Genomic DNA, 576716 nt, shown 5'->3' with positions numbered 1-576716 from the left:
ACAGCAACTGCCTGGAAATACAAAATAAAGGATGTGAAATAAAAGGAGAGGATAGTATGAGAACCATGTGTAGGAAGGTGTAAGGCATGATGAAGTCCTGCCTAGCAAAATCAGAGACAATAACATGTAGGCTGGTGTAGATGTGACAGACAAGACTGGTGGGGGAAGATTTAATGTGAGGATTTCTTGGGCTGCAGTAAGAATGGAGAGAGATGCTGCAGCTGACAGAATAATATAGAAAAGCTTTGTTATGCAGAATTATCTATAAAGCAGTATATTGTTATGGCCTATTCCAACTATGAAACAGATTTAAACTTCATAGCTGATCACCTCCAGAATTTGGAAATGTCTCTGAACCCCCTCCTCTACAGACACATAAAATACCATCCAGAAAATCCCAAGCAGTGACTGTAGCCTTTGACTGCAGTGCCTGTGGTGTGGGCTGACCTAGGTGTAGGTATACAAGCTGTGGGCAGGGCATGGCATTTTAGTTATTGTTGCTCTGCTTCCAGGGCTCTCCTCTAAGCAGTTCCATTGGTCTTTCCCAATTATTTGAGAAGGTGTTGTGGAAAACTATGCATGAAGAGAAATCTTTGCTCAAGGAGGACCTGAACTGTGACCACATGTCTTGGGTAATTCCCCTTCTCTTTATCATCTGCCTCCTTCCCAGCTCTGCACTGAGCACAGCGCTGGTGATTTGGGACAGCTTGTGGAGGCTTCTGGCTTCCAGTCACTCAGACATTTCCTCTTGCGCAGATCTCCCACCCTCACAGGAGTGAGCTGGTGAGGAAGCTGTTTGTATATTATTGCAGCAGGAAAATGCTGACAGGACATTCATTCCACTTATTTGTACTGAGCAAATGGATATCGGAAAATTAACAGCGAAATTCATTTGGAGTTTAATTAAGAAAGGAAACCCCACAATTCTGCAGGCAGAATCCCTTAAATAGGAAAATTATTCCAGCTAATAAAAAACTTAAAGAGATAGGATATGCTCAGAAATAACATATCCAAAAATTAATAGCAATAAACTATATATCATGTTGTAGCACTTGCTGTTTTTCTTCAGAAAGGAACAAACTACCAACTGCATTTCAGAAGAAAAAGAGGGTTGTGTCTTTGAAAGGATTACTGCTCATGTCTTCACAGGGTGGCTTGGATCATCAGAGACTGCCTCAGCTTAGAACAAAGTGCTCAGAAATGTCACTTGGCAGCCAGGCCCATTGCTGAAATCCTAAAAGAAACAACTTACAGAAAGTTACCAGACTGAGTCTTAATTGGCCCAGCTGAAATGTCTTGCTGGGAATTGTGACAGGCAAAGTCGGCACTTGGATCTGTAATTTGCAACCCAACATGACTTTGGAATGATGTTAAAGTACAAAATGTGCATTTTTGGCAGCTGTGCTCCCGTGTTGCGGTCCAGTGGGGCAGAGGCCTGCAAGGCAGCTGCTTAAACACAGGGATCTGGTGCCATTTGAGATCCCTATGGGCACCTTGCTACACTTCATATCTGCCTCAAGGAGATCTCAGTTACCCTTCTGATGTCCTCAAGTCCCCCCTCAGGTGGCACTTCAGGCAACTGGAGGGAGCCCTTGGCATCCTTGCTGGGTGGAGCAGCCTCCTGAGATGACAACTTCCCTGCGCATCATGTGGTGAATCTATTTGTGCTGAAACAGGAGTGGTGAATTACTGACAGAACAGAACAGAAGGGGGCAGGTTCAAGCCTGTCTGTGCCATCTCCTCTCCCTGCCTGACACCCCTCTGGCTGTCCCCAGAACCTCTGTGTTCCCCTCTCCATCACCAAGCCCTCCTGCTGTCAGCCAGGGAAGTGTTAACCTTGCCTCTGGCCCTCGCCTTGATGGGAGAAACAGAGGAGAAGCACCCTTTGAAAAGGAGAAGACACACAAGGTTGCTGTCTTGTTCACTGCAAGCTGTACATTATTAAAGGCCCAAGTTGTGTTTATCCAGAGCTCTTTGCTGGAGCTGCAAGATGGATAGAAACAGGAACGAGGGCACAAGAAACCCTTCCCTGAGGGAGCCCTGGGGCTGTGTGTCATCTGTGCCCCAGCTCCAACAGGATGTTGAATTTCTCTAGTGCTTTCCATGAAAGTCTTGCAAAACCTTTATTTAAGACTAAAAATCAGGCCCACAGGGGTAAGAAAACCCCCTTCAATTTCCAACAGTGTGTGACAGATGTGTCCAAGGAGCAGGGAAGACAGCTGGGGGAAACAGAGGCAAAGCATCATTGCTGCTGCCTGATCACTGGACCACCTTCAGCAGTTTTCAATGGCCAGAGCACTTCTTCATATGATTTCTGAATATGTAGAGAAGAAGCTGATGTCTTTGCAGCTGCCACCCTGAGGACTCTCCTTTGCTGTGCTCTGGCCCTTGTGAATGGGTCTGGGAAGGGTAACTGAGGAATGGAGATGTTTTTCCCATCACTCTAAGTAAGGCAAACTGCCCTGGGGCATTGGGGTTTTGTGTTTGGAGGCATGTTTTGGAGCCAGCACCCTCCAGGTGGTCACTCAGAGTGCCTTATTTGGCTTCAGCTTGGAAGTCCCCATCTTCCTAGAAATCTACAGGAGGCTCAAGCACAGATGTGTATTTAATGATTAAACACAAGTCAGACAATGTTCCCTACAGCCCATCCAAAATATTCTGAGTGAATGACAATGTGTGGCTCAAGGGCAGCAAAATGGGACCACAAATGAGGAAAGTTGCCGTGGCCAAGCTGAGCTGTACCTCTTTGTGTGCATGGTGTGAACCACTGGAAATACCAGATAGGTGGATTTCTCTCATCCTTCTGTGTTCCAGACAAAACTAAATCAACATTCTCCTGTTTGAGTCATGCTAAAAGCATGGACACAGCTGGTTCCTGAAGCCCAGCTGCTCCTTTTAAACTTGCCAAGCCAGATAACTTGCTTTTGTGTCTGACCCATGTTTAAAGTCCAGTGTTTTCAGCTTACTTCTATTTCTGTAAATCCCAGTGTGCTGTGTGGAGGGAATGAGTCTACTACTCTGTGACCAAGGTCTGCAGAGTGAGTTAAATGTGCTGAGTGCTGCTCGGTGATCTTGCAGAAAGAAAAAGCTGAAAAACACAGAGAGGATAAAGAATGATCAGACTTGATATTTTAAACAATTAACATTTTCAAGCCCTTTAAAATGGAAGAGAACATCTGTTAATAAAAGAAGAAAATGGAAAAACCAAAATCCCTAAAACCAATTATATGAATCAGCAGCAGAGGCTCAGATCTGTCGTATGTTACTTTGAATTTTCTAGTAACTTGTAAAATCTTGAATGAGGAGTCACAAATGCATGTATTTGCATCTAAAGCAATTTCCAAAATGTGAAAGGTGAACAGCATGCACAAAGGCAGAAAATTAAATGGAAGCTAGACAGGACAAAGCACACAGTATTTGGAGAGGCAGAGCTCTGGCCACATTGAAAAATAAAATAAAGGACAAACTCTAAGTTCATCAATTCAGTAGAATTGATAGGAAATGTAAATTTTAATCCCAAATGGAAATCAGATTTTCATGGAAAATGAACTGGATAAAAAAATCAAACAAAACAAACATCAAAAACCACCCAGCGGTACCTGCCAAAACACATTGAAGTATGGATCTAATAATTGCATCCAAAGGGAAATCATAGCAAATTGGCGTCTCTGCTATGTGGCTGCACCTTTACAGACCGTTTCCCCCTCAGCCCAGACATCTTCCCCAGTCCCAGGGAGCTCCCTGAGTTTTGGCCCAATTAGCAATGAACAAATGAGCTGCCCCAAAACACAGCAGTGGGGCACCTGTGCACTCCCCAGGCTTTCTGCCAGGGCTTTGCTTATTGCCACTTTTTGTTTCTTGGCTGCTCAAGTTGTGCATTTCTTGTAACTGCTGCTCTTTTGGAAGCAAAGAGAGCTAATTTCTATAGCTGCAAAATGAAAAATATGTTCCAAACTTGAGAAGACAGAAATGTAATGGTTGCACCTTTCAGGCTGACCTAGAGGTGGAGCGATTTCAATTAAAAATCGATTCCAGTGAGTACCAGACTGAAAAGAAAAGGAATAAAGTCAGAAAGACGTTTGCAAACTGTTAAAAAAAATCATTCGTATTTGAAAGACTAAGAATGTTCAGACTTGCATTGCAAAGTGATAGGGAAAAGGAAATGTATTATCTGTCTAGACAAGGATGTCAAGTTCGCTGCACAGGTACCCCACAGAAAGACCAACGCGACACCCAGCGCTCCCCCTGCTGTGTCACACACTCAGCGCTCCAGGGAGGGGCGTTTCATCCAGCATTAAAGCTGCTGCTCCCGGCTGCTTCGGCTTCATTAGCAAATAGGAAGGCAAAATCATAGCAGATGGGTGGTTGGAGGGGGAGGGAAGGGAAGGCAGAGAGTTTAAATGTGTTCACGCTGCAGGGTAGTACAGAGATGTGCTTTAACTTTGCTTGGTCCGGGCTGGCTGTTTGTGCAGCCCCTGGTGCTGTGCTCTGGCCGGGGGGAGCGATGGAGCCGCGCCCATTGGTGCAGCGACAGCGATGGCAGCAATGACAGCGATGACAGCGATCACAGCGATGACAGCGATCACAGCAATGACAGCGATCACAGCAATGACAGCGTCCAGCCCAAGGCAGGGACAAACCCAGCACCTGGCAGGGCTGGCTCTAAGATACCCAAACCAGAAATCAGCCACCGCTGCCCATTTCCAGCGGTATCTGCTGTATCTTGCCGTATCTGCCCCCGGTTCTGGGTACACACAAACCTTAGTTGGGCAGATTATAGTCGGTGGCAGGTCCCTGCGTAATGGCTGACCTAACATGAGACAACATGAGAAACGAGGAGTGCTAGAGAACTTCCTACACAGGCTGTTTCCCAGATGGGTTCAGTGATGGAAAGATGCTGTACTGTTATTTCCCTAAGGAAGCCCAGCAGGTTCTACCTGACACTCCCATTTACAGGAGCTGCCTTCTGCTTAGAATAGCAATTATGTCTCTCTGGCACTTGTTTTATTTTTATTATTTATTTTGTCTCAATTTTCTAATTCTACAGCTGCAGATCCCATAAAATGTAGAAGCTAAATCACATTACTCACTCCTGACTTGAGAAATGCATTAAGGTGAATCTTGTGAGGGATTTCACAAGGCACATTTTGAAAATACAAACAGATCTTTCATTGTAACCCCATTTTCCTTAATTCCACTGGAGACAATCAAAACTCCATTGAATTATAAGTACCAACCATGGTGGGATTGTGTCTGCAGACCCACAGACATCAAGGTGTGGAATCCACATCACTTTTATGTAGTTGAAGTCCAGAAGGTCAGGCTTGTGGCCATGGCTACCATTAGCCCTGTAAAGCCCACGGCTCTGGTGCAGTGGGAGAGATTGCATGAGGTGGTGGGGATGAAATCCAGGTGGCAGAGAGCAGTGCTTTTGCTGCCTCCCCTCCTGCACAGAGCACCTGGTTGCAAATAACTAAGTTATTTAAGCTACTGGAATTAATCAAAGAAGTATTTTACAAGCTCTTTGTCTTTGACAGTCTGGCCATACCAACACTACTGGAAAGAAAAAAAAGATAAGGCACATGTAGAAGTTCTGTGATGAAAAAATATGGCACATATGGTGGTTCAAAAAAAGGAGATTCCTAAAATGTTGAACAGCTGAAGTTGGTCTCAGCTTCACAATTGCTCATTTCACACCTCCGCATGGGCAAATGGGTGTTGGAACACAGCAGTGGGAGCTCTGACTGCACCAGACATCAGCAAAACCCTGGGTTGCCTGCCTTGCTTGTTTTACTTATGCTGCCTGCAGAGAAAAAGCCTCAACAAATGTAGAGGAGTGTAAAGACATTGCACTACACTCGTGAGAGAGGAGGGATGGCTGGAGCTGGTCCAGGGGTGCAGGGGCCGCAGCTCCCCTGGCCCAGCCAGCTGCACCCTGCGGGTCAGGGACAGCCCAGCTCACTGCCACGGGACGGACAGGTCTGCACTTGGCAGAATCAGCCCGGGAAAAACGCTGAGATCTGATGGGAGTGCAACATTACAGGAGCTGCCACCTGCCCCAGGTGGCTCTGGGGTCAGAGAGGAGCTCCCCTGACACTGCTGCACTCCACCAAAGCAAATATAACAACAGGGATTGCAAACCCCTGGCTGGTACAAAGTAAGAACTAATGTGAGGAAGGGGAAATCTTATTAAAGTCATGCAGATCACTTGGGAGGCAAGGCTTATTTGGGCAAAATGCATTTTAATCTGATTTTAATGAGACTGATATTTTAAAAAGTATGTTGAAGAACACTATTGGGGATATAGTAAAAAAAGAGCTGTACACAGAATTTCAGTCTGCAGAGTTGGTTTAGGCTCCATCTGAAAGTGGCAGCATTAAGGAGTTTAAATTTTTTAAATTATCAAAAAGTAAATGGAGAGGTAACTTGATTACCCTGGAAATCCACAGGGAAAGAGTAGTGGTTTATAAAATTAAGTGGCTCAGGTTAAAGAAAGGTATAATAAGAAAGAATAATAAGAAGGAATAACAGAAAGCTGAAGCCAAACACATTCAAATGAGAAATCCAGCACAGTTTTTAGCAGTAAGGATCATTAATTACTGGAAAAAAATTACCAAATGAAGCAGCTGATTAACAGTCTCCTAGTGTTTCCAATTGTGACCCGTTGTCTTCAGCCCAGAGTGGACATCTTCAGCTGAACAAAATGGTGCCAGAATCCTTTCAGTGGTGCCAGGGACAGGATGAGGAACAACGGCCAAGAAGTTTCACCTCACCATGAGGAAGAACTTCTTTACCTTGAGGGTGGCAGAGCCCTGGAACAGGGAGGGTGTGGAGTCTCCCTCTTTGGGAACGTTCCAAACCCACCTGGGATGTTCCTGCATCCCCTGCTCCAGGTGGCCCTGCTTGGGCAGTGGGGGTTAGACTGAATGATGTCCACAGGCCCCTTCCAACCCTGTAACGTCCCCCACACCTCCTGCAGCTGCTCTGTGGCTCCCCATGGCATCCCATCCTGCTGGACACATCCTCAAGCACAGTTCTTGAGAGCTGCCTGGCTCTGCTAGCCCAGGAGTTGTTTGGAAACAAGTCTGGGCTTTTCCTCACTGTTGCATTGCTTGCCACTTTTTGCTGGGTTTGTTAAACACAATTACGTTTTAAATATTGCACAGAAATTTGGACTGAATTCTCTCTGGCAGGAAATGCACACAAATGCACTGAAAAAGAGAGATTCCCACATACAAGGCTATAAGTGACAATCATTCCTCATTCCATCATTCCTCAGCAGAATTGCTACATTTATATTGTTAGGTGAAGCTGCACAGAGCCTGGCACAGAGTCCATTAAGAAATCCCATTGGCTCTCTAGAGAACACTCAAAGCACAGGCACTAAGATGCTGCATTTAGAAAGATAATGGATAAAGATGAAATCAGTTTTTCAGATGAGTCTTCCATTTCCATAGGGGCTGTCTTTATGGTTTCAATGATGTAGAGTAAAAAGAAAGAGTATTCACTTCCTAATGAAATGAAAAATTTTATTAATTTGAGGATATTCATTCCTTTAAGAGCTTCACTCGTGGAGTTCATTAACTCCTCGAATGTGCCTTGAGCTGATGCTGCCTTCCAGTCCTTGCCAGGATTTTCTTTCTGTTCTCTGGTCCAGGCCAAGACACAAAGAGTTTGCCAAGCCCCAGCATAACACCTGTGGTTCCTGAGCAGAGAGATTTCCTATCAAGTGAAAGAAATCTCCTCATATTCAAATACCTTGATATTCTCAGCTGTTCAATCTGGCTGACTCCTCTAGCAATTACAGATCTCACCCTGGTCCTGCAAGGCATCCAGACCCTGGTAATTCATGTGACTTTCAAGGAAAGCCGTGTGAGCTCATTTTTTTTGAACCAAGTGAGATGTGGCAGCAGTTCCAGCTGGACCTGTGTGCAAGTGCTCTGCAGAGCTGAGGAGCAGCTCCTGGAGGCTTTTGGGCTCCTGCAGAGTCTCAGTCATGCAGAGCCCCATTAGCAGCACTGAGCACTGGCTTTTGGGTTATTTGGGTTATTTGATCTAAGTAGCCACTAGTGTGTTTGAGGTTTCAGCAGCATATGAGACTTGGAGAGTCTTTCTATTTACAGCATCAGGGCCATAGCATGAGATTAAATTATTAGATTACAAAACATGATTTCTGAAACTATTTTCTATGTAGTCAAAATGAAGGTGTTACAGGAGCTTAAAAGTGAATTTCTGTTTTTTTGTCTTCTCTGTGCTGCTTCCCTTAAAACATTCAATGCTCTTGGCACTGCATGATGCTTTCTTAGTCTTAGTTAAACATTTTCTGTGATTGAGATGTGTCCACCTGCAAGTTGATTAAAATGTTTGCATAGCTTTGCATTGTGGAAATCATCTTCACTGTAAAACTCTGCAGAAAACAATCTCTGAAAATCAAACCAAATACCATTGTGGACTGAAACCTGCTATTCTTCCCTAAGCAAAAATGTAACCTCATTGAGTGGGCGTTCTACTGCTACAAGGTCAGCAGCATTTGTTCTTATGTATTCAAAATAACTGCCATGGGATAAGCACATGACATTTTGCAGTATTTTTGGATTTTGTTTTCTGTAACTAATAAATTATGAAAACACGCTTCCAGGAAGCTATACTTTGATCTAAAGAAAGTTCATCTGTAATAAAGCCAAAGGAAAAGAACAGGATAGAGACTGATAATGAGCAAGTTTTGAATCTGTAAATTTATAGTTCTGTTTATCTCTCTATACATACACACAAATCTCTTTCTATACCTATACATGTTTTCTATACTTGCTCCATCAACATTCAAGAGCCAGGAAGTATTAAATTAAGTTCTTCTGGTTCCAAATCACTGTGATAATTTGCATTTTGCTAAACAACATATTTATGAGAACCTGCCCCCTTCCATCAATTATCCAGAGAATAATGGTTCAACCAGTGGAAAAAAGGTGATGTGAAAATCAAAAGATGGTCTGAACTATAAATGATGGGAAGAGTATCTTCGGTTGTAAAATTGGGAAATAGTAAATGAGATTTGTGAGTGAAAACCTGATTCTTGAAAAAAGACATGACAGGAAGAGGGGTGGTGATGTGAACATGTCAAGGTACAGCATGGGGAAGGAGGGAGCTGTATAACTACTCTGAGGTCCAGAAAGTGATGAGCAATAAAACTATTTAAAGTCCCTGCTGGAAGTGAAAGGAATGAAGGATGAGGATGCCAGTTATAGGGGCCAAGGTAATCATCACATGGCTGAGACCTCAACAACAGCAAATAACATGGTCTGAAGGGAAGAATGGGCTTGATAAGACACTTTATGGGAGGCAATAGACTGCCCAGGGACACAGGCAGAGGTTCCAGAAGAAACCTGGATACAACTTTGGACAGAGAAGCAGAGAAGCAGGGAAAAAGAATTGTGTGGCTTTGACCTGATCAGCACAGGGGACTTCATGAGAAAAGAATGGTGAAAGGCACTTTTTTATAATCATGATCATGAAAGCATTCTTGGGGAAGTGAAACAGGAAAAGATAATAAAGACAGCACATTCTGGTTGTCTCCAATAATTGGTGAGATTTCCACGTGGAAAAAAATCTACAAAGGTAAGGTATTGCAAAGGCTTTGCTGTTTATTAAGGAATTTGGAAGCAAAGTATTCTGCTGTGAGGATTGGGTAGGAAGTTGAACTGTCAGCTTTTTAGTGACCTGAAATTCTAAAATGAATTTTTATAAAAAGTGGAATGCTAGTGACAAATGATGTTTATAAAAAGGACCTTTGAGTTGCACTTATTATCCTCCAGCTATCAGGAAAATCATGAACATTACACTCTTGCATATCTCCTCCCCCCTAATACTGCAGAATGTAAGGAGAAGTTTGGCAATTGAAATGTTTGAAGTGATGAGATACAGCACTGTGGGAAGGGTCACTGGTGTTCATGGCACTGTTCTCAATAATGTGAAGTGGACCTGTCCCAGGGAGTACAGGGCTACCAAAAGTGAGATATATGAGCAAAGAGTGAGGTGCTGGTGCTGTGTCCTGAAGAGGAGAGCATCACTGAAACACCTCAGGCCTAAAATATAGCTAAAAAAAATGTGCAGAGAAAGAAACTATTTCCATGACTATGACAGGTAAAGGAAGAAGTACTGGACTTAAATTGCTGCAAGCAGGACTTGGGCATTCTAAGATGTTTGTAGTTCTGGGCTAGCTGAGCACAAGGACACTCTGATTCTATAAGGATTCTCAAAACACATCGTGGTGTGCTAAAATACAGCCCAAATAAACACTTCTCAGAATGGGAACTAGCTAATCTGCCACTGTCCCTCCGTGAAGGAGCCATAGGCAAGGATTTTCTTCTTCCATGTCTCCCTCTTTTGATCCACAGTGAAAAAGGCTGTAGGATTTCCATTGCTGAGGTTTAAAGGACAGATTAGGCAGACATTTGCCAGGTTTTTTTCTGCCTGTGGGTTTGATATGTGGTTTCAATTCCAACTGCAAACTTTCAACTGGAAATTTGAGGAAAAGATCCAAACACCCAAATAAAGAATGCTCTTTTCTATCCTCAATTCCACTTCTGCAGCAAGAATTTGGAAGTTGTTGGAGCCCAAATCCATTCAGCACTTGTGGGACTTTCTAATTTGCAGTGCTGGAAGACCATTTTCCAGAGTGTAGGGCAGAAATTAAAAAAGTCTTGGAAAAGCTGATGGGACTTGGAGAGAGAATTCCTTTTCAGAGGAAATCTGCCTTGTGGCAGATCTGGCTCAGATCTAAGGATTCTGGCAAGGTTTGCCTGGAAATCAGTCCTGCTCTGTGAGCCAGGCAAAGATTCGGCAAAAGTCCTGATCTGAGCTCAAGATGTTGAGAGAGAAATAATTCAGCCTCCATGGCCATAGCTGTCTCTGATGAATATTTCTGATTAAAGTTGGCCAGTTTGAGGCAGGAGCTGTTTTTTGCCCCTGATCTCAGAAACACATTATTTAACAGCACTGAATTCCCTAAAAATCTGCCAGGGCTTTTGATGTGAGGAAAGATCCCCAGGCCACTGAAGCACTGCAAGGGATGTTCTCCTCAGAGTTCCACCACAAAAGCACACTGTGCTTTCTGAAATGTGATTTTCCAGGGCTGCCAGTGGCAGGGCTGAGGGTGGCATTGCTGAGAGTGGCATTGCTGAGGGTGGCGTTGCTGAGGGTGGCACTACTGAGGGTGGCATTGCTGAGGGTGGCGTTGCTGAGGGTGGCACTACTGAGGGTGGCATTGCTGAGGGTGCCATTGTTGAGGTTGATGTTGCTGAGGTGGTAATGCTGAGGGTGGCATTGCTGAGGGTGGCATTGCTGAGGGTGGCAATGCTGAGGGTGGCATTGCTGAGGGTGCCATTGTTGAGGGTGGTAATGCTGAAGGTGGCATTGCTGAGGGTGGTAATGCTGAGGGTGGCATTGCTGAGGGTGGCAATGCTGAGGGTGGCATTGGTGAGGGTGGCATTGGTGAGGGTGGCAATGCTGAGGGTGGCATTGGTGAGGGTGGCATTGCTGAGGGTGCCATTGTTGAGGTTGATGTTGCTGAGGTGGTAATGCTGAGGGTTGCATTGATGAGGGTGACATTGCTGAGGGTGGCATTGCTGAGGGTGGCATTGCTGAGGGTGGCATTGCTGAGGGTGGCAATGCTGAGGGTGGCATTGCTGGGAATGGTGTTGCTTAGGGTGGCGTTGCTGAGTGCAGCGTTGCTGAGGGTGGCGTTGCTGTACCCGGCCATGGGGCTGTGGCAGAGAACTCCTGTGGGAATCTCCTCACAGAGGAACCCTCATGGCCAGCACCTGCACACAAACACCCAGTCCAAGGCTTGGCTAAAACATTTGATCCTTTATACTTAAAGACGACAGAAATTAAAGAGTGAGGGGCGAGCAAGAGAGCTGACAGCGGGCGGCTGCCAGGAGCAAGGCCCCACAGGCCCCCACCTCCCTGTCCTGCACTGTAAGTCGATTTTTGTTATGTTTTTCACTTTTCCCTCCAGTGTTTTTAATTATTTGATGATTTACAGCCTCCCTTTTCTCTAAGAACTGAGTTTAGGGAAGGAACATTTCTTTCACAGCCACACCAGGGCCTGAGGGGAACTCAGGGATCTCCTGCCCCTCAGGGTGAGGCCCTGGTCATACCCAGGGCCAAAAGTGACATTTTTCAGCTCTGCCCTTCTTTCAGGTAGATCTCTATGTTATAGCAAAAGTTGCTAGTCTTGGCAGAGGCAATTCAAGCTTGCTCAACTTCTTCCCAACTTGTACACATTGGAGTGTTTCTTACTGATGATAGTCTCATATTCCCAACAAAAAATGAAAGGCCACCAAAAATTTGAAAATACCTTTGTCAGTCAAATATGCTTGTACATAATTGTAAAAGATGCACAGTTAAATTGTCTATGGGAAAATATGGCTGAAAGGTTGAAATTAACTCTTTTGAAATTCAAATTTGCCTGTGGGAAAAATCTGAGCCATAATTTATTCAATTAACTCTGTGGAATCAACCCTTTCAGATATTTCCTGTTTTTTCATGGGGAAGATGGTACCATTATATGGAAGGAGATTGCCTGTTATCACAGCTAGTTTAATTAAACTTATAACTTTTTCTAATGTTGGATGTGGTCTAGCATCCAGACTGAGTAGTGTAACAATTTATCATCAGTCTGGACATTTCCAGTAAAATAGCAAATGGTTTATTAAAACCATAATTATTTCTTGGCACTGGAACTGCTATTGTGAAAATCATTATAACAGCCACTGATTTCTGTATTTTAAAAACCTGCAATATTTGTTTAAAAACAAAAATGTTGTCAAAACAATTTCCTTTAAAAATGTTAGCCTTTTCTTTCCTATGGTATTGTGGCAATTGGGGTAAAAAGAGTTTTGGTTCTGAGTGTCTGCAGTGTAGCCCAGTTCAGCACAGACCAGGGCAGCAATTTGTTTCATACTGGAGAAAACAAGGTACCATTCAAATAGAAAATAATATAGTTGGTAACAGCTTACTAGCTTATACATTTTTGGTTTTTCAGCTGGATAAATTTTTCTTAAATATTTTCTTTCTCTAAGTTTTCTTGTCACTATCTACAAAACAGTTTCAGCTTTGATCAAGCTTTTGCTTTAGCTTCAGTCGTGGTCCTGTGCAGAGGAGTGCTAAACAAAGTTTTGAACAGAAACCTGTGTGAAGATGCATGATAATAAAATCAAGTTCCAGAGTCCATGAATCTAGATGTGAAAGCTAAAAATTACAATTTCATTTGCTTAAGGGAAGCACAGATTTTATGTTTAAGGTACCCAAAGTTTTTACATATTCTACTTTAAAATGAATAGAAGTGTTTCAGGACTGCTACCATCTGAATGCCATTATTCTGAGGATGTCAATTCTGCAAACATCTCTACCTGCCACTGAGAACTGCAGGATTTAAGCACATACTGGGAGTTAGCAGGCACCTGCTGTGAGCTTTAACAACCTTGAATTGCCTTTCTATCAGTAACGTGGTGATTATGTTACCCATACCAAAATTCCCTCTTGACCATATCTTAACAGATAAATGTGTATTTTGTGCTAACTGGGTGTGATAGCAAAAGTAGTTTTCCCTGTAAGACTGTTCTTCCTTTGGTGAAAATGGTGTATTTATTTAAAAGCATTTCTAGAGAGAAAAGCCTCCTGTCATTTCCTCTTTGTGCTTTCAGAGACTGTAGATAAATGTAGCTGTAAATGCTTTTATTTTGTGATTTTAATGAAAATGATGGCCTAGGTATCTGCACAGAGAGTCTCTGTAGCTCCTTCTGGCTGTCAAGCAGTTAGGGTTTTTCTGGTGCTGCAGCAGTCCTGGGAAGGTGGGGATGCTAATGGGGTTGCAATGGGAAAAGGAGTTTACCACATTGCTGCAGGAAAACACTTTTCCTTCTGAAGTTATTCACCAAGTGAATATTCTGCAGAAGAGATTGAGAGGACCCCACTTGTCCAGCAGGGACACAGGCAGCAGCTGTTAGATTTTCCACTGCTGTGTGGGTGCACGTGCACATAGAGGTCAGTTCCCAGTCTGTCAGGATGCAGGAGTGAGAAGCACTGAGTCATCTGAAGAGACTTTCTCTGAGTTTCTTTAAAAACAGAAAGGGAGGGGAGAGAAAAAATATTGTTCCTAAGTGGTTGCCTGGAATTACTTCTGGTAGGGGCCAGATTGCAATTACAGATGTGCTGAATGCGGTGTCAGCTCTCTTGACAAATTCAGCGTTTGTGCTGCTGTCCACAGTATCTATTTCAGACAGCTTGAGCCATAAAGTGTTCTGGCTGTAAGATTGAGAGCAGGAGTAGAGCCTGCAGATGCTGACAGAGCCTTGGGTACGTGTTCCTCACGTACATTCTCACTGATTGCTGTAATGAGGGGACCAAGTGGTTTTAAAATCAGGGCACTGGCAATTTGCAGTTTTTCTGCAAGCCCTATGCCCTTCTGTAGAAGCAGTAAGAATTGAAGTTTATAACTTCACCTTTGCCACTCATCTGCTCAGTCTTTCTCTACATTCTGAAAGAGTAATATTGATCTGAGGACATTATTATAATTCCACTATTTTCTATCATGTTTTCTAGGCATCCAATTGTTTGATTAGATTTTTTTGACCATTGCTGTGCCTAGAGCAGAGTTTTATTGAGCTACTCTGGATGATGCTTTTAGAGTTGTGCAGCATGTAGAGATAGCAATCTTGCAGACTATATCTCTTGAATTAGATTGATTAGAATCTCACTGATTCTTATCACCTGGCCTATGTAAATAAATCTCAGATTTCAGCTGAGAGCCTATGTAAATCTCAGATTTCAGCTGAGAGCCTGAAATCTGGCTTCCAACAGCAACTGGTACTGAGGGATACTCAGAAATGTAGAGGAAAGGTAAGTTTATACTTAGTAAAAGCCAGTTAGGGAATTTGAACTAAACCTTGTCAGCATTGTTTATTTGATGTATTCACAGCTTGTGGGTTTCTGAAAGCCTTGTCTTGCAATTATGGTCGATCCATCCATAGGAAGAAAAAAAGCCCGACTTCATAAAACTTTTAATGTGATATATTTTTTTCCTGAAAGCAGATTTTAAGTCTTAATATGCTTAGAGGAGGAATTCTTCCTGAAAGGTCTCTCAACACTGAGAGGGCTTTTTAGGCTTCCAGAAAATAATCCCCTAAGACCAATTTTCCTGGCTGTGAACTGGTTTCTTAGGAGGAGTTGTGCATCAGACTTGGTGTGCTCCTGTGCCATGCAGTAGCTCCTCCTCTGCTCTCCTGCCTTACTTCTGGAATGGTTTGTGCAGGTTGCACAACTGACAGAGGAGGATGAGGCTGAGTTTGGTATCATACAATAACTCACTTGTTGTTATGTGAGTTGTTGAGCAATAAATAACAACTTAGAGCAAATGCAGCCTTGGTGGAATTGCAGTTGGAAAAAGGTTATGATTGGAAGGGAAATATGCATTAGAGGTGGAACAGGCCTTTCATCAAAACATTAATATTTGAATGCACTCAGAACCTCCAGATGGGCTGGTGCTGCTTCAGATGTCACGGGAAGGATGTGGAAAACAGTGTTTTATAGCCTAACACATGGAAATGGATGAAAAACTAATCTTTACCTGATCTGTCTTCATAGGTGTAAAATGGATGTTGGGTAGGTCAGTGCTGAGCTGAAACACACCGTGTCTGGGGTGGGGGAAGCACAACTGCACGAGCCCATGAATGCAGATTTCAGACATGACTGCCCATCACCAGGAATGGGGGTTGGGGTTCTGCTTGTGTGCTTTTCCCCTCTGTATTGGGATCAGAAATAGTTAAATGAGCTCCACTGCCTCTGAAACTTTACCAGTCTCTGTATGTGAGACTCAACAGGGCTGAGTAACATGGAGGAGCAAGGAAAATGTTCTTATTTCCTTATTAACTCCAGTCAAACGTGGAAATTAAACTCATACTTGACAAAGAAGCAAAAAACAATCCTAATTTAAAAATAAGTACCTGTGAAGCTTAAAACCACCAAAATACTGGGGTTTTTCCATCTTTTTTGTAAAGGGCCATTTGCAAGTTTCATTGCTCTGTTATCCTCAGGTTTGTCATGGTTTCTAGCTTGGATTGGGTTGACATTTGTGATATGCTGGAGCTGAATTTCCCAAGTCCTTCCTTCAAGTGTTTTACCTAGTGAGATGTATCTTCATATCATGTATACTAATATGTAGGGCCTGACTGAAACTCAGAACATTGTTATTTCAGACATTTAGATATTTAGGATGTAATTAGAAATATGCGCTAAAGTTTAATGATGTCAATGGCTTGTTATGTCTGTATGGGTAGGGATGTGAAATAAAACACGTAGACTAAAAATTTTGTTTGAAAACTGCCCGACAAACAGCAGTTAGTTATGAGCCTCATTGCTAATTCCTCATTTACCCACAAAGTCACTTCACTTCATGGGAGCCTGTATGGGGATGAGCTTTGAATTGATGATTAAAACAGTGTTGATAAGACACCAGTGTTTTAACCACTGCTGGACTGTGCTTGACTCAAGGTCTTCTGTTCCTCACAGTGGTTTTTGGTGCCTGGCAACAAAGGGGCTTGAGATAAAGATGAATTTTCATGAATGTGTTCAGTTGCATCTCTGATTTCTACACCCCATTAATAGCGTTCAGGGATAAGAAGGTGGGAATGTCCAGCAGCAGAGTTCTAGCATTGGATTATATTAGGGTCATCTATTGGAGCTGGGAAGAGGAGTGGCCCCACAGCTGTCTGGGCTGGGATATTAAAAGCCCCAAAAGTAGGTGTAGCTTGTATTTGGCAAATGGGCATAAACAACCTGTCTCCAGACACTGCCATCAGTACCTGGGGGACTCCTGGTGGTCATGGCTCTGCTGTCCTGCAGCACTGACAGCACCTTGTTCCTGGCCCTTGCCTGCTCCTGGCCCTCCTTATGTGACTGAGAAACAGAGAGGAGATTTTCCCCAGAAGCTCTGTTAGACGTGCCTTTACTCACTTGCCTCAAGGCAATTTACCTGAATTGTGAATACCTGTTAAAGGTAAAATGCTTTTCTTCACATGACATCTTCTAAGTGATGGCACCTTTGTGAAGAAAGCATTGAAATAGGATCACAGGGCTGCAGAGATGCACAATGAACATACCAAAGCTTTGTGCAAAGTGGATGGTTGTGAGGACAAAGTCTCACTGCTGGAAGTATAAAATTTTTTAAAATGCTTGTTATTTCCCTGAAGAAGCCTGATATGAATCATCTCGTTGATATTCTAATGGACTTATATGGTACAAATATTCTGATTAAATCAGAAAAAGCATAATGACATCGTTATCAGATACATTTTTGTTCTATTTAAATTCACTCATCTATCAAAAATGCTCAGTGAAATACTAGAAGGGCACTCACTCTGGTTACAAAACAGATTCATTTCAAATTCTAATGGACAGGAATTGATCTAATCATCACATCAGGATTCTTGGAGAATTAAAAATGCAACCAAAACCCACTCAGAAGTCAAATGTTTTGTTTTTCGGGCACTGATAGCTACAAAATGTGGAGAAAAATCTTTTTCCTTGCTCTGATTTTAAGATAGCTGTCTACATGTCAACTGTTTGCATAAAAAATCCTCCCAGCATCTTCCTTATAGCAAAGCTGTTGTCTCCTTGCTCTAGCCTTTAGAGCATTTTGCTCTAGTTAGAAAAACCAAGCTTCACAGAAACCATGCTATTCCATATGAAGCGAGAGCAGACCTGGCATTGTGGCCTGTCTTGGATGAATGCAGAATTTCAGAGCATTAGGTGCTCATTTGTGACCTGAACCAGGGGCTCACCAGGGAACCCTTGGGACCTGGGTTTTGGTCCCTGGAGCTCTGATTGCTGCTGAAGCACTCTGTGAGTGGGAAGTGTCTGTGAAGTGTCTGTGAAGGAAGGGCCAGGAGAAGTGTCTGGCTGTGGAGAAGAACCCCAAATGTGCAGGGAACCTCATGAAGGGTTGGGGTTCTGGGCACTGGTCCTCTGCTGGTGGTGGTGTTCCTCTGGGATTTCTTGCGTGTGATGCACCCAGGAAATCTTCTCCAGGAGATTTGCCTCTGATCATGTGAACTTAAACCATACTGCTAAATTTTAATGGTCTTCAATAGTCTTCACCCTGCTTTCTACAGGGTGCCCTGATATTATACATAGTAGATGGGATTTTTGGAAACCTCCTCTCCCTCCTTCCCTGCTCTCTGGCCTGTCTCAGCCTCAAGCCACCTCAGTCTTTTCCCCAGTGTAAAATGCATGGGTCCTTCTCTCTGCTCTCCTAAGCTGCCCAGGGTTCCTGGTGAACCTGCCTTGTCCTGCAGAGAGGTTGCAGAGTGGCCTCCTGGTGAGCCAGCTCCTTTCTGGGACACATCCAGCTTGCCATCAACAAGCTGAGCTGGGGTGAAAAGGGAGATTTCCAGCACGTGTGTGTGTGAAAAGCAGTGGAAAGGGAAGCAGGCAGCAGTTAAATAAAATCAAACTCTTTGTGGTTCCCTTCTCACATCTGTGAATGCCTCAAAATATCACTGAACTTTATTTCCTCATGGCAATACTGCAGAGCTGCTGACAAAATCTGTTTGCATTTTTCAAACTTCTCTTTTAAATGCTGTGGAGAGCAGCAAACTGGTGCATGGTTGGCATCATCCTTTCTGCTGCACTCTGGTAACTCTGCTTGGCCATGATATGGCCACCTGCCCACCAGAACTAATGAAAGTTCCCATTCCTACCTCATCCATAAATGCATGGAGCTCACCTGCGTAGTTTCAGGCCTGTACCCTTGTTACTCTTATCTCCCCCCCTACTTCAATGCCTGTTGCACTCATTTGCAATTACATTGCATACAACTAATGTAATTACTTTGCAAAACAGATTAGTATCTAACACCTGCTCTACTTCTAATTTAAATAACTGCCTTAAAATTATTCATGAGGACAGTAATTTGCTGATGCCTCTCTTAGGGCTAATCCTTGCTTTGGCAGTACAGGTAACAGTGCCTGCTTGTATGTTTGCTTTTTTCCTTAGTGCCATCCTTTCAGTTACTTATACTTTTGTCCATCTTCTAATCCTTAGACATATTTGCTTAGGAATGTTTCAGTTGAAATTGTTGAATCACAACAAAGTCTAAGAAAAAGCCATATATTGTTGATGCTAAAAATGCGCTTACAATTTTTAGCAGTGTTAGCAGACTTCTTGGTCATTTGCAGGCAAGAGGGAACTGAAAGGGTCAACCTTTTACATGAAGAGATCTGACCTCAGTCAGTAGCAAGGGTGGTGCTGAAGCAAATCCCAATTCAATCACAAACCTTACCAGGATTTCAGTGAATTGATTTGTGCAGTGGGGTACCTGGCTTCCCTTCTGCTGTCCCAGCTGTAGGATTCATCTGACAAAATCTGAGCATGTATAAAGTATAAAGTCACATAACAAAAGATCCAAAAGGTTTGCATGAATAGGGATACATTTTCACTAAATTAGCAAGAAACATGTCTGCAACATTATTCTGCTCCCTTAACCAATGTTCCTCTGCCTGTCTGAAAGCATGAAAACAGAAGAAGCTCTCAGCTAAGCACAGAAAAATATTGAATAGTGCTAAGGAAGAAAGGATACATTTTTTCAGTCTTACTTTCATCATGTCGACTTGGCATCAGTTCTGAAATATTAAATGTTCATGCTGTACAGACATTGTGTTACTGAGAAATTAGAGTGAAGACAAGAACAAACCAGATTAGAGCTCCTCCTTAATTATAGACTATAATTCTAACACTGATGCTCTTGAAGAATATACATTTATTATAATTAAAGCTCAGAAAAAATCTTCATAGTGAGAGTTTTCATCTTCACACCAGGCATGATTTTGCAAGTTGCACCAATCATTTCTGGATATGCCTTTGGAAATTGCTGTGTAAGATGGAATTTTTCTTCTACTTGTAGCAATTTGGAGTAAAACAAAGTGCTGCCGCTTAAATTTTTTTCTGTGCCCTTTCACTGAGCTTAGGCCATTTCAAATGACATTTCCCAGGTAGCATGGGAACAAATCATCAGCAGGGCAGTCATGTTTAGCTGCTCATTAATGAAATCAGTGTTCTGAAGCATGGATTGGCAGAATGAACAAAGCTAAAGCAATTACTAGACTCTCTGCAGAAATGTGTAGAAAATTGAGGGTCTCATTTAAATTGTTAACATCTTACCAGTACTAGATTTCAACCCAAGAAACAATTAATTTGATCATCTGCCATACATGCTAATTATAATGATGATGAAACAGTGGAGAATGGACTTCTCATCTGGTGGGAAAAGGAGACAGGAAAGTAAGGTAATATGCAGCTGCCAGTGCGTTGAATTGCTTTCCCTCTTGGGCATCACTTGCCCCTCTTGGTGGGAGGAAGAGGAGCAAGGGGAGATGCCACAGGGCTGCACTGAGGCTGTGCCTCAGTCAGTGTCACTGGTGCTGCTCCCAGAGCAGCAGGGCCACGAGCCTTTCCCACATGGGGGAATTTCCTTCTCACCAGTTACCAGCCCAAAGTCCCTTCCAGGAGAGCAGGGCTGGCATTACTAATGTCTCACACCACACCAGCCAAGTCATTAATTTTCTGATTAACAGCAGTTCTTACAAAAAGAGACTAAATTGTGCATTGCTCTAAACATAAATCTAATGCAGCGGCACTAAATTGGGTAGGAGCAAGTAAAACAGCCCAACTGAACCTCATACCTTGCTGCTAACAGGCCATTTAGATAGGCAGGCCATAACTTCTGAGCAGCCTGAAATAAATCTGTGGTGTGTATAGTTTCCAAAATGCCTACATTATCTATTGCTTAATCAGTGGTTGTGTAAGAAATCACTGTGGTTATCGGAGCATAGGAAACAGCTTTACTGCTTCCATTAAGAAGTACCATTATGCTATAGCAACACATTATCTTCATAAATCATTTGTACTGGTATATTTGTCAGGTTTCAAACAGATTGTGTAATTATCACATAATTTTATTTCAAGGGTTCATAACAGGGAATTAGATATGACATTTGGTAATATAAACAGTGCACTTGACTCGAATAGCAGTTAGCCATAAATGTTTAAAGAACTTGGCTCTAAAGGATTTTTATAATGCTTTGACAACAGGTTCTCAGAATTCATATTGTGCAGATAATGTATATAAGGGCAGCTTGTGAAACATGGGACCAGGGAGGGCATGTGACAAATGCTGGTGAAGTGAGAGCAAGTGCTTTGCAGTGTGTCAGAGCTGCCAACGTGTTGTTCACAATGCTCCTAGTGGAAAAAGTTACAAAGAAAGAAGAAAGCTAGGAAAGGTTAGAACACTAATAAAACTTCCTATATTTGTTACAGAGAACCTCTTAAATGTGGAAGATTCAGAAATGTGAGAGGTAATGGACCAGTAGCACAGTGTCAGTGTTAATGATGTCTGTCAGTGTGTTAATTTTCCTTTGTACCTGGAACATGTTTTGAGAAATACATCACTGATGTTGCAAAAGAACCAGTGATTTGTCATGTTTAGCTGTATGACATGTGCTGTGAAACTGAGCAGTGTCCAGAATCTTTTCTGCTGTGAGTATTAGGAACTCCAGTGTTTTAAGGAGCATGCATATGGCATATGGGGTATTGTAATTTCACTTATTTCCTGAAGTTTAGAGGGCTGATTTCATAATGACTCGATTTGGTCTTCTGCAAAGTGAATGTGAAATCCTCTGCCTCCTGTGGGTGCCCAGAGAAGCCAAACTAAGCGAAGTCTTCTGATAACTACAGTGTAAATGCAGTCTTGTTTTCACAATGCAGCAATGCTCTGTGGCAGGCTGACAAAGGAAAAGTTATGTCTGGAAACGGTAAGCACCTTCCCCAGCTCCCAGGCCAACTATAAGGCTGGAAATCCACACTTATTACCAAGCACATCCTGCTTTCTGATGATTGTATTTCATTGCTAAGTCAGAATGTACAATCTTTCCAAAGTAAATTTCCTCATCCTATTCTCTCAGTAGTCCTTTAAATCTGTGATCCATAACCAGGGGGCTGCTATCTCTGAAATTTATATGTTTTCCTGAAATGCTATGATGAATTGGGTATTTTTTTAATAATCCTAAAATAGGGATGGATATCAAAACAGAGATCTGTTGGACTGAATCCACTGGAGTGACAGCAGGGTGTAAAAAAATTGACCATTATTAAGCCTTTTTCTAGATAAGTTTTGCTTGTAAATTCTGGCCTTCACACTTCTGAACTGTTTGGTCCTGCACTAATTGTTCCATACCCTTCAGTATTTACAATTTAAATAGTATTGGCCTAAATTATTACTAGTGTTTTATGGAATACAACTCCAACAGAAAAGGCTTTTCCTCTTTCACATTTTGACAGATGTTTTAATACTTTAAGTTTTGATAAAAGAGTAGTGCATTGAGTAGCTGAATATTCCAAAGACAGACATTTGAGGAGAGGGCACTTCGGCAGTGGTGTTCTGGATTACTTGCTTTTCACTCTGTCCCAACCTGATCTTACCTGGTCTTATCTTGTAGGACATGATTCCTGCTGCTATATGTTGCATGTGGCATAGGATGCATATGGAAATACTGGGAAGTACACACAACTCTCACTGCCTCTGACTTTAGGCATTATTTGGGCAGCTTTTGTTATTCAGAAATGCAGATCATAGCTGGCTGCTACTGAGGCTTTTGGTAGTTGTTTACCCTAGGCAACTTGTTTTTACTTCTGTCACTGTCAACTACTGCAAAATCCATTATCTTTGTGATTAAAAAGTGGGCTTTATTTCCATCTAAAGGCTGTGGCAAGGAACTTGAGAACTGAGAGCTTAGCAAATTGGGTTGATTATAGAGGTGACCAACGTACAGATTGTGATACTGCCAAGCCCCTTATGTCTCATTAACTGAACAAAGGCCTTTTGAGAAATGGTGTATCCTGAAGGCACTACAACTTGCATTTTTAATATATGGTTTCAATCACCTCTCTGGAAAGATGGTTAGTATTTTATTTTTAAAAAGCAAGTAGTAGACAATTTGATAGCACAAGTTTTAAGTGAAATTGCTGCAGGCTAATGAGAAACAAGCTATGGCTGCATGAGGCTATATGGCTGGTCATTCTATATTTTCAAACTTCTATTGCATTTAATTTTACATAAAATTACATAGTAGTTAGTAATCCTCTGTCTTCCAGGAATAACCAGGGGCAAAACTAACTCATGAAACCAAATATTTAAAAGCAGTGAATTCAGAAAAAGCTTGACAGCCCTAATTAAGGGATACAACAAATTACCATAATAAAAATGTGTAGTAACATCGAAACAAGATCACAAACAGTATCTGTCCTGGGAATCTAAAATGTGAAGAAATTGTCATTGGATCTCACTACAACTTCTACAATATTCTTAATTAATACCAGCCTGCTAGAGATAAGCCTTTCCCAATCTCATGGAAAATCTTAATTCAGTGCACTCCATGTGTGTGGAAGATCAGACAGCTAGAGAAGCTGAGCTAGTAGCACTGCCAGCCTCTTGGCCCTGGTACAGTGGATGCTGTGGGAGAGATAAACTCAAGGCAAGAACAAAAGTGAAGACATCATGTCTGGTCACTTTGCCTGCTCTGACAAGAGAAGATGTAACAAGGACTTGATAACCAAAGAGATTGTGTTGCTACGGGAACAGGGGCAAAGGAGTCTGAGTGGAAAATTTTGTATGGAACGTAGAGAACTATAAATGCTGGTGACCAGTGTAATAAACTGGCTTTGCTTGCACAGCATGGTCCCTGTCTCTCAATCCCCACATGTGTGAGCTGCAGTGTGGGGGCAGGGAAAAATATTACAGTGCTGAACCCTTCCTTTCTTACCTAACCAGGGAGGAAGCACTTGGGTTACTACTACACAAAATTGGTGTTTTCACCCAGTTTCGAATTGAAACCGCCACCTCATTCCATCATGCCTAGGGTGGATCTACCTGAATGCTGTCCCTGTTTCCAGATGTGCCAGCTATTGTTTCAGACTGCCCTTGCTGCCCACCAAATGCCAGAAGTGTGCTGATCCCATCCCCTGGGTGACACCAGCTCAGTCAGGTATGAGATGGTCTCTGTGTCTGAAGCTGCTTGAGTGTGGAAGGGCCTTTTCTGCAGCCCCTGCTGTCCTTCTGCTACAAGTTTTAGCCCATGCTGACTCACATTCTGACAAACACAGCTCTGTTTGGAGAGCAGCCAGCCCAAGGGACCAGAGCTAGGGTCAGCCATGCTGGGAAGGGCTTGTGTGCAGTGTTAGCACAGGCAGCACTTTGCTGGTGAGGATGAGTGAAGGGAACCAGTTTTCATGTCAACCTTGGCTGTGCTGGGTCACTAAAAGGGATTGTATCTCTTCTGTCTGACGTGTGTGGAGGTATAACACTCCACATTCTGCAGTGCTTCTTATCCTGCTTTTCTTCCAGGTATTTAGTGAACCACAGGCAGGATTTTGTAGTGTATAGGAGGCAAAGGACAGAAAGTGCAGCCTAGGGAGAGGGATTAAAATGTCTTTGAGTGTTCAGCCACACTCTGATTATTCACTGTGGCAGGGCTGTGTGTCTTGGGCCACCACTGGCCCCTGAGAGCAGAGTTTCAGAAGCTGCTCACTCCTGCCATGGCCTTTCCAGCAGCTGCATTCCCAGCACATCCCTGGGTTACAGTTTGTTAGAGAGAGGCCTGTGAAGAGCCTCTGTAGAGCTTGTGTTAGGGCTGTTCTGAGCAACCCAGTACTTTTATGTGTTATTCAGAGACTACCTGAGAATGGCAAAGAGCTTGCCTTTTCTAAGTGTGCACAGTGCATAAATAATGCATGCCCCTGTGCAGCAGAGCTGGGGAAAATGTTTGCAGGACTTTAGGACCTGAGGGATATTGGTATGAAAGACACAAACCTATACATTTAATTGTAGTGTTTTGCTTTAGTTTTTACTGATTTTGATGTACATGGAGAGCAGGGAACTTTAACATCTGCATTATTTTGGCCTTGCTGGGAAAGATCAATATTTTATGTATTTACTTGGGTTACTTTATAAAAAATCCAGCGCCATGCATGCCTTGGAAAAATCTCTGAAATCCAATAAAGAGCAGACCTTTATTAACTCTTCTTTAATCCTACCCTAAATCAAATAGCTCTCTACAAACAAATGCATCAAAACAGTTCCCAAAATTGCTCTTCAGTTTCCACTGCTCTAGTCTGTTTCAGGGCAGTGGTGTAAATCTACATTTGGCCTTAAAGTGCCAAGTGGCCAAGAGTGCCTTGAAGGTTTATTAGTCTCCGGTTCATAAGAGAGTGAGTAAATATAAATTTCAAATGTCAAGGACCCTAAAGGAGAACATTTGGCTTTTTTCATACTGAAAATGCTCAGTTGATGAGCTCAACTGCAGCCCCAGCAGTTGTGCTGCCAGGAAATAGAGAGGTGTGAGGGTAAGCTAGGGCTTTGATAAAACAAAAATCTAGAGTCATATGGGAACCTGCAGGAAACAGACTCATACTTCTTATCAGGAAACAGACTCATATTTCTTATCAGGTAGGCTACCAAGTTCTCTAAGGCCAGTCCTACAGGATTTAATGTAGACTGGTTTTAAGATGCTAAAGGCCCATGTGTTTATTTTACTTGGTCTTCCTTTGTGAGAAGAGGTACCAGGCCTTCAGCTGGGAGCAACTTGCCTTGGCTATGGTGGCTACTTTGTTTTCCAGCAGCAACTGAGACCGCATCAGAAGCTCAGGAGGCATTTTTTTAACTTGTCCTTTAGAAATGGGCAGGGCCTGATTTCCCTTATTACCAGGATAAGGTCATCTAGCAGCCTGTCTGTGCCATGGAAAAGCTATTAAGTGGATTAGCAAGGGTAAGGAAAGCACTGGATCTCACTAAAACTTCTACAATATTAATTAAAACCAGAGTATACTCAGCCTAATCTCAACTCATATTTACTTTGGTGCTTTCATTTAGAGGGATAATGAGAGAGATGTGCAGGAATATTTAGTTTGTGAAGAAGACTGAGTTGTGTTATCCCAACAATGTCAGCACGGGACAATGGCAAAGGAATAACAACACTGCCTGAGTGGCAGAGGATGCTCTGGAAAAACAAGGGGTTTTTGTCTTGACTGGGGGTGAATGTTTGGGCCTAGATTTGCTAAGCATCCAAAACATTTTTGGCAAGTGCTGGAATAAAGAATTCTTGATCTTACCTTTGCATATTTGCAGCCTTGCAAGAAGGCTGTGTAGCTGTGCCTGCTCAGCCCCAGGCAGCTGCTGGGCACTCCCAGCCTCTGGTGGGTACAAAGGGCAGCTAACACTGGGCTGGGATGTTTCTCCTCTCACATTATGTGCTACAAGCAGGAAGCCACAGTGGGATGAGCAAGTTCCTGCACTACCCATGCTGAGGAGGCAATGGGAATGGGTAGAGAACAAGTTTTGGTGTCCCTACTTCCTTGTCTCCACTCTACCAACAGCAGAGGTGTAAAACCCCATCTTTTCTCTTGACCTGCCTCTTACAGTAACTGAGCAATTGCAGGAAAATGTCCATGGAAGCTCTGTCAACAATCATACAGGAATTTAAATAAGAAAATACTAAATAACTTTTTCCAGAAAAGAATTCTCTCTAGTAAGTCACAGAGCTAGTGTTAAAGAACAAGTTTTTGTCAGATTGCACAGGGTTATACACTCAAAGATATTTTGTACATAATTATGAACTATCATTACCTCATTTCTCTTAATTGTGTTTAGAGACACAGTTTGGACCTAGGGCTTACTCAGGTGTTTGGGACATGGACTTTCTGTTAAAAGGAATATTTTTGGCAAATTTTAGTCTTCTTTGATTGTGGTCCTGATAATGGAGGAGGTTCCTCAGAGTGAGAAATTGGAGGAATATGTTGCCCCATTTCTTGCTGTGCCTTCACCCAAGCACGTGAAACTTTGTCACAGACCAAGGCAGGTTTTACAGAAGCACTTTGTAACACAGTAAAAACTGCTGCAGTGCTTGGTCTGGGTACCTCCCACAGGACTTCAGGCATTGAAGTGGAATGTTGAAAATCTGAAAAGTCGCTGCAGTCCAGAGGGAAGAGAGATTGGAGCGACTACACTGACGTTGTTGGGGTCTTAACTGGCTCTCAAACATTACACCAGCCTCTTCCACAATGACAAGAAGTCTTCTCAATTGCTGCAGAGGCAGTAATTGATATCAAAGCTGTCTGCACCATTTTGTTAGTTTGGAAGGCAGTACTGCTTTGCCACTATCTCTTGGAAAACTAAATGAGTTTATTATAATTGCTAATTCTGAACACTGGTAGATTTTCTTCAACACTTTAGAGAGACCAGCATGTCACAAACTTCCAGGCCCTTTCTTTGAACTACTAACTCATTTTTGTTCAAGACAATTAATGAGGTATGGCTTTGTCATTCTAATTTTTGTTCTGTATTTCAAGTTACTTGGAGACATTTCGCCTTGAAATTAGACTACAGTATTTGCTGTCCCTGTAAAGGCATAATTTAATGATTTTCCATGTGTTACAAGTGGAACAATATGCTTCATTATATACTAAGCATATTTCAGTTCTTTTGTAACTTGCAAAAGTAGGGGGAAAAAAGTGTCCTTATTTGCTGTTGGAGCAGGCAGTTCTAGACTTGTTAGGAAGATGTTCTCAATTTTAAAATCAGAGCTTAAGTTCCCCTGGTTTGCATTCCCAATATCATGGGTCTCAGTCATGTTTAACAGATGGACATCATGTGTGTACAGCAGCTCCCACACAATGTCTCAGTGCCATTTTTTCCCTCCAGTGATGATGCTGACAATGAGAGGCCCAGTGCAATTGGAAGGAACATCTTTGCTTTGTGGGACCTGACACTGCTTTTAAAGGATGATTTTTACATATACCCGGGAATGCAATATGAGCTGTCTGCAGGGTTTTCTTTCTGTTACATAGTAATATGTATTTAGAAGCACTTGCCTTAGTAAAGGTAGAAGAATATTGTGTAAATATGTTAATCAAAATAAACTATACAGATAAAAATACTCAGAATATTTCTTATAACTACATTCACTCAAAAAAAAAAAAGCTTTTGGATGTATTTGTTTTTAAGTAGATAGGAGTAAACAGACTAAAAGCTTTTATTAACTCAGTCTATACGAAGAGTTGGTAATGCAAAAATTTAACAGATTGCTCAGGGATGTATAATACACTAGAATTGTGTTCAAAATACATCTTGAAGAGAAACAGGTGCAAAGATATAAAATTATGGATGAAGATGAAACTTTAAATGATGGCAGCTTTTTACAATAAGCAGCTTATGCTGAATTTCTACTTATCTAATGATAGATATTCTCACGTTGCAGTCTGTGTTTTTGCACTGCCTGCACTGTGGAGCAGTATTTGCTGTTGCCAGAAAACAAGTTCTTCCACAAACACTGGGAGGGGAAAAACATAATTATGAGATTCAGATGAATTATGCCATAGAATTTATGGAAATACCTATTAAATTTGGTAATGAATCAGGTTTGTCAATGGTTAAAATTTATTTCCTAAAGTCATCCATAGTTTCTTGGCAAGATGGAATTGGACAGACGTTCCAGGTTTGGAAGTTGTGTTTGATGCTGGCACAATGGCACCAACAGTGCATGTTTGCAACTGAAGAAAAACCATTACAATATTTATCCAGTCAAATGTTTCATCTGATTAGTGCTAATCAAGCCAGCAAGGGGGAATTAGTAACATGCAGTTAAAAGGTTATAAAGTTTCATTTAGAATGAAATGCATCCAGAAAATACATTGAAAGAAATATTGAGATTTAATTTGGGAAAAATCTTGCAGCAAATAATTAATTTCTTATACACTTAATTTTCTCTTTCTACAGTAAAATCTCTCAAAACATTTTGGAGTCTTTGTCTCTATCAGTGCACTAAATTAAGCTGTATTTGCATCACTGAGGCATTTCTTCTGGAAAAGGAGTCCTTTTGTCTTTTGGGTTGTTGCTTTTCTATCCAGGGATTTTGTAGCTTTGCAAAAGTTGTTGGAGCTCCTCCTGCACTCCTGTGCAGATTGACTCCCCTGCAAGCAGCTGCCTTACTGAATGACTCAATCTCTGAAAACAGTGGGTTTTTTGTAAATGTTTCTTAAATTACCTGGCAAAACACAAAGACAAATAAGAGGTGAGTGAGGCACATAGCCTTTATTCCTGCAGTGAAAGCAGCTGGTTATAGATTTAAGAAAATGAGGAGCTGTGTTTTGCTTCTCACTCCCCGTTACTACTGAGTAAATGACTCCATCCAATTAAAGTGTAATGTGTTGACTTTATTATGTGATGGCAGATTGTGCTTATGCTCTAACAACCACTGTAGCTCACCAGAAAATAGGTGTGCTCAAAGCATGATAATGCTTTGTTCAAACCAACGGTGCAAGTAAAGTCGCTTTCTCACTGTGCATATTATGGGAAATGTCTTAAAAGACTCTTCCCCTCGGCTGCCTGTGCTTGCATTGCCTCCAGTAGGAGCTTTGCCATTGACTTTACAGGCAGCAGGCAGAGGTCAACAGCGAACACTTCTCCAAAGGGACATCTGTGACACCGAGGGGCACTTGGAGCCAGGACAGTGTCACTGCTGAGCCTTGGACAGGGCTTCACAAGGAGCTGGCTCAGTTCCCTGCTCTGGGGGAGATTTTTCTCCTGCACCTTGCTCAGGATTAAGTTCTTTGTCAAGTGGGGTTAAGGCTTTTTTCTCTCATTTGTGTGTCTGTACTTAGATCATGCTCTGAAGTGGTGTTACTGTTTCTATGTGAGCTGCTGGATCTTTTTTCTCAGGTGTGACAGAGGCTTGGTTGTAACATACAGTGCTTTTAAGCCCAACCAGTCAAAGAATCCATCTTCAGAAATCTCTAAAGTTTTCCAGATATTAGCCTATGTCCCTATGCTACGCATTAAAATTTGAGAAGTCATGGATGCTCTTCACAAATACGTGCTCAGTTACTGTGTGAGTGTGTCCCTTCCTGAATTTGACAACATGCACTGCACTTCATCAGATAATTAAGTTGCATCTGCAATTTATAAAAGTGAGTACTTGAAAGAAACTAATTTCTGCAGTTGTTTAAATACAAATTAATTTTGATCAGATAATTGGCTTTAAAAAGTAACTCTTGGTGATAGAGTATGTGAGTCCAAGTGGGTACTCCCTCACCCAAGTGGATACCCACTCATCCAAATCGCTGCAGTATAATCAGACCAGAAACTTCCATATATGTCAAGATTTTATCCTGCTACCTGAATGCCATTGCAAATATTTCCCAAATTCATTGGATATTTACATGAAGCTGGAAGAAAATATCTTCAAAAGAACAGTTTCAAAGCCAGATTTTTCTCTTTCTCTTGCTAATCAATACACAATCTTGTTCTCAAATCAGAGCTAAAACCCCAGCAGAAGTTCAAAAGGAATAGTCATGGTGTGTAGAAGAAGGATTCAGCCCTGCAAGAGGCACAGAGGCTTTGATGGGAACTGTGGGAGCACTCTGCTGCAAAATATTACCTTCTCTCATGTTTGTCTTAAACTGCTCATGCTTCCTCACAAAACAGGCCATCCCCCTGTCAGGATGCAGGCATTTTAACTCTGTCAGCAAGTGCTACAGCAGGATCTGAGTGTCATGAAAGCTGGGGGATGTGAAACCATCCCATAAGCTGCAGGTCAGTAGCAAGAATTGTCACTCATGCCTGTCCAAGCACCATCTCCAGAGCTGGGGTCTCTCTGCTGAGGGAAAGTCTGGCTTGAGGGAATTATTTTATTGACTCTGAGGGCCAGTGAAGACTGTGGAATACACCAGCAGCTGATAAGGTGCTGGTTTAGCTGGGGGCCTGCAGTGCTCTGTGCTCAGGGCTGTGCCAGGAATCAGCTGGGAAAGGGAGCAGGGCCCTGCAAGGTGCCACTCGGGTCTGTGCCATCACCCAGCACCTGGCAGGACAGATCTCTGCACCTCTGGGGGGCTGCTCTGCACAAAGCCTTTAGAAATCTGGGCCACTTCCTCTAAGGGGGCTGACAGAAACAAATGTTTAACTTCTGTTTGATTCTTAGGCTTACTGCAGACTGATTTATGTGTATTGTCTTGTGTAGGGAAGCTTTTAAGAAACTTTCAAGAAATCTTCTTAGTGGTATAACTGATATTCACTAAGCTAGACAAATTTAGGAATCTAGTTTTTAATGTAGATTCATGCCACTAAAGTTGTTTTAAAATTTTATTCAAGTGTTGTGTTTGAAAAAGATCTATGATATATAAACTATCACAACTCCAATTCAAAAACAAAGTCCAAAATTAATTTATTATATGTTCTGCTCCTAGGTGGTTTAGTTAAGTAAACTTTCATTATTTCAACTACTGTAATTTTTGAATGGAACTTGTAAGACATTATGTATTCATGACTTTGTTTTAAATATATGACCAGCAACTTATTAATATTTCTGTGTTGAAATGTACTTAATCACTTGTGTTGCATTATGAATCACCCTGTTCTTTCCTGCAAGTTTCCATGGCAGAGAAGGATGCTCAGGGACTACTAATGGTTCTAAGAGATGCAAAAAATCAGAGCACAGAACATTTCTTCAAATTTTGCACAGATTCAAATGAAATATTCTCTATTCCTTCCAGGTCATTAGTTTAAAAGGTCCTTAAGTTAGGATAACTGTGTTAGTCAAGAGAAGGCTGTATTAAACAATTTGAAAATTGAATTTTTTATCAGTTTTATGAAGATTGCTTCAAGGGTGTGGAATTTTTAATAACTTTCTTTTATGTTGAACTGCCTGCTGCAGCCTTCATGGGGAAATAGAAGGAGCTGGAGATGAAATGAGTGCTAACATGTCTGCTTCCTGGCTTTACCTTAGCAATTTTATAACTGGCAAGAAACATAAAATCCCTTTTCTGCTGTAAATCAGAATCTTTGAAAAATGCCCTGTGACAGTACGATGGGTTACAGTTATTCTGTACTGCACTAATGGAAAACAGAACACTAAGTTAATTGAAAGAGCAATCATGCTGTATTTCTGAAAAGTCAGGATAAAATAATTTTTCATAATGAAAGGGGAAATAAGGAATATTTCTGGCATTCGACACAATCAAGCTTTTATCTGGGGTTCTGCTGACATTAATCTTTGCTCACAGGCTGCTAAGGTGGAAATGTCTTTCAGGGCTTACTCCGTGTTTCCCATCGAGGGAGGTTTCTGAGCTCCAAGGGGGCTTTGCTGGGAGGGAGGAAAGGAGAGCAGCAAAGGAGAGCAGCAGCTCTGCTCAGCCCAGCTCAGCTGCAGGAGCCACTGGTCCAGGCTCAGTTACAGGAACCACTGAGGCCCTGCTGCAGCCTGCAGGGCACAGGGAAGGCTCTGCTGCCCCAGGGTGCCCCTCAGCCAGGCTGGCCAACACTTCTGAAAGAAGAATTTCACCCCCTATTGTTTCTCCTGTTACATAACGGGTTTGTTTCCTGTTTCTCCCAAAGCAAAATTGTTTGGTTTAGTTATTGTGTGTGTTCTGTTTAATTCTTCCACCTGCTTTTCCTTTCTGGGCATGTTAGTTTCCTTCATGTGACTTTGGTTTAAGCAGTCTTACAAACCAATGCCTCAAGGAGCTACTGTTCCCCTCTGTGCTGGTTTCAGTTTGGGAACTGGCAGGGCAGAATTTGCAGGAGTAATACAGCACAATATTTAATAATTTATTTAATCAGCAGATCTGGTCTGGTGCATTTTGAACTCTCCCTGGTTTAAACCCATGATATTAAAGGTTTTGAAAACAAAGTGGGGCAGGATTCATGTACAATCTAGGAAGTAGTGGTGCTGGTTTTCTTGGACTCAGAACAAAGCAAGCTCCCTTCCTTTCATGGTGGGCTCTCACTAATTCTTCACTCTCAACAGAGCATCAGATTTGCTTTGAGAACATTAAATACAGCTCAGACCAATGCTGTTTCTCTGAGAGCTTTCTAGAGGAAGCACTTCTGTATTATATACAGGTGTATGAGGCCTGGCATACCCCAAATGTGTTCAGAGTTTGCAGTCTGCTTAATTAAAAGTGGTGGTATGAATGTTGAGGGGGCAAACAGGCAGAAATAAAACTAAACTGTCTTTAAAATAAAGAAAAAAAAAAGAAAAAAAGGTGGGATATGAGAGTAACTAATTGAAAACATTTTCTTAGTAGCTATAACTATTAAGATTTTCAAGACCACTTGTGTGCTTTGAACATTTTAAACACTGAGCAAGCAGGCATAACTGCAAATCTAAACATTCTGTCTGGCTTTGAGGATGCTGAACCTTTGATTGTCACAGAGGTGCAGCTTATAGAAGAACAGTGATTAAAAATGTTGGTTTTCTTCTCTTTTTGATATTTAAATAAAGAAGTGGTTGGTTTTGCTCCTGACACATGAAAAATATCTCAGGTTTCTAAATTGGAAATATGGTTTTGGGGAAGTATTAATATATTTATGGGAGAGCTGTTGTTGGTGCCAGGCAATGATGCACTCAGGCTGATTTCTCTGTGTAGAGAGCAGGCTTCTTAGCTCTGTTTGTGCACTGAAGTTTTCCATTCTTGTGGGAAGTTGTGCCTTCCAGCTGCACCTGCTGCCATTTTGTTTTCCTCCTCCAAGAGAGGCATCAAGAGCTAATTCATGTTAACATTTGAGGAACGCCATAATGAAGCGCTTATAGGCACATTCAGCTTAAATTTTAAAGGTTGTGTCTACTGGAATATCTCTAAGAGATTGAACTGTCATACAACAAATTCCAAACATCACTTTGAGAACGATTTCTAAATTAGTGTTAATGTTTCCTTGTGGCTTCTAGATGAGCTTTTATCTGAGCTCATAAAAAGTACTGCTTTCTCAGTATTGCTACCTGTGGATTTAACTTCTGATTTCAAAGACTTTCCTGCTTAACCCTGAGGAATTTTTCTTTCCTTCCAAACAGGAGTTGCAAGAGTGGGAACACTGAGAGAAAACAGATTGAAGCAAAAAAATAAAGCCCAAAATGTGCTCATATTTAAAAGGGTTTCTCTGTAATGGTCTTACAGATGAGTGTACATGTCATATTATTATGTGCAGAACACATGTATTTGTATACTTGTATAGCATTGTATACTAAATTGGGGCTTTGGAAGTGAAAATCTTTAAAAATAGAGCTATAGAAAAAAGAGTCTTGATGCACAGCTGTTCCATCTGTGTCTGATAAGGGAACCTTTCTGAGGTGCCAGAATAACATGCAGGTGTACATGGGCCCACTTTAACACTATATATAATACTTATGCATGTGGATATATATATATATATACAAGCATATTATTGTGCAAAATGTGTACTCAGTCCTGCAGTTTGGTAGATGACAGTCCTTCCTTGGGGTGGATTTCCACATCTGCCTCTGAAGTTTCTGAAAGTCAGAATTTTCTTGGAAAAGTAAAATAAATAACACTAGCAACTGAAGATGAAAACCTTTTCATAGCTTCAGAATTTTCTCAGATTTTTTACCCTCCTTGTTAGTGTGATCATCAGTGATCTATGACAGAAATTTCTGATGTCTGTTTACTTCACAATCGAAAGTGCTTAGTAAATGCTCTTATCTTTACGATTCAGGCTGAAGAAAATGCCCCAGGTACAGAAATCTGATAAGAAACTGATCCTTGAAGTTCACAATGCCAAAGGCAGCATTTGATGAGAGGTTTTTTCCTTTTGTTGGTTATTGGCTGACATTGAATGAATATTCTGCATGTTCCATTTGCAGCTCAATAGTAGATTAATGTTCAGAGCAATAGAAATTTGACTGGGAAAGAGAATTTGATTGCTCACCCTACAAGAAATCCTACTGCTAGAGGTCAATGCAGCCTGAACCACCATGGGCTTAGGTTTGAAAACCATCACTCCTTTCCTTTCCTTACCCTCTCTCCATGGCAATTTAACCAGGCTTTCTTACTCTAAGGCTGGCAAGCAGAAAAAAGAGAAGGCAGCTGTCTAGTTACTACCAGCAGGAAAAAGAAAAATCAAGTATTGAAGTTCTTGTGAAAAACCTGGTCTTGGAAGGTTTTTCCTTGCTGCTTAAGTGTCAAAGGGTTTGGATTACAAGAGAAACATCAGACTTAAAACTTTAATGTCTCTTTCATCCTGTTGGCTGAGGAAACCAAAGACACTTGAGTGTTTCTTGCTCAATGCTCATGCTTAGGATACTAGCCAGGAAGAAAAAAATTGGAAAATTTTGGACTAACTCAATAAAGAGGCAATATTAACAAGGCATTGGAAGTTGTTATACAGAGTTTCTATCCTCTCCTTGGAGAGGTTCTGCTACTTTTCTAGTTTAAGAAGCATTGAAGACATGGATTTATACTTCCTTCCTATCCCAAACTAGCTTACATTTTTAAGCTATTTGACATAAAATCAAAGGTTTTTAGGACTATAGAAAATAACTTTGTTGCCTACTTTTTAGTTTAGACTTTGATACCTTTTGGTAAGGCTGCTGGATTTTTCTTTTTCTTCTTGGACTTCTCACTCATAGAAACAGAAAGTACTGAGAATGTGAAATAGTCTGGAAATGTTTGCTCTTCCATCAAGAAACACAACATGTCCTTTCAAAGCTTAATTGAGCAGCACAAAGCTAATTAGCTGTCCAAAGACAGGGCATTTAATGCACAATCCAGCATTAATTTGTTCTACAGACTGAGCTTATCTCATATATAAATGCCTTTGCCCTGTGGCTTTCCAAACAGCTGCAATATAAAAAAAAGACTGATAACTCTGTCATGTAAATGTTGCTTGCTTCCTTCACTTGTGCATAAAATATTGAACTGCATGTGAATTGTAACTGGAAAGTTTTCACGGTCACAATGAAAAAATAATTTGTATTTTTATTTCCTTCTAGCTGGGAATAATGTTATCACTCTGGGAAGCAAAAGCCATCATTTGAGGTTTGTGCTAGATTATCATTTACAACCTGTTAACCTAATGTGTAATTTAGATGGTATATTGAATAAATAGTTTCACAGCTTTTTGTGGGTAGTAAATAATTGCCATATCACTTTCTCTTTATTGTAAAATTCCTAAGTATATTTGTTAAGCTATTATAACACAGAGGAATTGCTGCAGTTTATATGAAGGAAATTTTATGTTGTTAATCTTTGAAGCATACAGCATCATTTTCAGAGGCTATTTAACAAATTCTCTCCCTTCTCCATCTCCAGTAAAAAAGTCATGATTTTCATAGGATTTGCAATGAATGTGCTCATGAAGGATGACTTTTCATGCCCAAATGCTAAAGCCTATATTGTTACTCTGGGTGTCTTGCTGAATTCATTGTTCTACAAATGTTTGCAATCAATTTCCCCTCTTCTTAATACCAGTTGATTCTTTTTTTCATTATACTGTTTCTTGAAAGGCCCCTTAGGAAAGAGGTTTTGACCCTTTTTGCAGAGATCAAATGTACCTGGTCCTTAAATATATTTGCAGTAAGGGTATTTTTCCCTAAAAATTTTTCTTTGGCCATCCATGTCAAAGAACTTGGAGGTGCTCATATGGGACCCTGGGCTTTCCCCAGGTTCTGATGAAATCTCAGGAATGAGCCTCCACCATAAATTCCCTTTTAGGATGAGTCCTAAAGGGCAAAGGAACAGAGCTGATGTGTGCTTGGGCTGCCAGAGACTGGAGCAGAGAAGGAGAACATGAAAGAGGGAAGGAATGAGAGTAAAAAATTATTTCAGGATGGCTGGAAGAGACAACTGACAGTAAGAGAACTTTTGCCAGTGAAGTGAGATGTGACTTCCCAAAATTTAAAACTAATCCATATATTTCTCTTGCTGTAAAAATTTTTTCATGCAACCCTTTCTCACAGATGGCTTGTTCTAATGCTCCATCCTGGCTGGTGCCTGGGAATGAGTGGATATTAATCCCCTCCCTGTGAGCCTGCTGCCCTGCTGTTGAATGTCCTCTCTGACATCCCCTCTGGCCCATGTGCCTTTATTCTCTACTCTGTGGAGTCCCTTAACTGCATCCTCCTTAGCCTTGAGTTGGTCAGGTGTGTGTGGAAATAAAAAGGAAGGAAATCACATCATTATTTGCTCATATAAATTGGTTTCTCAGTGTAGACTAATAGAGTGCCAGTGATTTATAAAGGTTATATATCAAGGAAAGAGATAATGGAAAGATATTTTCCATTTTCAAACTTTAAGCAAAAAAAAAAAAAAAGACAACCCTATGAATTTTATTGCTAAGTCATAATTTATCTTCCTTGTAGTTAACATATCTATATTTAAAGAAGCCAGTATTGAATTTCAGGGTGTATAGGAAGCTGTGGGTACTGGCCTTTCAACATTAGCTTGCAGCTGCACACCTGGATGAGGTTTCTGGGTGAATGATCCTCAGCATTGTCTCAGTTTCCACTCTGCTTCATCCATCCCAAGGTGAAGGAGCTTCCCATGGGGTTGGGCTTCCCTCTCTGCCCTGCTTCAACTGGAGAAGTGTCTTCCCTTCTCCTGAAGGACACCAGTGATGATCCAGTCACTAAGTGGCCATTGTGCAAATGGGAAAGAGAATTTTTACTCAGGTGAAAGATGAGGATGACTGATCACCTTCTCAGGATAACAGGTTGGAAGAAAATAAGTCTATCCACAAATCAGTTTTTCCAGCAACATAATCTTCAGTTCATACAGTGATATTGCTGATTTATTGAGCTGCTGATCACTCTGTCCTGCTGTAGCTCCCAAGTGTGAGGCACAGAGTGAGCACCTGGGAAAGGGCTCTGCAGCTGGGGTGTAAGAAGTGTTCTCCACAGAAATACACACTGTGCACTGTGTTGTGTGAGCAGAGAAAAAGAGTGATGAGAGAATGGGAGATATTTATAGACTCATCGTGCATTGCAAACAAATATGGCAAAAAATATGGTGCTTGTCATTTGGATTATGTTGAAGTTTGAAAGTGGTTAAATAATGCACAAAAGTGCTTTAGCTGAGAGAAGCTGAGGGGCGTTCTGTGCCAGGATAGAGCATTGAAATGGGCAACCTGACTGGAGCCAAGAGGAGAAACAGTGATTTTGGTTAACACCTTTCATTGTTGTTCTTCTGCTTATTCCTAAAGACTCTGTGCAGGTTTTCTTGATGAAGCATGTGGTCACTCCATCTAAATGCAAGCTGTGTCTTGCAGAGATGTTCACATCCAATACTGCTTGCCCACTGTCTTTGAAAACCTGGCTTTTCAGACTTGTTGATTTTTTTCAGCTACCCAAGGCACTAACTTTTCATCTGGAATGAAATTTTTAAAATATGGTGCATATCTGGCTGCAGCTACAAGATCTCCAGACTTTCTGAAGTAGCAATCTCCATGTTGGTTGTTTAAAGCTGACATTTAGTTCTAGAAAAAAAAAATATCAATCAACTTTGGACTGATGGTCTGAGCTAAGCAGGACAGAACTGAAAAAGAAACTGTGGAGATCCTCAGGTGAAAAGCTTATAGATACTTTGCAGGTGAAATATTTAGAACATGTTTTTAGATTAGTTTCTGTTTCTGACTGATTTTTTGTCTTTGAAATACTCGAACAGCAAGTTAGGATTATTGCAATTTATGATTATTTAGATTTCAGAAAAGTTTGGATTATCTGTTTTATTACAACTGAATTAGTTCCTTTTGGTTGCCAGACCGTGTTATCTACACAAACTTCACTGCACATCCTCACTTGCAGCAATCCTTCATTTTGGCACCAACTTTAATATCATTGTTTATTCTTATCTATTATGTTCCATGAGAGATTTAGGAAAGGTTTATTTTTTTTTATTAAATGGCAACAGTTATTGCTGATGGATGATAATTTATAACTCTCCTACCAGTAAGAAAGAAATAAGCCTTTTGTTTTTATTATGCTCTTGGTATAAAAGAAATGGCTGATTGCTGGTATAAAAGAAATAAAACAACTCATACATCCAGGAAAGCTTATTGCATTATCAGGCAATACACCTGCCTAACTGATGAATAGGACTCAGTCTTGCAGTTAATAAAAAACTGAAGTTATTTCAGGCTGAAATATTGTAGAATAAAACAACGCAAATATTGTTCGTGACAATTTCACTATCATAAAGAAATTGGAGTTTGTAGCTGTGAATTGAAGAAAATCAGTGTTCTGCTCTAAGTCCAGGCTTTCGGCTTTTCAGATTCATTTTTTGTATTGTTTTCTAAATGTCAAAATGGCCATTTTATCTCAAAATTATGTTCAATTTGAAGGCGAAAATGACTCCATACTAATGTAAGTATTGCAAATATATAAAATACTATGATTTTTCACTTAGTTTTTTTTAATAATATAAAAAATTATAATCATTTGGATTACAGACTCCAGATAGCAATTAACAATTGGAAAATTTTTGTTCAACTGTATTTTACAGTCCACCACTGGACTACTAGCCTGTGAAAATAACAAACATCCCAGCACAAGCAAATTGAACCATTTCCCTTCCAGATTTTTCCCTTTTTCCAGCAGCAGCAGCACTGTGAAATAGGCTACATGCATTCCAGAGATAAGAAGAAAGAATGGGACAGCAGAATGAAGGCAAATCATAAAGAAGGCAACAACCCAAAGCAAGCACCCCCCCTTCCCCAAACCCCCACTTCTCTAAGACAGAAATGCTCCTTGTGACACCCATTGGCTTCACTGGCCTTTTGGCAGGACATTTTCTCCTTGGCCAGGACCTGAGTTTTGCAGCTGGTCAGGGCTCCAGGACAAGCTCTGCATGCCCTTCTTGTCTTCCTCCTTGCTGACTTCCTTGCCTTGCTCTTTGGGAACTGCAGCTAGGACAGGGCACATGAGATCCCGTTTGGAATGACCTGAGTGTCCAGCACAGGACCCCTCTGTGAGAAGAGGCTTCCTATAGCCAAAGCAGCTACAAATATAACCCTGCAGACAGCTGCAAAGCAGTTCTCTGTTCAGGACTTTCCTGTTAGAATTTTACTAGAGTGTTTCAGAGTTTGTAGGGCTCTGCAGAGCCCTCATGGGTCAGTTTGGTGGAACTTCAGAACTGGAATTGTTCACATCTGAAACCCAGGGAAATTTGAATGCTTTTAGATGCCAAAGCATGTTTACTGAAGGTAACACTGACTTACAAGACTCTGCAGAAAACTGCCAATTGCAAAAGCTGTTAGTTTGCGTCCCTGATGTCTGGATGGCATCTAAATTGTCCTTGTGTTGAACTCCCTTTGTCATCAATGAGGCACATCAGAGGTGAACACTAAGAGAAGTGTTCATTATAAAACTTTGTTTTATAACTTGACGCTGTAGAGTTCAGACACAATATTGTGTATCGTTCCAGCATGTAGTTCCTCTCAATTTACATTGAATAGGATTCACTGGAGAGTATTCTGTCTCTTGTCATTCCTATAATGGACACTGAGTTTTCGCAAAGAAGTCTGACCTAATTCTCTTGGCAATTCTGATGCTATTCTAAGACAGTCAAAGGAGTATAAATGAATATATCCTCTCTGATCATAAAAATCAAAGCAAGCTTCACATATTAATGGCAGACTGTGACCCCAAAGTTTCAATAATCTAAGAACAGTGTGCCTCAGCCAGGTTTTTCATGTTCAAAGCCTTGAGCCAAGCCATAAGGTATTGAGCAAGGTCTTATGCCCTTTTGTGAAGACCTAGCATTTACATTTTATGGGCTAGGATACTGGAAATTAGAAAAGTCCAGCTTTTTCTGATTCAATACCACAATGAAAAACATCAACACAATACTTTCAAACCTTCAGCTGCTTTTGTGTTTCCCTTTAGCTCATTATAATATAATGCATGTTGACATATTTATTCTTAAAAGGCTGAATGAAGCGATGAAGTTTAATCCATAGAGAGAGATTTTCAGCATATTGAGATAGATCCAAAGAAAATATAACAACTTCTTCCAAGACTGGGGCTATCAAACAGAATGGAGGGGAACACACTTTCCCATAACACCTTCTTCCTGAAAAGATCAAAGCAGATGAAGTTTTATGACCACTGGACTCATGTGAAGTTTTCCCTTATTTGAGAATTGCAAATTTTCCTTGATTTGAAAGAGATTTTCTGAAAGATACCTCTTTTATACAGTGATTAAAATGGAATAACCTCATGACATTTCTTAATAGAAGCTTTAACAGTCACCAGTTTGACCTCTCCTTATTGATTTGTGGAATATATATACATATATAAAAGAAAATGCTAGAATTGATGGCTTGTGTCAAACACCTCAGATAAGAGGATGTACAGGTTTTAAAACTGGCAGTATACTGAAAATTTTGGAGTTGAAATCCAGTTATTTCATGAACTTGGGAAGAATCCTAAGTGTCAACCTGTACTTATGAGCAATCCTACAGTAATAAATCATTCATATGCACATAATTAAACTCTAAAAATACTAGTACTAAGCTAGGGAAGCAGCTGACTTACAGTGAGTTTTAGAAGCAAAGCTGGGAGAAAATGTATTTAAAAATGAGGGAACATGTAACACCTAGACAGTGTAATTTAAAACCTGGCAGAAGAAAAGAAGTTGGCTGTATGTGTTATCAATGAGTATTCCCCAAACAACTTAGTAATTTTACTGTTTTCTCATTTCAGAAAGCAGTCTCTAGCATGGTAAAGTGCTACAGCTTTTTTTAGATGTGATACCATTCTGTCTTAATGCTCAGTCATAAGGTCATTTTACTGTGTGTAGGAGTGAATGTTCTGAGAGTCAGAAATTCAAGTAATTAAACCAGAAGTCAATTTCAATGGCTTAATTGGCTGAATATTCTTTGCCAAGTACAGAAAATGCCATGAGATAGCTTTTTGTGAGATCTATTTATTTACACAATTCTTCCATGGAGTTGCATTTGCTCAGTCTTGTGGTCTTGCATGTGCCACAAGCTCTTTTTGAATTGCTAACATGCTGCATGTATCTGCAGATAAAATCATGCAAGTTGCAGTTTTTTTTTTCCTCATGACTTATTATTCCTCTTCATATAAAGTTTTAGATTTCCTTAAAACTTTGCAGCTGCTAAATGAGAAAAAAATTCCTCAGCACTCCCACTGGAGCCTCAAGGGCTTAAATATTTGGTTAAATAAAATGAGGTGGAGATTTGTATCCTATATGCTCTTTTCCCTTCTACAAATTGCTGTAAGTATTAACACCTACTCATACTCAGGACTTACTGAACCAGGACAAGCTTTACCCAGAGGCACTAAACCCACCAGCTGTGAGGGGGTTACTTTGCATTGCAGTGGCTTTTGCAAGGCAGCCCAGCTCAGCTCAGTGCTTAACACCCCTACTAAAAGGCAAAGTATTCTCCATATGTGCTAGAAGCATGTTTGACTTAGCAGTTTTTGAGTGATTAGTTGGATTCTTCCTGCCTTTTACACAATAGTACTGAGTAAGCTGTTCAGTTCTTAATTGTACGTTATAAAATGTGTTTGAAATTAGGATTGTGCTAAGGGTTTTTGTTTCATGTTTTTAAAGTGGGCCTAGAAGTCAGGTTTTGTTGACTTTTCATGGGGGTCATAGCTATGTAATCACTTCTAGCCCACTGCAAGCATAAGATAAAACATATAAATGTAAAATCATGCACGTGGACACCCTGTCTGTGCAGGGCTGCAGTCAGACTCCAACTTGCACAGTGAGATCAAAGACAGCGTTAGAGCAGAAATAGCAATATAACCATGGCAGCCCAGGCAGGGGTCACACACCCATCCAGGATTTACTGCAACTTCTCCCATTTGGCCCCTGTGCTGTGTCAGGAGTATCAGGATCATACCTTGCACAGTTATTTGGTGCTGAGATGCCTATCTGAATTACAATCATATCTTTGACTGAAGTGAGGACAAGCTCTGAGCACTGAAGTCACTTTTGAAAATGAGATTTAGCTGAGTTTGAAAATTGGATTTCCCTGGTCTACTGACAGGCTTCTAAAGGACCAGCCAAGTGGGACGGAAAACAGGTTTATAAATGAAATATGTTATTTACTGGCAGAACATTAGGGAGGCCTCTGGTGAAGTGTTTTGAATAAGTTTTCAGCTGAAACTATTAGTGAGCTGAATTCAGAAAAAAGTAATGGCTTCATTAGTTGCTATGATACAAAGTAAAGTAAAAATTCTTACACTAACTGCTGGTGAAATAAAATGTTCTGCGTCTTATGGATACTGCATGTTTAACTCACATTTCCAAAACTTCCCAGAATATATAAACAAGTATTCTGGTTTTCCACATCAGGTGCTTGAAAAGCTTATTACAGCCTGTTTCTGCAGCTTAGCTGCTTCTCTATAGTACAATGACTGGTGTTTGATATGTGAATAAAGCAGACAAGACACATCACAGAATATAAAAGGATCAAAACTAGAATGCTCCTCATTACCCCTGGTTTGTCCTCTCAGAGATGTAACGAACACCTGACTAGCACTGGAAATATATGCTGAATTTTGTGCATCAATAGGTTTCAGTGACTTTCACCAGTGAAGTGTTTACATAAAAGCAATTCTTTTGTACAAACATTTATATCCATGAAAGAGTTTACATCTTAATCTGGAAAGAAAAATTATCACATCTTTGGAGAAAGGCTCAGTGTCCTAAAAATGACATGTCTGCATGAGGATAATTAGCTCTTAATTGTGTGACAAAGCACTCAAGGCTTCATTGGAGATCAGAGGCCCCATTGAGCTAAGCTGTTTATAAGCAAAACTGTAGACACTTCCCTCTTCTTCCTGTACGTATTTTCCTCTAAAATATGTTTCCTAACTCAGCCAGAATTTCTAGCCAAAGTGCAAGAGCCATTTGGTGAAGTTCTGCTTTGGATTTTGGCCCCACTTCCCCTTGAACTAGGTGAAGAGGACCTGAGGTAAGAAAACAGTAAAAGTTAGTGGAGACATCACAGAAAAATACTGTGCTCCTCCTTCAAGGGAAAAAAAGATTATTTAGTGCATTAATGTTTTAATTCCTCATTGTTTTCTTCCCTCTTGCGGTTGTCTTAAGTTTAAGATATCCTTATGTAAAAGAAAATGGCACCATAAAACCCATGTTAGTCTGTGGAAGACCTCAGTTGAATTTCCTGTATTTTCATGGTGCTTTGGAAACCAAAATTGAGGGGGACTTCAGAGAAGTGCAAAGAGAAGGAAAAAAGAAGAGTTTTAGGACTATATTACATTATGAATCACACTTTCCACTAAATTTCAGAGTGTTAAACTTTATTGGACTTTTTCTAACTACACTGGAAACAAGTATTTAGCTAACCTGAAAGGGAGAAGGGAAGGTAAAACCTCTTTAACACAGAGTGGTCAGATTTTGACCCTTCCTACCGTGGTATGACTGCACAGCATCACCACTGGAGTGTGAAGTGAGCGATATTGCGATGCCACTCACTGGAGTCGGGATCAACATATTAAGTTTGGTGCCAGAAAATCAGGAACATTCAGGGCTTCAAAAACGTCATACCCAAGGTGAGTTTACATTTTAAATTCTTAGAGATGTGGAGGGTGGTGATAAAACAATGGATGAGGCCTAGATCACCCTGCTTTATAATATAGAAAACCAACTCAATACCTTAGAAAATGTAACAGCAGAGAACAACTGTGGCACTTGAAAAATTTCTCTGGTTCTCTCCCTGCTACATATATCTCTGACCTATCAGAAAAGTGGTCAAAAAGTTATCAGGCTCCAGCTGAATTCTGTTTTCCCATGGAGGTTTTGGTGGATACTGGAGATGGAGCTCTTTCAAACAGGTTCACAGGGCCATGTGCTGTGCCTGGGTGCTCACCACTGAAGCCAGGTTAGTGCTGCCAGCTTGCTGGAATGTGTTTGTCTTTCTTTTTAACTGTTCACTTGAAAAATACTGATCCAGGGGTGTATAGACTGCTTAGAGGGATCATTCCCCCCAGTTCAGATGTATTATACTGATTCACTGAAGGTGAAGACTTCTAATCTGTGGGTCAGCAAGTGACTCAGTCTTCAGTTTTCCAGGATTGTCTGCAGTCAGAGAGTTCTTTCTGAAAACTCCGTGCTGTACCAGAGGCTGCCTCATCTCTCCCTTTCCAGGCTGGCCCCCTGGAGAATTTGGAGTAGGCTGACCTGGGCAGATTTTCTGGAGAACCTGTGGCTGGTAGCAGCAAATCCTCCTCTCCCCTAGAGGATTCTTCCAAAGGGTCTGGGGATGGGAAACAGTGGAAAAGTGGTACAAATCATTTGTATAGCAGCAAGGAAAATGTCCATAGTGGAAAAGTGGTACAAATCATTTGTATAACAGCAAGGAAAATGTCCACTTAATTTTGCATGTGCAGAGGATGATCTGCACAATATTTTACTGAGATGCCTCTGTGAAATGTGTATTCATCTTTCTCTTATGAATTCTTTCAGAAATTACTCTTCAAGAATGTGTCAAGCTATGTAATAGATTTGTGTGGCTGTGACAAATTACAGGAAGGAACAAAAACATTTCTCTCTCCTTACTAAAAAAAAGCCAATTTGAGACACTTTTCAATGTGAATAGTTCTAATTTAATGGTATCTCAGTAGTCAGATCTTCTCAGTGTATCCAGTGACAAAACACACAACCATTTTCAGTGGCCTATTAAAAGAAACTGAACATATTGATGAATGCTCCTGAAATAATTTTTACTCTTTCCAAGACTGCATGGATTTCCAAAGCAGTTGCCTTGGATTTCATTTCAGACAACACTGAAATGCTTAACTGATACTTCACTGTGCCCAAAGATTTTAGCAGTTTATTATATTCTTCACAAATATGTGCTGAGAGATATCCAGACAAGTGAAAATATTATGACCTGGGTGCAAAGAGATGTTCAAAAACGTTGGATGGTACCATCCAGTAGAAAATTATATGATGCCCCTTATCTTCCTTATCTTTGTAACCCTAAGCATGTCAGTGTCAAAGGACTCTGAAGAAGTTTTTCCCTCTTTATTTTGAGTACATTCTTGAAAAAAAAACAAAGCTAAAAGTAAAATCACTGAGGCAAGCTTTGACACATATATATTCTTACTAAAATTTCTCTTGAATACTGATTTGTTTGTACAGGTTTGGTTTGCATATAATCCTGTACTTGTCATTGAAATGCTTTCCTTATCAGGAACATGACAGAGAAAATGAGTCTTCTGTAAAAGAAAACACTCAAAAAAATTGGTAAATGTTTGTATCATGGATTCTGAGAGCTTTCTTGTTAAGCTGTATTATTTTCTTTTGCCACTAACTCAAGTGAGAGCTCTTATTTCACATCACTAGCTTTTGAGATCTCTTTGGTAAGCCTAGCTTGTTATTGGTCCTGCCACTTATCCAGCCTGATTTACAACGGTGGTCAATGGTTTTAGCTCCCTGTGACTTAAATGGGACTTGCAGATGCTCAGCAGTTTTAAATATCAAGCCAGTAATTTTTTTCAGCAATTCATTTTACCCTTTGAGTTTTCTGGTCTTTTGTGAAATAGTATTTTGGCTGAAGTTCTCCATTGTTGGCTTGGATTTCCCTTTCTTCCCATGAGAAGGAACCTGCTTTGTAGCCAAAAATTATCAGTTATCTCATACAAAAGGTATATTTAGTGCTCAAAGTAAATTAACTCAATCATAATAGTAAGAAATCTACCAGCAAGCTCTCTTTTGTTATTTTATGAGATTTGCACTTTTCTTCTTAAGCTTTTATTAAGAAGTTGGGTTCCTTTTTAAAACCAGTTGTTTCAGTTATTCTTGCCATTTGGACTGATTTTGCTACCACACAAAAGTGTGATTAAAACATGTCTGAAAACCATACAATGTCATAATCAATGCTGTCTGTATTCAGTATGTGACACAGGTAGATTTAATATTAGATATAATATCATTATAACTAAATAATGTAGATTTTGATACACCTAGAAGGGCAGATGAGTCTAGTAGTTAACTATAGTTACCTTTGTCCCTATATCCCTAAACATTTATAAAATTATGGCCCTTGAGTTGTAGCTTTTTATCAATAACTGAAGACACTGGAGTGCTGTTCATCTTGTGCCAGGTCAGGAGCTGCTTTGAAGTGCAGAGCTGTGCAGTTAACACCTCTTTCAGGTTTTGTTTCTGGATAGAAACCATTATCATCTCACCCACAGCCACTTCTCTGTTCTTTGGGTTTTATCTTGATTTAGGGTTTTTTTAAATTTTCTATGCAGATTCTTGAATTCTCTGTTTGTACCCAAAACTATTCAGCCTTGAAAGTGTATTATTGAGCTCTTGCAAAGTGCTTGGAGGTGCAGTTTCAAAGCAAGGTATATTAAAGGGTTTTGTGGGATTGTTAAGTAATGGTCTCCCTGAAGTGATATTCAATTCACTCTGTGTCTAATTTGTTAATGATGGCCTGAGATACTGGTAATTAGATCTGTAGCTGTTTAGTTTGTCAGAGGAAGAGGAAACCAGGAGAAGCTGACAGGAGAAAAAGAAAGGCTACATGATGGCACTAGATAGTGGTTTTTCAAAATGTGTTATAGACAATGGTCCCTGTCTTGCTGGTTTGTAATGTAGACACAGAAGTAACAGGAAGAAATCTTAAGAAAAAACAGTAAATGTGATGTAAAAAAAGCTTGTGGTCAGCAACTCTGAGCTATCGATAAACACCCAGTTTTCATGCATATGCATTCATGCCAATAGCAGATAATTTACTGCATGTATGTAGCAGAAGGAGAAGGTTGCAGTGTGTACTGAAAGGCCTCAGTGCAGAGATAAAGATGGAAGGAAAAGTTGGAGATGAGAGAAGCAGTGAGGGAAAGTGAGGAGAAGTCAGGAAAGATTGACTGAGATATGGGTGTAAAGAGATGGAACTGAGAATAGGATGGTTAAAGTACAAGAAAGGTAGGCAGGGGAAATAACACTAGAGGAAATGAAAGAAAGAAAAATTGCAAAGAAAGTTGAAAGAAAATAATGGGAAAGAAGAAAGATGGGAGAAAATAGAGCATATTTGTGTTGCTCTCAAAAAGCTGTGTACTGGCACACTACAAAGACTAGAAAAACATAAAGAAATCCCTTTTCCTTCTGCAGGGGACAGTTTTCTGAGATTGAGACGAGAAAATATGGCTCTGAACAGTGCTTTTGGGCACAGTGAAAATAATTATTTGCCTCTAAAAATTTCAGCGTGAGCAAGAAGGGCACTGGGGAAGAGGCTGGTGGGAGAGTGTGGTCCTGGCAATGCAGGGGTTGCTCTAAGCAGAAAAGCTACATGCCAAATTATTTAATTTATGAACAGATCTAACCACAAACCCTTACTTAAGTGTTGCACTGGGATTGCATCATCAAACCTGACAAGGCTTTTATTTATCTGCTCAGAACTTAGCTTTGCTTAGGCATTAGCTCCCAAACCCTTCCCGTCACTTTTGTCAATCCCAGCTGTGCTTTGTGGCAGCACAGGTCTTGGCAGGAGGTTTTGGAAGCAGGTCCCAGCCCCACAGCCAGAGTACAGGAGATGCTGCAGGACCCCATCTCTGTGGGAGAGGAACTGCAACCAGACTGCAAGAGGGACTTTGGGCTTCCAGGAGCTGCCTTTGGGGGCACATCAGGAAGCTGCATTGTTTATTTGTCAAGTGGGCATGGACCTGCACCTGTCTTTAGTGGCTGCTTTGATATCTGAGATCTTGTAAGCCATTGTGTTTTCAGGTGTAGGTTTAAATCTAAATGATTTTTCTGAGGTGCAGATAGCATCATGAGCTCAGATAGGAGGCCAGCTCCTGAAAGTTGCCAAGGATTTTCTAATCTTTGTTGGAATTTTATTTGTCTTGGATTCGTTTTGAAACTCACTTATTCCTGGTAGAATTTATTTTTTACTTACTACATATAGCACATATTAGAATTGGAAAGAACTGTTTCCTTTAACCTTTTTAATATAAACATATAAAGAGTCTGCCTAGAAAGGCATGTAGGAAATGAGCATATGAAGAGTTAACACACTTAACAATCTCTTTGGTTGTCAGAATAATTAATGCTTCCAATAAACATGCTAATTAGTTGACATGGAGAATAATCTTCCTGTGTACATGTTGGACTTTTTCATATTATCCTGAATGCAAACACCACCTTATCATATCCTTACCTTTGAGCACTACCTCTACATCATTTCCTGGGTTTAGACACTTGTTATTGACTATACAAAGAGCAGCAAAAAGACTTAATAAAATCTGACAGCAGGCAGCTTTTCCTGCCTGGAAAGATTAAGTGCTTAGCACTTTGCATTTCAATTACCTAAAACTAATGGAAAAAATATTTTACATTTTAGCCCCTTATTTGGCAAATTGCTTGTAGGAAAAAATATTTCTGATCTACAATTACGTTATTCTTTTAAACTGGTTGAAAAGTGGATTAATCTATTGGCTGCAATATATAACACTGCTTTTTTTAATTAAGCAGATATTATGCAAATTTTAATCAATACTATTGTGTGTCTTCTCTTTGCTAATTTGGCTACTGTCAGAATTTTAGCTCTTTCCTAATCCAAAAGTATATTTTAGAACGACTTGTATAAATTGTTTCCTATAAGTCATGACGATTCTAATCTTCATAAATTAGCTAAAATACTTTCTTATGCTTACCATGGCCCATAAATGAATGTAATCAGTAGAGATTTTTCTATTTGAATGGTCATTATATGGAATAAAACACCAACTTGAATTCCAGTTCTTCATTTGTTCTGTTTGAACTCAAGAGTTTTTCATGCAGGCTATTTAAAGCAGCATGTACAAACAACTTGAATCACACTGTTTACTGAATACTCTCTCCATAAATTATAATTATATCCTTCTTTTTCAGTATTGCATATTTCAGTTTTAGCAAGTGCAACAAATCTCTTAGCTTATGGAGAAAGGACTTGCCAATTTCAATATTTGAAGTGCTCTCTTGCAGAGCAATCATGTATTTCCCTGCAGGTACATCTTGGTTTAAATATTGTTAGTAAGAGTAAAAAGATCATTTTCAATCATGAAGGGAATGATGCAGAACATGGCTGGAAATGATACATGAAGTATAGCATAATTTTAAGGGTAAAGGCCTTGATGCTTCTGAGTTACTCAGTCAAATATTCCCCCTGTAGCTGTTGATGACATCTCTTGAGTGATATTGTCCTTTTAGCCTGGGCAGTTGCCAGCATTAGCCTCATTTATCCTCCTCCTTTGGGACTAGAAATGATAATAGGGGTGAAGTATTCCTTTGGAACAGCCATATTTATTAACAGATTGCATAAAATCCTCTTCCCTCTGAGTGCAGTGGAGGTGAGCTGCTCTTAGGGGTGCCTCAGCAGCAAGTCCTTCACTAGAAGGGACAAAATTCAGTCTTCTCCACATTTGCTCCTGCTACTTTCTTTAATTTTGGCATGTCTTTCCTGCAGAGCTCTGGTTATGTCACCAGTGCTGAGCAAAGGCTGCTTGTGGGAACACCAGACAGTTACCTAAAAAACCAGCTCAACAAAGATGTTGGGGTTTAAACTAATTTTCTCACTGTAGTACAAGAAACAAAAATCTGAGGGAATCTGATAATTTTTGGAGCATTTCTGCATTAGGCTGAAATTCTCCTTTATGTGAAAATGTTTGAGGCAAACATCCAATCCAAAGTTTCTGTTATCGTTGTGATTATGGAGCTTCCCAAGGATGTGGGAAAAGGCTCAGCTAGCAGAGGAGCACAAACCAGCTTCTTCTGCTCCTTGGCTTACAAAGGCAAGGCACATCCAGCTGCCAGCAATTCATGCATTAAAACAAGAGAAGAGTTTTCCTTTATAAATTCCTGACCAGCTCTGTTTTAATTTTTCTGAGAAAAATGCAGATGTAATTTTGTTGCAGATTTATTTTGGTTTCAAGCTAGTGATATGTGGTATAAATAATGGCTGATATCTCCACATTGCTTCATGAAGTAGAAAAGTGACTCCATAAGATTTTATAAACTGCCTCGCAGGGATGTGAGCAGCAGTCTGTCAGACGACAAGGTGCAGTGGCTCAGGAATAGCTCTGTGTCTGGGAAATGGGTGATGGATCATCCACTCACCAACTCCCTGAACTATCAGAGGATATATTTGACTGATTTTCAGTTAGGGAGCATGTAATCTCAATGACTGTCCTGAAAAAAAACCTAAAGTTCCAAGTGCGAGGTCCGTCCCACATTTCCTCATGATGAATACAGGTTTGTTGAAATTACTAAGTGGACTTTTACTGTAACAAGAAGTCAGTAGATGTGTTGTAGCATTGGATGAAAATTATGATGAGAAAATCAAAGAGACATTTTGTAAATGGGAAAGTACTCATTTCTAATTTTTTTTCTGTTTAAAGTGGAGATATACACTTAAAGCTATTCATTTGTTGATGGTGATGCAAGCATTTTACATGAGCTGAACCTTTCTCTACCTCTTCTACTTTACTGCAGTCTAGCACAAAATATAGATTTTCAACCCTAAGATTTTAATCAGACAGGCAAAGATATGTAATTAGTATTCAGTAGATAAGCTACTCTTCAATGAAAAGGGCTGATTGAAAATTTGTTTGGCTGTGTTTGCTATACATTTCCCACCAACACAAATGCATTTATTTCAGATTCTGTATAATAATCAACAGTTAGCAATCTGCAGCATGGAAAAGATAAAAGAGTAGTTTGAGATTGCTGTTTCTGACAGGATTCTATTCTCTTACAATTTTTAAATACCGCTACTGAGGTAAGGGTGGTAAAAGGGGAAAAAGGGGAGTTCCTCAGGCAGAAGAGCTGTGGGCAGAAGTCAACTCATAATCTTCAGTATTTCATAAAATGTGCTTATTACTGACCAAAAAAATTGGGCAGAGAGTATTATGGAAGTGAATTATGGCTGCTGTCTCCCTCTTGTCATGGCAACACAGAAGCATCACCTCTGAGACCACAGCCTTGAAACAAATAGATAGTTTCAATTATCTAATTTTTGTAATGAATGAGACCTGTTTATTGGAAATCTATATGTGGTTGGCAATGGCAAATGGTAACTGTGCATGTATCCAGTGCAGTGCTGGTTAATTTACAGCCTCCCCTGAACTATAAAGCAGCAATGTTATTTCTAGAAATCAACACAGGCAGTATAAGTAGCTGTGGCAGAATAAGCAAACTTTGTCTTTCTTCTCAATGGCTTTAAATTGTTTGCATATGTATTTATTTACAAGTAAGCCATGTCTGGAGATCCTCATTGAGGGGTCAGGACCTTTTATGCCACAGTGAATAACTGAAGATAATTACTGTTTTGCCGAAAGATTGGACAAAGTTTCTAACAAGATGCCACATGTGAAAAACAAGGAAATAAGGGTCACATTTGCAGCAGTAACAGATTAATAGATCACACAGACAAGCTGACAGCAGCTCATGACAGCTTTACTAGGAATTGTTCTCAACGGTACAGTGATGTTTTGCCATTAAACAGCTCATTGTAAGCGTTGCATGTGGTTTTGCTCTATAGTCCCTAAGTTATGTACACAAAAAGGATGGCCAAAACCTTATTCTTGGCCTCTATTTGACAGAGAGGCTTTTATGCTGTGAAATATCTTGCTCAAGTCAGTGAGGAAGTGCTGCCCCTTGGTCAGGGAGCCCATGTGACATGAGGTGTCTTGTCACCTGCAAAGCACATTTGACCATAACCTTAATCCTGCTGCTATAGGAAATCTCTAGGATAAGCAAAGCCACTGATAACTTGAAGGTTAGGATAAGGGCACTTTCTGAAAAGGAACTGGAGAATGAGGAGCATCCAGAAAGGCTCATTCCTTTGTGTCTTGCATTCCTGTCCTGGGTATCAATAGCTCCATGTCCAGTTAAATTGTTGCACTGCTGTACGGACAGGAACGTGGCTAACAAAGACACACAGATAGGTGTGAGACACTATCTGATAAATGGAATTCTAATCTACAGGGGCTTATACAGACTACAAGCTTCTGCTGTCTGACAGGAATGGGGACCATGCTGGGCATCAACCACAGGAGGGGTGAATCTGCAAACATTTTGCAATTCTTTTTGCTTTCCAGTGGTGTAACTCCCTCCTCATGTGAATTCAACTTTAACTGTTTGATTCTTACTGATGTGTTGAAATTCTTGCAGGATAGAGAGTTTATAATCCATGTCTCATTGGCAAGAGAATTAAAGTGTTACATTTTCTTTCTGTGAAGATATTGGAGACCATAAACCAAGCAGGTGTGGCATAAGCACTGTTTCCCTTCATTACTCCTAGGAAGGCATTTTTCAGATTAGGAATCAATTAAAGAAATTAGCCTATTCCTTGGAATTGAGCTCAGGGAGACATGCGGTGTCTCCTGGCCAGCAGCACAGACAGGTGAAAGATAAGCCTTAATGTGCTGTGGTCTGACTAATGCTCAGGGTCTGGCTTTCTGCCTGCAGAAACAAACCATTAGCTAGCAAGAAGGAGCAAGTTTTGGAACTGTGGCTGCATCTTGCGTATCCCTATAAACCTAGGGACATAAAAAATCTAAGGCAAAAGGCATTTTCTTATTTTCAGAGTAGTTTTTCTCTTTTATGGGAGATCTTGCCAATATAAGTGTGGAAATCTTCCAGCATGAGATTGGAATATTTTACCAGCATGGCTGGCAGTGCATCCCTGAGTGCATCTTGTGGATTTATTTACCCTTTGGTCCATAAATGAACATCAAATGGGAGTGGTACTCTTGTAACAAACTCAACCACCACCTCTTGAGTAGCTGTCATTAAAGCCTGTCAAGGAGCCTATTTGAGCTCTGGTAAAAAATGCAAAGGCAGTCAAAATCTTTGAGAAAACGTTAGAAAGGCAGATGATTAAAACTCTGGGCATGGTAGTAAAACTAGTGTAGGGGCTACAAGAATGAGGAAAAGCTTTGCAGAGCCTGCACCTGCATATTTGGGAGTGGCACATTGACACAGTGAGCACAAACCAGCTACCACATGAATTGTCACCAACATTTCTGGTTCTCTTTACAGCACAGCTCAAAGATTACTTCTGACCTTGGTGGGGCTTTTTCTTCCTGCCATCTGCACAACTGAGATATGGTTAAAGCAAGTAATCCCAGGCAACGTGCTCTGGGTTGATCCTGCTTGAGCATGGAGGTTGGACCAGATGATTCGCTGTGGTCCCTTCCAACCTGACCATTCTGTGGTTCTGTCATTCTCTGAAATGAAAACCAGAGACAGAGATTACATGTGGGCACTTCTGGTACACTAGTGGCACAAGGCAATAAGAAAAACCAGGATTGCATATTTTGTTGGACAATTAAAAATGGGACCCTAGAAACTGCATTTGATCTCCAGTTTTGGTTATGGCACTCATGTGTTTGACTTCAGAACTTTTGATCTAAAACTGATCTCTATTGTTCAATGGCAGAAAATAACTATTAGAGAGCCATGAAGGAAGTCATGACTGCTGTTGGCCAACATGCTACTCTGGAAAGAGGACCTGCCTGCATCTATGCTAAGATAGGAAGTTTCTTATTGATATCTTCTGCCAATTTAGATACAAAGATAATCAGTATTTCAATAAAATGGCAGCCTAACATCCAGAACAATAACTGGGTCCCTCTCTGGCAGACAGAACAGAGTCAAACTCTTGCTGATATTTTGTTTACAGATATAGAAAATGCCAATCAGAAAGATCATATCTGTGTGGCTTTTACTGAATACTGATCAAAGAAGATCTAGCGTTTATTAACCAGGGAAATGGGCTTGAAGAGAAAGAGAAATGTAAATGTTGTGTTCAAGGCAACAGAAGGCTCAGAAGTGAACCAGTCAGGAGCAAGTGAATATCCCTCCTTTGCTGGGAGCACTGGTGCACAGGCCATTCCTGCTGCATTTCCCTGGCTCCTGCTGCCTGCCCAGAGTGAGGGTGTGATGGCACATGGGTCCTGTCTGCATGAACACACAACACCCCTTGTATAGCACTCAGCACCTCCTGTGGGCATGGAGATCATAGAACACTGTGCTGTCCCCTTGTGCCTGCAGTGCAGAAGAGAAGAGCTGCTGGGAATTATTTTTGAATGGAAAATATGGGGAAATCCTTCTGCTCAACAACAGCATGTCCATGAAAATGACCTCAGAAGGACATAATAGCTAATGTATTTTCACTAAGGATAAGATCTAATGGAATAGTTGAGCTGGAAACTGCGATATTTGAATCTGGTATTTCTAACTTTGCCTTCTTTTTGCCTTATACAGGCCACAAGATTTATTAAAATTTTATATAATTACAGCTTTGACCTGTAAAATCTGCATGGATGATTTTAACGTCAAGGATGGTACAGCCTTGAGATACAAACTTTAAAGGAAGCTGTGAGTTATATCCTCAGTTATAAATCTTCATGGGATTGATACTTGATGGAAGAGAGCAGTCTGCCACAGCACAGGGTGAGATTTGTCACTCTTACTCAAATTTAGTGAGTACATTGCATTCCAAGTCTGCTCACTGAAATTAGAGAGAGATGATGAAACATGGTCCTTTCCAAAAAACATCTCAGAAAGGTGCATAAATAAGTACTAGAACCCACTGGAAAATAGATGGGTGTAGGTAATGCTTAAAGGTATATTTTGTGTCCTGCCAAAAAAATAGATACTTTAAGATAATATGAGGGAAGATTTTCCCATGCTATTATGCATTTAATTTCATTTTTATGGCACGGTTTTTCATACTGTACATGGTAACTGAATGCAGCACCTGGATTAAAAACATTTATGTCTTGTTTCCTATGGAAGGAAATCAATCCTCTCCATTCCTTGATGCATTTGCTATGGAAGAAAATCAATTTAATGTATTTTCTTTTATGCAAGTTGGTTAGTGACTGTAGAAGGGGGGAAATGATAAGCTTTACGTGAGTGTAATGAAAGAAAGTTCTTTTGGCTGGCAATTAAAATAATTAAATTCAGAATGAACACAATTATGCTTTCAAAAGGATCCAGGAATGCAGTTTCTATGAGGTTTTGAAATGGACTTTGTAGTGAGCAGGGACAGTCATGTGTCAGCCACCAGAATTAATTCAAGGAGACTGCAAGGAAATGAGTTCTAGTGAAATCCAAATTTAATAGGTGCCCAAATGCCAGTTCAGCCTCCTGAGAATGTTCCTCTGCTTCTCACTAAGGGATGAGAATAAAACCAGCCTCACAGAAAAATATGCAGAAAATCTTTATATATATATATAAAAAAAAAGATGCTCTTGTCCCTGCTGTGTGATTGCCTTGTTTTCTTTTTCCCCAAAGAATTGGTGATTGAAAACAGGAAGATAACTCATTGTGGTTCGGTTTGAGGGAAGAGGGGATCATGCAGCAATGAAAAAATGTATTACAAAATAAAAATAGCCTGATCAAAGTTATCTTGATCTCGGATGGAAACAGAAACTCTGCACCATGTTGAAGGAAATGAAATATGGAAATTCAAGCCCCCCAATTTCAGCCTCAGCCTCCCTCTGTCACCCTGTGCTGGCGAGTGTCCAGCTCTGGGTGTGCACACGGAGCCAAGGAGAGGCATGAGGGGCCTCCCTGGGGCACACGGGGCAGGGAAGTGCTCAGGAGTGATACTTTTATGGATGGGGAACTGGAAAGAGAAATCCCTGCCCCTGGTGGTCTAATAACCCCATGGCAGGGGCCAGAGACAGACTGGATTTCCATGAATAACCATTTCTTTCATTAGAAACTGTTCTGAAACACAAACTTTCTGTTGAGAAACCGCATTTCTTCAGGAGAAGTTTCCCTGGACAAATTTTAGCATTCTGAAACAACTGAACAACAAAAATGTTGTAAAAAAGGCCAAACATGGGCTTTACTAGTATATTCCTCCAAGGCAAAAGCAGGCCCACTCTCTTTGTCAGTGGTGTTGTCAATGATTTTTCAGGCATTCTCAGCCACATTGCTGCTTTTGCCACTGGTAATTATTCAGTCTTAAACAGCAAACTCTTATTTGTGTAATGAGGTAATATCCTTTAAAGTAGTTCTCATAAAATTGCACTAAACTTTCCTAGTTTAATATCTTTTAATTTCTTTGTTGCAAATCTGCTGAGTTTAGGAGTAAACATTTGAAACATTTTTCTCTGCAAATCCACAAATCAAGATGCATTCTGCCTGACAGCCCCTCATTTGTAAAGATGTTGTCAGTCAGATCTTGTCTTCAGCAACATCTTTCTTATAAAGCTGTCATTTTGGGGAGTTCTCAGTCAAGAGGAGAAGAGGCATTAGAAATCAGAGCTTGGGATCTGCATGTGATATATGGAGGGGGATAAAATGCTCTGCACCCATGACTGGGGCATGTCAGCACCTCCTGCTAAGATAGGGCAGAGTCAGAGTTTTCCCTTTGCTTTCTGGAGCTGCTTTCCTTCCTGCTGCCTCCCTCAAGGGCTGGACTGATGGATCCAGCCTTGAGTGGGCAGGAGGGTGCCCAGAGAGGTCTCACTTCGGGACAGGTCATGTTCCCCAGCGTGTCTCCTGGAGAAAGCCTCTCCCAGGACCATGCCCTGTAAGTGCTGCTGCTGCTGCCCTCAGGGTGAAGCCTCCATGTCCTCCTGTGCTGTGCCTCCCCAGGAGCTGGAGCTGTGCTGGCTCTGAGTGCCCACTGCTGGCTCTGGCTGTGCTGATGACACACTGCCCTCCTCAGCTGAAACCTAAAACACCGGCGTCACCCAGGGCAGGACGGCTCAGCAGGCTCCAGCTCAGAGTTCACAGGAGAAAATAGCACTTACAGTTCTTTTTTATACCTCCAGGCAGTATTTAGTCAGGAAACCTCTGCCTTCTGGGTCCATCCATCCTCTCAGCTGGAAAAAAAAAAAAAAAGCCTTATGTTTCTGTTTAAAGAAGAAGCTCTGAACCAGCTTCAGAGTGGAGGTCAGGCAGCTCATGAGGGGCATTTAGCAGGTGCGATGTCCTGGGCTGCCTTTGGGTGATGCTTTGGGCAGCAGCTGTGGTGCCCCACCTCTGTGAGACCCAGGCACAGCCCTGGGAAGGAGGAGTCCCGTTCTCATGGTCAATAGCTGGACTTAAACCTGGTGACTCAGTGATCTCTTTCCTCCCTGCCAAGTGAGAGTATGGACAACAGGTAAAGCCCACCTGTGATTTGAATCATGAGAGAAAAGTTGCTAGAAGAGACAGCAAAAAATGAGCATGTTGCATGATTTCCTTTATACTATTTCCCCTTGATGTTTGCACCTTCTGCAGAGAACAGCAGGCAGGGTGCAAAGTCCCCCAGAGTTTTATGGAAAAGAGGAGGAAAGAGGGAAATACTGCAATATCCATGAAGTTAGTGGCAAAATTTTACTAGTTTCATTCTGTCTCAGGAATTTTTTTTCCTGACCACAGGAATTTTTTTCAGTACTCAGACACTTTATTCAAGTAATTACACTAGAGCAGATTTTGCCCTCAGCATTTCCACTGTGAAATCTTAATTTATCTGGGACTAATGTTTTACACGGTGTATAGAAAATAATTTCAACTTTACTCCACCTAAAGGAAAAAAGGAGCTGGCATTAAATAAATGTCTTGGGTCATATGGAAACTTTGGCTTATGTCAAGGTTACTGTTTCTTTAGAGTGATAATAGAAATGAAATAACCTAAAGAATTTATATTTTGGGGAAAAACTCACTCACACCTAACTTATTATTATTAATGACATAGTTCAGATCATTGATTTTACATCCTGTATGGTTTAGCTAATGATTACAGAAAGGCCTTCAAAGATTGTATATTAATGACATCAATTATCACAAATGATAGTCTTTATGAATTGTTATGAATATCGAGTGACACTTAGGATATGAACAACAATAGCATGTGACGTGGGAAATTATGTGAAGCAATTAAGGTCATGAAAACTTTGTTCAGTACCTCTTTAAAAAAAAAGTTATTCAATTATAATGGTCAATTCTCAGCAGACAAAAAAAAAAATCCTTCATCTGGTTTCCTTCTGGGCATTTAGTAATGGAGCTCCCACCTGCTATGTAACATTTTATCACTTCATTTCTAATGAAAACAATTTATACTGACAGCACTAATTGAGTGGAAGTTTTCAGACATTATTTTTGAAGGAGTAAATACCCTGAGTTGTGCATGCAACCACATTCTTTGTTATCAAATTCCACACTTGTAATGGGAATTTTTAAATGCCTAATTTTACTCATTCTTTAAAGGAAAATACAAAAACCAAGAGAATAAGGAATGAGAGAGTATGCGATGTTTCACTGTTGTGCCATGTGATGGGCTTTGGTTGTGTTTGGCCCTGATCCTCTGGTTTTGCCAACCTTACACAAGTTGTTCATGCAGGAACAGCACACTGCACTTCACAGCGGAGGCACAGTTACAATTGGTACTTGTCATTATCCCATATGTCATTATCCCATAATAAGCATTTGTGGAGAGCCCACCGCCAGTCGAATATCCCAGCTCCATGTCCTCTGCCCAGGGAGCTGCCTGTGGCAGTGGGGACAGCCCGAGGAGTGGCTGCCTGGAGGTTCAGTGACTCCCTGCCCTGCATGTTGGGCACTGCTGAGGTTTGGGCTGGGGAGGGCACCTTTGGGGGACACTGAGCTGGGCAAAAGGCTGGGGAGAGCCACCACCTCTGGGAGGATGCTGCTCCTTTGGTGACCAAGATCCCTGAATTATCGTCACTGTGAGCTTTGCTCTATTTCACTGTAAAAAAAAAAAAAAAAAGAAGTTAAAACTGAGTATTTTTTTAACTGAGAAGATGAACTGTAAGAGTTTTGCTTTTAGGAGGCTTATAAATGCTTATGAGCCCCATGGATCTGTTTAATGCTCTGTTCCACTGCAGTTTCCCTTTGAAGTGAGAGAAGACTTCTGATAAAAGTGATGTACTTTATGCTTAGAGCAGGATTTATATTGTGGTGAGATGTGAAAAGCCTTGGCTAAGGATATGGAGCTCGTTGCACAAGTTCCTGTGGACAGGCAGATAAAGGCTCTGTCCTGAGGAACACCCAGGCTGCACCAAATGTCATAAACCTTCTGCTTAACTGAAAAAAGCAAATTATGGTTAAGGGCTAGTTCTTCAAAAGAGCTCCTGAAAAATGGAATTCATCTATTCTGATGCTTTTTCTCCATGGCCTAATAAGAATCCCGGCACATACATCAAACAGGAGGTAAAGGGAACTGCTGTGATGAGAACAGGGTTTGCTCTAGCTGGGAGAGAAAGACTGAAACCAAATGAGTGTGGGGAGCACAGGATTCCTGCTCCCTCACTTATGTGATGTTAGATCATGTGCAGAGGTGAAGATCTGCTCTGCCTTTCTTGGAATCATTATTATCATATCAGGCTTTCCTGCAGTTTCTGCCTTGGGCTGATCCCTACATGTGCCTGTAGGGACGAGCCTGGAGAAGGTTTTGCCTGAGCTAAGTGGAATTGCATGGGGCAAGCTTCTGCAGTGGCTCTGCCATGAGGATATTTTTTTTCACTTCTGCAAACTTTCAAAAGAGTGATTTAAAGTGTTTGCTGCCATAGTGCCCAGTGACACTCATCACGAAGGCACTGTCCCTGCCACTGCTCAGTTTAGGAAAGCACAGAAGTTAAATCACATTTCGGGCTCTGGAATGGTTTCTCTGTGGTTTCAGGAAAGCTGCTTTGCTGCTGTCTGTCTCCTTTGAGGAATGGAGGGCAGTGATGCTTATCAGCTTCACAAAGACTTTGTGATAATTAACATTTTAAGATGAAAAGCTACTTGATTTTGTAACAGGACTTTGGTTTATGTGTCTGCTGATTGGAGACACGAAGAGCAATAGATGAAATTGCTCAAAGACAAATACAAATAACTTCTAACTCCACTGAGGTTTAAATAAACCCACTGCAGCACATTCATTTTTCTTAGGGATATGTAATAATTTAGAAAAAGTATTATAATGGACAAATATAAATTTTAAGTCTCACCAACACAGCTCTGCCTCTTGTGCAGTGGTGCTATGAAATTTCTCTTCAGGCTGTCAGCTACTGATGCAGCTTCACATCATCTCTTGCCATTAAACTCTGGTTGAGTTCAGTTTTAAAGCAAAACTCTGAAGAGGGGGGTGTATAATGGAATGGACACTTTGAATTTTGTGTTTGAACTCTGGTTATCCCACTTATCTTTTCAATGTTTATTTCAAGCTCAAACTCTTTTTTTTTTTGTGCCCTGTGGTCCTGTATATTATCTTGGATCCAAATTAATGAAAGTACCAAAGCCATCTCCAGCTCCCTGGCTTTGACATTTTGGCAGTTCCTCGTTCCTCATTTGAACTGAGTTTGTGGCTAAAAATTGTAGTGTCATCCACAATGCTGAAAAATAATTTGGTTCAAACAGATTTCAGTCTCTTCGAGGATCAAAAGCATGATAGCTGAAAACACAGTATGTCAGGGGGGTTGAGTGTTGATTTGAGACATGTCAGACCCAAATTTCCTGCTTCTTCCTCGGAGTTAAAATGAAATGCTAAAGATACACTAGGCAGAATCCAAAGTAAAATAGTCTTCCAACCACGCTGGGAGAAATCTTGTGCCCTCTGATCCCTTGCCCTGAGTTTCTGCTGATAGTTATTTAACACATTTCAGAATGTTTTCTTCTGTGTGCATGCAGCTGATGTGAACCAGCCTGCCAGAGAAACTTGAGCATTCAGTGCTCTGCCTTGGTACAGCATGAAAGACATAAAGCAATTTAATGTTATTAATTGCTAGCTGGCTGATTAGATTTACGAAAAATTGTCAAACCTTAAACCCCCCAAATAATCATTTCTCACCCGAAGAAAAAGAATTTATTATGCCATTAACTTTTTTTCCTAGCAGGTTTTCCAAAGTGAAATCACTAACTGGTATAAAATTTTTATTGCACATTTTAATTTATTTCTCACTCCAGTTAGGAAATGTCTCAAAAAATGTATTTTGATGTTCTCTACTGTCATTATCTGCCATTAAGAAAGAAAATATTTGTAGCTACTTTTTCTATCCATTCTGAATTTGAAACCTGTGGTACTTTTCTGTTTTTTACTTTCTGGAAGGTCAGAGACAAATGATATCAATAAAAAGTTTAGTTTTTAGAGGACTGAATGGGAAGGACCAGATGCCTTCTGCAGACATGTGGCAGCACAGGGGAAGAGGATGGAGGTGAAGGCAAAACAGCAGCAATTCAAAGCATTTTAGTGCTAAGACTACACAAAAGGAGTATGGATTTACCCTGCTCGAGGCATCCAGGTTAGGAAGGTAATTGCACTGGGATCTCTGCAGTCAGCAGAGTCAGAGATGTTTTCAGGGGGAATGATCTTATTCTGTGTGTTACATGGGGTCAGCTGCAACTGCAATTCTACCCAAGTGCTCTAAAGTGCCCCAAGCAAGGCAAAGCCTTGGTGCTTGTCAGTGCTGCTTTACGTGGTTTATGCTCTGCTTTCTGAGCCAGCTGAGGGTGCAGGTGCCTCTGACTAAGCACCCACTTTCAGAAGCTTCAGAATATAAAGTTTCACAGGGGTAAAAATTTTCCTGCATGGGGGAAAACCATTCTGTGAGAAATATCTGGTGTGAAAATAAAGTTCCAGGCTTGCATGTTTACTTTATGTGGATAACTATGTAAGGGGTCTGGGGAAGGGGAGTAAATATTTTAGAATGACACCAACTGCTTTTTGATCTCAGCAGAGATTTAATGCTCAGTTCTGGTGCAGAAGGGCTCCAAGCTGCTGGAAGCTTGAATTTCAGTAAGGATGTGAAACTTAAGCATCAAAAAGGCAGGCTCTGATACTTGTAAGAGGAGTGTAAAAGTTTTTGACAGAGAAGTACATAAACAGAGACCAAGACTGGATGTTGATTGTATGAATAATGAATATTTCCCAAGTGTTTAGTGCAAAGTTCTCATTTCTTCCAGTATAAGGGGTATCTCTGTGGATAAAATATCTCAGGTATTTTCAAACCATCAGTTGTTTGAAAAATTCCTGGAGGATTTCCATGCAGTTGCAAAGAGTAATTGGCATAGGAGAATACAACAAGAATCAATATTAAAACTATCTTCATAGTTCAGAATATCTAGTCTGGGAGTCAGATAAATCCAAGCTTCAGAAATATTGAAAGTGAAGTGTTAGTTGCCTCTCAGTGGATTTGGCAAATGGACATTTCCACTCTCTGTTATCCAGGCTGCCAAGCCCTTGAAGTTTTTCCTGCTGCATCTGAATTTGCTCTCCCTGGGCCATTAATGAGTGTGGCTGGGCAGTCTGGTGCCCACACATGGGGCCGCTGTGCTCAGAGAAGGGGGACCCAGTCACATGGCTCTTTCTATTTCTGCCTGAAAGTTTCTGGTTTTCACCTCAGGCTCACCCCTAGCCCTACAGCACAGGGGCGTGTGGCCAGTCACACAATTGTCAGAGCTGTTAAAGCTCCCGTGTTCTTCTGATGTTTAGTGGGAACTGCAGCTGGAGCTAGGGGCTTCTGCAAAGCAGTGCGCGTTTCTAGCAGCTGCTATTGTTAGGCTCCAGCACTGCTGAAGAGAGTTTATGGGATTGCCTTTGAAACTTACTGCACAGATGAAACTCAGCCTGTTTTCTCTCTTTCATTCCTGTCAAATACTGACTGACTGCACTTTCCCTGCAGCTGATTGTCAGGACGAGATATCACAATAGGAAGAGCACGCTTTCATTATTTATGTGTCAGACACAGGGGTACCTAGCAAAAGGAGATGATGGGAAGGATTAAATCCTTCAAGCAAAATGCTTAGGAAAGCAAGAAGGCACTGCTAAAGGCAACTGAGTGCTACATGTGGGTGCACCAGCTCTGCTGACATCCACTGCACCCACACTGCAGGCAGGAGGAGCTTGTGAGAGACAATAACACAGTAACACAGATGTGGGCACGGTGTTGAGAGGTCACACATCTCTTAACTGTCCCCTCCTTCATCCCTTAATAGATCATCTATAAGATAAACAAAACATAGCATTGCTTTGCCTCACTGCCCCAGTCTGGGCCTATATCACTCCATGGGTGGTGGTGGAGGAAAGGTGGGAATTAGGGATTTTATGGATAATGGTCATTTTGAACATCTTCATTTTCCTTTATGTATGTTAGCCTAAGTGAAATTCTAGCCAAGTGATGATTTAGGAACTTTATAATAGGCCCTTGTGGTGAAAAAAATGACCAAAGCCTTCTTCTGCACAGGTTCACCTGCAGCTGCTGGACCTCTGCCTGGCATTATGTCCCTCCGAGGGGACAAACCCAAGTGTCACACAAACTGCACAGCAGGAGACAACTCTAAATATGTTAATGCCCTCAAACTGCTCTGCTTGCAGGTTTGGTTTCTGTCTTGGTAACTTCTGTCTTGGTTAACTTTCATTTCTCCTGACCAGCAGAAATGGGCTGTGTGGATGGGTGGGATGAGGGTGGCACAAGGTCCCCACACTGTGTGTGAGCTGGTAGGTGTGACTGGGGTTTTCTGAAAGGCCCCTCCTAGAAATGGATCCCAGTCTGGCTGGACTACAGGTTGGAGTGAGAGCAGCTCTGGAGCCCAAACTCAGACCTCACTTCTGCACCCATGCCTGGTGGCAGGGTATGCTGGGGCAGAACTGAGATGCTGGCAGCGTTCAGCCCTTCCCTATATCCATTTTTAAGGTTGTTTTGCAGCCACCTAAAGACGGAGAATTTTTTTAAGGGGATGGACTCAGACCATGCTGTGATGCCTGTGCACTGCAGAGTGGAAAGTACAGCTGTGTCCTGTTCTCTGATGTGCTCCTCAGCTGTATTTTATAAGTAGATGAATTATGAATGGGTTTGAGTTGTCAAGAAAATCCCAAGAAAAACATGACACTGAGCATCACGTTACTCGTGGCATCCAGAAGTTATTTGAAAATTAATGGAAGATTATTTCCCACCCAGCTCACACAGACATCTGAATCTGGGTGCTGCCAGCTACTGCAATGTTTTACATAAGAGCATGTGCAGAATGTTTTTAAAAGAAGAAATATCCTTCTGGTTTTGTAAAAAATAATCTTTATGCAGTTGCACAATAGGCAGTTTCAGCAGTGAATCTGCAGATCATCAGTGCAAATGTTTAACGTGCAAACATGCAAATACTATGAATGCATTGAAAGCTTATTTAACAACATGATAGGAGCAATGCATATATTCTTCAGTGAGAATAAACACACATTTAATTTTATCTCATCATGAGAGCTAGTTTTAATGTTAATGCTTTTCTAAAGATGAAATGTTGACAACACATATTCCTTGCTATAAGAATAAATTAATATTGATTAATGTGAGTGACTTAAACTGTTTTGTCATGCCATGCCACTTAGATTTCTTCTGAATGATTTTAAAAGCAAGAGAAGCTTCAGTTCACAAATAGATGAGTAATTTTGTTTATTTTATTTTTTTATAGCTATCTCTTTCAAGGTTTTCTTCATCTGTATACATGAAAATTTGAGCCTTGGTAAAATTCTCATGCAGCAGACTTTATCCAACTAAACTTCTCCTAAGTGTAACACAGTAGAACATGTCCTTATGGATATTATTCCTCTCTTTCTCTTTGTGTCCATATTTCAATAATTGCATTACCTTTGGACAGACACTACAGAGGTAGAGTAGTAAATGTTTAGTTAAGTTCTAAAATCTTTATGGGTTTGATGTGTTCAAGGAGTTAAAATATTTGCACTTTCAATGCGTGTGCTAAAGTTACTGTATTGTGATTCTCTCAATTGCTTCCTAATATGTGAATGAAGACGTTCAAAGCATGAAGGAAAAGGTTCCTAATCTATGTAATTTTTAATATTTTCCTGTCTCTTCACACATATATGAAAGAAAATAGCATGCTATGTAATCTTAAAAAGAAATCTTCTGAGGTGTGGAGACTGTGAAGGTGGTGTGAACCATTGGTGTGTTTGGGCTCCTTTGAATGAGTTCTTTGTGGCATCAGGTAATACTTGAAGGAGAGCTCAAAAACGGGACAGTGTTTATTAGGATTTTTAGAAAATTGTTATAAATATCACCATGGAAAAGAAAGTTCTGAATACCTCCAGGATACAGAAGAAAGATTAGAAGGGATTCTGTAGGAAATGTTGTATAATTGATCCACTTCCAGGGCAAAACTGGCAAGAATGGGAGTTATTAGTTGGATAAGAAAACTTAGTGTTGTGCTGCTCTGTAAATTTACCCTGAAAATGACTCTCTACTTTTTGGGTTGCCTTTCCCAGACCCCAGATCAGCTCCAGAGTGTATCACATGCTAAGTCTGTCTTTATTCAAGATGCTCTTGAGGATGTTTATCTTTCAGCGGCCTCAGCAGCACCGAGCCGATATTGAGGCAAGCATGTATTGAAGAGCTTTTCCAAAGTGTGCTGCTCTCCTGAGTTACAGCAGTGCTGTGGAACTGTTTGGGGGAAGGAAACAACTCCCTGCTATCTGCCTCTGCTTGATCACAGCCTTTTTGATCTGCAGCTGCCAGTACTTTTTAATAGACTGCTTTCCAAGTACGCCCATGAAATGTCCCAGAACACTTTGGCGTTGCGGGGAGAGCGGTGATTCGGGAAGGAGGAGGGGAGCTGGAGAGCTGTGCCCAGGAGGCATCGTGGGGCTCCCTGTAACCCAGATCCCTGCTCCTCTGAATCCTTTCCAAGCACTGCAGTGCAAATAACTAATAATAACAGAGCTGTTGCTGGGGGAAAGAATCATCCTTGTAAGTAATCAGATGGAGTGGGATGCCTGCAAACTTGAACGTTAGGCTGGGGGAACAAAGCAGGAACTGTAAGCTTCTTAGGTTTGCAGAGGCAGTTTTGTATGAGTTTTCTCAGCTTCCTGTGAGAAGAAATATTTTAAAAATGGGTCTGATTGCTAATCTGATTATGCCAGCTTGGAAGTTAAATTGAAACATGAAATAAATGAGTGCTTTTGGAGTTATGAATTAATTAAGAAACTAATTAGGACAGATAAAAGAAATGCAAGTCAGGGAATTGTTTTTCTTATCTTGGAATAAGAGCATTTAAATTGAAAAGATGACTTTAAACAAAGCCTACAAACAACTGGAAACTGTGTTAGGAGAAAGATAAGTCCTAAAAGGGGATTTTTTGTTTTCCATCATGATACAGCTTTCCAAATGTATTTCTGAAGAGGGAACAGAAGCTTAGAGGAGAGGTTGTCTGTAGGCTCAGGGACAGCTGGAAAAGAAATGCTGAATAGGGACTGAGTAGATGGGAGAGATACAGGGCTGGTGAGTCTCAGCTTCACTGATGTCTGCTAAAGGAGTGTCCATGGGTGGCTGTGCTGCTGTGCATTGGGATTTTAGGGCAAGATCATTTGTGTGGCAGTAACTCTCAGATGGGTGGTGGGGAAATCTGTGGCCCTGGGCCATCCCTACCTGCACCAGCCGCTGGTCCTGCACCATGGGTGGCTGCAGGCCCTTGGATCACCAAGAGGAAGAGGAGGAGGATTTCTAATCACAAGTATGGAAAAGTTGCATTCAGAATTTTCTTTTGGAGCAAATTGTATAGGAATGTATAAGGATTGCCTCAACCATCTGTCCATAACACCTTTGGTATGAAAATGTTGCTGTGCTGGTTAATAACGGCAATGAATGATGAAATATCTGTGCAGTGACTGGAGGAGTCAGAGATTACTTTCAGAGATCAGATGAGAAGAAACTCGTTGCTCTCAAGCCCTGGACAACAGCCAGAGGGGAAGAGCCAGGACACACTGAGCCTGCAGTGAGACCCGGCGTCACTCAGAGATCTTCCCCCTGGGGTTTGCACCAAGAGCACCCATAACAAACACCCAGCAGGGGCTGCTCAGGAGGTGAGCACTGCAGGGCTGGGGGCCCTGAGGGCTCTGGAGAGCAGCCCTGGCATGGTGCTGGGGCAGAGAGACAGCTGTGCTATGCCACCCCACCCCTTTAGGTGCCAATGTCTGGAAAAGTCCTCACTCACCCCAGGCACACCAAATTTATGCTGCTTTAGACAGGTCACCAAATCCATTACTACAGCTGCCTTGAAATGCAGAGACTGTCACTGCTGTAATACATTTTAAAATCAGAAAGAGCTTTAAGCCCAGATGGTCTTACCAGTAAGAAAGAGTCCCTGCTCAGAAAAGCTGGAAGCAGCATAAGTATTAAGGAAGTTAAAGCAATCATTAACATTAATATATTTCTCTCCTCACCTACATGAACATGAGAAAGAGAACCATAGAGGTGATGTATAATATTCATATTTCTTAATGCATTACAGGAAACTGTTCAGACACTGCAGAGGAAAGACAGATAAAAGGACTTGTACAGAGGAGTAAATGTGTATGTCCCTGAAATGTGCTGCAGTATTGGGTGATCACTCAGTCTGGAAGACAGAGACTGCATGGCAGGTACCTGGCTCTGACTTATTGAATTCTCTGGCTGGTAGCTTGGATTGTCTATTCTTGTTGAATTATCTATTAGCAAGAAGCTCAAACCAAACCAGAAAAATCCCAACCAACCAGTCAAAAAAAAAAAACACCAAAAAAAAAAAAAGGAAGAAAAATAATTTCCTGAAGTAGTTACTGTCCAAGAGCAAAGTAACCAACTTAAAAACCAAAGCTCAGAAGGGCTATGTAGCCTGGCTATGAAGTTCAGAACTAATTTAACTCCCTCTCTCACACAGGAGCTGATTTCAACCTTACCTTAAATCTCTCTCAGTTACACTTTAACTGTGTGGTGGCTGCAGGGACTCCTCTGATGAAAGCAGGTAGTTAATGATGTTTTCCTGGCTGGATGTGAGAAAAAGCATGAATGACTTCTGTCAGGAAGAGAAAAGGGAAAAGGAAAAAGGAAAAAAGGTCTGTCTCAGGAAAACCTGATATGTCCCTGAAGCAGAATATCATGGAGAAAACTCCATCTTGCAGAGTTTTTATAAAACAGTCTAACTACCTTAAAAAGCAGTCTACCTCTGCTGTGAGCTAGGAGTTTGAAAATAACAGACAATCTTGAAGGAAAAAAGCAAAAAGAAGAATTACCATAATAAAATATCCTGTATGAAGCCTGAGAAAGTGAAGCCTGGCTTAATTGACAAAAAGTGTCAATGAAAAATGAATGGGGTTCAATAATGGATCTTCTCACATTTCAATACCTTTGTTCTAGTCATATAGTTCAGAAACTGGAGGTAGTGAAATAGTTTTTTTAAAACTCTCAGTTTCTTTGAAGTTTATGATAAGTTGATAGTTCAAAACATATTTTTCCATCATTATAACCTACAGAAAGTAGCACAGCTTCATTTGGTTTTAGGAGTTTAATGAGCACAGGAAGAATTTGGATAGCTCCCAGAGTGATGAGCTATGTGTCATGTCTAAGTGAAGTAAATCCTATGACTTTACAAAGATATTGCAGGAAAATGTGATCAGAAACTCTCTGGCTCAGTAGGACCAGTAATGACAGTCAATGTCAACTACTCAACAATAAAAGTTCTGTTCAAGTTCACTTATGCTTTGTGGAAGAATTTAGACAGTACGCATACTGATTGGATCAAAGAAAATGGGAAAAAGCAGGATTTAACTTCTGAGTTTATGCTTTTAGCTCATGCAAATCAGCCTTATCTGATCATAATCTGCACAATAAGTTTGCCACTGCTGGAACTTCAAGTCTAAAAGCATGTAGAAGTGCAGTATGTGGATCGGTCAGGTTTTCAGAAATCCCTACAGCTCCTGAAACTTTCACTAATGCTAATCTGCCAAAGAACTTGCTAAGTTGCAGTCTCTTAATCTTGGTCTTTTGAAGATAAAATATTGAAATAGCCAAAGAAAGGACAATTCTCTTAAATTTAGAGCTTTTGCCTCTGAAATAGGTTTTGGGTTTGCGTTGACCATGAGATAGCCTATTTCATGTCCCCTTTAGAGTGTTTACATCTCTGGGTGACTGAGAAAAATTACTGAAGCAGCTCTATGTGCTGTTTTAAACAAATATTATCAAAAATATTTAGAAGACCTCTTTCTCTTTGGCCAAAATTGTGTCCAGCAAGGTTGGGTTCATTGTCTGATAGGAGGGAGACTTGGTAAAAAACAATCAACAGGGACACATTCCACTGGTTTAATGAGGAGGCAAAAAAGGAGGTGGGAACTGGTTTTTGAACCACTAGGCTGTCACCTGCCACATGCACAGGTTTACCACATGGTAAGATGCAAACCTTGGACACAATTTTGTGAGGGCTGTGCTGCATAGAGGCAGGCATGCAATTTCAGATTGTTTTTTTGAGATTTTAGAATTTCCATACAAGAGATGGCCTTATTCCACCCTCACTTCCCAGATTATTATGCCTTGTGTGTGTATTATAAGTATATATAAACCCAAACTGTGTTTGAATAAAGGAACATATGCTAGAAACCAAGGCTAAATCTGCTTAGCAGATTTAAATATGTCAAAAATAGCAAGAGTGATATGAAACCATCAGCAATTTTCTTTCATTAAACTGATTTAGCACAGTACCAAGGACAGAAACAAGCACTAATTGGATAGCAAACACATTTCAATTATCTATGGTGAATTAGCAAGCAGATAACAAGCACTAGGTGTTACCTTCATTTATAAGTGTTCCTGCTTCACTCTCTAGCCTTTTAACTCGGAATCACTCCTGGCTCCTCAGAAGCTTTTCAGAAAGAGGTTTCTGATTCCTGTGCAAGGATAAAACACAACTGATATTCACTGATCTGGACTGATTTGTTTGATAAGCCAGATCATCTACCTTTCATAAAACTTGGAGAATTCAGTGATGTTTTTCTGAAGTGTAATTTAGCTAATTAGCAAAAGCCAGTCTGGTAATCAATAGAATCACTTGTATTACAGATGGCACAAACAAAACCTGTACTTGTTAATAAAACAAAGGGGTTTGCTTATTCAGCTTTAAAAGGCAGAATGACTGGTAGTTGCCAGCTGCTTTACTGAAAGTGCTGTATAATTCTTATGAATAAAATAGGACTCAGTTCAGGAGATTCTTTCCAGGTTCAGAAGTGGTGATAGCAGAGAAACAAATTAGCTTCCACATGTTTTGTGCCTCCAAAGAGCAGAGCATTTTGTAGGCTCACTTTCCTTTCTAACAGCAGCAGAGCTCTGTGATTGCCCATGACACAGAGTCTTTCTGTGTTTATGTTTTGTATGTTGCATCCATTAACTAATCTGAGAAGAAATGCCATAAAACTAACATTAAAAAGACACCAGCTAGCAGGATTTAGTCTGGTGTCATTCCCTTTGCAGTTTACATTATGTGAGTGTGTAAAGGATCAGGACTGTTTTCTGCCATCAGCACCAAAGCAAGAACAAATCAATCAGTCCAAGGGTGCTGTCCATGGTCCTAAGCCCAGAATCCTGCCCATGAAAATCCTTCCTCCACTGCTGCCTCGCACAGGTGACATCTAAACTCCATGCAGCCTTTCTCCTGGGTAGCTACCCTGGATTCATCAGGAAATGTCATAAACAGTAGATCATATTTAAATACTTAGAAAATGTGTTAAAGATGAACGACCTTGTAAAGTCTGTGCTCATTTTCTGAGTATTTAAATGGTACCCAGACATGTGAGAAGTATTGGGGTCTGCAATGGGCCAAAAGGGTGGTGCTGCATAAGCACACTCACGGGGGCTCTGGGGTAAAATGTGCTGTGTGCTTTTTATCAGAAATCCCACTGGAAAGCAAAAGATTGCCCCTGGTAAATCAAACCTGACATGTTGTAAGATGAGAATTAATTTCTACAGACTGGCATTTTTTGATGGATAGCTGTTTTGTTGGAAACCTTATGTCCAGCTGCACAGCAATTGTTTAGCCAGTTTGGATGAGGTGCTAGGGCACAAATGCTGAATGGGCACTCAGGGGGAAGCACATCAGCCAAGCACTTGCCATCCCTGTATCTCAGTATTGTACAGATGGATCTGACAGCATCTTTCTGAAAGGAGGCAATCCATGCTGCTGAGATGTTTGGAAGTTGGACAACAACAGCACTTGTAGCTGGATTCTTCAGAATAAAGAAGACATAAAACTGCAGTATTAAGCAGCAGGTCACGTTGCAAATCACCATCTTTTTGTCATCTAGTTTGGGTATGATATTTGATAATGAGCCAAGTGACTCATGCCTTACATTTCTTTTCAGAGAAGGTGCTGAAATTTGAGTCAGATCATCCCCAGCAGGACTGTGATAAAGAAACTTTTTTCTGAACATTCCACAGGCTCAGCCCAGTCCTAGTGCTTGTGAATCTGTCTCTAGGGATGCAGCCACTGAAGGGAAAATGCAATGAAAAAAGGACTTTTTCTGCTGGCTTATTTTATATCCATGCTTGTGCTGGCCTTTTGAAATGCAGTATTATGCCAGAACTTAATTGCAATGCTGTTAATTGCATGCAGAGCCATAAACACTGAGTTAATATATTGCCTATGACTCTGTGTGTGTAAATGTCAGTCAAGTCACAGATTACTTGGCTACCTTTTTTGACATTAAATTTGTGAATGTTTCTTAGGAAAGAAACCTTCACCAGTATGAAGTCTTTTGAACCACAGTGAGATTTAAGCCATTCAGGGAGCTGACTGCCCCATCTGCAAACAAATGGCATGGAAAAATTTAACTTGCCAGTCACTGAAAGCTCATCTCTGGGTAAGATTCAAATATATACAACTGTCAAAATCAATGAGGAATATTTCTTATGGGCTAGCAGTAATATTTTAAGAATGCTGGCAAAAATACTTTTACAGTAAAGGTGTGCTGAGCTATTCTATGTCATGGCCAGATCTAAATATAGCTTCTATAGGAATTGCTTCTCCTGCAATTTTTACTTCTGTCATCTTTGCAATGTGTTAGTGTCAATCATTCAATGTGCTCATCTGATCATCACATTTTCAGATGTAATCACAGTGTTGTGCATCTCACTGCCCAAACCCAGGGGAGTTTCTGGTGAGCTGCTGTTCACATCAAACTGAAGGTATCAAACTGAAGATGCTGTGCTTGGGGCAAAGGGAAACTTACTTCACCCTCTAGATGCTGGAGAAGTTTTTAAATCCACTTTCACTGTGTGTAAGGCAGCATGGGGTGTAAGGCAGCATGGGGTGGACCAACTTTTTCTGTCAGAAATCCTTTACTGGCAAATTACTAATTCAATGAAATGAGTGTGTGAAAAAAAGAAGTTTCTACTTTCTGCCAAAACCAAGAGTTTGTTCTAATTTTTTCTCTCTCTTTCTTTTGAATCTAGAATTGAAATATAAAACATTGAAAGTGAAAACTTGTCACTAAAATTCTGGAATATTTTTCTTTAGGAATCCTTCCTTTTGGAACAGCAGCACCACCAGTACCTGTCTGTTACTAAATCTCGTTGCTTTAGCAGAGATTTGTGTTCAGTGGCTGCTGCTGTTGTCAGCAGCTGCCCATCCCCATGCTGGCCTCTGGCCAGCTGCCTTTCTGGATTCCCCCAAATCCAACTGCCTTGCTGTGACAGGGGCTTTCCAGGGGGTTCCCCTCCTTTTTGGACCAGAAATGGACCAGGAGTGTGCTGGGCTCAGCTCAGTTTTCCACCTCCATTTTAGGGAGGTGCTTTCTAATTAAACACAGCTTTCAGTACTTGTGTGCCTACAGCTCAGCAGCATTCATAGCTCTCCTCAAAACAAAATGTTATCTCTTGGGATGGAATTGAATACATTCCACTTCAAGTAATTTGTCAGAGAATTAACGTTTTCCGTGCAAAAGAGGGACGAATTCTAATGTCTTCCTAATGCATTCAGATCAATCCCATGGAAAGATGGAGCCAAAGCAATACAGCAAAACCCCACTTCCACATTTCTCAAACATTCTCAAATATTTGTTCACAATTCACTTTGATAATTTTCCTGGCTTCTTTTAGAGCATTCAAATTTTGTCTGGGAAGTGAATTCTAAAGCTAAAACTCAGAAACCGAATTTGATATTTTTGTGTGCACACATTCTGATTATGAATCCTTATGTTTGCTCAACATGGGAATGGAAATACAGAAAGGAGGACCTCAAAATACACCCAGTTATAAATTTCTTGTTATTCAGGGGAGTTCATACTGTGGAAGCTGGACTAGAACATGTAGTGGATCTGGTAAAATACATAAGTAAAGTGAACATAGTTATGAGAGAGGCTATTTTCAGATTAATCATGACAAACTCATTTACCTACCTACATCACTTAGTCAAAATCAGATGTAATGAGGCATCTTTAAAGCAGCTACTTGCTAAGTGTTGGCAACTTCTGTATGGTCAGGTTTGGCCTGGATAAAATGTCCCAAAGCAAAACCCACCATGCTGAGGCAGTGGAGCTTGAAGTTTGGCAATAATTTAGCATATGGATCAGATGATTTTGTTGAAACAGAAGGGCAGTGCAAAGGAAGCTGCTGCTGCTTCTTGGAAGGTGCTGAGGACTTCTCTCCTGATGAGAGTCCCACAGTATTTAGGTGCAGGAAATTATTATGGTGCTTGGAGGAAGGGGATTTGACAATCACATGAATTATACTTCATTTTGTAAGCAATTCCAGGAGCATTATAGGGGTCAGAGAAGAAAAGTGGTGTTCCATGGGATGTTTACTGTGGTGTTGTAGAAATACTTTCCTCTTTCCCTGCCTTCCCCTCAGTTAAAACAAAAAAGCCTCATTAAAATCCAGTAAAAGACACTGAATTTTTTATTCATCCATAGATTTGCCACTGCTGTCTCTCTTGCTTGTGAGAGTTCAGAAACACTGTAACAATTCAAAATTGTCCTTTCTGTAACTCTATTTTCTTCAGTTAAATTAAACCAGGGGGAATTAGCTCCTTTGATATTTCTCTTCCAAAGCTGGTTGAAAGTGTTGTACATGTGAAAAATGAGATTTTAAATGGAAGGAGAATGACTGACATTAATTTAAAACCCAAACTAAAGAGATAATTGCGTACAGTAAAAGTCCTGTTACAATGAGGAGTTAGTCATAAGTGATTACATAAATTTTAGAGATTAAATGATTAAAAAAAAATGTTTAGGATTAAATCCTGTCCTGAGTGGAACAGAAAATGCAGAGGCATCCTCCCTCTTTGGCAGTGATACTGCTGCTGGCCAGCCTAGAATTTATTGGGGAGGACTCAGAGATTTGCTGATGAAACATTTTGTTGCTTACCCCAGGCCACTCACTTATCCAGCCAGTCTTGCTGCTTTCTGGGCAGGATGGTTTTTTTTCTTACTCCTTAGAGTTTCATAGGCTTTGTACCCAGATTTACCCTCTGAAAGCCAAAAAAAAAGTCCCTAATATTTTCCCCCTCCTCTTCTTCTGCACCAAAGATTATCCTTTAGTTTTTTTAAAAGTCAGTTGCTGATATGGAATAGGAATATTCACAGTAAATATTTTTCCTATATGGATTGTGGAAGAGACACCCAATTCTGAGCAGATCCATTTCCTGATTAATTAGACCAACTGAATTGATTTGAAATAGTGACAGGATTAGTTAGCAATAGCTGAGGGGAAAAAAGTTATGCTTTGTATCAGCAAGGCTTTATTCCAATGCTTTGGTAAAAACAGATAGGTGGCTAAAGCATCATATAGGCATGAATCATGCAGATGGCTGGCAAAGTCACAGCAGTGCTACATGCTGATATTTATTTTGAAGTGTTCTAGGCTTAGGAGTCTCATTTAATCTTAACACCAATCAGTCTTGCCAGTACTCATGAACAAAGCCTCTTTTCAAATTTAGTGCTTTTTTGAGTGCTTATACTTAGATCCTATCAAATTCCAAGTTCTTAAAATAAAACAACAAAGCAATGTCTCTCCCCAACCCAAAGCCTGATCTTTTCTATGTATCAGAGTAATTTTGTTTTAAAAGCAGAGATTAGATTTGAAATGTCTCAGTAGAGGGGCAGCTTCTTTTATTGTCTTTACAAAGCTTAGTGCAATAGCAGCTCAGATATTTTCTTGGGTCTTGCTCATATTATTAGAAGTATTTCAGTGTTCTTTACTAAGTTATCCTGTCTTCAGTCTTGGATCTTCTTGTTTGTGGCAGATACCTCAGGGAAAGAAAACACTGAAAATGTTTCAGTAACTTAGAAGGGCATGTTCCCATCATTTGGCTTTCAGACCTTCCACTGGCATAAAAAGGAATTTTGCTTTTAGAGAGATGTCAGTGTGACAGCTCTTAAAAAGCAGAACTGATGGGCTGCTGCTACATGGCTTTGTTTCCTCTAATAGAAAGATTTAGCTCAAGTAAGTGTGTCCTGCATGAAATCACATTGCTCAGCTGGGTGTTAGGATGATGACTCACTAGTTTTTCTAGTCAGGGACATTATGGGGCCATGTGTGTCCTTCTCCTTCTGGAAAGGGTCGTTTTCCTCCTGTGATACTATGGCAGGAGCCTTCAGCTTCCCTGCCCAGCATGATGCTGGCCTGAATGCCAGCTGCTGGCACAGCTCTTGGGAGATCTTGGACCCCCCCTCAGGAGGTCCTGTCCCTCTTTTCCAGCCTTTTCTTAGATTTGAGGCAAGGCTCCTCTGTTCCTGTGTTTCTGGATCTTGTTTTCCAGAGGTGGGATGGAAACAGTGATGTCCTGGGTTGTGATGGAAATACCAGTTTGTTTGAATGGGCAGTTTTTTGGAACTGATGGGTTGTGTCCCCATTGCCAAAAATTTGCAACTCCCTGAGCTCTGATAGGGATGCTCTCATCCAGTCCAACAGTAAACAGATACATATGTTCATCTCTTTTCTGTTTTCTGTTGCAATTTGTTATACACAAAATTGATTTCTCTTCTTTCTTTTTCCTGCAAATTCTCTCATTAAATTAAATAGTCTGAGAGGAATAACCATTAAACCTTCATTTCTAATTAATTAAGTGGTTTAAAATCTAGGTCTTTGAACACTTCCCTAATTAATTGTGTAAAGCTAGATACAAAGTTAACAGGGAATGAAAGAGTATTACTTCAGGGAAGTGCTTTACAATAAACTATCAAGCTATCTATCAAGCAGTGCAGAAGCTGGAAAACATTGGAGTTCTTACAGGCTAGAGGGGAAGTCTCTTTCCAACAGCAGCCATGATGGGAGTGGAAACTCTCACAGTTACAGCCCTCATGAACATTTGTGATGCCAGGTGAGCTCTGAGTAATTCAATGCTGAAAATCCCTCTGTGCCTTTTCACACAGTTCATGTCTCCTGCTCTGCCTTCAGCCTCTTCTTCTTCCCCTCTCCTTCTCCAGCATTTTCAACAGCTCCTTTAAAAAATGTAAAAAAAAAATCTCTCCTAAGCATTCTGGGTTCTGCTTTCCATGCAGCCAAATATTTGATCTGTCCCTTCTCACTTGTGGATGTCACATTTCATTGGGGATTTTCTATGAAAAGTCCCTTTCATTGCCAGCATGTCCAGCTATTCTGTTTCTCACCTTTTAAGAATCTTTAACACTTGACATTTTGCAGTTTTAAAATGTATGTTACTCTGCCAGTTGATTTACATAATCCAGCAGTTCCCGATATTATTGACTACCTCACTAGTTTTTAATGTTACTGTGAATTTTATTAATGATCACTTATATCTGCTTCTAAATGCAATGTACAGCAGCACCGAGCTAAGACAGACACTTAAATTAAAATTTATGCTGTAAGATCTATCAGTTCTATAATTTAAATCCATTTAGCATGAACTTTGTTGTGTAGTGTCATAATGCTTTTTTCACTTAGAGCATCTTTTGGAACTAAATCAAATGAGATACAGAACTTTGTTCCATCAGCACAGCCACTTTTACAGCCAAGTTTGTACTTTAATGGGAACACAACTTGAATTTCGTTTGAGATGGCCTATTTTCCATACAGAGTAAATAAGTATATTCCTAAGTCCTAATGCTTTGTTGATTATGTGACAGTGGCTATTTTTTGATCCTGAATTCCTTCCTTCCCTCCCTCCCTCCCCGCCTCTTCAATATCCTGAGACTGCAAAATACATTTCCATCAAGAGTGTGCCTGGCACTGACTGAAAGTTTCTGTAACCAGAAATAAAACTACACGACCTGAAATGTCTTCTGACAGAACAAAGCAATCCATCAGGTTACAAAATGGGTTTTATTATTTGGTCACCTGCAATGGCAAGGGACTGAACTGAATACCCCAGGATGTCTTTCGAGCCCAGTGTACTGTGATTAGAAACACAGGAAGCAGCAGATATGTACTCCCTGACATCAGGTCTCTGCAATGATTCTTTATTGAACTCTAAAGTCAGTGCAAGGCCTATTGTGTGGATAATCAAAATCCTTGCAATTTCCAGGCCAGTTTCTCACAATAGTTGTGCTCCATGAGAGCAGTGAAACCACAGATGAAGATTCCTGGGACTACTGGGGTCATTCTAATAATATTCCCTTACAGTTGCAGGCTCCAAGTTATAAAGCCTGTTCATAAATATATGAACACAGAAGATAAAACTGAACTATGAAATTAACTCCTGTTTACAGTAAAGGCAATGACAGAGCTTGTTTTACCCAGAATTTACTCAGAATTCTACTCCTACAGCCCTTTTTTTCTTTGGCCTTGCCTCCACTCACTTTTACAAATCCAGTTTTGATGTCAGGTCTGGCTTAGATGCTCTGGAGAGAATGGGAGAAAAAGAGACAGCATTACTGGTGACACTTGGGTAATACATTTCCACATCCAGGCTAGTCCCTTGGCAGTTTTATGTCAAGAAATGGGGATGAATGAAACAGATTAGCACAGAGTGAGATTCCCAGGTGGTATAAATTGACATAGCTTCTTTGGGCAGCTTTTTTACTAACTGAAATTGTTTTTCACCTCTTGAAGATGTGAACCACAAATTGAAGCGATATGAAGATTGAAAAAGAAATAAACCCCATATCTTTGCTGTTTTAGTTTCAGAGTTTAGCCAAATACAGTCTCATTAGGAGGTCTGTTATTTCATCACATTTTCTTCTGTGGCATCTTTCTCTTAATAGAGAATACTGAATATTTGCAATTTCTAAGGACATTTTAATTAAAGAAAGATATTTGCTTTGTGACAACTTTGCCCCCCAAAAAGTGATAAGGAAAAGAAGTCCAGTGTGAGGCAATGCAATCAACCATCTCCAGCATAACACTATGAAAACTGGTTGAATTATTTACTGGTTTTGAGTGCTATTGGTGGATCAGCGGTCAGCCCAGGGATCAGGAAGAATTGCAAGAAACTGCCCTTTCAGTGGCTTCTCTCTGCATTTTCATAGCAAAGTTCTGTCTCCCTGTTGAGAGATGCTGCAACTGCCACTCAGGGGTGAAACAGAAGTGTGGTACCATGCAGGCAGCAAAAATATTTCTCTATGATGTTACCTTATTTTAAAACAAAAGAAACATTCTGCTCCCCAAAACACACTTAGCTTTTCCTCCTTCCCAAGCCAGCAGCACTCCTGCTGGTGCAGTGAGGCCGACACTTTCAGTGATCAGATTGACTGCAGATGCATCAGCCATGCAGATGAGATGCTGCAGTCCTGTCGTGTGTGCCATTCTCACTCAAAACATTAAAAATCCTGTATTTCCCTGACAGGCCCATGTACATGCTTGGGTACAGAAATATGTTGCAAAGGGCAAGGGAAAAACTTTCGTACCCTTAAGTCCTATGGCACAAAGTCCTAAGTTTTCATTCAATTTCCTAATTTAGAAATATGGTAATAATATCTAGGTATCCCTTAAAACACTGGGGTTTGCAATGATTTCTCTGGATGTGAAGCTTGCCAGGGGGCCAGCTCTGTTGCTGGTGTCTATAACTCACCTTGCAAAAGAGATCTTTATATTCCCCAAGTTTGCCTTTTGGGGATCCGACAAAGTGTACAGTGAATGCTTTCAACATTTGCGCGCCTGGACTTTGAAGACTGAAGAAAGCCATAACAAAGTCTGTGTTTAATAATATAGAAAAAGCCAGTAGCCTCTTTCTGTATGAAAACAGCTTTGAAAATGTAAATGGATTAGCAGTTAATTGTTAGAAATACATATCCCTTCACTTTCCCAAGCTTCCTCTCACCCAGAGCCCCAGGGGGTGGTTGGAGGATTAGGGAACCAGCAGCTATTTCACAGCCCTGCTTAAAGACCCATTTGTACCCGTGTGGCCTGGTGCTATTGAGAGTGCTGGGACTCCAGCAAGCACCTGTGGGCTGTCTGCTTTAATTTACTGAGCAGCTGGGAGGTAAATGATGATATTTCAGAGCTACCCCAGAAGGAGCAAGTCTCTGCCTGTAAGCTACTACTTAGCTGCAGCCTGGATAGATGAGAATTAAATTCTATAAAGGAAAAGGAAGCAAATACAGACATCTAGACTTTTTTTCTTTATACAAGGATGTGTCATCCCTGGTTGTACTTCAGATGAGCACCTTCTGAAGCTGTATATATCTGCTGGGCAATGTTGTTTTGAGTCTTTTCATTTCTTGACTTCTCAATATCATTGACTAAAATTAAAGAAAGGCTCAGAACATGCCTGTCAGTGCCTAGAATAGTCCTTAATTTGAGACTTTAATAGGTTTGGTTCAAACTGCCATCGGGATAATGGGTGAGTTTTGGACTGCAACGATCCACATGATTTAGACAATGCCTCAATTCCCAAGTAGCTCCTTGGCATTATATTTTTCATATCAGCCACATCCATATTGTGTATAAATTGCTTGGGGTTCTTGGGGTGAAAGGCTTTAGATAAGTGTAAATTACTGTGTGGCCTGTAATTATTTTGAAGTGGTGATTGCAGGGCTGTGCTTTTTATTTGTATTGTAGGGGATTTTCATTCTGGTATAGAGATATGGCAGCTTCAGAATTGGGGGAGAAATATGTTCTGAGACTTTGATTTATGTTTTTCTATTCTATTCTTTGAACATAGGTAGGAGGGCAAAAAGGAGAGCACAGACGTTTAGTGAACGTGCTCCTGCAGTGTAATTCATCTTTGAGGCTGAAACAGCAGGTTTATAAACTTGGTTAAGCAAGCTCCAATCTCTTTGCTGTTTTTCTTACACCTCCTGGAAGTGCGTTTGACAAATCATGCACTTTAATAAAAACATATTTTTGAATCAATTTGGAAAACATACTGCAATCAAAATAATGGCTGGATTATGTGTTTGGAGCTGGTGTCCTTTTATTGTGTGTGCTGGATGGCTGTGTTACATTTGCCTCAGAGGTTGTGAGTAAATGCAATGAACAGTGTTTTCCTATAGCAACTGTAGCTGTCAGCCTGCATTTGAGGCCTTCAGCATCCCAGTAAGCATAAATTGTGATATTTTCCTGGCAGCAGGATAACATAATTTCTGGATTTAGTTGTTAGAAGATTGCACAATTGCTAGAGAATATGTAACTGCATATGAGACTTGGTTGTTCCCAAAAAATTATTAACATTGTGAGTCCCACAAGTCTTCAACAGCTCTCTGGGACTTACTAAAAGGCTCACAGCCCAAAAGAAAGAAGAAATCCTTCTGATCTCACATCTTCCTTGGTTAGTTTAAGCCTTGTGACATTGACTGGAATTTACACTGAAACAGCTCTTGGTTTTTGCAAAGTACAGGAGTGGGATCCACACTGTTTTCCCCCACATAATGTTCTACTTTTTTTATAAGCAGAATATAAAAAGGATGTTCAGGCAGAGGGAAATGATTTCTATGCATGTTTACAGGATATTGGAATGAGCAGCTGGCAGTAATGTTGTCTCTCATTAACAAGGTAGTATTTTCTAAAGGGTTGGATGTGATCCCTGATGTCACTAAAAACCCCTGATGTATGTGAGCAAAGGTACATTGGTGTATGCCAGTAGGAGGCAAAAACATCATTCTAACAAAAGGAAGTAAATATGTTCCCCGTGATTTTTGGGCAGCCAAAACTTTCACAGCTTGTCAGCTGAATTGCAGCAGCAATCATGGTGGCTGAGCAGTGTGGGCTTGTGACTGACACACTTCTGACTGAACAGAAAAACAGAGATAAGTGGAATTTCAAATGCCTTCTTATTGAAAAGGCATCACAAGAAGAGATTGGGACATTTTACACATGGAGAAAGAGAATTGTCTTCCAGGAACATGTTAACAGCAGCACTTATGGGTGTGACCAATAGCAGTCAAAGACACAGTCAAATCTGGTCCCAGACTGCAACCCCACTGTTGTCTTCATAGCCTGTTGGTAGGGATTATAGCTAAAATGTGAGGTTGAGTTTCTTATTTATTACTGCTGTTTTGGACAAGTTCTCCTTTCAATTTCCTGTGGTTTGTTTTCTCCCATTTTCATTTATGTTGTTTAAGTTCTTTAAGTTTTCCTCCTCACCAGCATTTTTCTTGTAGCATTTTGCATTTTAATTTCCTGGAGCAACAATTTGAGATGGTGCAGAACCCCTATTTCCTCAGGTGGGTTCACATTCAGCAATCAGCACTGCTAGAACAACCTGGCAGTTTGCCTGAGCCTCTGCTGCTCTCAGGATGCTCCCTCCTGCCCCAGAGGAGGGGAAACAAAGCAGTGTCCTTATAACAGCCACCTTGGAAAGCTGCAGTCCTTCTGACATGGTTGCTGGCTATCCCATCTTTCACCCTGATTAAAATGATGGGTTTTGCCTCAGTAAAGGAACACATCCTGATGGACCTTTGCCTGCACCTGCTATTGCTTCCCTGATGGCCCAGGCCTGATGCCTTAAAGAGTTTTCACATAAGGGAAAAGGCTGATCTGTTACCCTGCCTTAGGGGTGGTCATAACACATGGACACAGACCAAGCCAAACCAATGAATTCTGTGAGAGGAGAATACACCAGAACATTAATCACTCATCTGTGTTTTTATACATATGGCAATGAGTTAGGGCCTTCCTCAGTGCTCCACAGAGAGTGTTGTAAAAATACTTTTTAAGTGGGGAGACAGTAATACTTGTCTTGCAGGGAAAAGAGACTGAGGGTTGTCTTCAGAGGTTGAGAAATCATCTTTTCATTTCTGATAGCAATTGCTCCTTGTTGTTCTTTGAGCAAACTGCTCTGCAGTGTTCCTGGGAAAGTACTCATTTGATGGCAAATTATCTTTCATTTGTGAAAAAAAGAATCCTGTTATGAGATTTACCCTGAGTAAAGGAAGGGAGAGTTTTTGTCTGTTATTCAATACCATTGAAGCATTATAGAAATAATTATGGTTTAAGTTTTATTCTTCTCATTTTTTTTCTCTTAGTGATAGTATGTCTCTGAAATTTTGCTTAGGCTTGTATTAACCCAGATGGATGAAGGAAAATTATCTATGTAGCCAATATATTTTTTTTCTGTTGTCATTGAATTTTTGTGGGTTGTTTAATTTGGAAAGTATCTTTCCTGCAGCCTATGAGACCTAACATAAAATCCTCTACTTCACCACTCCATAGCTACAAACAATTAATTTAAACTTCAAACCCTCTAAATAATGTAAAATTTCCTTTTTTTAATGTTTCATTCTGGCTTTTCTGGGAGCTGATTTCAGGATGATATCTCTACATACAAACAGTTCAGAGCAAAATTTCTCATCCCAAAACAATGGCTCACTGTGAAATTTGCTTTCATGAGATATATACATAGTGCAAATATCCCAGCAGCAGAAGGAGCTGTGGGATAACCTCTTCATGTTAAGGGGACAAAGAATTTGATCACATAAAGTTCTGCCATAGTAAATTTGGCAAAGCCTTGACAAGTTTTTGGGCTACCTCTTAGGTACATAAATACTTGGAATACTGGGCTATCAGTGTAGGAATTCTTGTACTGTTTCAGAAGTTTAACTACCTGGTGTCTAACCTTTGATAAGGGGACTTGCCTCTGGATGATTTATTATATATATTGAAAATAAGGGAAATGATCCTGCTTAGACAAAATACTCTCTCTCTTGCTTGACATTTCATTCAAGCTTGTGTGCTAATCTTGAACCTTCTGTAACTCCCCTCTGGACTGGCTTTTGGCTGTGGTGTCAACCCAGAAATCCACTGCTCAGGCCTGTCTTCAGTGAGCCAGAGGATCCCTGGAGAGCCAGCACTGGACAGGGCTCTGATGTTCTTGCAGAGCAATTGCTCTGCAAGGTGTTCAGTGTTTCCCATGGCAAGCAAGATTTTAAGGTGTAAAGAAGCACAAACTTGTACAGAAATTTCACATTACTTGACACTGCTTTTGGCATGTCTCCACCAGTACTCTGTGGCAGTTCCTGAGTGTGGTGCAATGCCATGGGCAGGGAGATGGGTGGCTCTGCTCCTGTAAATCCTCACATGTGCAAAAGCATTACTCATCCTGTAGCTCTTGCATGGTAGAAATATTGAATCCTGTTAGCAGTGTGAGTAATAGTTATGCATGAAATTAAATCTACTTCTCAGATAGGTCAGGTTCACCTTCTTTTTATACTGCAATAGCTTGTGCAAATAGAAGGCTAAATGAATGCAGTGAGATGGAGCAGAGTGCTCCAGGGGTCTACTATGGAATTCATGTGAGACCAAAGGAAAAGGATTTGTTCTTTTTTCCTGAAGTTCCTCGCCTGTGAAGTATGTCTATCTGTCAATATACAGAGTGCTAAAGAAAATGAATATAGCTTGGTGGCCATGTGTGTTGGTCTTTTTTCCTTGATTTTGTTTTATTTTCTTGGATAGTAGTGCCTATTCCTCTGAAGCCTCAGTTAAAAATGTAAAGGACTCAAAGTCATTCTTTTCTTCTTCTCTGTTTGAGTCTGGTAACAGGCACATACAGGACAGACTGGAGGGATCCTGAGGAAGATGCTCTTTGCTTGTGGCACTTCCTGTAGTTCATCAGAATTAATTCAGCAGACCACAGAAACCTGCTAAGAGGTGCCCTGCAAAGGGCTGCTCATAAAGCCACCTCCTGTCTGTGCAGGTTTTGTGGGTGACACATTCAGTTCATTCAGGCACAGACCATTTTCTCTTGCCTCTGCTTGCAGTTTTATATCTCAAACACCACTTGCTTCTCTTCCCTGGTAACAAGGCAGTTGTATGCAGGCTGTTTTTTCATCTCTTCTCACAATGTACTCTCTGCACTGAATCAATGATATGTAGACATTACTGGATCTATTTTCATGATATCTCTTCTTTTCAGGCAAAATCTAGAAAGATAATTCATTATTATTGTAACAGGGAAGATTTTTTTTCATCTTCTGACTATAATTCAATACCATTCACCTTCACAGAAAACTAAGTGAAGGAATCATTGTGCACCAATGGTTCCTTTGTGTGCCAGAAGTTTTTAGTACACCTTTTATTTCTAAAAGGAGTTGCAAATACTTAATCTAAATATTTTCTATTGAAATAAATGTAGTGAATAAGAACAGAAAGTAATCATAACTTATGCACCTTTATACCTCAGTGGATATTAGCTAGTATAAATGAGGAACATCTATATTTTCTTCTTCATCATTTCCATAGATTGGACTGGACTATAAGTTTTGAGCATGTCTTTCAGCAGTGGAGTGGATTCTCCTTGGTTTTGTTCAAAATTTCAATTAGTGAACCATGTTGAGGTGGTTAGAAATCATCCTGCAAAACCTCAAGACAGTAAGCTGTGAGGGAACTCTGGAGTGCTGAAAGGAGTGGGCATACACACAATTAATATAACACCTGGCAGGGATAACATGAGCTTTCACAGTGGGAGAGGTGTCCCTTCCCTGCAGCAACCAAACATTGTGGGTTAACACAGCAGCAACAGCTCCTGGCGCTGCAGCCAGGCTCAAACCTGGCATCCCACTGATTTATTGAGTCTGCCTGAAGTTGTGCTTCACTTGAGGGAATTTTCTTTCACATTCCCTCAAAGAGCTGCAGCCAGACTGAAGGCTGCAGGGTACATGGGATTGTACACATATGAACACCTGTGTATGTGCATAGCCATAGGGCCATCCTCCTGGAGCAGCTTTTCCTGGGATACCTTGGGCTGTGTGTGAGCTTGCTGGCCATGAGCAGCAGTGCATGATAGCTGCTGCCCTTTCCCTTGAGAGCTGCTTGGAGAGGAGGATTTTTGGGAAGCTGAGTGGAGGCAGGCTCTTCCCTGTTCAGTTTCATACAGCACTCACACACAGCATGACTCCTGATGGGTAATTATTCTGAGGGAGCTGCCAGCCTCACAGTGATCCCAAGTGAGCCTCCCTCATGGTATTAAAACTTCTTCATCCATAAACAGGGAAGTCTGTAATCTGATTATGAACTGGTGTGAATTAGAAATTGAGTTCACTTGTGTCAATAGCTGCCAACATGTGTGAGCAGAGAATTAGGCCCTTGGTATGTGGAGCAGCAGTAAGACTAAATTTTATGTACTTGCATAAAAGAGAAAAGAGAGCAAATATTTTTCTACAGCTATAGAAAAACATGTTGCCACAACATATCTATAATTACCAATATACACTTTAATATTTTATTTCTCAGGATGGTGATTATAAAATTTATGTAATGTGACCAAAAAAAAAAAGGAGAAAGGGTTGTGGGGATTTTTTAAGAACATAAGGCTTAGAAAATAAGAGGCAGGAAAATGTGTGGCTGGGGAGCTGTATTGGGAGTTTCTAAGAGCAGGTTACTGCAGGACTTGAATAGTGATCAGGAGCCTCTGGGAAATGCTGCCTCCAGCAGCAGTTCTGCTGCCCACAGCCACTCACTGCACTTGGACAGTGGGACAGGCAGGCTTTTCTGTCACAAGCAGGGATTTTCTTTTCTCTCAAACTTTCTGGATAGCTTGATCAACTCTCCTGGCTGATCACATTGATTTCTTACTCATTTTAAATATTTCAGGAAGGAGGTTTGTTCAGTGCACTGAGGGGCTCCTCCAACATGGGCAAGTGCCACCTGCTCTATTGCATCTGCTCCCAGCTTTAATATTCTCCAGCATATTTTGGTAATCGCTCAGTTATTTAATTGCACCCTAAAGGCACTGAAACATTGGAGAACTTCCTTGCAGGGCTAACTTGGATGACTGCATTAGCAGTCAGCACCCAGGGTGAACTGCATTTTGCTAAGCAGCCAGTTCCCAAAGAAGATTACACCTATGGAGGATTAACAGCCACATCAGGGAACAGGAGGGATGGCAGGGAATGACATTACTGGAGAAGCAAGCAGCACAGTGGTGCTCGGGAGGATTTCAGCAGGCATTTTGTGGAATCCCCCTCTATTGATCTGCCTTGTTTCTGGGATATTTTATAATGACAAACCATGCACTTATAGAGATTTTACAGCTCCAGTCCTTGTTAGGTTCATCCTCTAATTAGGTCCCACCTTGTGAGAGCAGGAGGTTAATCAGCAGAGTACTTTCTAGGAATAGATATCTCAAAATTTGTAGAAGTTCATTTAAAACAATGCCAGCAAATTATTGATCTTATCTCTGTCCTTGGCAACTTTTTAACCCAAACTGCTTTCTCTTTGTTATTGTAAGGAAGAGATTTCTCTATTGGCTTAAAGCTGGTTTTGGGGCATGCATGGAAGGTCAGCCACTGAGAAGCATAAAATCAAGTATGAAAACTTTACACAAATCTCTCATAGGAGCTTACAAAAACTCACAGATATTTAACTATTTAACCAACTAAAATTGTCACGAGTCCATTTTTTTAATCTTAAAGTAGTTCCAATGTGAGATTGTTAAACACAAGTATATTTCAAGATGAAGAAGAATGTCTTTGAATCTTCCAGGCTACTTCTGCTTGCTTGAGTTCCTGGTGACAATAACTTGAAGTCGTCATTTTCTTTTCAGGACAAATATTTGGGCAGAGTATGGTGAAAGTTACCCAGTTAGCCCTTTACTCAAACAGCCATTTACTTGTTCTCCTCTCCTCAACACTCACCTTTGAGTTTAATCATGTCTCATTTTTATGTGAGGGTGGTTTTTTCCCCATCTATATCCATTAAGTTTCATTCCTGTCTGCATATGATAGAGAGAGGTGAAAGAGCACTGCTGAGCCCCTGATATGCTTTCTAAATGTGGTTTTTATTGCTCAAAATCCAATAAATCTGCTAAGGTGAAGGAGGCTAATGTGAGCAGTCCTGCAGGCTAGAGGCCAGCCCGGATGCCTCACTCGTGGTGCCTAGAGATGATCAAGTCTGGGCCAGGAGGGAGCCTCTTGCTGTGCCTTTGCTTTGCATTTGGCTTCCTTTGGCAGTGACATTTTTCTCAGTATCACTGGAGGAAACACTGATTGCTCTCCCCTCTCTGGAGGGGTTGTTTGTACCCAGGGCTGCTTTCTGCAGGCTGAGAGGATCAGTCTTTTCCTCACCAGCTCCGTCTCCAGCAGCACCTGCCTTTGTGTCCAAGTTAAGGTGTGCAAAATCAATTTTGACTTTGGAATATTGTGTGAGAGATGATTTGAAGCAATTCTCATCCCAGGAAATTAAAATCTTCTGAAAATGAACCCCATTGAAAGGAGCTCTGGCAGATGTCTGAAGTCATGATGAGATTTATAAGCACAGATGAGGGTCCCCATAGGCCTCTGTGAGGGTGTGTTGGGCTGTGACCACAGCAAGCTCTCAGCCTTCTCCTTTGCAGAGTAGGATGGACCTTCAAGTAGCAAAGCACAGCTTAAAGTCTTTTGCAAAACTTTTGTTTTGTTACATCACTACTTTTGGGTATATGCTTTGTACATTTTCTTCAGCTTATTTAAAAAAGAGGGAGTGGCAGGGGAGGAAAATGAGACAGAACCAAACGAGCTCAACCCAGGACCTGAATTTTAAAACTCATTTTATTTTTGAGCAATAATTTCCTGCACTGGAAGTATAACTTTTGATATGGTAGCAAATACTGCTCAACAGCCTCCCTTTTGAAAGAACAGATGCTTCAGAGATGCCTGAAGCTGGAGTCTCATGCAGTGAGAGGTTCCAAATCAGCAGTTTCTTTAGGAGACTTGTGCCATGGCTTCTGGCCGTAGTCTGTCCTCATTCTTCTTTGCTTCCTCTTGAACCAACTTTACCTGCCCTGGCTGCAGTTTTGTGCACCCCTCAGAGACACCCCAGGAATGCCTTGGTGTGTGTCTTGTTTTACTGGGAGGATTCTCTAAAGTAAGAGTCATTAAAGGATGTTATGCATATACAAAATATTGCTTGCTCATTATCAGCCTGCGGTGTCACAATCTGCTCACAGAGCTTACCAACTTCCATCCCCAAATCCTGGCTTTGGCACCAGCTCTGGGTTGGACCCGCAGAAAGAGAATCTGTGTGTTCCTGGCAAGGCCTGCTCAGGAATCTGGAGGGTACAGATTCTTAGCTTGTACCACAACCAACCCCCGTGAAAGTTATTTGGGTGAAAGTCTAATTAGAGATCGATTTCCTCTGCTCCACGGGGAAGCGTGGAGCTGTCGCGGTACTGAACAAAGCGCGGTGATTTCGGGAGCCCGTGCGGGGCCGGGAGGCTGGTGCCGGTGCCTCGTACCTGCGTTACATAAGCACGCCCGTACCCCGCTACCGCAGCGGGCTGGAGGCGTTTGGAACCGACGGAAGAGGCGGCAGGAGGGAACGGGGAAGGTAGAAAGGAAAAAGCCCCGCGGAGCACGAAGGAAAGAGCAGCCAGCATAAACTTTCTGCTGCAGTCTTACTCATCTCGGCTGAGAGCACTGCGGGCCCGGCTTTCACAGAGCGGGGCTGATCCCGTTCATCTCCCCAGTCCCGGGGGCGCGGCCCGGCCGGGTCCCGGTCCGGAGCGGGTCCGGCGGGCGGGTCCGGCGGGCGGGGCGGAGCGGGTCCGGCCCCGCCGGGCGGAGCCGCCGCGGCGCCCCGGGGTGCGGAGCAGCGCAGCCGGAGCCGCAGCCGGAGCCCCCCGGCCGCTCGGAGGCGCCGGGAGGGATCCGCGGGCGTCCCGTGCCCGCCCGGCACCATGAACCAGACGGCGACCGTGTCCCACCACGTCCACTGCCACTCGTCCCGGGCCGTCAAGGTAGGGCGGGCGGCAGCGGGGCTCCCCGGCCGCCCCGCGTCCTCTCGCTGCGGGGAAGTTCGGCGGAGCTCGGGGAGAGGCGAGGGACGGCTCCGGCCGCGGGTCCCGGCAGCGGCACCTTCCGAGCGAGCCCTGCCCAAAGTTGCCCCGAGCGGGCGGCGCTCGGCGCGGAGCTGGCGGCGCCTCCCGGAGCGCTGCTCCGCAGTGCCGGCACGGCAAGGGCTCTGTGAAATCGACCTGTGAGACGCGGTTCTGGTGGTGTGTGCTCGGAACCGGGACCGGACGGGACGGGGTGCTGGATGCTCATGGCGGTGTCCTTGCCTTAGGGAGAGTTGGGTGGGTGCTTTGGCCGGGCACTGGGGAGATCCTGCTCGGGGAAGAGCCGAGGGAATAGCGGGCTCTGTCCTCGACTGCCTTCTTGCCCAACCTCTGACACCATCCCGCCTTTGCATTGATTGAAAAGTACTTTATAGCCGAGTTACTGCGCTCTGGAGTGATAGATTGAAATCCCTAACCAGATTGGTATTCAGTAGGAAGTACCTCTGCAGAAATGTGTGGTTTTCTTTTTTTTTTTTTTTCCTGAAATAAAATAAAAACGCAGTCAGTGACAATATTGGATTAGTGACTTTTAGTCCTGAAAAAACAATATCTAGAAATCTTACACCAGGTATTTTGTTTCATAAAATGATGTGTAAGCCTGAAGAGTTCACTTCAGTGCCTTTCTGTGGGTGCCAGGCTGTGCTTGGGTTTGTGTGGGGTGAGGAATCCTGCTGGGGCTTCACTCCTTGTGCTCTGAAGTTGAGGGGTCTGGGGTTCGTTTGTCTTCTCAGAAGGAGCAGCTGAACTTCACATCATGTTAGGAAATTCTCAGTTGGGCTTTATCCCGTTAGTGCTGGGAATAAAAATCATGACTTAGAGCTGAGGCAGGAGGGGATTAAAGGCATAAATCTTCGATTAGCACTGTCATTTTTATATAGGCTGCATTAGGCTGTGCAGTGTATGATCAGTAATGCAGAATGTCTGCAGGCTCGGGTACGGGGAGGGGGGCTTACCTGTGGCTCTAATGACCAGTTGTGTAAGGTGTAACTGTGTCCATCACATCACAGAATGTCCCCTTAGTTTATGCCCAAATGGGTAAGGTCATGGGAAATGATGAATTACAATTGCCCTGGCCTACCTCAAAGAGTCAGCAAATATAATCTTAAATTGCTTAAAACTGTTTCATCCTCTCTAGGTCTATCTCTGAAAGTACTAGAGAACAGAGAGCAGTCTGGTACTTGCTCTGGGAAATATTCCCTTGTTATGTTTGCCAATGCTAATTTTTCACTGCCAGAAACATTTATTAAATTCATTTGACTGGACTTCTAAGCCAAAACAACAACAACCACCAATATCAATATGCCATTAAAAAAAAAAAAAAAAAAGAAAAAGAGCCAGAGGAGTCAATAGTCTTCAAAAAGAGAGAACATGAATCAGAGCCTTCTAGACATGAGTCCATTTTACAACCAACACAGTAATACTGATGCCATTAGAAAACTGTCTCAATTTTCTGCTCTTAATTCTATGTGTCAGGTGTGAAATGTGCTTTATAAATAGTTCTAAGTGCTTCAATGCTGAGCCAATGGATACTCCATGAAAAAGTATTTACGACTGTAGAGGAGCAGTAACATCCCTATGGTAATGAGGACCTTGTATTGTACTTCAAAAATTCATTAGTGACCAAATAGAAATTGCTTTTTAAGCATGACTTCCCAAGAAACAGTGTTAGTTCTAGCAGTTATGAAGATTCAAGAAAAAAGGTTGCTGGAAAACTTCACACCTATGGGAGTGAGATCCCAAAAACCCTTTATTTTATTCCTCTTCTATTTCTCCCCAACACACAAAGCTGTTGCATCTCAGCTCCTGTGCATTAATATCAATGTAATGTTGCTTCTCAATGGCTTTTGGATCAGCCACTCTCTGCTTTGTAACACAGCATAAACTTCTGGATTCACGGAAGAAGCAGAATGATCCACTTGTCCACTAAATGGAATCCTGCAAAATTCGTCCTTGCCAGTTCCCTCTCTGAGTCACCCTGGGGCTGCAGGAGGGCTGGATGGAGGGACACCCCTGGCCCTCTCTCACATCCTTCTTTGTTGAGGGATGGGCATCACTCAACAAAGGGATCCCTTTTGCATCCATGAACTGAGTGCACTGCATCCAAAGTAAGTCTGGTGACAGAGAAACAAACAAATTTTCAAGAGGAAAATTAATATCAAGCAAGGAAAAAAGCCTAAAGATACCAAACCCCTTGGATAAAATGCCAAATCTCCTAGAAAAGCCTTTTACCTCTAAGACTCTTTATAGCTTGTTTTGAGGTGATTGCAAACCTCACCACCTTGCTGACAGTATTATGAACAATGATCTTTCACTCTGAGATGTATAACAAAAACTTTTAGGGTCAAGCTGGGAATGCCAAATACCTGCCTCATTTCTGTATCATTACATGCTTGACTCCAGGATCCCCCCCATGGCTATGAAATTGGTTTTATTCTTCACAGTTTTGGCTCATCTTGTCAACACAGCAAGCAAATTAGCTCTTCCAGGAGAATCACTGAGTTTTGTGCACTTCCATGTTGTGCTGATGACCAGATAATTTTTCAACATTCTATTTTGTCTGACAGAGAAAAATTCTGTTAGAACATTGTTTGCCTTGCTTGGAGGAAAGAAAGAAAAAAACCTCCACAACCCAGAAAATAGAAAATAATAATTATCCTGGCTAGCTAGGAAAACAAACCAAACATCTGTGTGAAATTTGCCAGGGACTATGGAATAGAAAAGTTTGTCTTGCTCTTAACACAGTCGTGATTACAATTTGCTCTTAAAAAAATGGAGTTAAGCTAATATTTCTGTGGCTTTATACATTCTTTAATAATAAAATATTCTTTACCAGATCATGACTCTCTGCTGTTATCAACCTCATATTGATCTGACTGCAAGCTGGATCATGGAAAGAGTTACTAATTGGCATTTCAGAAGCACATAATTACTGTGTAATATAATATGTATGTTATAACCTTTTACTCTTCTTTCTTTCCTGCCTTCCTTTCACTTTTATTTATTCATTAGCTCTTAGATTGTAAACTATAAAAGGAAAGTGCAGATATGTCCTTAGCAAAAATTCTGCAGCAAGTTTCATTAGTGTCCAGGGACTGTATCAGCAATTTTTACATTTCAGGTTTATTGTAGTAGTGTTGTAGCACCTGCTAATTGATGGGTAGTGGTGTACTAATAGTTTTCTTATTTACAATTAGGTTGAGGAGCAAAGACTTTAGGGGGGTTTGTAGTGTTCCCTTTGGACTTCTATGTGTTTAGAGCAACTAATTTCTTTTTAAACCAAACCTGTGCCTTAGCAGGAAAACATCTGCCCACTCCTGCAAACTGCAAATGCATCTCCTCCTACAGAAAGAGAGAGAGAGAGAGAGATAGACAGATATTCATATGTAACTGTTCCTGGTCATAAGGGCTGCTTGGTCACTCTTTTTGGGTTGAAACTTCAGGTAGTCGGATCTTTGAATGCCCACAGCGTGTGCACTCACCAGGCCTTGTGCAGATAGGAGAATCACTGCAATCTACCAGCTGCTTAGGAAATAAATCCCTTAAAATGAGAGCAGTGTTTCTGAAATCCATTACATCAAAAGCAAGTCACTAACAGATAATCTCAGTGAGTGTTCAATGATGAACTAGCCAGGATACACAGCAAAGGGCACAAGTGATACAGGGCTGTGTCATTGGTAGGAATATAGTCTATGGCAGCATAATAATGCAAAAAAAAAACCCAATAAAACCCCAAATAAGTGTTGCATTTAAATGGAATAGGTTTGCATAGTATTTTGTTTAAGGCAATGTGGAATTTGAGCAGTGGTGTGCCATGTGCCAACATGTTTGTCTTGCTGTGTGAGGAGCTGCAGCTCTGGGGAAGTGCAGTGTGGTGGTGGCTGGAGGCAGCCTGGCCATGGGGACACATGTCACTGTCACCTTCAGGATGTGGCCAGCTCAAAATGCATGCTTAGAACAAAGTAAATATTTCTATTTTCCAAAGCACTGGGAAAGTGTACAACACTCCTGTGTTTATTCAGTTCTTGAGACTGTCTGGAGGTGTATAGTGACCTGTTAGGGGACTCCAAAAATTACAAGTTATAGCACCCATCAAAGAGACTTGCTTGGAGCATGATAGAAATACCTTAAGTGTTGTTGTCTGAATGCTTTTTTGTTGAGTGGAGTTGCTGGTGTGATTTATTTGTATTTTGTAGACCAAAACTAGTGCATGATGATACATACGTATATGTGGAGACAAGCTGGAGATCTCTAGGTGGAAATTTGAAGAACAAATCACAACTTTTAAATCTTTCCATGTAACATCTTTCTGTATTTTTTCAGTCTCCTCGCCAGCATCTGTATTACTGGAGAATAACTGGGGCCTTTTCCTATTAAATGTCCGTCCTTTGTCATGAGAAGGGGCAGGAAAGAGGAAAAAAAAACATTTGAAATGCTTGTATTTTCCCCTTCCAGTCTATGAATGAAGAATTGCTCCATGTCAAAGGTAACATCAAGATTAGTTAACCAGTACTAGATAAAAACTAGAGGAGAGAGAGAAAGGGGAAGAGTTGCTATCAAATCCCCAGCTGATGCCATAAGGAGCAGCACAGTGTCTCCATAGGTGCTCAGGCCCAGTGTGTCCCAGCAGCAGTGTCCAGCACTCCACAGCCAAGATAGAAATGGTAGAGGTCTCTCCTTGCAGGGAAACTCAGTCCCATTGCCTGCTGTGACCTTGCTGGTTGGGCATGTTTGCTGCCACTTCCTTGCCTACAAATTTCCTATACGCTTTCAAAACTTTCCACTCTTAATTCCCTGCTCATTTCATAAAACTTCAAAGCAATTAGCAAAAAGTGCAAGCGCTTTTATATGCATGAACATATACTGGTTCTGTGGTATAGCTTTGATATATGTCATATATAGCCAACCCCCCCATGTATTCTAATACAATTCATGGCTTTCAATGTAATGCTGACCATAGGGATTTAGAAGGCAGTCACTTTAAAACTAATAAACACAAAGATACATGAACATGGTGGTAAATTATAATTAATAATGGCTTAGTACTTTACTTATATTGTAATAATATAAAATTTTTCCTACTACCTTACTTTAAGGAATAGGGCATTAAGTTTGATTCTCTTTGAAGGCACTTAAGTTATGGGTCTGTGATGTTACATAACACCTTCCTGAATAGACACCACATCATGAGGAATTTAATCTTTCTCATTCTTTAATCCAAAACTGTTTTACTAACCATGTGTTAGGAAAATTTTGTGCTTATTTTGTACAGTATTTCATTCTTAAACATAGCATAATAAGACCAGCATGCAGTCTAACATCTGAGTATTGCTTTAGAATTTGCTTAGGACCTTTTCTGTTTAAAGATTTTTATCTAAGGTCCTCAAATTGAATTATAAATGTTAAGTTATGCAGCATCCAGGTTTGTGACTGCACTGTGTTAATCATTTGACAGGTTTTTGGATCGGTGACTTTGACTTCTCACGTGCTGACAACACCCAATGTTACTGGCAGCATGTGCCAGTAGCAAAGCAAAATTAGCTTCTGGGACTCTTAAAAACGAGACACCTGATGTGGCAGAATGCATTGGGGGCTTTTTGTTTCAAAGAGAGAGAATGAGACGGGCAGATTCATTACAGTGTGAATGGAACCAAGAGTGATTCACAACTATGTACACCAACCCAAGGGACCTGAGGGAAGGAACACCTAGAATGAGAGTCATCAACTTAATTAAAGAGTCTCCACAGTCCTGAGCTGTGAAGCTAATGCAATGGCTGCAGATGAGGGTGTGATTTATTTCATTTTGAATTTAACCGGTGGAATAGTTTGAGTGAGTTATGCTTTAAAATGCTAATTTCTCAGTGCTGATGGCAAAGGCAGCTCCAGTGCCCAAGCTGGGTGGTGGGTGTGTGCTGTGGGTCTCTTCCCCACATCAGGAGTGCCAGAGGGAGGGAGGGAGGATAATGTCCAAAGATGTTTAAAGCTTAGTATACTGATTTCTATCATGCTGGCCTTGAGCTGCTGACCTCTTTCCTGAGGATACATCAGAAAAATAATCCGAAGTTAGAGTTTAAAAAAGAAAGCAAGTGGAACTGGAGAGAAGGAGACGGCTGTTTGAGCTTGTGTGTGACCTTACTAAGGGAAAAGGATGGGGAAGGCAAGCCCTGGGGAAGTTCTGCAGAAAGTTGAGAAGGAAGTAGAGATGATATCTGAAGGACACCTTGAGGCAGTGGCGGCAGCTTGGCAGGAGGAGGCAGAGACAGGGGAGTTTCAGGGAGACAGAACCCGAGTGCGACTGGCTGCTAACGACAGCTGGCAAGTCAAGGAAGATCAGAATGGGGTATTGTGTTCTGGCTTCAGCTAAGGAGACTGCACTTGGCATATTGGCTGCTGGGTTAGATTGCATTGCTAGATCTGACCTGTCACACAGAAGTTGTTGCAGAAAGTCACAGCCCTAAAGAGAAACCAAAAGACTGAGATCATGTACTTTTTTTTGAGAAGTGACAGAGATGAGGTTTGCAAAGTTATCTCTCTAGGGAACCCCCAGAAGCAAGGGAGCACAGTGTCTGCAGGCTTCATGCTGGGGAAAAACCCCATAGGTATATATGCATATTTGGAAGAGATATATATGCATATATTCAGAAGAGTTTGGCAATATGGGGGAAAAGAAAAATATATGCACAGGGCTTGTTATAATTAAGTCCACTGTTTTGTGTAGTAACATAGAAAAGTAACTAAAATAGTGCCAAAACCATGAGTTTGTCAGGAAACTTATGGTAATAATTATGCAAATGTTTCCCCTTTAAGAAAAGGTTTGGGAGCCTACAGTGATAGTATTTTGGTAATCTTTGTCCAAATTTGGCTACCTGTGCAGTAATGGTTTAGCATTGTGAGAGGCAATAACAGTACATGTGTGTTAAATTATTTTTTTAAAGTTTTAAGTTATTTTAAGCTTATTTAATAAGGTTTTAATTGGTGTAGCTCATAAAAAATGAATATTTCATTACCAATAATAAGCCTATTGCTTCTTGTACAACGTGAGCTACTTCTGCAAGCAATAGATGTCAGGTTCATTTGAGGGACATTTCTGCATGAGGAATTCTAAGAATTTTCATGTTAGCACAATGGTGGTGAAATCAAAATTAAAGCCACTTGTGTAAAAAAGAGTGTGCAGTTGTGCAGCAAGTTGCTAAACACAGAAAAATTGACACTGTTATATTAAAGAGTAACACTTAGGTTTTATGTTCCTTCAGATTGAGAAAGTCACAACATGCTAGTGCTTCATATCAAACTTGCCTTTACATTTATATCATTAAAAAGACAAGCTTTGTCATCAAAAGGTACTGTTCTTTGGGGTGATAATTGTGTTCCTCCTGCTGCTGGGAGAGCCCCGTGCCTGATCCCATCCCAACTGTCCTTTTCACCAGTGGTGCTTTGCCCAGGGACATCCCTGGCTGGCAGAGTGTCCTGTGGCTGTTCCTCAGAGAGGAACCTCTGTAGGTGCAGCAGGGAGAGAGTTTCACACCCAGTGGATAGGAGAGATGCAAACATTTTCAGTTCTGACAAAACTGAGACCTGCTGAAGGTTTTTAATGGGGAGAGGGAGGGAGAAAGCTGGGGCAGATGCCTGGTGGTCACACTGGTGGCTGTAAATGCTCTGTTCGTGCTCCTGCAGAAGGTGGAGGAGTTTCTCCAGGGCAGGGGATGGTGCTGGAGCTTTTCCCCGAGCTCTGCAGCACCGTGCAAGTCAATGCACCAAAGTCCATTAGCTTAAGGGGAGCTGATTTCTTGATGCCAGTGGTGAGGGCTGAGCGTGCCTCTGGGGACCCCATTTCCTCAGCCCCTGCCGCCTGGGTAAATGATCTGGCAGAGATCTGGAACAGTGTCTCTGAATTTGCTCTTCACTGAAACAGTCAAGGAATGAAGAATATTTGTTTAAATTCTTGTTTATTAGCCTTATTTATGTTTTTAAAATTGTGGTTTCAGGAGTGTAAAGGCAAGAGTCTATCCCTTGGCTTAGTTTTTCCCTGGGTATTAGAGATGAATAGCAGGCTTACATTTTGAAATAAACTTTTTTTCTTTTGTAAAATCAATTTCTTAGGCAGGAGAGTTCCTGACTTCCCAATTAAGCAATTTATCTAAAAGAAATCTTTTTTCCCTTCCCTTCAGAGCATTAAACCCTTACTCAGCTTGAAAGCTGCATCAGTCTGCCAGTGTGGGATTAATGCCACAAACGTTACTGCTCATATTTGCTGCAGAGATGACCTGCAGACATGACCATCATGTTAAAAAATAGCTTTTATAATTCCTTGTGCCTGATAACAGAGCCAAAAAACCTGCCTCTGTTTTCCTGCATTTCTTCTTACTGGTTAGAGGAGGGGAGAAGACACAAAATGCGGTGCCTGCCCCCGATGGCCCATCCATCCCTGCTGCCTCCTGGGGCTTGGGCAGTTTCTGGAATGGCTTTCTGGCTGCAGTGGCTCTGCCTTTGCCATGTCCCTGTCCCGTGGGCACCGTGGGAGCATCAGCACACACGGGTGCCCCCACAGGCTGAGTGTGAGCACTTAGCCTGGCATCCTGAAACCTGCCCTGAGCCTGGTCCCACTGCACACCAGGCAGACTTAGGGCTTACTTTGGCTTTTTGGATAAATCTAGGGAAGGGAGGAGACTTTTTGTTTTCCTCTTAACCTGTTTGCCCGTTGTCAGTATAAATAAGTTCAAACATGTTCTGAGATTATCAGCACAGCTCCTGAACACTGAAAGGAATCAACCTCTCAAAGCTTTTGAGCTTTTCCATCACTCACATTTTACCTGTACAAGCAAACCCCATGTGTGTGTGTGTGGCACTGAGCAGCACAATAGTGTGTTTATTCATTCTCTGAGCTAACCTTGCTTCTCCAAGAGGCTGGAGGGAAATTGCTGTGCTTCTGCATTTGCTTGTGGGACATATTAGTTTCTGCTGCTTGTAAGGATCCTTTCCCCAACTTTCCTGCTAATCCAAACCTAAAAAAACCCATTCTAGCAGTGCTGGAATGACTGACTAAAGGTTTTCTCACTGTAATTTATACACCTATCAATAATTTCTTAGTTTAATTTTTTCCTCAGTACAGGACACAATGTCTTATTGCTGGAGCTGAAAACTGAAAAATTGGAGTTTGGGGTAGACTCATGAGTTCTGTTTCCCCTGGTGGTAACTGTTCATCCAGGCAGAGATTTTGCAACTGTTTCTGCTGGGCTTCTTCAGGGAATTAAGGCTGGCTTTTAAGGTTAACAGTTTCTTTTAGGAGGTGGAAGGAAGCTTTTCATGGCTTAGCAGGCTGCCCCAGCTGCCCCAAAGGTCAGGGTGACCTCAGCACTGCAGCAGGCAGAGTTGGGGCTTCTCACTCACTTTTCCTTTGTGGCTTTCTGTTTTCTTCTGTTTGTGAGTCCTGTGGGTTGTTTGCCTGGGCAATCACAAGCAAGTGAACTTCTGTGGCAGAAAAAGAGATGGTGCCAGTCACTGGGGCAGCCTGGAGGGAGCTTGGTCCCTGTGTCGCTCTGTTCAGCCACGCCTGGGGCAGCAGTAATTCTGGGGGGAAAGGAGGCAAAAAAAAATAAAATATGGCAGTAAAAGACTGAAGGAAAAGAAGGAGGAGAAAAGTTAATCCCTCAGAGCCACTCTGGTGGCCTCAGGAGACACATCTGTTGACGGCACATCGTACACACCTTGTTCATGTGAGCATCTCTATAGTTTGGGATATGATTTTTGCTTTCTGAGAAGACAGGACTGTGTTCATCCTAGAAACCTTTTCAACTGATTTTTTTCACATGTTATTATCTGGCTACTGGGAGTCAATACAACCCTGGATTTGTCTGTTTAAAGACCCAATATATACTACACATGGCTCTCTTTCCTAGTGATGATTTTTAAGCTGTGAATTCCCTACATTTACCTACAATAAAACCTCAGCTGACATCCAGAATGCATATTTTTTGTATAGATTTAGTCTGGAGTTTGAAAAATCTCAGTTTTGTAATTTAACAGCTGTAATGTGTTTTCTGGGAACATTAATGTTTCTGAAACTTGATTATGCAAATATTTGCAGAGGGCAAACAAACGCTCAGCGAACAAATTCATAAAATAATTAAGCAAAGACCGGTCGTTTTCTATTTTTGTAGTATTTCTGTTGGTTTCTATTTTCATAGTATTTGTGTCTGTCTAAACATTTCCCAAACTCTCTGGATGCCTCTTTCCCCTCAGTGATTTAGAAGTCCCTGGTGACATTGATTGCATCCCAAGAGAGGTCACCTTTACTGGTAAGACCCATGAGAAAGCTGATGCCTTGTGAAGAAATTTTTGAGATATCTTTACAGATATTTTATAGATTCAAAGAACTTTTCTGGCATCATCAGAATCATAATACCAAGCAGTGTTCAAATTTGAGGACTCTTAAAAGTATGAAGAAAAAGAATTTTAGATGACCATTGTCCTCTTGGTTACTGGTGGGCAGCTGTGCTTTTCCACATCCAGTACTTAAATACCAACTCATTGAGTTGGTGGTTATGCTGTGGAAGAGATTTATTTCAGGAGTTATAACTAAAATTATGTTTTGTCAGAATTTTGTGATCTTTAAGTTGTTTTTTGTCATATTGGCTTGAAATTCTGCAGGTTCACTGTAGCAATCCTGATACAGGCAAGTTATATTTGGATTGAGCTCTAGACACATGGAAGTGAGAAACTCATTCCCTACCAGGCTTTGTGTTCCCAGAACAGCTCTGTCATTTTTGTACTGGATTGGGCAACATAAAGGAAATGCATTTATAGTCCCAGGCAGTGTTCAGAATGAGTGTTGTACATAAAATTGCTTGCTGAAGTAACTTGCCTGATGCTGCATGAGAGATGGGCTAACAGAGAATTTGGGTCACTATACCTAAGAAGATTTCTGTAATTAAACTGGTTTGCATTTTTACATGAAATACTTGAAAAAGCTTTAAAGTTTCAACCTGTCTATCCTCCTTCCTCCTGAAACAATATTGTTATGGCTTCACACCTAAACCATTTAGAACCAAATTTTGATAAAGAAAAAGAATCATCGTTGCAGGATTTTGAAGAACTTATTTCTCATGTTGAGAAAGATATATAAACATGTATTTTCTGTGTGTGTCATCCTCTAGTACTCTAGCCTTACAAAATAAAGCTGGCATGGGTTAGATGCAATAGAACTAAAAAAGACTGAGTTTGAATGAAAAGGAAATAATAACTGATATTCAAGATTTTTATGTTTCATTTTTAAACTGTAATCAAAAAAATAATGTGTACTCTTGTTTGATCAATGCTGCACACGCTGCAGAAAAAGTGCACTGCAAGATTTTGGAAAAGTGCCCACAACTGATACAGTGGGATTAGGGAAGAATTTTATTTTTTATAGTTCGGTATTTTTTAAAATACTAACAATTCTCAAGCTGCCTTCTTGCTTAGGTCAATTATTTTTTGAGGAGGTATGCAACATGCTCATTACTTTCCAGTATTTCTTCTGTGTTGTTACTGCAGAGAAAGCAGACAGTAAAGTATCTAAAAGCCCAAATATCAGTCTTTAATGATTTCTGCATTTAGAGCATAGGAATGAAACTACTAACATTACAGTTTAGTATAAATTTTCATTCCTATTTAATAACTGCTTTGAATGGTGACTTGTGTGATTGATCATGCACACTTACACAATCGGCATTTATAGTTTAACTTTTAAAATGAAAATGTGGAATACCTACAGGTATAGGCTATATAGAGTAGTATGTGATAATGTAAGAGTTCTCCAAATTAGTGCTATGACTGTTTGACAAACTCTCATAATGTCAAAGTTTAAATTATTGAATAGCTACAATTCTGCTGTAGAAACTGCTATGTAGATCATGAGACATAAAAGGAAGCATGTTCCAGATGAAGTAGCTGAGTAAATATATCATCCAAGTGGTTGATAAAGTAGCTAAATTACTGTAAACAAACAATAAAACATCTTAGAGGAAATATCTCAGAGAAATTGCTTATTGAAAGCTTAAAAAGATAAATGCAAATTGTAAATATGTAAAGGCTGGAGGGCAGTTTTTTGATAAAAGCTGTAGGTTCTCTTGGCTGTCTGTCTAATACAGATGATATCCTTGAACAGTAATGACTATTCCCTCTGACAGAGTAAAGCATAGCAGATGAGAGTTGATATAAGATGGACCAAATCTATTTCTGCCATTAAATACTTATAGAAATATTTCTGGGCAGTGTAATATGAAAATGTTAAGTGAAAGGAAAATGTTGAGACTGTATACATCATTAATCAATTATAAGTCATCTTAATGGATAAGAAATTACTCCCAAGATGTTTGTTTTATTAGTGAACTCAGTTCTGCAGAGCACCAATTCACTGCACACCACACAAACAGCTTTTTTTTTTTTTAGTTTTTCTTTTCTTCTCATTACCTTTGATAATTTTAGTTTCCAAGAAAATACCCATGGAATTGATCATCCTCTACCCCTAAGGCTGAAGATGCCAAATATATGATTTTATGCCAAAGTATTTGTGGAACCATCAAAGTTCTTGTCTGCCAGCCAGTGGCCAGATGCCATCAGCAGCAGAGGTGGCTGGGAGTTTTCAAGCTGGAGCCGAGATGTTGTAAAAGAGTCCAGAGACCCTCAGAGCAGCCTTGCAACACTTAAAGGGCAGCACTTTCTCATCTTAGGAGAAAGATGGGGTCAGACTTTTTAGCTGGGCCTGTTGGGGTAAGGAAAGGGGTAATTAAAATTTAAAAAGAGTAGATTTAAACTAGATATAAGGATATATTTTACAATGACAGCGGTGAAGCACTGGAACAGGTTGCTCAGAGAGGTGGCAGAAGGTCCATCCCTGGGAACACTGCATGTCAGATTGGATGGGGTCCTGAACAGCCTGCTCTGGTTGAAGATGTCCCTGCTCACTGCAGGGTGGTTGGACTAGATAAACTTTAGAGATCCCTAACAACTCAAATTATTCCATGATTCTATAAAAAAAGGAGAAAATTAAAAGTGCTATAAAGCACAGCAGAGTTGTCAATAATATCTTCTCCCATCTAACAGGAGGCAGCCTGGAAGAGCTGGAAGAAATTGTGCTTTGTGCATGCATTGCTCTGTGGTAATGTTTTCTCTTTATATTGTGTTTTTCATCCTACTGCCTCTGGACAACTCTCATGTAGATGAAAAGGTAGTGGTAATGAGTTGAGCTGATAAATCTTTCAGAAGAAAAAGGGAGAAAAAGAGATAAAATATTATAACTGTTTTCAGTAAGGGGGGCTTACTTGAAAATACTTAATATCTGATTCTCAGTGTTTTCTCAAAATGACACCTAAAAAAAAAAAAGATAAAAAGTTTCTAAGATAATGAAGATAGTAAGAGGTAATACTAAAATGACATTGATAACCCTTCTGCATTCAGTATTATTTTATGTGACTACTTTATTCATTATGATTTATGGAGAATATCCCTGACTACAAAAGCTAGATAATAGATGGGTTTTATCTTTTTAATAACAGATCTAATCCCACAGTCATTATTTAATCATAATTTCTTCTTTTCAGACATTTTCTTGCATGTATTTTTCTGAGTCAGGTCTGTGATATTTAGGAGTTTCCATAGGTGACAATTTACATTTTCAAAAAACACATCAATGTTTTTTGAAAATGTAAATTTTCAAAATTTATGGCCATGTTCTTGCCTTGTGCCAACATGATGAACAATTAAGCACTATTAATTCCCTTCTGTGATGGACATTGAGACAAAGAAAATTTAAATATCTTGCACAGGGCTGCTGAGGGTTTGGTGTTAGAAGTGATGACACCTGGTGGGTTCCTATCTCTTTCCAATACCCAGCTAGAAATACAATATTCAAGTGGAAAAGAACCAGTGTTGTTCCTTTTTAAGACAAATTGTCAGAAGTTCTGTTGATTTTTTAAGAGGACATACTTGTCGGGTAGGTGACTCTTGATTTCTCTATAGGTCATCTGTAGGCACTTGGACAAGGTGCAGAATAAAGTGCTGTTGTATTTTGGTTTTGTGGGTTTTTTGTTGTTGGTTTTTTTTTTTTTTTTTTTTGTTTTGTTTTTCTTTCAGCCTGGAGGTATTTGTATTCACCTTTCCTAAAGAGATTGAAGGATCTAAAATTTGAAGGAAGCATATTCTCTAAATAAAAAATATTATTATGAAGAATGTTTAATTATCTTTGCAGTGTCAAAGTAATGAACTGATGTAATTGTGATCTTCATTGCTGTGTGAAGAACAGAGGAGGGACACAAAAAACCTAATTAAGATCTTCCCTGTCCAGCCACATTTGATAGATTTGCTTGTCATTCAGTGAGAAATGCCACAGAGCTGGGAAATCTGCCTGCCTCTGCTGAAGGAGTTTGAATTATGCTTTTTAATAATGTAGCTTTATATTTAGTGGTGAGTTACAAAGATTTTTGTCCTTCTTTCCTGAAGGCAAGATATGATCCAAGTTGGTTGATGAGACGAAAGCTGGTGATGTTGAGTGCCATCTACATGCATCAGATGATCTGATGAGGAAACTTGGTTGTACTGCTTTTTGAGGCAGACTCTAGGGCTTCTTGGATCCATCATTTCTGCATAGAACACTGAACGTGCTGGAGGAATACACAGCATGTATAATGCATGCTGGAGTAGCGTGCTGATGAAATGTGGATGGAATCAAAGAGTAAAAGCAGAGTAATTGCTGAAATCTGCTGCAGATCCTGAGTGTAACTGATAAATAACTACCAATAACCAGAGCAATAACAGTTTTGCTATGCGCACACTCTGAAGCAGTTTGTGTTTTCAAGGGAAGTTAAAGCATGGCTGGGTTTTTTTCAGGTTTCAGTAGCAGGGCTGCAGTGCAGATGCTCTTTCCATGGTGCAGCAGCCTCACAGGGCCATGCTGGGAATGGGAACACCCTGCACAGAGACATTTTTGTATCCTGCTGGACTCAGTTAATCAGATCTGAGTGGGAACATACAGAGTTCCAGTGTCCCACCTGATGACTCAGCTGCTGGAATGGGATCATACCTGTCCATGGGCTTGTACCCTCTGCTACTTGATTTCAAAACTGTTTTGAAATAATGTGATTGTGCTGGTTATACAAGGAGAGCAAGCTTAGATGGCCTTTCTGCCATGGCTGGAAGATGCTTTGAATGTTCAAGCACATTAAATACTCACAAAGTACCAGGTGACTTTGTGATTTAGTGATGATAGGAACTCCCACTGATCTTCTTCTCCTTAATCCCATTTCAGTAGGTGGCTCTTGGACAGGTAAGATTAGTAGCCTGCCAATAATTATGTGAATTTAATGCCAGCTTCTAAATTTTATTTAATTGCTGTGAGATTCACTTTAGGTTTCTGGTCCAATAACATTTTAGTAATTAGTGACCTAACAGACATACAATACTGCAGCAGTCATTTGGATGAAGGTTTTGTTGGTTCAAAGAAGATCAGGCACTCTTTCTGTCATTAAGTGGGGCTGTGAAAATGGAGGACGAGCACAAGGCAGCACAGGCAAGGGAAGAGAGAAGATTTTGGTTCTGGAGATGTGCTGGTGGGGCAGTGAGGTCTGCCAGCCAGAGGGACAGGCTGGTGTCTGAGGAGATGGGGTAATTGCCATGAGCCATCAGGGCCTCCAGCCCCTTAAAGAGCAGCTGATGAGATTTACCTGCCCTCTGGCTGAGGTGTCCCTGGGAGATCTAGGGCTGGAAGGGACCTGAGACAGGTCCTTTGATATCACTGTAAGGGTCACTTATCATTGCACCTGCAGCTGACACAATAGAAGCAATGTTTGTGTGAGCAGGGAGTGACAAAGCTGGGTCCTTCCATGCACTCCATGCACTTCTGAGGACAATTCTTACACAGCTGGAAAAAGACACATTGAAGTCTGGCATAGCTGTGGGGCAGAGCTGAAGGTGTAGCACAAGCTCTGGGAAGCACTGGACACCTTTGAGCAATCTGGTGTCCCTGACCATTGCAGGGGACTTGGAGTGAAATATCTATAGGGGCCCTTCCAACCCCAACCACTCTGGGATTCCATGACTCAAATGTCATGTCATGTTGCTAAACTGGAAATTTGTAGAAGCTTTTTTAAAACAAATGCTTATATTAAATTACCCCCTATCTGGGAGAATTAGAAGTTGCTAGTTGCAATGAGCAGTTTTGTTTCAAAGAAATTCCTTAGGGAATAGAATGAAGGAGATTTTCTCATTTTTGTATCAATGCTTCAGTTAAATATTTATGAATAGAAGCTTCTCTGTTTGCTTTGAAGCCAGCTTCTTTCTCAGATATGTATTAGTGTCCAAATCCATCACTATAACATCCTGGATCCTTTAATTAGGTTTGCCAGTTCATGAGTAAACTAAAGTTGCTTCATCAGATGTTTCTTTGAGACAGAAAAGATGTTTCCTTGAGGTTTTGAGTTATTTGCATTTTCTGCAATGCAAATTCTAGGCTTAGCCTTTCAGAAGGCTTAAATGATCTTGAAAAATAGAGGTCATATCAGAGTGATGTAGAGCTGTCTTGCTTCTGCTGGCTTTATGTTGTTTCTAAGTAAAAAATATCCAGAAATGAAATGAAAACTCCTCCTTCAGCTCAAGAGTTCATATGGTAGCAATTGCTATGAGACTTCAGACAGACAGACCCTTCCTTCCTTCCTTCCTTCCTTCCTTCCTTCCTTCCTTCCTTCCTTCCTTCCTTCCTTCCTTCCTTCCTTCCTTCCTTCCTTCCTTCCTTCCTTCCTTCCTTCCTTCCTTCCTTCCTTCCTTCCTTCCTTCCTTCCTTCCTTCCTTCCTTCCTTCCTTCCTTCCTTCCTTCCTTCCTTCCTTCCTTCCTTCCTTCCTTCCTTCCTTCCTTCCTTCCTTCCTTCCTTCCTTCCTTCCTTCCTTCCTTCCTTCCTTCCTTCCTTCCTTCCTTCCTTCCTTCCTTCCTTCCTTCCTTCCTTCCTTCCTTCCTTCCTTCCTTCCTTCCTTCAACATTTCTTTACCCAGATATTACAATACAAGATTCCCCATAAACGAACAATATAAAAATGCTTAATTGATATGCCTCTCTACATTTTCTAGCAGGAGCTGTAACACTTTATGGCAAGACCATCTTCTCTGTGGATGGAAAGCTTTTCAGAATCTGGGTTTTTGCCTGTGGTATGAAACAGCATAGCTACTGCTTGAAACAGTCAGAGAGCCAGCGTGTGGCCTGGCTGCCTTCTCCTGACAGGGCATGTGCCAAAAAAACATAAAAAATTAAAACAAATATGCAGGTTTTTACACTGTATGTGAGTAAGTACTGTTCCTCTGGGTTCTTCCATGTGTGTTGTTCCAAGGATTATTTGAATGAAAAAATGCTGGTTTGGCTCATCTGAGGGCCCTGATGGTCCAAAAAATAAGTAGTATTTCTCAACTTGTCTAGATTAAAAGATATTTAAATGGAATATGTAAAAGTTTTAGATAGACTTCAATGAAAATTATTTTTAAAGAACTTGTATATTTTGCACTTTACTTTTAGAAGTGGAAGTTTATTTTTTTTTTTCCCCTAAAGTAGAAATGGGACTTTGAGTAGAAGTACTCATGCTTTGCACAACCATATCCTTCTGCAAACTTTTTGAGTTGAACTGAGGTCAAATTTCCAATGCTAATAATGAGATAAAGATTCAGATTATGGAGTAAAGTTGATGATCAGTAATGGCTGATTATGGTAACCAAGTGAAGACTTTAAAAATCTTACTATTTCAGAACAGTTCCAGATCACATTTAAGAATGATTTAAGCAATTCTTGGTAAAAAAACCCAACTACCAAATGTAGAATATTTGGGCAAAGAATATACAGCCTTGTAAATGGAAATTGAATGAAACAGAATTTGACTTGAATCTAAAAGACTTTATATGATTGAGCTGAAAGGTTTGATATTGTCTCCTAGTCTCTAAGGAGATACAAGCTCAGGATAGACTGACAAACATTTATTTCATCAGCAATGTCACACATACTTCTCACTGCTACTTCTCACTGCTAAATTGCAAAAATATAAAGTTTACAGACCACTCATACCTTAATTTTTTATTAGAATAGATTAGAATCTATGCTCAAAAGAAACTGTTTTTGTCCCATGTGATCTTCTCTTCATACTTAAGTTTCTATTATATTTTATCCTTTTTCCAGGTCAACAGATAAACAAAAATTTTGGGGTCACATTATTCAGCATATTATTTTGTAAAAATTGAGCTTTTTGTTCTAAAAGAAATATCAAAGCTGGTTCTGTAAGTAAAACTTCACAGCCTGCCCCCCCCCCCCGCCCCCCACTGCCGCCCCAACTTAAATCAGTGGAGGATGTTAAGACATTTTAAGAGTAAACAAATAAAAAAAAATCCCATAGTTTGTTACAGTTTGTAGGATTAAACAGGTGAGCAGCAGAAGGCTTGTGGGCCTTTCCAAAAGAGGAGCAGAGGGGTTGCAGGCAAAAACCTCCTTGGAGACTGGAAAATGTCAAGTACCTTTTAAAAAAAACTCAACCTAATTAAAGTTTATTTGACTGAAAATGGTGCTAAAATACCTAATGCACAGTGTGTGAGGCTTCTGGTTTTGACATTAAAGATATAAAACAAATTTAAAATACCATAAAAATTGTACTGCTTTGTAAACTGTGAATAGAATGACATTTTCTTCCTCTTCCTGGGACTGTCAGAGTGTGACTTCTAAAACTTGTGCTACTGCCTTAGAGTCTGTGCAAACACAGCCACCTCATGGGATCCCTTCTGAGGAGATCTCTTGGATATGAAAATGATGTTTTCTTTAGAATCAGTCCCATGGCAGCCCTGAAGGTATTTTTGGTTAGTTTTCATCAGAAATAGGAGACTAAAAAGCAAGGAACAACACTTAGAATTCATCTTCTGAAAGTGCCATAATTTCCTGCTTCCAATGAGGAATTAGCCTCAGGACTGGATGAAATTGGTTTAATGCTTTCCCCTCAGCTGGCTACTCAAGGTTTATGTCAGGAGGAGTTGCTGGTGCTCCAGCTGTACCAATTTCAGCCAACTCATCACGTCTCACTGCCACCCACCCAGTGCAGCCACGTGTTGCCTCTGTTGGATGCCAGTTCAAGAGACTTGGTCTAGTTCTTGGTGTGCAGCAAATTAATTAGTTAATTGGGAGATAAATAAAGTCTAAGAAAATTTTAAGAAATGAGCAAGCTGGACATGGATCTGGAGTTTGCTCTTCGGTGATAAGACAATTCACATTTCCAGTTCTGAAAAAGAGGGAGCCTCCTCATTGCCAAGTAATATATCAGGTGAAATACAGATGGTTGAAATATTCTAGAGTATTTCAGAAGTAGCAAAAATTTCCAAAGGCAGCAGAATTTGTGTAAAAGCCACTATGGCTGTAATGGACATGTTTTGGGCAGTTCTGTGTCACTACTGAGGAGCTGTCCAGGGAAGTAAAACTGAGGCCAAATTTCTTAACATGATTAAAAACAACATGTGCATAATCTTTAATAAGCTACTAATTAGAGAACTGCCTGTGTTTAAAGCGTCAACAGATATTCTAGAGCACAGTTTTTGCAGTATCTGCTTATGCCTGAGGGGCCATAGATGGGCTGAGCCAGAGGCAGGATGGAGATGGTGGGCACAAAAATCCCTCCAGTGTTTGCATATATGCAAATAATGCGTTAGCTTTCCCTGAGGAATGTGTGGGGAAATTAGCATCCAGGTCACCAAACTCCATGTTTTTGTCCCAGGCTGATCTGCTGGGAGAAGGGAGGTGGCTGTCACCAGTGCCACCCCCAAGCTGCTCTGTGGATGCTTGTCATTAGTGATTACAACTTTCATGTCTTTAATTACTGAGCTGCTTTAATTCAGTCTGATACAAAATGAACTTAAGGCTCTGTGGATTCTCATTTGTGCTTTTGTAAAAACAGGGTTTCATAACAGAGCCTAAAATTCAGTTCACTCTGAACTTTCTAGAAGTTGACTGTTGGTGAGTTTGGGACCAGTTTTGACCAAGACAGTTTATGGCTTTCTGGTAAACCACATGAAAATTTGAGGATTTGGAGGCATTCCCTCATACTCATTATTTCATGTCTGAAAGGAGCCTCAGGGTATTAAATTTTCAGGTTACTGTGGTTTTGTTTTTTTGTTTTTTTTTTTACTGAGTCCAAGTCAGTAAGTGCTTTTATCCACAAGGGCCTTCCAAAATAGACATTATCTACATCCTAAACAGCAAAATAAAAAAAAAAAAGGCATACGGAAAGTGATTTATGAAGCTTGTAAGTAAGAACTAATTTATTTGCTGATTTGTAATACATCTAAACAAGAAGATTTTCCTAAATGCATTTGAATGGCATTACCATGTAGGCCAAGTAATGCAAAACAACAATCTGATTATCTTCCTTTTGTCTTGTGGCATTCAGGGTTTGATCCAACATGAAAATGGGAGCCAGATAAAGAGCAGCACTGAGCTAAGTGAGTAATGTAACTCATCCTCTTAGTTAAAAATGTTTATCTGCAGTCAAAGCTGCAACTGCCTGTAAATGGCTTAGAGAAATGCCCTGGGTAAAAGCCTTAAAGCATGTGCCTAATTTTAAATATGGATTTGCTTTGAAATGCATAGAACATATCATAGCATAAAAGTAATTTTAGAACAATATAATTTAAAGTGGCCATATAGGTTTTTTTTTTTCTTTTGCTGTGATCAACAATGGTATTGTAGTTAGATCCCTATTGCTCTTTCCAGGCAAAATGGAGAAACAGTGATGGATGGAATTACTGAAAAATGTCAATAAATGGATGTACAAATTACTGAGGGTATTTTTAGTGCTTTCCTTTGGGGGTGTTGCTTCAGGAGGGAAATCTGGGCTTCCACAGGTACGTGAAAGAGAAATCAAAACCATGCTTGGAGGGAAGGAGTATGTACAGCTACAGAGGGGGTTTATTAGGAAAGAAGGGTTTTCTCAGAATTTTTGCCACCCTTTGAGAGCTTGTAGGGAGAAACATTCTGTTGCCACCCAGAGACTTGAGGACCATGTGGGCAACGTCCCTGCTGAGCCTTATGTTCTCCTCAAATGGATTTGTCTCTCTGGGCTCTCAGTTTGCCCCAGTGAAGCCATTTCCTCACCTTCTGACTGCTCCCAAAGCTGAAGCCCAAAGAGAAGTAAAACAGACAATAAAGCATGTGAGCAATCCTTAAATAATTGTGTGCCACCAGAGACTTGTTTCAGGATAACTGACTAGGATTACTGACATACAAGATTTTTACTCTCTGCATTTGTAGGTACTTTATAGGAATTAGCACAGTCTTCTGAAACCTAAATGTATGAAAACTGGCTGGCACTGCAGCTTTTGCTCCTGTCAGCAGCAGCAAAAGCAGGAGAGCATGAAAGATGTGGTCTTTGAGCATTTTGAGGTGAGACAAAGTGGGAGAAGAGGTGCCAAACCTCAGGTGTAGATAAACTATTTCTACAGCAGTCAGCTGACAGGCTGGCACTACAGTGCATTATAAATCATCCTGCCTATGAGTTAGCTATTGGTTTCAGCTGCTTCTGGTGAAAGCAAAAAGTGCAAGCTACCTGCCCATGTGCAAATAAGCTTTCATCCTGCAATGGATGAACAATACAGGACAATTTAGTTCCCTATTTTAATGTTGCTTTGCTCTGATATTATGCCAGAATCTGCTGGAAAAGGAAACATAAATCTCTACGCTCTAACATATAGTCAAATACGGTTTTTGAATATGTAAATTGTAAACCCAGGTGGAGCTGGAAGCTCATTAGCTCAGTAAAAGATTGTTTTCAAGAAATGTTTAATAGACTCTAACCACTAATCTTATCACCAGGTTGCACTTGGTACATCTATCAGTGAAATTTAGGAAGGCTGAATAGGAGAATGTGTCTTGGGTTGACAGCAGCAGCACTGCACTGAGAAAAGAGAAGGTGCAGTTTGTAAACAACTGCTGCTTACAAGGCAGAGGGGAAGAAAATTTCAGTATGGTCAATTAAAATCAGTTGAAACCTTTTGAGGAAAGCTGTCAGGTCTTCCCAGCAGGCTGGCCAGTCTCCCTGTGTTGCAAGGTCTTTTCCATACAGCCATTTCTGTTCCTTGCTGAGACAAATCAGCACTGTTCATGCTAGGAGGATGATTTGTTGCCTTTTTGATCTGTGCCAAATATTTTTATATCCTGAGAAGGGATGAGTAAAGCCACCAACTTAAATTTTCTACAGTCTTCATTATTTTATCTGTCTTCACTTTTTCAAAACCATATAGCCACATTATTCTGCAGTGTCATAAATGTGATGCTTGAAGGGTCATCCAGTCCCATCTCCTGTAGGCAGCAGCCTTTGAAATGTGTTTAATTACTGTTATGTAACATCACAACATGAGTTGGGTCAGGCTGCAGCACAGGGGGGTGTAAGTGCTCAGTTTGGTGTGCACAGAGCCTGGCCCTGTTCCTCTGACCTTACACCAGTCAGCTGAAATTTTAATCTGCTTTAACCCACAGGCTTCACCCCCAACATCCACCCTTGCCTCTTGTGTGGGGTAGGAGTGGATGTGCTGGTGAGACTCAGAAGAAAAGGAGTTTGCTACAAGAGCAGGCTGTTAACCCAGAGATAAAAATAGTGTCTGTACTGTATGTCACCTAAAGTGAAACTGTTGAACATCCCTGGACCAAGATGTTTAATTTTATCTCAGTTGTACAGTAGTCTGTGCCCTCCAAGACATGTTAAGACACCGTGAGAGCTTTAATTTTGATGCCACCAGCCAGACTACTCTCCTAAAGGCTGGGTTCCTGGGCTGTGCTATAAAAAAAAGAGGAAGAAAGAAAAAGAGGTTTTAAACACTTTTTTTAGGACTGCTATCCTGTGAAACTTTAAGGGATTATAAATCATATCAGTAGCTACTGAAATCTTTAGTCATGAGTATTTTTTACAGAAAATGTCAGCAAAAACCATAACAGAATGTGTTAACTGTAACTTGCTTTTATCGCCTGATCCTGAGCATGCATGCAAGTGTTAAAAAATGGGTGTTTTAAAAGAAAACTTGGCAGCAGAATATCCAGCATTTTCAGGAGAAAATGTATATTTCTTTTGATGTGGATCATGTGTTAGCAGGGAGGGATAATCAGAAAGCACCATAGCCACTCCATATCATATCATATCATATCATATCATATCATATCATATCATATCATATCATATCATACATAATTCTATTATAAATAATTCTCAGCAGGTATGACTAATTTAGCACACTTTGGCATTACTTGTTGGGGCTGTGGGATATGCTTGCAGCTGTAATTTCAGGTCTCTAATGTTTATTATGTTACTGTCTCTTTTGGTAGTATTAAATCTTGCCTGATTCAAAAATTCTCTGTTCTTTTTTATTCCCATATACTATTCCTGTTAGACACAGTTCATTGAAAACTCACATAATATTGTGTGTTAAATGGTACAGCATGTGTACTTTTGCTAGAAACCATGGCAGTAATTGTGTCTAGTAGTTTAGATCCCTTGCCTAGCAGGGGTGTGATCACAGTAGGGATATAAAGGTCTACTATCTTTGTGTTAGAAGAGCATTCAAAAGTCATTTGGGCAAAACACTTAGCAGAGAGCAGAATCCATTGTACAGGTGAGCACTCCATAAAAGCACTCTCTATATGTAAGCTGAGACACTAAAAAACACTCGAGAAAAGCTTGAATTATTTATTTCCGCATGTTACCTGTTAAAAGCACTTTAAGATCACTCCAAAACACTCCTGTCTGCACACAGTAATCTCAGCAACAGGAGGAGATGAAAGACACTGTTTGGGAGAGGCTTTGCAGAGTGGAAGTGCAGATAACTGCTGCTTGAATGGGCCAGCAATGTCTGTCTCCAGTTCTCTAGACACTGCAATAGGACTGAGACACTTATTTCAATTTTGCAAACAATTTCACCTTCAAATCCTCAGGCCATGATCACCACATGACATTGTCCTGCTTTGATGCACACAGAAAACTTGTCAGTGCCTGGAATGGGGCTCAGCTGTGCAGTTACCCCAAACTTTGCCTTGTGGCTGGACAAGCTAAGGGAGAGTTGTGTTCTTGCTCCAAATGGCTGTGAAAGGGTTTGGATCTGTGGCCACATTTCTCTTCACAGAGGAAAACAAAGCACAGCTTCCCAAGGATATTTCTGAGATTGACATTCTCTGAACCTCAGAGAAAGAAAAAACAGTTCTTATCTCATTAACTGTTCCTGTGTTTTAAAACAAGTGGAATGCATTGAGGAAGATTGTTTACCTGAAGGAATTTGTTTGATTGGATTCTGGTGTGAGTGTTTTGATTCATCAACCAATTGAATCCACGTGTGTGTCAGGACTGTGGGCTGACAGTCATGAGATTCTGGGCACTTCAGTGGGGTTGGGTGCTTGTGGAGATTCAGTTTGATATCAGTGTGATATAGTGTAGAATAATATAGTATAATAAAGTAATTAATTAGTGTTCTGATATCAATGGAGTCAGATGCATCATCTCTCCCCTTTGAGAGAATTGATGATTCTTTGTCGGGGGTAGCCCTGCTTTTGCTATATGGATCCTCTCCCAGGTTCTTCCAAGAGACAGAGGACAGGCAGCATCAGAGGCACTGACAGAACAGGAGTTATTTTACTGCCTGACAGAGCCATGGCAGCCCCTCGTTCCCTTGTTTTCCTTACAGAGTGACTGAAAACATTTCTCTGAAAAATGTGAAAAACCCCTGCAGTTTTACTCCCCTCTAGCTGTCTGCTGGGGCCATGCAATGTCCTCTCTGGATGTGGCAGTGAGGTTTGGAAAGTAATGAAACATGATGGAAAGGCCCAAAGGGATCTCTCCTGCAGTTCCTTGTGTTGGTGGCCAAGATTTGTGGCAGCATTTATTGGCACAAGTGCAGAGTCCCTTACCTTGCTCTGGTGGCACCACTGTGGGAGGGTGTGCTCACATCTGTCACCAATCACTCCTCACGGTTTCTTTGCATCAGCTTTGTGCTAACATTTATTTTCTTCCTTAAAAGGATAAAAAGAGTAGATCAGATAATGTATTCCTACCGTATTTTTAGATTTCTTCTGTCATTTGAAATAAAAAAAAAAAATTAAGAGGATGAAATTTTCGGAGAGTCAGTTGGATGTAAATGTTTATTGCTAAAAAAGTGTGAAATTCTACAATTGTAGCTTCTGATGATGCATTAACTCTCTGTTTTTTTTTTTTTTTTAAGTGACTTCTTAATAGCACAGAGAGAGTGTTGTCAAACAATTATTTGTCTGGAGCTCCAAAAATCACAGATGTGATTTACGCTCTATTGAAAATCAGTGGGATACATTTAAAGTACTGTTGTGCTTTTTAAAATCCCACCAAGGATGAGGCTTCCAGGGGTGCCTAAATACAAATTCAGCTGCTCTGGACTATAACATCATTTTGAGGTGAGTATCTTGTTTGCTCTGTGGGGAAGGAAATGCACAGATCTGTCTTTGACAATTTGTACTGCAGATCTGGAGGCACTGCCTGAGCCTGCTGGTCACTCTTACACCTGTCTGGTGCTCAAAATGAGTCTGTGGCTCTTCTGCCTTTTCTGTCAGGGCATGGTTTTGTGACAGGTGATATGGCCAAGGTTGCAGGACAGAATACTGCAAAACTTGGATGGTTTTGTATGGCAAGAGGAAAAACCATTTCAGAAATATCACTGAAAGCTGGTAACCTAATTTGACATGCTTTTAATTGCATGTCCCATTAAAATCTATGGCATTTGGTGCTGCTGAAAATCAGATGAAGTATTTTGTAACAAGACTTGGTAATTGGAAAATACTGATTTGTCCAAATGGGAAAGGTTTCTCTTCAGTGAGTTGCTTTGCTCATGAAATATGAAAAACAGCTTTGAAATTGTGGGAATATTTTATTTAAAGAATTTTGTAAAAAACCTCACATATAGTATCCACTCGTGATTCAGTCTGGTGAGTAATATATATTTCTAAAAATAAACCCAATTCAAATAAAACATTTACAAAATATTGAAAAGAAACTCTTGCCTATTAAATGAGTATGATTCAGTACATAGATAATACCTGAAAGCATTTGAGTTGTTCAACTTTCCCAGGCAGAAACATAAAGCCTCCGCACAAAACAAGAACAGAATCTGGATTTCCTGGAAATGCTGTTGAGCTAAAGAAAGCAGCTCACCTCCTCCCACCAAAGAACTCAGTGAAAGTCTCTGCTACCACGAAGTCAACAGTGCACTGTAAGTTTTCAGACATGACCTTGCAGAGATTTCTTTTCCCCAGGTTCTCCAGTGACCTCTGCTCATAGGTTAAATGAGCTGTTCTGTAATGGAAATATCCAGAAGACAAACCTGACATATTTCTTGTACTTTATTGAAAAGAATCTGTATTCTGATAAAAAAAGCAGCTGAAATTATAGCATGAAGGATGGTTTATAGAGTATAAAAGATAAATTGTGGAGAAAATTCTGTCCTCCTTTAGGTGAACAAATTTCCATCTAAATGGAAAGCTGCACAAGTAGGAAATGAAGTAAAATAAAATACAATATGATATCATTAAAACTTTGTTTTCCAGATATTTCAGACATCTTGCTTGCAAAATTTAACATTAAACTGCAACAAATTTAAATATTCATTAGTATTTTAAATTATGGTAATTAGCCCAATAACTGTGCATTTTTCTATCAAGGTAATGCATTACCATTGTCCTTATCTGCTCACGTAGAACTTCATAATATATTTTGATAACCTAGATTGGTATCAAAAATCATAAAGATTTTTGTGTATCACTATCATCTTCCCTGCCTATGGGTGATTAAATTTTAACTTCTCATGAAATGGGATTAACAGTCAGCAAGCAGGAGGAAAAAAAAGTGCTAAAGTACATCTACTCTTCTTGCTGTAAATTGGGGTTTCTGAACTCAGTGAAGACTTCCCTGGTTTAACCAGATGAAAATTAGACTCACTGAATTTCATGTTTTGCCCTAGATTCCATCTCTTTTACTATTTTTTAAATATGAAAAATCTGTGGGGAAAATCTGGCCCTTGGGCAGCACATCAGAGCAGGTGAATGTTTCCTGGAGAAATACCTTCAAATTTCAGGCTACATGGCTCCTGTTCTCTGTGCCAGAGTAACATTCTGTTCATGTTTGGGGAAAAATAACAGAAATCACATGGGAATTTGTTTTTCATTAGAAATTCCAACATTTTCTACAAAAAAAACCCCAAACAGCTCCACTCTGGGTGACAGCTTCAGGGGAGGCACAAACAATGGAATTAATATGCTCAATAGTTTTTGAGAGGAGCAATGGGCTCTGCTTGAGTCTCAGCAGGCCAGAGATTGCCTAAGTGGGCTTCTCTGCAGGCACTGGTGGCCCTTGTATGAAACTCTGTAAATCTGTAATCTTCAATGGCAGCTGTGCTCCTTTGCTTTTGCTGCCCAGTTCTTCTCCATGTGGTTGGGTGTACCTCTTGATTCTGTGAGTTGATTTACATCTGTTAGTTTAGGCAATAATGCTTTGAAGGATAAGGGTTTCCTCTGCTGGCTGGAGCATCTTTCTACCCATGCAGGACAACATTTGCTGTTCTATAGATGTGTCTGTGGTTCAACGCTCTGGAAAAACAAGGAGCAGGGAAGAGAATTTAACAGTCTTACCACCTGCTCACCCACCTTTGAACACACATCAAAGAAACATTTCAAGGGGGAAAGAACAACTACTTTATTTTTGTGGAATAAGTTTCTAAGGACAATTTAGTCATCTGGTAACTGTGGCAACAAGGGAATGTGTTTGCTTTCATGTAGATTGGAAAAAAAAGGAAGTAGTTTCATCTAATGAAAATGTGGGTGTTTTTTCCTTCTTTTCTGTTGACAAAATTAAGGAAATTGTGCAAACAGAGCCACCAAACATGTTTTCATTCATTAACCACATTGTAACTAGCACCTTCATGCAGTGTTTTCTTAACAAGTAATAGTTCTGGAATTTTATTGAAAATCTTAGTGTAAAATAAAGGGTTTTTTTTTTTTTATTGCGTAATTGAAATCTCAAGAAGGACTTTTTACAAGTGCATGAAGTGATAGGACAGGGAGGAATGACTTCAAACTGAAAGGAAATTGGTTTAGATTGGAGATAAGAAACAAATTCTTCACTGTGGTGGAGGTAAGGCCCTGGCACAGGCTTTGTGCTGGGGGATTGGATGGTTTTGGTAGTTGTGAAGGTGCTTGATTCATACCATTGTGTGTCAGACCAGATTCAGTTTTTTTTGACTTTCAGTAACTTTCCCAAAGTTATTCTGCATTTCTTTTTCATTTGTGCTCAAGCAAAATAACCTAAAAAATGAAGTGTAGCAGTTCAGAGTTTCTTGTAAGGTTTCTTCTCTAGTTTCTTGGAAAAAACGTTTTAGTGTGGAGCTGCTTGAGGTTAGAGTTATTGTAGTGCAGAGTGAACAGGGACAGAGATTGTTATTACGACATTCAGGGCTTATTTGGGTGAAATTCCTTGTCTTTTGATACTGCACTAGAAGTGGGACTAAATAACCAATTTAAATGCAACTATGCAAATAATTTTTAGCTAAAATGTGCTTAGAATTCTGTGAATGCAGATTGTGGAGGCTGGGTGTCATTTTAAAAATGCAGTGACAGAGGAATATGATTTCTGGTGGCTAAGCCAAACTTCTGTCACTAATATTGATATGTTTAAGAGGCAATGGGAAAAATCCAGTTCTTTGTGGTATCTTATAGGGGCCTATGATAAGGAAGATAACAAGGATAGCTTATTATATATAAAGTTGATGCTTCCAGTTTGGAAAAAAAAATCTCATAAAACCAAGTTAGATTATCTGGCTGCTGAAGAGATAAGGCATCTGTTTTTTGGTTGTGGGTCATATAAAAAGATAACAGAATTGAACATTAGATTTACTGAAAATTATTTTGCTTTAGTTCTGAAGGTGAAAGCTTCCATTTCAAAAGCTTCCATTTCTTCTCAAGAGTTTGCGTGCTGTAGCCTATAATACAATGTAAACTTTACCCTGAAATACAGAATAATTCAGGGAAGGACAGGGCCATTTGGCAGGCACAGGTGTTTGCTGTTTTAGCTCCTGGCGTAACTTCACACCTTGCTCTGTAAATCCAGATAAATCCAGATAGTGCTAAATTTATCTGCTGCTCTTTATTTCTTAAACTTAGAAATCAAATTGTTTTGTGATTGCTACTTGCTAGGAGCCAAGAAAGGAAGAGTTTCTATGTAGTGCTCTAGTATAGCTTCAGTCTGAAACAATTTCAGTGTAGTTTTGGAGGAAGGTTTAGGCTCATGTACCATATGTGTGTCTATCTTACCCAGAATTCAGTTGATTGTAAAGAATTAGCTAAGTGAAAGTATGTAAAAAAGGGTTGAATAGATTTTCTTTGATATAAATTCATAAAATATTCCTTACTTTCATATAAATCAACAAATTTTCAGAGAAAAGTTGGGCAATTTAAATAACAGAATTCAGAATTTTCAGAGAAGAAAATGGAAAACAAGTTAATGGAAAACAAGTTTAATTCCTGTCTGGGCTTAGTTCACCATTGCTGGAAGACCTAACCAAAGTCAGTGTAAATAATATTGTAGTTGGATGGAAAACCACATCAGTGTGCTGAGAAGCCAGTGGAAATGGCTGCAGCTGGAAAACCCTAAATCAGTGAGCTGAGCCATTGGAACCTCACGTGGCTGAAAACCCCAAATGTGGAACCTCACGTGGCTGAAAACCCCAAATGCTTACGAAAGGTGGGAGGATCCGGAGCCATCAGTTGTGGTGGAGCCACAGCTGCTGTTATGGGGACACAGCAAGTGGCAACATCAGGGTTGTGCTGCAGCTTCCCTGACTGGTTTTGGGATCAGTGTGAAAGACCTTGGCATGAAAGACCAGTGTGAAAGATATGAGTGTGCTGGTGTGATTTGCTGAAGATGCAGGGGTAAAAGGGGCTGTCAGTAAGGTGTGGGATGTCCTACAGGAAGGATTGTGTGACCTTGATTAGGGTAACAGAAAGGAAATTCAGTGGTACAGAGGGAAAGGCCCTTCTCCAGGGGGTTAATAGCAGGAATGCCAGAATTGGCTGGGAGCTGGTTTCCCTATGGGATACTGGACTTTTAGTGTACAGCAGGTGCAGTCAAGCCTTTTTATTCTGACAGTTGTCATCTTTTAAGGTTGTGAAGCAGGTTTTGTTATTACAAGAGTTAATACATATTTTAATTACATATTTATTTTTAATAATTTCTCTCATGATTAGCATTAGTTGTGTCTTGCCTGATCCATGTGTGCAAGAACAAAAACCTACCAGGGTCAACAAAGCAAAGAACTCTCTGTGTAGTTACCTGTGAGACAGAGAGGGGAAGAGAGCAGAAGCAAGGAAAGAAAATTGAGCATTCACATGCCCAGCTCATCAGCTCATTTGAATATTTGCTGAATATATGTTTTTTCCCTGTTGAGATCAGAGGGTTCCTGTAAGAACTTGAAGAAAACTTTAATGCTTTCATCCCCAGGCACTGGATGTTCACAAACACCAGGGCAGCACTCTTGGGCTCTCCATGGACCCAGTGCTTCAGGAAGTGTCTGCTGGCTGCTCTGTGGGAGTACATAGGGGAATACCCACCCAGGACCTGCAGCTGCTTGCCCTGCCTGACCCAGGTGCTTCCCCATCACTGCTGGGCAATGTTTTGCCCTTTTGCAAATCCCTGAGGTGCCCCTAGGTGGGGCTGCTGCAGAACTGACCTTTTCTCAGGGTCCCCACTGCCAGCATGGCACAGTGGGGAAAGTGGCCCACATCTCAGGAATTTGGGGAACCCTTGGGACTCAAGCATGTGCCTCAGACTGTTTGAGAGGAGACACTCATGGGACACTGTCCCCTCCTCAGCTTTGGGGCAGGAACTGCCTGGGGAGTGTGGCACCACAGATTGCTCAGGACAGCTCATCCTCTGCCCTGGTGCTGTGGACTGAGGAAAACACAAATGCAAGTCCAGCTTGCACTGAGTGAAAAAACTAACAAAAATAGGTATGTGACTTAAGTGTTAGTGATATGGCAGGTATTTGGAAGCCTCTCCCCAGTAATGCTCCTCTGGCTGCCAGGTGGGCTGGTCTGGTGGCCACATCTGGTAACATCTGGACTTTTTATCAGGGCAGGACAAGGCATTGGGGTTTTAAACTGAGAGTAGATTTATATTTGGTGCAAGGAAGAAATTCTTCCCTATGAGGGTGGAGAGGTGCCCAGAGAAGCTGTGGCTGCCCCATACCTGGAAGTGTTCAAGGCCAGGTTGGACAGGGCTCGGAGCAACCTGGGATAGTGGAAGGTGTCCCTGTCCACAGCAGCAGGGATTGGAACAAGATGATCTCTAAGGTCCCTTCCAGCCTCAACCATTCTAATCTCTAATAAATGGGTCAGGAAAAAAAATGGAGTGCTTCAGACTTGTTTAATATATTCATTAATGGCCTTGACATAAATATTACGAGTGTACTTAGAGAATTTGCTGAAAATGCAGAACCAAGGAGCTCTAGAGGAATAAACCTGCTGGCCCAGGAAGGCTTGTTCAGTTTGGGATGACCTGAAATTAATTTTTCATCTTTTTTGGTCATTGAACTGAAACAGTGTTTTTCACACTGTTCTAGCAATAATAGCATTTATTTACGATGTGCTTTCTTGCCTTTGATATAGTGCTGCTGGCAGGAGCAGAGAGGAAAGATGAACATAAATGTTCCTTTATTTCTGGAAGAAAGCAGAAGACTGAAAGAAACCAAATGGGGAGAAAGTATGTTCAAGCTAGTAAACACTATGGGGAGAAAAATGTTATATATTTTGCCAAAGCATTTCCCTGTAGATCACAGGGAAAGAATTTATCACAGTGGAGAATTTTCTTCTGGAGCAAAAGCCAGGTTTCTTAAGTTTGTATCAAGGTCTTTAAGAACACATATGGCTGCTAGTGTAATAATTTTAAATATCCTGTGGAAATGTTGAAATTGTTGAAATGTTGAACTCTGTGGGTGCACTTCCTCTCCAGCAGGGACCTGTGCCTACCTGACCCCAGCATCAAGCACACTTGATGGCCCTGGGTTTGGGGTTCAGCAGCCCTCTGAGCTTCTCCAAGCAGGATATGTTTTGCTGGACAGTTCTGGGACCAGCAGAGGTGGCCAATTATCGTAAATCAAGGTGACCCCCAAGGAAGGGGAGGAAATGATGCATCTGACTCCATTGATATCAGAAGGCTAATTAATTACTTATATATTATCTTATTCTATACTATATTACACTGAATCTGCACAAGCACTCTACTCAACTGCCCAGAATCTCGTGACTGTCAGCCAACAGTCTCAACACACACACCTGGATTCAACTGGTCAATGAGTCAAAACACTCACACCAGAATCCAATTACCAATTCCATTCAGGTAAACAATGTTCCACAATGCGTTCCACTTATGAACAGCAAGAGGAGCAGCAGAAAACAGATAAGAACTGTTTTTTCTTTCTCTGAGGTTCCTCACCGCGATTCCCAGAAATATCCTTGGGAAGTTGTGCCTTGCTTTTCTTTGTGAAGAGAAATGTGGCCACAGCCAATGATGCCATGATAAGCACCACTTAGGGACCACCCTAAAATACTATTATTTTTTTCATGGGATTTTCACTTTTAAAAAAAATGAAGCTTACCAAGTGAAGGCTTAATTGAGTGTTGTGCAACACATGAGCTTTAAGTGTGGGAGCAGTTCTGATGGGCTTTCAAGGTCATTTTTCTTTATTGAGCATTTATAGCAGCTATGTAACAATTACTGTGTAATGGATACCTGCCTTCTCTGGAGTATGCAGAATTGATTTTTTTGTGAATTACTGATTGGATTGATTTTATACTTAAGACAGTACTGGACAATTTAAGTGCATAAGTTAGTTTGATCTCAGATACTTTGATTAATCATGGCAACCTAAATCTTTAGGCATATTTGTCATGACAATTACAAGTTTGTTACAATTTTGTTTGTTGCCTTTTTGGACTCTGAGAGGAAGGTGTGGGTGGGTGCTGGCCCTGATGGTTATTACTGTTAGTGGGATGGAGAGCCTTGTTATTAGATTGGAAAAGAATTATACAGATATTAAAGGAAAAGACAAAAAGCTTGAAACTGTAGGAAATGTGAGGAGGGATTCCCAACAGATTGGTCACAGTGTGAAGGGTTCTGAAGTACCTGTGTTTTCTTTGTTTCCATGAAAAGCGACAGGAGGGGACATTTCAGAGTGGATATTTTCAATTGGTGACTTCACTTGACAGGAAGGAGCTAACAGCTGTATGTTCTGAAAAAAAATGCTAAATAATTCCCATTTGCCCTCTGGACTCTGATTTCTGTCTGGCTGGGACTGCACAATGTTCCTCTGTGTTGTGTTCCTGATAGCACCCTCACATCCAGTCACCTTTCTGCCCTGTCTGTCCTTCCTCCATGGCATTTATGCACCACTGCTGCAGGATCCAAACACCTCACACTCTTCATTGCTTTTTCCTATTCCCCCATGAATTAGGCAAATGCACTTATTCCCATTTGAGAACTACAGGACTAAGGGGCTTGAAAACAAAAGGCTATAAAGTGAAAGATATTTATGCACGTCACACATTTAGGTGCCTAATGTGATTTTCTAAAGCATCCAACTGCATTAAGCATCCAACTCCTGCTGACTGTGATGGAAGTACTTAACTCCTCTGGATGTTGTGGCAAATTGCAGCTGGCTGCCAATCTGTCTCTCTTCATATTTATTTAGATAAATTTTGGAAAACACTAGTCTAGATCACTTGCTCCCTGCTACGCAGTGAGACCCCCAACTGATAACCTATTACATTCTTTTCTTCAGCTTTTCAGTTTCATAGCAATTGGTTATTCTACTTAGAAGTTAATTTGAAATACTTTCTCCTAAAATATTATAAACATGGTACTTTAGCTATCAGATTTCTTAGCAATTCAGCAATAGTACCACACTTGGTTTGAATCATGCTTAGATTATCTCTCTCCTAAACCACATATTTTCTTAAGGGCATTTATCAAAGCAGTTTTAGAAGATGTTTCAGCTAAATGCAGAGAGCACTGTTTCAGTTAGAAGGAGGCAGATTTGTACCCACACTTACCCTTCGGCATGGAAGCTGTGCATCATATTTCTGTTATTTAAATTATAATGGGATTTGATAGAGTGATAAAATATAACAGCTGCATTTTACAATCCTGAATTAGTTCACTTTAGTCTGGGATGCTACATTATTGAATCTTTGTTACAAAGTTCCTGAAAGCGGCAGAGAGTCCCAGGTGTGACATCTGAAAGCTCTGTCAGGCTCCTGGCCGGGTTCCCTGTGACCTGGGTGCTCCAGTTACTCCATGTGCCCTTGAGACTTCTCCTCCTGCCTCAGGGCAGAGCAAGAAGCACACCCTGACCCTGGGCACATCTGTTCTGGGGTAGAATTTTGGAGGAAGAGCTCAGGCCCCACTGGAGCAGCCCAGCCCAATGTGTGGATTCAATCCCCAAACCCCATGGCTGCACAAATCAGTGCCTGGCATTGTACTTGCATATCTTTAATATCACAGATCCCTTTCACAAAAAAACAGTTTTCACAATTCTCTCCAAGTGAGAGATTCCTGACAGTGTTCAAATTCTTGCTATTCTTTCATATTCAAACATTTTAAAGTCTTTTCCCTCTTTATCACACTGTGGAGGAGACTTGAGTTGAAAATTAATTTAAAAGGGCTGCAACTTTGTAAAAGCTGCACCAAGTCTCTCTATCAAATAATAGTTTGTTTTCTAAGTGGTTTAAGCATAATTGAAGTCAAAATAATTTATAGCAGCAACACTTCTGCCATTGAGTTCAGATCTATTTATAGCCTACAGCATTAAAATTGCAATTAAAAACTCCACGCTTGCTTTTAATGAAATGATCATTCATCTTCTGCTCTCCAATTAACACAATATAATTGTATTTTTTACTAAGAAAATTTCTATATTTCTTTGATTCAAACCCCTTCTGGAAGTGTTTAATGCTGTATTTTATTTTAGCCACCTATAGGACATCATAAAAAAAAAAAAATCCCTCTTAAAAAGGTTTTTGTGGGTGGCCCCTTCATGTCAAACTGAATTCACACTTCAACTTGAAATAGCTAAAATCTACTCTGGCAGTGGATTGCTTTCATATTTTTGTGTGGATAGAATTTTGGAATTTTTTAAATCACTGAATAACTTTTTCATATCTTCTGCTGGAACAAAGCTGAATATATCTTTTAGTCAGATTCTTCAGGCAGGCTGTTCTGACATAAATGGAGAAATTGCAAACTGTAAAATCTGACTGTGCCTCCCGGTGGCAGCATGGGGCAATTCCTGCCTGCTGGAAGGCAAACGACTGTAACTCCAGAGAGGGATAAATGGATTATGGAGAGTACGTTGAGCTGTGTGAAACTAGCATTTTTCTCAGCTCTGAAAGCAATCAGCACCACTTCTAACAGATAAAGAAAATCAGCATCTCTTCCATTTTGCCTGTGGCTTTCATATTTAATGAGATTTTCATCAGTATAAACAGAATTCTTTTGGAATGCAAGCCTGTTTTTAGTATAAAATATGGTCTATGCATGTAATACAATAAATGTGTCTTGACTCTGAATGTTGCTGAAAATCAGTGCCTGTGAGGCTGAAAAATAATCTCACAAATATTTAGCTGCAAAACCAAAACCACTTAATTATTTTGAAGAGTCGTTGTATTTCCAAAAATTGAGAGGACCACAGGTTTGTCCCAGTATTTCTGAGTAAATAAAAACCACCCAGCTGTTCACATTTCCTTAGGAGATTAATCCTGCTGCTTCATAAAAACCTTTCAAGCTATGTTCATGTGTGGTGTGAAAATTACTGTCAACTCGTGTCCTCTTTGAAGGTTAGAGAGTGAAGATTAACTTTCCCAGAGATCAGCAGAGTAACTTGAAGTTCATAAAAAGATCAGGCTGGGAGTTATCCTTAGTGCTCCTGGAAGGTGAGGTAGGGAGGGACATGTCCCCAGATGGTCACATTTTCCTTCTGGGTGTGGGCTTGGATTGAGAGGCAGCTTGAGTGCTTGCAGCTCCATCTAATTGTGAGAGCACCAGAGCATTGGAGCAGAAAATTCCTACATGTGCCAGCAACAGGCTCTTCATTGCAAAAATGTGATCTTAGGTGTTGCCTTTGGCACTTGATATGTCTGTCATGAGGCTGTGGCTTTCCTTTCCTTAGGTGACTGAAATTCAGGTCACAGAGCCAGGTCCTTCTCTAGTTAAAACTGTACCTTTATTTGTGCCTGATCAGAAATAATCCCAGTCTTCAATGGGTGTCTGATGCTATGGTAGTAGTCTTGTGTAGCATGTTGGGTCTTTCTGTTTAACAAATCAAAGTTTCTCTGTTTTCCAAAGCCTTTTTGCTTTCTTAATATTCTTGTTATTTTCTTCTCCCAGTGGTTATATCCTGCCAACTCTCAATCTCATCATTGCACACTTTGCTGTCTTGTCTTCAATATATCTTCATAAATGTTTTATCTGCTGCTAAAATTCCTCAGAGGTTTGAATGACCCTGCAGCCCTTCATTTAAAGAATGGCATCTTTTTTGGCCCACCTTTTAGATGTTGTGTCTATTGTAGCGGGGGTGGAGGGTTACCCCTTCCCTACAGTACATGCTCTTTTGGTTTTTTCCCACCTCCAAAGTCACTCACTCATCTTTCTGTAGCTGTCATTGATTACTTCCAGGTGAAATCTTGTGTATAGAAATTACAGCTTTCACTGTAGCTAAAATCTGTTGGTGTTATCAGCAAGCTGTTCCTGGGGAGAGGCAGTAGAGGAAAATGACATATTTTTGGTGATTAGAGTTATAAAATACCATTCCTGATGACAAATATTTGCATGTCACCTCTGGTCTATGAGATTTCATCTGCCTGGGAATACACCAGAATTTGTGCAGAGTGACTGAAATTTATTTCTATGACAAATACTGACAAAGAAGATTATCTGTGTGGGTTTGGTCTTTTTTTTTTTTTGGTTGGTTGGGTTTTTTTTTTTTTTTTTTTTGTTTTTGGTTTTTTTTTGGTTTTTTTTTTTGTTGCCTTTTAAAATGAGGTGTTGAGGAAACTTAGTTAAAATTATTAAATATTGAGGTAACTGTACTACATTGTGAAGGTGATTCATGCAGAGCATCCCAAACCTGATGTTCCCTGATTTTGCCCTTCTGATTTATTATTGATACAGCCATGTGTGACTCTTTCAGGAGAGGTGATAGTGCAACTGCTGATTTTGTTTCTTTGGACATCTTTGTCCAATGGAAATCCCAGCTGGTTACCCCTTATTTTCTTCCACTCTTGCTGATATTTCCTCATTTCACTTTTCTACTTTATTTTTCTCTTTTCCCACTTATTTTCTTAGTCCCTTCCTACTGCTCCTAGTATTCCCCTGTCACTTCTGGCAGTGTCATGTGGGGTAATGTTCTTGTACCTGTGTGCTCAGATTTGCCTTTTCCCCACCTGCCCCGTGGCACTCTCAGGAAGATGCAGGTGGCTCTCTGGAAATCTTTCACCCATCCTAAAAATCTGTGAAAAACTTCAGATCAGCCAGGAAGCAGAAGGCAAAACAAGGGCATGGCCATATAAGTGGAAATGCTGAACAAGTAGCAAGTTGGAGAAACAAGCTTTTAAGTGGTGCAATTAATTTTAATTCTTCTTTACCTTGATGTACAAAAATATATTTAGAAGCAAGTGTTGGAAGAGAAGGTAATATTTAATGATATGCCTGTGGTCTTGTGAAAGTTAATTACCAGAGCATCCATTAGAGCCAGGAACAACATATGTTTCCTCTGGAGTGCCTTTCTGAACCTGTCTAAACATTTTTATTGTAAGAAGGCCATGCTGGGAAGCCTGTCTAGCATGAGATGTCTCTAGAGAATTGTGAGCTAATCTTCCCTTCCTCAGAAGGCACCCAGTGCTTTTGGGTGAACATTATTAGGGTACAGCATCTTTATCTGTATGGGCTATTTCTGCTTCTTTTCAATTCTGTAATTGAGTAAGGTGTTTTAGTAATTACCCTTGTTAGCATGTGAAGACAAATTAATTTTGCTGTAAGACTGGTTCCTTTATAATCTTTTGTATTTTTGCTGACACTTTACTTTCTCCATGTGCAATGTGCTGTTTCAAATGAAACCAAGAGAAAAAGTTTGTTTTCAAAGAAAAAATTGCAATGGTTGTACTGGTCCAGCTGTGATTTAAGGATGCATCCCAGGCTTCCCCAGCACAAAAGTGTGGAGTTTATACGAGTAACTTGCTGTAGGGTTACCAAAGCCACCCCAAACAACAAAACACCCCAAAATGAGCAGTATCAGCTGTCAGTGAGAGCAGTGAATGTGTGCTGGGTATTTGTGTCTTATGACTGCCCTGGGGGAGGAAATGTGCTATTAAATCCATTATGTTATCTATTCTGTAGGGCTGTAGTCATCTATGGGGATTTGTCAGAGCTTACAGGTTTCTGTTGAACTCCTTAGGTAGCAGTTTTTTCTAATAAACTCTTCACATTTGTCTAGAGCCTCATTGTTTTCATCTTTGCTACAACCTAAAGTGACCCTCTGGGATAATTTTGAAGTGAAAAGCAGCTCACAAGTTTGAAGTTATCAGATCATCAAAGTAGTTGTGAAGGAAAGAAATATTCAGAGTGACTGAACTGTACATTTACTACTAAAGGATAGCTTTCTTTAGGAATTCACAGTGTCAGAGCCTGCTATACAGACTTTCAATGGTGGCTGAACTTCACTTTTCTGAATGAAAATCTGTAAGTGAAATTTGGTTACCAGCTGCTGGCAGCACTGCACTCTTGCTGAAGTGTTTGCAGGAAAGTTGTGCTCTTCCAGCAGTTACTTCCATCAGTCCAGTGCAGTGAGATGTTCTGAATTCAATTTGCTCAAATATTTGGTTTGAATATAGCATTTAGAATCAGGAAGTAAATGAAGCTTTCATAGCCACACACACACAGTTGAAGGATGTTGCTATTTATTCAGATTATAAATCAGCCCTGTTTTGAGCTGCTGAATGTAATCCAAACATTGGGAAAGAAAAAATAATGATAACATACATCATTGCTGCATAATTTTAAGGCATTTTATAGCCTGGAAAATGTGGTGTATTCTATAAAAGTGACAAATGACAGAACACTATAATAAATAGCCATAGTTTATGCATTGTGAATTGGAGTTTAGAGTCAAATGGAAATTCTTTTTCAGCAGATTGGATGTGAATTCAATTTCACAGGCTCTCTACACAAATTATTTTGGTTTTCATCTATTAGTCTGTATTCTAATCAATGATGATGTGCACATTCTATTATAAATAAGTACAGTAACAGTCATATTCAGAAGATACTTGACATCAGTTACTATGAATATGATACACACATGTAAGACATTTAAATGATTCTCCAACAATAAGACAAACTGCCTTGACTTAATTCAGGATGACTTTGATTAATTGCCTGTTTGGCATGTTTTGTTCTTACTAAGTTTATAAGAGAATGGTTCAGGTATGTGCTGAATTACCATCTTTATCATGGTAATTAAGTCCATTGTACTGGAAAAAATCTATTTCCACTTCCACTTAGCATATTATATAAATATTTACAAGGATTGAGTTGTTTGAAACTCTTAATAAAAGGTAGGATGACTCTTCTGGAAAGCAATATTCCAGTGGTAGTCTTGTTAATATCAGACAGATGCATCACAGTTAAAGTGCTGCAGTGTTTTTATTATTCAGTGGAAATGCATTGGTATTTTTCTGACTACAAGGAATTGTTAGGGGTCAATATTGGACTTGATATCTCATGGCTAATTAAACAATGCAATAGTAGACATGAGGCTCAAATATAAACTGTGGGCTTTGCTAAATTATTCCACAAGTAGCTTGACTTGTACAATATCATCTAATTATAATTTGTATGGAATATTTCTGTGACTGCACAGCTCTTCCTGAACAAAGAGTAAACTTTGGCTGCAATTGTATTACTGTTTACCAGACTAGAACAGACCCTGCTCAGCCTTGAACAAAATTAACTTCTAATGGTGCACTGTGCTCAGGCTCAAAACATTCCTGCTGCGGCTGAATCAGCTTGAGTTGGTGTTGGTGGCACAAAAGCCTTTCAGGTAAAAGGAAAAGGTTCTTAATAGTAACCCAGTGTGGTTGGGGCACAAGAGAACTACTCAGGGCTCTGCGGCATAACAAATGTGAGAGTGAAATCCTCTTTTTGGAGAATGTTTTGCATAGGAATTGTCACAGCAGGCTGGGCTGTACCAGAGCCAGTGGGGTGTTCTGCTGGTGCCTGTTATGAGCAATATTTCTGTCAGGAGAAGGGTACAAATAATGCTGTTAGAGGAACTGTAAGCTTGTCTTTGGAAAACTGGTCCTATCTCCCATAGATTGCTTAAAATTCTGAATTATTATTGTTTGTGCTTTAAAAAAACCCCAGCCCACTAATGCCACAAAAACTTCTCAAAATTATATCTATACCTTGAGGAATGAACGTGAGGAGAAGATCCAGTATCCACAAAATAATTACTTGTGTGGTCTGGAGACCATATTTCAGATGAAGCAGTAAAATTAACATTGAAATGAGAAAATCCATCAGAATGTTTAAAGCCTGCCTTTAAAACGTGTGTGGGTTAAGCAATCATGTGACTACAGTGATGTGTGAGTGTTTTCTTTTTGGTTTTCTTTTTTTTAAAGACTTTTGTTTCACTATAAAATAGGAAAATAGAGAGAAAATGACTAAGGGTATAGGGAACAATTCTCCAAAATTAAAAACAATTTGCAAAGCAATGGTACAAAGCATTGCAAAATAGAGCACAAAGTTAATAAGAAATTTTCCTGTACTCTGTTTCTTATAAAGTTTGAGGTAGCACAGTCTGTGCTAAGGAGGTTGTCACAGGTTTTCAGTGTAAAGGAGTTTGGAAGGCAGAAATTGTCCTATGAAAATGTAAAGCTTCCCATGACTTGAATGCATAGATCCTCCTTATTCTGAGTTTTGTGGCCAGTTAAGCTCCAGGTCAGTACTCACTTGAACCTGTGCCTTATTCAGTTTAAGAGAGCTTATTTGAATGCAAGTGTAGAACACTGTGACTCAAGGCAGGGTATGTGCCCAGATGTTCCTGAAATTGGGGTCATTTGTTTGACTCCAAATTACCACCATTTAACAACTTTTTCCCATTTAAAGGCAGTAAAACTCTGCACTTGGAGTGCTCAGAGCATGAATTCCTAATTAGAAGTATCCAACCCATGTAACAGTGTCCAATGCTTCCCTGACCTAGGAAAGTGAAAGCAGTATCTAAGCCAGAATCCTTTGGATTTGAAACTTTGGGAGCTGTTTAAGTATTCTTTTTTTTTTCCATTCAAGCATATTTTTTGACCTATTGCACTTATCCTAGAGTGCCAGGGCACCAATAATTTTAATTGTTAACTGTATGTGACCATGAACAGGAAGTAAAGTGTGACTAAATATATTAAGTGGCCAACTAAGAAGTACTGTAGAACTGGTACTTTCCTTCAGGTAAATAGCCAGTTTTGAAGATTATTGGCTCAATAATCTGCAACCTTCAGAGCTGGCTGGTGTGGTGTAAATCTGTGGCCTCTCATGCTGTTTTCTGGAAATCCTAACATGTATTTCAGAGCAGATTTAGGGTGGTAACATCCTCTTGGACCTGCAGGAGGGCCCTGGCTCTGCTGCCATCTGAGACAAAGCTGCAAAAACAATTTAAGTAACAGAGTAATTGTGTGTGTGTATATATATATATATTTAAAAAAAACCTTTTATGGTAACAGTAATATAGTAATAGTATACATATGTATGTACATATGTATTTATGTACATATGTAATACATAGTATTACATAACTAAATATTATGTATTTAGTTGTTCTTTTTGCACAGCATTTTTCTCATTCAAAGAGTCTGAAGTTTCTAGAGGGATGCTAATAGTTTTGCTTCTTGTATGTGAACCTGTAAAGATGAACACAGCTGGGAGATTTTCAGAGTACTTCATGTTGCATGTCTTCAGCTAAGAAGCAAAAACAGTGCCATATATCTCGTGCTCTTCCTCATGTTACTGTAAAATAATGTAAAACAATGCATTTGGAAACAAGCTTTTTGTGCCATGTGCAGCTACAATACTGAGCTGTGTATCTTCTGTGTGTTTGAGGATTTACAGCAAAATAAATTCATGTTGGTTGGGAGTTAAAGGTATCTTTTGTTCCTGTAGCTTCAAGTAGTTGGTGAAGTGAAAGTTTCACAGTGTACTTGGAAGACTTTTTTCCTTCTGAGATGCTTGTTTAGTGTAAAGTGAGCCATTTTAGACTGTAAGTGTACAGATGTTCATTGAGTATGAAAAAAGAACATCTTTTAAATATTGACATTACAGAGTTCTTTCAAGTAAAGGGAAATTCACCCTGCTGCTCTCTTGCTTATGCTCTCATAATTTGTCTTGAATAAATGATCAAATGTATTTAAACATGTGATGAATTATTTTACTTTGGGAAAAAGTCTTCATGGGATTATTATCTTGCTTCTGTTTTTGCTGTTAGTATAATTTAATTTTTTTTTCAGCTGGCAAAGATGTCACTTTACTCAGATCTTGCAGCTGTCTCCCTTGATGGCAGTTCTCATTTTAGGTTTTCAAGCAATCCTGATCGATAAAGATGTATATTAGCACTTTTCTTTTTTGGTAACAAACTATTGCCTGAAATGTCCATTAGTAAAAAGCTTTTCAGTTGCTTCCAAACCCCTCAGCTGAGTGTGAGCAGGGAAGGGTAAGGAGGAAGGTGGCATTTAGCTTGCAGAGGTCTGAGATCCACTGTCAGAGCAAACACTACACAAATGAATTTTTAACAATGAGTTAAGATGTTAAAGAGTTGAAATTGGAGTTTTCTTCTCAAACTTTGTACATGTTGATGCTGTGAAGGGCATCACCACCACACTAAGTAGCACTTAAGACAATACATGTACAGCTGATACTCAAATCCAACCAGGTGACAGTAAATGCCCTTCCTTGTGTGAGGGATTTGTGGGTGGAGGCCAATGGGAATTATTTAATGCACAGCAAACATGAAGGACAACCGCAGACTGAAAAAAGGGCAGAGAGAAGGGCTTAGGTTAAAAAGAAATGGCCTCTGGGAAATTGGAGGTGATAGTGTGTTGAACTTTGATTTAGTTGCTGCATTCCTGGCAGTAATAGACTTATCTCCAATGTATTCTCTAGGGATATAGGTACAAAGCATGGATTTGTGCTGTTTCTAAAGTGGCTTTTTGTGGCCGGACAGTAAATTTAGCAGCAGACTTTAGGAGAAGGTTGAAAATGATGAAGTGGAGATGCAGCCCAGGATGAGCCCTGTGGTGGAGGAGCAGTGGGGAGCTCCTGGTGCAGGTGACTCTGGTGGCTCTGGCTGGGCCATCCCAGGACAGGATGGGGGGAGACCTTCACAGTGGGAAGAGGGAGGTGCACATGGAATCCCTCTGTGAGCCGTGGCTGTGCCCTGCTGGGGGGCTGAGCACCCACCCACAGCCTGGAGGGTGCCTTTGGGGCATGTGCCAGCCCAGGATGTGCCAGCCCGTCTGCTTGGCACTGCAACCCCAGCTTGGGGAGCCAGGAGGGGGCAATGGGATCCCTCAGGAATGCATTCCCAGCCCAATTTAAAACCTTAGGGTAGGCCTACCCAATATCTGCAACCAGTTGTACAGGAGGAGAAGTGTTCTATGCACAGCATTCCCACAGGCAACACCAGAGAATCAAGAGACTTGGAAATAAGTTCAGATTATTATTCTTTTTAGCTATTCTGAGATATGTTATGAGTCAAGTAACATTAGGCCAACCAGAAATGACAAATCCATTTATGATGATTTTATGTTGAGGAGATGCTCCAGGTTAGATACTGTTGAAATATATATACATATATATGCATACATATGTTTTCAGCTACTAGGGTCCATTTAGATGAGTTTGTTTGAGGAATGCAAGGTTTTCCCTTTTAAATGCTACTTTAAATTGCCTGATTTGTGTGGGAATGAAAAATTTTGTTACTTCCACTTGAATCAGATAACTTTTAATAACCTTTAATTGCCAGTCTATTTATACTGACTTGAATTGTAAGGATGAGATTAAAATAACTTCACATAATGACAGAAGGTAGCTTAGCATTTATAAGGCCTCATTCACTCTGCCTTATGAAGAAAATATATTTTTATCCCTTTGATTTTTTTAGAAAATCTTTGGTGTGATGGAGTTTGGTTTGGTTGATTCAATTTGATTCTCATATTTCTCATGGAGGAGAGAATCACCATGATAAATGGATATTTTATGGATTTGATGAATGGTTACTTCCTGTTCCATGTAATTATCAGGCAGTAGTTTCAATGAAAGATGCTGGGAAATGGAACTTTTCACTTCAGATAACCATCCACCCTGTCTGGCAAGAAAAATGGATCTCAATTTTCAGCATATTACTGTGGATCAAGGCCCATGGAGGGAGGGCACCTTTTAGTAGGTTGTGAAGGATAGGGTGGATTTGAAAAAGTGCCTGTCTAAATGAATGAAGTTGTGATGAAATTTTGAAGAAAAAACATGTACAGGCAATGTTGAGAAACCAGATTATTTAAGAAAGCTGATTTTAATACATATCCTTCAGGGAAAGGATTAGTGTTTATAAAAGGCATTCAAATGTAGTGGTTCATTTTTGATCCTGTATGTCAGGAAATGTTAATAAGGATTAATTCAGAAAGAAAAAAAAATGAATAATTCTGTCTTAGGTTAGTTTAAAAACAGTAATTTGTGGTTTTATTATTTAAGTTCAGTGTTTCTAATTTTCAGTTTCTTTCTCAAAGGACTTGTGCTGTGCCAATTGGTTATTATTTTGCATTAAAAACAGGAGAAATCAGGTAACAGCTCTGCCAGTATTTACCTCTTGTTATAAATCCTGTTAAGATTACAAGGAGATTGGCTTTTGCAAATTTTAGGGAATAGCTCTGCTCTGAATTCTTGTGACAAGGCTCACAAGAGATGATGTTCAACTTTCCTGTGTTAAGAACCATTAGAAGAGATGGATAAAAAATACTCAGTTTGGACAAAAGTATTTATTTTCAAATGCTGTCTTGTGTATAAAGATATGGCAATATTCTGTAATATGAAACAATTGGGAAAGTGCATTAATTTATCAGTTTGTGAGGACTGAGAGAAGTGCTGTGATGGAGCTCCACCAGTTTGTTATGGTGAATGAGAAGGGGCTGTCAGTGTCTGGGTTTATCTAGTCATTTCCACATAGATATTAATTTTAAACTACTTCTATATTTAACTGCAGCTTGAAAAGTAATAGGTTTTCCCTTTATCAGCTTGTTTTTAAAACCATATTTAGAACAAATCTAAATGAACAAATCCCACTATTTTTATTTTCCAGCCATGAGGGGAGGGAATGTTTCCTCTTTTCCATTTCCCCTTTCATTCTTTTAAGGATTGGATGTAAAAAAAATTCCAGAAAATCACCTGTCCTTGATATTATTCTACTTGCTTAAAGGACCATAAATTCTGTGGAATTTACCTATATGTGTGCAGAGGGAGCCAAGGGGTGAAATGAAGATTTTACATAAAAATTATTTTTAAAATGTTTTTCTTAGTGACTGGTATTCAGAAACATTAAAAATACCTTTACTCATAAATCCTGCTGCCTGATGTGAAGGTTTTATGCAGGTGAAGAAGGAAGGTCTGACAGGTGGTGCTTCAGTGAGATGCAGCTGCCACAGGGGAGTGGAGTGCAATGGAGCTGGTTGGATCAACAGCTCTCCTGCAGTAAATCTTCATTCAGCACTTGCTGAAGTAAAAACGAAGTAAACATTTGTGCCTTAAAAATATCCAACTGCAAGCAGCTAGTGATTTGTACCATGGAAGAGCTTACAGCTTTCAGCAATAGGTGGCCAAGAAAACCCCATGAGGAGGGTAACTATTTGTGATGGCTTTTGTCTGGCAGTCCCCAGGCGTGTGCTGAGACCACTGAGCCATCATTTCCATGGGCAGTGGCACCACAGGGGCCTGTTCTCCTGGGCCTCCATCCCCTGAGGATGAGTGTGTGTGTGCATTTCCTCATCAGGGATAAAGAGAGAAGCCAGGATGTGGCATTTCAGTAGGAGCATGTCTGCTTATCATTCCTACAGAAGGACAAACTGACTGATGGACATCACAGGTACTGTCTCCATGTGTAGAACCTAGGCCTGATTTTTAATCTGCTTCCATGCTTTTATTTTAAGCATAGATGAAACAGATGTGTCCACACTGAAGTGTTGAAAAGGAATTATCTTGTGGTGTGATGTTCCAGTAAATTGAAAGGTATTTCTATTACAGGAGAAGAAAATCAGTGATAAACAATGGTATCTGTACTACAGATGAAGATTAAGGCTATAATACCAGAATGAAATGATAAAAAAACCCCACTTGCTTATCATGTAGCACCCCACTACTACTATCATGTAGTTTTATTTTATTAAAACTGAAATTTCATTAAATACTTTTACTAATTATCTTAGTAAAAGTATTTAATGAAATTTCAGTTTTAATAAAATAAATGAGGTAATTTTAACCTTATGATAATATAAAGTACATTTTAAGTGGAGCAAGTTTGTTTAAAAATTATAACAATTACATGTAAAGGAGAAAAAAACCCCATAACTTCTATTATATTCTTTATAGAGCAGTGTGTGAACCGAGATAAATTGCAATTGCAGAATTTGTTATTGTGATGTGTGTTTTGATAGAAAATTATGGAAAAGAGTTTTTCAGTTTGAAGCTATCTTAGTGTTTCTTTTGTGATGAATGACAAATGTGCTGGAACTCAGTTTGAATAGAAACTGACTGACTAATCATCTCATATTTCCATTACTATTAATTTATATTTTTTTTTTGCAAGAATTCCATTATGTAGCGCTTCTGTTTTCAGGGGAATGTAATGGTGGGTTATTTTACTCACATAAGTTACTCTGATGGTCTGTGTATTCTGAGGAAATGAAGACATGATGAAGAAAGAAATGCCTTTAGTGGTGATCAGAAGATCATGCTTGCTTCATACTGAGGAACGTGTTTTCTGCAGCCTTTGTGGGAGATGTAAGAAAGAGGGATTTCAGGCATGACAATTATGCATATTTTCAAATGTAAATTAACATTACTGTCCTCAGACCTCGGTGCTGCTTTTTCAAGTCCACCCAGAGCAGTTCACCATGATTTGGATATTAAAATCTGACGCTGCAGGTGTGCCTCAGTGGTTATTTTACATCACAGTCTCAGTGTTCTGTTTATTGGTGGAAGAGCTGCTGGTCCTGTCGGGGTTCTGTGCACAGGCATCCTTCCCCCACTAGGGTGTACAAACAGCCTGTGCAACTCCAGGCCATGGCAGAGACTCGATTTGAATTCTTCATACACTTCACTAGTAACAAGCCAGCCCAAATTAATCATCTTTCCCTAAAACAAGCAAGCAGGTGGAAAGATGTTGATTTCTGAGGCAGAAATGGCTCCAAAAAAAATCTAGAAAGCATCACTTTTCAGAGTAAATTAAAAGCATATATTTCAGTCTGCAGCACCAGAAACTTGATGTATTGTAAATGTTTCAAATCTCTTGAAAGATGCCATCTATTATGGTGAGATTAAAGGGCTGAGAGCCTCATTCAAGTAAATCTCATACAAATCTAATTTGAGTGGATCCCTTAAATGTTTTGGGTAGGATACTTAAAAGGTAGATATCTAGCTATATGTACAGGAGTACCAGTCATTATTCCCCTACCAGAGTTCACCTGAATATTGTAATGATAAATGGGATAGGAACTAGAGCCAGAATGTGTAACAGCAAAGTCCTCACAAATGACTGCTGATTTGGTGACTTTAATCTCTATTTCCCCAGCTTAAGTTCCATTTAAAGGCTGACTTCCCAGAGGATCCTTACTGTACAGTTTGATGTGATGGTGTTCACAGGGGTCCGAGGATGAGGGCAGAGATGAGGATCTGACTCCATGTTTCAGAAGGCTTGATTTATTATTTTATGATATATATTACATTAAAACCATACTAAAAGAATAGAAGAAAGGATTTTATCAGAAGGCTAGCAAGGAATAGAAAAGAATGATAACAAAAGCTCGTGCCTCTCAGACAGTCTGAGACAGCTGGACTGTGATTGACCCTTAATTAGAAACAACCATATGACACCAATCCCAGATGCACCTGTTGCATTCCACAGCAGCAGATAACCATTGGTTACATTTTGTTCCTGAGGCCTCTCAGCTTCTCAGGAGGAAAAATCCTAAGGAAAGGATTTTTCATAAAATGTGTCTGACAGTGTGATGTGAAGCACTGCCTGCCTGAGCACACCTGCTGAGGGGCTAGCTGGCTGTGTGCCGTGTTCCTACATCCTTGATTCTGGGATACCCTGCCTTTGAGTGCTCTTGCACTCTGCAGCTCTGCTGGGGAGCTTGTAAACTTTACTGGGAGCTTCTGCTGGGAAAACTGCTTTGCTGTGCCCAGATTCTGGTCCTTGCTCTGTCCCTTGGGCAGGTGTATTGAGGTGTGTGCTGTGAGATACCCAGGAGAAGGAATGGTGGGGAATACCTGACCTGGGCTGGTGGGAAAATGCTGAGGGAGTAGGAGGAAAAGGAATGCAACCTGGTGTTGGTCTGTTCAGCCTTCTCAGGCTACTTGCTTGCTTGAGTTGAGATTTCTTTATGCAAAAGTTATGCAAAAGAGCTATATTTTCTGTGCCCTATGCCCAGACCTACTGTGTTGTTTTTGTTTTGGGTTTTTTTTTTTTTTCTCTGATGTTTTATGCATCTCAGCTGAGAACTTTAATGATTTGAGGTTATCTGTCTTTCCTGATCTATGGCTTAATTTAGCACATTCAAATTCAACACCAGCGTGTGGCCTAAACACTTGAAAGCTATTTAGAAGCAAGAAAACGGAAATATAACACATCTGCTTTTCTGTCAGAAATTTTGTAATTAGTCACACGAAGACACTTGAACATTTAGGTCAGTCTTCATGATTTGAGGAGGAACAGCAGTTTAGAGTGCAGTGTAATGGGTCTGGTTGCACAGTTTTTAGAATTCATTATCAGCTCATTATTTTAAGCTGATAACATACTTCAGCTGAAAAGTGAAGTTTAAGAGATGCAAAAGGCATAAATAAAAATGTGGGGAATGACAGTTTGCACTCTTATTTCCCAGCCAAAAAGAAAAGCTTGCACTTTAGATCAGAGCTGTGAGCTTCCTTGAGGCAGCACTGGAATAAATCAAATAATGTAATGAAGAAGTTGGGAGAGAGGTGAAGTTCACATTCTCAAACTAAAGGTTTTCTTGTCTTGGGATTTTGTGCACTTTCCCTTGTGTCCCGGTCCTCCCAATGCCTCTTCTGGGACAGAGCTTTTTCTTGCTGCTGTGAAACAGATTCTCCCAGAAACCAAGCACAGCCTAACTAACAGGAACACACACATGACTTCATTTTATTTTGGAAAATTATCTGTTCAGTTTTCTCCCTGGAGACAGGCCCACAGTGTCATGGGTCCTCTTCTGGCTCTCCCCATCACTGCTGGGGAAGGCTGGTGGCCTCTGTCCAAGGCAGGAGTGAGAGATGTAAAGCTGGGAAGCATTGAAGTGTATTGTAGGGAATGAGGAAATAAGATTCTTAAGGAGAGAGGCACACACCACAAGTTTGTTCAGCTAATTTGAACACTACCATTTTTCCAGGGGACTAGGAGAGATGCAATCAATTGACTGTTAATTTAATTATACATGCTTGGAGTGTTAATGTTCTTAGTTTACCTTCTCATCTACAAAACAAATACAGCTTATTATTAAATTATCACTGAAGATTAAGGCAGCTGTCTGTAGTGCTCTCTGCTTGGGAATGCATGACTGCATGTATGATAATGTGGTTTTCAAGAAGAATGTAGTAAATATGCAAATTCTTCTTTTTTTTTTTTTTCTCATTCCTTAACTTTTGAGATTTGACTGTGTTAAATGTGTCAAAATAGTTTATTTTTGATCAATGCTCTTCATCTGTTTCTGTCACAGTTGACATTTGTGGCTGATTGCAGATACAGTTCTGCACCACTGTCTTGTAAAGCCCTGCTTTGCTTCATGCAGAGCTCAAACTCTCAGGGGGAAAGACCCTGTGCCTCTTCTGTATTTGGAAATTCCTCAATAGAGCAGGGTTTCTGGGTGAATAAGGGAACCTTCTCCCTTCCCAAGCTTTCTTATCATCCTTGTCTGCATGCCAGGGTCCTGCTGGTTGTGTGGGAGGTGGGTGCTGCTCAAATGTGTGGGGAGAGACTGAGCACTCACATTTGGAAGAGAGTGTAGCAGACACACTGTCTGAACTTGCTTGTGCACTCATTTAGCCCTGGCCACCAAAATTTAAGTGACTTGTATCTCTGGGAAGTATCTTTAGGTGCTTATGCAGTGATTTTTGCCCCCCTACCCCTTGTTGATGTTTATTAGAAGATTTTTTTCTCAATTGAGAAAGCTTCCTGATAATGCTTTCCAGATGTGGATTCTTGGTGCTTTTCTTTGGTTGTGTTCAAGGTAGAGTTTTCTGATCCTGCTTCTCAGGTGTGGTCTTCTAATTGCTTTTCCCCAATCACACCATTTGCATGCAGCTGTGAGGTTGCTTGAATAAGCCATAATAACACATTTTTGGTTTGATTTCTTTAAAATTCATTTTACACTGCCATGATTCATTAAAATAAAAACATAGAGAAGTAGCTTGTGAATGTAGTGCAAGGCTGAGAAGAAAACAGAACCCTTGAAAAACAGTGATTAAAATCCCTGCATTTGACCAGCCCATATCCATGGGCACAGCAGAACCTGAATTAACCTGCTCAAATTTCAAGAAGACCCTTCCAGAAGAAGTCTTTTCAGTCTCTGTTCTATAATTGTGCCTGTGTTATATTGTTTTGTACTGAGAGCTACCAGAGACTGGATTGCTCTGTAATTGTAGTAGAATTTATTGAAAAACACTTTTTGGCTTCAGTGTTGCCCCTCAGTGCCAGCTGGATGGTCTTGTGGATTTATTTATATGTGGTGAACACTTTGTCCTGATGTTATTTAACTTGTGCTCTGAACTGTTGCAGTATAGGTCTACTTTTATATCAGTGTCTCAAAGGAACGTATTCTTTAATTCAGCAGAGAAAAGGCTTAATAAACTCCCAGTGATCAGAATTTAATTGAATTTGCTCAATTAGAAAAAAGCATTAAATGAATTGAAAAAAAAAAAGAAAAGGAAATATAATACCGAAAAATTAAGCTTTCAGAAATGTTTTAAATTAGATACCAAAGAACATTTTTATCATCTTCCCATTATTAATTAAAGAGGAGATCAGATTTAAATGGGTTACAGAATAACCTGACTGGGAAGCCTGCTGCTGTGGCCTTGTGCCTACAGGAGGGGAGCAGCAGGGAACAACAGGTGGGCCCAGAATGGGTCCAGCCCATGTTGAACTGCACTGGTTGAGCTGAAGTTATGCTGAGAACAGCACAGGGCTGCCTGGTGGTACTGCCATAGGTCTGAACTCCTCCTTTGCCTTGGTCTATTGTATCTCTTAAATTCCCCCTTCATTATTTTCTGTTTGAGGATGACCTGAGGTTTTAGTACTTTCTGTCTTCTAATGCCTGGGGAATTTGTCTGCCAAAAGGAAAAGCAGCATTAAAAAAAAACATAATTGTAGCTGCTTCACTGTTCTCTGGACTAGGAAATGCTAAATGTGAAACTAAAACCCAACCAGTTCTCTTTAATAATAAAATATTTTTTTTCCTGAGAAATGTACTATGTATGTATTAACAATAACTTGTGGAATATTTAATTTTAATGCTAACTGTAACTGTGATTTGCAATGTCTCCTGGTGCAACTTTTCTCTGTTAATAACTATTCATTACAGCCAGCTACTATGTGATGTATATTATGACATAAACTTCAAAATGTAATATACACACAGGCATTTCAAGCTACAGTAATTCTGCAGTCTCTGTATTTGCTTATCATAAGTTTCACATACTCGTAACAGCAAAATCTAATAGCTGTATAAAAAAAATTCTGAATGTTGTAAAACCCCAATGGAAAACATGTGAATTGCAGTTGATAAATTGAGGATAACCAGTGAAACTCAGGGTGACTTTGGAGGGGTTACTTTGAGGATAACCAGTGAAACTCAACTTAGGGTGACTTTTGCGAGTTGCTCTGGGTCACTTATAGAGGGGTATTTACTGAGAATCCAACTATTTAGAGGTGTTCAACAATTTATCTACAGGGAGGAATGAGACTATGAGAATTGTTCATCTGTTTCTTGGCAAGTTATTTACCTAGTAGTGGTTTAGGGTTTATATAATTTATTGTGTGTGTGCAGGTTTGTACCTGTGCTCAGCTGCAGGTGTAACTCTGGAGCTGAGGATTGTGTGCCCTCAGTGCACAGCACCTCCACAGTCTCCCCAGGGCAAATATCCTGACTGAAACCCTTCTGAACCTCTGTTCTCTTTTCATTACTAAGGGTGGGAACAGCAAGGAAGTTTGCACATTCTGCATCTCCTAAAGTTGCTTAAGTTGCTTCAAGTGATCTTTTATTTTCTCCCATGTGCTGTCCCTGGCAGACTCTTGTTCTCCCCTCTCAACCCCCACTGAGGCTGCTTCATGGTTCTTTCAGATGCTTTTACCTTCTGCTTAGTTTAAACTTGTTTTCCCTTCAGATGCCCATTTTCCCCTGTAGCATAAACTCTTGCCTCTGTCACCTGAAGCTCTGTTCCTTGCAAGGGAAGGTGGCATTGCCTTCCCTTCTTGTCAATCTTTATCTTCTTCCAAGGTCTTTCACTTGACCTTTTTTCCTTGCAGATCTTGATTTTCCTTACACCTGCCCCAGGTTTCTCTCCTTATTGCCATGGTTTAATATCTGCTTTTCTCAAGGCAGCTTTGCTTCCCACTGCTCCCCTGCCTTGCCTCTGTGCCCTGTGCAGTGCTGCTCAAGGAGTGACCTGACCAGTGACAATCCCTCCCTCTGGCATCTTGGAAATGCTCTAAAACCCCCTTTTCTGGGAGTTGTGTGAGTCTGTAATGTAATATAATATATAATCTGTTGTCCTCAGGGCTGCAGCTAAGCTAGGCACAGCCTGACATAAAAATAGAGGAGATGTGGAAACATGAAAGTCATGGAGAACCTCTGAAAAGTGACCCTGTGCATCCAAAAATCTAAGGCTTTTTTTTTTTTCATTCTATGTTGTAATGATGTATGTGATGGTAACAATACACAGTGATTTTTATTTAAAAAATAAATTCATTTGCTACAAAAATGCAAGGTCTGCCGCCCAATCCATGGTAAATGTAGTAGAACACTTTTATAAGGTTTCCTGGCTAAAGCAAAAGTCTATTTTAAAGTTATTAAAGTTCTATAATGAGGTAGCTTTCTAAGCTCACTGATAAAAGTACAATATTCTGTGGCTCAGTGTAATAATTCAGTGAAATTAACCAAGTAAGTGGTCAATGAAGCAAATGATTAAAAAGCAGAAGATTGAAAAATGAAGATTAAGAAGGGAAAAAAATGTGTTTTCTATTACTGTACATTTTGTAGGTCATAATTAAAGTCCACCACATAAAGAGTAAAAACACCCTTATAAAATGTATGAAATTATGTAGGGGTGCTTACATCTTTGCCTGCTGTATCAAACTATGCATATGTTGCTAACTTTAAAAGGCTTAAAACAATTATGAGAGAATTTGCAAACTAGAATAAAAAGGGCATAAATTTTTAAATGGTCTTAAGCAGCTATTCCAGCTTTTCTGCCTTGCTACTGGTTTGTTTTGGGGTTTTGTTTGTTTGGGTTTTGGGGTTTTTTTTCTGTCTCTGGGACTGCTAATTGATTATCTTGAGGGTGAAACAGATATTTATAGTGAGGTTCACAGACCATATTTAAGCATTTTGTGCTCATCCCTGATGTTTTCAAACCCTGTGCTGGTGTGAATATAGCAGCTGCTGCAGGGAAGGGAGAGAGTCAGAGATCCTGCCAGAGAGGATGTCAGTGGAGATGTCTGGTAGTCAGCAGGAGCTGCAACCTGACAGCCTGGGCTATTTCTTTTAAAATGGTGGTGGTGTTAGATATCATTGCTGCTCAGAAAATTCATTTTGTCTTCCCAGTGCTGGTGGTGATAAACAACAACTTAGGGGCTCTCACATGGGCCTCAGTGCCACCTGTTGGCTGTGCAGTGTTTGGCCTCATGCAAAGACTCTGCTGCAGGCTTGGGGTTCTTACATCTTTTGGTGTTGCCTCCTTCCAGTCACACTTGTGTCTGGATATTTGCTGGAATAGCCATAACTTTATGCACTTTGCACCAAGAGAAATTTTTAACTTTGTGCATAAAATAATGGCCTGGATTTTCAGTGTCAGGCTTCCTCAATTCCTGCTGGTGGCAGTGGAAACCATTTGAGTTTAACAGAGCTGAATTTTAAGCCATTAACTGTGAACATGTAAACAATAGTCCTCAGGCAGCTGGGTGTAAATTTAATGGCTTGAGTCATTGTAACACTGATTCTATAACCAATTAGGGACTCTTACCGAACAATTTTGGCATTATTAATTTCTTTTAACTAATATTTACCAATATTTCAACACTATAGGTATTAGGAAGTCTTTGAAAGTCTCTGAGTATTCAGGTTTCATAATTAAGTGTGATTTTTGTGGTTCCCTTTAATATCCCAGCTTGGGACCTTCAATTGAATCTAATTATGTTTCAATTGAAAATAAGATATTCTTCAGACCAAAGCTGTACATCAGGGCTCATTATTAAAGCAGCTCATTATTTTTAACAAGCAACTTCATTACATCTGATTCTGCAGAGAACAAGCCATAATTCCATGGGTGCTGAGAGTCTCAAAGTTTGGTAGCCAGCAGCATATGAGTAACAGCCTGAATTGGGCAACAATGATGGGCAAAAAAACCCCAATGTTAGGAGTCTAACCCCAACATTGGGAGTCTAACACCACAGATGAGTGAGTCTGCAAAATAATTTTCTGGTTCTTTTTCATTGGTATGAACTTTGTTGGGCTGGAATAGATGTATATTCCTTTTGTGGTTATATATTCCACCTTTTAAGTAGTCTAGTTTAGAAAATGAACAGCAAGCAAAATTCACAACAGAACATGATTTTTCAGGGAAGTTCTACTCCAAAGGAGGAGGTTACAGCATTTCCCTGCCAATCTCAGTGCCTGCTGGGAGTGTTACAATATGTGTTCTGTTCCCTAACACAGCATTTTTGTGTTGTGCCTCTGAATTAGCTCACAAATGTGTAAATTTGTGCTACCTGACAACTGCCTGGGGAGGGTACAAATTAGCAAGGCCTCAGGTAAACATGGAGTCAGTGCAGCACAGAGCAGGAATTGAGAGCTCCTGGCAGGAGCTTGGTGCTGTTCTGCTGCTCTGAATCTGCTGGGGATCCCTTGTGAAGGCACAGGAGCTCTGTGCTGGGAGGAAGAGCCTGTGATTGCAGCTCTGCTCCTGCATTTCCATTAATGCATTGTTAAAAAGCAACAGATATTATTAAACAGCAAAGAAATAGTCAGAGAATGTGCTTACCTAGAAGTCTGATCAGATTTTTTGGTGTCTTCTTGGACACACAAGCTATTTAGTTCAAAATTTGTATTTTTCTCTAAATTTATTAGACACTTCTAGCTTATTTCTTAGTGCTAGGGTCATAAAATTGATGATGTAGCATTTCTGGCTATGATGCTCCAGTCTTATTCAGTATTTTAATAAAAAAGTTGGCTGATGGAATAGAGAATACACTTAATATATTTGGAGGTAGAGTTTGAACTGAATTTTCTTATGTTGGAAGAATCTCCTGAAAAATCAGAGAGAGTATAAAATAATCTTGATAAAACAGTGATGTGGTCTAAAATCATCAGTATCTGGAAAGGTGGAGCTAAATGCCCTAATAGAAGATGGGAGGAACTTGCTAGAAAGTAAGTGAGTGGACATTCATAAAGGTATGAGCAGAAAATAAACTACATGTACGTCAATAGTTTAATGATGGTCAAAAAAGGAGGCCTGATACTGGCCAAGCTTTTTCCAAAACTGACAAAGCTTCTCCATGTTTGGGTAGAAGTTTTGTGTACTTTTCAGTGAAACAGGCCCAAAGACTTGTGTCTCTCACTTCTGTCTCTTTTGTGTGTCATTTTAAATTACTGGAATCAGTAAGTGAAACAAAAACAGAGCTTTTGTTACTGCTGTGAGTGGGCTGCTTCTAAAACATCTGACTCATCCCCCTACTTATGTGGTTGATAAAGAAAAACACAAAGCATTTCTTGTGCAATGCATTTAGAGTTCTATTTTTCCCATTTTAAGGAGGTTTTCTGTTGCAGAGCTGTTCCTGCAGTGTGTGAGCATTCCAAAATCAGAGTTAATCTTGCAGTACAGATAATTGCAACACTGGAGCCACTGTGTTAAACTTTTATGAAGGGCAGCATAACATCTGTCTGAGGTCTCAAGTGCTCCTGAGGCACTGAGCTTAAGTCCCACCTAATCTAGCAAAATCTTGCTTTAGTGTTACTGAAGTTGACATAATTATCACTGTTACTATTATTTCAGGCATCAGTTTAGACTGGGAGGTGTGCTGGGATCTCATTGAAAAGAGCCAAACATTTATTATTATATTGGTGGCAGAGTCTGTCAGTGGAGTTTTGTGATTTGCTTTCTGTGACTGGAATAAATCATTGGCCACTGGTAATGTTTGTATGTTACATACATGAAACTTTTATGCAAATCCCTCAAAGCAGGTAAAAACCAGCAGAAGAACTACACAAGAGTGTTTCTACATACAAAGGAGTCAGGTTTATTTCCTACCTCACAGGAATGCTTTCACTTTCTTTGAACTTCAAGTGCTTTTGTTCTCCCTTTTAAGCTCATGATAAAACCTTCCTACCTGGATATCTATTCTATTTATTAATTTCCTTATGGAATAGCAGAGCATTTCTACAACATGTAATCTTCTCTTTAAGTGATTCCTTCTCAACCTAGAGCTGAATGAACACAATTTTCATTCTGTTGAAAAGTTTCTTTCAAGTTTATTTCCAAATCAGAACATGTCAGAACTGGAATCGATCAGCAATGATGCTGTCTATTCAAGTATATTCAAGAAGCAATTATCAGTAGATTCAAAAGATAACAGTATCTGTGGAACAAAGGCAGCTGATAATTAGCCTGAAATTACATTTAAAAGGTGTATTTCATGCAGTGTTTTATATCCTATAAGATGTAGTGAATACACATAATGCCTCTGTAACAACAGCCAGTAATGTAGAATTTTTGTTCTCTAGAAATCTTGGTATCTTGGGCTCACTCCTTGAAAATCTAACCTCTAATCCTGAAAAAGTTGGTTCTTGAGCAGAGCAAAAAAAAAAACCAAAAAACAAACCAAACCCAAAAAAACCTCCCCAAATGAACCAACCAAAAATCCCCAAAACTAAGAAATCCCCCGAAAACCCCAAAACAAACCAACCAACAAAAACAAACCAGCAATAGGACAATGTGAGCTGTGATTTATATGAATTAATAATACTTTGCTAAAACCACTTGTCTTTATCTGTCTTTTGCATTTCTGTGGTGAAATTATTTCTCCTGGGGTCAGAAAGGGCTGATGTACATTGTATATTAACATCATGCAATACCTGGATTTTATTTGGAGAGGTGGTGCCTCATATTTAGTATCCTCTCTAAGTAAATCAGTGTTTGTGCAGGAACCCTCACAACATTTGTACCAGCCTGATTGCAAACTGCTGCATGACAGATGAGCAGCACTTGGAACACTTAACCTGAAGTATTTTGCTGTCATTTCTGTGCATGAATATGTAAATTATTTTTGCCATTTCTTTTCAGATCTAAGTGGACTGCTTCATCTTGATATGAACAGATATTGGGTTTTGAAACGTGGTGGGAAGGGGTTGATTCAGCACCTTCATAGGTTATGTATGTACTGAAGTTGCATGAAAGACTATTAATGACATTGCTTTGGCTTGAGTGGCCCTATTCCAAATGTTCCAAATATCTACTGGGGTTAAAATCAAAGGATTGTAATGAAATGAAGACTGATATGCTTAGTTGAATTTTCAGACTTAAAGTGGGATGGAAATATGGATTTCTGTTTAATGAAATAAATTGGTTCCTGTTGAATGATAGCAGAAGGTTCCTATTCTAATTCCTTGCAAATAACCTATAACATTTTTTAAACATGGACTTGATTATAAAAGAAATGGATTGGCATTTGACTTTCAAATGCATAATTCATCAAACCATCAAATGAATATTAGGTAAATATTTTGAAATTGCTTCTATATGCAAAAATCAGACCTATAGAGCCGTGACTTGAAACAAGTGCTTCCCGCTAATGCAGGTGTGTAAAAGATGTGGTGAACTAGCAAACTTCAGTGACAGTTATACATAATCCACCTGATCTGCTTGAAAAATTTAAGTTTTAGCAAGACAGGAGAAAAGTTCCTAGATTGGCTCATAAAGGTGGTTTTCTGAATGTTTTTATGATGTGAAATATATAAAATTGCTATTAATCAACATAAATTGTGTTAATTCATATTAGAGATATTTTTATTCAATAATTATATTTTTAAAAAAGCATTTAAATTTTTAATGCCAATTTCTGGTTTTAGGTATGCAGCAATTCTGAAAATCTCATATCAGTTTTTCTTGTTTTGTGCTAAGATTCACCTTCCTTCAGACGTTCTTTCCGATATATTTTAACAGATCAGAAGTGGGTTCAGTCTAGGGGAGATAATTATACCTAATTCATCCTTTTCAGGTTGATTTTGCCTTTTCTTTGTGTGAGTGTGATCCATATTGCTCAATTATAGTGAGTCCACTGATCTCAGCTGGAGTGAGCTGTGAGAGGAGAGCATTGATCCAATGCTTCTCCCAGCATGTCCCACAGGCTGCAACTCCTTCAGGGGGCTGGAAATCCTGAAAAGTCACTTGAATTGATCACTTTTGTGGATCGGTTGCTGACAAAAAGGAAGATCTGGGTGTTCTGTAGATGTATGCTGAAAATTAACAAAAAAAATGCGATTTCCAATGACGGTGAAGTCAAGGACCTAGAGAATTCCTAAGCACCTAATGGAATGTTCTTGCTCAGTTTGTGTATTATTCTCCAAATAGAACTTAATGGGTACTAAGCAAATGCTGTAGCTGAGGTGATTAGAGACAAGACTCAGGACAATTAATTGTGCAAAAGTGCAATTCTGTGCATTTTCGAGGAAGACTGTTCCATCTTTGTTGAGAATAAAATAGACTTTTTGAGCAGAGTTTTTGGAAAGAAGCATGCTGGTTTTTTAGGTGTGCTGTTTGGTGTTTCCTGGGGAAAAAATTGTATTAGCTGAGTAGTGGGAAAGGGTTTTTTTGCTAAATTTGTATTTACTGGTAGTTCATGCTAGCAACTGTTGTAGTAGGTGATTTTAACAGACCAAAGGAAAATCAAAAACTGAGTAAAGGCAAAGATTTTTCTTAAAACACAACTTGGAAAGAAATACGGCTGTGCAAATTATACTCTGAACTTCAACAATGCAGGTTGTCATGCAAAAGTCCTGATTTCAAGAGCCAGCTCATGGCTGGCAGAGGAACAAACTCCATGGAAAAAGTCAGAATTTGTGGTTGAGTTAGCAGCAACCTTGTGCTCTGCTGTGCCTGGTGAGCTTGTGTCCTGCAACAGGCAATGCAGACAGAAACAAAACAGTGATTAAGGCAGGTGCCCAAGTGGCACTTGGCCATGGAGAACCAGAGAAAAAGGAAGCTAATCATTATTTGATTAGCATTTCTTAATGTAGTCTGTGGATTACTGCAGCTGTAAATATTCCTTGAGAGAGCCTTGCTGCCAGGGCTTGGTGATGAATGGCCACCCTTGGAGCTCTCCTCTGGGAGTGTTTAGAAACTGTGAAAGTAGAAATAGAATAAATAGAGCACACTCCCTTTCCCATAATTTATCCTACCTTTGCACACTGAGTTTTTTTATTGGTTTGGTTTTTTACTTTATTTTTCAGTGGGAAAAATATAGAAGAGACCAAATAACCTTCAGCCTTGCAGTATCCTGTTTTTGTCGCTTCTTTTTGACTTGTGTCTCATGGAAGGTTGGAAGAAAGGTACTACTGGGTCAAGGAGTCATAATTTTGGAAGCTCCTTCACCAGATATACTCTGAGAACATACAAATTTTCTCCTTTCCTCTCCCAGCACTAAATCTTTTGAGAAATCTTTACATTCTGAATTAAATAAGTGTAAAATTGAGAAGTGTCTGAATTGTTTTACTGTATTGGCTGTTAGGAACTGCCTAGATTCCTATGGAGTCATGGATTTAAATAATCTCCATTTGCTCAAAGTGGTAATGGTAGAAATATTTTAGAGACAGCAGAGAGATGCAGAAACTGTGGTACATAAAACTAATAATATAAACATAAAATATCATACAAGATAAGAAAAAATGTATTTGTATGGATTCATGCTTGTATTTTTGTTTTCAACATAACTACATTTAGTTAAAGATTACTGGAAAATAACTTGCAGACAAAGAGGAAATATTAAATGTTTTTATACTTAGAGCATGATAGAAGTTCTTTATGGAATTAATAATAGTGAAGTTCTCAGAGATCCTTGGTGCCTTTAAAAGGCACAACTAAACACTAAAACTGCTCTGAACTTCAGATATTTAGGGATTAGGAATCTACTCTGCCTTGCTCTTGATAAAAGCCTTGTAGTGGTTCTACCAGTTTTCTATTTTTGTCTCCTTGTGTGTCTTGAGCTTCTGGTGCTCTCAGTTGGCTTACCTTAAACCACAGCAGTTAAAGCAGTGTGACTTTTTCTGCAAATGTGGAGCACACACTGACTGTAATTCCCACAGCAAGAATTCACTAAAGGGTGATTTACAGAGGGGTGCTGTCAGGAATTTTGACAGACTGGATTTAAACCTCCATCTATATAAGACTTACTGCCTGCACTGCAGTTGTATGAAGGAACAAAGTACCAGCTGATTGCAGCTTGTTGACAAAGTAATGGCTTTCTTAAAAACATCAAGATATTTTAGAAATGTCAATTGCAATCCTCTTTCATTTTTTCCTCCTCCTAGTGAAATGTTCAATTAAAACCTAGAAAGGTTCCATGATAAATAGATAACTTAATTAAAGAGATCTATGTTACAAGGGACACCAAGGTTAAAGTCTTTGTTTGCAGCAGAGTAGGGACTGACTTTCTAAATGTAGTCCAAGCTGGGAGTCTGGAAGGAAGATACTTCCTCAGGGCAGTCTGGTTTCTTCCTCATTCCCTCCAGAATTATGTTAGAAATATTTCTCATTTTGCAAATTCAGAATGAAAACATGTCAAAAGCTCAATATTTTTTTATGTGAAATGGAATTCTCGGTTTCTGACCAATTCTCTGCTTATATTTGTGGTGACCACTTAGTCCTTATTTCCTGCAGTAAGTCCTGATCCAGGGAAGCCACTAAAGGTGTGTATAACATGAAGTGAGGAGTGTCCCTGATTTGAGTGGGGCAATCCTGTACACTTTGTATTTAGAGTGATTTGGGGAATCTAAACACATCCAACAGGTAATCAGGAATCTGCTCTAGGATACCTCAACAATCAGGAATCTGCTCAACTCATACCTCGTGAAATGATGGAAATAACCCAAAACTGTTCTCATGTGGATTTCAGTATTTCTGAAGCTTGACTAGCACCTGCAGTAACATCCCTGTTAAGTACCTGTTCCATGGAGCACTTTGTAATCTGTGCTGCACAGGGAGAGCTCACAAAGCCAAGAAGTTGTATTCTATTGCCTGTGCTGTGGCTCTGTAATTTAATTGATGTATTGCAGGCTGTCAGCTGACCTTGTAACTCTCATATTCTCATTTTTCTTCCCTTGTACAACTGGTTCATGACGTGTATGTGATTTAAATGCCTGTTTCCTTTCTACAGTATCCTTTTTCCTAGCCTGTCCATTAAGTTGGATGCCTGTGGTGTGGTGGTTTTTCTCTTGTATGTGCTTCGCTGTCTTATACTCATATTTCTGTTCACCAGCATAAACAAATAGAAGTCTGGCTGTGTTTTCCTTTTTAGATATCTTTTTAAAGTGTGTATCTTTAATGTAAAAATTTTCTGCACACTGATATTTAAGGTCATAAGGATTGCTTATGAGGAAAAAAAACCCTAAAAATTCGCACAACCTAAAGCCTCAAACTACTAGGTGTGCTTAATTTTTCAGTAGAAAAGCATCAGCTTCTGAAACTCTAAACTGAGGTTCCTTCCTTTCCTAAGGACTATGAATTTTTCAAAGTGGAGTGATCAACATGTTCTGAGAAACAGTACCTATTTCTGAGCATCTGAAAGCACTGAAACTACTACCAGAATAAATTATCACCCATAGAAACATGAGTATAAGAATTTGATTAGTTGATCTGCCTCTTCAGTTAATTGCTGAAGCATTTTTCCTGCTATTCATTGCAACTTTTCCTGAATAGATACAGACTTTAAAGGGAATGGGACATTACAGTAAATATTGCAATTCAAGCTTGGAGAGAGATTATTTAACCAGTCCCTCATTCCCAGAAGAAAGTGACTTTTACATTTGGCATCTGTAAGAAATTAGTTAACTAATAATGATCAGCCTGGCAAATAAATATTGACTTAACACACAGCTGCAAAATATATCCATACATATACATTTATATGTAGTATACACCTAGACATATTTTAAATTCAGGCAGCTATCACTAAATGCTAAACTGAATAGGTGTTTTTTTATTTTCTTTGGGTAAAATAATTGTTATATAGTGGTAGAGTTAACAAAATATATGCCTTTGCTAGTTTTATTTACTTCTGCAAAGCTCATTAAAATGAGATTTCTAGCCTGAATAGGATATTTTCTAATATACTAATATAATATAGAGGAGGAAAAAAATGGCTAAACTACTCTAATGATATGCTGTGTCCTGCTCTCCATCTTCCTGTTTGGTTCCCTGAGCTGCAAACATTTTAGGCCAATGATTATAATTATCTGTTTGACCATGCCTGAAACAATACAGAATAGGTCTCAAAAAAAGGCTGACAAAATAATCACTTCATAAGTTAGAGATATGACCCTCCTTGTGGGTCTGTCATTTTAAACTTGTGTTTAGTTGTTTTTCATCTGTATTTACGTTTTGGTGTTAGGACCAGCATTGGTATTTCTGCCTTGAGGGTCAGAATGAGTGCTGCTGAAATAATTGAAGAGCAGCAGATTAAAAATGAGGCTTTCCCTCTACATGTTAAAGGTTTTGCTTTTGTCTTGGAGTAATTTATAAAACCTACTATTTTGGACCTTTTGTTAATTAGGGCCCTTGCTCCCTCCCAGCCCAGCTGCCCTCCCTTTACTGCAAGCCCTGGCCAGTTTGGGGAGGGAAAAGTGGCTGTTCCCTTCCTCCCACCATGTGTGCAGCAGACAGCTTCTCTTGGCTGAGAACAGGATCCTGCTTCAAAAAAAACTCCAAATCAAAACCACAAAACAAACAAACAAAATCCAGGTGAGACTTCCTCTTGGGAATGACTGGGACTGGCTTTGAGCCCTGGCTGATCCTTGAGGGAGAACAAAGCTGCCACCACGCCGAGACCCTGAGCGAATCTGGTGAGCAGCGTGCTCTTCCCTGCCTCCCAAAGCAGGCTGTAATTTTACTGAGTGTGTTGACAGTCCTGGCTGAATGAAATGTCAGAAGAGAGAAAGGAAACAGGCATTCTTTCCCTCCCGGAGCTGAGCCAGCTGTCACTGTGAAGGTGTGTGAGCAATAGCATGGAAGGTTCACTCCAGCTTCTGTATTTTATTTTTTACTCTCCCTTTGAGAGTCTCATGGAACTCTGTAATCCTCTGAAATTTAACATGTCATTCCCTGAAGTACTCTTTGTGTCCCCACTTGTAACTTATCTGTTACAATGTGGAATTTTAGGTGCATCTCAGCTGCCTTTAAGGCAGGTAGAGCTGGTTGTGACTTCAAGGAGATGAAGCTTAATAAAAGTTTATATGCTCTTTTCAGCCATCCAAGGTGTAAAATTACCCTCTCAGCTGCTAAGTGTGCTGGGGGCACAGGAGGTTGTGTTCTGGGGTGGAGAGGTGAGAGCAAGGCTGTTGCAGGATGAGGAAGAAAATGGCAATGGGGAGAGGATGGATGGAGGGAATTGGAAATTCAGACCTAAATTTCTTGTACCACCTGCTCTGAGGTGTACCTTGAACCCCTCTGTGGCACCAAGTGTCCCTGGGGGGAGAAGCACCCTTGAACCCAGCTCTCAGGTTTATTTTGCTGCCCTCAGTCACCCACAGACCCACATTCTGCACAGAGACAAAAACCCCTGAACAACAAAACCCAGTGCATTTCATTTTAGAAGTTCTGAGTCAAGCAAAACCAAGACCTTTAATGAAGAAACCTTTAGTTCATACTTGTGTGGATTATTTTGAAAACATGAGCACACAAAAAAGCCCCAAACACCAAGCCCTTCCTCTGATGAGGGCAGCAGTAATTAGTGGTGTTGTTGTTGCAGGGTGACAGTAACACAGTGGCTGTTTTATTTGTCCTGTAATATGTAATGAGCATTCCATCTGGATTATAAAACAACACGATGGATGAATTGGGCTCTATCGATTGAACCTCTGTACCAGTCAGGAATCATTTGGTTCCTCAAGCTTTTATGCCTTCAGAGCAGGAATTAAAAAATGGTTTAATTAGAATGTGGGAAACTATCCCCTTCAGTCAGCATTTGCTAACAATAAACATAAAGGGATTAAAGCAGAAAGACTTGTTCAGGGATGTGGGAAGTCATGAAAGACCACATGAAATGGTGGTGTTCATTTGTTTATCAGACTCTATGATTATTTTCACTATTTTTTAAACTGGTTTACTAATTTTTTAGGTTTTACTCATCTAATTATAGTATTTCTACTTAATCTACTATTTTTCAGTGAATGACCATTTTCTTAAAGAATTGCACTTAAATTGTCATTATTTCATTGAAACAAAAATATTTGGAACATCTGGTAATAAAGAACAAAATAAATTCATTCAAAAATAAACATCTTTTGTCAGTAATCTCCACGACCAGCCTCTACCTAATTCTATTTCTTCTATGAGTTAAAAAAAGCAAATCAAAGCAGAGCTGAATCCTTTAGAAGTTAATGGGATGTCCCCAGGGCTGTGTCCTTTCTACTTCTTGCAGTTGGCTTTTCCACAGAGCTGTTGACCAACCAAAACATCTTTTTATCAAACTTAATTTTCTCTAGGGCATGAGCATACTAGGGAAAATAGGTGGGAATTAAGACTCAAGGAGAGCAGAAGGGCAACAGGTTATTTTGTGTTGTGCATTTTGAAGTCTCCTCATGGAGCTCAGCACTGGCCAGTGCAGCCAGGCCAGGCAGGGCTGCAGCTCCAGGTGTCAGGAAAGGGGAGAACCAGCAGGGCTTCAACAAAGATTAAATCAAGAAAATCAGCATCGCTCCAGGATGATACTTGTCCATCTTCAGTTCTGATGCTGGGGGGAAGATTGGAAAGGAGAAGAGAGGGATGTGTGCTCAAGTAATGAAATTTAAGATGAAGCAGTAATGATTTTTGGTAGACTTGTTGAACACCCTGGGACAGGGATGGCAAAGGATGTTACCTAGCAACTGCTGGAAGGTGGTTAACTCTTTGGTACCCATCCTTTCTGCCTCCCCAAGAAACTGAGAGCAGAAGCTGAATTTCTACAGAGAAAAAATGGGGAAGTTTTCTGCTATTTGCAGTGTAATGTTTTATGGATGCTGTAATTAAAATGTTAGTAAATAAAAATAAAATAGGCCTGAAGTGTTATAGTTCCTATTTAAACTACTGTAATTATTTTGGGGCTTGTGAGTAGGTTGTTTACAACATCTTAGGGTTTGTGTGGAGGTTCTTTATAACCATGACAGACATGTCTATCACCAGATATTACACTCCTGTATTTCTGCAGCATGAACTTCTCTAGTATGTAACATGCATGTGATGCGAGTCTGCAAATGGAAATCACTTGGAGATCTGAGATTTTTTGGGTTTTTTTTTGCTATAAACAAAAACTATAGAATACATCAGTCCCATATTGTAGATCAGACTTCAAGGAGGAATCAAGATTCTCCAGTTCAACCAGTTAAATACAGTAAAATCATAGGACTTAAACCGATTGAAGATGTAGCTGGCAATATGGGTAACAGCTGGTGTTGAGTTGGAAACTCATTTTAGATGCAATGGTTTTAACAGGTTGCCAAGTAAGAGCTTGTGGAATGTGTGGAAAGACGGGGGGTGTTTAGTAGGTGTAGTTGAATACTCAACTATGAGTATTCTAAACTGAAATAAAGACAAGGTGATCTTAACTTACCCTGATACACTTTTCCCCATGATAGTCTGGTCAATATCTTTGTGAGGGTATTTGGATATATAGTATTTTTTAGGTATTCCCATTGCCACACGCGTTTTATAATTGAATGAAGATATCTGCAAGGAGGCACCAGACAGGAAAATGCATCAAGTCCCTGTCAACAACAGGGGCAGGAACCCAAATGTCCAGTGTGTACTTAGGTGTATATAATCTTCTATGTTATATATAATAGTGAAATGAGAGAGTGTTATACAGAAATAAGCATTCTTTTTTTTCCTGGTAACATTCCTATATTACTGTATTAGCTGCAAATTCAGCACAGAGTTGCAGGCAGCATGTCATAGTTTGCAGTTATTATAGCTGTTGGTTTGTGAGCCTTCATTCTTCTAAATGTTCTCATGAAAACTGAGCTGCAGAAAGTTAAAGGATTTCTCTCATTTATTATTTGGGTTTTCCTTTCTTGCTTTTATTTATATTTTCTTAACCTCTTACAGTTTCCTTTAGGTGAGCAGGGATTTAATAATAGTAGGTTTTATTATGCAAAAGCAAAGACTGGCTGAAAACAGGTATGAAAACTCCAAAGAATAATAGAACAGGATGTGCTGGTAGCTGCATAGACAACTTTAAATTACATCAACAGACTCTAATGTTGTTACTGTCTCTATAGTTGAATATTGACTTTGATTTTGATTGCTTGAGCTAATATTTTGTTACAATTTCTCATATGAGAAATGCAATTGAAATTCTAACTTTTGGCATGTCAAGTATTGCTCATGTTGTAGGTGACAGTTTAGGAGTCTCATACAAGAATATTTTTCTTTTATTCTTTTCTTTATTATTCATGATTCTGTCTGGCTTTGCACTGAAGCAGAGTAAACGTGTTCAGCTGGAACTGCAGTTATGGTTTAGTGTGCCTGGAATGGAGGTGGTCCAGGCCTTCATCTTGGCACCAGTCTTTTCAGGTGAGGTGGGAAGATGTGAGAGAGATTGAGAGCAAAAAGAGCTTTGTGTTCATCTTATGGTTTGCAGTGGCTGATGGTGACAAGGAAATGGTGGGGTGGTCATTGAGGTAATTGCTCCTGGTTTTAATTTTAATGTTGAAGCCAAATATAAAGCTTTGCAATTTGCATTTTTCTTTGTACTGCAGTATTGAAAGGGACCTGTTTTAAAGAAATATTTGCCTGTGGAGGGGTGGTCACAGTAGTTTTACAGGGGTTCCAGAAATTCAAAGCCAGAGCAGTGCAGGAGCTGCAGTTCATTTGCATCGCGCAAGCCCTACAGAAACAGAACCATAATGGGGTTAAAAATTTATTATCTGAAGCGTGGCATAGCAAAACATTTAGTCCAGGTCTGTGGCTATCTGTAATTCCAGTGCTGGGAATGGGATGCATCTGAGAGCTGGGCTGCTGAGGGTATCATGTCCACTTTCAAACCATGTTTCTCCCAATGGGTTAATTGCTCTGAGCAGTTTGACTGGGAAAGAGCAGCTCTTTGAAAGAGGATCATGGATGCCATCATGGGGTCCAGCAGAATTCCTTCAGGCTGCACTGGGGACTTCTGTGGTTTTGGGTATTCCACATCCTTCAACTCCAGCACTGCAGTCCCAGTAGGTTACATCCAACTTCTTCCAGGCATTTCCCTCACAACTGAGATGGGTACTGAAGTTCCATTTTTACTTATTGATACAGGCTTTTGTTACACTCTACTTAGTATTGTCTTGACTTCATGGAATGCATTTAATAAGCTTAAAATTGGACAATTATACATAATTTTATGAAATGACTGATTTGTGTTCAAACTATCTAAATGCCTGTGTATGTTCTCTGTTTTTTCAAGACTTTTTCTTGGAAACAACTATTGAAATCAGAGATGATATACATTAAAGGATCAGGTGTTAGAGGAGAGTCTCAGAAATAGATTTTACTGGCTACTTCCTCGCTGTAAATTTAAAAGCAAGGCATTTTGAGATTAATTATTTACTAAAGATCTTGCATTTAAATTTATAGTATGGATTTTTGAAAAATAGGCAGAGAAGACTGAAGTCTTAAAACATTTCTCAAACATAAGTTTGAAAGGCATCAGTGGTTATTGAAGACAGTCATGGAGACAAATTTCAGTTTTAAGGCGATATAGACAAACTTGCTTGCCTCCATCTGCATTATGCTTGCTTGTTTAAATAAATTAAAAGTTTTTGAAGCTATAATGATTAAGTGGAATCAGAATGTTCTGGATGTTTATCTTCCCTTTCTGCTGATTCAGAGAGTAATAAACAAGATGCAGAAGGACAGAAAAAGGCTGATATTAATTGCTCCTGCTTAGGAGCAATTTAGGATGGCTGCAAACAAATTCAGCCATGCAGAGCCATCCTTCATGCCCTAGGTTGGAAATGCTCAGTGAGGAAAGATGTGTCTACTGACTCCATCCTAACTGTGGGCTTTTTCCCCTGTGACTTTTCAGGATGTGTTTCAGGCTTAGTGTTTTTGCTAATGTGAAATGTTGAAAATAAAACACAATTTTATAACAGTAATGTAAAGGAATATTTCCATCACACACTGTGTGACATCAGAATAAAGACCAGGTTCTCTCTGTCTCCTTACAGAATTTGGCTAAATGAGAATTACTGATGATTCTGTCAACACCCTGGAAATCACTGTTGCATTTCAAAGGCACATCCCAATGTAGAATGTTAAATTGCACTAGGACAGTATCAAATGTTTTTCTGTGACTATTTGAAATGCTAAGCTACACAGATTTCTTTCCCTTCTGACTTTTTCTTATTGTCCTTTCACAGACATTTACACAGCTCAGGCTTGGAATATAGCATGACATGAGGCAACAGCAATATAAAAGAGGTCTTTGAAGCTGTTGCTTTTTATCATGCTTTACCCTTAACAGGGTTTCTGTGGTCTAATTCCTTTGCAGTTCTAAGGAGAATTACATTTCAAGTTCCATAATTGCACCAGGGAATTGAAACCTTGTTTAAACAAATACATAAAAAATCAAGTATTGTGTCCAAGACTGATTTTATTATCAGCTAGTATTGATGCTGATGTACCAAGATGTATCAAGAAAATGTTCTGAGTATTGCACAAAAATCCTGTTTATAATGAATATCCATGGAAAATTCAATAGGCATTATACCACTTTGATACACACTTTTTGACCTCACTCAAATATAATTGAGAAGTTCCGTGCTAGCACAAACACCTAAAATCTCATAAATCTAATGTTTTACAGAACCTGAATTACCCCATTCATTGCTAATTGTCTAAAATGTGATGATTGTACATAGACTGCTTTGTCTATGTACATGGTACTAATTTATGTTATGGTACTAATATTAATTTACATTTAATTTACACATCCAGAGGGGTGGTGTACTGGGAAAGAACACCTAGCCAACGTGTAATACATCCATATCTCCTTAAGCCTCCCCAGAATGTGCTGGAATCCCTCAAACAAGTTGAAAATTTGATGGTACCAAAAGTGCTACATCTAGTTGCATCCTGTCTCTTATTGACCTACGTGATCTTTTCTTCTTCCATTACGAACGTGTTACATTCTAACGGCTAGTTTTTATTGTTTCCCTCTTTGATCAATAAAACTCATAGAAGACCTGTGTATCCAACAGAGTGTCATTTAGATAAATGAGAAATGACTGAAAACCAGCACAGTTTTGTCCTGCTGGAGCACCTACAGGTGTTGTGAAGGAAACATCAGCTCCAGAACTGCTGATGCTGGCAACAGTTCAGAGCAACTTGTGGTTCAGCTGTGAAGTCAGACTACAGCCCTTTTAAAAATGAATCATATTTAGTGTATTTGAATAAAATGCTACAGTCATAGGAGGAAAAAAACAACTTCATTGCTCATTAAGTTTTCTGTAGAATCAAGTCAGGAGTTTTTATTATCTTCCATGCAAATTTCTATTATAATTTGGCTTTTTTTGTTTAGAAGCTTCAAGGTCTTGCATATCCCCTGTACCCATTGCTTGTAGGCTCTCAGACTCTAAAATAGAGCATCTTATTTTATTTAATGGTGGGAAAAATCCACTGAGCAATATTATTCTGAGAGACAGTGGATGGCAGTGTTGGTTTGCAGCTATGAATCTACAAAAATGAAGCAGGACAGGACAACCTTAAAAAAAAAATAAAACCGAAACAAAAACTACTGTACCACTCCTCCTGAAAAACAAACAAAATCCCTCACTCCATCCCCTCCAAAAAACCTAAAATCAAGCTAAACCATAAAGTAGTATTGTCTTAAACTGGATGGAGTAATTTTCAAGCTATGCAACAGTACTCATAAATTCTCAGATGAAGATAACATGTAAGATTCATAAACTAAAAAAAGAAAAAAAAAAACAAAACAAAAACCCAACGAAATTGGGTTGCTTCTGTCTGTTTGACCCTGGTTTTGTCAAAGGAGGAAGACAATCCCAGCTGGCTGAGGTGGGCCTTAGTGATGGTAAATTAGTTGAGCTGAAGCACTGGAAGAGCAACACGCCCTCAGTCCAGGCAGGATTGTCAGCATTTGTGGGCTTTGAGGTTTGCTGCAGCAAGATCACACCTGTGCAGAGAGGAGGAGAAATGAGTTCAGTCATTTGGAAACTACTTACAGATGTTGTGGAGAAAATAAAGTGTAGTTTTCATGTCTGGTTGTGGTGAGGAGGAGGAAAGGCTGATGTGGTCTTGAAGGTTACTAAGAAAAGAACAGCATGGATTTTAAGAGCCTGGAATTGTACTGAGCTTTGCCTCAAGAGATTGGATCCATTGGAAGGTTTGGTTCTTTGTTTTTGATAAGACCAAATGCACCAATTGTTTTGTCCAGTTTTATTCTAAAGTGTGAGGCACACCTTTGACCAGTTTGTAGAAGTCAGATCTGGGCATGGCCAGTGTTCTGGTGAGCTTCTGCTGGTAATCTGTCCAAATCACATGCACAGGAAATCCAATACTGAGTGAACATTTTAGCATTTATCATCTCAATGCCTTTATGCTTGCTTGTCAAACACCAAAATTCAATTCAATTTCTGTCATGTAAATGTCATTTAAAGAGAGATTGAAACTATTAAGGGGAAATATCACCAAAAGATGAATAAGACTGTCATTATCACTAATCTTTGTTTCTGATAGTAGCAACATCTCTAAAGAGAGAGAAAATTTATTTGTGGAAGTTTTACTCAATTTTACACTTATGAATTTGATGTTGCAACATTTCTACAATCCACCAAATATCTAAGCCCTTGAGAATCGTGTAGATGCTTGGTAGCTCACAACCATGCAGTGCTGTACATATTTTATCCTTCTTTAGAAAGACAAAACCTGTTTAGTTTGTAACAGGGAGGGGAAGAGCCCAGTTGCAATTATGAGAAATTATGGCTTGACTAATTTGCCACAAAATAAACCCAATGTCGGAAAGAGAAGAAGTACCCTTGTGAATAATAGTAAATAATTGAATTCAGCCTGGTGTGAATAACACAAGAACATTTCTTACAGAGAATGAAAGACAGGATATGAAAGATGAAATTATCATTCAGAAATTTGTGGGTTTTTGTTTTGTAATTTGTGCTTTTAAGGGAATTAGCATCAAATCAGGTTCAATATTATTGAATTTGAAATTCAACCTGTTGCTCATTTCATCAAAGAAAAAGATCCAATGGAATTAATGGAGCTGTTTGCTTCTTGCCTAAATGTGCTGTTTCATTGGAATGTGTGTTTGTGTAGGGCAATTTTGCTCTTCAGTTCACTGTTCACCTCATTGCAGACAACACACAGGGACCCAGTGAATGCAAAGAGAGTGGCTTAGCTCTGTGCAAGTTCTTAATTCTTTTAAAACAAAAGCTCTGAGTAAGTCTCAGGGATAGAAGATGGGTAACAGGTAAATGGTATTTTAATCAAGGGTACCTGTGTTGGCTGTCAATCCATTGATGAGAGGCTCCTATAAACACACACTTGTATGAAGGCTATGCCTCAAAAGTGGTAAAAATTATTATATAGGCTGATGAATTTATAATAGGGATTAGGTGGTCATCATTGGAGAAAAGTTATTTTTTAGAAACTGCTGGTCCATCATCTCTGTGATGCCTGTAAAAATTGCAAGAAGGGGCTTCGGCCAAATTAACACCTTTTGACACCAAAGCAGTACAAAATATTGATTCCATAGCTATTTAATCTCTATCCTGTAATCATCATGAAAGCCAGTTTTTATTTCCAGAAACACATTTTTTGTGTAATGATACATTGCCTTTAGGGGATGGTAATGAAATTATACCCCTCTCAGTGTGAATTTTTTGTATGTGAATGCCCTACAAAATCTCTCTAGCATTTGTGCCAGCTCTAGAAACCTCACACACAACAGTCATTGCAGCTGCTTCTGGAACAGATTTTTAATGTGCTCTGAGGTGACAAGGGATGCTTCTGTTTCACCTGCCATGGGGCCAGTGCCATTTTTGCATGCTTGGACCAGCAAATGATCAGTTCATCTTATCTTTGATGATTTGTATGGACCTTGTTGCTTCTGTAAGAACAAATAATTGTTCTAACTAATGAAACCTTACCTTTTCCAGCCTGGATGCAGGGGAACAGGGTGCTTTGTCTACACCAACAGGATTCAGGTGCCAGGGAACATTGCAACAGCCAAAAACATCCTGTGCTGGTGTCTGTTTTCCTGCTTGGTTAGCTGTAAGGAAACACCCACCTCAGGAGAAGAATAAAGTTGGACTTTCAGCGTTGTGTAGGAGCTTTGGCTAATACAGTGCCTTCGTTTTTTCTACAGTAGCTTTGTTGGTACTTTTTCTAAAACACAAAGCCAAGGTGGTTGCTAAGGACTCTTAATATCAGTGTGACACGCCTGAGATGAGGATCCTTTGAGATGGTGAATGTGTTTGCCAATTAAAAGACAATGGGAGGAAATGAAACAGTTTAGTCATGGAGGAGGATAAGAGAAGTGCAGCGGTGAAATTCAAAGAAAGGAGAACAAAAAAAAGATAATGATGAAACAGCTAGCTGAAACTAGTTTCAAAATTTAAGAAGACTGCAGAGCCAATCCTTTTTTCTGCTTAAATTCCTGGAGAGGAAATTGAATCTGGCCTTCTGAAGTGCTAGGGGAAATAGGCTGTGCTAATAGAAAAACCTCAACATGGATATCAGCCAGCAGTAAAGTAGAAAAATATGGGTTTGTGCCAAAAAATCAGGCTGGAGGTACCGAGTAAAATTGCAGCTTCACTGTTGCACCTGTCCAACCTGTAGATCCTGATACATCTTTTCTCTAAGTGTGCTTTCTTTTTCTTTCTGTTTTCTTTTTTTTTTTTTTTTGTCTCCTAATTTGCAAATATGTGTGATTGATATTGTTTGTTATTTAATTTAATTTTGAAAAGTGGAACTGGGCAGCATCTTGATTCCAGACTATTAAATATATATATCATTGTATGCTGCAGAATATGATTATGTAATGTGGTCTCTGTGGGTAAATGGAGTGTTTCCACTCCATGACTGAAATCTCACTCCACAGGGGGAATCTATTTAAAAGCCTTGCTGTTGTACCAACCCAGAACATGGTTAATATTGGCTAAGGAAGAAAGGTAAATGCAGTTGCCTTCTGCTGAGGACAGTGCTTGCTGCTGGTGGTCTTTTCCTTCATTAGGCACTTCTCTTTCCTCCCCACTTTTCCAAAGTGTTTTCAGATCCCTGGGACAGCCCATCCTTTCCTCTACTGGTTGCCAGACAGAGAGAGTTGTTCACTGGTGTGATTTTATCCAGAACATTTTTAAGCTTTTATAGCTTTTTATGTTTCCCTTGTTCAGACCTACGTCTCTCTTTTGAGAACTGGTTGGAAATTTTATCATTAGATACTTCTTGGAATGTATCAGTTTGTTAAAATAAATGTTATGTTGAAAGGGTCTTGTTTACTTTTGTCAGGAAAGGTTTTCTGGGCCTTGGTGGTCTCCTGGTTAGAACATGAGATTCTCCTGCATTATCCAGCCACCCACAGGTCAGATGGGTAGAGATGCAGAACATAATAAATCTCTCCTACAGGAGTGCCACCTTTCCCTTAGTGAAACTCTATTTTGATTGAAGCACTGACCTGAATCCTGGTTATGCACATTTGCCCTGTTCCCAGCCACTGAAGTGTCTCTCTCCTTCCTCTGCATTCTCCCTGCTTTCCTGTGTACATAATTTACTTGATATGCTGGAGGAGAAACTGGAAAATAGATGAGGTGAATTGGGACTGCAAATCTGTGATCAGAATTAGAACCTTGGTGACCTTTAAGATCTCATCTCTAAAGAGCATCTTGCTGCTTCTGCTTCTGGATAATCCCTTTTTTTTTTTTTTTTAATTTGGAAGTTTTATGCTTGTATCACTGCAAAATGGAATATTTGGAATGCTTTGGAAACCTTAGTGGAGTTTTCAGGACCAGAGGTGTTATGTTTCAAATTGACCCCACCAGAGGAGTTTCTGTAGTAAAATGACTTCTTGTGAACATAAAACTTGTCAACATAACTCTTATTATGTCACTCACTTGCTCTTGGTGTTATTGATGTGAAAAATAAAGGATGGAAAGGAATCACATCATAAAGAAAGAAAATCTCCTAGAATTACAGAAATAAAGTCAACATATTACCAAAACAGATGTCAAGAACTAAGGGCAAATGGCTGAGTCATTGAACATTATGTTCTACAGAGCTTTCACAGTCCTACAAAATGTAAAAATGTATTTTGTTATATACAGCTGAGCATCAGGAGATGGCAGCAGTGCTCACTGAATTGCAAACCAAGAATATTGGGGAGAAATCCCTAGAAATTAAAAAAAGCTGCTTTGTAAATTTGCCAAAGCAGGTAACACTATTCTAATTTATTAGAACTGTGTACAATCATCCTCTTTTAATTGCAAGTTTTATTGACTATCTGGTGTGCTTAGCCTAGAATTTATTGTTTTTTATTTAAAAGCATTGAATATTGCCAGAGATGTTTATCAATAACATATTAATATTAGGATTTGGAAAGACTTTCTAGAAGAAATGTCTAATCTTGTCCTTGACCAGATTTATCATTTATGTCTCGTGAAAGGTTAAAATCATCAATCTTATTCAGGGTAGCAGCTTTTAGCAGGTACTACATAAAAGAGTAATCTCTGCTTCTTGGGCACAAAACTATACTGCTTTATATACAGTCATTTAATTTTACTGAGTATGTCTGTGACTCAGAAATGCACTTGAACTCATTCTATAAAATAATGAAAAGGGAAGCGCTTCTTTTCTGTGCAGCGTTTCCAGATGTGATCTTTGTGTGGTAATGTACCTTTGGTTTCCTTCAGCATGTATCTGATACTTAAAATTTACTTTGGAGGTGAATTACAGTTACATGCTTTGAAATGTCCCAAAGGGGGAAAAAAAGTCCTTTTATGAAGTTAAAGGAAGCAAATTTCAGAGGAAGTGGAATTCTGTCTTATTAGTGAAATATAATTCAACAATAGATGAACAGTGGAATATAATGTGTAGCTAATGAATAAAGGAGGCTATGTGGGGGCTTTTAAAAAATATTATTTGTGGAAGAGAAATACTGAAAAGCATAAGTTTCAAGTGTTGTGACTATGTGGAGAGAGTAATTGCTCATTATTCTAAGAACATTATCTTTTGACTTAAGACCACGAGCCTTTGTTTTTTGAAGACAAACTTACTCACTTTCAAAGTTATCAATATTAAATAGCAGTATCTATAAAATACAGCTGAGCAGCAGGGCTGGGTTCTGAGGGAATTCTGTGGGTGTGTGCACCATTCCTGTGCAGAGTCACCTGCGGGACAGCTCCTTCAGGTGTCACAGCTGGGCCACAGCTGTCTGTGCTTGATCCTGAGCAGCAACAGGGATCCCTGGGAGCTGAACGTATCCTTGTTCCCTGGGCAGGACATGGACACAGGCGTGGGACCTTTTGAAAGGAGCTGCACTTGGGCTGGTTTGGGTCCATACCCAAGGCTCACAGAGCTGTGCCAGATGTTCCAGCTGTGTGCTGAGCCCTTGCACTGCTGTTTCACCCAGCTCTGAAGCTGGCTGCTCCTCCAGTTGTGCTGATTTGGATATGGAGAGACCATCCTTGAAATTGTATTGTGGCAACTTCAAAGGTTAGGAAGGGTTTTCTGAAAAAACAGCAATGAGAACACAAAATATCACACAGGGTGCAGTCCAGGGGCTTGCTAAACTGGAGGAGTTTGCATTCAGCCTCTTATGTTAATCACCTTTGAACATGTGTAATCAGTTTATAAATCCATCTTCATCCTTTGCTCTGGCAATCAATCCAATAATTTATTTATGTGTGTGTGTAAAAGATATTCCTTTTGTTCTAAACCTGCTGCCTGAAAAATTCACTTGGTGTCCATTAGTCCTTGTTTTATGAGAGGTAGTGACTAATCATTCCTATTCATCCTTTTTTCACTTGGCAGTTTTCCTCAGCTAAGGAGTCTGACTCCATTTGAACTGTCCTTGTATTGAAGCCTTTTATGTTTCTGATGATCCTTGTTGCATTTCCCTTTTATTGTGTTGTTCTTGAGATGGAACACTCAAAACTACATGTGCTGTTTGGGATGCAGGAATAACAAGAATAACAAGAATAGTGGAATAATTACCTTATTTTTGTCCTTGTCTCCATTCTTTTGCTAAAAATTCCTAGCAGTCTGGTTATCATCTTACTGCCTTTTGGATGATGTGCTGTTGTTCCAGGGAAAGATCCCTGAAATATTCTTGAGTAGCATGAGCTGAATACTCTGTGGGTGTAGTATGGTTACCTTTTTATCCCCATTTACAATGTTTTATATTTATATACATTAAATTTCAGTTGGCATTTTGTCACCCAGTCTCTCAATGTTATGAAATCTTCATGCAATTCTTTTTAAGATTTATTACCCTGGATAATTTTGTATCAGCACAGGATATTATCACTTCCCTTATTCATGCTCTTTTCAAAGCACTTATGTGTGTCTCAAATACCCCAAGTTTCCTCTACAAAGCTGTGGACGTTACTTCCATGTTTGAAGACTTCTTCTACTCCTGCTGTTCCTTTAAAGCTCTGTTGTTTATCCCTTTCAGCTTTTGGAGAGATAATGAAGTAGGAGAAAGGCTTTTAAAGTCACAGCTGTTAAAGTGTATGTTTACTCTCTCAGCTGGGTTTCAGTTCACAATATTTTTAGTGCTTGGCTATTTGTAATTTTCTTTTTGGGAGTTTTGACACTGTCATGCACTTTTTCTTCTTGAAATGGAAAAGTTTTAGTTTTGTTTTTTCTTTTAATTTAAGGGATGTTGAATTTGAAAAACATGTAAGAATACAGTATCAGAGTGGTTACATTGTGAGACCTCTTGCATGATGTTTGTGCCTAACTCAGGAACTCTTGGGATTTTGTGACTAGTTTCTTTGAAAGAACCATTTGTGCTTAATAATATTTTTTTCTGTGATCTCAATATTTCACACTCAGTGCATTGGTTAGTTGTATTTCACTTGTAAAATCCTTTCTTTCTTTATGCAGGTAATAAAAAATCCAGGGGAATTCTGCAATGCAATTACCCTGAATTTATTCTCTTTGACTGTTGGCTTTCCTTCACAATAAGGCATTTCTCTGACAGCCAATTCCATCATTCCCACCATGTCAATTTTGAAAGATTGGTGTTTCAGTTGTTTTCAGAGACCACAATTTTGACGTATTTTCATCATTTGATTATAACATAGTTGCTGAAATCATTATTAATTTTGTGGTGTGAGGACTTGACACCATGTCAGTGTTATGTCTCTTTACAACTGGACATTTGGGGAGATAAATGTGGTGACTGGAAGCTGTTTTATCTGTCCATTCTGGACTTCTCTTTGCCAGAGATTTATTGACTTATCAGCAGAATAAATCAGAATAAAGAAAGATCAAAAATTCTGGCAAGAATTTTTGGTCTTTCTTCATAACACTGATAATTTTGGGGGTTTTTTGACCTTCATTTTTGCTTAGGAGAAAATATTGGTGCAATGTTCAATGCTGCTATTAACTGTGAGACTGAAAGCTTATTTCTTTCTAATATTTCTCTTTGCAGCAGGTTTTGTAAGAGTTTGGAGAGTGGCAGATGATGTGTGCTGGCAGAGTTTGACAACACAGAGGGACAGGATCCAGCTCACAAAGTGGATTCCTCCACTAAGGAGTAGAATAAAATCCCTTCATGCCCCAGATATAAAACCATAGCTTGCTGGGAGAATCAGGATCAGATCTCTCAGAAAAGACTTTCTTACTTATTTTGTGGCATGGCCTGCTCAGGTTTGGGGGTTTTTGGCTGTTCATTAGAAGCAAAGTTGGATAGCAAAAAGGAACATTTCTACCAAGTTCCACTAATGACACATTAAGTGCTATAGAGGAGTCTCAGATAATGCAAAATTTTCTCCTTTGTAAATTGTTAAAGTGCATGACATGTTTTCAACTGCCAATGGGTAAGGAACATTTTAAAAGTATTTTTATAGAAAAGGGATTCCTTGAATGAAGAGTTGTTAGATACTAACTAAAAAGGAAAAAAAACCCCAGTTGTTACTTGATGCTGCCAGGAATGTCAGATATTGTGTTTTCTGTGGTTTTCTTTTAGGGAACACTTGAAACAATCATAGCAAAATGTTGTGCAGAAGTCTGGCTTCCTGCAGTCTTTTCAAATTTATTCTAATTTTTGACTGTGACTAGATGTGGGTCTGTTTAAGCATTGCCTTGCTCAGTAACCTTTTCAGGGCAATGACAGATAATGTTAGATATTCCTGGTAAGGAGCATTATTGGACATGTTCTCCCACCACTGAACATATTGCTCTGCTAAACTAATTATACTGCTACCTTAATGTGGAGGGCTTCCAACACAGCAGTCATTAACTAATGGGTCTGTAACTAAGGTACAGTCCAGAAACTGGAAAACTGCTTTCTCTAAAATATTAGGACTCTCCTAAAACTTGAATAAAAATCAACAGTGTGTCTGAATTGAGGGTGTATCTTCAGCAGTCTTCTTTTTCTTCATTTCTGATCTCACTTCACAATTTCTTACCACCCTCAGGTTTACTCAGAAAGTTCCTCTTGCTCTCTCAGTTCACAGCATTGTGTATCTGAATTGAACTTTGGTGCAGAAACCTGAGTGGCTTGGCTTAGCTGTCTTTTCAGTGTCAAGGCTTAAAGGCTCTTAACAGAGCAGTTTGGTAAATGAAGGTTGCAATTTTCCTTTCTTTTCCATACTACCCCAACAGATGACATGTTGAAACTCTGAACAAGGAATTGACAGAGGATAGGTGAAGAACCAACCCTATCCCCTAAACTAACAGAAAAAGAGGACAGGGCATTAAAAAGATAAAAAAAAAAGAGGAAATATCTAGAATAATTAAAAGAAAATTGTACCTCTTCCATCAGAGGTCCTCAGCTGCCCTCTCCCATCATGGAGGTGCCTTGTCCCCACTGTTCAGTCACCCACTTTGCTCTTTGAGGAGTGGCAAGGAATGGATTGATGTGTGGATGGATTGATGTGTAGACCCAGATGATGGATTGATGTGTAGATCCATATTTTCACCATGTGGTTGCAGTCCTACACTGCTGCTCCAGACCCTGTCTACATCAGCACCAATTCCCTTAAAATACAATGCAGATAGTCGTGGCAACATAGGGCTTTAATAGATGCCATGGTGAGTAGCCAGGACTTCATTTAAAGGGTTAGGCACATCAGCCTCTGCATAATCTCTGTTCATGCCAAATGCCCTTGGAGTGCTCATTTTGCTGCCCTGCCCTGATTTGGAGACTTTCTCTTTCCCATAATTGAGATGAATCAATTTGTTGCACAGCCCATGAGCAATTTTACATTGATACCTAAAGGAACACTCCCTGGGCAAGAACAGAAATTATTAATTATGCAATATAACACTATAACCTGGTAAGAAAAATTACATCACTAGCAACAGTTTAATGATGATTGCTCAGTGCTTTCTCATGGATCCCTTTCTGCACAGGGACTAAATTCATGCTCAGCCTCGACTGAATGAAATCCTTTAAAGATCTAACACCTTTCTCATAACATTTTCAAAATGTGGAATATATTTCAAATAATGAATAACAGTGAAACTATTAGGAAAAATAATGCTACTGCACTGTATGAGCTGGATGTTGTCAAGGTGAATAACATCTGTTTTAGTATATTGACTTGACTGGCAAGTAACCATGGTTTCTGCCTTCTTCCTGCCCTCCATTTACACACTTTCATTCACTGGATAAATATACTGGACTACAGGAAAGGAATTGTTTCTACACTTCAAGGAAAGAGAATCAAAGCAAAACATTCTCAGAGACTGAATGGCTGTGTGAATCATGGAAGAGAGGCAAAAAATATTGTATAATTATTCATAGGAGTTGTAACAGCTGATTGAAGTGACATTACCAATGGCAAGGCTGGCAAACAGGCAGTTATCTGTCATTAACTGGCACCAGAAAACTAAAGTTTCAAAGCTCAGACTTGAGGAGGGCAATTGTCAAAGCCTACGTGTGTTCCTCAGGGGCAGCTACAATTAAAAATTCCTTTCTATTCTTTTGTTGAAAAGAATTTTGTTGTTTTGCTGTGCTGGTGAAAAGAGAAGTTTTGCTTTTTGTTTTTAAGCAAAACCACAATAAATAAAGTGATCTGAGCAGTGGGTTTCTAAATCATATCTTAAGGGTCTCCTTTATGTTGAATAGCAATTAATTGTCTAAAGCTTTGTACTAGTAAGTGCTGTTTTCCTTTAGAATCATAAAATCATGGTTGCCATTGGCAGACCTGCTGAAGGTGCACTCATCCCATTTCCATGTCCCCAACGAATGTGCTGAGCAGTGACATCCCAGAACCAAGCCTGAGGAACCCAGGCACTGGGGTCTCCACACTGAGCCATTGACTGCAGCTCTTTGAGTGTGAGCATCCAAACAATTCCTTACCCACTAAGTGGTGCATGCCTCACATCCCTGTCTCTCCAGTTTAGACACAAAGGTGTTGTGTGGGGTGGTGTCCAGTGCTTTGCACAAGTTCAGGCAGATGCTGTCAGTCATCTAAACATCTCTTTGGCTTTTATAGGGCTTTATCAGGCACTGATAGTTACTTTTTAAATTTACATAAATAAATTTCATGGCATCATATAACTTGGCTGGTTATTTATCTACCGGTTTTCTCATTTTTTTAAACTTTGCTGGACAAAATAATGCTTGATTTGATCTGATTCATTTGTCATAATAATTATTATGGAAAAATGCAAAAGCTGTCTCAATAGCAAAGCCATTCTTTGCAATTAGTAATCAAAATTGATCTCATTAACAATCCTTTTAAGTTCAGGTCTTCACAATAGGAATAATGGGTTTTATTTAATGTTTTTTTTATATATTAACCTTTGAGATGATATCTGAAGTAATCGAAACATTTAAAGCTTTAAAGTTGATTCTTTCAACAAGATAAGGCAAAAATCTGGCATCTAAAAGAGTAATTTCTTTGGGGTATACTGAGCTTCCTCTTTCTCAAACCTCTTGAAAATGTTAATTAGCACAAAATACAGAACAGTGAAAAATGTCTGCAGTCTTCCTTGGAGACTAAGATTTGGGACAAATAATTTTGCACGTGAAGTGAATATGCAAGTGTAAAGAGATTTAAATATCTGATTTTAATAGGTTTCATCCCACTGGGAGAGACTCTTTTGATTATCTATGACCTATACCAATTATTGTGACTCTCCCTGTAGGCAAGTCATAATTTTAACAACTAATCAAACTAAGCCTGAAGGTTCTGCAAAATGCCAAATATGTACTTGCACTCTTGCCAGTTACAGAGCTCATACTCGCTACCTGACCTTGTGTCAGTATCTTAAACAACTTATTTTCAATCCATTGAAACATTCATCTTTTGAAGTAGAAATCCTTGGAAATCAAAATAAAACTTGATAACAAATGGTTGCTTCATTGGTTTTGGTTTCACAGCAAGTGAATAAAATAGCAAACTCTCATTTTAAATGAAAGTTGGCTTGACAGATGCTGAGGCTGGAAGTGTGTCAGTAGTGCAATGGTACAAGCTAAGCCAAATTCTAAAGCAATAACGCCATTAAAATTGGTATCCAGTTCACTGCACCAACCTAATCTTGCTTTTTAGGTCAGTAGCACATCTTGTCCATTCACTCTGCAAAATAGACTTTAGGAAGCTCCTTAGAGTCAGAACTGAAAATAGCGCTCTGCTGAGGTGATTTTGCTCTTCTAAAAATACAGTGGCTGAGGTGAAACAGGAAAATCTGCATTTATTCATCACAGTGCTCCATTCAGGAAACGTTGTTGGGAAGCTTTAGGCAAGTCTGCACCTCTGTTCAATCTCTGCAGCCCCATGTGTGGGAATTGGAGGAGATTTTAATGTCTCCCTGTAAGGGACAGGGTGTTGAGCTTATGGTGTTGTGGAAAAGGGCAAATTCATAACAGCAAAGGTACTGCAAACAATCTTAGCAGTGCATAGTGGCGCATGTGAATCTTAGAGTCAAACCCATTTCTTGAGGTGAAATGTTTTTAGGAAGTTGTTGCTGCAGTTGTTCACAGAGTGAATGCTTGTCAAGCTTCTTCTCACAGAAGCTAATGGGGTTATATACAGTGAAAACTTGCATTTAAATGAAAGGAGATATTGTACATGGGTAGGGATACCTCTCTGCAACTTGCAAGCCACAGGATGGCTGTTATATGTAAAATTAGTCCAGAATTTGAATTACTGTGGCCTAGTGATGCTTCTGGGCAAGTGTGCTTTAAACAAAGAAAGTATACAGCTCATTAGCTGAGACTCAGACTCTGACTGGGTATCCTGTCTCACTCTTAATGGAAATAAGTATTTCCTGATTAGAAAGCTTTGGCTGTACCAGCAGATGCTTTTGGGATGCTGCTGTTCAATTCAATTTGTGGCGTGTCAGCCAAGGCAGTACCTGCAAAAATTACTGTTCCTCTCCATTGATAAATTATAAATCTAAATGCACACCAAGGTTTTCCTAACAGGATTGTTGGGTTATAAAATCATTTGGCAAAACTTTAAGTCTTCATTGCTTCCTGAATCATGTCAGAAATTGTCTTATTGATTGGTGTTTTTAGTCAACCATCCAAAAAATTTGAGATTTGAAAGATGATTCACAGTAGAGGTTCTAATTTTCATCATGTTTGTTTACATTGATGTTTATTAGCTTTAATCTTGAGTAATTTTACAATGTTAATTGTATTTATAGTAACAATCTTAATTTTGTTAAATGCATACATTTTGTGTAGCATTTCATATTAACTTAATTCTGTTTAAACTTGGAACATTCCTACTTAAATGGAGAATATGCATGGATAAGATTTTTTAAAAGAACAAATAATATGCCATTAAAATGTGTTAAGGACATTGTAAAAACATATTCAAAACTAGAAAAACTAGTGTGACATAAAATATAACAGATGCTAAATATTTGGTAAAATGGAACAAAAAGAAAGGTGCTATACAGCTGAATGGAAGAATATGTAAAAAGGGATATAACAGTTTTTACTAGACCACCTAAAGTAATTTGAAAAGACTTGATGCTATTGAGAATCGAGCTGACATTTTGGAAGCTTTGCACAATTTCTTTATGGCTCAGTTGCTCATTATCATTAAACTTTTTGCATTTCTTTCTTACAGCCAGAAGCCAAGTGGCATGGGCTGATCATTCCCACATTGTTTAGGGCCATCCCCCTTTGGAGCAGATTTGTATTGCAAGGAGAGGACTGGACTTGTCAAAACTGAATTAGAGAGTAAGCTAAGAATGAAGTAGTATGGATGATCACAGAGCTCGTGTTTTAATTTTGTTGATTGAAACCTTTTTTCATTTATCAATGTAGATGTGGCTTAAGGCATCACCTGAGTGATGAGAACACAGTAAATATATTTAATCCAGCAATCACAGCCATGTTTTTATACTCTTGATTTGGAGGCTACTGAGCTGATCATGCTCTGGAGTTGAAGTCTCCTTAATATTTATGGCAAGGTCTTGCTTGGAACTTAATTGTGTGTGATAATGAATCTTCTCTTTGGTTGAATGCATGTGAATACAACACAAGAGGCAGTAGGAGCAGCCCACCCTGCTCCTGCCCTTTTTGGAGCTCTTCTGTCAATAATGTGTCCTTTCAAGGACACCTGATCAGATGCCTCAAGTTGTTCAATACACTAAATCAGAGACCTGCCAGAAATCTATAAAATGTGCTGTGCAGAGCTTATGAAATACTATTATTTTCTCCAAAAGCTGTCTCAAGGTGAAGTGTAGGTCACTACTGGGATGGCAACGTTTAAAAGCACCCTGAGTATCCCAGCTGTTGCCACTGAGCTCATCATTTGTTTGAGATGGTATTTCAGGAAAAAAAACCTCACTTTCTTCTCAGGAACCAGGAGCCAAGTGTCACCACTAAGGTTGCTGCACTTGCCATCCTCAACCAAGTGGGTGATGAGAGATGACAAATTCGTTTCCTACTCACAAATAAACTTGTGTACCAGCAGAAAGAATTCTACACTAAACAAAGACCTGTATTTCTCAAGGAAATAGTAGCCTCATGTGAGAACAATTTGACGTAATCCAAACACCTCAGTGCAGTCAGGATTGTGCTATGTGTGATCTGATGGAATAGTCCACACTGACTGCTGCACCTGACTAAATAAGTGCATCCTAGACCTTTTGTAAGTAGTGACCATTATTGCCCCCAGGTGAACACAGAACTTTCCTTAAATGGAATCTTTTATAAAAGGAAAAAGCTAAGGAAGAGAAATCTTTCATGTGTATTAGCAGTGAACAGTGAAATTCTCTCGTCCTAAGTAATTTTTGACTAAAATATGATAATTACTGATTTCCAAAGGCTATATATTGATTTTTCTTTGTAAGTGAGGATTTGGGTTTTTTCCCCACTGAAATAACAGTTCTTGCAATACTTTTATAGTGAATTGTAACACTAACTTGATGGGAAGAGGATGCACATGTATAAATAATGAATTTCTCAGAACAAAATCATTTGGAATTAACATTGTAGCACCTGCAGCTTTGGATTTTTGTTCTAAAATTGACTCTGCAAAACTGGACTTGCTGCATAAATTAAGGAATGAAGCCTTTTTCATATGTACTGAGGCTGATCTTGGTTTGCTGCTTTATGTAAGAGGCAAAGACATGCTGTTTAACCAGGCTGCTTTCTTGAATGTCATTTGAAATTATTTTATCTGAGTTAAGCTGTCTCATTAAGCCTTTTTCTAGTGAAAACATAATTGTGAATAAGACTTTATTTAACTTAAGAAGATTTGTATTCCCGCATTGTTGTCACTATAGTGCCGGAAAGATATAACTGTTAGGTTTTGCTTTTCTTTTCCTTCCAAGCTCTTAAATTTGTATGCCACTTAAATATGTTGTTTGCAAATTTTAAAATGATTTGTGAGTGCTGCTCACAAATTAAGAATAGTAGATTTGTTCAGTATATAAGCCCAAGAATTATTTACTCTGGCCCCAAATCAGCCCCTTCCAAACTTTGAGCAGCAGTGTGAATTTAGGAATCTTGTAACTCTCAGAACATTATAATTTTAGTGGGACAACCCATGTAATAGATGTCACCAGAGGCAGAGTGAGGACTTCTGAAATGTCTGTCTGACATCTGTGTCTCATATATATAAAGAAGACCATAAAATACATTGATACCTTAACCAATAGCCTGATGTTTAGTGGGTTTCTGTTTCTGGCTTAAATAATTATCCGTATTCTGTTTTTTTATGTGTCACTTTAAATCAATACCTGAGATTAATAGAAATACTGAACTTATAAATATTTTGGAGCTGTTTATTTCAGGATAAAAAAACGAGATCTCAAGCAGTTTTCTGCTTTCTTGTCTTATACAGTCTTGACATTGATGAGTTGCATTTGTTCACAGTGACAAGCTGACTTGATGAGGGCTAGCAGTCTCCTTCTGGAAGCAGAATGAATAGGAAGCATGCCTGAAATGTTTGGAAATGATAGATACCTGCCACTGAGTGGTAAATGCAGTTTGAAATGACATTGTGGATAGCACATGCACATTTTGATTTTGAAGTTAGTAATGCTCAAAGTGCCTCCAAATACTTGTGTCACCTGTTACAATAGATGTAACTAGATTTTGCTCGAGTCAAACGGCACAAATCTGAAATAATTGTCCTCAGTTTGGTGGAGTTGCACCTCAATAACTGCATTGCAGTTTTGCTGTACAGTTGTTATTGCCCCCTGCTTCAATGCTCATTCTTTTGTGAGTTATACTTTTCATATAAGGTCATGGAGAAAAGTGGACTCCATTAATAGGACTTTACTAGTGCTTGAATATGGAAGATATTTGTGGTAATGGGCAGTGGTATAGAATTGCATGTTAAATTAAAAAAAAATCCTCTAGTTGGGCTACTTAGGTCTAAGTAATTACTTTTTTTTTCTCCCTGACTTACCATGTCATTCAACTCTTACTAAGAAACTATTTTTTTCCCCTAAATTTCAATTAGCAAAGGTGCACTATTATATTAAATGCAAGTTCTAGCTTTGATTTCTCAGTAATACTGCTCTGTGAGTCAGGGTCCAGCTGCCCAATAACCAACCTGGGCAATAATCAGTTGGTAAATCCCTAATTTGTCATGTTTTTTCCCAAGACACATAATGAGAAAGAGGGTGAGCTACTTGGTATTCCAGTATGTGCAGGGCAATTTAAGGACAAAATCCATTTGTGCATTTGGGAACTTACTGGAGTGGAGAATCCCACTGGAGCTGCTGCCTGAGGAGCATCTTTGGTTTTCTGGCGGTGAGAACTGTGCAGCGTCCTTCAGTTTGTGGGTGGGTTTATGTGTGTGCTTGGTTACTGCAAAGCCCAGCCCTTTGCTGAGTATTTCACAGGGCTCAGCTGGTTCTCTAACACCTGCTGTTCCTTTGGTGTTTGAACAGTTATGATGGCTGCAGTCATCTCCCACGCCTGAGGAAGGGCTACAGCAATATTTAGGTGTGAGGTGTGTGTTTAGCTGATGTTTCAATGAAAACTGTGAACAGAAACATGCAAACACATAGGAGCTTCCAAAGATTGCTGTGCTTTGAAGCAAAACAGATTTTGGATGCAGGCAGAAGACAGACCCACCCATGCTTTATAATAGTTGTTAAAAATGCACCTATTTTCACTGAGACTTTGCCTTTCTGCATTTACTCTGAAATGCAGAAATTAAGGACAGTGCCACAAAGAGTCCAGAATGTACCCACGTGCTCCAGACTTTCAGGTGTACCTATGTGCCTTTTCATAGTGTCAATTCTTTGAAAAATGGGCATTTTCTACATTCTGGAGATTTCACATATTTTTTACTGCAGAAGACTGTATAAAATATGCGTTTTCAGAGATATTTCCTTAAAAAATTCTGTTAGTTCTCTATAGGATTGTAAAGACACTCTGTGCAAATTTCCCCCAGTAAAATTTACCTTTCAGCCTCTCTGTTGTAGTTAGGGACAATACACTCCAAATCTTAACCTGCATTTCATTGCACCCCTACATTTTACTGCTGCATAAAGAATCCAAATTTTTTCTTTCCTCAGTCACACATCAATCTGCTTTCAGCAGTAATCCATGGTTAAAATGTAAAATTAAAATACATGATTACTGAGTGAAGTTTTTGTAGCATTTCAGATATACCAGATTGTCCAGGTAAGAGAGGCATAATGTATATTTTTGCCCAAATTCTTCTAGGCATGTTATAACTGTGGTTAGGACTCACGAGCTCCTTTTGCTTAGAAAAATCCTGAAGAATTAGGAAGGCAATAAGGATTAGTTACCTGTTAAACTTCATAAAAGAGCATCTGCATATACAATGAATGTAAACAATGGATTGCTGGAAATTTGGAGCACTTTTGTTGTGTCAGTTAAGATGATGCTGACTTTTGAATTGATAAGTATGAACCCTTATGATAAGCTGTCTGATTTCTGCTGTATTCAGGTATTGTCCATCAGTCACTTCTGGCATGGAGATGGACACTTCTCTCTGGGGTTTCTGTGGCACAGAAAGGTGTTTGACTGTAGCTCATTGTTTTGCTTATCAAGTCTGTCGCTGCATTCAAATCCACTTGCAAAAATTCTCTCAGGAGGGCCCATCCCTGTAATAGCAGTGGACTGGATAAAAATGACTATTTTTACCTTCATTCTCTATCACAAGACAAGATCTAAAATCTACAGGCTGATTCAGGAAGTGAAATAGCATTAGATTGAGTCACCTGTACCTCAGTGTGCATAGGAAATAAATGAAAAATTATAAAATCCCTTCAGTTTGATCCCACAAGGGTAACAAAATCTCACATGCTTTGGCAAAATGTTACAGCAACATCAATAGTGAATATCTTCTTTTCATTGTCATCTCTACCACCTTATATATGGGAGATAAGTGCCATGAAGGAGTTAACCCTCCCTCTTTCACTGGTCTCATGAAATACTTAAAGCTCCTAAAATAAATTATTGATCAGATTCTAGTATTTTTGGATTTAAATATAGATTATTTATTTCCTACTTCAGTAGGCACTGGGTATCCAGGCTGGTAGATCCCCAAGGAGGCTTGCTCAGAGTTGCAGCACTCATCTCTCAGGTATCTTTGATCTGAGTTGCCAACATTTTCAGTAAAAGAATCAAGAAGACTAAAAATGAGACTTGTGAAGGTCTGGATGCCTGATAGGGAACCAGAAAACTGCTAGTTATTAACTAATATACACAACCAAATACATCTTCTTCTGTAATATGGAAGTTTATATTCACTGGAGATAATTACCTTCTGCTCAGTTCCACTTTTCAATTCCTTTACATGTACAAGGAGCTGCAGGAATGTTGCTCTAAGTAGATCCAGGTGAAATTTCTGCAGTCATGGCCAAATTTTGAATAAAATTATCCCAGTCTGAGCCACCTCAGACAGTACAGAGGTGGGGTCTGTTTTTCTCAGTACCACAGGACTTAAGTTATAGTACCTATGTGCTATTCACATTGAGGGAAACTAGTGAACTTCTAACCCTTGTAACAGTACTGGAGATCTTTGGGTATTCCTATTCTGCCAGAATAATTTAGCACAATTATGATTGTAATCAATGAAGTGACTCATTTATATTTAAAAAAATAGGGAAAATAAAAGTGATTTACAACTTAAGATGTATTTGATTTTTTTCTTGGGTAAAGTAATTTTATCATGGTGAATAAAATGAAGTTATTTAAAACCTGATTTCGTGTGTTAGGCCTTAGTAATAAAAAGGAAGCCAGGAACATTAAATATTTAATTTGCTTATCTATATCAAATGAGATTGTGCTGTATAGTATAATGTTTCAGTGCTCTCATTGAATTTTCTTTTTAGTAGGAAGAGTTTATGTTGAATTTCTGAGAAATTTCCTTACTGGATTTTTAATACCTACTTTTAGTAGGTAAAATGTTGCCTTCGGTGAAATACACAATAAATCAAGAAAGGTTGGTTCAACTACTTGAGTGTGCTACAAGCACAGTACTCAAACAAATAAGGAGGTAATATTTCTGGTAGTAACAGTAATATTCCTTTTGAACCAGGACTACATTGTGGTATTACTGCTTTTCAGTATTTCAAATACACTGCTGCCTCACTAGTGAGCTTTCTTCCAAGAATGAATTTTCAGAGTTGAATATGATGGGGGAAAAAGGCATCTCTTGCAATGTCATTTTTGGTTTTGGATACAGTCTTTTTGTTAAAGTGTCTTCTTACCACCTGTATTTGATAGACTGTGTAACATTTGATTCTGGTCATAACATTGAAAGACATAACTCCTATTTCCTGGGACTTAAAGCCTTTGTTTTACACTGAGACCTTTTCTTCAATCTGAAATATTTCATACATATGCACAGTAATGATAAGTGTTATTATTATTAGGCACTGAGATAAGTCACTGCTACTGGTGTTAAACCTGCCTGGGTTATGTTTTATTTTTTAAAAACTGGAATGGAAAATCTCCAGCATTTAACATTGATAAAGGTAGCTACTCAAAACTTAGTATATAGAGCTGCCTGGGAAAATATGGTGCTAATGGAGAGGGATTCAATTCCAGAGGCTGACTAGTCCAGTGCCAATTTCCAGAGGAAGTCTGAGCACTGAAATTTTAACAATATTTGAAGGTATTGATGAAAGAATGCTGTGGCCAGTTCAGATGGTCAGAATCACTTACCATCCTTTTAATAAGATGAGATACTAAGACAAATAATTGAGGATCATTCTGAATAAAAAATTCAAGGATTTAACCTGATTTTAATCTGTAAGTCTTAGAAAAAAATTGTTTTCTGTAATCACCACCGAATTTTTCTAACAGAGAGATTATGTCCAGGTTTGTTTTTTTTTTTGAGGAAAAATCATTATATAATGGACCATTAGTTTGTTAAAGATGGGGTAAAATCCTATGAACCTTCTCTGGGAGAGATGGTAATTTTCCCTACTTCCTCCTTTAAAAGGTGGTCAGGGTGATAACACTCCTCTGAAACTGTGAGCTAAAATAAAAGAGTGCTTGACAACTAAGGCAAAAAATGAGACTAACTCTCCCACTGAAATATTCTGTTCTTGTCCACATTCACCTCATGAAAGTAAAGATCATCTTTGAATTTATCTTTTGAATACTTCAGATTCACTTTTGAAACAGCATACATGATAAATTACAAATTTTTAGCCTAGAAAATCTTACTGTCTTGCTCTTCCACTTGAAAACTTGAAGGTTATTTTGATATCTTAAATTACACTAACTTAAATATTCTGAAAGTTAGAATTAATTTTTCCTACAACCCCTGGAGGTCTGAAGACAATTCTTAGTTCAGTTTCACTAAAAGAAATGATATTTGATTTCCATTAAATGTCACACCAGCCATGGTGCAATAATATGGGAAATATTCTGCTGCATACCACTGCTGAGGAGATAATGTGGGAAGTCTCATTAACCTGATTCAGTGCTGCTCTCTGCCTGATGAAGGAGCCCAACAGTGAAACAAAATAGGTTCATGCAAACTGTGAAATTTAGGTGCTGGAGTGCGCTAGACAGAGTTTGTAGATGCAAAAATTTAGCTGCTAAACTCTTAAATACACAAAATATGGTCAGGAATTTGTGTAACTGTGCTGCCTGTTAATAGCTAAACAGAGTTACCACGTAGTTTCTGTTTTTGTTGTTGGTGGGGTTTTTTTTGGTTGGTTTGTTTTTTGTGGTTTTTGTTTGTTTTTTGCTTTGTTGTTTGTTTATTTTGGGGCATTTTTTGTTTATTTTTGGTTTTTATGTTTGTTTGTTTTTTGCATTGGTGGTTTTTTTTTCATTGGTTGTATAATTAGAAAGGAAGAAAGGACAATGTTCTCTAAACCAGAAGGGACTGAATACTCATTTTGAGATTCAGGAAAATCACAGTTTGTACGTGAACATCCATCTTGCTGCAGACTCAATCACTTTATTCAAAACTCACCACTGATCAGTTCTCTTTCCAGGCTCTTAGAATTTGGTAGCCAAGCCCATGTTGCTACAAAATGCCACTAGGATTATTTTATTTTCTTTAATATTGTTTGTACAAAACAATATAAACATTCAGAAAACAAAAATTGCAAATAAATGCTTCTTACCACAGAACTTGTAAGTCACAAAAAGGAACTTTGTGGGAATTAGCACAAACTAAGAGATGGGTAAATATTTTCATGAAGAACTTTAGACTTATGTGTAATGTAATAAAATCTTATTTAGTTAAAAATTATAACTCCTTAAGTTGAGAGAAAATTAATTAAAAAATATGAGCACTAAATATTTGGATTGCTTCAAAGCATGCAAAAAAGAATTTCCTAAGCAGGTTTCTCATTTTGGATTCCTATGTAAAAACAGACCATGGAAATTGTGCAAAATGTACAATGTCTAAAATTTGATAATAGAAAAGAAGTGCTTCAGCTTTATGGAAAGTTCCTAAAAGGTTCTGGAACATTCTGGAAATGTTATTTTGATGAGGGGAGTCTCTATTTGTGGTATAGCCCAATTTGCATTATTTTGCAGTGGGTGAGATTGGCACAGAATAATTTTTAGTGCCAGAATCACAGGCAGAGCTGTGAACAGACATCATTTACTAATATTTTATAAGGCTATTTTTCCATAGGGTCTTAGCAGGTGTTAGTGTAGCTAATGCTGCTCTTAGGCTTGATTTCAGTAGATTTTCAAAAAAGTTTGAACACTTTGTTATATAAAATCTCATTCCTTCCCTCAAATTACCTTAATTCATTGCCTTCTTGCTATGATAGTTTAATTGAGTGTAGGGTATAAAGCTAATTTACTTCTCTTTTGCCATCCTAATAGTTCTCATTTTCTTTATTGAAATAGTAATTACTGCCTTTAGATACAATAACTGGGAAATTACTTTTTCTAATAACTTAGGTTATCATATCATCATCGTCATAGTAAAAATCATTGATGCACCAAAAAGAGTTTTGTGACTTCAAATTAGTTTAAAGTAGCTGAAATTGCTATAAAAAGTTATATTTCTATGGTCATCATTTAACCTTTCTTCAACAGACTTCATTGTTCTGTGCAGGACGTAAAGACTGGGAAAATACAAGTTTATTTTTCTGTATTTCACATACTATTTTCAGCTGTTGAGGAATACATCCAGTTCTTTTAGAACAAACTTGCTGTTTTCACAGAATTTATCCCTCTACCAAATGTCTCTGAATGGTACAAGTGAAAGAAACAAAGATTTAGTGCTCTAAACCAGATCTCTTCTGCAATTACATAAGCATGTGCTATAAAAGAAGGCTTAAGTGTTAGAAAAAGAACAATGCAGTGTTGATAATGGCTAAAGGTGATTATGTGAGGTCTATGTTAACTACTTTAAAAAATGAGAAAACTGACACTTAAAATGTGTATCAGAAGAATTACTACATAAGCACTTACACACTGGATATGTGAGCAATTAAAGCTGAGGCAAAGAGTTCTTGATTGCTCATCTTCTGCAAACTGAGGGCACAATAAGTGGAATAGAAAATAAGATTGTGGCTTCTAGTGTGTATAGAACATAAAACTGAATTTTGCTCTTACACTTGCTTAAGTAATTCAGTGTAATTCATTTTTATTAACATGTTCATCAGACAAGATAAGCTATAAATGGGATTGTTTTGCTCCCTCCTGTTCTGTTGTCAATAATTATTTTGCATGTAGTAATGAAATGTTTTTCTTTAGAGGCCAGGGTAGAAGGAGTCTTGAGACAGCCAAGTGGAACAGGCTCCACATGCTGGATCTGAAAAACTTTCTAGCAATGTAAAAAACTAGGTGATGATAAAACTCTATAAATGATGAAGAAAAAATTGTATAATCTATTTATAGGACTTGTTACCTGATCTATTTGTGAGTCTTTTCATTATTTCACTGGGCTAGAGTCCAAAAGACTTCACTTTTGAGATAATGTGTGCAATAATAGGCAAGTACATATTCCTTTACCTGGCATCCTGTGAATACTCTTCTCCTCTATGCCAGGGATGAATTTTCACAGGAAAGCTATGCAATATGGTACCGCTTAATCTCATAATTATAGAGAGTTAGCAACCATTATTAATGGTTATTCCTCTTACTTGGCAGAGCAAGGTCACCTGACTGATATGTAGGCACTACTTTAACAACAGCTGTATTAATAACAGGATTGAAATGTCCTAATAGGGAGCTGGAAGATGTTTAGAGTCTCATTTTTGAAATTATTAATAATGTTAAATTAACCAAAAAACCAGCAACAACAAAAAAACCCAACAGCAACAACCACAAATTAAAACGCCCCCACTCTGGATTTTCTGGATGGTGAAAGAGGTTTGAGGTTTTTTTTCCCCCTCCCAAGATCAGAATTTTTTTCACTCTAAATTAGTCTCAGTCATGAGTTGTTTCTTTTGGGCTCAGTTACAGGTGTAACTTTGGAGTGAGTCTCTGTGCATGTCCAGGTTAATGTTTGTGTCTCTGGTAGTTGCTCTCTCTTTGCACTGTGAACACAGAGCTTGAATCCCATGTCCCTGCCACCTGATGGGCATGGACAGGAGGGATCCTCTGTGCCAGGAGTGGAGCAGCACCTCCAGCTGTGGCTGCTGATGCTCACTCAGTGCCTGGTGTCCTTCACTTGTCACAAGACCCCATTTGAGCTAGGACAGCACTGTCCAAGCCTGTGTCCCAATATTGATGTGAAATGGTTGTGTTTTGTTCCAGAAGTTGGTGGATTATAGTGACAAGGAACTGGTCTATCTAAGGCATATTAGAATGGGAGGTAATATGCTCCATGAGCTTTTATAAAATATGAATTACTTTGGTTGTTGCTTTGTACCAGGCAACCAAAATTAGACTGCCTTTGTATGAAGCAAGATCAATATAACTGCACAAAAGGGAACAGAGTGGTTTTATTGTTACATGGCCATCTAAGACCTAACTGTTCTTCTGTCTTGTGGTCTCTTACAAAGCAACAAAAGAAACTGAACCCACACTATATATCTTTCTTCTTATAGAATTTCATCTCTTTGGAGACATAAATTCAATATTATGATCTGTAATGCAGTGTAGCATCACAGGGCTTAAATTGATCATAATCAATGATTTGCACACAATAGGGTACTGTTATCCATTGCAATTTTGTGATATAATTTTAAATATTGCAGTGTACATGGAATTGCTTGTCCTTATGTTGTTGTGGTTTTGCTCTTAACTTCTGGCCTCTATTCTTTCTACCTTTTCCTGGAGCAGTGCACACATCAGTACTAGTGGTGGAAAAGAAATTGATGCCATCTCATGCTTCCCAGGAGCTTTGGCTTAGTTAATGCTGGAAATGTATTTCTCTTCTATTGTGCAAGGTCAATCTCTCTTCTTTTAGTGGTAAAAGACACCAAATGCTCTGTGCTGCTTTTTGCCTAGCATATAGGGTAGAAAATATGCCACATCTCAGCTCACAGATTTCCCAGTAATAAACTATATGTGTGCAGCACTTCCTGAGTGAAGAAGATGGCAATATCTTTGAATCAAAGGCACTGCAAATAGAGAGGTCTTTCCCTGAAGACATACATATCAAATATTTAAAATGGAATGGGAAAAGACAGTAAAGAGACTCCCATCTGAAACATTTTGCAAGAAGCACAGTTTACTTCTCTAAAGAACATTGCACTGTGTATCACAGAGACAAGCCAAAGCTTGTGTTGTAATGACTTGAAATAGTAAAATATCACCAGGGTGATTTATCCATGGCATAACTCTCTTGACTTCAAATAGCCTTATGTATTTTGCACCAAAGCTCTAATTTGCCAGAAAGAAAAGAGTGCACCTGGTGACAGTTATTTTATTCCAGTGTAGTGCTGACTTCAAGATGTAAATAATAATGGCCTGGATGAAAGAAAGAAGCTTTGATTCTGTTCATTTTAAATAACAGCAGAGCAGTTGACTGCATGCACAATGTAGTTCCTGCTATGAGATTTAACCAGTAAGGACACTTGTGACTTTATTAGGCACCTTTAATAAAAAGCAAAGCTGTCTGGTGCCTGCACATTGCTCCAGAGGTGCTTCAGCAGAGCTGGTGGGTCAGAACCCTGCAGAGCTCTGGGTGGGCAGAGTCTTCAGATCTCTGGAGGCCTGGACAAGACTCCCTGGGGAGCTGCAGAACTAAAACACTTCCTCAATCATTCAAATGTGTGTTGCATTAAGTCTCAGTAGCTCAGAGAGGATTTTTACCCATGTAAATATACTGCAAAATCCATGTTCTGCAAGACATAGTTCTGTAATTTTCAGAATTTAACCAGCATTATTACTATTAGGAGGATGTGGGAAAATAAATCAGTGGCCCCTGCTTACCTCTGAGTGTATTGACTATCTGGTGATGTATAGCTGCTTTGAAGCAAAAACTCTGACTTCTTGTCAAGACTCTTACTTCTGTTTACCTGAGTGTTCATGTATGATTTGACAGATCTGTCTGTTTTTAAATTTTGTGGGCTGATCTGTTTTTAGACGGGGATTTCTGATGCTGAGAGCTGTTACAGTGTTGATTTATTAGCATTCTTACTAACTCATAATTGCTCCAGACATGCCAATCAAGCTCCATCCTCTGTTGGGCTATGCAGGAAGCAGACTCTGACCAGCATTTCTAACCAGCTAAGGGAGCTTTTAAAAAAAAACATAAATGATGCACAGGGCCAGAGAGAACATAACAAAGATCTTAACACCAGAGTCTGACATTGGAAATGTGATTTCCTGGGTAGTACCTGTGCATATTTCACTCAGGTCCTCAGCAAGCACATCTGCCTTGGAAGTTAGTCCTGCTTTCAGCAGGAGGTTGGACTAGATGACCTCCACAGGTCCCATCCAGTCTCAATAATCCTGTGATTTTGTGATTTCATATTTGAAGAGCTGTTACAGTAGATTATTCTCTAACTCATTCTGTTGCTGCTCTAACCTGTGTTGCTGGAGTATTCTATGCAACTAATACTGCAAGCAGCTAGGGATACACACTGGAAGAGTAGAAAGAATTTATTTGATACCTTTAAAATAAAGGTTTCCAGTCTTTCCTGCATGTTCTACATAAGCAAGCAGGTTTTAAGTGTTCAAAAATGGTAAATCCCTGAAAATTTCTTTAAATATGTAGCTTGAAAATATGTTACTACTAAATGATACATCCTCTTAAAGGCCAGGGCACCTTTCAGTGTTGAGCAGAGTGTATCTTTAGAGCTGCCAGCTGAACATTTGAGCTGTGGTGCAGCCTCCTTTGCCTCTGAAGTACAGAAGAGGATGATAAAGGAATAAGGGCAAATCAATCTCAGTCATGGGCTAAATGGAAAGTCTGGAGCAAGAAATCCTGCCTCTGAGATTTGGCTACAGAGCACACAGATAACTGTTTCACCTGCTGTGGCTCTACAGACAGGAAAGAAATGATAAAGCTGGCATGTTATATCACCAAACACAATATTCTTTATGGTTCTATTCCGGACTATTTTTCTCCCATAGAGGAGTTTTTGTGAGGTAAGGGCATGAACTCAAACCACTTGGCAAGTGTACAAACTGACCTTTAATCACCAAAGATAATGGGATGTAAAATCTACATTTGTATAAGAATTGTTGCACTGGTAGAAAAAAGGAACCTCTTTGTAGATTTTGTCCTTTCTGACTTAAAATTTTATAACCAGCTTTAATGCTACTAGTGTGTAAAAGATGAAGGAACATGGTGTAATGTTAGTGAAAAGCTGGACTTAAGTATTCCCCAAATAACTATTCTGAGAAATTTAACTATATTAAAAATCAAAGTAGTTTTAGGTGAATTTAGTATTGAATGTCACTGTTTCTTCCAGTTCTAAATTTTAAAGAAAGAATTTTCAAAAAGTTTCCCATGTTTGTCTCAGTCAAAGTGACTGCCCTGTGTGCTGCTGCTGTGGATTTCTGTTCCACAGTGTACTGCAGCCACTGCTTTATTTTGGTCTCTAATTGTTTTGCAAAGCATTTTTTGTTGTGACACACAAGAAGTGAGTTGAATGGGCCTCAGCTTGGTCTAGTTGGTATTATTCATTTATTGAGTTAGAAAAATAAAACCTGTAAATTACAGGGAAATAATTGGAGTGATCAAAAGCTTGATATGATGCCCGTTCAAGCAGTGGGAATCTTCCTGCTGGTTTCTCTGCTTCTCATCAGGCTCCTCAATTTCATTTTAATTGTATTTATAGTTGTTACACTCCCTTGTCCTGGCATGTTTAATATTAGATCTGTAAACTCTTATGGTGAAAGGTGACCATGTCTTTCTTTGCTTTGGCTAGGAAATAGGATTGTTCCTCAGTCTTGACTAACAAATTTAGGCCCTACAGGGATACTACTATTATTATTATTATTATTATTATTATTATTATTATTATTATTATTATTATTATCATCCTCATCATAATAAGTATAATTTTATACATTCAAGTGTGCTTGTTCACTTGTCTACTGCAAATACTTTTATCTCTGTCTTGTTCAGGCTTGTATGAAGCAACTGCAATTGTGTGCTGAAACCGGAGGCTGATCCCATGAACTTGTGTATGTCCTTAGAAATATAAATAGTGTCATTCAACTTCATCCCCTTGTGCAGCTCCATTAAATATAATCAGCAGCTGTTGACAGGGATTCAATAAGTGGAATCTGAAATTAAGCCATGTAACCAGTCTTAGCAAATGCTTAACAAGGGTTGGAGTTGTACATTTTCCAATTTGGGTATGAGTGTTGTCATGGGAAAGGATTAATGTCCTGCCATTTTCTGCCCTTGTTACAATATTTTTTTTTTCCAAAGAATGTCATATCAAAATTTTAATGTCTTGTATAATCTATGAATTATATCATTGTGCTCCACTCCTTTGACCTTTTCTACATACTCTAATTTGATAGAGTAGCCATTCCAGTGCTCTCTTTTTTAACTGCTTTATTATCCCATAGGGAATGTGCAGTCTGGGCAGATATTCAGGATGCACTTCACTCTCATTTTGACTGTCTGCCTTTTCATTGCTTCCCAGGGCTGTTACTCAGGCCTCATATTCATTAATTGGTACCTAAAAGGGAAGTAGGCTTATCAAGGAATGTTATAGAGAAGGAACAATGTGTACCAGAATACTGAGAAGTCAGAGTTGCATAACATATTTCTTAAAGTAGTGTAACTATATGTGTTCCCAGATGGCACAGAGTTAATTTGCACTATGACAAAGGTGATATCAAAGTGGAAAAAGAAATAATTTTCGCCAGTTCTCATTATGATCTGGAGATAGTACACTTGTGGCCTTAGTGCCATAATGATGGCAAAATGTATGATGAATGGAGGTAGCACCAGACACTGCATTTTGGAAGGGTACAGGAATAATGTTCCAATGTTATCAATGCCACAGCTGTGGTTGAGCAAGACCAGAGTATTACAACTGTAAGAAAAAAATATTTAATTTCACAGTTTTCTTTTGAAGGTTCATGAGGAGAGAGACTGATTTCACTTTCTCTGATGCCCTAACAGAGTTTTGCCAGTCTGCTGTGCAGATGGTTGTTCTTTGGCATGACAGAAGTGCTTTAGGTATAATTTGATGTCCTATTTCGTCAAACTTACTCTGGCTTATTTATTGAATGACGTTTTCATGAGCTTTTGTACTTAATGTACTCTTTGAGTAAAATAATAGAATTTGCTATGACTGGAAGTGGTTTAAAAAGAAGAATGAGGGCTAAGGAGAAATTATTTTTGTTTAGCAAAGAGAGATTCTGTGCACAAGTTACTTGAAATGTACTTTTAAATGTTTATCAGAGGAGGTGCCTCTCACTGTGCTTTAATCACTTAAAACTCATGAAACTTGAGATAAATTTTAAGTTATAAGAAAAGGTATGTATATGCTATTGACATTAAACCAAGATATTTCAAAAGGTGGGAATGTATCTCTAACTCCTCACCCTGCTTTGAAACAGCAAATATTTTTAATAGGAACAAAAATATTCATAGTAGAGAGCAACATCTCCCTTTCACATCCATTGCTGAGCGGCTTTAGAAAAGTTTCAGCCTCTAGGCTTTGCCATTGACCCTTGGCACTGTAAGGGCTGTTTTTTTGTCTCTGGGGCAGCAGCCTTGGCTCTGAGCTGGAGCACCTACAGACCCTGCTCTGTGCTCTGTGTACCAATGTGCCGAGGAAGCTGAAGGGAGGAACCAGGCTCAGCCTGAGCTCCACACACTTTGTGCCCAAATTGCTGCACCCTGGGTGCTGTGAGCTGGCTTTGGGAGAATTGCTCAGCCTTCAGTCACCCTTGGGTGCCCCTGCACTCTGACCACGAATAAGAATCCCTGTGTTTCCATGTTTCCTTAGGTTACAGACACAGAAAGTTTGAAAAAGCAACAACCCAGGGGATGGATGCATAAAATCTCTCCCTGCAGTCACTGTGACTCTTCCCATTGATTTGGGTGGGAATTTTGGTCAGCACTGTGGTTTGCAGAGACCAAACCAGCTGGAGGGAAGGCTTGGTTTGTTAGTTGCAACTAGAAAACAAAAAATATATGCGATGACTGAGAAGACATCTTACATCCTTCTTTCATCTCTTTGTCTTTCATTCACTTCTTAGCATTTATGCTAAAAAACAAAAAAAGAAGGATTTTTACGAGCTTCTTTGTCTGATTTCAGTATATTATTTTTTTATGTATTCCCTCCCTTTATTGCTATTCATTTCCCTCATCTGTTGTACATTTGCTAACCAATCAGTGGCTCTCTCAAAACTTCCCTAGAAGATTGTCTTTTATTACAAAGTGCTATAATCACCCATCTTAGTGATACACTGCAGAAGGCACAATAGCTCCAAAAACAGACAGACAATTGGTGCTTATTTTCGGCCAATTTTCATTTATGTGATTTTTTTCTTTTTTTTTTTTCTTTTTTTTTTCCCTCTTCTTTCAAATGCCTGTGAGTAACTACTTGACTCTTTGAAGGTCCCTCTGATGTGACTCTGCCTTAGGAAGATGACTCATTGTTCTGACCTTCACTTCTCTCTCCTCATTTTGATGAGGCAGCTTTCCATTTTGTAAAACAGAGCGCTGTTTTCACTTGCAAAATCATTTTATTGTGCCAGTCAAATTGTACAAGTCGTAGCAGGATGAATCTCTGATTTCCCATGAAGGCCATGGGCACGTTTAAAGAATCTTGCTTTGTGTGCTTGTGTATTAAGTTTTTTTCATTTGTTTTTGAGAACCAACTCAAAACATTTGCAACACAAATCCTCCCTTTGTATGCTTTGGTTTTGTGTTTTTTCATTAACTGGTTGAGTAATTTTGCTGCAGATGGCTCTTAGAGAGTCCTCACTATGCATAGGCATTTCCCTTTGGTAAGAATCAGGTGTTCTGGCAAGTAGACATGCAAGGTTTTCTTGATTTAATATAAAGGGAAAATTAATTTAATATTTTAAAAATGGTCCTTTTCTTTGATGTAGCCTGCTAGAAAGCATACAGAGGATTCTCTAAAATTGCTAATGTTAAATGTGTGTGTTGTTGCACTGAAATTCTAGCAAAGGAAGAAAAGTATTTATTAGAATGAACTTCTTATGAACTTGGAGTAAATGCATCCTTCCTCAGTTTTATTTCAAGAAAAGTTTCTTCTATGGTTCCTAACGTTTTTATTTCCCAAAGGCCTTAAAAAAACATATTTAAGTCTCCATTGCTATTTTAAACTTTACAGAAATAAAGAAGCAGGGTTACTTTAATCTGATCCTTTTAAGCTTTCCACAATTATGGGTTTACCACTCTCCCATTAAAAAACATCTGAATTATTAAAATTTTTATAGTGACTGCCATTGCCAGTACAATGTGGGTTTTTTTAAGTGCTAACAAATTTTGTGCTAGCTTATCAGAGTCATGCCTTTGTCAGTGCACATAAATAAATGTACTTGACTTCATTTTCGACCATCTTTATCTAGGAAACCCCTGAATTATGCTGAATTGTTTGAGCAGACTTCAAGTATGTTTCTGTATGGGGAAAAGATGAAAAAGAGTAAAATAATCTAATTTGCAGTAACCAATACTCTGGCTTGTGATGTGACTCCAAGCCAGAATGACACCAAGAAGAAGTCAGTTCTATTTGAGGATTTTAATAGGACTTACTCTAGTTTTCTGCAGTGTCCATGTAAAGCTATATCAGTTGCATTTCTTTTCTGTGGCATGGGCAAAGCCAGGTATTGACTGGGTGAGGTTCAGATGACAGAAATTCAGACCTGGTTCAAGGTGAGGTGTAATGAGGAATTAAGTTTTTCCACAGGGAGGGTTCCGGGAACTGTGTGTGTTGAGTCAGCACCATCTCTGTGTGCAAACCCCATTTCTGTGGGTTGGCTCAGCCTGGGCATTGGGTTTGCATGGCCAGGGTTTCTCATGGAGATCTCTTTCCCATGAGAGGGACTGCTCCTCCCCTCTCTCCTCTTTTGAACTAACAATAAATAACAAGAAAATAAAATTGGGCTAAAGGTGTATGTTGATAAGGTTTTACAACCTTTCTTATTTGCATAGAAAAATTCCATAAAAAAAGGATTCTCTGTTCTTTATGCCTCTTCAGCGTTGATTGTTTTAATTCTCATTGTCTATAGCATATTTGAATCCTTAACTCTTTAAAAAGGAGCTGTGTGAGAAGCTCATTTTAGATGACTTTCTAGTTTAAAAACATTGCTGTCTTATGCTTTAATAACTGTTGGCAGTAATTTATTTGTTATTTGCACATAGACCCTCTGGATTTGGTAGTTTATGAATGTTTTAAAAGTTAAATGGATCAATTTTATCTTTTTTTTTTTTTTTTCAAAATTTTAATGAGATGATATGAACTCCCTTCCATCTATGGACCATAATCTTCCCACCTGCTGGGTTTTTCTCTGTTTTCTCAGTTCAGGAATATAAATCCAGATGCTACCATAGACCATATAATTAAAACCTGACTTAATGATCATTGCCTTTCAGACCCAGATGACAGAACATTAAGAGAAGATGAATAATCTTTCTACTTCTAGTCCTTCCTTCCCCTTCAAACCCTTCAGCTGGTGACACTATTTGAACAACAGTTGCCACCTCTCAGAAGGAGATAGTAGCTCCCCTGTTTTCTCTGCCAATAATACCCCTGTACCTGCATCCTTCACCAGTTTAGTAGCAGGGAAAGCATCAAGTGTGCAGCCTCTCCTCCCTTCTCTAGTATTCTTACTCCAGTGAATTAGACTGTTAAACAAAATACTGTTGTTTCAGTTTGAAAAGACATGTCCCGCTAAGGAAGTCAGAAGCCTCCCTTGAAATGGAAAAAGTAAACTCCTTCCGTACTTATTATTGTAATTTTGAAATTAAGGGGCTCTCAGGCAAAGGTATGGGTATAGGAATAACAGTTCTTTACTAGGGAAATTAAAAAGCAATACAAATGTAATAGTACAAAAAGAAAAACCACTGCCAGAGTCAGAACATGACCTGACCCCCTGTTGGTCAGGGTGGTGGCAGCAGTCCCATTAAATGGTGGCTGCAGCCCTCCTGCAGTGACAGCTGTGGTTCTGTTGGAGCAGGATCCTGGAGAAGGGTGGAGTTTTCCTCTGAAGTTCCAGGGGTGCTGGAGATGGGCCTGGTCTTCCTCTGGGAATGCAGTGGAGCAGAAAGCTGCTCCTCTGGGAATGCAGTGGGACAAGGCTTCTCCAGTGTTCCAAACCTCAGATTATATCCAGGTAGATATCCCCGGGCTGGAGCATCTCCCAGTGGGATGATGGAATTTTATCAGCTATGCAGGGACACTCACTGGCCATGAGCAGAAGATAATTAATAATTAATGGCCCATGAACAGAAGAGATCTCGTGGAGGGAGGATTGGTTGTGGAAGAGATAAAGAAAACTGCCCAATGAACAGAAGATAACTGCCCCACCTCTGACAGATGGGAATAGAATACACACCCCCAGCCTAAGACAACTGTGTTGAGTGTCCTACCCCTTTTCAACTCTGAAGAACATCTTTGTATTTCTGCAGTGGATTTTACTGGTTATATCTCAAACTCTTCCATTTCCACAGCATCTCTGCATGGTTTTCTAAGGAGCTCAGACATGTATGGTTGCACTGTGTGTTCTGTACTCCCAAAGCTTCTCAGCCTGTCAGCTGATTCTATGTGGGTTTGACAGAAGTCTGATGGCATTTAATCCCTATTTTGTGTATCTCAGCCTGTGTGAACATCAGAATGCTCGGGCTAACCACTGCAGGGCAGTCAGAAAGTCAGCAGCATCTCCCCTTGGAGACTGAGAGAGCCTTGCAGCAAAATTAGACTTTTCCTGTTGGAGCTCCTGACTGAACTAATAATTATCTATAGTTATCCTGAGCTAAGTTATCCTTACCTCTTCCTAAAGATACCTTCCCTTGAGAAACTGCAAGGACAAGATCTGTGGGACTGTGTCTCGTCTTCTTTTTGTCCAAATTATCTCAGGGAAGGGGATTTCCTTGGGATTTAGTTATAAGTCAAACAAAAGTCTTGGATGGAACTCCCGGTGCCTGGGTATCTCATTAGATGATTCTCACCTGTCACAGTATATTTGCTTCCAATGTTTCCTCACTTCTGGAGTGGAAGATCCAAATCTTTGATTGCCATTAATTTTGGTTGGAACAAGGTTTCAATCTTAAAGTCATATTAGAAAAGTGTTTGCAAAGGTAAAAAAGGACTGATGGAAAATCTTGGCATGTTTTTACATCTTATTTAATGACAACTTCATCAAAACTGCTTATCTGACAACCAGGTTGTTTTTTCTAAGAGACAAAAAATCTCCATAAGATTCTGAAAACCTGTGCAGAGTGGATGCACCCTCTCTCTCTCTGGTGTCCTGCCATATTGAGGTTTCTAAGCTTTTACCCAGAACCCCAGGAATTTGTACAAAATGTTTGGTACAGAGCTCTCATATTTTTCTAGTAAATGGCTAACTTTCTACAATTTTCTTTTTTAATGAATATATGTTTTTCATTCTTCCTGCTGTGAAAATAATCCTACTTAAATTGTGTAGTAAAGGAGGGGAATTGTAGCAGATGACAGATAATTTTGAATATAATAAAGTCCCTTTGATTTCTCTTGGATTATTTAGCCATCTCTTATTAAATGTGTTCTATTTGGATTTAGGTAACTATTTGTGCTTTGTTAAAAAACTGCATGATCACAGCCCAGAGGCGTAACTTTTAATGTTTCCTTTGGTGGAATTACACCAGATGAGTTGAAATGGAGGTCACTTGGTTTACATGAAAGCTGAGAGGTAAAAAGCCCCTACAGTTAAGAAAAAACCCTAAAATTACTGTAGCTTTTGTAAAATGCTGATTTCATGGAAGTATGTTGGAAGTTAACCTGAGTGTGCAAAAAAAATTTCAATATGTCTGCATCTAATGCATTGCCATGTTCCTGCTCTCAGTACTGACCCATAACAGATCTTAGCTATGGTTACACAGATACTTTTAGGATGAATATTGCTGCTGGGCCTGTAATTAGTTTTCTGTCTGGCAACATTGGTGGAAAAAAATAATCAATATTTTTGTTTTGCACCTGATGACTTCGTAATTTTTGGGGTTCCAAGCAGTAGTGCTGTTGTTGATCTTAAACCATTTTCTTTCATAAGAAATGTAAAATAGCTAAAATACAATAATTCCTCTGATTTTGGTTCAAATCATGCACATTTGCCAAGGTAAGGAGAGCCATTGCAAAGGGAGAAAGTTTCCAGTGAAGTTTGGTTGTCAAGCTACCTCTGCTCTTTTGTAAAAGGTACTGCAAAAATAAAGATGATTTTCTGGGGAATGTCTGTACCTTCTGAAGGTGCTGTCCTAGCACAGGGAGATCTGGGTGCAGTGTGTAACTCTGGTATGGTGTAACACGTTTTAGATCACGGCCTGACCTTACCTATCAGGCTTTTTGCCTTCTTCAGGAGTGAAGAGTCTCCTAAATAGCACTATTTGCAGAATGCCTAATGTGCTTGAGCACTGCCTTACCCAATGGGCTAATATCCACATTAACATGTGCAACATAGTAAAAGTAGTAACATAAGTCAAATAGCAAACCATTAGAAGATATGACTTATATGGATGAAACAATTTCCTCCTGTGTAATTGAAATTCAGGCTCTATAAAATCAGAGGCAATACACCCTCTTTGCAGAGCTGTAGTATCACCATTATTGCCATTCTTATAATTTGAATTAATCATATGCTTCCTTACTTGCAGTTTAGTTCTTGCTCAGGCTCTTAAAGTGCCTTTTTCTTCTCTCAGCAAAGACAGTGGAGAACAGTTTTGAAGGTAAAACAGAAATTCTTTTGGAGTGTGATGCAATTTGGTTTATTGGACATTTGCTTCCAGTTCCTTTTGAAAATCCTTTTAGGTTTTTGCATGTCTGCCATGAGTCTGATGTAAAGGAAACAATCCTTTCTATTCAGGCTAATTCTTTACTACCTTGGGGAGTTATATTGAAAAAATCCTGTCTTTAATTCCCATGGTGTGCATCTTAAAAAGAAGTAGTTGTAATTCAAGGGAGTGGAGACCATTGTTTGTTCTGTTGCTGTTCTTATGGGGCCACAGAAATATCTCATGGATATTTAGATAGCTATGAGGGCTGCAATTTATTAGAAAAATAAACCAGGAGAGATGTCAGGGGCTTACTCTTAATGTTGGTTTTATTTCATGCAAAGTCTACTGGAGGAGCTGAGTGTAAATAATCAAATTCTAACGATGCCAAACTCCTCCCTCTGTAAAAGAGACACAGCACTGAGATCACATCTGGTAGCACTGATACAAGAAATGTACTTTATAGGCTGACACTGTTGGCTGTGTGGGAAGAAATTAGTAATTTAAAATGCTTTAGCTTTGTGACTGTTGATAAGCAGAGGGCTGGATGTGGAGAACCACATTTTCCCTCCTGTCAAATGGAGCTGGGTCCTGTCATGGCTCTGTAGAGACAGGGACTGTGTTCCCTGAGGATTTACCACAAGAGAAGGGCTCTGCAATTTGTGCACAGCACTCTGCTGCAGCCTTTATCCAAAGTCCTGCTCTGGTTATAGAAGGAGTCCTGTTCCTGTGTGGATTTATGAGCTCTACACTCACCTGCACCTCTTGTCAGATTTTAGATTTTGAAGACTCCTTTTGGGAAAGTTTGATGAATAGAAAATATCTGGCCTCCATCCTGAGTTCTAAGCATTAAAATCCCATGAACTGTTTGCGTAATGAACATTTGGAGTTAACATGTTCCTTTTTTTGCCATTTTGAATGTATTTTGTTGGGATCAGTCATGGGAAAGGCATGCAATGCCATGCACATAATGTGAATGTCTATTTACCATGATGGTGTGCTGTCCTCCTTCTTGAAGTAATGGGATATTCATGAATTTGGTGCACAACTGAGCATGGATTTTTCATTTTTCTCTAAGTAGCAGTGTTAATTTGCACTGTTTTAGACCACTGCTTAATTGAAAAACATTTGGTGGGAGTGGTGTAACAACAGTTTGAAGATGATGAAATCGACCCTCCTGGGTATTCTGGCTTTTTGTGAGGACTTTAAAACTGCTTGTATCTTCTATATTCTTTCTTTTTTATTTCTGTTCTGTTCTAAAGCTTCTGAGAGAGGCTCAGGAAGAAATCTGTTGGCTCATTTAAGCCTATTGATTTCCCCTGCTTTAAAAGTAGTTCTGGTTTGGGATTTTGGAGGTTGTTTGAGCTTTTTGTTTATTTGTTTGAGGTTTTTTTTTCAGTCCTTGTTATTTTTATTTTCTTTGATAGTACAAACTCAGAGCAGAGGAAGTAAAAAAACACCCCCAGAATCCTGTTTGTCACTTTTGGGACCAGATGTTCACATGAGCTCCAAAGCACTTAATACATTGCTTGCAAATATTAGTTAAGACAGAAGATTGCTGTGATTAAACAGGTTTTCAGACTGCTGCTGTTTGTAGCCCTGCTGGTGATAAATGATGGGAATAGTGCTTGATAAAAATATCAGAGAAGTAATTTATGGATTTCTGCTAGATTCCACTGAGGTAGGGAATTATTTAGACTTAGTGGGAATAATGCAATCAGTTATTCATAAACAGTGCCTTGAAGGTCAGTTCTTGAGGACCTGGTGATGCCATTTCTCAATCAACAGCTGTAGTTAAAAATATTGTGTATATTTGTAGTAATACAGTAATTATAATTCCTTCAGAAATTATTAAGATCTATAAAAATCCAGAGTATTGTCAGGAAATGCAGAACTTGATTGAACATCACAGGAACTGTAGTCCATTTTCCTACCTAGAGAAGAGGGAGGAATTAATTTTTCTTTTGTTGATCCAAATAAATTTTCCTGGCTGGTTATTATGGCCCTTCAGACCCACTGCATGTCCCCCAAAGGGCTGTCCTGTAGTTCCATAACAGTGCACAACCTTTAAGTCACTTTGACAGCATAAAGGAATGAAAAAGTGGCCAGGAAAAGCCACTTTTATGGTAGATAAAGCCCTTACCTGGCAGGGCTGCTCTGCTGCCTCTTGGCAGCTGCTGCAGCAGGACTGAGCTCTCTATCATCCTGCTCCACCCCCAGCAGCCTGGCATGGTGGTTGGTGCCCAACTGGGGGAAAAAGAGAAGTATTAGAAAATGGAACGTATGGGCACGTTAATCCCAAATGCCCCATCTTTATATCCTTGTTGAACACCTGTAATTGTCCAATCCAAGTTGATGAGCAGTCACATGGCAGGATCAGGCAGTCCAAATCAGGATTTTTAAGGCAGCTGCTCAATGAACATTTATTATGTTCATTTTCTAGCATGGAACTAAAGCTACTTGATTTGGTGACCCCTGCCAGGTTTTCTCTAGGAAATTCTCTTTATTTCAAATTGTCCATACTGGCATTATAGATGAGGATTTACTTCCAATGATTGTAAATCACCAATGATTTACAATCATTAATATCTTGGTAAATTCCAAGCAGCTGTGTTGTGATAAATGTGGAATCTTAAGTCTCTATTGCTGTTGCCTTATAATAAACAAAATACATATCCCAAAATCTTGCAGTGTACTGAGCAGTTGTAGTTTGTGCAGAGATTTGCAAAGTGCAGCAACAGCACCAAAGTGAATTAATGATGATTACTTTTAAGTAAGTTTTACATGGTTGTATTGATTATTTTCATTTACCTAAATCACAGAGAAAAAAAACCCAAAACAAACCAAAATACCAGCAATTTTATGATTACCTGCAATAAATAAATATTTATTTATAGATATTTATTAAAATAAATAAATATTTATTTTAATAAATATCTTTTTTATTTAGAATGTCTGATCTTTAGTCTAGAAAAATTGTCAACCAAGAGATCAGTCAAACACAGACAGGACACCGAGAAAATAAATTGATATTAGAGAACAGGAAGCAGGAATTCTACTTTTTCTGGCTCTCTAGGTCGTATCTATAAAATTATGGCTTTCTGCATTAATTAGGCTGATGTCTAGAGCTGTGTCATGAAATTTGCAAAGCAATTAAAGTTAATGAGTTTTCTCACAAATGCAGCTGTGTCCTCCTCCACTGCCACTGGTACAGTGCAGCCATGAGCAGGCACTAGAGTCAGGGAATTTCTTTATACTTACTTATGTCATTATATATCATATAATAATATATAAATAATATAATCTATAATCTAATCCAATGTAACATAATATAAACAAATAAATATATAATATTAAAAATATATAAAACAATATGTCTATTTTGTTAAGCATTTTCCAGTACTAAGTTATATATAACTATGAACAACTGCACAGTGAATCAGAGACAGGGACATTTCACTCATTCAATAGCTGCACTCAACTAATAAAGCAATTTTTAAGGTCAATAATAGGATTATGTAGATCCTGGTTTTGCCTTCCAGCCTCATCACTACTGTTCCCTTATTAAAACTACAGAGCTTGTGCTGAAATACAAAAACTGCCTTAGCACAGTGTTTCAGAAGATGTTCACAATGTCATTGTGACTTTTCTAGCCACTTTTAATAATAGTGTGTAAAATGAAATGTGAATTTTTTTTTAGCACAGGACTCTACATTTTCAAGGAAAAGCATCTTTAAGTCACATGATTAGTATTAAAATAAAAGTTATTGCTATATTAAGTGATGTAAAGAGCAAGGATCTCACTCATATATCATAAGCACTTTAAGAACCATGTGAATTCATTAAAATTCTGTTATCTTAGCCTATTCATTGGAAAGCAAATAATAGGGAAAAAAGGAATTACATTTAATATGAAACAAAGGACAGGAAAATTCCTTTAAATGCTCAGAAATGGAGATTTGCTGAAATCAAGTATAATTCTAGAACCTTGAAATGGAAGAACACAGGTTTAATTATGGGATTAGTTGTGTCTGGTAGTAGTGCACTTTAGAATATATCAGTGTATTACAAAAACCTTGTAGTACTTGAAAAAGGGAAAAAATAGTAATTCCACTGATTCTTTAAAAAGGAGAAAGGTGGGGTTTTTTTTGTGCTAGGGAGGCTACAAAACATAGTCAGTTTAGGAAAGCTCAGTCAAATTATATAACATTTTAAATGTTATAGGTAATGGCTTTTCAAGTTAGTGTTTCCAGCCTAATGCAGGTAATGGGATAATGAGGCGTTTATGGAGATTATATTTTACAAGTTACAAATGTACTGCTTTCCAGCCAGCAAGATTGCACACAAAACCAGAGGGGTCTTTCAGGAAACCATTAGAGATGTTCATAGTGTAGACAAGAGTAAATTGAACTTTGCTGGGTTTAATGGCTTTTCCATGTGTCCTATATACTTCTTATGTCCTTTTAAAAATTCTCCCCTCTGCCGTGCAGTTGCACTCTGGGTTTAAAGTGCATTCATCTCCTCCAACCCAAGGAATTAAATTCCACATTTTTAACTCCTCCTTAGGTCCTTGTTTAGTTCCTTGCCTTGCCCAGGCAGCTGCAAAGGGGCAGGCACTTTGCCAGGTGAGATTTTTGCCATCAACCGCTACCTCAGATGGTGGAACCTGGCTCGAGGTCCTTCCTGTGTGGGAGCCCCAGCTCATGACACAGCCTCCCCTGTCCTTCTGGCTGGTGTACTTAGCTCTGCAAACTCATGATGCCTTTTGAATTACCCAGCAGAAAGTTACTGACAGTCAGAAAACTGAATTTCTTTCAGAAAACCCAAGATTTCAGAGTTAGAAAGGTTTGTCAGCACTCTTCCTCCGTAGTTTGGAGAAATAAAGTGGATGTAGGGTGTGAAAAAAGGTGTAAAATATCTTGATGTGTAAGTGCTGGACTCTCCATTGACTGAATCTGGTTGTACATGAAGATTAGGGAGATAAAGGAATGTGGCAGAGAAGGAAAAATGGAGAAGAGATGAGGAAATGAAGAAAGGAAAGCATCAGAGAAGAATAGCAAAACCATGTTCTGCAGCAAACAGGGATCTGTTTGAAGAGGATGTGGGTAACCATGTGGGGATCTCTTGTGAGACTGTCAGTGAAGGACTCAGAGCAGAATTGGAGCAGACCCAATGCAATTTTCTTCTGATCATGTATCAATGAATTAATCATTACTCGGCGTTGTTTGATGTACCAATGAAATGCATCATTACATTGAACCATCTGAATTTTTTACAGTGCAGTACATCACTGGTGAGGTAGAGCCCTAATGATAAACTAGCATGCAGCCAGGCTTCATTATGTTAAATTAACTAAAACAAGATTCTTTAGGCTTATAAATATATAATGAGAGCCGTCTCAGCTGGGAGCCTGAGAGATAGAGGGCTGGTGGACTTGCACATGTCAGGGTGTAACAAGACAGCAAACAGCACAATTTGGGGTGGTTTGGATATGAAATATCTGCCTAACGTGGCTGTGGAAGTAATTGGATGAACCAGCACTTCAATCATGAAACTTGTCACTCTGTAATTACCTCTTGAGTTCAGCATTATCACTCTGGTCTGTCAAATAAAAAATGTGGGATGGTAACTGAGAATGTATGTCTGAGAATGTCAGTATTTCTCATTTTACAGACATGATCATTAAGAAGGGAGAAAGCTCTGAAGGTGCAGCCTCCTGTATTTGTAAGAAAACAGATGACAATTTAGTCACAAAGAGAAATTTAGTAAATTGTATTCAACCAGAATATAATATATTTACTTCCCTCTCATATCACCTCTGCTGAAAGTTGCTCCATACACATTCAAACATGATCTGATTGATATGAAAAATAAATCATGTCTGTATGCCTGTAAGCTTGCTACATTTTAAAAATAATAACAGGAATTCTGACATTTCTAGCATTAAAGCAATAACTCCATCTGTCATTGAGTTGAGAAAAACTCAGGTGGTACTTTTAAAAAGTAACAAATGGAAATTGCTGCTGCTGGAATAAAATTCAGAACATGAAAAACAAGTACTTATAGTCACCTATTTATAGAGAAGTGATTGCTTATCTAACTATATAAAACAAAAATTTTCCCATTAAAATACATTTTAGTAACGCATGTAGTTATTCACAGGAAAAATGGTTTTGAATTTTAAGGGAAATAATGATTTTGTTTTTGGTGTGACAAAACAGAAAATGCTTGATTATAGTCAGACACAATGCAAACAGTCCCTTGTTTCTACTTCAAAAATATATCAAAGAGAATTGAAATTTGGAATAAAAAAGAACATTTTCGCTTTTAATAATTCTTTGGACTAAGGAAGCATTTTGATCAACCATAAACAAAAGTAACAATAAAATTTTATTTATAGAACCTTTTGGAGAACCATTTGGAAAATCAGCAGTCATGTACTACTTACTATGTGAAAAGGTGGAAAGTGTGGCCTTTTAGCATTTCCTGAATTGTAGGTTACAAAATTTACAAAAGAATTGATGCAGTGGAACCACCATAGAAGGATTCACTTCTCAGTGCATTTTTGTTAGGTGGGTTGGAAAATCATCTCTGATCTGCTTATTTGAAAATATCTCAAATAGTTTTTTGTGGCATTTAGAGATGTAAAACCTGGTCTGTATTCATAAAATATTGAACAGCAAGGTACTAGCATCAAACAAAATGCATCACTTTGAGGCAGTATCCTCCTTCTTTCCTAAATTTAAATTTGAATATTAATATGGTTTGCAGAAAGTAGTTAACTAAAAAAAAAAAAAATCAAATCTAATTTAAAAATTCATGGGATGCATAAGTAAAAGGATTTGTGGAATATGGTTAAACATTCAAACCTAATTAAAAATACCTTACTACATAAAAATGAGGGAACTGTGTTCATGATAACTATACTCCTGCAAATAAATTAGTTTTTTCATTAAGACTATTTGTTTAATGTTCTCCATTAAGCTAATGAAATGCTGAGAGATAATTTGGGATACATAGTTCTGTGAATTTTTCTTTTAGCCTAATCCTGTGTGTTTTAAGTCCTCCACTGATTATTTTTGAGTTGGCTGTGAGGCTTATATCCACTGAAAAGCTGCACAAGAGATGCCCTGAATCAACTACATAAATATATATTTGAAAATTAGTTCTGTTAAAAGAAGTGGTACAGGTCTAACCAATGACTGTTGGCATTTATTTATTTATTTATTTATGTGTACATATACAAGCAAATGAAGTTGTCTTCAGAACTGATGAGCAAAGTGTGCATGCGTTGTGTGTGTACATAATATGTGTAACTATTTAAAAAAATAGTATTTGCCATGTCCTGGCCTTCCTCTTACAATGAGAACAGAGAGGTTGGAGTTGATGGAGAGGATCACCCTTGAAATCTGGTTCCATGGATACCTGGACAATTAATTTCCTGTAAAATCTTTTTTGTATTCCTTCTACTCCCATTTGTTTTCAATAGGACCCAGAAAGTTCAAGCAGAGATCAGTTATTTCTTTTTAATTGGCATAGGTAGGATTTCTGCTAAAGAAGTCCTGATGGCACACCCATATCTTATCATCTTCCTATGAAAAAAAACAACAAAAAATTCCCTGGTTCAGCCCTGAAGAGCTGAATCCAGGATAAATCTTTGACCAGTCATCATCATAATCTTTTTTTCTCATGAGGAAGCAGATGCAAAAGGCCTGGTATAGGTAAAAAGTCCGTAATGTTTTTGCTACCCACATTAAATTAGGGTTGTTAGGCAACAGTTTAATTACAAATATGGTATCCCTTATTTGACTACCAAGAAAATAAGCATTAGAAACATTAGACAAGTTCTGTGTGATGAGCTATGCAAGCTGTTGCTTCGGTGGTCAATATTAAGCTGGAAAAGGCAGCCAGGGAATAGTTTTCACCCTTTTGTACCCTATTCCCATCACTTATTGATATTATAGTTTTCACTAAATAAAAATATTTGGCATCCCCAAAGAAGAAGCAGGGGACTGTTTAAATAGCACAAACAACAGCAAATCCTATTAAAAAAAAATCTACATTTCTGGTATCACAGAACATATCTAGCATGTTAAAAATATATTGTTCTTATGCAGTAGATTAGTAGCACTAAATAAATCTCTCGAAACATGAACAGTTTAAAAATGTACATATCAAAATATCCCCAGAACAGAAATTTATAGCATTTGGTGTTCTGTAGCATCATCCTTCTTCATTTGCTTTGCATCTGAAGAATGAAATGTGAGCAGAGTGAAATGTGGAGGTTGTGTGAAGAGCCACAAGGGCTTTGTCTCTAGATGTGATGTGTACACACAGATACACATGGAGAAAGAGCCAGAGTGTGCTGTGGAGAAGAGCATTTGAGCTTAAATTGCATCACTGAATTTTTCTTTTCAATGCCATTTTGCCCCTTCACTTAATTTCTTTCTCTTCTCTCTGGAATCTCATCAAGAAACTAATTGAGAGCGTAAAAGAGCATTGGCTTAGAGTACCTTTCATAGAGCTATTTTAATCAATCTTCAGTAGTGTATATGGATTCATATAAGACCTCCAATTAACTTGCACATTAACACTGGTTAAGCAATTTTAGATCCTTAACTTATCAGGAATGTTGTATGCAAGGGATTTGAATAGCTGAGCAGAGTTTGTCATCAAACACATTTCATCACCGTGCTCTTATTATGCTGGTCACCACCCAGAAAGGGAAACAAATGAACTGAGAATGGTGTTTTTTTCTGGGATTTTCCATTCTTTAAGCATTAATGTTATCTGCATATGGCTGTCTCCCAAGTTGAAGCAGGTTTTGTGAACAGAGAAGCACTTGCTGTCCCTGCTGACCTCATTCAGAATTGAGGGCGTTCTCTGTGTAAAGAACCAGCCTCCTTTAGTTTTGTAACATCTGAATCTCTCTTAATGTGGCACATTATCACCTCTCTTAGTAGTGGCAGCTATGAGGAAGCCTCATTTCTGAGCTGCTGCTGGACTGGCCATTTCCAGAGCTGCCAAAGCCAGAGGAACAGCTGGCACAGAGCACCTCACTCCCTGTCCTGGGAGCAGGAGCTGCTCCCTACACGGGCACATGGAGTGCCTGATGGAGCTCATCCTGGTTTTTCCAGCAGTTAACTGGCAAGATTAAATGAATCGATTCAGCTTTTAAGCATTTATTTTTAAATTATCTCCATCTCAAAAATTCTACTGGAACAAAACTGAGTTAATTTTGTGCTTTCCTACTTTTTAAAATCACTTTATGGAAAATATTTTTCTGTCTAAAGTTTGTTTCTAGGGCCTCATATGTAATAGGAGCTTACTATGATATAGATAGAAAAATTCATGGCACCCACTAGCTTTCACCGTGAAGAACCTGGATTATTTTACAATGTTTTAGCCTTTTGTTCCCATGTTCTGCTTTCAGAAACAGCAAGGTAAATAAAATCCCCATGAATGAAAAGTATTTTACTGAACTAAGTAGGAGCTAATGCTTCTTATTCAAAAGTGCCTACAGCATTTTAACCTGTAGTGCATTAATTTCTCAAAACTACTTTGTGTCCAGTCAAAAATGATTATAACAAGCCCTTTCCCTAATCAGAAAGATAACAGCGAATTTCAAATCCAATTATTTTGTAACCTGCTCAAAATTTCTGATGCCTGGCTGACATTATCATCATCATGCCAGGTTCCCAAGGATAATTGTTGGTGTTGCTGTCCTTGCAGCAATGGAAGAGAACTCTCTGTAGCTTTGGGGGCCTGGCAATGGCCTTAATTTAATGCTCTCTGGTGACCCTGCTGCTTTTGTAACCAAGGCATCTCTGCGGTCAGGTCCTCTCAAGTGAAGTGTGTTAAGAATGGATTTTGACCCTGAAGACTGGGACAAATCTTTGCTTTTAATTTACTGGAGGGGTTGTGTGATACAAAAGCTCCTAAAATGAAGACCAATGAACTTTATTGGTGTTTATGAATGTGTGAGAAAACTGCGCAGCGTCACAAAACTTGGGTCGGTGGAACTGTGTGTATGAGATTTATTTCTCAACTATACTCTTTGCAGAACTCAGGAAATATGAGCTTGATAAAACCTTTGCACTGCTTTACTGATGGTTTTCAGTCAGGCTTTGTCATCTGATGAACTCTGTATAAAACTGAACCCCTCTATCCCTGCCACATGGGTAACTCCCGGAAGTTTGAAAACTGGTTGCAATTACCAGATACAAGATGGCAATTAAAGGGGTGCATTCTTAACACAGACATGTATAATGTGCTGGAGACTAATTAAAGATGTGAGCACACAGATCACTAGGAATTGGCCAGGAATAGAAGTTCACTTGAAATAAGGTAATTAAGCTAATCTTCTGATAGTGGGGTTTTGCAGTAAGTGCATGTACTAAATATGAAAGTAAGGAACTTAAGAGGTAATTAAAAGTAATGCAGGCATTAAATTAACCTTCTAGCTAGATGAAGTGGTAGTAATTACAGACATCAAAATTAGAATCATATTGTAATCAGATTAACTACGGTGTAATTTATGTACCTACATCACAACCTATCTACAAAAGTCAAATACAAGGTGTTGGTTTCCCAGCAAACATTAATGCTTCAGCTGGAGAGCAAGTCTCAAAACTGGGAGCAGACATCAGTACCCCAAACCTGAACAAAGCTGCCTGTGCTGGGGATATGTACCATTTTCAAGAGCTGCACCCTGGGGTTTCCAGGAAGGCTCTGAAGTTCTCCCCAGATTTTACAGTGTCCCTGTGCTGTGGGAGAGCTTTGCAGGCTCCCTGGCAGAGCAGGGGTTACAGCTCTGTGGAGGCAGGCAGAGCCTCCACTTTCTGCAATTAGGCTTCTCAACATCCCTCTCAGGAAAGTGCTACTGGCTCATTAAGGCTAATTGCTGGCAGACACCTGATTCCCTCTGAGGCCAAGGAGAGGAGCCAGGCTCAGGGGAGGGCTCTGGTGGCTGAGCAGGGGCCCTACCAGGCAGGTGGATGCACTTTTAATCATTCCTACAATTGACTTACAGCTACAGGAAACTTGACCTTTTCTTTGATTAGAATCTGAGCTGATGAAATTCCCCTTTTTCCCTGCAATCAGTTGCCACATGAATTAGGCCATTAGATTTGTGTATCTACCTATCTGCCCCAGGCATGTTGTTAATGCAGCTGTGATTAAAGAAATTTATTACCAATTATTGGGTGTGAAAAGGATCTGATACTATGAAGTAATATTTTAAAGGAGACATTCTAATAGGCACAGTGAGTGTCACGCTTTGTTTTCAATTATTTTATCTCTGGCAAGAACAATAGATTACCCACTACAGGCTTTGTGTTATAGGGCAACTTGTACATGATCTGTGAAGCAAATGGAACTAAAAAAAAAAATCTGATTGCATCTCAGTCTTAGCAGAGGCTGTACCATTTTCCAAGGCTGCAGAAGCAGATTAAACACTGCAGTTTGGTTTCTATGTATCCTTTTATGCTAGAGTTAAGCATAAACCATTTTTTCATGTTGGGAAAGGTTTCTTGCATGTTATTCCTCTCTTCTCCACTTTTTTCTTTGTCTTAATTTATTTCATGTATTTCCCTAGATAGCACTCAACTTTTTTTTAATAAAATAAAATTTTAATGTTGTGCATTTAGCTACATCTTTTCCATGTGAGCAAGAAGCCCAGCCCTGGTCCCACCATATTCATCCCAGGGAGTTTTACTGTAAACCTGGCAAAGTTTTGGCTCGAGGCTGTTCCCATGCAGCCAGACACGCTGCAAGCACCAGGAGGCTGCAGGTGTGTACATCAGTCCTCATATCATCAGTCATGCCTCTGAAGGTTGATTTTTTTTGGGCTTCAAACATTTTGGAGGGTTTGGAGATCTCTACGGATGGGTGCAGGCACCCCTTTGTTCTGCTCTGTGCAGAGGGTCGGGGACGCCAGGGCCGCGTCGATGCCTTTGTGTTTCCAGGACTTTCCTGCAAGGTTTGTTATTGACTTGAGCTGAAATGATGAGAATTGCTGTGTGTAATTACACCATTGAACTGCTGGAATTGCCTGAAGGATAGATTGTATATCACACTCATGGCATTTATTACTTTTTCATCTGAGTGGAAAAAAACCGGCAGAATGCCGCGCAAGTCTGATCAAATCACACAGCTATTCATCAGCAGTCATGAGTTAACACATAACATATACAAGACTCACTGAAAAGTCTGAATTTTACCTTAAAACCTGTTTGATTGCAACATTGTGGTCCATCAATAAAAAAGATAGTGTCTCTTTTTGTAATTGTGGATTAAAGTTGGGGATAATGGATAAAAGAGCAAAGAATCAGAGAAGAAAGAAAATGTATTTTTGATTCAAAGCTCTGGTTAATTGAATAAAATGTGCCCCTTCAATATTTTCCAAAAGAGAGAAGACTTTGTACTTGGGCTGAAATTGCATTTATGAATTGGAAATCTGTCTAACAAAGCTGGAAAGCAGTTATTAAGTCTTCCCCGAAAAGATTTTTTCATAATTCCTATGAAATTCTTAGACATCTTTTAAAACAACCTGTCTTATTACTTGTTGACACTTCAGAGCCATTTTTTGTCAATGAAAATCACATAAGCATTTAATTATTATTTTGTATATTTTGATTATAAGGACTGATAATCTTCTTTGTTTCTCATCTGAACAAAAGAATTTTTCATATAGGGATTCCAACTTTTTTTTTCCAATCTTATTGGTCAGAAAAATGTATTTGTTTAAGATCTTGAAGAAAGCATAATAACTTTTCATACTAAAAGGCTCTATGATTTCTCACCGTTTTAATCAAAAGTACAAGAAACTGACTCCTTTACTGGAGTGTGTGAGGAAAAAAATTGGGTCATAGGATGGTTGCAAAACTGGACATTGCCAGAATAATAACAATGAAGTTCTTGCAGTGGTTCAGAGGCATTTGGCTCCTTATGGAGCCCTGGAGCTACAGGGAAAATGTGTCACTGAGTCCAAAATATCCTCACTCTGCATCGTGGTTGGACAAAATTGAACTTATTCTAGGGAGACAAATACAGAACTCTTCAAGATGTTAAACAGAAGTAGGTAACATCATTTAGTTCCAAATAAACATAAGCAGTGACTTGGTCTTTCTCCTTTAATTTCTAGATCATCTTATTGCAACACTAGAGAAAACCTTAGTGCAGCTGTGTGCTGTAATCTGGAGTGATGGATAATAAATTTTTGAGAAACATGACTTTTACATGGGAAATAACACAAATGGACACTCCCAGCCATGGTTTTCTAATAAACAGCTGCTCCCATTAGGAATTAAATTATACCTGTTTGTCCTTGGAAGCACTGGTGGGTCCCTAGAAAAACTGTAGAGCCCTGAAGCATTGTCAGGGGCTTTCAGGAAGGACACCTGAACACCTCTGCTGTTGCACCCTGTACTGTTAAAGAATTTATAGTTGAATGTTTTCAGTTGATTTCTGAATAGCAAGAAAACAATATTTTGTTTTCTTAGTTTTAGGGACATTAAGGTCTGCAATTTAAACTTTTCCTCAGAATTGCGACAGCATATCGTGTATAATGGATTTTATTTTTTAAAATTATGTAAATTTCAACCAACTGATCCTGTAAATCAGGTTTAAATTTTCAAAATTCAAAACATTGCCTAAGAGTTTTCACTACCATCTTAAATATAGCTGATGCAGAAAGAATCAAGTTGTGGGAGCATGGGCTGCGTGTAACTTATGGTGCAGAAATGGCTTTGAAGTCAGACTTAAAGCCAAAGTTGCAAGTTGCCTACTCAGTGTCCTTATCAGTGTCTTCAGTGCTCCAGAGCCAACAAGCCAGTGCTTCAGAGCTTGCCTCCCAGCACATTGGTCTGACAGTGGGCAACCCCTCAGCAGCCCACCTCAGTGTTGTGCTGTGTGGTGATAAGGGGCAGAGGATCCTACAAGGCCCTTGTGAATCCACATGAGCCCCAAAATCACCAGTCATGAGCAACAATGAGGTTTATGGATGGTCTGGTGCTCAGAGATGACACTGCCATTGTGGAATCAAGTGTCAGGGCTGCTCTGGGTTGGTGGCTGCTCCAGGGCAGCTCAGTCTGGGTTATCCCTCTCCTGTGCCTGACTCAGGCCCCTCAGACCAAGCTGGAACATGGGGCAGCTGGGGACACTCTTTGTGTGGTGTGTGAAATTGAGCTGAATAACCTCCCTTCATGCAGCAGTGAAGAGTAATCCTGTTCCTAAATATCATCACATGTACGTTTGTTAGGTGACCCCATGGTACAAATAGATCACACCCAACCTCCTTCATCCTAACACTGTGCCACAGGAATTAAAGCATCTCTTGACTAAGAGCTTTGGATACCACGTTAGACTGCTGTCAGGCCTCTTTTCTGCTTCCCATTCCAGTGTGAATGGCTGACTCTTGTACGGCATGACCTGATCACCAGGACAGGTCAGCCAGAATAGAACTTCAAATTGGGCTGGATGTCTCTTGAATTTAATTAACTCCTGCTGTCTAGGCCACTCAGGCCTCACCTTCTGAGCTGAATGGTTTACTCTTCTACTTTCATCTCTTCAGGATGGGAAGCTGGGTCCAAAGACCAGCGAATTGAAAGGGCTTCAGGAAACTTTGTAGCCTGTTTCAATAACAATGGGGGGAGGGACTCAAAAAGTTCCTTTTGAGCAGCTCCGCGCCAGGTGAGAGAAACTCGAAAGCGGAGGGCAGGACAACTGGGGTGCCATTCCTTCACTTCTGTTCTTGGAGCTGGAGATGAATAAGGCTGGCTTCTGCTCTCTGCTCCACATGCAGCCCAGACTTTCCAGTAGGGAGCAGAGGAATGAACTGAAATGGGTTAAAAGGATTCCAGGTTTGTTAAGGTTCTCTTGATTCATCTTTGTTTTGTTCCTTACTAGAGTCACGACTCAACAAATCTGTGTAACCAGAGGAGCTTTTCGAGTCTCAGGCAGGAGAAGGTGGCCCTCCTGCCCCCAAATAAAGAGCTGTGTTGGCTCTTTAGGAGGGCCACTCATGTGTGTGTGGAGGATAATGCTTGCAGTTCGTGTTCTTTGACCTGTCATGTCTGATGCTACCAGATGGGTTTGGAGGGTGACCATGATGGCCCTTGCAAAGTATAAGTGGCCATACTGATGAAAAGAGGTGTTAGGATAAAGGCAAGTATTTTGCTCCCCACACAGGGCTGTTGTCTTGGCATGTTACCTTCATTAATTAGCAGAGTTTAACCCACAGAAGGGTTTCCCCAGCTTCTAAGCAGATGTTCTGTAACTGAAGTGGCAATTTGGTAGCTTTGCAGCATCTGAGGTTTCTGATTCCTGTAGAACCCCATCAAATGGGTCAGAGCAGGGACAGCCTATTTCTCTTCATAATCCAACTCTGCTTTGGAGACATCATTCCAACTTTCCCACTTTGAAACCAAATTTTTAGTATTCATATTCCCAATCAAGAGTATGTGTAGGTTCTTCTAGAGCCTGAATATTCTGCCTCTCCCAGTGGGATTAGTAGTCCCATCATTGACTGAGCTCATATAAAGCTGATAATTCTTTGTAAGGGATGGTGTTTCTTTATAGTGAATAAATAAATATCTCTATTTTATCTTCACTGTTATATGAGGTAACTTTCTCTTTCATAGATCTTTTTGCATATTTTCTGTGATTTTCTGGTGCCACACATTTTGTGCCACGTGTTTCTTCCTCAGTATAAATATTTCATAGCCACTTAAAAAGTACAAAAAGAATTATTGTGTGCAGCTGAGCTCTCAAGGGCAATAATCTAATAACAAATGTGTGGATCAGAGAGAAAAAGACTTGATTATGCATTTCTAAACCATTATGACAGACAACAACAGATAGGAAATGTTTTTAACCTATGAAGCTTAATTAAATTTTATCTTGCACTGTAAAATGCTCTGGCCGTGGTCCAAGAAGGGCTTGTGTACAGATGTCTCCTTGCTCAATCCCTGGTTTCTCCAGCATTCTAGAGAACCATCTTTAAATGGTTTCTCCAGCATTTCTGGTTGCATGAACCTGTGCTGGGCAGTTTGCTGTGCTAAACACATCATGGGAAGGGCTTGGAAGAATCAAGCTGGAAATTGGACACTGCTTTTGAGTGTTGTGGGGATTTAAAAAGTTCTGTCAATACTGGTCACTCAGGCCTCTCCCTGCAATCTGCATCAGCTCCTGCCCAGCTCCCTGAGGTGTCTGTGTTGTGCACTTGCATCTCAGAGCAGAGATGGGGGCATGAGCACAGAGCAGACAGAGAACAAAGGGCCACTGGAACCAGCTCTGCCTCCTGAAAGAAAGCCCAAGGCTTTCTCCTTGCACAGAGGAAGAAGACAAAGTGCTTTTCCTCTTGAGAAAGGCCTCCTAGAATTTTTTTTTTTAATATTTTACATAAATTAAGTAGTTTACTTTGAATTGTCTTTAAATGGAACACGCAAATGTTCTCACAGCAGGAGCTGGATGCTCTTCCCAGCTGTCAGGGAGACCTTCCTCCCTCAGTGCTCCTGCTCAGGCACTGTGGCACCTGGCATCCTTTCCATGTGAAACAGCTTAAGGAGGACACCTAAGGATAGAGTGGGATGCTCTGAGATAAACGTTTGCCTCTTGCTGTGTGTTACATCCTAATAATGCAGTAGAAGAACCTGAACAGTGTCCACCACTGAAAAGAGAAATACACAGGCAAGCTACTCAGAGCATACTAACCCTGCCTTGTCTTGACTTTGGGGACTGTAAGCTCTTTAGAAGTGTCTTCCTATAAAAAATTCCATTTTTTCACAAAATATTTACATATTTTTTTCCTTCTGTGTGAGATACCTGGACAAGACAGTGAAAATGTAACTAAAATAATGTTGTAGCAATTGTTCTGTGTGATTTTCCAAGGATGTGTAAAGGGTGACTTCTGTAATCTGATTTTGAATCAGTCTTACTGCAAAATCCATGCCCAGTACTTTTTCTGGCAGAATTGTTAATGTGTTCTCTGGTTGGTGGGCAAATAGTATTGTCTGCAGTTTGTGGCCTAAGATAAGGAGCTGAATTTAATCTGAGACAGTGAGTCAGTAGCAGAACCAGAGGCAGAACACAAGTTCTGTGTATTTATGTTCCTCATTTGACACAGCTGCTGAAGCTTCTCCAGAGCTCCAGGATGCTTCTACCATTAGTGCTGCTGCACTTGTACCACTGAGATGGTCTCTGCAATACAGAGTATTGTACTTTATAGGAAATTTAACTGCTGAGGGAACAGCAATGGTGTAGTTGAGAAGGAAAAGTTTAAAGAAATTAATTGTAAATACATCAGAAATCTGCTAAATGTGGCACTTTCTGTAAATCTTGAGCTGTATAGAAATACTGCAATATACGTGCAGGGCACATCACACTTCAAGGAAGTTAGTCTTAAAATAGTGTGAAGTTTGACAAAAGTAGGTTCTGAAGTACATTCCAAGATCAGTTCGGGGAGAGGGTGAATAACATGAAAACTGCTACAAAAAATGGAGGCAAATTCTGCTCTGTATTAGAATGAGATATCCAAAGGGTGTTTTTAATGTAAGTGGAAATATAATCTACACAAGAATTTTTGTCAGAACAGGCATAGAGAGATGCCACAACTTATGCCATTCTGCAAAAACAGGATTTAAAAAACAATTTACAAGAATTGTTGCTACAGCAATTGGAAATCACAGCATAGAAAGACTGGCAGAGAAAATGTTCTCAGTTCTTTCATTTACAAGATTAAATACACTTGAGAAAAGCATAATTTCCCATACAGGAGATGAGAAAGAGGAGGCTGTATCTGATGCTGAGCATGTTTATTTAATGGCAAATAGGTGTCTGTACCAGTGGTCTCAAAAGTGCTCTTAGAAGAAAACACCCCATGGTCTGTGAATTTCTATTCCTTTGGAAAACTTCTACAATGTGTAACTTTGGTTGCATGTGGCATGGGAGGTGTCACCAAAAAGTAAAATGTGATTTTAATGATTCCAGGCTTACTAAGGTTTCTATGTACTGTATTTTCCTCTGAGGTACAGAATTGTAAGTGTTTAATGAAATGTTTAATGAAATTCTCAATGCAGTGTTAGAAAGAGCATATAGTGGGTAAAGCAAAACAGAACCGGCCAGGTGCAGAACTACACACAAGTGCTTATGTACCACAAACAGCTACAACATCCTGATCTGTGAGTTCAGATGGAGATGGAGACTTGGAGAACTCAGCACTGGCTCAATGTGAAGTGGGAAGTTTTTCCTATTTGTCATTTCTGTTTCCTGAGCTACCTGTTTATTGCTAATCCTGGCTGTATTGTTCTGAAGAATACCAGGAACATTTTTCTTTTCAGGTTATGGGAGTCCAGATTGTAGCTGTGGAACAAATTCAGAAGCAATTTGATGGCATACTTCAACTTCCAACAAGTTTTGTTTAGCATTATATATAGTCAGATACAGACAGAACAAGAGCATATTCGATTTAATTTAATATCTTTGTTGATGAATTGAAAGATGCAGAAAAGGTTTTATATGAATCATAGTTTCTCTTTTGTAAGGTTTGTATTTGTTTCTTGTCAGAAAGTACCAAAGTTTATTGTTGTTTACTTTAGAGACAGAGGAGTTAGGCATATTTTTCTGTTCAGGCAAAAGTTCATGTTTTGCACAAACTGCATAAAAAATGCAAATAATCTGATTTTATAGGTTTGCCACTGAGATGCTAAAGTTCAGTCTCTGAGTTAAGTTGTACTGCACAAGGCATGGCAAGAGCACAGAAAATAAATGCAACAAGCAGTGGAGGAACAGCTGTTGCAGAAGATGGATGTTTTGCTGTAATGATGTTGCTAAGATTATTAATTTATTTAATAGAATTCAGAAAGGATTCATCTGTTAGCTGTCATGATTTTATCACTGGGAGTCTGCAGGTTGCCATAGGCTATGGGCATGCTGTGTGCCTGTTAACAACATCCAAGGGGGGTCAGCTGACAAATAGCTTTGTTTATTACCATTTGGTTTATAGTTCAGGATTCATTTGGAATGTCCCAGCTAACATTTGGTCCCTCAGTTTCCTAATATTGCTGACACCAGCTGTAACAGCAGCCTTTCTCTTCTGCGAAATCCTTCTTCCTTTGATAAGCTTGTTCCCATAATTGGTTGGGTTGTTTTTTTCCTGCCTAGATTTTATTAATGTTGGTATTGCAGGGGTACTTGCAGGCCAGTTTTGACCTTGCTATTCTAGCCACAGTCTGTACACATCACAAAACCATATGTTGCTAAATATCTTCAGTTTCTGTTTAAGATGAGATAATAGGTGGATGAAAACAGCAGATGCAAGGGCTAAAAAATTATGAGAAGTCTCTTAATTAGGTGAATTTGTAGGATGCCATGGATTTGTTTGCTGCTCCTTTGTTGTTATTTTAGGGTTTGGTGTTTCTGTCAGTCCTTCAATGCCATGTAGTAAACAGGACTTTTACCACTGCAGCATCTGCCTTAAAGTGTGCTGGTCTTATTTGAGGCAGAGAGGTGAAGGTCACAGTAATTTGTCCTGAAACCTGTACTGATGGCATCCATATAACCTCAAACACCAGCAGCTACTGGCTGTAATCTGGGGTTGTAATTCAAGTGGTCTGATTGAATATGAGGGGTGATAAGGCTTCTTCTCATTATTATTATTACAGAGAAAAAGTACCAGCAAGTGACCACATAGAATGATTGCTCATCATCTGGAAACTGTGTGAATCAACACTCTCTGATTTGATTTCTGAGAAGCTAATGGAAGGATTTTTTATTCTTTATTTCTCTATTTCTTGTTCCATTTTTTTTGAGGAGCCTTGCATTTCTATTCTTTACCCATCCAGTCAGTAATCTGACATTGTTTTAGAAAATAATATTACTTTAATTTCAAGCAATTCTTTTGGTAAATTTTCTAAGGAGGAATGTAAATAACAACAATTCAAGCCAACTTCTTTTTGCAACTCTGGCAGATAAGCCAATCAAGTTCTCTCTGAGTGCTAGCTGAAATGGGGCACAATGTTTTGTGGAACTAAAGAAAAGCCACAAGTTACAGGAAATGCACATAATGGCAAATTAAGGAAGAGAATGGAGCCCAGGTTTAGCCAATTGGTGAAAGGAAAGCAAAGAATGTGGGATTGCTGGAAACAAACCAAACCAAACATCTTCACATTTGGAGAAGGAATAATTTTAGGCAGTGTTTCAAACACATCACAATCAGTCCCAAGACCAGGCTAAGTAATGTGAGCTCTGTACCTGAGCTTGCCTCGTGCTGCTCTGCTCATGTCCTTGTCATTGCCCCCCTGCTCTTCCACTTTCCTGCCCTCCCTGCCAAGCAAACAGCACAAAGCCATGGCAAAGGAATTTATCACTTCTCTGATTTCCATGTTGGAAACAACAGAAAGGGGTGTTGCAGACTTGTAAGAGTGAAGTGACAGGTTCTGTGTCAGCCTGAAGAACAGCAGTGCCCACAAAAATGGATCAGAACTCAAATGACCTCTTTGTGCCTTGAGCAGGGGAGCTGGGTCTGCCAGTCCTTCCCTGAAACTCAGCTGGGTGGGTGTCAAGTCAGCCCTGTCCCAGTGACTGAGGTGGGACTCACCAACTTCATCTGGGTAATTGTGAAATGGAAGTGCAAAGGTGCTGTTATTGAACAGTGCAAACTCTTGTGAGACGTAAGAGGCTCCAAGTCTTTGTTTTAGGGATGGAGAGAGGAAAAATCCATGTCATCAAACCCGAACATCACTCAAATTGATCTGTTTTTCAGTTGTGTTGCCTTCAAAATTTGTACCCAGACTAACAAGAGAATGATATCTGAAGAAAGTTCTTCTGAATGATGAGGGGAAAGGACACATCTGCATAAACTTAATCTATAATGTAATACAGCAAGGCCTAATTTTTGTTAATCATGTTTTTGTATTATTTCTAAAATTTTGTCTGAGACAAAATAAAGAATATTGTCTCATTAAGAAATCTGGCTGTATTACTGTGACAGTAATCACATTTTCATTCTGTTTTCATAACCAAAGCTTCAAAGCAGCTTGAGAAATGTTCATTACTGATGCAGGCTTGAACTTGCAAGTGAATAGCTGTATCAGTACTGTCATATATAATTTCACTAACACTATCCAGCACAAGAGAAGTTTATCTAACTGCAGGATAAAAACAATGGACTCCTGGATAAGATTAATGAAAATATTTCTTAAGAAAATAGGCACAACAAAACAAAAAAAAAAAGTAATTTTTTACTGAAGTAGTAAAGGCTGCTCTTTTATTGCTTGCTGTTGATACAATTATTTCCCAAAGGAATGTAGTCTGCTGGATTTTAAAGATTTACTTTAAAATATATTTTTGCTCTTTGGGGAAACACTTTAAAGGAAACAGAGCTCTAATAATTTGGTTCTATATTTTATGTTTAAAATCAAGTGCTCAGGCAGGCTGAGATGTGCTTATAGAAGTTGGTGGGATGTGGTGAGGGTGAACACCTTGATTTGGCTCAGGTAGCGGGAAGGGTCAAGGGAGAATTTGCGTTTCTTCTCCAGTATTACTGGGGGCGAGAGCATTGCTGGTTTTCCTTCATTAACCTAAGAGGACAAATTAGTCTGCTGACAGTTTATAATTGAAAAGCTTTTTAATGGTGTGGAGTTGAAAAACAAAGAACTAAAGATGGAGATGAGGACTATTCTTTTAAATTACTCAAAGGGAGCTATGGGATACACAATAGGGAAGGCAAATTTAATCCCCACCATGGGGTCTTTCTCTGCACATTCAGGGCTGCATAGCTGTAGTTAAATAAATCTAATACTGAAACTTGTGGTGATTTAAAACTATAATTTAAATCATATTTGCCTCCAGAATCTGTGGTGGGGAAGGTGGGAAGTAACATGAGAATGGAACCACCACAGGAGCTCATTTGCACATCCTAAAGTGTGCTGCCACTTGGGCAAATTGTTCCACCTTTTCAGGGATAGTTTTTTTCTCAAGTAGACTTTAACCTTAAATTACAGGGTTGGAATTCTCTGAACTGCTTGAAAGTGGGAAAACCAGTAAATTTGTCATATTTGTTTTCTGATGGAATTGCTAAATAAAGGAATTGGAATTTGGAGTACTGTTTTTAAAACCTGAGATGAAACATTAACATTCTTAAAAGGCAGTTCAGAAAATTTGCAGTGATTTTGAACTAAATACTTTTCCTGATATTGTCCTAAGTAAAGCCTTGCTGTTATTACAGTTGTCTGCAGCAATACAAACTTAGACTCAGCACTGGGAACATGAGAGAGAGTGGTAGTATTTTCTGAATCAAATTCACTGCTGTCAAAGATCATCATGATTATTGTAACTATACCCATTCCTCTAAATCTGTGCATGCTAAAACAACAGGTCTGATTTTTTTTAACTTGGGTGTCATCCATGTTTTGCTTTGGAATACAGTAATTTGTTATTATTTTGGTTTTAAGACACATCACTCTGGTTATGTCCTGCTTGCAGCCTTGCTCAGCAGAACACAACTGCAGCACATTCTTGCTCTGTGGTTTGCACTTGTCACCACGGTGATTCCTTGTGAAGGCTGACCTAGAACAGAGACTAAACAGAGTTAAAGAATAAAGTAGGGATTTACTGGGAGTCCTCAATGGATCCACCTTGGGAAGCACAAGAGCCCAGCCAGGGCTACACCCAAAATGAGCCAAAATGGTCACAAAATGCATGACCGGTCATGAGGTCTCTCACTTCAGTAAGTTCTGGTCCATTTGCATATTGGAGTTAATTGTTCCACTTATGGTCTACTGTTGTTTATGCTCTTGGGCCTGAAATTTGGATCATTTGTCCTTGGTCCCCAGCTAGAGAAAGAATTGTTTTGTCTCCCTGCTCTGCAAAGAGAGCTCACCATCCCCTAATATGAAGCTCAGAACTACACACTAAAGCAGTACAGAATCTGAAAAATATAAAAGCTAAAACCCGAGGCATCAATGGTGTGATGTGATGCTGTGTCATTGTCAGCTGACTGTGCAGCCTTCAGGCCTGGGCAGCCTTCAGGTCTTCCAACATGCACAAATTTCCTGCCACACTCCATTTCTCTGCTGGTTTTCCTCTGGGCTCTCACTCCTCTGTGGGTTGTGGTTTCAAGGTTTTTGTCTCCATAGTGTTTAATGATAGTTAAAGCAATGGGAAAAGAAACTTTCGACACTTGTACTTGTTGCCAAATAAATGCTTGCAGATTTATATCTGTATATGTAAGGGTACCTAGTGAGGTGGAATTTAAAACTGCTGATAAAGATTTTGTCCTTTAAATCAACTCATGGTGACTGCAGTTCCATTTCCATTACAAATATTTAAGAGTCAAATGAAACAGGTAGAGTGGGAAGCAGACATAGTGATAAAGGATTTACAAAACCCAGTCTTAACATTCTGGGGATTTCCTAAATCATATCATGTGCTTTCTGCTCAGCTGTTCAGGATAGCAAAATTGTCCTGTGCCCTGGGCTGAAATAGATATTAAAGTGCTCAGTAAAGCAAGGAAATATGAGAAGCTATTATAGCAGTTTTCTTAAGGAGTGACCCTGAATGGATTATCCTATATAGGGATTGTGTTTAGAAAGTTATGAAAGAAAGGGAGGAAGGCTTATGAGTTAAAATCCATTGGTGTGTTTTTCATTTGAAAGGCTTCACTTCTTTGAATAAAGTATTTTACTTTAGCATGAGCTTTTTTTTCAGATAGTTCTCCCTAAATTAAGTACCAGACTCTGTGAAGCAGCAGCTTTTGTGTAACGTTCTCTGTGTATCAGAGGTTGCTGGTGGTCCCACAAGAGCTGTCTTGTCATGTTTTTCATTACTTCCTAACTCATTACTATTAGACACAATCAATGCTTTTCCAGGACTGAAGTTCTGTGGAATTTCCTGCATCTTGCCCAGGAATGTTGCATCTCTGATATTTAAGCTCTGTACACGATCATGACTGGGAAGTATGAAATAAGTGAGAGTCTATATTCAGTTGTGGATGCACTGCAGCTCTCAGGGATGGGTTGCTATGTAGGAAATAACTTCCCACTGCTGTAGGAGATAATGGAAAATCTTTTATTTTGGACCAGGACTTGGAGTGTGTGACTTCTGCTAAAAATAATAATTGAGACCTCATTTATTCTACAGCAGCTGTGCTGACTGTTGCTGGATGTTTTTCTTTGGCTCTTCAGATATTTTTGCTTCTTTTTAAGTTCTCTCTTCAAGAGATGCCAGACCTGCTGAGCACCTCTGCAGAGCTCCTGGGCTCTCCCGCAGGGCTCGTGCTGTGTGTGCACAGGGCTGGGGGAGAAAGACAAACCTGTACAGAACCTGCTGGTCTGTGCTGCTGCCAAGGGCTCAGGGCTCTGCCCTGCTGGCAGTGGGCAGGGCACAGATTGCCCTAAAACATGCTGGATTTTAGGTTTTAGCAAGCATTGCTTCCTGAACCAAGATGTTGCTCTCCTCTATTTTTCACTGTTGCCTTCCATGGACCTAAAAATACAGCTAGCTCTGATCTTGTGAACTTCATTCTATTTTTGCTTTTCTGTCCTTCTAAATTTAGTTCACTCATCTCAGTTCTGAGTCTGTGTTGTGCCATTTCTGTGCTCTGACTGCAGCAGTGTTTCTCCATGTCTGCCATTTACTGAACACATTTGTTTCTAAGCTGACCTCTAGCAAGGAACAGATCCTGCTTCACTCCTCAACAGCATTTAAATGTTTTAGGGAAGAGTGATCATCACGTTTGATTTGAAAAGGAAAGGTTAGAAGAGAAAAATATTAAAACAAGGAAATTCTAATCTATGCGTCTGCTTTAACTGCGAAGGACAGAGGAATGGTTGCTGTGCTTATGTATGACTTTCTAGTACACTTTCTAGTCAATAGTCCTGAAAATGAAACATTTCTCATAAAAAGCAGACATTTAATAAAGGAAGAAAGATGAGACTAAAGTGGTTGAAAATAGCTGTATGATTAAACTGCATCAAAAAAAGAGGGCATTGATGGAGTAATGGTGAAACTTGGTGAGAAAATTGAGAAATGTGTATATCTGCATGTAAACATAATAGCAACAATGATGAAAACATATCAGAGCTGCCAGTAGGAACTTAACTGGGTATGCCATTTTTTTTAATTTGTTTGATGCAGTTTTGTTTTTAGAATTGAGAGATATATATTAATGCCCATACATTTCATTAAATAGACAAGAAACCAGTGGGACCACCTAGAAAAGTGTCAGTCTGCCAGCTAATAATGTCCTGTGTTGAGCATTAAAATAGAAATTGAAATGCATGTCAGAAAGTAAGCTGTGGAATAATGTAGGAAAAATACATAAATGTGGAACATACAGTTTGAGTGCAGTGGTTTGAGCTCCCATGTGCCTTGAAGAATACCATAATGCTGGCCATCCTTAACAACTCAGTGTAAGCCAGAAATGAATGCTGATACTCTTTTTGCACATTCCCAGGCTCCTTCTGTCATTTAAAGCTAATCAAAGGCACTTGTCACATGGTGTGGTTCACTTCCAGGAGTGATGGAGAATGGCCTGGGTGACCTAGATATCCCTGTAGTGTCTCAAACTTTTATGATTCCATTAAAAATGGTTTTCTCTCTGTGTCTGAGCAACACAGAAATGTCTTTAATCAGTGTCCCTCCATCTTGCTCTGAGTGAAGGAAAGATCCTAGCTGGGAACTCACTGCCCCCGTGGTTTTGCTTCCTCCCTGCAGTTCTATTTCTGGGACCTCCAGTTAGCTTTTCCCAATATCACTTGTTCAAATATGACATTTGGTTGCTATCTCCAGAGCCCAGCTTTTACATTTACACAGAGTTTGGCATTAAGGACTAAGCCCAGGCTCGTATAATTCTGATTTTGTGCTTATCAACACAGTCTATCCCTTTTCCATGGATGTAAACTGTTGCGGGTGTCTGGTACACACTGGAAAAATCTTGAAATATTACAGGGTAGAGGCACTTTTATCTGCTTGCTTTATACATTTTCTGATAAAAACACAGGCTTTGTATCTTTATTATTTTAACTAATTATATTGCATTTATATTAGACAGCACAGTCATGAATTGGAAAGTTAATGCTGTGTTAGACAGCACAGTCATGCATTGGAAAGTTAATGCTGTATTGCATTGGTGGGAATGTTTTCTCAGATTTACCACTGAATTTATTACCCCCTTCTGATTGTATCTGATTATTCTGTTATGACTAATGCTTTTATCAGGACTTTACTGTTAGTCAACTCTCTGGCATCCAGTTCTCTGGCATTTCTTTTTAAAGTCATCAACCCTGCAGTGGTAGTTACAGTGATAAATGCAGCACCAAATTTATATTTGTTAATTATGCAGGTAGGCAGGGCATTTGAATTTTGGCCAAACTGTCCAGTTCTGCTTTCCAGTGTTATGATGTTTAGACTTTGTCATGACAAAGGTACAAAATTTTCCCAGTTGCTGTTGCCACAATGACGTTAGTGTTCATTATTGATGTAATAATTATTGAATTCTCTGAGGTACAGGTTAAATGCTGTAAACAGTAGAAATATGAGCCAATATTAGCAGTGACACATGTTTATAGCATTGATTTTACATCTCCTCAGCCCAGCTTGCAATGTCTTTGTTTGCAAAGTATTTAACCTGGCGAGGCATAAGTATCTCTTTTGGGCTATAGTGCTGTGATAAAATATTAGTGGGAAACTCAGTAAGAAGCTTCTCTTTTTAGCTGACTTCCCTACATAATTTTCCTCCTTTCTAATCTGCAGTCTGTTTCTTTCACTGCCTTCTTCTCCCCTGCTGGCTCTGTACAGGCACAGTGGAGCACTCTAATGGTCCATCAAGTCTATTATCCATCTCCAGTGATGATCTGTGCCTGGGATCTTGTGTACTTTGTGATATTTTTGTTTTGACATTGGCCTTGATGTTTGCCAGAGAAGCATCCTGTTACATAAATGCATTAAGAAACCTTAGCTTTCATGTAAAAAAAAAAAAAAAAAAAGAAAAAAAAAAAGGGTTTTGGAGCTTTCAGTTACATGGAAATAATTTTGAATCCAAGCAGAAGGTGGATTGTGGCAGCTCTGTGTGTGTGGCAGCTCTGTGTGTGTGAGCCTGCCAGTATTGTAAAGCAGCAAAAATATCTTTGCACTTCAGGGACGTTTGACTTCAACATGTAATCATTACTTTATAAGTATCACCATGACCACATCATCCAGCTTCTTTTTTGACTCTTAATTTCCCCTATTCAGGAATCACCTGTAGTGACAGTGGCCAAGAGACAGCAATTCCTTCATTGTTTTGTTTCACCTGCAAATGATCTGTGTGCAGGTACCTTGCAAGCTCTTGCTGAGAAAACCTTTCTGCTCCTGTGTTTTATGTGCTTGTTGTGTTGCAACTCACAGATGAAAAGGGAGCTAAACTTGGAGAGTTGTGTCAGGTTTCTTGAGATTGCTTATTTGTGACCTTCTGTCTGTTGAGGGCAGATATCTCAGTCACCACAAGGCTTTTCTAAAAGAAGGTAAGATACAAAACTAATAAATTAAAAAAAATGTCTCCTTCACTCCTTAAAATGTAATGCTTGTAAAGGACAATTTCTGTTGTTTCCCTGTAAGGAACCTCACATAGGTACTGGATTCCTCAATACAATTTGGCTCTTGAGAGCTGAAATACAAATGTTGAAATGCAGCCCTTAGGTCTGTATGACACTGCTGTCTGCCTGAAAGCCTCTTCTCCCCAAAAGGCATATCCCATTAAATATGACCTTGCTGCCAGCCACAGTGTCCAGGAGAGCTGTCTGTCCTGGAGGCTGCCTGATTTCACCCAAAAGTGCAGAGGAGGAAGGTTCTCCCCTCACAGCTGATGGGAGCCACTGGGTGTGTTGGTGTTGGCAGTGACAGTGATTTTAGACTTGGTTCTCTTTTATGAGGAGTGAAAAAGGAACAGCTCCTCCTGCTTTCCAAAGAAGTGTGAATGTATGAGAGATGTGTATATACAAAGGGCAGAAAATAATGCACTTCATGCTTTTCTGCTGCATACTTTTGTGGCAAAGCAGAGCACACTGCTTCTCACTTGGTTGCCATTTATTGCAAAGTGTTTATTTCTGCTTAGGATGATGTATGCTGAGTCCAGAATGGATTGTCCCTTTTCTTGATGAAACAAATGGAGATTGTCAATAAGTGAAGCAGAGATAAGATAGATATTAGCTTGTTAGTGATTTGAGAGTGAGGTGATATGGCACAATAGATTAATGCTTTGCCTTCATTTGTTGACATTTAATCTCTAAACTTTGGTTTGTATTCAGTGCACAAAGTAACTGAAAACCTCTCCCATTTGGTACTTGGGAAGTTGATATTAGACTCACAGTTTGCTTGCTCTTCAGTATTTCATTTTAAAAATAACTTTTAAACTGTGTTCCTCAAAATTGACATGATTTCACCATTTTCTCCTCAGGAGACTCAGTAATTATGACTTTGTGGCACACCTCTTCTTTTCTGATCTCCTTCCCCCTTTTCCCCATTGGCCTGGTTGGAGGTTTGCAGTTTTGCTGTGTTACTCAGGGACTGACACTCATTATGCTCTGCCTGCATTGCCCTTGTAGCCCTTGTCCTTGCTGGCTCCAGACCTCCTGTGAAGATGAGTCCTGAGGAAAGGGCAAGGCCTTTCTGTGCAAATATTCCCCCAGGAGAGCTCTGAAAGATCCAGGAGCACATAGGAGCACAATTGTACCTGTGTTTATGAAACTCATGATGATGCAGGGCTGGGCTGTTTTTCTGAAATGCTGTGAAGAAGGGTGTCATCATGAACTCTCCTGGATCCCAGCTGGGAGAGGCAGCAGCTCTCCTCAGGATGGCTGCTGGAAGCACACATGGCACCCATGTTTTGAGCAATGACTATTACAGGTGAGAGAGAACTCATCTTAAGATCAGTGGTGATGGAATTGCATTTTACTCAAAGAGTCTGTGCAGAGTGAGCAGCATTAAGTGAGTGAGTGCAGCCTCCTCCTCCCTGCACCACCGAGCTTCATTAAACTCAGAGAGTTTGCATCAAACACTGAGCTGGAGAGAGCAATTAACTCTGCAGGTCTGGTGGAGGGTGCCAGCCCTGCTGATGCATTTGATGCTGACCCTCCTCTTGTGGGAACTGCCCTTGCCATTAGGAGATTTCCTGCTTGAAAATGACTGCATGACCTATTCCACTGGAGGGAACAGGGCTGGGAAGGGGCTCTGCAGCAGCTGGAAAATCCTTCCTCCTTCTCCTCCTGTCATATCTTCCTCTCCTCATGGTAGTCACAACTGTTCCTATTCAGCACACAATATTCTTGACCATTTCCAGGGTTTTACAGGCACAACAGATCCCTGAGAAAAGCGATGAATGGCAAAACAAGGAAACTGATTTTCTGTGCTGGCGGAGAAGAGCACACAGGGGGCCTGGTGCAGTGTGCTGCTGCTATGTGTCTTGCTTAGAGCTAACATTCTTATTCATTCAGGAAATACCAGTTGAGGCAAAAAGCCAGTTCATTCATATATTTGCTAGTGATGGAAATAGGCCCCCAGATATTATCTTGTCTTAATACAAAATTAATGAGTAAAGACCACATGCTCCGAATCAACATAAAAATAACATTTTTCAAGGGTGTTTGTTCCCTTTCCTAGGGACAATTAGTACTTGGTTTTATTTTCACCACACTTCAGCAGCCATGTCTGTACCTTCTAGAGCAGATTTTTCTGTAGTTAATATGCATTACCATATTTGATTATTAATTAATCTAGTCTCTCCTAAATCAGCCTTTTGTGTGCAGAAGAATGCTAATAGAGTTTTGCTTCTAAATCTTCTAATGACCTGTGAAAAAGTCTACTCCATGGCTGACTCCTGCCTCTTAAATATTTAAATTCGTGTTCTTCTGTCTGCACAACTGATTTGCAATGACCATTGTTTGGATATGGAGCTACCTGTCTGCTGTAAATACTTCACAGTCCCATGATTACCAGAATGAGCCTGCAGAAGCTCTTAGAGACTAGCTAAAATACAACTCCCTGAGGTTTCCTTCAGATCTATTTGACTTGTTTTTAAAAAACTGCTGCTCAGTGCTGCTCTTTTCCTCTGCACATCCCACTCCAGCACCAAGATTTAATCTCAGCGGACAGAATGAGTTACCTGTATCTGGTCTCCAAAAAAACCCTTTTTTGCCCTTGACCCTACCAGTTTACTCACTGTGGTTGATGGACAGTTGGTTAAGTAAAGCATTACAGGGCTTGTGCCTGACTGCACCAAATCCTCAATAATGAAATCCCCAGCTCAGCCTTAGCTGTAGATACCTGGAGTTGTTCTGTGCTTTGGTGCTGTTCCAAAAGGAGGTATGGAACCTAAGCATAATGATTTTAGCAGTGTGTGTTCAGCACCCTGAAGAGGATCTTCCTTTGAGGACTTCCTTCCTTGGTTAGCCACAACACAGTCTGGGAAGCAGGATAAGCTTTTATGTGATGCTTTTAATGTGTTTTGCATCATCATTTTTATTTCTTTCTTATCTCTTTTTGTTGTTGTTCTTGGTTTTAAAGCAATACCTGCAAAACTGCTACATGAAATTACTTTTATATAGAATTTTTAAAATTGTCTTTTTGGGTTGTGGTTTCTGAGTTCTGTTGGGTTTCTCCCAGTATTTTAACAGTATTCCTTAAAAATATAATTTTTTTTTCCCTGCAATCCTTGATCTCACCTGATCAGGTCAACTAACCTGGGTTGTATGTGGCCATACCCAGTTTGAATCAGAGCACACAGCTATTAAGCCCAGACACCTATAACACTGCTTTATTTCCTAAAATTGGAAGAAAACAGCATAGAAAATTGATTTTGCTCCAGTGCAGAGTCAATAAACAAACTGTGCCAAAGTATTTGTGATGCTGATTACAGGAAGGCTGCAAAAAATGAACGGCAAAGGTCACTTGCTGCCTTCTTGTGATGTTCATGACTCATTAATCAGAAAGCCAAGTTTGCATTTATAATTTCTCTAATCAGACAGTGAAGTCCTGAAGGAGCAGGGACCACTGGAGTATAGAGGAGATTTAATGCTGAACTGGTTGAGCACATGTCAGTTCAGTGTAGATCAGAGATTTGTGGAGGTCATGCCTTGCTCTCACTGTGGAGAGAGGCAGGACCCCCATTTGAAGCTGGTCTGAGTTTGAGTTACAGCCTTAGAGAAAGCCATGTGAGTGATACAGCAGAATGCAGATGGTGAAGAGAGGAAAAATGTAAAGGAACGTGGGTATCCTTTAAAAGTTTCAAGTGGTCCTTTCAGCAAAAGTAGGTGACACTGGTTATTAAAAGGTTTAGATCACTGATTGAGGCTTTGGAAGTGCCTTTGCCATGGAGGAGGAGCTGGCCTTGGTGTGTCTTTGGACTTGCAGGGAGCAGATACAGGAACTGGGTTTGGTTTGTGTTTTCTGTTTCTCCTGTGGCCACAGTGCCTGTGTTGGCTTCTCAGCCTCCCAAGTCCCTGAGCAAATCTCAAGAGTCCAACCAAACTGCTCTATGACAAGGTCTTTATTTCACCCTAAAACTGGGGTGAGAATTTTAGGAGAAGGATGTGGTCATGAAACACAGATTAGTTAAAAATTCATGTTTGAGCAAAAGAGATTTACAGAGAATTAACACTGTTGACCTTTTAATGTAAGCCCTCTGTTCCCTACAGAGAGCCCAGAGTGTGCATTTAGTCAGCTGGAGTCTGTAATCAGGTCCAGTGGCCATGTGGCTGCTTGGATACCACAGCACTGACTGGAGTTTGGGCATCCTTGGGACAAGGAGCTTTATGTGGCTGACTGCTGGTAGTTTTAATTTGCAGAACACCTCTATTTAGGCACAAATGTAGATCTAAATTTCCTTACTCCTGGTTGTTTTGAATATAAAATTCTCCTACTTTTCATAGTGAGGAGGATCTGTGAGGACCTGTTGGACTTTTAGTTGATTGTGAGATGATGGCTGGGTGGCTGTTAAGGAGGAGGCTGTCGTGTTTTATACCAATTTTCTCATCTCAGCTAAGTCTCTTCCTGTGGTTTTGCTGCCTGCTCTTCTAAGTGTTTCTTGACTGTTTGCAAAGGTCTTTTCAAAACATTTATATTTATATCCAGCTGGCTCAGACCAAGTGATGGCAGGAGCCAAAATATACCTGCTGCTGTTCCAATAGATTTGCTTCAAACCTATAAGAATAAGATAAATAATGTAAAAGGTATGTTAAACTGATTTTTACATTCATGAATGTCCACATATGCAGTCTGAGTAGATAATGTAGATAGGAAAGGTTTCAATGTCTCCCTTCTTTTACCTTGCCCACTGCCCTACATTTCACAGGAGTGCAGTGAACTTTGCTGGCTGTGGAGGGGAGGCTGCTGATTTCCCAGAGAGAGATGCCTGCAGAGCTCCCTGCCTCCTAAGTTCCCTGCTGTTGTAGCTTTTATAAGCATAATTTTAACCCAATATTGTTATTTTACCCGCTAGACAAATTTCAGCATTTCATTATAATGAATATTTAGACTATCTGCTATATGTGTTTTATGATTTTTTTTTGTTAATACTGCAGAGGAATGGATAATATTTTCAGGAGTAATTGCTTAACTTAGTCTTCTGTGCCATGGAATTTATGGAAGCTTATAGAATTCATTTTAGCAAATGAAAATGACATTTGGAGTTCATTTAAAAAAAATGGTCTTTTGCTCTAACTTTCAATCTGATTCTCATCTCCTGTTTTATCACAGCTGTGTTCTCATTTCAGAATAATTACTCTCAACTTTACCTGGCAAAAGAAATCTAGCTCCTTTTTTCAACTGAGCAGCAATAATTCTCTTTATTATAGGTAAATCTAGCTATTGAAGTAGTTAAGCAGAGTAGGAGAACTATTTTAAGCACTTTTGAAAATGTGTGGTGTTTTACATAGCTGTGATCTGTGAGGATATCTGTGTGGCAAGAAGCCACCACTGTGCAGGTTGATGTAAAGCCCTTGATAATTCCTGCAAAGTTTAGCATTTTTGTAAACTGTGTGTAAAATATTGTTATATTTCTGATAGCAATTATTTGGGAAAGTTAGAATGGCAAAGTTTTGGCCTACATAAACCACAAGTGTTTTGTAGACAGAAATGTACTGGACCACTTGTAAATTGTAATTATGCAAGATGCAAGGAATCAACAGGCTCCTCCAGCTCAATCCTTCTGCAGTTTTGAGGGTTTAACAAATCAAATTCATTTCACAAAGCTGCTTAAAGTTGTCTTTGATGTGCAAACGTTTGGAAACAGTGAATATCTTGTTATGTTCTTGTTGAAGCGCTAATCAGCTAAAGGACAGACATGTGTTTTGTTATAGGAACAAACAAAGTTCCTCAGCTTGAGGGATCAGAGAGAAAGACACGAGGTCTGACAGCTGTAGGCTTCTAAAGCAGGCTGGACTAAAGGGAAAATTTACAGAACAAGAGCCTCTGCTGTTGTGATAATCTGTTTTCATCTAAATAACTCCATTTGCACCAAAGATGTCTCTGAAACAGTGACATTTAATAGGAGATCTGTGTGCTCGCATTTGAACAGTGATGCACTAGAGCTACAAAAGCTCTGTAAAGGGCTAAAATTTGATTTTTTTTATGTCAAGAGAATATAATGGGAAAGACAAGAACTTAGGATGTTGAAGATATATATTAAAAAATATTAAGTGGAAGCATAGTGCTGAGAAAGCTTTCATGATGCCATATTTAGGCTAGGGTTAAGCTCTAGGTTTAAGGTTAAAATATTCATCTAGTTTGGAAAGAAGAATATTTTTACACTAAAAGTATTCTTCAAAATAATGAAACCTTTCTCCTTTTTTTTTTTTTTCTTCTGTAAAATTCTTATTCCTGAGGTAATTAACTCCAAATTTAATGCAAACTTTGCAGTGGTTCGCAGAGCCACTGGGTTTCAGCAGTGCCACTGAGATACAAATCACATGTGTAGGCCCACACTTGGACAGCAATGCTGTACAGCAACTTTCAGGAAAAGAACAAGAAATTTATTCTTTTATCATCTAAAAACTCTTTACAGTGTGTGAGAGTTGAGATTTCTGGTGGAATATGGCAGAAGAGAGGATAAATTCCTGCATTCCCATGCAGTGCACTTATTCAGCTTAAATATAATGTGGTATTTTTGATTTTTCCTTCCCCAAAAGAGTTAGTTAGAATATATTGTTCACCAGTATGAAAATTTTAAAAACATCATATGCATTTCTGAAATTTCCTGTCAATCACATCATGAACATCCAGAAAAAGAGTCCTAATAAAAACTGGTGGCTGAAAACTAATATTCCAAACTGTCATCACCTAATTAATTTTCTCATTTGTATTCCAAGTACAGTCCCAACTCATATGGACTTCTGCCAGAGAACTCAATGATAAAATGTTCATTTAAAATTTCTAACAGTAAGAAAATATTGAAAGACTGGGAATAAACAATCTAGCCTTGGATGAATCAGTCTGAAAATTCTACATTTGCAAGTATGCAAGAGACTGGCCATAATTTTAAAATAATGATAAAACCATAGCAACTTTGATTGCTTTGTATTTTGGGACAAATTGAATTGCCCTTCACACCTGTTAGGTTTATTTTAGACTTTCAGAATTTACTGTTGGATTTTCTTTTTCTTTCTCACATCTTTAATCATATCAGACAAGCCAATTGTTCATCTTGCTCTTAAAATTTAATATTGCTTGCATTAAATGATTTATACAGAGACTGAACCACCTACAAGTCATTATTTTAATCTTCAGATACTGAATTCAGTAACAAGATTTTTTTTAACATACTGATATACCTTAAGGTGCAACTAATGAGATCTATCAGAAAACATCAAAGGAGCTAATTCCCTAAATACTGAAGTACTTTAGAAACTCCTTGAGACATTACCTGCATCACTAAATATCTGTAAAACTCCAGCACTACAACCCATTTAATTGCAGATTGTCAGAGCCTGTGTTCTTACTTTCCCCTGTGAAATCCCATTCATTTAATTACCCAGTGTATAAAATTTATACTCATTTATGCCCATGACACCTGGAATTATGCAGAAGTGTTCATCAGGAAACCTGTTCATAAAATTTCTGCCTTGGTAACTTTTAGATAGTGTTTTTTCTCACGTTGTTTTGTTTAGCTAAACAATGTATTTGTGAGAGCAGCATTGTGCTGGGTGGTTGTGTGACACCACAAAAATACCAACAAACAATATATTTTCTGCAAAAGAAAGGAAAAAAAATCACCTCACTTTTTCTAAGATGCTGCTTGGTTTGGAAATTGAAAAATTGCTTGAAATTCTGCTAAGAATGGAAAGTAAATGGAAATACAATATATTATAATGAGACAGATGTGAGCTCATTTTCCCAGTTGCAGCTTCCATGGACTGTGCCTTCACTTGCTTCGCCTGACATTAAAATTTGAGTAAATTCAGTGGTTTATAAGAAAAGCATCTGTTGTTGGAATGACAATAGCAAGATACAATAGCAAGGCAAAGGGATCTAATTGTTAATAGGTGTTGCAGCAGAATGCCAATGAGGGGGCTGTGGCTGTGCAGGGATCCTGTCACAGGCTGCTGTGAAATTGGGCAGCTCCTCGGGGGACACTGCACATTAGTGAGCAGCTCAGCTGTGGCTGAGTGTGGCCACTCTGACGTGGCGCTCTGAAAAGGTTCCAGGGCCATAAATCAGGAACAGAGCTAATAAACAACACATTCATGGGGGAAATATGATATAAATTACTATGCTTTACTTCTACTAACTTGAACCTTTTAACCACATTAGGCTCAGCATTTAATTTTTTATTATTATTTATTATTTTTATTTATTTTTTATTATTATTTAGTTTTAAATTATGGCTATTCCTTCTATTATCACATTTTCAGTCCACTGTAACACAGGAAAAACCTTGAATTTTGCCACATATTCAACCTGAGCATGCTGGAAAACCTGCAGCTTTATGGCTTCTGCTTTAAGATCTCTATTTGGGCATGTTCAGTCACTGAGTAGTGAGGGTTGCTGCTAATGACTTTTAATTAAATCAAAAAGCTTTGAGATCATAAACCTGCTGACTTCATTTCCTTTTCCAGTGCACTTCAAAAAAGTAATTACTGTACTGCACATACAGGCAAATCTTGCAAAATACCCTCCAGATACAACTCAAAATTAAGACTTCTGGTAATGAATAAAGTCAGTTATGGTTTTCAGTAAAGAAATTAACCAAAAATTACTATATTCTTCAAAACACATTTGAGAATTTTATTTCTCTTCTATTTTTAAATAAAAACCCATAAGAACCTGCATTTTCAGGCTTGGAGAGCATTAAATGTAAATCCAGTTTTCCTTTTTCATGATTGCTTTCAATTCTCTGCAGCAAATAAAGGGTCTGCAGTGGGTTTTGAGTCTTTATATTTGATATACATTGATTTTTCTTCATCATTAAAATTAGATGAAGAGCCTTGGAGAAACATGGAGAAACTATAGAGGACAGTCAGAACAATGGTCACAGGGGTCACAAAAAGTAAAGACCAAAAGGATGAAAAAAAATGAGAGATTAATTTTCTTGTAATTTAATGTCATCTCCAACCTCTTCTGTGTCTCTCCCTCACCAACTTATTTTTTAAATTTATTTTCCTTTTTGGGCCAAAAGGGCATTTTGAACTCAAAGATCAGAAATTTAAAAATACAAAATAAGTTTTCTGAATAAAGCCTTGTCATGGTTACACTATTTTCTGAATTTGGGTTGCAGGTGTATCCATTGAAAACCTACATTGCTGGACAGGGAGAAGAAGTATTTACTGGAAAAAAAAATGCAGTTTTGTACTTTCCTGTGCAATAATTATTAGTACACAGTACTTTTTGTGCCCAATGCCTTCTTTCCTACTTCCAGATTTGTCTCACACTGCAGTGGTTGGTGTGGGGCATTTGGCAGTGCCCATACCTACTTTAATTCCTTGTGCATGACTCTTCAGTTGTTCTTGGTAATTTTTTCATCACTTTATCTGCTTTTCAGCAGAATTTCTTGTGCTGTTTATTGCTCTCTCATAAGCAACAAGTAATGCCCAATTTTTATTTGTAACCATCTTCTAAACAACAGACAAGCTGACACCTCCTACCCTCCCTGGTGCTTGCACAAGAGTTTTTGACCAAACTCAGAATGCAGAAATTTGAGATTTTCTTTTGCATTTAGGAACATAAATAAGCATTTTATCTGTGAAGTCAAGGTGCAAGCAAGTCTGGTAGCTGGATACCCAATAATTGTGTTTCACATTCTTCCACTCTTCCTTGAATATTCACAGCAGATAAAATAATCTTAACAGTTAAAAAACCCTGTTCTTTTTCTATAAATTGTTTTAATCCATGTATTTACTGCTTTATTTTGTAGAAAGTTAGTATAAAGCTAACACATCTTTTGTATGTGGTTGCTTTTGAATTAAGACAGCAATATTTTGGAGGCAGTGGTGTGAAATACTCTTTTAGTATGCAGCAGCTAAAAAGAAACTTCTGCACAAGGTCAAGAACCAGTACAGTCATTGCTGGCAAGACTAAATAGATTAATTTTTATTCTCTTTTTTTTTTTTTAACTCTTGCACTTTTTTTTTTTTTTTCTCAATTGTACTTTTACAGGTAGCCCAGAGCAAATGTGCTAAAAACCATAAAATGTACAATCCTGGCTGCCCCTTCCCAGGTCTAACAGCAGAGGCTTCTTGAGGCAGGAGCTGCTTTTTATGTCTGGAGATGCCTCAGGGGATTTCTGCTTCTGACCTGGGCACCTTCTCTGTGAACCACTATAGAGCCTCAGCAGCCACAGCATCCTGTGGCAAGGACTTTTAGCAAGGGCAAAACCCCCCCTGTTTGTTACAGCCTTGCCTTGCTGTGCTGCAGGAGGTGCAACAGGGGCCATCCCTCCTCTCCCCCTGCCCATGAAGGGCTCTGGGTGGTGTTCCTGGGCTGTCCCTACATCTGAGATGTGGCTTTTGAGGCAGAGATGTGTTTTTGTGTGGGGATCAGCAGAGTGAGTTGGGAGAGCAAGGCAGTGCTTTGTGGAGAGTCTCAAGGCCAGCATTGGGGACCATCACTTCAGGGGGATGAGGATCACTGCAGGCAGCTCTGGGGATGCTCACAGGGCTGCTCCTCACAGTGCAGCTCTCCCAGCCCCCTGGCCTTGGCATCTGCTCATCACTTTATCATCACTTTATCATCACTTTATCTGCTTTTCAGCAAGATTTCTTGTGCTGTTTATTGCTCTTTCATAAAGCAGCAAGTAATTCCCAATTTTTATTTGTAAAACAACAGACAAGCTGACACCTCCTATCCTCTCTGGTGGATGTGGAGTCTCAGTAAGATGTGGAGTCTTCAGCTCTAAGAAATTCTGCTCTGCACAGGAGAAATTCTGTTTGCTTCATTGCAATTCCAAATTATAATTATCTAGCAAGAACAGCCACTGTGTCCCAGTGTTATACTTCCCATTTGCAGAGATGAATATAAATATGACTGTCTTGTACCTTGCAGTACCCTGCTAATTTTGGCAGTCACTTGAGGTTTTATTATGTTTTAGAAATTTTTTTCTGTGTTTTTTTTTAGGAGAGCGGAATTAGTCATTCATTTAAAATGCAAGAGAGGAGGTGAGAGATGCAGGTTTGCAGTTAAAATTCATTTTATATCAGTTTGTGAGGAGATTAATAATTTGGTTGGGATTCAAAAGGAGTACATGGAGATAGCACATTGAGATGTACCTCATTGAGAAGTACAAAGCATATTTAGAAAATAACAACACAGTTAGATTGTTCTGACATTTTTTATTTATGTTCTTCTTTCTAAAATTATTACTCTTTAAATCAGCTGAGGTTTTGTATTTGCACTTGAATGAAGTCACCTATGGACTGGGGCTGTTGGGACCTCTGATGATGAAGGGATTTGGAGGAAACTTTTGGGGAAGTAGAATATCTCCATTTTATTGTAATATAACACCCAGGATCCCGTGGGATCTCAGGGATGCTGGGGACTAAGGTGATGCCTTAAGGTTTAGCTTTCCTATTTTCCAGATTCTGTACTGCATGAGTGTGTAACTCTGAACTTTGCTTAAAGTGTTAGCAAGTTCTTCTCAGTTTAGTCAGACAGCACAATCCTGTTCCAGCCTGAGAACCAAGGTCATCATTGCAGCTTCAGGCCCAAAAAGGGTAAAAACCAGTAAATTGAGGAGAGCAAACTGGGAGAATGGGACTTCATAACCTGGAACTGTAATTGGACAATTGACCTCAATATGGAAATGGACCAAAACTTATAAAAGTGTGAAAACTTGTGATTCTGGGTCCATCTTGGGTGGAGCCCTGGCCAGGCTCTTGTACTGCCCAAGGTGTGTCCTTTGAAGGCCTTTTAATAAATCCCTGCTTTATTCCTTTAACTCTGTCTAGCCTCTGTTCTGGGCAGCCTCTGAAGGCATCAGGGAAAGGAATGGAATTTATTGGAATGGCTACCTGAGCAGTGCAGCTTCTTCTGCTACTGCTGCTGGTCTTTTCCTCAGCAGCTGCACCCATAGCCACACCTCATCTGTCATCCAAGGCTTGTTTTATTGAAAATATTCAGGTAGTATTGGACTTCAATTACTTTGGCAGCAATTACTGAGAGATTACTGATCCTTTCTAAAACATTTAAATATGAGAATTTTGTGTTAGATTACTGATCATTACCTCTTGAATTGAATAGCAAGAAAACATGAAGACCTGTACTAGACTAGACCAGACCAGTACAGGTGATCTGAGAATTTAAATATTCTACTTAGCAAAAATATATGTCATACAAATATTTAAAAAATATATATGATAATATTTCAATTAGTTTTTCATACCTAAACTCTCCCCTGTTCATGCTCTAGAGAAATGGTATTTTCCCCCTGTAGTTTTCAAAATTTTTCTAAATTATACTTTGGTTTTACTTTAGTATTTGTTTATGACTCTGTTTCCAATACGTAATTTTTCACTTGTGCTACCTTTCCCTTTTTTCTCTTCCCCATTCCTAGAAATAATAGAGTTTGAGGAGAGGCTACTAAAATTTTTGCAGCTTATCCAGCTTGTGGGTTCTTTCTCTAGTGAAAATAGTTTGGTAGGAAGGTTTTAGTTGAGCTATTTGGATCCTTTTATCTTTCTATGTTGAAAATATTTTGCCCAGCTAGACTATAATTTAAAAAAATGGAAATGCATTATAAAAGCTATATACATAATTGCTACATATAGAGACTAATCTGAGCTCTCTAGAAATGTGTGTTTAGTACCCTGGTAATATCTGAGGAATAAATATATTATTGTCAATTATTTTAAATTTATATTAATAGTAAAGGTTTTAAAACATCTTTGAAAGAACATGGAAGTACCTAGGGCCGGTGTTAGAAAGTGGATTCTGAGCTTTCCAATGGATCAAAAGCCATTTGCATAAGCATCACTCCTCACCAAGCATTTTGGTTGCAGATGTCTCTAGAAACTTCTGCTTTTCCAAAGGAGTATGAGCAGAAGCAAATTATTACAATTGAAATTATAAAAGAGACTGTTATTCTATAGGAGGAATGCAAATATTATAATTGGCTTTTTGTATCCAGATGTTTTCATAGAAATGCAGTGATAGCTCTGCCCTGGATTTGCCTGCACAGGTGATGGTGAGGTGAATCTCACTCCTGTGGGCATCTCCTCTTGCTGATAAAGAAACTCAGGCTTCCTTTGTGCATCCCTGGTCTTGCTGGGGAGCTGCCCCCAAGGAGGGTGGAGAATGCACAGAGATTTCAGAGTGGTGCTGCACTCCAGGTACTGCCCAGCTGCAGAGCTGCTGTTTCATAAAGTGAATTTTTTGTGGTGAAGCAACGTCACAAAAGCATCCTGAGAGCAGCAATGTGCAGAGAGCCAGGGCTTCCCAGTGGTGGCAAAATCTGAATTTCTTTTTTAATGTGTTTCAATTGACTTCCAAAACCATTTACACCACAGGATTGGTCTGCTCAGCTGTACAATGAGCCTGAAACAAGGAGCATCAGCAACTAGTAAAGAAAAATGAGCTCTGTGCACGAATAGGCATTTATGAATTTGGCACATAATCTTTCAGTATTGAGAGGGTTTTTTTAGCCATTTATCCCCAAACATACATCATTCACTCTTTCTAGAAAAAAATATGCAGTGCTCAGTCTCATTAACTACTCACTCCCAGCTTTACTTGCATGGAAAGCAAGCTCCATTAAACACTTAATGGTGTTCATGGGAAGCAGAAGCAAAACCCAGGCTAGCAGGGGGTGTTCTCTTCTTGACTGCACAAACTATGTTAGATTCAATGCAGAAAATAAAGTGGGACATATATTCAAAAAGAAATATGTTTATCTATGTTTTAAGCAATTACTGTAATGGTAGTATTCATTCACAAATGATTACCAATCTGCATGTAGGTAATAGGTTGGATTACCTGCCTTTAACATCATTTTCCAGGTTTAGATGCAATGAGTGAGAATTATTTGTGGCTGTCCTTTTCTGTAAGAAAATAAAACAGCTGCTAGTGAGCAGGTACAACATTAGTTGGGATGTTAAAGAGAAGGGAGGAGTTACCACATAATGTTGGCTTAAATTCTTCCAAACCTTTTTTGGAAGGGATTTATAAATGGGTTGAAAACTGAAACAGTAAGTTTCAAGTGACTTTGTTGGAATGAAAAAGATGGGTTTAGCAGTTTTAAAATAGCTGGGCTCTACTGCCTCATGGATTGCCAGAGCAAGCTGGGAGAGAAGATATTTTAGGAAACATTTCGGCTCAGTTTGAAACTGTGGAGCACCACAGACAGTACTCTGATTTTGAAAGTGATTAGAAAAGGCAATAATAATTGCAATTATAACAATTGCAAATAAAAAATTTAATTCTATTTGAGAATAAGGATTGTTTTGGGAGGTTTTTTGAAAAGGTGAGACCTTGGATAAATAATTATTTGGCCAAATGATAATTTTTCAGCTTGATAATGTAAAATGCGAATGTCAGTTCAATCATGGGAAAAACCCAGCATAGCCATCACAAATATCTTCTTTACTGGCATGGTTATTCCACAGCACACTGAGTTACTCACTCCAGTGTCTTTAGCCAAGCAGTAGAGTAGAGCTAAAAAAAGACTTGATTGTCCTGTGCTGGAAGCATAACTGAGTACAAGTGGAAATCCCTCAATCAGGGAGACTTGACTTGAAATCTGTTAACCAACCTGCCAAAGACTGTGCCCTTTCACACTCTGTGATCCCCAATATTCCCATGAAATGGGGCAGGATTCATACCGAGTGAAAGCTGAGAATGGGATAGTTATTAGTGTCCCCCTCTTTCTTCCATCCCAGAAACAATAACTGGTGCCTTCAGCTGGACAAGGCAGGTGCCAGCTGTGCCCTGAGAAATGCTGCTGCAGACAAATCCCGAGTGCTTGCAGAGCCAGGAGCACCTCAGGGCTTTTTCACTGGGCAGTGCCTTGGGATGGAGTGGAGGGATAGCATGCAGAGCCCTAACTAAGGTCTTTCTGGTAGGGGTGATGAAGTGAATTTTGTATTTCTGCAAGGTGTAAAGGGCTGGAAAGGGGAGCAGAGCTTTCAGCTGGGGGAGAGAGAGCACCAGGTGCCTCCTCTGACTCCCATCTCCTCTCCTTGCTGGGTGCCTGGGGACTGGGTGAAAACACCTGAATCCTTCTCACCTTTGTTTGAGGAGAGAAAGCACAGCACCAGACATCAGAAACAAACCTGAGACTACAAAGCTGAGCAGCAGGGAAAATCACATCATTTCCAGCTGTGAAAAAGGAGAGCGAGAGCAAGGAAGCTTTTAGAAGATATTGAGAAATATCAAAGTTTTGACAAGCTGCTGCTGGAAAAGCTGGAGATGGTGCTGAGAGTGGGGGACATCTGGGATCAGACAGAAAGTGCCTCAGAGGAGAGTAGGACCTCTGAATTTGCTGTGTTAAGCTACCACTGTAAATAAAAAGCTGTGTGTGAGTTCCCAGTGAGTGCAGAGGGGTGAAGTACGGAACACTGAGCACTGCAGGATGTTAGAACAGACTCCAGGCAAGGTGGGAGACGGCACTAAACATTAATGGACTGCTGAGATGGAGAAGAGGAATACACAATGAGGTGAAAGCCAGACCAAGGGAAGTTTGAATAGTGAGGAATTTCCAGAAAAAGGTCAGTTTTAGAGACACAGAGGAATTAACCCAGGGAAATGCTTCATTTGTACTCTAATTGTGGCCAGCAGACTGTGTTCAGGTGATAGTGCATGTTCTCTTTCTGGTGATGGGCATGATTGCACAGCCTGCTGTAAATTATCATTACCTGCATAAGTAAAAAATTCATCAGGTTACCTGATTGAGGGTCTCTGGGCACCAGCTTTCAAGAAACCACAGAAAAGAGCTGGTTTTATGTCTGGTCCTCTCCCTACTCTGTGCTCTCTGCAAACAGAACTTGAACAGAGGATGATTTACTGCATTATATTTGCTCTTTGTTCTAGGACCCAAGTATTTATTTCATCCAATTGATGCTTAAATTCCCATTAGTTACAAAAAGCATTTCCTAATTATACAAACAGGAAGCTGAATTTTCATCCTGATATTTTGCCCATAAAACAATTCCTCTGGTAAGTGCTTTCACACTTTCTTATAAATCAGGAAATAAAACAGAAATAAAAAGTACACTACTCCTCTCTTTCATATCTGCAGTATAACTAAAGGTCAGTAGGTAAGACTAATACCATATCCTGGTGGTTAAATAGCTGCTGGAGGTGAAATAGCTGTTCTGTTACTACAATAATTTGCTTTGCTTATGCCAAGAAATGTGTCTTGGTAAATGTTCCCTCAGTTACAACAGTTACAAACAGCTCTATTTTCTCATGAAATACATGGAAATAATGTCTGATGTCGAGAAAAATTATTTTTTTCCCATGGAAAAATATCTGATGTTGAGAAAAAAATGTCTGAGAAACTGGTTAGATGAAAGTTTTCTGCTGAAAGTCCTTTGAAGTCATCTTAAAAAAATGTCTTTTGGAAAATAAAATGTTGCATTGTCTGATTTCTATGGACAAGAGATGGTTGTTTCAGGCTCCTGCCACTGGTGCTCTGGAGCATTCCATACATCTCAAAGCAGCACACACATGTGAACCTATGGGCTGAAAAAAAGAATTTTTAGGGGTTTTTTAGTAATATAAAATTAAGCCTAGTAAATAATTGCATTTTCCCCTTTGGAGGCATTTAATTAGACACATTTGTTAGGATCAATGACACTGCTTTTATCTGCTTGATTGTTAAAATTGTATTAAAATTAGGTGTCACATCATGAAAACTCTTCTGCAACAGACCTTAACTATTGCTATCAGATTTCAAAATTAATTTCTAGAAGCTGATGCTAGCTAGCCAGGCTGTTGAATATTCTTAAAATTCCAAAGAGTAAACAATTCTCATGATAGCACTTCTGTTGCCATAATATTAGTTAATTTTTAAGCAGGACACAGCATGTCGTAACATGAAGAGATGATCTAGTGTTGTAAAAAACACAAAAAATCACTTTGCAATAGTGCATATTTTAAGTAACTCAAGTCTTTCAAACAACACATTTCGGTTATGATGCTTGCCATGGAAAAAAACTCTGATTCAATACGTGGGCACCATGCAATTAAAATGAGAAAATACATTTTTAAGTAAATGGTAGCATTTACAGCAACTGGGAGGCTGCACTTAATCTGCAAGTCCTGCTCCTTCTTGCCAGATCAGCTGAAGAGATACTGTATGAAGTGGCTGTTGAATTACATGCTTTAGCAGTCTTTGTAATTGAAATGGTTGCACATAATAACTGTATCATGTCTGGGTACTCTGTGTCTAATGCAGAGCTGGGATACATTTTGATTTGTCTTGTATAGTTCATGTTCTTTGCTTGAATACTAAGTATTCTTGGAGAAATGGAATGTTACACCCTCAATAATTAATATAAAGTTTTGTTGTTTTCACTGTTACTTGATTTGCTTTAATTTTGTTTTATGAAGAATTTTTTTTTTGTTTCAAGTTTTGGGAAATTTAATACAAAATACCAAATGAAAAAACTACTGAGGTGAACCTGGGCAGCTGTGGTGACAAGTTAAAAGATTCCTTGCTCTGTACTGGGAATTGGAAGGTTGTAATTGAGTGTAAAAGTGAGAAGTACCTTGTCAGTCCCTGTAACTTCAGTGGGGCTGCAGTGCTGGGCTGTTCCAGATGTTGTGGGCAGAGGGAACCCTCTGAGCTGGGAGCAGATGTGGGACAGAGGTGGCTTCACCCACCTGAGTGACAGAGGAGTTTTGTGGCTCTGTTTTAGCCTGTTTATTCATATCCCTGGTTCTGTCCTTGTATCCCAGGTTTGTGAGACACATGAGCACAAGGAAGAGGTTAATGACAGACTGAGCAGCAGGGTAGCCTCTCCCCAGCTCCTGATGCAGCAGTTTATCAGGCTGCAGGCTGCTCAGGTTCCCAGAAACACAGCTTGTAGCAGTAAAAGAACCAGCTGCAGGCCAAGGAAATGGGACTTGTGGGTTGTTTTATTCCAGACTTTCATCTTTTGTCATAGTCTCACTTTATTCTAATTTCTATTGATTGTACCTTGCTGTGGTATCCCTTACCTACTTTTTCTTTCTTTCCCCCATCTATTTTTTTTTCCAATTGATATCGATGGTTTTGAAACAAGCTCTTCCTAGTCCTTCTGTATTGGTACAAAATAGAATATTGGAAAAGCAGAGAGCATGTGCAGGGCTTTCCTTTCTGAATGTGTAGCACCAAAGAGTTGGATTACAGATGTTTCTGTAGGCAGATCTGCCTCTGTAGCTGTCAGAGGGCAAAGGGAAGGTAGATGATTGTGAAATTGTGTCCCAGGGAATATTGGCGAAACCTTTTCTGTTTTATATTAGTGCTGAATTCACAATCCCAGCATTAGTGATATTATATTTTTACATTTATATACTAGAGGTTTTTTAATAAACACTCCTGTGCTCAGCTTTGGGGACGTTTGCATGCAGTACAATCCCTAGCTTGATTAATGCTGGTTAGGAACCATCAAATATAAATATTTATTCAGAATAGTTAGGCACTATAACCCCTGCCCCTTTCATGTCAAATATTTCACAAAACTCCATTAAAACTAGAAAATTTTCAGTCTTCTGAAGCATATGTGAGGTGCCAAGATTTTTTAGGCTACAAATCTTGGGTACAGGCAAGTCACCCTGAGTAGATGCTGTCTGCTAAGGACTTTGCTTGCTGGAGAAGGGAGAGGTCTGCACATCTTCTCTCCAAATGTATCTGGGAAGCAGCTACTGAACTCTTCTCCCCTGTCTTTGGTAGAAAAGTTATCATTCTGCCTTGACATAGACCTCTATTATTGCAACATGCTTAGAAAACAAGCAAAAGCAAAACCCAGCTTCCCTGTCTCTGCAATGTCCTACTGCTCCTCCCCCAGCTCTGTCTTCTAATTTCTCCTCTCCTACTGGTTTTCTACATTTAGAAATGTCTATTTCCTGTTGATGACTACCACCTTTTGTCTTAAACAACTCCTTCATCTTTCAGAAATGTGCTGCTTTCTTTACATGAATCCTCTGGGTTAGGAAGATTTTGGTTCTGCTCTGGTGCTTTGGGACAGAACAGCAGCAATGGCAGCTCAGCCCTTTACAAAATATTGATCCCCAGACAGATTCTTTGTTCTCCACAAAGACAAAAATGGACATGAACCTTGCTTTGTTCACTGCCTTTTATACTTCTTCCTTCAAAGTTTGCCTGTGGGTTCATTAGAAAAAAGTATAAAATCTCCCAACAAAAAACCTCTGTGTGGAAAAATTCTGATCTAAAGTTGTTGGTATCTTCAAAGTACTGCTGGTCAATGGTACTGATCTTTTCATGCAGACAAGGATAGATCTAGCTAATATTTAATTTCTAGAATACAAAGACTTCTGCATAATGGATATTATAGATGAATGTATTGCTTGTGATATTCATATCTTCCCTTATAGCGGCTTTCCAGCACCTAAAAGGGGCTACAAGTCAGCTGGAGAGGGACTTTTTGCAAGGGCATGTTGTGATAAGACAGGGGTTGATGGTTTAAACTGAAGGATTGCAGGTTTAGATTAGATATTATGAGGAAATTATTTAGTGTGAGGGTGGTGAGGCAGTGGAACAGGTTGCCAAGGGAAGCTGTGGATGCTCCATCCCTGGAAGTGCTGGGGCTGGATGGGGCATTGATGGAATGATTGTAAAGGAGCATTTTCCATCATCTTCATTTGCTCCAGCCATTCTGGGAGTGGAAAAAAACTGCTTCAAGATGAGCAGTGGTTCAAGTGTCTGGTGGTTTTTACTGAGAGGATGAGCTACAAGTTTTACTTTCTGGGAGTGCTGCTGGAATTTCCTGTTCTGTGTGTTCACCATGTCTTGCTGAGTCAGACCCTGCTCCCGAAGCTTGGCTTTTAATGTTGGCACACCCCTCCTGACACAGGGCAGCCCCAGAGCTGGGCTGTCACACAACCAAAAACCCCAACCAAGACTGTGACAAAGGGGTCTTACTGTAATCATCACATTTCTCTTTGGAGCACGTGGTCAGTGGCTGTCCAGACAAAATCTAACCATCATCAACCATTCTAATGGGCACTTGGCTTGGGAGAGGGCTCTGCTTGGCAATGCTCTCACACAGTAATGCCAGCAGGATGCACCACATTACAGAGAGCACCAAATGCCACCTTTTATTTGCCTCTTTGGAGAGGAAATGGTAGGAAAAGCAATGCATGATATATGGTTGTGTCTTCTGTCCCTGAGGAAACATTTGGTGCTGGAGGACCCCAGTTTGGGCCAGCAGCTGCAGGGGGCAGAAAGGCCCCAGGCATTTGTGCACATGAAAAGGCTGTGCATTTCCATGTCTCACACACGGCAGACCAGGATCTTTTACTGAGCTCTGGATTTGTCACTCCTGCTGAAGGGAGGAAGGGCTCCCTTCCTTGGGGGTGAGTTATTTCATGTGCTCTCCATTCCTAAGCTCTTCCCATGGTGTCAGAGGTTGCCGTAGGCTCTTATCAGTGCCTGTGGACAAACTGTCCCTTCTGGCCTTTCCTGCACTTCCTGTAGTATCCAATTGCATTTCTTAATATGCTGTGTCATAGTTTGGGTTGTTTTTTTCTTCCCTTCTTAAAACCAGCAAACAAGTGCATTTAACCATGAAAGCAGGTACAAATGTATTCCTGTTAGTGGGTAATAATGAAAAGTCAGGGAGATTAATGTGCTGTTGCTGTTTATTCAGTACTGCATTGCTTGTGACTAACTACAATGGATGAGACCTTCTTTCTGCCTCATTAAATAAGTTAATCATGTAAATCAGGAGGAAAAACATTTTGGGTAGTGAGAGTACAGGCTGAGCATCAGATATGCAGTTTTTACCACCATGTGTTACGGGAGATTTGACAACATACAGGTGTCCCAACTACAAAACATTAATATCAGTCTTCTGTTATCTCTAAAGTAAATGAAAACAAAATTAAAAGGTCAGACTGGTGCTTGTTTCTATCAGGAGTACATGGCCACTGACTGGAATTTCTTTCAAAGAAAGAGGGAAACACTAAAGAAAATGGAAGTTCTTGAGGAAGGCAAATTATAATGGACATTGCAATATATAAAGAAAACTTTCATGGCTTTAAAATTACAAATCAAAAGCACAATTCATTATCTATAAAGTAGGATTTACTAAAACTTCCAGATATTGCTCTCCCAGCTTACCAAAAACTTGCACAGATTTAAACTCTGGGTTTGAAGGCAAGAGAACGAAAATGCAAATAGGGACATAATCTTGACAGCCTGCGAAGGAATAGGAATAAAAATGGTTTGATTAAACCAGCAACAGTGATAAAGAAATGTAGCTCTCAGGATTAAAATATAGACTTAGGAAAAACCCACCATGTTATCTGAACATTTGTCCAAAACACTTTTTAAGCCCAAAACCGAGCTGCTGAGACTGAAATTTCAGGTTCCAGTAATGTGTTATTTAATCAGACCCAGTGCTTGCATTTTGTGATTTCAGCTGGAATGGAAGAAGTTTCAAAATATTATTTTTTCAGCTCAGGAACTGCTGAAATTTTTGTTTTTTGTCATCATGGGGTTCTAAGTCCAGAGGCTTTAGAAACCCTAACAACTGGATACTTTAATGCCAGCCCAAGAATAAAGTGGCTGTGGATATAATTGTTAGAAGTTGGCTTAAAGGATATAGAAATATTGGAAAAGTATTGCCTTCCTTCCTTTGTTTTCAATTAAAAGATAACGTTAAATCCATTATGGGTTTCTTTTAGAGACAGAAGTGATCACAGGGGAAACACATAAGGAGGACTTATGCAAAAGGATATTGAGAAAATGGCAGCACTTTATTGGTTGGAAGGAAATGAGTATGGATCTGAAGCAAAACTTACTGAAATCAATGGAAGATACTCACTGGTCTCAGTGATATTTGAGTAAGGCTCAAGAGCTTGAGCTGATGTTACCTAATTAAGCTCCTGATGGGTTATTTGATCCAACAAATTGGACCTGATGCTTCATTGCTGGAATAATACAGAGATTTAAAACAAAGTATTCAATTAAAGACAGTCATGCCTTTGCAATAGGCTTAATCTACATTTCAAGTCAGAAATCCCTATTTTTAGCACCAAAACCTGTTCTCCCACAGGTGAGAATACATTTGTATACAATGTGGATATTGAAACTTTTTATTAGATTAACATCCATGTTAATCCATAACATTTAAATCCATATGTTCATATCTTTTAATTTCATAAGAACAATAGATCAAAATTAATTTTGCCTAGTCAAATTTTTTGATCAAATTTAATTTTGGGTAATAATGAGACAATTGTAAGTGTTTTAAATTTCTGTCCTAGGTTTGAGTTGGTAAATTCCCGGAGGCTTTTGTTCTACCTGACTCAGTTTGGCCTGGATGCTTTAGGTTTGGGGAAGTTTTGATTTTGTAGCATCCAGCTTCAGAGTGGGAAAAGTCAAAAGTAAAAATAGAGAGTGAAACTGGGGCCAACCAAGTGCCAGCTCACCTTCCACTGTGGCTGTGGTCAGACCAATCCTCTTTTCTTAAATTAATTTTGCTGGGGTTTGGGTTTGGCTGAGAAGAGGACCTTCCCCAAAATAAGAGGTGAGATTGTGTAAGAACAGCTGTCCTGATCACATTTCTGTTCAAGGTGATAGAAAAGTGGCCAGAACACCTCAACTTATGACATTTGTAGTATTGTAGGCAGAAATGTTTTCAGAGCAGTTATTGACATTTTGACATTCCTGAAACTAATCCTTAGCTTTATTCCATCCTTAGTGGCACTTTTTTAAACTGATAATTGAAACAATATACAACTCTATTTTCTACAGTAAAAATAGGTGCAGATACGGTATTTTCTTCTGTTGCTATCTTGAGCTGTGCAAGCTGTAATACATTATATGGCTTCCAATGACAAAAAATTATGTTTTCAATTTGGTAAGTCGTTTTCAATTGAAAATATAATGCATTCCTGTGTAAGACATATTGCTCTGTGGCAGGCTGTAAGTATCAGGGACGACCTACTATATCTGAAACAACATAATTAACACTCTTTGTTCATGATAGGCAAATAAACAACCAAGGCAGGCCTTTTCCAGTGATGGATAGCATCTTTATTAAAGAATTAATCTAGATCTCAAAGCAGGATCTATCTAGTGCATAAATCAGGGCCTTGTGGTTCCATTTATGGTTTCTTTTACAACCTAAGTGTTAAGTTTATTGCCATATAGCCCCATAATTCATTGTTGAGGGATGCCAAGCCTTAGTCTTCCTTCTCTCTATTCTCACTGCAGATGGAGACACTTTTAGTTCACAGCACCAACACTGATTTCCTCTGTTCTTAGCAAATAGTTTGGACTCTTCCTGTCTAATGTCAATGATATAACTAAGTTGAGAAGGTTGTGTTGATGAAATGTATTTGTGTACGTGATGTATTTGTTTTCCTCAAACCAAATGCAAAGTCAGGATTGCCCTGGCAGAGAGCTGCACTTGCCCTCCTGAGATGGTCAAGTTTGGAAGAACAGAGGAGTTCCATGACAGCTGTAGTGGTTTATTAGCTCATGTTTGGAGATGATGAGCCTAAATACAATAAATTCCAGCTGTTTGGTAGTTGCCATGATCTGTGAAAACTTACCTGAGCATGTGACCAATAAATTTCAATATTTTCCCTGGTCAGTTCTCTGTGCATGTTGCAGGTGCTTGGGATCCCCAAAGGCTTTTTCCTTGCCTGCCTTAATTGCAAGATGGGCAATTAGAGCATGGGCAATATTGAAAGCTGTGTATCAGCTTCCATTGCTGAGCAGCAGATCAAACCAAGGCCCACTGTCAGATCACTGGACACATCTATGTGTGGTGAAGTGCAATCAGTACAGAGCTTGCAAAATGCTTTGGGGCCCAGAAAGGCTCTTGGATGCCTCACTTTCTATTTTAGAATATTCTTAGGATGAGGTTTGTAGGTTGTTTGGACTTTATTACATTTATTATATTTGGCTGTGAGCCAAATTGATTACTTACTTAAGAACTAAATGATGTTTCTATGCCTGGATGTGCAGAGGATTATCTGATGATGTTTTTGTTTAAATAATTAAGAGATATGGGAGACACCTGCCTATGAGAGGTCACGTCAGCTGTAATTTCAGATTGTTGCCAAATGCACGTAGATACATCTGCAGGGATTACACTGTTGGACTGGAAAGTTTCCAGGAAAAACATAGCAGAGCTCTAGTTTAAGGGAAAAAAAAATGCTAGTAGTGTTTTAGTGAAAAAGGGAGATTTAAGAAAGCAAAGTTTGTTTACAAGATTCTCATGCAGATGCTTCTGCTTGTTAGGAAATGCCAGCGTGGAAGTTTTTAGTCTACAAAGATTGCAGATACATCAAGGAGAGGGAAATGGATTATTTAAGCCTTAAAAACAGTGGAGAATCTGCAGTCCACATAAGCTCTTCAAAATGCATACCAGCTTCCACTTCTCATTCTGCTTGGGAGCTTGAGAGAAGGAAGGTCCAAAGAAAGATAAAATCCTTTTTAGAGAGAAATTTTTTGTTTGCGTTTAGTTTTGTTTTTTGTTTGAATTTAGTTTTGAGAAGGCAGTGTGAGTGAGCAAGTGAAAAGTGTAACTAAACTGGTAACTGTGAAGTAAATTTTCAGGTGGTTTTCAACCAAAGGTAAAAGAATAAGAGTTTTATTCTGTATAGCCAAGATATGCTACTTTCCAAGAATATGGATGTAGGATGCTGGTAACATTTTTAATGTGAAAAGGCTTGTGATTCTCAAAAATCAATAACTTTTAGGATTTTATATCATGGTATCAAACAAAATGAGGCCCAGATTTCTGAAAAAACCAAGTGGATTCTGTATAATGCAAGTTAAAGGTCATTTGTTTTGAGTAAAAGTGTGCAACATTGTCTTATTTTCAAATAACACCTTCATATATAGGGTATCACAAGTCAGAATCTGAGTTCACATCTGTTGAATGAGCATCAGGAGGTTTTGTGCTTCACCTTGATTTTTAAATAATTTTTTGACCAAATTCAGTGGGCTTCTGCTTCAAATGCCTTATCTGGATGAGGTAATGATGTGGGCACTCAGGGAATATTTGCATAGCAACACCTCTGCTTCCTGGTGATAAATGATTTCAGCATACTTAAATATAGGTAAATTTGAAAAATAATGAACCTCCCATTTTCTAAGGACTTGGAATTTTAATGAAATGCTGTCTGGTAAGAAAGTGATGTGCTGTAAAAACCTTGCTGTACTGAAACTAAGGAACACTGAAGGTGGAATAAAATTATCCACATGGGTATCTTTAATAAGTTCAATAGTGTGTTTTCCTGCCTGTTTGAGAAAATAAATTTCTTGCTTTTGGTGCCTCTTGCTTATATGACTTGGAATAAGGTATGTCACAGCTCAAGCAATATTATCTTCAGTCAAGAAAGCAATAGCCTTTTTTCACCTTGAATTACTGATGTAGAAGCATTCCCAATGAGAATTTGTAAACTGTAAATTTGGGGGCAGCTAAACTGACCCCAGAAAATCACAGCTGTCTCAAGTGGTGTTTGAAATGTAGTAGGTACAAATTAATGTTCACCCAGACCATTGTTCTGCCACGGGTTCTTTTCTGTGTCAGCCTGGTGTGCAGGCACTGTCCCTTTGCTGTCGTGACAGGTTTTGTAGGAGCACAGGGTCCATCTGCTTGGGCAGCAGCACCAAGGCCACACGAAATGCTGGTGCAAAGCATAAAAAATACATTGGTGTGCAACATGACAGGCACTGACAGGGGGGCTGGACAAGTGGTGTGAGTCTAAATGAGAAAGAAAACTTCAGTAGAGGTTCAGGCTAGCAGTTCTTCCAGGTTACATTAAAAAAAAAAGAAAACCCAACCAACATTACACACTTTGGATTAAATAAAATATTACAGTTCTTTTGTAAGAAGCTGGTTTAATTCCCATTTTGTTTCCATAAGCTGCGTAAATTGTATTTCCTCTATAAATTCTCTCTGGTTTGAGTTTTGCCTCCTGGGGTTTTAATTTATCAGACTTGTCATTTCTTGACTATTATCACAGATTGAAATGTACAGTAGACACCTGGAGGGTTTTACTTTTTTCCATCCTTGGGCTTTGTAGAAATAGGACCATCTGGCCTGTAGGTCTGGAAGCATCAACATTCACTCATTAAATGTGTCTGAAGCCCTCACTTTCAATCTGCCTCATTTAGCTACCTGAGGACTGTAGTTAGGGGGTCTTTTGTTTTCACCTGTTGTTTACAAGCAAATTGTTTAAAAAAGTTGTTTAAACTTCTGCTCCAAACTTGAGGAAAGCATCTCCCACACTCATCTCAATCTTTGTGTTTTGTTGCCATTTGGCTGATCCTGGAATAGGAATAGGGGTTAAAGTGTGTTGCTATTTCTTCCAACATAATAAGAATTTCTTTCAACATAATAAGAAACTTTCACCATTTCAGAAATGTTATCAAAGATTTTAAGAGCATCCTGTTGCGTTGTCTGATGGCTGCTTCTCAAGACACCATTGGCAGGGAATTGTCTGCTTGCAGTGCCATTTGCTGGTAAAAATCCATGTGGGATGTGCCTTTGCTATGTCTAACAGGGCACAGGTGCAAAAAGGAGTTCAAAGGGGAGAGCTCAGCTCTCTGGATGCGTCTGGGAAAGCAGCAGAATTTTCACATTGGGAGCAAAAGCATGTTCTAGTTTTGAATTAACTAAAGACTGTCATCTTGCAGAGTACTCCTGGGAGAAGTTAGACCCCAGAAAGGAGCTTTGTTTTGATTATTAGCAGTGACTTACCTGCCTGTCAGGAGATGGTGACAGGCTGTAAAACCCCCTTCTATTTTGTGTGTGCTTGAAGAGTTGACAGCAGCTCATTGTGAACTCAGCAATGATGTAATTGCTCTGGCTTGCTAATGCAGTTTTTCTTCTCTCTGTAGTTAGTAAATGCCTTTTAAAACTTTTAAATAAAAACAGAGAGTATAAAATTCCAAACAAAATTCCAAAATTATTAGCTTTGCCATGTGGATGTCTGTGTGCACTGAGGCTTGTTGCAAGAGCAATCATTACAGGCATTTGGGCCAAACTTTCTTCTATGGAGGGAGAAGAAAACCCCTCGTACATAAAAGAAAAAAATAAGCCTGAAAATGTGCTGCTGTGATGTAAGCATGAATAAAGATTTAGCTTGATCTGGAGACTCTCAAGATCAATGAGAAATTTTAGTAGGAGCTTCTCTAAAACACAGATAAGAGCACTTTTACTGAGGTGAGGCCTTTATTTTCACAACCACAGTAGCAGCTTTAATAACTGGGAATACTTTAGAGAGTCAGAATAAATATTGAGGTTCTCTTCCTTTCCTCATTTTGCCTGAAATTCATGCAGAACTATCATTTCCTGAAAGTAGATATGCCAAAGCTTTGGAATGTGCAAACCACTCCTGTCTCTCTGTATACTTCAGGTCTCTTTTGATGTAATTTCTTGTTACTTGTCCCATTTTCACTGAAGGGAAATAACTCTCAAAATTAACATTTCATGAGGTGGTTCCAGCAGACCGTAAAATACACCATGACTATATGTAATAAATATCATTTGGTTCAGTCTTCTAAGTTGCTACAAGTATGCACCTTAGTCATGCACCTTTTTTATGAAACTCAGAGAAGTGGGGGGAAGGTAAAGCTGTGGAGCTTTACCTCCATGTCCTTGGAAATATAATGAAGTTCCCTGTGGGTCAGCCCTGTAACCCTGCCCAGAGTTCCTGAGGAGCCTCTGCTGCACCTGTACAGCCCCTGTGAAAGCTCCTGTGCCCCTGCAGAGAGATCTGACTTCTCCATTCTCTGAGAGGGCCATGAGCAAAGCCAGTGCTTTGCCCTTCAGCCTCACCCATCAGTGGGCTCTGGGTCATGCCAATTCTCATATGAGCAAAGGGCAGGATGGGTGGTCGGGGCAATTTATCAGGTTACTTAGAAATATTATTTGGCAGTGATTTTCTTGCCCTGAGTCAACAGTCTCTTCCTGATCATTCTGGTGTACACCTTTTTTTTTTATTTTCCTCTGGTGTAGCCTCCTCTCATGCAAGGATGTGCATGATACCTCAAGTGTGAGTGCTTAATGGGCAGGAGGTCACTGGGGGCTGTGAGGAGAAGGTGGAGGTGAAAAGGAGTCACTGCTCCTGCACCTGATGTCAGAAGTCTCTGTCTTTTACTTGCAGCTTCAGTGAAGTCTTTCTTCAGGCTGTCTCCAACTATAGCAACCTCTCTGTACAAGAAATACCTGTTCTGACTGCCAAAAGCCAAAGTATTTTTTATCCTGCTTGTTTAGTGACCCATAGCATCACTTGGTCTCTGAAGGGGAGAAAGAATCTCTTCTGCAGAGAAAGGATTTCCTTTAATGCAGCAGTCACAGCAACTCACAAAACTCTGCTCTAACTCCCAAATTTGGGGCCAGCAATTAGGAAAGCTCAGCTGGAAGGGATGTGGAGTTATTTCTTCTCTTCTTCTACCATTATTAGTATTCAGCTTCTGTCCATCCATCTAAGTTAAATCCAGCAGGCAGGATGAAATGTTGGTGCTTTCTTCCAAATCAGTAAGTAAGGCACTCTCAGAGTCGTGCATCACCTGCTGCCAGAGCCCGCAGACACATCCCCAGCACAGCCAAGCAGAGAGCTGAACAAAAGCTGTCATTTAACCCTGGTGCTCTCCTTCAGGGCTTCCTAGCTTCACAAAATGCATTTTGGCCTGTGTTGTGATGATTTGGTACCTGAATGATCTGTGCACCTCAGGCAACATGGGCGAGGTGAAATGACTGAAATAGAAACCAGTGGCAAATGCCTGATCAGCTTAAGAGTTTTACCAGCCTCTTTTCCAGCTCTTCAGCTGGAGCTTGAAAATGAAAGAATAAAACTAATTTATAAACTTCTTGATTTCTAAGAGTTATAAGAAATTGAAGTATATAGCATGAATAGGAATTTATATGTTTCAAACAAAAAGAAAGTTTCACAGTTGGTTAGAGATCAAGCATCAGCACCCGTCTCTGAAGGGGTTTGCACGGAGGGAATCTGTTTTATAAATGGTAAAACTGAGGCAAAAAGGATGCAGATCTCTCTGTGCAAGCTTCCATCAGCCAGCACCACTGTGCCTAAGAAGCACAGAGCCTGTTCTTCCACGTGCAGCTGGGCTGTGCACCTGCCTGTAGCTGAAGTGTTCAAGGTGGGATGGGCTGGAGTGAACTCAGTGTTGAGACAATTTGCACATGAGAATTCACATTTCCTAATACCCCAAAGCTGACAGGTCACTGCTAAAATAACAAACTTGCCTGTGAGGTTGGATAGTCAGCTGGACAGACTAAGAAAAAATACATATGTATAACCTTTTGAATTTTCCATGTTCTTTTTATGGCTCAGACTTTAATCTGATGTCTTATAGTTATTCCATTGAGGTCTGTACGAAAATCGTTTAAATTACATCAGTGTGCAACTAGTGTGAGAACAGAAGTGGGATTCTTAGAAAGAAGGCATTGTTTTAGCAGTAAATCAATTCAAAATTAACAATAATACATAGCAACACACAATTCATCTTTTATTGCAGCTGGTCACTTGTGAATGTGCAAGAGTTTAATGCGTGCTTTTAGCAGCTGCTTGGACTGCAATATAGAAATAAAGAAGGGTATATCAGTAGAAATGCTATCTGAACTTTTATAGGAAATATGTGAAATAGTGCAAACCACTGTGGTGGGTGCATGTAGTGTCCAGGCAGTACTGAGGCTGACTGCTGAAGCCATCCATTATATTGCAGACTGGTTTGTGTGCCCTCCCAGCAGCTTCAGCTGAGGGAAATCCCAGAACTTGGAACTCTGCTTGCATTACAAAAGGGTGAGTTAGGAGTTGCTGTGCCAGTGCCAAGTTACACCAGCCTGGACCTGGTGAGGGGGGACAGAATAGAGCCCTCTCTGTTCACTCCTGCCTCATGAATGTGGGCAAGGATCTTGCTCTGCTTTCAAACAGAGAAAGAAAAATGCTCTGTTCACTCTCAATCTGCAAAACCATATGAAGTGAAAACTGCCAGTTTCTGTTTGCTCTGTCAGAGGAGATATAACTCCAGTAAATCCAGGAATTCAAGTAAAAATAGGACTGCTCGTTGGTGTACAGGAAATGCAAACCAGAGCGTCATGTTAATTAGCATTAATCACAGCCAGATCTTTCTGTCTGATATAAATGTGAGTAACAAATAGCAGGTACCAGAAGATCTCATGAAAAGTTGCATCTTTTCACAGTTTAACAGCACTTTGAAGTACACAGGAACAGATGATGCAGGGCTGGACACCTCCAGATGAGGAGGAGGTGTCCAGAAGTTGCCCCACAACACAGATTCAATTTTCATGGATTAAGTAGAATTATTAGCATCTACCCCTCCCAACATTTCCACTTTCAGATCAAGTTTTTTCATACTACACAAAGTTGATGTCATGAATGCTTTAAAATTGGACAAATCTTCTTGTAGTGTGTATAAATGCTGATAGCACTGATTTTTTTTTTTTTGTGGTATGAAATGTGATTAACATTTTAAGCCACTATCCAAATCAAGTTGTTATTTTTACAACCCATCAAATGAAAATTATGAGGCTCTTAAAAACCCCTCAACAACAGACTCGTAAAGGGGATAATGACAGAGACATTAGCTGTTTATAAAAGCTAATATCTCATGCAAATTTGACATTACATGTCTTACTGCATGTTATTAGATGCTCATTTGCTATGCAAATATTATTCACTTTTTGTAAATGTCTGATCTTCAGTCAGCATAAGGAAACATGAACTTCAGTGCTATGCTTTAGCATTTTTCCATGAAAATACAAAAGAGCTAGACTATGGTCTTTGATTAATGCCTAGAATAAAATGAAAATATTCATTCTTAATTCAAATGCACTTCTTTAAGATGACAATTTTTTTTAATTTTTGCTAAATTATATAAAATGCTTTAAATTTTAAGAATGTGTGACAAAATTGGTTCATAATTTCTAAAACTGTTTATCAATAGTTGACATATTAGCACAGTTATTAAAGTGCCTATAGATTGGCATAAGGAAGAGCTAACACTGACATCTTTAATTTAATATAAGATTCAGCAAGACAATGCATTTAAAGGGTAGCCTTTGATAGTATTTTTCAGCTGTAGTAAATATATGGTGTCCCATTCTTTTTACTTGAAAATTTACATGGCCAGGTAATGTAGTCTGGAAGAGGATCAGACATGAAGTTTCTTATGACTGGATAGACCTTGGTTAAATTTAATTCCTGCTTTCAAATACAGTTGCTGGGGTACACAGAAGGCAGGATTCTGGGTCATCAAAACCAAATCATGTAATCCTTTAATAAACTAAATATATCCCATCTGCAAAATGTTTCTCCGGCTACTCCTCATGGAGGCTGTTCTAGGACTCTCTCTTCTGATCAAAATTATCATCTCTACTGCCTAAATATATTCAAAGCAGTTTGTACCCATTTGTTCCTTTGCCAGTATTTGAGCTTTAAAAATGTCTTTTCCCTTCCTGGAGTGTCTCTGAAGTATTTTCTAAGAGCTATCATACTTCTCTCCAGCTCCTATTTTGTTAGGCTAAACAGGCCAGGTTGTTTTAGCCTTGCCTGAACTTTCCCCTGATGATGGTGCCTCTGCTCTCACCATGTTTTAATTCCTTATATTTTAACAGAGATAAAGAATTGTTCAGATCCTTCAGGGTATGCACTAGCACCTTGTACAATTCTGTGCTTGCTGTATCTTCGTGGTGATATCTCTCTGCGCACACAATAAATTGCTTTTTTTTGCCTTTCTTCTTCCTTCAGAGCTGGCCAGTGCTTGACCCCTCCTGTTCTAGGCAGTTTCTGCCTTTAGGATGCTGCCCTGCAGCAGCTCCACTGAGCCAGCAAAAGTCACTTTTAACATGGGTGGGGAACCCAGAACATCCCTCTGGCTGTCCAGGATGGTCAGGACCCTGCCAGGGGGCTCAGAAGCCCTGGCACGGAGCCCAAAACACCTGTGGGTTTGATTATGATCCATGGTGCAAATTACCAACCTTAGATGAAGATCAGCAAGCCACAACAGGTAGAATAAAAGTTCAGGTAGAATAAAAGTGAAGTTATCATGGGGTGGAAAAGTAGATTTTGGGGTTTTTAGAATGGGAGTTCAGGGGGCAAGATGGAGGGAACTGGGCGTGTCCAGCCTTTCTCTTTCTCCTTCTTGGCCTCCATCTTCTGCTGTGATGTTGGCACTTACAGATTGGTTTAGAGTAGAAGCTCACTGTCTAACATAGGTGATAGGTATTGGGAAGTAATGATAAACATTGTATATGTAGTTTTTAGTATAAAGACATGACGCCACCCCCGGGGCAGGCAGAGTGCCTCTGCCTGTCTTGCTGAGCGGACTTCGGCAGGGCAGGAGAAAGAATTTTATAGATAAGACGCAATAAACAACCTTGAGACCGAGAAATGAAGAGCTCCAAATCATTCTTCAAGCGCTCGGGCTGGGAAAAGAGACTTTTAACATTTCTCGGGGTCACGGTGACCAGCAAAGATCCTGAGGGAATTGGTGGGGTGGTGGAACAGGGCAGAGCTTCAGGGAGGGAAGGGAGCACAGGACATCTGCACGCCAGCTGGAGCTGCAGCCTGTCCCTGTGCACAGCTTGCAGCCTGAATTGCAGGAGCAGGGTTTTGTCAATCCAGGGGTGCAGCTGTCCCAGCTACACCTCTGTAGGCAGCCTGCCTTAAACATCCCTGCTGCGTGCACAGAGTGGAGGGAAGGAGCGTGCTGGCTGGCACAGAGCAGGGCTGTGCCCCCACAGCACAGCACACACAGCTCCCCTCCTGAAGGAACAGCCCTGCATTGTGCTTTTCTCACAGGACATTCCCTCCACCACTGCTGTGCACCATTCCTGCTGTAAATAGAGTGGCTGTAAACTCACCTGGCTGCTGCACTCCTCCTCGAGCCACACTGCAGTGCACTCAGCATCGTCCCCATAGCTGCTGGTTTCCTGCTCCAGTGGGTTTCTGTTCATTCCAGTCCTGTCAATGACCCCCCAAATGCCAAATCCAGAAATTTAACATTCACTTAGCACTGTGTTTTGGTCAGGAAATATTCTTCAATTGCAATATGCTGTTAGTAGCATTATGGGATAGCAGCCTTCTTTTGCTAACAGCTTGCTGTAATCTGTGCCAGAAAGGACAGCTGAAATGGAGCTATAAATTTATGTTTTAATAAAGCACAACTTAGTTTGTAGTTTACCTTAAATTTCAGCATTTCATGATTTAAAGCAATCTATTATTTTTCCTAACAGTACATACACATGAAAGAATTTGTTTGGGTTTTTTCTGGCTTTTTTTTTAATTGATAGGAGGATTGCTATTATGATCTGCTGATGAGCTTATCCTATTTGTGAGTTTATACCTTTGCCTTTGCACCAACAACCATTTTTCATGGCAATTCCTTCTTCCTGTGGAAGTATTTAGAATACCCTATATATATGTCTAAAATAGAAAGGATGATGGTGTCTTTGAGCTATAAAGTGCTTCAGAATATCTAAAAAAAATTCTTGAGCAGCTGCCCAGTGTTGAATTAGAGCCCATATGAGGTCCATATATATTAGAAACAAGCACAAGAAATTCCAAAGTATAGGACGAATTTGGGGCATACTGAGAGTACGAGCAGATGAATTTGAGGCAAAATCTTTTTCAGCTGAATGGAGTTTCATTGTTTGTTTTCTGATACTTCATTTGTGTTGCCTCAACCTGATTTGGTCTCTTAAAAGCCTAAGAAATAGCAGATAAGTTATTTGAGGAAGATCCAGTTCTCAGCTAGGAAGAGCAAATGAGGAAAGCAACCAGATAATTAAAAGGCCTACCAAATTATTGGGAGTACCAAATTATTCTCCTGTCCAGCCTTGAATGAGAGAGCTCTGTGTAGATGTGGAGAAGTTCCTTAGTGTTACAGAGGCTGTACAGACTGACAGGGATTTATTATCTGTTCAGCATAACCGAGTGGGACATGGGTATTGGAAAAAAAGGACTGCAGAAAATCATCCAACATCTCACCTGAGGTTTCAGATTTGCTAGAAGCCTAAATTCAGTTCTGACAAAAAAACATTACCATTTTCCCACCTATTCAGTCAGTCTGACAGTGCCTGTGCAGGCTTTTACTGTTCTCCATCTTACTAGGTAGTCAGCTAAGAAAATGACTGAGGTTTATTCTCTGGCACTGGCAAAATAGATAGGAAGAGCATGTAATAAAGAATGTTCTACTTATTGTGAGCTGTACAAGAGTGGGTGGTAAGAAAAGGCCCTGAAAGTCCATCAATTTTTCTTTCCCCACAACTTCTCATCTTTCCCTGGATCCTACAAGCAGATAAATGGACCCAGAACACACAAATGCCTTTCTGAAGTCTTTGAAAAGGAGAAGGATATTTTCTACCCCTCACCACAGCAGTGACTCACTGAGAGTGTTCTCGTTTGAAAGGTCTCTTTCCTGCTCCTTCTCTACTCCTACACCTTTTCTAATACTTGAAGAGGGATAATATTCCTTCCCTATTGAAATACAGCAGCTCAAGGGGTACATTTGTGTGAAGATGTTCTGCTCAGTATTCTTGAGACTCTGTTTTTTAAATGCCTCCTCGTATTTCTGGCTAAAATTGAGCATTTTTATTATTCATCATACAATCACCTTTGTATCAGAAATCACCTGATTGGCTTACTAAAAATGCAAATTATAGTGGGGAAAAAAAAGGAATTTAGCATTAAGTTTGATGAATAAATAATTTTTTGTCATTTTCCAGTACATTTGTGTCCAAGTGTTAGTCCTTGGAACACAGGAATAGCCTCTCTGCTTTTACATTTGAAAGGAAGCTTTCCTTCCCTTTCCTGGGTTTCTGCAAAACTTCTGTTTTGTCCACTGAGTTTCCAGTTGTGGATAAAAAAAAAAGTGTATTAAAAACATTAAAAGATACAAAAATGTTACTAAATTAAAGAAAGGTAACATTGTATTGAATTGTTTTGTGTCTGAAGTAATCTGGTACCAGTTTTGGCATTCCCCACTTGCTACATTTGACTTTGAGTTTTAAATGGGTTCCCAATTCTCAGGGTCTGGCACATTAGGCAGTGAAAGTTTGTGGCTGAAACCCAGCTCTGGTGACAAACTGGGCACTAATATTTACTGGTGGCCAGGAGCTAAGGAAAAGAGAATTATTATAATAGAATGCAATACAAACCCTACAGATCAAGAAATTGGATTGTGAATGGGCTTGTTATGGGCTTAATGACTCTTCCTGATAGTATCCTAGAATTCCATCATGGATTTGTTTAGGCTGGAAAGGGTCTCTGAGATCATCAAGTCCAATGTTCCACCACTATCTGTGTCCCTGAGCACCACATCTGCACCTTTCCAATGCCCCCAGAGATGCTGATTCCACCACTGCCCTGGACAGCCTGTTCCCATGCCTGGCACTCCTTTCAGTGAATAAGTTTCCCCTAATATCCAACCTAAAACCCTTGGGGCTGTTTCCTCTTGCCCCTTCTCTGTCTCCTTGGGAGCAGAGACCAATCCCCACCTTGCCACAGCCTCCTGCCAGGCAGGTGTGGAGAGCAGTGAGGTGTCCCCTGAGTCTCCTCTCCCCCAGGCTAAATAACCAAATTCCACCTTATTCTCAACGAGAAGGGCTGGGATTCCTTCCCTCCTGCCTGCCCTTCCTGTGAGAAGCAGCCCAAGACATTGACTCACACAAATGATGTAGAAATGGAAGGCACAGCAGTTACACAACCCAATTAGAAGGGCATCAGTAACGAAGATAGGGTGGTACAGATTTCATCTGTGTCTGTACAGGTGCCTGGAGCTCCTGGATTTCATCACAGACGAACCAGCCATGCCAGAAGGTTTTCACAGGCACTGCTGCTTGCACTGCCTCTGTCAAACTGTGTCCTGATGCAGGAGCTGCAAGTGCACCTGCATTGCTCTGAATACTGGGTATTTATTTAGCATCCATTTGGAGTTTATTACAGTCATCTGGGCTTGTTTCATCTTGTACTGTGTGTTATTTAAAATAAGGAGGATGGCTAGGCAGGAATGGCCGTGGAACAATTCTGGAGAGGAGGATTAAAGCAAAGCATAACTACAGAAGTGCTGGGTGTGAGCACAGAATTGTGATCAGAGTGTATTTACAAACACAGGAGTCATGCTTTCACATAACATTGAGATTCCCCAGCAAATGGAATCATTACCATTGCTTCCTCTCTTTAAAGTGTTATCTCTGTGTGCCAAAATGCTGAACAAGACCTTTGGAAAGGATCCAACTCACGTTATTCTTCCCTTAAAGCCTCATTTTTAAAAGAAGCAAGGGCAAAAGCATTACTTCAGTATCTCTTTTTACTTTCACAAGGCAAACAGCAAAACCTATTCAAAACAGTGTTTTCCAATGCCTAACCTGTCATGTTTAAACTCAAAACCAAGGAAAGATGTTTTTCAGTAGCCAAATCACTACTTATCTTAGGGGTAGGGTATGCTCCTAGGGAAAGGCAGGAAGATCATCTGAGAATTCAAAATCTCCATAAACACTGAAGGGTGAGAAAGATCAGCAACCTTTGAAGGTTTTTTTTTTTTGTTCATAAACTCTAGACTTCTTACTCAGTTGAGTCTGATTTTTTGTTGTTTTGTTTTATATTGAAAACCAAACAAATAGCAGATGGGTGCACCATTAACCCATCCCTTTTACCAGCAATTATTCTCCCCAAGTACTGAAAGAGAATTGTACCCAAAGGAATGAGATTCAATATTTTATCCACACCCTCATCATTAATGTACTAGAATGGATTAAATGTTAATCTCTTAATAATCCTTAATGAAGCAGGATCTTGAGAAATTAGCCCTGTTTAATTGTCAGATGCCACCTCCAAGGAAATGCTGTTTGTTAGTCAGGACAGGTCCCAGTCATGGCTGGGTTTGAAAACAGATTGTTTATTTCTCTAGGACAAAGTGCTGCTGCAGCAGCTGGAAACTCTCTGGTTTAAAGCTGTGGATAAATTCTAGGAGTGGTGTGAGACACAGATCAGCAGTGTGGAAGCTGTTGATAAGCAATCCTTCCTCCCTTGAAAAGGGAGGTCAGGGAAAAACAACACCCAGGATTCCTAAAAGGAGTGAAATGAGGGTACTGGGGGAGGGCTGGGTGCATAAATCACAGCCTCTGAGAGCCCTCAGCTGTGGGGTGAAAAGGAGTGAAGCAAGGGCAGCCCTGGTTCTAGACACAGGAGCAAGAGGGGTTCAGCAAAGATTTTTGTGAACAATTTAATATTTCTGTTTAAATGCGGTAAGTTTGAGCTGTCTGAGCTCTGATGCTACGAAAAAATATCAGAAAGTAACAGACTTGCCAAAATAACTCAAATTGCCTAAAAACTTCTTGATAAGTAAATGTTCTTAGAGGTACTCCTAGCAGGAGGAAAAACTTGTGACTAAGATGTACATGGCTGCCTTAATTTTGCTTATCAGCCATGGGGGCTTTTGCACACAAAAGAAGGAATTACATATCTGTCACAGAAATATTCTTGAAGCTACAAATCAAAAAATGGTCTGTTTATGTTTTTTTTTATCTAATCCTGAACAATTTTTTGAATGCTGTTATCTAAAATAATTGTCTGGTTTTGGATTAATTCATGTCAAAAATGAAGTCTATGCTTGCCTGACTTAAGGCACCTGTTTTCCCAAATGCATTTTGGTAAGAATTGACAAAATATTTTTGTATTTATAGATGCCATGGAATGGAGTCCCTTGGAGTTAACTATGCAAACTTTATCTTTTTTTTTTAAGAAGTAAAGCCAGAGGAATATTCAGTGAAGAATGTTTTTATTATTCCAGAGTCTTCTATCTTCATAGCCTAACTGTAGCAGGAACACTGAAAATCATGCTACAATTTGGTAGGACTAAGAATAATGAAAAAACCTCCAATGTGCAAATGTAAATACAATGTCCATCTTTAAACCTTACATCATTTTGTGGCACCTAAGTAGGCACATGAAAAGCAAGCACACACAGCAGAGCCTTCCTAGTACTGAGCATCCCTCATTAATGTTATTTTAATGTATTACCCAATTATTTGTAGTTTTCCTTCCTTGGGAATGCATGAAGCCTTTATTTCTTTTTATTATTTATTTTCTGTCATAACCACAGGAGTGGGATATACACAACTGGCTGCCTGTTCATCACCTCTTCCATCTCTAGAAATATGGGCAATTTGGTCTCCCTTTTCCTCCATCTACTTCCAGCTAGACTTCTTACATCTGAACCTTTCAGATATCATCTAATCTTAACAGAACAATTTCTGTCATATATAGTATTTGTTAATTATATTTTTTTAAATATCATAATTAAGGTCATGTGACTTGTAATATTTTCAGATCCTGTTCCTTATAAGCCTAAACTTCCTAAATAAGCCCTATTGGAAAATAACACAGTTCTGCAAGTAAAGGAACATAACTAATCAAGGATCAGATAGGATAATTCAAATTACTTACATTGTAAAAAAATAGAGGTAAGGAGGGGAAAAAAAAGGAGGGAAGTTTCTTAGTTAAAAAAGGGTCTGTGGTAAATGTTACTTGAAAAGAAAAATAAAGCTTTTTTTGTTGTTGTTGCTGAATGGAACAAACTGCTGTTTGTTGTGTCAGAAGCTTCCCCACGTTGTGGTTTAGAAGGTGCATTGCAGAGTGAGTTATGTGTCTGTGAGCAGAGGGCTCCTCAGATCAGCCAGGCTCTCACCCTGCCAGCACCCAGCAACATCAGGATCATTTTTCTTCAGTCCCCGCCTGTCTGTGGAGGCAGAGCTCAGATAATTTAAGCCAGAAGAGAAGGGTGGAGGTTTCAGCCCGGGAGATGTGGGGTGCTGGTGCTCTGCCATCAGTGAGCTCTGTAAAAACCTTCCCAGAGCCCAGGGCTGGAAAGGAGCCCTTGCCCCACAGGACCTGGGGATGGGGGGGCTCTGCACCAGGGGCTGCTGACAATATCACAAACCATGAGATATCACTGGATCATGGAGCTGTTAATTTTGGAAAAAGCCTCCAAGATCATCAATCCCAACCATCACTCATATGCCAATGTTTGCTTTGTACCCCTTTGTGACGGTGTTCACAGGGGTCTTAGGGTGAGGGAAGAGATGAGGGTCTGACTCCATGTTTCAGAAGGTTTGATTTATTATTTTATGATATATATTATATTAAAACTATACTAAAAGAATAGAAGAAAGGATTTCATCAGAAGGCTGGCTAAGAATAGAATAAAAAGGAGTGATAACAAAGGTTTGTGGCTCGGACAGCTGGGCTGTGATTGGCCATTAATTAGAAACATCCAAGATGGGCCAATCACAGATCCAGCTGTTACATTCCACAGCAGCAGATAACCATTGTTTACATTTTGTTCCTGAGGCCTCTCAGCTTCTCAGGAGGAAAAAATCATAAGGAAAGGATTTTTCATAAAAGATGTCTACGAGACCCCTTACTGTTGTTTTTGTAGTGGACAGAAAGGACAAGAACTTCTCTCCTTTCACTGACAAGTTCAGTGACTGTTCTTCTGTAGCAGATATTTCTAAATAAAAAGTCTTCATGTCACAATTTCTATTATAAAATGTATAAATAATAAATCTTAAAGATGGTTTCCAGTGAACTCAAAATTTCAGCTGCAAAGATGACTTTTTCATTCTCGTATTATGAAATGGTAGATAAATAGAATTTTATTCTGATTGAGCTGTGGGTTTCTTCTAAAATGTTCATCAATACATAGGCCTTGTCTTTGCACTAAAATAAAATTTATTGGGTAGCAAACTCTATTTCAAACTTAAATGAGAAAATTAAGATTTAAAAAGTTCTGTCTATCTGCAGATGTAATTAATGATCAAAAATGCAATTAAACATTAAAGAAGTTTTAAACTTTGTGGAATAGTTTCCAAAATGAGTTCCTAATAATAAAGGATATTGAATAAGTTTGAGAATAGTTTAAGTAGGCAGTTGCTTTCAGCAAGTGCAATGCTATAAGGCTTTTTTTTTAAATCAGAGAATAAAATGTTTATACCAATGGAACATATCCAAGATTGATCAGTGGCATATTTTCAATATCTATCAGCTGTAACTAAGAAATCTAGAAATTTACAGGTGATATTGGCACAAATACCAACACTTTGTCATTATAAACAGCATGAAAAATCAATTCCCTGTTTATTTTCTTTGGAATATCCCCAGGATGAACTTTGATCAGTGAAATTGTCCCTTAACTCAACAAGTAAACATTTAGAAGATACTTAAGTAGAGGCTGCTGGTTTTGAACTTGGAATAATAGAATGAAATGTTTCCAAATGACAATTTCTAATCAGAAAAGGCAGTTTTGTTGGAACCAAATGAGTTTTATAGGAATATGTCATTTTCTGTAACAATTCTAGAGGTATTTTTTTCTCAAATGTGATTATTTGTTCCAGTTAAATAATAATAAATTGCTAAGATAATGTTTTATTTTGACTCGTTTAGCTCTTTTTTTGTTTTTACACTTTAGAGAGTCCCATTATGTTTCTGACTTTAAAAATCATAGTGAGATTGCATCTTGTCATTCTTTTAAGTTGTTTTTTTTTAATGAGAGATCTCTATTTCTCCATTAGCCTAACAAAATCTTTGGGAAGATCTACATGTTTCTAGGAAGAATTGTGAGTGGCAAATTAAGTTCAAAACCAAAAGAGCTTTTGGCAAAATTTTTAATGAAGTTTGAAGCCCTTACAGTAAATATGACTGAAACTCTCTCAGCACAAAAGATGCAGACAGGAGGGTGAACTTTATGCCCATCTCTGTTACCTCATGTTACCATCTTTTGTAAAATGTTGGAATTTTCATGGTACACCTGGTATTAAAACCTTGATTTAAAAAATCCTACCCCTTCCAAAGAAAATGTGTTAGATTGAGAGCTTGGCTGTGTCATATGAGAGAGAAAAGAAAAGAGAGGGGACAGGAAGGAAAGAGGTGCAAATCAGGATGTGGTTTTTGAAGGGTGTCTGCATGGTTTCCAGGCTTTGACAACTATTTTGATGTCAAAACTGGTTTTGAAAATAAGTTTTTGACAAGTTTAAATGTGTTCACATTTGCTCTAAAAGTTTTCCTTGAAAACTAAAATTTGTGAAACATTTATTCATTTTGTAGTGTCCCCTTGGATAAATCAACCTGTTGGGAAGCAAGAAACCATCATCAGGTGATTGAGATTGGTGTACCTGAAAAGGGAATAAATATTCTATATCATTTATGGTTGCTTCAAAACGACTTTATGAATAGTATGTCAGGCTCCTTTTTGAGTCTTTGTCTTTACTGTATGGCACCAGCACTGTATCTGACGTAAATGGTGTGAAAGTAGTTTTATTTGTGATGCTGGGTTCACAGCAATGTTCTGTCTTATTAAATGATCTCTGATGTGTTCTTTCTTTTCACATTGGGGTGATATAAATTACTGTGGTTTGTTTATGTGCTAACCTAACTCATCTGGAGATAAATACTGAACATTATTTAATGAAACACAACTAAAAACATTACCCACACAATTAGCAGTTTACTGTAACTTTAATAAGAACATTAAATTATGTTGAAGAATTGCAATGTGCTCATGACCAAGCAGTAATTTAGGGGGAAATAGTTGCTTTTCTTTTCTCTTTAATAAATGGCCCCTACTTGTAGGAGTGCCACGAGTCCTGGAGGGGCTCAGTCACAGTAAAAGAGAAAGCAAAGGTCTGGAGTTACCACTCTGAGTTCATGCACAAATTGCACAATGTTTATTTAGCTCAGGCCCTTTCATCTCTTGCATCATCCTCAGACCTACAGTGGTCAAGGTGTGGCCTTTTCTACTCTATTTTGGTATTTTGGTGTGATTACCTGAGATTTCCTCTGAAGGGAATGAAGTTTGCCATCTGTGACAAATTTACCTGTGAACCTGTAATTTCACTGATAGAGCACAGATGCAACAAATATTTTACAAATATTTTTAGTTGTGTCTCAAGAAGTGAACTGTTACATTTTTTTTATTCCTTTAGTCTAAAAAAACACTCAGAAATTATTTCTTATATAACCTGGTTCAATTAATGGTGGGTTTTGCCCGTTGCTATAAAATCTTAGAATGTATCTGTTGGTTTAGAGTAATGAAACAGATCCTTTTCTTTCATAAAAGGAAATCTACCTGCATGTCTATAGGATGGGCATCACATCTGTCCCATGTGACATTCTGTACCCTCAGGCCTTAGAGCAAGAAAACCAAATACATCTTTTTATTTCTTTTCCCGTGATTTGAGCATTCAGTAACTAATTTAAGAGTCAATATAAATAAATGCAGAATTCTTTTATCTTGCCTGTAGACAGGCTCTGTTAGCTTTTTGTGCCAACAGTGGTAATTTCAGGCTGATTTCCTTCAGTAGCTTCATTGATCAGGAGTCCACTCTTGTCAGTATTTTGAAATGAAATCACAGCTCTTTAGATACATTGTTTTATCTCATGTTATAACTTCCAATGTCTCTTTTCTCTGTTTTGCCTCAGTCTGTTGAGACTGGTCATGAAAATGTGGGACTATTAACCTTCTTTTCAGAACTGAAAGGGAGGTTAAACCCCACCCCATTTCATGGACTGCTGTGTAACACATCTTTGTCCATAATGACGTCCACAGAGAGTGTTGTTTCCATTGAAGTCAGGGCAAAAATACACTGCTCACCATACACATCCCTACAGGTATTCCTTCCTGCAGCAGTGCTGGAAACTTGTGAATTTTGGCAGGTTTATTTAAAGGTTGTGATGCATGGCACTAATTTCATCTTATTGCCAAATGAACATTTATTAAATTTTCTTTAGGAAGTTGGAATTGCTCTCAAATACAGTATTTTGGTGCTGTCACCCTTTCTTAGGATTTAATGGCATTGTTGTGATGAGTGACTCATTTGGACTCATTGTTTCATTGTTTCTACATGTTTCCTCTGCTGATGCTTTCCAAATTTTCAGGGTCTTTGAAGATTTATGCATTCAATTTGTTTGTTGCACATTGCTTTTCCCATAGATAAAAATCCATGGCATGCATCTTTGATGGAGGGCTGGGTTTACCTAGACCATATCATTATTACTCTATAGCCATACATCGTGGCTGCTGTCAGTGAGCTGATATAATCTATTTTTTACAATGGTGTGGAAAGGCTTCATCCACATAGTGCTGCTTTTCTATTGCCTTTTGGTTTGGAATTTGCTTAGAAAATAAATGTTCCTTTTTTACACTCTGTAACACATCCTGTACAACAAGTTGGTAGCTGCTCTCACTATTAGGATTTTGCTGTTCTTGTGATAGGTGCTGGTTTCCCCAGTATCTTTCATCTGTCATCTTTTATAAATCTTGAGCTATGTTAATCAGATCTTTATATGCAAATTTAAAGTAATTGATATTGTTCACATGCTACCAAAAGACTGGATTGCTCCTCTTTTGTTCTCATTTTTTTTTAAATTTGAGATAGGCTTCTCTACCAGCAAGCAATAATTTTCAAGTATAGAAAGAAGCTAGAAGTTAATAGAGCAATTTGAGGAGAATAATAACCTCAGGTTGTGGGCTTGATTATCCCCTTGTTTACACCTTTCAGAATGCACAGGAAGAGTTACCCTAAATGTGTATGTTGCTTGTTTTACAGAGATGTCATGACTGCGAAGAATGCAGGGGAGCAGCAAAGCAGGCTCAATATTTGGCATTTGTAACACCACAAAATGAACAGGAGCATCCATTCACTGGAACATTCACTGGAGAGATCTTGTGAAGGGCTACCATAGCTGATTCTCTTCATTCCCTGGGAATGAGAAACAACTGAGCTGTAGCAAAAATTTAGTGGCACTTTTTAGTGCCACAGGGACCAACTTGTCGTGTTAGAAAAGACGAACAAAACTTCAACAAACTAACAATACTTCAACAATTAATCCTGAAATCTGCAGCCTTATTTTCTAATGTGATTATTGCCCTACTTGACAAGCTCTTAAGAAAGCTTTAATAAATGTAGTGTTCTTTCAGGAGCACTAACAGGAAGAAAAGATGGAAATTCAGAATATTTTGTTCCCATTATTGTGATGAGGGCTGGATTGTTTTATGGGAGACAAAAGAACTTTACAGCTATTCCGTCTTTTGGTCAGAAAATCAATGATTAGGTGTCTTTTTGGCCATAGTTCTGGAAGTGGAACAGGATGTAAGGCTGTGAAACACTCCTGGTGTCCCAGAGATGCCAGTGCTGCAAGGGCAGGAAGCCAGGTCCAGCTCCCAGACTTACTGACTGCTAAGCCCCTCAGTCTGATAATTCTGCTGTAAAAATCCACATATTGCACATTTGCCACTGTACTTCTTGTCGGGTGGTTCCAGATGAAGCACTGCAAGTTAATGCTTCAGTAGCACACTTTGGAACCGGGAATTGTTTACCCAAACCTGGGGAGAGCTGGAGGCCCCTTTAATCTGAGTCGTTTCAGTCATTTAACATTCATAGTTTACAATTTCTGCTGTAATGAGGTACCCAATTCCTCATTTGAAAGCTGACCTAAGCACCGATGTAAAATACCTTTTTTTGGCAGGATTTGGAGGTTCTCTTTGTGTGTCAGTGTGAATATTTGACTGTTGCTTCCCAACTTATGCTGGCTGAGGCTGGAGCTGAGTTACCCTGAAGAAATGCAGCAGCCTGGAAAAGGCTTTAATTTTGGTGATTGTTGTCCCGAGTAGAGCCTAGGAACAAAATTAACCTGAGTTATTTGGAATTATTTCTTTCTCCTTTAAGGGGAAAATGTGGTAGAATGTTGTGGCTGCTGGATAAGGTGGTGTAAACCCTATTGACACCATTTCATTAACCACCTCCACAATGTGACTTCAAGCTGTTCATGTTTAATGAAGCAGTGGATAGTTCTGGTAGAACTGTGATTTTTTTTTTTTTTTAATTATAGAGCAAGAAATGATAAACAAGGACAAGTCCTCAGTGGGAAATAAATCATTTTGGATGTGTTATCAAACACTGATTTTTAGTAATTAAATGTAATTAATGTAGTGAAAATTATGTCAAAGTTTGACCTGGCCCCAGTGTTTTTTTAGACTCTTTAGTGCATAAACATACATAGCTTTATATCATTTAAAGCTATCTTGGCATCATTGTGATGGCTACTGTGCTTTTGCAAATTACTTTGTCTTCTTTGTGGCTTTGCAATTCTTCTTCTTGATGACACGTCACTGATAATGTCACTTTTAACAGTGACTGTAAGAACACTAAGAATTACTAATAATTTTCTGACAGTCTGTTTTTTAGATAAAGACTTTCCTTTCCTATCTTTCTTTCCATGAAAATCCAATGGTGACAGATTTTCAGAAAAATAGTGTCTAAATCTTTGTGTTTAAATATGATTTTCTTCACATCGTAGACTATGCTTCAAGATTAGGAAGATAATAAGACATCTCCTTTAAATAAAGTCAAGTTGTAAGGTGTGATACAGAATAACCTTGTGAAGATTTCACTCTGCAGCAAGTAATTAAACACAGTTTAAGCATACCATAAAGTATGCAATTAAAAAAAAAAAAAGTTGTTCATACTGACAGGTAATATAGTAAATTACAGTCCTGCAATGTCTTTTACCTGCTTTTCTACAAGCAAGCACAGAGATTATCTTTTGTTGAAGGTCCTTTGATCAGACAGCTAAATGTTAGCTAACCTGAAATATCTGTCAGTGTGTGAACCCAAGGGTCAAAATAAGGATACATTTCACAGGAGTGGAAAAGGGATCCAGACAAGAAAATATGAAAGCATGTGGACTCATGGATATTTTTTTTCTCTGAAAAAAAGAAAGTTGTTATGAGACCAGTCATATCTGGTAGCATTGAAACAACCATCTAGTGTTTTTTTGGGTTCTTTTTGGTTGAAAACCATCCAATCTTTAGAAAGTCCTCCCATTCATTCTGCTTTAAAATTACATTTGAGTACATTGCATAAAGCTGATTTGATCAGGGGTGAAGAGCTTGTTCTTAAATTCCCATGTGTGTATGGAAATGCTACAGCCTGAGTCACCTATATTTGGGTGAATGTGATTAAAGATAAAATGGGCATCATGATTGATTTCTCTAAGAACAGGACTATGCAGAAGTCTATCATTTTAATCAGTTTGCTCTGAAAATAATGTGAAGGTGGAAAATTAAGATTAGCAGTCTTCTTTTGCATTCTTCTCCCCTTTTCCAGGTCTATTTCTTATAGAAGGCAGTTACCTTCCTGTGTTGCAATAATTTAGACCCATGTCACCATTGTAATGACTTTGGAAAGCCATAAAGACACAGTTTGCAGAGTTTTAAAGTATGTGCTTAAAGTATATTGCTGTTGAGCAAAGCACTTAAGCGAGTGCTTAATTTCAGGTATGTGGTAAAGTGTCATTGGGTTTATTTATACAGCAGTCTGGGTGGCTGAAAAGTGAATTCGGGCCTGAAGCCTGCTGCCATGCTGAGATGAGTGTGGGACAGAAAGGGAAGGGAATGCCAAGCACCTGGAAACTGAGGGTTTAAAGGAAATCCTCAAATTCCTCTTGCTCCTTCCCTGAAGTGCCTGAAAACCACCTCTGGCAGCACCAGGGCAATTCAGATCCAGTTGGTACTAAGGGAAATTCCTTATCATCAGGAAGAGTCATGCTCCTGAAGCATTCCTGTGGTTTCTGTAGTGAAAATGCTTGTCTTGCTCCAGAACAGGCTTTTGAAAAAACCCAGGTGTCCGCTATCTTTTAACACTTTTTTACACACTGGGAGATTAACCAGATTCAGGGAAGCTAAATCTAATCGTGTTTTCTCTTGATTAAAAAAATCAAACTTCTTTAACTGCTCCTCACACTTTCTTAATTACTTCTCTTGCTCCTCTTGTTCCTCCCTACATTTTTTTTTTTTTTGGTAGTGCAGTGACCAAAATTGACAACAGACCCACGAGATTGATATTAATCAGATAAAATATTGATTTTGCTGGCATATATTGAAGCCCTACTCTTCATCTCTCCCAGGACTGAGAAGTGTTTTTTTTGGGTAACAGCATCAGCTGCAGAGTCCTGTTTAGCTCATGGGTCCTGCACTCAATCCTTGTTGGTCCTTTCCAACTCAGGACATTCCATGATTTGATGATTCCCGCTGCAAGATGGAGCATGGGACAGCATTTCTGTGCTGCTTCTGGGCTGCAGCTCATCCTCTTTTTGCTTTTCTGCACAGATTTCAGCTCTGTGTGGGTAGCACTTCACACACTTCTTGATTGAGTTTCACAATGTTGATTTTGGATCATTTTTACAGCCTGCTTCCAATTCTGATTCTGTTCTTATCTGTCTGTAAGAACACTCCAAGAGCTGAAATAGTGATGAATAGTGATGGACTTGCACGAAAAGTCCCTGAGAGTTCCTAATTGAAATTACTTCCCCTTTTGACAATTCAGTATTAAGAACTGACATTTCACACAGCTTGTCAAACAGCTGTGCAACAATAATTTCATCTAAATCTAATTTTCTTACAAGAAAATCATGTGCTATTGTTCTTGAAGTCTTGCAGCACTTTGTCCTGATTATGCCTAGTTTGTTGGTTGAGTGAAATGAGATGGGCTGGATATTATCTTGTCAGGATAAATTAATGCTGGCTTTTTTTATCACCTTATTGTCTATAAACCTAAGTTTTGTAGGTATATTTTTTTTCTTTTCTGACACCTAACAACTAAGCTGCTTGTGTGAACTTTATTCTCCCCTTCCTTAGAATTTTTGCCATTCTCCAATCCACCAGAATTACCCTTTCTTTTTGAACTTCTCGGAGATTTCTCTTAAATAGTTCAGTGATGGCTGAAGCCTCAAATGTTTCTGAGTGCGATTGATTTGTTGACTGAGATTTTATCTATTTGTTTATTTCCTTTATATTTTTTATTTACATGTTCTGGTCTTCATAATTTGTGAACATATAGTTAAGTATGTAGACTCAGGGTTTTTTTTGTGTGACACGAGCATTGGAACCATCAGCCTTATTCCTTTTCTCCTTCTTCTTTTGAAGTTTGCTTTTGCAGAAGACTTCTCTCTTTCACCTTTCTCTCATTTTTTTCCTACTCTTCTCATTGGAATAACTTTACAACTTCAGATTCTTAACCAATTCTTTTATGTTTCTTCTATTTCCCTGGTGGTTTCTCCTTCCTTTTGGGAGACAAAATACAGTCCCTGTTGTGTTCAGAAAGTTGACATAAACTGTATAATAAAAATCCTTCCTGCTGCCTGATCCATCCTGAGGGTGCATCTGCACATTACTCCCATCAATACATAGACATGAATCTCAGGATGTTTGTGGAGCCTGGGGCTTGTGCTTGATTTTCAAGGTTAAAGAGGGAAAGAATGACTCCCTGCAGTACAGCACCCCTGGTCGTGGTTCCTTTTGTCTTTATGCAGTCATTCAAGGAGACATTAATTCCCTCTGGCTGCTGGAGCTGCCGACTTCAGAACCAGCAGAGGTGTTATTGATACAGAGGCAACACCTCCCCTTCCCTTGTCCTGCTCCTCTTGAACAATTTATTGCCCTTTTACAGCAAAATCCCAGTTCCACAGCACATCCCATTAATGCTCTAGTGCTGCTTCCATTATTGACCTTGCACTTGCAGCTGTTTTTCATTTTCATGACATTTACATATCACTACCTTAGGTACTTAATTGGAGGTTCCCTTTATTCCTTTCCTATAATTCTACTTTAATTTCCCAAGCAAATAGCTGGCCTGAGAATTTCAGACTTTCATAATATCCCCTTTTTTTTTTGCCCATCTCTGTGATTTTTTTCACTGTACCAGCCTAGCTTAGGGGTGCAATGTGAAGGATAGCTCTTCTCCTTAATAGCATTTTATTTTTCTCAAACTTCCTGGATTCTCCAGGGTTAGAAGCATCAGCAATTCTTTATCTGCCTCTCCTGCCCAATAGCCTGTCGAAATCCTCAAGAGGGTTTCTGAATGCAGCTCCCAGATGAGTAATGGTGCTGAGGCTGGGTTTTAGATATTTATTTGGAATCAAAGTATCTGTGTGTCAATATGTGGTCCTGTGTAAGTCTCTGAAAGGACACTGTCAGCACACTTGGGAAGTCTGAGGTTTGTGCCCAGTTCTCAAAGTTAAAAATAATCCCAAACTTTCTGTAATACGTCTAAATGCCTCCTTCTAAGTCTTCAGCTGGATTATTTTCCCACTGCCTGCATTTTTCCTTACACACTTTGCTTCTAATTAGAGGTTCTTGGTACCAGTACTGAAAGGGAAAGAGCTCTCTTTTGCCTCAAATCACACTCCATGACTTCAAGTACCCTTGAGTATCTCTGCCACCTTCTTCATTGAGCAGAAGTGCTGAAGTGACTGCCAAGCTGAAAAGTCTCAGAATAAGACCCAAATGAGATGTCTGGTCCCCATAATCACAACTAGGACTGAAATGAGAGTTCAGCCATAATGCAGTCTAAATGCTGGGTTCATTTGGGGTGATGCTTTTCATTTTGGAAACACTTGGTTGCATTAACTTGTGCTGATAGGAATTGAGTAGACTATTGCTGAGTAAGGTACTGTCTTCTCCTTCTGTTTCTGGGACAGACTACATCAACAGATTTTTTTTTTAAATGTAGCAACAGTATTTGGAAACATGAAGGAAGACAAGCAATAAACTAGTCTTAGAACTTATTATTATACCTAATATTCTTAAATATTTGCTTATTTCACTTAATGTTGCAATTGCCAATATCCAAGAGAGATCCCACAGTATTTTATTGAAGAATTTGCATTATAAAAGCAAAATTCCTCCTAAGTCTTTTATACTCACATATTGTATACTTAATATTTTCCTCACAGCCTTGACTGGAGAATACTTCCTTCATTTACTAAAGTTTTTTTTTTTTTTTGTGTGTATTCACATAGTTGTTCTGCTTTGCCTTGGGCTGTAGTTGTGTTTCCTTGATGGATGAATAGCTTTCTGTGTGGATAATTTGTATATCAGTTTGTAAAACATTTTCAGATCCTTTGGGAAGGAAAAGGTATTACACAAATCTTGGATAATGGATGCATGTATTACTGTACAACTGTCTGATGCCTTTCATTATGTAACATCTGCAGTGGATGAGCAGGCTCTTAGCACAAAGTTCTGTGACAGCCCCGTTTCATATTGCAGTAACAGCATGGAAAAAAGCTCAGTTGTCCAGTCTTACACAAAACCTCTTCTCCTTCTCTTTGATGTAGTCAAAAATCTTTTGGCATGCTAAGATCTGCTCTATCCAGTGACTGCTAATCAGAAATAGGAGTATTGAACAGAGACCAGGCACTTCTGTTCTCCATTCTTTCCCCTCAGTGTTTTAAGGCATCCTAGAATTATGGTGGCCAGTGGAGTTGTCATTTTTAAACCCAAACTGTGCAATGTTAGAAGATTTTTGTAATTTTCAGCATAATGTAAGTGCATGTAGCCATATCCCTGTTTCAAAGGAAAACAATTCTCAATAGAAATTTGGTGTTTAATCCCTGTCAGCTTCATGAGGCTTGTTGGTTTACTTGTAGAGTGAATTGGAGCTGGATGGAAAATACTTCAGCGGAAAATCAGCCTACAAAAATGAATTTTGATCAAAAGAGTCAGGGGAATTACATAGATTTTTACAAGATTTTAGAATAGGAGAAGATAATAATTTCTATTGGTATAGGAATGTGGATGAAATTAATTTAAGCATTCAATCAGGGTAATTTTTAGTAGTAAGTACCTAATCTGTTTAGGCTCTGTTTAACATCCCACCTACTTCCTGCATCCCTCATGCTTAAATATCTGTGAATCTGACAAGTCTTCCAGGAGCAGCAAGGAGGTCTTGGATTCCTGAATAGGCCAACTGCATTTTTGTGAACTGTGATTCAGGTCATAACCTGGGCCTGCAGATATTAATCTCAGTTCTTTATCAGTTGTTCACCACTGATAGGGGATCCTCAGGGACCCATTTGCTATCACAGAATGTCCATGCAGATGAAGTTTTTTGAGGAACAGCTGTGTGACAACCATCAAGGAGAAAAAGAAATCGGCCTCTCATTTGTGGTTTTAACCATGAGACTACTCTGGTGATCTTTTTGCTTTTTCTAGACATGTTTCTGATTTATACCTATGTTAATAGGTTAATAGGAGAATTCTGAGTTCCCAGACCTGTCATTAGTTGACCAAATTTGAACTTATTTAATCTGTAAAATGTTGACAGATTTGCAAATATATGGTTACACTGTATTTCTGGATTCATATCTTTTACTACAAATATTCATTAGGAGCATTTTAAAGGTGTGAACCTTAATTTTTTTCACTGTACAGGCTGATCCTCAGTACAAATTGTACTGTTATCTCCCTCAGTGGCAGATGTATCTTCTTAAGAGTTACACAGTAAGCTGAAAGCTTTTACATGCAAACTCTCGTGGGTGAGGAGCTCTTAGAGTAACTTTTGCCAGGTTAAAGATACAGTGCAATGGTCAGAGTGTGGGAAATGCATGTTTCAAAATCTAACATCTAGTCTTGCCTCTTCCCAGCCTATTCTATGATTTGTATAACTGCTTTCTTGAGTAAAAATAGTGTTAGTGATATATATAATAGTTATGCACAAGTAGTTTTATATTATATTATATTATTTATATTGTAGCAGTTTCATGTTAGTGAACTGCTTGTGAGGTCTGAATCTTTTGCTGGAAGCTGCCATTAGGATTTAAATTCCGTTAATACATTCGGATAGAGTTGCTCCATGGAGACTTTGGGAGTAGGTCAGGCCTGCCCTTTGAACTTTGAACAATTGTTAGAATATGCTGTTTGTTGGATAATGAGAGTTATTTTTGTCTGTACTTGGTTTTGTTCTCTGTACTTTCATTGACATATTTGCATGGGTATTTTAATAAGTCTTGTAACTTTCCTGCTGGAATATATTTGCATTTATTTGTATTAACTCAGTGTTTGCATTGATTGTTTTATCTAAAACAAGACAAGGAGAGAAAAACATGAGTACGATTTATTCACAAAGAAAACAGCTTTTCACTGAAGCAGGTGTTAGAATGAAATGTGTTTCTAAATGCAGAAGGTGCCTGGAATTTTCCCTCTATCAAAGAATTTCTTAAGAAGCAAAGTTCAAATATTCAGTTATTTAAAGTCATAATTTAAAAAGCATTCTGTACAAAACCACAATCTGTCTGTTTTTCAGCTTTATGTGACTCAGAGTGGTTTTCTTCTGGAGGACTATCTTTAGTTTTTGCAAGCCCACAAATCCACTTAAAACACAAGTGAGGAACAATCATCTTAACTTTTCTTGGGTTTTGGTGACATTTGTTTGATTTTTAAATTCACCTTTATAATTTCAAGGTTTTTTTTTTTTTTTAGCTAACTTGCCAGAGCTTTAAAATGAGTCAGAAATCCATAATCAGAGTTTATTCATAAGATTTGATTTGGAAAAGCTATCGACAAGCTCTCAAGCCATGACCTTGCAGCTTTCATAAAGTCATCAGCTGGACTGTACAGAGGCTGTGGGTGTTATGATGAGAGTGTTTTCCCCTCAGTTTTAAGAGCCTGAGTGCTGAACTTCTTGGCTAGATGTGATTGACAGTCTTAATCTCAACTACAGAATGACAGAATGACAGAATAAGCTGAGTGGGGAGGGACCCACAAGGATGATGAAATCCATCTCCTGGCCCTTCAAGGAACATCCCCAAGAGTCACACCGAGTGCCCTAGGGGATTGAGGGGATTGTCTAGACTCTTCTTGAACTCTGTCAGACTTGGTGCTCTACCAATTGACTTGATCACAAAAAAAAATCAGACACTCTTTGTAGGAATGGCTCAGCTGGATGTAAAGGGTATAAGTGGCTTCTTGTTTTTATGGGAATGCTTATAAATAGGAAGTATTTACACCTTCACTGGAATTGCACAGTAAAGAGAGCCATATAAAACATAGAAAACAAAACTGGTGCAGGTTTGTTCTTTGAAACTCCATCACTGGAGCAGCAGCAGAACCCAAAGCTCTCTGCCAGAGGAAGGGCCAGGACCTGCACTGTGCCAGTAATGCTGTTCTTCTTCATGGTGGCTGCTACAGAGCAGCATCTGCTGACACAGGGCAGTGAAATCACTTCATCACCAGGGCTTTATCATCACCAGGTTTTCTGTCTGTCCTGCAGCTCAGACCCTGCATCTCCCAGCCCATGTTCCAGGGCTCTGCAGGGATTAACACCTGGCACACCTGGGCAGCCTTTGGCACATAGGCACACTCCCAACATCACCCGAAGGGTGACAGGCCAGGAGAGTGACAAACCACCAGGGTTCCTTCAGGGACAAAAGGGATAATTCCCCTTGCATGTGGCATCCTGTGCTGTATTCTTTTTGCACATATGTCTGGCCCCTTTACTTTTCAAACAGTTTCCTGGCTTTCTGTCCAAAATTTTTACTGCACATTAGTCTGCTGTGTCAACAGAACATATGTGTGGTTGAGTCATGGTGTGCTGCAAGCTGCAATGATTGGATAATGCTCTGATGGAGCTGATTTTCAGCTTATGTGGAAGATAAAATAATCATGTTGTGTTTTGACTCATGCACCCAAAACTCATGTGTGAAGATGGAGGAAGTTACAAAGAGTCTGTAACATTAAATTGCCATTGAAAGGTGGATTAATGTAAAAGAACTGATTCAGACCATAATTCTATGGCTTTCTGCAGCTATTTTACCGAAGGCTTAGGTGCTTTTCCTGGTGATACCGTGAGGTGTTTGGGTGAAAATGTTACAAGGACCACCATAAACACCATACAACTTAATTGCTTCACCCATATGGCAGCAGTTTCAGTACCAGCCTCCAGTTTCAATGATATCTCCTATTAATGGCTGAAAAATGTATGTTCTTTAAACAACCCAGTCAAATGACTTTTAAACAGTAATTTGCAAAAAAAGTCCTAAATAAAAATTGGTGTGAGCATTAGTGAAAGCTGGTGAATATTAATTCACCAGTTTTCACTAATGCCCACACCAATTTTTATTTTATTTAATTTATTATTTTAAATTATTTTAATTTATTTTATTTTATTTATTTTAAAAATCACCAAAGCATCAATACTATAAATCAATGAACCAACATTCAGAATTATTGATAAAAGGTAAGAATGAGTGCTGTAAAAAGAGTATTAGCCTTGATTTTAGGAAGCTTTAAATAAGAATAATTGTGTATACAACCAATTCTGAAAGTCCTACCCCAAAAATACTTCTTTCCCATAATTCTAATTGATTTATGAAAACCCAACCCAGCATGCACAACCTCTGTGAAGCTTATGCTGCATATCTCAGTCCTTTAGAGTGGTAAAACCTCACAGTGAGTATATTGTTGATGAATAACCAAGCTTCAGCTAAATGACTGCTGATGTCTTTTTCCCTTTTGATTAACAGTGGAACTCCATCACAATGGGTCTTATTGAAAACAAGCTGAAAGTGATCTTGATTGAAACATGCCTATTCTAACCTTAAATCATTAGAATTCTTCAGCTTTGATGAGGGCCCAATGATTAGCTGAGTAGCAATAGACCTGTGCCATAAACAGCACGAATCAGACCATGTCTGCTTCTAAGAGTTATTATTTGTATTACTGTAGCACCTAGAGGCCACAGGCAAAATCTGAGTCTCCCTGTGTTACACATTGCTCAGAGCAAACAAGACCCCAAATCCAACAGAATGCAGCCAAAACAAAGGCAGTGAAGGCTGCTCTGTGGAAGTAAAGCAGAGCAATAGGCATGGGAGTGCACAGGATGCCACCTTTGCTGCCCTCTTTGCTTTTTCTTTGCATGGCGCAATTGTTAAAACAAAAAGAGACAGCAGCAGAGGGCAAGGAAGTAAAGGGACAGGGCTGACAGCAGCTGGGATGGGAAATAATGAATTATAAGAGAGAAAATAGATATGTAAAAGGGAGAGGTGAGGGAAGAGATGGTGTCAAGAGAAGCACAGGAACCCAGGAATCTGATGTTGATTCCAGAGCTGAGAGAAAGCAGCTGTGCAGTGAGAACAATCTTGTAGTTGGGTCTCATGCAGGGGACTGTGTGGTGGCCCTCAGTGTTTTGCCGGAGAGGGATCATAAAGTCAGCAACAAAAAGAGATTGAGTCAGTTAATTTAGACAGTTCTCCTACTCTAGGCATCACCAGTTATACTCATATTGCTCCAGAGAGACATTTAGACAATAATCAAAGATTATTTTCATTCTTTGCTAGCACCTTTTAAGCACTTGAACATAGTTTCCATATCAGCCCCCAGTTTTCTTTCCTTAAGACTAACTAATCCAGGTTATTTTCTGTTTTCCTTTACAGCATGTGCTTGCCACACTTCTGATTCTCCTTGCTGCATGTCTGTGCTGCTGTGCACTCCCTGGCCTTGGCCCCTGTATTCAACAGCTGCCCTGCCAGCACTGGCAGAAGCAAATGGAAATGATGCTGGAGAAAGTTTTGTGGACACTTGTTTTAGTTTTACTTAGATGATATTTTTCTCTACCAGATGAAACTCTCCTGGAAGACAGTGCTGGAAGCCCTTGTGAGTCAATCTAGGTGACATTCACTGCTCTCTTGCTGACAGGCTTGTTAGCCTGTTAAATAAAGAAATTAGGTTTGTTTGACGTGATAAACTCTTGACAAATTAATGGTGGCTATTAGTCATCATCTAGTTTTTGTCTAGGTGCTTGCAAAGTTCATTTGCTTGGGTTTTTTTTGTGCCTCTTGACTGGTGGAGGAGTCAACACAGCAATGGGTGGTAGTGGAAGGTGGAAACAGTCAGTTCTCTCTATTCTGTGGCTGCCTGGTGTGTAGTTCCTCAGTCCCATGCCATCTTCCTGTCCCTTTTAAAACAGTTCCCATCATAGGCTGAAATCTTAGATCTCTGTCACTGCTATTAATTATGCTCACCATCCAGTCAGAATTGACCTTTCTTGTAAGGTTTGATGCAAAATATCTTAAAAATGATCAAAAGCTTCTCTTGCTATGTGCTGACAGCTTTCCTTCTACCTCTCAGCCTCCTGAGACCCAGGCTGACTGAGAGTGCTGGGGCTCTGTCCTGCCAGCCACACGTTCCCATCCCAGTGATCCATCTCCTGCATGGAGACAGTCCTGTGCTCTCCATCCTCCTGAGTGCTGGGGCATGAAACCAGCCTGAATTACCAAGCAGCCCAGCCCAAACCTGGGTGTTCCACCTGCTTGGGTTTGAGGTTTTTTTCTCTTACAAAGACTTGTGTTCACTATGCCTGGAGTCAGCATCTGTCTTCACAGTTCAACCATTTATTTCTTGATGGTTAGAATCAAATTGAGATGGTCTCCTTCATTCATCCTTACATAGAGCACCCCTTGAAGCTACCTGATGATATGGACACAGGGTAAACTGGATCCCTATGGTCTTCCCTGATGTTCTCCTTTTTCCCAGTTCCATATCAGGACCTCCTGTGCTGACTTCAGCTAAAACGGTCCTTGGAACCCCTTTCAAAACCTTCCCAAGATGAGTGTCTTGGTGCAAACCAGGGTTGTGATTCTCCATGCCGAGCCTCCCAGTCCGGGGCTGGCAACATTCCTTCCGGCAGAGCCGGGGAGATGCGCCTTTGGCCGCTGGCTGCTGAAACGCCTGGCGGGGCTGGACAGCGCCGGGGCTGGACAGCGGCGGGACAGCTCCTGCCCTGCCGGCAAGTCCGGAGCTCTCTGGCACCAGAGGCGTTCCAGCAAGCGAGCAGCGTAGCCGGGCTCCCTTCACCCCTTCCTCCCCTTTCTCCCTCTGCCGCTTCCAGCCGCCTTCGTCGGGGCAGCAGCGGCGGAGCCGGTCCCGGCGGGGCGGTCGCGGGGCGGTCTCGGCGCGGCCGCAGCCGGCAGCGACGCCCCCGTGGCGGGGGCGCGGATGGTCTCTCCCGGGCCGGCGGGAGCGGCTGTGACACCTGCTGGCGGCGGCGGGCCGGCCCACGGCGGGCGGAGCGGGGGGAGCGGGGCGGGCGGGCAGAGCGTGCCCGCTCGGGGCGCTCCGCGGCCGCGGTGCCCGGCGCTGCTGCGCGGCCGCCCCCGGCGAGGGGCACGGCGGGGCCGGGCGCCCCCTGAGCTCCGGCGCGCCGGGCACTGCGGTAGCGGCGCTGCCGCGGCGGCGGCTCCGCGCCCCCCGCCCGTCCTCCTTTCTCCTCCTCCTCCTCCTCCTCCGCCGCGCCACTTCCAGGGGAGGCTGGTGTCATGCGGCTGGCGCCGAGGGAGGGGTGCCCGGGGCCGCAGCAGCAGTGAGAGGCGCCGCGCCGAGCCCCTGCGATGACAGCCATGAAGGAGCAGCCGGCGCACCCGGGCGGCAGGGGGAACCCGCCGCCGCCGCAGCCCGACCAGGTGCGACCCGCGGCGGGAGGCGCCGAGGGGCCGGGGATAGACGGGGATGGGGGCGGCCGCCGTCCCGGAGAAGTTGTGCGGAGCTGGAGAAAAGTGTGCGGGAGGGAGACGGGGGACACGGGCGCCCTCGGGGCGGTTCGGCCGGGGGAAAGAGGGAGCCCCGCGGAGCTGTCTCGGGGATGCGCTGGGGTCGCCCGAAGGGGACCCAGCCCGGTCCGGACCCGTATCGGGGCTGGGATGTCGGTCAGCAGTGGGTCCCGCAGTAGTTTGCGCTCCGCTTCCCCGCGAGTTGCGCCGGGGGAGCCGCACGGTGCGGGCGATGCTGCCCTGGCCGCGGGGAGCCGCGGTGGCACCGCGGGAGCGGCCGGGCTGGCCGGCGGTGCGGGGCGCTCCTCATCGCCGCCCGCTCCGCTCGGGGCGGGCAGGGAGCGGCCCCGAGGCCGGGGAGGTTTCCCGGGGGGATTTTGGCAGCGGCCGGGCGGCGGTCACGTCCCTTGGCCCGGCGGTGCCGCCCCGTGGGCCGGCGGGGCTGGGGCTCCGGGCTGCTCTCGGTACCGGTGTCTCTCGGCACCGGCTCGCTTCGAGTCTCGGGCGGCATATGAGAGATGGTACCGGGGAGCAGCCGAACTTGGATGTCATCCTCACAAAATCGAAGTTTTCATCACCAGATCGCTGCGCCCGGTGCTCCCGGGCGACAGGATCTAAGGCACTCTAAGGAGGGATGGGGCTGTGCCCGGGGGAGCCTCCGGCAGCCGGGGCGGGGCGGGGGTCGTGCCGGAGCCGGAGCATCGCCCCTGCCCTCGGTACCCGGCGGGAGAGCCCCCCCGGCAGCGCTCAGCTCTCCCTCTCCCCCAGGCACTTTAAAATACGCCAACTCCAGCGGAGGGTTTTTTTTTTTGCACATCACATTGTCCGTGCGCGCCGCTTTTGGTTCGGAACTCCGGCTCGCTGAACGAGCTGGCAGGACGTGGGCAGCTGCATTTCACGTTTTCATTCTCTGCTACATCCGTCCACGGAGCTGAGCTTTCCTTCGGTACACTGGCACTGGGTGAAAAACGGCAGCAGTGGAAGCTGCTGGGCTCAGATCTGCTTTAGCCAGCCCGGGTACCCAGTCCTGCAAGCACAGCCAGGCTGCACGCTCAGCTCTGAAGAGTCTGTCCAGAATCACTGAACCCATTCATTTAAATAAATTTATGCTCTGCTCTCTGCTCAAAAATGTATGCACTATGGCACATTTTCGTGTAATGCTGGTAAAATAATCCATTTGATCCTTCCTGAATAAATTAATTGCATAAGTTACATGATCTGAAATAGATGGGTAACTTCCACCAGTGCTTAAATAGTAGAATTTATGGAAAAGTGAAGATCATTTTAAATAGGCTCAGAGGTTCATGGAGCTCATAAATTTCAAGGACATTGTTTTCCTTTAGAGGGATACTGCTATTAGATGTAATAAAAAGTACTTGAACTTAACCAATCTCTATTTCTTTATATTCAGTTCAGAGGTGTTGAATTGGCAATTGTTGTTGGAGGTGGAAATCTTTTTAAAGCAGGATTAATATTGTATGAAAAAAATTACCAGTTTGACTGCTTTTTTAGGTTGTAATGAGGAACAGCAGTAAGATATCAATTTAAAGCACACTAAATATTAAGAGTTTAATCCTAAATACAGAAATATGACTGCCTGAGTGCTCTGGAGTTTCAGCCTCTCTCAGTGGTTTGTCCGTGGGCCTGGCTGAATGAAGTGTAGGTGGGAAGTGCTGTGTATTTGGATTGGGTTTTCAGACCAAGTTTGATTATCTTGATTAAAGTTCATGTTGAATCAGCTTCGGTTGCCTGTTGTCTTAGGTGCCAGGGATATTGTGCAATATGTAACAGCACGGCATGAAAAATGTTGCTTTTAGTGGATAGCAAGCCTTTCTGTGGGTTTGAATGCCTGTCATAAGGACAGAGGTCTGAATCCTGCAGTGGGCTCTGTGCAGAATGAGGCCAGGATTGTGGATGCCCATTCATGCACCTCTGCAGCAGCCGAGATCCGTGGGACAGGCTCAGCCCTGGGCAGGGCTGGACCAGAGAATGTGTCTGACTTCAGGTTTGTGCAGGAAACCATTCTTAGTGCAGCAGTGGGATGTGGCTGTGATCCTGACAAAAGAATATTACAGTTTCAAAGCTTTTTGTTGGCTTTTCAGGGTTGCAGTTGCAGAGTTGGTGCTGTGATGAGCGTGGGAGGGAAGAAGAAAAGGGGTGCAAATGTTCACTCTGCTTTTCCACACCCCACAGCACCCTTATGGGCTTGCTTATATGGAAAATGCATCCTTCTTGGGGCCTTCAATAAATCCATCTCTGTGTACTCATGTTTCACATTGCATGTTAGTGAGCTCGTGTGAACTTGTAGCGTCACTGTATTTGACACCTGGAGTTTATTGACCTATTTATAACGAGGAGGTGTGTGCTCTGAGAAGGGTTTCCTGAGGCAGCAGGGCCAGCACATCTTTTCTGGTGGAGAAGTAGAAAGTCCTAGAAAAAATAAGGAGTTGTACCAAGATCTTCTAAGTGTAAATCTCTTCCCTGCTTCCAAAGTCTGGTTTTACTTTCCTTTTACTTACCAAAGGTGAAGCATTTCTGGTAAATGTATAGGCTTGTGACCCAAGATGGGATTTCAAATCACAGCAGGCTAATGCTGGGATTCTCCACTTTAAATAAAAGCTTGGATTGACTGACTGAAGCATCCACAGCCATCACCTTATGAATAATTGGATACAATTTCATATCCAACACTTCCTCTGATAGTACTTTTAAACCAAGGCTCCCCTGGGACAAGGCATCCAATAACAACTTCCATTAACAGTGCTAATGATGTTTTGGCATTGGGTTTGATAAATTAGCCAGATTTATTCTCACCTCGCTACTGAATGATGAGTCATATTTATTGCAAAAATTACAGTTTTACGTTCAGGTGATATATCTGCAGAAAGGAAAATAGCTGTAAATTATCTGTATTTCTGGAATGCTCTATCCTAGTGCTCAGCACTGTGTCAGGAGTTAATGTGGCTCCTTCAGTTCCCCTTAGAGGACAAAAATGAGGGTTTTTCATCTTGTAGCTCTTAAGAACTGTCTTGGGGTCTTGGACAATGATCTTTAGTGATCTTTTTTAGAAGGCACAACCGTTTGGTAGTCAGTGGACACAACATATTTGAAAAATATAATGTACCTGAATGACTTGCTGGTTGATGAATGTTTCTGTCTTTGCAGATGAAAAACTGAGATAATTCCTCTAGGTATTACCTTTGTGAGGCTTCAGTCTGTTTACAAGGAGCCAGATGATCTACACCACCTGGTGCTACTTGCTGTTCTTTGTGTGTGCAGAAGACAGACCTTTGAAATTTATAATCGTTTTCTCCCGAGCCTTTTTTACTCTCTCAACCTGATGTCTTTTTGAAATTGATTTTAAAGCAGAGAAAAGTGGGTTTTTTTTGTTTATTTGTTTTTGTTTTATTTGGGGGTTTTGTTTGTTTTGGTTTTTTTTTTTTTACTGTATATAATTTTAGAATCTACTACGTTATTCTTCTTAAAACAGGCAAGGTCAAATCAGATGTTGTGTTGTACTAAATCAGGACATTATTTGATACACATTTAAATTACATGATTAGTAAAAAACCAAGGACAACTGGCTACTGTCTGATTGACTGTCTTGATTTCAGGAGTCGACTTTTTCTGTCTCAGGACCAGTTTTGGTAGTCGCCAGACAAGTGGCACATTCTAAAAGTACATCTGAATAAAAGACAATTATCTGTGTTTTGTTTTTTCAGTGACTAAAGCCAAAATAATTCCTTTTTTTTTTATGTCTTTCTTCATTGCTCTTCTTCTTTCCCAAAACCAGACTGATCTTGTAGTGGAAAAGACACTGATGGGTACCTGTGTCTGTCCAGAGCAATATTCACCTTAATGAGGTTTTATCAAGGTGAAAGGGCTCTCCCTTCCCCACTCAGGTCAGTTTGACCTTGGTGGGTCAGGAGGAAACTTGAACTCTTAATCACATACACACAACAGTTCCAGTCCTTGAAAGATTCGGTCAGGTGGCCAAATTCATGTCTCCCCCTCCTGTTTGTGTGCAGAGCTGGCTTCAGGCTGAAATAAGAAATCCAGATGTACATAATCCAAAGTGACTTTGCATTTTTCCTGCTTACCAGCCTGGTGGAACTTTTATCTTGCTTTGTTGTGGCTCTTTACCCAACTTACTGGTTTCAACAAGGTTCAACACCATGTCACAAACAGTAGGTAAGAAAAGCCAATAGTAGTGGTGAAATAAGGTTACATTATTATGCCCAGAATATTTCATAAAGAGTTATTGTTTGAATATTAACATAAACTTTTAAATTCTTTTTCTTACACCCTATAGAGGCCACACTATATCTGTGCTGGATCCAGCAAGGGGGATTACAGTCAACAATTATCTGTTGACTGTGTGACCAGCTTCACAAGAAGCTCATAGGAAAATGTGTTACCTGTGGTGGTTTGTAATATTGCTCAGGATTCAGATTCCAGAGGAAGGCACAGATGTGTCATCTTTCAGATAGTACATGTGGCCTTTACTCCCTTTCTCTCTGCCTGTGACTGTTTCCATGTAGTTCAGCCGTGTACTGATGGTGGTGATTGGCACAAAAAGCCTGAAGCTTGTCTTCCACCTTCACTGCAGTTCTTGTCTTCTGCTCTGAGCTCTGTGGGGCAGGGGTGAGCAGGATCTGGTTTTGGTGAGATGTTCCTGATGGTAACTGAGGAACATCATTGTCAGTGACACCTGGTACCTGCTCTGAGTGCGTGCGTGATCTTGGGGAGCTTGAGCCACACACATTTTCCAGTGTCTGCAGAGCACATGGGGGTATTTCTCTGTACCTCTCAAATTCACAAGTGATGAGTGTCTAGCAAGTGTCAGAAACTCATTTTCCTAATGCAGAAAACTTCACCAAGATCCTTCCAGTCCTTTATCCAGCCTCTGCCGTGGGGCACAAGCACAAAGAGCCTCTGCTGGTGGACACAGGGCAGGATGATCATGCTGATGCTCTCTTGCTCTTGGTACCCTCCCCTCATGGTTCTGATTCCTTTTTGCAGTGTGCCTTGCTTGCAGAACAGCATGTGGGAACCTGGGCAGCATCATACAGCACCTGACTTTCCTGCATGTAGAGCCCTCTGCTTGCAGGTGGATTAAAGGGATTACCTATTGCAGTAAATCAAAAACTGTGAAACAGGGCAATCTTTTTGGCTCTTCTGTGTTAGAAAGAATTGCAGGCATGCTGTAGGTTACATAGTAGCCTCAGATATTTGAACATGCGTATTGTATTCGCTGTTTTTATAAACCCTGTCTGTGTTTTTTTTCCAGCATCTTCCAATTGAAAGTATTGCTTCAGGCAAACTATTTTGATAATTAACAAGAGGGAGGAACTCTTTAAGCAAACAGTGATGCTGTTTGATGTTATTCTCAAATTTGAAACCCATCATTTTAGCACTTTTTAATAACTTGGAAGCAAATGCATGTGTTAGTGACACACAAATATGACCACAGACTCTCTTCCCATGGAAGAGAATAAATAATGCAATAAGCGATCCCTAGAGGGGGTATCATTGTTGTTGTTGTGTTGTTTTTTTTTTTTTTTAGAACTAATAGAGTTTTGAAATTTGTCTGACCTATGGAAGGACTTGTAGGTGTACACATTTGCATTTCACATATTTTTCTTTCTTTAACATTGCATCTCAAGACACAGGTAGTCTCACCTGCTGCCACACCTGCCTGTGTCCTGCCAGCAGGTACCTGTAACTTGTTGGCACTGTCTTTGTAAGTCTAACAGGACCTGTGTCATATTTCAAGTCGATGCTTTAGTCACAAAATCTCAGATGTCTCAAACTCTGTCCCTTTCCACTTTAATCATGCACTTCTTTTCCGCTTCACTCAGCTGCATCAAATGATGTCCGTGAATATATGATAGTGAAAAGAACAATGCTGATGGTGACTGATGATGATAAATTACTGTATTTATCCATTAGGAAGGACATTGGATGACCTACAGATCTGAGGCTGAAGCTAAAAGACCTTTTTTAATCTTTCTTAACAGTGCTGGCAACAGCCACATAACTTATTATGTGTTATTTATGTAGAGAATCTGTAAATAGTTTTGACTGATTCTAAGATAAAATAGATAAGATAAAACCCCTCTGGCGTTTGGAGGATATTGCCTAGGAAAATCAATTAGGGAGTATTAAACAATGTGATAATTTAAGGAAAATAATGATTCTATAAAAGCTTTTGGGGGCATATTTTAGACTGCCTGGGGCAGTATTTGCAATCTACAGTTCCTTTGGGGAGGAAAGAAAAGCATTTTGTAGCTTTCCAAAAAACAAAGCGGGCCAATATTGCAGTCTTATTTTTTGAGAATATGGAGAGAATTCCAATTGCCAATGGGAAAACTTGTTTGAAGTGCTGGGCAAGTGCAAGAAAGTAAATCAAACACTGCCAGTGTGACTGATCATTCGTCCCCAGTGTTTGTTCTCTCTGCTCCTGGCGGTGCAGAGACTGCTGACCTCCTTTCCCCTTTTTCCATCCTAAGGCTTCAGAGCTTGGTTAAATCAAAGCATTTAAGATATATTGGGGGAGTTCCTCAGAACAAGGATTTGAGCATAAGCCCCCCTAATTATGAGTGATGGTGTGCTGCAGTTTTGAGTCTTAAGGAAGAGCTGTTCAAATCAGTGGTCTAATAACAATTCTAAATAAAGATGTAATTGCTCTAAAAGTTGGGTGACCTGAGTCAGTGTGGTTCCAGAAGAGTGCCTTGGCCTGTAGGACGTTGCAGTTGGGTAAGCACATGGTAGCATTTCCTGAGTGACCCTGATGAATTTTGTCTTGCACCTTGGAGCAGTTTCAGAGTTGGATTCCCTTGGATGAAGCGAAGGAAGCTGATGTGCTCCAGGAGCACCCGTGGGGTGCACCAGCTCTCAGTGGGTGTTGGATCAGACTGGAGCTGGTCCATGAAATACAGCAGGTGTGCAAATCAGGTCCTTAACTATGGGAATAAATCATGCCAGACTCCATTTTCTTCATGCAAGAAAAAACCCTTTTTTATTCACATAACTCATTTTTATACAGTTTTACAGACTGTGTGTGTTACTCCAGTTGGTTAGTAGCTTTCTTGCCAATTACTTTATTGGTTAGTAATTAGTAATTGGTTAGTATTTTATTTGTCAATCAAATCTTCTATTCTTAAATTGTTTACATATTTTCTTCACTGGTTCTCCTGGAATAGATTTAATGTTTATTGCAGGTGTTAGTTGTTTTTCACCCAGGAATAGATTGTTATGTTAATGACTGTTCACACCAGGATTGCTTTCACATGGGAACTTGCAAAGTGCCAGCTTGCCAGGCTAGCCACTGATCTGACAGAGCAGGCCTGATTTTATGAGGCCTTTTATAATTTTCTACCTTTCTGCAACACTTAACAGGTATGTCTTTGCAGTTCTGCTGTTCTCTCTTTGCTACACAAATTTAACAAATGCAGAAGGTGATCAATACATGCATGTATTTAAAAGCAGCTCTATGATTTTGGTTTGTTTTTTTTCACTTGGTTTAGGCCTGATGAAATTATATTGCATGACTTTGTTTTTTTCATTGCAGCACTGGATCAGTTTCTTATATGTTTTAGGTATTTGTTTGCTATTTTTCAAACATACCAGTGTTCATTGCCTCCCCAGTCAAGACAGAAATATACTGACATGAATAAGTGAGTTACAGGTGGTGGAGAGGTCTCAGTTTCACTGAGATGCTTATGAGGACCACTCAGAATCTGAAATAGACAGCAGGGAACAAAGGGATTGTTTATAGCGTATAAACAAAAGAGTTATAGAGGAGGTTTATAGATCATATGATCATCTGCAACTGAGATTTTTTTCCTAGCTCTGCATAGAGGGATCTATCTGAAAGGGCTCCACTAACTTGAAAGAGAATGGCGATTACAAAATTGGAGGTTAAAAGCCCTTGTTCTGTTCTTGACTGGTTGCAAAATTTCTGTGTGATTTAGGCAGGCCCTTGAAGGCTGCAATTTCAGGAATAATGTTAGTGTTTGAGCTGTGTTATTGTTTTGGGAATTTGAAATGTCAGAGTTGCCTGTGATGGACCTCCAGTGCACGTTTAGGGAAAGCTGACTGCCTTTTAAAATGTTACTGAGCAATGCCATAGGGAGGGGGCTCACGTGTGGTGGTCTGTTAGTAACACAGTGGCTCACTGCTATTTGTGCACTTCTGTGAGAAAAACACCAAGATTTAGGAGTATCCTCACAATCCAGAGGAGCTGCAGGAAGGTTGGTGTTGTTGGTAGTTGTCTAAGGGTCTGCATTTCTGCCCATCAGGCAGGAACCTGAGATGATATGAAATACAGTGGTCACAGTGGTTGTCATTTAGGGTGCAGTTGCTGCTCCCAAAGTGTTGCAATTCCATGTGTCTGTGTTTGCTGTGCCAGTGGAGCAGCCCCACAGGGGTAACATCTGTGCTGCTCCTGCTGAGGGGTTTTGGCGTGTGGTTATTACTCACCCTACCAGACCATCTCTGCAACCTGGAAATTCCAGGTGGAAGATTTTCTATTTATTTCAGTACAGATTGTGTCTGTGAATGGAGTCTCACATGAGAAAATTTTTGTAGTCCTGAAAAAAAGAGACTGTATTAGAAAATCAGTTTAATCTGATTTTCTTGTACTATCCCTTCTCCATCCATTATTCCTGGAAAATGGTAAATAAAGAGCATACCTAGGAATGTTGGGTATGATCCAGTCGAGCTTTCAGTGATTATCTCTGAAGTGGTTCATAGTGCTAAAAGCAGCATTTTATCTGCATAATTCTGTGATGTTGGGTAGAATTAGCATTACCTGTTTATCTAACCCAGCAGATTTGGGCTGCAAATTCCTCCTCTGTTCTTGCTGCCAGCACAATCCTGTGTGACTGAGCTGAGCAGGATGGACTCTGAATCACTCACCTATTTTTCAGTGATCTGTGGATTCTGAGGACCCAGCACTGAGTGTTGCTTTCACACCACTGTGAAAGCATTTCCATCATTTTTAGGAACTTGAACTTGCACTGGTAATAAGGAGGAGAGGAGCAGCACATCAAAACTGTCAGCAAATTGCAACAAACCTGAGAGGAACAGGGATTTTTTTTGCCTGTGTTGTGCTTAGTGTGCTCAAGTAGAGTGTGGAGTAATGAGGCATGGTCACATTTACATGGAAACACTTCCCCTAATGAGGGGAATGGCGTTATCTATTTTACTGTAGTGGATTTCCATTAAAAGCAGGACTTCAGCACATCCACCATCTAACAGGTGGGCTGGGACTGGCTTGGTGGAAACAAGGCACATAAATAGGAGGGATGGGATGGATGAGGTGGAAATCTCTGGCTGTGACCAGTTAAGGGAGAAAACAGACACAGTGTAAGAAATCCCTGCCAGGTGCTGCTCTGCATTGCAATCGAGTGCCTGATCTTGCACAAATCATAACAAGAAACAATAGGTACATAAAATGGAAAAAGGAGAGTGAAATAAGGAGCATATTTTTCAAGGCAGGCAATTTAACCCTTGGGATAGAAATGCTGAGGTAAGCTTTGAACTCTGCACCTTTTGATGTCTTGAAATGAAAAATGGTTTCCAGAAAGATGCCCAAGCAAAATTTTTTGGCTCTTGGGTAAAGGTGGTATCCCAGGGAAATGTAATGGGTTGCAGTCTACAGGAGATGGAATGATGGGGATGCCTTGGTGAATCAGTGAATTACTGGGAGTTTTACTATTGTTGATAGTCAATAGAAATGAACTCCTACGAGATACAAAAACAAACCTTTATTACAATCATCTCTCTTTTTTTCCCCCCTTTCTGCTGCTTGACAATGATGGAAGGTTCCTCCTTTCCTTTTTATGTGCTACTGTAAATCTTTGTTGTAGTAGGAAAGAAATAATAGGTTATCTTATATCTGAGCTAAAGAGAACTTTTCCTGAAGAGCTGCAGACTGAAGAATGGAATTCTACTGATTTCCATGCAGCACTTGACAAAACTTAATATATCTTTACTCTGGGGTCTGAAAGCTGCAGCTGTGACTGTGGAAAGGATTTCAAAGGCTGCACTTTGGCTGGATGTGGTCAGCATTCATCCATGACCTGGCATTAACTCTCATGCCAGGACCTTGATCTGGCTGTAAGTGCTATGCCATTTTTTTTCTTTTTTCTTTTTTCTTTTTCTTTCCTTTTTTCTCCTTGGGAGGGCAAGAATTTGGGTTGTACAGCATCTCACTTGCTATAAAGATTTTGAGGAAAGGACTTATTTTTTTTCTTTTCCTTTTAATCGGTATCCTTTTTATTGCAGTGGAAGCAACTTGATGTGTGTCTTCCTTGTGAATGTGCAGTATGGTGGCTGGGTTAAAGCAGGCACAAAACCACTTGTTTGGTGGCTTTAGCAGGTCCATCTTGGGCTGTGCACGTGCAGTAGTGTCCACCCAGCTCTAGTGAAGTGACTCCATCAGTTTGGTGGGTGTCATTTGTTCTGTACCTCAGGGAGGTGGTTTCCTCCCAGCGAGTCTTGTTTTACAGCTGGTGTGTTGGGACTTACTCTGGAGACACTGCACATGGTTGGCATCCAAAGTCTGTATTTAAAAGTATTTGTAGAAGCAATGTTTAGTCACTGAAAATGAATTAACTGGTTCTACAAAGGCTCTTGGATTTAGCTGACAGATTACTGGGAGGCTTTTGCCCTTAAGGAGTTTCTTGAGGTTCTTGGTGTGGAAAAAGCTGTGCTTTGAGATTAAATTATTCAGGTGTTTTTCAAAGTAATTAAGGCCTTCTAGCATTTAATGTTTTATGTATGCAGGTTAAAAATGAAGGCTGATTAAATCACAACAAAGGGAAGTTTATTCACAAACGACAGACAGAAATGTCTCTTTTGTGACTGGTGGACTGCTGTTGAGCCCACTTCATTACATTGAATATTGAACCATTATATTAGTGCCATTTTTTTCTAAGTGATGGCATTGTTAAAAAGCAGGCAGTAGAATTTGATGCAGTACAGCCCTGGCTGTGCTAAGTAGTGCAGAATACTTTTTTTCCTGTCAAGTATCTGATTTATAGACAATTTTTCAGTTTGTGTTTTTGAAATGGCCAGGTGAGCTATACAAAACTCAGCAAGACCAGGAGGCAGGCCAAAGTAATGATTTTCTTGTTGGAAAGTAATAGACATGCCAGTATAGCATGTAATAACAGCAGGTTTTACAGAGTGCTGCAGAACAGTGGGAGTGTGAAACACATACGTTACATAAATTATCTGTGCTTCCATTTCTGCAGAGTTCTGGGCCACAGTAACTCATTCATACTTTCTTTTTGTTCGTTTTTTTTTCTTTTTTTTTCCCTTCTTTTTTTTTTTTTTCCCAGTCATTGAGAGTATCAATGCATGAACTCCTTCAGTCTTTTAAAAACTTTACCTGTCTTACCCCCTCTGGATTGAGTACCTTGTCCTTTGGATACCTGTACTTGCTGTTCAGGAATCAGTGAATGGTCTTTGAAATCCAACAGCAAATCAGACCTCACTGTTGCAGGTTCCAGTGTTGTCTCTCATTATCCTCTCTCCTATCAGGAAAAACAAAGAAATACCTAAGACACAGATTTAGAGCATCCCCTATGTGTCAGTGTCAGTGTGAGAATGCTTGCTTGTAATGAATACTTGCTCATCTGTGCAGGTATTCATTAATTATTCTGAGTCTGCTTTTTAAAGAGCTACTTCCATAGTAGCACTGAGGTTTTGTACTCTTCTGACAGTGTTCCTTAGTCATTGTGAAGATCTGGAGACATATTTTGTCCATAATTTTTTTTTTGGTCCATAATTTTCGTCCATAATTTTTGGATATTTTATGTGAGCACACAGAAAGGCACCTTGTCCTGCATGTCTTGTGTTTCCATTCCTGTACTCTCAGCCTATCCCATGCATTGTAACAGCTTGTTCCTCTGTCTAAGATCCCTCCAGCTTCTCTTTCACAGCTTCCAGGGAGGTCTAGGGCCTCTCCTAATAATTTCTGCAAAAAATAAAGAAACCGAAGTTGCTCAAAATTATCCATGCAAAGCTTAGAAAGGGCAATGTAAGTTAGAAGAACCCTGGTTGTTGGAGAGAGAGACATTTCAAGAGTGTAAATCCTTTAAATTTCTTGGACATTTGAGGCAAATCCATGAAAACCTAGTGAGCTCTGTGAAGTATCTTAAGGGACTCTTCATCAGCTTCCACTGGTCCTGGAGAAAGCATAGTAATAGGTGTTTTTTAATCAGCAAAGTTTTCACATTTTTGTTCTACAGAGATGGAAATTTTCTGGTGATATGAATACACTTTTTTCCACATGGGAAAAGATTCTCCCTTTGTTTTTGCCCTACCTTGCATAAAGTTGTTTTTGTATTTTATTTTAATCAGGTTTTTTTTATTTTTTTTTTATTTTCATCCATCAGAGAAAAGGAATGTTCCTATGGAGATAACATTTTCATGTTATGAAAGTGTTTTCAGTAGTAATTCTCCTGCAAGTCGACCTGGATGAACCAGTGACACTACAATGCCCTTTCTGGTTTTTTTTCCCTTTTTGTTTTGTGCTCAGTTTCATTGTTATTCCTGTCTCTGTAACTTTTTTTGCTACAAGAAAAATTCCTTGTCCATTATCATAGGGGCCCTTCATGCACTTTATGGATTTAGTTTTTAGTAATACCTATGAAAAATAAGTCTACTTTCTGATCATGCTGCAGTCTTCTGAGACTTGGAGGTGTCTGTGCCTTACCTTGAAGTGTTTGAAAACAGCTCTCAGTTATCAAGATTTAACATCATTTGGGAAAAATCAGAAGTTAGTTGGCTTTTAAGATATTGCCCAAAGGCAATGCATTCAGCATGCAGCCTTCTGTGATGTACGGAAGCACAAAATTTGAGTCTCCAGAAATTCACCTCAAGCATAAAACTTCTAAGTAAAACCAGGACTTGGAGGGTGACAAGAGGTTAATCTGGGTGAGGGTGAGTTGTTTTCACCAAGAAAAGCCTGTTCCTTTATGAACATCTGAAGGGCTCTTGGGACAGAGGCCCACAGCTCTGAATCTGTCACAGTCACTGAAATATCCCATATTTTTTAGTGTACAGGGTTGTGGAACCTTTCATTATTTCTCTTCAAAGCAGCTACTGGTTTTTTGAGGGCTCAGTTCTTCAGCTGCATGGCCCCAAAGACTTTGTTTCTGTGGTTTTGTACTTCAGTAGTTGTAGTTCAATTCTAATTTCTGAAAGTTTTATTTGTATTGTGACAGGGCTTCAGTCGTCACCCAAGATTGAATTGCAATTGGAACATTGAGGGAAACAAGAGCATTCTTATGCAGTCTAAATAGATAGGATAAGTATCAAGGGGATGGAAATTAATACTGTTATCTCAATTTTCCATTTTTCTGTTTCAGTTTTTCTTAAATAGCTGTGAATTGGTGTGATTTGAGAAACCTACCAGCAGTTTGCATTGGCTGTCTCTGAAATGGGGAGAGAGTCTTTCCAGATAGACAAGAAGGGAGGGAAGAGCATTTCATTCTCTTGACGTGATTAGATTTAAAAAAAATCACTACATAAAAAGAATATTTGCAAACAATCCCATCAAATTGGAAAAAGAGGCAGCAAGTTTATGTATTAGGAAAGGAAGTAGCTGAGGGTATCTGTGTGATTTGACTGGAAACATTTAACTAGAACTTTAGGATTATTTTCTTTGTGGCCTTTCTTGCTCAAGGACTTTTGGTGAGTATTAATAATCCTATGCATATAATGAATTAATTTAATTTAATATCTTTTGCATACCATATAGTGATAACTTCAATTTGCTGCAGTCTGTGTTAATTTGTATATCCTGACTTGGAGAATTGATCCTGAATCTACTGGATAAGTTCCTGTTGCTTGGGCAATGCCAAGTGTTGAGCTGCTGTGGTCCTCCTTTGCTGTAGTGCCCCAAAACCTTGGGGGTCAGACCCTGAGCATGGATCAGTGAAGGTGGAGGCTGCAAATTGGAAGTAGTAACTGGAAGATGAACCAGTTGGTACTTCTGACAAGATTGTGAGTGCGTTCATCCCATTTCAAGTCTCTGACATTGACTTTTTCTCCTCTTTTTGGGTTTGTGCCCACAGAGTCTTTCAAAAACTTGTAAAGAGTCTAATTCTGGAAGAAGCATAATGGTTTATTTTGGGTTTTATTATTTTGCCACTGACCAAGAGAAGCCTTTTTGTGCCTGGATTTATGATTTATGGGCACGTGTAAAACCTATTGTCTGCTTCCCCCATGGATTATTCATCTTTTTCTTTCAAAATACACTCACATTCCTGGAAGTTATCCTAGTGCTTGCAGTTGAACCTGCAAGTTTGAAGACATCAAATCACCTGTGATACTAAACCAAGCTGTAGTTGATGTAATGATACCTGCTTCCCAGGAGGGTTTGCATTTCAGGTAGTGAGCATTTGTGATGCAGTTTGAAATGATACAATGGTAGGTGCTTTGAAAATGTTCCCCAGCACTCTAGAAGGGCTCATAAAAATGTAGCTGCTGCTGTTGAGAGTTACTTAAGTTTTCATCTTGGGACATGTGTTGTGTAAATTCAGTTGGAGATTTTATCGATGTTTTTTTGGATCTTAAGGAAACTACTGGTAGCCCTGCTGCTCAGAGAGTAGCTGAGTTCTAATTCACCATGCTGTGGCTTTGAAGAAACCAGCCTTACAGGAGCTTCTGTGTTCTTACAAGACAGTGAACTGATGAAGCTGGATGTAATCCATATTAATCTTTGCTTCCAAGCAGTGCAGCTTGCAGCAAATAACCCTTTCCTCTGACACCCCTTGTCCTCTGCTGTATAAACCAGTCTTGGGAGGAGTAACAGAGCAGTGATTAAAACAATTTAATCCAGTCATCCCAAGCCTCTGAACATTAAGATAAACCACGCAATCCCATTTTCCTTTTCAGAAATGTGGCATAATAAAGCCACCAGTTGTCTGGATGTAATCTGCCTCTCACTGCTGTGCTGCTGGTCAGAGTGCAGGGCTCCTGCAGTGGCATATGGGATTGCATGGTGATACACCCATGAAATAAATAGAAAGAAAATATTGCAACAGTTGGTGGTAGTTTTATAATATTGTAGTCACAGATTTTAGACAAGGTGTTGGTAATTTAAAGGCTGGGAAGAGAGGTATGGTATGGATGGGCCTCCCACTGTGCACCATGGCACAGACCAGGGCATGCAGAAAGGGAGTCAGGCCCTGTGAAACTGGGGTTGTACCAAAATCCCGTGTTATGATCCCACTTCTGACACCAATTTAATGTTATGATCCACCTCTGATACCAACTGATGTTAAGATCTGCTGGAATAATGTTAGGATCCCACTCCTGAAGTAATATTAGTGTCTGACCTAAAGTGCAGATGAGACCATATGCACTTATGAAAAGGAGACTCAGGGGTGACCTTGTCACTCTCCACAACTCCTGAAAGGTGCTTGTGCTCAGGTGGGGTTGGTCTCTTCTTTCACCAGGCAGCTCTGACAGAACCAGAGGACACAGTCTGAAGTTGCACCAAGGGTTGGATATTAAGAAAAAGTTTTTCACTGAAAGAGTGATAAAGTACTGGGATTATCTGCCTGGGGAGGTGGTGGAGTCACCATCCCCTGGATGTGTTTAAGGAAAGACTGGATGTGGCACTCAATGCCTTTGTTTAGTTGAGCTGTTAGGGAAGGGTTGGACTCAATGATCTTGAAGGTCTTTTCCAATCTAGTCATCCTGTGAATTCTGTGATTCTTTGGAGCTGTAGATGCTCATGGTGTGTGGTTTCAGCATCCTGTGAATTCTGTGATTCTTTGGAGCTGTAGATGCTCATGGTGTGTGGTTTCAGCTCTCCTGGCCATTGGCAAACCTGGGAAGAAAATCACAGACTGAGCTTGCAAACACTTTGCTCTGGAGTGTGACTGATCAACATTCAGAAATGCCAAACGCTCACAACACCCACCCTGAGGTACTTGGGGGTCTGGAAACCACCTTAAGGCAGAAATGATTACAAACCAGTAGACAGTAACCAATTTTCATGCCACTGTGACAAAACCTTTTCAAATAATTGCATGAAAATACAACTCTGAAACACGTATTTTCTGTATTTCTAGTGCTATTTATCAGATATGCATCAAGCTGTTAGAATTAATCTTCATTTGCAAATTTCTTTGAAGCAAAGCACTATGACTCTGACTTCATGGTTATTAATCCCTTGAGTTTACCATCATGTGGACATCAGAAGGGATGCTGTTTTACTTTGATTGGGCTTTTATGCAGAGAAAACAGCACATGCTCTGTCCATCTGCTTCATTAAACTGTAAACACCATTCAATTTTGGAACATTTTAATGCATGGGCATTAAATATTTTGTGGACCTTGAGTAGATGTCTGGCTGTTGTATTTTTAAAGCAAATTTAATATTCTGTTCTAGGTTTCTGGGTTGCCTTCTGTTCTTTTTTCTTTTTTTCTTTTAATTTCTTTTTAATTTGAAAGTCCTCCTACCTGACTTTAAGCCTTAGATGAAGTTCTTAAATCAGCAGGGAGGATTAGACAAATTTTAGGTATTTCAGCAGAACAATTCAGGTCATCAGTCTTTTGCAGTTAATTATAGAGGGAAGCCTGGGTGACTTTGCTCTTAAATTAGATGCCTGCAATTATTGTGAAATGAGCCTGGATCTTAGCCTGGTGAAATGATTTCATATCCCAGTACAGGTGGGTTAAATCTCCAATCCAAAAATATTTTTTTTCCCTTTGTTGCTATTAAAAATACATTCTCAGAGTCAATTTTTATGAACATTTCCTCTGCTTAAAACATAGCAATATCTGAGCTGGGTTTCCTTCAGATGTTTGCCTGCATTTCCTCTTGAAGTGGAGAGCAAACAGAATTAGGGGGAGCTAGGCAAGCCTGTCCTGGGCAGTGAAGAAAGGGGGCTTGGTCTGCAGTGCCTTTGAGCCACTGCTGGGAGGGTGTGAGGCTGCTGAATCACATTCCCAGGATCTGCTTCAGGGCTCATTTGCGCCCAAACAGTGCTGGCATAATTCTGGGGGTTCAGGAGAGCTATGTCATCATTTCAGAGTTGTCTCAGGCTGCTGGCTCCCAGGAGAGAAAGTGGCATTGTGTCAGAGTGTTCTGGTGGCACAAAATATAAACCTCAGACAAAGGTGATTGACAAAGAGCAATGTTTTGTAATTGGGAGCATTAGAGAAAGCTGAAGACCTTTGTACTGTGTATTTTTTAAAAACAACCAGCAAGCTCTTCAGAGAAGTATAGCGTGGATCAGGATAAAACCTCATTTTTCTGTGTAATGAGAGCCATAGTTAGAGTTCAGTAAAAATTGCACTTTGCTTTGAGGTGTTTCCTGGCCCTGTTCATGACAGCATACTGATATGTGTGAGGCTTGAGCTGAGGACCTGAGCATGCTTTGAGATCTACACTTTAACAGTGTAGCACAAATACTACATTTATTTTTCACTTCTGAGATGTTTTTCCCCCTGCAATTTAAAGGAATGATATTTCCCTTATGTAGCATTGCCTGAGCTGTTAACAGGCTAGTTTTATGTTCTTGCTGTCACATGAAGAGGGTGGAAATCACCATTGTAACAACTATGTGGCTTCAGAAGTGAAAGACAAAAAAACCCCTTTCTCCTGAAAGCATCAGCTACAGGACAGGTGGTATTTTTTTTTTCCAAGTGTTCTCATCAAGTTGCAGTAAAAAGCTTTTCTCCATTCCATTTGTGTGCCTTCTGTTGGGCTTCAAAGCCAGTTTTACCCTTGGATGGCTGAAGTCAGGAAAACTCTTCTGTACAGACTGTGGCAAAACTAGCTGCAGCAAGGAAGGAGAGAGGATTAAAAAATCCTGTTTATCAGAGAAGAGAGCTGACCCCACTGCCCTGAGCTCTTAGACTGTCTGAATGGCCTCACTTGTTGGCATCAGGGTGAGCTCTGTGGTGGCTGGAGCTTTTCAGAGCTCGCAGGATTTGCTGTGCTGAGCTGCCTCTGGTTTGGCACAGCAGCCCAGGAACATCTCTGCAGCCCTGAAAGGAGGGAGGTGATGGAGGTGAATTATTTTTGACCTGTGATCAAACAGCATTTTCAATGAGAAAGAGCTGCAAAGAGAACAGGCTGTATTGCAGAGTCATCCTGACTTCCCCTTGCCTTCCACACTGTCTCCTTGCATTTTGTTGTGCAGGAAAACAGCATGAGCCTTGCTTCCCTGGTGCTCTGGCACAGGCAAGTGACTCCCACGTCCTGCACGTGATCCAGGTTTGTTTGAACAAGTATGGACAGTGTAAAGGTGACAGTTTCTGCTGCATGAAGGTCTGGGGACCAAGCAGGGACCCCATGGGATAGAACCTGGCAGAAAATGTAGCTTGGGTACTATTGACAGCAGTAGGGGGTTAAGGAGAGATTTGTTCCACTCAGCAATGTTTTTAAAATTTTTGTTCATTTGTGGTGTAAGTGCATCTTCAAGATGCAATCTGTATGTTTTTTCCACAAAAGAACAAAAAGAAGGGTTATGTCATATCAATGTGTGATTACTTTTAAATATTTATATTATGAATAACCATTTCATAGCAAAGATTCTCTAATGAAGACCAATAATAATCATGTAAAGTCTTTCCTAATAGTAATGTTGCTGGGGCTTTTTTGAAAAATGTCTCACAGACAGCTCTAGATGTCAGCTGGTAAAACCAAAAGTCATTTCTGTGCAATAGTGCTTTTATCATTGTGAGAGATAAAAGAGATTCTGATGGAAGACATTTGTGAAGGGTACATTTCTAAAACCTTTCTCAGCAGTGGAGGCTGCAGGATGCTCTCAGCTGGTCCAGCACGTTGTGCAGCTTCAGACCAAGGCTGAGTTCAAGTGGATATTGTTTCACCTGCCCCCCTTTCCAAGGACCCAGCTTTTGCTGCTTCCCACTTGTGTGTCTGCTGGATTAGTGTGCTGAGAAGATGAAAGGCTGCCGCTATGATCTTTTGGAGATAAAAAGTTCTCAAGTGTCTCATGTTTCAGCTATTTTTTATTTGCCTCTGGAATCCATCTTCTCCATGCACTGGTTTTGGTTTCCCCGGATTCCTTTTATTGGTTTTTGCTTCTTTTTGAGAGTGGGCAGCGGCAGATCCTTCACTCAAACTGCTCTCAGAAATTACAGGTGCCATGCTAGTGAGCCTTCAGGCTGCATGCAGCCTTTTCATCAAGGCAAGAGCCCTAAGACACAGACAGTGTCCCATGGGAAATCAGGACATTTTTGGATCCATTTTTGCATCCTTTGTCATCTTGCTCTTTTTTTTTGCCATCCACTTGTTGCTGCTGCAGTGCTGCTGTGCCAGGGCAGGTGCTGGTGTGATTGTCTCTTCCCAAGTGTTCTAGGGAGTTGAGGTGTCCTGTTAATCAGATGGGAGGCTCCAGGCTGCTGGATGTGATTTGGGTGTGTTCTGCACATCAGAGCTGTGTCAGGACGTGCTCCTGGCAGCTGTGGCACCTTGTCCATGGCCGAGAGCCCCAGGGGCTCCTGTCAGCTGCAGCACTTTCAGAAGTTACATGAACACCTACAGGCAGACAGGGATATATGTGCCCATTTCTGTGAGTCTATAATTCCCTAAATCAAGGTGTGACTGAGAAAGAGGGTGGCAGGGCAAGGTCCTTGAAAGTGCCTTTGTGCACTGCTGGGAATAGCCTGGGAGTGGCTTTGCCCAACTCTCCTGGGTGTAGGTGTTTCCAGCATCTGCTCAGGCTGCTCAGGAAAATCTCCTGGGTCTGAGACCCTGGGCAAGGCCAGCTGCTGAGCTGTGGGCTCAATCTGCAGGTGAGGGATGGAGCTGGATGTCTGTGCCCAGGAGTGCAAGGACAGAGCCCCCCAGAGATGCAGCCCCACCCCTGGCAAAGCACAGCCCCCCTCAGGAAGCATGAGCAGCCATCTAGGAAATGGCATTTTAAGAAACTGTAAAATCAGCAGTTGGAAATAATTGAATTGTGCTTCATATATTTCTTTTGTCAGTGCCTCCTGTATTAGGCTGTTCAGTTATTAAAAGGAGGAAACCCCCCTGAGAACTCTGCTGCTTTCAGAAGTGCTGGGCAGGCTGTAGCTGCATCCACAGGGTGCTGGTTCCTGGAAGGTCCTGGTGCCATAACACAGCAATCTGTATTCATGTGCTGTGCTTTCATCCCAAGATCACAGATGAAACAGGATCATTACTGTATATTAAAAGAATTAATTGTGTGGCTTGGTTTGCTGGCAAAGCTGTGTATTGAGAGTAGAGAGCATTGCAGGTAGCAGAGGTTATGTCCTAAGTCATGGGGTTCATTTCTGCAGTCCATCCTGCATCTGTCAGAACTTCATTCACCTCTGGAATCTCACCTATGCCCACAGCAGGGTGCACAGCTGTGACCTCAGGAAATCCCCTGTGGTGGATGTCATACCCATGGGATTTCCCAGGGGAGGAAGGTGTTAAGGTGTTAATTTTCTCCAGTAACAGGCAGTGCTTTTTGATCCTGATCTGAGGTGGAAGTGAGGAGCAGAGCTCTATCCCCCTGTGTCTCTTTGGAAAGTGTCCTCTAGGTTGAGGGCTTAAATCCAATCCTAACACACACACACACAAAAAAAAAAAAAAAGGGAGTTGCCTGTACCTGCTGGCCTTGCAACTTGCTTAGAAAGGGAAGAAAGTAAGGGATGGACGAGGCATAATAATTTCATTTTTGCACAGCAGGGACTTAAAATCCACCATCACTGCTACCACAAATTACACCTGGCATCATCTCTCGCTCTCTGAATGCTTTGCAGGAACTGAGTTCTCCTCTTACTTCAAGGATGCAAAACATTCAGGGTCAGGGTAAATTCCAGCACTATGTCAGTGTTCTTCCTTGGGTCTGAATCACTGGGGAAAAAGAGGAATCATAAAACCTTGGGCCCACCTTTGCCCATCAGGGAGATAGCAGGGAGGCAGTCTCCACAGGATGGGAGCTTTGCTTCAAAGCCACAGGGTGGGTCTGTGCCTAAACTTCCATCCCACTTTGATTCCTGGCGTGGTCAGAGGTCCTCCTTGTGCCGTGTCTCCTCTGCCTAATGCTCTGAAAGAGGTGTGCTCCTGCACTCTGCCAGCAGCAGCAGCAGCAGACTCTTTTCCCAAAGGCTTGTCAAATTCCACAGCTTTCTCAGCAAATACTTTTATCTATTTATGTATAAGCAGCATTTAAAGGGAACAAATGGCCTGTGTGATCATTCCCGTGTTCTTTTTTTAATGCATTTAATTCCTGATGCTGACACTTGGTTTTTCAAAGCAGGATTAGAGCTGCTGAGGATAAACAGTGCCAGCATTGCATGCAGCATGAGTGGAGACCTGTGTAAAGCTCAGCCAGGCTTTCTTATTGACAAAGCCTAATTAAAAATGCATCAAGTTAAAGATTTTTTTCCCTTGATAGTCAGATGTCCTGGGATGAACTGTCCTGTGCAACTGTTCTTTTTGTGGTAACACAAAGGGGTTTAAACCATGAGTTGATTCCAGTGTGATCTCTGAGCATTCCCAAGAACCGTGGGCTGGACATGCCATTTCCATGAGCAGCACCTCTAAACCCTTCAGCATAGCTGCCTTTTCTCTGTGTATTCTATTTAAAAGTCCTGAAATAATTTCCTGGAGCAGTTCCTCAAAGCAAGCAGACTGAGCATCAAAGGATTGCCCAAAGCCCTGGTGTGGAACTATTTATTAAGGCTGATTAACACAATGAATGTGCTGCATGTGAATTCAGGGCCCCCTACAAATATTGGACTTCCAAGGGTTTATAGAATGATTTTGGAGAAGTGGTTCAGAAGCAGTGCTACAGCCATTGCTTTGCATTTATTTTTTGTTTGTTTGGTTTTTTTTTTTCTTCAAGTAGATTGTGATTACTGTGAAATTATTTTTAAATTTTAGTTTTATTCAGTGTTTAAATGAATATCATGTTTATAGTAGTTAGGGGTGTACAGGCTGTCTTTTGGAATTAAAACCAATTTTTTTTTTGCTTGTGTTTGTTTTGGGCCGGGGTGAGTAATGACTTTGGGACAGCTTTGTGGTATAGTGTGTTTTGCTTTAGGTTTACTGACGAATGGTGTTTTCTTCAACCAGCAGGCTGGCAGGGAATTGCAAACAGTGACCTCATTTATCCTACTAGAGCTCACTCTCCTTGACGTTTTCATCAGCCAGTGGGGGAAGATGTTTGCTGTTCAACTGCTGCCAGCAGAGCTGGCGCTTGTTTTATCTCAGCAAACTCGGTGAATATTCTGAGCATCGCGTCAGTGCAAGCAGTGTTGTGCCTGTCCTGCATGGAGCCACGTTCTGTGCTGAGACAGGAGCAGCAGCACAGTGAGTGAGGCAGGTTGGTTCAGAGGTGTGTTTCATTACAGGTTTGTGCAGCATGTGCTGCAAGGCTGTTGGTAGGGCTCTGTGTCATTTGGACCTCACTAGCTGGAAACCATTTGCAAAAATAATGCAGTTTTTCCTCTTTCATAAAAGATGCAGGAAAATCTACACATCTGTAATGTTATTGTCTTGATCTTTAGGAAAGAAGTTAATGAACCTACTGCAGAGTCATCATTTTCTTGTCTTTTTTCAACTTTTAACAGGTGACTTAAAAGAATGTTTTGCAAAATCAAGGCTTAATAGATGAACCAGTACTGAAATGCTGAGCGAAAAACATTTTTTCCTGTATTCCTAGGAAACAATAGAAACTCTGAACAGTTGCCTGAAGTGTCTCCTACTCTAGATTAGTTCAATTTTTTAAAATCAGGCTTAGATTTTTCCTCCAACACACAAATTGTGCAAAGTACAATGCAGCCTAATGTGGTGTTGTGTGGGATAGCAGATCCTCAAGTCTTTATTTTCTTGTTGTAACCTGGCATTAGCAATGCAGACACAATCCCTGCAGTGTGTGCTGTGGTAGAGGAGGGCAGGAGTGTCCTGGCAGATGCAGGCTTGTAGACTGCCAGCTGTCCTTTGTGCATGTCCTGGCAGTGATTTTGATGTGTATCTTAGTTAATGGAATGCCTCACAATATTTTTAAAAATTAACTAGTGCTGTAAGGGTTCATATCAATATTTACTTAATATTCTGTAGTTTAAACAAAAGAATACCTAATAATAATAAATAATAGTTATAATAATTTCAGTGAGTTTTCAGACTTTTAAAAGACATTGTTAATATGCGTTGTGCCTTTTCTGCCCCATTTTGCACAAAGTTCCAGCAGGATGTGTAGAGGCAGATGTGATGCTGACTGGGGTACCTGCAGCTTGTTTTGAGTTGGGAAGAGTTTTCCTTTGAAGGCTTTTTAGGTATCTGCCAAGAACATCTCTAGTTCAACTGAGAAACAATGCAGTGGATGCACTGTGCAAAATAAATAATTAAAAATGTATAAGACAGAAGAATTAGTGGCTTCATGTGGTACCACTAGCAAATTTGAGTAGATTTTTGCAGCTTTTAAGGCTCAAGAAAGGCAGACTACTAATGGGGTTTTTTGAGTAACTGAAAGCTCATTGAGTTTGCTAGCAACTTTTTTCAATCATGTAATTAATTAATAGTAAATACTTCCGGAAATTGCTGCGATTATGCAGATTACCTTTCCTGACTTCAGATTCTTCTGGAATAGGTTGAACTCTGATATTTACTCTGCAGCGTTCAACTGAGAGCAAACACATCCATCTCAGAGACAGGGCTGCCTAGTTTGCTGCAGAAGCTTAATGAACTCATCCTGAATACTCATTTATTCAGTATCTCTCTCCATATCACTGTATCAGTGTTTAATCCTTAACAAAGCTGCTTGTTGCTGTTCTTATTTCCTGATTCTAGAACACGCTGCAAACAGCATAAAGTTCCCTTGCTGCCATTGCAATGGACTTGCAAAATAATTTGTTTTGCTGTCCTGAGAGCAGTACTTTCATATAACCAAGCTATTTTAATGATATTTGTTGTCATCTGCCTCAGGAAATGATAGTGGCATCTTTGACATATGAATTATATTTCATGTTCCAGTCCCATGAAAAAAACCTACCATTATTTTCTAATTCTAGCTGCTGCTTGTCCGTAGCCACTGCAACAAGATATTTGGGAACAGTGTTCTAAACATCCACAGTCCCATATTGTTTACTTTCAGGATATTTAAATATCTTAAATATCAGACTGATATTATATATCTAATTATAGATGAGTAGTGGCATTTAAAATGCATGTAAATACTTTTTAATAGATAAATAAAGACATATAACAATGAAATGTGTCAGGCTTGCAATGTCATCCCTGCCCAGACTCCACATGTTTCTCCAACACTCCAAAAATACCATGGAGCTGGGTTTTCTGCACTTGTTGTGTCTCTCTCCTTGGTGCTGTGTGCTGTCAAAACAGGCTTCTAACAAAACAGGCTTTTAACAAAACAGCTTTACATGCTTTATTTTGGGCATCTTCAACCAGAAAAGTCCTGCACAAGTAAATAAATGTGTTGTAAGGCACCAAAGATGCCCAGAGCTGTGTTCAGTGCTGTGCAGCAGGGATGGAGCCAGCAGAGCTGTGTGGGCAAAGCCTTTCTCTGCAGGGTTTTTATGGGCTAGGGAGATTGGTATGGTCAATAATTTAATATGCATTTTGAACACTTAGAATGATTTAGTGTGTCACATAAATGGAAGAGGGAAAGGCTGTATCTATTTTTTCCAGTTCATTGTTCATGACGATAACAGGAGTTTTATTAACTTCACAGTTGGTGCTACTCTGTTGATGCTTTTAATTTTTATTGTGTTTGGTTTTAATCCATTTAAAAACTCAACAAACCAGGATTATACTGGTTTGGGGGTTTTTGTAGTTTGGAATTCTTTCCTTTTTTTTTTTTTTTTTTTTTTTTTTTGGTTTCTCCTTTCTGGTCCTTTGTTTCTTATTAGGAAGCTGCAATTCTTCACAGAACTGACAGGTACAATTTTGGCTGAGTATTCAAACCTGAATACTCCACAATAAGCATGCAGGAATAATGTAGACACTGAAAAATGGGGAAAGTCTCTTCATCTGGGCTAGGAAATCGTATATTCTCTGCTAGTTTGAAGGCTGAGAATGCCATATAAATCACTTTTTTCAGTTAGTAATGCAATACTAGAACAGTAGAGAAGGGAAAAGGTAAACATTCATTACAGAATGTAATTATGGAATTCATTACAGAAAATATGGACAAATAAAGAGCTGAAGAAAAGAGTTTGAGAGATGTCCTTGTCACTTGCCTTTGCCTATGAAGTGTTGCATGTCTGCAGAGGAGTAAGGCAGGGGTTTTGTCTTTCTCTGTGCTCTAGAGGCCTAACTGGAACAGGCACGGTTTGGTTTTGCTCATTTGCCTGGTTTTTAAAGCACAGAACAATCTTTATTTCCATTTTTCTTAGATTCTTGTTTTGCTCTTTGGAATGAATCCACAGCAGATGACCCAAAATTCATGATGATCTGGAGGTGCTTGTTATTATTTATATAAACACTGATAGTGTGGGTAGTAAAAAACCCTGAAAATAGGTAGGAAATGTAAAACCTGGAAACTGGAGCATGTTTAAGAACTTAGGTGAATATGGCACATTCATAGGAAAACTAGATTAGGCAGTTCTTTAAGAGAGGTTAGGGGCATTCAGTGGACAAGACCAGCAACAATTTGCCACAAAAGTGTATTAAAATATGGGAAAAGATAGAAAGTTATCACAGGATAGGGAAAGAACAGGGAGGTATTTGAATAAAAAAATGAGGGGTTTTTTTTGTCTTTATTAAATTACTGTCAGAGGGCTTTCTCTGTGTTACCTGCAAACAGTTCATTTTGGAAAGGAGAGTTCTTTTTGGTCCAAAAACCAGCTGTAGAAACCATTAGAGGTGATTACCAGGGCAGCTTTGTAGGATGCTGCGTAACAATTACCAATTAAAATTACTAAAACTTTCTGAGTGTAAATGTCACAAGTAACAGTTCAGCTTTGTGGTACATCCATGGAGAGCATAATTGAATGAGCATTTAATAAGAGGCTTTGGAGCTGCATTCACGTCCTAAGCAAAGTTTAAATGCAGAAGGATTCAGATGAAGCACTGAAGCTTAACCAGACTTTATTAGAAAACAAATCAAAACAAACCCCAACATTTTGAAAATAGATTATTAGTATGGAGTCATTGTTGTGATGGACACCTATAATCCAGACACAGGTTCACCACACAATTACTGTTATTTGTTCAGATCAGTGTGTATAGACTCAGCAGGTTTAAAGTTACACTGTAGGGCATTTTCTATTGTCTAAATTCCAGAAGGGCGCTTCATTTGTCTTGAGAGATCCATAAAATTTAAGAGAGCATTTCAGGATGTGTGAAGGAGTCGATAAAGAATTATCTGCTTCAAAAACTTTCTTTGTTGAAGCACTGTATGAAAAGAGCTTAGAGAAGTAAAGTTCTTCAGTTCTAGAAGGTTTCAGGGCTTACCCAACCAAAGCAACAGCAGCTTTGAGGGATCATCAAGGGCACAGCTTCAGAAGATGATTTATGTAGAGTTCTACCTTGAGATTCAATCCCCATCCTCTGTGCCCGAGGAGTTTTCAGACTTTTAAAAGGTGGTGGTGAAAAAAAGGTGTAAAAGAGTTGGTGGTGAAAAAAGGTGATAAAAGAGGTGGTTGGTGTGTCTCACTGTCAGCAAAGCCCTCATGGAGGAGGAGTTGAGCCTTTTGTAATGATCCCTTCAGTAGGGCCCCTTCTGCCTATTTTTAAAATGTGCTCGTGTCAATGCACAAATCCCTGCTGTGGTTTAGGAGGTGCTGCTGGACCATTACTTATGTAGTTTATATTTGGGTGACTCTGTGCCTTAACCTGGTGAGATACACAGTGCATCAGCAGGAGAAAATGGGCTCAGTCTGGCTTTCATCTGCAGTCACCTCTGATCTTGGCACTGGTGCCAAAGAGCTGCAGCCGAAATCAGAATCTGGGGTAATGTGTTGTTTAAAAAGCTGTTAAAAATTAGCCCAAACCTGGTTAATATTCTTGTGAAGATGCCCACTGTACCATACACCTTTCTGAAGCAGGACCAACCCTAATCTTCAACTCTCTCTTTTTGGCTTTATTTTCTGTAAATAAGTGGCTGTTAACCCTGAAATAGAGTACTGATACAAGGTAGAAAGATAATTCTTTTCACAAAATTGCAAGAACATTTCTAGATGCTGAAAGGAAAGAAAGAAAAAAAAGAAAGTCTTATATGTCTCATTTTTCTGCAGTCAGAAAAGGAAGGAGACTGTTGTGAAAACTCATACTGTTCATAATCCTTCTCAAAAGTCATCTTCTTAATGTTTGGCAATATTTAAAATCCTAAGCATGTGTGTGGAATACTAACTGAGGCATTTTTAAAATTAATGTTACCTCAAACATGTTTTGAATCAACTTCCTGTGAATTTAATTAATCATTACTTCTCTGGCAATTCAAATTTACATATTTTTAAGGCTGGCTCTGATCCATGTTGCCATCTGAAGTGCAGAGATCAGAACTCCTCTGAGTAATAGAGTGAGGCATCAAACAAATACTGAGACTTGAAATGCAGTGTGAATTGTTACCTTCTGCCTAATAATAAAACTCTGGATTTGTCAGGCTGAAGAGACAATGTGCAGCCACTGAAAAATATTTTGTTTCAAAACATGCTGTGTATTCTAGCAATGGCAGCCTTCTAGGGCACCTGTTTGCCCTGGAAACCATGGCTGTGGAGAGAACTCAGAAAGTTTCCTTGAAAGCTGGCAATTCCAAATGTTTGGAAAGCAATTCATGACTGTTCTCCTCATATTATCTTATCTCTGTCACCAACAGTCCAAGAAAAGTGTATCTTTTAGGTCAGAACTAATGGAGAAAAAATGAATAAAAATATCTGTTCAGATAGATATGCCATGATAGATGTGAAGTGGGCGAGTAATGGTACCTCTTGTTAAATTGGAATTAAGGAAATATTTATTAAAAGAGTTTTCTTAGCGGGATAAAGGTTTGAGGGCTGTGTTTTATTGCACTGTCTTCAGTGGTGTGCAAACAAGCATGACGTGAGTGAGATAATTTTCCTGGTTTATCTGCACTGGCTTAGAAGAAAATTTCAGGAGATAATTTTACTGGCTTCTTCTGCACTGCTGAAGAAAATTTGTAATTGTGAATTGTCTCTTCCACTACTGCCATCAAGAGTAGAAGGAAAAAAAAGAGACTTTCCTCCATTAAAAGCTTCTAGGGAAGATGAAGGATCATTCCTGCTGGACTGCTGAGTGCACACACAGCTTTGGGATTGAAGTGGTGACAGTGTCTGTGCAGAGATGATGGAAATTGCTCCATCTCTGGGTGAACAGAGGAAAGTCAGCTGCTGGTGTGGAGGTTTTTTGCAAGACTCCTCAGGAGATTCAGCATGTGTGCACCTCATTCTCTGCTGTGAAAGCACAGAACGGGCTCTGCTTTTCCCCATCCACTCATCTGGTGAGTGTGTGGTGGGAGTGACTACAGGCAGCAGAGCTCACCTGCTGTTTCTGTAGTTGCTGCTGTTCTGTTTGCTCGTGCTAGGCAGTGCTTTCTGTCAGGAAGTGCAGAAATAGGGAAGTTTCCAGGAGGACAGTGTTGCTTACAAGGCATCCTGCATTGATAAGAGGCCCTTGCTCCTGTTCCATCCAGGGCTGCACAGCTGTGCTTGTGCAGAGCCAGGAGGAAGAGCCCCCAAGCTCTTCCTCCCCTCTGGCTGCAGCCCCTCTTCAAAGGCTTTCCTCAGCAACAAATTCTTGTAGTAACCTAGTTGAGTCTTTGCTCAAGCAGACCCTGACCTGTTACATATCCTTTTTTCCCCCTCACTTTTCTGTCTGTTGTATGGGTGGTTCACTGAAACTCTCCATTCACAACATCCCTTCCAAGCACCCACACTGATGTGTCTTTTGTGAAAGGTTACTGGGACAGGTTTTACTATGAGTTAGAACATAGAACACAGATTTGCCCCTGAGCTCTACCTAACTTGCTCTCCAAGCAGCTTTGGCTCCCAGTTAAATTTTCCTGAGCAGTGTTTCCTGCCCCTAATTGAAGCAGGCATGGAGAACACTCCATGGAACCTGTGTTCAGGATGATGCTCTGACTGGAATAGGGAAACCACCAGGACTCCATCTTCTGTCATCCTCTTCCTTCCAAAAGTCCTTCACAGCTGTTTCAAGAATGCAGCCAAAGCTGTGCTGGTGGGAACTGAAGGTTTTGTTGTGTTTCAGTTGTCTCAGTCCAGCTTAAAATGAGTTGCTGTAATTATGATATACTGTGTGCCCTACCCATTGTACAAACAGTGTGAGTTTCCTCTTGAGAATGAAAGTAACTTTGGCCACTACTTCTGTCCTTTATATTGTATTAAAATAATTCTATTTCCAGTGTTTTCAACTGTTGAAATAATTTTTTTTAATGATCTGTTATATTTTAATTAAAAGGTCATATTTGAAGACTGAAGTCTACTTTTATGTGTATAGAATCTGCTTCTGGAGTGCCTTTGTTCATTAAAATCAGAAAATTAAAATAGAAAAAATAGACAAGGGAAATGAGGCATATTATACTACTACTTTCATGTTTGGTTTTGAAGGTAAAACTGTATCCAAATGATAATTAGGCTTTGCCCTCAAAATGGCCTTGCTACAGTACATGCACTGATGGAAGCAGCTCTGGGATTTCTTCCTTTCTGGAGTTAGAGAATTCCCATCTGAGTAGGCTCAGAGTGTCTCCAGCCACTTTGCTAAAATCAGATTCATCCCTGAAAGCTGGATGTGTGGGAGATGGAAATTCGTGTGTGAGGAGTTAGAGGCATCACTTGGAAGACACTGACAGTGGAATTGATTTTGCATTGGAAAATGATTACTAAGAAAAACTACTATATACATTAAAACTCTGGATTTCAGCCTCTCAGCAAAATGGCATCCTTGCAAAATCATTTTATGTTTCAATGCTTTTATCCACAATTTTGTTTGGTTTTTTTTTTTTGAACTTACGATACATGTTTTGCTTGGATATGCAAAATGTGTTTTATACATCCATTAAGTCACATCCACTAAATTACAGAATATAGTGCCTCTGGTGGAAGAAATTATATATTTGGGTAACTTTCCACTGTCAGAAGACACTTTTCATCCCTGAGCTGAGTGGCTGTTCTTCACATGAGCCCATTTTCAGGACAAATCAGGATTTATTCACCACTTGGGCGCAAAACACTTGCTGGCTGCTTTGGGGCCCTGTGAAACTCTGGGAGGTTGTATCTCATTTCTTTGTCCATCCCTGCATCACTTCAGTTTTCTGTGCTGTGACTTAATTACTGGTTCTCAGATGTGCAGAATGGCTGATCCTCTTTAAATCTTCTAAGCTCTGTCAATAAGGAATGATTCCAGGCAGGTAGGCAGATCTGCTCTGATTGTACAGTGGGATAATCAACCCAGAAATCTCTGTGTTAGCTCAAAACCAGTTTTGAACTGAGGCTCACATTTGCTTTTAGGCTTTCTTTTTTTCTTTTTGAAAGGATAGTGTCCAGATGGTGTAAGGTAGGTTTGCATGGTTCTGTGTGCAAATACTGAAGTGCAGGGAAATTAAAATGCAGTGCTTTTCACAGTACTTCAACTTGATTAGGACTTGAGTGGGACTGTTGGTACTGATTTAAAATAAGTCATCTCCACTGAAATAAAGAGACTTAATTTAGGTGTTATTAAAAGCATCACCCTGAGAAACTGCTGAGGACTTCAGAGCAGATCTGAGATCCATCCATGGTTCCACATGATTAATTCAGAATGTGTGAACCCTTACAAAGTACCTACAGTACAAGCAGAGAGTACACACTCAAAATCAGTAATTCACAGTAAAAAAAAAACAAAAACGGAGCTGATTGCCTATAAACATGAATTATTTTTATCCTCTTTTATGATTGCAAAATGGTGTACCTCTGAAGTTTCTGTGAAGCTTTTTTTTTTTTTTTTTGGGGAAGAATTTCTTTGAATTCTAACCTTATTAGAGCAGAGTTCACACTCAAAACTGATATGCAAAATTCATTTCAAATAAATGACTTGCCTTCAGGTGTAATATTTAGCTTTGATTTGAACCTGTGGCATCTGCTCAAGGTCAATCCACAATTCGTTTACATTTTTTAAAACCCCTTGTTTTTACCATTTTGAAGTTTTGGTTGTTGCTGTGGGAAGGGGAAGGAGGATCATCTTGCTAGGTTAGTTGTGCTCTATTTTAGTTATGCAGATGTTCATTATGGTGAACAAAGTTTGAGTATAACATAATATTCCCTTGTAAATGGTGCAATGACCCATAATGTGCTTCCTTCATTCAAAAAATACAATATTAGCTCAAAAGAACAGGTGGATGAAAAAGAGTTTGGTCCACAACAGCAGAGAATTGTGAGGATTTCTTTTGATTGGCAGCGCTGCTTGTTTTTGGCAAATCCTTTTTGATGCCAGCTAATAAATGTTGCAGCATTAATTCCTGGAGATTATCAGGTATTTGGAGGGAATGAAAATGATCTTTGCATTGCATTGTGGGCTGGAGGCAGTGCAGAGGTGCAGGAGGTGCTGAAGGCTCTGGTGAGCAAACCCCAGGGGTCACCCTGGGCTCTCTGCTGGAATAGCTAAAACAATCTTACCGGGTCCATAGGCATTTGAAGATCATTAAAATGATGTAATGATGTCTAGATCTTACAATTTAGGTCATTTGTTTGTTTGTTTATTTGTTTTTCTTCTTGTTTTTTTTTTTTTTTTTTTTTTGCATAAAATGTAGTTTGACCAGGAATTAAATTAGCTTTACAACACAGCATTGCTCATAAATAGGGTAACATTTTTTTTAATATAGTCCTTTCCAAAGACAGCTCTGTGCACTTATATATCTTTAGAAATGTTGGAAGTTATTCTTTTGGCCACAGACATTTGGCCAAAGTGATTTTGGCTTTACATTTCCAGTTCTTAATGGTCACTGTAGTTAACAGAGCTACCTATAGCTCTAGACAGTAAAACTCCAATGCACAGAAAATGAGGATTGTGGAAGGAAAGAGATAGATTTGTATGGTGTCTGTAAAATGTGGGCAGGTAAAGATGAGAGGCAGTGTAGAGCTTTTGAAGAAAAGGAGATAATTTAAACTCTCTTCTATCAGCGTTAGGGGTAACAAAACCAAGAGTAAGTGTAGAATAATGGGCTAAAATGGGAAGGGGAATGAAATTTCAGTCACCTGCTATAGCCAGTGTTCTCTGCAAATTATTCCAGTTTTACCAAACAGAATAAAAAAAATTAATTTCTGAAGGAATTGAGTGGTAGGGAGGATTTTAGTAATTTGAAAAGAAATCTTAAGACAGTATTGGCAATTTTCAAAAGGCTTGAGTAGATACTCCTGAAGACTGAACATGGTTATTGCATTGTAAAGCAGCAAGACAGATGTATGAATGTAAGAAATGTAAGAATTATTAAAAACTCCTGGTAGTAATTGCAGCTCAGGTGGTCATTTTTAATGCCTCATTTGTGAAGAATTGAGTAGACCAGGGTTGTGATGTTCCTTAGTCTTTCTTCTGGATGATTACTTCTGTGGCAAAATGACAAAATGAAAAAAAACCTTCTGAGTACTTAGGAAATGAGTCAAAACCCCCTTAAAATAGTGCCAAGTTAATTTTATTCTATTGGTTTTATTCTGCTGAGATGGACAAACACTCACTGTTAAAGCAAAAACCTTACACTACTCTGAGATACACCACAAGCTGATTGCTGTTCTCAGTCTACTAAAAACACTCTAAAATGCTCTGATTTTCTGAAGCTTTAGGCACCTACATTTGCCAGTCTTACAAAATTTTTAATTTTTGAGTGTATGTTTTGTCTTCTAAGGTTTTTTCTTCCCTGAATTTTCCATTCTTTTGGTATAAGAAAACCATGGTACCAATTTGGATATAGATGTGGACAGAAATCTGACAATTAAGATGAGAAACTCGTAAATAAGAATAAAAAAAGTTGAAACGGACTACATAGTGACATTTGGCCTTTCTTCATTTTTAGATAATCATGGTGCTTCTGGGATGGAAATTTTCCATACTCCATGTATTTTATTCTCCTTTGACCTTGGATCATGTCTGTCACCTGGTACATTAAACAGCAGTCAGGTTTAGAGCCACCTATAACTGATAAAGGACTTCATGAAGTTTTACCCATCCTGTGATTATCAGTCTAATTTTCAGGTGTGGAAATTACTGTTGTAATCTCAGAAGACAGTGACCCATAAAAGGTGTATGATTGAAAATCAGATCTATAATTGAAAGTGTGTCATTATTTCTTTAGATCCACGTTTATGTGTTGGTGCCACCTGGCAGCACCTAGATCTGCCCTTGGTTGGGTGTCATTGCCTGGCTGCTCAGGTACAGGCATCAGGACAGGTGTGGGTCATGAAGATATTCCCCTCTGAGATGAGAGTGGCCTTATTATAATTTTTTTTTTTTTTCCATAAGAACAAAAGGAAGGGATCACAGGGGAGGTAGAGCTGTTCATGGTTACTTGTGCTGTTTGAGCTGAGTGAATTTCCACTTTTCCTCATGCCTCTCCACTCCTATCTGACAAGGGTCTCAGAAACTACATTTAAGGCACAATGCATTGTCCTGATGGCTTCTTCCACTCTCCTGCCTAATTACCAGTGAAGGCTGCAAATCAGCCTGGCTGCAGCCAGAGCACCCCAATTGCACCCTCAATTTGAAACACGAGTAGAGGGCTTGGGAGATGTGCATGCTCCTGAAGGGAGCTGCCAAGGATTGCTTGTGGGCCCTTCCTCACCAAGTGGCTGTACTTGAGGCATTGATGAAATTCTTCTCCTCTGTCCTGCAACAATAGCTCCACTTGTCATCTCAGTAATATGTTTTTCTTTTCTTTGTAACCTTCACATTAATGCAGTAATTACTGAGTGGCTGGAAGAATCGGAATGGGTCTCATTTCTTTTTACCAGCTTATGCTCTTTTCTTGCTTGGTATGCTTAAATATTTGAAGTTGCAGCTTTTAAATAAATTATTGACAAAAGCACCAAGGGTTTCTTTCGTTGCTCACTTGCAGGGTTACCTAAATATGCAACTAAACACCACAGGGAGTGCATAAAAACCAGAAAATAAAACATTCTTGCTGCAGTGCCTTGTGGTGTGTTGGCTACTGATGCAGATATATTCAGAGAGGGGTGGTACACTTGGGGGTAGATAGTGAGTGGTAATGAGACAGCTTTTGGATAAACTGCAGTTTTTGATTCCCACTTCGGTAAGGGCACCCAGAAGAATTACTTTGTATATTTTTAGTAGCTTCTTGTTTCAGAAGTTGATGTATACAATTGCTGTTGTTGCAGTTGTGCATTGCAAAACTCTTCATTATCCTCTTGGATGTTTTCAGATGTCTGCTATTTTTATTCATTTTTCCATTCTTAAAAAACAATCCAGCTTTGTGCTTGTAGTAAGAAGCAAACACTCCTCCCAAATGCTCAGAATAAAATTACACAGGTAATAACATTATCAAGTCAAAATGTCAGACTTTTCTTTTGCAAAATCCTGTGCACAGTATGAGGTATAAATAGAATATGCATGCGTACTCCCCTTCTAGGGGAAATAATTGAACAATTACTACCAAAACTTTTTTTCCTAGGTCAGAAGAACATTTTCTACATTCCAACTGTGGTACATAAGTGACCATTTTGATGCATTTTAATTAAGGACAATTTTAACAATGTAGATATGTAGCTGTTGTACTGGATTAGAACCTTCAAATTCTTTTCCTATAAGATGTATTGCTTCAATTTCTCTTGCTGCGTGGTGCTGAAACACCATGTAATTAAAGCATTATGTTGTTTTGCAGAATATTCTCTTGTAGACAGGTAGTCTTTGTGAACTGATAAGATGAATACTTTTATTTCACTTTCAAATATGTGAAAAGTGATGGTTTTTGCTCTCAAAGGCTTCTCTAGAAAGCACTAATGGAAATAGTGCTCCATCATCAAATAGGACTGATTGGATTTTAGAAGCTGAGCTTTTTACTGATGTTAGTTTTCATGACAAAATTTAAAAAAAACCCTGTAATTGTCCCCATTAACCTCCAATCAAGTCTGGGTGAGCAGAGCATGCACAGAAAAATGCTTTGGGGTCCTCTGTTGCTAAGAGTGTCATGGAATGATTTGTAAGGCTTGTGATGAGCAGGAACACTGGGGGCAGAGGTGAGGAAACACCAGATTTTCCACCAGCTGGTCCATCAGGCCAGCTTGGGTCCGAGTCAGCTTTGTCAGAGCCACTTCTGGTTTGTTTTGCTCTTGAAGTTTTGGTTTTGTTTGGTTGGGTTTTGTTTTTTTTTTCGTGTATTCTGATTGAGTAGGTGCAGAAGTCAGAAAGGATGGAGTGCAGTCGCTGGGCTTTGTTTTCCCACTCAAGGTGCTGCAGAAGAACTACTTTAGTGCTGTTTTGTTATTTTTTTTTATTTTATTTTCAGTACCCTGTGCCCAGCAGAGAGCCACAGGGATTTGGCTGCACATCTCCACATCCTGTGATTGAGGAGCTGTTTCCTCCAAGGGCTACTTTAGCCAGAAATCACAGGAGCAGCTTGCAGCCAGCTGCTGGCTTTGCCACTTGGTGTGTGTCAGCTCAGCTGCAAGGAGCTTTGCTAGTTTTAATTTAAATATTCCTCAAAATTTTAGGCTAGAGCCTAAAATTTTAGCTAGAGCTGGCTAAAGTTGCAGTCTCAGGAGTTGTAACGTAGCTGCTTCCAGAAAATTTCATAAGTTGTTTACACAGAGGAGACAGGGATGTAAAAGATTATTCAGTTACTCGGGGGGGAATAAGGAGCATACGGTGCTGTGAGCTGCAGAAAACAGGAAGAAACCCCACAGGGATCAAATCAACACAAAATGTGAAGAAAGAAATTCTCCTGCAAAAGTCAGGTATTAACTACACCAACACTTTTTTTACAGCTCCCTTTGTGTAAATTAGCTGAAACCCAAACTCTTGGCAAGTTTCCATCAGTTTGAAAATACATTTGTTAATCACTGTCACTTATCTGTGATAAAATCCAGACTTCTGTTCCGTGGGTGGTTTATTTGCTTTAATTTGTTTTGGTTTTTTTTTTTTCCTCCTGTTTTTACTTTGAAAGTGGTTTCTATTTTATGAACATTCAAGATTACCTGTGAACTCATTTTTGCATGGCACAAATCTGGGAAAATTCCTTTTTTAGCTTATTAATGAAATTATTCAGTTTAGTTGGCCATATAGGTCTGGATTTTGACTTCTAGCAGCTTTTTTTTGAGTACACACTGAACAGGTTTATTCATTCTTGTTAAAAACTAAGCAAGTATTTAGAAAAAGGAAATGAAGGTTGATACTTTTAAAATTATTCATCTGGGGAACCATGGAGTGTCATAAGAATCCATTTTATTTAAGGCCTGTAGTATAAAAAAAAGCCATGGTGTTACAGCCTGTCTCATAGCCCAACACCTTCATTTGAGTCAAATATTTGCTTCCAGACATTTCAGTAGGAGCTGTTGAAATGGATCTGAAGGAATTATTTGGCTCTTATATTAAAGCTCAGAGGCAAGGAGAGGTTTTGAGCTGAGTGCCTGTTGTGAGTGCTGGATCTGTAGACAACAAATGATCTTCCAGAGCATTAATGGAAAATGCAGTGACAGGGCTGCTTGGAATTTGTCATTCAATGATGAAATCATTGCATGAAATCATGAATCATTACATGTTTATTGTAACAACTCTGCCAAAGGCAGGTACCCACTTCTGCATTGGTAAGAACTTTCTCTTCTATCTCTGTTTATCAGAACTCTAATTATAACTCTTCTAAATTTTAAATGGCAAGAAACCCCCCCCCAAAAAAAAGATATTATGTGTTTTAAAGAGCTCATCCTTGCTTTATTTGTCATTGGAATCAGACAGAAAGAAGACATTACTCTGGGGAAAATGAAAGGTGCCATTCATGTCTTTCTCTGAGTCAAAACTCCTAGTTTGGATGGATTTCTGCCAGAATTTCTAAGACAGTGATATGCTCTCACCTTTATTAGTAAAAATATTAAAGCATACAGGGAGTGCTTGACAACATCACTGCTTTTCTTGGCATTATTATAATATTACAGTTTATTATAATAAATTGTTATATAATTGCAATTATTATATTTATTATATTACAATCAAAGGCTCATTTGAGTTGTTCCTTAGAATGTCCAGGCTTTGCTAGAGCAGTCCTTAGTGGATCTGTGCATTTCTTTGCTTTTCTGTAAAAAGCAGCATCTGGAAAAGTTTGCCAATAGGAGCACCTTGACTCTTTTTGGGTGGCTCACATTTCCCAAAGAAACATAATGGATAAAGGGCCTTTGAGGTGTTTTATGCAGATAGGTTTGGCCATTAGGTCAAATGACTTTGCAGGGAAAGAAAAGCTGGATTTTTACATTATCTGGAAGTATACTGAAAAAATCAATGAATCTGGTAAAACAGCCAAGAAATTCCTGATGTTTTTTTCCTCCTAGTACTAAATTTGCTTTTTAATTGAGTGGAATATATGTAAAGAGATGATTTTGTGACCCATTGTCTTTCTATAAATGCTTTTTTATAAACTCTGGATGTGTGTATGAGTGTTGGCAAAATGTGATGTGCTCAGTCCTGTGAGAACTTACACTGTTTTAAAGTAAAATGTGATCTTGTCTCTGCTCTGGTCATTATATATATGTATTAACTCTATATAATGTAGCATAATGTTTTGCATCTACCAATTTCCTGATCACCTCTCTGGTCTTTTTATCTTAAAAAAAGTGCAGGAAAAAAAAAACATATCTTCATTTTTGATCATAGAATCATAGTATTTTAGTGCTTTAAATAGAATTCCATTTCCTGGAAAAACAGGTAATGTAATGGTGAAGCAGACTGGGAAAAATGAAATGATAAATTTCCAATTGGAGTCCAGTGATACTGACTGAGTAATTTTGCTTGCTACATTTTTGTTGACAAATATTTACATAAAGAGTGGCTGGTTTCCCATTCTCACCTGAGCTTGGGAAACTCATGTAACTTTCTACTGCTTTAGATACCTCTAAGCACAGAGGTTGTGTTTGTGTTCCCTTTTCTGCTACTGGCACTCCTTGGTTAATTAACATTTTTATTTGTTTATTGGAATGTTGACTTCAATAATATTTATCTCTGTATATATTCAGTGATATGTGCATGTGTACATATGTATGTGCACAGTCTTATTAAGGCACATTTGGATTTAAACTACTTGTTTTATTTGCATGTAATTTATATGTAAATCTGAAAACAAATAGAAAAATCCTGATGTAAATTTGCAAAATAACCTTTGCAAATGTATTTCATAGTTTGATAAATCTTGATTTAATCTCACTCATCTAAAATAGTTTCTGTCAGATCCATTCTCCAGGACTGTTAAATGGCATAAAATTAAGCATGTGTACAGATACCTGAACAGTGAGAAGCTCCAAAAGTTGATTTTGTTCTTTCTGCTCTAACAGTGAACTTACTTGAAAGTCATGCACCAGTGCAGTTTTTTACCATTAAAAATAGGAGCACTGTGTTAAATTTAAATTGTAAAATTACGTGGCACAGATCTGAATGTGACTTTATGACATTGCTGCAGTTTGGTAACCTTTGCTGTTTATCTAACCTTCAGTGAACTGCAGTGTTGTGTTGTCAAGCAGATCTGTTTATTAATGCTGAAATTGTTGATGTCAGTCTTAAAGATCATTTCTTATGGGACCTTGCCAGTGTATCCGGAAATAAAAATGCATTTTAAAGCCTTTTTTTTTTAAGCAATCAGGCAAAGTATAACTTTGTTTCTGAGCAATGAAAAGTGCAAATTCCAGCAAGCAACTTTGTTATATCTGTAGAAAAATCTATAGGTATGCAACATGGATAGCCTGTATTCATTTATTTTTTAAGTCCCTTTTTCTTGAGATATGTTATTTTACTTGGGGGATTGTGGTAAGAATGGGAGACATATTTTACTATCTTGTGACTTTTCATTAAACTTGGGATCAATAGAAATATGTGAAAATACATTTATGGCCGTAAATGGCTGTGCCAGTGTTTATACAGACTCCTTGTGTTACATCATAGTAACCTGGATAAAATCATGTTCATGCCTGCTGCTTTGTCATCTTTTTCTGTCCTTGGCCTTATTTGCTTTAGTGAAATACTTCCAAGGATTTCCTTTAATTATGCAAAGATATTGTTGATTTCCTGTAGAAATGGTGAATGGGCTCATTAGAAATTGCTTGCTTCATTTCCATGTAATCTCACAGGCAGTCTTCAAGATACAGAGGTGTCTTTTCCTAATCAGACAAAAATCTCATTAGCTTCCAGATGAGACTGGAATGAGGAAAAGAACATGTGGCATGGTGTGAGCACTGGGGCTTTGGTCTGGTGAGGACACAAGGAGCACAACCTGAAGTCAGAGCAGAGCTGTTGGTGAGCTCAGCCCCCCAAAGGAGTGTGAGGCTCCTCTGGACAGCCCTCTGTCTGCAGCTGAGAGTTGCAGGGGAGGTTGGAGTCCTATTTAATAAAGCAGCTGTTCATTAGCTGCTATCCTCAGGAACTTGCAGAGATCCCCATAGGTGGCTTCCTGTAGCTTTCATGTCCCTCCATACTCCTGTCATCTCAAGATGCTTCCTCACCTCTTGTCAGAACTTTGTTATTCTCCCCAGCTCTCCAAGTGTTTCTGCTGGACTGGAAGGAAAGAGTACAGTATTTTTACTTCCAAAACTTTGTCAGAAACAAACTATAAAAGATTGTGAGCACGGGGTGGAAAGGGGATAACTGTCACCCTGGGTTTTTAAGATTTTCTAAGCCTTCTGATGTTGACATTCTTGTAGTGAATTTTCTCACACACTTTCTGTAAATAACTCATTGTTTTGCATTCCTTTATAGAAGAAGAGAGAGTTGATAGACTGTTGGTTTAACCAGTGGCATTGGAGAGGTGCCACTGTCACCCTCCAATCCACTGTCACTTTTGGAAAACTATAAATGTTAGAGTCAGAAAATAAACAGCCCTTTTTTCTCTTTCACCTTGAGAACGGTGTGAGCGTGTATTCTTTTGTGTCCTCTAGCGACAGATAACAGCTCTGAAATCCTGAGGCTCGGTGAAGTTGCCTCTGATGCTGGCATTGCACCTCTTCATGGAAGTGCCTTGCATTCAGCTCAGCTTCCAAAAGCATGAGGAGCTCCCTTGCCTGCTGCAGCTTCTCTCTACACTGTGATTGCTCTTTTTTTCAGATAAAACCCTCTTCTGTCATCCATTGTTACTTTATTCAAGTCTCCCTCTGCCCCATGTTCTCTGTAGTTTCTTTACTATTGAGAACTGTCATAGTTTATTTCCCCCCTCCCTGTTTGAATGCTGCTGTGTTAGCTGATGGCCCCAAATTTTTCCTTCTGTTTTGATCAGTTGTGCTGACCCATCTCTGCTTTTGTATTTATTACATGCAGGAATAATGACCTGAGGTTTAAACTCATCTGCTGGGATTAGACCTTGAACAAGGGTCTCAGCAGAATGCTTTAGAAGTTAAGCTTTTACTTATTTGTCTAGTGTAATAGCTAGCTCATTGTCTCTGAGTAAGTGTTACAAGGTACACTACAAAATAAGTGGGAAGATGTGGAATGTATTCTTAATGCTGGCCATAGTACATTAAATAGATTCCATAAATGTTTCTAGCCTTTTTTTTTGTGAGTAGTTAGAACTAAGGGTGTTGACAAAGCTGTTCCAAAATACTCCAAACAACCAAAATCCAGTTCATGAATGGGCACTTGCAAGTCCAAGAAAAAGATCTCTCTGCTTAGAGCAAAAATGATCAAGCTGAAAGAAAGCACAAAATATTTTTTAAGGTTAACAGCCAGTGCGAGTGATCAACACTTCTCACAATGACTTCTATATGCACATTTGTTTTAGTTTATTGTTCCTGAGGAGGGGTGGGTTTGGGCTTGTTTTAGTTCTATTGGTCTGGGTTTGTTTTCACTTTGGCTCTGCAAAAGGATGGCTTTGCTCTACCAGAGCAGCCCGAAGAAATAAAAATATGAAGGGAGATTGTTCCCACATCCAAACCCTGCACCTGCTCTGAGCAGGGTAATTGCTAACAAGCTGCTCTCTTTTTAAAATGCCAGTTATCCACAGAGCTGACAAAATCCTGCATTCCTCTGAAAGTGGCATTTTACAGTGACTCTGAAAAGAAGTGCCAATGTTTTCATGAATAAAGATATTGACCGGGGAAAGCAATTGTGTGACCATAATCATTGAGACAAGAACTGTAGCAGCAGGATCTTCTAACACAGAGGGTTGGAAAGGGAACATGAGGGATGAAAATGATAGGTACTTATGCAAATGGATTAGAACTATCCTGTGCCACTTTGTGGATCTGTCTTTTAATCTCTCTTGCTATCTAGGCCATGGGATTAGTCGAAAACAGCTGGAATGGAATGGACACAATCACTTAATCACAAAATCAGAAGGCTTGCTGTGGTAATTTCCCTTCAAATGGCACACTGCAAACCCAGGGCAGGTAGTACTTAATATCAGTTGCAAGCTCAGCTCTACAAAGGACTTTGGAAAGACTGCAATCTTTCCATTATAAGTGTATTGAGTCTGTCTTTTAAAACACCTGAAATGTGACATGAAATTATTAGTCTTTTTTTTTTCTTTTGTCACCTTTTCTTTATGTTTGGGGAATGCAAATGGCAAGAGTTTAATGAAGTGATGTTGTTGTGATTACATCTGAGCTGCAGAGTGAGACTCATTCTCATTCCTACTGCAAAGCAAATTATGTTTGCTTTTCCTACTCTAATGCACTTTGCCCCTGAAATTCTTGCCAAAATAAGGAGGGGGCTGTGATTCTCCTTAGTGCTTTTCTCTGTAGGCTTTGTCTTGGTGACAGAAAAAAAGAAAAAAAAGACAAAAGGAAGCAGATGATTTATTCAGAGCATCAGAAGATGCCATGCTGGCAGAAACTGCTACAGCCCAAATCAAGCCCCTCTAAGATCTTTCACCTGCCTCAACACAAGACCAGGCAAGCACCAGACACTGCTGCAGCTCAGTGCTGGTGGGTTTTGTGTTCCAAATAACCACAGTCCAGGGCTAAACACCAATGTGCATCTGCAGACCTGGACTGTCAGGCACACAAGCTTGGTAAAGTTCACTCTGGACTGCAGAAATTGTGGCAGAATCTCTGAATTCAGTTTGAGCTGAACCCAGCAGAAATATTTAAAACTGCTTGAATTCTTGTTCTTAGCTTTATGATAGAGAAATGCATCTTTTCTGCATTTGGGTGATGCCACCATTTATCAGCAGGGTTGATGCAGCATGGGCAGGAGCTCCATGAGAAAATGCAGGTTTGTTAAATGCCAGCTCTCAGGGTTAATTGTCTATGAAAGTCTGGGTTTCACTCCTTCTCCCAAAGGGGATGCTGCATTTTAACTACCCAATGTCCTCTGGAAAAGCCTGGCAGAGGCACTCAGGAGTCCTCAGGCTTTAGCCAGTGCCCTCCCACATTTCTGCTCCCACCAGGCATTCTGCTGTTGCTTCTGGCATGATTTCCATGGTGGACATTGAGCTGTGGTTTACAGAAAGAGTTTTCCAAGAAATCCAGAAAGTGCTGTTAGGATAATTCAGAAACCTGACTTACTAATGCAGCACGCTATGCCAATGTTTTCTGACCTTCTGTTCTCTTACAACAACCTTAGTTGTACACACTTGCTGGAAAAATGATGTCTTAAAGACTTTTTATCCTCATTGATTAACAATAAAACTGTGATACTCAATAAGCTTCAGGAAGGAAGCTGTGATTTTTTTCTGGTTATATTGCTTACAAGAAAGGTTGGAAGTTTGTTCAGGTAGAAATATGGAAATATTTGAAAGTTTTTTGTATGTTCTTCTACTACATCTCTTAATTCTGAGTGATTCTTTTTCTCAAATCAATATCCCCAATACTACTTAAAATATGTGCTTGCATTTTTGTGTCAAGGGATAAAAAATATTTTTATTTGAAATATATCTAGCTGAATTTAGTTTCATGTTTTTATTTCTATTCTAATAGAATAGAAATAAAAGGTGAAAAGTCTTCTTTTTACAGTCTCATGTAATACAACCATTATGGAGGCAATGTCATAGTTTTTTTATTCTAAATATAAAACATCTATGTTTTATATTAACTATTAAAACTATATATTTCTGTGTCAGAATCTCTATTTTATTTAAAAAAGAGAACAAAAGCTCAGAACTGCTGAATGAGACTAGAGCCTTCTAGGGTTACAGCACTGGTGTATCAGGGCAAAGAGAGTGCCATGGACTTGTGCAAGGCTTTTGTCACTGTCCCACATGGCACCCTGACAGGCCTGAGAGATGAGCCTGTGTTCAAGTTCAGCAAGGCCAGGTGCAGAGTCCTCAGGTGGCTTGTGGCAATTCCAAGCTCAAAGGCTGTGCAGAGGATGGATTGAGAGCAGCCCTGAGGAGGAGAACTTTGGGCGCGCTGCTGAGTGAAAAGCTCAGTGTGACCCAGCAATGTGCACTTGCAGAGATCAGCAGCATCCTGGGCTGCATCCATCCCCTGGGGCAGCAGGGCAGGGATCAGCAGCATCCTGGGCTGCATCCATCCCCTGTGGCAACAGGGCAGAGATCAGCAGCATCCTGGGCTGCATCCATCCCCTGTGGCAACAGGGCAGAGATCAGCAGCATCCTGGGCTGCATCCATCCCCTGGGGCAGCAGGGCAGGGATCAGAGCATCCTGGGCTGCATCCATCCCCTGGGGCAGCAGGGCAGGGATCAGAGCATCCTGGGCTGCATCCATCCCCTGGGGCAGCAGGGCAGGGATCAGAGCATCCTGGGCTGCATCCATCCCCTGGGGCAGCATGGCAGGGATCAGAGCATCCTGGGCTGCATCCATCCCCTGGGGCAGCAGGGCAGGGATCAGAGCATCCTGGGCTGCATCCATCCCCTGGGGCAGCAGGGCAGGGATCAGAGCATCCTGGGCTGCATCCATCCCCTGGGGCAACAGGGCAGGGATCAGAGCATCCTGGGCTGCATCCATCCCCTGGGGCAGCAGGGCAGGGAGGGGGCTCTGCCTCTCTACCCTGCTCTGGTGAGACCCCTCCTGCAGGGCTGCATCCAGCTCTGGGGCTGCAGGGTAAGAGGGGTGTGGGCCCTGTTGGAGGAGTCCAGAGGAGATCCCAAAGGTGCTCAGAGGGCTGGAGCACCTCTCCTGCACAGACAGGCTGGGACAGGTGGGGCTGTTCAGCCTGGAGTAGTGAAAACTCTGTGAAAACTTTAGAGCAGCTTGTGAAGGGGTTACAGGAGAGCTGGAGAGGGACTTTTTACCAGGGCTTGTAGTGACTGGACAAGGGAGAATGGCCTTACACTGAAAGGGGCAGGCTTAGATCAGATATAAGAAAGAAATTCTTCACTGTGAGGGTGTGGCACTGGCTCCTGGGAGAAGCTGTGTGTTTCCTGTCAGTGTTCAAGGCCAGTCTGGATGGACTTTGAGCAAGATGGTCTCGTGGAAGGAGTGAGCTGATCTTTAAGATCCCTTCCCACCCAAAGTGTTTATGATTCTGTGCCATAGCTTGTGGTATTCAAAGCCATGTCTTGCTGCTGCTTCAAAGATTTTCATGCCTGGAGTGAATCAGTTCATCATCAGCCTGAGAACTGTGTTTGGAGATGGACTATATATATTTAGAAAACAGCCTAGAAAAGGAGAGAGAAAGATACTTCAGCCTATTTGAATTATATTTGCTTTGCATATTTGCTGGATGTATTTTTTTCAGCATTTCCCTCTGAAATACCTCGTTTTGCAGTGGTGAGTGGGGTTTAGCACAGAGGGCTGCAGAAGGGTTGAAATGACTCATTTGTCCTCTGAGAGCCTCAACCTGTCCTACCTCCCACACCCAGGCCCTGCAGGTTTTTGGTTTAGCCTTTCTTTTGGCTACTTTAGCCTTTCTTTTGGTTACTTTAGCCTTTCTTTTGGTTACTTTAGCCTTTCTTTTGGTTGAGGATTTGCAGCCTCTGTGGTGCTGTATCACACATATGGTGCATTCTTTTTTAAGACCAGTCTTTTAGGGGTCTTTTCAACAGAAGCTGGATGGAGACAATCACAGAGCAGGAGCTTTAGGCTTTGTCCTTTGGTTGCATGCAGATCTCTGATGGTGAGTGCTTGCAGGCTCTTGGTAAATGTGGCCCCCAGCATTTGGCAGCAGCAACCATTTGAACCTCTAATGTTGGTGTACAGGGTTTTTTTGTGCAAGAAGAGTTTCATTTTTCTCTTTGTAGTCGTGTTTTAGTAAGGTATTATTCAGTCACAAATTACTTTCAGAAATATGTATTACTTGAGGATTGTTTTTGGCAACAATGCAATTAAATGGTTTGTAAAAAGCTGCTATAAATAATGAGAAAACTTGCAATTGTATTATTCTTTGCACAGCCATTTTCTGATTCATTAGAGTTAGACTGTAAAATCTATAATAACATTATAGGTAGTGTTATATATAAACCACCATATTCAAGAGCTGGTATTTTTTCAAACCACATTAATAAAGGAGCCTATTTAGGAGATTAAATCCTTAAATCTCCATCTGTGTCTGCATGGTTGTTATGTGCCAGTTAGCAGATAGTTATGGGGAAACTACATGTTGTCAAAAGCTTCTCATTGTATGGCTCTCTGTGATGTTTCCTGTTGAAGGGCTCTATCTTCTTGTCACACTCAGAAATCACAGCTTCTGCCTTGCCACTGCTACACAGCCCAAAGATCCCTTTAACTGCCTTTTGCTTATGGCCATTTCAAAGCAGCACGAGGCTAAAAATATTATATTGTTGAAGGACTGCAGCTTCCACTGTTTTAAAACTTTGTAGGTGACAGCCCAAGAGTTGCATTGGTTAGCATCAAAAAAGTTAATTGGAGATGCCCTCGATGCAGACTGTGCTATGAGTTCACTTCATTATAGTAATTTTTCTAATGTTTCATTTCATTTCATTTCAATTTTTCTTCATATTTCATCAATATTTATAATATTTCAATTGTCTAATATTGTTTGTATACAGTAACTTCATAAATGTCTTACAAGAATGTTGTCACTCAATATCAAAACATCATCATGGCCTTTCATAATTTCTAATATAATAATTTGATACAACTTGTAATTTTATCCAAATATTAAAACCGAATATCTTAATTTCAGACAAGTCCTCCTTTTTATGTCATTCCCCAGACTTTCAGCTAGCTAGAAACTCTCTTCTTTCTCACTGTAAGCTTTGTATGCTCAGTACTTGATTCATCTCTTTGGTATTCTCCTTGCACAAATTTGCAGAAGTATTTAAAATGAAGCTTTATTTTTAGAAACTGAACAATATTCATGTCTGAAGAGCAGAACCTTGTGAGTAATAAGGACTTGGTACATTTTTTAGAAGCTTTGGCACATTCATCAAGTTGTCCAGCTTCTGTCATTTTAAGTCAGTTCTTTGGAATAGGGTTTCACAATGCTCTGAGGGAAACTAAAGTTTTCTGACCAGCACTTGGTTATGTGAGCTTCTAGTTCCTGTCTTAAACTGGACTCTGTCAGATGTCATTTAAATAAGGCTAACACTGTGATGCTTAGAAGAAGTTTGTGTTTCCTAGACTGTGCTAGTAACACTTTAAAATAATTCTTACTTAAGGGAAAATCATAGCTTGGATCTGAGTTCACCTGCAGGACGCAGAAATTCTCTATTTCTGTGGAAAAGCTGTGGATCCCTGCAATGTCCCATGGCCAGGGCTGTCCAGAGAGGATGGAACCACCAGGGGCTCATAACCTGGGTGATGCTCATCCCCTAGGGATCCCCAAAGGGCTGGTGAAGAGTCATGCAGGCCTTGAAGACCTGTGTCTAAGGCCACAGAGTTTGTGGTAATTAGCATTTCACAAGGGAGGAAGGGAAATGAGGGAAGCAGGCAGGCTTGAAAGTGGTTGGGAAGCAGGGGCAATGGGGTGGAGACAGGAGATGGATGCCAGGAGCTCCTGTTTACACCATTTCTTCCCCCTGAGTGCTGAAGCCATGGTAGGGGCTGCCCTGAGCAGACAGAATGGCTGCTCTGCCACTCTGGTGAGAGTAAAAATCTCAAAAATGAGCAGTCTCAGGAAGGCTGGGCAGCATGATGTGTCCCGTGGGCAGAAGTGGGGACATTCCTGGCTGGGAGCTGTGATGTGCAGAGGACTGCTGGGAGAATTCCCCGTGGGATTGCTCAGAGCCTGTGTTGGGCAATTCCCCTTTTATTTTCTGGAAAAGAGGACCAGGGAGAGAAGATGTCTTTTATAGGTAGAAATGAACTGGCAAGGAGTTAAAAAAACAACATGAAAAAGTTAAAGACACAATTGCTGCTGTGGGTGATGTGTGATGCTGAAGTGGTGCATGTGAGCCAAGAAGGCACAAGAAAATTGCCACTGTCTGTTAAGACTTACCCATTTCACACTCATTATGACTCAGAAATACAAAATGAAATCATGTGTATGTGAAAAAATTTTACCATGCTTTTGGAAGCTTGTAAAACATAACAGGAGGTGGGTTTTGGATTTTTTTTGCAATCCTACCATAGCAATTACTTATAACAAAATAAAATAAAAGCTTTTATCCTAGAAAAAAAATTAATTGATAATTAATTATTATTAATAATAATAATTGTTTATTAAATAAAAATATTAGTAACTAAAGGCATGTGTCATTGTGGTAGAGAAATATTTCTGCTTGCCAAATCTAGATAGAAAAAATAGTGTTTTCTGTGAGGGAGAGTTGGGGTTGTAAGAAATAATTGCACTAGTTTTGTCGTTGTGTTGTTAGCTGTTTATGTGCTGTTTGGTCTCAAACTGTACCATGAATGTGGGCAATACATGGCTGGGATTGAAAATATGTAAATGGTGCCTGGCAGGAGTTAAATGTGTAAGCACAGAGGATGGAGGCTTAAGTGCACTGGTACTTACAGAAGCATTCATTTAACATTTGTTATAAGCTACTGTTGTTTTTTTATAACTAATAGGGGAGCAGTTTGCAGTTGATCTACTGCACAGAGAAAAAGAGCTTGTAGCTTCAGATGGAATAGTTGCAGCCTCAGGCAGTTTTGCTAATGCTTTCTATTACAAATAAGTTTAATAGTGTGCATTAAAAAGGATGTGTATTTAAACCTTTATGATCCATACCATGTTAGGTGGAATTACAGTAAATTGCTACATTTCATTTCTGTAATTATCTTATAAACTGCGAGTTGATATTGTCCTGAAGTTTATGTTCAGGACATTTTAACACCAGTTGTATTTTGGACAGCTTGCATAAGATCATTTGATTGTCTCTTAGGGGTACAAAATTACATATATATTAAAAAAAAAGAAAAAAAATCTATTAAAAAAGCATGAGAGTTGCACACCTTTGGATGACTCTGTGTACTGTGGAGAAGGGAGGGACCATGATCACCTCCCCTGCACATTATGAGCGTGCACAGAGCAATTTTCCTGTTGCTAATAGTTCTGGAAATGTATGTTTGAGAAACGTGGTCTTTTCCTTTTATTTCATTTTTTTCCATTCCTGTAGGAACTTGGAAGTAACAGCCCTCCGCAGAGGAACTGGAAGGGAATTGCCATTGCGCTGCTGGTGATTCTAGTTGTTTGTTCACTCATCACCATGTCAGTCATTCTTTTAACCCCAGGTAACCTTCTTCTTTATTTGATCTTATTAAAGCTCTGTGATTCATAATGCAGTCATAAAGCAATGGATGTTGAAGTGTCTCTTGCCTTTAAGCATTCTTAACTTGTGGCTGTTGTAAATTTGGTGCTGTAGGGACTCAGGAGCTGCTGGAGGCCTTGTGAAGCAGAAATATTTGGGGTTGGCGATATTTGGGGTTGGCAATCCTTAGGGTTGTGTCTGTCTTGAGGGGGTTATAGCAATCCTTGTGAGCCTCAGCAGGTGTGAGCTGACTTCAAGAGTTTGTTGTTGGTTTTTCATATAATTACAGATTCAGAGGTGAGCTAAGAGAAAATTGTATTCCATGGAAAACTGATTCTGAGAATGCAACTTCTCTCTGAATCATGAACATGGATCTTCCACCTGTACATGCACAAGCTCCTTCCCTTTTCTCTCTTTCTGAAACAACAAGGGAAAGTAATTGCTCAGTCACAGAAAAAAAAAAGGGTGAGGGCAAGAAGAAGTAGATAAAAAGAGAAAACACTCCACAAGTTTAAAAAACCCCAAACTTTGAATCCTTTTGCCAGTTTTAAAGTTGGAGTGTAAAGTACCTGATTTGCATGGCATGCCTGGATAGTAAATATTGGTCTGCAAATATTCTGCCATTCAAGTTTGTGTAAACCAGAAAGTTAATGAAGCTCTTTTCACTAAATAATGGTTCCAGGCTATTTGGCCACGAGATGAAATCACTGAGGGAAGCTGTGCATGAGCAAGTACAGCAGCACAGTGCTGCTGCTTTAGAGGAAGGTGGTGAGGCTAAATGGAAAAGGATCAAAAAGCTTTGCTTTTGTCAGAGAGCATGAGGCAGCTGGAAAGAGAAGGCAGGAACACTATGGATAGTCTGCTTCCTCTGTTTTGTAGAAATACCTACTCCTTATGCAGGGTGCTGTCCAAAATAACTGTTTGCTTATTTCCACTTAGATCAAGTTGAGAAAAATAAAAGCAAAGTTGTGCTGCTGTAGTCTCAGTGAATAGGAGCCTTCTTCAGGGAATAAGAAAAAAGAGATTTTGAGAGCACATGGTAGTGTATCCTAGTACACTCTAAGACAGAAGACTGTTTTTTGTTTCAAGGAGGATGTTTCCCTTTTTTTGAAGACTTATAAAATATCAAGTGTTTGCTGGAACCTACAATAATAACTTTCAGTTGTGGCTCTTATATCTATATAGAATTATTAATGATGTAAAACATAAACTGAAGTCCTTGAAGGCACTCATGGAAGCAGAATAAACAACCTAGGGGAATGTTAACTTTTTAAAAAAAATATGTTAAAAAAGCACAGTGAATTACAACATCTCTGAGGCCGTTTCAAAATCCAGAGATCTTGGTTGAAAACTTGTGTAAGCTGGGACCTACATTTCAGCTGAAGTCATGCAAGTGAAAACTAGTTCTGTCAGCTCAGATGCTCTGAGATATCCCATAGAGACTGTGAAGCTTGATAGAAATGAAAACCTTTCTCCCAGAACAGTCTAGGTCTGTAAAACTGGGCTTTCCTGTGGGTTGGAAATGCTCACCATGGAAAGCTTTGAGGTGCATTGTAGGATAGATAATTGCCCTGTTTTGGCCCTAATCATTGCTGCTCCCCCTTCACTTTCATTATTAATTTGTTTGATTATTATGAATTATTAGTGGTTTGGGAAGCAGATATTTTGTTACTTTAAGCACTATAGCTGACACTAATTTCTCATGAATATGTTTTAAGATCACTGTGGGATGTTCAGTATTTGAGGAGAGGAGAGAGGAAAAAAGTAGAGACCCCCCCTCACATCTGGCCATTGTGAAGTGCTCAGTTCCAAATTGATGCTAATTTGTTATTATAAATATTTAGGTTTGAGATCCTTCTCATAAAATATAACAGGTCTGAATGAAGATATTCAGTGTAAATGTCCTTTGTTTCCCTGGGATGTTTCAGTGTTCATTTCTAGTACTATTTTGAGCATCAGAGAGTTCTCTCCCTATTTAGTTCTGCCTGTATGGATGGGTGCTTCTTAGATTTCATGTAAATTCCCCTAAACACTGTACATCATGCTGCTTCTTTTTATGGAAATGATGATAATTTCAGATGGTTATGGCTCAGAAGCATGATTGTTTCACTGGTGTTTTTTGGAGGCAAAAGTGTACTTACTGATATGCCAAACACAACAGCAGTGAACTCTTTTGCCTGTAATTATTTACACATTGTTTTGTCCACAATGTAAGAAACTCTTAGGTCTGTGTGCACTAACAGCTGTCATTTGACTTCTCTCAAATTTTGAGCAACAGCTTTCCTGCCTTTTCATAGAGGGACCAATGCTTCCATATGGGATAGCATGTTTTTAAAAGAAAGTGCAATTCATTTGCAAAAAGCCTCAAAGAGGCTTTAGCTTCCACTAAAGATAGAAATTATGTTAAAACTAAAAGGAAATTCTTGATTTTCTTTTTTTGTATTATCTTTTATCACATGAAATATAAGTTGACTATACAATATTAAGCAGGCTCTCTGTTGAAATAAGAGATGTATTTTGACCTATTAGTATATTGGCTTTTGTTCATATATGAAAACTCTGTGTTACAGTTATGTTTGTGGTTTGAGTAAATGTATTGTGCCAACAACATTAGTAACATTTCTGATAATTTTATCTTGCTTTTAATCTATGATAATACTCAGAATCTTTATAAATATCTGAGTCTTCTCAACAAAGAGATGAAAAAGTGGAAGAGCAAATAACCCAGTGATATAAAACATTAGTGGCAGAGTCTGAATGAACTCAGCCCAGTAGCCACTTGTTGGGGCTCAGGAACTCTCTGTGAGCCCCCACGGACTAAAGAGCACATTAAATAGACCCCACTGCTCCCAGCAAGTGGAAATTGCTACAGTGCTCCTTACCTGGAAGTAGAAGGCTTGCAGGCAAATATCCCTGCTGGTTTTCTTCAAAATTAGAAAAGTGCAGTGATAAAGAAAGTGCATAGAAATGCTTTGGCATTGAATGAAGTTGCCCTTGTTAAAGCAGAGGGCTGGAGTGGAAAAACTTGCAAGTTTCAGAACAGGAGCCTGTCTGTCCTCTGGGGCAACTGCATTATGAACCTAGTGAGTTTTGTTTAATATTTGGAGTGGATTGCTGGAGAAGTATTTAAGAGAAAACAAAAGAAAATAACTTGGGAATAATCTTATAAATATATCTTTATATTGGGAATTAGTGACCAGTGCAGAGACATCCATGAGATGCCATCATTTGGTTTGTATGTCAGTATAAATATAACACAGGCATCTTCTGCTGCTTTTATTCTATTTTATGCTTTTGAGGTTTCATCTCACACCTGCATATACTGAAATAGTCTTGAGTAGATTTTTAGATATCAGTGCCTTTAAATCATTCCTGCCTTTGAATCAGCTTGTTCTTGCTTTGCATCATGACAGTATGTTCCACATTGTAGGAATTATGTGAAGACCTATCTGATGAGCCACTGTTGATCTGTATCTCAAAACTGACAAATGTTCAATTGAAAGTATTAGCAGCTTAAAGTTTTATATGAAAAACCATTTAAAAACAGCCTAAGAGTTGTATGGATTTGGCCTCCCCTGTACAGGTGTTTTGCCACAATACTTAAAGCTGTTTTTTTCCTTTTGGGACTGTCAGTATTTCTACCTTCATGTTAACTTACAGTTTCTGAAGGTGTGGAAGACTCAAATGCTTTTTCTAGGACTTGATTACTGAGATATTGATGTTGGTATTTAAACCATGCCTGCTGATGTGTGCACTTGCTGTTCAGCAAAGTGGCACCTGCCTAATGAGAGACTCAAGGAAAACTCACACATGACAGAAATAAAAAGACACTTTTTCAGAAAAATTACTTTAGAAAACATTTAGGTCAGACAAATGGTCAGAAAAAGACTTTTTGTGGAAAGGGTTGAGTAAAATCAAGCTCTGGGAAGAGAATCTATTTGGATTATGTCCAGTAAATAAACTGTTCAGGGTTAGGATCAACCTCTCCATACCCTCTCTCATACTACTCTTAAAGGAAAAGAAAGCAAACTACTATTCTTTATTTTGTTTTCCTTTGGTGATGTGGATATTCAGTGCAAGAATTTTCAGGTTTCTGTTCAATTCTGTATAGACTCCCTGTACCTAGTGTAAATTGGCAGGCAGATTTTGATATCCAACAATTTTCTGGCAAGTTTTCTTCCTTTGTCATGATAACACAAAGTGAGCTATGCTAATTCCCAGTTACACCTGCTAGCTTGCATGCAGTTTACTAGTGAAAGTGTTTTTCCACTTTTCAGATGGCATTTAACATCAAGCCTTTATCCTAATTTCGAGCATAAAACCTTTTTTTTCCACAGCAAAGTCAGTAGGGAGTTTCAGTTAATGGCATACTACAGTACCTAATTATTAGTTTTATTTGCTAAGTTAGAAGGCAAATTTTAGGAGATGTTTAGACTATATTTAACCTGCAAAAATAATATCCTATAAACTCGTGAAAAGTAGCAAGGCCATTAATTTCAAGTTTTGGAGCCTTCTAGTTTAATAAGCACAAACAGGTTTGTCACTTTGAATTAATACATGCCAGTATTGGAACTCTTTTTAATTGGATGTACAATTAAGAAGTAGTAATTTAGTCTTTAGCATTTGATTTTGTTTGTGTCTCTGTAATCTGTGTAATTTGCTGCACATATAGACATTATATATATACATATATATATATATATATATAATCTCAGACCAAAATACAGGAATCTGTGGTAAATAGCATGAGAACATTGGAAATATCATTCCTTTAAGGAATAACTCAATAAAATTTACAGGGGAATGAAAAAGAGATATTAGGCTATTTTGTAATGTAATAATGCAAAGTAGTAAAAGGAAGTCTTTAAAATGAAACAAGTACATCCTAGAATCAGAGATTAGTTTGGGTTGGAAAGGACCTTAAAGATCATCTCATTCCAACCCCCCTGCCATGGGCAGGGACACTTTCCACTATCCCAGGTGGCTCCAAGCTCTGTCCTGGTTCTGAGCACTTCCAGGGATGGGGCAGCCAAAGCTTCCCTGGGCACCCTGTGCCAGGACCTCTCCTCTCTCGCAGGGAAGAATTTCTTCCTGACACCCAATCTAAACCTGCTCTCTTTCAGTTTAAAGCAATTTCCCCTCGTCCTGTCACTCCATGACTGCCCAAAAGTCCCTCTCCAGCTTTCTTGGAGCCCTCTTAGGTATTGGGATGTGCCCTAAGGTCTTGCTGGAGCCTTCTCTTCTCCAGGCTGAGCAGTCTCAAATCTCCCCGTCTCCATAGCAGAGATGCTGCAGCCCCCTGGGCATCTTTGTGGCCTCCTCTGGACCTGCTCCAGGGGGTCCATGTCCTTGTCACTTGGAGAAGAGTTACCAACAATGCATTCCAGGAACCTTCTGGGTTGGTTATGCCCTGCTGTGCTGTCCCCCAGGAGATATTGGGGTGGCCAAAGTCACCCACAGGGACCAGGGCTTGTGGATGTGAGGACACTGCCCTTGCTCTCCCAGCTGGGGAGGCCTGTAGCAGCCACCAAGGTGACAATCATGTCACCTGTCCCTGTGCCCTCTTTAATCCTGACCATAAGGTCAGGTCACCTCATCCATCCATGCATCCATCCATCCATCCATCCATCCATCCATCCATCCATCCATCCATCCATCCATCCAATCCATCCAATCCATCCTCCATCCAATCCATCCATCCTCCATCCATCCATCCATCCATCCATCCATCCATCCATCCATCCATCCATCCATCCATCCAATCCATCCAATCCATCCTCCATCCAATCCATCCATCCTCCATCCATCCTCCATCCTCCATCCATCCATCCAATCCATCCATCCTCCATCCATCCAATCCATCCATCCATCCATCCATCATCCATCCATCCATCCATCCATCCATCCATCCATCCATCCATCCATCCATCCATCCATCCATCCATCCATCCATCCATCCATCCATCCATCCATCCATCCATCCATCCATCCATCCCAGCTGGTCCCTGACACAGAGGGCCACCCCTCCTGTTCTCCCCTGCCTCTAAGTATAAATGTGGTGGGGTACAACTAATTTGCTCAATAGAGATTAACCCACTGCTGTTTTGAGGGTTCCCAGGATGTGTAATTCATCCTGTTATAGATAAACATCTAGATGTTAACATCTATATAGATAAACATCTGAGATGTTGACAGAGAGCAAAGGTGGAGTTAATGGTTACAAACAGGACTCTGATTTGGTTAAAATTTACCATTAAGAAAAAAAAAACCACTTCTAAAACATCTTGTAAAGTTGCTTGAAGATGCCATTTTTTTTCAGTTGATAAATGCAAACCATAATTTAAAACTTACTTTAAAATCCAATTTATATTGAGATTTCTTGCCAGGGATGTGATAGCAAACAGAGAGCAGAGCTGGTGTTCCTTTTTTCTCTAATAGCCTCTCTGTACTCAGCTGATATATTGTTTTAGTGATTTTTATTTAAGCAGTTGGAAAAAAATCTGTCATAGGTAAGGCAATCTTTGACAGCATAACAGCTTGTGTGAGCTTCATTGCTAGTTGGCAAAGTGGCAGGAAATAAAGGGCCACAATGAGTGGAAACAGACTCAGGTAAGGTTAGAAGGGGAACACGTTTGGAATTACAAACAGCATCAGGACCAGGGTGTGTGGAATCCAAACAGGTGATGGAAAACAGCTTGTGGAGGGTAAGGTTGTCAACAAGGCTGTGGAGAAAGGGGATAATGAGCATGAGGAGAGCCCAGTGTCTGGTACTAAGTCAGAAGCGGCGTTCTGAAGACACAGGAAGGTGTTTGTGGAGCTGAACAGAGCACACATAACAACATGTGCTCACTTTGAAGATAAAACACAGTGTGTGGCAGGAGCAGGAGCTAACAAGGTCCCACAATGTGTAAACAGAGGGATTAGGTATAAATCAAGAGAGATAATGTTGCTCTGCTGTAAAGCCCCAGTAAGACTGCAAGTGGAATGTTGTGTCCCATGCTGGACTGGCAGATGAAAATAAAAACAAACCTAAACAGACTATTTTGATTCCTGGAAGGTAGGGAGAGGGGAAAAAAAGCTTATTTAAGGATTAAAATGTTTGTCTTATGAGGGAGGATCCTTAGAAGACATGAAGTGCAGGAGAGTTGATTGCAGTGGGTCAGTGCTTCCCAGAGCCCTGCTGCCACCTGGGAGGGAGCAACATGCAAAAAGGAGCAGAGCTGGGGAGTGAGCAGCTGGGATGGCCTTGTGTCTATTGTAAATTCATGATGTGCATTAAAAGGGAGTTTCTTTTCAGGACACCAAGGATGCACCTTTATTAATATCAGCTGAAGTGGCTGCAGCAGGCAGTGCTGACATTTAAAGGCAAAAATACCATATTGCTGCTGATTCCAGCAGGCTTTCTGCTGGCCCTCTAATTGAGAAATTTGGCTGAATAAAGACCAATAACAAAACTATTGATTGAATTCATTCTCTTTGAAGGGTCACATTTTCGTCCAAAATGTATGACAGGATATGACCTTTACAAAGCAAATTTCTTTGTTAAAAATGTCCTGGTAACATCATGAGTTGACACAAAGATAACAAAGATGCTTGACTGCTGTGATGGCAGATACTCTCTTTGTATGTGTCTGTCACCAGAGCACTGTTTAATACCAGTAAGGACAAAATCTGCCTACCACAAAGGAGAAGGAAAGAAAAGCTCATAGAGAAGAGAAAGAGTGCAATAATTTATGATAACCTGCCCAATAACACAAAATTATTTTAAAATCCTGGCAGGGCATTGGGCTGGTTGTGTGGGAAGTGCACAGGTGCATCTTTTGGCAGAGGCAACAACCAGCACAGCTTTTGGCAGCTGCTGTCCTAAAGAGCCTAAAGCAGTCAGGTGAGGTGCAAGCTGCTGCCAGTGATTATTGCTTGGAAACTTGGTGGGTTTGTCTTTTGACACTAAAACTTTTGCTGTAATAGTCATGGTTCAACATTACCACTGTTAGTGCAGCAGTTCACTATTGAATCTTCACTACTGAAATCTTCATTACTTATTTTTATAGCTTCCAGCACAAGAACACTGATATTTAGCAGAGCTTCTTTTTTAGTTTTCTGAAGTGTGGAGATGATTTTAGAAGCAGGAAAATAATTTTGGTTTATTTTGTTTGGTTTTGTAAGTCAATGTTGGCTAATGTTCAGGAGCACAATATTCCTGGCTCATGTTTGGGACAAACACAAGGCTGCTAACCAAGTTATGTTGTTCATGTCACTAGAAAGCAAGCACTATAAAATGTGCATGTAGGGTTTTTTTAAATTTTATTTTAAATTGCTGAATAGGTGAAGTTGGTTCCAAATTTACTTGCAGGAATTTTTTATCTAGTTTCTCCCGGTGTATGGTACTCAATGTGGCCAACATCCTTTGGCTGTCAGGAAATTTTGGTGTTTGTAATTTTTTGTGGAGTGGGGCTGTGGTAAGGAAGAGCTTTGCTCTGAAAGTCCCAATATAATAAATAGCCAAACACTAAATCCTGTAGTTTTCCTGTCCAAAAGGTACCAATTCTTTGTTTCCTGAAGCTTTACTAAACAAAAACGATACCTTGCTCTTATTTTTTTTATAACAAGTAAAAGTATTGTTACCATGGTTCCAGTGTTTTGAGAACAATACAATATATTGTCTCCAATCTTTATCTAAAATGATCTTGTTGTGTTTATTTTAGATGAACTTGCAAATTCATCAGAAAACAGATTATCCTTGGAAGATCTCTTCAGAAAAGAGTTCATAGTTCATAATCCAGAAGCCAAATGGATTAATGGTAAGTTTATAAGCTCTCACTTAATTTGAAACTAGGTAAAAATTTTAAGTCTTGAATGATATTATCCAGTCACTGAGGAAAAAAATAATAAAATCAGTTAAAATTTCAAACCCTCTTGAAATTGGCCAGGGTCCCAGTTTTCCTTGTTGCTCTGAATCACGTCTCTTTCATTAATTTTTGAAGTAGCTTTCTAATTTTAAAGGTCTGTCTAGTAGAAACCCATTAAAATTATCTGTTCATGCTCCTGACTCAGTTGGAGGCAATGATGAGGAATTGTATTTAAGAACTGGATCTTGTTTGTGGATTCACAGGAAAATCAACTCTTAATATCTGAACTTTGAGGTCTGGGAACTGGTTCTCTTTGCATCTTGAAAAGACTTGAATATTTCAATATCTGTACAGTCATAGTAATTTTCTGATGACTACAAATTGTATTTAGTATTCTAATTTATTAAACGTATGCATGGCATACAGAGTTCTCAAAAAATTAAGCAGTTTTAATGTAATTAAGGAAAACTAATTCAAACTCTTTTTTCAACTCACTGACTTCTTTTTCTCTTGTTTCCATGCCTTGTTCACTTTCTCTCTGTAAGAAATGTACAGGCAGTGCAGTAGCAACTGTATCAAAGGAATTACAACAGGATTTGTGCAAAACTGAGCAAGACAAAACTGTTGTGGAGTGCTCTGTGCAAGGCAGGGGTCTGGCAGGCTGTGGCTGTGTGTGTAAATTCAGAATGACCTTGCATGGAAATAATGCTCCATTATATCACCTTTGGCATTCAGCTATAACTAGAACTGCTTTACTTAGCAGGGAGCTGTGTGATTGAATTATTGCTTTGTGATAAACTCTGAAGAATGAAGTGGGTATAATAAACATAAGTGCATTTAAAAGAAAAAGCATAAAAAGAAGAAAAGTATGGTCAATCTTTTTTTTTTTTTTTTCAGCACCTGCCCTGGTGTTATTTGTTAGCCATTAGTTTAGGGCTAAGAGAAGGGACACTCATTTTAGTTTCCTCTCACCTCTGCTGAGTTGCCCTTAGTTTCTTCTTGGGACTGGTTTCTGTCTGCAGTCAGTGCAAAAAAAAAAAAAAACAACCAAAATTGATACTGGGTAAAGCTGGAACAGTTCTGTTGCCAAGAGGAGCAGTTTCTTGTGTTTTTCCTAATGAAATCATAAAAGCAGGTTTTCAATTTTCTGTTCTCTGTTAAATTCACAAAACAGCTGCTTCTGACCCCACCCTATCTGAAAAACACTGCTCCTAATTGTCAAATAGAGGTATCCCAGACCCAGTATTGTAAACTAAAGGGGTAACTAAAAGCAGGTAAGTACATAGTGGAAGAACATCATTATGCTGGTTCCATCTATTACTCTTCTTACTTAAAAAATCCATGAGATTATTCTCCTAAGAGCTCTAGTAGTTCCTCATAACATGTGCATAATATTCTATGCATAAAAATGGTCCTAATTTCAAATCCCAGGACAATAAAACTAAAAGGTTGCGGATGGAGCTACATTAAATATTGGTGAAGCTATAAAACATGTAGATAATTGTATTTCTTAACTCTCTTCTACAGCCTGTAATAACAGCAAAGCTTCTTTTATGAGTTTTCCAGATGTGGTAAAAAAGAAATGCAGAATTTGATGCTAAACCCTTGCTTGGATACAGGTTTTTCCTGTGGTCTTCAAAATCCATCTTAAAAAGCTCCTACAGTGAAAGAGAATTTTATTAGCATCATGCAAAAATACAATTTGTATCATGTGAAAAATTGTTGTAAGCAATCTAGTCTAAAAGCTATGAGATTGTACAGGTATGAACTTTTCCATCTCTTGAAAATAATATTAGAAATGCTCTTTATTAGAGAAGAGCCCTGTGTTTTATTAATAGTACACTGGTACTAATATGCAATCTTTCTGCAATGATGTTTTTCTGAGTCAGTGTGAAAACTTCTAAGCTTTTTACATTAAACTCAGCTGTTCTCCTGAGTTTATTGGCCAAAGAAACAATGAAGTTCAATAGTACAAAAAAAAAGGAGGCAAGAAAGGACATTTTGTTTATCAGAGTATGTGTGTGTATTAGAAATAAAGAAATAGTGGGGGTAATTAAGGATTTATGAATTGTTTAGTATTTTTGATAAACACAGAAAACATATGCATAGGTTTTGGGATTTTTTTTTATTTTTAATTTTTTTTAAATAGCCAGTATAGTTAATGATAACCAATATCTTGGGCAATAAAAAACCCCAAGGAATAGTCTTGCAAAGCAGCATTTCTGCTTCCTGCTTCTATTTTTATTTTTTAAGACTTTATTTCCTGGCACTGTGGCATTGCAGTGATGGCATTATATGCATGGAAAATGAAATATATAACTTCAGATTTATTACTGTGGAGCTGGAGGGGAGCATTTGGCACTTTCTTTGGATATTGGCAGGATAAGTGAACTCTGAGCACGATGATTTTAGCAGAAAATAAATAGCTACTTACTACCTTTTGCTCCTCTTGGAACGGGATAATTTGTATCCATCTGAAAGTTTTATCATCTTTCCCTCCTGGGAAGGGGTAGGAATAGAGATGGAAAAGTGGCTCCTACTGTAAGCAGTGTCTTCAGGGTCTGTCTGGAGCATGTTTTGTAGAAAAACAAAAAGAAAGATTTGAGGATTTCAAGTGGTGGATGAATCGCTGTGTCCTTAGGTAAGGCCTGGTATTTAACTGCTGCCCTTCAATGAAACTGTCCCTACTGATCTTTGCATTTCTCTGACATTATCTTCCAATCTTGCATTATTTCTTCCTTGTTTGGAATCTCCTCCACTACAAACCCCATCCTCATGCAGCTATTTCTAGAATGCTCTTTAATAAGAGCAGCCCTTAAATGCAGATTTTTTTTACAGTCCATTTCCTTTTCTGCTTGAAACTGAGTCCACAATTTTATGGGCTTGCCACCAAAGTTAATAATTATGCAAATGTCTAAAGGTGGAGAGGAGATGTTGGTCTTTATCTGAGATAATCAGAAGTTGCTGAAGAAAATAAAAGAAACACTATAAGATAATCTTATAACTGACAAAATATATTCCCATTTTATATAGTATGTAAGGATGTACCTGTGCAGATATCCAGATTTATCTTCCCTTCATTTTTTTCATTCTATTTTGGTTTATTTCAAAGGCAATATATATATTTTTTTAACCTGACTTGGATTTTTTTTTTCTCTTTGAAAGAATTTTCATAGAAGAATAAGAAAATAGGGATGGTAGCTAGTAATTTTGTTGTAAGTAACTTAGTAGGGCACTAAGCATTGTCAGCTTTAAATCTGATTGCTTTGGGTGTAAAAGGACATGGTGGAGAGTGCACACAACCATTAACCAGTCCAATCCCTGTTAGCTGGGAAAGTGTTTAGTTTCAGAAGGCATTCCAGTTGTCTGGTTTGTTTTGGAGACCTTAAACGAGAGTACATCTTCCTGTAGCATTATTGATCTTCAGGTTTTCTAATAGGAAATAAGAATTTAAAATGCTGCCAGCGAATAAGGAATGTGAGTGTGTCTGGTTGAACCTGACAGCTCGCTGGGGCAGAGTGAAGAATTTTTTCAGGATATTTTCCCAATTTCTCTCAAGTTACTTAGAAATGTGTGTGCTGCCCTTTGGGAAATATTAAGGACTCAACAGATTTGCATTCTTTTACTGAGGTCTCTATTTACATCTCTTGTTTCAGGGGCTATAGCTGTTAATGACAATAAATTCAGAATATTTTTGTGTATTCCTCTTCGAATAGATGAGTTGCTTGCATTTTTTTCTGTTCAGACATTCTTTGCTAATCTTTCCTGTACATGATGGAGTGCACTGGCTCCTTGGTGGCCCTGGCAGATGGGTGCATAGCCAGCACAGTGACAGGATTTTTCATATATTTTAATAAAGAGTGTGTGTTTTTGTGTGTGTGTGTTTTTTGTGTGTGTTTGTGTGTGTGTGTGTGTGTTTTCTCTTATTGTAAACCCCTGTTTTGAATTAGGTTTATCACCTTTTCCACCATAAAATCCAAGGTTGTGCCAGCAGTCCCAGCAGGCACACCTTGTTCAGTTTTAATTTTCAAAGCAAATAATTTTTTAATACACATATGTATTTTCAAGGCAAAGATTGTTCAACTTTTTTTTTTTGTTTGTTTGTGTCTTCCCCTTTTACAGTTTTAATGTGTTTCTTTGGACATTATAATAAACCACTCCATCCAAGTCAGAAATATTTTCACACCAGGTGTTTTTTTTAACTCAAGCCTTTGCATTAACTTTATTTAATTGTTTTATTTTGGTGTTTTTATGGTGTTTCCGGATTTCCTGTATTAGCCTCAGCAGAAACTGTCATTTGCTAATTAATTGCTAGTTCTGATGTGTGCATCTTTTATTTTCATATAGCGAGGAGAAAAGAGAACAGGTGATGACACCCCTTTTTGAACATCAGAGAAACCATGGGACTGGTTTAGGGAGGAAATCTTTCTGCTCTTAACATTTATTTTGTGAACATTTATTTTTTCAGTAGTCTCTAAAAAGAAAAAAAAGGAAAAAAAATATAATTTTGTAGCATTTTTACTTTACAGTTGACCAATGGTTTCACGGTCATGTTTTGTAGACTGTATATTATAGTTTACATGGAAAGATATTACCTGGCTGAAGAAATAATACTTCAGCTTCTCATAACATGTTTTCTTTCCTTAAAGAGCAACCAAGAGAGTGTCTGCCCATAATTTCATCTGTGGCTGTCCCTGGCACGTTTCTCGTGCTGTACACCGCCTTTGTCACCTGGGGAGTGAAATGTGCAGGCAGTGGCCTTTGCTGGGGCTGGTGCTTCCCTTGGGTCTCTCTTGCCTCTTGTCTCTCCTGAAAAACAAAATAAAAAGTGGGCCTGGGAAACCCGGCATGAAGGTGGTTGAAACTGCTTTTAAATGGTTTATGATAGAAATGGAAGTGGTTTGGGAGGCACAGCACTTGGATTCCACAGTAGCACATATGCCGACTTTGTGCAGTAAAAATATGGTTTAAAACATTTGGCACTTCTTAAAAGAAGCATTTCCTGTGTGTGAGATAAACACAAACTTGTTTTCACAGAGGTGAGTGTGTTGTGATGTTTGTCAATGGATATGGGTCAAGTGCAAGAAATAATCCATGACTGAGCAGTAAGAGAAGAGATTCTGCTCCAGAAATTGAGTTGGATTGCAGAAGCAAAGAAACACCTCTTTAAGAATTACACATCTATGTATGTTGGTGCTACCCTTGCAATCAGGATGGATGTTAAGAGTGGAGTTATTTCATTCCCTGTCCCCTAAATGAGATGGGAGTAGGAAGTGGCCAGGCTGGAATGCAGCCATGGTGCAGGAGAGCCCTGGTGGTGTAGCAGGGGCTCGTGAATTTGCTGTGATGCTAATTAATTAATTAATTAACTAATGCTCTCTCAGGGGCTTGGGCAGAAGTGAAGAGGGGTGTTCTCAGTGTTACCTGTGCCAGCTCTGCACAGAGCTTTCATTTTTTGTTGTAATCTGTCTGTGCAGAGCCTGGAGCTGGAAGCCAGGCCAGGGAGTTGTTTTGTTGTCTCTTCTCTGTGAAGAGTTTATTTCTGAAAGGCAGCAGAGGGGGATTGCACTTTGATTCTCTGTGCTGCAAAAAGCAGCCTGTGGAAGAACAAGTAAAAAAAAAAAAAAAAATCCTAAGATAGCACTCCAATCTTTGGAGGCTTTCAGCTGAAATTCTTCTTTCCTGAAACTCCAGCAAGCTGTGTGAAATACACACCCAAGTTTTGCCAAGTCTGAAGACAATGTTTTGGGAAAGGCCCAGAAAATTTGAGAAGATACATAAAGCATCTCCAGGCTGGCTGATCGTTCTCTCAGAAACTGCTAAAAAGAGGAATAAAAGGCTTGATTGATACCATTCCACTGATTTATTAGAATAACTTCTTAAACAAAGGAATTTAAACAATGTTTTTGTGAAACAGATTGAGCGATTCAATTCTCTCATTAAGGAACAGAATGGAGGAGTTTGGGGCTGTGTTTGTGCTGATGCTAAAGATTTTCTGTGAGCCAGCTGTGGGTGGGTAATTGGTCATTCAGGGAAGGGTTCTGGAGGTACCACCCCTGTGCCTAGAAAAATGTGCATTGTGGTGTCCTTTGCTCCAGGAATTGTGGTTTCTCAAGCAATGGACTATTTTGGTTTAGGAAGAATTTTTATTTTCTCATTAGTTTCAGTTTTTGTGGGTGGTTGGTTTGGTGTTTTGTCCTCATTAAAATTCTTTTTTCCACCGTTTGTACCACAATGCGGTAATTTAATCAGTAACTTTCCTCTTGGCTCTGGTCTAGTCTTTAAACAATGTTACTCAGTGGCTGTTTCACCTGATCTCCCTGCCCCACCACACTGTCAGGACCTGCTGCAGGGACTGTGCCCATTTCTGCTCTCCTGTAATTGATGTCCCCAAGGTGCCACATTTCTGCTTCCTCAGAAGCAGATCTGGGTAGTTTGTGCTCAGATCAGTTAATCCCTGTGGCTGCATCGATACTGGTGCCACTGTTAATGATCATGAACAAGAATTAAACAGTGCTGTGCCTTCAGGGCCATTAACTTGTGTCACCATTGGATTCTGCAAATGACTTCTCCCTTCCTTCAACAACATTCTTTGTACACCAGGACAATATTGTGTTATTGTGACTTCTGCAGTATCCTGTGACTCTTGTTTTCTCTCAAGCATCACCATTACTGATTGCAATTTTTTTTTTCTGGCCGTTTTTTATTTTGACATTTTGTTTTTTGATTTTTACTAGGTGTGTTGTATTTCCTCCACAGAATACTTGAAATATATTTTCCTTAAGAGTCCTTGCTTCTTGGAACAACTTACTTCTAGTTGTATTTATTTTGAGATGTAGCCTGATTCCATGCTAGTTGAAATCTCTAGGTATGGGACAAAATCCAGAGACTGGGACATAAGTCAGGAAAAAATGAAATCAGATATTCCAGCTGGTGGGAGATCAAACTACCTTTTGCCACCAATGGCCAAAAACACAGCTAATCATTGCAATCCTTCTTAAAATTTATGTCCCTATTGATTTTTTACTTATTCCACAGCCCAAAGCATTAAGAATTTAACAAAGACATCAATATCCTTAGAAAACATTTACACAGGGAGAGTGTATCTGTTGCACGAGGTGTCTTTTGAAAGAGATTAGCAGAATGATTTACATTTTCTAATCAGTATTTCTGGATAGTCACCTAATGCTGAAAGGTTAAGTACATCAGTTCTGAGTGTGAACCCCTGGGAAAGAGGACCAGACACTAAATAAATCTGAGTTCTCCCTGTTTATTGAAGCAAAAGTCTCCTGAGTGCAGTGCAGGAGCAAGTTTAAATATTCCCATAGTTTCCATAGTGATGTTGGTGGAACAGGGAGGCCTTTCCTCAGTAACACATTTCTGGCTAAGCCAGCAGTCTTTAATGTGATCAGCAAGTCTAAACTGAGTGTGCTACATCATTACTCCTAGGATGCAGCAGCCCCCCAGGGCGAATATTTTTGTTGCATGAGCAGAGCTGAGCAGTGGATGAAGCATTTTTGGAATGGTGACAGATGGTGGGTGCTCCACAGCAGACTTGTGAGCTCCCTCCAGACTTCCACATTGTTTTTTCTTACTCATGAAGACCTCAGGGATGGATCTGTGTGCACCAGCAGGCTCATGGACACATGAAGGGTGATATTTCCACCCTGTGCCTGCTTGTTCAGCTTTCCCCACTTGTCACCAGCACAAAGTGTACCCATTGCCCAGCTGGAGCTGCAGTCCTTGCCCCAGGGGATGGATTTGGGGTGGCCTGTTCACTTTTCCTTTGGAAGCTGCTGTTTATGCCTCCAGCTGGCTTCATGGTCCTTCTTAAAGGCTTGTTTAAGGCTGCTCTGATTTGTTCATCAGCTGTTGGATTTTCTTCAAAGGAGTGCTGTGCAGGAGGGGGATAACCTGGAGTTGTAGCTATGTGCAGCAGCAGCACAGCTGGCTGATGCTGCCTTGTTTCCATTTGCCTAAACCAAATCCTTGAATTTTTGTCAGTTTTCTAGACACTTTAACAAACACTAAAAGTTGTGTTTTGTAGCAGATAAGTAAGCTGTGCAGTGCTTAAAGTGAGTATCTCTAAAAGCCAAAGTTTTACATTTCTAATCCTTACATTTTTGTTGTCCATTCATGTTTTTTCTTGGATTAAGAGGCAGTAAAACCAGTGCTTTCTATACCATTCTGTCTAGCTGAAATGTTTGCAAAATGGATCCATAAAAATTGCATTTTTAAACACGTTTGTATCTATGAAGATATATATACATATAAGTTTACTTCACTTTTAGTCCTTTTTTAGTTTGCTCTCTTTAACTGATTCCATTGTGGCAGATTTCATAGACACTGACTCACATTTGCCACTCATTCATCCATTTTCCTGGTCTGTTTTGCCCAGGACAGGGTTATTCTTCTTATGAAAACGTGGTTGGCACTTGAACAATTTTTCTTGTTATCTCTTTCAGTGTGATGCAAAAGGACTTGGGTAGGTTTAGTATGTTTAGGTTTTAGTATTTTTGGGAAAGAATGTTTGGATTTATTTGTCTACATATACTGAGCTCATGTATTTGGGATTCTTTCAAGGTCTATTAAGTGCATCAGTTCTGTTCAATTCTCACAATAAAGTGTGAAGTGCAGTGAGAACAACAGTGCTATGGACTTGAAATTATTGCATTTTTGACAATTGGATTTAATTACATTTTTAATTTACTGCTGTAGAAATCAATGTGTTCCCCATACTTTCTGTGTGGCACTGTAGTGTTGAGAGGAACCCCAAGCAAATTGATCTTTGCTTGTTTCTGCAATCTGACAAAGTTTATAGGCAATTTGTGTGAGAAACTTGTAGCTGGTAATCATTAGAGTAGCCATGTATTGTTTTTGCACATCTGTAAATATAGGTTGGCTTTGACCCACTAATATTGCAGTACAAACTCAGAGCCTCTTTAGTGAGATAAATTAAACTCCAGGCACCTTGTAAAAAAACTATTACTCAAACAGGGGAATGGGAGAATCAATCAGGTTTCTGACAGAATTCAGATATCAGCCTCCCATGCTAAGAGTCATTTAACTTGAACCCAGTTTTTTCCTGTGTTTCCCATGATATCTTTCTCCTCAGGGATAAAGCACGTCTTTAGTTTTGAGAAGGGTGTCCATAGTTGAGACTTCCTTGATGAATGCAGACCATCTTATTTAACTGTGCCTCAAAGGAGATGCAGAGTGTGCTTTCTGCACTTGCAGCCTACTTTAGGCACTGATTCTTTAGGCATAGGACTGACTGAATTTCTTCTGCATGTGGAATATTGATTTTTAAGTTCAGCCAAAGCTACTTGGAAGCCTAAAGTTTTCTGCAAATCTGTAAGTTGCACTTTGAAAATAAAAATGTAAAGGACTTTAAAATTGTGGCTGTGAAAGCCCAGGACTTTTGGGTTGTCATTGTGAGCAATAGCAATACATGAAGCAAGTAAGAGAATCTTTTTTATTGCAGGGCTGGCACTACATGAGAATTAGGTTGACTAATTTCAAAAGTTGGGTTTTGACCCCATCCTAGAGCAGCTGTCTCTGGGATAAAAAGGCAGCTTTGTTTCTTCTCAGGCCTGGAGTCTTGTCTGCCGGACTGGGTCTGTTCATTCTGTAATGATGGTTCAGATAATTATGAATTTGTTATCAGGATCTCAGCTGAGGCAGCTCAACTGTAAAGGTCACTGAGCTGTCAGATTCAGAGTGACGAGTATGGTTGGCTGCAGATACATTTGTTAGAAATGTTTTCTGATGCTTTCTCTTTCTTTTTGATTTTCACTTGCAGGCTTTGTATGAAGGAGTGTTTTCTGTATAAACTTAGTGAAGAAGGTTTAGATAGTTTGCTTCAGCTTTCTCACATTTTGGACAATGTGATTTTCAATTTTGAATGTCGAAATCTTATCTTTGGCATAATAATTTCATTTTGACATTGTTATTTTAATGTGTTTGATATTACTTGGCTACAATATTTTATTCATGCAAAAATGATGTATTATTGGAGTGAACAGTTCAACATTTAAAAACAAGTATTTCAGCATATTCTATTTGAAATTCTGAGGAATATTTTAACTAAAAAATAGTGAAGTATAAGGTTTTCAATTTATTCTAATTTGGAATAAAAATGATTGCATTATCCAATATTTATTCCTCTCTATGGGCAATGTAGAGAAGGAGGCTCTAAGCCATATTATAGATTAAACCACATTATAAATTTCCCAAACTATGATGTCATGTTCCATTCATGGAATCTGCTGCAGAGTGAATATAATAATCTGCAGCATTTCCATTGATCCTTGATGGATTGCAGATGTACAGAGATATGGAAATGGGCTCCTGTTATGAGGTGCTTCAAAGGTAGATGTTAATTCTTTGCTTTCTGGCAACTGCACGAGTAATGAAATTTATGTAAGCTATGAATTTTTATCTTTTTTCCATTTTCATACCCAGTGTTGTACCTTGTCCTCCTAGAGGCAAGGACTCACTGTTCCAGCAAGTTAGGTTTTCTTTTTTTAGCAATTTAAAATGGTCTTGTAACATGTTACACAAATGTTCCTCCCTTCTTAAATGCTCTGCCCTTTTCTCTAGCTATTTTCTGAGCTCTTATTTTGATAAATTGTTAATTGAAAACAATTTCAAACTCAAACTTCTTGCTGAAGACCTTGATTAACTGACTTCATGCATGTTACTATATTTGAAATAACAGCAACAGTTCTGCTGTATTCTTTCAGAAGCTATAATGTTAAATTATATTTTTACCTAATTAGCTAAGATCAGGGCAAAGAGTATAGAGAAAGAGCTGAAAGTGAAGATAAATGAATTTTTACTTGAGTTGCTGCCATTGCCATATCATTGTTGGATGAGTTGCATGTGGAAGTAGAGGCAGACAATATGTCTTTCAGGACTAAATCCTTTCTGACTCACTGCCATCTTCAAAATAATCTTTTATTAATTTTAACCAAACACTTTTTGAGTTTAGGATGTGTCTGGGTACTGCAACACACAACCACTGATTGCCTCACCTCTAGATTAAAATATACTCTGATTTAACAGTGGGTTTTATTTTATTCCTCATTATGAAACTGAACAAGTCTGAATATTCAATAATTTACATAAATTATTTTCTGTTTGCTTGGTGATTTTCTGGATTGGGTAAGGCCAGGAAATAAAATGAATTTGAAGCAGGGTTTGGTTTTATCTGAGAGCAGGACTTTGCAGAGCTGGGAGTGGGAAAGAGGCATCATTGACAGCCAGACTCCAGGCTGCTCTGTGAGAGTCCCTTTGCTGAAAACCATGACATTTCCTAATTCCCTACACTGGTAATGTGGTGGATGAAGGGTATTTTAGTTCTTAGAGTGGAGATTGACTTAGTATCTGCTTTAGTCTCTGCTTCCTGGTTTGTTTAATAACCATAAAAACCTTCAGAGCAAAACTTCTCAAGCAACTTCATTCAGTAACTCAGAGTGCACTGATGTATCTGCAGCTACTCATTCCTTTAGTAGTGAACTTCAGCACACTGTCATATTTTAAAAATATATTTCATTGTTACAGTGACTCAAAAAAGGAAATTTGGGCTTAAATCAAGTCAGAACATACAGATATTAATTTTTAATTAAAGCTTAAAAAATGCTTGTGAGTTTTTGTTGTTTCTAGTAAATGTGATGCCTCTGCTGAATAACAGTTTACAATGTTATATTTGTGGAATTGATAAAATAAATACTTGTAAAAATCTTGATTTTTCAGGAAGACTTGATTTTTCAGCACTCACAACTGACTATGATGCTTATATAAACTAATTTAAACATAAGAGTTTTTAAAGTAGCATTTTTTTCTTTCAAAGATGTGAAGGAATTTAGTGAGTTCCTTGCTTTGGAGTCAATATTTAGACAAGTGTGAAGAGCTCAGGGGTCAGGAAGAGGATTTGGTTTTTTAGCAAATAAGGAAAATGATGTGGAGAGGCTGTTAACAGCCACTGACTTTGACAGTGCTGCTGAGAGCACATGGAAACCTGTTTGATGTGCAGGAAAAGATGGTTTGTTACCTGCCTTTTCGAGGAAGGTTTTTGTTATGTTTTGTTTTGTTCTTTTTTTTTTTTTTTAAAACAGTGTTGATGCCTGTGTTGGAGTAAGAACTGGGCTCTGATCTTTTTGGAGATTAATCTTACTGAACAAACGGTGTCAGAAAAGGGAGATAGGCAGCTGTAAGATCTCCTGTGCTTTCCTCAGAGCTCTTGATGGCTTTTTCCTTCCCTGCTTCTCAAGGATGGATGAATCTTAATGCTTTGTCAGAGAATTTACTGAATAAATGAAAAGAAAAAGTTAATAAGAACTTGATTTGTCATTTTAAAACTCCATCGGTTCACCATCTTTATTAAGACACGATTAGCTGTGTGTCCATAGAATCACAGAATGGTTGATAGAGACCTTTAAAATTCCTTTAGGTCACCCCCCTGCAGAGAGCAGGGACATCTCCAATGAGATCAGGCTGTTCCAAGCTCCATCCAGCCTTGAATGGCTCCAGGGATGGGTCAGCCACTGCCTCTCAGGGCAGCCTGTTCTGGTAAAAAGAGTAAAAAACTTCTTCCTTACCTCTAATCTAAACTGATCATCTTTTAGCTTCAAAACATTAGCCCTTGTCCTGTTGCAAAAGATGATAAGATAAATCCTCCTGCTAAAAAATGATAGATAATCAAGATATAGCAAAACAGTTTGTGATGGCTGAACTCACACTGATTCTTTGGGAGGGTGTTAAAGAAAGCACCACAGAGAGGAATTGCCTGATTATATCTTTCCCAGAACAGCAGTGAAATGTTCTTTCAATAATGGATTTTTTTTAAGCATTTTACCATGACAGCCTTTAATTATAAAGGTGATTATTTTTACTGCATTTTGTGATGTATTTTTTTTACATAATAGCAAACTGATTTGCTGCATTCAGTTCTTCCAGTGAAGGAGAAATATTTTTAAGTGCTTAATCTGAATTTAAATTAATGCAAACCTTTGTACTCAGCTTGCCTAGCATGCAAACGATAACTTCAGAAAAATACAGCTTTGTGACACACTGATTACTTTTGTAAAGATAGAAGTATATTCTCCCTTTGATGAGTGTGTCTAACTTCCATTAGTGCTAATGGGAGTTATGCATTTATGCTTTGAAGAGTCTACACTCCAATTAGTTATAACACTTAAAGGAAATGTGGGATGTTGTTGAAAGCAGAGATTCTTTAGTGTTGAAATAGGGAATTTTTATCTGAATTTCTCTCCTGTTCCCTGTTGCTCTGTGCATGCTTTGATGTTGACTGACACATTGTCATGAAATCTTGTAAATATGAGTATTGTGTGCAGTTGAAATCACGTTGTGACATATTGATAGTTAAAGACACCTCACATCTAATTCTTAGATATGTAATCTACCTTCTGGCAGTCTCTCTCTTTCCCTGCTTGCCTTTAGGTGACAGCTGAATATCTGTTCCCTTGACTGATCAATGTCAAGGTTAACCTCAGATCAAGTTTTACCTGGCTGAAGTTGAGATAGACAAGAGAGCTGTGTTCCTTATGCCTTGTCTTAATCTTCTTGTTGTGAGCAGAGAACAACAAACATCAGCAAACACATAAATTGTCCCTGGATCCTGTGCTTCAATCTGACTGCAAACAGGAAACAACCCTTGAGAGGAGGGCGAATGGCTTGGAGGAAAACAAGGATGAGCTGTTGCTGCAAGTCACACTGAAGGTGATGCAGATGCAGCAGGTTCATCTGGGAACTGAAAGCAGTTAAGCAATTTACTCTTTGAAGAGACATGGAAGTGTAGAAGATCAGCACAAAGGGAAAGAAGATGAATCAGTTGGACCAAAGAGACCTAATTATTTCTTTTCCCTAAAAGTAGCTTATTAATATTAATCTCAGTTGCTTCTCCCTGATGTGTGACACTTGGAGGTGCCCAGGCATCTGACAAATCCTCTGTAAGGCTGAACTTTCCCTGTGAGCCACAGGAGTTATTTGGGGCTGGAGGAATACAAATTGCATTCAAACTCCAGTTGATGGATCTCAGAACTGAGCAAGATCAATAAGGATGTAATGATACTTCTCATATTCATTCTTGTTCACAAACAGTGTAAAATTTGCAGCTCAGCTTTGCCACAAGTTGGAATCCCCAGAAGTTAGTTTTGTTTTTGTTTTTGTTTTTTTCCTGCTCTTGGCCTGAGGGACTGTGATGGTGCCAAATGCATCATCTAGAGTATGTGGCAGAAAGAGGGAGCATGTTTCTGGTTATGGTTAGGGTGTAATTTAGTTTTATTATTGGATGTTGTGTCTGCCTGACACATTCAACTCCGTTTTATGGATTCTGTTTCTTTTTGTCTTCAGTTTAGTATTATCCAGTATGAGTTTTTTCTACATTTAGAGAAATTTCTTCTTATATTTGTGTATTGAGTTTCACATTTTCTCTTGCTGACTGAAGTCAGGCTCCATCCAACCTGGCTGCAGAGCTGCTGATGAAAATCCTGACACCCTTCACTGCAGCAGCGGGGATGTGCTGATATGATAGTTTAGTCTGAAAACATGTAATTATGGTAATGGCAAAAGAGCAAGTCTCTGTGGGGACACAGATTTCCTCCCTTAATGCAAACAAAAGACAGTCTCAAAACTGTAAGTTCTGTTGTTTCATCTGTTAAAATGGGCAATTAATCAAGGCACCAGGAGAGAACTCTGCTGATAGTGGTGAGAGCTGGCACGGATCTTTCTAATTTGTATTGCAACAAATGGAGAGATGTAATCTCAGCAGAGGAGGATGTTTCAATAAAATTAGAGCTGTGATGTGAAATGACAAAGGGAAGAAACTGTGAGTTAAGGATGACATTCTGTCTTATTTTAAAGCAGCTGTGAAATGGAAAAAGACCATCTCAGTGGCTTGTGTTGTGCTGAAACAGATGAGCTGTCAGCCCTAACTACAGATTCTGGCTTGGAATTTGAGGATGATATATCAATTGCACTAACAGGATATATAAAAAAAATATATAAACATAAATATAAATATATATTTATATTTGGTCCGTGATTTTCTTGCTTTTGTTGTGCTTCAACACCACTGGAGAATGGATTAAAATGCTTTTATTTAAAATAGGAACAAGCTGCATTGAGGCTGATTTATGAATATACATATGGTGTATGAATATACATGTTATATATGAATGAATTTCATCTAGACCTCTGTCTGCCTACAAAAACTATGTTTGATTAGGGTTAAATAATTTTTCTTTTGTTTCAGAAACCAAGATTTCTCTCTGTGGTTATGGGTATGTTAGATCTATAACCTAAAGAAAAAATAACTTTTTTCTTCCATAAAATCAACCTTCATACCTGAGTTTGGAGCCTTTTTTTTTTCTTTTTTCTGTGCATGTAAACTTAAAAATTCTCTTGAATGAAGATTGGAGTGTGATGTAAATCTCTGTTTGGTTCTGCACTGAGGGCTATATACAACTATAATTCATGGTCTTGAAGAGAGCCTGGCTATTATAATGCATATTTTCATAAAGGAAGTCCTTCTGTGAGACCAAGTTGGATGGATTAGGAAGTCACTACCTGGTAGTGGGCTGCAGTTCCTCCCTTTGCATCAGTGCAAAAAGAGCTGCTGCTCTGAGCAGGAGTCATGGAAATAATGACCTCAGTGAAGATCTGCATCATCTCCATAATGTATTTTCTTTATCATTGTGCTCTGTCAATGAGAAGCACAATCACTATCCCTGGTTTGACATGAGGAAACTAAGGCATAGTACTAAAGAAATGAAAGCAGTAGCTGAAGAAAAGAGAAGAGAATTGCAAACTCCCTATTTCCAAGGTGGAGATGGTGGGAGATTGATGCTTCAGGCCGTGTCTGTGTCAATGAGCAGGTGTGAGCCTGCAGGAAAGGGTTGTCAGAGGGAATCTGCTCCACCCTGTGTGCTGACAGGGGGGTTTCATTTCAGCCCAGCTGCTGTGTGGTGCCAGAAATGCACCAGGTGCCCTCCTGGGGGAGTGTCCGGTCTAGCTGTCTGTCTCTGCCCCGACACGGGTAGGGTGGTTCTTGGACGAGTCTGGACTCTTCAGCTTTTCGGTCTTCAGATTGTTTATTGTTTCTTCTCTACAAAATTTTCTGTCTGCCCAACAGAGGTCTGATCTGCAAGGCAGCCAAGGGCACTCTGACCACCCACGAGGTGGTCTTGTCTTTTTATACTAAAAGCTACGTACATGATATTTACCTTTATTTTCCAATACTTTTCACCCATGTTAGCAAGTGCACCTTCACCATAAACCAATCCCCAAGTGCCAACATCACCACAGGAGATGGAAGACAAGAAGAAGAAAGAAGAAGGACGAGACACCCCCTGATCCCTCCATCTTGTCTCCATAACCCCCCTGTACCAAAAACCTTAAAGTTTATATTTCACCCTATAAATGTGTCCCTTTTACACCCTTCACTCTAAAGTGATTCTCATGTCCTCAAACTGCTGTCACTTCTGTGGATGGATCAAAATCAAGCCACCAAGCACTCTTGGCAACATTCCAGGGTTTCCGAGACCCCCAAGGGTTCTCCTGGCATCTCTGGACATCGGGACCGATGTGCTGAGATCCCACAGGGGAGTTTTGTTTCACCGTGCAGGGCTGCAGTGCTTCTGCTCAAGGGTTGTTCTGTGGTGTGAATTGTTAAAGGGAGAGAAATGAGATGATGAGACAAGCATCTTCCAGGAGGGGTTTGGATGCAGCTGATTCTCAGCAGAGCAGGGGAAGTTGCAGGAGGAAGAGATCAGGGGAGAAGATATTTGAGAGAGGAGGATAAAAGCTTTCTTGATGTCTTTTCTGGTCTGTCTTCTCTCATTTTTAAGTTCAAAGAATTTTCATAGCATCATGGGAAGGGAGTGTTTCTGCAAAGTGAATTCAGCTTTCTTTGCTCCCTTTCCTGTGCTTTTATTATTGCAGGACATTCCTCCTCACCAGGAATATTGATTAGCCTGGGAAATCCATCATGAGCATTGTTAGAGTGATTTATCTCTGTACATCTTGCATATTATAGTGATGACTGCCTTGCAGTACCAAACCCTGAGAGAAATACATTCCAGACTTGCAAAATGTTTCTGTAAAACAATAAAATTATTTAACCCAAAACTCCTGGGTAGCAATAAAGAGTAAAGTTTAATTAAAAATAAAAAAAAACCTGCTGATTCAATTTGCATTATATGTATATTAAATCCTCCAGGATTTGGCTGCATTGCTGATCTCTTTTAATTGGGCTTAATTGATTACCAAGAGCAATCAGAAAATGTTTGTGGTATGTCTAGACTGACTACAGTTGAGTGCTAAACTCATTGCTATGGCCATTTAATTGATTCGAAAGAAGAGGAGAACTTTTGCTTAATGATTTTTGCCTACTTCATCTCTTGGTGGCTCAGAGGTGCCACAGGGCTGATCCTGAAGCATTGCAGTAAATCTCAGGGGTGGATGACTTTCATGGACTGGGATTAAAGATTGGTGCTGCATAACTTCTCTGATAAAGCCCAAATATTCTCATTTACAGTAGGTACAACAAAACAGATTTCTGTGTGTGCTGTTTTTTTCCGGATTTGATGCAAAGAGGAGGGATACTCAAGAACCCAATTGCAGTTGTGTGTTAGCTTTTGGGTTTTAGGTACTGAACACTGTGTTGTTTTTTTAAACTTGTGCCCAACACTGCATGAGACTTATTTTTATTTAACAAGATTACTTTAAGCTAGAATTCTAGTAGAAAGTTATTTTTTATAAGTGCGTGGTAATTGATGGGCAGCTTTAACTTCAATGTCATGAAAAGTGCTTATTATGGTGATGCTTTTATAAAGAATGTACTCACACACTCCTGTTTCTATTGAATGAGGCTCTAGAAAGATTAAATACATTTTACTGGAGTGGAGCCACCTCTTGTCCAAGCCTCAGTACATAGTAATTTCTTCTTTGCATGCCATTTTTAAATAAGCAGTTCCCCAAAAAGCTAAAAGCAAAAAAAAAAATTATTCAAGTCAGTACAAAACATAAATTAATGGCATCTTTGAATAATAATATCTTACAGCACTATTTAGACCTGCAGTTCCATTTTGCTGACAGGAACTTTCCAATCACCTTTTTTTCACGTACACCTGTCTGTCAGTGTCTAAATGCCAGTATTTAGCACTCAGTGCAGAAAAAGGAGTGATTGTTCTCTAACCAATGACAGGAATGTTGAGGGAATTCAGGTTGCTTGGAATTGCTGGTACAAGTGAATTTCAGTAGCTTCATTATTGAGCCCCCATATTTTCCCCTGCCCTAATGTGCTGCTTTATGAGTTTATGATGAATTTTAGGTAAAACATAAAGAAATGTGTTTAAGCTGGAGAAATCTGTAAAAGCCAAAGCCAGAACTCTGGAATCCCTGAGTGTTATTCAAGAAAGGGTGTTTTCCTGAAAAACTAAATTTTCCTGTGCACATCAGCCACCAATCAGGCAGAACTGCTTAAACAAACCATGGGATGAGTGAAACTGTTGAGTTTGTGAGGTCCCCAGGATGAGGTGAGAGATGAGGAATCTGACTCCATGTTCTCAGAAGGCTGATTTATTATTCTATGATGTTATATTATATTAAAAGAATACTATACTAAAACTATACTAAAGAAAGAGAAGGATACAGATAGAAGGCTTAACAAGAATGAATAATAAAAACTCATGACTGACTCCTCAGAGTCCAACACAGCTGATGGTGATTGGTCATTAAGTAAAAACAATTCACATGAAACCAATCAAACATTGACCAGTTGGTAAACAATCTCCAGACCACATTCCAAAGCAGCAAACACAGGAGAAGCAATCAGATAATTCTTATTTTCATCCTTTTCTGAGGCTTCTCAGCTTCCCAGGAGGAGAAATCCTGGTGAAGGGATTTTTCAGAAAATATGACAGTAACATAAAACCAGGTCAGAGTGCTCACTGCCTGTGCCCTGCTCCCTGCTGGACTGCCAGGGCAAGCACTGTGCCTAGAAACGTGGTAAACCTTTAAAAGTATCTGTGAAATAATTTCAAGGGAATTGCTCTGCAGAAAATGCCACTTGCCCACAGGATTTGTTTGTTTTGCACCTCTCACCTTGGTTTCATAGCAACACATGTCCAGGACTTTCAAGGGTTAATTATTTTTTCTAACAATAAACTTAGACTGAAATATTCTTCTTCTACAGGGTCAACATGGCCTAAGGAAGTTAGTCTCATTTTTAAATTACAGAGCTGTGTGAAGAAATGAAAAATTTCAGGAAAAGTCTTGTTTTCCACCATGCACTTGAAACACTGTGGGCAGGGATTGCTTTTCTCCAGCAGCATAAGAGTTGATAATTTAGGTTATAGAAATTGTGACTTCACCTTATGAATGGAGAAGAAAAGCATATTTTCATGGATGCTGGCTGCTTACATTTTTGGAAATGGCCAAGATCCTGCGTTTCTGCCAAAAAATAGAGTCCCATTGCTTTTCTTCCTGTAAACTTAGGTCACATCTACCTTGAGGCTGAGCATGAATCTGTTTCCATAGCTTTGTCTCTTGTTAGCTTTTCTCTATGGAAAAGTCTGTCCCATTTCTTTGTGCTGTGCCCAAAATGCAGCAGGTGGAGATCCTTGCTGGCTGTCCAGAGCTGCAGGATCAGAGTTGCACACAGGTCACAGTCAGCCCTTAGTGCTTGCAGGAGTGTGGGGAGCTGAATTCTCCTCTCAGAGCACTGGGAGTTGCTCTCCACACTTGCCTGTAAAACCCCTGCACTGACAGCCCCACTCCATCATATTTAATGTGTCAGGGATGAGTGAGAGCACCCTTAGGTGAGTATCTTGTTGAGATACCCCATTAGTGAGGAGCTTCATGGTAGGTGATTCTCCCAGAAGTTATTTGGGGTTTTTTTAGCTTTACTCTTTCCAATGGGAATCTTGAAATATTATTTTGCTGGAGAGGTAATAGTATTTTCTGACAGGAGGAAACAAAGTGATTAAGTGGCTAAAGTGAAAATGTCAGTGGTGCAGTAAATTTGTGGTATAGGAGCTGATGTTTGCTGCATGTGGCCCTGCACTGTAGAGATTTTGGATCCTCTGTGCTCAGATCAGCCATCCCATTGTGTGTTGGTGTTGTAGCACCTTGTGCATAGTTGGAGAGGAAATGATGGTAAATAAGATTGCAAAATTTTATTTTCACTGATTATCTTACTTTTCCTGATCCCACAAAGCAGGAGGAATTAGCTGTAATCTTTGTTTCCTAATGATCTGAGAATAGAGAAGGAGCTCCTTCCTAACTAAACTGGAAAATGGGTGGTCTGAATGCACATGTAATTCTGTTAACATCTGTGACGTGGTTGAATCCAAAGCAGCAGGCACCTGAATAATCAGGTGTTCCCAAAAATGACAATCTCTTTTTTCTTTCTTCCTGCAGGATAAATTTAGGGAAAACTAAAAAACATCAAGACTGTAAGAAAATTCAGTTACTAACACACTTATTTTTACAGGAGCTGTAATAGGCAGCACCTTGCAGGGACATTTGCAAACACAGACCTTACATGAAAGCCTTGCACCCTAAATTTAGGTGAAGGGCAGGAGGGATTGATCTCAGGAGCACTAGTGAGAAAGACACTGCTTAGGCAGATGGGGGTAGGAGGGAGAATACCAGGCTGTGCCAAGAAAAATACCAGTAAATAATTCTAAATTTGTGAATTACATCAGTCTGATGTAATATATTCTCTATATGGGTGAATGGGGTCACTTAAAAATCATGTTGTGGGTGAAGAGTCAACTTCAGTTCACAAACCTTGCTGCCCACAATTCATGTAGTATTTTTTTTCTTTCCCTTTTAAATGGGGACCATTCCCAAGGTCCCAATCCAATGCAAATAATGACAATTTTAAGAAGGGAAGGAGGTGGGCTCTGCCCTTGTGCCCTGTGTCAAACTTGCTGTGCTTATTCCCAGTGGAGTGGAGGATGTTGATAGTGAAGTGGGTGTCATGCCTCATGGGCATGAAGGATAGACTTCCAGAGATAGATTTCTTGTTTTTTGGTGTTTTGGCCTTTCCATAAAATATCTAAAAGACATGTGCAAAGTACATGCCACGTCTAAAAAAAATAAAATTACAGAGAGCATGAAGTTAGGCATGTAGTGATCTCATCTACCAGCAATCCCAAGCTAGGCAAATTCCTCTGTTTCTGGAAAATACTGTTTCATTGTGATCCTGAGGTTATTGGAACATTACAATTAAAATCAGGAGGACTTCTGACATGTTATTCAAGGTTATGCTTTCACCATAAATGTGCTGTCGAAGCTTTGCTGAGTCTAATTACTGGTTGCATCAAGATGTCCCATGACAGCAGGATCAAAAGGTTCATTATATGTTCTGAAGAAAATCTTTATTCTATCCATATTATATCTTCATTTTACTATCATCAAGGAAGCATTTCTCTTGCAGAGAAGAAAGGCAATATATATGTTGTTTTTCACTGTACTTGTGGTGTTATCAGGTTCTTTTTTCTGAATTGAATATATAATCTTATTGTTTTGGTGCTGTTTTCTGTTTCCATCTGTATTCTTTTGCTTTTCAGAGATTATTTTGTGTCACAGAAAATAAAAAAAACATGTACCTCTATGAAATAGCTGGTTGTAACCTGTCTTTTTCAACACCTCCCCTTCTCACAGTCAGATCCTGCACTACGTTGAAAACATAATATATCTTGTTTCATTCTGTGGGGTTTTCTTCCTAATAATAAATTACAGTCAATTCAGAACTTACTCTAGTAAACAATTCTTTAAAATGTTCTTCCTGGTGCACACCTCTGTGTTGTTCTCTGCTGGCAGCATTGTGTTCCTGGCTTTGTGGCTATTGCACTTTACTGGGGAGCAGAAAGGAGAGTGCTGAAATGCACCATGAGCGTTGTGATGTAGTCTGTCATAGGGACAGAACTGGCATGGGGGGGGATATAAAGCTGCTCTTCATAGAACAAACTTAGACAGAACAAACTTAGATTTTCACAAAAAACACCTGAGGTGTTCACAGAACAAACTTAGATTTGTGGTTCTGCCTGAAGACCAGCCCCAGGCTCAGTTCCACAAACAGCTGTAGGCTGGGTCAGCTACCTGGCACCAGCACAAAGCCTTGGGAATGGTCCCCATTGAAAAGGGAAAGAAAAAAATACCACATGAATTGGGGGCAGCAAGGTTTGTGAACTGAAATTGACTCTTCCCTTGTTGTCCTGTGCCTACTTCTTTTGGCTTCCATTCCCTTCAGTGATGGACTAGTTCTGAAACTCTTTCAGAGACACCAAAACCTCATCATTGTCTCTGCTTCCCTCATTTTGTTGTCTGTGCTATTGAGCTCTTCCTCCCGTCACTTTGGGAGAAGAGACTCAATGAAATGAGGATCTATTTTCATGCTAAAGGCTCTTCTGATTTTCATGATGTTTCTCTGGTTGTCCCCCCTTGCTGCTCTTGGGATAAGAAAACTGACGCTGCATTCCTGACTCTGCAGCCAGTGGGGCACCTGGCAAAAGCACATTTCCTATTGGTACACATAAACTTCAGTGGTGGCATCACAGAGGCTGATAATCACCAAAACACTGGCTTTGGATTGTGTGAGAAGGAATTGTTCTTGCAGTGGAGTTTTGAGAGTGAGTTTGGGCAACTTCCTCTCTTCTGTGTACACAAAAAGGCAGAAGAAATAGCTGAGAAACGGGGTTGAGATAAGGAGAGAAGTGGAGGAAAGTCTTGATGTGATCATCTGTAGGCAACATAACACTTACATGCTCTGGCACTTGGTTTTATTACCTGTCTTTTCCTTGTTTCTTATAAAATCCCAACTAAATCCAGTCTGCTCTGTGGGAGGTGCAGGGTGTTGAATGTCCAGGTGAACAAAGACAAGGGAATTCCAAAAGTCTACTGGAGTTTTCTCTATATCAAACTAATTTACATTGATATTGAATATTGCAGTGATGAGCAAAGACACAAAACTCATAAACACCTGAATCAAATATTTAAGAAAAATAATTAGAAATTATATCTCAGGGTTGTAAAATGAGATTCTGGGTTAAAAATGAGAGATAGGAAATCTTGACTCTGCTCTTGACCTCCATATTGGTTTTATTAATTTAATTACTAAAATAATCATTATTAAAAAAGATTAAGGGCTGTAATATTGGTGATGATGGACTATCACCTTGGTTCATCCGTCCTTAGTCCTTGAAGTTTGACTTTTAAAAATGAAATGTTGACAGTGGTTCAGTCTGCATAAATATGGTTTGCTAAAGGTTGTGGTCCTAGAAGATCTGAATTAACAAATATAGGAAGGTCACTTCTTTATGGTTGTGAAGGTCAGTCTCATCTTTTTAATTTTATTAAATTTTATGTCTTTCTATCTGCTACTGTATCTGCTTAATTATTTCATTTTGGCAGTATTAGATATATAACTCTTCTGATATACTTTGGATAAATAATTATTATGTTGCATAATTCAAGAAAAGATCAGACAGTCCTGAATATTTGAGTATCCTCTGTCCAAGAGGATGCAAATAATTTCCATTCATTATCATTAACATTAAACTTCTGAAATTCTTCCAAGGTTTCTCAGCCCTTCCTCCAGCCATTTGTCAGGAGGAACTAGCAGGAGCTTTTGATTAACATTCAGATGACTCCTTTTTTGTTTTATTGACAGTTTCTGTGGTCTTTCAGCCTCATCACTTTAGCATTCTTTCCTTGGAAAATCAATTTGGTTCAAAGCTGCATCAAGTGTTGTGTAGTCCAGAGGTAGAACTCATTGTGTAATGTGCAATGAACATTTGATCCTCTACAGTTTTCTATACAGTAGGTTTTTGGTTAGTTTGGAATTTTTCCTCCCTTCTTTTCGTGCTCTGATGTGGCTGTGTTGGCACAGGGGCTGTGGGGACATGGACTGCAGGGCTGTGCTTCCAGCCAGCCAAAAACCTCCCCTGCTGCTGGATCTGAAACTGGCTTTGGTTTCCCAGCTGACTGACAACAGTTCCACCCTCTGGTATGGTCTGGAGCAGGGAGTTTTCGGGGCTCTGTGCTGCAGGGATTTCATTTTGGATAAAATGATTAAGCCTTGGTTGGCCCTGAGTGTTGCACAGACTGTAATTGGCACTTGAGCACAAGAGGGGTGTTTATCTCCCCAACTGGACATCAAAGGTCTCCAACATATTTTATGCAATCCAATGATGTGTAGCTTAAAACTGTAAAATTATAAAATTTAAACAGAAATCCTAATCCCAGTTATTTGGTCACCTGAAGTAACAATTCAGTAAGCATGGGAAAGAAAGGATCTTTGAGAGTTTTTAAATAGAGAATGATACCAAAGGTGAGCCCAGGAGCCTGTAAGCTTCCACATTTCTGACAAGTGACATAACAAAATACTGTTGAGCTGAAAGACCAAGAGGAAAACAATTTATAAAAATATATTAAAAGGAGAAAAGACTGGCTGTGAGAAATGCACTCTTCTCTTTTTTTAATTTCCCTAAATTCTGGTTAGCTAAGTGCCTCCATGCTGGAATAGAAAGTGGCTGGTAAAAAGCTTTTATGTAATTTAATAAAAAAGACAGCAGTATAGTGCTGGAGTAGAAAAAGCATCCAAGGTTTCTTTTTGCTGGAATGTTTGATTACAGCATTATTGTACAGTTTTATCACACTACAATTACAGGTACCTGAAATACCCTGTGCCTGATAACAGCTCTTTCATACAATTTAAATTGTGTTCTTAAATGGTTTCTGTTTTGTGATGCTCTGAAATACCTGTTCTGTTCTCAGACTAAAAGTTTCAAAGGTGGCCTGTTTGACTTACAGCCTAGTTCCCACTGAATTTAGCTGTTTGCAAGATGAATGGTGAAATCTAGTCATAAGGAGCTAAAATTTATTTTTAATGGTACTGATAGATGAATGCTGAGTAGCTGTGGTTGTTAGTTCCCTTCCACTAGCAATTTCAATAAATTTTTGTGATGAGTGTTCTGTAAATTGGTGACAAATGTCTTATCAAAAAGTTTCTTCACCAAGGCCAACTTGTCCAAGATACAAATAGGGTTGTAGGGTTTTTGTTTGTTTTGTCTTTTAGTATTAAAATATCCCAGTATGGGATGACAGGGTTGAAAAAGGAAGACAAAAAGGATTGTCTGAGAGGATGATGTGGAATGTACTGAGATGAACTGATTTAGCTTTGTTCTTTCTGCTCAAATGAAAGGTTCTTCCAAGCCATGATCTGGAGTGCCCTGAGCTGCCTGGTGAAAGTGTTATTCCTTGGATTTCATTTCAGATGCTGTCTCAGGATATAAAACCTCATGGAGTGAAAATGTGTTTTTAGCCTCCTAAATCCTTTGATGTTTCTGTGGTTCATAATTACAAATTTTAAGGTTTTAGCTTTTCCAATTTGATGCTAGGAGAAGTAGGCATTGCAAATCTGAGTTGGTGTGCTCTGGAGGGAGGCTTTGTGTCTGATTTGGATAGAATGTGACTGGAGCTGAGGCTCTGGCTGTGTTCTGTGTTCTATGACTGTGAGAGACAAGGGAAAGACAAAAATCTGCTTTCTGCTGTTCAGCAGAGCACCTAAAACATTAATGTACCAGAATCCCAAGACTAAATGGAGAGAAAATTGCAATAGCAAAGAATAATATCTAATAGTCTTTGGCAGATCTTCACAGCTGCAGGGTTTCTAATGGCAAAAAAGGAAAAAAAGCTGTGCACCCTAATAGTCCTGGACTGTTTTTCCTGGGGCATCTGTGTATTTGCCAGTGAGAAGAGTTTGTGCACATTTTTTTGTATCTAGTTTGATATTTTTATTGTAATCCTTTTTTTCAGATTCTTTTAATGGGTGTGTGTAAGGCCATATAAGCAATAGCAAAATCATTAAGCCATTAGGGTAGAAAATATTCAAATGACTGAATAGAAACTCAATTTCTAAAACTTAGCTTAGGGAATGTGCTCCTCAGTGCCTGCTGCACTGTTTGAGCCCTGAAGAATAGTCAAATGTTAACTGTACATTGTGTGCACAGAAATTTTATTACTTCAGTTCATCAGAATTTTTCTTTAAGGCTGCATGGCAGTTTCTTAATTGCTGGAAGAAGAAGTGAATGTAACATGTGAGATCTGCTGGGAAAAAAAGAGTGATGGTCCTGGTTCAGCATCAATTCAGGATTTACTAGGAGTTTGGTATTAAAATATTTATTTGGCTTTAAATTAAAGATTTTATTACATTCAGCTGTAAGCCTCTAGTTCTGGCTTATAATTAACTGACAGAAGCTTTCTTAGAGCTTTCTTAGGATTTAAAAGGATTTCTTACCTTTGTATTAATCCAACAATTTAACTAATTAGATTATTTTATTCAAATACAATATTGAAGTTGACTCTCTGGATTCACCTTGATTTGATTGCTATGCTGCTTTATTCCTGATTTAATGTACAGTTATTTGCATTAATACTTGGAGTTTGGTTGGTTTGTTTGTTTTCCCCCACTCCCTCTACCAATTAAAAACCAATAATTATAATATGAGTATATTTATTTCAAGAAAAGTGGAATTTCTGATGACTTGGTCAAAACCCTGACCCAGTTTTGTTTCACTGGACAAATGCTTTCTCATATTTGGTGACAAACCCTGGGACAAACTCAGCAGCAATCTTAGACACAATTCTCCTGAGTGACAGATATGTCCCAGCTTATAAGAAGTAAAGAATTTACATCACCTTGTGTTTGCTGAGTCTGCAGGCATTAAAAAATTTGCCATGGAGTTCATTGTAATAGAAGCTTCACCTTCTTATAAGTGAATCCATTTCTATTTAGGTATTTATTCACTGGTAATTTTAGGTTATTTTTCATTAATATCTGAATTGCAAACAATCTTAGAGTTTTCAGTCATCCTTGGGACTCTGTTGCTGCACTGTGTCTGTGTTTATTCCATGAGGGCAGGATTTTATTCAAGAAATGTGAATGTGATAGAATCCTGCTGATAAAGTGGAAAAGGAATCTAATAGCCGAGAAAACTATTTCTTATACTGTTAGTTTTTCTGATTTTTTTTTTTTTAGTATCCACTATAACACTGAAAGCAGATGAAGAATATTCAGGTTCAGAGGACAAGTTTTATGACCAACTCAGTTCATAGATTTGGAAGAATCTGGTGAAAGGAATCATTTGCTGAGCAGTTTTCTGAATTGAGTATTCTTCAGTACAAAGGTTCTTCCCTGTGCCCCCAGAGGAGGGTTCAGAGCAGTGTGAGCCTGGCTGGAGGCACATTTTGTCACTGTGACTTCCTTTGTGCTGCAAGTGCAGGGGCTCTCAGGAGAAGTGATGCACTGTCCTGGCCAGAATGGGCCAGAATAAATACCCGCTGCACTGGAGAAAGAACATTTTCCACAGTGACTATCTGAGTGTGTGATGCTGAGAGCTCATCAATGTCTCTTCTTTCAGACACAATGTTTGGGTATTACTGCTAATGGCAGTGAGTTATAAATACTGGCTGCTCAATGAATATTGCCAGCTCTCTCCTATGCTGCAGGGGATTTTTTGGTGCATTCAGAGTTTGGTGACTGTTGGTTTGAAGGTCCAAGGATCAGTGAGAAAAGACATGGCATATGGACAGAGAGCATTTCTGAAGGCTCTGATGAAATGTTTGCTTCTCAGATTCTTCATCAGCTTATTAGTAACTATTTTCTGAGTCAAACAAGGATTTATGATTCAGTAGCATTTTATCCTACTGTATTTTACTATGTGGCTTCATGGCAAGAAAAGCAGCTGAAAATCAAACTTCTGTATAATTAAAGCAGAAAGAAACATCTGAAGGACAGTGAAGTTTTCATCCCTTCTAGTTTGTCTTTATTTTTATCTCCAGCTCTAACGAAGCTATTTGTATAATAAAATATACTCTTTCTCAGTATAGAAATCTTTTCCTTGATAATCTTCACTATTGTGTCTAAAGCTATAGGACACTGACTTCAAGACAATTAAAATTCATGAGGAAAACATAATGGATGTTCTTCTTTTGAATGGTTTGAATACTTTAAGGTGCTAGTCAATGAAATGCTAATACAAGTTTATTTCAAAAACTTGAAAAGATGCATCTTGAGATGGAAAGAGGTCCTTCAATGGTGGTACACTGGTTTATGTCAAAAAAGTTCTTTCTTATATTCAGCGCTCAATGTCCAAAGCATTTTCTGTATCTAAGAGTCAGCTACTGTAAGGACTATTCAAAAATTGAATAATATGGCACTTACTTTAAAATGGGTGGGACTGCACACAATGTGGTGGTTGAAGAAGAGCTTATAAAATAATTCTATGAAGAAAAATATTTGTATTTACATGTTGCAAAGTAGTACTTCTGTGGGTGATTGAATTTTATAATTGGTTTTATTATCTTTTCTTAGCAGAGAAAATATTCTTTGCAATTGCTCACCAGTAGCTGAGTAAAATAATTGATTCAAATTTTTTTGTAATTAAAGATGATAATCTTTTCTTACCTTATTACTAATGTCATATAATATGCTGACCATTAATTTGGTGCTTTGGGCAATTGGAAGAGTATTTTCCCTCATAATTATTTTCATATATCTTCTGGGGAAGAAATAGAAAAAAAAAGGATCATATGTCTGTGATTTCCCTGGTTACTTCTCATACTTTAGAAAGAAAGAAAATTTCAGTCTGGCAGCAGGCAATATGGTATTTTTCAGTATTAGAGCAAAGTGAAGAGGTTCACCTCCATGCTTGCTACCAGAATCTTTGTGGCTGCACATCCAATCAGTTTAACAAGCAGCATTCCCTGTTATTTTAATTTTTTTTCTTACCCAGTCTCCTGTTATACAAGAGATTTAAACTAATTTAAAAAACTCTCAAAATACAACCCCAGGAGAAGTAAAGAAAAAAAAATTGAAAGCCATGCTTGGAGTCCATCAGTAAGAAGAAATAGCCCATACAAAGCAGTGTATATGTCAGAACATTTTCTGTCCCTGTACTTTGGAAGTGAGAATGCAAGGCTGTCCAGGAGAGGGAACAGCTCATGAGCAACTGAGTGAATGGGTTCTATATTGCAGTAGTGAACTTTACATCATTTAGTGAAATTCTGTGATAAACCCACATTATTAAATATTATGCTGCATAACTGCAATGAAAAACTATTCGTGTGATTAGCATTTTCTTACTGCATACTGAGCACTACTTTATTGAAAAATCTCTACTATTATAGAACAATTTTCATCTCATAAGAATACATCCATCAGAACAAAAATGCTATAAAGGTTAGATATGACTAAATGGCTCAAAATTTAGAATCATTGTGTGCAGAAGAAAGGACAGTGGGTGATAAAGAACAGGAAAGAACAAAGTGATTTGTATATACAAAGGCCTAAACAAAGAACACTGATCAGAATGTGAAATGTGGCTTAAAAGTCATCACACTTGCATTGCTCCTCCTAGCCATTTTCAATTTGATGAGTTAAGTAGATTTGTTGAAAAGATTTCATGCATAAAATTCTTCCTTTATTTTTCCTCAGTTAATTTTGTGGAGTTGTGGGTATTAAAATACTTTATATGAGAATTTTTTAATGCTTTTAGGTACATCACCATACTGTCAATGCTGTGTTAGATCAGCAGTTAATGCCACATGGAAAGCAAGGGCTAAAAGGGTTTTGTGGCCCAAAAAAACCCAGAAACCAAGGGCCAGTGTGGAAATTGGTGGCTGAATGTGCCAGTCAGCTGCTGATCTGTAATATCAGGGGAGTTCTTCCTGCACTTCAGCAAAAACATGCACATGAGCTTCTTGGGATGTGAGGATCAGAATGAGGCTTTTAGAAATTCTGGAGTCAAACAGAAGGTAAGAAAAATACTGGAATCAAATGCCAGTGCAATTAGTGTTTAAGTGGGTTTTTTGGGGTTTTTTTGACAGCTCCAGTAGAGTTGTTCTAGTTGTACACCAAGGGGGGGGTGGATGGGATGGACATTTATTCTTAGGTTTTTGGAATAATCTCATGTAGGAAGGAATTTGGAATGGCTGAAATCTGTCTGTTTTAATTTTTAAATATCATTATTCTATGTAAGCTGCAAGAAATCATTGCGTGCACGGTAAGCTGCTTACTAAAAAATCCTTATAAAAAATAGATGCTGTGAATTTATAGTAGTCACGCAACAAATGCTCACACTTTTCACTTCCTTGAGCTCAGTTGATAAAAAATAATTTGATAAAAATAATTTACTTACTAACTTAAAGACCCCAGAGGGCAAGTTGCAGTGGCAGTGATGATTTTTGGACTCTTAAAACCATGTTAAATCATAAAAATATTGTTCCTTGCTATTTGGGGTGGTCATGGCTGTTGTGATCAGTCCCATCATACAGATGTTCTGTGACATTAAAGGACAGGATGAAGAGACCAGTTTTTGGATATAATTATTTTTGTGTTTTCTTGTAAACTCCTTCGTTACACTATTGAATTGCCTTACAGGGATGATTGTATTTACCTTTGCAGGAATGAAAAAGCTTTTTATGCCATTTGAATAGCTGAAGAAATGAGTCAGAGTAGGAGTGGTAAGTCTGCCAAGTGAGACCTCTGTATTAGTGTAAGAGATGGAACCACACTATTTTATATCCCAGACTCGTATCTCTGCCCAGGGGTAATGAACCCCTTGAATTGACTCACTCTCCTAAACCATGAAAAGAAAAAACCCGGTACAGGACTTAATATACCCTGCTGTCCCTCCTGCCTCTGCTAAGGGACAAATACACCAGAAACGCCAGAAATACCTCATTGCTTTTCTATCCCGTGTCCCTGTAGGGAAAACCCCGTCCAGCCAGGATAATTCTCCTGGTTTGCATGCACAGAGAGCATGGCTGCCAGTTTTTCTGTCTGATCCTGTCTCAGTGGCACGCTGCAGTGCTGATAAGGCAGCAGAGAAGTGAGAATTGAGAAATACAACTTCACTCTTTACGGGGATTTGTTGCAATGCTGCTTCTGAAAGAACATCGTGTACACACAGAACTTGTGGTAGTGGAGTCAGCACAGAGAACTTTGTCACTGATTTCAAAGGCTCAGAAAAGCAAAGAGGGGGAAGAAGTTAATCAAAGATCAGTTCCCAGAGCTATTAGCTTTGGCTCTGACCACAGAGGTCATTGCACTGTCAGTTTTCTTTCTTCACCATCTCTCAGTCAGGTCTGTGCTCACCTTTACAAGAGGAGTGAGTTGTGTAAAACAGAGTAAGAAAACTCTGAAATATCAAACCCTTTCCATTTAATGTCAGCCTCTGTTTTTCCTTCAGGTGACAAGGTTAAAGGGGAGTCTCAAAACTTCAGCGAGAGTTTTTCCTTTTTTCCTAATGAGAGGTACTTTCCTTTTTTTCCTGTTAATTAAAAGGCCACTATTTAAGAACTAAGTGTCTGACCTGTGTAACAAAGCTTATTAATAATCATTTTGTGAACAGGACTCTCTAATATTTTTCTAAGTATCAGAAATTAATTTGATATTAATTATGTTATTCCAAGGTCATTGTAAAATCTTTTACTTATGGATAATTAGTATTTCTTTCTACCACTAGGGACAGCAAATGACACAGAGCAAAGGAAGACTTCTACACCTTGATTTGTATTCACTCCTACCAGCTCTAGCCCTGTCTGTCTGATTTTAGTGGAGTTCCCCTTGATGAATAATAGTGAATATTATACTTTGCAAAACACCTGTGAACAAATTTGTGGCCATTCTGTTCCAGCACTTTGCAAACATCTGGACCAAAGGCTCAGGCTTGCAAGCTCTTAGGCAGAGAAACATAACTTTTCATGTGAATCACCATATTGATATTTGTGAGCCAATTTAGATGAAACATTGCAAACTTTACACAACACTCAAGATCATAATACAAGTGCAGTTGGAAAGGGCCATTTTGTTACACCATGAATTTCCACAATGAAGATCACTTGTCAAATATTCCTGGGGGGGGTGGGGCACTGTGGCCTAAATCAGCCTCACTCCGAAGGTACAGGGACAATCTTCATCTCAGTTATGTGGATCTGTGGGGGTTTTCTCAGATCTCCACCACTCTTCCTGCCCATAGAGAACTTCTGCTGGGCTACAGCTCTCCTGAATACACATACAGCTTTCATCTGGTGTCTGCAGAGCAGCAATTAACTAGTAAGAGAGATTTGCATTTTTTTTTTTTTTCATTTAGAACAACACATTATAAGACTTCATGACATGTTCAGGCTTAGCTTGAAAGCTCTTACATCAGAGAAATTGTAATATTTTAGACTGAGTTTTCTGAAGTGATTTTTTGTTACAGTGTGCAGAGGATTACACCTTAATTTTGAGTAACCATTACATGAACGATCATTGCAAAGAATTTAACTCTGTGAATTGAATTCTGTGGTGTTACTGCACAAAGAGGGATTCTTACAACCAAATCCAGTTTAAGATTCCCGGGGAGCAAACTTCCCAGAGGTTTACATTGAATTCTTTAATATAGTACTGTTTGCTTTGGATCAGGGCTCTCGTCAGGATTAACTGCAGGTCATGTGTAAAAGCAAGTAAACAAAATGAGAAATACGGATTTCTAAATGGGTGAGTATTTTTTAAAATCTTTTTGGCAACTCCTGCGTTCTGGGGATTTAACTCAAGACCTCTCATTCTTCCTTGCTGTCTTTTCTGTTTGTTGGGTGATCCCAAGGAGATTTTTATTCATTCTGTGCCTTTGTAGAAATTGTGAAGAGCTTGGGCCACATGTTGCTGTCCATTTGGTGTTTTCTTGGCACACAAATGTGGTTTCTGCAGCTCACCATCTCTTTCATTAATACTGCACTTGACTCAGCTTGTGTCACTTCAAGAGTTCTGCACTGACCCAATATTTAAAATCTACATTTAAAGTAAAACTTTCCTATAAGTCACTGTAACACATTTATCCATGTATATTCTGGAGAGGGACATGCAAACATTGTCCAGGGAATTATTAGAAACAGCTGATTGCTCTGTGTTTATCATTGTCATCAAATATTTGCAAATAGTGGGGGATTAAAAACAATACAACAAATAAACTTCTCTGCTTTGTTGCCTCAAAAAGCTGCACAAACCCAAATTACATTTGTTTTTTGATGAAAGACTGTTACCAGTCAAAATGGATCCATTTATCTTGAAAAAACCAGTATTTTGATCCTTGTTTGGTGAAAATTGTATTAAAGACTGAAATTCAGTCTCTTTTTTCTTTCATGGATAGATATTGGTCAGTGCCATGTAAGTTTGGAACAGTTAATATTAGGCTGATAGAATTATAAATTTTTGTTATGTGATATTGGCTTTTTAAAATTTTATTGTAGTATGTTTGTTTTGCCAATAAATCTATTCTAGCATTGAGCATATCAACCAGCTTCCAATACAGAATTCAATGGCAGGGGCTCAAATCCCAAACTCCTAAAATACTTCATGGTTTGGTGGTTTGGGGGGATCTGTGTTTTGTTTTGTTGTGTTGTTTGGGTTTTTTGCTTTGAAAGATTCACTGGCTTGGTACTGAAGATTTGATAGATTTGGAGGAACAAAATGGGCAGACAGGTGTGCACTTGCTTTCATTGAAATTTAAATTAGTTATGAATTCTCAGGAATGAAATCAGCTCTTTCTGTCAGGAGTGTCTTGTGGAATTTCCCACAGAAATGCAGCTGCAATTGCCTGTGGTGAAGTGAGTGTTTGTTTTTGAAAGAACTGAAATCTTAACACAGTCAGAAGGTTGCCTGTAATGTATATTTAATTGCAATGGTGGAGGCCAATTTTCTTTTCATGTGTTTGGAAGCATATTTTATGGTTAATTTGTTTTTCAGTGTACAGAACCTCCAAGCATTGCCTTCCCAGTCCCCAGATGAAATCCTTGGTGAGGCGGAGCACGGGGAGCCCCTTAGGGCTCAGGAGGAAATCAGGCTGCCTCCTCTGTAGGCTGAGGTTTGGAGTGGTCAGTATTCCATGTTCTATTGAAGCCTCCAGCAGCACAGTTTCTTCTCTTTGTCAAGGGTTTCTAATTCTGGGCAGCCATTCAGCCACACATTGTTATTTTTCATTTCAAAGAGCTTTTCCACCCATCCTCTCTTGTTTTGTTTCACCCGTTTCTGTAACCTGTACTTGAGATGGAGGATTTTTGGCTGTAGTTCTTAGACTTTAGTGCTGAGAGACTAAAACACAGGCTTTGATTGTCTTTAAAGCTTTGTTGTCTCTAGGACATGTATTTAAAGACCTAAGTTCCACCTAGTCTGTGGATGCTAATCAGTTCTGTAGAAGGAAATGTGGATGTAAATGGGACACTTAAGCCCATGACTACTTTTCAGTAAAATATTGTCATTTAGAATTAAGCAAATTATTTCTGCTCTCACATTAACCAGAATAGCAGTATCCATTTTAAATGGATTAAGAATCAGCTGATTGACAGACCTTAAAATGTACCTGTCAGTGGGAAGTCAAAATGTCATCAGAATGGTTTGAATGAGGCTCCCCATGGGGGAGCTGTGGGTTCCACACTGCCCAGTTTGTTCAACAGGGAGCTCCAAGGATCTCTGCTGCTAAAATCCCCTGTTAATGATGCTAAGATCCTCATGAGAGTAAAAATAATCTGTATGTCTATGTCATATAGAGAGACAATATATGCACACCAAGAGTATTTTGAATTTCTTCTAAACTAATACCTGTAGTCCTAGGGAAGAAATGGTTGTGCTGCAGTCATGCTGCTGTGATGTATCTTAGAAACCAGTGGCACTGAGAAAGGTTCACCTGTAGGAATGAGCAATGTGAGTTTCTAGAGTGATGTTCTGGCAGAAAAACCCAGCTCAGGGAAGTGGAACCAGCCCAGAGCTCCTGCAGCTGTTGAGCAGGAGCAGAAGCAGAGGTGACTTCCAGCTCAGGATGTGGAATTGGCAGGTTCAATACAGGAATAGTTTTTCCAGTTGAGAGATCCCCAGCTTTGGAAGCATTTTTGAGGGGACATAGGGGATGTAATATAAAATCTTTAAGGAGAGGCTGGATTTTAAAAAAAGTTTTTTTTCTGTATTCTGACTGACTATTATTCAGTTACTAGATAGAAAGATTTTCTGTCCAACTGACTGTGAACAAAAGTATCTTCTACTCAGTTTGGAAGGGTCCCTGTCCATTTTCTGTCTGTTTTCAAATGCCTGGATTGAGAAACACAGAGGACTTCAGCTGTGGGACAGATGATGTATTGATCTGGACTGGGGCTTGAGTGCAGGTAGACATACTGTTCAGCTCTGTTCCTGTAATGAATGTACAGAAGCTGTAGCACCTGGAAAAAAGTGACATTAAAAAGTAAATTCATTTGCCATTTAAGATTCTCTGTGTTTAGGAAGTCATTGGGGGCTTTCAGGATCACAGTTTTTCCTTCAGGTCCTAAGGAATTGAACACATTTATTTGGAAAACTGATGGTTCAGTTTTTCATTCTGATGACCCAAAAGAAGTTGATTATACCCTTCTGAAAATTCATCCATATCCATTACGAAGTGAAGCCTTTTTTATTGCATTATTGTGTCACATTTTGACAACTAAATAATTCTGAACACTATTCTCCCAGAGAAGGAGAAAAGAAAATGTCTCAGAATGATTGGCATCTCTCTATCTACTAAGTGCAGAGCACATTAAAGTGATAGATGACTTTTGTACAAGTTACTGAAAGTGGAAGCTTCATTCAGGGAGTGTTGCCAATAGCTCAGTGTGGTGAAAGGCCAGGGTGCAGGAGCATAGCCCAGCCAAGTGACCTGCCATAGACTTTGTGTTCTTTAAAGAAAAACCACAAAAAAACCCCAAAACCAAAAGCAAGCACTTATGCATTATGTTGTTGTTATTGTTACAACTCACGTGCTGATGATACCTTGAAATTCACTGGAGAAATCAGGTTAATCAGGATGTTGAAATGTCAAGGTGTGCTTTGTGGTTGTCAGAAGCCATCCCCTTCAGTTCTCATGTTTACTGTGCCCACGCTTGGCCAAGGCTCATGCAGTGAATGGCTCTTCTCTGAAGACTCTGCCTGAATGAATTAAAGAGAACGAGGAGAAGAAACTTGTGCTTTGCCTCTATTCGGGTCCTTTATATCTGTGGACCTTTTTTCCCTAAGACAAGGAACAACTGAGTAATTTTTTGTTCCTCTAAGACTTGGCTACCCTTCACAGTGCTCACAGAAAACTGCTACTTGTTTTCTTGTTACTGAAAGATCTGGATTGTTGAATAGCTGTCAGACCTGCTTTTATCCTATTACATCTTCTCAGGGAGTTAAAAATGCAGTTTGACATCTAGGGGGAAAAATCTAAAACCTCACTTTCAAATGTTTCTTCCTCTCTTTCATGTTGCCAGAATGGCTTTGTTTTTTCTCCTTTTTTCTAAAATCATAACAGCCGTGCAGGATGTTTCTATTTGTGTGCTAGAGTATTGCAGTGATAATCAGTAGCCAGTCCAAAGGTGCCTGTGGGCAGAGTGAAACCACAGAAAAGGTGTGATCCCCTGCCAAGGGACACCCTGGAGCTCCTGTGGCTGCTTGGCTGAAATGCCATGGCATGGCTCCTAATTCTGCCTGGGAAAAGCACCTTTCCCCCTTGCACGCTTGCAGATGCTGTGTTGTTGTTGCTCCTCACGGGAGTCTGGGTTTAGTTAGTGAACCACAGACCTGGAGCAGTCTGAGAGCTGGAAACTCAGCATGGGTCAGCCATACTCTGTGGAATGTGCAGGTTTCTAAAGGAACTAGAAAAAATCCCAGACACTTCCATATGCAGTACACTCTGCTGTGGTGCTGCCGTGTGAAAATCTCTCTCCAGACTAACCTTAGGGCTGGAATTTAAAGATGATCACAGTCAACAGAGATCAAGAATTCCTACATTTGGTATATCAGTTACTTAAATTTGGAATTCTTTTCTAATATCAATCTGAAGTGTATAGAGACTGGGCTAAAATCTGATTTTTGGAAACCTCCCAATTGCAAACTCCTCTCTCATCTGTGGTGCTGCACACTGAAATGACAGGGTTATATAAGTTTGCCTCTTGGAAGGACAGAACAAGTGACAAAGACAAGAAGTAACAAAAGATATGTCTAAGCTGAGACATAAACATGAGAAATTAGCACCAGTGCTTAGAAAATATTTTGCTCTAAAGAGTGAAATTCACTTTCACAGGAATAAGGCAGACAACAGAAGTGCTGCTTAAAATATATTTAAAATATGCTTATAAATTCTGCCAGCACCCATAACACAGGTAAACATCACCTGTATTTCCAAAGAATATTGGCAATTTTTCACCAGGTTCTTTTTTTAAAATACATCTTGGAGGTTTAATTGGTAGATTAAACCCACTCAAACTGCAAGATTTGATCTGGCATGGTTACTGTTTGCATCTTTAAAAATAAAACCTTTATAAATAAAAGAGAGCACATAGAGAGCTAATGTAAATTTGCATAGTGTCAATTAAGTTAATGATAGCATTATAATGAATTATATTACTGATATTATTGTGTTATTTATTTTTATCTTTGTACCTTTAAGTTGGCAGAGAGAGAGGGATTTTTTTAAAACTATAGGAGAAGTTCTTAAATGTCAGCAGAACTAATAACATCAAATCATCATCTTAAATTATCATAAACTTTTAAATATTGCAAAATCTACAGCTTCGAACATGACAGTTGCAGAAATGTTTGGAAGCAAAGATGTTGGCTCTTCCATTTTTAAAAATTCAAACTCAAATCAATAACTATCTAGAGCTCCAACTTGAATCAGTCTCTGTTGATTAGGTGAAATTACCCTGGCATTGAAACCAATTGGAATTGCTGAAAACTCTGTTTTGTTCTTCTGAAGGTTGCTATTTTAAGTCTGTCTCAATGGCTTCTGTCAGAATCGAAGTGTATCCCCACTAGTGATGGTAAAATAGATTTCACTGCTAGTGAGGGACTAAGTGATTGATATTTAGGAGTGAAGCATGCCCTGATAACTCATGCCTTCCCCCCTTTAAAGCTTGGAATACATCATTTGAAGGGGAGCTGAAGTTGAAAGAGGCATAAATTTGTGGGAGAGATACATATGGGTATGAAAGGAATTTGGTGAACTTTTTCTTGAGCCTCTGGAGATGGTACAGGAAATTATTTATTATTTATGGCAATTTTGCAATCAAAGCTGAAGGCAGAAAAATATGTGATTAATAGACTGTTCTTTAAGCAGATCACCAATAGGAACAAACAGATAATGTGTAGGAGGTATTCCCATCTGCACATAAGTATTAAATATGATTGAAAATTACATTTTTCTTTGTCTCTGCTTCAACTGTACATCAAATAATAAAACTTATCCCTCCTTGAGCTCCACCTCAAGCTTCCCTATGTCTCTGTGTGATCACTGCAATAGTTATATTATTGCTTGATAGTGTGCTTGGTGGAATTGGTCTTAGCCCACTTATTGCTATTGATCAGAGTGGATAGGATTTCAGCTGGGCTCAGAACAGTTGTATTCCCTCCCAGTTTGTGATTTCATGCACGTTTGAGTGACACAATAGCTGTTTTATCCGAGCGCACTGGAGTTCAGCAGGCATTATCGCGGGTGGATCATAATGGCTTTGCATCTTAGTTTTGTGACATAAAGCTGGTGGGGAGAAACATAACAAGAGCAGTCAGTTGTGAGCAGCTGCTGTGCTCTTCTGGAGACAAACTGCAAGGAGCACCACGGCTCCTCGCTCTTCCGTGCTGCGGCGCCGGCGTAAATCTGAGCCGCGACTGGGACAACGCCTGCTGGCCATGATGGCCCACGTGATGACAGCCTGAGATTTCCATCTCCCACTGTGTTTGGGAAGGTGAAGATAATTCTGCAGATAGCTCAGGAGAGGTATTCTCCTCTGCTTGCTCTGGTAGCTGGAGTTGTGTGGGATAATTGTTCGTAAGAATCCACGCGTGAAGCGATGTTGTCTTTGTAAGGTCCCAAAATTGGCTGTTTTAATAGGGCTAAGCTTGTAATGTTTACAGCTCTGTGACAGCTGTAGTGTGCTGTAGGATGCAGCAGATCTACATTATCATATACAAGAATATCTTTTTCAGTATGATAGCAAAAACCTGCTAAATAATAATCTTTGTAACATAATTGCCTTCCCTATGGCAGAAAGTGGCAATTTTTGAGTCAAAGAGCATCACTGCTTGCAGACCTTTTCCTTGCAAAGTATAAGAGCTAAGTCTGAATTAGAAGACCATTCTTAACTCAAATGCCCTTCCAAATCTTTCTGTGCCTTTCCACATTATGATGGGACTGTCCTTGGAAATCCTGAGCATTCAGTTCTCACTGTCTGCCTGCTCTCAGAAGTACTCCATCATTTGTGGTGATTCTGTATCTAATGTACAGATACCAACTTTACTTTTCCACATTCATGGCCATTTTAATATATCACACCTGAAACCTTGGTCATTATTCATTCTTCTTTATTCATACTCAAAACCAGGTGATGATCACTCCTGGAAGTGGAATTAAGTGATGTACTTTCAGACAGCACAGCCTGGAAATCCAGGGAAGGAGCAGAGCACACTGTGCAGCCAGCATTTCTGAGAATGTGTTATTGCTAGAATCAAAAGTAACATGAATTATTTACCTAGAAATATTAAACTGGCTTGAGATCACTGCTGGAAATAGAGGGAGTTCTGGGCCTTGTGAATCATTCATGATGCTTTATTTAAGAGACTTCGTTTTTGTCTTTGCAGATCACTGAATCGTATTTTATAACTTTCAGGATGTTCCTGTGGGTTTCATTCTACTTATAATAGGTAGGGTTTCTTTCAATGCTTTGTCAGGAAGCTCAGATCAGTAAAGTTACATTTTTATGTTTGCTTTTTTCACACATCAGAAGGTATGGAAAGGGGCAAAACGATGTGAGGAAGGAAGAGGAGATGTGTTATAGTTTCTGGTTGATCATTTTCTTTGTGCCATGTTTGCAGACACTGGGAGTTGAGGCACCCCAATAACTGAACCCATGGATAGGATGGCCTTTAGTCACTCCTGAGGTTTGCTCAGCAAAGAGTGTCCTAATGTTTACTTATTTTTCAGGAGATTGTATTAAAAATACTGCTTAATATATCCAGAAATTTGTTCTCCTACATGTGAATATTTACACTCTTAACATTTGGAGAAGCACCAGCTAATGCTGATTCATTAATATTCAAATGTGGGCTTCTAATACTATTCTTGTGACTTTTAAATCTTTAATAGTTTCAAAGTCTGAAAGTAACATTGCTGTAGGAATAAAAGGGGAAAAACCATGAGTTACTTTGGAACCCCAATGCAAACCCCACTTGCTGCTTGATGTCACAGTAAGCAAGTGGGACTTTTCCTTACAAATCCTCTTCTAAAGGAAATGAGGTAAAACGAGGGGAAAAAACATGGAATCCTAGGTGGATTTAAGGAAAAGAAGATAAACACTAGAAATATCAAAACCTCTCAATTCGGAGAAGAGCTCCTCCTCTTCCCCCTGATGAAAGAAGAGCTGTGATGCTGCTGGCCATGAGAGGCAGAGGAACTGTAGATCACAAGGACATCCCGAGCCCTGCTCGGGGACACGGGGTGTGTGACAAAGAAACACACAGAAAAAACACTTGAATGACACTTACAGGCAGTTTAATTCCACAACAGCTCATCTTGTGAAAAATACACAGCCCAGCAGGTGTAATTATACAATGTTTCTTTACATTTCTTATAAAATCTCTGGTGATACGAGAGATTTCTCAGGAATACAGCTCTTTTCAAATATACATTTAATAAAAAGCATAAAACAACCAAGATCTGTTGGTGTTAGTCAGATGAATCACCTTTTTGTAGCACAGGTCAGATACTTTTTGTGTTTAATCTGACTTCTTGCTGCTGGAAATGATACATTTGTAAAGGAAACAAAAAGAGCAAGCTAATGAATAAAATCGGTTCTTCTACTGGGGAGGCTTTCTCTACTTTGTGGCTAATATTTTTCTGCCCCATATCAAGACAAATCAATCAATTTGATGTATCTTTAAAGGAAGAGGAGAGTACAAGTGACCTGCAGACCCTTTGCATCCTCAGGGAGAGAATGGAAAAAAAATCTAAACAATAATTAATTCCTACTGATAGTTTTAATTGTTTCTAACCTGCAATAGTAGTGAGAAAAGAGTGGCTCTTAGTTCTCTGCTGCTTGCCCAGATGGGAGCTTGTGGGGGTGCATGTCACTGAAGCAAGAGGCTTTTAGTCATCCAAATTAGAAATGGAATATACTCACCTATATAGGATTTTTAGAAATCCTTCTAAAATAAGTTTGTTAGTATCAAATGTATATACAATACTATAAGTACTTATGTTGCCTGTGGAAATACACTGATTTTATCCTAAAGTTTATATTAGATTTCATCATAGGATTTTTAGGGCATCTCCAAAGAAGACTATAAATTGTATTTCTGCATTCACTGTGTACACAGAGTTGCCATCTCTGTGAGTTATGTTTTCCTCTTCAATCAAATTGAGACAATTAGAGGGAGAAGTAGGATTGCTCCAGCACCTGTGTGACTGGAGCCTCTCTGGAAGCCTTTCCTTTCACAGGACTGATTGATCCCGGACCTAATAGCAGTTCTCAGTTCAAGAGCTTCATGTAATTAAAGCAAGGTTTGGCTGCTATGGCTGCTGAAGTGATTGGTTTTTGTCCTTTCTGATATCAGTATGAAGCTTGCTCATTTTCAGCTAAAAATCTGACAATGTTTTGCTGTAGCAGCTGAACTGAAGAAAGAGAGAGGGAAATACGTGCATTTATGTAAAAATGGTGATTGTGAGTGCTTAAGGATTTTTGTTGAATGGGGAAACTTTGTTTGAGGTAAATGGGACTTTAAATTATTTTGAACAAATGTAAAGCTCCGAATCACAAAGTGTCTTAGGAGCAATTAATGGAACAGAAAGAAAACAAAGTTCTTTTCTATCTTGTAGTGTTTTTGACATTTTTTTAGAGATGTGGCAAACCTCTTTTCAGTCTTTTCAGTTCAATCAGTCTGAAAAGTTAGGACCAACCCACACAAAGGTTAGGACAGGGACAGGTTATCTGTAAGGTCAGTCAGATCCTACTTCCTACAACTTGGCTTAAAGCCATTGTGATTGCCAGTCAGGTTATTTGAACCTGATTTTGTGCTTGCTTGGGTGGCAGTGCCATCTGTTATGTCAAAAGGCATAGTGGTAAAACATTTCCAGCTGAAGCACTCAGCTTGAGCTATATTTTCAAAAGATGATCTAAGAGATTTTACTTTTCTTTTCCCTTTCTCCAAAATGCTTAACTCTCCTAATGATCAAACTCTTAGTGTGGTTCACTGAGTTCCAAGGAGCCTCTAGCTTCTGCCACTGAGGTAATTTCTCTTTCAGAACTAAAACTAATCCTTTGGAGGAATTAATGAAAACTTCTAACTGTAGATCTGTGAAATTTATTATATACCTCTTATTTTGCCCAGCTTTTTCAGACTACTCTCTGCAACCTTTCTGCAATATCAGTTAATATTGGTAGAAGTTGAAGGTGCAGGAATTTTCAGTCATCACAACATGTCTCGGGAAAACTCAGGTGTTTCCTCCCTCTGTTAAAAAAAATTAAAAATAGGTCATCATTAAAATAAAAATCAGAATTTTAATGTACTTGATAGTGGCTCTGCCTCTGTTATGCTGAGTGCTAAGATCACTGTATTTCAAACCTGTTGAAGAAGTGCTAATGTTATATCTGTTATATATGGTATAAATGTACTTTTTCCCATTAAAAGAAATATCACAGGCTGGCATGTGATAGGCAATATCAGAATACAATCTGCAGGGAGTAAAACTCAATTCTCTGTATCACGGGAAGGATTCAGATATTTCAGCATTCTGAAGCTGAATTTTAAGCTGTGAGAACTCATTTTCTCCCTTGGACGGCCACTGTTCCCTGCAGGTGTTGTTGATGTGGGTGCTTAGTTAAGCTGGATGTAGTATTTTGTTTCAAAGCCAGTTTAACTTAAATAATTATAGCCTGTGCTACTAGCTCACATCAATACTGGGGTAATCTGTGCTAAGAAATACTATGCACAGTTATAAAGTAGACACCAAGAGATAATGGCTTAGTAAAACCTTCCAAATGGCCTTATTTCATGGGAAGTCTGCATGGTGGTACCACACACCATATTAAATTGATTAGTATGATGCTTTAAAAGGTAAAATTACAGTGGAAGTATTACATGTAGCAGCGTATAAAGTGCTGCACCTAGAATATAATGAGGTTAAAGTCCTTGCAAGATGACAAAAAGCCAGTGGTGAAAGTCACACCACTGATGTGCTGTTGCTTCTGCAGGAAATTCACACATTCTTATTTTGTAGCCAGAGTGGCACAGAAGTGGCACCTTTCTGTCATTTGGTGTGGCATTCGCATTCTCTGAACAGAAAGAGAGAGAATTCTCTCTCTCAGTTTTTTTTCCTGGAGAAGCACAGAGAGAAGAGAAAATAATTCCTATCTCTACTTGCTGCTCTTGTTGTTTTTGTACACGTGGAATGTGTTAGGAAGATTGTTTACCTGAAGGGATTTGGTAATTGGATTCTGGTGACGGTTGTTTATTAATATTTGTTAATTAATATTAATAATAATTAACCAATCACTTGAAGCTGTGTCCTGACTGTCAGGAGACGGTCACACGTTTTCTTTAGGATGTAATTTAGTATAGTATAGTATCAATATAAATATAATATAATATAATATAATATAATATAATATAATATAGTTTTAATAAAGCAATTGTTCAGCATTCTGAACCAGTGGAGTCAGATGCCAATCATTCCCTGTGTCGGGGGCACCCCGCTTTTGATAATTTGGCACTTTATTTCTGTCAGACTGGCTGCTCCATGGCTGGAGGGACAGCTCTGTCCCCTGTATATCCATGCTCCAGGCAGAGCTGCTGTCCCTGTGCAGCCACCCCGTGCAGTGGGCTCATGATGAACTCCCTGGTTTTGCATTCAGGCTCTGACATCTCCATCCCCATGGGGGTTTGCTGAGCTCTGTTCCAGAATCACTCCTGAGGAGTGTCCAGGGCAGCCACTCAGAGTTCTTCTCTATCTATTGAAAAATAGCAGGATGAGCAAGAGAGATTTGTCAGCTCATTTTGCCGGCTGTAGATTTGAAGTGACTGGGAAATGTTTGTCTGTAAGTATGAATTTGCTTTTCAAATCCAGTGAACTGACTTTTTACTTCAGTGCCTTTTATTTGCTGTGAATTTCCTGTAACACTCAAACATTACCTGCACAGGTCCTTCATGAATAGCAGTAACTCTTAATGTTGACTGAATGCAAAATCTGTTAGATTTTATGGGAACATTTTGGGTTTGTTGTGTCTCTCTGTGTTACAGGAATCACCAGTTGGTGACCTGAAATAACCTCTTATGTCTTTCTTAGTGTTAGTTATTTCCTCTGAGGGGGAAAGATTAATTTCAGGATTTCACTGGTGAAAAACGTGAAAAGAATTTTTGCATGTCTTTATAAGCAGGCAAGCACAATTTTTAAGATTTTTTTTGATCTACAAGATAAATATTCATTCTGGTTCTGCCACAAGCAATGCCAATTATCTTCTACAGCATTGTCCCCACATCTTTTCTATCTTCATATCAGTTAAGAGAATTTATCTATTGCTTCTTCTAGAAGATGCTTCCCACCAAGCTGAAGAACATCTGGAAACACATTTTGTGCACTGAGTGTCCTTCTCTGTAAGGGCATCTGCTTCTCTTCTTCTATCTCTTGGTTCTATAATATGACTGATAACAGCTACTGATTCTTTGATGAAATGTGAATATCAAAAACCAGGATTTTGGTTTTGGTTGTTTGTTTTGGATTTGGTTGTTGATTCTGGGTGGAGTTTTTGTGTGTTTTGTGGTTTTGTTTGCTTGTTTGTTTTTGGTTTTTTTTTCCATTTGATTGTGATTAATTTTCTTCTAGCTTTAAGCTTTAGAGAGAAATTAAAAACTTAGATTCTTCCTTTACTACTACATCTAGAAAAACCTGATTAAAATTTTTATTTATCATTTCTTGTGTCCTATTTAATGAATTCAGACAGTCTGAAGAAAAACTGAATCTACAAATACCTTTGTAGTACTAATGAGGTACTGGGGTGTAGACTCATGTCCACCTTTATTGCTGTTAAACACGTTCTTTTAAGTTATACTCTGTTTGGCATATTTATGTCTTCTTGTTGCTGCCTTTTAGAAGAATTTCTGGCTTTTGGACAGTTTAGTTTTCCAATATGATGTGCAAGAGGTCAGGCATGGTGACTTTAACAGTCCCTTTGCTCTTCAGTGCCATTGTTTCTGGTCTCTGACTGTATGATTTGCTCTAGAGCTGTCGTTAAGTGACCAACCCCATAAGTTTTACCCATTTATCTTCCAGTATTCAGTTCAGCTGGAGAAAATTGGATGTAAATAGAATTAAGCCTGGTGAAAAAACCCCAAATGAATAAAAAAAAAAAAGGAGTAATCCAGGTGTTCAACTTATAAATAATAAATGCTTTATCTTTCTGGTTGATGTAACCTAGGGCTACTGGAAAGGGCATCTCTTACTGCAGAAATGCAGAAGAAAAACTAGAAACTTACTTTTCTATACACTCTTCTAGACTTGACAACAATTTCTTCCATGAAATATAAAGCAGAATCCCTTTTCTAGTGACCTTTCCCTGGGCAGGAATGACTCCCACAGGTGCCTCTCTGAGCTCAAGTGTTTTCCATGCATCAGTTCAATCTTTGTTACAGTATTTTACCAATGGAAGGATGCAGGGACATAAATAAACCTATCCTAATAAATGAACTAGAAATTCTGCCCATTTTATTTGCTGTCCAAATGGAAAATATAACTGGTTGGGATTCTCCTGGCCAGCACAATTTTAGCTGCCATCTAATGAGGGCATCAGCAGCTCCATCACTGCCAGTGGCACTGTGAGCAATCCCAGCATAAAGTATTATAAACTGGTTCTGTGCTCAAGCTGCTCAAAATCGTTTTGAACTCAAAGGATACAAAGCTAGACAGGATGCTTTTATAGCTGAAGTTGCTCTGGGTGACAGGCAAAACACTCTGGATGTGATCAGTGCGAGTGATGTAGAAAGCAGCGCCCTTGTCGCTGCTGGGCTTTGCTCTCGGGGCTTTGCTTCTATGACTTACCAGTCAGGAGGTGCCTCAATGTATTAGGCTTTAAAACAGTTTAACATTTTCTCTAAACTGACTTACTATTCAAATGTTTCATTTGACATTTATGAAAATCATTCATTAAAGTCTAATTATGGAAGAAAACCTGTTTAAAGGGGAAAAAAATCACTAGTTTTGCACTTGCCGATGCATGTTGTCAATGATATTGATTATTTATGTATTAGTTTGGGCAGCATCCCTGGTGCACAAGTGACTCTAAATGAATTCATGGTCTAGATGAAGTGATTGGTGCTGTGCCAGGGGAGCAGGTTCAGATCTGGTCTCAGACATGAGCCCTTCCCAGGCTCAGGGCTCTCATCCTCCTCCTCTCTCTCTGTGCATCTGCTCAGCCACACCTCTCAGCTGCTGCTTGGCCTCACAGTGCTGGTCATCACTCTGTCCTCTTCTGATTTTGCACTAACTCAGGATTTTAATAGGCACTGCATTTCTTGATTGCTACTTAGAAGAGTTCACTTCACATTTTTGCTATGTGAACTGTATTCTTTTTTAAAATAAACTGTCTGTGAAATTCAGGAATTGATACTATTCTCTTGGTGTGTGATGAACAATCACATTATGTGACATGACTGATTTTAATTGGACATATTGAATGGTTCAGTGCATGAACACTTATCAGACAGGTAGCAGAACTTCACAACAGGATGAGTATGCTCTTAAAAAAGGGTGAGTATTATATTATACAAGGTTATAAGAAATCCTGATGTGGTCTACACAATGTAGCTCATATTTACAATTTGTTAAATATTTTTAGGACTTTTTTATTGCATTTATAATTAGTGCATGAACATTTTCTGATGAAATATGTAAAAATAAATGCCATATAGAGTTAGATGCCACATCACTTTAGCATTTAGCTGGGTTAGGGTGTGCTGGCATTGGACTGTTTATCCCCCCTCGAGTGTCTGTTTTATAAGTGAAAAATAAATGCAATAGAATCTCAGATGCTGATTAGAAATAGTACCTAGAAACCTAGAACTTGGAAATAACTCTGTGCTGAAAGATTTCAAAGCTTTTTTTGTCTTAAAAAAAGACAAAAATCAGGTTTGAAAAAATGGGATGCAGATTGTTTATCTCATTATGCTTTATTTCTGTTTCCTTTTGGTGTCTCAGAAGAAGAGTGTTTAACTGGCTATAAGACTGTAGAAACATGAGTGACAGCTTTTTGTCTTTTCATAGCTGAAAATAAAATTATATTTCATAGGTACTCCTGTAGATATTGCTTATTTACTGAAAATGAATTCATTTTTCTTTGCTTTAGATGTTGTATACTCCCCATATTTCTCCTAGAGGAAAGGAGAACAGTGATTAAGTCCTGAAGCAAGTGCCAGGTCCAAGCTGTGCCAAACTTTGTCAGCAATGAGTTTCAAATATTTTGAAAGTTACATTTTTCTCTCAGCTGCTTTCCTTGCTATATGGAATAAGTAATCTGCTCCTGCCAAGAGCTAATGTATTTTTTTCTTTTTCTTCTTTTTTTTTTTTTTAAGAGAGAATTAAATACTTTCCTCTCCTCCCTTCTCATCTCCCAAAACCAAACATGCCAAGCATGTCCTCATCACTGAGCACAGACTTATGGTGCTGTTATTTCACTCCAGGGAGCTTGGAAGCTTTTCTTCCTCTGCCCTGCTACTGAGTAAGGAATGTGAAAAGTCTTTCTTGGAGTCATTGGTATCAGGCCAAGAGTTCTTGGCACCTGCTTGAAACAAGACATCTATCTTCAAATGTAGTAGCTATTTTCTTCCTAGGAAATAGTTTCCTTCCTGGGAAGCTCCAATTCTGGATTCCTTTTCTTGGAGAAAAAAGGTGGAATACCTCTGTTTCCAGTTCAGGGCTGTGTGTTGAAAGCTGATAAAATGCTGCTCTTTTTTTTTTGTCTAAGATGAAAGTAAGTGTTACAGAAACAGTAATGCTGTCACTTCCTGTTGAGTTTCATGCTCAGGGAAAATGCCATGGCAGAAAAAGGAATGTTTCTGCTTTGTGCAGATTGAATATGTGTGATTTTATATGGAGTACAGAAATTTATATGCACAACTTAATTAAATTATGTAATAGAAATCGAGTAGTTGGTCTTTGGATACATCACTGTATCACCTAACCTGTGTTTTTACCCCAACAGTGAATTGTTTCAGTGCCATAAGCTGGATTCAGACAGTTGAACTGGGCACTCTACAGAACAGAGCAGAACAGGCTCCAAATTCTGGCATCTCCTTAGTGTGCTTCACATTACACAGTAAAATTAAATGGATTTCTTTTATTGCTAATTCCCCCCAAGCATTATTATAGTGAAAGGTCTTTAAGTAAGGTGTTAATGACATCCTAGTGGGATTTGTTTTTTCACTTTGTCAGCTCATAGTATCAAGAGCTGTGGTGGATTCTGCACTAAAGTGTTTAAAACAAGCCTGCATGGGAAAACCCAACAGGAAATTACAGGCCTGTTGCCAGAATTGCAGGTCAAAATCCTGTAATCTTGGCTCTGAAAGAATTCAGGATAGAAGTACATAATGAGCTCTTTTGGCCCTGAAATCTCTGAATGCACTGCATAAAATGAATGCAATCTATTCTGCTTCCATCAGTTCTGATGGTCCAGCCTTTATGTACTTGGAATATATAATTTGGAAAACAATATCAAATTCATATACTTCACATGAGTATGTTGAACTACTAAGTGGCTTCCCTGTAATGACTTAAATTTCAATCTGTAAACTGCAATAAGTTTGTCTTTAGAACTACTAAAAGTGATCTGCAATTGGGAAATGTGGGAGCATTTCTGTCTGCGTTTCAATTAGGTGCATGAAGGATTTGTATTTCTTAATTGCATGAAAAATGAAAATAACAAAATCTGTTTGACAATTTCACCATCAGGAAAATATTTGCTAAAGATTATAAAAATGGGTAAGTGTAAACAAATTTAAAATCCCTCATTTAGAAAGATGTTTAATATTCTTCCAAAGCAAAATGTTTAGGTGTGAAAATATGGATGTTCTGCCAAAAGCAAAGTTACACCAAAACAAATTTTGTTCCTGCTAATGTATTTGGATCAGCCATTCTTGCATGCCTTTATCTCCTTGGTAATGGAGTAGAGATAAAAATTCAAGAATCTTCCTACTGGGGCTTTCCTCGTAATGTAATGGCGCTTATTCTAGATCCAGTTAATAATTGCTAATTATGAGCACCAGGTACATACTTTTCAGCTATGGCACTCTATTTTATTCAATCCTTCTAGTTACTTTCCTTCTTTTTTTTATGGTACAAAAATAAAAGAAATCCAGACAGGTGTGTTAAACTTTGAACAGAATATTTTCTGTATGTCTAAAGCAGTTATTGAGCAAGTGTGGACTTCCTAATGAAGTTAATGTTTCAATGAAAAAATGACACTTTTACTTAGGGAAAACCAGAAATTAATAAAATGAGAAATAATGTTAATCTGGAAGGGGATCCTAATTCAAATAGAAAATAAAAGCTGAATTGCTTGAATTCTCTGCTCAGAAGCAGGTAGGAGGTGTAATTCTATGGAATAATTATTAGGATAAATTTGGAAGCATAATTTAAATATTCATTCTTTGAAACTCATGTATGACTAAAGCATGGAGAATAGGTCTGCTGTCTCACTTGTACATCACACCTGGAGGAGGCCTGTGCTCCTCCATTTGTTGGGAATGCTGTCAAATTGCCACTAAATGTTCATGCTGGTACAGAAGAGTTGCTGGCTTGCCAAGAATTCTATTGTTCAACCTCTCCTTGATTTTCTTCTTCTTGCAATATTCCCATTCAGCTACATTTTATTTTAAATTAATTGTAAAGATAAGCTGCACAAAATGTCCCTTACCAATGTGTCACCTTTGTAATTTTGAAAGAAGCAAAGTGAAGCACATGATGATAATGTTAAGATAGAGACTTAATTGCTTGTGTCTCTTTCCTTTTGGAACTGAGACTTCATCTTTGAGCCAAATAAAATCTGTTGGCAAGTGCTCCAAAATGCAATCAGAATCCTTTCCAGGCCAGTATGACAGGCTTAATGCTGATGTGTTTTGATCAGAAGGCTTGTTTGTGTGAGTTTGAGCTTACACCTGAGTTTTCTGTTTGGATGCTGAGGATAGGGCACTTTCCTGGGTCATTTGCTCTCCAGAGCTGCTTCCTGCTCTTCCAGGGCTTGCCCAGAGTGTGCCAGGCAGGGCAGGACCTGGTGGGTGCAGCCAAGCACTGTCCTGGTGATCCTGCAAACAGAACAGTGGAATTACATGTGCAGATGAAACAATGGCATCCAAAATGAATGAAAGCCAAAGGAAATTCTGCCAGTGTTTTCAAATGCTGGTGCCAAATCTGTGTTTCCATATCTATGCTGATGAGATGCCTACACACTCACCATTTCATTTTCCAATTACCTGGCATGGTTATTTCCCAAGAATTTCAGTATTATGGTAGGTGATGAACACATGTGAAAACAACACCTAAACTGCTTTCACTTTGTGAGTTGAATTTAGAGACACAGAATTTAATATTTCTGGGCAAAAATTCTTAATGGACATGTGACTCTTGAATCTGTGTTTTCTATTCAAAGTACAGATGACTGACTTATCAGTAGAAATAATTTAATATAGACAAGTATTTAAGGTTCATAGAAAGGTACAAATAAAATAGCAAAACAGTGCCTTGGTCTGATTTATATATTACTGGGTGCATGATAATTCTTCCAAGCTAATGATCTTCATTTAATCAACATCTTGTTCTTATAAATCAGAATGAGATTTGGAAGAAGCAAGTTAAACAATTGTGAACAAAAAGTTGCTTCCCTTTGTTTACTTTTATAATAAAATTCTTTGTTTGTCCTTTGGTAGTATAAAACAAAAAGGATTCAGCATTGTCAGAGTAGAGCTGGAAATCCTGCTCCATGACCCTGTTTGCCCTGGATGTGCTTTGCTGGGTGTGCCAGCCTCTCAGGAGCTGGGTTAGAGCTTGTTAAGGACAGTCCTAGGGCACGTGGAAATCAGAGCTGTGATATTTTCACTGTGCTGGCACTGTGCATGGTGCTGGGCACTGAGCCACCAGCTCTGCCTGAGTCAGCTTGCTGAGATACCCTCATGGGGACTAAAGGGAGTGAGGAAACTGCAGCCCTGTGGCTGCTCCAGAGACTGCCCTTTTACTGGGATATGTACATAGCCATTGAATTTTAATTTTCTCACTTGTTGGGCTTTTCTGGGAAATGCCAGTTTCATCTGGAGCACTGCAGAAGCAGAGACAATGGTGAGCCCTCAGGAGTGCTTGTTTAGAAGGCTTAGGGTGTTCACATTCCTATTGCAAGCTGAAATACTGTTTTATTTGAGATTTGCAGTTATGTAGGAGTAGAGAAGCATGTAAATCTCCCCTCACTGCAATCACTGTCCTCTCCAGAGTGCAGCCTTGCCAGCTGAGCAGCCTGTGTGAAATCCGGCCCGGGCCGCGCCGCCGGCCCCAGAGCGGAGCTGTCCCTGTTCCACCTGCCCTGGCTCAGCACAAAGGTCAGCTCCCAGGGCTCCCAGAGAAGTGCTGCTCTACTGTGGTGCTTTATTATCCCTCTGGGGAAGAGGCTGGAATGGCATGTGTGACCAAAACAGAGAATTTGTTCCCTAATTTTCACAGTGGTCCAGGGACGTGTACGCTATTTGAACAACAGCTGTCTGGGTCCATTGCCAAGCTGGCTCAGGAATGGCCCTTGGTGCAATGCAAGAGAGCAAAAATGTTCCCAAGAAGTTGGGAAAACTGAGGAGTTTTGTCAGAATTTCAGAGCTGGCAAAATACCAATTTTTGATGTTTCACCATCACTGTGTAATGTGGACCCTGGGAATGGGAAAACCAAAGTGTTAGACATTTCACCACTCATCATCTTTAAAATTTCTTATAATTTTATCTAGTTGGATCCTCTGTCTCTCTCTTTTTTTTTTTTTTTTTGACATAAAGAATGGCTAGAGAAAAGTGTAGGTACCCAAAGCTGTGTGGTACTCGAGCAGTGATGTGGCCTAGAAGGAAGGCTCTGCCAATGCAGCCACTTCCCCTCCCTTTCTTTTGGTGCTGATTTACTGTTAATTGCATCTCAAACAAATTGGAATGGACTAATAGACTGAAGTCTATTATCCTAGCTTTTAACACAATGAAATCATGTTCAGTGCTTTGCTCTATGAGGAGGAATGAATATCCCTGACATTTTCCTCCAAGTAATGACAAAGATACAGATGGAGATTTCTGCATTATGAATAGTGGGATGGGGAAAGCATGGGGAGGAATGCTAGAAACAGTCACATTTTGTGCTTTAGTCCATCAACTCATTGCTCTTTGGGTTAGATAACTGCCTGCCATTTATTCTGGCATGCACTTAGATCTTTGTGTTTTCATTTATTTTTGTTAATTTACTTTGTAGTGCTTTGACTAGTTGTGTTCTAAAATGAGGGAGACTTAATTCTTCTTACAGGAGAATAATTATGGCGCAATTCTTATTTTCTTTCAACTTCTTTTAGCTGATAGACAACTCCATTAACAATGTCAACATCTTGCTTGCAGATTGTGATTTTGGAAAGCTGAAGCTCAGATGTAGTTGTGTTATTCTGAGTGTGCTCTTGGAAGAGAAAATGAGACAGACCCTGCTGGGGCAGCCTTGATTTGACAAGTTTTGAGTGAGCAGATCCATGTAAAGGTGCTCTGCTCACTGCCAAGCAGAGTACCAGGGGAGCAGAAGAGAAATGCCTGACAATTTGTTCATCCAGGAAGACTGGGAAAGAAATATCTTCCACAAGCTGTTGCTGCTCAGTGCCAGGGATAGCAGGACCAGAGCCCTCAAACACTTACAACTTAAGCCATGAGTGATTTGATAAACTTCTTGGAAAAACTTGGAAATTTCTAAATTAGAACAGCTTTCCATTATCATGGCAGCACATAGTAGAGGAATATATGGTTTAGTTTTGTGTGAAAACTGAGCTGACAGCACACCTGGATTGCAGGACGTGTCTGGATAGAGCCCCAGGACAGTGGCTGCAGCTTTATTCAATCTCTGTGGTCACCTGCATTTCAATTTATCTGCCTCTATCTTTGTTGTCTTTGTGAAGTAATTCCCTTGTGTTTCCACCTTTCCAACATGTCTAGAAGTGGCTTAGGCAGCAGACAGTGATGTTATCCAGCTGGGTTGTCACAGACATAATGACCTGTGGCTGCTGGTCACTGTCCTCCTTCTTGCCTCCCACAGTGAATGTTTCCTCTTGTTTCAGACTCCAGAGGCTTGGCTCAACTGCACTATATATTTCACTGTTGGTTGTTTTTTTTTTTTTTTTTCTTTTTTTTCCCTGTAAATCAATCTCCCAGTGGATTTGTTAATATTCAGGAGCTGTCTGGTCCCCCTGTTCTGTTTGACGTGGGCATGGGGATAGTGTGATACTGAGGCATGAATCCTGTGCAGCTGCATGACAAGGAAGAAATGGATTTCATAAATGAATATTGGCTGTTGAGCAGAGTTTAAGATTTTCGTACATCAATATGCCAGAGTAACTAGGACCACTGAAAATTGGCAGGAATTGAGCTTGACTTGCTTTGCAAACCAATGACCAGATTAGGAAAAGAGGAAGATACATTGAGTATGGATGGAAATTTGAATTTTCTAGGTCAGTCCATGCCTGGCCACTTCATTCTGAAGTTCAAGAAGGAAGGAAGAGCAGAGCTAATTAATTTGTGCCTGGCAGGGTGCTACTGTCACTGTGCCACCTCCATTCCTGTAGCTGCTGCACCATAAGATCTCTGTCTGGTTTTTGGCTTGTTTGCTTTGGGCATAGATGGGAAAAGGAAGTAGGGATCAGAAAGAACAGGAATTACCTGTGTGTACAACTTTTCAAGCCATTTTGAATAGGAAATCTTCTATATCCTAAAGGATCGTCTGGAGGAGTACATTCCAAGAGTACATTGCATTATAAAACTAGTCCAGAATAATTTTTGTCTTGAGAGCATTGCTAACATCCTGACCTTTTAGAAGAGCAGTGGAAATCTTGCTCAGCTGACACGTGACTTTAGTAACATATTGCAATTTGGTCTGTATCTCTAATATCTCTGTAAATGACTATTTAATTAGTAAACACTTCACTAGACAAAGAATTGTCTAGCACCCCCTGTTTATTAAATCAGAAAGCATTCTCTATTTTAATTAGCATGACATTTTCTATAATCAATTTGATGAAATGCCATCTGCAGTTCTAATAATACTGTGTACAGCAAAGGTTGATTGACATATGTGTTGACTGCAAGGTATCAACCTCCTTGCATGTTTGCATTTGAAAAAACATAAAATATAAGGAAGAGGAGGACTCTGACTTGCTAATGCTGCTGTTTGTGCTGCAAAGCAGAATTTTAGCTAAACAAACTAAAACTTAGTAAATATTTTCAGTGGGAAAACAAGCATTAGCAATCTTCAGGTTAACACTGTCAGCAATTTCAGAAGACTACCCTGAGGCCTCCTTATTCTAGATACTATGGAACAGATTTTCAGCATTGCCTGAATTATTTCCTTCTCTTTCCTCCACTTTTTTAGAAACTACTTGCTCTCTCAAGACTGTTTGATAAATTGCCTTAATACCCAATGGTTTCTATGCACAGAACTGCCTGAGTGCTGATCTCCTTTGGACAATTAGCTTAGGCTGATTTAAAGTGCTCTGTGCAAATAACCAGCAATTAGCAATCTGTGCACCTTCTTTATAAATCAGTTTTTTGTCAAACCATTCAATATCAGTATTAGTAAATTCTAAACCACTTTTAAGCCAGGTTCTATCAAATTGGTCTTGGCCTGTATCTGTTCAAATTGATCAATCCACACAAGTTACCATGAAATAAACCTTATTATCAACAAGTAATAAAAATCTAGCAAATATTTTATCAAACTTTTGTTTGGCAAACAAAATGTACATTAACTGTATTGTGAATTTGGTAAGAATCAGGTTTTTTACACTCAAAGAAGTGCTGTTAATTCTGTTGCTCCTTGTCAGTGCTAGCAGCTGCAGAGATTAATGTGAATAATCTCAGTGAACATGATGGCAATGTAGATTTACAGGTTTTAGTTTTATAATAAGCTTGGGCTGCTATGATGTCTATTTGAGGTTAAAGAATAACTCAATGTGTATTCATAGGTCAAAAATCGTCACTTAAAAGCCCTGAGAATGGAATAGACTAGGGAGAAATGCAAATCTTGTCTAGTTTAGATGAAATATTGACAGGATAGTGGAGGCTCAGGACTAATCTTCTAAGTCCTGTGGCTTTAGTGAGCCTGTGATGGGTCTCTATATTTTCATAAATTCTTATTCATCCAGGGCAGGATTCTGCTTTCATAATTCATCAAGGAAGCCCCACTTGTTCCTAAGGCTTTTGGATCTTTCCAAATACAACACAGAAGACTTTTAGTACTTGGATGATGACATCTCATATCTCTATTGGTCTGCAATCTCTTGTAAAATATCCCAGATTTAGGGACCTGCAGAAATGACAAAACATTTCACACCCCCTTTGGCTCATTCACGTGAAGGACACAACTCCCTTCTCTTGACTTGCTGCTGAATTACAGAGATAGAACAACAAGATGTGCCAACAAGATGTGTCAACATCTTAGGGCACACAGGGAGACTCCTGGAGTTACTCCATGGCAGAAAAAGAATAAATGTGATTAGCAGCCTGGAGCTTTTTGTGTCACATAAAGGTGTAAAGATGAAAATAACGCCGATAAAAGAGGAAGACTTCCAACTAATAAAAGTTGGATCAATATAGATGAGAAAGTGAATAGAACACTGGACTGAAACTCAAGAGATTTGAAAGTGTATGGTAGTGTGTCCTTTCAACTCAGTGTCATTTAAATAACAAGATGAATTGCTTAATTTCAGTGACACATGAAACTAGAGTTTATACTCTTCAAATAAACCACCACAATTCAGTGTCCTGTTGTCACAAAGATAAATCATAAAGGCCCTGGCCCAAATTCTTGCACTAGAACAATTCAGGGATTGATGTGCAGTATGGGGATGTATTTAAGGCTGGAAGTTGCTCCATTTTCCCCCTAAACAATACAGGATTTTTCATTAGAATTTGCAAGGGCCTGGATTGTTTTTTTGGTTCACGTGAACATACCTTGTGTAACTGTGAGTGCTAGAAAGGAATTCTGTAGCATTTAGGATGTGGTAGCAAGTTGTCAATTCAATAAAGGGGGGTAAATTCAATAAAGGAGGGAAAGAAATTATTGCAAAATTGATGGGGGTCAAGCTGCTTGTCAAGTAGGAAAAGTTTTGCATTGATTTCTTTTCATTTTATGATAGTTTGCCTGTACTTCGACATTCCCAGGAACAATTTATATTATGTCAGGCACAGTATAGAGCTGTATTTCCTGCCAACTCATACCCTGATCTTAAACAAAACCCTTAGCAGTGCTGAACCTAAACCAGAAACAATACTCTTAGTCAAGCTATTTATAAGAAATACTGCTTTTATTTAAAAAAATACTTGAGATTATCATGGTGCTGTATTTATGTAATAGTGCTGAGGGTTATATTTATATCTATCCAAACTCTGATTTAAAATGTATGGATAAATCATTTCAGCAGAATGTATATTCCATGTTCTTTGCCTAGAGATAGGGTAGATGATGAAAATATTTACTTTCAAAAGCATGCAATAGCATAAACATTTGGACATGCAACTTCACAATGATAAAATAAATTCCTGTTGGTTCTGCAGCTAGTACAATTCTATAAGAGGATATTGCTGACTAAGGTGAATTTATTCTGCTGTGAATTTTGTTCAAAATTCTCTCAGAATTTTGTTTGAGTTTGTTTTCATGTAATATTTTATTTAATGTTGCATTCTTTGTGAAAGCCAAATAAGTTGTAGAGAACCTGTTGAGCATCAAGCTGTCCTGCAGGGGTGTGTGTCCACTAGGCAGCCTCCTTCTCAGTCAGCCTTAGAAATAAGATCAAAATCAAGATGGAATCAATTCTTCCCAAAGATAGTTGTGTATAATAACCCTGTCCACCTCTATTTTTTTGGTGATACTGTTTTTAATCCTTCTAATGTGTTTCCCATTAATTCTGTTTAATGTAAGCTTTGGATGTCATAAAATAAATCAAATGCCTTGGATGAAAACCCAATACAGAGTTTCAGCAGAGTTGCTTCTATCAAATATAGGACACTCAATTTTTTTAACAAGATCTATGTTCTGTAAAGTGCTGTTAGGTGTTAAATATATTGCCAGCCATTATTTTTGTGGGGAGAATCCTGGATTTATAGTGCCAGTATTTTCTTTGGTACTGATGTCAGGATAGCTTGCATACAGAGCCTTGGTTGTCTGTATTTGTGTTTTAGTAAAACAGAATAAATTAATCAGTTATTCAGTGCTCCGGAGTTTCCAAACTTTTCAGAAATTTGAGAACTGTTATAATTAGGAAATTTCCTATCAGTTTTTTCCAAGGCTTTGCGCAGTTTTTTGTGTGCATCATCCAGGGCTGGTGACTCGATAGCACATCTTCTTTACAGAGGCTTCCTCACATTCTCCTTTGCTTAAGACAGGATGTTTTTTATTCTGGTGATGTCCTCAGATCAATAGTATGTCTCCTCAGGGCTGCAATTTGTGCCCAGCTGAGAGCTTTTCACATGATACTACTGTTTGTTTCAAATTAAATAGAATTTCTTTGAATTAAGAACTCCACTTCTCTGAATGTCTTTGTGAAGTGTCAGAGGTCTCTGAACATTCCTCTGGTGAAGGCACCAAGATAATAAATAAAACAAATCCATCAACTGTGCAAATGGATGAGGCTAAGGACTAGGTATTGTTTTCTTTTGTAGAATTTCTGACTCTAGGTAAAAGAATTTTTTAAAAAAACCCTTATGTTTATGGCTCTTAATTAACATTTGAGCAATCAATGAAAATGATCATCATCATGTGGTGTGATCATCAGCTATCCCATTATCCAGCCTGAAAAAATATTGTTTGGAATGGGACTTCCATATTAATTGCTATGATTACTTTTGAAGACTGTTATGCTCTGTGTTTACATGGGATTTTGGTATAATTTTTTACCTGCAAAGCACCATACATTTTGCAAGCATTCATTTGATTTATGCCCTTCAGGAGGTAACTACTGAATCCAAGTTCAAAGAGAGGTAAAAGTCCTGTCCAGTAAAGCCTGGCTTTTCAAGAGGTCTGACTCAGTTTTCTGTTGTGATTTATTGAGTAAATTTTCTTCTAACTTTAGAACAAAGGCTTTCATTTATGTCTCTCACAGTATTTGCCATTCCAAATGTTGTTTCACACCTTGTGAAGGACTTGCAAGAAGAGCCTTAGGACTGTGTATTTTATTTGTTTTGGTAGGATTAGTTAATGAGGCACAGTGCTATAAATTCTGCTGGCAAATGACATGTAGGAGAGTAGATAAATAAGAAGTCACATTCTGTATTTATTTGGATTTTAGCACGTTAGTGTCACCTATGGGGTCAAAATGCATGGTTTGGAGCACTGCTGTTCATTGTCCTGGGTTATTTATGCCATTTCTCACAATATGGTTCAATCATAACTAGGGACAGGTTTTTAGCCAGACAACTTCATTTTTTTCTATATAACTCAGCACAGTGATCCAGTGTCATTGGAGATTTCCAGTGCTGGGGTTTCTAAAAGAATAAATGCAAAATAGCCTAAAGGAAGCTGCAGAAACAGCCATGTTCTGTAATTGGTAACCTGAAACCAAATAACTGTCTGTGAAGTGCTGTTCCTTTTTGTTCAAAATGAATGTTTGAAATATATTCTCTTTAAAAGGAGCTGCTGTTAATTCCACAGTTCACAATCTGGTTTGCCTTCCTAAACAGCAGCTCTAATAATACTGTCCTAAACTCCATTAATCCCACCCCACTTCTCTGCCACAGTCCTAAAATAGCTTAGTAAGCTCTTCAAATGAGGCTTCATTAATTTTACAGAACCTACCAGAGGACATTCACTAGTGCTGGATATTTTGAGCTGCTGTGGAGTCAATTAAAATAGAGCTACATTTTTCTGAATAAGCAAAGCATTTTTTTTATGATAGCATAACCTTTTACTCCAGTCATGTTTACTTCCCACTTCATAAAATTCAGGGATTTGTAATGAATTTCTCAGACATTACTGAAGATCAGGGAAATTCTTTTGTGTTTCCTTTAGGCTTCATTTAGAAATTTTCTTATGCTTTTTATATTGTTATAATAAAAGTGTTTCATTTAATTAAGTACAAATCTCTTACATGGGTTTTGAATAATCTGAGAGAATCAGCACTCTATTCAATCTTGTAACAAATAGTGGAAAATTTGGAACTTTTTTTTAACTCAAGGCTGATGTAGTAATTGTGTATTTCTTGGTAATTTTGCAGGTTTTGATACAAACAAATACAAAATATTTTTCATAGAAATCCCAATTAATTACAGATTTCTTTTTTTTTCCTTGACACGTGTTGGATTCTTTTTCATGCAAGAAATGATAAATCAAGTGAGTGGAAAAAGTTGCAAAAGTTCATCCCACAATGTTTTAAATGTTTTTCAAGTGGACCTACTTTGGTTTAACCCTCCTTTGCTAACATTCAGGTCACAAGAAAATTCATTATTCTGCAGCCAAACGTGAATCACACACAATATGGACTGTCTTAAAATAGTCATAACTTTGTCCATTCAGTCACCAGAAATACAGACCAGTACAGAGGTTTTGTTGGAATCACTTCTAAGGAGATGTGAATATGGTGCTCAACAAAATATTTTGGTTTTTTGCAAAGCTTTACTTTGCTATATGGCCAAAACTTAGATGTATTGAATGAGGGGAGCATGCTATAGGGCATAAACTGGTAATTTTGAGGCTCATGAGGCAAATCAACAAACCTTCTGTCTTGTTTGTGCGTAGTAATAAGGATACTGTAATTAATTTGACCTGCTGGTTCTCTCTACAGAGGTATTAAATTGTCAGTGTGTTTGCTGATTCTTATTTCTTTGTCATTGCAGATACAGCAGTGGTGTATAAAACCAGGAATGGACATGTTGTTGAACTGAATGTAGAAACAAATACAACTACATTATTACTGGAAAACACAACTTTTGTAAGTAATATATATTATCTGCTTCTCTCTCAGTGAAAGTCTGCTAACATTTTTTTCTTACAACAGGAGGGAGAGAGTACAATATCTAAAAGTTAGAGGAGATATGTTCATGACCTAGACTAAATTGCATATAAATGAAAAATATAATCCATTCCTCTGTCATGGAATGATTTCTGAATGAAGTTATTTGTTGTTTTATGTGTAAATAACCAAGATGTTGGAGGATGTGCTGTTGGTTGTGCTTTCTTCAGACCATCTGAAGGATGGATCATGACTGGCATATGTGCTGGAGAATCTACCTGATGTCTATCAGGAAAAAATGTTTCATAAAAGGTGGAAATGCTACTTAAATGTTGAGAGTTTTTTCACTATTAGAAAAGAGGAAATTGTTCAAGATTCATAGGAATATTTTTCTTCAGAGAAATAAATATGCAAAGAAAAATGTCATGTTAATCTCTGGTTTAGTTGTTTCTCTGTGCTTTAATGGCTGAGTAGATGATTGGGGATTATTCCTCTTGACCAGCAAAGGGTCAAGAACGGTTTCTGACTAGCAGTAATTGGTAAGAAGTCCTTTAATACTTTAGTCTGCATTTTCTTTTGCTCTGCTTGGCACTGTTATTCTCAGGGATACCACTTACATTCCACCCTGTAATTCTCGTTTATCAGGGTTTTGCAGCATAATTGTGTGGCTTGTCAATCTTTCCTCATAAATACTCCATGCAGACCACTGGCTGTTATTGTTAATCCCTGTACTTTTAATTTAATAAAATCTTTTACACCTGCAGACTCAAAAGGATGATTCATTTTCATCAGTGCTCTTTGGCAAAGGCTGATTTTATTCCTGGTCTGTTCCTGGCCTTTGCTGATAGAGATTCCTCTTTTCAAAGCATAAAGCCTCAGGTGACCTTTACTTCTAACTCCTCAAACAAGAAAGAGGAGAGTAGAACCTTTACTTCTAACTCCTCAAACAAGAAAAAAGAGAGTAGAACTTAAGGAGAAGGAATTTGATGCTGATTTCCTAGGTCAGTGTAAAGATGGAGGAGGATGGAGGAGAGAATTATATTTTAATGGGGGTGTGTGTGTGTGTGTTTGACTCCCCTTCTGTGAGCTGCACCTTCCATATGCTGAGATGTGCCTCAGGGGACCTCTTAGCCCAAAAAAGGCTGTCAGACACAATTAAAACTGGGTGGTGATGCCTTGTGAAGGCTGCCCTAGAACAGAGACTAGATGGAGGTAAAGAATAAAGTAGGCATTTATTGAAAGACCTCAGTGGATACACCTTGGGCAGCACAAGAGCGCAGCCAGGGCTACACCCAAGGTGAACCCAAAGTGGTCACAAAATGGATGACCAGTCATGAGGTCTCACACTTTAGTAAGTTCTGGTCCATTTGCATATTGGAGTTAATTGTTCCACTTATAGTCCACTGTTGTTTATGCTCTTGGGCCTGAAATTTGGATCATTTGTCCTTGGTCCTCAGTTAGAGAAGGAATTGTTTTGTCTCCCTACTCTGTGAAGAGACCTCACCATCCCCTAATATGAAGCTCAGAACTACACACTAAAGCAGCACAGAATCTGAAAAATATAAAAACTAAAACCTGAGCCATCAGTGGATGGCTGAATGTCTGTAAATACAAGCCCTCAAGTATGAGGAAGCACTTTCCCTGTTAGCCATTTATCCAAGGCTGTGTGAGCCCTTGCCTGGCCAGCCAGGCCTGTGCCAGGTCTGTGTGGTGCCTTCAGTGCATCCTTGAGCAGGAGCAGCTGCTTGGGCATCCCCGGCTGCAGAATTGACTTTAATGCCAAGACCTGAGTCTCCTCACAGAGGAATTCAGACACTTCTGGCTGGAAGTGCCTGGCCTGTGCTCCAGAGTGTGGTGCCAGCATGACAGGCTATTCAGGCCATTATGCCACCCCAGCCTTGCCAGCTGATGATGGGCTGGGAAGGACAGGCTGCTTCACACCAGGGGTGTCACCTCTTTCTGCAAAGTTGTTCTTCTCTGGGCTTTTTATGGAACTGATTTTTCCTCAATTCACACAAACCAAGTAAGCTCTAGACATTAGATATCTACTATTAATTAAGTATGTGGGAAACTGATCCAAAATATGTAATATTCAAACAACCATTTAGTAATTATGGTGAAAAAAATAAAAACCTATGTGTATTTTTTTTTCCTACAGAGCTCCTCTCTTTACACAGCCAAAAGTTGAGAGTGTTATAGTTAAAAATAGTCAGTTCCAGCAATTAGTATTCACATGGAGGAAGGATAATAAAAAACTGAAAACAGAGCAGAAGGCCCAGCAAGTTTGTTGGTGTATGTTTGGAGAGAACAGTGGGGAATGTTCTGTGCTGTCTGACATGGTGGCCAACAATTAATGTTATCCAACAAAACAGGATAACATTACTGAGGCAGGCTGAAATCAAAAGCTCTCCTGTTCTTCTGAGCTTGACTGTCCCCAGATTTGCACTGCTAAATGTAATCTTCTAAAGTTAGGCACCTGGATCATTAATCAAATATCTTCCTCGCTCAGTGTCACATCTGCTTAATCATCAGTGCATAATTAGAATGGTGGTGGTTTAATGACTCTGCAGAGATGTCTTGGATTAATAAAAAATACAGCAGAGATCCAACACAGGCAGTGGCAATGCAAGTTCCTTCATTCTTCCCTATCAAAGGGTTTTAGTCATGGAAGAGTCACCTTTTGATGGGAGTTATTAGTCTGATCTCAGTCTGCATTTGCTTTCCTGTTTGCCTTTGCTCAAGCAGCCAGAGAAATGACAGGGTTTTCTCAGTAATCTTGATAATTGTCCATGGAGAATTGAACTGCTGTGATAAACTCCTTGTGCAGAGGAAAGGGGCAAATAATGACTCTTTGTCACCCCTGATTGGACTGTGTTTGAATCAGCAGCTCAGAGGAGATTTTCTTTTTTTCCCTCATTGCTCAGCCCCTGAAGCAATCTTCTACTGGGCACAGATCACTGGCTCTTCTTTTGCATCCTGGAGACTGCCACTCTCCTGCAAAATACACACCTTTTATCCTTCTTTGTGTTGCTTATTGTGTAGGAGCCAGGTAGCCCTAATGAGAATCTGCTGTGCTCACTGTGTAGGTGTATCATCCAAAAAGCAGGCTGCAGATTTTAAAAAAACCCTATGTTAACAGATATAAAGATAACAAAATCCCCCAGCCTTTAAAAATACCATTAATAATAGTCATGCACCTGGAAAGAAGAAAGGCAAGTGTTTTGTCATTCTGGGATGCCCACTTCTCTTACAAAGGAGGAGTTTCTATCCCCAGTTCTTGAATTAAAGTACTTTTCTTCCAGTATAATCAAGTTTTATTTAGAAGTAGAAGAAATTCTCTGTGTTCTTCTGGAACAGAATCCTTTTCTGTAATCAATTAGTAAACAGTCTGGCCTTTATATAATTAATCAGCAAAGCAATGTTATGGGTAACAAATACAGTGCCATAAGTGAAAAGGGTAGGTGGCAAAGCACAAAGAATATTTGTTGACATCTCTGGGTGTTATTTTTTAAGGATGTTTTCTAATACACATTTCCCTCTGACTGTATCCATGTAGTCCCTCCTGCTTCATCTGTCTAATAAACAGTTAATATCCTTAGCCAGCAGCATATAAATGCTCACAGCTGGAAGCTGGGCCGGTCTCCTATGAAGAGGAGCCAGAAAAAGCCCCAGACATTAATCACTGTGTGGCATCCTGGTGTTTGAGATGCTGCCTCCATACATGATTACAATATGTTCTCTATCATCTGCCTGGGCTGCCTATCACTGTGATCCTAAGTGACAACCTACCAGCTTTTCAGCATTTGGCAATACTTTATTGCACTTCACACTTCCAAAATCAGTGGCATTATGCCACGTTTAGCTAAGAATTTTCAGTGTTTAGCAAGCATTTTGTTGAATGCTTTTGCCATCAGCTGTTCCTTTAGGTCAGTAAAAGCAGGGTATCAGTTCACACACAGCACAGCCACGAGTTGGAGAGGAGAGCATGCAGGACCACGTGGATCCTTTAGCTCAGGGAAAGTTGTCCATCTGGTTCTTTATTCCAACTCAGCTTCTCAAGCCTGTTTTACAACCCTCAAACACAAAAACAAACTGGAAAAAGCAAGCACAGAGAGGATAGAAAATGTGTGTAGGGACTGTGTGTTCTGGTATGGAACTTTCCAAATGTGTTGAATTCTCTGAAAGAAACCTGCAGAAGTTTTACATTCATTTCTCTATCTTTAAAAAGCTGCAATGATTTTGAAAGTGGTAAGACTTTTGTTAGCCCTCAGTGTCACTGCTCTTGTGGTGCATGTATTCAGATTCCATGCACACAACACTGACAAACACTCAGGGTCCTCTGTCAGAAGTGAGTCCACTGGGAGTCCTCCAGGCTTTGGAGTGTGCATAGTGGGATATATTTTGAATCTGTTGATTTGTTTTCAATACCAGGCAATACAAATGGAATTGTTTTCAGTTTGTGAAAACTGTCCAGCTGTACTCTTCTAACCCCCAGTAATTCCTGACTTGCTGTGCCCCTTGATTTCTGTGCCTTTCCACAACTCTTCTCAGGCTCAAAGGGAGACTGCATTCGTGGTGTGCAGCAAACCATTACTGCTGAGCTTCAGTGCTGTTTCCAGAGGCTTTAGAGGAGCACACCCTGCAGCCTGTTGTGTTGCTGTGCTACTGTGGACCATCTTTTACACGAAGATGGAGAGGGAAGGGCCTTGCTGCCTGCTCCTGGAGTCAGAAGGTGACAGAGCAGGAGCAGTCCTGGCTCAGGGACCGCGGTCAGGCTGTGGCAGCCCAGCTGTGGCAGCCCAGCTGTGGCAGCCCTGTGGAGGCCTTGCAGCCAAAAGCAGAGAATGGGAGCTTCAATCTGAGCAGAGCTTATGGCAGGGACTCTTTCGTGGTGTTTTCCAGAGTGTTGTTCATAAACAGCCCTGCTTGTTCTCTTCCTTTGGACACTTATTTTATTTTGTTTTGTGCTCCCCACCACCACCCTCCCCTTTTGACATGAAACTCAGTGCAGCATCATAATGCAATTACAGTTCCTTTGTTGATTAAGGTAGATTTAATTGCAAGAGTAGGTTGCATGCTTCTATTTAAGAACCTTGCATAAGAGATTAATGAAAGGGTGAATAATAGTAAATACATTAAATAACATTATATAACCGCATAAATATTAATAGTTGTTGCAACACTGGACATTTTAATGACTCACACATGTTGTAAATAGGTGATTATGAATATTGTAACATTCTCTCTACTCTCCCATGCTCCTCTGGGGGTCCAATAACCCTCTCAGCACAGCCTTTTCAGCAGAGGGGTTTTTATGAGGAAGGGTTTATTGTTGCAGTGCACCACTGTGCATCAAGGTAGGAAAGCCTGACAGATGCAAGGGTTTGCAATCACTGTGGTTAGGTGGTGGCAATTGGTTTTTGTCCAAGTTTTGTCCAAGAAGGAGGTTTCACCATAAAAAATGTGAAACTATCAGGTTACAGCAACTCTGTGTGGGATTTCTCTAAATACTATTCATGGTAAGATTGTTCCTTGATATAGTTAATTGTTAACTATGTCAATTGTCCTGGGAAATGGAGGGGGAAAAACTTGTATGATTGACTGGTTAGAAGTTGTTGTCAGGGAGGTGGTGGTGCAAGGTTCATGGTTGGTTCATGTCTATTTTTATGTCCTACAGTTCCAGGGGGGTTTGGGGAATTTGGTTCCTGTTTTTCAGAGCATAGAAGTCATCTGAGGTCATGATTTAAGGCACATTTGTCTTTTAAACTGGACAGGAAACCTGAGGGTTAACAATTCCAACACCTGGCATTGCAGAATTTTTGGGTCTAGATTAACTGCTCAGGTGACACAAGAAGCACCGCATTAAGAAACGTAACCTTGGAAACCCAAATTTTTCTTCATTCGAATTATAGCACATTTTTCTAATTACAACCTGTCTTTCTCAGAGGTTCCCTGTTTCCAGCCTTGCTCTTCTGCTGGGCTCCACTCTCTGCTGCTTTCTCCTGGTCCATGTTCTCCTTTCAGTCACAGCAGTGGCAGTGAAGGAGAATCCCATTGTTCCCTGGACTGCCAGTGCCTCCCAAGGGAACTGTGACATGCCAAATGCCTTCTTCTCCTCTTGCAGCTCCTGTAATTCCATCCTGCCTGACTCCTTTTATGCCATTTGGCCAGTTCCTGTCTGATAAGTGGAGCTGGATACCTGTGAATGCTGATGAACCCCCATCCCCTGAGATTCCACTACACCATCAAGTTAAATTTCTGATACAGATGTAGATGTGCAATAGAGAGATCCTGGTTGCCACCAAGATCTAAAGCAACATTCCTGAAGGTCTTAAAATATTTCATTCTGGATGAATAATAATAAAAAAAAAAATAAAGCCTAAATGTGTGTTAAGGGAGCACTAAAAAGCTGGAGAAGGAGAATAACAGGAGTGTGGAAGATGAAAGTTTCTGGGGAAAATAGAAGCACAAAAAACTGAAACAGCAGGAGGGGTCAACCTAAAGGAAAAAACCCAAACCAGACAATTAAGCAGACTCCACAACAGTGAACATTTCTTTAAATCAGTTTTAACTGTGATATATTATTTCACTTAAAACCATCCAACTGAAACTATGGAAAAAGAAAACTGTAAAGTATACATGTTACAAAAATATTTTTAAAACTCTGGGCTAGGCTGTATTACAGATAACTTCATCTGTTTGTTCTTTACCATGTTTTTGAAAGATTATGAATAAGGCACTGATTTAAATGTCATAGTAGTTAAAATTCACAAAACCAGTAACCCCAAAATGTTATAGTATGTGAAAGATGAATCAGGAGCATCAGGAGCTCAGAACTAGGGTTTAAGAAAACAGGAGAAATAAAAAGAGCTGATACTAGGGGCCCTTGCTGAGGATGCAGAGCCTCAACCAAGCCTAAAATTTCTCTTAAACACAATCATAACAGTTATTTTTAACAGGACAACACACATACATACAAAGTTAGAAAAAGAAAGAAATATTGACATTGGAAATCAAACTTGAGAATATATTGTCCACTGGAATTCTGTGTTCCCTTTTAATCACCCATATGGAAAGATGGAAAAAGCCAATTCTTCTTTTCCGTGCAAAACGATATTTTAGCAATTCTTGAAAGGTGGATGAGAGAAGGAAACTGGAAAGCTGAAGGACAAAAGTCTGTTCAAATTCTGTCTTTTTGCCTGGATTTGTCTTTTACTGTTGCAATCTGTGGTGGCAGTGAGACCACTGAGGTCATCCCATCATGCATCACTGTCAGGAGAAGAATTAAATCTCTTATCACAGGAGGTATTTCAAAGAATCCTAGAAATACAATGTTTCATATGGCTAGACCTGATTTTACAGTCAGTGGGGGATTTGGTCAAGTGAGGAATGAAAGATCAGGTATAAGGATCATTTATGTCTGAAAAAGTGAGATTATGTCAAATACAGCAATATAGAGGAAATGGCTGACAGCTGTGTGAATTAAGCAGGGAAGACAGTGCACAAGTGTTAAAAAACCCCACATTTATTTTGTCTCAGAATTATGCAATAGTGTGGACTGTAACCAATTCAAGGATTACAGCAATTTCTCCAGTCCAAATGTTTTCTGCTTGCATGGAGCTGATGTTTTTTATAGGGATTTCAATTCTTGATGGGGGTGGGTAGAGAGAAACAAGGAAACTCCCTTCCCTTTTAACTTGTGTTCTGCCTTTGGAAAGGGATTAGGGTGTGCAGAGAGTGCACAGGGTTGCACTGCCCCAGTCCCCAAGTGCTGATAGTGAGCAGGGGTGCAGAGGGAAACCAGCCCTGCATCCCTGGACTCTGCCTAATTAGGCAGCTCTGTTCCTCCCAGTTTCAGAGCTTGTTTGTCCAAAATTCCATTTCTTAGAGATCAAGCACAGCAAACCCATAGGGTTATAGTCACATGGGGCAGCACTTAGGTCTGTTTTCCTTAACAAAGGCTAAACAACTCCTGACAAAGCAAGAAGCTTGAGGAATTGGGGATATGCAGACCCATGCAACAACCATCCTCCAGATAACAAGACACCTGAGGGTTTTTAATTCCTAGTGTATTTCCAATGTGGAAATACACTTATTCTCTTCTCAGAAATGTGTTCTCCTGAGAAGAGAATAAACCCTTGGGGTCTGAGTCCTCGCAAGCTTCTTTTTAATGAATAAATATATCCAACCCCTGTAGAGACTGGCCCACTAGATGCTCTCCCACAGGTCTGTGTGGCAGACATCTCATCTCCTACCGCAGGGACTGAAACTTTCTTTCTCTTTAAGCCCTTCACCAGCTGGTCTAATCTCCTCAGCCATGGGGTCAGGCAGCTGTTGGTTGATGAAATCCCTTAGACATGTTTGAAAAGGGGAGAAAAAAAAGAATTTTGTCTTTTGTTTAAGTGACTGACAGATCTTGAGTTTAGTTGCAGGAGGAATGACTCAGGTGATTTAATTTTCTGTTTTTTCATCTGTAGGGCTTCTTCTGTGCAGATAAGTAGGTGTTTCTGAATTAACTGCCAGAATTGTGCTTGTCTTTACCAAAAAAAAAAACCCTTCAAAACCAGAATTTTAAGGAAATTGTTATCACTTCAATTCACTTAAATATCTCTGCAATTCTATTAGAATTAAATATCTATTTTATTAAAGGCTTGATTGTAAATGAGGCTTAAATAAAAGGACTAATAAGGTTTTTATGATAATTTAAAGAAATCAGCCTTTCTATCAGCTTTGGCAATGAGCACAAGATTTCTGCTGGTATGACACAGCTTTATACTCCTTTTACCAAGAATTATGCCATTATGCTAACAAATATAAAACTATTTTGCCCAAATCCCATTACCATAGTTTTTTGCATTGAATGTACGCCCTGTGTCTGGAGGCAAATAAAATTTTGCAGGTGAGTGCAAAGCTGAATAAACAAGGTTAGTGGGATTCAAAAGACTTTAAATCTCAAATCCACAACGCTCTGTAATTGAATATGCAAGTAGCTCTTGCTGGTATTGCCTGGAAGTGCCAATAGCTTGCAGCTGAGCTGCTCAGGTGTTTGCAGGAAGAGCCTCAGTGCCTTTGGGGTGGCACCATCAGGGAATGCAGGTTCTTGCTAAATGTGTGAACTGATAGGAGCTGCACTCCCTGGGAATGAATTTGGAAAGTTGCCTGGGTTGTGTAGTGCTGAGGTAGTGGGGCAATAATTAATAAACAGCTAGAAAGAGGATAAATTTCATATCTGAAAATATTTTCAGTGAAGTGCCAGGAGAAGGGAATGTTACTCATAGATTAACATGGTCTCTGCTTAAAGATGATTAACTCCTAAAAGCAAATTTGGGCACAGTAGAAAGCTGTTCTGGATGCTTTGCAGATACAGAAGGATGGTTTAAGGTGTGTTGTCTTCTTTTTTTTTCCCTTCTTTCTCAAGACTGCAGAATTATCTTCTGATTTTTGATTCTGTTATGCTGCTGAATCAAAGAGTTTATCTTCAAAAATGTTTTTCCCTTTAATTATTTTGGATAGCTTGATTCTAACTATATTAAAACCTTAGGAACCTGAGTTTAATATGCATACCAAAATATAGCATCTTTTCAGTTTATTGGAAGCTCTTTTTTCCAGGTATAGCTCCTCAGCTACTCTGAATATAATAGTTTGTGACTTCCTGCTTGTGTACCTTTAAGCCCCTGTTGAATTCATTAGTTTAGTGGTGGGATTAGGCTAAGCAGAACAAGATCCTTAAGAAATCAAATAGTGGATAGATCTTGTCCTACATAGCTGTATTTATTTGTTTTCATTTTATGGTTTCTGATTCTGTTTTTTTTTTTTTTTTTTGCTGTCCTACTTTTTTCTATTCTTATCTGCATTTTTCATTTCTTCCTTTTCCTTTCATTCTGCAAATAGATGTCTTGAGATTAATTTAAAATTACTTCCTTCAGTGCCCTTTAAAGCACATTCTTATCTTTCTCATGCAGTAGATTCATTAAATTATTTCTGACATCAACATTACCCCTTGATGAAATTACAGTCCTGAATTCAATTGGGTGTCATGTAGTTTTGAGAGGATGTAAAGCATTATTAGTTTTATAATGTTACCTTATGTTTCACTTTTCTCTCTGCTAAGAATTTTCTTTATTTTAAGAAAGACTTTTGCTTTGGTTCAAGTTTTGCAAAATGTTTGTATATGTGGTGTTAAAAGAAAAGCAGTAGAGAATGTAGTGCACACTTTTTCTTTTTATTGCATATTGTCTTTAAGGCCAGCCTAGTGATGAATCTCCCTTTGAATCATTCCAACCAAAGTGTCTTCCTTCATTCTCTGGGAATGACTTGGTTATAGTTATCCTACAGTTATAGTTATCCTTATTATCCTTGAACATAGTGCTTGTAGTGATGATTAAAAAAACTCATCAGCCTCTCATTGGTATTTAATGTTGAAGCTAGATTCTTCTGTCGCCATTGTGCTAATACCACCTAATTAGACTAAGAATTATTTAATGAGTCCTTATTTTGTGAAAATTACATTGGTTTTCTAAACCAATTCTGTCTTGTGAATGGGAAGCTCTTAAATGACATGCAGGAAAATTTGGGAAGGGGGATCTTATTACTTTTCTATTGCTAGCTCACTTCTACTGTTTGTTACTTCATTGCAGGTAACCTTCAAAGCATCAAGATACTCTGTTTCACCAGACCTAAGATTTGTTCTTCTTGCATATGATGTTAAACAGGTAAGCCAAGCCTTCCTAATCAAAGAGCCTCTAAATCAAAACTCCAAAAACTTTGTTGTTTTGTATTTTCAAATGAAAACTTTGTTTCACTTGTAATTCTACATGTTATGACTTGTGTATTTGATTTCTCTTCCCAAAAACTTCTGGTTCAATGATAGGAAAGTTGGTATTGAGATGTGTGTAGAGAACCAGGTATTGCCTGGTTCTCAGGAATATAAATTGCCATGCTGGTTTTGGCAGTAGAGGTTTTCTAACCCTTAAACTGCTCTGTCACTGCCTGTTTATGTGCAATCCTATCTTTTGATATTCCTTCTGTTTTAAAGAGCTGCACTGGTAATTTATGGACTACACAAAACAAAAGGTCTAGGCTGATGCACGTTCTGGAATTTTTATTGTTGTCTTCAGGAGTCTGAAGTGTGATAGTCTGGATGCCTGTAAATGCAGTGTATTCTTTGTTTCTTATAGTATTTAGAGGTGTTGGAGGCCATTACATTGTCAAAAAGAGTTTTGGTCAATAATACCATGTAGAGTTTTCTAAGATAAATCTTGTAACACAGAAAGGAAAGAAACAAAACAGGTTTATGAATTTCCTGTGTGTATATTGGTGCTTGTATAAAAAGTGGAACTAAAATATGAACTGCTTTTCATGAAAGAATGGTTCTGGCTTGATGAACTCAGTTGTTACTTGAATAAGTTTGGGTTGTTTTGTTTGTTCTAACAGTGTTGATATAAAGTGATTTGTGAACTTGATATTACATCCAAATAGGGTTTTCATCTTCCAGTTCTGCTGGATTCCAGATCAAGCTTTCCTTACAATATGCATGTATCAGTAGGTGCTGTTGTTCAGTTCACTGTTTTTTTGATGAAGGGTTCCAGCTTTATTCCTATGCTCCTTGCTACTTCCCTTCTTGATTGCTTCTTATTTTGTGAAGCAGTTTAGTAATCCCTCATACTGACTTAAATTCCTCATTTGTTCTATTGAATTTTTGATTTTGGATGTTTTGTTTTTTTTTTTCCTTTGAGATTTTCTTGGTACTAACATATATAGCTGATAAAGATAAATAAGGAAAATGTGAAAGTATCTGTCACACTTACATCTAAATGAGTCAACACCATGATAAAGATGGTACATTGACATGCAGAGAGCTCTCACTGTATGCTGATTCTATCAGCTTGCAATTCTTTCTGTATTTCAGTCTTGGTTTCATTGCAAAAAGAAACTTTTCTGTCCTTTCACAGTGAAGTTACATAGAGGGAAGAGGTTTGCAGCATCTGTGTTTTCCATCTAGAGGTTTTCTTTGCTCAACTGTGTTGACAAGAAGTAATTAAAAAGAGAAATGAACAGGGGTTGGCCAGGAGTTAGTGGTGGCAGTCCTGGGTGCCTTTGGATGAGGCTTGCGTCACTTAGACTGCTCCAGCTGAGCTTGTGCTTTCAAACCAGGAATGTGCTATGATTGTTGTGTCTTCTACAAGTGGTGGTCCTAAAACCATAATAGCTGGATGTTGTCACTCAGGTGTAAATAATACCTTAGCTCATGAATGTGTTGCTTAAGGTGGAAGGAAGAAGCACCAAAAATCGTGTAAGACAATTTATTCAGACGTTGCAAAAAATGTTATTGTGAATAACTGGGGAAAGTCTTTTATTTTTTCCTCCTAATTTTCTGACTTTTAGGATATTTGTTAGACGGGTAAGGCACTTTTCTTTCCTCCAGATATGTTGGAGAAAAGGCATGCAAAGCCTGTATATTTCTTCTTAACTAATGCTTCTGAATTACATCCAGGGTTAAGTTAGTGTTCATAATTCTTGTGGTTTAGGAATTTTTTTTTCCTCAGTCAGAGCCAGACCTAGTGCATCTGGATGAGAGGAAATCTGCCCGTCTACCTTTGTTTTCCCACAGCTGCCAAGTATAAATGATTAAATTTATTGACTATAAAATTAAAATCAATACTAAGCAGCATAACTTAATTGGAGAGTTTCCAATTAGTTTCAGTAGAACCAGGCCAGATTCTTTCTTCATGCCTCTTTTGAATGTAACTTTTTATGAAGCTGAGGATTTCCTTATTGTCAAAGTTACAGCACATGGTTGAGTCTAATAATACCCAGTTCAAGGTACCACAAGTAACTCATAATAAGTATTTAGTTGATCTTTCCATCTGCTATAAATTGCCACAGGTTTCTGGACCTTATATTTGCCCCTTATTTTTCCTTCTTAGTTAAGATTTAGGTGTATAATTGTCCTGCAATGTATTTGATGGGATTTCTGCTTTTGAGGACTGTGAAGAATTTGGGTCTTTAAAATGATAATGGTTGTTTACATACATCAATCTGTGCTCTTTGCAACATACAGTAATACAGCTGGAACAGATTTATTAATCAACAGTTTTATAAATAAGCTAGTGTGTTTCAGCTGAGCAGATTGGAGGGAGATAGAGACAAATACTTCTTCAAGACATTTTGTCATGAAATTGTAATTAGGAACAAGGTTATTTTGATGTTTGGATTGAAAATAAATGTTAAATTAAATAGTCGAATATTTATTTTACTGTTGTCAGCATTTTCTTTAATCTATTTTATGCTTGGACTGGCAAACTTTAATTAAATTTGCAGTTGTCTCAGCACAATTAAGAATATCCTCTATGCATAACGAAACATAAATCTGCATGAAAATAAGCCATCTTTGAATACAAAAGTAATAATTGGATCATTTAAATTATGGTTAATACACGATGAAAACCATTTCATGTGGCATAGCAGCTGGTTTGGTAGAGCTCTGTGAAAATATTCTGGAAGAAAGCTCTTTTGCTAAGGAGGTGGAGGTGCTGTACATTGATTTCTGAATGTCAGGTTCCCTCCATCTCCTTCCCAGCAGGTCACAGAACACAAGCCCTGGGGCTGTCTGGTGTTTCCTGTTGGAACACAAGGCAGTGGTGATTGTAGAGGTCCTTTCTGTGATCTTTGGTACTCCACCATTCTCCACACTCCTGGATTGCTTTTCACCAGTTCTCCAAGGTTTCTGACTTTCCCAAGCTCCCATGGCTCAGCTCCACTGTACATGGTCTTTCTGTCTGCAGCTCACCACAATTTGGTCGGTGTCGCTGAAAAAGTCTCATTGTGCAAGGCAGCAGATCAGAAATAGAAACTAATTTGGGAAATGAGCTCAGACATCCTTGCTGGATGTCAGGCCATCCTCATTCTTCTGGGACAGTGGGAAGACAGCGCCAGGGAAACGATTGTACCCATTGTATGCAGGGAGGGGACAGTTTTGCAGGGCCGTATCTTTTAGATTTTCCTTTGAAGATTGTCAAGGTGTGAGCAAAGAGTGTGACACTCTGGTGACAGCATATCTAAGCCAGTTGAGGTTTCAAGAGGAAAGATTATTTCACTGTTGCTTTCAATAAGGACTGTGTTAAAATGATATTTTAAACTTTTCTCACTCTTCTGGTGGTATAATTCACAGCTACCAGAATCTGATTTATAGTTTTGATAGGGAAATGGAAGTCAGACATTCTGTTCTTGTATTAATGGTAAAGAAGGGGGCAGTGAATTTGCAGAAGAGTGAGAATTAAGGTCCTAAGAAATTCTTTCACCATGAGGAAACTTTGGTGTTAACTTGGTATCACATCCCTCAGCAGACTGTCCCTGCTTGTCCCTGGACACCACATGAAATGAAAAAAACCAGCTTTATTCCAGATAATAGTGAGTTTTTGCTCAGACATCATGGGCATGTTCTCCCAATGCTCTTGCTAGAGCATAATTTGCTACAGAAGAGCAAATGAAGAAGTAGATGAGATCACTTCCTCTCATTCCTCACATGATTAAATCCTTGTGATTTTTTTTCTCTCCCTGCAAACAAACTGTTCTTTCCTTTTCTCTGCTTTCAAAGCCCTTTTGAATGCCAAGCTTCAGGAATTTTTCCTACTTTCTTTTCTATTAATAAGGCATCATCATCTGTTTTCAGTACAAGATAATTATGTGTGTTTTTTTTTTTAGCTCTTGGTTCAGAAATGTGCTTAAAAACAGATTAAAGTTCAGCTCTAGTTTAGAAGCATGAGCATTTAAATGCTGTCTAAAAAAGGAAATCTTTTCCTGAATTAGGACTTCAAACTGTAATCTTTTTTAACTAGAGAATTTTAATAAACAAGTATGCATAGCTTAAAAGAAATAGATTTTAACACTTCCAATGGTAAGATCAGGATGAAGAAAAACCCAATACTCTTCAGAAAGGAAGGAGAAAAATAATTTTAGATCTGAATGTCAGTCATCCAGTAGAAATAGTTCAAAAGGGTATCTGAATATTTTCAGTTTAATGTATAAAAGACATGATTCCAACAGCATTTGAAGCAAAGAACCCCCAAGTTACTTTCTGCTTAGTGCTGATTCCTTTCATCACTTTGCTGCTATAATATCTATTTTCAGAGGATAATGACAAGGAGTACTGGCCACGGTCTATAGCAAATGAAGGACAAACAAGTGACATTCTCATCAAGCTTTTAGAATTGCCTCTGATACTGACTTACTCAAGTGCACTGAAAGGATCTTCAGGATTTTGTCTGCAAATTGGGAGAATCCATGAGGGGAAGAACTCAATGAAGTCTTAAATTATGAGTATGTGTTCTGCATTAGGAGACTATCTTTCTTCCAAGCAGGTGGAAGCTAAATGCTCAGTTATCAGTACCTCTAGGTCAGTGAAATTTATTTGTGGATTTTTGTTATGAAAAAGTTAAGAGGTAAAGAAACTACCTTGCACTATGTCTTATTTTTAATCACAACACTGGTTTTTTACATGTGCAGGTGTTTTCAAGATATTTTATCCAGTGCTTGTGGAAGTCTGACTATGGGGGGCATTATCTGCATATCAGCCAAGGCTTGGAAACACACATAACAAAGATGAAATGAAATCTGTCACCTAGCACATGGAAACAGCATTTTCTCAACAAGATTATTTCTTACAAAGGAATAACAAAAGCCTTTTTAAAGCAGCAGCAATTGGGTGCCAACAATATTTTATGCAGTGCTCTCCATGAAGTAAAGATCTGATATAAAATTCATGATATCACCCTTTTCCTCCAAAAATGCATGTTTCTTTAGATAAACCTGTTTTTCATGTGTATTTCTGCAGGTCCTCAGGGTAATCTGTCATTTCTCATTTGTTCATTTTGAGATGAGTCCAGAAGCAAATCATGCACAGTCCTGAACTTACAAGATCGTAAATAAAAGTCTGATCCTGACATGACTTTCCCATTCATCTTTATCTCTTGTCAAGAACAAGAAAGACCAGTTTTTATCAGCTTTAGGGCAGCAAGAAAAAAAAATAGGAAGGGATTTTTAAGAGAGATCCACCCCCAAAATCTGAGCTTATTTCTTGCAAATAGTTTTTTGTGATATATTTTCTTCCTCTCTTAGATATAACAAGACTGGGTGCTTAAAAGGTCAGATATTGAGCAATTTGTGGAATTAGGCTGCTCAAATTTTTGCCTTTTCAAGGCTGTTGTTTTACTTTGAGCTGAAGTTTTAGATGGACAGAGTCTGGTAATATAACAACTAGGGCTGTTGGTTTTCTTGGCATAATGCTCTTTTTTTTTCATATATTTGACCTTATAGAGCTCCATGGCTAAGCAAGGCATTTTAAAGATATAAAAAGCCAAGGTCTTTGCCTGAGGAGATGATGTGCTTTGTAGTAAAATCTGGCCAAATGAATTTTATGACACCCCCTACTATCATGAATTATCCCTCAGGAGTGAGTATTCATGTGAATACACTGTGTCCCACTTCTGTCCAGGATTTTATCTCAGTTATGTGGCAATGCAACAGCAACCCTGCACCCATAAATAGATGATAGGGAAAACAGAGTCTGTTTTATGGCGGGAATCATGGACACTGATGTTTGTTTTGTATTTTTCTGAAAAACAGACTTCATCTTTTATTCCTGTTGAGTTGTAGTCCTTTAAGTGCTTGCCTTCAGTCCCTCAGACAGGTTATTACTGCCTCACCACTTACTAGAAGCAGCAGAGTTGTAGGTGGAGGACCTGCATATATCTGCAATTCTGTGTAAAAATTATTGTTGATTTGTGATGGGATGTTGGGGATGCTCTCTGCCAGGGTGTTACTGTGGTGTCCTGTAGGAGAGGGCTGGAACTATCACAATTTTTTCCTCTAAAAATAAAAAAATGAACTGAAAAGATGGGAAATTGGAGTATTATTTGGATGCCTCCACTGTTTCTTTACATCTAATAAGGGATCACATACCAGTCCTTATGCATCCACTTCCTGTTTTTCATAAGGGATGTGTTGGTTCATAGATGCAAGTTCAGCCCAGTGCAGCAGTTAAAAAAATAGATCACTTTTCCTAGTAAACCACATAAGGCAGGGTATTGCTGCTTTTCAAGTAGCTTACTGAGTTTTTCTGTTCCATTTATACTTACAGGATTGCTGCTCAGCCTCAAGTTTTAGAAGTAAGCAAAATAAATAATTCTAGTTGAGGTAAAAGATGGCTTTTTTTCCTTGTTCAGAGTTGCCAGAGCTGAAAAATCTGAATTCATGTTTCAGGTTCTTGTTCAAAGCCAATATTGAAAAAGGAGATTGTACTTTGCTGTTGTTCAGGAAGAATGAAGGCGTTTAGCTTTTCAAAGAAAATGTTTATTGACAGAAAAAGTATTTCTTTTCAATAGTATTGTCATTCCTATCAAGTATGAATACTGTTATTTCAGGAGGACCTACGTGGTGTCCAGCTGAGTTTCTGAGATCCAGCAGCTTAGAAACTCAGTCTTAACAGAAATCTGATTTTCAGAGTGGTTGTACTCCTTACTTCCCATAATAGTCCTTGGGACTGGAATCCCACTGTGCTAATGCTATAGAAACAGGAAATATTGCACTATTTAATTCATCAGTTCCCCTAATCTATGGACAATTTATTCTATAAAGCAGAAGTTCTGCCTTCTGCTGTGAAACTGGCAACTGTCACATCCTCCCTGTTCCTCTCTTGTGCATGGAAAATGTGCAGAAATGACCCAGAAATGTCCATTGCAGATGAAGAGTTTGTCTGTCACAGCCTACTGACAGAAAAACCCAGTGCCTTAAACGTGTTTGGGCTTTCTCTGTTGTTTTGTGATGTTTTTAATTCCACATATTTCTGCTATGTGCTGGAAACATGTACAACTGAAAGCCAGTTATACACTGCTAATGTAGTGTTTGGGAGTTTTCAGAAGACGGGGTAGAAATTATTTTTCTTATCAATATATGTGATAACAAGTCTTCCTCAACAATGCTGAATGGAAAAAAAACCCAAGAGGCTGTTTTAATGAAAGAAAGACAAGCAAGGACAGCCTGAATAAATAACAGGGCAAGGACTGTTGGGAGCCCTAACTGGGGCTGTGTTAGTAGCTGTTAAAGGCTGCAAAAGCTGAACAGAGTTTTAATTTGGATTGAGATCTGCCAGAGTTCACCACAAATTAGACTCAACTGGTGCACCCACCTGTTTTCAGCAATTCTATATTCTGTGCTCCTAAAAAATAATTCCCTTCCTCTCTTCCAAAACAATAAGGACTAAAAGAATGTTTTCTACATCTTTCAGTTTTGACAGGTTTTACTCTGAGCATGAATCATTGCTACTTCAACTGCTACTCCTATTGATTTTTCAAATACAAGAGCTGGCTCACACCAAATTCTGTGAATAAACGACCTCTGAGGAGCAAAATTACTTCATGGGGTCTCACTCTCGCCTTATGTTAAAACGTTCTGCTGAAAATGCCATGTATGTTTTATCTGATGTAGATATCCTCATGTTCTATAGTGACTAATTTCAGTTCTAACTTACACACGTTCTCTTCATATGGACTGCAAATAAACAAGATGGAATTACCTTAAAAACAGTTCTCTAAGCAAATGCCTGCAGTCCAGTTCATGGGTTCAACACACTTAAAAAATCCATTTTAAACTATAGGCTTTTTTTGCTTTTATTTCATTTTTCATAAGAGTGTCTCTCTGAAATTCAATAATAATGTTTCTTACTGAGAAATGTGATATGCATTATAGCTTTCTCATTAAGCTTTTAAATAAGATACCATTAGTATTGATGAATGTAATCCCAAATGGTCACTTAATCTTAAAATTGTCATTGATCACACATTCAGAATTTTAGTCTTGCAGCCAAAATAGTACATATTGTCAGTGGTCATGAATTTTATACCAATAGCAATTAACATCTTTCTTTGGCTGCAGTGTTATGAATTAGATTTACAAACTAGGGATGACTTATTGAGTTTCTGGTTGTTGGGTTTTTTTCCTTAACAACATTTGCTAATGAATCTTTTCAGATGTATTGATATATGAAATAGAATGCTTAAGCACAGTCTAGAAACCCAAAGTTGTAATCTTTTAAAATATTTGGGTTTTGAATTTTCATGGAAATTAAGAGGCAGAGTCATTCCACAATATTCACTGATGAGCTGGCATGTGGTTAAAGTCACCCTAACAGTAGAGTTTGTTTTTACTAATATCTTCAGAAAAACTGAGCCAAATATCTTTGTAAAGGAGCCATGGTGGTTTTCACATGTTAAATGTCATAGAATCATAGAAAGGGACCCTGAAGATGATCTCAGTCCAACCCTGCCATGGCCAGGGACAACTTCCACTGGCCCAGGTGCTCAGGCCCCATCCAGCCTGGCCTTGAACCATTCCAGGCATGGGCAGGGATGATCCATGAGAATGTATTTCAATATACATATACATGCTTATGTGTAAGTAAATATTGACTGAATATTTGTTTAAAATATCCTAGAATTTAAATTAAAATACAAAGTAGAAGCATATACAAAGCAAAAAGGGTAATGCCTCTCCTGTCTGGTCCGTGCTCTCATGCATCTCTTGACTGAACTCTGACAGTGATGCTGTCCTGAAACCAAAACTCCCAAATGTAATCTGCAGTTCTTACTTCAGGTGTTAAATACAATCAAGCCCAATTAGACTGTGCACTTTCAGGGCCTGTTTGGGTCTGGATTCAGAGCTGATCCTGCTTGGTTGAGGGAGTTCAGCTCAGGCTGCCTGAGATCTTTCACTGTGGCTGAGTCTCTGAGTCAGCACCATCACACCAGGAGTGTTCCCCCTCGAGATAAAGATTCCCAAGTTTTAAAAAAAAACCCAAACAAACATTATATTTTAGAACAGCTTCCAAGAAGGAAAGCAAATGTCAAATATGTACCCAAATGTTCAGTTTCATAAAGATTCAAATAGTATGTAAATATTCCTTAAACTATTTCCAATAATTTTATCTATACTTTTCTTTTATTAAGATTAGGTTTTTAATCTCCAGGCATCTCCATGTCTTTGTGAATATTACAAATCTCATCCCTAGCTGCTCCAGACACATGAACATTCTCTCTACATTCTCTCTGTATCAATGATGTTTGATGGGAAGAAATCCTGAAATATTTCTCTGCTGCAAAAATGAGGAAAATCAGAAAAAGGGAAAACCTAAGCTTTTACTGAAGGTTCACAGTCACTTTTTGCTATGATTAAGTATCAAACAGGCTGGCCAAATCTGGAAACCAATTATTCTAAAATGTGAGAGGGGAAAAAACTAAATATGCTTTTCAATTATTCTGCATAATTCTGTCTCTATCAGCAGTGCACATTGAATAATAATTAAATTTTGCTTAAAATAGACAGGTTAGGGGAAAAAAATGTAACTTGAAAAACTCATAGCATGATTTTATGAATTGCAGCTTATTTTAAATTCTGAACAGCAGGTTCCTGGTCAGAAGAATAAAATACACAAACTGAAGGTCTAACTGGGACATAGTTAGCAAATGGTTTTAGTCTTGAACAAGAGAAATTTTGTATTGTGCATTAACTCAAACTTTTTCAGCAGGGGTGAAGTGTCAGCCTTTTTTGTTTGCATGTTTTTCATAAGCAGAAAACACCCAAGTGTGTTGACATCTTAAAATCCTGGCACTATTCTGGAAAAAATCAGTCACTTCAAAGACAAGTTCAGGTATCAGTACCTGTAACAATCGTAAATGGTCCAAAATATGAGGAAACTTGTTTAAAAACTGTCCCATGGAGAATGTCTGCTCTTCCAAATGTAAAGATCCTTCCAAGAAGGATCAAAAACCTAGAGAGTGCCCTGGGTGCTCCAGGGCTGCTTGTCACACTTCAGAGAACCAGTGCAAGCACATGAGAATTTAATTTTCTTCCATAGTCTTACACTTTGACTGCACAGGAAATATCATTTACTTTATATTCAAATAGCCATCATTATCTAGCAGGCTCCTCAAGTGCTTATGACTTCTGAACTTGATGCAAATGCAATTAAAGTCCATGGAACTTTTTCCATTGTCTTTAAATTGGGCTTTTGGATTAGCCCTTGTCCACCTATCACACAAATGTAATAAAGTCATCCCCATAGTGTGAGAGCAGCAGCCATGTGGACAATGAATAAGGCACAGGATTTTCAGCAGGATCTTGTAGAGGATTTATCAATGTTTGCAGCAGCTCATCTGTGCTGTGAGTTGGCCTTTAGGTCTGTAGTTTGTTTATAACTTTGTGAAGATCAAATCACTTGTTTCTCATGGTGTTCCCTCTCTTTAGGGACAAATGTGACAGAGACTTCTGACAGCTTGCTACTGTCACTGTTATTTTCTGTAGGAATTCGAGTGCAATTCACTTGGCCCTGATGCACTGTCAGCTCACAGTGGTTCTAATTGCCATCCTCACTGTCATTATCTTAAAGATATGTTAAAACTGTTTTCCTCCAGTGGAAAACTTCCAGAATATGACCTTCACCTGCTTTTTGTGGATGCTGAGAGAAGAGTTGTTTCAAGTTCTTGTCCCTGTGAGCTTGGTGTGCCCATGGTTTTTCTTCTGGCCCTTCCTCTGCTGGTTGATCTGACACGTGTGACTGTGCTGAGTTTCACATGTTTAGGAGGCTGCAGAGGGGAGAGTGAGCCAGGTTGTTCCTCTGCTTCTCCTCCCTCTTGGGGAGCTGTGCTTGGAGTGGTGCCACTCCTAAATGCATCAGCTCTTCTCTTCTTGGGATTTGTGTTCCAGGAGTAGAAGATGAATCTGGCCTTTGGTTGCCCCTGTGATCTCCACCAGCAGTGCTGGCTGGGCTCTCAGAGCAGAGGAGATCAGTAACTCGTGCTCAGTGCAAAGCACATCTGAACCTCAGCCTGTCCTGTGATAATCCCTTGTCTCCCTGCTGTCCCCTGGGTCTGAAACCGGGATCTAACAAAGTCTGCTCAACAGCTTCAACTCACATTTATGCTCTGATGGATGATTTATGCATTTGCACAGTGTATTCCTGAAAAAAAAAATCACCTTTTTCTAAACTTACCTTGGAGTAGAGGTAGGAGGAAGAGTCCATACCTATGACTAGATTAGCTGGGAGGGGTTTGCCTGTGGAAAAGCTGTGCTTGTTTTCATGCTCTGTCACTTAGTAGCACAAGCTGTTGTACCCTTTGACAGTTTATTTGTTTATAGATATATTCTATACAGAATATAGAGTAAATAGATATATTCTACTATTTGTTTATATATATATATATATAAATATATTATAGATTATCTATACATTTAGATAATTTACAGCTGCAATGCACCTCTATCTCTAGTCCTTGCTGGTATCTTGTAGACCTTGTGTTGTAAAGGTGCATCCAGCTATTCCACAGGATACCCTGAGTTGGAAGGGAGCCCTGAGGATCACAGAGTACAATTCTAGTTTCCCTTAACCCTTTGAATTTCAGTCCTTTGGAAAATACAGAAAATGAAGCTGGCAGAAGTAACTTTGTGTCTCCCTAGCACATGACGCCAGTGCTACTTTGTTTTAGTCTCCCTTGTCCTCTGAGGTCATCAACACAAAGAGCAGTGGAAGGTTCATTTCAGCAGCATAATGAAGATCTTAAAGGGCATGGTGTTAAATGTGCTTTTAGCTCATCAAAGTGTCCTTCAGGTTCAGGGCAGATCATTGGTATTAATGTAACCTTTCTTTGGAGGCTTTTTTTCAGAGAGTTGACTGCATAAATAGTTTAATTTACTGTACAGGTCTCAACCCTTTGCTGTGAGGTTTATATTTGTCATTTCTGTGGATGCTGGTCAAAGGTGAAGAGTCTTTTTTTGGAAAATGTTGTGTTTTCTTAACCTGGAATTCTACCACAGAGGCTCAGGTTGCCATAATGGTTGAAGAACTTACCTGAAATAATGTAAATAAACTGTAGTTAAATTTAAATTAGGAAGTTGAAGTGGGACTTGTTTTAATGGGGAGTATATGGCTTTTTCCCAGTTAATTTTTCTGTAATCAAATGTTGTACCTTGAAATTAGGCAAGGCTTTTGTATAAATGTTACAGACCTTAGATCTGTCTTATTTTTGTGGTAATCATTCTTTTTTTCATGTGCCTCAGGTTTTTTTCTGTCATTAGTATGTATAGTACTATAAATATATAATATATATGTATAATAATTTTATTAAAATATTTTATACTATAAAAGGCTCAGTTGAAAAAAACCAACTGGGCTATTTTGCAGTGTATTATTAAGCTTAATTCTTAATTTTGCTAAAAGATTAGGAGCATTTGGAGTGGGTGGTTGATCGGACTTCCACATAGGAAGCTTAAAAACCATTAAGCTAATATGTATACACATAAAATAAAAATGCAGCAATTAAATTTGAAGTTTGGTTTCCAACACCTTGAGGCATGTGAAAATCAGTCCTCCCCAAAAGAGCAGATATAAAGTTGAGAAAGAAAATTTGTATATTGATAGTATTTCTAGTGAGTGGAATTTCACTGTGGCTCTCAGCTGTGGTATTCATTAGAGCAGCCATCTGCTTTGGCAGTGCTGGAATTTCTTTTTTCAGTATCTCAGATGGAATTAAATGCATCATACAGTGAACACTGCTAGGAAAGTAAAAATCTAAATATGAGCTTGGTATTAAAGTTATGGTAGCTCATTGCAGTTTATGTCCTATTTGTATAGTGTTCCAAAAATAGAAGAACATCATTAACTGTTTTGAATATTCAGAGAAAGGCTGTCTATTTGGGTGGTTTTGCTTATATGAGTGTTCCAGTAATTCTTGCAACCTTACAGTGAAATGGGATTTTAGAACTTGAAAATGTGACAAGCAAATGAATGGGGAAAACCAGAGAATCAGCAGAGGTCACAGCGAGGAACAGATTGCTCTTCTCTCCCACTCTCTTTCCTATTACTGATATCCAGTGATATGTCATTCTTAACTCCTCCTTTTACTCTATCTCTTAATAGTCTGAAGCTTGCAGCTTTTTACATTTATCCTGATAGTTTGGTGTTATGTTCTGTCAGGAAGCATTCCCAAACTCCTGCTGTGTTTTCTGTGTATACTTCCATGTGCACATTAAAAAATACCAGGTTGAGGAATCTCATCCCTGCTTCTCTTTTTTCCTTTTCCACTTCTCTAGCTTTTCTCTTGCCTCCGTTTTCTCTACTTCATTTAGTGTTTGTAAGATTTAACTTGCCTAATCCTGTGCCCTCCCAGATAATATTATGCACTCTCTTACTCATTTAATTTTCCTTCTTGTTTCTTCTCCGTCCCTAAGAGAGGAAGTTCCCTTTTCAAATATGTTTCTTGATCTCAAAAAATCCTCACTTAATCCATAATCTGCCTACTTCGTTATTTTGCCTCTTGCCACAGTTAGTAATATCTGCTTTCATTATTGCTTGTCTTATATTTGATAGTTTTATAGATAAATCAGTTATAACCATCTTTTGTGTGTTCCAACCAAGGAAAAATGGGAATTCAGAACACACAGTCTGTCTGCAGCTCCTTGTGACTTGGCTACAGAGTGAGACTGGAGCGTGCTTAGGCAGCATTAAATGTGAGAAGATGGCTGATTGCAGAGCTCCTGTGCTGATTTTGCTGCTTGTATCTAAGGCTCAGAGGTGTTAAATGACCCAAACTGGATCTGTTGTCAGGTGGAGAGCAGTTCTATGAACTGGGCAGAAGGGTCTGCACTGGGCTTGAAGGGTGGCCCAGTTCATCCCAGTTCCTATAAAGTTCTTGCCACTGGGATGGACTATCCAAAAAGTCTGAGGCTACAAAATGTTCCCATGTATAGAAAAGAGCTGAAATAATATTCAGAGTAAAAAATGAATGCAGTGGATGAAAAATTCTGGCAGCTAAACTTGGTCCTCACTTCCACTCGTTTATGTCTGATAAAGTACTCCAAATGGGTAGTGGATAGCATATCCAAATATATGCATTTACTGAAATAATGGAAATGAAAGTCAGTTCCTGAGCTATATGTCTCTCAGAAATGTTTGAGACTTTTTCTTCTTAACCTTGAGGTGTTATATATGGTAGCATATTAAATTAGCATAAAACATTATGATCATTGAGAGTGATATATGGTCATGTGTTCTCTTACAATGCATAAAATATAATGAGTAGTAATTGGTTCAGGACATTGATTAAAGAGCTGTGGAGATGTAGTTTACTACACAAATGGCCTATCAAATTTCATCTCTGTTGTACTTTCCACTTTATTACTCTAACCTGAAAATATTTCGTGAAAGTATGCCTAGACATATATATATATATATATTTATATATATATTTATAAAAAACTTTTGATAGTTATTTAGTCCAACTATGCAAAAAATTCATGTTCAGGGGGGTACACACTTGACATCTCCAAAAGAATTTTCTGTGGAGGATTTTACTGGAAGTAGATCTTTAGGTGTCTGTGTCTTTTATTGTGGGGGATCAAGGGTGGTCACAGAAAACCTTTATTTTAGCCTCGTTTTGGTGGTAATGTCTCACAGCAGACAGACAAGTTCAGTGAATGCTCTTCAGTCTGGTGTGAACAGGCTGAGTCACCATCCCTGGAGGTATTTAATGGTGGTGTAGATGTGTCACTTCATTTGGGGACATGGTTTAGTGGCATTGCTGGGTTAATGGTTGGGCTCAGTGATCTTATTGCAACCTAACCAATTCTGTGGTTCTGTGAAATCTCATGGAAGTGACACACTAATTCTTCATATAAAATAGTTTGGAAAAAATGATTTTTGTTATTGTTAGCTGAGGAAGATATATAGAAGGCACTAAAAATTAATCGAATCTCAGAGATTTGTTTCTGACATATTTCATTTATTTGCATAATTTTTTTCTGTTTCATCCTTACAAAGCATAAGTTCTAATATGCCAAAGGAAAAACAGGGTTCAACAAGAAGCTTTTATTTTGAAAGTGTCATGTAAAAAAAAATGCATCCTTAACTGAATCTTTTATTTGTTGGGGATAAAATTCTTTGCCAACTCACTTTTGGCATTTGTAAGAGCAAAACACTTGTCTTGAATAACCTTGGCCTTGCATTTTTTTCTTTGAGCAGCATATTAAATGACAACACTAGGTGGCTTTGCTCTAATAACAATAATGGGCAAAACAAGAAATCATTCTTTTTCCATAATTCTTAAACAGTTGTATGAAAGTACCTTAGGGTGGGAAAGACAGATTACCTTAAGGCCTTTGCACACATCTGCAGTAAATCAATTTGCCATGGAGATTGGAAAAGGAGCTGAATGGCCTTGCACAGGAGGGTGCAGAAGCAGTAGTCAGGATATCTGTGTTAATGTGTCTTTCTTCTGACAGTTAATCTCCATTGGATATCTCAGACTTTCCATGACTTTTTTTTTTTTTAATTCTCTGAGCAATTTTTCTCGCCTTTGCTCAAGAAGTGAGGAAGAAGACCTTGAAAAGATCTGGAGAGATTGATGTGCTGTCTCATAAGAAGAGCTAAAAATGCTTGGTTTGTTTTCTAAAAGGATGAGGCGAGGCAGGGCTTTGTATGCTAAAGGACAGCGTTGACATCAGAACAAAGAAATGAAATATACTGTAAGGTAGAAGAATAAGTCAAAAGTGATAACCTTCAGAGCAGGGCAGTTCAGGGTCATTCTTCCAGTGGCAGAGCAGAGGCAGCAACTGTGCAGTTGGAGGGGGAATCTTAAACAGTCTCTGCATGAAATTCTGGGAACGTCTGGGGTTTGAGAGAAGTGGGATGCATTTGATAAAAGAGAGGTCTCCTCATTACTCAGTATTTATGGTAGCTGTTCCAGTGATTAAAAAAAAAAAAAAAAACCAGCATAAAAAGACTTTGACAAGATTTTTAAAGTATAAACTGATTCTTGAATACTTTCAGGACCAAAGTGAACAAAGTGCAAAGGAGAAAAATAGTAATGGAAGAGGACCAATTTATATTATGAAGTAGGTGGACCATGTGACATATGAAAAGATTTCTATGTCTGATTACATTTGATCCCTTTCATGTTTCAACTCTGACATATTTCTCCCTGATGACTTCCTACTCTTAAATTACTTGAATTCATTTATTTCCAGTCCTACACAAAATACTCCTACCCATCTCTATAATCTATTCATCTGCCATTCATCTATAATCTATTACCTTTCCTTTCTTCTCTTGTTTTTTTTTCCTTAAAACATACACTGTAAAATTTTTATCACCTAGAACCATTCAGCATCAAAGTGAGTTAATAAAGAAGTGTTTGCAAGCAAACTTCTCTGATACTGGAATGAATTTTCAGGAGCTCTGGTTCAGTGAATTCCTGCTCTGTCCCATTGTTACTGTCCCACTGACAAAGAAGAGAATCTCTAACTTCCTGGCAATTTCAGACAAAAAAAATTCTCCATCTTTTCAACTCGATTATGTTAGTCAAGGGAAAGGTGTCAGTAGCTTAAATGAAACAAAAATAGCAAATAACAATGTGAAGTCTGTACTTAGGGGATTTTTTCCTCTACCTTAGGTTTTGGCAGTGCATAAAAGTGACTGTATTAGGGTGAGCTGAATCCAGTCAATAGACTCAAAATGCACAAAAATACCTAAGCAGACAAAATAAGTTTGAAATCAATGCTTACTCAGCAACACACTTTATTGTAGACAGTGAAGGGTGTTTCTATATGGAGACACAGAAAACTGTCATCTAGATCTTACCTTGGATAAGCAGGTTAGATCTACAGATAAGAGGAGAATTAAGAGTCTCTTCTCATTCTAAATACTTCATCACTTGTAAAGATTGTATGCACCACAGTGTCCTCCAATAATGAATTCCAAAGTGGTTTAAGAATATATTTATGTCATGGTTTTGGTGTACTGTTTGTATTCTGAGAGCTGTTCTGTTTCTCTGATATTGTGGTTTGTTTCCCATAATGATGCCTTGTGAAGGCTGACCTAGAACAGAGACTAGATGGAGGTAAAGAATAAAGTAGAGATTTATTAGAAGGCCTCAATGGATACACCTTGGGCAGCACAAGAGCCCAGCCAGGGCTCCACCCCAGGTGAACCTAAAATGGGCACAAAATGCATAACTGGTCAGGGGGTCTCTCACTCTTATAAGTTCTGGTTCATTTGCATATTGGAGTTAATTGTCCAATTACAGCTTTTGATTATGAGGTCCCATCCTTGTTTTTCTCTCTTCAGTCCATGTTGTTTATGCTCTTGGGTCTGAATTTGGATCATTTGTCCTTGGTCCCCAGCCAGAGCAGGAATTGCTTTGTCTCCCTACTCTGTGAAGAGAGCTCATCCCCTAATATGAAGCTCAGAACTACACACTAAAGCAGCACAGAATCTGAAAAACATAACAGCTAAAACCTGAGACATCAATACAAGTTTGTATCCTATCTCTGCTTTGGAATAAAGGGAAAAATCAGTGGCTGGGAAAGCGTAGTTTTGAGTCCTGACACTAAGTGTGAATGTGACCAGTGAGAGTGTGCTTGACAGGCAGTGAATGGAGCAGGAATGCAAAGGGATCATGACAAGAGTTTTGCTCTCTCTGGTCAAGGGTGACCTGTCCCATTTCTGGCACTCTGCTGCTCTCTGAGGCTGTGGGTGGCTGTCCTTGGCAGCAGGGCTGGGCAGAGCCTTGTAGCCAGGCACTGGCAGCACTGGGAGGTTCAGTGTCACAGCCCCCTGTCCCCTGCTGTGGAGAGGCAGGGGCTGGCCCCCATCCTTTGTGGATGTCACCACAGAGGGCTGTCCTGCCTTGTGCTCCTGCCTGATTCCCCTGCTGCTCTCTCCTGGGGTATCAGGGATTACTGCAGCTTCCAGGAAGTGTTATTGCAAAGTGCTCTAAGATTGATCAGACGGGGTTTTCTTCCTATTTCCATTTTCTGTTTGTTGCTTAAACATGGTGTCTCTGGTTCCACATATGGCAAATAAAACCTGGAGAAGCACAGTAATTTTAACAGTAAAAGATGTTCTCAATGCACTGAGGCACATTATCTGTTTTTCCTTTTGTTCACTTGCCTTGGAGTAGCAAATGTAAAATTCTAGAGGACAGTATTTTGTATTGATTTTATTTATAAAATCAATAATTAAAAATAGCTTGGCACAAGAGGGAATTCAATTACAAGCTTCATGAAAATTGTTGGAAGACATAATAAAACCTTAAAATGAAGTAATCTGTATAAGTAATCAAACAGTGTTGACTACATCTTCATGAATGACAAGCTTATGGTATAAAGTACTCTCTTAGTCCTGAAGGTGTACTTTTATTTGTGACTCTTTCCCACTTCTCATGGGCATAGCACATAAAAATGATGTATATTGTTTGGAGAAGTGTCAACAAGGCACAATCTTTCAGAGAAGCCCTAAAATATGCTCTTCATTTCTCTTCTGTGTGCCTGCAGCTTTGTCTTCTTCTCATTATACTCCCCAGCTCTTACTGATTCAGTGGATGCAGTAAAAACTGTTATTCTGAGCTAATTGCCAGTGGGTTTTGCTAGAGCTGCTCTGTGGCATTTGGTTCAAGAAAAGCCAGTATTAAAAAGCTACTATGCATAGTACTCTGGCAAAAATTAAGATCTAAAGATCTAGACCAGCATAAGTGCAGTCAGGAAAAGTAAGATGTAAAGTACAGCCAGTAAAGATGACTATAGCTGGAACAGCTGACTCACTCTGAAGCCATTTTGGGTCTCTTTTGGCCAATGTAGTAACGTTGGAAAGTTAACTACATTGCAAAATCACCTGCAGAATTTTTGTCCATTTATCCATCTTCTTTTTCCCCCTCAACCCTCAAATATTTCTCATTATATGTTTATAGTAGCTGCTTACACAGAGGAAAACACATTTCTCAGTTCCATATAACAGAGGAACCAAAAGACCTTGTAATTTTTGAATGTTCTCCTGTCTCTGAAGGTGTAGAGGATCAATAATCATATGCAAGGGCTGGAAGAATTTAAGGAGTACAGATTAAAAAATTAGGATCTTTATGTATCTCTGGAACATGCTTGAAGAATTATTCTATACCAATAAAATTGCGTGTCTCTTATTTAAAATTATCTAAATTAAATACATTGATGCAGTATATAAATTAGGAATTTGCATTTGATTGAAGATTATATGATATCCTGAAGTGTGCAGCCTAAGATCTTGATGATTTTGCAGTCAGGCTTTCTGAGAACTCCTTTATAGCAAGGGAGAAATACGATGTAATTACAAGTGCAGAAGTTCATGTAGGTAGCACCAGTTTATTCTTTATCTGGTTTAGTTCAGGTTTTCCTGAAGTTCAAATCAGTCGTGGTGCACAGAGCTAAAACAAAATCCTTTTCAAACTGAAACCTGGGTTTTGGGTAGGAAATGAGGGGGGAAAACTTTACCTGTGTTTGGTGTGTCTCCCTCTACCCCCAGGGGTGACTTCTGAGTGAATCATGCAATGAATACAAGAGAAACCTGTAAGGTTTTCCCTTTATTTTGGGGATTGTTTTCATTGTGTTGCTACAAAGTAGAGTCACACCAAATCCCCTTCTGTGGCTGCAAACTTGGTTTATCTTTCTTTTATCTCTATCAAACATGCAGGGACCCTGGTATTTGAAATGCGCTTGTAATTTACAGCAGGAATTAAGTTTTTCTCCCATCCCTTCCTTATGTAAGTTATTAGACTGATTCATCCTTAAAATAGGCTCTCACTTTATTCCTGATTGAAGAATGATTTGTCATGTCCCTGCACATAGGAATGTTCCCTTTGGGAATCCAGCCTTTTTGACAGGAAGGAAGAAAAAATGAAAATATTGCAGCTTCCATCCCTGCTGTCCAGTTTTACAGTGTTTTGTGGTCTGCAAAGAGCAGGGCCAGGGTGGTGGAACAGGCTAATAGGAGATGAAAATACGAAGAACATTTCAGTGATTCAGCATTTTATTTTTTTTTGCAATATCAGGCACTGTATTGCCCACCCTACAAATCAGACACAATAATTAGACCCACAGGGATCTTAACCATGACTGTACAGAATATGTAAAGCTGTCAGAGATCTCAGTCATTCAGGAGCACACTGCTCATGCTTATTCAGCCACAAAATAATGGAAAATGTAAAAAGAAGATCCAAGAGTCATAAATTAAAAACCAAGACAAAAGAACATGGAGTTCTCTTAAGTCGCAATCTTTCACTTAAAATATTGTCCTAACAATTTAAATGTACATTTAATCAAAATAAGAGCAATTTTAAAAGGAACCCATAAACAAAATGTAAATTGAATTTAGCATAATTAATTTTATTTTCCTTTTTCACTGAATTAAAAAATCCTTTAAATCCTAAGTCTTGTCTGGAATATCCACTGTGATGATATCTTAAAATTTTATTTGTGCTCTGCAGATTGAAGTAGACAAGCTGAGTGTATGGATTTGAAAAATTCTTCATTTGGAAATTGTAACATGCTATCACTAAACTAAGCGTTGGTTGAAGATTATGGTTGTGAAAGGATGCATAGAATTCCTAAATATATGTGAAACTTAAATCTCCTAATTATTTCTGAATGAGAAAATAGGGAAACATTTGTAGTAAACCCATTTCTGCATGATATTTCTTGATTTTTGCAGATCCTCCCACATATGATGTTACCTTTGTGTCCTGTTACTGTTGTCCTCCTTTGACCTAAATAATATATTTCTTGGGTTCTTAGTATCTTACCTTTTAATTGCAAAACAAACAAACAAAAGATACTTTGAGAAGTATCTTCAGCCTTGTTGTGTTGCACTGAAAATGATGTGTTGAAGGAATATTCAAAATGGGCATTTGGTAACTTTTGTGTTTCCTTTGACTACTAAACCAAAACTGGTTGGTGAGGGAGGGCCCCACTCCATCATGTGAGAATTCCACATGATTGGAATATTTCCACAGCACATACTGCTCTGAGCCCTCTGCTTCTTTCCCCCTGACCCCAGGAAATGTGTACTGCAGAGAATAATACAAAGTAGTCCTTAAAGGTGTTTGATAAACTAGAAGAAAGAAGAATACACAATCAAATGTACTGATTTGTTTTTAAACCAGTATAGACTAATTAAACCTTTAAGTCTGTGGGACTTACACAGATATTTGTCCAACAGCATGCACATGTTGCTATGGCAATCATTTTGTTTGTCTAATGCTAAGTAAACACTAAAGAAAAAAAAAAGCCTTTTCCTTTTTTTTATTTTATTTTATTTTTTTCTTTCTGTTGTGCCTAGTACCTGCAGCCCACACACAGCTGCTCTAAAATAGCTCAGAGCCTTCTGGCAGAGAGGGTTTCCAGTCTGGCAGGAGCCTGGTGCTGTCACAGGGGTCTGTGCCTGTCTGTGAGCACAGAGCCCCCTCTCCCACGTGCGTCCCCACTGCTGGGCACTCCTGCTCCCCTTGCTGGCACTTCCCTGCCTGGCTTCCAAGGGCACAGCCCAACTTCCCCTGTGCCTAAAAGCCCTCTAAGCCATGTAGGATAATTCACTTTTCTTATGGCCCCAATAAAAAGGAAAAGGTGTTCTAAGCTGTCTCTGCACACAGACTGCAGAAGAAATGCAGCTTTGTGAGTTTATGGGTCAGGGACAGAATGTGGTTTCTTTGGAGAGCTCTGACTGCCTGGCTCTGCTGTTTGCAGGTTGGGGGGGGTGCTCAGGTTGATGCATTCCTTACATTCCATTGCAGAGGGGGAGAAACCCTGATCAGATCTGTGCACCCAGAGCTCTTACTGACATCATCTCTCCTGGTGTCCAAAGAGTGGGAAAGGATGAAAACTGGTGCTTTGCCTGAAATTTCCTCAGAACCTCTGAATAGCAGCTGCAGGGATTCTTTCTCCTCCTCTTCAGCAAATAGTTTGCAGGGACGTACTTGACAAATGCTATCTGTAGAAAGGACCTCCATTTTCAAATACAACGTTACAACTCCATTTTTATGACTACTCTATTAAATTTTCATCTGTGAACAGGTTTTTTATAACCTGTGACAACACATGGAGAATAAAACATTTTGACTGCTCATAAGAACTTCTGGTGGGCATCTAACAGTGACAGCACAGGTAACTATTTGCCTTTTTTCAAGTTCATGCATTTGAGTGCAATTCTTTGGCTCTCCTGCACCACAGCCATTTTGAGATGTGTGAGTGTGATGGTATTTTAAGGAAGAAGCAGGAAGCTGCAGCATAAATCCGTTATATAGATTCTGCCCTTAAGGGATCATGTAGAGAATCCTCCTTAATTTGGTGACTACCCAGAAAACACCTGAGTGCTCCCTAAAAATAACAGCAGCCATGCCAGCATGTACTTGGGTGCAGCAACAATTTTTGACAATTCCATGACTGTAACCATAATTTCACCACTTGATTCTGAAATCTTTGGGCGGTGAAAGTTTTGTCTTGCACAGGGGAAAGATCCTGCCCAGAAGTGCATTGAGTGCCAAAGGTGGAGTTCATAAATGTCTTAGTAGCCAGCTTTGATAGAAATGTTCTATCTTTTGTGTGGGGTTTATAGGGTTGTATGGGCAAGAATTCATGTTCAGATATCTTGAACTTTTTAGGCATCTTGTAAAGATAGCTTTAAGCTGTAATTTTTAGAGGAAGATACCTTGGTATAAGAAAGGTTGCTCCAAAGAAGACACAATTGATGTATGAGTTGGAAAAAAGAAAAGTTAAATAGATTTATACAATATGTATGAGAAACAAACAAAACTGTATTGACCAAAAATAAATTATCTCTGTTTTCCTGCATCCTTGCTTAATTGAACTGTTCTGGAAGCTGAATTTGGAGAAGCATATTTTGTGTTGGGCTCTGAAAAAGAAGTGCAGGTATTTTGATTGGTAAAGGAAACATCTTACAATTTATAAACTCTCAGCCTTATAATACTCATTAATGTCAGTATGTCTACTAATAATGGACACTTATATTCTCCACTAATGTCAGTATTGCAAGACAAAGAGGCAGGGCATTGAAGAGACCTCTGTGTTTTTACCCAAGGGGAATTTTTAGGTTTAAATGCTAATAATAGCATTTTTCTCTGTAGTATTCTCAGATTTTCTTGTTTTGTTTTTGCTCTGCAGTTTCATTGTGGGTTTGTTTCGTACTGAACCTAACTGGCAGAATTTCAAATGTCATACAGGAGGCGTTAGCAGACAAGCTATTAGCTGGGAAGTTGCAGATTTGAATGCACATACATACATAAATAAACAGAGGCTGGAAGGAGAAAGATGGAAGGAAAGGGATGGCTGCAGTGGGTTTTAACTATTTATGTGTGAAGGCAGATTGCACTTGGTAAAGATTTCAAGTTGGCAAAGCCCTTATTCCTATCATCACTATTCCCTTTTGTGATCATCAGCCTCACAATGCATCAATGCAGGAAAGATTTTTGACTTTATCTTCTGAACTAACTCAGGGACCCTTAGAGCCTGTTTATATGTAGTGTCCACTGTTATATGTAATATCTGCAGGTGTGGTGGGTGCCTTAGAGAATGGAACACATTCCACATTGCTCACGTTGTGTGCAGAGCACCTCTGAACAGGGTAGGCAGAATGACAGGACTGGGGAAAATTCATGAGCAAAATCTTATATATTTTACCATGTAATTACTGTACCAGTCTTTTAGCTTTGTAACTTGTTTCAAAGCTCTCTACTGGAAGAAACCAATGTGTATTGGGAAATGAAAATGACACTGAGAGAATCCATTCTGCATTTCACTGGTCAGTTGTCTGTATTTCTTTAATGCTCATCTAGGCAAGTTTGGGGATTTTTTTTTTTTCATCAAAAATTGCTAATATCTGGCATTTCTTTTTTAAATTAATGCCTGCATAATCTACTTTAGATAGTGGACTCTGGTTTTCAGGCTGGAATATGGTACAAATACCCTTGACTTGAGCAGATACCATTATTCGCAGTACCTTCTCTAGTTCCATGCTGTGATGATGTCTGACATTTGATGATGTCTGACATTATTTCAGTGCTTGACTGCTTAGGTTCTAAGCATTCAAGAAATAATGTGATTAAGAGCTGGCTCCTGATTCCAATTCAATATCCAGTCAATATTGTCATCATTGACTGGATTCAGTGGCAATGGATCAAGCTTTTCACATGCAACATACAAGAGTGAAATAAAAACTTCAAAACCATTATTTATACTCAGCTGATGGGAATCATTCTGAGATTAAGTGTTCTTGAGGGGAAGCTTGATAGACCAGGGAGAATTTGAAGGAATTCAGAGAGGAAGTTTGAGGGAAGTCTGAGAGGACTAGCTCCCAAACTGCTGACTGCTACCATATGTGTTTGGGCTTGTTTGCAATACCCAATCTGCTATGAAAACATTTAGAGACAGCTTTCAGGTTATAAATTACTGTACAAGGTGCAGGTAATTAATTTTAAATGGCACTGTTTATAAGCTTTCTCCCAGTGATGGCAAATCTTGGAGGGCTGTTGGATTCCTAAATTCCAGCCAACCCACCCCATCCATGGTCTGCTGTGTGGGAATTCTGGAGAGAGCAGATGCTGTGAGTGTTGCCATGTAGAAAATCTGGGAGTCCACATTTCCCATGCATTGGAGACTTGTCTCACATAACAATGAGTTGTTGAAGGGCTTGTGTACTAGAATAGCATGGGTAGATGTAGCAGAAAAATCCTATTAAATGTTTTTCATCAGAAGTTTGTTCACAGGGCAGTTGTTGCTTTCATTTCCAGGCTACTGGAATCTTATTGCAGAACAAAGAATCTTAAATGAAATCTTAATTTGAAAATCCTCAGCTTATCAACCAGCAGTAACTTCAGGTAGTCAGAGTTCAAATTCCAGATGTATTTTGCCAGAACTGGAAATGAAAAAATGGTGCTCCATGCAATTTTTAAAGTTAGCTGTGCAACAGAAACAGCATTTAATGCTCAATGTGCACAAAATTTAAACTACAATAAGGTTTTAAAATGAAAAGCTTGCATTGTTGTGAAACTTCAGGTTCCGTGAGGGATCTGTTCTGGCTGCCAAAAGCAGGTGTTGACAAAGTGGAATAAATGCATACAATTAATCAAGATGTCTGGGTGCTACTCTTCATTTTAATTTACTGTGGTCTTTAGAATAAGTAAGTTTTGATTATTTACTTCAAAAACAGATTATTTGTTACTGAACAAAATTAAAATATCAAAGCTGATAAGGTGTAAATGATTATCAGTCTTACCAGACTGAACATGATGTGTATTTGTTGAATATATATAAGCAGTCCAAATAAGTCTGCTTTGGTGAAAGTTTATTCCTTTTAAGTGTACTGAATCCTGCTTTGTAGCCTGGGCATGTGAGGGCCTTGCTGCAGGGCTGCTCTGAAGAAAAAGGTGCAGATCCATCTGCCCTAAATCTTGCATATTTCTCCATTCTGAGAAGGCTGAAAGCTCAGGCTTCCCTTCCTTTAATGAATTTCTCCAGGCTCTCAGTTCCACAGGATTTGAGGGTTTTCATGGAGGAAGAGAGTTTTGTAGGTTACCTTTTAAGGATTTTACCTTGATGCATACCATGTTCTGCATTAGGTGGTTTGCAACATTTTAGCTGCAAATGCATCTTTGCAGTAATTAAAGCTGGAAGTGAATCTGGCTCCCTATTTATATCCTGGACTATTTTGTAAATTCCAAAGGGAAAGTTAGTTATCTTTTTCATGTGATAACTTTGTAATTCTGTACAATTCCATCTAAATCCAAAACAGTACACCTGAGAAATAATTCTAGCTCTCATTGCTTTGTCAATGACTTTTCATCGTGTGTCAGTCTTTTTTTTTTCCTGACAGCTTTTTATTTATATATTTCTATGATGCTTTTTATTTACATATATCCATGATACTCTTTATTTGCATATTTCTATGATACTTTTTATTTATATATTTCTATGATGCTTTTTATTTACATATATCCATGATACTCTTTATTTGCATATTTCTATGATACTTTTTATTTATATATTTCTATTATATTCTTTATTTGAATATTTCTATAGTACTGGGGTCTTTTGTTTCCTTCCTTTCTTCTTTTTTTTCCATGATGTAGTGGGCTACAAACAAAGACAATTTTCATTAAATATTTTAGAGTGATTCCACCGGTTTTATTTTTCCTGATGAAATTAAAAAGCTTGTCAGAGTGGTCAGTGTTTCACTTTTTTAGACTGGTTTCTTAAAATAATGAAGTTTCTGAGGCATGACCATCAGTTATTACTCCTCTGGTTAATATTTCTTATTCAGCTTCTACGAAACAGAATTTGGAGTAGTAGAGGTGTCAAGGTTACAAACATTCCTCAAGTTTTCCTCTGCTATTTTGCATTTTTTACCAAGAGATCCAAATTAATGTGTGATGAATAATTCTGGGGGGTCCCAAACCAACCCCTTTTCTGTACTTGCCTGACTTGGCATTCCTAATCCACAAGAGTTTGTAGGTTTTATTTTCCCATTGTCTGTGTTTGGTCATCCTCTCCAAGCCCTCAGCCTCTCATGCTGTTTTCAGGATGCAGCTCACTTTCTGTTGGATTCCCAGTTCAGCCCTGCTGAGGGTGATGGGTCCATGGATTCTGCCATCCGCAGGGATGAGAGGCCATTAGGTCCATTAGGTACTTACAGATTTTACATTCGCTGCACTTGGCAATTCAGCCCTTTGTGTTCCTGCCTCTTTCACACAGGGTCTCCTATCAAGCACTGTTTTGTATTGATTGATCTCAGCTTTCTCACCATCTGCTGCTGAATCAATTTCCCTGTTTCTTTCTTTCACTTGAGCACCTTACCTGTATTTTGGTCCTGACCAACCTATTTGAATTGTACTCGTGTATTTCTTAGGAACTGTGCCGAAGGCAGATGCTGCTTAGTGAGGTGGAATTGACTTAACTTAAGGAAGTGGGGTTTATTTAATATTTTATCTCTGGTATAAATTGCAGCATTGGCAAGCTACAGAACGTCACGTTATCAAACTGTGGGCAGAAGGGCTCAGTTTTACCTGAAATTTAACCTGGGTTATGCCTGTCTTGCCTTTGCAGGGTGAAAAAAGACCAAGGGTGAAAAAAGACTAAGTCTCCCTCACTGAGACACTGCTCAGAAAAGTTGCATATTTGACCTAAAACCCTTGACTGTATCCTGTAAGCCAGGAAACTGATTTTTTGTGTGTTTTCTAGGACACAGGAGGTTGTGACTGTCTGTTTACAGTTTCCTAAACACTTGTGGGGTTTTATGCATACTTTTTATAGTTCCTTGAATTAGCCCCACAAGTTCATCATCCTTGATTCTACTACACCATTCTCTGCCTGTTCTTGCTGTGCATTAAGCAACCAGAGTTGACAGAGATGTGAATTAGAAGTTATGCCCTGTAGTAAGACCGTGATCTCTTTGAGTAATGTGAATATTTCAGGATACTAACAATAAATGCAACTACAAATTAATAACAGAGTTGCATTTATTTTTAAATTTCTATTAAGATGTGCAATACTTTACAAAAGTGCATTGCCAAGTCCCAAGAGCAAGGACCTTTGGGTAAAAGTTTTAGAGGCATTGAATACATATCACAAAACAAATTATGTTCTGCCACATTACTAATTATACCTTGTCTATAGGGACAATTTTCTGTAATAAAACCAGGTACCTTGTTATTCTTAAATGCAGGTTGGAATGTACCTGGATGAATTGACTTCTACAGACAGCCAAAGTGAATTAAAGATACAACTCTGTGAATTTTAATAGGAATTTTGTACAAGTTCTGTACTCGTTATTCTGTATGAGCTTTATGCAGTTAGGCATTTCTACCTGTCTCTTTTCAATCTTTCTATATGTTTATGTATTTTTAATGTCTTTTGGTTTAACTGCTTCAAATAATCTGTTTCATCATCACCTGTTATGGAAAAAGAATGTGTGCTTAATTGAATTTAAATTATTATAAGGGTCTACAACTTATAACCATCATCTACGAAAACAGAATTTCCAACTTGTAGGAGTTAGTAACTTTGAAGTTGACATTTCTTTTCTCCAGTAATGATTGCAACTGCAGATTCTGCACAAATGGCATATTACATGAAGTGAAAATTTAATTATGAGGGGAAACTTCATTGAATATTTCTGTTTGATTAATAATAAAGGAGCAGGAACATCACGTTTGATTGTAGACAGGCCAGATAAAGGTGGTTGAAGTGCTGCTTTCAGTGAGTTAAATGTGCAGTGCTAAGCTGTGCCTTCTTTCACTGGGTTTCCAGGCTGAGCAGGGGCTGTGGCCTCTCTGCTTTGGTTTCTGCTGTGTGGAATCCAGAGCAGTCCAAGGCAGACCAGACCCAGGTCAAAGGCTCTTACACAAACTCTCTCAGCTGCTGTCAATAGATGATCTCCAGTTTAGTGAAAACAGCAGCGCTGCTTGAAAGAGCAGCGCAACAGCTTTGTGTGAGAACAGACTGCAGTGCTGGAAAGGATGGGTATTGTGCTTTCCTCAGACTGCCTGCAGAATAAATGGCCCAGCAGCTTCAAAGTCAATGGGCCCTGTTCACATCTTATGTAGAATTATTTGAATCCAAAATGGCCACAGGGAGCTCAGTAAAATCAGCCCACGAGGAAGCAGCAACAAAAAACAAGCCAATGAACAAAATTTGGATAATTTTGTTTTTTGTACATCAGAATTTCAGCTTTTAAAATTTATTTAAAATTAAAGACACTTAGAGCATGTCAATTTTTTCCCTGTTGTGATTATGAATTACTGAAACCTGCACATCCTTTTTGCCACCGTGACCTCTCCTTGCTGGGCTTTTTAACCACTAAATTATTAACTTCAGAGCAAGCTTGATCTGGTGCCAGAGACACATCCTTTCTCTGGGCAGGCTGTTTATGGCATGTAGCTCCCAGATGATTATCATATCACTCACAAACAGTTGTTTCTGAACACACCCATTTAATGAATGTACAGGATTTTTTTACTGGCAAAGTTACTTTACACAATAGTTGGATGCACAGGATCTAAAATAGAAAACACTACTGAAAATTCAAATGAGTGTTGTCTGTAAATTATGTTATCTGTAAAATCTTGCTTTCTGAGCAAGAAGCTTAAAAGAAAACTCCTAACAAAACAGCTGTAACTGGAAATTGAATTCATGTCAACCATTGTAGGTTGTATAAGATATGCATCTCCATAAAGTGCTGTGGTTTACAGCATTGTGATGGGATGCTGTTTCAATAACTAAGATATCCTAATAATTAAGAAACACTCCTGAGTAAACAAACCCACTTTTAAATGCTTGGGTTTTCCATAGAATTTTTTGTCCATAAAGTTATCAAACTTAGGGCTAGAACCCCACACAGTTAGAGCTGTAGATGTGGTGAGATGGGATTGTATCTTATACCCAGCATAGTCCTGTATGATTTTTCTTTTTCATTTTTTTTACCTCAAAAAAGTACTGTGATGCACCAAAAAAAAAAAAAAAAGAGAGTGGTGTTCAATTTCTAACACTAAAAGGTATAAGAGGGACAGAAGAAAATGGTTTTGATTTTCAGGGTACTATTGAGCTTCATAGGCAGGTGCTTGTAAATGGATACTAGTTTTCCTACAAAGTTAAGAATTTCTGGAAATAATCATATGTAGCTGAGCATTAGCACTGCTTGATATTCTGATAAATTAAACTGCCCTCATGATGATGCTTTTGAATCCACACCATAGGAGATTTGGGCTTACTGGCATATCTGCACTATAACCCGTGTATCTAACCCATAGCTTTTAGCTGGAAAATTGAAATAAGCCTCACAATTCATCTGAAATGTGTGCCAGGGCTCCCAGTGCATAAGAATAGCCTGATGGAGCTGTATGTGAAGGAGGAGAAGCTTCTGAACTTTTCAGTAGGGGGTTGAATGTATATTATGGCAAATAGATCATTTTAAATTAGTGTTCAGTACATTTAGGATAGAGTGTATTTTTTCTCCTGTATAAATTGCCTCTGAACACAATTCAGAAACCCAATCTTAGGCTTAGCAATGAACATTTCAAAAATGTAAATTAATATCTTCACAGGGAAGAAATATGGTTTATTATAGAGTCACCTGCAATTGCCACTATAATTATGGCTTTGTCAGTATTTCTGTGAAAACTATTTATTAGGAGTTTTGGAAAAATACTCTTTCAGAATGAGCTGTAATGGAGTGTGCAGCTCTGCAGGCAATGACTGAGCCTCAGGTGTGTCCTGCACTTGGTGCTCTGAACAAGAAAATTTGACTTTTCTCCTGCAAAAGGTCATGCACAAGTTGTTGAGAGATTCCCAGGGATGCTGACTTTTCTCTTTAAGTAGCCTTTTTAATATCTTAAGCAGGGAATCATCCTGCTTAGGATGCCTGTGGCAGAGGTCTGTTCTTGCTGACAGCATCAGTCCCTGGCAGGTGGGTCATGGCCCTTCCTGCAGGGCTGGCAGTGCCAGGGCAGGGGGGAATTGGCTTCTCCTCATGGGCATGGCAGTCCTGGGTCAATTGCTGGACTTGGTAACCCTGCAGATCTTTTCCAGCCTCAGTGGTTTGGTGATCCTGTAATCTCTCTGCTTTCCTTAGAATAAAAGATGGTAAATTTGCAATTAGCAAACTGTGGCTGTATCCCCTGGCACAGCAAAGCTGTGTAATTCAGTTTCAGCATTTTCCTCAACACTGGTGCATACACATTAAAGGGGTAGTACTTGATGCTCTAAGTTACAAAAATAAATTTAATTCATATTTCAAAGTTAGTTATTAGCCCAAGAGACCTATATAAGTTTGACCGAGAATTAAGAGAATGCTATTTTACTACACTGACTTTCTGCTTCAAAATGGTGACTTTAATTTTTATCTCTTCCTTAGCTGGCAATCTTGACTCTGTTTTCTGAAACAGCCTTGTGGTTCTGAAGAAGTTCTTCTGAAACTAATAGAATGAGAATCAGAGTGAAAATGAGGTTAAATAAATGAGATGGAAAGCCAGACCTACTCAAAGATACTGGAAATGTTAAACAACCCATAGTTAGTGAGATGTCTCACAAAATTCTTTTAATGTGAATTAAATTAAAAACAGGGAAAAGAATAATTAGAAATATAAGAAAAACCAGTGATCCTCAGTTGTTTAGTCTGAAATCAAGCAAGCCAATTTTAGTGAGGCTAGAGTGTTTTTCAGGATAAATATATGTACAGATGCTGGGGCAGGGGTTTAGGGCAGGGAGAAAGCGCCTTTTATCCCACTTTTTTGGGCTTTGTTTCAGGGAACAAAGAAAAAAGAATTAAAATTCTTGCACCCCTCCAACAGAGATCATTATGTGTCAGATAAACCAATGAAGAAATTCTTTCATTCCAAAAATGTAAAGTTATAAAGACATTCACAAGTACAATTTTCCTCCTCAGCTGGTAATATCATTTGAGTGTTACCAAAAAGGGTGTTGAGTGATTAAAAATTGGCATAATTTAGTTTTTTTAAGTCCTGCTCACTCTCTCACAATTACCACAGTGTGTTTATATATTAGTGGAGCTTAATCAGATCAGGAGGAAACACTTTTAACTCAGAGGAAAGGAAATCCCAGGGCTGATTTTTCAAAACAGATATGAGCATATATTCTCATTTAAGGATTACCTACACAGGACAGGATTCACTGATGCTGTAACTCTGGCTATGGAATGAAGATGGGCAGGTTCTAGATTCTGACTGTGACTTGATGGTTTTCTTAAAGGGTTGTTCAAAATCATACAGAAATTATGGGCATGATGTGTCAGTCATGGAATAATATCTGTTATTACCATGAGGTTGGCAAAAGCTCAGAATAGAGATTAAAATTGGTCACTTTTGGCCTTCAAAATAGAAAAATGTAATACTGTTGTCTGTATTCATAACTGGTACAGAAACTCTCATTTCCGAGCTCTGGTTAATCTTCAAAAATACCAGAAAGTGGACAATTTTTTTCCACTTCTATTCATTGCCTGTGAAGAACTGTGTTTTCTATCCCTGTAGTAGTATGTCTTGAGATCAGAAATAATCAGTTTGTACAGCTTATCATTACCTCTAATCCTTAGATTACACTCACACTCTAACTAAAGTCATTGCAAGTGGCTTTCATGAATTCAGTAAGGCACAGCTCTGTTAAAAAACCCAACATTGCAACTTTTGAAGGAACCACTTGGGAGGGAAAATATGTTCTGGAAATGGCCAGGGCTACTTTCCTATTCTGCATATGTTGAGGAGTGTGTTTGTTCTGTGGTAATGCCAGCTAAATAAGCAGCATTAGTAGTTAATTAAGAGACTATTGAATATGAACAAGGCTGCCATAACCTAAACTTGTAACAGGGTAAATGGAATACAGAAAATGTTGGTTGAAAACGTAATATGAAAATTTCTAGTGCTAATCCTTCAGAGTTTAATAGTCTCCATTGCCTTTTGTCATAGATTAAATAAAGACTGGTAGCACATCTGAATAGTGGCATTTTATACTCATTTTTAGGAGGGAGTGGTTTTAGTATCCCAACCCTAACTTACAATGAGATGAGAATATGTTATGAATATAGCTTAATTTCTACCTGCTTCAGTCATCTTCAGATTTATTTAACATAGGGAAGCAGTGCCAGAATCCCACACTGTGTGTCATAGTAATCACAAACCCCAGTGCAAGAGATATATATCAAATAAGCATTTGAAAAGGGGAGGACAGAATTACACAAGCATAGCAATGCTTTTTAAAAACCTTCTCAATATAGGCAAACAATTTTTTAATACAAAATGAATGATTTTTAAATTTTTGTTTTCTTTACACATTCTGGGAAATTTTAAAAGTGAATGTATGAAAGCACATAATATAATTTTGTAGTATTAGTAAAAAGAGAAAAAAATTAAAGTATTTTAATTTAACATATGCTGCTTCTTTTTCCCATCCCTGCTTCAGGGAAGAGTCAGGCCATGCCTGACAATAGATATGTAGTAAAAGTGTGTAATTGCCTTCTTACAGGCATTCCTTATTACTTTTGAGATATTTCATTTCATAACAAAGGCAAAGAATCATCTTAGGCACTTTGATCATGGTAATGCTTTAAAACACAGAATGACATTTGTGATTTTTGCAAATTCCTTTCATCTTCTGCAGAATGGGGTATATCCTGTATGACTGTGAGTACCTATGGCAATTCCACATCTTCCTCTTTGATTTCCTAGGACAGTAGGAATAGAAAAGTCCTAGTAGGAATTTGCAGAGATGGTTTGATAGAATGGTTGGTTTAGTGAGTGTAGTGTCATCAGAGATAAAGCTTCAATTCCAATTTCTCTGTATTTGCTAATCGCTTTGAGAAGATGGAACACTAAATAAACGTGTTCAGTTTTCCTACTTTTTTTCTCTTTTATAACTTTTTTATATCGTTATTGCTAGATAATTTTGTGCCCAAAATACAATGGAAGTTTATATAAAGAAATGAAATCACTGCAGTAAAATCAGTCTGCCCAGATTGTAGCAGATTGCACCCAGTGAAGGACTGCAGGACGTGTGGTGAGTGAGTGCACACACGTGTGTAGGGAGCACTCCTCTCTCCACATTACCCTTTCCTTGAGAAGAGGTTGATAAACACAGTTCCTTTTGTCCTCTGTGGAGAAAAATGGATGAGTTTCTCACTCTAGCCCAGGCAAATTTGGGATCTCATTTGTGAGGCTCAGAGCCATGGGCTGGCAGGCTTTTAGCAGGGATTGAGGTAACCCAAGGAGCCAGAGCTGGTGCTTTGAGGAGTCTCTTGCTGCTGTTCCCCTCCTCTGCTGCTGCAAAGTTCCCCAGGTTTGTTCTCAGAATTGGCTGAACTGCTTTTCTTCAATAATCAGGGAAAGCAAATTCCGTGCCTTATGCTGGAAGGCCCCTGTACAGCAAAAAAAGGTCAATGAAAATACCAATGGTTCAAGGTCTGCCACTCCTAAGCACGCAAAGTAGTGTTTCAAAAGTTACCAGCAAGCTGTAGCTGCAGGCAAATATTCTATAAAGCAACTTGTACACCTCTGTAAAATATTTACATGTGTTTGAAATGAGGTTGTCCCTCATAATGAAAAATAAGTAACCAACATACTTACTTGACTCTACTTTGCATTAGAAGTTTGAAGGCTTTTTAAATTTCAAATCAGATGTAGATTTTTTCTTGTCTCAGTGTAAATTTAAAAAAAAAGAAATATGGGCAAATTCATATACTTTATTCTGCTATTAGATTATTTTCTAGACTTTCCTTTCAGCTCTTTCTACAGAATTCACACTAGGAGTGGATTTAATTCTGGAAAGTTATCAACTTTATTGCATAACTGTGGGATATGCTTCTCTAAATGTCAGGTATTATCAGAGCAGAGCACATTTAGAAGAACTCAGACTGTATGACCCCAAGGTTAGATGTATTTAAATTTGACTTCATTACATTTTATACAAGACAGAATATCTCTATCCAAAAAGGTCTGTGAGTTTTTTTTCCCTCCCTTTACTTGCCATACTTGGAAAAAACCTTCAAAAGCAGAGCTGTGAGGGTCAGAGCTGCACAAAGCACTGACACATTAATGTTGCATGTTTGATTAACGGTGAGATACACCACTGTGTTACTCTCCATGCCAAAAAACACCTCCTCAAGAACAAACTGATTTCTTCTCTGCTGAGGACTGGCACAGGATTTAGTCCATCTCAATGGGCAGGGAGAGAGTGTTTGCTGGAGGAGGGGAGGAGAGAACCTCTCTTGGCTTCATGGCTGGAGAGAGAACCTCCCTTGGCTCCAGGTGGGGGAGAGAACCTCCTTTGGCCCCAGGGCTGAGGAGAGAGCCCCCCTTGGCCCCAGGGATGGGGAAAAACCTCCTTTGGCCCCAGGGCTGGGGAGAGAGCCCCCCTTGGCCCCAGGGTTGGGGAGAGAACCTCCTTTGGCCCCAGGGTGGAGGAGACATCCCCTCTTGGCCCCAGGGTTGGGGAGAGAACCTCCCTTGGCCCCAGGGGTGGGGAAAGAATCCCCTTTAGCCCCAGGGCTGGGGAGAGAGCCCCCCTTGGCCCCAGGGCTGGGGAGAGAACCTCCTTTGGCCCCAGGGCTGGGGAGAGAGCCCCCCTTGGCGCCAGGGATGGGGACAGAACCTCCTTTGGCCCCAGGGTGGAGGAGACATCCCCTCTTGGCCCTAGGGCTAGGGAGAGAACCTCCCTTGGCCCCAGGGGTGGGGAAAGAATCCCCTTTAGCCCCAGGGTTGAGGAGAGAAGCCCCCTTGGCCCCAGGGCTGGGGAGAGATCCCCCCTTGGCCCCAGGGTTGGGGACAGAACCTCCTTTGGCCCCAGGGTGGGGGAAAGAGCCCCCCTTGGCCCCAGAGCTGGGGAAAAACCTCCCTTGGCCCCAGGGTTGGGGACAGAACCTCTTTTGGCCCCAGGGCTGGGGAGAGAGCCCCCTTGGCCCCAGGGCTGGGGAGAGAGCCCCCTTGGCCCCAGGGCTGGGGAGAGAGCCCCCTTTGGCCCCAGGGATGGGGAGAGAGCCCCCCTTGGCCCCAGGGATGGGGAGAGAACCTCCTTTGGCCCCAGAGTTGAGGAGAGAGCCCCCCTTGGCCCCAGGGATGGGGAGAGAGCCCCCTTTGGCCCCAGGGTGGTGCCTCTGGAGCAGCATTGGGCAGGGCAGCCGAGGCTGCTGGGGCATGGCAGGGGCAGGGACAGTGAGGGGTGGTCTGAGGATGCCCAGCAGAGCCAAGGGTTCAGCTGCTGGGGATATCAGATAGATTTTATGTATATAAAATATATATGTATATCAGATATATTTTATTTGCAGAGCAATTTAGCATCTGCTTCAAAACGAATTTTTTTTTTCGATGTATGAGGAATTTTAATGCTAAAAGGACACCTCTACTAGTCAATAATTGAGTTTCTTTTGACTGATTTGTTTTCCCTCAGGCCTGCAGTACTGGGTTGCAGTGCCTATGATCCACTTCACAAACCCAGGTTCTGTTTACATCTGGCTCTTAAAATTATTCTGAGAAAGGCATGCTGCTTTCACGTAGGATTCCAGTTTAAATTAATAAAAAAACTGACCTCATGGTGCAGTTAACTTCAGTAATGTCCATGTGAATCTTGATGCACAGGTGCTTAGCTGAGCCACAGAACATGCAGCACAGTTGCTTTAACCTGCAGAAGGCATCTGTAGCTGCAGAGCAATAGCTGATTCTTATTCCCCCTTGTTATTTTTTCTTCTGTGTATATATTTTTTTAAATTTTTTATTTTCTTAAGCAGTAGCTAGAAATCAGACTGCTGCCTGTTTTCATTCATCATCTCCTTTGTTTGTTCTTGCCTGGGCCTGCCTGAAAGTCTGGAGAAAATACATGAATCAAAAAAAAAAAAGCCAGAAACAGATGTCTTATGCTGAACTTTGTACAGGAAGAGAATAATGAGAGCAAGTAGAGGAAAATCAAACACCACAGCCAGAGGTGTGAAAGCTGAGTAGGAATTAGGTAGCCCTAATTAGGTAGCTGAGTAGCCCTGCAGATGGGCTGGGGGGGTCAGGAGAGCGCCTCCCTTCCCCTGCTGGCACTGTGGCCATCCCTCCCACAGCACTCACTGAAAGCATGAGAAAGGGAAAAACAACAACAAGGGAGGTGCTGTTGATTTGTGTTTGTGTCAGTGGTTATGGCATGGCCATATGGGATGCAGGACCTGGCACTTGGGATGTCCCCCTGGGGTGAGTGAGTGAAGGTAAAGAGTTCTTAGAAAGTGCTTCAACAAAAAGGAAACAAAAACAAGGGAAAAATCAATCTGTCTGTTGGTGAGAGGAGGAATCGCTTGGAGCAGTGAAGGTTAAAATGTTGTCTCTTCTGCCCCAGCATTCAAAAGCAAGGTTAGCTGTGACCTGGTTGACCTAACAAATGCTTAGTTTATGAGAGTTTAAGAAAATATTAGAATTTCCCTCCTGGCCCTGATAAAAATTGCTGCAGGGAAGTAGCTGAGGTAAAGTAATTGTCATGATTTTTAATCTCTGAAGACATATGGAAGATTGACATGATCCATAAAACTGGAAAGGACAGAGTGGTTTTCCCCCAAAAGAATGAAAATAGGATTTCTGTAGGAGTTTGGTGGAGAAATGGAGTAAGATTGATTTTATTTGAGAGGAGTTAAACTGCTTGAAAATACCTAGAATTTAACAAAGAGTGGGTAACTGCCAAGATCCATCTGTAACGTTCAAATCATAACAAATCAGTTTAATTTCTCTGCAATTGTACAGAAAAGCTGGTGAGTAGATAAGGAGTGGCCATGGTGGTGTCACCAGGGGGAGATGAGGAAATGTGGTCTGAATGGGACAATCATAATTAAAGCAGATTGCAGTTCTATGCCTGGAGTGAATGCTGGCAAATAAATGGTTCACTGTCAAAAAAGATGGATTTATATCTCATAGGGCTCTGGCCAGAGACCAGTAATATTCAGCATTTTGATAATTCAGATAACAGAAAAGGGAATACATCTGTTTAAATTACCAGATGATATCAAAGTGGGTTACCAGCAGCCTCAGGAACAAAATTAGAATTGAAATATATATGAAAAAATTGGGAGAAGTGATTTGTATATGCAGGTTTCAATTCAATGGATACAACTGCAAGACATTACACTTCCTAGGGAATAAATCTAGTAAACAGATACATTATAGGCAGTGTATTTTAGTCAGTAGTAGTGTATAAAAATATATGGGGATATGGGTCAGGGAACAAACTAAACACAAAAGTAATGTCCTATGCTTTGGGGAAAAAAAAAAAAAAGAAGTTTCACACTTTGTGTGTTTTTTGTAGGACATAGTGAAGCCTTGAAAAGAATATTTAGGTCAAGAAAGAACTGAGTTCCCTTAGCATCAGCAGGGGGAGGCTGGGGATACAAGTCTTCAACTATGCAGCAGATTCCTGTGTACAGTGAGATGATTTTTTTTTTAATATGATTTTATGGTAGGAGATTAAGATTAGATAGATTAATTAGTAGCCAAATAGATTTTGGCTGGAATGAAGAGAAACATTTGTAAACCATAAAATAGTTGAAAGCCAAAATAATTTTTTTAGAAAGTGTGTAGAATTTCCATATTTGGATGCTTTCGTAACCTGATTAAGCCAATTTCTTCTCTGTTCTTTAGTGGCAGCTCATTCTGTCCTGAGGTGAGGCTGGTTCTCAGTCAGATTTTTCTCCCATTTTTCCATCAGACACTGATATTTTGAATACTAAATCCCACACTGCTTAGTATTGCAGTCCCCTGCTCAGTCTGTTTCAGTGCAGGGGATAATCCAATAACAGAGAAAGTCTATTTATGCACATCTTTGAGACTTAACAAATTCTCTTTTCCTATTGATTGCAAAACCTGTTTAGGTTGCATTAAGTATGACCAGAATGTTGATAAGCTCTTCTGCATTATCAGGCAAGGTGGAAAAATTCCTCTTTCTTTATTACACTGAACTCTCTTGCATTAGCATGTTAAAGAATTGCAAATTAAGCCAAATCTGATACTGTGGAAGAAAACCACATGATTGGTAAAATCAGGCAAGTAGAGGAGTAAAAATATTGCCCAAAGAAGTAATTTAGAAGATCATGAAGTAGGCACTGTTTGCCTTCAGATCTAAATGGAAAACTTAATTTAAAGTTAGTATTCTGTAATGCAAGTTTTTAGTGTCTTTCCTACTGAAAAATAGCATACATAATTTGTTATATTGACATTATAGAGTTATAACTTGGTTTTAGCTGGCTCTAATTTTAGTACTTGAAAATTTTTAAAATAAAGTTGCACATGAGAAGTCCACTCAAGAATGTCAAGTTTTAGGTGTTGGGATTTTTTTTTCAAAAAAGGGTGTTTTTACAGTTTAATACTCAGAATTAATTGCATGCTCATTTAATTAGAAATGGAATAATTTGTCAGTGTTAGAAAGTTCAGGTTAACTTTTGTAACTTGCTGCTAGGACATTGTGCAAGAGCAGTCTACTCCCAAACCACTTTATTTCCTCCACTGTGTTTATGGAATATAATGCACCTCTTTGCTGTGTGATAAATACCCTGGAGAAGGCTGTTAGAGAATTAAATGTGCTATTATCAGCATGGAACAGAGCAGATAACCTTGCTGAACAAAGCATTGCAGTGTCTTTATCTCATCTCTGCGCTGCAGAGCTGCAGTCACCAACCCGGGATTGCTCCGGGAGTTCTGTGCTCACATCAGCTGCAGGGAAGGCCAGGGAATTTCAGTGTTTTATGCTGCAGCTAATGATGCATCCAGCCAGGAGCCTTAAGCAGCTGGAACAGAGTCTAGATGGATTTAAGGGAAATAAAGAGGATATTTATTGAAGAGCCTTCAAAGGCTGCACCCTGGCAGTACCGGAGCCTCAGTCGTGGCTCTGCTGGATGGCTCCAAGCTGGGAGCAAAAGTAGGCTTGGTCACAATTTTACCTCACATTTTTATAAGTTCTGGACCATTAGCATATTGGAGCTAATTGTCCAGCCACAGCCCCAGCCCATGAAGTCCCATCCTTCTTGTTTTTCTCTCTTCAGTCCATGTTGTTTATGCTCTTGGGCCTGAGATCCAGATCATTTGTCCTTGGGTCCCTGACTAGAGAAAGAATAATTTTATCTCCCTGCTCTCTGAAGAGAGCTCACCATCCCCTTTTGTGAAACCCAGACCCACACACCAAACAGAATCTGAAAAAAATAAAAAGCTAAAACCTGAAGCATCAAGATCAGCTGCAGGGGAAGGCCAGGGAATTTCAGTGTTGTATGCTGCAACTAATGATGGACTAGTGGAGATTCATTCAGCCAGGAGCTGAGCTGGAAATGCAAGTGGAGCATTAAAAGGCCTTGCTTGGGAATAATGGAAAATGCAAGTTCTCCTGCACAGAAGTAGTGGTAGGATCCCAGGTTTGAGTCCAGTTGGATCAGCTCCACCAGAACTGATGTAAAGAGAGCAGTCTTGTGTGGGAAGCTCCGTCAGTTAATAATGGGAATGGATGATGAGGAAGTTAAAATTTCTTTGAGTGAAGCAGATCATTAGCTGCCTGATTAACTTTGCTTCTGAAGTACTGATAGAGAAGTGTCTGCTAAGAGAAAGAGCTCAGTAGCATTTAGTTACATGTGCCTTAGATGTCAGGTACCACTGACCTAATTGGGACAAAAAAAGGTAGAAAAAAAGGTATGAGAAAAAAGAAGTGATATCTAATAAGTTCTTAATAGACCCTTATAAATTCCTAACCCACTAAATTAATATGCAATTAATCATATAACTTGCACCCACCTCTAAACCAGTTGCAGGCTACAGAGGTCTGGATGTGTCCTGTATTACCTTGGCAGTGCTGTGCTTGTGAGGTGCATTGCTCTTACTGATGATCTGAAAAAGAGAAAAGAATGATCAGCTTTTTAAGAAGTACTGACTGTAGGGTCACATTTAATGTCATTCCCAAAGCATTTGCCAGTAATCCATTCATGTCTGTGTTCATTTAATATTAGCTGGAATGGGAATGGTGCATAGTTAAGGTCACTCCACAGACCCTTATCCAACATTTATTTGTTTAATGGAAACCTGCAGTCTATATGTGTGAAAGAGATGCCTGGAATGGCTCTTTGTGTTTGTGAGGATACCTGTGCTCTGTACCAGTGAGCACCATGAAATTATTTGTTACTGAATTGAATCAGGGAAGATCCAGATTTTAAGCAGGTGTTGAACCAGTTACACCACTCAGTTTTGGGCATGTAACCAAATGTAGACAGCACTTGTACCCTCTGAAAGGTGGATGTGCTGTGAATCCTGTCCCTCCTCAACATCTACAAAGCTTTGCTGCTGGCATAATCTAAGACAGGGTTCTTATCCTTGCAAGAATCCTTGATCAATACATGATTCTGTATATTTTTTTTTTTTAATCTCAGCTTCCTTATTGAATTTATAGTTCTTACAAGTACAATTTAATTAAAGGGTGTTGAGTAGGAGTCATTCAAACTACAGCACCATTATTAGTAAAGGAAATCCTGTAATGAATTTACTAAATTGGTGATAATTTTCTGTAAGGGAAGAGGAGCTTTCAGGGAACTTCATGGTCAGTATACAGATCAAAGGGCTGTTCTCCCTCTTGAAAATGTGACCTATTGTGCACCTCTTATGACAAATAAACCCTATTTAAAAAAAAAAACAAAAAAAAAAAATATTTTAAAAGGGGATGTAGATGTTCAAAGTGGACATAGTGCAGTAGTGAACAGAGATGAGAAATCATTACAGCAACTGAGAATCTGGCCAGTGGATTATAATCAAATAGACACTGCTGAGTTAAAAATCTAAGCAACTCAATTTGATTCGAGTCAATATCATTTTTAAAAGAACACAAATGTGAATTTGACTAGGTAGTTCCTCATATTAAAGGAGCTTAAACAATTTTATAACTCCCACTTGCTTAAATTAAAAAATAATTGATCTGTTTTTACTCATTATGTACATAATCATTTTAGGTTTAATCATTTAATTCTGCACACTGAATTACAAAGAAGATGAATTAAATATCAGATAAGTGTTATATTATGGAATTTGCTCCACTTGAGCAAATGAGAAGAATATAAGCACTTTATATCATATATTTGATGTAAAATCTCTTGAATTTCATTGTTTTGATTAGAATAGCTTTAGTGCATGTGGAAAGGGGAGTGGTAACAATTTCTGTGGTTTTATGTGTCACATTTATTTGAGTATTTGAGTGCCTAAAGATTCAGCACCAGAGATGTTTTTTTAGAATCATGCTGGAGCTGTGCATCTCATTGACTTATCAGTATCTTATTGACTTCATCTGTCACCTAAATGCATCCATCTTCAGAAAGTTTAGAATTCTATTCCCCACATATGTTTTTGCAGAGGAAGCACTAAAATTATGTCAAATATGGCCACAAGACAACCTTGGTGTTGTTATTGTTCCTGCAAGAAAGCTACAACCTAGCATAATGTATTGAGTTTATAGCCTGCACTCATGGGCTGTTCACTGCTTAGTTCATCTCCATGAGCAAAGAAGTCTGTAGGATTTCATAGTGCAAATAATTGAAAATATGCAGTTTGATCTTTGCTTATATATATATATATATGTGTGTGTGTGTGTGTGTGTGTGTGTATATGGCATATTGTGAGCATATATGTCAAATTAATAGCAGTGCATATTTAAAGTGACTACTTAGTTGTTCCTGGATACAAATCACACATTAACGAACTAAACAAAGTTTACAGAGATATAAAAAGGTTTTAAAGGTTTTCATCATAGATGTATTTTTCTAGCCACATCTTTTCAATAGATCCATATCAAAGGTGGGAGTGGTCAACATGATGGGCAGTAATAGTTGTTATCAATACCTAGATTTTCCTTATACATGATTCCTTGTGTCAAGAGTATTTTCCTTGCACAAATTTCATAGGCTGAGCTCTTTAAAAAAAATTAGTTTTCTTCAATGGAACAGACTTTATCAAAAGAAAAATGTCCCTCTGAAGATCCCATTCACTATCATGTTCAATTTAGTAATTACAATTATAAATCCATTGGAAATTAAGCCTGCTGACCAGAAAAAACATTGCAAATCAAATGCTCTGTGTAATAAGTCATAAAAAGATCTGGTTTGTTTATCTAACAATTTTTTTTATTTCTGTGAAATCACTAGCTTTCTCACAGATTTTTTTTTGGATCACTATAGAAGCTGAGAAAATGTGCAAATACTCTGTCAGGAGGTTTTGAAAATTGGCTTGTAGCCCACACAGTGGTGTTAAAAGAACAAATCCAGCCAAGTCCTTAACTTGATATAGTGAAGTTGGAATGGGTTTGCCATTCTTAAATAAGAACTAAAATATGATGCAATTCAACAAGTGGTTGATATGTTCTGTGACAAGCTATTATGTACAATCAGGGCACAAAATAGTTCTCTGGGAAATATTCAACATCAAGAACAAAAGTAGTAGTTGATTATTTTTAGAATAGAACAAATGTTTTGTGAGAGCATTCTACAAATTAGAAGGATGAACACAGATTCTAAAAAAAATTAAATGGAAAGAACCCCCCCAACCACCTCCACTCTGAGTCTCTTCCCCCTACAAAGCAGAAATAAGGCAGTGAAGTATCAAGCTAGCTCCTTTATCACTGGAATCTGGAATTGCTGCTTCTTATTAAACAAGTACCTGTACAGGCTGCCCCTGTGCCTTTCTATTAACATAAAATTACTTAGCCTGAAGGGAAATGGTCAGCCTGACCCAGGTCATTGCTTCAAAAATGCTAAGGCAGAGTTTTCATTCACTTGAAACACCACTGTACAGCATAATTGAATCCACCATGCAAGTGGGTATCAATGGGGATGGTTGGCTCTGTTTGACTCTTAAGACGTAATTCATTAATCCAGTGGTGGAAAACTTTATTCCAGGGCAAATGTCCAAGATAAAAACAGGCTGAGTGTTTTTCAAATATTTTAACCATCCTGTCTCACAGTCCTTTTCTCATGCACTGCATGACAGGGGTATCTCCCTCCTGCATCATGCACAAGGAAACCATCCCATCTTTCTCACATTGACCCCATTCCTGGCTCCTTGATCCCAAAAAAAAGAGGTCTGTCTGCCTCTGGCTAGGCCAACAGGACAGTTGGGAAAGCAGATAAATCTGCTGGTGTTGGCATTTCTCAACAGCGCTGAAAGGAGTGTTGGATAAGTGGATTTCTGTAAATGAGAGTTAACAGTTACTTTGGTACAGATAGAATGAAAGAAAGGTCTTTTAAAATACAGACATAGAGTTGAAATACCTTGAAGTAGGTGGAAAAGACTAGACCTTTATGTAACTGTCCCAGAGAAATGTTTTAAGCTGTCTTTGTTGCACATCACTCTTTAAACCAAGCTTCCATCTCAGGCTATGAGGAGCACAGATAGTGTGACAGACCTAACAGATCAAATGGTTGAGTCCAATTTTTAGAGAAATATTAAGATATGCCCCGTTATTATCCAATTTTTGTGTTCTTTTTAAGTAAGGACAAGTCTTTTTGGGTATTTGAGCATGAAAGATTTAGCATGGGCTCCTAGGCAATAAATTAATGTTCCAGTGAAGGCAGTCAACCACCTGCACAAATTTAGCCTTTATAGTTCTATTTATTATCTGCAAATATAGCACCAGATTAGATGTTTCCTGGAGAGATGGGTTTGGTGTGAGGTATTCATCACTTTGTTACAGCTTCTTTGAGATCACCACGAAGTACTCCCTTGTACTAAATGAATAGCTCTCTTATCATGACCTTTTAATCACTTCATCATGAAGAGGTCTTTTACTTGCTACAGGAGTCTACTTCATGATACCACCATCAAAGGGACTGTAATATCATAAAATGGCCACAACAGAGACCAGTACAGAAATATGGCACAATAAGAGAAAATTAGTGAAGATGGACCTAGTTGGCTGCAAGCAGCATCATGGCTTGCTAATGGGAAGTGCTGGAGAGGATAACTGGCTGTGAGCTCCATTGTTGGGAACTGCACCTGGAGGTGATATTTTGCTCAGTTTTGTATCAGGGTAGTGGAACAGAAGGGGAACAGTGTAAGCTTGCTAGCAGGGCCAGCAGTGCCAAAGAAATCATGGAGATGTGGGAGATGAATAGGGCATGACTGAAAAGGAAGTTTAAAGACCAAATTTAGCTGTAGTGATACTTGTTGAACTTACTCCTATGGAAAAGATTTTCTTTTCATGCTGTATTTAAAACATGAAGATACTGGAGTTCACATTGCAGTGCAGAACTAATGTAAGAAGGGCAGAAATCTAAATTGTGGTGTTCAGATTATTTGAAGAGTTTAAACAGGGTTTCTAGGGAATGTCTTGGAGGGATGGAGTCCTGGCCATGTTGGTTGCCTGGAATCATAAAGGTTTGATTGCAGTACAAGAGCACTTTAAGCACATGGATTTCCAAAGCTGTAGTGAAAGCTGTTCATAGCTCAACCTACAGGCAGATAAATACTGAAAGAGAAACAAACAGTCATTTTATCATGAAAACTCTATAAAAGGCTAAATAAGGAATTTATTTTTATTTAAAAATCCTGTCAGTAGTACACAAAGATTCCCTGGACCCTCCAACACCCAGAGCTACCATTAAAGGTGTCTTGATGTCACAGTGGGAGATAGGAGAGAGGATGACTTAACCCAAGAAACACCCAGTGCCTTCCTGCTGTTCCATGTGTCATATCCACACTAAGCAATTACTGATTGTAGTAATCAAGGCAGTGAAAGGCAGTTAGTTCATGTACAGGCACTGAACTGTCAGATTGCTTAGAAAACAGCTTTTCATTCATGCCTTTGATCCTCCAGAAGAGAAAGGCTCTAGGTGCCAGTGTGTTCTGCCTGGATGCATTCCTCAGTTCCCCAAGCCTGTGTATTGCAGTCACCATGCCCACACACTGCCCGTCTGCTTGCTGCCTTCCCTCCCTGCTGCCTGTTCTCCTTTCATCTGAGCCTCTTCATTTCCAGCCTTTAAGGGTCTCAGCTCTGTTTTGTTCTGGATTTGTTCTTTCTTTTTATTACGTCTCTTTTTTCCAATCCTGATATTTTTAGCCCTGTCTTTTTGTCTTCCTTCTTTCATCTTGCATGCTTGCTGGTTTAGCCATTTGCTTCCCTCAGCCCAGTTTTCTTTTCCATTTCCCCTTTCCATTTCTTCAGACCCACAGGCCATTTATCTCGTTGCTTCTCCTTTCTCCAGCTCCACAGGGTCCTTTCATCTCCTCATGCAATTTGTAAGCAAACAGCAGATGAGCATCCGATATCTGCTTCCTAAGTGCTGCCCGAGTGACTCAGATTGTCTGGAGAAGAAAAAGAGATATTGAGACTATAGTCTTTACTTCAAAATTGACTCATCACATGCTTTGATTTCCTTTTGTGTCCTCATCATTTCAGGACACCTTCAGTTCTGTTTAGTTTTGTGCTCAGAACCTGGACAATTCATTTATATGAAATGTTAATTTAGAAAATATTTTCTCAATGTTTTTTTAACTTTTTGGTTTTTGCATCATATTTCACATGAATCAATTTATGCATATTTTTGTAAATATCATAACATGTAGAAGTGTGTCTCTTCAAAACAGGGTGGTGTTTTTTCTGCATTTGGAAATTTTCTCTTCAGCAATCTGTTTGAATAAATACAATTTGTGACTCACTGTGGAAAAACTGAAAATAAAACCAGGCCTTGACTTGTTACTTTCTTCCACAGTACCTCAAAGAGCAACTAAGCCATCTCAGAACACTCTGAGAACACTTGATGAAGCTTGCCTTTAAGAATCAGTGTTTTGAAACATTTTGTTTTCAGTTAATAATTTTCAGTATGTGTGGAGACACTCAATCCAAATTCCTTGTAGATGATGCCTTTTGTGTGGGATATAAGTAATCCATAGGACCTTGTAAAGAGATCAGACTGTCTAAAGTGTCAGGCATATTAAAGTACTTAACTGCATATTTTTCTAACACAGGTTTTGATTCTCAGCTGCATTGACCAGAGGCAAGCACCCTCACCAGTCTCATATTTCCATGGAGATTAAGTTCTGGTTGTGCTGTCAGACTTTATATCTTTTGTTTCCCCTTACACTTGTCCAGATCAAAATGCACATGCACACTCTAAAGCTGTCAGCAAATCAGTTCAGTAAAAGGGAAGATCCTATAAATCCCCAAATATTTATAAAGTCCGAATTTTGATCACTGAATATGGGTGTGAGCATAAGCTTGAAAAGGATGTGCACATACCTGTGTATCAATACAAAAAAAAAAGCACGTATTATGCTTGAGGCTTGAGATTTACCAGTTTCACTGTCATGTAACAATGATTTCAGTGCAGTCATTCCTGGTTTTTTAGTGCTGCAGGTGAATAAGCCAGAAAAAAAAAAAACAAAAAAAAATTTGTCATAAGTCATCTCATACAAGACTCAAGGAACATATTTTATGTGATAGTGTAACTAATAGAATTTCAAATGACAGTGATATGTGAGGCTTTGAGAGGTGGCAATGCAGAGCATTCTTTCTTGAATAATTCACTCCTCTGAAGTTATTATATATTCAAAACTGATTGAGTTGCATATCCAAATGATGGTCTATCAGCTGTTGATGTAGGACAAGAAAAAGAAATTTCAGCATTTATTCTGAACTGTGGTTTGTATCACATTACTCTTGGTTATATGAACTGAGTTTAATTGATTGTGATTTAATTTACATTCTGCAGTGGATGTCTTTTTCTTGCTGATGATTAATCTTGCTGAAAAATTCTGTGTGAACAGTTGAGGCTCTAGCAGATTTTCTAGAGGTGCATTTTTGTTTAGGCTTCCTTGACAGCCTTTTTTCTTACAGATAAATTACGTGTCTCAGAATGTCTTGCCTTTATATTTATTTTGGTTTGGCAGCATATAGTTGTTATGGCTGGCAATATTTCATACCCCAAAGTATTAATGTTAACCATAAATTACCACCAATGATATGCAGTGGTTCTTATCAATCATGAGAAATAATCAATGCTGATTGAAGCAAATAAATATGATGCTTTTCAAAGTTATAACCTTGTCATATAACTTCAGTGCTCAAATGCATCAAGTGCTATCTTAAATTAACTCTGCAATTATATGCAGAGTTTTTAGAAACCAGATACTTCACTAAAAGAGCTAAAATTGTGCAAGACTATATAAATATTTAGTCATCAATAGTGGCAAAATTTACCTCTATTTTTTTTTTGCTTGCAGAATTGGGTGGAAATAATAGGATTTACAGATGAGTGGCAGTTCATCATCTCAGTATTGCAGACTCTTCAGTTGATTGTGCTAAGAGTTTGCTCTGAAACCAGTTGAAGGACATGTTGTGTGATACTATTTAAAATGAGAAATCCCCATTGCTCTTTCTATCCCAGATATAATCAATATGAAATCAGTCATTAACTGTCGCTGTTGAGGTGGTTATGATATAAAGTAGAGATTATAAGCAGTTTTAGTTGGTAACATTTTATTATTGAACATGGCTGATTTTTATACACTTTTTAATTGTTTATTTTTTATTAATTAATTAATTGTTTTTTATTTTTACTATTGGTTATAATAAAATAACATAATACTATTGGTGAGAAGTTATAGTGACTTAATTAACTTTCTAAAAATGCTTCATTTAGCTGTAAAGTTTTTTTCGGTTTTTTTTGGTTACAGCTTTGGAGAGAGCTCTTTATCAGCTTTTTTTTACTTTTCAGCTTTTTCTCACTCTTTTAGCTAACAGGCTCGCTGTTAGCTCTTTCTACAATTAACTCATCTGGCTTAACTTACTGAATCTAACTCCAGGAAAATACCAGTTAAATACTCGAGCTCCAAGAGCAAAAGGTCCCACTTCACTGGTGCATGGTGTGAAGATTTCTGGTGTGTGTCCCAAAGTGAGCTGAGCTTTGGTGTCAATGCATAGTCTGAGCTCTCACTGTGTTTGTTGCCATGGCATGAAATCAGCAGAATTCCAGTCTTTAATCAATATTTTAATGAATATGCAGAGGCCATCACTGATTGGTATGGAGTGTGGTTTTTCAAACTCTTCACTAATAGCACAGGTATTATGCAGTGGTTTCATGTCCCTCTGTGGCTCAGAATTCAGTGATGTAGAGCTCTCTCTTCACCTCTTACATACCCAAGGAACCAAGTACTTGAAACCCAACCATGGCCACGCCATGTTCAGTCCCATTTAGCAGCATGTGCTCCCTATGCTGGAGAACTCATGGAGTCAGACTGGAAAGGCAAAGGGGGAACATTTGACGTGAATGATAACAGAATTTTAGAGAAATTTGGATTTCACCATAATGTTATTGACACCATTAACATTATTAATTTATTTAGCACATAAATTGCAAAATGGATGGGAGCTTCATCCAGCAGCTGTGCTTTGCCTTTGGCAGTAGTCATGCTGCTCCTAATTTAATCTTATTAACTCCCTCACAGGTTTTACTAACGGGGTGCTGAACATCTTGCAATACAAAGATAAGAAAGGGATGTATCTTCTTTATTGTTTTGTGATCAGTACATTAGATACTGATTCCATTCTCTTTGCACTGCAGTCCCAGCAAGGTCACGTGTCTTAAAGCTCATAAAAAGGAGATGAGGAATAGGAGCTGGTTGTGTGAATGTTAATCTGGTTTTTTGGAGAGCAAGAAGCTGCTGCTTGGAATCCTGATGGCATCAAGCAGAGAGTGCCCCCTCCCACTGTAACTCATTTGCTTTCAGCAGTCTTTCCACAATGGAGGAAGTCTGGCCACAAATAATCTTGTGTTCTCCAGATGTGTACCTGAATAAGGAGCTTGTATATGACATTAAAGACCTGCTGAAAACCTTTTCTCATTTTCATTGCTGGAAATCTGAATTACACCAGTGTTCTCTGAGCAAAATCGATAGTAAAATATCACTAACTATAGGAAAAATAATTTAAATAATTCTTTGCATAATTTATAGAAATAATAGACATAGAATTTACATAATTTAATATGATTTATATAGGCTGTGTTTTTTGTATGAGGGGTGAACTTGAATATATGTTAACTTACTTAAAATATATAATACAGCTATTTTTTTCTGGCCACAAGCAGACTGTATTTATATCAGTAATCCCTTCAAAAGATCTCCATAACCATCCTGTGCCTCATTATATCCCCTCGCATTCTCTGCACTGTGCATCTGGTCCTTGCTCAATATTTGTAGCTCATGGCATGTTCTGGATATTCCACTTTTCTTCCAAGATACTGTTATCCTAAAGGCAAAATAGGAAGCAATATATGTTTACATTTCTTTTTCTAAATTGTATTTTTGAGCCTTTAGTGGAGGTTTGTTAGAGATTTAGGTTTTTGAATGAGATTCTGTTTGTCATTGTGTGTGAGTCATTGCTTGTCATTGCATGAATGGCAGAGGAATGATGAGTTACTTTTTGCTTGGCCTTCTAATCACTTAGCCACAGCAAAGGCTTTTTGGTTCAGTTTTCAGCATAAGTAGATTTTTCAGTAATTCTTCAAATGCTTAATTCAACTGTAGAAAAGAGGATAAAGGCAGAATCCCAGTTGTGTGCTGTTTTTTACACTGTGCACAACAGCCAGCAGCTCCTGTGGCTGGCACCCACTGAGGCAGTTTGGAAATGTGCCAGACCATTTTACTGATGCATTATGAAAGATCTTCAAAAGTGAGAAGGGCCATGGGTGAATGGAGAAGTGAGTGTCCTTGGCAAGCTGTATTCCTGTTTACCTCCCTGCTTCACTGTGTCCTGCCCCCTGATTTCTGGGTTCACATGCCTTTTGTGACATGCACTGTAATGCAGGTTATTCATTTTGAAGGATCACTTTTAGTTTGAGGTAGTGCTTTTTTTTTCAGCTGGGCTTAGGAATATTTGTTTCTCCCTAACATTGTTGTTACAGATGTGGTGGCCTGAAGGGATAAACAAGACAAGATTTGTGGGAAGAGGTAATATCTTTTATTAGGCCAACTGATGTAGCTGGAAAAAATAGAAAAGGTTTCAGGCACAGAAAACCTTTTCCAGGTCAGGTTCTCTCATAGCTTTGAACTTCCTAATAATTAACTTGTGCCTGTGAAGCAATAAAAGCAGTTTTTGATCTTTCTTTTTTTATGAGTAATACTGTTTGAGAGGCATCCATATATTGCAGGAGTTTAGACTTTACCCAGCTAAGGTTGATTATTCTGTGTCCAAAACTGATTAAATTCTTTAACTCATAGAACAAGAATATAGTCGTTTTTCATTCACATTAGTAGTCTCATAAAATACTAGATTTTATTTTTCATGGGATCAGAAGTGTAAATTAACCCATAAAAGATCTGATATCTCACTCTTGAATCAGAAAGACCTGCATGGTTTTGAACCTTATCTGAGAAGCTGCCTTTCTTTTCAAATCAGGGTATGTGTTTGGAGATAAGTGGGATGGGAATGATGGCAAACACTGCAATTTCAGTAATTTAATGAGTCTCTGCTGCTTTTTTTTTCTTCACTAATGGGAAGGGTATGGCTTTTAAATAGTGTGTTCTATTTGCTATGTTCAATACAAATAGATGGATATCCATGCTGTGTGCAAGACATGGACACCATTTGGCTGTTAAGCTTTGGAATAACTGAAAGTATTACTGCAGGTGCTGAAATTTTCAATGTATTTCATATCCTCTCAGCTTTTATAATTCTTGCAGAGACTGAGTGCTTTAATGCCCTGTGGGATGCCTTATTGGAACCTGAAAGGGGAATTTACAGAGTGTAGCAGCACTGAGAGCTGCAGTGAGGAGTTCAGATTGCAGGTGTCTGTTTGGGTGAAAACAAAAATACAGGACAGACACTCCACTACCTTGCAAAAAGCTGTGCCAGCAAGAAGGCATCATTACTGCTCTAAATAACTAACACATGAAAGAATGTAATTGGTTTATAATACAGGAAATGGATAAAGGATGCATCAAGGTGCTTGGCATGCCCAAGCATTTTGGGATTATAGCACTGCGAGGTTCTAATGTCATCAGCTCTCTTCCATTTCCCTGGAGCTGAGAGCTCTCATCACACCATAAAAATACTGCTACTGAGCTTTTCTTGGCAGCTTTTTAGCAAAAACACCATTCTGCTGAGAAACGTTTTCCAAATTACCCAGGGACAGTGAACTGGATCTTTTCTGGAACGTTTTGTGGAATTTGTGGAGTGTATTTGGCAGAGTGTGTAAGGCAGTTTTCTTGCATCTTGTGGGCTATGCACTGAGTTCCATGGAATTATTTCACTTTTAGAACCACAGAAAGAAAAATTTATTCCTTGAAAGGTAGAGAATAAAGGACACATGAAACTTCAGAAGTCAATTGTTGAAAGAATCACACTTTCATCTAAATGTGTCATCTAAAAGTTCAGATCATGATTGATAAGTGCGTTTTTTATTGTTGGCTGTTAGCTGAGTAATAGATTGTTATTTCAATACATTTTGACTGGAGCAATTTGTCTTGAAATACTTTTGGCACCTTTTTCTTTTAGGTCCTTTGTAGTGGAGTTCTGTAATTTCATTTTTTTCATACACAAACGCATCTAACTTTTTCAGTGTTGAGCAGCACCAGATGAAAGCTTGTCATCACTTTAAAAGAATGAATTCAGAAGAAATATTTAATATGCAATGGTTGTTACTGACTGCATTCTGTGGCAAAAGAAAAATTAAATAAATTGCACTGAGGGGGAGGTATACTGTCTGTCTGATCGAAAAAGCCATTTTCACAGTTTTTAACATAGCAGGGAACATTCTCCAGCTTATCATAATAGAAGCATGCAAATTATTTACTTGCCAGAAAGGCCTGAACCCTAGCAAGCATACATGCCACATCTGAAGTTAAGGCTCCTTACAGTACCCAAACTTAACATCTATAATTATTTTAATAAATTATACCAGGCCATTTTCCTCTTTTTGTTTTCCTCAGCTGATATGACACTGCAGAAATTGCTATAATTCATTTAAAATTTTAAAAGGCTTTTCTCTCCTACATTGATTTTTTCTTAGAGATGTTTCGTATGTCCATAGTCATTAACTAATTCTCTCTGTATGTGGAAGATGAGTATTTTTCACTGCAACCAAACCCTTTTCCTCAGTTTCACATCTCTTATTTTGGTCAGTTGGAGAAATTCAATGTCCATGTTTAAATATTAGTCTTTAGTCGGTCTTTTGATAGGACCTCAGTTAGAAAATGTGGAGTACAAGAAATGTCTGAAAACATTTTGGAATATGAATGGTTGCACTTTGGGTTTGACTTGCACACAGTAGCCAGCCTTCACTGTAAATTCACTGGGAGAGGGATCAGTGCCTAAGCTTTTGTGCGGTTATTGTAATAAATTACCAGGTTGGTGGGGTTTTTTTTCTGCTTAGTGCACATCCTACAGTTCAGAAGTTGCAGGGCATAATTCCCCAAATTCCCCAAACCTCTTCCACAGAGGACACAACTGGTGGCTGTGTGGGAGGTTTGATCCTGGTGTTGAGAGGATTGCTGCTAGTCCTCCCTGTGTTGCCAGATGTGTGATGGTGTTAGGGAAGGGCTGTGTCCCACCTTTGTGCAAGAGGAAACCAAGCAGGTTGAGCCTTTGTACAAAACTACAAGAGCTTCCTAAGGACATTCTATAAGAGCCAGACTAGGAAAAGAAATATTTTCTACATCCATTTTTGTTGATTTCACGTTGACATTGATTGTGTTTCAGTGTGTGGCTCTTGCAAGCAGGATGAATTAGGAAGCTTGGTATTCGTCATTTATGCATGATGTTCCTGTTAAGAACTAGCACTAATATGAGTAAATCGAGAAAAAATGTCAGCATCCTGTCTGAAAGTGACCTCACTGTAGTGTTGGTCTCCACTAGAAGTGGAGCTCTTTCCACTTTTTTCAACAGATATTAATGTTGCTGCATAAATGTTTAGACAGAAATGTTACACAAGGCAGGAGCAGAGTTTCCACATGATATATGAAGTGTTGTTCTTGTTGTTACAGTATAGTTTCTGTTTAAGCTGCCAAAATGACTTATTAGTTTAGCATTTCTTGTTGAAATATAGTCTGTCTAATAATTTACTTTTAAAATATTCCTATTCAAAATATTTATCAAGCCCTCCACACATTATCTTTGATACAATTTTCCCTTTTCCCACAAGGGCAAGAGATCCATTTCTCTTCTTTGTAACTGGCTGCTGGCAAGTGCCCCTCTGGGTAATCTCTGGCAGTGCACACCCTGTGCAGAAACCACCATGATTTAACCATTTGTCTCTACTTCTCAGAAGAGGCTGGTACCTTGCATGACAAAACAGTTTCTCTTAAGCTGTAATATAAAATATAAAAATGTTTGAGGCAAACTTATAATTAATATTTGTATGATTCTTACTGAAGCAACAGTTCTGATGTTAGACACAATAGACTTGGAAAATGGAAATTATTTTTGTCTCAAAGGGAAATTTTATACAAGGGATATTCAGCTGTTGCACAAAGTAGGGTTACTAATCTTAGAAACCTTTGTGGGATTCTTGCTGCATCAGCCAGCAAAGATTTAGGGCATGCTAAATTCTTGGCACATGTTGGCATGGAACTAATGATGAGAAGGGGGTCAGTGGAAGGATGTTTCAGATGGCTCTGTTATTGAATGGCCTCCAGGGAGAATAACAACCTCTGAAAATCTCTCATGTGCCATAGTGACAAATTCCAATGGCTCTGTCCATGTAGGATCCCCCTTTGCCTGCTCTCTTTGAAGGAGACACTGAAAGGTTCCCAGAGCAGAAAATTTACCCTGAGGAGCTCCCAACACACGTAGCCAAGTAAAGGTTTTGGCTTTACAACTGTAGCTGTCCCCATCTAACTGGGATTAGCCTGTCCAGAAAGAAATACTCCATGTGCCAAGCAGAGATGCTGTAACTGTAGACATGGAGCTGCAGTAAGTCTAGAGGATGTTATCTAACATTTTTTTTCTGACAGAAGTTTCCATTAGAAAGATTTTTACTTAGTTCACTAATAATTAGTGGCAAATATATTTCATATTCCAAGACCATGAAGCAATTTCAAATCATATTAAAACTAATACTATGGAATTATGATACTTTCATGATACAAGACATAGAGGTAAAAAATTAGCTAGGTGAAAACCAATCACTCAATCCTGGAAGAGAGCAAAATGTTTGCTATTCACTATGTGTGTATAGACTAATGTTTGACTAGAGAGAATGTGCAATTGTTTGCTTTGATTTGAGCTCTGTGGTGTGGTGGTCCATCACATTACACGCTGTAAGTGCTCTTCTGTTCTGCTCAGAGAATCCTACAGGTTTTGATTCCAGAAGTCACTGATAACTTGCTGTTGAATGAGAAAGTTAGGTCTCATAGTTCTTTCTTTTACCCAAAATATCAAAAAAACTTCAACAAACTTTTCCTGAAAAACAAAGAAAGTCGGCCAAAATCAGACCAAAACTTATTTAATGAAAGCCACAGCAAACAGAGCCCCACTAAGTACAGAGATTTTCTGTTCTGTGAGCCATACCTGGGAGGTCCTTCAGGCTGTTCATAGCAGGTGGTCAGAAAAATACCATACGAGTCTGTATTGGTCTGAATTTCAAGTAGAATAACTGTGATGCCTGTGCAATCATTTTGACACAGCTTGATGAAGGGAAAAAAAAAAGGTTTTTTTCTCTAATGGATATTCTCAGTGGGTTTTTTGGTTTGGGGTTTTTTTTTTTTTTTGGAGGGGGGAGGTTGTTTATATTGTTGGGTTTTTTTAAATGAGAATGCAGATTTTTCTAACTGGGACATTTTCTGTGCAGTTGTACTGTTACAGTGGCTGGTTAAATTAACAGGTGAGTATGTGTGTCCTCCCTACAGCTTTCAAAACCTGGTTCAGGTCTATTGGTTATAATTAATTCAGTAGAACCTTCTTTCAGTAATAAAGGTGTCAGTGTTTACCAGAGTTGAAGAGTCTGACTGCCCTCATGGTAGTTTGTATTTAATCCTGTATTTTGTCTTGTAATTCTTTTTTTCTTTTTTTAACAGGTTTTTCATTATTCTTATACAGCTTCATATGTGATTTATAACATACACACAAGGTAGGTCACATTGTTTTTTCCATACTGTGTCATTGTCTGTGCCTCTATGCATGAGGTGATGCCAGTGTGTTCAAGTAAAAATGTTTCCCTTTTTTCAAGGGAAGTTTGGGAGTTAAACCCTCCAGAAGTAGAGGATTCAGTTTTACAGTATGCAGCCTGGGGTATTCATGGACAGCAACTGGTAAGCACAGTCATTAAAAATGTATGGACTCCAGACAGACTGAGGTAAAACAAAACTGAAAGCTTTAAAATAAGTTGTGTCATGTATTTCTGCACTATGCTAGTATGTTCCTATTACAGCTTTTAGGAGAACTCTATTTGTTTGTTTATTTTTTATTAAAAATATGTTTTTAATAAAAGAGTCACACCTTCATCTAAATATGCACTCAGGTGATTTTCAGGATAACCATCTTTATGGCTACTGCTGTGTAGGAAGGAACATTAAAGGTGAAAGGCAGTTTTCTTTTAAGTGCAATATCAATGAAAACTGTGGGCAAAAGCAAAAGCTTAGCATTCAAATGTGATGGGATGGACTCGTGAAAAGTGATGTTTTTATTTCAGTATGAAAATTACTGCCAAGGTCAACTTTGCTGCATTGAATTCATAATAATTAAACAAGATGCTATGTTTCATGTACAATATTTTTTCCAGAAATTTTACCATTTTTAATGACCATTAATCATCCATGGTCATCATAACCAATGTCAATATAAGAAGAAAAAAAATTGTGGTTTCAGAACAGCAATGATTTTAAGCTGACCTGTATTGGTAGTTGAAGGCAAGAGACTGATTAAATCTTCAGTTCTGCATAAGAAATTCGGATAATCCTTGCTACAGTGTTCTAATAAGCTCATTAATGCCCCCAGGCATGATCCCAGGGCCTCCTTGCACATCCAGCTTGTTCATGTAGAGAGGCTGTAAGCTGAATGTCTTGAGAATATACTCTGTTGCTTTATATCATTCATCAAGATGATTGGAAAGTAAAAAATGTTTCTGGTTGGAATGTTTTGCATTAAGGAAGTGGAGGCAGGTGAGAAAAAGTAATTGGAACATGCTTGGTATGTTTTAATAATTAACCACATTAATTTCTTAATAATGAGACCTTGGCAACAGGATTAGTGGAAATAAATACATGGGTTATTTACCAGGCAGCATTATGGAATGTGGCAAACCATGTAGGTTGTAGTAGAAAGGAGAAGCATTTGCAAAATTGAACAGATTTAAGAAATACTTTGATTAAATTTCAGTTTGTAATATTCCTCTGTACTGGACAGAGGATCTGCACATTTGTCTGTACTGATCAGAGAATCAGTAATCTGAAGTAGAACTAAAATGAAATGCAGTGATTACTGAGAAAATATTTTTTTCTTTTTGTGAGATGTCTCATAGGAACAGGGTCAGATTTACCAATCATAAACCTCAGAAAAATAAATCAGAATAATGCTATCTTTACGTGGTTTTGCTTAAAATGTCATTCTAAAAATATGTATGAATACTTTCAGATACAGGCACAAGTGGACTCCTATTACATCTCAGAACTGCAAAAAAATAGGTGATTTAGGACAACCTTAATCATCCAAATTTGAAAACATTGGCATAATTCATACTTGAGTGAGGATAACATTACTCATCTTTGTTAATGTCCCTAGTAAAGTTAATGTCATGCTTTAAAAATATCTGCTTTACTGTGGGTTTTATGGTGCCATATGGTCTGCAGAATTAGGAAATAATAACTTTGAACACAAAATCTTCTGTGCACTCTGAATGGCACCGAGTGTTGCCATAGAGATGTACACCTGCAGGAACAGTCCACTGAAGGTGACTTTAGGAATGCCAATTAGAAGGATGTCCTCTTGAAGCTGTTCATGTGGCAGAAGGAGGTTTCCAAAGTGACAGAAGTGCCTTGCTGCATTGCCCTCCCACTTCAGCAGCAAGCCAAAAATGTAGAAGGAGCATGAATGAATAAAGACTGTTGTGAGTAATGGTTGTTGCTGCTGTCCAAAGGAACATCTGCCTTGAGCAGAAACAGGACAGAGAGTCCAGTCCAGCAGAACAGTTTAGGCAGAGGAAAGATGTGTGGCTGAGGACACATTGCCACAATGGTTCTGTTATAAAATTTGTCATTGGAACAAACACTGGATTAGTGGGTTTTAGTAAAATAGTACAGGAGGCAAACAGCAGTGAAACAGGGCACAGAGGAAGGCATAAAGGGAGAGATCTAATGATGAAAATCCATCAGTAGCTATCAATGGAAGGTACCTGGTGCAAAAAAAGCTGCAGTCTCATAGACCCATGCTGCCAAATACACTACGAATGGTTTACCTTCCTGAACAAAATTTGCATCTCTTTTCTGAGGAAATAGTGATAATTCATGAGTAAAACAAGCAATTAAATACTTACTCTATATAAAATAATCATAGTGTATTAACCTGAGTAATAATCTCCAAGAGCCGTTCTTTACAACTGAGGAACAAGTGGAGAACATTTGGAGAAGAGATTAATTTTATAAACAAAAATTTGATGTAGAAGGGCCCATGACATTTGCTGTGTGCCATCACAGAGATAGAGTGTATGTGCTTCTCTAAAGTGAGGAGGAATGTCCCCCTTCATCTGTGGTGCAGAAATGAACAGCAATACTATAGCCAGGACTGGTTAGCAAAAGTAGCACAAAATGTGAAACATGAGGTGCAGGTATGTCTGACTGAGCCAGAGATCCCAACTTTACACTAAAACTATTTGGAAAGTCTTGGATTAAATCCAAATTATAGGAGGATAACACATGGACTTGAATCAACTATTTTTGATAGGCTATAGTGTAAAATATGATGTTTCCAGTCCACAGTCCTGCAGATCTAAGTACCAGTGCAGCCTACATGGTTATCTTAAAGTGTTCCAATGAGGAGGAATTGGCAAGATGTTCAAACAGATAATGTAAGGATTTGAAGGGAAAAAAAAAAAACAGGAAGGAAAACATATATGAAGCCACAAACTGCTTATTGCACAGATGGAATATGGCTGCAGTGAAATCAAGTATATCCAGTGTTTTACATCCTTGTGGAAAGCATGCATCAGTCTCAGTTTACTGTTAGGGATAATTTCTGGGGCTGTCTAATGGGCCCCAGAGCATGCCCCATGTGGCTAGTGAAGAACAGAGTTAGTTTTCTGTCAGAGGCCAGGTGACTGAGCCACAGTACCATTGTTTGCCAGCTACCACAGTGGTTGCAAGTTACTTCAGTTCCTTGCTATTTCCCTAGAGTAGAAGGTTTCTAGTGATTAAGAGGAAAGCTCAGAGAAACATCTGCTGCTTGACTCATGACATTTTGGTGGTGAAATTGAAAATGTTTGCCACTGGGGAGAAGAAACTTTTATCTAATGAATTAATGTATCTTAAGGTCACATAGTTCTTAAAATCAGAACTTTTTTCAAGGTCGCACTCTTTAAAATGCTGCCTTTTAACTGTGTTAGAACTGTGCCAGATCTAAAATACCATTTCTGTGTCATAGTATGTTAGGGAGCTGTTCATCTATTTGCCAAACATTACTCATGTTTGATTAAAGTTGTGCAAGTTATTAGTTGATTATCTTTTTATCTCACCTCCATAGAATCCATCACTGCAGCATCAAGTAATTCCAGGAAAGACAAACCCAACTAGAGATCTAATTTGTTTCATCAACATTTTTCTGCCTCCAGTTTATTGATTAAAGACCTCACTGTTTGTGTCTGAGAAAGAGCTATCCTATACCTGGTGGGAAGGCTTTACTGAAAAGAAGAATGCTTTGGGGTTTTTAAAGGGCCTCTGTTGTTGAAATACCCAGGTTTTTATCCAGAGTTCTCCCTTCTTGAGCCTTATTTCTCCAGAAGTTTGTAGTAAAGGTTTTCATGTGTTTGTGCTGGACCTGGCTGGTGTCTGACACAGAGGAGACAGCTCTGGATCTGTCTCTGGGGATGTATTGCAGTAGGAGCCTGGAGTTCAGGCTGGAGATGCCTCCAGTGTTTGCAGTGCTGTATTTAAGTATCTGTTAACACTCTTGTGTTCTTCTGCAGTGCTCCATGTCATACAAATAGTTCTGACTAATTATTGTGTGGGCTAGTTCAACTAGCTCCCAGTGAAGCATGGTTAGAAGCTGTTCAGTTTGAAATAGCTTTTCCTTAAAAGTTATACATAAGGGGTTTTTTTCCTGCCCTGGTGGTGGTATGTGTTGTTTATGTTGTTTAAAATACCCTATTTCACTTTATTCTATGAACATACATCCATGCAAATCACTTTGCCTTTGTATTTATAATAGATGTTTTGTGTTATTTATTGCAGTAAGCTTGTTTTTCTTTTGATATGTTAAGTGATTCTGAGGGGAGTTTGAGTTACATATTTGGATGGATCAGTATAAATAATGATCTATTGACATACAGATGAATGTCTATGCATAAATTAATACATTTTTTAACTAAACAGAAATCAAGAAAATATTAGAACTATCCAGAATACTAAAGAAAAATATTTTTAGAAGCTTTGACAAAGATTAATGCTACCAACAAAATATAACACTATCAAATGGTAGGACTGAAGATGAGCTTTTACAATGCTTTGTTTTAATTTAGACCCTCATTGAGTCAAATTACCCATTAGGCTGTATACACTAAGAACAATTCGGTGACTGTAGCTGAATTGTGGATTCAGGATGTTCTCATCAATTTTTAGAAAGTAATTTAAATATTAGAAATCCATAAATTACCCACATCTTCCAAAAAACCAACTGAAAAACCCATTACTCACAAATAATAGATTTAGAAGCTGAAGCTTTTACATAAAGAATGAAAAAGATCCAGTGAAACAGTACTTCACCTTGCATTGGAACTACCTAAAAACCAGAAATAAACCAGAGCAAAATCTGCTTTAATTGCTGTTAATAAATATACCATTTCAAGAACTCTCTGCCCTTTTGCTCTGTGATCAGTCATCCTTTTGTCATATTGAGGCCTTCAATTTCCCTTCAGCCCCCCACCAATACCTACTGCCCCACAAAAATGCAAATACTTCTCAGACTGCATTAACATGACATTTCCTTACAATTGCTTTTGTCAAAAGTTTAGCCTTTTTTTCCTAATGGCTTTCAAAGATTGTTTTAGATAAGACAAATAGTGCAGCAGCAATGTTCTTTGATGTATTATTTTCTGTGTGCTCAGATAAACACTGGACTAATTTTAGCAAATGAGGAACTAGCAGGATTGTTCTTGGGCAGTTACCTTGCTCAACACATGCTTTAACAGCCATTACTTGCTGAAAGCTCCATTTACTGTTTGGTCTATCAAGGTAATGTAAAACTGCTATAAAACATGGTAATTTATCTTTCTGTAAAATATTTGCCATGTGTTTTCTTTTTTGCATAATTAGTGCTGTGGGTTCTTGGCACCCCCTCCTGGCAAGAACACTTGCATATGCAAATGAAGTAAAAGCTTAATTAATGCTAATGAAGTATGTCCTAAATAAATATATTTCTTCTGCTTTTTTTTATCTGCAAAGTCTTCTGCTCTTTTGACTTACTGTATTTTAGATGAGTAACTAAAAATTACATATGGAAATGTCAAGGCTTTATTTCATCTTTCCTTGTAATGACTATGCTAATGAGGCAAAAGGCAGTGAAACTGAGAGCAAAACAGTCTGCTGGAATTTATTCTGAAAACTAGAAATAAACAAGAACACTTCAATGTGACATTAACCTCAGGTATGATACCTCATTGAAAATGCAAGAGGGGCTCAATTACCAAACTTGTGTAGTTCAAAGCACATTTGGAGGTCCTTTGTCCTGCTGGGGATGTTTCTCTGAAGGAAGGGAACCGTGGTTGGGCATTGCCCACCCAGCTGAGTCCACAGAAGAACTGGAGTTGCCTAAGAGACTTAGTTAAACTTTCTTCCTACTAAGCTGCTGCTACACATTGCATTTTTCTCTTGGATTTGTCAAACTATCATTGTAAAATCTATATGTTTTTTGCCTTTTAATTTAAATTATTTGTTTCAAACTATTCTTCAAGGAAAAAAAAATAGCATGAATTTCTCTGAAGGTATTCTACTGAACTGTGAATTTCCATTATGAATTTCTAGGTGCTTACTCCACTTAAATATGGATTGGAGGAGCATTTAATGCATGGTCTCTAGTTCCAAAAAGTGATACTCAATCTGAAAGCTTCCCATCTCAGAAGGGGAATGGAGAATGCAGCCAGAAAACACAGGCAGTTTGGCAAAACAGGAAAAAATACAGTTTTACTTATGAAGGCTGGATATATTCAATAAAATTTTTGTGAGCTCTAGGGACCACTACAACATTATAAATGGAACAATATAAATGGAGCAAGGCTAAGTCGAGCAAAGAAGTTCCTTCATCAATTTGATTGGTGAAATACAATGAATGTGTTCTAGTATCAAAGGCAGTTTAAAATGATGAGTATTAAGGGTTAGAAATTGCTGGCCCTTTGTGGGAATAGCCACTTGGCTGTATCTGAAAGAGGTGAAGAAATAATGAGAAAATCGTATGTTTTATAGGGGCATTATTCCTCTACCACTGTTTTTCATGTGAAACAGTAAAAGGCCCAGCAGCTTTATAGTGAATAAATCAAGAGAGGAGATAAAAGATGTTTCCTCTTGCTGGTTCTTATTTTGTTATCACTGATCTAGCATGCAGCTAATATTTGAGTCAATATGGAAGCCCTGCACACAAGTATTGCGATTTTTTTAATCCAGAAGCAAATATATTGGAAATTTGATATATCACTGTGCTAAAACTCAAATTATTTTTTTCACATGCTTACTTGTGTGCATGTGCATATATATGTGTATGTATGTATGTATATTTCTTTACATACAGTCCCACAAAGACACAGAAACAAGTATAGACATATATGCTTGATAGGAGCAGTCCTAAGGACTTTTCCATGCAGCAGCCTGCAGGGAGCAATGAAAACAGCAATATGCACCTCTCATCATGTTGTTCAACATGTCTGTGTGTAACAAAGCATATCTGAATATTCACACTTCCGTCTGTTAGCTAATATTAACTGCAAGTCCAATGGCTCATAAAATAGGGCTTCTGTGCTTCTTGTGTGAAAAATGTGTGGCTTTCTGTAATGCAGAAACGTGAAAATTATATTTCAGAAGTCTAAAGTTCTTTGGAAATAGCCACCCATTAAAACTGTGAAGCAGAGGTTGAAATTTGATGGAATCCTTAGCTAAACTAGGAGTTGGGAAAGATTGGGTTTTATTATGGACTGTATTTCTATATAACTCCAAAATCCTGCCCAAAACCACTGAATGCTTACCTGGACCATATAATCATGTAGCGTACCCCAGAATGGGATGGAAAATTTGTCATATCTATCTTTTGGTAATATAGTGTAAAAAACAGTTTTATCTGGCAAATAGAAAAAAAGAGTAAAAAAACCCCAAGAAAGCAGCTATATTCTATGCTCTTTAACACCTTGAAAAAGGAAGATTCCAAAGAGGAAGGCATCAAAATGTCAAAACAGAAGACTTTGAAGGTTTTTAATGCCTTTCTGGTTCAGGTTCTGTGGTAGAGGTTGTTCTAATCAATTGTAAACAGGACTTGCCTTTTGTAAAGTGTTTGGCAGAAGACTTTGGAGTTTCTCTGATGGTACCCGTGGCTACAGAGTTTTTGCTAGGAACAGGCTGAAGTGGCAAAACCAGCTTGACACAAACTCCACTGAACTCTTGCTCTGTGGCAGGGTTCCTCCACCTCTTCCATTTATAGGTTCTGTTTGCTGTATGTTAAAATTTATTTCCTCATTCAGCACATAAAATCCGTCAGAAATAAGAGAGGTTTCTGTCAGTGGAAGTCATAGTGACTTTCCTCCTCTGCAAGGTTGAATGGCTTTGGGTATGTTCAGTGCTTCTGGCTATTTCTCTCTATTTTAGCCAAGTCCCTTTTGAAAAAGAGACATAAAATTCCATCATCACCAGCCCATAAATGTCCTTGTATGTTTCTTTTTCCCTACAGTGGGGTTATGATTTCCCCACTCTGTGCTGAAAATCAGGGTTGATTAAACTTTGGCTGCACTGTGTTAAAGTGACTTAGGCTTTCATGTTGACTCAGCCTGGACCAGACAGTGAAATGCAAAGAACTGCTTGTGGACGTGTAGTTGTGGGGAATGTATCTCCACTGGCAGCTCCAAGGCCTGGAGAATGAGGATTAAAAAGTCAGGTGTACTGTTGATATCTAAGAGAAGACAATGCATTGAATTCCTTCATTGTTTATGGCAGGTGACAGCACATTTACAGAAATAGAAGGGAAAAGTTTTGTGTGGAAGGGAAGCAAATAGTTCTTTTCATGTGTTGTTTCCCAGATGCTAAACTGTCCCAAACAGATGTTCTAAGAGCCTGTCAAAATTTCCTAATTCCTCCTTGTCTTATTCCTAATGAGATATTTTCAGACAAACTCTTTCTTGCATTGAATGTGCTATGTGGAGTCTGTACAGGTGGATGCCATCCAGTAAAGTTTTGGCCTATCATAAAGACAACAGACAACTTGAACCCTGTGTGCAGTGGGGAGATGAAGGCACGTGTTCCATACAGCAGGATGGGCTGGGTCAGCAATAGCAGTTGAAAGAACAAACCTTTGTGTTCAACTCTGCTGGGGTTTCTCATGTAGGAGATGCTCAGAGGCAGCCTGGTCTGTGTATTTCATACAAAGTTCTCAGGGGCTGCCCACTGCCCTAAAAATAGTAGAAAATGTAAGTATGAATTTACAGCTCAGAATTTTCAATTCTGTATCTTTTTACTTTTGTTCTTGCAGTTGTAATGCTACTTTCTTACATTTTGTCAAAGAAAACAGAAGATTCCTCCTCTGATACCAAGCCCTTACAATTCCCTTAGATATTTTTCTGTCTCCCAACATTGCTTTTTTTCTTTCTGGAGTAACGAGGTTGAAAATTTTTCAGTTTAGCTTGTTATGGATTGATCAGTCTGGGCATAATTGAATGCTTGATATCAGTGTAAGATGAGCCTGAAATAACCAGAGATCATTTTAAAAGATTTTATGGTAAGGACAGATTATGATTTTGTTATAAGCTCCATGCTGGCTCATTAGTCAGAAGCAATCAGTAAGTGTGAGGAAGGAGGAGTGTGAATTCCTGAGCATGCACTGGTTTTGGATAAGTCTGTTCTTCACATCACTTAGACAAAGATCAAAGGGCTGAGCAGCCCAATCCTCAGTGACATTTTGCACAGTGCTGCAGCCAGCAGACCTGGCTGGATCAGGCAGCTCCATGGCAAGAAGCAGCAGATCCAGACCATCAGCTTGGGGGCAAGGCAGTCTTGCTGTGATCTATGCAGCAGATTTATGAAGCAGCTTTCTGCGTAGGTCGTAGTTCAGATATTATATATGATTTTATTTATATAGCACATTACACTATGTTTGCTCTCCTGGGTAAGCTGTCATTGGATGAGGCAGGGTGTGAATTAGTGAGCATCATGATCCAATATCATTGGAAAGGCAACATAATTAATGTGTGTTGAAACAAAAGAGGGCAACGCTTCCCTGCATTTATTGGAAATCAAGGACATAAACATCAGAGTTACCATGGAATTGCTGATAGTCTGAGTTCATGGCCTGGTTTATGTCATGACATTAGTAACTAATCTTACAGCTGCATTATGAGTGCATCCTTGCTATTGTTTACAGTAGATTTATAAACTATCTAAATAGCAATTAAATATAATAGCTTTGTAGATTGTTTGTGGTTGTTCAGAAACCATTGTGCTAACACATTACTGTGATGCAGTGGCATTAATCTAGACAGAAGAAAAGTGGTGCTTCAGTGTTCTGTTTTTTCTGCTATGTCTGGCAGCTTGATTACTGCAAAAATAAAATTAACATATTGTAACTGACACCAGAAAAATGTAGTGTATGACATTGGGGTGTCTGTGCTTTGAGGTCTCCATGTCTCCTACTGATCAACAGCTACTTCCCCTCTCCCTTAATTACAACATAATCTAAATGTTTGAAAGCTTCCTCTGATAGAATCGTTGTGCAGGTCAATCACAACCTTTAGAAAATTGGTACCTTTAAGAATGAATATAGTTCTTATTGTTTACAAATATAATAATTCTGTTATTATCTATTATTTTGTTTCCACCTCATTTGCAATGGTGATGATTTTTGGAACATGGATCGTGTAAGGGCAGAGTTTTTTTTTTTGTCCACTGCCAAGCATTGCTCAGGTAGCTCGTGGTGCCCAGTACCTGCATAATTTAGTGCTCTGTGGGGCAAGAGCTGGAGCAAGTCACAGCTGAATGGCTCTGAAAATTTTGTACCAGTACAGATTGACCTGCAAAAGAAAAAAAAAAATCTGCAGAGAAGAGATCAGAGCCATTATGCACTCCTGGAGACTTGCAAAGCAGTTGTATTGCAAACTAGATCAGACATTGTAGCCTGCAATCCTGTCTGTGAGAGCTCACAATCTAAATAGACTACAGATATACTGTCAGTGAAAGGAATAGGAAACAAAGCTGCTTTGCAATACTATCCCATAAAACTTCCCTTGGAATTGTCATCCTCTAACATGTGTGATCTGTATAGAAAATTTGTAAGATGTGAGAAGAAAATAAAAGGCTTTTGGAAGAGATCTGTGTAATTGTAACTCACTAAGTCACTAAAGAATATTCTAACCTTCTAAAATTCACACCTATGAAAGCCTTATAGGCCAGTTTCCTGTGGTTTATATTATCTGAAATATAATAATTCTCTTTGGTTTTAGAAATGGCTGCTGTAAGAAAGACGTTAGCAGGATAATGAGTCCCAGCAGTGAAATGCATGATGAGTGTTTGGGGTGGTAGTTTGCCACCCTGCATATCACTTGCCTGTCAATGAGTAAGCGTCCTCTTCATTACCATAGAGCATCTTCCACAGCTGATTCCTGTGGGCAAGAAAGGCTGACACCAACCCTTGATTTTGCTCCTTTTCCAACAAAGAGCAAAGTACCTCCTAGAAATGTGGATTGTCCATGTGATTTTGTACACAATGTGTGTTCAGTTCACCTGTGTGGAGCAGTAAATTGACTCCTGATTTGGAAATACTCCAGAGCCTTGTCACAGGAAGGCTGGGGTGTACCTGTTGTCCTGACTGTGGGCACTTTGAGTGTCAGCAGAGTAAGGAGTCTCCAGCTGTAGATAAAAATGGGCCAAATGACATCACGCCCCCAGGTCAGCAGAAACCACAGGAAAACCCACCTCTTTCTGCTCCCAAATAGAGCCCTGAAGGATTTCTGTGGCTTTCTCCACCATGTGCTCTGTTACTCCTGGCCACAGAGGAGCTTCAATACAGGCCAGAAGGTTTGGATTGCCATCATGGAACTTCTAGCTTGGGACAGCAAACAGCTGTTCCTGTCTAACACTGTGTGCCCAGTCCTTCTGGATATTTTCTTCCCCAAATGAGAATTTATCTTTTCTGTGAAAGGTGAAAAAAAAAAAGAAAAAATAGCGATTACACTGTTGTTGTGTTGGCACACAAAACATATAATCTTAACTACACCTTGTTTTTCAGCAGGAATCTCCCTCAAGTAAATAAGATTTTGGCAAGGAAAAAGGGCAGGAAGGGGTGCTCATCTTCTGTAACAGTGGGTATAATAATGGTCTGACAATCTCAGTTTAAGTTTCTGAGTCCCAGGAGTATTGTAAGTGAAATCACAGATGACAAGAAAATGTTTGCTCAGTTTGGACTGGAAGAGAGCAGATATTACACTGTGACTAAAAACAACATAATCTCAGTGGCTCTCAGAAAAAAAATTGTCTATCAGAACTTTGAAGGATGCTGAATAGTGGTAGAGAAAATGCCAAGCCAGGTATTCATTTGAAAGCTATTGCATTGATAGATCCTTTGGATGTTTTGCAGTATTTTTTTAATTGGTGAAAACTAATTGTAAATTTCTGAAGTGGAGCTATTTCTATAATTTTTCAGATCTCTGAACCAGAAGATAGAAACAAATACTTTAAATCCTTGAATGAAAACCAAACTTGCTACCTTAACAGCAGCTGTTGAAAGGTAGCAAGTTTGGCAACCAAATTATCTCTATGTGGATGCAAGGCTTTGATTTTAATTTCTTCCAGCAATCCAAAGTTAGTTCTAATATTTCTTACAAGTCAAAGGAACTTACAAATCAATGGATATCTGCATTTTTCCATAATTTTGGTGAAAGCAACAGTAGGAATTGAGACCACATTTTTAGAATAAAAATTACTTTAAAATAATTCTAAAATTATTTCATTTATTATGCCACTTATTAATTTCTTCTGTGCAAGACCATTTTTTGTGCTGGGCTTTCCATATGTTCTAGAAAAAAAGGGCATCAACTCTTTGGATACATAATATATATGTGTGCATACATGTTATCATGCAGTATAAACTTAGCACTGCCCCTGAAACTGGAGAAGTTGTGATTTAATCCCTGAAGAGCAAAGTACAATATTTGCAGGGCAACTATGAAAATATTCTTTATTTGACTTAGTTCTGCTCATGAATAGCTGATATTATTTGTATTAATGGTTGTTAGTGAAAAAACATATTTCATGTGGAAATCTTAGTGAATGATTTTGTTGCAGACAGGTTATGAATGTTATGAAAGAAAAGTCTTATAAAATATAGATTAGGCCCTGCTACTTCAGCTAAACTAACAATAGCTTACAAGTTCCCATACAAAAACATCTTGAAAATGGGAATTCATTAGCACAACAATCTATTCCTAGGGTGAAAAACAAGCACACCTGTATAAACAACACGATCTGTCCCATGAGAATCAGTAGAAAAAAGATGTAAACTAACTAAAAATACAAAAGTTTGATAAATGTGCAAAATACCATGTACTCACCAATGAACTAACTGTAAATGTATTGTCAACCAAGAGATATAACAGTGATAATAATGCTAATTTAAACAGTGATAATAATGCTAATCTAACTTCTAATAATTCTATAGAATGTAACATATACATTAAAGATTGAGCTTTTCCTGCATGAAGAAAATGTAGTTTTAGCTAACTTATTACAACATGATCTGACTGGGGAGCAGCTGGACTTGGCCCTGGCTAATGTACAGTAAGACAGGAGACAGAACAAATGGTGAGAGGCAAGCCCAGATGGAAAAGCATCTTGAAGCTTTTGAAGAATCAATTATGCAGCTAATTGGCTGGCAGTGTCACCAGGAGAGGTGGGATTGTGCAGAATGCTGAGGAATCAGCAGGTTTGGCGGGGCCTGTGCTGAGGCGCAGCCATTGCGTGCGCGCTGGGCCGGGCGGGCCGTGTGGGACACGGGGTGGCTGCCGCTGGTTTCTGCAGCAGAAATGTCCTCAGCCCCTGCAGAGAGCCACAAGTGGAGCTCAGCTCTGTGTTCCATGGAGTGCTGGGCTCTGAGCTCGCTGTGCTGGCCACAGAGCTGTGTGTCCCTGCTGAGCTGGCACAGGAATGCAGCCAGGGCTGGGCTGCCTGAGGAGGCCATGGGGCGATGTCTGGCTGCCTCCTCAGAGGCCGAGGTGCGATGTCTTCAGCGCTGTCATTAGCAGGAGTTCGCCGGCTGAAGCATGTCCTGAATGCCTGGAGGTCTCCCTCTGGGCATAATCAGAAATTTCTTAGTCTTGTCATAGCTCATATTTTCAGTGTGAAAAGTAGGAAAGACTGTCACGTTCTCTGGGGTATTCAGTGGGAGTGCTGAAGTTGTTCCAGATTGGAGTATTTATTTGTCTGTTATTGGTCCGAGATTCTGTGGAAGAATCTGATGATTTTTATGCATCACAGGTAGAACTCTCACCTGTGCCAGTGCTTGTTGCACAGATTTTTTTTTCTATACCAAAGATTTATAGATACAGGTGACTTCTTTGTTTCCAGCTGCATCTGCTCTGTAGCTTTAGAGTTTGGTTGGCACTTTCCTTGAACAAGGCATTCATCCTGATGAATCCATGTAATGGTGAACAATACCTGTAGCCACAGTCCACAATTTCTTTCCTTCCATAGTGTTCTGGTCCCCAACCAGCCTCTGGAGGAAGAACCTTCTTCTAATACCCACCTAAACCTGCCCTGGCACAACTTCAGCCTGTTCTCTTGCATCCTGTCACTGCACAGAACTGTTCAATGTCTGCCCCTCTTCTTCCCCTCACACAGAAGCTGTAGCTGCAGTGAGGTCTTCTCTCAGTCTCCTCTTCTCCAGGCTGAACAGAGCAGCTTTGCTTTTCTTCCACCTAAAAAATCTGGTCTTTAGAGTGACCTGCAGCAGCTCTGGACAAGCTTCTGCTGCTGCCCAGCTGGAGCAGAACAGGCTCGTGCTGTCACTGAAACGCTGCCCTGCAGTCACAGGGGGGATTCAGTGTGGATCAGCCATGCTGGAGGCTTCAGTGGAGCACCAAAAGGGAAAAAGTGGAGTATTTTTCTGTAATTTAGCAGCTTTTCTCTGCCTGTAGTGTTTGAAATGATTAAAGACACACGGGGGGCCTCTCCAGCTACTGTCACTAGGTTTGCTGTTCAGCTGGGGCATGGATGTCTCTGTTTTCACAGCTGCCTGCCATCTGCAGCTAACTTGGACTGGGTGCTCTGCTCCAGACCTCAGCCTGAAAGCAAATCCTGTAATTGTGAAACATGCTGCAAACAGTAAATAAGTGTTTTGGAAAGAATTCTATTAGAAGAAGGTTTATGAAAAAATGGTTTAGAGGATGCCAGATGTGGAAGAATGTGATTTGTGCTGAGGATTAGTGCTGAGGTAGAATATTAGAGGAAGCAGGGCCTCAAATTCTTCACAGTCATTAATTGGAAAATACTTAATAAAATAATTAAGGAATTTCTGTGGGGTTTTTCTCCATTTTGTTTAAGACTTGATGTGCAAAATCTCTAAGAAACCACAAAGTCACATAATTTTGAAGGTAGTAGATTTTCACATTTATCCAAATTTACAGCAGTATTAGCTGAGGGTCTCAGCTAAAAATTGCTTTAAATGTTTTAAGAATACTAATGAAAGATGGATAGAAGAGAAAAGTTTAAAAAACATGTAATAATAATTTCCACATACAATAGCATATCCTGGTTCCACTTTATGCCTTTTTCAATTTACTTTCTTATCATTATACCTGAAAGCATTGAAAGCTTTTTGGGCACAAAGCTACTGATGTATTCTTGAGAATACCTGTCTGATACACAGTTAGCAACTCCTTTTTTAGCAGTTTGGGAAGATTCAGGAGTTGCAGTCAACATTTTAGTACTTGTGATGTAGTAAATAGACCCAAGTGTATGCTAAGAAAAGCCTTTTACTATTACTTGCTCCCATATACCTGAGTGGAGAGAGATGAGCAAGGGAAATCTTGGTTTATGTGATGTTGCTCAAAACTCAATATACAATGTGATGAATTATGTCCTCTTCCTGGAAAATTTTGGGCACATCTTCAGTTCTACTTGCTGAAGTCAGGTAAGGCACATGTGTTTGCAAGACTGTGCTCCAAGGATTTGTTTGGTTTTGTTTGTTCTGATCAATTATTCTTATCCCAGGGTCATGATTTGTTATCTACTTTGCAGTGCTGGAGAGTTTCAGTCTCTCTTATAGGAAAAGTAGCTGAGTTCTCTCCTAGCCACTTTCTTTCTCTTTTACTCAATTTTGAAAACCAAATTGTAGCTCATAAGTTCAACTTCCAGGTATTCTGGTACTGCAAGTAATCAGCAGGAGTAGCTGCCTTTTAAAAAATAAAAATGTTCATCTAGTCTCTGTGGTTTTGAAAAAAAAAAAGATTAGAAGTAAATTTTGGTGTAGCATAAAGTAGAATTATAAGGAGGTTTCATCAGAAAGATCTCAGCCGTTGTGCAGGGAGGGGAGGGCATGGCATTTAAGAGATTCCCTTCCTCTGGGGTGGAATTTTTTTGCATGTTTCAGCTGAGGAATAGTTCCATTTCTACTCTTAGTTTGTGGGCTCTTGATAATTCACATAAAATAAAGCCAGTGTCTGTTTTCCTCCTAAAGCCACTTCGCATTTGACACCACCTTTAGCTGCTGGCTGTTTTATCTGCAAGGACAAGGTGAAAGCAAGAAGGATCTACTCATAATCTTGAAAAGAGAATTAATTTCAAGGGGTGACCCATTAAAATTTCAGAGCTATGTGTAAGGTAGATTTGTATCATATAAATACTATACTGGGAAGAAGAATTCACAGTGAGTCTGCCTTTTGGAAATGCCTTTCTTGGCTGCAGAGTGATGGGAGATTGGGCTCTGTGGGTGCTCAGAGTACTTGTGCTTAATTGAATCCACTGCTTGCATTCACTGACAGAGAAGTGAGAGCCTCTCAGCCCGTGACTAAGTAGCCTTCACAGTAATGTTACCATTCCTGTTGCACCTCTGCTGCCTGTTTTGCTGCAAAAAACAACATTTTAACTCCCAAGTCCTTATTTCCAAGTGGTGAATGGGTTAAATAGTTACAGATGAGCCCTTTGGCATGGTCAGGGGTGGGTGGAGGGGAATGCAGGCAGCCCTGGGTGCAGGGGTCAGGCTGTGTCACTGTAGGAAGGGTGCATTTCTGTCAGGGCAAACAGCAGCCCAGGGGTTTCCTCTGGAAAATGGCGCCTCCTGAAATACAACACAAATTCAAAATTACAGATGAGATTAAATGCCTAACCATAATGCTGAATCTTTCTAAGATGGTTTACAGGCAGGGAAAATAGATCTTTTGGAATGGTCCAGACACTTAGTGCAGAGCCATACTTGCCAGAGCTCCAACCCCTCATCCATGCAGTTTAGTTGTGTTGAGGAGCATTAATGGTTGTATTTCATAAATGTTCTGCAAAGGAACATGAATTCTTAATGTTAAATTCAGTAATCAGTGAGCTCAAGGCTTGCTAGGGACAGAGCTGCTGTGTGACTTTGAAGCATTTCAAGAACTTTAAAATGTTCAAGTAGGTACATTCAAGAAAAAAAATGGGGGTTTGGAGCAGCTTTCAAAGTTGAAGCAGGTTCAAAGTTGTGTCAGGAGTGACAAGGAAAGGGGAAAATTTGGATGATAGAGTAGACTAAGACTGTGAGGATGTTCAGAGGGTCACTGACAACTGGTTTGGGATGGAGACAAAGCTGTTTTATGAAATGAATGGGGAATAAAGATGATACCGCCACAATCAGTGGCACAACACTGAGTATCCTTCAGAGATATTTACTTAGCTGGGATCTGTCAAATGGAATTAGCAATGCCTGATAAGTAGTAATAACAGGATTAAAAGCCTTCTCAGGGTTAAAAACCTTCTCAGGGTTCAGTCATAAAACAAGTAATTCTTAATCCTGTACTTTGTCACCGATCATTTGAAATGAAAGTTTTCACTGCAGAGACAAGACAGTGTGGATATCTTCACAATTAAGAACACTAACAGCCTGAAAAGGGAGGAGAGAAGCAAAAATCATACTCCTGATCCTCAAAAATTAATTAGATTTTTTTAATTAAAGAAGATTAAATAAAATACAGTAATTTGACCAAGCAGGCTTTTTTGGTAACCTCTTGAAAGCTGCTGTTTAAATAAAAAGAGATGGTCAGCTCTCAATAAGAAGTTGCTTCATAGGAAGCAATAGTCATAAGAGTGGTTCCCTACTTAATCTACCTGTAATGGAGTATGATAGCAATAGTTTTATTTGACATAAACAACAAACACTTGGTTAAATTATTTTATAAGCAGTTAAACATGCCTTGGTTTTGCTTGTATTAATTTCTTTTATGTTAGAAATAAAAGTGCATTTTTGGTGTGGAAATACACATTACAGGAAATTCTTGTTGATGTTATTTCAAAAGCATCCAGCATTTGATACATCTAGGGTTCTCTCATGCTTGTTTTCTTTTGCTGTTGATGTTGAGTGATACATCAGCTTCCCAGAAATTCTCTGTACTAATATAAAGCTCAGTACATTTTGGATTGTTCAAATTGGTTCATCTATTTTTGCTTCAGATTTGAGCTCACTGCTAAGCTTTGATATCTGTCCATAAAGGACTTACTTCCAAGTCACCCTCTGCTCCCAGTAATGGTTAAAATCATTGCATTGCTTATGGTATGTAAAAACCCTCAGCTTTATAGCTTTCTGCAGCAGAAATCATGAAGTGGCTACTCCTAAAAATCATTAGTTTGGGGACTCATAGAGAAACCTATTTCAGATGGTAATTTAGAAGCAAAGGGAACAGCAGTGATAGTGATAATAAAACTTTGCTCTTTGGTTAGTATTTTCCCATAAGTCGTGTATTATGGAAGTATGAGAGAATGATAAATGAATCAGGCTTTTTAAATAGTCTTTGGTGGAAATATATTTAGTTCCTGTTACACTCCCTGAGACACTGTATATCATCAGTGTACAGTGCTGAAATGGTGTAACAGAAACTTCAGTGGCATTTGGCTTCTTTAGTCCTGTCACAGATGCATTTCTCAGTGTGAATTGAGGTGGTGCATAATCTTGCTGTTGCTTTGATTTTGGTGTTAAGCTGTGCAAGTGCACACATGGCCATTATGATTTATTGCACTTTGTCATGGAACCTGGAGCTCAGCCTCACAAAATGAGTGAACTTGATACCCTTTGCAACAAAGTGAGCAGGGAAAGAAGAGCAGACAAGGCTAATGAGTGGCAGTGAAGAAGGTAAAAGGGTGATGAGGAGCCCAGACTTGAAAAATAAAGGGCATTTATATAGTACACTTGAGGTAAAACATTGGTGTGTCAGTCAGAAGTCATCAGCAAGCTGAGAAAAGCAGGCTGCTATTTGTTTTTGCTTTTCTAATGTGTTCTCACACCCTGATATAAAGCTGTAACTTATATTTATGATGTATGGACTGTGCTGTATGTCCTTGCAGAAGTGTGTCTCATTTCACAGTTAGAAAACCAGATGAAAATTTCTTTATTCATTCAGCTGTTCATAAAACTTGTCTCCTGTATGATTTTGAAGAATGTAATAATATTTTTTAACATGAATAGGAATATTTCAACTGGAAAGACAATTTCAAAAGAAGGATTTGGTTGCCATAAGTACTAAAAGTTTGTTTCGTTTGTCCAATTTTATAATAAAATGGAATATGAAGACAATGTTGGTGCAAACTCATGCTGAATTATTCTGTAGACTGTTCTGAGCTGGAGGAAATTATGTATTCATTGCTGAACATTCAGATATATCTACCAAAATGTTGGTTTTCTCTCCATCTCTCTTACCTCATCCAGATTTATATATTTGAAAATAATATCTACTATCAGCCTGATGTAAAGAGCAGCTCATTGCGCCTGACATCCTCAGGAAAAGAAGGAATTATTTTTAATGGAATTACAGACTGGCTATATGAAGGTAAGCTGGACAAATATATCTGTTTACAAAAACAGATGCAAGGTCCTTGCACAGACCCAACAGCACAATCTGTTCATTCCAGAAAATGCTCAGGGTGGGTTTGTTCCTTTCCCTTCTTGTTTTCCTGCAAGATTGCCTTTGTATCTGCTCATTCTTTGTATTGGCTGCTGGTTGCATATAGCGGTGTTTTCTGAGACAGAAGCATTCATTTCAAACTAGAATGTGGCAAATGAGCTCTTGATAGCATGCAAAAGTGAGCAGGGAAAAGGCTCAGTTGGCTGCTTTTAGGAACAACAGTGATGATCCATTTGCAGTTAAAACATCCCCACAGAAAAAGGCGCCCAGATTTTAGTGGGGGGATAGCTCAGTCTGTCTCCTGCAGCCAGTACCACAGAATGTTTCTCTCTGCACCCAAAATGCTTTTAACATAATGATAAATTTAAGAGAAAAAAAATTAAAAAGGGAGCAGATTATCTAGCTTGGTATAACAGCTTAAAATTATTACAGATTTCAGCTCCTCTTTCTATGAGACTCATATATTCGATAGATAAATAGCTTGGTGTTAATTTACCTGAGGTATAGAATTTCTTGTGTGAAGAATTTTTTTTAGGAATGGTGTTAATGCCGTACAGCATGGAACTTCACCTTAAAAATGATCTATCCACACCTCCTGGCATTGCAGTAGTTGTGGGCAAACAGCTCACTGTGGGTTTTTTTCCCCAAATCTCTGCCCAAGTGAACTCCGAAGTTAAAATGGTAATCTGCATCCCTCAGTCTGTATCTGATAGCTACCCACTTCCAAGGTTTCCATGTGTTTTGAAATCTTTTAACGTGGCAGCACTTTTCAAAACAAAAGAAAATTTTGTTTTGAAGATTATTAAGTGCATATAAAATTATATTGCATTTTTTAAATGCAATATAATTTTATATGCACTTAATAATCTTAAAATCTTACATGACAGCATGCAGATTGAAGAATTTAAGGAGATATAGTTTATCAAAGTTGATGTAATATATCAAGTTTTTGCTAAAACAAAGTGAAGTTAATAAGAGTTAATAATAATAAATTAATAAGAAATTAATAAAAGTCAAAGAGTCACAGGTAGAAGAAGGAAAAGTTGTTTCATTTGGGACTGGAAAATTTCTGAGGTGCTGTGGGAGATGATCCCAAAGCTTTCCTCATGAATCATGTCCTAAAGCCTTCTTTCAGTGAAGAAGCCTTCTTTGCTCATTATTTTCCAAGTCTTTTAATCTGCAGGCAGGCAGTGAGCTCTTCTCAACTCTGAACACCATGGAAGTCAGGGTGAGGCTGCACATGCTGGAGAACCCCAGTGTCTGCTGTCACAGGAACTCACTGCTCCTTTCCCATTAACCTAGAGCACTGCTCCACTTTCAGCAGTGTTTTAACAGCATCAGAAGCTGAGCAGGCTGGAGATTTTCCAGGTGAAGTTGAGAGGTTTTCAGTTGAATTGAGCACTCTTCCTCCTTTGTCCTCATTTGTTTCTTTTATCTTTTCATGAGATTGTTATTAGCATTTTTCCTTACAAACCATTTGGGAATAGCTTTCCTTTGTGTGAATAACCTTGTGTAAATGCAAACAGTAATATTTTAAAGCAAACATAATTGTGGTTTTCTGCTATCTGATATTCACCATTCATTCTCTGCTCTTCTCTTGTGTAAAAGGTTTTAGTTATCCAGCCAGGGAGAGAAGCATGACCCAGAATATATGACTTTAAATATATAGGTCCCAGCTTCATTTCACCTCAACTTAGATAATTCAACCCATTAAGCTGCTTCAGAACCCTCAGAATCCAATTAGCAACTTGGAGAGTCTCTATTGCCAGTTTAAGTAGTTTTGTTAGGTAAGCTCTCCAATTAGGTATGCAGTCAGGCCTTTTTCCTTAGTACACTATTCTCAATTAGTTTTCCAGCCGAATTCTTCAGATTTAAATAAAAAATCCTAACTAAGCAGGTTAACATATCAAATACATAATGAAAATTCTAAGTGTTTTCACAAGTGGAAGCAGAAGACTGGTACAGGGAGAATTCAAAATTGCTCAGGAGCTGCTGGGATTCCAGGAGTTTGGGTTCTGTGCCTGTGGTTGCTTCTGGTTTGTTTCTTTTGACTGTGATATACAATGACAATAAATGTAAGAAAGTATTGAGTGACATTCTTGGAGAATAGGATTCATTTGGAAAGCAAATAAAATTTGGATTAAAAAAAAGTTTGGCTCAGATTTTCAGAGTGTTTCACTCCAGAAGAACGGAACTTCCCAAAAATTAAAGCTTCCCACTAGACTGAGACAAGAAAATCATAATATTGCACTCCAGTATTGATTACATAAATATGACTGTGTGAAGATCTGCATGTTATCAGGTGCCACAACTCAGAGAAATCAGATATACTGAAGTTCTATATTAAGAGGAGAAGAAAAAAATTGGCAATCACAAAAGATACCCCAAACCCCTAGATTATTTTAAATTATTTAAAATTTAAGTAAACACACGTACTGGAATGCAATAGAACTAAGCATATGTCAGTAGCAATCATCTTTCACATTTAGATGGTTTATTGATGTTAGTGGAAGTATGCATTTGAGGAAAATGCTCCTTCAATGTTCCTTGTTATCCAACCATTCAAGGCAAGATGATGTGAAATTACTGAAATTACAGCAGGCACATTTCAGGTTGGCACAGGGAGAACAATTTGGTGCCAGCTGAACAAGCTGGACGCTGTGTGTGAATTTTTTCATGGAGCCTAAGGAAATCTGGTTTTGCAGAGGAACTTCTCCACTCCCACATTGCCCACTGGTGGTCTCCAGATGGGGAAAGACTGGCCTTCCTGACCATCAATGACTCTCTGGTGCCCAACATGGTCATTCCCAGGTTCACGGGAGGTCTGTATCCAAAGGGAAAGCAGTATCCATATCCTAAGGTAAGATAAGTGGGAATGCACCCCCCACCTCCTCCTCTGTGTTCACTCATAATGTCCACTCATGTGGAAAGAGTTTTTCCAGACAGTAACAGAGGCTGGTTTTGTTCATGATGCTTTTGAGGAAATAATAATTTATTTCTTTTTTTTCAGTAGATTATAATACCTGAAAAGAAACTGTTGGGTGAGGGGACAGCAGAGAAACTAATTTAAGTAATTTCATCACTGATATTTGGCTTGGTAAAATCAATCCAGCACCTCAGAGAGAAGGATAAAGCATTTGAAGGACTGTCTAGGAAAAAGATCCAGCCCCAGCTGCTCTGGAGTGAGACACTCTGTGTGCAGAGCTCAGGGCAAGTTCCTTCGCAGATACAGAGATCCCAGTAGATTGTGCTGTTGTTAATAAATGTGACAGACTGGCATTGAATAAGATAAGCCACAGTAACATATTTTCATGGCCATCAAAAAGAGAAAAAAATTTAGAACTGTCAGTGTTTTAGAAGATTTAGAGAAGATTTTTTTAGATTTGTTTTGGAAAGTGAAAGAACAGCCCCCACAGGGATAATGCCTGAAATAATTTCTCATTTTCTGGGGATGTTCTGGTGAGGTGCCTCCAGATCTGCTGTTTTGATCTTCCAGCTGATCAGTTTATTCATCTCTTGCACAAAGTGTCTGGGTTCCTTTCTGACATGTCCACCTATATGGTACTCATCTGGCATTTCAGGGGAAGTTTATTGGGAGCTTTAGAAAATATTCCTGTTACCTTGCTATTCTTCTACCGCTTTTTGGTGAGGAACCTTTATTCTTGATGGCTGAACAGTTAGACTGTACCAGGTACTATGAAACAATAATAGACATTATATAAATAGAATATGTTTGTGTGCTGAAATAATACTCTGAAATAATGAAACAACAGAAATTTTAGGGATAGTTTATATTACTTGCATTGGCAAAATGCCTCGAGTGACAGAGCAAAGAATAAAATAAGGAATATTTTTAAATCAGCTTTGTAAATGAGCAAGGAATAATATTATTTCATTAGCAATTCAGCATAAAAGTGATACACAATACTACTTCAGTAATCTCATTAATGAAGAAACATTATCTTTATTTAATGTCTCCATTTAATACAAATTTAGTTCCTCGTTAAACATCATTAATTGGTAATGAAGCTGGTGGTGTAGCAACAGAGATTACAAAAAAGATTTGGCCTTTATTATAGAGTGCAACCATCAGAGAAAATTATAACTAGGATTAAAAATAAAATTAAACACACGTGTTTTTGTGAGCACTGGAACATGCTTAACTATGTCTGTGTACATGTCGTACACATAGACTATATTCTTTAAAAAAAAGGTTTTAAACCTTTTTTTTTTTTTCCTAGCAGTGTTATAAACACACAAATGCCACTCTCTTGTCCTCCATAGCACTCAGAAATGAGTGGATACAGCATTTGGACTTTATTTGGAGATAAGCCCAAACAGGAATTTTTAACAGGAATTTGGAGGGTGTATTTCAGCCTGTGAAGAGCCAAGTATACAACTTTGTCATATACAGTAGTAAATCTGTAGAATCAGTGATTTTTACCTTTTCCTTCCAGTATTAAATGGCTCAGCCCCATTGAGGAACACACTTCATGCTTTGTGTCCCAAGGGTGTTATATAGTGTAATTCCTGTGACATGAAACTGAAACTTGGGGATAGCATAGGGCAGGGATGTGGGACCAGTAGCACCTCCTTGCAGCCCTCCAGAGCCTCTCTTCTTCATCTCAGGAACATCCCTTAGCAACAAGCCATGTTACAGGAGAAGGATGTTTCCCACCTCCCTGTAGACCCTCAAGATTTATCAGACTCTTCCCAGTGGGTATCTATCAAACTGCCATGTTATTCCTCCTTAGCCACAAGAAGCATTTTGTTTCCCTGGGAGCTGGCCTGCCAAAGCAGCTGGCTCCTGGTGCAGCCCAGAAATTGAGAGTTTCAGCTCAGCAACCAAGGGAAGGAAGACCAAGGGAAAATGGTAAAGAAAAAGTGAGGTGAGAGAGGAGGAATGCTATCCAAGACTGAGGTAGTGCAGCTTTTCAGAAGAAGGAACAACAGCATCTGAAAAGGGCTTAGCTGGAGGCTGCATTTACCTGTAGATTTAGGAACTGGCTGTGTTTTTGTAGCTGACTGCACTGAAGTGGGCAAAGCCTCCTTCTAGTGCTGGTCACTTGCTCTGCACAGGAAGGTGTTCCATCAGTAAAGGGTGGTGAAAGAATCACTCAATACTTCATATCTTTATCTGTGTGATTCGTATGGCTATGAAATTAATTTTTCAAATTTAAGATACTTGAGCTTTAATAACTTTTCATTATTATAAAGATACTGAATTATTTTAACAACTAAGTCTCTTTAGCTGTCACTTATTCAGTGCCTCTAAGTCTCCTATTTCTTTTTTTCTTTTCCAAAGGCAGGTCAAACAAACCCCACAGTAAAGCTGTTTGTAGTTAATCTTTATGGACCAGCACATACCCTGGAACTGATGCCACCTGACAGCTTTAAGTCAAGGTATATAATTTCATGGTGAAATGTTTTATGGTAATTGTTCCCAAAACAATCAGGATGTTAACAGTGGCCACTTATTCACAACTGGTACAAACAATCTTAGGCTGGTGAAGCTCTCTTCTACATAAATTGAAGTGCTCTAATTTATTGCAGGAATAATTTAATAGTGAATTATGCCTTGCAATTATTAGTGTCAACTGGAATGCTTACTGATTGTAACTTTTGTGTTAGTAAGAGAAATTATTTTGAATGAGTTGAGCATTTTGAATTATTTTCTGTCTATTGATGGGCCACTACTGAAAAACATAATAAAATCTGCTGCTGCTTGCTAACCCTTCATTAATTTAAACAGTGCTGTAAGATCTGAAAGAGATTTTTTTGCCATCAAATCAGCATCTTCACTCTCCTTAATGACATTAAAGTTGAACTTTAAGTGTCAGAAGGAGCAAAGAAGCTAAGCAAAAAAGCAATGTGTAAGAGAAGATCCCCAAGATAAAGATAATCTTGAAAATGTTGTTCAGATGTTATGGTTTCACTTCAGGGTTTTCAGATTCATTCTGCCTCCTCAGCAGATGGAAAGTAATAGTAGACTCAAATATAAATGTTAGTGTCTTAAAACTTTCTTTGTCTTCTTGAAACTGAAGCCAAATCTCTGGAGCATCTTTGCCAGTTCTTGATAAAGATATTGTTTTTGTTCATTTGATGAAAATTCTAGCTTGCTAGTGCATGGGAATGAGCAAATCTATTTAATCTAGGGAAAAAAGTTAGTTTCTTCTTCATTTTAACTATTAAGGTATAATTTCCATGCAGTAAAACTTAGAAAGATTGTATATTTGTTATCTATTTTTACTGTAAATTGTGAATTTGACTCAGGATTTCAGTAACAGTCTTCACACTGGTCATCAACCCATATATGTCCATATATCAATATATATGGCGATATGAACAATGTGCTTTAAACAGGCTTTTCCAGAGTGAAAATCTTTGAAGTTTACAATGATTGGGAGTTTTTGGTTTTTTTTTTCCTAAAGTATAGCTTTTATTAGTAAAAGTAGCAGCTACCTTTAGAAGTCATTTTATTTCATTGTGTTTCTAACCCTTTCATTATGGAGTTATTAGTAAATAGGTCATGGGAGTATTACAGAATTAAATTGAATGGTTCATTATTACATATAGTTTTAAGGTCAGAAACATTTTTAGAAATAGTTATAGGTTATTTATTAAACTATTTTTAGAAGTAGTTATACAGGTCATAGCCATCTGCTGTTATGGAGAGATTCACTCCTGTACAGAGAAACCACAGAAATGGGAAGGGAGGGACAAAGGGAAGGGGAAAGAGGTTCTGTTAGTTAACCACAAAAAGTAACATTCAGATTCTCAACTTTTCCCAAATTGTGTCTGGTTTAGGACCTTTGAAGACATAAAACTGTTTCCCTGATTTTTAGGCATCTGGGAACTTGATGTAAGATTGAATAAATTCAATTAAAAACTCAATTAATAAATTCAATGAAAAATTAATTTTCTTCTTTTAGGGATCCTGTTAAGGTGCTTGGTAATATTTCCCTAGTCCTGTTCAGGCTATTCTGATATAGAGATAGGATAACACTTGTAAATTTTACTCCTGAAAGTTTCATTCTGCAGAAAAATTTACCACCTGCTATGCACTGTTAATGCCACAAAAAGACTAACAATCTTCCTTCAGATACATGGTTGTATTTCATGCAATTACTCTTTCCCCCTTGTTGCTTCCATTTCATGTGTACAGTTATGTTTTCTTCAGTGAAAAACATCTTTAAGATTTTACTTCAGTCCTTTGTCCAGAATGCAATTAGTTTTTCCTCTTGGAAGTGGGGTTGTGAGGAAGCTGGAGGTGTGTACAATAGAGCCTGAGAAGCTTGGGGAACCAAACTGATTGCTCTCCTGCTTGTGTCACCTGGTGTAATGGTAGATCTTGTTTTACTTGATCATACATTTTTTGCCTTTCAGTAAGATTAAACATCTGTTAAAGCAAAAAAAAAGAAAAAAAGTTAAATATTAGACTCAGAACACACTTCAAGTCCCCATTTCTATTTATCATTCTGGTATCCAGATGTGGAAATACCTGTTTTACTAGAAGTAATGTATGAAAGCCAAGGGAATCTGCATGCTGGGTTGCTCAGGTGTGTTCTGCAAACCCAGCACCAGGCTGGGTGAAGCTGCAGTTCTCTCCAGTCTCCTACCTCTCCTGTGTGCAGCTTTGCTGCTGGTGCTGCTCAGAATCTCTGATCTAGCAAGGAGCCTTTTGAATGCATAATTAAAAGCCTGTTGTCAAAGAGTAATGAGATCCCTATCAGTAATAGATTAAAAGCCTAATTATATTCAAGCTAAGCCCCTTGTTTTAAAGGGGGTCTGAGTTTTTTCCAGACAAGCTGACTCCACTGTTGCACATAACTCAGCTGGGCTGTGAGAGCTGCCAGCAGGGGAGCAGGGAAGGAAATAGCTGGGCAGGGATGACAGAGTGCAACAGGTCTTCTCTTAACATCCCCAGCCTGACAGCCCAGCAGCATCTTGGGAGGAGGGAGGCAAATCCTCCATAGCACAAGCCCAAGGGAAGCCCATGTGCTCAGCCAGGGCTGTTGAGGGACAGACCATTTGGCTGATACTATGAGCTGTTTGTTAAAACAGAAACAGGAACATATTGATAGTGAAGGGACCTCCCTTTTATCCAAAAGTCCTGTTATAAAAGATTCGTTATTTTATAATTTTGAAGTGGGCTCTAGCTGAACTCTAATATTATAAAACTTCTTTTTTTTTCTTTGGCAGTAGGACTGGATGATTTTGCAAAAATGTGTGTCATCTGAAGTTATTTGTTGTAGGAAAATACTGGCTTCTGTTGGAATTCAGTGCTTCTTTCTAAGCTGGCTGGAAAGTACACAGTTCATGTGTATTTGCAAGCATATGTCTCACAGTTGGTAAAGTTTGTCTATATATGCAAAAAAATTCCCAGGGGAACATCACACTGAAGGACTGAGCACTGAAGGACTGTAGGAACACAGATGCTGGACATTTGGGGTTATTTTCTTGATCCTTTAGTACTGGCAGTATCAGGCAGTACAAATTCAACATTTGAATGAATGGTATATATGGGGTTTTTTTTCCTGAAGTCTAATCTGAAATATCAATGATCTGAACATTGTATTTTCAAATGTTTTGCTTAGGGAATATTATATCACCATGGTGAAATGGATAAGCAACACCAAGGCTGTGGTGAGATGGTTAAACAGAGGTCAGAATATCTCCATCCTTACAGTTTGTGATACCACAACTGGAGCTTGTACCAGGGTAAGTTGTTTGGTTTTTGTGTTTTGTTTTGTTTTTTTTTTTCCCAAGGTCTCTTTTCAAGGTTTCTTCTGCATTTTGTTTTCATATTCAGAAAAAGATATTTGGAAATCAGTTTGCAGATGCAGTAGTTGCAAGCTGAATATAATTAGTCAACAGGGAGGAAATGGATGTGAGAAAATTCCAAATGTGGTGAAATGAGTTCATGCAGTTAGCAACTTTGAGTGACATTTTCAGAATTACTAAGCTTTGTTCATTCATTAGCTTCATTGGAAGCTGCAGTTGCTGAACATCATGTACTTGGGATATAGCTAGAGCAGTGACAAGCTTGTCCTCTGACAGATATTTTCAGCTGACTGGTTTCTCCTCTCTCCCCCCCACAGAGTTTCATTTTAGATTTTTCTGTCTCTCACAGCTTCCATACACTTAAGGAAAAAGTGTAAAATTCTTATAACTCCTTCAAATTTGATCACAGAATTAAATAACTTTAGAAAAAAAAAATTGAAAGGCACGGGATATTTCATTTTTGAATGTAAACCAAACTGAAATACATTTTTCTCTTTGAATCCAGACACATTCCACCCCTGGACCCAGACTTTGACTTCTGACACTCCTGCATTACATCTCCCCATTTTCTCAGTCAATCTTGCATCTTGAATGCATTTGGCTGCTTTCCCATTCTGAGTCACAATCTCTTCCCAGAACCAGCTAAAAGTATAAATATTTTCTGTCATTGCTGATATCAGTACCAACAGAGGCTCCAAAGGAGAGGCTATAATTTGGCAGTTTAAATGGTTATGAGTGATTAATGTTGGCCTCTGAGTCAAAAGACTCCCATCAGTGTCTGTTGCTGAAGTGTCATATTGATGTGTCGGAGATTATTTCCAAGCTCAGCTTCTTCTTTTGCTGCCTACTCACTCAAAAACTATGAATGAAACCCCAAAGTATGGATTAAGATTGTGACCATGGAGATTTGGTTCCTGTAAGCCTTTTGTCTTTTTATTAAGAAAGTTGGTCCTGAACCACTACAGCTGCTTCTGAGAGGGAAACCTTTATGTGCTCGAAGGTCAATTGGATTTGTTGGAAGTAGGTACCCAGGGAGCTGTAATCCAGGACATAATGTAAGAGAGAGAGACTGAGAAGTTCCACTCCAGAATACTTACAGTGCAGCAAAGGACATTTTTAGTGGGCTGAAGAAGGATAGTGATGCACTCTCACTGTTGTGAGCCCAGCCAAGACCTGGCTCCTCCTGAAGGGTTCCTACCCTGCACCCTCTGGGATAAGTGATGCTCTTGAAATCATCAATGGATGAGGAAAGGCTAAATATTGTGAGAATTTAACATTGTATCACACCATTTGATTTCAGGTGCAAACCTTTTTTTCTCTCTAGGATGTTGCACATGTCCTCATTTTCAAAAAGGAATGTATAAAACCAACTGCTGCAGTAGCTACAGATTTTCATTTTTCAGGCCATATATGTACAGATTCTTCTATAGCTAATACATTTTCATTACTTCACTGTGACTATGACAATTTGCAGCAGTTGATGCATATTATATATTTTTTTCCAACAGTGTGTGCATGATATTTGGTTGTTTTATTGGTTTGTTTTTTTTTTGAAATGGCATCATGTGAAATGAGTATGAACAATAAAACTCAATAATTTGTTTTTATTTTTGTTCCTCATCACTAATGCCACACTACAACCCATTAAAGCACAGGATTGTGATTTGAAAAGGTCTCACAATTTGAGCTTGATTCTGGCTGTTTGCCCAGTGTTGATGAAGGACCTAAAATATCCAGTTGTCAGATGATGCCTAGAGGTAAAAAACAAATAGAGCTGCCTATGAAAAGCTTCTTGATAGCTAATCAGAAAGGACTGAAATGGGATTCTTAGTTTCCCCTGTGATGTTCTATCAAAAACTCTGAACAAAGCAGCTGACTTTGTAATTAAATTATCATTTGTTTCAATGCAAGTGCCAGCAAAGAGATGAGGAGATTGTAACACAGTAGAAAAAAACCCCATTAAATAGCTAGAGACCTTTTGCTGAATATGGGAAATATTTTTTATCTATAGCTATTCCATAAAAGCAATTTTTCCTATTTTTTTTTTCTTTTAGAAATATGAAATGCAGTCAGATCTGTGGCTTCCTAAACAGGTACAGTAGAAATGCTATTTCTGGGTGCATAATGCATAACTGCTTCATTGTCATTTTTATTTAACTGTGTGTTATTTTATATGCTAATAAAATCCTGAGGCACCTCTGAGGGTTTTGGAGGCAGTATTCCCTTCAGTTTCTGGTCTGTCTGGATTCAGTTCAGTAAGCATTTAGATGAGCAGCTGATTAACTACCCAAGTCTGGGATGGTGGAAGACAGACCAGATGAATCTCATTCCTCGCATGTCCTACTTACCGTGATTTGTTTCTGATTTAAAAATTATCTCACCAAATTAAAGCAGAGGTTCAAAGATTAGAGGTCATATGGGCTATAATTGGAATGAGAAAGTAAAATATTTCTAAACTCATACCCAGAACAATATGTTTAACTAATATGTCAGCCAATTATTCCACTTTCATAGCTTCAGAAGAACTGGCCAATAACTGGATGAAACACATTCCATTTAAACTACATTTCAGGCTTCATTTTGCAATGTGCAAATGAGAAATCATTTTAACAAAAAACCCCTATGCTTTTATAGCAAGCCATTTCCTTTAATACTTCTGTGCAAAGCTAGACAGGGAGAGATGGTATCACATCAGGCTACAGTTTGTGGTAAAACCCTGATTCAGAATATCACTTCAATGTGCTTATTTTTTCCATACAACTTTATCAAAATCAGTGGGTGTTAAACATGTACTCAGTGAGTCCAAACCATCGAAACTTTTGTTCCTCTCCTCAGCAGTAGGAGTTATCTCTGTCATTATTTGCATGTCTGTAAAGGACACTGTCCTGGAAAGTCTCCCTGGATTAGGAATGAGAGTACCAGAGGTAATTACCAGAGATTATTGTCAGGGAGAGTTCTACAAGGGCTGTAACCCACCCTTTAGGACAGGATTGCACATGGTATGAACCATATTTGGCTTTAGCCACCACATTCTTCTTAAACTTAACAGAATGTACTTAAAATCTAAGAATGTTTTCTCCAACTGACTTCTGAGCACAGCAAAACCAAGTAGACAAAAAAATTGAGGCTGATCTTTTGTTAAGAAGTGTAATGAGGAGTATGCCAGACTAAAACTGCCACTAATAATACATTATTACACTTCCAGAATGAGGAACCTGTTTTCTCCAAGGATGGCAGTAAGTTCTTCATGACTGTGCCAGTGAAGCAGGGTGGCCGTGGCGAGTTCCACCACATAGCCATGTTCATTGTGCAGGTAAGGCTCTGGTCAGGCTGCTTGTGATATCCTACTGCTTATCTGGGGCTTTTATTGTGGCCTAGGCACAGGCCTGAACTTCAGTTTAATCAGAACACTTCTGTCATGGTCATTTGTCCTGTCCAGCTTGTTTCTCAGTGCAGTGGGATGTATTTATAACTTCTTCCAGAATAAACACTAATTTTACCTTCTCTAAATACACTATACATGCATATTTTTAAATAACAAATAATTTTAAATGTCTATTCAGAATCTGCTCTTACAGAACAGTAAAGGGAGGCAACACCCAAACTTAAAACTTTTGTGAAAGTTAGGACTCTTTTATTACCCTTTGCAACATTTTCCAGCAGCTTCCATTTCCCAGGGCCATTACTTTTTCCAAAGAAGAACCTGAAAGAACATAAAATTGCAGTGTGACTTTGAAGGTCACCAGTATGAAGTTGTGATGAACTAATAAAGGAAATTATGCCCTGGAACAGAACACTCCAAGGCATCTATTTAAATCATCAGAGCATTAATCCAGGTGCTTTAGCAGAGCCATATGACATAGGAAGGATTACCAAGGTAGCCAAACATCAAAATAACAGATTTGTGCCAGGCAGCTCTTGTTATCTGCCTTTATGACAGTGTTCTGGTATGAGCATTATTAAGTCTGAAATATGTTCACAGTGCACTGCAGACAGAACAAGAACAAAAGAACTCTAATGACAGTTTAACCTGAAGAAACAAGAACAAAAATACTCATTCACTAGAGTAAATACATCAGGAAAGAGTCAGTGAAGATAAAAGGGATCACAGACATGTCAAATTCTATTTCCTAAAGAAAACAGTAACTCAGATGACAGACTGGTAAAAGTGTATATTATTGATATAATAACCACATAAAAATTCACACCTGAGCAAAACCATTTAGTCAGTTGTGGTGGGTCTAGCACTGGCCAAATGCCAGTGCACCCACTAGAATATACTTACTCATTTCCAGCTGTGAGATAGGATTAGGAGAAAGGCAAAGCAGGCTCAGAACTTTATTAACAGTAACTAAAAGAAAGCAGGGCTGGCCTTATTACCTGTTGCCAGGCTGGAAGGAAATGAGAGAATTCCCCAGGTTTGTTTGTTTTAAATTGTGAATCTCACAGAGGTGAATCTAGTTTTTAATTGGCTTATTAACATGCTTATTCTCAAAGGTAGCCAGCAACTGGTTTTGCTAGGGACAGAGGAAGCTCTCAGCACCTCCTCACAGAAAAAATCACTTCTGTGGGTGGCTCCAATGCAAAACCAGCACATCAATCAAGCCTTATTTTGATATCTTTCACAGTGTGAATAAGTAGCTTTAAAATACATGAAATAATCATGATCTAGATCTGAAAGTTCACTTGCAACATTCCCAACATTCCATTGTTACAGATACAATCAAGTTTGCCTTAACCTTGTAGGCTCTGACATTTATTGCTACTAAAAAGTCCGGGAAACTTGATTGTAATTCAGGAAAATGTTTAAGCAAAGATCAAGCCCACTCCTATTCAGTAAGATAATACATGCCTACTTTTAAACACCTTTTAATTCTGGCAGAATAATGTTTAAAGTCAAGCTTACATTTCAGAATTTAGTATTCTGTCCCTTTTAGGCAGAATTAGAGCCCTGGGTACTGCACAGCTCCAAAACTAGAAAATACTTCTATTTTGCCTGTCATCAGCATGAATAAACAAATCTGAATGGTATCACCAATGACAAATTTGGCTTTAAGCATGTAGCTGCTCCTGAGAAAAAGGAAATGTGAAATCCCATGTGATATCAGCCATTATTCATCAGTAAGCAACATTCTGTGTGGTAATGGGGCTGATACAGAGCAGTAAAGGGCAGGAAATATGTTTATATGATGTGTTTTACACACTGCATTAATCTGATTGTCCATTATTTCTAAAGCAAACATAGAGGCATAAAAAGTATATTAAGCGTTGCACATAAAGCCCTTTGTCACATTAGATGTTTGTCACACCTTGTGAGAGCCACAGCAGCACAGCAGGTGCCCTGCAGAATTTAAAGCAGTCAGCAGATCACCAGTACCCAGACGGTCACAGCATTTCCAGGATGGAAAAGGATAACTCTGGAGTTTGGCACTGGGATTCTCATTCCTTCTCTGGTGCCACTCAGTAGAGGCATCAGCCCAGTGACAGAAATCAGCTTTCATGTGCAGGAAAGTTAAAACAGAACCAATGTGGACTTGCAGGGATAAAGGAGGAAATTTTAATGGCTTGCTTTGATTTAATCACTGAGGCTGATTTCTCAATCTTACAACAAATTCTGGTGTTTTTCAGGCTGCATTTCTTTGACTGCACTTCAGAAAAACATGTGTCAATGACACAAAGCATGTTAGCAGAGACATCTAATTAAATCTTTATGCAGGGAGAAGTTACTGTCTGAAAGGTTACTGTCTGTCATAGATTATTTACTGTATGAATGGAAAGGGCTGGATGTGTGGTTTATTGTTTTCAAATGCTTTTAGTAACTTATGAAATATTTAAAAGAATCTAATCTCAAAATGGGATTGAATCATGTCTTATGTATCTAGACATTTCTTTCATGGAGCTTTGCAGCTCTAGAAAATCTCTTTTTTCTCCAGCCACAAAATAAGAATTATAAAATAACTTTAATGGATCAAGGGGATAACTTTCTTCAAGCTTCATAAATTATGTATTATGGCTGTAACCTTGAAAAATAACCATGTTTATTAACGCTTGGCTACGCTTTTTATTGCTCTTTCTTGTTAGATTCTGTGATCTTAATATTTAAATATCTATTTCAGTAGTTGCAGCTTCTCTCTCTCTAAAGAAGAAATAGTCACTTAGAATAAATCACTAATATGTATTTTAATCATTCCTGGAGACAGCACTGACTATCAGAATCTTCCTGAACAGGGAGCCCTCATCATAAACAGATGTACAGCACCTAGCACAATATCCTGATTTCATTTGGTACTTGCACGGCTTGACATAGAGTTGCTATGTCATTCTTTCCTCATGGATCTGCTAGGAAACAGATCAGTTCCAAGGGACCTGGTTCTGCCTTGCCAGCTCCCAACATCTCATAGGGTATCTTTGTGCATTTGCTTCTTTTTAGTTATTGCTGCTGTTGATGTGGGGCTCAGGGCACAGGTCAGAAGTACATGGATTAAAAAAAAAAGGCCAACCTTTTTGCCTTTATGACTTTTTGTAGGCCTTGTAACCACTGAGTATCACCTCTGAGACATCTCTTTTCTTTATGAACTTTGTCTTGAATTTGAAAACTAAGAATATGTATATCCAGGCCAAACATAATAACCCTAATATAGAAAAATCCACAAAAAGGATGTCCAAGCTGTGAGGGTTTAAGTTTTAATCTTCAATAACCTGAGCCACGATTTTACCTTTTGCACTAGGACACACCCTCAGATAAGCTTCTCACTTAGGTTTTTTTTATTTTAACTTGTGTCTGATCAGGAGTCTGCTGCAACTTCCAGCCAAAGAGTTGGTTTTACCTGCATTGCTTCCTGACTTCTATTATTTGTTTACATGGGGGCAACTGAAAGAAAAATTGTGCTTGAAAACAAAGGTTATTTCAATGACTTTAAAAGGCTTATAGATGGGAGGGAAAGGATAAGTGAAGTTCAGGCCTCTCAAAATATTTATTAGGTTTGTGGTTTGAAGATGTTATGTTGCATATTAAGGTTTAAAAAGCTGTAATCAGTAATGACATGTGCAGGCAATCCTGCCAGGCAAAGAAGAATGTAGCAAGGTGAAAGTTAATGTTTTCCATCTCTCAACAGGCTAAAAGTGAACAAATCAGTGTGAGACACCTGACTTCAGGGAACTGGGAGGTTATCAAAATCCTGGCATATGATGAAAATACTCAAAAGATGTAAGCACTGTTCCCTTTTTTTATAAAAATATTCAAGTTATTAAAGTTGAATCCATTAAACTCAAAATTAAACAGCTATATTTCTTTCATTTTGGAGCATCACCATAACTTTGACACACCTGAGTACATAAGGTGCAGTTTTAAGAATATTCATCTGCCATTCTTTTCCTAAATGCCTTTTTATGCAGAGGGAAAGAATCACACTGTGATATCACTTGACTCTGTATTTTTCAGAATAGAAGGAATCAACACACAGTGAAGCAGTAATAACATTTTGGAAACTTCTTTCCTGGAATCCAGATAGGAAGTCATAATATATTTTTAGTACTTGATAAAACATTACACCTTTACTGCATGAGGTCTCAGAATTATGGGACTCTGATCCAACTTCATAAATTCAAATTATTTGTAGAGATTATCAGAGCTCCTGATTCTCACCCACAGAGAAGTCTTTCCACAGCCCATCTTAGTGAGAGAGTGGAAGGAATTGCAATGCATATTTGGTGCTTTTGGGGAGGAGTTTAGAACTAACACAAAATGTCTGAAGGCTTCACCTGACTTCAGTGGATCTTGTTTAATTTTCACTTTTATCTGTCCATGGCAAAAGAATACACAAGCATATCTAATTCTCATTTGCTTTCAAAAAAATGCTATTTCAACAAGAAGTTTATTGAAGAGTCCATGCAAGAAGTCCCATCTTTTCCACTTGTACTGGAGAAAACCTTTTTTTTGCAAGTCTTTCTATGGGTTTTGAAAATATATCTGTAGAGAATTTCCTGGTACTTCTGCAAGGCCCAGGGGTAGAAATGAGGTCTGGATGCAGTCAGGCTGCAGAGAGGTGACAGATGTCACAAGGGCTGTCTCAGCCACTTGAGGGACTGCCTTGCCCTCCTTCTGCCTGTCAAGCAGAAACTTTGTGGGGATCTCATCAGGGAAACACCAAGGGCTTGTCTTGGGGTTCTTGCAGAGTCTCTTTCCACCTATGCAAAGCAGATAGAAGAAAAAGTTGGTTTACAGCTCAAAGAGGCTTTCAGCTCTCATAAGACTTATTGTAATATGTGACATAATTTCAGTGTGACCTTTATCTGCTATTTGGGTTTATATTGCAAACTCTTGGAGTGAAGCAGAAACTTTCTCTTCTGTATTTTTAATATGCAGAGAGGTGTCCTGGTTGCTACTGGAGCTCCTGGGCATCACAGGAATTAAAATAATGAAATCCTGTTTTCATCATGGTTTTAACAGGAAATTGTATAGCTTCTGAAATAACTAATCTGTATATTGGATCTAAGTTTAATTTTGGAACTTGGGTTATATATAAGTACTTGATCTTCATGGATATTTGTTGTGAACTTTTAATTTTTAAAAATGCTACTTACGGTGTTTCTCACTTCTCTAAACACTACCCAAATCAGATATTTTTACCAAACTGAGTTTTAACTTTTTTCCTCTTTTGGACACAGTTATTTCTTAAGCACTGAAGAGTCCCCAAGAGGAAGACAGCTGCACAGGTAAGAGCTACATGGGGCTGTGTTATCAGCTTCTTCATCCCAAGCCATAAGTGCTATGGTGCTTGGGTCATCATTTACATTGTGTAAAAATTAGTATGCTTGAGCTGTAACAAAGAAACTGCCACAGCTTTTCAAAATTAAAATTCCCATTTTCTAAAAAATAGAAAAGTTTCTAACAAAAAATGTTCTTACCATAGATCTTCACTAGTCCTTTATAATCATCTAAAAAGTTAAACCTAAATACAAGCATTTAATATGACTGTGTTTTACTAAATAAAAATATTTATAGGGTTTAATCATGTAATTTAAAGTGTGGGGGAAAATCACCTTATTTTCAGTCCTTAAACCTGAGGCTAGTGAGGTTTTCATGATTTCCTACTAATGCTGTGAGTTATTGCAGTGCCAGTGGTGCTTTGGGCAGCTTTTGGATCCTGTCTACATAGCCAAGGTTACTTTGCTGTACTTTATTCCAATGTAAAATGCTTCTGATCATTTTCTTCCCCCAGTGTATCAACAGTGGGGTCACTGAACCGTCAGTGTCTCTCGTGTAACTTCCTGAAGGAGCAGTGCACCTACTTCAGTGCCAAGTTCAGCCCCATGAACAGGCATTTTCTCCTGCACTGTAAAGGTGAGGCAAATGTACAGGGTGCAATGCTGCTTGCTTCTGAATTAATGCATTCCTTGAGAAGGGCATTAGGCTGCACTCTAACATTGAGGTCAGCAGTGGATTACTCAAAGTTCTGTACAGAGCCTATTCTAAGACTGCAAGTAAAGATGCTCTGTGAAATGATTAAATTAAAGATGTTCTGCTAAATTATGAGTGATGTCAGAACACTGTTCCAATCCTTACCCCTCTGTCCAAGTAAAGGACATCAACTTACATTCACCCTAAACAGAAATCCTTCACCAAAACATTTGGAATTTTGGTGATGGTACTGTGGTTTGTAACAGTTTATTATTTCATATATTGGGATTGATCTTGTGTGACTATACCTAGCTAAAAAATGAGAGTCTGTGTTCTCTAGCAGTGTTTGTACATATGTATGTGCAATGTATCTAAACACTCCCATAATTATGTGTATGGGTGTATCCACCAAAAACCAGCTGTGGTTTAATCCCCAGAAACAGATCCTCTATATCAGAAGTTGTAATAAATAACTCACAGTGTTTTACTGTTAGCTGCATTCCAGTAGCACTAAATGGCACCAGTTGGCTTCAGAATTTCTGTATAAACAAAAAGAATTAAAACTTTCCCAGAGAAAGTTATAACCTACACATAGGAAGTAAACATTGATATATAAGTGATAAAAAAAGGTTCAGAAATGCATGAGTCAATGCATAATAAAGTACATAGTTAGACTTGTTGTCCTTGAAACTTGAAAAATTTTACAGACACTATCCCCCCAGCATTTTTTAATAGCTAGGATCAGAGTGCAAAGAGCAGATGACAATTCATCTGAAATACATATGAATAGCTCATTTTATAGTCATGCTTTTTCTCTATTTCTTTTACAACTCTACTATTTTTTTTCCCCACACAAAAATAAAATACCGGCAGACTTGGACATTGAATGTATCCAAACAAGGAAACTATGAATATATATTGGCTAAAATAAGGGATTTGTTTTCAGTTTTGTTGTTTTGGGTTGTTTTTTTGTGGAAATGCACCTAAAGTACAGCTGATTAGAAGAAGAATGTACAGACTGTATGGTTTTAGATGGTTAAATCTGCAGCAGAAGTGATGGATCTAATCTTGAGGTCCTTCTCTGAGTAATGAGCTCCTCATGCTTTAGGCAGAGTTTTCCCTTGTGCTTGACATAATCCCTATAGGGTAAATCTCAGATTCCTGCAGGAGAGAGGGTTGATAAATTGGGAAGAGATTTTTGCCCTGAATCAGCAATGTGCTGGGGTCCAAAAGCATCTTGTTACTATTTTAGCAAAATTTATTCAGCCTGTAATTTTTAATGTGCTTCTGTGATATAAAAATGTAGATGCCAGTAGGAGGTTGTGCATGTGATTACTCACAAGCTCACAACTTTCAGTGACTTTGGCAGTTCTCTGGTTGAGCTGGAAAGGCTGTAGATCATCCTCCCAGGATTGAACCTACACTCCACTGGGTTGCAGTAGACTACCCTGAGCTGTAGATGTTGGGCAGGGATGCTAAACCACTGTCATTAATTTTTCCTGCCTCTAACATTAATGTAGAGTTAATGCTGGCTGGGAGTTGTTCAGGGTCTTCTCCTGTGTTTCCTCAGAGCCTGGCAGGTGCAGCAGCAGCGTGGCCCCTGTGGAGTGCCAGGGCCCTGGGCTGGGCATTTGGCAGGACACTGCCAAACACTGGTGGCAAGGTCACCACAGAACTGGCATCAAAACTCTCCTGCTTGTGGGAGTTTGAGCAAACTGCTTTGAGGAGACAAATGGCACATCTGCTGTGTGCATACACACTCATTTTCCCACAGCAAAAAGCCTTCACCCAATTGTTACAAAAGCAATTTGCCCAGAAAAACCCTTGGGGGACTCTGGACTGGTTCTATCTGTATAAGTTGCAATTCTTCAACCTCCTGTTCACCCACAAGCACCTTTATTAGGATTGTTTCTCCTCCTTAGTTTGCCTCGGCCAGGAGATCTCTCTCATTTTACCAACTGTATCCATCTCCAGATACTCTCCTGAGTGAGGAGTCATTTCTTGCCTGGTCGGTGGAGGACTGAATCCTCAGCCTCTCAGTTTTGGCAAGCACATCCTTTGCACTTATTTTCCACACTGCTTGGGGATTTTTCCTTTGGCACTTCACAAACACTAGCAAGATATTTTTCTCTCCACTCAAATAAGATCGTTTAGAAAGGGAGTAATTGTTTCTCCCCTTTTATACAGTAGGAAAGAAGCTGGGGGTTTGGGCTTAGTGATAGGAGGTCAATGGGAAATCCAAGTGTTGTGCTTTGTTCTGATGCACTGTAACACAATGGCTCTGACACAAATTTATCCCTTTTTTCCCTCTGATCAGCATTTTAATCTACTGCAATCTCCCTTTTTTCAAAATGTCATCATCCTTCCATCTTTTAGTATGACAAATAGAAATAGGCTGGGAAATGCTGGTGCTTCCCTGCTCAGAAATGGTCTTAAATAAGAATTGAAAGCAAAATGACAAGTTCAGAAGTAAAAAGAGCTGGAAATAAAAACAAACCAAAGCAAAAGAGACATCTTATGAAATTATTTTCTTAGAGAGCTAAGGCAGAAAGCTGTGATTTGTCAACCACCTACCTGTAAGATTTTGTCAATCGTCCCCCTTGAGGGAGAGAATGAAACTGATAAAAGTCTTCAGTGAAGGCTGTGAATGTCATCATGCTATTTATTTCAGGTATTTACATTTCCCTAGGCTCATGCCATAATTAATTGAGAGAGACAACCTCTCAAAACACATAAATTAAGCTCTGTCTCTTCACTCTCAAAGGGAATTGGTTTTTTTTTTTCTCAAAAAGAGAGTTGTAACTCCTAATTTCAAAGGGTCCATGCCTTCATCTGCCATGGGGTCCTCAGGGACTTCAGCTTTTCTGTATCGTTCTTCATCACCCAATAGTGACTGAATGCTGGTAATTTAAGCACTGAAGTAACACAGAGCTTCTGATGTGTAAATTCTATGTTGGGGATGGGGACACAAGATTTTCTTTTGCAGGTTTACACTGGTGAGGATCTTCAGAGCAGGGACAGCAGACTGAGCCACTTCTGAGTATGCTGAATGCTTGGTCATGCAGTTTCCCATGCCACCTTGTAGATGTTGGCATGAACAATTATTCCTTGTTTTTAGTTTCTTAGTGGTGCAGTGAAAATAGAGTATGTGAAATAGGATTAGAGCACATCACACCTAAATTTAACTGTGATGCTGTTGGTTTTGCAGAGTTGGCATAGCAAGGGAGCTTCTTAAAAAGATAATAATATGAAATATATTTTTCAACACATCTATAGTTTTTTCATAGACGAAATAAGTGGATATTATCATTAATTAATTTCACAGTCAACCTGTCAAACTGCTATATTTTAAACAGTACCATTAAGCACAATAAAAAATCCATAATTGTTTTATTCATCACTTAAAACTAAGACATGGAAATTATGAAAGAAACAAAAAGAGGAATGTTCTTTCTGGGTGCAGGGTCTGGGCTGCTGAGCAGGCAGAAGGCAGTGTCTGTTTCACACTTTGTTGGAACTGTAGCCCAGCCTGTGTCATTTCCAGAGGTACCAGTGGAGTTCCTGCTGTGCTTGAAGTGAATTGTGTGTCTGGAGCTTTCAGGATCCTGTCTTGTGTGCTCCCAGTCTTTGTCACTGAACTACAGAGTAGAAACTACCTCACCCTTGCTCTGTTTTTCTTCTCTCCTCAAAACAGGACCAGGTGTTCCAGTTGTAAGTGTGCACAGGACTAGTAATACTGGAAGTGAGTATACCTTATGAAATAACTAAGTTTTCCTATCATCCCTAATTTCATTGGGGAGTGTGGGAGAGGGGAAAGCAAGCACATGAAGATGTCATGCAAGTACATGAAAACTAATTCATATAAAGTGCTATTAATTACCTTTTAGCAACAATCACATCAGCAAACGGTAAGGAAATCACTTAATCCTAAAACTTTTCCAGATTTTTAGATATCTTTTGGACTAAATGCATGTGACTCATTTTCTGTTTACATTTGAGTAGATTAGATGGCAGGTAGGTCTAAGTAAATTAGATGGCAGGTTGGTCTTCATCCTTTTCACTTCCTATGTAGATCATGCTGCCATTGCAGTACACCTTCTGTGTTTTTAGAGATGTTTTTAAAGTTACAATCCAATTATGTTGAAGTCAGGTACAGTCCTGGGATGATTGATCATAAAAGCTGACCTACATATGGTGATTTAGTCCTTCTCTTCCATTTCTCAAACCAGAACAACTCCACTGATACTTTCAATGAAGACAAATCCAGTAATAAAGGCTTTTTAGGAGGATACTCTATACCTCTATTTGTCAAGTTTTACTCATTATTTTCTTGTATATTGATGCCAGTATTTACTGTTATTGTTTCCTGGGTGCTGAAGTGCTTTTTAGTGGAAGACTGTCCTTCAGCAGTTGAATTTTCCTGGTGGTGCAGCAGAGGTAACAGCTCTGCCACCTCCAGCTCCACTGTGACTCCACTAGCATGGAGGTGTGGGTTATAGGAATGGGGGACAACTTTTCACTCAAAAGCACTAAACCAACTCTTACAAGTCCTCATTTCATTAATTGGGTTATCCTCAGGATTTTTCCCAGAAGCCAGAAATCCTGAACTGTACCTGTGTGCATCCCCTTTATCCTGGGCCAGTCACTGTTCAGTGGGTCTAATCTTGCATGTTGAAGTACCATCCTGATAAACAGTGCCATGCTATGAAGTGTTAATTAATATCTACACTTTAGTTTCCATTTTTTTTTCTTTTTTTCCTTTTTTTTTTAATGCCATTGTTTGTGTTTGCACAGCTCAGTTCCACAGCACACCAAGGGCAGGGAGTTTTACCAGCTCAGTAAAGGGGAGCTATTGCTCAAATAAATGTGTTTTAGACTTGTGTGGAGCTCCTCATTTCTGTGTAGGCAGGCATTTGCTCTTTATTACCTGCATCTAAAGTACTATGGAGTGTGAATTACTGAAATTGAGATTTATGTGCAGCACCTTAGAGTCAAATAAAGCAAGTCAGGATAGAGGGACGTTGTTTGTTGTAACAACAAAAAGCCAAATAATAAGAGAGATAATTTGCCATTAGTGTTTCAGTGCAAGATGAGATTATCCTCTTCAATTCATAAAGGAATGATTAAGGATTATTTCAATTATTCCATCCTCAAACTATAATTATACCATTTTGGTTGACTGCCCAGAACAAGCATTCTCCTCAGATTATCTGTTTTGGCCCTAAGTGAAGAGTTTATTATTTAATTTAAAAAATCTAAATTTTGGAAGCAAGATCAGTAATTTGAGTTAAAAAAAAAAAACAAAACACAACAAATTAGCCATTCTTTCATGTGTAAAAGGGTTACATCAAATTAGTCTGCAGCTTTAAACCAAGCTGATGATCTTGCTCTTGGCTGAAGTGCAGAAGACAGATAAGGGCATGCAGTGACTACATTTAGCTGTGCTGGCTAAATATTGCCTTGGAATAGGTAATACTGGGGAAAAGGATGCCTGCATGAGGCTTAGGATATTGCCCAGCAGAGCAGCCTTGTGATGCTGCAGCTGCTCTTAGGATTTGTCAGAGATGCTGATGTTCATGTTGGTCATCAGAAATTTCCTTGGTAGTGCATAATGAAAACAAAGCCCTCCAAGGCCAGAAAAACAAACTGGATGTGCATCTTTTTGAATTGAAAAGTAGCTGCATTATAAAAAACTATTTACATAAGGAATTAATTTACAAGATTAATTGCAAGATTAAATTTACAAGATCATTGCATATTTGTCCTTTTCGTAAAATTTTTTTGAATCTTGATGTATCTCTGGTGTGATGATTCTCCATGCCTTTCAACATGGTTTTTCTTCCTGTTTTCTAGAGTTTTATGTTTTGGAAAATAACCCTGTGTTGAAAGAAGTTGTTCTTAAGAAAAAGAATTACAAGACTGAAATCAAAATGCTTCACATTGAGGATTACGGTAAATCTGGCAAAATGTTATTTTAGCAAGCCAAAAGTTTTGTTTTAATGTTACTGTTTTTCATCTGTGTAACTACCAGCCTTTAATGTTTTGCTCTTTTCTTAAAAGAATTCCCTTTACAGTTGTCACTGCCAAAAGATTTCACGGATCGAAACCAGTATGCCCTTCTATTAATAATGTAAGTATCTGCTTGGAATCACTCAAAATAATAAAAAAGTGCTCCATAGAAAATATTCAAATCTGAAATTAGGGGTTTTTTTGTTGTTCTTTTTTTACCTTTTGTAGGAAAAAAAAAATCTTATGGATTTGAGTAGAGAAATCGAAAGGCTTGTTCTTGAGAAGGTTTTGTGACAGGTGCTGTCTGGTAGAGATGCCTCTGGGGTTTTTTTGTGCTAGTCAAACCTGACTGTGCTTTGCTATACTTTCATGTTTGGGAGGCACTGGTGTTTCTGATGGTGTAGCTTTGAGAAGTCCTGCAGTCTTTCCTGGACTCTTACTGATCCTGCCCACAGAGCATCTCCCTCAGAGCCTCTGCTCCTTTTTATCCCTGAGAGAAATGAGTAGACCTTCCAGAAGGGGCTCAGTTGAGATGCATAAAACTGTTTTTAGGAACTCCAGAATGAAATAAAAGTTACTTTTGATCTTCAGTGGTTGAAGGCATGGTAGTCATGATCCAAAGTCTGTGGATTTTTGTAGAAAAGCTGCATGGGAGGAGAATGGTATTCCCTGGAAACCTGTGCTGTTCCTCTAAAAGGAGATGGGGTGTGTGTTTCTTGCAGGGAGAGTCAGCCTTTAAGTTGTATCTGCACATGTGTAGCAGAGGAAAAGAACAGAGTCATGAGAGTGCTTGAAGCCTGCCTGGTAAAAGTGGTGATGGCCAGCTCAGGGCATCACTCCTGTCTCGACCCGAGCTCAGCATGGGTGGACAGAGCTTTCCTGGACCTACAGAGCTTCTTCCAGTCCCAGCTGGAAAAAATTGATGTGAATTTCAGTAAAATGTAGGAGTGTGTTGCTAAATTGATGAAAATGCCACATTACTGAGCCGTGTCACCTGGAGCAGATCTCCCCTCAGCAACAGCACAGGTCCTCGTTGTTGGATGTGAGGTGTTTACAGAGCTGAGCTGCTGAATGATCCCAAATACCTCTGCTCAGATCAGATAACAGGACAGAAAGGCACAAACCTGCTTATTTCTAAGCCCAGTTTGTGTTTTAAAACTCAGAATTTTCAGTTGTAATTATCTGCAGTTGTGGAAGCTCTCTGCTTTAATTGGCTCACAAACATATTTTTCTTCCCTTGTGGAGAAACAGGACACATGGATTTTATTTCATCTTTGCAGCATGATCTTGGAGGCATGATTATATTTTAAGCAGCTCTTATACGAGTGCCAAAGGCAAATTGACTCTGTGAGTTGACCTCAGCAGCACTGCAGGGACTTGCAAACACTTGTGCTTATTTCTGTGTCTGAGAGCAGGGAAACACGAAGGTGTAAGCAGCGCAACGCTTCCCTTTTCAAGTATCCCAGAAAAATACATAATCTGCCATATGCAGCTGTGGGAAAATATGGGGTTATAAACTCATGTATAACCTAGAGAAGACAGAAGAGAAAGATCAGAAACCTGACAAGTCCAAGGCCATAAATCACAGGAAAAGAAAAAAAAAAAAGCTAAAGAAAATACTATTTTGAATTGTTTTTTGATATCAAGAGTTGAAAGAAGTAAGAACAGTATTGAGTCAGGGTCTGAATTTAAATTTACCAAAGTTGTTGCTACCCTGTGAGCAAATAATGTGGCCAAGTCATGATGTATGGTTATATTTTATAATTGTTTGGGGTTTTTATGGTAGGCATGTGGGATAAAAAGGAAAGTTAACAATTTATGAATACAAATTGTTGTATCTGCATTTATAGTATGGGGACTTTGTTTCTTTTAGGTCAGATTCTTTGCAATACTGAATTCTCATTGTTAGCTTTAGCAGGGGTTATTTCTAGAAAACCCTATAAACTAGTGAAAGAATGAAACTGAAAATTTTAAATCTGTCCTGGCTCATGTACTGTAGCATGTTTTGTGTCCTCCTTTCCCCTAGAAGAAAAAGAAGTTACATTCTTTTAGTTAAGCTATATTTCTTCAGCAGCTTTGTACAGACTTAAAGCTAAGGTTGCCAGCAATCCCTTTTTCTATTAAAGAGATCCCCAAATGAAATATAAAACTGCAAACTGTCACTGAAGTTATGGGAGGTTCCCTTGTGGGATGATTATTTGAGCCTAATAAATTCTGTCTAGCTCCTGAGAAAGAACTGTTGGATATCTGTGGGTGTATAGGGGGTAATTTCTTGACCTACACAGCTCCAAATTAACATCCTAAGGTTTATTTCATGATCAGAAGTACTGCTTTCAAAAAAAAAAAAAAAGTATTCAGGTCCAAGGAGAACATGTGGCTTTTATAGGGAACATTGATTAGCTGTGGAGATGATATCATCTCCCAGATATTTGACTCTCCTGAGTCCCAGAGTGGTACTGTTGGGACTGATGGAGAAACACCCTGTTCCTACTGCCACCAGTGTTAGATGAGAACTGGGGGCTGATAACAAGTGCTGGCTTTTTGCACTGTTCAGCTGCCCCTGCTTTCCTTCTTCCATTCTCAGCCATGGTATGATTATCATTATATTCCAGCTAATGAGAGAAAAACCTTTGAAAATGAGTGCTTATCAATGTCCTTGGTAAGAATGTTGGTTTAATTGTATGCCCATTTTTTTGGAAAGGAGATTCTATAAAACATCTTGATCCAGGAAACATGCACTTAGAAATAGAAATCCAGAAGATACAAGAACAGAAAAGTGGAGAATATTAGCAGAGAAGTGATGTTTGCTTTCCCATCTCAGTAGCACTGCACTTTTAAGAGTAAAAAGAGAAAAGAGGGAGGAAGGTGATGAGTGATTTTATTATGGGGATGATGTTTGGTGTAATCTGTTACTTGGGTTTTTTTTTTCAAATCACTGAAAGCTGGTAGCCATTTCAAAGGTGCATGACTATGAAAAGGCTTCTGTATTCATGCAGGGATGTCTGCAGGTAAATTTGAACTTCCAGCACATGGCTCCCAGATGCCTGAGTGTTAAGGCTGAGTCCTGGAAGGAAGCTTGTACCAAAGCAATCTGGTCCTGATGTGACACCTGGGTGTGAACTGAGTACAGTTCCATGTAGATATCCTTAAGTTTAGCTTAAGGACCAAGACTTGATTATGCTGTAACCATCAGCATAAAGATTGCATGGACATTCATCCATTAGCAGCTGCAAAGCAAGATGCAGAACTCAAATAGTAGGTCATTGTATTGCTGTGTTAAAATTTATGTCCATCTGGATGGCTGGGCTGTCAAACAGATCTCATGTAGAAACCAGTTATGTTGGCTGGCACTCCTTTTCTTTCCAGAATTGTGATGAGTAGCCCATAAAATGTTAAATAGATTAAAACACTTTCTTCCATTTGTTCTCCTAAACCACTGATAATGTTTCACACTCAGTTTCCTTCTGATGTAATACACACAGTGTAACTATATATTAGAGAGCTGCATGGTAATTGCCTGAAAAAGTGATTACCATCTCTTTTCTATATAATTAAGATCAAAGTTTAAATTTCAAATCCTTGATTTTCCTCATTATGGTTCACCTTACTCATTAAAAAAGTTGGAAGATACTCCTCTTGGTAACACATAGGAAATGATTAAGTAAAGACTCTGGCATTTAATCTGGGTAATAAAATCAGAGCTGATAATCATTCTTTATTTTGCCTTGATCATAATTAACCTCATTCCTTCAAATGTATAGATAATGTATCTTAAATATCAGTATCTATTATTTAATGCCATTTAAAGTTGCCCAATATGTAAGTTGATATTGTAAAACTGAGTCAATTAAAAGATTGTCCTGGTATTTGAGGGGGATTTATTTGTTTACTTATTTTTTTATATTTTGGTCATAAGTAGGGGTTGATTTACCTGGTTTTGAACTGATGAATGTTTTGGGCCTTGCACAAAGAGTCAAACATGTTTATGCCCCCAGTGAAAACACTCTCAGGACTGATAGCAAAATGAGGCAGTAGGGTTGGAAAGTGAATTTTTTGTGCAGCTTTGAAAACAAGCCATTAAAAGACTATAAGAAATATAGACAGGCATAATGCAAATATTGGGAAATATGTGTCTGCTGTCTCTCTGTGGAGGACAGAAGCACACCTCAGATGCTCAGTATCATTTTATAGTGGCAACTGAAGAGTAAAGAGACCTTTTGGTGCTAATAGGTGTTCTGATATGTACCTCAATGGAAATAACTTTAAATGCTTATCACAGACTATTTATATGGACATTCTTAAAAATAAACTAGCCACTGGAAAATTGCTTCCTAAAGCAATATATCAAACAATCCATCATGCAGGGCTGGACAATATGTAGTGTTTAAACTCTGAGCCCAAAAGTAGCCAAGCTGTGACCTCCAAAAGGAGCTTAAGAAACCAACACTGTCAGTTCTCACCCACTGAGAGACTTGCTGAGGTTCTGTTTGTTGTCCCCTTTTTATTGGAAGAATTCACTTTGATTTAAAACACTTTTTTTGTTTTAAGCAGTTTCTGGCTCAGAGAAGGGCTTATAACTGTAATGGTGCTTCTCCTATTCCTAAGTGTCTAGAAATATAACATATAGATATCTATATCCATCAGATGTGTGTATAACCTAGATATAGAACATGTATAAATCAAACGTGATTACTGTGTTAGTTTTGTTCTCATATTTAAAGGGAGGAAAGCAGGCTGACTCACAATGTTTTCACTTGTGTGGAATGTATTAATCTGTTGGAAGGTTACCTAGTCAAACATGGGTATTACTATGTATTATTGTGCAAAGTTGGAATAACTTCCTAATAATTGTAACTGGTCCGAGGCTCATTGGAAGTAATGACAAATACTTACATTGGAAGTAATGATAAATACTTAGTGAAAACATCTGTGTCAATGTGAAGTGCTTCTGAAAACCTTGCTCTGTGCAGTGAGCAGATATGGGAAGTATTGTTCTGCTCCTTATTGCAAATAATAATGATTATATACTTCCTGAGTATATACTTTTCTGCAGAGCTCACTTGACAGTATTTGCAGACTCATTGCTTCACAATCTTAGTAATTAGTATAATCATAACTGAATTGGTTAAGAACAGCAAAAAAAATACCCTTCTTTTTTTTTTTATAAAGCCAAGTATAAGCCTGATGTGCAAGATAATGGTAAATCAAGCATAACATGTTGTGGCTGAGTCTGTTACCAAGTAATCCTGATTTCAGTGCATGATTTAGCAACTGAATAGATAGGTCTGACTGAATTTGAGAACACACACGTTCATCATATGCTTGCTAATTAACTGAGTGATTTACCTTGAAGATGGTCTGTGTTATCCCACAGCCAAAGCCAGATACTGAATCAGCACATTATTGTATTTATAAGACAGGACTTATTGGAGGATATTTTTTCTCTCTTTCCTCCCCAGGGTTTACGTAAGTAAAGTTTACATAAGTATTTGGCAAAATAATAATTTCTGTCTTCATCTTTCTTTCACCTTAGACAGGATATTCCCACAGACCATCCAATTTAATTTCCATACAGCCAGCACAGACACTTCTACATTTTAATTTGCATTCCACTGGCAGATGCAGCCTGCATAGAACTATTTTGCATTTTGTACAACTTAATGGTAGCCTGTTCTTTTATTCTGTGTTTATCTTGGGGGAAAATAATGACAAACGTCCCTTTTAAAACTGACATTTTATTTTCTTTGTAAGGAAAATAGTGTATTTGGCTTCAAAGAAAAATCTTATTGTTCTTCTAAAAACTGCATTCTCCCATTCTATTTCACCTTTTGTGCTGTAAACCACCTTTTTTTTTGTCATAAAATAGACTTATCACTCCTGCCTGCATCCATTTCTTCGTATGAATTTTGATGGAGAAAATAGAATTTTCTCCAGTGTATGCTTTAGTCTTCTTTGTAGTGTATTTCAAAAAATCTATTCAAGAATACAATAATGCAATTATTTTTGTTTTCTCAGGTGACATCCTTCTTAATAGTATTATATATCCTACAAAATGGTAATCAGGATGCTGAATGAATTTACCTCATTGTGTGTTCAGTGAGACTTGACAAATTCTGCATGAGCCTTCCCAGAAGTGAGCTAGCCATTAGTGATTTTGTCTGGGGTTTTTTCCTTCACTTTATTATAAGCAGCACTACCTGCTTTAATTTTCTGTGTCCTTCAGCAAAATGTATTCAGGTACTGGCAGCACCGCAGCACAATGGTTATAAAGTTAAAGAAATTCTTTTGCTGCAGGGCTTGCAGCCCTAATGGGATGGTATTGATGGAAGTGACAGTAGCTCAGCAGGGTTGCATAACCAACTGAACTCTGCCACGCAGGCTAAATAAAATATCAGAGCTCGGCACAGTGCATCACATTGTCAATAGTCTTCGTTTGTGTCTGGTGTGTTGGTATTTGCAGTGATGAAGCTCCAGGCAGCCAGTTGGTTACAGATAAGTTTCACATTGACTGGGACTCAGTGCTTGTCAACTCTGATAATGTCATCGTAGCTCGATTTGATGGCAGAGGGAGTGGATTTCAAGGCCTCAAGATCCTACAGGAGGTCCATCGGTGCTTAGGATCAGTGGAAGTGAAGGACCAAATAGCAGCTGTAGAGTACGTATGTGCAAACTCTTCTTGTCTTTCACCCTGCCTCCACCTGGATGAATGAGCACTTGGACTAAAGCTGCCCAGAATGTTTTATTTGCATTGTTCATGTTTGGTTTTTAATGCAGTTGCAAATTGTGTAAACCGTAATCCTTCCATTACAAACAGCAAGTAAAAATCAAAGAGGTGTTTTGGGGTTTTTATTTGAGTTGGTGCTTCCTTCTCTTTGATAGAGCGCTCCTGCTCTGTGCAATCCAAATATGCCACCTGAGCTAATTCATATTCCATATATGAATATGATGTCTATATTCATCCATAGATGAATATATGTCTATATTCCATAGGTAAATTTCTTCTGTCCACATTAACATGCAAATACATTTGTGTAACAACATTTTAGGTCTATACCAGAGGATATTGCTCTCATTTAGACCACTAGAACTCCATTTGCTTTGTGCAATTACTCCAGAATTCTGTAGTAGAAATGAGAGTATTTTGGCAAATGCCTTTTATTTCTCATTTGCATTATCATTCTTAGACTGATATGATTCTACCAGCTGCAGAAAAGAGTAATTTCTGTCTGTGGAGTAGTTATGCATAGCTTGGACAGCACTCCTTACTCAGGGTGCACATGTCAAAATGCCTCATACCATGGTCTGGATGGATTTTTCCTGGGGTTTCCCAGGGAAAGATGGATTTTAAGCCAGATATTTTTTCTTTTGAAAGGGGTCACTGCTTCACCCATTCCATGAATAAGCAGATGTGTCTGATATTTGCCCTCAGGTTATTCTGTCTTTTCTGTATAAAATTCACCACAGATGATTAATGGCTTTGATGAGAGAATTAATTATTTATATAATTATCTAGATTTAAGAAGCTCCATTCACCTTACCTGCCTTTAGCTGGTGCTAGGCACCTGGTCAAAGCCAGTCATTTAAGCTCTAGACAGTGGAAAATCCTGGCATTTCTGAGGGATAACTCTCCCCAGACTGAGAGAAGTTTCCAACATGTGTAGGAGTGCTAAAGGGTATCTCTCTTCTCTCCATTAACTGAAAAGCAGATGTAAATGGATAATTTAGACAAGATGCTTAAATTCAGATATCTAAATTAGGTGAGATTGGCCAAACACCAACTGTTTGCCTTAGGAGAAAGGAATTAGGAAACAAATCACATTTCCCAGTGCAGTACTACTTGCATGGCAATTTCTTAATGCACAAATAATGTTATTTACATACTATATTCAGAAAGTAAAATCCACTATTTTACTTTGACAAAATTAAAAAATAAACTTCTTTTCCTTCCAGATCACTTCTGAAACAGCCCTTCATTGATCCTAAGAGACTGGGCATATTTGGAAAGGTAATGTGCAAAAATAGCAGGCTATATCATCATGGTTATTTAAGAAAGTGCTGTCAGTTCATAAACAAATATATATAAATATTTTCCAAAGACAATTTTAGTTATTAAAACAGGGAGGAAAAGCCATCCATAGTTTACTGTCTGTTCTGTACAGTATTTTTTTCTCAGAACAGGTATTTAAGTCAATAAAATCATTTTTATGCTATAACACTATTTGCATTTCAGAATCTGAAGGAGAAAGTATTTGTTAAAAATTCTGCTTTCTGCTTTCTTTAGAAATTTTTAATAGGGACTTGGGTTTTGTGAAAGCTTGTTTATTACAGTTTTATGTTTGGGCTGCAGTTAAATTGACAATGTTGTCCTGTAAAGTACAAGTTTTATATCTGAATGTTTTACTGACCCTTGAGCTTAGCTGAGCACCTACCCTGTGGTACTGTCAGCAAGCTCCTTGTTGCACCAGTGAGAAATCTTGCCTTTGCTGTTTTATCAGCTGTGTGTCATTGCCCCTAGCATGAGATACAACGAGGCAAAGGCTCGACTTTTAGTAGCAAATTAATCAGCATTTTACTGATGTCTATTAAAAAGGAGCAATTGGAAACACCCCACAACTGCTGCTTCATCTATGAACCGGCATGTGCAACCTTTTAAATTTGTTAAATTGTTTGGGTTTTTTTTTATTATTAAAAATGAAGCTGTTTTCTGCCTTTGAGCTCAAAGCAGTAACAAACCCTGATCAAGTACGCCCCAGTTATCACTTTTAAGAGCAGCATGTGTTTCTCCATGAAGTGCCTTAGTTCTCACTCTGCTGCTGAGCTGCTGCACAGCCTCAGGCAAGTCATTTAACCTGCATGTCTCAGCCTGTCTGGATGCAGGATGAGGAGATTGACATTTACCTCCTGCATGGTAGCATTTTGAGGACTGGCTGATGTTTGTGACTGTTATTAACATTTCACATGAACATGACCTTCCTCAAAGATCTGAGCTCCTGCTGTACTCCTTGAGCTAAGAAAGAAACTCTCAGTGCAAGAATGGGTCAAAACCAGTATTTGGGTTGTAAGGGAGCAGCCAGAGATTTTCCAGCTGGGGATGTACAAGCAGGGCCAATTTCATGCACCACATGATCGTGGCACACACTTCTGCTCAGGTTTTAATGCTTGTTGCCAATCTATGTGAAAGTACACAGGCATAGAAGCATCAACATTTCTCCATATCCTCTTCCCCTTTCAATCCTTTGATTGAAAATACTGTTTCTGGAATGAAATCCCTGAGCAGCCAGAATTGCTTGGTTTTGCCTGCAGAAATTCTTTTCATTGCTACTTGAAAATTCCCACTTGTTTTCTGCCAGATTTGTCAGTATCTTTTTTCCTATGAGTGATGTGACGAGACAGTTACTGAAGAGCATGCCTGTAACCATGGCTTTACATATCTGCCAAGACCTACCCCCAATTCTGTTTTCTTTCACAAAATGTTGTTGATTGCCATATTCCTGCATTTATTTTCTGAAAGCGGTGTTGAGGAATGAAGAGTGGGAAATTCAATAAGCTTTCAACACTGCTTTGAATTCAGGGAAATTTCCCCTTTCCAAGTTAACCTTTCAGGGTTGTTTTTTTTACTGTCAAAAGAAAAAAAAGCCATAAAATTTAAAAGTTAGTTTTATAATTAACAATAAAAATATATTTAACCACTTCTTAGGGTTAATTGTATTTTTCCTCCACTCTGCTTGTTTTAGAGTCAATTAAAAATCTTTTTTTGAACTCGTTTCTTTAAATCACGTACAAGAACATGATAAAGAAACAAGGATTTTTTTTTTCTTTCTATGCATTAAATTTGCTGTACTGATGGAAACAGAATATGCACTTTGCTTGAAAATAAATTGACTTTGTAATGGCTTAGTGTTGATCTCATAAAACTGGATGTGCACACTTTCAGGAAGCTCTCTAAGAGGTTTCAGAGCTATACAGAAGTAAAATTCCTGTCACAATTGGTGATGGCAATGAGGCACAAGAGTAACAAGACTGTCCAGAAGGGCACAGTGGGGTGAATTTCCAGGCAATCTGCCAACTCCCCCTTGCTTATCTCTGTGAGGGGTGCAAGCCTAAGTGATGCCTGATCCAAGGGTCTGAGCTGTTAGACAGCCAAGTGTGGTTCCATGGAGTTTGTGGTTTTATTCATGGAAGTGAAAAGAGAGTTTAAAAATAAGTTGCAATTCTACAGCCAACGTCTTTCTTGAAAATGTGGCAATTAGGCTGCAACCCCAGAAACCCAGCAGGTGAGTGAGGCAGCACATGTTCTTGCATCAGGGAATATGGAATAGCAATGTCACTGTGAAATGCTTCTAAGAATTTATAAATAACTCACTCTGTAATGTTTTTGTCCTGGAAAGCCTGGCTGGAAGGAAGGACACAGGCACAAAGGGAAGAAACTCTCAGGAGAATTAAACAAGCTCTTAATGAAAGCATGGAATAAATAAAAAATAACCTGGCAATACCTATCCTTGGATTAAAATTGTACTGTGGAGCTGGACAAGGCTGGGCAAGACACAAACAGAATATTAAACAAAAGTAAAAGCAGAGGAAACCCAGAGGCAGAGGAAAGTTGCTATTCTTTTAAGCTCTTTGAATTACACAAATTACAGATGCCCACTCAGAAATTCTGTCTTAGGTGAACAGATCTGGATGGCTCTTGGCCCCCTGGACTAAAATTTGTATGGGAAAGGAGTAACTCAGTTCCCTACACATTTCCTTTGAAAATCCAGCTCCTATTTGGTATTTTCTTCAGTATGTCCATCCCTTAATATGGATTGATTGCAGAGAACAAGAAACCTCTTTACTTAATATTTCTTAAAGAAGGTTAAAGGGTTTTCCAATATTGCCACTCTTCCACAGAAATAATCTGTTCAATAAATATTTAGACATGAAGAACAGGAACAGGCAGCATTTGTAAAAGTCTGTGAGAAAACTGTAAGCACTTGATGCATTATCTTTTTTTGGATCAGCTGGTGTTTTGCATTATATTTTCCCTGTCATGGGATAATTTTGTCTTCCTGAAATGTGTTGTGCCAAACACAAAACGACAAAAACAACAAAGTACTTGAAGAAATACCAATTTTTCAGTACCAATGAAGGGAAAACAGATGGCAAGTAGAGAAATTTGAGGAGCCTGTAATATACGACTAAATCATTGATTCCAGGAACCACATTCAGAATTCCATTTTCTGTGAGTCTAGAATGATTACAGGTGTACAGAAGTGTATTGCCAGTGTCATTTCAAGGAAATCTGTGGTTTCAAGTTAAAGCTTTCAAAAAGGTTTCATGACTCTCTGGTATCAGCTGTTCCAGGGGAGATGTGTTAGACTTCAGGGATGGTGAAGAAATGTTCAATACTCATTAACTGCATAGATTAAAAGTCATGATCAGGTCAATGGGATCTTTATGCACCCTTAAACCATAAAAATTATACCACTGGATTAGCACAGTGGCCTTTAGCTTTATTTTTGCTAGAATGAAATAAATAAACCAAAATTTCCATCCCATTGTTAGGGATATGGTGGCTACATTACATCAATGATCCTGAAATCCAGCGAGCGGCTCTTCAAGTGTGGAGCTGTGGTGGCACCAATCACAGATATGAAGTTATATGGTGAGTAATCCCTGACCTAAACCTGTGTGATACTTTATTCAAAAGACCTTTTATTCATGGAGCTGCTGTATCTTAACTAAGGGCAGATAACATAACAATGTTAGTGAGATTTCAGCTCACTGTCGTGGTCTCTCCTGTAAATGAAAGTAAAGCTGACACTGGGACACTTCACCAAAACCCACAACACACTTGTTATTACTGACAGCACTGATTTTGCAGTTACCTCATTTCTTAAGAATCCTTTATGTATATCAGCATGAATCAAATCTTTTATTAGGAATGAATCCTTTAAGGTTCACAGTGAATTCCCTACAATATCAGTCATATTGTCATCCAGTCACAGGTTATTTGGTTCTGTATGTAAAGTTTTGGGCACTGTGATACACAGGAAACCAGACCAGATTATTTTAATGGTCTGTTATACTTTCTTTGGGGTTTAGCATGTGTTTTCTTTTGGGTTTGGGTTTTTTTGTTTGGGGTTGGTTTTTTGTGGTGTTTTTTTTTTTTTTTCCTATTTTAACTATTTAAAAGTGGGTTTAAATATTGCATCAAAATGATACATTCTGTGTCTCTAAATGAACATCTTGACTTCATGGCTTAAATAGCTTCTGAAATTATGGGTTTTAGAATAGAAATAAGTTGAAATTCACAAGATTTGTTGTTTTGTTTTGTTTTTATTTTTACAGCATCAGCTTTTTCAGAAAGATACCTTGGGATTCCATCAAAAGATGAAATCACCTATCAGGTAAGTTAGCATAAATAAGTAACTTAAAATGACCATTTTACTCTTAAAATGCAATTCGATCACAGCTTTGTGTGTGTTTGTTCACTAGGCATCCAGTGTATTACACAATCTTCATGGTTTAAAAGAAGTGGATTTGCTAATAGTTCATGGGACAGCTGATGGTAAGTATTTACAGATGCAGCTAATTTGGAGTCAGAGCTTCTAATAGGCAGGTGTTGAAGAGCTGATGAGGCACACACCTAGCAAGTACATTTGCAGTTTCTTTTTCCCTCTGATAGGATTTTTTATTTTGTTTCAACTGTCAATTCTAACTCTGAACTGGTGAAGCTTTTCTTTTTTTGCTGAGGATTTGCACCTTTTAGGTGCTGTATGTTCTAATTTGTTTAAATCTTGTGGACCACTGTGATGCTAGTGAAAGGTATTACATGAATAATTAATAGTACAACATACATTTTTAATGTTTTCTTAAATTCATACAAATTCTGCAGAACTATCAGTACAGCTGGTGAAGTACATCAGCAAATGGGAAGTTAATCTTTTCATCTAAGTAATTACAAGGTACTTGCAAACCTTCTGAAGCTACACAGAACCTTTTAATAGCACCAATACTTTCAGCAGTAGATTAAAACAGAGAATGAGTAACACAGGGTAAATTCTAGCACTTTAGATGGAATCATAAGATGTATGAATTGAGATAATTTGTAATTGCAGATTTCACTGCAGTGTATTATCCTGAACTTTCTTAACTGATGTCTAAAGAATGAGCTTTGATGCAGGCACAAATTACAGTGATGCAAACAGCTGCTCTGTACAGACTGACATGCCTACTTCTTCCCCAGTATTTTCTGGTGGATGTGGGATAATACAAGGTTTCTTACTCAGTCTGAAGAGATAACTGCCTCTCAGTGGCAAGGGCCAAGGGGACAGTGCCCATGCACAGCTGGCACAGTGCCAGCCCATCATCCCTGACTTGCCAAACCCATTTTATGGATCCAAAGTGCAACCAGAGGGGTGCAAACCCTGTCCAGTGCTTCTCCCCAGAGCACAGCAGGGAGGGTTGAAAATAAACTGGGTGACTGAGGAGGCATGAGGGGCTCAGGTTTTACTGATTGCAACAGGCAGCAGCAATTTCTGCCCCTCTGAACCGAGCTGGAGGGAACTGGGGCTTTGGTGATGTCTGAGCAGTGCAGGGTGCTCTGGCCTGGCAGTGTGATTGTCTGCTGTTCCTGCTCAATATCACATCTAGTGACACTGCCCAGACCACTTGCAGCCTAAACTCTGCAGGGTTAGACATGGTAATCATGGCTTTGCCACACAAAGATCAGGTTACTGATAGGTTCCAGAAAGTCCATTACCTAAGGAGTATGGGGTTTAATGACCCCGTGCGAGCAATAGAAAATGCAGCGTGCTTTCTTTCCAGCAAATTAGAAGATGCCATGATGTTCAAACAGAATGGTTTTACACATCTCTAAGCTATCACAGTATGTGTAAATCAAGGGTAAACAGAGGAGTCCTCACTAAATGACAAGTGTGGCTTCCCCTGGGGCTTCCAGCTCCTTCTCCAAAACCTCTGCTCTAACACCCTGTTGCTGCTGGGGCTGGCCTTGGAAATAGTCAGCTTCAGATCCAGTAATTACAGAGCCTGGAAATGTTTTCAGCCAAAGCTGTGTAACAGATAAGTATTTCACATTCCTGTAGCTGTTTCTAATAATATCAAATGTTTTCTTGCAGCTAAAGTTCACTTCCAGCATTCAGCAGAACTAATTAAGCGTCTAATAAAAGCTGGGGCTAATTACACTATGCAGGTATGTGCACCTGTGACTTTTCCTATAAACATAGTTGAACATTTAACCTCCTATTGCTATTTCTTCACTGCAAAGGATCCTCTCTACCACAACACAGTGGTATTTCCTCAATTTGCAGTTAGAACTCTTTTTAATCCTATTTTTTCTCACTGTTTGTATGGATATCAGGAGCTGTATCATCTTGTTCTCCTGAGCTCTTTCTCCTCTCTCTCATCTTTCTCTTTTCTACCTGTTTATCCTACAATTATACAAAGTGCTCTGGAATCCATGGACACCCTTTGTAACATGAAGATGTCACTACTTTGGGTTCCTTTTTACCTAAAAAGGTATTGGGTCACATGAGAGTAATTTCCCCTTATTTTCAACATTTACATTTTTTGGAAGAGCACGACAGAGCCTCTGACAAGGTACAGGCTTGCATGGGACGCACCTGGAGCACATGGATGCTGCTGGCAGAGAGTTTTGGTTGAATCAGTCTCTCCAAATATTCCTGATGCTTGTTGGCCATTGCAAACCTTGACCCTGCTGGGCTTAAGGTGATCTGTAGTTTGCACTGGAGTGTGAGCTCCTGTCAGGGAGGAGGTGGCAGAAAGGGGCTTGGTGCCACTTGGGGAAGCAAAAAGGACTTTAAATATAGAACTGTTCCTGATACCAATGTGGTTTCAGCTGAGGTGATGTGAAGGCCTGTGGAGAGAGGAAGAAGCAGAAATGACAGTTCTCCCAGAGGAGCCCTGTTGAGCTGTTCTCATGCAACCTTCTGATAACCTGGGTTTGAGGAGGCAGCTGAAGCTTTTTGCCTCAGGCCTCCTCAGGTCTCTTGTCTTGTGGCCTGGATTTCTTCATCCAGCCTGCAAATCTTTGCTTAGCCTCATTTGGGAGAAATTCCCAGTGGTATTTTTTTAAGAGTTAAAAATGCCCACATCCACCCAAGGGGAGAGAGAAGATGGGCTTTGGACCAGATAGGAAGATAGTTAAGATATGAATAAAAAGGGTTTTTGCCAAACACAGAATTTGAAATATTGAGAGGTCCTTAAAAGCATGAGGCAATTAATCCTCATGGATGTTAATGGGATTTGGATGCCTAGGCACTATTGAAAATGCCAGCTAAAGTAAACTGTTGTAAGCACAATGGCTGAGGATATATTTTTTTTCACTTCTGCAGATCCCACTGCAGTGGTTGTTTTATGTAAGTTCAAATTCCAAGAGAATGAGTCTTACTTTAGGTTTTATTAGCTTTCCTTGATGCCATAAAACTAATGCTATCATCCTGTTGTCATCTAAAACATGTTGAAGATCAGAGAAAGAAAATTAGAGCCCTAAATATTTGAAAAGCCTTTAAAAACTATTTACTTTTTTTCCTTTCTCCTCTGCCAGATCTATCCGGATGAAGGTCATAACATTGCTTCTGAGAAAAGCAAATATCACCTTTACAGCACAATCCTTGGGTTTTTTAGTGCTTGTTTAAAGGAGGAGACACCAATTTTACCACAGGAACCTGAAGAGGATGAATAAGGAAGCCTATTTGTGTAGTACTGAAGGGGACTTACTCTGCAGCTCAATAAAACCTTAAATAAAAGTGACTGTAAGATTGCAGATTCTGCAGAAGCTCAAGGGCAGCTAAAGGATACCACAGTGGAACAGCACATTTACAGACAATGAGCTAATAAACTGGAATTCAACTACAAAGTCCAAACATATTACCAAGGGACAAAACCTTTACCTTTGTGGAAGGTCAACTGTTGGTTACAGTTTCCTGGAAGAACTTAGTTTTGCATAAGTGTAGGGTTAGTGCATGTTTGTTATGTTAAGCCTCACTGTTGGTTCTGTAAGTGGTTGCTTGTTTTTGTTTTTTTTTTTTAATTTAAATGCACATCTTTATTCATCTTTGCATAAGGCACAACCTATCATAAGTATTATGGCCACTAATATTCTGAAAGGTGAACTGGAATCTAACACTGTAATGTTACAATAAGTGCAATTCTTCTGCTGTCTATTACACGTAAGAAACCACAGAGATAATAAAGGGCACGGTATTTTCTCTAGTTTCTGCTCAAAGGGGATATCGTCTAGTGCATCATATAACATGGTTATTGAAAATTATTTCCCCCACACAATTTAAGCATTTACAATTATTACTGTACCTATTAGTAACCAATAGGGGTCTTTTTGGTGGTGTGCTCTTGGTCTTTATGTATATACCCAGGAATCCCTAAGCAGAAAATCTTTCTGAGCTTGAAGAAACTTTTTCAAGATGTAATTGACAGCTGTATTTAAAACGATATCTGCAATTGAAATCATTCCCCAGTCCAAAATGTAACTATTGTTTCCTTAAAATATGTTTGAGTTGTGTTTTGGTATTGTTTATAGTAGTTAATAGTTTGCTGGTTACACTCTAATTTTAGAATATGCTACTTTGTCACATGTAAATTAGATACATAAATATTAAATTATAGTTTCAGATAAAGAAAGTTTATTAACAATGTATAATGCCATTGAGTAATACTTTACTCCTCAAATGAGGACCTATTTTGTACAGTGCATCTTCCTTTCCTCCCGTCTGCTCTCAGAGGTAATTCTGATGTTCATCACGGCGGTGACGTAGCTCCAACACACCTTTAGTTCTTATTCCAATGCTGCTCATTCAGTCTCATGCAACAAGATTTAGCTTAACAGCATCACAGAGGAATGAAATGTTTTTCATTCAAGGCAAAGGAAGATCTGACAGATTAGATTTTATTATTTATTCAGAGGGAGAGCCCCTTGTGCATCCATTTATTTGCCAGGGTGAAGTACAGCAATAGAAATTGAAACTATGAAATAAACAAGGCAGCCAGGTTGGGTCTGCAGAATATTAACTCTGATCATGGAAAGCAAGTACAGTGTGGGTTTAATTTGGGATTTCTTCCTGAAGGTATGTGAAAACTCCTGACAGATGCTGTGCCACTTATAGGGTAATAGCTGTAGTTTTCTTATTTCTGGATATATTCCAAATACTTTCCTATATAGTTAAGGTTTAATTTCTTGCAAGACTAAAATGAAAGTAATTTTTGAAGGTAAATATGCTATTTAAGATGTAAAGTTCTGCATATTTTATGAGAATGACAGTTGTTTTTAATGTAATGAAAAATCACCTGAAGCTTTTTTACTCATCACTTCCTTCTGGAATATTTTCTTTCACTGTTAGGATTTTTTTTATGATGCAAATAATTAATTTGTCTGAAAGGCGTGGTTTTATGGAACACTGAAAAGTCTCTTGTCTTTTAATGTTTAGTAATTCTCTCATTTTGTTAGCAATGTTCAACTATTTTTCAATTAGTTTAATACAGTTTTAATGTGCAATGATATCTTGTTTGGGTCCCAGTGTCACCACAAAGTATGGCTTTGCTTTGTGGTATTTATAGGACATATGGAGTACATATATATAGTGTAGGTAGGGTATAATTTATAGGGGCTACGATGTGCACTACAGTAAGATCACACAAAACAACAACAGAAAAGTAAGAGCAGAAGTCAAACAAGGTTTTGCAAATCCTGTTTTCTATGGAGGAGCGTCGTTTTCAAATCTTCTGTTGGCTGGGACTGCTGCTTTGTGATTTTATAAATGACACCTGTCACTTAATAAACGCTCACCTGACAACACTGCTGCTTCTCCTAACCAGACATGCTCAATGAGCTCCTCATCTAGCTCAGTTCACTGAGGTTTTTCCCAGTTTGAGCCAAATGCACATAAAGGAAACACAGGCTGTGGGCGTGTGCTGAGCACTGGACTTGGCGTGCAGAGGATTTGGGAAAAGGCCAATGCCCCCCAGATGTGCTGGTTGGTGTTCCTCTGCAAAGCAGCCACTCCGTGCTCGTGTTTGCCATGTCTCACACTTGGTTGTGTTAGTTATCTGCAAAAGGAATGCTTGTGTCTCAGCAGTGCTCAGGAAATGTTGTCTCAGATCTTTGGATCCTGCACCTCCTCCTAACTCTGTTTTAGGCCCCCATTCCCAATTCATTCTACCCCAGCATCCCACCTCCAGCTTTCCAGACTTTGAATGTGTCATAGGACATGGCCTTCTGTGGGAATGCCTTTGGCAAGACTGGTGCATTTAAAAAATGTGTTATCTGAAATCTGGGTGGAAATGTGGTATGCTTTTAATGTTTTCATGCTTTCTCACACTGTCCTACAAATACAGATATTTTTATGTAATTGTGTACACAAGGGGGAGCATCAGACACAAATTAATTGCTTTTACTGATATTTTTATGCATGAGTTGAACTCAGATATTGCAAAAGTGTTTGCCAGATGCTAGTTAAACTGAAGAATTTAGTTTAGAATTTAGTAGGATGTCCTTTTACTTTTGCTGATCTGTTGAAATAATCCTTCCACTTACAACACAACTGAAAAGTGCTACCTCTCAGATTCTACATCATAACTAATGGCAATCATGAATTACTCCAGGTGATCTACAGTAGGAGCAAGAGTTAGTACACATTTCACTGAAACAGCACATGTGTAGACTTTTTGTAGCTTATCTGCTGTTAAGCACCATGATGACATTTTAGGTCTGAAAAATTGCTGTTTGATTCAGCTGTCCTTAAAATATGACACTTACTAGAATAAACCTATTTATGTAAAGCTAGGGAATCAGCATATCCATTTACTGCTTGCTAGAGCTTATCTTTACCTTCTTGATTTCCTCGCTCCTTTTTCTGCTACTACAACTTGCAAAATCTATGAAACCTGTAGGTCATATTGAAATTTCAATTATATCACAAAACCAGGCATAACTGCATGCCAATTGGAACACTTTCCTCAGATTGTTGAGTACAAAGAAAGGCTGATTATTTTTTAAAACTAATTTATTTAATCTTTTGGCAGCAAGGATGGAATTATTTATGACCTGGTTCTTTCAATGTCTGCTGTGATTTGCTATAACCAACTACTCCTTGTTGCTCATTTTTTGGCATACGTAGATTTTTCTTTGTGGCTGAAAGTGAAGATGATTGTCTCTGTTCTCTCAGCTCTGGCACTTTGAGTATGGAGTCAGGTTCATTTAATTGAGATATTGCACCTTTTAAGGCAGAAGAGCTTGTATTTGATCTGAAGCCAAAGATTCTCCTTGGAAACTTGGAATATTGAGTGTTGACTCCTCTAATAAAATGCAGAGGATACAAGGTGTGACCTCGTATCCCTCCACACAGGTTTATTAGACTTCAGAGAAGAAACAAGATAGGAAGAAGACCCCGAGATCCTGAATACCACTTTCTTCTGCACAGTTTGAAAGTACCCAGGCAAGGTGCAGTGGTCCTGGTGTTTTATATTTACTGCAAGTAACTCATCCTGGCAAGTCAGTTGCCTCCAGGGAAGGAAGAACCTCACTGGTATTGATTACTGATGCATCTTCTGCGCCCCTTCAGTGGCATTAGGATTCCTTCTCCTTATCCCCTGGATGATTTCAAGAGTGCTGCAGAGAATGGGGAGCTCCTGGGATGTGGCTAAGGAGAGTCACAACTTCCCAGGCACCTGGAGCTTTGAAAAGGAAAGAAAGAATTTAGTTAAACTTCTATCTGTTGAATTTCAGACATGAAAGTGGAGAAGGAGCCTGACTTCAAGGAGGTAGGTGCATGACAATGTTAGTGATTCTGTCATTGAGGGGGGGTAAAACTACAGGCATCTTACAAATGCAGCACCTAAATGTGCAGTGGTGAGTAAAATATTTGTTTTCCAATGTCTGCAGATTACAGTGTTGTTGGATTGGGTATTTGGATAGAATTAAGGAAATTAAACCACCCGAGTGTATGCAGACCAAAGTGTCCATTAAACTCAGGACTAGACTTCTTTCCTGTATAATTAGTTTAGAAATCCAATATCCTATTTTACCTAATTGCAAGTTATCAACAAAATTGATTTAATAATGCCTATACTCCATGAGACACAAATTTTATATATATATACAATTATTTTTAATTAAAATATCCCATAAAGTGGTTACAGCCTTTTTTAGATTTCATGACCAAACAAGAAAAAAAAAAAAAGCTTCTGATTTATGAAACCATCAGAGGGTTGGTAGGGAGATACATAGGAAATATTTCCGTGAGGAAATTGATGTTTTCTGCTGTAACATATTTTGTGTCCTGGGTGCTGAGTGAGCTGACAGTGCACACTCTCCGAGGTGCTTCTGTGTGAATTTGGATGTTGATGTCCCAAGGCTCGTGTGGGGAGCAGGTACCTGTCCAGGCAGGTGTTCCCATCCCCTAGGCAGTGCAGAACCTTCCCAGCTCTCTGTGGAGGGGCATTAATAATCCAAGAGTTTAGTCCATCAAAGAACACAGCTGATAGGAAAAGGTGTGAAATTGTTGCCTTGGGAAGAAGAAGAAGAAGAATATTGTTAAAAATGACAGAGCAATATGGGCATCTTGCTGTTCTCCAGTTTGTCTGGGGTGAGGGTGGGACCTTGGCCAGGGCACTTGGTGCCCAGCTCCACACACCCAGCTGACAGAGCAGCTGGCAGCAATTACAGCTCCTGCAGGGGCTGTGGATGCTCCAGCTTCCCTGGGGGAAAAAAGGGAAGGGCATATAATGCATGGACAGAATATCTTGTGCCTGATAATGCTGCAGAGGAGCTCTTTTAATAGAATGATGCCTCCAAAATCCTAATGGAGAGCAGCACGTGCCTGAAGAAGTGCTCTGGTTTGTTCCACCCCTCAGCCCCTTCCTGGCACATGCATTTGGCAAATAAAAGAGTGTGTTGAGTCCAGTCTTAAGGGTCTCAGCACCATTAGGAGAGGGTTAAGGAAGAAAAGTGTTCTAGGAAGACAAGCACGGAGACACTTCATTGCAATATGTTGCTCTGTACAGAGCTGTCACTCCAAAATAAATTGGTGCACCGGTAACCTTAGAGACAAGTGTAGCCAGTGCTTGATTCAACAAACTTTCAGCTAAGGCAAGAAAGACAGATCATTCTGTTATTTCCACAAAAAAAAAAGTGATGAATTACGTGGTTTCTTATGGATTTTCAGTCCTGTGCTTCATTTATACCCTACATTTCAGATGGTCATTAAAAGATAAGAATTATGTTGAATATTATTCCACATTTGAAAGAAGCAGTTACATTAAAATATTTCATTTTTAAAGCATGAAAATTGTTACATTTAAAGGTGTTTACATTGCCAGGTTAACTGTTCTTCCTTTTGGGTTGTGGTAGACACTAAATTTATTGGGCTGACAAGTTTTTTAATTGCAGTGGAAATTGCACTGAGCTTGGACAGGGGAGCTTATCTTTTTTGTAGGAATTGCTTATGGAAATGCAGTGAATCTGAATACCAGTGAAATATTTGAAAGAGGGCTTGTAGAACAGCATATGAAAAATATAGAATATCACATCTCTACACATACTGGGAAAGCGAGGAACAGGAAGGAACAAGTATAGTAATTTGCCAGTATAATCAGAATTAAGCAAGACAAAAGAAAAGGCAGTGTGAAAAATTGATTTAGGCAGAACTTTTAGGAGCACTGTGAGAAAGCATATAAAATTTTGTAGCTTTGCTCTATCCTAAATTTTGTTTGTTCAAGAACTTTGTTCTGAGGTTAGGCTTTGAAGCAAAGTTGAGGGCAGATTTTTCCAACAGGGACCGGAGTCTCTATCGTTTTCTTATTAAAAAAAATTAAAAATCAAACCCCACAGTGTAAGCTAGGAGCTTAGCAATAAAAGATTGGAAGAACAGGGCTTAGGCTGATTTTGAGGAGTACAGTGCTTCAAGAAGAGGCCTTATCACAGTGGGAAAATAGAGCAAGGTGCTGTTAATGCTGAGTGAAGTTGAAATGTGGTTCATAAACAGCATTAGGATGAGATTCTTTCTGTTTTACTATGATGTGATGGGAAGGTGCAGTTTCTTTGGTATGCTAATGAGTATTCATTCATTATAGCAGGTGATGGATGAAGGGTATCTTCCATGTCTTGCCCCTTCCATCCATGAAAGAGGGAAAATTAAAAGCAAACCTAACCTCTTCTGGTAGTTCAATTTAGGATTGTGGTTTTGATGAAAAAAATAATACAGTCAACACGAGCATGTTGAAAATTGATTTATTGATAAGCACCCACTTTTTTTTTTTTCAAGCCAGCCTCTTTCACAGTTTAATCCACCTGCAGAGCAGCCTCTGACTGGCAATTACTGTTTCTTAGCCTATCAGCCTTGGCTCCTCTGTGACTGTCCTGGTGTGAGTGTGGCACCCTGGGGAGAGAGCACACCTCAGAAATACTGATACACAAATTGCAGTGTAAAATATGGCTGTTGATCAATCTGAAAGATTTAAGAGCCTTTTTTAGTATCCTAGCTGAAACTTCTAATTTTTGCAGATAAATATTGGTGTTATTGCCATAGGAGCCTTCAATTCTTCATCAAATCCTGGTTTGGGTTTTGCTCAGTGACAGGCTTGAGGTGAGGGGAAATACATGAGGATGTGTGAACAGGAAGCCAAGGAACACTGTGTAACTCACACTTTGTTAGTGTTGTCCCTCCAGTGCTGGGTCTGGGTTCTGTTAGTTTCTGGAACCAAGTACTGAATAAAAGGAGGCCATATCTGCACTTCATCCAGCAACTGCAATGAGATTCTGGAGCTATAAACTTTTTTTTTTTTTTTTTTGGTAGATAAAAAAACTAGCTTGATGCCTGCAGAGATCATTGTGTATTTTCCTATAAATGTATAAAAACATTCTGATGCTAATTCTTCTGAATGTTACCTTGAGAGGGTATATCTGGAAGGAGTGGAAGCAAGCTTCCAGTTCTTTTTCCCTTTTTATATCACTGGCACTGGCTGCTTATTATGGATGCTGTACTGCATTTGTGTTCTGTCCCAATTAACCTGCCACCTTCTCTAAATGAAGCTTGTTCAAATGTTGCCATGCATGACCACCAAATGCCACTGCACCTCAGCACAAGCAACAGAGAGTTGGCTGTTTTATGTTTTCTTTATTATAGCATTAAATTGATTATTTATACATTGATTATTAGAGCAAGTTCATCAGTTTAATGCTGTAATAAACCTGGCACTGAGCAAAGTTTTAAACGTGTCAAAGTATAAAAATATGTACATGGCTGGACCTTTCTAAATTGCAGGATTGTGAACCAGACAGAGAGAAAAACTGAAAGCTATGTGTGACATTTAATGGCCATATGAAAAAGGCCTAATAATAAATGACAAGGTAATTAAGGTTGGGAAAAATACCCCAGCAAAAGTGGTTCAGGCAATTACAATAATGTCATGGAAGTAAAAGAACACATCCAGCTTGCAGAGGGGGGATATCAGATTGTCCAAGTAAATTGATTATTCACATTGTCAGGCACATATGTCTCCAGATGTACAATGTAATGTATGGACTGGCACGTCTGACCATTTTAAGAGCTGCAGAGAATTATAAACTCCACTGGGTAATGCAGAAATGTATCCACAGGTGAGGCAAACACCACAGATACAGAATGGATTAACATGGATGAGTTTAAAAGGGAAGGAGGTTTTATTCAGTTGCTGCTTTGTGGAAAATCTGTGCCAGACTCAGACTACTGGAGAATCTGAACCCAGACCTAAGGGTTTATGTAGAGATAGGGAGGTTATATTAGATGTAATTTTGAACTATAACTTAAAACAAGATTAGGAGCTGGTTATCCACTCACCTCCTTTGTTTCCTTCTGTATTTTAATTATTCTGTTATTTGACATTCATGCTGTTCCTTAGCAAGCATCATACACCTTTTCAGACCCAGCAGCTGGACTGTCCATCTTCATCAGGGAAAGCATTTGCATGAAGTTTTTAAGAAGAACACTGCTAAACCAAACAAAATGCTACCAAAGAGTTCTTCTATTTCATTTGAGAGGAGAAAATTACCTATTGCACTTGCTAGGATGCTTTTCTCAGCATCTGAATGTGCTCAAGGGGATCAGAGGTTTCTGGGTTTGTGATCTGTGCACGAGTGAAGCCAGTGCAAAGTCTGGCAGAGATTTTGGGCAGTGACAGTCCCAGCATTGTCCTCCACTGTAGATACAGATACTGTCCTGTAACAGGGAGATCTGTGGCTGTGTGCATGCTCCTTCTGCCTGAATGAAAGTATTAAATGTGAGACTCCAAGTCCTGCTCACCCATTTGTAAAGAGCCCCTAAGGAGGAGTGATAAGGCTGAAACTCATGTTTCAGCCAATTTAGTCTGACTTGTTCACAATCTCTCTAATCCATTTCTAACCATGGTGAAGCACAGCACTTCCAGCCTGAAACACCAAGCACTGTGGCCAGTGAAATTGCAAAGGTAACTGTTCTCCCAAGCTACGTTTACATCATAAATTTCAAAATGCATCACACATTTACTTTTCATATTTTATGTTATGGCTTAAAAAGAACACAGCCTAACTACTGAGGTTTCTGTTCCCCATGTGTGAAGCAGAGGAACAGGCACACAGTGATGTGAAAATGCACAGAAGAGGAGTGATGTGTTTGGCTTAAACACGTCAATGTAATGGCATATTGCCTGTTTCTGCTGTACCAACAGAGTTCTTGCGACGGTAGGGGCAAAGGGAGTAAGCAAAACAAACTGTCTGCATTATACATATGCTTAAATAATTATTTGTATTGATTCTCAGAGCATTTGTGTTCAGGAGAAGTGGAGTATACTACCAGTGTGGATTGCATTCTATTTTATCAGAAGCTGGGAATAAAAAGCAGGAGAAACCTTCCTCCTCCCAGCTGAGCATCTCCTGGGTGCCTGGTGAGCCTGGGCTGTGGGAGGGAAGCTGAACACACTGATGTGGCCTTCTCCTGCTGGAGGGATGATTTCATCCTTGCTAAGGACAAGGCTGAGTGCTGTGTGAAACAGTAAATGTTTAACATGAGAGAAGGAGGAATAAACAACCATCACTGTAATTAAGTGGCCCAGACAAAAACTTACTGGACCTTACTCCATCTTTTTCTTTCAGTAGCTGCCTTGTCTGTTGTGGTTGTTGCCAGGTTCCCTCCCTCCTGCTATTGCCCACATTTCCCTCCTCATTGTTATGATTGAGGAGTCAGAAAAGCTTCTGTGTGACTGCTTTGATTTTCCATCTCCATCCTCCCCAGTACCTTTGGGGTTTTTTGAGAGGCTGTGTTTGTCAGCTGCCATGAATGGGAGGTTACCAGAAAGAACAACCAGGGTGAAATTGTCTATATTCTGGGGGAAACCTGCTCCTGCCCTCATGACCCATGGACAGAAATGACCTCTAGTTGGTATCTGCAACGGTGAATCACTTGGGCTGTTTAAATCAATCCATCCTGCAGGCTACACGTGTCTGAGGATGTTTCTTCAGAATGGTAAGAAAAGGTTTTCTGGATTCATTGGGTAAAAGAATCCACCAGTGTTTCATCTCCCAATGCAAGCCAACACTTTTTCTTGGTGTTTATAGAGACACTTCTGTCTGTATCTGAGATTAAAATGCTGCCTCTTCAAGAGATTGAAGGTCTCTGACAGCAGCAATCAGTGGTATAAAAAATGAAGAATGGTTTTCAAGACTCATCCATCCCTAAGCTTCTCTCAGTGACATCCCTGCTCTCTCTTTAGGAAGCATCTCTTGATGAACACATTTTTTCTCCTGCTGTTGACAGCTCCTTTTTCTGCCAAATTTTTACTTTCAGAAAACTTACTTGTATATTATTTTGAGCTGTCGGTCCTGATGAAAACAATGAGATAAACTGATGCTCCCTAATTTGATGGGCACTCAAAATGTGTAGCCTCCTGCTTTATTCATACCTAGTCCTCCCAGGAACTGATGCCATGAGCCAAGTTCCCTGGGAATTATGGCCACCTTGTCCCAAATTCTGCTCAGCTTCAGAGGATGGACTGCACTGATTTCCTGGAGCCACAGGACTCGGGGTAAGATCTTCTCGTGACACTGGCCAGTTCAGAAAAGCAAAGTGGCCAGATTATCAGTGGGGTGGCAGTGATTTTCAGTCATGCTGGGAATCTCCAGAGGACTCTGTGTCCTGCTGCCTAGGAGAGCTGTCCTCAGAGAGGTGGTGGAAGGAAGGCAGTAACAGGATTTGTCCTGTCTGTAACAGGAGAGTTTTGAGATGAGATCCTTGAAGACTCCCCAGTTTGCATGTCAGTCTACATCAGGCTGTAATTTTAATGGCTTGGGTTTGTATTGAGAGGTGTTTACAGGTGAGTGAGGTCTTATGTCTTACAACAGGGATGTCTAAATACAGATTAGTAATGTGCAGGAAAATTCAGTATTTATTTTAAAAAGAAAAATGACAGAGACGATTGAGGCAAGTTCCCCCAATTGCATTTGAATGGTCTTTTTATCAGCCTTTGGTATCCCTGAGGTTTTGTTTTGCTGGGTAACTCCTTGAGAGCACTGACACTTCAGGAAGCAATATTATGGATTGTCAAGGTTTAATGTAGGAGGAACCATTATTGTGTCCTTCTCTTTGTGCCCCTTTGTTGTCTCCGACTCTCAATCACCAAGTAAGTAAATTTGAATTCAAAGAACTTGGGGTTATTTAAAAGATTAGAATCTAGAGGTGTCTAGAAAATGCACTTCTGAGAGCAGGAGATACTTTCTGTTCCCATGCTGTAGAGAACTTGGTGGAGAGGTGACATATTTAGAGATGCTGATAATTCTTTCTCAGAAGCTGGAGGAGGAAAATCAGGTGGTGGTTTAGTTGTGAGTATTTTGTTGACCTTGGCATGTGATTAAATGGAAGACCCCATCTGTATCAGTGAACATACAACATTTCTGGAAGACACATACCAAACAATATGACCTTAAATTGAGAAAAACAGTTCAAGTAGCAGCTTATAGGCCATAAAGCTTGTTTAAAATGTCCTAATAGATGCCTGGAATAAACACCTTGTTAAAAGAAGAAAAAAAGTTTGTTTAGAAGGAAAAAAAAAAAAACAAACTCAGCCATTCAGGTAAAAGAGCATTGTAAAAGATGCTGTTGGAGTAATAAAGATGTACTTTAAAATGTGAATAATATGTAAGAATGAGAGAAAAACCAATTCTAGTAGCTGAAATGTAAAGCACAGCAGATAGATTGGAAGAAACTGCAAGACATGGTTTCCTGAGGGCCTAAAAGCTGATGATGGAAAACTTCCCAAATCCTGGAGAGGCAGAGAGGCTGCAGGATGCCCGAGGGGCTGGGTGGGAGTGGAGGAAGGGATGGGATGCAAGGGAGCAACGTGGGCAGGTGCAATGAATCTCTGCACAGGAGTTCGAGGCAGAGATGGGACCATGCTGAGACCTCAGCAGAAATGTTTTTAAAGCAAATCAATAAAATTTACAGTTACAAATGGCTGGGCTCAGATGCTTGTGCCCTAAAGCTCTCAGAGGATCCGAAGTGTAAAGCTGATGAACAATTTCTGGCAGTGTGGAGTGTTTAAACACATCTCAGGAGCAGACAGGAGAGAGACAAACAATTCCAGCCTTCAACAGCCTGTAAGGAGGGGGATGGCAGCCTCAATTCTGCATCCAGCATGGAAACAGGAAGGCTCATGGTTTGGGATGGTACTGTGGGAAAGAGGTACAAGAATTCTGCAGGAACCCCCTCTGCCCCAAGAGCCAAGGAAAGTGCACAGGACTGTTCTACCATTTGTCACGTGTGGATTTTCTATAAAAGTCCTTTACCAAATTCTCTTATTGACTTGAACTTCTATGTCACAGAAGAGTTGGTAATAAAACTATGTAAAAGATGGGAAACAAAGGTGGGAACTAATAATTCCAGAAAAAACAATGCTTGAATGTGTTTGAGATGTTCATAAACAAAGGAAAAAGACAAGAAAATGAAGCCAAGAAAAGAACTCTGCTGATGATACAAAGTTTCTTCGTTCTGACAAGCCCAGAGCTGACTCCAAGGGATGCAGGAGGGTCCTGAAATCCTGAATGGCTGGGAAATAAAACTGCAATGAAATTCAGCAGCAATAATGCAAATTAATGAGTAGAGGGGAGAAATTTTTCTATTTCTGTGCACTCTAGGCACTGCTACTATGCAAGGGAGAGATCATAGAATCATTCTGTATTGATCTCTGGGTACTGCATGGAGTTCATCAGCAAGAAGGCCAAGTAAAGCATTAGGGATTATAGAGGACACATAAAAAATAAGAGAGGAAACATTATTATGCAGTTGTAGAAATCAGATTTTAGAAAGCCATCTAAAAGCCTTGGACACCGTGTGTATTGCTACTGCTCCCTCAAAAAAGGGAAACACTGGTAGTCAGAAATTGTGAATATTTACTTTGTAAATATGATGCACAAAACAAGTAAATCTCTCTCTTCTCAACATTTACATCTTGAGGCCTGAATCACTAAAGTTTTGCTTGAAATATTTCCAAGACAATATATTCATTGGAATTGGCCTACACCATGAGTAAAAAATATTCAGTTGCTATAACTCTTATTAAAATAAGTGAAAATTCGGGGAAAGTTGGTCTAAGAGCATTGAATATTTTTTTCCAGAGAGAAATCATGCAATTTTAGCCAAAACAATTTTTTGGGTTTGTGCATTTTTTACCAGAATGTTCCACCAAACAGGCCTGAAGGATCTGCTGTGTGAGGGGATGCATGGCAGGTAAGTGAGGAGAGCTGGCACAGAAATCTTTGTTAAAGATGGAAGGTTTGACAGGTGCTGTAACCTACTAATTGTGGCATTTTCCCATCACCTCCTGATGGTCTAGCACCACTTTCCTTGCTGGTTTTTTCCCTCCACAGCATTTCAGCTCTGCTAAGCCAGGCACATGCCAAGCGATGCTGCTCCCTGGAGTGTCATTGTTAGAGGGTCTAATCCCTTGTGTAACATCACAGTGAATGTCAAACTACTTCACTGACATCCAAGGGTGTTCCCAGTGTAATTTCCACACCTTTCAATACTGTGCTGAAGTCTGACTTTTATGTCAAAATAAAACAGGAGTAAAAAAGCAGCAGAGAAATCATTGCTCTATACAATTGCAGATAAGCCAACTGAAATTAATTAAATTTAGCTTTAATTAAAGCTTATATAAGCCAATAAAAATCTAGGTTATAAAACACTGTTTAACACCAGGATTTATTTTTTTAAATTTTCATTTTGTTGATTTGCATGGTATGAATTAGAAGGAATCCTCAGTCCTGGTATGGAATTATATGATAAACTACACATAGATGAGGCAAATTAGAAGTTAATACAGCATTAAATAATTTTAAACGTTTTCCATTCCATAAAAATAGAAGTGAAAAATGCTAAAGCATGCTCTAAACTGCCTCTTTCATCATGCTGTTAATACATTATTAGAGTAAAGTGGTAATTTTTCAAGTGCTTTACTGAATAGCGCCTATCATTATGGAGCAATGAATGAGTTGAGGAAAGCAAGGTATAGAACCAAAGACTTTTCAAATGAACAGAAAAGGTCAGTTCATAAAGCAAGTAAAAGGAAAATAGACATGCCTGTGACATTTGGACAAAATACATACACCTAGAAATGTGAAGTGCCATCGATTGGCCAGGGCTCTTGAACTGAAGCCCTGCTGAAACAGAAGTTAAATAATTGCTATTTAGGATCACCCAGGAGAGACCAGGGTGCCTAAAACCCCAGAAAGAGCAGTCTCAGACCAGGTGGTATCTATAAGTACAGATGAATAGCTTGGGAATCACACTTCCAACCTCAGCAGCTCAGCAAGTCCTCCTCACAAAGGGGGTTTCTGTTCTCACTTGAGGATCTGAGTATCTAAAATGGATTTGGGCTTATTTACCTCTCAAAGTAATGAGGGGCCTGATGTTTTCTAGACAGAACAGGCATTTCCATCATTCCAGTTCATTGCTGCTTATCCAGTGAGCAGGAATTTGTCTGGCTTTAATGGTGGTTGACTCGCAGAGTTATAGTGAGGTGGGTTTGGCTTGGAAGTGCAACATGGGTGGGAATTCAGCTTCTCAATTAGGAAAACAGTTGTGTGACTGGGCATTTCTGAATGCTGAAAATTTATATAATTTTAAGAGCCTTGAGGTAAAAATCACTCTATGATATAATTTATTTCTTACTGCTGGGAAAATGAGGGGCAGGTGCCCAGTTTACCCTTTGCACAAATCCGAAGAATGAAAATTGAAAAACTACTGAAGATGAAGGACAAAAAGACTGAAGAGTTCTATTTATACATGTGCTGAAAAAGAGCCAGCTTTTTTTTTTTTTTTTAATGTTCTGCTCTTAAAACCAGATATTTTTTATTTCATGCCTCTTTTTGCTGGAAGCTCCCCCATGGCTGCTTAATTAAAGAGAAAGACAAGTTAAGCCTGGGAGGAAAAGCATCTTGGATATGTGTTCTCCTGATTTGTGCCCAAGGACGAGGACTGGAATTCACACTGGAGCAGAGCAAGGCTCCTGCAGGTGAGTGGGTGACTTAAATTGTCTGCACTGAAGGGAGAGGATGCTGGGAACTGCTAACTTTATATATATTTGTGTATTTATATTTGTCAGAAAGAGAAGAGTGTGTTTCATAAAAGGTCCTCTAGGGAAAATGGAGCCTGTAAGACTGAAGCATTTGGGTTGTGTTATTGCAACTGGATGCAGAGAGCAAATCAAGGATTTTTGATATTGGATCCAAAGTGAAAAAAACCCCAAAACAGCGTAGATTGAGGTATTTTAAATAATTATTAAAAGTCTAATGCATTTCTTAACCATGGGAGAATGGTTATAATTCCTTTGTGTCTATGCCATGAGAAAATTCTACAGCTTCTTACAAAAATTTGAAGAAATTCAAAGAAACTTGATTTTTTTCCCTCTTCTCCTCAGTTTCTCAGGGAAAGGCCTGGCTATAAAAGCAGTGAAAATTGTCATATTTTATTGTTGGCTTCCTATATAAGTTCAATTATGAGGCTGAAATTAGGCTTTCTAAAGACACTGACCCTGCTCAAAATTTGTACAATCACTGAAAGAACGTTTTTTTTTTCTTCTTCCCAGGAATGGAATAGAAGTCTTTGATTCTGTAAAATTTTAGGATGATTCTTATAGTGCAGGGCTGCAATCATTCATAAAATGGCCTTCAAACATTTCCTCCCTCCCTACAAGGCAGCAGGGGGGGCTGGATGAGACTGATCTCACTGTGCACAAATGAGGAATGTCCAGCCAAATTAAATTTTCTTTTTGTAAATGTAACTCAGGGATCCAGGCAAGAGGAAATCTGAAATTGCCTAACAAAACTAGAAAGTGGGAGCATGAGAGGGAATTGAACCCCAAAGAGCCCAGTGGATACAATGGATACAATTGTTTGTTCAAACCCCTGATTTTCTGTATGGAGCCATTCTCACAAATGTGTCTCAACCTGCATCTAACAGAGGTAACAAAACCAAATAATTAAATGACATGTTTTAAAAGTTTTAGACACCCTTAGAACTCTTTTTGGAATAAGGGTGTGTGTGTGTAAACCTAAATTCAGTCCCAGCAACAGGTTCCCCACTGCATCCAGTCCATGCTCATTTCTTTCACATACAACCTTAGGGAGATTTCTACTGCAGAAACTGCAAACTCTTGTGAATTATGAATATTTTCTTTATTCTCCTGCTCATTTAAAATATTCTCTCAAGCAGTTCATAATGTTTATTTGGTTTTTTTTTTTTTTGATTATTAAAGTTTCTAACATTTCAATACATTAGAGAATGGGTAAAGCTGTTTTCTCAGTGCAGTGAGACAGCATAAATTAAATGAGATGTGGAAAGTTTATCTTTTGCTCTGTGAATCTGTTCATTTGCAATGGCTGAATTAGTTCATTTTGCATGTTGATAGAATGTCTTGTTCAATCTTGGAAACCACACACAGTATCTTTTTTCATTTATAGAAGGTGGCTTGTGCTGTGCACACCATTAGTTTGAGGGGAACATGGTATTGTCACAAGGAAAGGGACAGGGACAGATTCTGATTTGGCTCCACTTTGGATTGTATATTTGAATCCATCTTCCTGAGGAATTGCTCTGGATTTTTACTGTAATTCATAAAGTAGGACTGCAGTGAGTCTATTTGCTGATTTGATACAATTCTCTGAATACTTTCCCTCTCTGAATGATTCTTATGTATTTTAGTACTGCAGGTCCCTCTCTGGCTCTCCTTGACTGGCTCTTCTACTTTTATTTTATCAGATTAGACTCTGGTTTCTGTATTCCTCCCCAGGATCCTCCAGAAATACACTTCACATTTCTCCTAAGTTTGACTGAGTCAGTCATTACCAAAATAGACAATATTTCTACTGGGTGCTTAGAGGCCTTCTGAGAACTGTGATGTGCAAAACATTGGTTGAAAGAAAAAAATCTAAATTGCTTATTTAATTAAGTTTGACCTAGTAAGGTTATTATCCTTTTTGTTTAGTATTTCTATATATCTCTATCTCTTCACCTGTATATATCCCCCCATATAAATATAGTCAGTCTGTCTATCTGTCTATCTATCTATCTATCTATCTATCTATCTATCTATCTATCTATCTATCATCTATCTATCTATCTGTCTATCTATCTATCTATCATCTTTCTATCTATCTTTCTATCTATCTTTCTATCTATCTATCTATCTATCTATCTATCTATCTATCTATCTATCTATCTATCTATCTATCTGTCTATCTCCTGTTTATTTGATCTAGTCAGCATTGTTATCTGTGCCAAATGTGGGCAGTTGCATTTGCTGTGGCATAGGAAGTGCTTTACAGTTTTCCTGATGTCCTTCACCTTGGTTTTCTGCTTCATAAGCCCTCTGAAGCTGAGAACTGCATCATCGTCTCTGACCTGCTGACACAAAATTTATTGCCAGCCCACCTAAAGGAAAGGCTGATGGATAACAAGAACAGGAGGAGGAGGTGTAGGTTTTGATGGATGATTTGGGTCTCAAAAGCCTGTGATCAGTCCAGCAATTGCCTTTGTCCATTTGAGTTATTAAGGAATCATGTTAGTCCTTTCCTTTCCTCAGAACTAATAAATCTGTAATAATATATTGAAGAAGTTTGTATTGTGACAAATGTGCCTGCAGGTGGTGAGGTGGGATTGGGCCAGGGCTGGGTCACAGAGGGGAAAAAGTCACCTCTGCAGCTTTTCACCTCCAGTCTCACCCTTCTGTGCTTTTGCAGTTGTCATAGGTGTTTTTCACAGGCATTGAAGACAAATCATATTTCCAATATCTCTTTCCAGAAGATAGTTCTGATGGAGACTTTCCCACTCCTAACAGGAATACTCATGGATTTTTTTTTCCTTTTCAACAGAATTTCATTCCAATTTACCAGCTTAAATATACAAAACAATCAACCATTTAAAGGATGCAGCATGAGGGGCCAAGACTTCTGGTTTCTGTATTTCTGAGTGACCTCTGCTCACCAGGATGTCTGAACTCTTGCTCCTTATTCACATTTCTTTCCCACTGACTCTTGAATTATTTTTCATTAGTTGTAACTTTCATTATTGTAACTTCATGGCAATGCCTGGAATTTGTTCATACAGCCAGCACTGGTCCTGCAGGGCTCTGGGAGGGGGCCAGGGAGTGCAGAGGAGCATCTCAGGCTGCCTGGGCTGCTTCTGCAGGGCTCATGAGGCTCAGGGGGTGAGCGTGGGCTATGGGGTACAGGTTCCCTCATTTGCTTCAGAATTAGGGTTTACAGGGAAGTTCCTGTTCGGCTCCTAGAGGACCTGTTGGTTTTTTCCAGCTTTTACAGAGATGAGGACACTGAGAGGCATTTTAAAATATTTTATTCCATTGTCAGTTTTGATAAATAGTGAGACACAAGAGTGTCAGTAGTGAGATACTCTCTCAACATTACCTCTATTCCACAGCCTTCCTAAGTCAGCACAATGTTACTTAGAGGTGTACAAGACTCCATGAGCTTTCTGCCAAGTTTTAAAAATTCTTTACAAACCTATTTCCCACCTGGACCCACAAGTCCATGAAAACATCAAAAAGCTTCTTTCCATTTTTCCCTTTCTCAACCTCCTCTCTGGGGACAAGGGGTAACTCAGAGGTGAGGCTGGAAGTGTGGGGAGGCCAGTGAGGAGGCCACTGGCCATGGCAGTGCCATCACAGAGAGGAAAGCAGCAGAAGCCTGGGCTGGAGAGGCAAAGGGATAATTCACAGCTCTGCTGGGGGCTGCAGGGCACAAATGAGATGGGAAAGGCCAGAATGTGCTGCACAGATGCAGCTTCCCCCTGAGCCTGTGTGGAGCCACTGCAGAATCTGGGAAGTGCTGAGGGAATTCCCAGCACCATCCACAGGAGAGCAGGAGCACAGAGCTCTGAGCTGGGCTGGAAGCAGGATGAGCTCTCTGTCATCCAGCCTCTGCTCTTGGGCAGCTCTTCCCCTTTCTTCCCTCAATTCCACCTGTGCTTTCTGTGCTCAGACTCAAATTTTCTCCAAAATATAACAAGCAGGTGATGGTGGGGTTGTTGTGATGGCTCTTGTCTCTCCCACACGGTGCCAGTGGCCTTGCTAGATGGCTCTGTTGGCATTGGTGGTGGCCTGGCTCACTGCTGACACTGGAAGTTAGATTTTCTAGTGTGAAATGGGATGGAAAATACCCTTTGTCCATGTGTAAAGCATGCTGATGTCTGGCAGACAAACAAAAAACAAAACAAAAAACCCAAACAGTCAAATAAAGAAAATGTCCGTGATCAATACAAGGTCATCATTTGCTCTGCAGGAAAAATAGGCAATCTATGTTCTTTTGCAGAAATACAGAAAATAGCTCAAATTGCACAGGTTTTGGTTTGAGGCTTCTTCAGTGAGTGCTGTGTTTGACTGACAGGTGTAATTTAAAAGAAGAAAGGATGCTATAAATATTTTTAAAGACAACACAGCTCCATCCCTGAGTATAGAGGCCTTTCTGCCTCACAAACTGCATATAAAGATGCATGTCCTTAGGAGACAGTAAGTAAAGTAGAAGTGAAGCTTTTATCTCTCCAAACCATTAAACACAATGACAAAAATAAGGGTTGCTCACATAATACCTTACAAATGGAAAATGGAAGAGCACCTAAAATGATGCTGGATGATATACACACCCTGTGTGCTAAGACAATGACATTAAATTTACCACTTTTTTGGTTGTTAATTTAATCAATCAGATGTAATCAGTGTATTAATTATTATCAGTTTATTAATTATCAGGGATTCCTGATTGTTTTTGGTGTTTTTGTTGATAGATGTGGTGAATGATATTTTCAAATGTTGGCCTGTTAGCATTACAGATGCTCTCACTGAGCATCTCTGGTTGAGCTCCTTGCTTTGTGATGCTGGGGAGAATCTGCCCCCAAAGGCTTTATCCCCCCAGAGATTCTGCATGAGGCAGCAAATTCTCATGATGAAAAGCAGAGCTCTCTGAGGAAAAGATATTGCAATTTACCACATGAACAGCCAAGTTCATTCACAGGGCATTGCTTACAGCTTCCTGTGGAAAATCCTTACAAAATCAGTGCACTTGGGCTATCATACAACCTGTTAGAGAGGCTCAGCCTGAGGAATGAGATCACAGCAAGGTAAGCCTGGCTTTCCCAAGCAGAGCTGGCAGCTGCTGGGTGATTTGAGGCCAGTTTGTTCTGAAGCCCTGGAACCCCCTGTGCTGACCCCTGCCCACCACCAGATGGTCTGGGTGTGCTGCAGCCCCCTGACAAAAGACTGAGGAAGACCAGTAGCCTTCACCAACTGAAATTTAATGAGGAGTGAAGAGAACTGAGTATAGGTTTGAAAGATGCTTGCCTGATTTTTTATTTTTTTTCCATCTCCAAAACGACCTTGCATTTTTAATGGCTGCAGATTAACACCAGTAATGAATCCCAAGGGTCCAATGCACATCAAGGCTGGGTTCAGGAAACATTAAGGGGTACCTAGGAAGAGTCATAGATTTTACACACAGAGTACAGTAATGATCTTGCAGACAAAAATTAATGATTTAAGAAAAAGCAGAAATGCTGTTCTCATTCCCAAGGTTAGGGAAGATAAATCAGAAGTGATTGCTTTCCCCAATTGCTTGTTGTGGGATAAGGGACTTGATAGAGCTGTAATGATAAACATGGAAGGGCTTGGGAGCTGCATCAAGACTCATGGAATTCAGTGGCTGATGGCAGCAGGGTGCCTTGGTTGCACTTTACAGCCAGGCTGGGGGGCTCAGGTCCTTAGAGAGTTATTGGGGAGTATTGAATTGTTAATATGGAAGCACAGATGTGTCTGTTGTGATGAAACACCACTCTTCAAGCTCCACTGGGCAAAATGCTTCCGTTTCAGAGTGGGAAGAGGTGGATATGGCAGAGGGATCACCCACTGGTGCATTTGAGTGGCTCAGAGGCAGCTGAAACAGACAGGAGTTATCACCAGGCTGTTCAAAAGGAGCTTGATTTGAAGGTGCTGACACCCAGCAAATTGGGGTGGAAGGATGCTCATCAGAACTAAGGACCTCAACAGGAAACCCAGCCAGAGCCAAATGAAGAGGTGGTAACTGACAGGAAATTGATCCAAAAGCAACTTTAGCAACACTGGGAGATGTGACTCAAAAAATATTTTTCTCAAAGTTTTAGGAAAGATTGTTTAAAAGCCCTAAAAGAAGATTTGTTTGAAACAAATGAGTTTAAATTTTTTTTAAAAAGCATTTTGCTGTGAAAATTATAGATAGAATTTATAATATAGCTATAGATAGAATATATATATAGAAAGAATATAGATATAGATAGAATTTATAGAAGAAAGCTGGTGAGAGAGATAATAGAGTAATGAAGTATATGATCATATTTGACCAGTAAGTGCTTGAGGTCCCATCTTGTGGGCTTTATCAAATTGTTAAAAGTAAAATATTTTAGGAAGTGCTACAATTTGGAATGAAATTGCATATTCTATCTATAATTGGAATTAAAATGATGCCTTCTGGGCAAATTTTGAAGAATGTGAATATCAGTCAATAGGTCTTGCTGTAAGCTGAGTGTCCTATCTCTAAGCCAGCAAAAGTTGCATTCTTTGCAGCACTGAAAAAATGCATTGCATGAAGTGTTGGAGCAGCCACAAAGTACTCCTAGAAGCAGCAGAACCCGGGGTGGGTGCTGTACAGAAAGTGTGATCTGTGCTCCAGGTTCAGGGAGCTCTGCAGGGGCTGGGAGTGCTGCAGGCAGCAGCCAGGCTGGGGTGCAAGGGGCCTGGGACAGGGCTCCTAAAGGGATTGCTTCTGCTTGCCTCAAAGCCACAACCATCTGGATATTCCCTTTCTTTCCTGTGATAGCTCTGGCTTATCTCTGCTGTGGAAGAGAGGGGATTTCCTTGGCAAGTCCCTGAGCTCTGTGTGGTGTGGGAAACCACGAGGGCACAGCCCAAGCAACGTCCAGGTTGTAGATCCCAGGTTCTGTGGAGGGAAGGGCCTGCTCTGAGGAGGAGGGGGTTGAGCAAAGCTGGGGAGCCAGGTTCCACAGCAGCCCAGGCAAGTAAACATTTCTTCCTGCAGCAGCCAGGTTCAGACTCACCAAGCCCAGCACTTGTGTCCTTGCTGGTCTGTGCATCCTTCTCCGCACAGCACCACCTCTGCTTCTACAGACCTGCACTGGCATCATGGGCTACTGAAAGGTGTCACAGACATATTTCATGAAAAATCCTTTCATTAGGATCTTTTCTCCTGAGAAGCTGGGAAGTTTCAGCTTCTCCACGTTTTGCTGCTTTGGAATGTGATTTGGAGAATTGTTTACCCAACATGTGAAATTGGTTTTACTTGATGACCAATGGCAGCCACCTGTGTCGAGGCTGTGAGCAGTCACAAGATTTTATTATCATTCCATTCCTTTCCTTTGCTAGCCTTCTGATGTCTCCTTTCTCTTTTCTTTTAGTATAGTCTTAGTATATCATTTCCTTTTAATATAATATATATAATAAAATAATAAATCAGCCCTCTGAAACATGGGGTCGAGATTCTCATCTCTTCCCTCATCCTGGGACTCCTGTGAACACCACCACAGAAAGACATTGTTTTTTAGTGTTTAAACCTTTTCCTGCCTCTCAATTTTCCCACTATTGCAATCTTACACATCAATTGTCATTTGGCATCTTTCATAACAACAAAGTGAATCTCCAGAAGCTTTAAGTAGGTAATAAACTTAACTCTAATTCTTTTGTTTGCACTAACAGAGTATGTGTGAAAAAGCATTTCTCAGCAACAGGAGACTGAACTTTCTGCTCTAGCCCAGCAGGATAATTCTTATGTACCAGCAACATGAAAAGGGATGCAGGTACCCAGACCTCACTTGCATTCATGAAAATCTCAGTCATTTAGTCTGATCAAGATGGTATGAATTGCTTAAACATTCCTTGCACATAATTTTATGTCAGTTAAGAGAGATGCCAAAATCTGTGTTTGCAGCTGGTGGAGTATGTTGGATCAAAACCTTTCAGTGCACTTTTTAGATTTTTTGGTTTTTTATCTGCAGTTTACTCTTGACTCGCCAGTGCCATAACTGAGAAAATGTTAGTTCAGATTGTACAGCCACCACCTCATATTGTCCTTATTCTTTCTCATGGTCCCTTCCCCAGTGACCAGGCTTTTTATTTTTTATTTTTTTTTATGTGAGGCATTGAATGAATAATAAAAAAATAAAAAAATCCCAGGACAGGTGCAGTTAAAAGATTAGGAAGTGCCAGGATTTTACATCGACAAAAATAAGTTATTGAGGCTGATGTATAATCACATAGGAAGAGACTTATTTTCTGCCAGTTTAATGTAGTAACAACAGATAATAACACATCTTAGAGTTCTCAAGTGGAGCAGGAGGGTGTTTATTCTTTTTGGGCAGGTGGTGCCATGCCCAAGCCTGGGTATATTGCATCAATACTGTTAGCATCAAACATATCTCAGAGAAGCAGCCTGATGATGAATCATCCACTTGGAGAGGTCCCAAGCCACCATTTAGTTTTATCTACCTGCATTTCTTACAGGCATTTGGTGCTTTTGCCTCTGCTGAGAAAACTATATTATGTGTAATCCCTCTTCTGTTTTTTTTTTTTTTTTCCCTTATTCATTTTTACTATGCTAACAGGAAAAAGCCTTGGCAAGGAACTAGACACCTCCAAGATGGAAATTCTGTTCTACAGCCAGTTAGAGAAATTGCCTTAAAAAAAAAAGGATTTTAAAAATTATTTTAAAGCCTGAGAGATAACAATTTAGAATTTTTCTAATTTGTGTTATTTCCTGACTCAGACCCCAAGAGAGTTTTGGAGAGTAACTGGGCTCAATAACTATATGAAGTCTCCTATAGTTTTCTAAATTTATAGCATGGTTGGTTTGGGATAAGCATTGGGAGTCACCCAGGGTGACAAGGGATGCATTAATTTGTCTAATAGCTTGGAGCATCAAATTAAGACAGGGAAAGGCATTTTGTCCATACAAAACCCCAGTAATACCTTACATAATACATTGGAAATCCCAAATAAGTGATCACGGGTTTATAAATGGCAGCAGGAGGCAGAAGTGCTCAGCATGGAGAAGGTGACTCTTGATTCCCCTGAGGATCAGGAGCAGCTTTGTGGTCCCCAGGGAACTGCTCGTGACAGCAGGCAAGGTGCAATTCATCAGGAATTAAAACACAGCCATGGCTACAGCCTGACCCCCAGAATTCAGCTTAGAAGTGCTCAAAGGCTGGAACATAAAACTGGTTTTTTGAGGTGTTTTTTTTTTTCCTTGGGCTGCTATTATGGAGAAAGCCTCTTAAATGTCAGTCAAGAGAGCAAACAATGACTTAAGCTCTTCTCAGTGCTTAATTCTAAATTTGAGCAGGTGTCACTGAAGGATAAATGGATTGAAGCACAGCTAAAGCCATGATACTGGAACCTACTTTTAAGAAAGATGCAAGAAAATAGAGGTTTTCAAGGGTTGTCTCTCCTTTTGTGGGAACAAAAGTCATTTCTTGAGAAAATAACCATGTTTTGTCTCCTTACCATTACACCTATCTTAGACTGTTACCTTGGGTATGTTTTACATGATTCTACCTTCCTTCTTTCTGGAAACAACTAAAGATAGAGGAGGTTGGAGACATTTTCACCAGTCCAGACATGCAAAGATGGAATAAACCAGATATAAACCAGAAATCAGATATAAAATATCTGATATAAAATAAATATAAAATAAATCAGATATAAAACAGAACGAAATATAAAATAAATCAGATATAAACCAGAAAAAAAGTCAGTTGTGTGTCAGAGGAAAAAAAGCCATTAAAACCAGAACTCCAAAAGGTAGCTCCATTATGGTGTTTCTAGAACTAAAACATCTCATTGCCCAGCTCCTGGACTTCTTCTAGTACCACCACCACAAATGCAGAGCATCTCTTTGTAGATCAATTCAGTTATCCTGAGAGCAGAATGCATCCCCCTAGGAACATCTAGTAATAAAAAAACCCCCTAGTAATAAAAGTGAAATCATAATTTTTTTTTTCCTTTTTAACTGACAGTGCTTCATTCCCCTAAGGTACAACCAAAGTCAAGAAAGCCCCTTGCTTCTAGCCCTGAAGCTCCAGGAGATTATCATTAAAATGCAGCACATCTATATCTGTAACTGAAAGAAATTCTCACACACTAAAAATGAGGTTCAGGTAGATGAAGAAATCAGAGGGGAATTGGCAGCACAGTTCTTCAAAAGGCAGAAAGGCTCAGCTGATTTCTGACTCTTGCTTAAATCTGGATTAAAGGCAGTACAAGGAGTGTGTGCTGGTGTAGACTGGGCCTGAGCTGTGTGTGAGATTGGCCATGGGCAGGTAGGGATGAGTCAAGAAATGCTGGGCAGAAGCCACCCACAAGCAGCCTGTGCCACTTCTGGAGTCAGCTGTTCACAGACAGTGTTGAGTCATTCACTCATTGTGGTGTGCAGGGACTCAGCACTGCCTTTAGAGATGAGTTTTGGTGCCTTGAAGGAAAGCAAGCACTTCACAGACTGTGTTTGTAGCAGTGCTAGGCTTATTTTGTCTCAGAAATTACATAGAAAAGAGCCTGTTCTTGTGCTGGCACACTTTTTTAGTTCTAGAAGCTGGCATGCTTTTTCTGCCATTTAGTGAGCCAAGCAATACTTACTCACTGCTTTTATGTGCAGAGAAATTTGATATATATCAGGATTTAAAGTTTGTTTTCTGCTTTTGCTAAATGATAGATTACTCTGTTATTTAGCTCTACATTTAGCTAAATGTAGCTCTACATCCCCCACAGATTTACTCACTGTGCAGTGACTGCTGCTGTATGGCTGCTGTTTAGTTATTTTTCTCTCAGAGCTGAACACAGAAACCAGTTTTTAGTAGTTGTTAGTAGTTTTAAGTAGCTGTTAGTAGTTTTAAGTAGCAATCTGAACAGTGCACAGGAGGAACTAAACTCTGTTGTGGGATCCAGAGCCACCAGAGGGAATGAGCCACAATGAGCCAAGCAGGATGACAGAAGGTCCTTGTCTTTCTCCTGCCCTTCTGTGTCTTATGAATGGTGAAACTTGGACCCCCTTGCCCTGGATGGGTGCTCAAAACATTGATTTTCTTCCTGAGCAGTGGCTTTTCAGAGTGCTGTGGCCAGAGCTGGGCTCTGTGTCAGGGTCATGCATGCAGAAGGAAGGGTCTGCATTTTAATGATAATTGCCTGGGGTTTCAGGGCTAGGAGCAAGGGGCTTTCTTGACTTTGGTTGTACCTTAAGAGAATGAAGCACTGTCAGTTAAAAAGGGAAAAAAAATTATTTCAATTTTATTACTAGGATTTTTTTATTACTAGATGTTCCTGGCGGGATGCATTCTGCTCTCAGGATAACTGAATTGATTTACAAAGAGATGCTCTGCACTCATGGTGATACTGGAAGAAGTCCATGAGCTGTGCAGTGAGATATTTTAATTCTAGAAAATACCATAATGGAGCCACATTCTGGAGTTCTGGTTTTAATGGCATTTTGTCCTCTGACACACAACTGAGTTTCCTTTGGGAAAATAGGAATTCAATGCCAGATTGCTTGGATGATGAACATGGCAGCCATGAGCTAAAAAAAAAAAAAAAGAAAGGGAGTAGCATATCCAGGATTGGTGGATTGGTGGCCTGATTTCCAGAACTCTAGGGAGATGTAGTAATGACTTTTATATCTCTGAAATGCCATGTCATGTAAGAGTGTGGCCAAGCTGCCCTTCTGCTCCTGCACAGCCCTGCTGGCTTTGCATAGGGGAAGATGAGAACTCACATTTTTAAAGTCTTCAGGAGACTGCAGTGAATCAGAGCATGGCCTGCTCAGAGCCTTTCTGTCTAAAGCAGTTCCATTTTCAGGATAAACTACACACACTCCTGAATATGGCCCACATTTTTTAAACACTCCTGAAAAATGAGGAGGTGGCACAGAGGAGTCACAAAGATATTATTTGCACTGTCTGGCAGCAAAAGACGAGAACCCAATCTGTTGTGCTGACTGCCCTTAACTTGGTAGTGAAAGGCAGAAAAGGAACCTCCATTTATCAGGGAAACATAAATTATACATTTTGAAGGGTGAAAACCTCTAAATTAGACAAAAGGGGTGGGGTTGAGGGGTGGGGTGGGGTGGGGTGGGATGTTTGTAGAGGTGGAGAGTGAGAAGAGGAAAATAATTGAATGTGTGGAGAGAATTACCATCAGCAGAGCTGTTTACAGGAGATGGAGGGTGCCAGGGCCTCCCATCTCCTCAGACAACAGCTGGATAACTCCCAGGAAGATGTTAATCAACCAAGAAAGGGTTACATTTTGACCAAAAGCAATTTATTGTGCTCAATACGCAGCTGCCATGTAGTAGTTGGTCTCACAGAGAAGGTCATTTTTGATGATTTTATGGTCCCATCAAGCCTTGAATTCCTTAGATATTCCTGTGAGAAGCTCTGCCCTCCCAGTACTTCCTTGACAGAAGCAGCTCCTTAATCTGGGCCAGGATTTCTTCCAGTGAAAACAAGCACTAAACAAAACCAAATTTATCTGAGGCTGTGCAAAGGAAAAAAAAAGCAGTAAATTAACTAATCATGTATTAAAGAGTTATCACTAAATATCAGTAGTAGGCACAGGACTATCTGGGTACAGACCTTGAAACTGAAGAGGAGATACTGCTTCCAAATGTCCATGAGGGATGCAGCCTTGTTCTGCCAGCAGAAATATCTCCAGCAAGTCAAATTCTGCAGCTGCCATGAGGCTCCACTCAGGTCTAAGGGCAGGGAGACAACAGAAAGGGAATGCAGAGATTTCCAGATTTCTCCCTCATTTCCCCCTTATTTTTCAGATGTATAAACCATATTTACCCTCCATAGCTCTCCAAGAGCTTCAGGGTTTTGTCTTTTGACCATTACCATGAAGCAATCAGTAATTTTTTCACTGCTTCATTGCAACATAAAATATGGAAGAACTGGTGCCAGCCAGCCCAGTATCATCAAACCTGAATCACAAAGCAAACCTAGAGAGGGTCCCTTTCATTATGCTGCACCTCTGAGCCTGATCTGTGGCCAGAGAGGTCAGAAAAAATATTCCTGTTGTGTCCTGGGGCTGGGGGACCATCCAGTCTTCCAGTCATGTTGGATTCTCTCCTGTGCATCAGGCAGAACACAAATGGAAGTGGGATCAAAGATGTTACACAAGCCCTAAGCAGAATAAATATTATATATATGTCAAATTTGTCACTTGGTGTTTCTATAGAAAGTACTTTATACATTAGAACCTGTCAGCCTTTATTGTCTCTGTTTGAGTTGGTCTCTGCAAACCCTTAAGCTAAATATTGACTTTTTGCATGAAGAATGTGATGATATACTTAGGGCATGGATCAACAGGCCAAGGAGGAAATGCAGGCTGGGCAGCAAATCAATGGTGAGATTCAGTTCTTCAGGGCATAGGATGAAGCCAGGCATTGTGCTTGTGAAATCATTTGCTCTGCAGTTTAGAAATGTACAGAAATTCACTGTGTCTCCAAATGTGGTTATCCCATCTTAGTGCTGCTGATTTGAATTTTTTAAATGCTCATTATCCTGGACTGCTGAAACCAATGTGTTTGAGTATCAAGGAAAGAAAGGTTAAGGCTTTTGAGGAAAACTGTTCCTCCACTCTTTTGGGTTTTTTTCTTTTCCTTCTCAACAGTACATGTACTTTAAAGCAGTTAAACTTTTGGGGTACATTTCTTCTCACATTCTGGGGTCCTTCTCATATTCCCCTCCAGGCTTTGCTTGGGAAATAATGTCACCTTAATTTCCTGTGAAACAGTCTTTATTCAGCTATAGGGGTGTGTTCATACAGACATGTGCATGTATAGATATTTGTATTTGCACAAAAAAGTCTTTAGACTGATATCTCATACTAAAATCTACTCTAGGCATTTGCCTAATGTGTTATAACAATAGAAATGGATAAATAGGCATAAATAATGGACAGTACTGCTAAAGGCCAATTACAGACCCTTATCATCAGAATAGCAAGAATTTCCCTTTGATGTGTCCTTGATTTTGGCAGAACTACACAAAATGTATATTGTCAGTCTGTGGGAGTCAGAGCTCTTTGCTGGAGTCTAGCACAGACTCTTCAAATTCTCATTACATATTTCTCTTTTATCTACCCAAAAAAGCTGTGCCGCTTGCTTCCAGCTAGTGAGGAATTTGAGCAACTTTTGCCTCCATTGTCCCTTTCCATTTTTGATGCTCAGATGGAAAAGCCACCCTTTGGCCTCATGCAATTTGCTTCATCATACTTAAAAAATCTAAGGTAATTGCAAAATTGAATGTAATTCATTTTCCCAATGCACTAATGGGGAAGTAATAAGTTAATGGCTTTTTCAAAAAACAAAATGTAACTCCAATAGTTTGGATTCTGCAACCTGATTTAGAGTGGTTGTACATGAGAGTGTGCAACACTTTCAAGAGCAGATTTAAACAGCTGCTTTCCCTGGAGCTCCAAATGTTACATTTTTCTCTAGGGATCTGTGGGAAACAGAGGGGCTGAAGGAAAAAAAGGCAAGGATTGATCCTATTGCAGAGTGCACTCCTGCAGCAGCCACAGAGGCTGAGTGCTCTGCACAGCCACTGGTAGGCTAGAAAAGGAGTGATTCCCACCTTTTGATGAACAGAATTTAACAATTTTCACAAATTTAACAAAGGTCAAAAAAGATTTCTCACACCTATTGTACCAGGGGCAGGGGAGAGACAGAGATAGTTGATTTTTGAACATGGTGGGTAAGTGTCCATATGGTCATTGCAGTAATCTGCATACATTTCAGAATAAATTGCCTGTGATTGCTATGTTTCATGTTAGATTGTGGTCATGTTAGATCATGTTATGGGTGTGTTAGATGTTCCTGTTATTGTCATACATAAAACAAGAAGCTGAGCAAGCACCTGAGAAGGAGTGAGCTGGAGCTGCCAAGTGGGGAGGCTGGGAAGTCATCCTGAAGCCAGGCAGGGAGCTGCAGGCAAGTATTTCATTACCTTCTGATCCCAAAAGATCCTCAACATTCAGCCTCTCCTCTCCTCTCCATGATAAATTTCCATTTAGCTAAATTGTGATCCTTTGGCATCTTTCTGAAAGATTTTCAGGTTTGGCATGATGTAAGTAATTCAGATAAAACCAGGGCTTGATAATTTCCTTTGTGTGGTGCTGACAGTGCATCTATTTCCTGCACTTGCCAACAGGTGCCAAAGCTGGTTGCAATAAATAGCTGCCTTCTCATAAGACAAAAAGTAAGGCTAGGGTTGTATTAGTATGCAAATGCTTTTCATTTATTCATTACAGTCTTTCTGAGATTTGTGCCTCTGGAGACACTTTTTTGTTTAGGCCAGAAGAAACTCAGATACTTAAAAGATATGCAAATCCTTTATGAAGTGGACTCAAAACACCAAATGACTTCAGAAATAGCTCACAGTCTATTGGAAGCCTGTAAGTATGGGATTATACTGCATCTATTGCAGGAAGTAAAGTAGACTTCAAAAAACCTTTTTTCTTTTAAAATAAATAAATTAATTAATAAAAACGGGTCTCAAAATACTTTAGCTATAAATAAACTATTCATGATTAAGTGTAGAATCTTCCAGGACTTCTGGAGTACCAGGTTAATCAAGATGGCTTTATGTGCACAGAAATGTTCAAAAGTTGATAGTGACAGTTTTTCCTATTGCTGGCAAACTACAGGGGCAATAAGAAATACTGTGAGCTTTTGTAATTATGATTAGAGCATACCTGGATATTTTTAAATAATAATAATTTTAATCCAAGGTAAAAAAACAAACTCTACAGAAGAGTATTTTTCCTTTGGCTGAAATTTACCAAAAGATATGTTTTTAGTGTGTGTAAGACTCTCCCAAATTTGCAAGGTGGCCTCTCATTTTTATGAGTGAGGGAAGGCTGAGAAGCAAATTTTCTCCTTGGTGTAGCTGAGGCAAAAATAGAATGCTTTAAAAATCCCACTTAAGTTAGGCTGAATAAATCTCCTCTTTGAGACCACACAGAGTCTGAGCCACAGGTTTTCAGTGATATCAAGCAGCATCCTGTTGCACAGGTTTTGGATTCAGTGCAGAACAGCACATGGAGATCTGTCCCACTGCATCATCTGCCCTGTATTTCTTTGCTTTTTGGAGGGGTTTTGCTGGGTTTCAGTGCTCAGTTCTTGTTTGACCTTATTGCACTTAAATTCCCTTTCATCTTGAAAGAGCCTCAGCTGCAAAGAAAACAACATAATGTTGTTAAGACACATCTGTGTTCATAAGGAAATGGGTGTGATTATGTTGCCTGAGTGCTGTGAAAGAAGACTTTCCAAAGTAATATGGATTGCATTAGGGGAAACAGATCCCGTGGCCAATCTGCCCGTGCATTTTATTATGGGTTTGGGTTTTTTTTCACTTCTGAGTGCACAAGCAAGAGCATGAGAAGCCAGGAAAACAGCACCATTTTTTTGATTTTCCATACTAAGAGTGGAGCCACTCAGAAAGGCAAAGGGAGCAGCCAGGGCCACTTTGCTGCTGGGAGTAGTCCTTGAGCAGAGCGTGGCATCCTGGCACTCTCCTGCCAAACCCTGCTGCTTTCAGATCAACCCTGCCCTTGTTGCTTGATTGTTTCATGTTGGGAAGTGAAAATAAATGAATGAAAATAAAGGAAAAAAAAAAGGATGCTGCTGCTGCTGAGACATCTTTTTGAAGCTTGTACAAGCACAGCTGGCAGAAAATATATTTGTGTTCAGCTCAGAGTGAGAGAAATGCTGTGGATGAAGTGTGTTCAAGGTCAGCTTGGATGGGGCTTTGAGCAATGTGATGCAGTGTAAGTGTCCCTGCCTGTGGCAGGGGGTTTGGAACTGGATGACTTTTGAAGTTCCCTTCCAACCCAAGCTCTTCTGTGCTTCTGAGATTCTATGAGTGGGGCTCAGAAGAAGAGCACAGCTCCATCCCAGGGTGTCCCAACATTTATACTTCCCACTCAGACCCATTGCCTTGCCAGTTTCTTGCAGACTTTTAACAATTTCCTAAAGAAAGTTTATCTCTTTTTTCCCTTCCTGTCATCTTCTCCTTCCCTGTCTGTCATGCTCAGTTCCCAGCAGCACAGCTCTGTCAGTGGGTTCTTCCTTGCTGAATCCTTGCAAGAGCTGTTCTTTCCCCAAATAAAACCCCACTAAATCTGGCAAACTGCTGCAGAGTGTTTCTGTTTGTGAGCTGACATTTGCTGCTCAGGAAATGCTTCACTGTAAATCTGTAAAATCTTCACCTAGCTGTAGATACCATAGTCCTTTACATTTTGTTTTCAAGCTCTGATCACCCTTGCAGGCCTTTGTCTGAGCAGGCTGGGGGAGGAAAATAAAAAAATGACAAAGTTATCTTTGTTATTTATTTTTTTTGCTAGCAGAGAAAAATCTAACAAAGGGAAAAGAAACCCCACTGAGACCATTTTAACAGCCATGGATCATTGAAGGGCAGTGCATCCCTAGCTGTGTAAATAAAGGAGGAAAATATGAACCAATCATTATGGGTCCAGTTTAACACAACTTCTGCAGCATTAATGAAAATTACTTCTAGGGACCTTCATTTGTTATGAAAGTCATCCCATGCAAGTTTTCTCTTTTATAATACCAAGCAAAACAACAAAAAAGGTTTGCCACAGTTAAATTGGATGGGCTTTTAGTGTTTGCTGTCTTGCTTCAAATGCTGTGTGGTGTGAAAAAGTAAAACTTTGACATCACCTGCAGCAAGTTGAGGTGAGCTGAGTAACTGTAAAATCATGAAGATAATCTTGCTTGACATGCAAATTGTGCAGCCTAACCAGGGAAAAAGCTAGTTCGTCATTTAATCTTGGAAAATGCAATTTGGGCTGCTGTAACTGGAGCTTTCCAAGAGATAAATTTCTCAAAATGATTAATATCTCTGGCAGAAAATTATATCAGTAATATGTGTAGAGCACAAAGGATGCTTGGAGTAATGTAATTCTGTTCAAATTTTTATTTTTTTCATAAAAGGGAAAGGTAGATTATGCCATCTAGTTAAGCCTTTACATATTCTAAAGAGAAGCAGTACATTCAAATTCTAAACTCTTCTTAAAAAGGGATAAATTTGTGCCTGCAGGTTTGCAGGCCCTCAAGGTAGTGCTTTAAATGAAAAAGATGACATTTTGGAATGGGATGAAATTTTAAAATCCCAAAATCCCAGGAAAAAGAAGATTCTGAGTTCTTAAAATTGTATTTTGCCCTGCAAAAGCTGTTGATACTGCTGAAAGCCTAGAGGAAAATCACTGATGGTTCCTTTTTTTTTTTTTTTGAAGAACAGACTAGAAGAGACTTTACTAATCTTAAACCTCAATGCTGATGTAAAAGCTTAGAGAAAATTGCAGAAATTATGTTTTTCTAAATAACATGAGTAGTTTAAAATTTAATTCCCTTGAAATTGTAGATCCACTTCAACACTTATTTGGAGAGGATCTTCAGAATCCAGAGGCATGACCTGGAGCTTAGGATCTTTTAGAGGGCTTTTGAAATGAACAGAAGGATTATTGCATTGGACATGTGAGGTTGAAGGCCAGGTGTCTGTGGGATACTCTCTGTTTTACCTGGGTTAATTAGCTTTAGTACATGTTTATCAAAGACCAGGTAGATACTTTTTGCCAATTATTTTAACACCATTAACAAATGATGACATAATAGGGCTGTATCACTTTCTCCCAGGTTATTGGTTTCACTTAATTAGTAATTATAGAAATATAAATTCAAAAGAAGGTGTACACTGCATAATCATGTCTTCCACACATCAGAAACATAAAACTAAGTAAATCCTTCCCCAGAGTGGTCCTGATTTGTGCTGGTGGGTGAGAAGGAGAGTCAGGCCTGACAGTGAATTGCTGACCTGCATTGTTTTCACTTCTTTCATGCAGACAGTGCTTCAAAGTGTTTACAATAAAAACCCAGTGCTCTGATTTACTGCATCCTCAAGCATCCTGGAGAAACCTGGGATGATCACTGTGGTGCTTGTGGTCCTTCTCTGCCACCAGCCTGGTGCATCTCCTATTTGTTCTTATTTCCCTTCAAGGAACTGTGGAATTATTCTGCAGTTCCCCCAAAAAAATTCTTTAGTAAATACTACCATTACAGTGTCTTTAAACAGCACCTAATTGTTAAAAGCTAAATCCAGAACAGATGCCAAGATCCACATTCGTTTGTTCCTTGCTAATAGGTTAAAGAATGGAGAAAGGACAGACATGATTGTATCTCCATTTCTGCCCATCTGATTTTCACATGGTGATTTCTGCTTGCAGATACCTGCACAAGTCACAGCAGTTCCAATTTTAGACCGGCAGAGCCCAATGAACCAAGTGTGAGATTGGAAATCTGGTTGTTGTAGCTTATTAATAATTGGCTGGATTTTTCTTCTGCTGCAATTTGTCCCAGCTCTACTGAAGTTGTATCATCTTCAGCATATTAAATGAAGTAATAGAGCTGTGGGTCCCCTGAACCTGTGGTATAAAAACCTGTATGAACCATTAAAATTTTGGACAAAAAATATTTACCACTTGGAAAAAAGGCATGGATCTAACTGAGGCACTGGCTGAATACTGTGTTTGCACCTTCAGCTACAGATACCCAGGTAACAAATAGAAATAATGTCTGTGTGCAGAAATAATCTGTCTGTGTGTGCAGAAATAATCTGTGTGCCTCTTTCCACCTGGCTTGTGTGACCAGCCATTAGCCAATGTGTGTCAGCTTCATCTGGGAATTTTTCTCCCTTTTATGTTTGAATTTTCTGTGTGGCACAATCTCATGCAACCCCTCAGATTGGATTGCAGAGCATGTCAGTAGAGTCATGTTGACTGGAATGACCTCTGCTTTGAAATGGAAGGAGGTAATTGGGTTTCCAAATTCAATGCTGCATCTGACATCAATCAATTGTCAAATTTCATTAACTCTCACACTTTGGGTTCCAGGAAGATTGACTGTACATGCCTGTATGGCTGGGAAAGCACTGAAACTCTGACAAGCCTTGATAACCAGAGCTGCTCAAGAGAATGTTTTTAATAAATGCTCTCTCACTTTTCTCTATGACCCAGAATTCTTCAAGGGAAGTTTATTATCCAGAGATATAAATATTCATAGACAGAAAATTAATATATATTTGTATATAGGCGTATATGGAGAGTTACTTGTCACTCTCTAGATAGATTGTATATATATATATTTTATATATATATATATATATACATTTATGTACCTACAGGCATATATATATATATACACATATATATATATATATATATACATATTATAAATACACATATGTAGGTATATAAAGACAGGTCTGTATATATACATTTTTGAAACATCCATTCCACTCAAATTCAATCCAATCTAATCCAAACATAATAAAGTCCTCCTGAAAGGGAAGTCTCCTACAACTTGCCAGGGGAATGGACCCACAGCACCCATTGCATTATGGAGAAAAAATTCTGGTGTCCCTGCTTTAAAACACAGAAAGAGTCAGAGGCAGGGATGTGTTAGAAACATAAAAAAATAGTCTTGAGTTGAAATCTGTGCTTTTCAAGTAGGCAAAGATTCACAAAGCCAGAACAAAATACCTTGGTCCAGGCATAAAAACACTTTGGAATTTAGGAAGAACACTGATGCCAACTTAACAATATGGATTGTTACTGAAAACTGCTTTTAACACTGTAAGTAATCTGCTGTCATGGACCTGAAGATTTCTTTATTTTTTTAAAGACATTACCATAAAAAAAATAGTAAAGGGTAAATACTATCAAAGAAAAAAAAATTGAAAGTATGTTTCAGGTTCCTGTGCCTCAGTGCTGCCATGCAAACATAGACAGATCTGGTTTTGGAAGAGTTCTGGGCTCCAGCAGGAGATAATCACAGCTTATGCTGGACATCTGTGGTCCTCAAAGAGCTGCTAAATCTCTGGGTGTGGAAATCAGGTGAGCAGAAAATAGGCTTTTAAATTCCTAAATCAAAAACTACCCAATTAAGGAACTTAAGCCCTGGTTCAGTTTCCTTGCATGGTTTGTTGAGAATCTAAAAATTTTAGTATATATTTGTGGATGTGGTAGCCTACAAAAATTCACACTGAAGGACATACAGTGGCTCCCAGGTTTATCTGATGTGATAAATAAGATCACTCGATATTTTTTAAACATCTGACTTCCTCTATTTTTTTGTCAATATTTCATTGTCATATTCTTATCTCCAGAGTTAATTTAATTTGCTATTATACCACCCACAGTGCTTGCTTGTTCATTCTCTTTCATCTCCCTCTGTATCCCACAAGAATCTAGAGTCAGACTCCTGTCACAGTTCTGCTTCACATAAGTAGGTGGGTGAGAACATCAGAGCTATAAATTTTGTGTGCTCCATTTGCATCACCAAAATCCTGGAAACTCAGTTGTATACATTGTTTGCTCAGTTGTATACATGCCAGCAGCCCAGAACTCATTTGAAATTATACTTATTTATGCTTTTGTATGGCATTGAGTGCCTGTTTTCCCCTCCTGTCATCACACCAGAAGTTGTGATTCTATTTTCGATTTCCTGGTTGGTACTTCTGGAGATATTTTGAAGGTTTGTGTAAGCTAGAGCACATTTGAAGCAATCAGTCCAGTTAAACCCATGGCAAGTAGCACTTCTGCAGTAATTGCTGCACTGCTTCACCTTTCCCCTTCAGCCTCTTCAATGCCAAGATCTTCTCACAAGGAAAAAAAAATATACCTTGAAAAAAGTATGTTAGTGATGAAGATTCATTATAAATTCTGTACACATTGGTTGTTTGCAATGATTTTGTTTTCCCACTTGTTCCTCAGGCAGTAACAGTAAATTTGGGTGCCTGTGACATTGCTGCAATTCTACCTTTGAATGAGGCTCATGCCATATATTGCCTTATAAATACTGACTTGCTTTAAGTCCCATGTGTGCCTCTCATGTAGAAATGAAATAGACAGTGCAGTCATTATTCAACTTAATTTGCAATATTTATTGCCCTTGCTGGATCTAAATGTATTTGTAACGCTCACAATAAATGACCTCTGGGTTTCAGAGATGCATTATCTTAGGAAAAACTTGCAAGGAGTAAATAATGCCCTTCCCATTCTCTCTATGATTATTTCTACAGTGCCACTATTGTGTCCTGTACCTAAATTTAATTAATGCTAAGCTGAAGGACTCTTGCTCCTGCTATAGTGTGAAACAAGGGCAACATTTGTGTAAGTGCAGTGAGAGGAAAAAAACTCTATGACTTGCTCTGGTGACATTTGGAGAAAAATGCCCATAAGGACCAGCTGTAGAACAAATGTGGAATAATCCTGGGAAGTGAAAGTGCTGCCTTGTCCTTGGGATGAGGAGTTCATTATCCCTCACAGCCAGGGGATCTGTCTGGGCTCAGGGGAGAATGCGCTGCATAAGCAGGGCCATAAAATCAGAGTGTCCAGTCCCGTATCATGAAGTGGAAACCACAGGAGGAGCAGAGGCAGCAGTAGAGTGGCAGCTGCACACCTGAAACAATAGGCAGCTCTCTTAGTTTTGCTGTTATTGAAAGCTGTGTCATTTTAGAGCTAAAATATTTTAATATTTAAAGATCAGACTGAAAATGTCAGATGATTGGATTATGTGTAAAACGGTATTCAACATTCATAATTCATAGATTAGGACATCTAGTTCTAAACTTCTCAATAAAAGTCAAGAGAAAGAAAACATTATTTTAAAGCTGAAAAAGGAGTGACTGATAAATGGACTTTTCTGAGGTCCCATTGGAGGTCTGTGCTAGACATGTGTGTTTTCTCTGAACTATCCATGCCAAATTTCCCCACCTTTCTGTGGAGTAAGTCTAATTTTTATACTTTTCTTTACCCTTTAAAACTCCTTCCTTCCAGTCAAAGGACAGATACCGGAAAGAGATAATCAGAACAAAAATGTATGTTGGAATTATGGGGACAGACTCCAGTAGGTGCAGTCACCTTTGAATATTTTGCACTTGCTAATAAAGGCTAAAAGTTCTGTCAAACAGGTGTCCTAGTTATGTGATATGCAAAAGAGGCTGATTTAAGGACTGACAGAGAAGCTGGATTTGAGACTTTAAGGCTATTTTAAATTAAATATTAATAACCTGGAAATCAAGAGGGGAGAGGAAGAGAGTTTCTGTGTCAAACACAAAATAGGAAAAAAAGGTTTATTCTTGAAAGAAAATTCTTAGGATACACTTCACAACTCCTGATCTTTTCCAGCAGAAAAGCTCAGTCTCACAGAAATTCCTGTTGCAGCAGGTAATTTTATTCAATTCATAAATCCTTATTACAAAGATTTTTGCTTTGCCAATTATCCAGATATTCATTTCACAGGAGATAATGAAGTATGTGGTAAATGTTTCAGCTGATCTTATTTTAAATTTTCACCATTCGTGTGACAAAATGCCATACATAAAATCTTACATCAGGTTTTTTATTGGTGTAAAAAAATGATACCTCAAAACATTATGCATGCTCATGGATGAGAGTCTAAAATCAAAACCCATAAAATGTGTTATTGGAGGTTGTGTTTTTCATAAATGGCAGCTGTGCTCTCCTCCCATAATATCACTGCCAAAGCAAAGTGAGATAATAAAACCCATTTTCCTTTGGCCTATTTTCTTTCTAAATGATATAAAAAGAAGTCATACACTTATTACCTTATTGAAATGCTTTTTAAGCTTTGATATTTGCAGAGAACTACAAAATGTCCTTCCTGTCTAGGACTTACAGTGGCTGACTGAAATGAATCCACAGGCTTCTCTCTCTTGGACTGTTAGACTGGATTATTTGCTTTTAATTCAACATATGGATATTGTAATTATCTGAGGAAACTATAAGGAGGTGTAATACATTATTGCCTACATCTTGCTCCAATGCAGTTATGCAGAATAATTTAAAAAGTAGAACAAAGCCCAATAATTCTAAAGAGCACAAATCTACCAGTTAAATTTAGACCAAAAAAAGCATTGTTTTATAAATAAACCCCAGTGTATAAAATAGATAGGAAAATGAGTGACTAGTGTCTATAAAATCAGCTTGGAAATAGCTAAATAAATCTTCCTTCTCTGACTCTGAATTGCCATTATGATCTTTGCAGAATATATTTTAAAATTTCTCTAGCTCTGGCTCACCTAACTGCATTTTGGAGCATATTTGGAGCTGTATTTTCTATTTCAATGCTATGACATCAAAATAGAAACTTCCCTTCAACTCCCACAGGTCCTAACTGGTTTTGTCTGAGGAAATTTTATTTGGTGGGGATATAGAGATGGAGCTTCCACAGCATTTATAGGACTTAAAATTTATGTGCAGTTGCTCTAGAGATATACTCAATTTCTGCTTTACCATGGCCAAATGTAAGAGCTCACTGAGCTCATTGTGGAACTCAACAGAGTTCTTTGTTGAGGCAGTCAAGTTCAGAGCAAAATTCCTGTTTATATAGTGTATAAGCATCATATTTCACTCATCCCTGTGGTTTTCTGGAGGGACTTTTTCCTGGCAGCTCTTTCTTGCTGTTCTCCTTTCGAGCTTTTCTGACCTGATTTTCTCCCCTTTATGGTCCCATTCTTCTCATTCCTGGAGCCAACTGGGGCTGCAGAAAGACTGAGTGCTGGATGGGAACTGCATTAACAACTGTGACAGGGTTATTGCCTGGCTGTCTCTGCAAATGTCTTTTTTTGATCTTTACTAACAAACAAACTCACTTAAAGTGAGTTTAGTTCACATTTCTGGTGAGCTGGAGCAGATGCAGATTGTCCTCAGAGAGTTGTCCTGAGGGACACTTGAGATGTGCATGTGCATAAGATCAAGGATTCATTTTGCTGCTTTCAGAAATCCACCCCAAAGCCATGGCAGGACTTTTACAGATTTAAAACAGTGTCAGAAGGGTTCTATGGGCACCTGGAGAAACCGGAGCAAGCTGCTTCAGTCTAGAGGGATAAACAGAAATAAGCATCAATCAGTCCCAGCACTGCATTTTGTAACGAGTTACCTAGGAATAATCTCTTTTTTTTTGTTTTGCTGTGGGCAGGGACACCTTCCACTAGACCAGATTGCACTAAGCCCCCCCCAGCCTGACCTTGAAAACTTTCAGGGATGGGCATCATTATGTAAAAGCTGATTTTAGAAGCCAAATTCCTTAATTTCAGAGGCCTGGCTTGGGTTGTGTTTCAAACTTACCCACTGCATTTCCTGAGGTGTAGCAGCACCAATAGTGCTGGGTGATTCACAGGAATTATATTTCTTACCAACCTCCAGGTCTGAGCCTCTAATTAGACAGTTTAGACAGCTGAAATGTGGCTTCCCGTGGTTTGTCCTGCTCAGCCAAACTGCTGGGCCAGTGTCTGCTTTTTTAGAAACTTAATTTCTTTCACCAAGCCTTTTAAATGCAGAATGAACTGGGTTTATGAAGCTCTCATGACTTGCAGCTCTGGCTTGAATACCTTGTGTTACAGGGTTATTTATACAGCATTGGGCAAGATTGTAAGGCAGCACTCCTAGAGAGCCCTCATAAAGAAGAGAAGTTCATCTCATCTGGCAATTGCTGAGAACAAAAGAAAAAATACAGAAATTATATTTAATGTTGCCTGGAAATGCTGTGTGCTGACAATAGAGGCAAAATGCCTCTCTGATGCCTCCCTGCCTCTGCAGCATCCCCAGCAGTGACCCCGGGGTGGAGCAGCCTGTGCAGCACAGTTGGGATGATGCTGCCAGGAACAGCCCTTGTATTTGCTTTTCCTTTCAGGAACAAGCAGGCTTTGTTTACCTGAGCTGCCTACTGGGACTATTTGCAGAATGTCTTAAAACTTTCAAGAGAGACCTTCCCTACCTAAAGCAACTGTAATAAAGCAATTGTTAAATTTAATTTCTGCCAAAAGAGTGAGTTAGCTTTTACTTTACTACCCCAGTGAAATGGATGCTAAACAAATCTTGAAAGGTCACAGATGGAATGGAGGGAAGGTTTTTTTAATTGCTTAAAAAAATGAAAGTACTCTGCATATGTGTATAAATGCATTGATTTTTTTCCCCGTTTTTACAGTCTTAGGTGTCACATTTCTGATTTCTTCAGCTATGCAGCTTTATGTTATTGTTGTAAAACTATATTCATCCATAAAACAAGTACTGGCTGAGGTTTTTAGTGCAGGCTGAGGTAGGAGATGCCACAGGAAGGACATAAACCCCCACTGCCATTAGACATCTGCTGTCCCTCAGCTGCTGAGTGTCCAAATCTGCTCACCAAAGGCTTTCCCTGCAGATCCCACCAAGGATGAGCAGATCCCTACAGGGGTTTGGAAATTCTGCCCCAAATGGCTCTGCCTGCTCAGCCATCCTGCACAGGATCCTGCTCCCAAGGGGGTTGGTGGGTGGCGTTTTAAAACCCCTTTCCCTTAAGAAGCAAGGTTGGAATTGCAGCTCATCACTGGAGTTTGGTGTAACTGAGCTTCCTGCTGACAGAGAAGACCAGAGGGAATAAATCAATCATTTATTTGCAACAGCCCAAACATATCAGAGGGCTATGCAGATGTGCCAGACCAAGCAGGGAAGGTGGAAATAATTTTGGAGCTGATTGATCTCAATAGTTGGTCAAGACGCAGCAGCAAGGAGACAGTAAGAAGCAAAAATATTTAAGACTTAATCAGCCTGAAGATGTCAGGTTTTATCCCATTAAAAATGCAATATTTAGTGATTTACTTTCAGATCTTTACTGAATAATAACTAAACTGATCTATAGCCTTATTTTTTTGGCTGCCAACAATGGAAAAATCAGCAACAAATACAAGATCTGCATGTGGGAGGAGGTAAACTTTAAAAGAGAACTTTGGTATATAAATTCAAGGCAGTTTTGACTGATGAGAAGAGAGTATAGGCAGGCACTGGCAGGAGAAAAAAAATGATACTGAAAGTATCATGGATTTGTTGAGGCACACTACAACAGAAATAGTATAAAAAATTAGTTATGAAAAGAAACATTCACAAATATTTTCATTATCATCTCTGGGTAAGTTCTACTGACAGACAGAAAATACAAGGGGAAAAAAATTACTTTCCCTGGAAGATTTGCGAGGATAAAAAAGAGGAATGTGTGTCCTTCAAGAATGTGGATCCTTAGCTGAAGAGAGCAAATAGGAAGGTGTTTTCCTAAAATACCCTTTGGAAAAGTTGGTTGGTTTCAGAACTATGTTAATTTCTTTTAATTTGTGTGGGAAAGAGGAGGAAAGTCAATAAGGTTTCTGCTTTCTCCACCAAGACTTAGTAATCAAAGGCCATTAGACTATATATCTTACAGTAATTAATGTGAAATGAGAGCAATTAGTGATCCTTCATTAATGAGTCTGTTACATTTGATTAGTAAGTTTCTATTTTTGTCAGATTCTATTTAACATGCTTTAAACAACATGCTTTTGGTTTTTTTAATCTACAAACTTCACAAAATTCCAGCTGGGAAAGGTTTGGAAATAATAGGAATTACAGCTGATGAAGTTTTTCTTTTCAAGTGAAGTGTCCTGACTGACACTGCTGAAGCAGATGTCTGCTGAATTATTTTGATTTTGAGGTTCTAGGGTTCAATATTCTGGGGTTGAAGGGTACCCACATATCAACAAATCAATCTGTGTTCAAATTCTATTTGTGCCTTTCATATTTTTACTTCTCCAGCTAAATATGTGCTGGGAAAGAAAAGACATTAGAAATCCCCACTCAAGGGGAAGCTGAGTTGCTCTTTGGAAAGATTTATTGTAATGTTTGCAAAGGACATTGAACTCCTCAGATGATAAATAAAATACAACTGCAAATTAAAATTATCACTGTTCCAAGGTGTTTAGTACAAACACCCAGTTAAAAGAAATTACTCATTAACTGATGGTTTTAATGTTTTTGCTGAATCTGGATATTCAGTTATTTTTTTCATTATTAGCAGCCAAATTGGAGTAGGATCTCTAATGTGAGATTTGACCCTTTTGTATCAGGTGATGTGAAAGGTCTTTTTCAAAAATCAGAAAAGCTATACTTGCATCTTCATTAGTGATAATGATTTACCAAACAAAGAGCCAATTTTCTTCCATTATCACCTTGCTCTTTGCATAGTCCAGACTCTGAAATTCTGCTGTTAGCTCTCTCTACCCCTGAGTTCAAGGCAGATGCAGACTCTGCAGAGAAAAAATTTTAAAGGAAACTCCAATTTCATTCAAGTTTTAGTGACAATTAAGACACAGCCTCTATGTGAGGATTGGTGAGTTTCCCACAGTGTTTTTAATCCTGATCACTTATGGCAAAAATGTGTGCATGAGAACTTTATTTCCATCAGTGCTGTGATATACCAAGAGGGTAACCAAAGCTGTAACCCAAGAGAACATTGACATGTTTAAGCTTCACTGTTCAATGAAATGCAACCATCACTTTGTTTTCATTCAGTCAATTAAGCTTAAGTACATACTTAATTGTTTTCTTAATTCAGGGATCAAATAGCCTCAGTTCTTAATGCCAAACTGAGAAATTCCACCCTGTAATTTCTGCAACAGCAGAAGTTGTGTGTTTATGAACAAAAGCTCAATGATTAGGAGAAAATCCTTGGGAAAAAACATCCCTTTTATTGATCCAAGATTAGTGTCAGCTTTTAAAATAGAGAAATTTGAACTCAGTAAAGCATTAAAGATTTGGAATTGCCAAGGCAAGGCAAGATGTCTGCTGTAATTCACTGTTGACAGGGATGCTGCTCCAACCAAAGATATATGCACCAACAAATCCTCCAGGAAATGGTCCAGGGAAGTCTTTACTTATTCTGCAGTAAGATTCACTCCAAAGAGTGAATTCTTCCTTTATTCATGGTGTGGTATTTGCTTACTTATTTTCTGATTATTGTTAGTAATGATATTTGTGGCAGCACAACTTGCACTTTGGGAGTGTTTCTTTCTGGAACAATAAATTTCAGCCCACAAAATTATAGACAGCAGATTTTGCAATAGAAAACTTTATGAGTTGTTTTACTGGAAAAAAATATTTTAAGTCTCTTTCTTTCACAATTCCCTTGGTAACACAACAACCACAAAATATTTAGAGAGCATCTCTGATGACTGAGAGGTTTTGCTGATGCTTGAGCACCCCATGGTTTCAGATATTTTTTTCCTTCAGTTTTTCTCAGCTTCCTTAAGCAGCCCCAGCCCATGCACTCACAAATGAACAGGCAGAGTCAGGTCTATGACATGAAAATTAATTTTTGCTTGTTAAAATAAGAAAAACATTTCCACAGAACTATCCATTTGTCTGAGGATTTACCTTTTCCTTTATGCATTCATTGCAAGAAGATATTTCACTGTTTCCTTAGTGATTTATTTCCCAGAATCTTCTCTGATTAAACACTGTAAGATTTATTTCTTCAATGTTATATTCCACGTAGAATTTTAATTGTAGAACAGTGGGGAAAGAGCTGGAGCAGAATAAAAACACATTGGTGTAATTCAATTTTTATACCCTTTCTGAGATTTTTTTACCTTTGGGAGATAACTGTGTTTGAGAATGGTGAGGGGAATACAACTTATAAATTCTACTTGAATGATTAGTAATAAAAATAAATGATCTTATTAAAAAAATTACATTAAGCAGTGAAATGTTGAATGACTGTTTCAGCTCGACAATAGGTGCCATGAGGCACATATATAACAGAGTAATGACAAAGCAGCAAAAATCTTATTTTAGTCAAAGAATATTCTCCATTATCTCTGGAAAATGTGGTGCTTTTTGGCATACTTTGGATTCATCTCCTTTTAAATGCAGCTTTGAAATCAATACGTGTTACCAACAGAGGTCATTTGTAACTGCACAGCTGTAAAAATCTGAAGAATTTAGAGGGCATTGACATCAGGATTTGCCAGTCTTGAGGTATTTACAGCACAAATTTTTTTGATTAAAAAAGTATTTAAGTATTTCTTAATACTTCACCCTAAAATTGTGATGGAAGCCTTTCATACTGGGTGAGATTCCTCTCCAAAGGGCAGTGTATCACACAGGTAATCCACTGAAGTGAGAAATTTTGGAATGATGTGCAGAAAGCTGCAAATCTCATGGCTTCTTACCTTCCTTCCACCTGGCCACTCCAGCACATTGACTTTTTTGCTGGGTGAAGCTCCCTATAAATAATCCTTGGTATTTTTATTGCTGCAGCATTTGGAGTGCTTAGGCATGCCCTGGGTCCCTGGGCTGCTTGGAGCTGCTCAGAGCAGAGCAAAGAGTGGCAGCACAACATTAAAAAGTGCTCTGTTATCAATCAGCTTGCCAGCTCTGCCCCCACAGCAGCCCAAAGGTTAACTCCTTGGATTCTCAGCAAAAAACAACTGCTGGGGCAGCTGTGCTGCTGAAGGCATCAGCTAGGTGTGCCAAGAGGATGCAGCAATGCTCTCAGTGCAGGAGGCTGCAAATTTTCATGCAGTCACATTTTTTTAACAAGGGGGAATACTGGGTTATATGTTTTTCTTTTCTTTTCTCTTAAAAAGATTCATCTCAGGATCTGCTTTTCTTTCTATTTTAACTTTTTCATCTGTTAAATGACAGAGAAAATAATTATTATTTATGTTAAGAGGCAGTGTGTGGTTCTGCTAAATGATTTGGAAATGAGCAGTACTGTGAATGTGATTTTAATAGCTCTGGTGCCAAGTGGCTTTGATAGAACCAGTAGACCCTGAACACTAAACATGGGGACCTTTACTTGCCTTTTTACTTCACATTTTTACTGTTTTTTTTTTTTTTCCTTTTTTCCCCCTAGGTTTCTATCTGTAGAAGAAAAAAGAGAATTTTAAATTTATAATTTCAAGGGTTTTTTTTTCCCATATCTTCTATCCATATTGCAATTTTCAAATTCCTCATCTGAGTTACAGACATGGATCAAGATTTAGTCTCCATCCCAAGCATCAGCACTTGTTCCTGCACTTTAATCTTGGGGTTCTGGTATTTTACCAGTGACTTCATGGGTCTCATGTTTCCATCCATAATTAATTAGCAAATATTTCATACAGTGTTGTCGGTGGGTAATACAATGTGCAACATGAAATTAAATCAAAAGTAGACAAAGACTATTATTGGCTAGTATCTTAAGACATTTTGCATGTGTCACACAGGCTGGGAGATATCTGAACATTATTTTTAGGGAAAAGATGAAAATGTTTCACAGCATGTCTGTCTGTACCTGAACATGAATGATTAATGTACTTTTGGTCCAGCTTCAGCTGAGTTTTTATAGATAACAGCCAAGAAACAACCTCTGATCTCATATGTCATATCTATCAATAGATCAAGAGACAGCTATATATATGAATATATATATTTGCCTTTATCATATGTCATGCCCTGCATTATAAATCAAGGTTTGGCAAAAAAAGGAATGTGTAGAGATGCCAGATTTTTAATGTATGTCTTTTAGTATTTATTAATTCTTATTTTCACTTTTGACCGAGAATCACTTGATATACACTATCATTTCCCAAGCTTTCCTCTGTATTGAAAAACTGTCAATGCTTCCTGAGAGGTATTATAGAAAGAATGTCAACTCCTCATTAATCTGTGTAAAGTAAGCCCTTATTAAGGGGTTGATTTTTTTAAAAAATCTTTTTTTCTTTCTAATATAAGCCAAAACAAATTAAAGAATTGAAGTTGACTAGAAATTTGAAATGAGGTAAGAAATGGGGACAAAGGGTGATTAATTCTTGCTAAACAGCAAGGACTTCTCCCAGTGTCTTAACTGAACATCAAAGATCTTGTTTCTGGAAAGAAGTAAGAATAAAATTGAACAGCCAAACTTAAAATTGATATATTAAGGAATCTAAGTTCCTGCATTAATCATCCTTTCTGGAAATTTGAAAGGAATTCTGTATTTATTTCTCCATAGAGTACTGTCCAAGGATACCCAAATCTGTCTTCCCTTTTCCTTATGCTATAATTTCTGATAAATGAACCTCATATTGTCTCAACAAAATAATTCTGCTTCATTGTCGTGCACTGTAGACTGCTTTTAATGCCTAGGTTATGTTTCCAGTCTAATACCTAGAAAAAAAAACCCACCTGTTTTTGAGAAGCTTAAAGAAGAATTTGAACTCGTAACTGAGTCAGACTGCAAAGAATGTGTTGGTGAATGACACATCTGAATGCTGTTTATAGCTGCCCAAATCCTTGCACACAATTTTGCATCCTGCCTCATGTTGGTGTTGGAAAAAGACTAAGTCAAAACTATTGTAAATATGTAATCTGAGTAATTCATTGTGTCAGCCTGAAACATTGCCTGGCTGTCACATCCTTCATGAAGCTGCTGCTTTTGTGGAATACTCATGTTTCTATCACAGTAATCCACCACAAACCAGTAAGAAAAGGCAAGTAAATATGGAAATTATAGTGCCTGAGGGAAACCTGCCACTCTCAGTACAGTGAGAGCCAGCTCAGGCCAGAGGAATTTGATTCTGTTGCTCTGCTTCAGAAAGGCACTGAGCTTCAGAAGGGCACTGAGCTTGGCCACATGGCAGAAGAATTGGATTATCTCCATGTAAGAAGGTCCAGGACAGTTGTGTGGCTCGTGTTGCAAAGATGAAAGAACTGCCTGCAATTTTTAGTGCTGAAAACTGAGCCCTGACCCATGTGATTGCTCCAAGGCTGCTGGAGTCTTTGGGACACTGAAAATTGATCTGATTCCTGTTGATGTCATTCATGTTCACTGCACCTACAGTCTCATATGGGAATTAATCACTGCTCTCATGAATGTGTGTCAGGCATTGGAATAAACCTGGTGTGAGGTGAGGCAGCTGACAGCTTGAGGAGAGCATCCCAAGAGGACTGTGGATACACCCAGCCTAAACTGCTGGGAGATTTTAATCAGAGGCACCTGAATTTAATTCTTGAAAAAATGATATTAAATTTATTCCCCACCTCCACTGATGGGTTTAAGAAGAAGACAATGAATTACTGGTATTTTCTTCTAGGGCTTTTTGTCAGATCAGGCTTGGGCTTTGCATATCTTGCTGTCTGTCTGCCTGTCTGTTTATCCATTTTTCTGTCTCTCTCTATATCAGTTCTTTGGCCCTTTTCATAAAGCAACAAGGCTGACATTTCTTGGATATCTTTGGACAAATGCAAGCAATAATTCAGGAGCAATAATTCATTACTTCATTTCTCAGGTAAGAGGTTGCTCCCAGAGATGATTATATGAGGCAAAACCCAGCCACAAGCAATGTGTGAAGTAAACAGACTTTTCACAGAAGAGACTGTCTCATCCTCGTTGTGAGCCTTGAATTTGAAATGTAAATCCACTGGGATTATATAATTTCATAGCTCAGAAATTAATGTGCCACATTTCATTAGGGCCTCTGGCTGCTGCACTGCAGAATGTTTTCTCCTCTTTATTCCATCTGTGACTTGCAGCTGGAAATCCAAAATGGACCAGTCTGGGATTTTGCTTCAGCTCCATCTCATCTGACAAACGGTTTAATAAATGCCCTGAAAAAGGGATGTACAGCCTGCTCCTGAATAGCCTTTCACCAGATGCCAACAAAGCTGTATCCATCTGCCTGATTATAAGAGATTGCAATGATTTTCTTGTCATGCAGCTTCCCCTTCTCTGAGCTGAACAAGGCTGCTTGCATGTTGTTGAATTGTTCTTATGTCAGTAGCCAAAGATGTTGAATTTCCTGGCCTTGAATACTACGAATTGCCAACACTACATGATGTCAGTGGATTTCAAAAATCACATAGAATGAACCATCATTCTTGTTGGCTATAAAAAGAAAGAAAGATTCCCTATTATTTTTAATATATTTTTAAAGATTACCCATGGTAATTGATCCAGGTTTTCATAGTGCTCTCTGTCATAAACTATGCACATTAAGGACCCTGTAAGTGCTTTTGGTCAGTCTGTCATTTTAGAAAAGCATTTCCTGAGTTTGTGCCAACTGACTTCACTGCAGCCACACTGAAATATTCAGGTGTCTTCACTGGAAACATTTTCTCTGGCATTTTATCATTGATTCTGTTTTGATGTGTCAGCTTCAATATGGTGATACTTCAGCATTTAGACACCAAGGCTCTACATCACTCATGTCAGCATTTCTGACAATCATGGGGCTTCTCCCAGGCTTGTGAAGCTTTAATGATGTTTGCAATATACTTCAGACTCAGAACACAACAGAAGATTTTGCTTTTAAAAAATTCCCTATCACAAAGTTGACTTCTCTGAAAAATCCCCTGGCAATGGTTTTCATCTGGCAACAACCCACTAATGAAAGATGAACATGTGTTATCCACCTCGATTTAAAATAAAAACTCTCTGTTTTTGCTGTAATATGAGTAATTATATTATCTGTATGGCCCATTATATGGAAACAGTTTTCCAACTAACTGTCTCTTCCAAAGTGTTACTTTCCAAGAACCAATATTCCATTTTTTTCCCTTTATATTTTCTTTTCTTGCATTAATATAATTTTCGTTCAGTTCAGAAGTTGAAAAATGCAGCTAATTCATCCTTACCCCATCTCCATGGATCATTTATTTCTGTCAGACACCCAGGGATATTTTCCAGTCCATGTCTTCTTCATTGTTTGGATGATGCTTCTATGTTTTTTGCTACATTGTCATCAGGCTAGAGAATCTTGTCTGAAAACTATATGATCAAATAAAGATATTTTAGTAATCAGGAATGGGGAGAGAAATTTGATTTTCCTGATTATGAATCAAAGCAATTGCTTCTCCCTCCCTAACACCTGGAGGGAGCTAATAAGGCTCTTTTCTTTTCTTTTCTTTTCTTTTCTTTTCTTTTCTTTTCTTTTCTTTTCTTTTCTTTTCTTTTCTTTTCTTTTCTTTTCTTTTCTTTTCTTTTCTTTTCTTCCTCTTCTCTTTTCTCTTCTCTTCTCTTCTCTTCTCTTCTCTTCTCTTCTCTTCTCTTCTCTTCTCTTCTCTTCTCTTCTCTTCTCTTCTCTTCTCTTCTCTTCTCTTCTCTTCTCTTCTCTTCTCTTCTCTTCCTTTTCTCCATTGTTTTCTCTGCACTAACTCCTCCACTGGGAAGATGTTATTTTTACTTGACATACCCTTTAAAAATATTCCCTAAGGACTCTCAGCTAAAATTGTCTGGTAGTTTAGACAGCTTTTTCCTGTTATGATATTTAACCTTCTTACTTGCCTAACCTGGCAGGAAAACTGTTATTTTCAGCTTATTGGACAAGCTTTTGGGTTGGTCTTCCTTTGCCCTTTTTCTTTTATTTTTGTTTCTTTTTTTTTTTTTCCTATAGAGCCTTGCTGCAGTCTTCATAAAAAATTACAGACATAAATCCTTCCCAGTTCAGCCAAATTTCATTATAGGGTTTTTTATTTAGCTTTCATTAACTTTGTTTGCAAAAAAATTGGCCTGCTCTGAAAATTTCCCATAGATTTTAAAGCACATTCTGAGAAAAATGTTGAAATGCTTCTCCATTTTTAATGTGTCTAAATTTAAACTGTGCAATTGCAATTGTGCTTTTAAAAAACGGTGTCATTTTTGCACTGAAAGTGAATAACATAATTGAAAGTGAGAAATTATGGAATAAGACTGGACATTATCTGTTACAGGAAGGACAGGCAAGCCATTTATCAGTTTGAATTGCTTTGCTATGCCAACCTCCTAAACTTTCTGTCCCTCTTCAAAGCTCTCACCTTGACAGCTTCCCAGCTGTCAGTGCTGGACAGCAGCACTTTGCACTTCTGATTTCATGGTAAACTGAACTCCCTGCACCAGAAATTTAATTTGATTTTATTATTTCTTTTTAAATCCAGAATAGGCTGGGGAATGTGCCTGAACTGGTGTTTGTAGATTTAGTGATTTGCTTTATGTTTGACCAAACTTCCAGGTGTAAAATAAATGTGTTTCAGCTTGCAGATCCTAAGTGCTAAAGGTGATGAGTGACTGTTGGTCATTTTCTAGAGGAGTGAATGTAATGTTTTAATTCTGTTCAGGGATTCAAAAGTTTGGTTATCTATGGGAGTTTTGTCCCAGAATTTTAAAAAAATACACCCCTTTAGAAACATAAATAACAAACTTCCACTGAATACCTATTTTTAGCCCTGTTATTTCACAGTGCAGGTGGCAAAGTCACCTTTTAAAGCACAGATGCAGCTCTCTATTTTATCCTCTCTCTTTCCCCAAAACGTGGCCCTTCCCATCAAGGGGAGAATTTGCTGAAAGTTGGGCAAGTTGAGTCAAGCCTGAAGATTTGCCCAAGAATGAGAGAGGCCTGAGCAGGGATTGACACAATTCACACTGAGTCAGACAAGCAGGGACAAAGGATACAGGAGTGAAATTCTGCAGAGTGCAACAGGAGTATGACAAAGTGTTTCTGTTCAGAACAAGGTTCTGACTGTGTGTGAGCCTGTGGATGGGTTTGGAAAATCTGACTTTTTTAATAAAAATAAAGAAAAAACCTCCACTTACTGAAGAGTTGTTGGAACTTGTAAATAACCCCACATTTAAAATCTATGGAAAAACCCCAAATTCATTGTGTCCTATTTCTTGAGATAATGCAATGTAATAGCCCTAAAAGTGCAGGTTTCATTTTGATATATCTTTCTTAAAAATGTGCCCATCACCCTAAGTAGCAATATTTGCATTAAATGATGCATAGTTAAGACTGTTATGTTCAACAGGATATCATGAGACATTGCACCAGAAGGTAAAATGCAGTAAAATAATATTGGTTCTTTTAACAAATCAATTTGAGCAGAATTTGTAGAAACATAAACTGCCAACATCATATTTATTCTATTTACTTCTATTAGCAACCAAAATATGGAAATATTTAACATGAAACAATACTATTTCTGTGGGAAAAACTTATCCCATTGGATAAAAGCAAAATGATATCAGATTATTATTACAACTCCTGTTGTCAGTCATTGCTATGTGCCATTGGAGATGGATGGTGAATAAAGTGCAGACTACAATCTAGAGACTGGGACTAAAAAGTTAATACAAAAAAAAAAAGAGTAAAACTGAAAAAGTAATTTTCTTTGGGTAGCAATTTTATTTTTTTTTAAAATGGAAATATTCTTTTCACAGAAAGGTTTTCACCACCTGAGCAAGAAAAAGGATATGAATGTCCATGGTCTGGCCATGTCTGTTGAATTCTTTGGACTTTCAGGGTAGCATTTCAAGTTAGATAAAGTAGAAATAAATCAATTTTC

At 39.2% G+C, this 576716-nt stretch overlaps 1 protein-coding gene across 2 annotated transcripts; it reads left to right on the top strand.

Moving 5' to 3' along the window:
• Positions 1–89536: 89536 nt before the first annotated feature.
• On the top strand, positions 89537–526746 carry DPP10 (dipeptidyl peptidase like 10). 2 transcript variants are annotated; one of them, XM_036386652.2, is made up of 26 exons: positions 89537–89661; positions 329584–329698; positions 338421–338516; positions 398762–398856; positions 409515–409589; positions 465276–465328; positions 465428–465509; positions 484525–484645; positions 487426–487580; positions 490026–490123; positions 493318–493441; positions 495559–495597; positions 496710–496817; positions 500620–500711; positions 502172–502219; positions 502726–502847; positions 506599–506646; positions 508758–508856; positions 508965–509034; positions 515374–515568; positions 516864–516918; positions 520458–520557; positions 521244–521302; positions 521391–521463; positions 523034–523107; positions 524482–526746. In XM_036386652.2, exons 1-26 carry the CDS (start codon positions 89602–89604, stop codon positions 524617–524619), a joined length of 2394 nt encoding a protein of 797 aa, XP_036242545.1. In that variant the 5' UTR covers positions 89537–89601; the 3' UTR covers positions 524620–526746. The 2 variants fall into 2 exon arrangements, with proteins under 2 accessions (XP_036242545.1, XP_036242544.1); XM_036386651.2 differs by lacking the exon at positions 89537–89661 and adding an exon at positions 280706–280957.
• The last annotated feature ends 49970 nt before the right edge of the window (positions 526747–576716 follow it).

This window comes from Molothrus ater, chromosome 7 (genome assembly GCF_012460135.2).
Source record: "Molothrus ater isolate BHLD 08-10-18 breed brown headed cowbird chromosome 7, BPBGC_Mater_1.1, whole genome shotgun sequence".
NCBI lineage: Eukaryota > Metazoa > Chordata > Aves > Passeriformes > Icteridae > Molothrus > Molothrus ater.
The sequence above is the reverse complement of the archived record's forward strand: the minus strand, read 5'-3'. Positions and strand labels throughout refer to the sequence as shown.

Excerpts from the sequence above, each read along its gene's own strand:
- DPP10 (XM_036386651.2), top strand. The coding sequence starts at position 280,886 with ATGACAGCCATGAAGGAGCAGCCGGCGCACCCGGGCGGCAGGGGGAAC. Across the intron at positions 493,442-495,558 it reads CAACTGGAGCTTGTACCAGG|AAATATGAAATGCAGTCAGA; the intron begins GTAAGTTGTTTG and ends TTTTTCTTTTAG. Across the intron at positions 495,598-496,709 it reads ATCTGTGGCTTCCTAAACAG|AATGAGGAACCTGTTTTCTC; the intron begins GTACAGTAGAAA and ends TTACACTTCCAG.